This window comes from Anser cygnoides, chromosome 18 (assembly GCF_040182565.1).
Source record: "Anser cygnoides isolate HZ-2024a breed goose chromosome 18, Taihu_goose_T2T_genome, whole genome shotgun sequence".
Taxonomy (NCBI): Eukaryota; Metazoa; Chordata; class Aves; order Anseriformes; family Anatidae; genus Anser; species Anser cygnoides.
In genome coordinates, this window is record NC_089890.1 from 11,573,576 (window position 1) to 12,023,832 (window position 450,257).

Genomic DNA, 450,257 nt, shown 5'->3' on the forward strand with positions numbered 1-450,257 from the left:
GCCCCGCTGCGTGCTGGGGGCACCGCCTGTGCCTTGCTTCTGCCAGATTTGCTGGTGTGAGCACCTGCACTGGCCGGGCAGCGTCCCTGCGAGCCGCGCGGCCGTGACTCAGGCTTCACGGGCTTGGGAGCATCTTTGCGATACAATCCCTCGTTGTTGTTTAAAGCCAGATGTGCAGCAGAGCCTTTTTGGCATACAAATGTCCCCGTCCCTGGTTTTTTTTTTTTTTCATCTTAGGACCAGAAGCTTTCAATTATTCAGCGGGCTGCTGCTCCCAGTCACGCTATCTGGCATGGGCTGCGATTTAAATGAGTCGTCCCAGACCCCGGTGCCTCGTTGACTAACACCTTCCACGGAAAAGAGGCGTCTGCAGCTGGGAGAGCCCAGCCTTTCCCCGGCAGGGCAGAGGGATTTCCACACTGGGCTGCGTGTTGGTGGCCGGGGCCTTCGGCTCCCTCTAAACGGGGCTGCCCGGCCCTCGTGGTTATGGGGAAGACCTTAAATACCCGCTCAGAAGTCAAACGGTGGGAGACAAATACCCCCGACCACAGGCACTTATTGTTGCTCTAGAGATCTTAGGGTTTTAAAAGAGATTGGGGGATTTTTTAGGCACACTTCCTGATTTTGGAGCCTGATTTTATTATGTGATGTTTATGAGATATTAGATCAGCAAAGCCATACTAGCGAGTTCTCTGCAGGTCTCATCATCCCCAGGTTTTTGCGTTTGGATCCTGTGTGTGTTTGCGGCATGTCCTTTACGACCTGTTCTCCCCTAGATGTGTGGGCTCTGAACCTGTCCTCGCTGAGCGGCTGAAGCAGCGTGCGTCCCCCCGGGAACGCGTTAGAGCTCAGTTTAGCATGCGACTAAACCAGAAATGCAATATTGCAATTAAAGTACAACCCCAGAGGTGCGAACAATGCTGGCTTTTCGCTCTGAATGAATCATGGCAGCAGAGGAGGAACCAAGAAGCAGTGTTTTGTTAACCGGCTCTGGCAGATTTGTTCGTCACCGGTGAGCAGAGCCGGGCAGGGTGGTTGCGGCGTCGTGCCCCGCTCACGCTGCGCTGCTCCACACCTCGCTCCTCGCACACCGCAGCAATCCCTGCCGGGTGAGAGGGCTGGGATGGAGCTGGCTCATGGCCGAGCGATCCCTTCAAATGCGTTTTCTTAGCGAGTGCAGAGCAGGCGGTGACTTTCCACGCTCAGAAATGCCTCCTCGTGAGCCTTTCTGCTCCCTCTCCTCGAGTCCTGGCTTTTGTGCATAGGGTGGCCTTGGTAAGGGCACGGGAGAGCCCGGGTGACCTTCAGAGGTGGCTGCTCCGCTTAATGGTGTTGAACCTGATTATAGTGTTTCACTGAGAAATGTGCTTGGCATGTTCTTCTCAATTAAATGCAGTTTTAGGGACAGTTGTCCTGAGCTCTCCGCCTGCCACTTGGGAAAAAGCTTTTGAAAATGATATTATGGATCGAAAGTGTTCCTGGGGTAATTCTTTCTAAACAGCGGAGTTAATCCAGAACTGAATTTGGCCCTGCATTTCCAAATGAGAAGCAGTAGCTGTATAATCTGTTTATGGTTTTAAAGTGAACGTTAATCTTGGATTTGGTGGCTTTTCCCAGGGGTCGATTTGTTGTGCTGCAGTGCTTTAGCCCCCTGCACTGAAATGACTCCGTTTTTTTTTTATTTTAAAGAGAGATTTCACCGTGTTTATAAATAAACGTAAGACCTGGAAATGTGAAATCTGTGGAGCCCTCTGCAGTGGAAGCAATGCCGCGCTCCTTACCTCGCAGCTCTCGCAATTTGTGTGCGCAGCACCTGGCACAGTGAACCTGAGCTCCTGGCTGCCCTCCGCAGCACGGCGATGTGCCGATCGCGCCAGGACACAGCTGAATGGGTTGAATTTGGTTGAATTTCCCCCACTGAGGCAGGAGATCTCGCTGTGCCTCTGGGCACCTTGTTCACACCTTGGTGGTGAGCACGGCCCCTGCCTGCAGCCTCCTGGCCACGCATTGGGGCACGGATGATGCTCGCGCTGTTGGCTGAGCAAGCGAGGCAGAGCCACGAAAGGAAGAAGTTAAAAATCGTGCTCCTCCCTCCAAAGGGGAAGAAAAACCCCTAGAAGGGGGGATTTCTAAGATGGGCTTTAGATGAAGGTGTTACCACAAATACGCCCCGTGCGCAAGTCCAGCTGCTGCTCCTGGCGAGGACGGAGCTCAAAGCTGCCCCCCTCCCTGCGGCCCCAGGGTCTTGTGGCTCTTTTCGAAAAAAGCGACCTCAAAAAGGTGACTTCTGTGACTTCTCTCCCCTCTGCCCCGCAGGTGGGAGGATGCTGCAGCGCGCCGGGGGCTGACGCGCGGTGCTGCGGCCGCGGGGAGCGGTGCCCCCGCCGCCCACCCATGCTCCCCGCCGGCAGCCGGGGCAGCGCCCCGTGACGGGTGGCAGCAGGCGCCCGCCTTACCGGGACCGGGACCGGGATCGGGATCGGGATCGGGACCGGGACCATCGCCCCCGTGCCGGCCGCCCCGCCATGACGAGCCTCTTCCGACGCAGCAGCAGCAACGGCGGGTCGCGCGGCGGCTCCTCGGCGCAGGAGCTCAACAACAGCCGCCCCGCCAGGCAGGTCCGCCGGCTGGAGTTCAACCAGGCCATGGAGGACTTCAAGACCATGTTCCCCAACATGGACTACGACATTATCGAGTGCGTTCTGAGGGCCAACAACGGCGCCGTGGACGCCACCATCGACCAGCTCCTGCAGATGAACTTGGACAGCAGCGGCTGCGACGACAGCTCGGACTCGGAGGACAGCATCCCCCCCGAGGTACCCCCGCGGCCGGCTCAGGGCGAGCAGGCGGTGCGGTCCCACTCTGCCGTGTTTGTGCCACCTGCAAAATTGGTGTCAGCCCAGCGGGTGGGGGTGTGAGGGTAAGGGAAAGGCAGCGGAGCTGGTGTTATTGCAGCCCTGCAGCTGCGCTTTGCCAGCTCAAGGAAGCCAGACCCATGGCAGCACCCTTGGGAGCTGCTGGCTCCGGGGGTGCAGGATGCCTGGGCACCATCCAGCCACCGCAGGCAGCAGACGTTTGAACCCCAATTTGGTTGATTTGTAGCACAGAGCCTGCTTGGTTTGCCTCGGGCAGTGCTTGAGGCTTGAGCCAAACTGCTTTCCTCCCTCCTTTCCTCCCCCAAACCAACTGAAAGCCTATTGCTGCCGTCAGAGGATCCCCCCGGTTGCCAAAATGCTGCGCCTCGTCCCTCGAGAGCAGCACCCCCAGTGCCAGGGGACGGAGCCGGGATGTGTCCCCATCCTGCAGCACCGCTCAGCTGGTCCCGGTCCCCGGGGGGAGCAATGCCCCCGCTCGCCCTCACCCCGTCTTTCTCCCACTCCAGATCCTGGAGCGGACCCTGGAGCCGGACAGCTCGGACGAGGAGCCCCCCCCCGTGTACTCCCCCCCTGCCTACGAGAGCCAGGCGCTGGGCAGCCGCTGCCCCCGTGCGCCCCCCACGCCGCCGCCCAGGTGAGCGCCAGCCCCTCGCCGCGGCACAGGGCCCCGCCGGGGGGACTGCTGTGCACGAGCCCCCCGTACAGGGGGGTGGGGGTCTGGCGTCGGTTCGTTAGGACGAGGCCAAGGGGGATGAATGAAGCTCGCAGCTGGCGAAAAAAACGGCCGCGAGGCCCCGAGACGTGAACAGCTGAGGGGCCCGGAGAGCCGCTCCGGGAGCGAGTGGAATGGCAAAAATCAGCTCCTGGGGGCGGGGAGCGCTTGACGCCTCTCGAAAACACCAGGTGCTGCGCGGCCGGGGCCCGGCACCTCTTGTCTCCTGGCACAGGGAGCCCTCGTGGCTGTGCTGCTGTGGGGAAGGGCGGCAGGGCTGCGGCCGTGGGAGGGCAGCGCCTCGGGGCGCCGTCACGCTGCTGCTGCTGCTGCTCCATCGGGCCACTGAGCCACGACCGTGGGCTTGGAGGAAAGCACCTGCCACTGCCCTCGTTGCCTCCCTGTGCCAGGTCCCCCGCTGCAGACGGTTCTGCTGGTTGTGCAGGCTGGTTTTGATGTCCGGGGGGAGAAATTTGTCAGCAAAGCCCTGCAGTGGTAAAGCTCCCACGTCGCTGTTTGCCGGGAGTCTGAGTGAAACAGGGAGAAGGAAAATCCAGCCTGCAGAATAGCGGAGCGAGGCTTGAAAAGCAACTCCCAGAGATTTCAGAGTCGCTAGGAGAGCTTTTCGCTCTCCTGAGCTCATGCTAACACGAGGGCTTGGGGAGGCAGGACGAGATTTCCCAGCGCCCAGGACAAAACCCGTGGAGCTGGGTTGGGGGGGCTGTAGGCACAGGGCCCTGCGCCCCCCTTATTCCAGCACCATGGGGTGGGGTCCCCCTGGCCCACGGGTGCTCTCTGTGCTTGCCCGCAGGACGGACGTGCCGGGGCCCGGCAGCGCCCAGGCGCCCGGCCGCTACAGGAACTGGAACCCGCCGCTCCTGGGCAACCTCCCCGAGGATTTCCTGCGCATCCTGCCCCAGCAGGCGCCCCGCGCCCAGGTGAGGGCCCCGCCGCGCCCCGGCACTGAGCCGCCCGCAGCTCCCACGGCCGGTGCTGGGTCGTTCAGGGCGGCGCTGGAGCGAGCGAGGCGTGCAGGAGGAAACTTCCAGCCAGGCTCTGAGGCTTCGTGCCATTAGTTAGCTCGGCGGTCGCTGCCAGAAATACCACGTGCAAGAAGCGCTTAATGTTTTAAATTATTTGACCTGCTGCCCCAGTGAGAAACGCTCTTGGGCAGAGCGGTGCATTCGGTGCGTTCAGGGGCTGCTGTTGCGTGCATTAGATACCAGATCTTGTGCGCACCAGAGGATTTCCCCCTGGGAAGTCAGTCCCCGTATGCTTCACGGCGGTTTTGAGGCCACGCAGCTTGTCCTCGCGGCACCGTTCTGCAAGGGCCAGCGCCCTCCCAGCGTGGCAGGGACCAGGGGAGAGCCGCAGATGCCCTTCCCTCCCCGTGCATCGTCTCTTCCCTCCCTTTTTGGCTCCAAAGGCAGCCTGCCACGTTTCCATAAATAATTGCCCTGGAAGTTGAGCTTCTCAGGCTATATTACCTTTCTGGGAATAGGAACATGCCAATTCATTTGGGCTCAAGGGGCGGAGAGGAGCAGCTGCCCTTTTCTTTCCCTGGTAATTGTGTGCTTTTGCTTTTTATGGCACTCTGAGAGCAGCTACAAATCAGATAAATATTGTAGGCAAGGGTGAGATTGCTACTGTGCAGCGTGGCTCTGCTCCTCCACGTGTGCAAGCGTGCCAGGAGCCAGGGGATGCGAGCACAGGGGCGTTTGTCAGTGGGAAATTGCAGTCTCTGCCTTTTTGCTGGGGAAATTAAAGCAGCGATGCTGGCTGCAAGACCTTCCTCCCTCACCTCGACACCAGGTGCCGTCTTAGTTCAACTCCGTGTGTTTAAATTAAAAATATTTGCAAATATGCTCTGCGAACGAGATCTTCCAGGGGCACGGCGGGTCCTTGCTGTGCCGTGCCGGTTCCCAGACCACGGGGCGTGTGCTCCCGTGCAGGAATGTCACCCCCTGGCTCCTCCACCCCGTGGGCAGACCCGGGGGTGCCCAGTGCCCCCTTTGCCCTGGCTGGGGGGTGCCCCTCCAGGCGGGGCCGTTGGAGCGGGAGGCAGGGACCCCGCTGCCAACAGACCGTAGGAGCAAAATGCCGGTGTCAGCGTAAGGCGGGGGGCTCTGGGGAGCTTTGTGGGGGGCCAGGTCCCACGGCCGCAGACCAACCTCTGCCCTGTCTGCCTCCTGCCCAGGGCTCTCCAGGCTGCCGGCAGCCCGTGCCGAGGGGGCTCGGCCCGCGGGGCCAGGGCTCCCTGGAGCAGGAGAGGAGGTGGAAGCAGTACCTGGAGGACGAGCGGATCGCGCTCTTCCTGCAGAATGAGGAGTTCATGAAGGAGCTACAGAGGAACCGGGATTTCCTGCTTGCCCTGGAGAGAGGTGAGGAGCACCGCTGGAAACCTCTCGCTGCGTTTTGGCCGTGTGCCTCCCTCCAGGACAGAGGTCCTGCTGTGGTGGCCTGGCCGGTGACAAGGCGGAGACGTGCAGGATGTGGTCAGGGCCGCGGCGGCAGCCCGACCTGCCAGCACCGAGCAGCAGGCTTTGTTCCTGCGCTCCTCTTGGCGCTGAGCCGCCTGCCGCGAGGCTCTGCTCCTCCTGCCCACCTCCGCGAGGCCTCCAGCAAAGCCCAGCAAATCTGTGGCGAGGAGCCCTGGCAATGCCCTCCAAGCCCCACGCGGGGAGACAGCCAGCATGGCTTTACCGGGGCCGTTCCTCCCCCGTCACCACGCACCTTCCCACTTCCCCTCGTGTCCCCGTGCTGCTGTGAGGGGCCACCCGGCCGTGAGCACCGCAAGCGTGCCGGGGAAAGGAGCACGGAGCTGTGCGTGCTGCCCCAGGGGTCTGACCGAGCGGGCCTCGGGGCTTTTTGTCTTTCAGACCGGTTGAAATACGAGTCAAAAAAGTCCAAGTCGAGCAGCGTTGCTGTCAGCAACGATTTTGGTTTCTCCTCCGTAATATCAGGTAATTTCAAGGGGCGCTAGAGTAGCACCTCTCGTCAGCCGGGTGCCTCCCAGCTCTGCCGTGCCGTGCCGTGCCGTGCCGTGCCGTGCTGTGCTGTGCCACGCTGATGCCCTCCGATGTGGCTGCAGGGGAAGGAACCCAGCCGGTCCCTCCCTGCTGCACAAAGCCCCCAGAGCGTGCGGGAGAGGGGAGGGAGGGCGATGGAGATGGGTGCTGGCGCCCTCCCCGGCCTCGCCCTGCCTTCCCCAGGCAGCACTGCTCCTGTGCCCTGCCTCTGTCCCTGCGGTGGGAGCAGGGATGCAGTTCCCAGGGGCGACAAAGCCTGCCCTTGCCTTGATCGGAGCGGAGGATTGTGCCTGGGAGGCATAATGACTGTCCTGGGTAATCCTGATTAACCTCGGCAGCAGGGCAGCTGCCCGGGGACAGAATTAGCGCTGGTGTCTGTGCGTGTCCCCGTGCGGGGCTGGGGGCAGGCGAAACGCAGCCGACTCAAGGTCCCTGCACCCCGGGTCTCTGCACCCCAGGTCTCGGGGGTTTTGTCAGCGGGGGGGTCCTCGTCTGGAGCCAGCCCCCGCCGTGCTGATGCCCTCGTCCTGCTCGTTTTTGCTCAGCTCCACTCGTGGCAGGGCTGCGCTCCACGGGTGCTGGAACTGGGTCATGGAAACGATTTGTCTCGAGCCTCCCCCGGCCGCGTGCCGCCTGTGACCAGATGTTTGCCTTCCAGGTGACGCAGCCCCCCCCGTAAGCAGCGAGGCCGGCGGCGCCGTGTCCGACGATGCCTTATTCAGAGACAAATTGAAACACATGGGGAAGTGTGAGTCGGGTTCCGGCACTGGCGGCGGGCGGCCCCCAAGGGGCTGCAGGGGGTGGCAGGGGGCAGAGCTGGCTCACGCAGCACGTCCGTGGGTGCCGCCGCACGTGTCCGCTGGCACGCGTGCCCCCGGGCTCCTTGCCACCCCTTGTGGCAGGCTGGCACAGGTGTCCCCACCACCCCCCGACTCACACGGCTGGCACGTGGGCGTGCAAGGCACGGGCCACCGCACGCTGCAGGCGCACGCCGCGCTACGACGGAGCTCGGCCCCGGCAGCGGCGCTTTGGGGTGAAGTTTCCGACTGCGTTTTGCAGTTCTGGGCTCGGGCATCCCACACCCGGCAGCGACAGGGAGCTGTCGTGCCCTGTGCCATGCGGGAGGCCGGGTCCTTCAGTCCCGGCTCTGCGCTGCAATCCTGGAGGAGGAAGCAGAGGGGTTGCTGTAACTCTCCCTTTCCAAATCCATTCCTCTTAGCCACTCAGTCCGCTTCTCCCGTCGCAGAACAGCCCAAGTTCTTTGGGCAGCCTGACTCAGACCACCGCTAGCTGAGACCCACTGGGAAGGGCTGGGTTAGTCACGGGGAGGGAATGCCACAAAAATCCCAGTGGAAGGGTGACAGTGTCAGCACCGTGGCCATCTCCTCCCCACCACCCGCGGCGGCTTTGGGGAGGGATTGGGGTGAGACTCTCACCTGGCTGCTTCCTTCCAGCAACGCGCAAGAAGCTGTTTGAACTTGCCAGAGCCTTCTCCGAGAAGACGAAGATGCGGAAGTCGAAAAGAAAACACCTGTTGAAGCACCAGGTGTATCCTAAAAGGGGGCTCGCTGCCATCTGTCCCCAGCAGCTGGGAACCGCTGCGGGGCTGCAGGGTGCGGGCTGGGCAAGCCGTGGTCCCAGGGGACTCTGCGAGGCTGTGGTTTGGCGAGGAGCCTCCCCAGCTGCCTCCCGCGGCTGGGCTGGGGGCTGCGAAGGGTCACTGGTGGTGCTGCGGCCACGTCCTGGCCCCCTGACGCGTTTTCCTTAGCAGAGGGCGCAGGCTGGGGACAGCAGCTTCCACGGCAAATCTTCTCGACGATGTCGAAGGACACTCGTGCGGTAAGAAACGCCGTGCTGTGCCGTGCCATGCTGTGCCATGCCGTGCCATACGTGTTGGGCTCAGCCCGGCAGGCCAGGGACCTGCTGTGCTGGCCCTATCCTGCCCCACACCAGTACCAGGCTGAGTGGGATCCTGTCGGGTCCATGCCGGGGGCACAGCCACCCGTGCAACGGGCTCAGCCCCAGCACCACGCAGCTCTCCGGTCATCACGCGCTTGCTGGATGCCTGGGGACGGGCTTCTCCCCTTCTGGGGAGCCTCGGGGATTGCAGCCGGGCTGCGCATAGCCTGGGGCCAGGGCACCATCCCAGCAAAGCTGTCGGCAGCTGGGTTCGCACCGAGGTGACTCCTGGCACTGTTGTGCCAACCCCGACCACCTCGGAGCTGGCTCAGGTGTGACTGCGTGGCAGGAATGCCTCCCTGGGCCAAGACCTCCTTCCACCTTTCCCAGGCGTGTTCTGGCAGAATCTGTGTCCCAGTCCCGGGGTGTTTTCTGGCTGAGCGAGGAAATCCCTGCCCCGGGGCGGGACCCGAGCTGCCTCCTCACTGCAGCACCTCGGTGGCGTTGGGGCTGGTGTTGGGGCTGGCGTTGGGGCTGGTGTTGGGGTTGGTGCCCCGTGTGGGGCGGCCGCAGCCCCCGACAGCCCCCGTCTGCCTGTGCCTTTCAGATGAAGACTTCCAAGCACGGAGGCAGCAGCTCCAGGAGGAGGAGGAGACGCCAAAGGAAGGGCAGTAAATGGTGAGAGGCACGGGGGGATGAGCACTTTTTGGTGAGCCTGCAAGCAGCCCCAGGTGCTTTGGTTTGGGTCTGGAGCCCCTCTGGGTGTGGACGAGCCCCACCAGCGCTGCAGGAGCCCCGGGCGCTGCGGTGGGCTGGTGCTGGCCGTGGTGTGGCTGAGGCTGAGCACACGCTGTTCTCTTTCCCTCCCCATCTCCTCCCCTGCAGGTCCCAGCACTGGGCTTTATTGCTGGCACAGAACATGCAAAAGGCTTAAGAAGAAGATGGCTGAAAAGGAAAAAAAAAAAAACAACCAAACACCCAACAACAAACAACCCAGTTTTTTGGCTGTTCTCCCTCTGCTTTTGTACTCCTCTGAAGTACAAGTATTGAAGTGAGGCACAAAGTTTTCTTACCAGGGGTTTGAAAACAACTTCTCCTATCTAGCAAATCAGCCAAAAAAAAAAAAAAGGAAAAAAAAAAGGAAAAAAAGTCGGCAGCTGACCTGAGCTGCGGTGGAGCTGGTGGATCTCAGACCCGAGGAGCAGCCGTCTGTCTGTCCTGCTTGATCCGAGCGGTGTCACGAGAAGAGTGAAAATCAGTTGTGCTAACGAGGATGCGTTCAAACGTGGGGATCTGCTCGGCTGGAGTGTTCCTGAACATATCTCTGTAGCGATCGGATGTAACTGTGCTCTGCGCACGCAGGAAGAGCAAACACACGCGAGAGAGAACCTAAAAATCATTGTCTACTATTGCTAGGAGTAATGAGCAGAGATTCAGATCAGGTAATAGTTGAATATCGAATAATATAAATTGTTTATAAAAGGAAAGGCCTTCTTTTCCAAGGCATTTCACTTTGAATTAAACCTTTGCCTTTGGCATTGCTCAAACTGCCTTGAAGCCCGGACCTGAAGTGGCCGCAGCGAGGCCGGCTCTCTCCAGCCGCGCTCCCCGTGCCGGCGCGGCACGCGGCACCACCGCGGGCAGCACCAGGGGCCGGGTTTCTCATCGGTTTAACCCTCACGGCCGAGCCAGGCCGCGTCCCGTCGGGTGGCGTGCTGGTGGTGCTCCCCGGGTGCCAGGCAGGGCCCTCGGCGGGCCTGGGGACGCCCCTGCTGTAGGTAAGATGCAGATTTGGGCTGGAAGCCCAAGCCGGGCGTTTGCAGCTGGGGCTGGCGGAGACGTTCCCGGCAGGCAGTGTTTGCACAAGGGCTTGCAGGAGCTGCTGTGGGGCTGGGGCTCGGGGTGGCAGCAGGAGAGCTCCCTTCCCTGGGGGCTCGTTTTACCAGGGGAGGGCAGGGGTGGCCGGGAGGCAGCGCTCGAATCGTTGCAGCATTCAGAGATGCTGTCAGGCTAAAAATAATTACGTAAACAAATTCCTTCCCCGTGTAAGTAATGAGTGACGAGCATTAACTCAGAAATTGCTCCCGCCAGCACATTTTCTTCTCCTTTATCGGCATAATCTGTTTACTGCTCAATTCAGGAGGTGGCTGTAGACGTGCCTGTTTCACTCTCTGGCTCCTGTGAACCAGCACAAATGTTGCAAGATTTGAGCTGTGAAGGCGGCAGACGCGGCAGCCCCAGCCATCAGACACACACGCAACTGTTGTCCCTGCCTCTCCGCGGGGTTTGGTAACAAAAGCCCACATTGCAGGCTCTGGCTCCCGACAGGCTCCTTTTCAAATCCTCCCCGGAGCCCGCATGCCTTTGAAGCGGACGCCAAGATATTTTTTCTCCCCGCAAGCAGCGCAGCCGCTGCACCTGCTGAGCGCCGCTGCCCTCGCCGCCACGGCGCCGCACCTCGCCGCCCCGAGGCCGTCCTCGCCGGGGGAAATGGCACTGGGGGACACGGTGCTGGGGGACACGGTGCTGGGGGACACGGTGCTGGGGGGCACGGCGTGCCGTCGGCACAACCCGTGCACTCCCGGCCGCACCAGGGCTCTGCCCCAGCCTGGGCGCTGTGGTCACAGGCAGGCTGCTTGCGCCAGGAGCCTGGCGAGGTCCGAGTCCCTCGAACCGGAGCAGCAGAAGATCCACCCCCGGGACTGATCCTGGCTTTGGTGTCTGCTCCTTTTCTGTGTAAGGAAGGGGGAGAGGAGCGTCCCTCGAGGCTTGGCACTGGCTGTAGGAGACGGGGGCTCAGCAATCCCAGGCGATGCCGGCCTTGCCGCGGAAGGTGACTTTGTGGCAGCAGCAGCGGGACGTGGGGAGGTGCTGGAGAGGCATGGTGCTGCCCTGCGCCGTGCAGGATAGGACCGGTGTCTGGCAGGGTGCGCGTCCCCCTGCGTGCAGGGGCAAAGTGTGAAGCTGGGGCTTCTTGCTGGGAACAGGAGGCCCTTCAGGAGCGGAGCGGGGCTTTTATCCCTAGCCTGGGACTGGCAGAAAGCAAGGAGGGGCGACTTCCCCGTCCCCCGCTGGCTCTGAGGTTAGCAGGAGGCTGCTGCCGCTCCCTCCCAGCCCAAAGCAGCTCTGCATATTTGGAAGAAAACCAAGCGTGGAATTGGAACAGCTTGTAAATGTTCCAGCGCCTCTGAGCTACTGAGTGCTTAACTTTCAGCTAAGTCTCCGCGAGTGCAGGACGCACCAACAGGCGGTGGAGCAGAAGCTCGGGCTCCTGCGGGTAGGAAGCTGCTCGTCCCCGCGGCGCCGTCACCCGACGGCTGCTCTGGTGGCAGCGTGAGGGTCGGGGGGGGAACAGCAGCGAGGTGCTCGTGGCCAGGTGGGTGCTTCAAGCCCATGGCCGAGCACTGGGCAGGCCCTGGGAGGGTTTGTCGTGCTCCTTGTCCTTTTACAAGAGCCACTTAAGGCTTTGGTCTGCGCTCTCCTGCCCTGGGCAAGCCACCTCCAGGCCACGTCGCAGGTCAGGCCTGCTGGAAATAGGGGCGGTGGTGGGGACAGGGTCACTGCGCAGCCTCCGTCCGCTGCACGCGGTGGGTGCGAGCCCAGCGCTTCGCGGGGGCTCGGGGCTGTGTTCGTTAACACGGTCTAACAACTTGCCCTTAAATATCCTAGTCTAGGCAAAGCCTCCCTGAATGATGTCACTCTGCAGCCATTTCGAAATATCTTGGAGGCACAAAGCATCATTTCAAAGGAGGATGGAGAGTGATTATTTTTATCTCCTTTAAAAAAAATAAGTCAGGTCTGATGAGTAGGAAGGCCACTAAAACCGGCTTGGAAGCCAAAATGCATTTCTTACATAAAAACGTACAATTCTCAGTGACGTTTGTATCACTTCTCTACAGAATGTTTTAAAAGGAACAAACCAACAAAACCAATCTGTGGTGTGTGCGTGTTGCTATTTTAGAATTTATTTCCATAAGTGATTTTTTTTCTTAAAGATGTTTAATAGTAATTCATATAATAAAGTCCTGTTGTACTCATAACACCGATGTATTTCGCTTTGTGCTGCTGTTAGTTTTGGGAAAGAAAGAGATCAGGGTGGGGAGGGAAATGTCTCCCTTTGATGCCGCTCTGGCCATGCCCCTTGTGGCTGCAGATGCCCCAAAGCCACCCCGTCTCCTCGCCGCCCTGCCGGTGACAGTGTGCAGGTTGCATCCTGTGGTTTCTCAAGCAACCAAGCGCCCAGGGGAGGCCCTCACACTGGTGAGCTCCTTCCTGCATCCAGGGCCAGATCCTGCTCCCACCCCGCAGGACGTTCGGGGCAGGAGCAGGTCCCGTTGCGTCTCTCAGGTCGTCTCCGCCTGTTGTGGAAGAGCATGAGAAGAGGACCAGGAGCTCATGGCTGGGGGAGCCCAGGCCTGGGGCTCAGAAGCCGTGAGGGTGGGCTTTTCACCAGGGAAATCCCCGAGGGCAGCAGGGAGCAGCGATGCTCCCCAGGGGCTGTGACCCCAGGGCTGTGTGTAAGCTCACAGCGTGCCTGCTGCCAGCTCCGTGTGCGGGGACCGGGACCTGCCTTTCAAGAAAAAGCGGAAAAGGAAAAATGCTGTGGCTTACCCACTTAATTCCGAAATAACAAGCCTCTCGGGGATGGGGCGTGTGCATTTTCTTCAAACTGTTTCATTATCCATCGCACAGCAACTCCTCCGCGTCTGTCAGGCAGGCAGTCTGGCTCCTTCGCCTTGTCTCCTAGCGGGATGGAAAGACGTTATTATAATGAATTATTTCTGAAATATGTGTTATCAATCTCCAGCCCTGCATTTTTCGGCGCTGTGCCGAGCTGGCGGGATCACCAGGTGTGGAAGCCCGGAGCACTTGGGCTGTGGGATTGCTCTGAGCTGGCGGCACGAAGAGGGATCACCCCCGGGGCTGGTCCCAGCATCGCTTCCGTGCTCCCGTGGCCGTTGTGTGCCTGGCCCCTGGCCTCAGCTTCCCCCTCCTCTTGTCTGCTCTGAAATGCTTTGAAAGAAGTCAGAGAAGTCTCTTTTTCTCTGGGCTCTTCGGGCATTGAGCCCATGGGGCTTTTTGAGGGTGACACTTGCTCTGACGCTCCAAATCAGCCCACGCAGCTGATTTAGGGGGCAGCAGCAGGGTCTGGTTACGTGGCTGACCTGAGGACATATTCAGGCACTGCTGGAGGTCTTTGCAGGCCTGCAACAAACCCTGCTCTCCCACCAATGTGCTGGGGAGACCCCAGTGCTGGGGGGGCTGAGAATCACAGGGTCCGGCCTGGGAACACCGCTCCGTGCCCCCACCTCCCCTGCAGCCCAGCTCCAGCTGCCAGGGAGCAGCGTTTGGTTGCTGGCAGGATTGGAGCTCCCCAGCCTCACGTGTGGCTTGGAAACTTTCCCTGTGAAAGAAGACGCTGGAAAAAGTCAAGGCATTCTTGCCTTAAATGTCAAAAGCATCAAAATACTGGAGAAACCCTGGATGCGGCCCTCCCGCCGCAGCCAAGAAGGCCGTCGTAACCCGAGGGGGGAGCCGGGGCTCTTTCAAAGAGCTGAAAAGACCAGGGCCTGCCCAGTCCTTTGAGCAGCTCAGATGCAGCCCTGGAGCCGTCCCAGCAACTCCCTTTTGAATTCTTCCACTCTACAGGGGCAGGAGTTTTGTCTTTCAAAACTTTCTCCCAGCAGCGGAGAGAAGCCCGGGACTAAACGCTGCGGCTGGCCCATGGTGAATGCTGGAGGTGTTTTACGCTGGCATCGGGTACCTGCTTCGGTGGAAATTTACTGCCCCCTTCCTTTATAACACTGCAAGATGGAAGGAGTGAATGAATGCTTTTTTTTTCTCCTTTTTTTTTTTTTTTTTTCATCAGCTCTTTCCCAGGCCGAGGGCTGCATCCCAGCGAACAGGCCCCAGGCCTTGCCATGTGCTTCTTAGAAGCCGGGTTCATGGAACCGCTGGCGGGGGGAAGGCTGTTTGCGCAGGGCAAACAACCTCGGTGTAGCCGTTGGATTTCATTAATCAGGGTGAAAAAAAAAAAAAAAATACAGGCTGGGGCTCGGTGCCGGCAGCCAGGCACCGTCTGCTGCCACCTCCTGGGCCCAGCGAGCAGTGCCGGGGCTGCCGGGGCAGGATCAGGCCCTGGTGCAATCCTGCCGGGTGCTGGCTCTGTCTGGGTGAGACACGACACAAAAAGGGACCGAAGGGAGACCCCAGCTCTCTGTGTCCCACCGCGGGGGGAGGTTTGCGCCCCCCCCCCCCACCGCTGGTCCCCAGGCTGCCACGGGCGCGTAGTGGTGCTCAGCTGGGGGACAGCGGACGGGGCTGGTGCAGAGTGCCATGGGGGTGGAGGAAGAGCCCCAGCCAGCAGGATCCCAAACGATGCCGGGCCATATGGACGTCCTCCCTCCCGTGTGGAGATAAATGGCGGGCTGTGTGTGCTAGGATGTGTCTGCGCAGCACAGGGCGGCAGTTTCTGATGTGCCCCCTCCTTGCAGGAGCACCCAGCGCAGCCACGGCAGCTCCCTGCTCCTTTGGGGCCAGCAGCTGTCCTGCCCCGTCACTCGCAGCCGCCGGCTGGGGCCGGGAGCAGGGCGGCCCGAATGGCTCCCTCAGAAACCGGAGACGGCAGCACCGCCACGTCCCGCACCCTGCAGGCGCTCAGCGAGCGTAACGGGGCGACAGCTGCTGCCATGGCTCCTGCTTAGCCCCGTCTTGGTCTGCCATCGCTCGCAGGCCCCGGGGAGGCACAGTGCCCCCGCTGCAGGGTGGGCACGGCCGTCCCGTGACGGCGGGAGCACAGCAGGGGAACCAAAACAGCCACTGAGGGCCCGGGAGTGCGGTGTGCGTGGTTTTGGGGTGTGAGGTCACATCTTACACAGCATCCCTCAGCCTCCAGGCCGGGTCCGTGCCCTGGCCCCCGGAGCACCAAGGTCCCTGCTTGGCCCACGCAGGGTTGTGGTAACGCTGCTCTGGGACCTGTTTTGGGGCTTTTAGCCCCAAAAGCAGGATAAATCTGGGACCTGTTTGGGGACTTTTAGCCCCGAAAGCAGGATGAATCTGGGACCTGTTTCGGGACTTTTAGCCCCCAAATCAGGATAAATCTGGGACCTGTTTTGGGGCTTTTAGCCCCAAAAGTAGGATAGATCTGGGACCTGTTTCAGGACTTTTAGCCCCAAAAGCAGGATAGATCCCAGCAGGTGCTGCCCAGGCGGGTGGAGAGGACCCTCAAGGCTCCAGAGGCCAGTGGGGGTCTGGGTCTCAGCCCCGTGCCCGTCGGGGACCACCAAGGGCGGCGGAAGGGCCCCGAGGGCCCCGGCCCCGCGTGTTCGTGACCGTGCCGGGGGCGGTGGCGGGGCTCGGCCACGGTGGCGCTGTCCCTTTAAATGGCGGGGGTCCCTTTAAATGGGGGGGGTGTAAATCTGGGTGGGCACCCGCTCGGCTATCGACTCCTTCTGCCTGCGCGCCCAGCAGCGGGCTGAGCGCGCCCTGCCAGCTGATTGGTTCAGCGGAGCGGAGGGCAGGCGCTTCCGCTTCCGGGCCGGCCGTTGCTAGGTGGCGGCGTTGCTAGGGGCGGCCTGGCGCCGCCATGGCGGGGAGCCGCGTGCAGAAGGTCGGCAGCGTCTTCAGCCGGTACGGCCGGGGGGAGGGGGGCCGGGTCCGGGGCGGCCCCGAGCCCCCCCTGAGCCCCCGCCTGTCCCCGCAGGACCCGCGACCTGCTGCGCGTGGGGCTGCTCCGCCAGCCGCTGTGGTTCGAGGTGTACGCCGCCTGCCCGCCGCGCCGCGAGCCGCGCTACCGCCTGCCCCGGCCCCGCTACGGCCGCGCGAGGGATGGCGTCGCGGAGCTCTTCTACCCCGAGGACCGAGTGCGAGCGTGAGTCGGGGCACGGGGACGGCCCCTCGCTTCCCCCGGCCCGCCTCAGATCCCCGGGGGACCCTCCTGAGGCCCCCGGGGTCCCCCCGCCGCAGCGCCGTTACAGCCCCTCGGCCTTCAGGCAGAGTCCTTCCTGCTCGTGGGCGTCACGAGGAGCGGCTCGCGGCGTCAAGTCCCACGGCGTCAGGTCTTCTGCCTGCCGGTAATTACTGGTGGAGCTGCACGAGGTGTCAGGGGAAGGCTCAGCTGCAGCAGAAAAGGCTCAGCCCAACCCTCTGCAGGACTCGCGGTGCTCCTCAGATGCAGCCCTAGATTAACAGTTAAATCCTGTAGCAGACATCTCTGCGTGACCTAATGGCCAGTGGAAAAAAAGGAGAAACAGTTACGTGAATACACCTTGTTGTAGACTAAATTAGCTGACTCTTGTAGGCTAAATTTGGTGACCCCAATCTTGTTCATTGACTTTCAAACCGTGTCTCTCTTTGATTGCTTGAAAACCTGAACTGTTTTATTTTTTCGAACAGGAAATTTTATAGAGTGTACGGAAGCGGTCCAAGACCTTTTGATTTATCACAACCAAACTACAAATCGACTTGCCAAAGGTAAATATTTTTTTGTTGATACATAATTAAACTAAAAAATGCTTCTGAAACTTGTCCCTGTCTCCTCTTAGGTCAACAAACTGAAACAATGTTTGTGAGAGTAAATATACAATCTTGAAATCTAGGTTTGTTGAGAAATACAATGAATTGAAAGAAGAAGGGAAAATAGAAGAGGAAAAATTGTTTGAAGAAACAGGAAAAGCGCTTTTAGCCAGTGGGATAATTTTGCAGAGAAGAGGAACAGATAAAGTAAGTATTAAATATTCAGAAAATGAATTGGCCTGTGGACTCAAAAAGCTTCATTTCTAGGTCCTTAAGACTGAGTCCAAATTAAACACTCTGTAAGGTACCAGAGAATAAAACAGAACCTCTTCTGGGTTGAAGATAGCTGGCACACTTTTTCTATCCCTTCTTAGTAATTAAGTATTCTAATGGAGTATCACTCTCGTTCTTTAATTTTAATCCTGATTTGGAAATTTATACATAAATTTGCTTCAAAAAACAAAACCACTATCAATAACAACAACAGAAACAACCCACAAACTATTCCAGTTGTTTTTGTTTGTATTTGTGGTTTGGGGCTCGTTTATTTATGTCTTTGGTAAGAAAATAACTATCCAGAAGAGTTGTCCAAAGTGCCTTGCATCTATTTTTAGAGATGCAAAAGAGAGGAGATGGCTCCTGGGCACGTGGGGTCTAGTTCCTTGTTACCTCAGACGATTGTCATGTAACTCTTAATGTAAAATGGGGTAAAAAAGCAAACTGATGATGCTTCCAGAAGAGCGCATCAGGTAGAGTAGAACACTGCTGCTCTGTGATGGTTAGCAATCTTTTTACTTGGTTCAAGTCTGAAAGATAAGCAGTTCTTTTGAGGATGCTGTCCTTTTAGTTTGAATACCCTCAAAAAGAAGGGAGAAAAACCGTTTATAAAAATGGCAGCTCTGTAAACTAAATTCGGTTGTTATTTTCTCCTGTAATGTGCTCTCCATTCTCCTCATCGTCCAATTACCCGTGGGCTGCGCATCCGTAGTGCCTTTTCAATAAAAGAGGCTGACCAGGAGCAGAAATTGGTTCTATTACAAGTGTAATGTCTGACGAGCGTGTGAAAAGATGAAACGGCCAGCTGGCTTTCATCTTTTACCTTGAGGTCAGCAATCTCATTTTCATTTCTTGCCCTGGTGATACCTCGAGGCTGTACGTACTTTGATAATAACCTAAGCATGGGTTAGGACTTAGCTCTCAGCTTTCTCGGACATACACGCTGGCTGTTGCTTTCTGTTGCTCTCTTCAGTCGTGCTTTGAAAGAAACTTCTTGCAGCCATTTCTTTGGGTCGGTTGGGTTTTGTTTTGTGATTGTCTGCCTCTGACTGTAGGTAGCACAACAGAGTCACCAGGATGCTGAAGCCAGGGATTTTGTGCTACATCAGCAACTTCAAAGCGTGTTGGAGGAGATGCAGGGAAAGAAGAAAGATGTGGAGGAGCAGCCACCAGAACTGACACAGAAGGAAAACCCCGTGTCCTAACAGCTGTAACGCTGCCTTCGCACGTCCCGCAGCTGGGCGTAACGTGCAGGTGGCATTCACCTGCTCAGGAACCCGTGTGCGCACAGCCTGTGGTTATGAGATGACCTTGTTTTTGAACGTTGTCTCAACTTTTGAGGTGGAAAATTAAACGTTTTCTTTAAAATGGGAAATTCTGTCTGTTCAGGTGTCTCATTTGCACTAGTAAAGATGTTTAACTTCTTGCAGCGACGGTACAGTTTGTGACAGTCCTGCTGCTGAAATGTCCGATGCTGTTTGTTTGATGCATTCTAACAGCTGTCTGAAGTGTCATCTTTTTATAGCTAATTCAGAAGAGATTCTATTTATATAAGTGTTCTGATATGTTCTCTCTGTTTCGTCACTTGCTTAAATTCCTGAGAGGATAAAGTATAATAATACCAAATAATTTGGATCTTTGAAAATTTCAGTGAGTCTTAATGCCATCAGTCACCTCAGAAGTGTGAAGGGTGCGCTGTTATAACTCTGTGCTGAAGACAAAGTGGAGTGGTGTTACAGAAATAGTCACTGAAAATTGGCCACAGAAAAACTGGAAAATAGCAATCAATCCTAGAATTCAGAGCTGATTAGACTTGCGTTTTTCCCACATCTGTGAACTCGATTGCCTAGCTTGTTTTTTATTAAGAATTTTGTTTTCAGGCGAAGGGAAAAACAGTAACAAGAAGAGAACAAACAGGTTTAAATCATGTCAAGCAGATCTCTTCCTCTTCTGGCTCCCCCCAAGAAAGAAAAGGTCAAGATTTCCTTTTGGTTTTGTACCTGCCTTCCACACCCGTCCTCCACAACAGTTTTGTGACGCTGCTGAATGCAATTCAAGCAAACTCTCACATATACTTTTTTACTGCCATACAATACGTATGACTTAAAAATGCTCATCGTTTGTTTTTGTATGGCTTGATTCACCTCCTGATTGCAATGTAATTATGGTGGAATTACTCACTTATCCTTGGAAGGTCAAACTTTATTTCTAATCCTGCTCAGTAATTCTAGAGGGGTGCAAGACTTTATTACAAGAGCAACAGCCTCTCTGTCTTGGCGCTTCTGTAACTGTGACCTCTGGGCAATTGTTTCCAGAGCTGAGGGGGGTGGTGTGGATGCCTGGCTGTGCAAGGTGCTTCCACGTGGAGCATGAATTGCTGCCTGCATCACTAAATCCACATGTAACAGCCCCGTACAGAGGTGAATGCAGTGCGAGTATCCACGCAGACCAAGTTTGGGAACCGCTGTGCTGGGTCAATGGTAGGAGATGGGCTAATGTAAACAGATACGGGGAGTGACTGACAGAAAAAGTCAATTAAAATGGGATTTGGTCCAAACCTATGCTGGAGAGGAGGCGCACGTACTAGGAGTAAGGTGTCTGTGCACTTCAGTCATCTGCAGCAAGCATTTGAGTGGGGGTTTCTTTAAGTCACAGGATCCTGTTTTCATTAGGGCCAAGGCAAGCTGCCCTCGTTAGGAAAACTGGCAGCTGTGATGGGAATTTCTCTTCTTGCATGGGTCAAGCAATTGTTGGTAGCCCAACAGGGGGCTGACCAACAGTTCCACACCTCCTACACTGCAGTTTTCTGACTTTGCTTTGTGTTTCGTATGTTTAACTGAGGTAAATATATTGGAAAAAAACCAACAACCCTCTATTGCATTATCACTCCGGGCTTGCCCAAAATTGCTAATGGAAATACTTCAAAACGAAAAGCAGTACGGTGAAGTTGGATGCCGTAACGGGAGAGGTTTCTCACTCACTTCATTAACAGCTTGGAGGTCTCCTGTTTGTTGTCACTTCTCTAAAATATTGCCAAGATGGCAGAGAAAGCCTTTCCTCCTGGCACCTGCTACAACCTGCTTCATCCCTGCATCTTTACTGAGCTTGCTGTGTCTTCCTTTGGCCTTCTGGAGCACTCGGAGGAACAACAAATGTAGGGAATGGAATGGAGCAGTGGCCTCGCACTCCGCCCTGGGTCAGTTCCTACGCAGAGTGCCCAAGAAGGAAGCTGGAATTGTTTCTCCGTGTTTCTGCGTTGGAAAAGGTCTCTGGAAGCTGCTCCCCGGGCAGAGTGCTGCCAGCTGGGCGAGCCGTTTGTGCCCCTTGGCCTCTGCCTGCCTTCCCCTCCCTGTGCTCCCTGCGGACGCCCCACGCGTGCAGCACGGTCAGGGCAGCGGCAGTGAGAGCCCCTTCACGCTGCTGCTCTGAAGCGTGGTCAAATGAGCTGGAAAAATAAATATATGAGTGAGCATAAAGCTCCAGTGAGCCAGCAGAGGTGATAAGGGAGGTGCCATTCCCTTGTGGTGCAAATTAGGGAATTATTTCCTGGCAGCTCACAGGGCAGGGCCAGCCTTTGGGTCCCGGGCAGGCTGGTGGTGGTGGGAGCGGTGGTTAGCGCTGTTCTCCTGCGCCGCTGCCCTGTTACGGCCGGCAGGTAGCGGGGGTCACTGCCGGGAAAGGCTGCGGACCGGAGAATTTGGTGCAATTACGGCAAAACGCAATTAAGAGCGGAGTTCTGCCTTTTGATACCGCGCGTTTGACGGATGCGTTTGCTGGGCTGGGATTGAAATGTCGCTCACCGTGACCTGAGAGCAACCCAACGACGTTAATCAAAAGGTTCTGGGCCAGGGCCTGGGGAGCGCTGGTCATTATTCACCCAGCGCTTCCCCCCCAGCAGCCAGCAAAAGGGCAGCGGCCTGGCGGGGGGGGGCAGCGGGGCTGCGGGGGGGGGGGGGGCACGGTGCCGGTGCCTCCCGCGGGCCCCCCCCGAGCCCCGCGGCCCCAGGGGACCGGGAACGGGGCCGGGAACGGGGCTGGAAACTGGGCCGGGAACGGGGCCGGGAACGGGGCCAGGCCCAGCAGCGGGCCGGCACCGCTAGGGGGGGGCCGCGCTCCGCAGGCTGCCCGCAGCCGGCCGTGGTGGGGAAGGGGATGGAGGTGATGGGGATGAAGGTGAGGGTGATGAAGGTGGGGGTGACGGTGATGAAGGCGGTGAAGGTGATGCTCTTGCTAGCTGTGGATTTATTTGTGTGCTTCTGCCCTGCTCTGCATGGCCGGAGCGCCAGGCAGCACAGAAAATGCCTGCCATGGTGACGTTGGCCGTGCCTTCGTCCCAGAGCCTGGTATCAGCATGGAAAGGAGCCCAAGCCTTCGCCCAGAAAAGTGTGTGAAAAGAAATCTGTTTCCCTCAGGACCAAGCAGGGTCTATGGGTGGGCACAGGGCGTAGAGTGAAGGGGGAGCAGCCGGGTGCGGGGCAGCCCGGACCTCGCCTTTGTCCCCTGCTCCCCGTGCTGGCCCCTACCAGCCCGGTGTGCAGCGCTGCCCCTGCCTCCTGCGGGGCAAAGCCACAGATGTGACCTTGTCGCCTGCCCTTTGCCTTTGCAGGGCAAGTTGTGCATTCGAATAATTTCCTTGTGCGGGGCAAACCTGTCTTCTGGTATTGTAACACTTGCTAATGACTGGAGCAAAGCTTTTGCTGTCTTGCAATCCTACACCCCATTACGGAGTAGCTGCGTGACCTTTTCTGAGCTAAATTGCTGACCTCTTTCCTCCTGAAAGATGAGTGGTGTGCGTGTAGCAGTTCCTCTTTCTGATTGCCAAGCTATTTTTAAGTGACAATAAATGCCAAAGTATCGGTTACAAGGTTCCTTACTCCTTGAGGCATCAAAAATGAAAGACAATGGAAGGCGGGAGGGAACCCTTTCTACATCCCTGAGAGCCAGGCTGAAGGTTTTCCAAGGTCAATTCCTAAAATGAGGGGCCTTGCCTGAAAACGTGGGGATGAAGAACTCGGCCAGTTCTCTAGCAGAGCCCATCGTGGACTCTAGAAGTCTCGACTGGAGTCAGGCACCTCTACCATTGCCCACCGCATCTGCACGTGCCACAGCAGCGCGAGCGATGGCAGCAGCACTGCCTGCTTCTGACTTCAGGGCTCTGTTCTCCAGAGCCGTCCTGAACCCGATGTGCTGCGAGCCTGGCCTGTGCCGCTGCTGGGGCTGCACAGAGAAGTCTCCGAGGGGGCGACAAAAGCTGCTGGGGGTGCATTTGGGGCCCCCAGGGTGCGGGGCGAGTGGGCCGGGGCAGAGCCGGGTGGGTGCTGGGCTACGTGCTGCGGCACATCCCGACCAGGCACAGGTCACGCGCCCGCAGATTATCGGCTGTTACGTGCTGAGGGCAGGGGAACGAAGGATTTAATAGGATCAGGCCTTGCGCTTGGAGCCGACAGAATAATTCGCCAGCTGTGCCAGAAAGCCAGGTGACCTGCCCGTGCCGACGCCAAGCTTCATTAAGGCAGGTAGTAAGGCATTTAACGTGTAAAATTGCAGCTCCAGATGAGCTGTTAAAATATTGCTTGTTTCTAGTCGTGACAGTCTGAGCTCTAACCCTCCCAGATGAGGGGAGATTCGCGGTGCTCCAGCACTGTTTTTGTGTGGTCTGAACACACGGCAGCACCGGGCAACCATGTCTCCCACCCGCTTGTGTACACACATGCAAACATTTCGCCTTTGAATAATTTTCCTACAGACCTGCTCTCTTTATTCCCATTTTGAACCATGGAATATTCCAGAAAGCTGTACCTGCTCAGAGCTGAGTACGAGGCAGTCTCATCACTTGGCACTTAGATCAAGGCAAAAGCCTGCTTTGCATCACCTGGATTAGGAAAGCTTTCATTTGGGTAACTGCTGGCTGTCCTGGAGGGGCAGGGCTTGGTGCTGCTGGTGCTGCGAGCCGCGCAGGGCTGCGTTCTGCACCCTCGGTTCCTACTGTCTGTCCAGTTTTGTTTTCCAATGAGTGAACGAGTTTTTTATTTTTATTTTTTTAACCCCATAGGCTGGAGCAAAGTGCTGCCCGTGCTGCCCCATGGGAAGGGCATTGCTTTGGAGTTCGGCAGGTAATGACCCCACCGTGCCCACACGATCTGACCGCTGGGGCTGCGCTGAGGCACAGCACGCTGCCTGCAATGGATGCACAGCGTTGGCCCCACCATAGGAGAGCTCCTGGCCCTGGCCCTGTGTGCTCTCACCTGGTGCTAGAGCTGTGATGGAGCTCGGGGCCGGCCACCCGCTGCCCAGCGGGGACGTGAGACCTGCCCGCGGCACGGCGGGGACACGGCCATATCCCCGCTGCTTGGAGCCCCTGTGCCAGGAAGGATGCGCAGGGTCCCCGCTGGGACTCGGGCAGCTCGGCTGTCCTTGCTGCTGTCTCTGTGCTGCTGCTTGTATGCATATTGCAAGCTCATTCTGATGTGCGCTAATGCTATTATCCTCCAGAAATTGAAATCAAGTCTGAACCTATAATGTTTCACTGGGAGGGAATTGGGGTTATATATTCCTGTGTACAGCAGCATTCTATTTCAGTCATAGCATTTAATTATGATTGGTGTGTTAGTGCCCACCAGAGCATAACAAATTGTCATTATGTTATTCTGCTGAGTCTAATTTAATTGGCAAGTTGTCACAAAAGCAATTATCCATCATTTATTTTGTTGCCATAACCACATCTTGGAGAGCACCTGCTGTCTGAAGTGGAAAGGCTCTGCAGTCTCTTGGTCCTGGATTTCTTCCACTTGTCTGACACAAAGACACCATTTCCTCCCCTTATTTAAAAATATGTGCCTCATTTCCTGCTGCGCTCTCGTGCGCGAGGCTGGAGATGCTGGGGGAAATTCACCGTGTGGGCAGTGACCTGTCCGAGCTCCTCCATGTCCTGGGGGTCCACCTCTGAATGAGGACACCCAGCCTCTGCTGGGGACAGGGGGACACAGGGACATGGGGTAGGGCTCAGGAGGATGGGGCAGGGGACATGTCCCCGCTGGGGTCTGGCTGGCGCTCCGCCTCGAGTTCAGCTCCCCTCGCCTCCCTCCTCACCTGGCTGTTAGCCAGGGCCAGAAACGCATAGGGTGCTTTCTGGGAGCTGCTTTGGTGGCTGATCGGAGATGAAAGCGTCTTGGTTGGGTGCAAAACGCCTCCAGGGCACACAGCGGTGCTGCAGGGCGCTGCCAGCCTGGTGCCAGCCCCAGCGCCTCGAGTCCTCGGCCAGCCCGCAGCACGGGCAGGGCTGCCTTTAATAAGCAAGTTTCTGATAACTTATCTGAGCTCCCATAAAGATTAGGAGGCTGGCAAGTGGAGATTAGTGGTTCCTTCTAATCTAGCAGGCAAAGCAATATAAGGCTTCCTGAGATCAGCCCCAAACTTCAGATTTTCTCCTGCCCGAGACAGTGCATGGCTGCCACCTATTAACTTGTGAGGTTTTGGAGAGGGCACCCAAAATCCTGCAAGGCTAATGCAGACTTGAATGAACTTGAAGCCTGTGACTCACTGTGATAAATGAGTAAATAAATGAAAATCTGTTTTGATGTCTGTATTTCTCTCAGTTACTCCCCTCTCCGCCCTGTCTGTAATCTCTTCCCCTCTGGTAGTTCTGATTAGCTGCTAATGAGGAAAGATGATTTTGTAGTTAAAACACAGGGAGAGGGTTTTGTTCCCGGTTCTGCTGCAGGCACCAAGCCCTTCATTTTTCTGTGCCTTGATTTCCCCATCTGTAAACCAAGATACCATTTATTTAGGATGGGTGTTTTAAAATTAATGAATCAGTATTTGCAAAGTGATCTGCTTCAAAGGTGGTGTGCAGCAGCTTGAAAGGGAAGGCTGAACCTGAGAAATCTCAGCTGGAGCTTCCCCTGGAGCCCTCTGTGCCTGAAGCCTCGTGCCGGCAGCGTTTCCCTTCCCAAAGCTGGTGCCTCCCCTGGCATTTGTCAGGAGATCGGCTGAAGGGTGCCCTGATGCCATGCAGGTGCCACCACCGGCCTTTCCTCCCCCAACAGCAGAGGCTGAAGCTTTCACAGGGACGTGTGCCAGTGATGAGCAGGACCGTGGCCTGGGGGCCCCTTCCCCCTGGGAGCTGTGTCTGGGAGAACAAGGGCGCCTCTCGGCAGCACCGATGGCCCTCACCCAGCCCAGGCACCCAGCTTTGTGTGGGGCTCGAGGAGGCACCGCCGCGTTTGCGCTCGGATCGCCTCCAGCCAGCCGCCTCGCTTGCAAGCTGTCCAATTCTCCAGTGCCGGTGCCAAATTCCCCTTCCCTGAATTGCTTCTCCCCTCTCTTTGGCTCCCTGTCAGCTCTGGATGCCTTCGCATCGCCTCCCTCGTGCCGGATCCGGATCGGCCGGATCCGTGGTGCGTGCTCGGAGCCTCCCGCCAGCCTCCGCCTGCTCCCGGGGTTCCTGCCAGCGGGGGACGGATCAGAGGTGGCTGCTCGAGGATTTAACGAATGTGATCAGATTCCCTCACGTCTGCCTGGGGAACGTGGGAGAACTTCCCTGGTGCAGGGCAGCGGCAGCTCGCGCAGGTGCTGGGCGCCAGGCGATGCTGGGCTGATTTATTGGTGACGCTCCTCGGGGCCACGGAGCTGCTGGGTGCGATAAATAATGCGCTGTAATGTATTCTTTAGCAAATTATAATGAAAAGCAGAAAATGTACAGAGGGGAGCAGACAAATACATTCCCCAGTTGGCAAGTTAGTGGCTGCTGGCAGCCAGGAAGCGGATATTTAGGAGGGTTTGGGAATTTCTGGGGCTTCCCCTGCAGATAAATAACCTCTCTGCAGGTGGTCTCAGTGGGTGCCCTGCTGCTGCGTGTGATCCAGAATGAAAAAAACCCCTCTGGGGAGGCTGGGGGGGTTTGGGTGCAGCCCCCGAGGTGCCCCAGCAGGGAGGTGGGAGCTGAGTGCTCGCAGGTGAGGAGATTCGAAGAGCCCTCGCGTGGCACTGGGGAGGTTTCCCACCCTGCTAATTACCAACTGCCGGGGATGAGGCCAGTTTTTCTCTCAGCATCTCTGCCGTTTGGGGCTGGGATGAAAGATGAGAGCTGGGATCCACCAGACCATGGAGGAGCCGCCTGGGTTTCTGTCCCCTGCTGTGGGACGGGGACCATGGGGACAGGAATGGGCACAGCACGGTGTGCTCTCTGCTCAGAGCTCAGTGGGCAGGTTTTACACATGGCTCACACATCCGTGAGCTTGTACCTCTGAAACACAGGTGTAGCATGGTCCTGTGCAAGAAAATAGCTTCGATATGTCTTATGGCTCAGTGAAATTTTACAAAACAGGCACCCAGTTTGCTGCCTACTTTTCCAGTCTCATCCAGCACCTTTCTGGAGCACCCTGTCCATCCGTGGCACCCTGACTTGCGCTGCGAGCAGCATCCCCGAGCAGAGGCGGTGGCACCAGGGGGTGCTGCGTGCTCGCAGCTTGGACCGCAGACACTGCTGCTGCGAAATGGCAACAAGAAGAAGGTGACTTTATTTTACCTGCTTGTTTTTTATTGTTACTGTTTTCATTGGATTGCTCCCAACTCACGCCCGGGACGGTGAAGCCGTTAATAGGACATTTCTCACCGAAGCGCTGGATGCTCTCCCTGCTCCTTGCTGTTGAGATATTTTAACTTCTGGGGTCTGGAGGATGGACACCAATCCCTGTGCTGGTGAGCAGCAGCTTGGGGCCAGGAGGGCCCCACAGCCTGGGACGGCTCCATGGAGATGCCAGCCCCCCGTGCCCCTCTCCCAGCCCCACAGCTCGGTGCTGCCCCTCTGCACTTCCAGGGGTCCAGAGCCTGCATCGGGGTCCCCCCCAACCCCTTGGTCAGTCCCACACATTTCTGCTCGGTGGTGGGCTGGGGTCACCTGGGATCTCATCAGCTCATCCCTCCTCTCTCTCCCCAGGCCTCTGACAATTTTGGCCACAAAACGTTGCTTCTGCACTTCTGCAGCCTCCGACGTCTCGAAATGCAGGTGCAGTCAGGTAAGAGCTGTGTGACTAACTGATGTGCTTTGGCAAAACGGGGAACGGCCTTCTTTATGGGGAGGTTCCCGCAAGGTGCAGGATGTGCAGCGGTGCACAACGGGATCGTCCTTGTGCCCTGCTGCCCTCTGCCATCTCCTGCCCACAGACTTGGGCATTTGCTTGATCTCTGCAGGCTGCATCGGTCTGCGGGCAAGGGGAGCTGTAGGAAAGCTGAGAATGATTCAGTATAATAGCATTTAAAGAAAAATAAAGTAAATTTAGCATTTAACTGAGGCGACTGGATGTCTCCAGCATTGATGGGACTGGAATGGGACACGGTGCCTCTGGGCTGCCAGTGGGACTCAAGCCATGGGGGCGGTGGCAGTGACCCGTGGGGGTGCTGCCCCGATGTTGGGGGACCGGTCACCCCCCCCCCCCCGGCTGCTGGCATGGCTGTGCCCCAGGCGGGGGCACCGCGGCGGAGCCGTGACACCCCCGTGCGCGGGGCTGCGCCATCGGTGAGCGGCGCATCACAGCCGGCCGGGTTTATCGCAGCAAAGATAACGCCGGTGTTTGCAGTCGTACAGAGGGAAAGATAAGGGGGAGGAAGAGCTGGGGAGAGCTGGGCGACAAAGATAAATTTACTGTACTGCAGGAAATCGAAATGTGAAACGGAGATCTCAAAGAACTGAAATATTTAAAAAGGTGCAGAGGCTGGGCACACGTGCGAGGTCCGGGCAGAGCCTGGCTTTGCACACACATCCTTCCGTGTGGGTCTTGTGCCCGCTGTGCTCCCAGGGGCATTTCTGGTCCTCACCTTGGGAAGGTTTCCCTGCTGCTGCCCCTGCTTCCTGGGGCACTTCTTGCATGGCTTTGCGGTGGGGCCCATCAAAAAAGCAGCTTTAAAAAAAAAAACTGTATGCGTCTGCAATTTCTTGGTATAGCAAAGTCACCTGGGCTCCATCTCCTGCTGCCGATGGCTCTATTTTTTCTCATCACAGGACCTCAAAAGCCGCAGCCAAGAGCAGCAGCCCCCTGCTCTGTGGGCCATCGGAGGCGAGCTGGGCAGTGAGTGGCAGCGCCGCAGCTCCCTCCACTGCTGGGGCTGTGCGCCGGTGCCGCCTGTTCTTTGTCATTCAGGTAAACTGGGAAATCCTCGCTAACCTCAGCTGCACCTGGGTCGTGTCCCATGTCTTTAAAATGCCCTTCAAAATCTAAACGCCCAAGTGAGAACATCTTAGAGTGTTTTCCTTCTGGTCCATTTAATTTTGAAACAGTGTTGGGAGCACTGTTAGTAGTGCTAAACCCAATATTTAGGATTGTGGGATTGCAATATAAATAAATAGGAGTCTGTGAAACAAGTTCAGTTGCAGTGAGAATAGAGCTGCTGGATTTAAATGCTGGGAGCTGAGGAGCTGTGCGTACACCTGACAGTGAAATTGTCTAGCAGGAATAATGAAACCTGTGAGTGGAAAGGAAGAGCAAACTACTGGTCTACGATGTCGGGAAGGAAATCAACGTAACTTGATTGTGTTTAGTGATCTGAGACACATAATTAATAGCATGAGGACATTTGAAACAAGAGATATTATGCTTGTTTTGAAACTGGCCATCTCTGCGTGTGCTGGACGTAACGCGAGCCCTGGTGCCGGGGAGAGGTCGCCTGCTGCTGCTGCTGGTCGCCTGCAGCTCGCCCCTGGGGCTCTGCTGCCTGCCTTGAGACTGAGGCGCCCTGGGGCCTTCGGGTGGGTTGACTAGGGAGGGGATGAGCCTGTCCCGAAATCAAAGTCACCAGGGCATCAGCCGAACAGTGCAATGAGTGTTGTTTGAGAGAAACCCGCCTGAGTGCTGGCGTCCAGCGGTCATTATGCAAAGTGCTTAAATCGGTTCGTTCCTGAGAGGAGACATCCTAAAAACGCCCAGGGTGGAGGGGATTGATACATCATTGTTTCTTGTTATCTTCATCACTAAAATCGCCCTCTGTGCTGGAGCCTGGGTTAGGCCTGACGTGGCTGTGCAAGCGCACCAAGGGAGCTGGAGCCTTCCAGGCCGTGCTGCTGAGCTGCCTGACAGCCTTTACACTTCAGAAGTGAGGCAAACGGAGCTGGCGTGCCGATCCGATGTGTTAATTGTTTGTTAGCCTTTGCGTAACCTTTAGAAAATCCCTGGCGGGGTGATTTCCCAGCCTGGAGCACGCAGCGGCTGCGGGTGCGAAGCAGCGAGGGATGCGCGCCAAGTGGGCTGGCGCGTGTGGCCCCCACGCAACTGTCCCCTTCCCCCGGCTCGGTGGGGGCAGACCCCCCGTTGCATGGGGCTGGGGGACCTGACCTGCTGATCTTGTGTCCGTACACATCCCTGTGGGGCTGCAGGGTAGGACCTTGCGCTCCCCGAGCTGGTTCTGAAGTGAACGGCCCCATCCAACAGGTGCTGTGCAGCAGCGTGGCTCCATGACCGGTGGTGTAAAGGAAAACCTGCTAAAGCAAACCCATTTCTTGCTCCCAGCCCCTCGGTCCTCTTCCCTGCCCCTGCCCCTCTCTGTGTCTGGGCTCCCCCAGTAGCACAGGTCCCCAAACCACAGCAAGCAGTCGGCGAGGGCTCTGTCCCGGTGCTGGTGGCTGTGCTGAGACCCCAGGATGGGGCCGGATCCAGCCCAGCCTGTTCCCCACCGCCACGCTGCAAGCAATCCTCACACCGTGCGGCCGCCGGATTGCCTTGTCCCTTCCAATGATCGTTAACGCTGTTTTTTTCCCAGGCAATCAGAAGCACTTTCCCCTCGTCTGGGTGGTCTTCTCCCATTTTGCTCCTTCCAGCCCTGGCACCCGGGGCAGTCACATCCCATCACGCCGGTTCTCGAGCCATTTGCGCAGCCTGCTCTTTCTGTTGCCACCGATTTAGTCACAGCCCCCTTCTCTCCGTCTCTCCCTCCCTTGTCCCACTCCCTCCTGTGCTCCTGTGGGGTGCTTGGGACTGGAGCTCGGCCCCTGCAGCCCCCGGGGTGCTGATGTGGATCCCTTATGAACCCCGTGCCCGTCGGCTTGAAGCAAGCAGCCGTCACCTGGTAGGAAGAGGGGCTGCGGGGATCTCCCCTGCCCTGTGCTCGGGCCCTGTGTGTGACAGAGGGTGGTGTTTTTCAGGGAGGAGCGATCCTTTTAAAAAGTGTCCCCCCCACATGTACGGTCATGAAGCTGATAGAAACATGGATTTTTGTAGGAGTGACCAAATGGCTGCTGGGTCAGTGGAGGCTGAACCCCCCAACACGTAGCAACAGTACGCTCCCAAAGGCTGCATTTATTAGTGATGTTATTTATTTTTATAAGACGCAGCGTCCTTTGGGCATTCGACCTTTCTTATGTGTCCTGTTCTGCGCCTGCTTACCCCCAGACGGGTGTCCCCTTGTGTCCCCGTGCCCTGCAGGACTGGGTGGTCTGTCTTGCTGCTCCCCGTGTGTCCGTCCCCGCTGCTGTGTCCCCGAGCCCACCGAGCTCCGTCCCTCCCCAGGCTGCCCTGTTTCAAGCGGTCATTAACACCAGAGCCGTGTCCGCAGCTTACGCAGGCGGCAGCCTGGAGAGCAGCCACTCAGCAGCGAACTGCAAAAGACAGAGAAGTCTGCACTGGGTATCAATATATGCATCATATTTTTGTATTTTTATATATATATGGAAATAAAAGATCACCTCGTAAAAGCCCATCCTGTTCCTGGTGCTCTAAGCACCAGTTCAGCAAAACACTTCAACGGGGTGGCTAAGTGTAAGCTCGCACTTAAGTCTGTTGCTGTTCAGCGAAGTGGTTTGGCATGTGCTGAAGTGCTCTGCTGAGCCGGGGTTTCGCTGTAGCTCTGTTTTTCCTTGGGCAGAAGAATTAAACTCGGGTTGGTATCACCTATTAATAAGGCAGCAAGTATCTGAGGCAGTACTTGTGCAGCGCAACAGAGCTCATCATTTTTCTATATGTGAGCAATTAAGCTGCACCAGGAGGCCTATGTCTTTATATCATCACCTAATGACAGTGCAAAAGTATTCAGGGGAAGGAGAGGAAAAAAAAATCACATCCATATTTAATTGGCAAAGTTATCACCTTCATTTCAGAGCCCTAACTTACAGCATTTCTGGCCAATTTCCAAGTCAGATCTATTTCCCCAGACTGGAGAGTAAGTAAAACGTCCTTACATCATACTTCTGCAACAAAATGCCATTTCAAAGCTCACAAACACGCTCACGACTGCAGTAAGTAACAAAGAGTCTCTTTTCTTCACAGCAAACAGGAGTACCTTTGAGCTGTTAGATTCCTTTCATTTTTTTTTTTTAAGGAAATTATTTGTGTTATTGTTATTATCCAGCCCCACACTTGCCTGTCAGATTACATTTTTCATCACGCTAAAACAAAAAGCCATCTGGAGCTCCTCGCATTCTGCTATCAGGATCGGAGAGCGGCAGCGTGTCCCTTCTTCAAGCCTGGTGTTTTTATTGCTCCCAAGGTCTTTTTTTTTTTTTTCTCTTTTTCTTTTTAATTCTCCAGTCCATAGTTTTCATCTCTGTGTCCCCTAAGTCCCTCTAATTCTTGATTGTCTTCCTCGGGTCTCGGTGTCGTTGCGCAGGTCCCCCGTCCCTCGGCCACGCGTTTCTCGGGTGGCAGCGGAGCTGGGAAGTGGAGAACAATATGGGCTGTCAGCTTTCATTAAGCGTTTGGGGAAATCCACGGCTATTTCAGGTGGCTGTGTCTGCTCAGTCAAATACCTCATTTACCAAGTTCTTCGTGTTGTTCTGTGCTTTGCTCAGGCCCCGGGTTTGATGGAGCTATCCGCCTTGACTCCTTCTCTCTCCCAGCTCTCCGCTGGGAGCTGCGCCGGAGGCACGGAGGCACGCAGAGCTCCGAGGTGCCCATGCCAGCACTGCCCTGCCGTCAGCGTACACCTCCTGCTGTGTCTCCAGTGCAGGCAGGCAGCAGAGCCAGCAGGTGCATGCTGTAGGTGGGGACCACGCAGGGATGCGGTGGTGTGGGCGCAGGGCAGTGCCCGGCTGCCCCCAAGGTGCTCCAGCCGTGCTCCGTGGTGCCCAACGCCCCCAGCCCAGGCTGTCCCGGTGGCTGCACGCGGTGGAGCAAGGCACGGGCACCCCAGGGTGCTCCAGGCACCTCCAGGGGCCCCGACCCCCTCGTGGTCCTGGTGAGGAGCCCAGGGGAACCCTGTGGGGAGCGGTGGCCCCGGCACCTTCCCCCTGCTAGCTTAGTCCTGCTCCATCACAGGGCTTTTTTACTTCACCGTCTGTATTCTGAAGAGATGGGGAAAGGAGAAAAGCGAGAAAAAGGAAAGGAGAAATATCAATAACTTCCATCTCCTAAAACCCGGTAACTAGCCTTTGACACTTCTCTGCCACTTCATCTTCACAAAGCCCTGGCTGTCTGAAGATTAATTGATGTAGGCCACTCAACCCATTTTCAAATCCCTTTCGGTTACCATTTAAAACCTTCTGATTTATTTTTTTTGATAAAGTCACCGAGGCTTTTTATGGATTCTCAAATGATTGTCCAGCTTGACAAATTGGATTCTTAAAGCTGATTCTTTAAAGAAAAGGATGTGGTTTGACAAGACAAGAAACAGCTCATCTTGGAGACAGGAGGATAAATAAAAAAAAAAAAAGACCCCATTCTTCCACTGGGGTGCGACTCAATGGGTGTCGCGCTCGTCACTGATAATCTTATCTGCCTGTGACAGGTAGGGTAGGATGGGACAAAGGGCCTGGCCGGGCTGGGGGCTGGTGGCCGCTGATGGATAGGAGCATCCTAGGAGATGGATGTCCCTGCCCTCTGGACGTGATGGATGTCCCTGCCCTTGGGACCTGGCTGTGCAAAGAGCTGGATGCGGCTGGTGAAGGGACGGGGCAGGGAGGCCTGCACCTGGTTATGGAGCCTAGGCAGGGCCTTCCGGATCCATCTGAACCCAAATGAGGACACTCCTGTAAGATCTGCTCCCGTACCCGTTGGCAACCACTCGTCTGCACGTACAAATGGCAAGCAGCAAAACCTGCGTGTGGAAACGTGGCCAAGGCTGGCGCTCAGAGCCGCTGCGCTGAAGCGAGGAGTGCTGGGAGAGCGGCTGGGGAAACGTCATTAATGTGGCTGCTTAACGGGGAAACGTCATTAACGTGGCTGCTTAATGGGGAAACGTCATTAACGTGGCTGCTTAACGAGAGCTCTGCTGCTCCTCTGCCCCAAGGTCGAGCTCGGTGCAGCCTGGAGGCAGCAGGGGTGGGCGCGAGGGGATGCTGAGCTCTGGGGACATCGAGGTGTCCGGTGCTGGGTCCGTGCCCCGCCGCGGGGGCTCTGTGCCGCAGCCTCCGTGCTGTGCTCGGGAGCCAGAGCACTCGGTCCTCCCAGGCGAGGCAAGATGTAATCTCCTTCTGTTTAAATAATATTTTAATTGCGGGCTTCTGCTTTCCATTTTTTAATTGACTGCCTTTACTTTGAAAATTTCACACCTAGCAGTTGCTCCGAGTAATGGAAATGCATCATAACTCCTACCTGCTCTCTGTGTTGTATGACTCCAGGTGATACTTTACATCTTATTATGATTATTTATTATGATGTCCAGTTTAGTTCTGTAGCAGAGGGAGATCATTAACCTCTCCTGCAGTAAAGAGAACTCTCCATGTTGTTTTCAAAGCCATTAAAGCTTTGAAAACTCCTCTGATTTTTTTTTTTTTTTTAGCTAAAAAACCTACAGGGCTGCGGAATAAAATGCTGACACAGGTCAGCTAATGCAGAAGGAGCACAAACTCTCCTGCTGTGTCCTACTGAATCGCAGACGAAACTCCAGAACAGGGAAGAAGTAATTTACTTGCTAGAAAACGAGCTCACGGTGCAGAGGACCTGGAGGCAGATGCTGGGGATGCTAAGCCCTGGCTCTGGCCTGGGTTTTCCCACAGCCCACTCGTCCACCAGGCGAGGTGCTCGAGTGCTTAGAGAAAGAGTTAAATAGGTGGGGTGTTGGCTCCAAATGGTGTCTGCAGGTGCTGATCGTGGCTGCTGGGCCTGCATGCCGTGGAAATGGGGAGAAGTCTCCATTTTCCCCACCTGGCTGAGGTTTCAGGCCAGGTATGTCTCGTGGCTGGGCACACAGACGAGCCCTCTGGAGATTTAATTGCTAGCACAGGGATTTATCTGCAGGGAAGCAGATGCTCCGTCTCCACCCGGGCAGGTAGCTCCTGGGGATGTGCATCCACACTGTACTGATTAAAATCCTGTCTGCAGTAAGAGGGACATGCTCTTCCCACAAGGTCACCTTGCTTCCAAGCCCAAACCCGCTTCCTTTACACCCAAAAGAGTTTGAAATGAGGTGTTCCCGGTCTCCAGAAAAACTTGGGCTGCTTTACCGTGGTGGCTGATGGAAATAAAGCCTTTGTCGATGTCCCTGCTTTTTGGAAGCATACCGTGCTGACCATATGGCTGGGGAATACGGAGGCTACGTTCGTGATGGGATGCTAATGAATTGGTAACTTTATCTGGCCTGTCTGAACTTCTCGAAAGCAAGAAAGTGCTGTTCATTAAGCTCTTGTTAAAGTGTCAGCGTAAGGAGAAAAGCATTTCTCTAAAAAAAAAAGAAAGGCTAGAATTCCTTCTTCTCCTCCCAGGTCTTCCAGACTAAACTTGCTCGGTTTGATCACCGGGAGCTGTTTCTCCCGATGGCTTTAAGGGCATTGCTCATGCCCTGGCTGCACGTGCTGGCTCCTATGGCTGTGGTACCTCAGGAGGAGACAGGTATCTGCTTTTCTGTAAGCAGGCACGGTGACCTGTTTGTGGCGGGTGCCTTGAGTTTGGGGTCCCTAAAGCTGTCACGCTGGCAGTGTGGAAGCAGAGCGAGCCCTGGTCGCACCCTTGGGTCCCTGAGCTCCAGAGGAGCGGCAGAGGCGGGTGCTCGCCTGGTTTTGTGGCAGCAAGCACAGGAGTGTGAAGCCTGGGAGGAAACCAGGCCAGAAGCGGCTGCGCTGCCTTGCAGACACGGCGCTGGAGCAGCTCTGTCAGCGCCGGGCTGTGACAAACGACGCCGGGGGAAAGCCACGGGGCTGCAGCGCGCTGCCGCAGCTGCAACACCTCGGAAATTACACAGGTACCGCCGCCGTGCTGCGCCTCGGGGTCCTGCGTCGGCCTCCATTAATCACGGGGAAGAAGGGTTGTCCTTGCCGCTGCCTCTGCTCTCCTTGTTACAGCACGGTTGGGGCAGAGGGGGGACGGGGACTGCAGCCCGTGGGCACACCTGGGCACGACGCCCCCAGCCGTGGCTGCTGCCTCGTGTCCGGCAGGGCCAGGAGCTGCTGGGGTGCTCAAGAGTCAGGTCAAGGCTTCAGGGGAAATTGCTGTCATGGCTGTCACTGTAAGTACTCTGTGAAAACGAACTAAATGCCCCAAAATGCCCCATCCCCTGCTCCAGGACCCCTGCATGCAGCACCCCCGGCTCCGGGTGATGCAGGGAGCTGGGGATCTCAGCAAGGTCCGAAGCAGGGAGCGCCACCAAAACTCCTCCAGTGCCCGGCTCGTGTGGTGAGGAGAAGCTTCTGTGGTGGTCGCGGTCCCTCGGGACTGGGTCCGGGCTCAGCGGCTGCTGCTCGAGAGCCGCTCAGCTCTGCTGAACGCGCGGCGCTAAGCTTCTCCGGGGCTGATCAATATTTAATGTAGAATTTACAAAGATTGACTCGAGGATGCGTTTAAAATTGGAACATTAGCCGTAGGTGGCAATTTCTGAGACGCAGCAGTGGAGTTTGATTATTTAGAGAGACGGCATTTTGTACATTTAAAGTAATGCTTAGGACAGAGGGGCCTGCTGCAGCGCTCTCTTCCCCCGAACTGTTGACTTTCCAAATGTTTTGTTTGTGTAGGTCCAGCATCAAACACCGCCGCCTGCTCACCCGTCACCCGGCTGCCGATGGGGGCTGGCCGCGGTGGGGACGGGGACACCGCGCGGCTGCGTTTGGGGGCTTGGTGCTGGGGGGAGAAGCTGACAAGGGAACGGGGCTGAGCTAAGGGTTGGGGGCAGACAGGCAGGGTGAGGAGGGAAGACCACAGCTCCCAAAATTCTCACTGCCTGCTACTGATCTCTCCCAGCGCAGCGAGGCTGGGGTGGGGCGTTACGCACGCACAAAATACACACGTAGGCTAATGAAGTTGCTGTTTTATCTTGGTTTGCTCGTGCTGCGAGCTACATTAATAAGAGCTGACAGACCTGAAATAGCCGATCTGAGCCGATTTGGGCTGGGAACGCAGCCGCTACAGGAGTGACGGGGGCACGGGGCTGTGTGTGGGGACGCCCCGGGCTGGGGCTGGAGCACTTTACCTGGGGGTGCAGTGGAAGCACCTCCAAAACCTGAATTGCCATCGCTGTGCCCAGAGGCACACAGCCAGGGCTGCCCCTGCATCACTCTACCGAACGTCAATTCAGGCACCAAGGGGAAACAGAAACCACGCGGCTGGGAAGGTGGAACAACTGGCCCCATCCCTGCAGTCCTCGCGAGGGGAAGGAACCCCCATAACTGCTTGTATTATGGGGAGAAGTTATTTCCCTTCCTCCACTCTGTCTAATTGTTCTGCTAAGACTTTGCTCAATTTTGTATAATTAAAAAGCTTGAAAACACCTCGTTTCATATATGGAAAAGGAGCACAGCATATGGTAGTGACAGAGTTGTTCATAAATATGAATGTTTTTATATTGTTTTTATATATGTTTTTATATTTACCCCCCAAAAAAAGTTGAAATGCCTCTGAAACCATAGCTGCCCTGTTGGGGCACAGGACCCCAGAAGGACCTCAGAAGGAAAGGGCTGGGGCAGCACAGGGGATGCAGGATGGGCCCCCCCCAGCTCAACCTCAGCTTTGCCACTTCTCTCCGCCGTGTCTGGCAAATGTCCCGGGGGTGTTCAGGAGCAGGGGGGCCCCTCGGTGTGCTCCCACAGCTGGGGAGTGCTGGTGAGGGGTGCAGGGACCTCTTCCCAAGCCAGCTCTGAGCCATGGTGCCTGCAGGTGGCCGAGGCCCCCAGGGATCTGACCGCTCATGGGGAGGGGAAGGGCTCGTGGCCACCTGCAGCGCTTGCCCTGCTTGGCTCTGGGGCGTGCGTGGCACCTCCTCGTTCAAGGTGCTCTCACAGCTGCCCCGCTCTAACGAGCAGGAGGCTGCTCGCCTCTGTTGGGTTTTTAATCTCACTTAGTTCGCTGCTTATTCTGTAAGAAGATTGAAATAGCAGCGGGATGCAGCGGGCCACGTCACGGCGTGCATTGCAAAGCTGCGGTGATGGAAATAGTTTCAGAGCAAAGACATTATTAACGAAGAATGTAACCAGGGGCCGGACGCCAGGCTCGTGTACCTGACGCTCACCCGGGTTGTACTTGACCAGCACATCAATCTGCTGCCTGCATGCATTCATTTTTTAAAGCATCTTCGCTGCTGCTGCCCGCCTGCCTGGGAGCTTTGTGCCACTTCAGAGAACCAGAGCCGATGAGCCCTTACGGCTCCACGTCGGGACGGAGAGCTGCCGCGTCCCGTGCCCGTGCTCTGGGCTGTCCCAGGGCATGGCAGCCCCTTGCTCACCCGCAGGATGACCACGGGCCCCCAGGGCCCCGCTCCTGGCTGGGAGAGCAGCCCCTGCCCCGGGCTGTGGGCACACGTGGAAGCACTCGGCCAAGGAAAATGCAAATCCAGGACAATCAGCCTGAGCGGCAGCGAGGTAAGAGGTGATGAAACCCAATCAGTTAATAACACTTCACGGCAGCAAAAGAATTGCAGATGATCATGTTTTTAAATATCTTTTTTTTTTTTTTTTTCCCCCTCCTCGACAGAGCTATTCCCCTGGAGGCCTCCTGGGAGAAATCTCACGTCAGTAAGCCCCGAGGGCTGCTGCTTCCCAAGCCCAGGGACGGGAGCCTCAGTGAAGCTCTGGCACAGCATCCTGTGTACCACTGTGGTTCCTTCAAATGCGTTTTTGGGATGTGCCAGCCCTGATGCCTCACAGAGCCCCTCTGCCCATGCAGGCAGGTTTGGTGCTGGGTGCTGCGCCCTGTGCCCCCCGGCTGGGCCCTGCCATGCTGCCAGGGGGTCCCTGGGGCCTGGGGGCATGGGGGGACCAAAACGGCTCAACAGCCATCACTGACGAGCTTGAGAAAAATAAGGGTTTGAGACCCGGATAGTAACCAAGGCTAATTTGTTGATTTGCCATCCGGAATCATCTCTGGTGTTGTATTTTTCCCTGCACAGTTTGCTGTCTGTGCTGGGGGGAGGCGGCCTCGAGCAGGCCGTGCTGCCCGGTGAGGGGCTGCGGGGTGACGGAGGGGAGAAGGTGAGGTCCCCATGGGTGGCTGCTCGGCCTGGTGGCTGGGCACATCCTGGCTGGCCACCGCTTCCTCCACAGGCACTGGCGAGTTCCCAGCCTGGACGACGCAGCGTTGGGCTGCGGCAGGTAAAACAGGCTGCCGGGTCCCAGAGCTGGCATGAAAATAAAATAATTGCACTTTGCTAGCAGTAACGGCATAATTTTTGTGGCTCAGCATGGAGCTCCTTAAGACATCTTTCCCCGTCCTGCAGTAATTTGCATTTCACTGCGGGGTTCGTTTTGTGGAGCCAACATTGCTGCTGGGTGCGGGTCCTCAGTGGCGCTCAGGCGCTGGGTCACATCCTGCGCCCGTCCCCCAGACGTGGGGCAGTGGTGAAACGCTGGGGGCAGGCGGTTGTTTGCTTCTGAACATCTCCTTGGCAAAGGCCGCACGTCGCCACCGCGATGTTTGTGGCAGGCGCGTTCCTCGCCTTGTCGCTTGAGCCCGTCCAGCATCCTTGCAGTCATGTTTTGGGGCAAGGCTGGCTTTTAACACTGCCATACTTCGTGGTCTCCTGTTCTCCAAAGGACACAAAAAATGGTGGTGGTGGCCGAGCCCCCCGAGGCACAGTGCACTGCTCCCCCTCCATGTGCCAGCGGCGCAGGGGCCAGGAGCCAGCTGTGCCAGCGCTGAGCCCGTGCCAGCAGAGCCCTAAAAGCATGTAAGAGGGAAAAAAGCATACAGCCAGAGGTAGTTTTATAATAAATACATGTTTTTTCAACTTTTTCTGGTGCTCGGGCAGATCCTGTGCCCTCCCAGAGTGCAAAGAGCAGGGGAAGGGAGCGTGGTGCCTGCCCTAGGGAGCACCACAAGCAGCTGGGCCGGCGCGCTGTTCAGCAGCTATGGATTGAAATGTGCTGGTCAGGAGGAGGCAGGAGAAACCCCAACAACCCCAGCTGGTCAGCCAGGGTCCCCTCGGCCTGAGGGAGTGGGGACGAGGCCCCTGGGGAGCTGCGTGCCCGGTTCCTCACTGCTTGGAGGTGGTGAGGGCACCAGCGCGCCGCGGCAGCACGGGCAGGACGCGCTGCGCCGAGGACAGATCTTCCTTAAGTCTCTGCAAAGCCAGGGATAATGCACTGCGAGAGTGAACAACCGGGATGAAAAATAATTGCACTCCTATTTTTCTCCAGCTTTTCTTATCAATGACTTTATCACCTTTGGTTTTATTTTACACCTTATTTAGACTTTACTGTAATCCCAGCTATTTCGCCATTGACACCTCCTTAATACCTTGTCTAACACCTCTGACACCTCTGGCTAATGCCCAGGCCCTTCTGCAACGCAGAGCAGCTCCAGCAACAACAGAAAAGAGCTGCAACGGAGAGAGAAAAATTATTTACTGCTCAGGCACTGTGAATAATAGCCCGTGAGGAGGAAGTGTGGGGGCGAGCCCCCACCCGTGCCGCTGAACTCTGGTGTCTGCCCACATCGGTCTGCACGGGGACGTTTCTCGCCGTTAGGAGACTGTGCAGCAAGTGCTCTGCAGAAAGGAGAGGCAAGGGTTCATTGTTTGAGAGAAACTGCACACCGTAAAGGCTCAGTGTGGTGAGCTGAAGCAAATTAATTCCCCTCACTTAGGCACCCAGTGCCCAGCCCGGCACGAGTCCTTGTGCTCCCCGTGGGTGCCACAGCTCCAACGCCAGACCATCACCCACCCCCCTTCTCCCATTTTCTGTATCCCACTGCCCATTTTCTATCTCCCTTTGCCCATTTCCTATCTCCCATTGCCCACCACCCCCCTCCCACCACCCCGCCGAGGGCTTTGCCACCCGTCCCAGCGCCCTGGCTCCCGCCCCCCACCCTTCACCCACCCTTCAGGGGGTATTTTTGCCTGGTTTTACCCCTGACTGCCAGCCCACCTGTGCCCTTGTTGGGGTTATTCCTCTTTATGTGGCTGGGGAAGGTCTGTCCACCTGGAGGGGGCACACCGAGGGCGGCTGGGGTCAGCCTCATGGCCAGGTTTTTGGCAGCCCCACCGGGAAGGAGCCGCTCTGCGGCCTGGGCACTGGAGGTAACAGCAGAGTGGTGGTTTTGTGTTTGTTTCTTTTTTTTTTTTTTTTTCCTCTCTCTGATCTCCGAGCCTAAAGACTATTGCTACATTACCTAGATTTAACTACCCATTACACAAACTATATCTCTAAAGCGAGGGATATGGCAGCTTTATTATAAGTTTATTACATGCTAATTCAAGCAAATAAATTTGCTCCAGCTGTGGAGCAAAGGAGATTAATAACCTCGAAGATCACTTCGCTGCTTTGATGAGTTTCTTGAACAGAGTAGAGTATATTTAGGAAGAGCAACTAGATTAGTCAAAAAACCCCTTTAATTATTAGTGACACTGTGCAAACTGCTTCATACGAGTGGAATACCAACTACTTAACTCCCTGACCTTATTATTCAAATAAACACTTCTTATTATAGCAACATGACTTGCTCGTCAACACATCAAATCAGCTGCCTCGGTGGTGGTTTGGCATGTCCCCGCTGTGTCAGCAGAGAGCATACGGCCTTCATTAGGGCCGTAATGGCCTTGGAGGTGCCGGCGCTCCTGCGCGGGGATAACTCGAAGACCCCTGGGCGGCAAGCAGGGGAACGCGCCTTGCTGGAACGGGCTCAGCACTCGCCCCTTCCCAAGCCCAGGGTGCTTCATACACATCTTTATTCTGCAGTCAGTTTGGATTTGCTGGAAATGCATTACAGCAGAGTGCTGGAGGCAGGACTCTGAATTTACGTGTTGTTGTTGATGTTTTAGTGCCTTCTCCAGTAACTGTGTGTTTGTTTTGTAAAAGGGTCTCGGCTATGGGACCATCGGGGCTGTTCTTGTTGCTGGGCCTCTCCTGATGCTTTATTGCCATCCCATTTGCCTGTCACACAGGGAAGTTTTGCACTTGCTTGTACATCTCAGTGCTCAAAGGCGGGGTGTGAGTGCAATGCCGGGGCAGAGGGGCTTACAGACAGGTTTCAGACATCACAAGCACGTATTTGAGAAGCAGGTAAAGGTCAGCGACACCTCCCAGCACCGAGCCCAGCCCTGGGGAGCAGATCTGCTGGGGGATATGGGACCACCCCGGGCAGTGCCCACCCCGCTGTGCCAGGCACCCGCGTCCCTGAGCCGCCAGGGCAGGAGCCGCGTCCTTCTGCTCGTCACCGCTTGCTTACCAGAGGAGCTTGGGGGTGGCCCCACGTCAGGGCAGGTAAGGCAGGGATCAGAGGGCACCTCCTGCCTTCTCACAAGGGGAAATGTCCCCGGTGCTGCACCGTGCTCTTAAACCACAGGTCTTGATGGATGGGATCAGCAGCGGCTCTGATGGAGCAGAGTGCACACAGTGCAGATCTGCACTGCTGGCTGCTTCTCTTTGGGACCTCTGCTGTGATCCTGGCTGGGCTTGGCTGGGGGGGCGGGGGGGGGTGGCCAGGAGCCTCAGCACCTGGGGGGTGTCATCACTGCCTGGGGGTCCAGCAGGTCTTCAGAAAGCAGCAGGTCTTCAAAATGCAGCAGAGCACCCCGCTGTGGTGCATGAGGGCAGAGGGTGCTGCCGGAGCGGGCAGCAGCTCTGCCCTGTCCCCAGCATCCTCCTGCCCACTTGCTTCATGCCCCCGGCTGTCTCTCTGCCCCAAAAGGCAGCCCTTCTGCCTTCAAACAGTTTCTATTATATGTAGAGCAAGCAAAAATGATGTGTTAAATACAGCCCAGGCTGAAGCTCTGAATCAAATCAATTCTTTTTTGATTCCCCGAGCTTTTGAATTTTCAGCCCTGCTGAAGAATTGTTAGCAAAAGAATAGGGCTGAAGGAGCAATCCTTTCGTATCGCTATTGACTCAATTATTTTGCCTCTTGATTTTCTATGAAGCGGGCCGCAATGCCGCGCCGATATGCTGATTGCTAATGGCAGAGCATTGTGAAGCGTCGTATCCGAGGCTCGGGGTGGAATACCTTCATCTCTGGGCTCACCGAGGGCTGCATTTGGGACCCGGTTTTATTTTGATTGATGCAAACTGCAGTGCACAGGGGGATGTACAGTGCGCAGAGCGGGCCTTTAAGCAGGAGCTGTGCCGCTGACCTTCCCCTGCCCGAGCGCCGCCGGCTGCGCGCGATATTCCCGGCGCTGCCGGATCGATGCAGCAGAAAGCGGAGAGGTTGCATTTACACAGTGTCACGACTATCAATATTGACAGCTTGTGCGCGTGCCCTTCAGACCGGCGAGCTGTCGTGGTTGTTAATGCCCCGTCCTCGCAGCCTCCTGGTGCCGCAGGGGTCACCAGTGGGGCCAAGCCCCAGGTGCCGTGCGAGCGCTGCCTCTCCCCAGCCACCATCAGGGCAGGGGACAGGGAAGGTGACGGGGAAGGGGCTGGGGCTGGGGACGTGGCTCCCACAAGGGCAGCAGAGAGGGGTTTAGAGCCGGCAGCCCCGTTCAGGTTCACTCTTTCACGATAAAAGAGAGGTATTCCCCACCTATCAAAAGGTGGTGACATAATGGTAGAAAGCGCTTGGATCTTTGGATGAAAGGGGCTGAGGAGGAACAAAATGCTGCCTCCCTTTGAAGATGCAAAATCCTGTACAAATCCTAAGCATTTTTATTAGTGGCTAAAGTGCACCGCAGGCATAAAAAGACAAAGGTACATGCTGTCTCATGCTTATTATTCTTGCTGCTGTTTACGTTGCACCAGTGCCCCACTTTACCAGCTGCTCTTTACACACAAGCAGTGCCCCAGCCCTGCTCTGGCATGCTCAGAAAAGCCAGGTGCGAAGGAGCAGGAGGAGCCCGGCAGGAGCAGTGCCCGGTCCTCAGTGCGGGCTGAGTTGTGGTGTGAAAGCTTCGGACCTGAGGTGTGGGATGGTCCTGTCCCATCCCATCCCATCCCATCCCATCCCATCCCATCCCATCCCATCCCATCCCATCCCATCCCATCCCATCCCATCCCATCCCATCCCATCCCATCCCAGCCCAGCCCAGCCCAGCCCACCCCAGCACCACAGCACCTTCCCAGGGTGCGGTCCCCAGCCACCTGTGACAAATCAGCCCTTGCACAAAGGAGCCTGTGTACTGGGGAGTGGAAAATCGGAATGGGATCGGGATCAGTGGCGCAGCACCTGGCCCCAGGCTCTGACCCCTGCAGCGGGGTGCGGGGATACCCGGAGCAGATGAGCAAGAGAGCGCCGGAGCAGCCTGCCGAAAAGGCAGGCTTTAAGGCGAAATTTAGCTTTCTATTTCAGTAACACTCGAAAACACCTTCAGTGCAAAGCTGTCAAGGGAGGGAAGAAAAAAAAAAAACAAAATCAATATGAAATGATGATTTCAATTGGAGCCATTTTCAAAGCTGTCAGGAACTGCGAGTGAAGTGCAGTAACCGGAAAGGAAAAACACTTTTATTCAGACTCCTTTTGGAAAACAGGGCCCTTACGAAGCAGCTCGTGGTGCCGGTTCTCAGGCAGGGCTGGGGTGGAAAGAGTTTTCTCTCCAAGCAGAAGAACTGGCCGGGGGGGGGGGGGGGGGGCGGGCCTCCCTGTGCTCCCCATCCCCAATTCTCTGTGCTCCTCCAGGTGCATAGCCAGAGCCTGGCCCTGTTTAGGAAATCATGACATTAAAACTGTAACTGAACAAAGGGTAAAAGCAGCCGTGGTCCTTCTGGCTCTGCAGCCCACATTCCCCCCATGAGGCCCTGATAGTAAATGGGATTTCGGAGCATGGGGAGAGCTTCAGCAGAGCTGTACAATAAAGCTGGGGGAACTCAAGCCACCCTTCCTGTTTGGGGATGCTTTAAGCGATGGTTTTGTAATCGCTGCCGTCTCTCTGTGGCTGGCTCGAGACGGGGGTCGTTCGGTTAATGCACGTCTCGGTCTTCATTGCCTTTTTAACTAGTTTTTAATCAGTAATTATTACTGAGCAGGAGCGATGTGTGGGCTCCTCTCGCTCGCTCCCCAGGCGAGTGCCACTCAATATGTCACAGCAATTAGCTCGCGGTGGCAACGGGGCGATGGATGGCCACCACTGCTGCCACCGCCACTGCCACCACCTTGGCTCCTGGAGAAAGCCCAGGAGTGGAGGAGGCTGCGGCTGAGCGTCAGAACCCCTCTGGTTCTGTTTTCACAGCCCGTAACAAAAACACGGCAGGACTCCGATACAAAGGGACGGAGCGGGTCAGGCCGAGGTGGGGCAGCTTCTCGGCTCTGGGGTAGGGGCAGAGCCTACAGAGCCCCAGAACTGCTGTTTGTTCCCCTGCAGCCAAGCGATTCCTGAGCTGTGGAACCCAGCAGCAGGCACCGGCCCGTGGGAGCCTGCCCTGCTGTTAATTCCAGCCGCTGCCGCGCAGGTAAACAGCAGGAAACCTGGCTACATGGCCCTGGGGAGGAAGGCAGCATCCGTGCCCTCCGCAAGAGAGCTGAGGGTCACGAGCATCTCTCCTGACAGCACCTTGCGGCCAGCCGAGAGCTGCAGCCCCAGCACGCTTGCAAAAAGGAGCCTGGCGTAACTGTTGACGCCTCACGACAGCTCACATAGTCGGGAGCAGAATGGCACGGGGGATTTGGGGGGGGGTCTGTCCCCATAACCACAGTCCCAGCCCTCCTGGGGCACGCTGCGGTGCTCCCAGCTGGCAGCTGATCAGCGTCCCGCGGAACAAATGAGCTTTAAAAGCCCGCTCCTTTGTATTATTCCCTACTAATAACGAGGCGGCCCTCGTAAATAGCCATGAAGGGAAGTGCTTAAGCTCATAATTAATAAGCGCTGCCTTGGCTTCAGCTGCTGAGCCGCAGCCCGCAGGGAGCGGTGGCAGCGCCCCCGGAGCTGCCCGCGCCCAGCAGCGGTGGGGGGGTCCCTGTGCCGGGGGTCCCGCGGCTGGGACAGCACCGGGACGGGCACGGTGACACCGCACAGCTCCAGAGCCCGGCTGCCACGCAGACCCCAGCGCTACGGGCTTTAAACGTTTATGGCGGGAGGAAAAGGACGTAAATCATGTTTATGTCCCCTGTTTTCTTTATCGGGGCACTAATTTGACAGGGAAGGGAAATTTTTGCTTATTTTACAACTCTGATTTTGGCTGCAATTTGATTTCAGTAGCTGGGAGGCGAACACGAAATCTTATTTTTATTCTGGAGTTGGTACAAAAATTTACATTTTGACAGAGACCCCCACTAACATTTTAGTGCAGCTATAGCGGGCCTCCGGGCATTTTGCAAAACACATAACCCAACGCATAATACACTCATAATTCACTAATGTTTGCTGAATGACAGGGTTAAGTGGCTGCTATTCCCGGCCTCCCACCACACTAATGTACTCCAGACCTGCGCTCCCTTTCTTCTGGATGGAAGTCAAATCGTTTCCTGCAGCCCTCGCCGTGGAAGCTCCTTCCACCACACATAAACAGTACTTCCTAAATTATTTTTCATTTGTTCTTCTAATCTAATTTTTCCCTTGGAGCTCCACTAACCACCGGGCCCGTGCCGGGGCCGATGTGCTGACTGCTCCCCCGGGACCAGCCTGCCCCGTGCCCACCTCCACGGCCGATGCTGGTGCAGCCTTGGCGCCGCAGACCCTCCACAATTTGCAGGTGCAGGCACTCAGCGGGAGGGTTTGGGTGTTCTCCTGGTGCCACAGGGGGAGGACAGGGAGGTGTCACCGCATCACCTGCGCAGCTGAGCCATTCGCCCTCGCTAACGAAGTTGGCTAATGCTGCCCTCGTCGCGTTACTCTCACCAGACGCGTGCGCACAGGCTGCGCCGTGCCCGCGGCATCGGCAGCACGGGAAAATGCTGCAGAAATGCTGCAATCAGCCCTCGATGCAGACTGATCGGAGGGAAGGACAAGGTCACTGGAGCCCTGGATGGGGACCCCGAGGGCAAGGGCGATGGGGCCATATGCTGGTCTCCCCCCAGGAACAAACGCTTCCCCCCGCTTCAAATAAAAGGGACTCACAGGTCTGTTCAAAACAGTTTATTGTATTTTTTTGTCAGACAAACACATTGATTTCTGGACCACAGTAGAGGATGGAAACCTTTCACAAACTTATTTATTTGAAAATACAAATATAAAATTATACTTTCCACATCTGTGATGTGAGAGACCCCCATCCACATAGTATTTTACAACAGGGCTTTAGAAAGCCATACACAGAGACCTGAAAGATGCTTGATATATATAGATACATATATATATGTATATATATAAAAAAAAAGTCACTACCAAAGTTCTCATCAGTTCATACTAAAGTATAAAAGGAAGGGCTAGGCTTGCCACTGTGCCATAGTTTATTTAGGTACATTTATGACCACCTGAAATGCTTAGACTTGCATTCTAGCACTGATGGAGTTCAGACCTTGTACAACAGAGAATGACTTAATTTGCTACCCACTACGGTCAACGCGACACACAGATCCCACGCTTGGTGTTACAAGTATGTACAGAATACAGAGCTGTATAGCACGGGTGAGTCCTGCTTCTCCGCCAGGCTGCTTGGATTTTTACACTGATCTGAAATGAAATTCTCTCGAGACGATACATTCGGATTGTTTGGTAACTGAGAACCGATCACGTAGATTTACTCTCTCAAACTACTTATTTTTTATTATTTTTGGTAATTTTTATTACAGTATTAAAGTATTGCTTAGCTTACAGAATCTCCTCACGTAGTGTTCACACACAGAAATGGGTTTGAATTCGATTCTGTACGTATGAAACTCTACAGTGTATGTGCGCAGACCCCAGGATCTGCCGGTGTGTCTTCAATGCATCCTGTCTCTTAAACTTACACTAACTTCAGTTTTCTGTTTAAACTATTTTGCTTAAAAAAACAAACAAACAAACAAAACTAAACTAAAAAAAAAATTCAAAAAATTCCACCCAAGAGACATATCCATAGCATAAAAGACAGCTATGAGTTAGTGTTTTTTTTTTTGTAAACAGTTTCATATGCAATATCATACATAACCATGGCTGGCCTTCAGTAAAAATGTAGTAAACTATATTGCTTTATTATTGATTATGTTGCATTGAGTGAATGGCAAAAACGAAACAGGAAGGTAACTGTGGCTGGAGTCACTAGCCCTCATTCACACTAAAGATGAAAACAGCATCAGAGGTTTCAGAGCAGGGGAGGGAAGAAAAGAAATCTGAACACCTTTCAGGTCGTTATTACCAACAATTACCCAATGGTTTAACTAGTCTAGCAAGATGTGTAACATTCACCAGCTGAATGCTGCTGTACAATGAAAAAAAAAAACAACAAAAAACAAAAAACTTACAGCAAGAGAGCCATGCTACCTTAAAGTCCAAGCTACAAATTCAACTCAAAATGAACATTTATGAAGTGTAAGAAACAAAAACAGGGACAGATCAGGCTTCATTTTAATCAAGCCAATCACAAATGACTTTTTTTCTTTTTTTTTTTTTTCTTTTTGGTGGGGGAGGGTAACTGAATTCTTTTGGATTTCTGCAATTCCTTTCAAAATTGGCATTGTGTTTGGTAAGAAAAATTGTCCCACGGCACGGCCAGCACAGCACCCAGCGCTGCGGGAGGCGTGCGACGGGGGAAAACCTGCTTCCCCGCCACTGACCGCTCTCGGGGGGAGGTATTTTCGGTGCCCATTTTGCACAGCTAGATAGAAATCTCTCTTTTTGGTCACTCTGGGGGTAGCAGTTCTGTACGAGCTGTTTGGAAAGAAAAGGGCAATATCCGCCGTAACTGCGCGTTCGCTCCCTGTGCTTGACTAAAATAAAGATGTAGCTGAGCCTTTGTGCAGAAAATTTACAGAAAACCCCCAAACAAACGAACGAACAAAAACCCCTTTGAAATGGACTTCTAGATGAGTGGGGGACTAATGTGAACCTTAGTCTAGGTAGCCACATCAAAACATATCGGATTCCACGACATTTGTGCTATGGGCCACTGGGACTTTTCAAAAGGTATATAAACATCTAAAACATATTCACACAGATTAGCAATTTCTTCTGAGCATTCTTAAAAAAATATTTTTTTCTCTTAGTAAAATCGTTTTAATATACCGTGCCTCCCTCTTTTAAAAAATAAATTAAAAAAATCCAGTTTTGCATATCTAGCATTAGCATTTAAGGTAGTATGGCACATCCCCTTTTCAAAGTCAAGGGTGGGGATCTACAAAATGCCTTAAGAGTTTGCCAGCATTTTTAACATTGTGAGACCTTTGGTTAGTTGAAACCGCATCAGATCAGCAAAAGAAAAGAAAAAAGAAAGAAAGAAAAAAAAACAGGAAAAGAAAAAAAAAAAAGGAAAACCTTCCCAAAATTATTAGCATTTTTTTTTTCTTAAATAAGAGAAAGTTCTATCCTTACTGGTCCTAAATCTGAATAACTACATCTAAATTTTTAACCTTAATTACGATACACCTACCAATATGTACTAGAAGAGGAAGAGAGAAAGAGGGGGGGAAAAATTCACTACACTAGCATCAGGACAGCACTCTTACAAGATAGCCATTTTATACACTATTAACATACAACAATGATCAACAAAGGATATTCTATGAGGTGATAGGGAATGGAGAGGAAAACCAACTGGTAGTACAGTACATCATCAACATTGACAAAATATCAATAAAAAATTCCCTGATTATACATTGAATTTCAGGGAATTTGGTTTGTTGTTTTTTTTAGTTTTTATTTTTTAAAGAATTGTTTTATTTACTTTATTACTTGATCAAGTCTCAATATTTAAAAAGCGTCCAGCATTTTGCTTAAACCTGGTTGTTCTGAAATAAGAAAAAAACCTAAAATATTACACAAAAAAGCATGATTCTTTCTTTAAAAATAAGAAAAACAAGGTTTTCTCCTTTCGGTTAGCAGTATGGTGCCTTGTTTTTGTTAAAGATGCCTTGCTCTACCTTGTCTATTGAACGTCTACATTAGTCTACTTGTTAGTAAAATTTACAAAAATAGGAGTGCAGCAGCTCTTTTTAACAAATGTCGCATTCAGTGTCTTATACTGGCTGTACCTAAAGTACCAAATTTATAAACGTAACAATTTAAAAAAATATTAATAAAACTTGTCAATATTACGTTAAAAAAAGAAGAAATATATCCACACTACAGTATGTTCTTAATGCCACCTACCATGTTGTACTTCTAGTTTGCTGTTGCAGGCCTATTTACCAATATTAAAAAAATTAAATTAAAAAATATCCTTCATAAGTTTCCTCCCCCAACAGAGGACCATATATATAACAGCCAAATATTAAACATGTGCAAATAGGAAACTGTCAGTTTTTCCCCTACCAGTCACAGTGCAATGATGTTTTATACTTTATTTTTTTAAAATTCTGTTTACAACTACAATAAATTAAAATCTTCCGTTGCTTCTAGGGTGAAACTTGTAGCACTGAGGTATTCCCAAAAAACAAAGTCGCTTTCCTAATTCGTTAATACAGAAAAGTAATGGATAAAAAAGGTAACGATGCAAGCTCTACCACCGCTCCGCCTGCAGCTCCCTGGGGCGGGGAGCCCTCTCCTCCCCGGGCTTCGCAGGGCGCTCGGAGCAGCTGAAATGACTGGACAGCAAGTGGATCTAATTCGAAACAACAACTAAGAACAGGTGTGCTTTGAACCTTAAATGCGTTAAATAGTAAAACCGTAGCTTCTTTTTCAGTCTTGGGAAAAGCAGTTTTTAAATTAAAAATACAACGAGACTGTTACTTGGTAAGCTGTGCACGTATGACTAGATAGTATGCTGGTATGACGCTAGGACAGTTCGAAGGTCTACCACACCTACAGAGCAAGCGAAACAGTGTTAGTCTAACGCTGGTGGGCCAGCTCTGGCAGTTGGTCTACACGGTTAAAACTTTACTTTTTTTTTTTCTTCCATTTTAATAGAGAAACTGCCTCAGACTGACTCCATCACAAAAATAGTTTGTATTTCTCTTTCTTAATAGTTTATATGTAGTTAATGGAATTGTATTTACAGTATTTTTTTTCAGAATTCACAATTTCAAAAAACCTTATATCACCTCTTTCAACAAAAAAAAGCACTTATAGAAAAAGGACGCGCCAAAGTCTGCCGTCCTTGCCTTATTGCCGAAAATAGATAGAATCAGGTTAACGAAGACGTCACAAACGAAAAGAAGGGCTAGGGAACCCGCTGCCGGAGCGCGTGCCCGCGCCCGCCGTGCCCCGGCAGCGCCCAGCCCGTCGCCGCCGCCGCGGCGCTGCCACCCGCCCAGGTCTACGGTGCCAGAACTGGTGCCACCCGCTGAGACCCGCGGCGCCGCCTCAGCGTCCTGTAAGCAACAACGACTACGGAGAACGAGAGGAACACGGAGGGTGGGGGGGAAAGGAAACGAAAGAAAACCCTTAATATAAACAGCTAGGCTATGGTTAGGCTCCTACGAGATACACAAAGAATTAGGTCTACGTGGCTACGAGACTATGTCAAAACGCTACGAAAAAACGTGGGTTTGAATAGGTTTAAAAAGGGGGGGGAACCCATCGAGAAAATAAAACGAACAAGAAATGGATTTTATATACATACTTTTAAAAGCTGTTGTTTTTATAGTACAGCAGATTCATGAGATGATGAGAGAGATTTTAAACAACCTAAGTCCGTCGAGTGCCACCTCCAGTTTGTTTGTTATTGGTGATGATGTAGTGCTCAAAGTCTGATGATATCACCTAAACATGGGACCACTCAGAAACTTCGCCCTGTCTTGCCCGGACATCCAGATAGGCTCTGAAAGGAGAGGAGCACACACAGGACACAGAGGAGAGGAGGGTCAGTGGAGGTTTTGAAACCCGACCACGCGCGTGTGGCCGCCCGCGGTGCTCGGGCGCTGCCGCGCGGCCTGACCTGGCGCTGCCCTGCTCGGCGCTGTCCTGGCCACGCTGCAGGTGCAGGCCGCGGCTCCAGAGCGGCGGAGCACAACGCCATTTCTCCTTCCTACCCTGTACCTCCCGGCCCCCGTGCTCCCGTGGCTGGGCTCTGTTGGCACCAGCCGGGCTTCGTGGCGATCAAACGCGACTCAATGCACTGGAAGAACACAAGGTGTTCCTCGGGCATTGCGCCCCAAATTTACAAGGCTCCTGTAAAATGAGTGTTATATTTTTTTTCTATTTTATTGTATTTGTGTGGGCACGCTGCAGCTGTAAGGTTGGAAATAAATACTAAGGGCTTCGGGCAGCTGCAGCGAGGTGCCCGTGCTGGCCGTGTCCCCGGGATCACTGCCCAAAGCCACCCCAACGCTGTGCCAGCGGTGCAACGCCGAGCACGGCACCACGGCCGGTCCTGGCCACGGGCACCGCGGGGGCTCTGCCGTGGTGGGAGGGGATGTGTGCCCCAGGATGTGCCGCGGCGGTAACTTCAAACCCGGTGGTCCTGGAGGAATTAATAACAAGGCTCATTTCCTCCACTCAAAATCTATTTTAATTAGTAATGAGCAACATTAAAAGCACTTTCTGTTTTTAAGTCATTAATGGCTTGAGTTTTAATACTGGCCAGTAAATGATGGTTACAATTTGATGTGTTGTGGTAAGTGTAAAATGATTACAACATATTAATCTGATGAGCACTGCCTTCACTGCAGCATTATTAGTTTGAATTATGATGTTCTGCTCAAACCTCTAGCATGCTTTGTGCACCACCTTGTTATTACACAGGCTGGCGGCCCAGAAAACGTGAAGGATTCTGACAAATCGACCTCAGAATGCACACTGATATGTACAAATAATAACCGGGATTAAAGCAAGAGTGCTTGTGCATTTTTTTTTGCTTTCCCATACAAAATGCTACTTGGTGGACCGAATCAATTCATGAAACAATTTCAGGTAATCTTGTGTGTTTATGAGTAGACGAAGAGTAAATAGCAAACCCCTTTATTCACTAGTATTTAACTATACATCTATTTTTACATCTATTTTTGTATTATTTAAAGCCTCTGAACATTTTCCACAGATCCCAGACCTTTGACTAACTACAGTCCTAATTCATACACTGATTTTGAATGTGAAACCTGAAATTGATCAGATAGTGCTGGGCTAAAGACAGAGAAATTAAGGTTGTCAGATACTACATTTGTGTGTCTGCAGCAAGAGCTCTAATGGTGAACTTTCATGGGCATACCTTCTAGTTTTCATTGACTGACTTTTCTAATCTACGCTATTCTCTGTGTAAGACTATTTGTTTGCAAAGATGAATATACCAAAGGCCAAAAAATAATAAAAAAATTAAACATTTAATTAACTCGAGCTTAGTTCAAAGGGTAGGAAACTGGCAGCGATCCAAGGATGCATTACTCAGGTAATGTCTTTAATTTAATTTGCTTAGCTTTAATTTTTTTTTAATCTTGATAATTGCTCTATGGTTACTAGTTACAATGTTATCTTTTAGCTGTAATATTTGGTACAGCACTTAATTAAGAATGATGGCTTCTCTGTAATAAAGCAGTGGGGCTAGTCTATTTTTAGATGAGTGCATTCATAGCGAATCTATAACCCTGACCATGATGCTGTCAACTGGCACTTGATTGCTTCCCCAAAGGTTTTTTGGGATCACCGTTTATTTCTGTGGGGTTTTGAAGTCTCCAAATTATTGCACGAAGCGTCATGAATATGAAGACATGTCTTCGCTGGGTTCTAGCTCCCGATCTGCCTTCCAGTTTCCAACCCATGAGATTGATTTAAATAAAATAAATCACAGAAAGGAATGATTAAAGGCCAAGGAAAGACGAAATGAAGATAAAAGAATTGTTCACTTAAAGTAAATATAAGGGAAATGGTAGTTTAGCACAAAGTACAAATGGTATATACTGTAATACCTCCAAGTGAGATGGCAACCAACCATGTGTAACGTTTCAATGGTATCCATTTGTAAAAGCCGTTGCAATCAAAGGTCCCTAAAATTGTACAATTGTTAAGTTCATCAGTGCTCTATACATGGGAACAGATGATTATTAATTTTTGGCAAGAAATTATCAAAGGACTTGAAAGACTGTGTTGCCAGCATGAATATGTATTTCCAAAAGTTGTTCTGGTCACTAATGACTCCATGTTCTGAACACTCGTTACCTTTCCAAGACCATCATCTTCTCATTCCCCCAGTTACAAAAATAAGCTTAGGGTTTTCCCTTTTTTGTTTTTAAACCAGGGTTAGTAAATGGAGAGTGTTAAATAAATATGTATGTAAAAAAGGGCTACTGGACTCTTTGCAGTTATTGGGGGATAGGAGAAATTAAGAGGCTGCCAATCTGCAAGTCAAATACAAAATCAGTCTTTGAAGAAGTATTAGTGCAGACAAATCAGGATATCACGGCTTTTATTGTGCATCTCATTACTTGAAAGATTGGGATGTCACTGAGGTCAAAGTGACCAAGTTTTCCAGAACAAACAGGTCTTTTTTGTCAAGTGAAAAATGGAAATAAGGGTCTTGGAAGTGGCAGTTTAAATTGGTGTAGCTCTTAGTAGAATAATAATATTCTACATTTTGTATTAGAATGGATCCAAGGGGGCTGTCAGGTCCCTTGTGTGTCCGTGTGAGGAGCAGGACCAGGGCAGGAATGCAGAGCACAAGGGCACAAGTGGAGGGCAGCAGGCTGTTTTGGCTTTTTGGGTACCAGCAGTTTATGCAATAAAAATAACACAGTTTCAGGAATTTTGTCTGCACTATGCTCCCACTCCCCCATTTCATCCAATTTGGTCAAAGAACAAAATTCTCCGTTTAGTTAGAGGAATCTCAGGGGAGTTCTCTGTACTTTGACATGTTTACCTTACAAGAGGAAAAAAAATCTCAGCATTTTACCAGGAAAAAGTAAAACAACTTAATTTGCTGGTATTCTGTTTCAGAGACTGACAGCCACTAAAGCGGATCAACCACATTCATGCTAACACACACAGGTAAAACAGTGCAATCTGAAAAACAGCATGCAGCTTTGTTAAGCAAATTTCCATCGCCCGTAATTAGTGAGCCTTCAGAACCACGCAGCATTACAGAAATACGTTTCCAACGACTTGACAACACAACACAAGTGACTTACTTGTAACCTGCGAATTTTAAGGACTGTTAGTGACACCGTAACTGGTCTGAAGATGCCTGGGGGTGAGCCAGCGCCCACCTCCCACGCTAACGTGCCCCCAGCTCCACACTGAGGCCGCAACGGCAGAGGCTGGAAGCTCCAAGCCCGGACAGTCCCGTGCCACCAGCGGGACACTGTGACCCCTGTGGGAGGGACGTGGGCAGGACTGGTGTCCCAGAGAGCCTCTTTGTCCCCCTCTGTGTGAGCAGAGGCTTGGTACACTGCCTGCAAGCAGGCACATCAGCCTCAGCAGGCCATTGGACTGATGTAAAGACCATCCGGACAAGCAGAAGCTTGGAAGGCTATATTTATTAAGCAGGTCCTTTTAAAATACGCCACGTCAGGACCTCAGAAGGCGTCAGACGAGCGTTACCAATCCGGTTTGCAACTCCAGCGGCTCTGGGGCAACAGTGTGCAGCTCCGCACGAAGCCTGTCAGCAACCGCAGCAGGTTAAGCACAGCGGCAGAGGCTATGGGAGTGATGTGCTACCCACTCCATCATTTAATAGTTTAAAAAAAAAAAAAAACCACAAAAAAACCTTAATGTCACTAAATAATGACCCCCCCCCTCCCTGGCTGGCACGAAAGGGGCCGCGGCGCGTGGTACTTACGGCGATCCCGTGGCCGAAGCCGGAGCCCGGCTGTGGGCTGGCAGCGCTTATGTAGTTGCCGACGCCGGAGTCCTGGCTGGCCGTGCCGTAGAGGTCTGCGACGGGCCCGGGGCTGTTGGCCCCGGGGAAGCCTCCGGGCCGGGCTGGGTTGGAGCCTGCCGGGGAAGCGGGTGCGCCAAAATTCGGTTGAGCACTGTAGCTATTCAAGACTGGTGTGCAGAGAATAAAGCTGGGTATGAGGCCAGACGCCGGGCATGCACCGTTATTACAAAGCCAAACACCAGAATAAACAGCCTAGGCCCAACTTCTAACACTTAACCAAGGCCATGCGATAGGAGAGCAAGTACTGAATAATAGTCAGCCCGTACTACTACGAAGCTTAGAGCTCCAAAATATATATATGAATATATATAAAAAAAAAAAGAACAATCATTCAACACACTACTGCAACCAGAGACTGGAGGTGCTCATTTTCACCAAATTATCACAAAATATAATAGATATTTTTCAACATCTGACTTGATGCTCATGCAGTAGTAACAAGTTCTCTAGGTCTGGGCACGCCGAGACAGCATTCACATCCCATGCAAACTACAAAGGAACTAATTTGAGACTACACATTGTGGTAATATTGATATTAAAACGTTGACAGCAAATAACTTCAATCACTTCTAGTAAAATCGTTTTTGGATCCATTCGATACTTTTGAAAAAAAACCCGCCCTTTTAAATTGGTAAGCTGTAGAAATAGTTCAATAGTTTTTTGTTGTTGTTGTTTGTTTTTTAATGGTATGGAATGGAACAGTTTGGATTTTTTTTAAGTATGAGCAAGGAGAGTGTTGTTTTATTTATTTATTTTTTTTTCGTTTTGATTTGGAGAGCGAAGACCTACCTTCGTCTCCAAAACCATGCTTGGGACATCAACCAAAATTAAACAAATAAATAAAGATCAAAAGCAAAAAAGAATTCCAGAGGGTGTATGACAACTCACCTCCTAACGTGGAAGTAAAAGAAAATTTTATTTTTTTCCTCCCTTTGTATTTTTTTTTTGAGACAGAAAAACAATGTAAATAAGAATGATACTAAAGAATAAATTTAGGTATTAAAGCATGTTAGATGATCGGGCTTCTGGCATTTCTCACGGTTGCTCTTGGATGTAAAATTTATGAGTAAGAGGTTTCAATGCAAAAGAAAAGTCAGCGGGCTGGGGAGAGCTGATGGGGATGGCTGCTGGAAGCTGGAGCTACCCCCGCGCCGTGCTGGCGGCCCCTCGGCAAGCGCCAGCCTCGCCTGCCCGCTCCCACCATCGCCTCGTGGCACGGCCGGCCCGCGGCCTGCACCCTGCACCCCGCACCCTGCGCCCCGCACCCTGTGCCCTATACCCTGCACCCCGCCACTACCACCTGGACCGAGGGCCCCTCAGCTCCCCCGGCCGCACAAGGTGCTGCAGGTACACGGGGGAGAGGCCCGGTCCCACCGGCAGCGCTGCTGCAGCCTGCCCAGGCTCTGGCCACGTCCTCACAGCCGAGCACGACTACCGGGGCACCTAACACCACTCTGAACACAGCACAAATAGGTCTGCCGCCGCTGGCAGGACACAGCCGGCCCGACCACGCAGCCACCGTGTCCCTGTGAGCTTGCCCGAGCTGTGCTCGTGGGTGTAAGCCACGTAAGTCCCATGCCTGGGACTGCTCCCGACCCGCAGCAGCTTCCACCACCCTCACCTCCATGCTCGAGCCTGCGCCAGGACTTGCTCAGCCTTCTCCCCCGGCTGCAGCTCCCTGCCTATCTCCATTAGGCACTAAAAGGGTTTATAAAGTTTGATAGCCTGCAATAAGCCCCTGCCCCTGGCTCAGCACCGAGCCGATCAACTGCTGGGGTTTACTGGGGCTGAACACCAGCCCGGGGACAAGTCCTGCTCACCCAGCAGGAGCAGCGTGAGGGAAGACGGTGCTCCTGACGAGCTCTTTCCAAGACACAAAGTGGGCTTGGGAACAGACCTGCCTTACCGACTGCAGAACGTGAACGAGAACTGGGGGCCAGCGGCCAGCCCAGCGCTGAGCTGAGGCCGGCACCTCGCCGGGGCCAAGCCGCCACCAGCCCTCCGACCGTCCCCGCCGCGCTGCCCACGCAGGAGGCATGCACTTCTCAAATGAATGGATTAACTACTCGAAAACCCATCAAAATGGCAACTGTTGGCTCTGCAGCAACAGGAAAGTAAATTTTGCAAAATAAATGATTTTCTGTGGCTCTAAAGTGGTAGCAGGGGAAAGTAAGTAGGTCATCTAAGCTAGCAAGTTAAATGAAATAAGGCATGAGAGAGTAAACAGATTATTTTGGAATTCACTGGCAAACAAAGTACCATATTTTTATTATTAAAGATTAAATGTCAAGATAACATTTGGCCTTCTCACTCATGAAGAAAAATATCCAGCTGAGATGTTCAAAAGCCCTTTATTACTATAAGCTAGCACTTTTTTTCCCCCTTTTCTTCCTTCTGTTTCTACAAAATGGATGCGGGTTTCACTGCCCAGTCACACAGAAAGCCCCACTCGGCCGCCTGTGCGAAGCCACGAGCCTCCAGGAGTGACACGGCCGCTGTGGGGAAGGATGTGCCCAGCACCTCGGGCAAGAAGGATGTAAGGACATACGTTTTTTAGAGACCAAGGATACCAGAAGGTAGAGGGCAAGAACAGCTGGGGACAGCCGTGGTCTGGAACGTCAACAGAAGCACCAAACGTTACAAAAGCAGCCCCAAATCGCAGGGTGCAGCTAACGGGGCACAGGGTGCACCAAGGCTGGCAAGGGTGCTTGTGTAACACGTGGCAGCAGCAACACCGGTGGCTGCATTGCCAGTTCACGACCTGCTTTTAATTGTCATACAGCAACACGTGCGCCAGTAGGAGGTGCAAGGGGCGACAAGGGTGTTGTTACTGCCGGGGGAGGCAATGCCAGCCCCCAGCCCAGGACAGCGGTGGGACAGCGATGCCCTGCCAGCACGGCTGCCGTCCTGCGCGAGCGGCTGCCTCCCCACGACTCGCAATGGATTTCACAGCATGGTTTGCTGGGAAGAAGTCCAAATCGTGACAGTAATGGGAAGTCCCCAAAACACACGGCTCTCATCTAGAGGTGCACAGAAGATTTAATTAAAAATCAAAGTTGGGGTGCAAGGCCAAATTTCTCTCTGCAGCAGCCCGCTAACAGCAACAGCACGTCGGGGCTGGCACAAACATGCCTATATAATGCTTTAAGATTCAATTTCAAGATACAGTGATCAAATACAGCGTTTCAAAATGGTACTGAAATGAGGGCAGGGCTGGTGAGCTGGGCATCCCACAGCAGACGTGTGATGCGAAGGCTGCCCTTGGGTTTGGCGGCGAGCGGGGATGTGGGGTGCTGCGGCCAGCCCCACCGGAGATGCTTGGGGCAAGACTGCGGGGATGCTGTGAGTGAACACCCCTGTGAACATTGCTGCAGCCCGGGACCAGGAGCGGGACGCAGCCAGGGCCAGTGCCCATGCGATGCCGGCGGCTGCCCGACGCCGCGCTGCTGCGGGCAGGAGCAGCGATCCGCGTGGGGACGAGCCGCGGCGATGCTGGGGCTCATCAGACATCCATACGCAGCGGCATCTCTGCATCATTAACTCGCCAACTGCAAAACCGTGCACAGCTGACAAGGAGACATGCTCTGCCGTGTCCTGAAACCTCACTGAAGGGAAAGAGCAAACAGACCAGCAAGGAGCCAGAGAGATGCTCCGTCCCTCCGAATCAGCCCAGCCACCATCATTTACATCTCCAAGAACATCGGAGTACCGGCTGTCAGACATGCAGAATGAGTTGGCGACTGTTTATTCAAACGTCCTTCTGATTGCGGGTATGTAATGTAAGGAAAAGGCAATTTTCTATCCACTGAGCATCAATTTAATACTACACACTGATGATCACAGAAGTGACTGCAGAAGAACGCGCGGCACAAACGCACGCCCAACGCCCCGCTCTCTGCAAGCGGCTCCGCGGGGGCGCGGGATGCCCGCTTTGGGCACCGCCTGCTAAACAGCTGTTTGCAAAACTTTACAGGAAGGGCTGGAAGCTTTCACAGAGCTGACACTTTGCTTCAGACCTGATACATGAAATAGAAAAGCTCTCATAATTACCAGGAGACTAAACACTCCGCAGAAAGCCTTATTTTAACGATTCACTCAGCCATGGCGAGTTGCTAAATATTTGTCTTCTTACAATAGCTGCACTGAAGCGCACCTCGAGCTGGAGGCACTTTTACGATCACTTTGAAACAACAGCAAAGGGACCTTGAACGACTTTCCCAACATACAAAATGCGATGCGTTTGGGTAAGAAATGCCTGAAAAGAAATTTGTTGTACACAAGCCTGTGAATAATCTGAGACTAACATAAAGCAGAAAACAAAACAAAAATCCTCCAGACTCTGGATACCATTTCAGTCCTCTAAGGAAAATGAAGACGCCGTGGAGACGCAGACCTGCAGGACCAAGCTCCTGCTGTCAGCTCTGTCGCAGCAGGAGCTGTCCAAGAGCCGCGTGCACCTGCACACGGGAGCTCTTCTCTGGGATGCGTTCAGTGCAACCCTGCACGTTCACTGCACCCGCTCCTCGAGCCCTGCTGGGGCTTCTCTGCCCAGGCAGAGAACCTACTGCACGTCTTCCTGCCAAGCTGAATAGGAATTTGGAGAGAGTTTTAAAATGCATCCATAACCTCAAGACAGTGCTTCAATGAGCAAGGCTATTTTATTACTAACTCCTCTCGGCGCCCTTTAGCAGAGCTAGAGCTGTCTTTATCCACGTCTAACATGCGTGTAAGGTACTTCTCACCGCACCACTCAGACAAGTGAGTTATGTGAAGGAGCCAACAGCTGGAGCCCAAAGCGAAGCTGCCAGCTCAGGCTGATGGAGAGGCAGGAGGCTCGGTGCTCCAAACACTGCTGGGAGCAGGGACGGAGCTCGTGTGAGCTCGCTTATCGAGCACCTTCTCCTACAAACCGCCGTGTTAGCACAGTCCTTGCTCGTACATTAATCCGCATTCAACAAGAAAGGTCATTATTGGAAGATAAACTCTCTTTCGATGAACTCTTGAGAAATTTCTAAGTCAGGATTCATTATGACATTTGCCTTTGCAAGTGGTGTATTGCACTAAACAGGATCCAAATGCCTCTCTGGGAGGGGAGGGAGCACATGGGTAAAGCACAACAAGTTGCATGCTGAAATCCCACCCAGAGAAACTCAATTCAGCTATAAATGATGAAGGTAATGAGGGAGGGGAAGGAAGAAAAAAATACAAGGATTTTGATATTACTGGCCTACAAAGAAACCTTGCATGGTCCTGGGCTTATGATCAATCCTCTCAGGGCTTAGTAAATTAGCCATGGCAACGAAGCAACACTCTTAAGCACCCCTCAATTACGCTGTGTTTCAAAAGCAAGCCAGGAAATACACGCAGGGCTGTAAGGCAGGCACTGCCTGGGGACCACTGCTCTGGCACACAGCCACGTGCAGCACTGGGTTACCACACTTCTCCCTCTCCAACGGCACCAGAACCTAGACCTAAATATACACTCAAAGCAAGAGAAGCTTCCCAAAGTGATTAAAACCCTTAACATTTAACGTCCTCAGGACAGATTAACGTCCTCAGGACAGATTAACTCAGGAGTTGATCCAAAGCCACAACACATCCTCTGTTTGTGCACCAAGCCAGCAGCCACACCTGGACCTGGGCAGCTGGAGCACAGACCAGGCGTCCACCGAGCCCGGGAAGAGGGCTCAGCCCCTGGGCAAAGTCAGCCCAAGGTGGCAGCAGTGGGAGAAGAGGTCAGCAGAGCAGTCTTTTCTATAGTAAATACCATGCTTGTGCTTTTTTTTTTTGCACTTAACATACAAACATTTCACAAGTTAGAAAAAAAGAAATGTGATGAGCAGTGCAAAATCCACGGCTGCCTTCCCCGCCACTGCACACAGGCAAGGGAAATCTCAAGTTTGAAAGAAACCACCAGATGATTTACTGGCTTTCCTCCTTGAGAAGAGGCAGAATACTTCAGGATGAAATATAGTGCCCCGTTATCGCAGCCAGAACTGCATCTCGTAGCTGAGAGCGCAGCTGAGTGCCGAAGCGAGCCGGCTGGAGCCGCCGCAGCTCCTCCTCGCCCGCAGATGTCCCCATCCCCTCCCGCAGATGTCCCCATCCCCTCCCGCCGACGTCCCTGTCCCCGTCCCCTTCTGCAGACACTGGGGTGTAAATCTGGGCCCATGCCACCGCCCGCGCTCGCCCCAGCCACACATCTGTAAGCACTACAGCAGCGCTCCCGGAGAACCGCCTAATGACAATCAATCACCTCCTGGGGAGGGCTCATTATCCCTGGGCAGCAATTAACACTGGTGAGCTAATTTACTACTGGCATTGCTACAGCAGAGTCCAACCACAGAGGCTGGTGGAGGTGTTACTCCGAGAGCAGGTGCTGATGTGGAGCACGGCATGGAGACCAGAGCGACACGTGTAAAGAACAAGAGAAGAACGAAGCACCCCCCCGTAAACATATTCTAATTTTAAAAGTGTGTACCTGTTTATTTTTTCAAGTGGAGCGAATGCAAGAGGCTCTGTGAAAAACCATTTTAAAAACCAAACCAAGTGGAAGGGATTGTTCAGTCCTAGCAGTGCGGAGCTGCCGCCGGGAGGAGACGTCCCAGCACCTGCGAGCCTCCTGCTTCCCCCACAGCCGCCGTCGGAGGGAAGCCTGGGCCAGCCCCAGCCCACGGCAGCGGGGCGAGACACCGCGGGGAGCGGCATTGCCCTGGGACCAGGCAGGGGAGCACAGCCCCGTGCCCTGCCTGGGAAGGGGCTGTCCTCTCCCCCATCCCTCAGTTTCTTCAGAAGCGGCTCCTCGTCAGAAATTTGCTGCTAATTTCACACCAAGCGTTTTCTACAGTTCTTCCTACACCCAGCGCTGGTCACCTACAGCACGCTGTTCCTCCCAGCCCTCCTTGCTCTGCTTCGTCCCGCCAGCCCCGGCGGTGCCCTTCCACACAAACAGGCTTTTTGACAACTTGTTGATCCAGTGCTCTAATTTCTGGATGACTCTCTCATCTACCATAAACAGCCACGCACAATTTGGCAGGCATTTCTACCATCAATGTTTATGATAATAACGACACGTGCTTGAAAGCAGCAGGAAATTTTCAATATAACTATCATTAAGACAAAATGCTTTAAATCAAAGCCATTACCCACTACCAAGACTCAAAGCTCACAAGATTAGGCTGTTTTTTATCTTTATGAAAAATTCATATAACATTCCACAAACAACATCTTCTAGCTCGAAGGAGGAAACAATCTAATAACAGTTAACGCCGGCGAAGGAGATGGAAAGGGGATTGAGGTGGGGGATGTACGGCCCGGGGTGGGGGCAGACAGGTCAGGGAGGTGACTTCTGGCCAGCAGCAGGGCGCACACGGGAGATGAGGGCGAGCAGGCTCCTGGCACCAATGGCACAGGGATGGTACTTGCCCGAGCGCGCTGCGGCCCCGTCCTCCGCACACAACCAACCGCAGGGCCCGGGTAGCCCAGCTGGGACAGGAGCTATACCAGTGCTCGGGGACATGTAACTTAACTCACTTGAGATTTACTGCTGGATTTAAGAGGAGTTGCCCACTTTTTTTGCAGAAGGAATATCATCTGTAGCTAAAGGGTAACTAGATCTCATTCCCTGAGTTGGTAAGTTGGCCACAGGCAGCCAAGTAGGGGAGAGGACGCTTTTACTGCCTTCCTCAAACCTCTGTGGTATTGTGCTGCAGTGTCTGGAAACTGGGAATTTCCCCAGGAGTTACCCAAGCATTCAAGCCTGCTGCACTGTCTTTGCAAGAACCCGAGTATCAATGCCGCAGAGGACATTACAGTAGAACCGGGGCTACTGGTGCGGGGCAGATTGCTCCCCTCCTGATTTCCTGAGCATCCTGTGTGTCCTGAAGCATCAGCACCAATGGCCACATCTTCGTGCATGACTAATGGAGCAGCAGTCACAGTGCGGTGCTGATACTTTAAATAACCACCACAGTACGGACTGTGGAGAAACTCCAGCACTGCGTGCAGAGCTTAAATTGTTGGTGCTTAGAGCCTTACAAATATTGTGTCGTTAGCTAGCACTGCACTCGTCTTACAGACAGCTTGGCCAAAGCTAATTCTTTGTGCACTCACAGCTGAAGTTAATGGGCGCGTGTACCTTGCTTTTCAGAGATGCTAACTACCCAGATGTGATTTATTTGAGACTCAACATATGAATTAATGCCAGTGTGAAATAAGATGTCGGTGCTTGTGACTCTTGTTTGCCATTCAGACTGCGAGAGTGCAGAGACACAGCACTGAGAATTAAATGTTCACGTTTAGGCTCTTCTGTTATATACCAATCACTGCACACAGCTCCTGCCAGAGGCACAAACACATTTGTTTGTGGTCAGGATGAACTATCAGAAGCACTGCTGTCCTATATCTGCTGTATTTACATACAGCACCACTTCATGTCTGAGACTAACCGCACCCGGCACACCTCCAATTCAGATCAATGCTCGAACTAAAAAATGTCTCGGAAATAATGAGCCGGAAAGACACAGACGTTCTGGAGAGCAGCAATGTACAAACAGCTCACAACTAGCTGAAACGGAAAGTGGGAGACAAACCAGAAAAGCAAATAACCCCGGAGTTACAATTAGAGGTGCCGTTTAGCACGGCTCCTGCGGAGACCTGCGCGGTGCCGCGCTTCGTTTGCGCTCTTTCCAAGCAGACTTGAAAAGCAAACACCTCTCTGTAAGAACCTGTGGCAGACAGAGATCCTCTGTCAGTACTGAAAGCCAGAGACATTTTTCTTAGGACAGCCAGGTCAGTCCTGCCCCTGGAAACCCCAAGTGCTGGCTCTGTGCCTTCTCAGTGCGGCTCTGCAAGGGGGCACAGCCGCAGGCAGCGGCGGGCAGCCCTCCCTGCCTGCAGCCCTCCCGGCCCTGCAGGAACAAACAAAATAAAACAACTGTTGGGCTCATCAGCAAAGTAAGTGGTGATGAGGCCAAGAGACACTGAGAGCTGCTATCTGCCTTAACAAGGTACTATTTGTACATTATTTTCTATCTGCAGTCACACTTTAAAAGGTTGTTCTGTCTCTGCAGCCCCTTTGGAAACGGCTTCACACATCAAAATATCGCAAGGATAACGACAAAAAGCAGTGGGTGGTGAACAGGTTCCCAAGCTCGGCAATTACAGCTGGAACTGAGCAGAGCATGGGAGGGGGGCCCCGCCTGACCCTCCTCGCGGCAGCCGCCTCCCAGACCGCGCGGTGTTGGTGACAATTATTAACACTTCCCAGGCCCGCAGCTAGCAGCAATCCAAGCTGCTATGAACCAAGCTGGACACGTCGGTGTGATAATGACAATTGTGAACTTGTGGCGACCGTTCCTGCCTCCGTTCTGGTGCTCTCCTGCCAGCACGGCACGGGGGCTTCTCCTGCTCCGCCGCCATACGGAGGCCGAGCACTCGGCATGGACACAAACAGCGAATTCTGAGTGATGGTGGACGAGCACAGAGCCAGAGCCGCACAGTTTGAACAGACTTGTGTAAGCTAAAAATTCAAGCGGTGCAGGTGTTTAAAAACCAAGCACCGTCCCCTTGGTGCACGCTGCAGGCACGTGAGCAGCACCTGTTCTGCTAAAGACTGCACTTAACTCCTCTGAAGCATCAGCCATAGCTGCTGATGTGCACTGATTTGCCAAAAAAAAAGACACAAAATCCAACGTATTCAAGCCCAGCTTTTCTAAGTCATACACTTACGTAGCAGGACAAAGAAATGCACTTTCCAGCTTGGCTGTAATTTTTTGCGAGCAATCAATATTTACTGCCTAATCATATTCTCCATATTGCAAGTTAGCGGTGTCACTCGCGCGCCGGGCCGAGCGCTACATGGAGGCCACACAAAGCTGCACTTGTAGAAGCTGCAATCAGGGAGCCAGCTCTTGTCACAGCCTTACAAAAGGATTTCCTCTCGAGCAGCTCATCTTTAATCATTATAAAAGCACAGAAGTTTAATCCATTTTTGATGTAAGCGCTAATAGCTTTGTGTCCTTGAAGTTCAAAGTGGTCTTCGTGCATGTCGCTAATTAGCCGAGCAAGCAGCCATTCAGCTCCCTCTCATGTTTCTAATTAGATCCTTAACAACAAACAAATGTCGACCTTACAAAGGCTGTGCTACGTTTCCCTCCATTAGTTAAACAGTTTGGGAGGGAGGCGGTTTCCATTTTTCTGCAGTCGCTCCCCCCGAGAACATCACTCGAGGGTGCCGGGCCAGGGCACTGGGGTGCCTGCGCTGCCCCACACCGACCGCCTCTCGCTCAGGTGCCGAGCACCGAGGGTCTCGGGCGGGCAGGGACCACCCCGGCCCCACGCTGCGGCCTGGGATGCTCCCCAGCTGTGTGGAGACCAGCACGTGAAATAGAGGTAGAGACACTCGGTCCTGTCAGCCATCTTCCCAACAGGTTTCTCTGCCAATTTAGCTGGTTTTACAGTTAATTTAAAATCTGGTGTGGTTTAATTTTTACGTACTTCATGTGAAATGGTTGGGATTGTTTCCTCTTGCTCTCTTTTGGCGCTGGATGTCTGTACGGCTGCCTCAGAGCCGTTTCAGCAGCAGTACCCCCACCACGAAGTGTTCGGGTTTTCAGGCGAGCTCCCTGCTCCAGTGCCCGGCTGGGGTGATCGAGGAGGCCCCTGTCCCGAGCACGGTGGCCGCTGCCCCCTCTCCGTGCCCTGGGCCGCGGGTGCTCACCGCGCCGTGGGACCCGGCCCCAGCACTGCACGCGCTGCCAGTGCCCGCACATGAAGCTTTAACACTTATTACCATCCATCCAGCTGGCAAATGAGGGCTAAAGCTTGTGATTCTGTGCTAATGCAGCCCTCTCTCTAATAATTTTTCTATTTAAAATGAACAAGAGCCAAGCTAAGAGAAGCTGGCGCCGTCACCTCTCGCTGCGTAACATGAAATCTGTTGCTACTTTTACCATGGGCAACCACGTCTGCATTAATTGTTTACCACAGCCCGGACAGGTCTTTTATTAATATTAATGAGTAACAGGGAACAAAAGGCCCCTTTATTTTTAGCCTACTCTAATTGCGTAGTAATTACTCATCTACAAAACAAATGAACCAAACTCCATTGCCATAGCAACAGAAACTCCGGCCTCCCACTGTAACACATTAACTGGCTATCACTCCTGTTAATTTTAAATTGAAGCCTTTTGTACAATAACAGACAATACAGGAGGAAAATTAAAACAAAACCCGGTCTTTGTTCCGCTGCCTGACGCGGCCGCAGAGGAGGGCAGTGCGGCGGGGGCACCCTCCCGCGGGGCGGGCGCCTGTGGGGACAGCAGCCCTGGGCCAGTAGGCGAGGTGTGCGGCCGCGTTGAACCCCGGTGTTCCCATGCCACGATCCTCTTGTGCCATGGAGTTTGCACCAGGAGCCTGCACAGAGGTTTCCACCAGACTCTGTCGGTCAGACGGGTGCCCCTGGGTGGCCCTGTACGCCTGCACTGCTTTGCATGCCTCCCTTGGAATGGGCAAGGGCAAGACCCTCCCCATCACTGCTGTGTTTGTTTAGCTCGGACTTGTTTTGTTGATCCTGCTCCCTTACACACAGGCCCAGCACTGGGACGAAGGAGAAAGTGGCACTGCTCTGCCTGCCGAGTCCCACCAAAATGAGATCTTGGACTTGAGTGTCAGCAACCATGTGCCCTCCCAGCCTTCACGCCTCGGGCAGGACCTCCCCGACCCCTGCCACTGCTGCCAGCAAACACAAGCTACAGGCACCAACAGGGATAAGGCTGTCTGACACAGGTTTTCAGTCATTTGCAAAGGAAAATGTGAGCTCACGGATAAGGAAACTGCGAGATGCTGTGCCTACCACGCGGTGTCTCGAAGAGCCAAGGGCACCGGTTCATCTGTCAGCAGCGAATACTCGCGGCTCCTTCGCAGGCACCTGGGAGCCCTCCATGGCACACAGCTCTGGGCTCTCGCTATAACTACCAGGAAATGCCTCTAAAAAGACCCAGATGTATGAATTGATTATTTTTAAAAAGCTCGAGTTTATATACCTGAAGACCAATTTCGCCTTCTCCAGCAATTACTGATCCACACTCCTCATGCTAATCCAGAGCCAGATGCATGCTAGCATCTGCTGCAAGGAAAAATGCCACTGCTTCTTTTTCACTTTTTTATCTCAGAAAGGAGAGAGGGAAAAATATAACTGTAATTATGTATTTACTTCTAAAACGTTTGGGGAGAGAATCAGCATGAAAATACTCACAATAGTGTGTCTGTAAAATGCGCACCGTGTCACATTTAGCTGTTGTTCCACTAATGGGTAACAGCCTGCGCCTGCTGCCAGACAGGCGAGTTACTCCTCAGCTCAGCGAGTACTTTACGCTTTTGGTGATTAAAATGCACGAGACGTGCTCGTGTGCTTAAGTATCTCATTGCACCAGCCAGCTCACGCCGAAGGCCCCGCTTTCAAACTTCACAATGGCTCGTCTGCATCTTGCGTGGAACAAAGTTTAATTAAGAGGCCAAGAGCTCTGTCCCTCCGCTCCCACTGGGGAAGACGCAGCCAAACGGCGTCACTCGGCCACCGCAGCGCTCGGCGGGGCTGCAGCACAGCCTGCCCGGCCAGGGGGCTGCACGGGGCACGACGTGCGTCCTGCACGAGCTCTGCTGAGGAGCCTTTTCCCATTGAAAATAATTCTCCTGATTGAAAAGACTATTAAAAGTTAGCCACTAAATTCATTAAAGATTAACTTACACTGTACTTAAGTCTGCACTTCAGAGGTGGTCACTAATTGCACTGGAGATGATTTATCAAGTGCGCGAGATTTTCTATTACAAAATTATTGATTAAAGCTGATGTATTTAAACCACAATAGACTTCAGCCAGGAGCCCTGTAAAACAATCGCCGCTGTGGTCAAGGCCTAATAACAGCAGCACAAAATTGTTTTAAATCTACTGAATTTACCACTTTGTCCTTCAGAAAGCTCAGTCCCATGAGGATTTAAAAATTCAGAATATGGCATCCTAGAGTAAAAGAAGACAACCAAGGCTTGTGGGTAGCCTGAGTTCTGGAAAGAACAGGTGTGGGGGCTCAAACAGCCTGGAACAACACAGGACTTCCCAACTGACACAGAAATGACTCTGCTTTCATTATTTTTAGTTTGGGGTAATCTGAAAAGTAACTGTAGCACTCACTAAAGAGAAGGAAGGATACTGTCTGTGACACCTGCAAAAAGCACCCACGGAAACGCCGACTGCCCTTCTCACGTAGCCATGCTACACAGGCTGGAGGAGAATGGCGTATTCACCGTTCAGACGGGTCTCGGTGCAGTCTGGCTTCTTCTCTGTTTAACACGAGGCATTTGTCTTTGTGCTCACCCGTTACAGGAGCACAAAGCTGTGCGTGGTCCTTTGTCTTACCCCTCCCTCCCTGACCGCTTGCAATGCTCTCAAATGCTGACTGCCTCTGTTAGGAAGATAAGCAAAAGATAAAATCTGATGCAGCCATTAATTTTTCGATGCATCAGCCGTGCTGAGCTCCAGTTGCCAGCCTCTGTCACATAATTACAGGCTGTTCCAATGGAGTGAGAAATTTCAGCCTGCTTGCTGCTCCCAAGTGGTCCACTTGTTAGGTTCTGGCTTTTGAGATTACATAGCTTGGATTAAATTTTATGTACTTTTATATAGCAAAATAAAAGAAGGAGAGTACTTCCATCTGAGCTGCCGTGCCACAAGGGAGTCCTCTCAATGGGCCGTATAAATCCCAGACTGGCTCATCGCTGGATCTCCAAAACGCTCCTCCTCCTGACATTTCTGTGTGCCGGCATCGGCTCCGCTCCTTCCACACACAGACCAACTGCGGTCCCACTTTTTTATGGCTGTAATTTGCTAACACTATGGGTGCCTAACGACAAGATTAAATTTTTAGAGCACCTTCTTTAAGTGTAAGACCAGGATTCCTAAACCCCATGCAATTTGTCGCTCTGCTAACTTTTAGATACACTCCTCACTTCATCATATGCCTTGCGCATTAAACAGTGGGTCCTCCTGTCTCCTTGGCAGATTGAGATCGAAGGGGGAAATTATTCTCCCCCTTGATGCAGGAGTGGTTCAGCTCCTCAGGGGCAATAAGGGAAGTAATCTGGGTGGCTCAGATTGCCTTGCATGGGCTTGCATTGTGTCAGCTCCATCCAAGCAGTTGTTTGGTTGATTTACTTCATGTTCTATTAGAGGTAAGGAGCAGATACAAACTCTTAATTACATTTTGAAAGCCCATTCTGGATATTTTATTTCCTTTTAAAGCACTTGCTGAAATAAGTGCCCTAAGATTGCCTGTACCCAGCGGAGCAGGAACACGCTCAAAGCGCACTCGGTTTGCAGGGCATCGCCCGAGTGCCCGGGGAGGAGGGAGGCTGCGGAGGGGGTGGGACGGTGCCATACAGAATCTGTCTGCTCCCAGCAGGGTACTTTCTGACAACCAACAAACTAAACAAATAAGCAAAGCCTAATTCAGGATCTCAATTACCATCTGTGAAACTTACTGACTACAACTTCATTTGTGAAAGAATTAAAAAAGTTTAGTGCATAAACCGGGGCATGAGAAGCAAAGACGCTTGCTGGCTCAATGGCAAAGATGATGAACTTGTCTCAAACTCCTAATGCCGATATTTATGAAATGTTAAATCTTAATAGAAAAATATTCCCTTAAGCTCAGTGACATGGCAATGAATACAAACCGCCACTAGCTTAGAGTCTCTGTTGCATAACAAGATTTAAGGTTTATGACCTAAAAACAATTGCTTTACAGCTCAGGACAGTCTGCAGGAAGCTGCTTCACACACATGGTATTATACAGACACCCAAATGGAGTGATTTGCATTTGGCACATCTGGTCTACAACTGCTAACGAATGATTCTATGGGCTAATATGGGCGAGTAACAGGCTGATGAAGAAACCATGATTGTAAAATGATTTAAAAAATATCTTAAATTCTTTTAAATACAAAATAAAAATAGGAGAATATAGTTATACTCAGCATTTTAATTCCTAGGGACTTTAATTTGAAAAAATATAGCAAATTTACTATCAACATAACAGCATGTGCGGGTTCTTGTACAGAAGGGTGTAGGTTGCCTACAGCCATGTTCAATTTAAACTTCCAGATAATGGGATTTAACAAATACGGTACTATGGATCCAAGCCTTTAGCAGCTCTCTGCTTTATTGATAGCCCTACACTTTCAATCAGACCAAGGCTATGCTTTTAACTGCCGCGCTATTTCACGTTGATGGTACCTATAATATCAACTCAACAATGCATGTTCTACAACTACATCTACTGCTACCAGTACGACTACTACAGTGCATGCATTTAGTTCAGTCCCACAGATACATACACTCTAAGAACAGGCAAGGGGAGATGTGAAATGTTTTACGGGGGACAACAAGTGTTTCGTTTTTTAAGTAAGGGAAATTAATAAAAACATCAAAAGAAAGAAAGTGTACAAAAAAATAGAGACATTTCTCAAGAGTTGATATGAGTCGTTTCTTGAACCGTTTCATCTGAACAAGCAAAAAACATGCAACCAGCTGCTACTAACAAGAAGCTGGACACTGAGAGAGGATTAATAGGTGTGGACAAACCTTCCCGCTGAGAGCGCTCAGAAGAGTGTTTGAGAGGAGGTGTGCACGTCCGAGTGTAAGAGAGGCCGGAAAGTATGCCTCAGAGACACCCTCTCTCACAGCAGCCCCAACCAAGCAAGAGAGAAAACAACAAAACATAACTGCTCACACTCACCATCAAGGTCAGTAGCTCGCGTTACTAGATTCGTTATACTGGCAAGTATAAAGTACAGTAAGGGGTTGTCGGGGCACGGGGCTCAAAGCCGGGACTGGCGCCCGAAATCCAGATGTGCTGGAGCCGGGGGCCGGGAGTGGGGCAGCTCCTTGCGCCGTGCCCCCGTGCTGTCCCACCGCGCTGGGCACCGCCGGCCATCTCGGCGGGCCGAAGCGTGCCCGTCGGACCCGCCGCACCGGCACGGCTCACCTGGGACAGGCGTGCGCGGCTGCCGCTGGTGCCGAGCAGCGGGGATCGGACTGAGATTACGGCCTTAGCGTTTTTGTCTCCAGTCATCAGGGAGGAATAGTTGGTGGCAACAGGTTGGAAACTGGAAAAATCTCAGACTTGTCAATGAACCAAAAAGGAAGGAACAAAAATCCTCTCCTGCCAATTTTTTGCTGTCTCACTTTCCTTCCAAATTAATCCCCCCCATGTCAAATGCAAGATAAAAATGTCCCCCCCAACATGATTTTATTTTAAAAAAAGCATTTACAAGACAAAAATGTTTTACACTTAAAATATGTCAGGTGGATTTAAAAAGAAATGTGACATTGATAGTGAAGTTGTCTAGGAGGAGTTTGCAGCACTCAAACTTTTAAGTTTGCTCATTTTCCATGGCTCAGGTCCCAATTCATTAAAAAAAATTACAAGAATGGATGAGGTTGTCAAAAGCAGCCGAGGGATCCGGCAGCACAGCCCCACCTGACGTGAACGGATGTGGCCAAACCCCCTCATCAGCTCAAGAGACCTCAGCTATCGCCTCCTCACAGGGATGTGGACCGGGCATGTGATTTACTGTGAGAGGCATCACTGCATTCACCCTGCCCGCACGTGAACGGCTAAGCTGAGCCTGAATTTATGACTGACACTGAGCACGAGTAGGGGGAAATGTCCCTTTTTGCTGATTGTAGGAGATAGCTGCTGTGACAGATAAGAGAACTTGTTTGATCTAGTGTGGTAAACTGGTGGCTGTGTCCTCACAAGCTGCAATAGAAAAAGAAGGGGAGAGGGAAGCGAAGACCGGATAGCGCAGGGGACAGGGCCAGGAGTTGCCCACAGCCACCGCGGCCCTGCCGCAGCCCCCATGCGGTTAACTGCCCCCGGCGGGCTGCTCCCGCTGTTAAGCAAACATGCAGGTTTCCTCCATGGACACAGGACCACCACCCCACGAGCAATGGAGGTCATTAGTGCCCACACACCAGAGCCGAGGGGGTTTGGAAATGAGAAGGCCGCAGTCTCCTTGGGAGACCAAGACGCAGGCCCAGGCGCCAGGCTGAGTGCCGGCGCTGCAGAGCCACTGTGCTCGGGGGTGAGGGCAGGACCTGGGGCCAGGTCACCGTGGAGGTGGCCAGAGGGGACACAACGCCATGCTGCCCGCAGCGGGGCTGCGGAAGGGGCAGCAGCCATAGGGCCCGGCCTGCAGCCTGGGGCAGGGCAGGCCAGCAGCGAGTGGGGCAGGGGCCCTGCCTGGGCACTTTCTGGCTCCGTCCTGGCTGAAGATGGAACTGGGCCAGCGTGGGGCAACGGTGCTGTGCTCTGGGCTTTGGGCTGGGGCACGTGCAAAGGAGGGCTGTGCAAATTTGTAAAGGGAAAAAAGAAAAACCAACCGAAAAGAAGAAAAACCCCAACCATTTTTCTTGTAATGAATCGGGCCCATACACTGTATCACAAGATCATACTCTACTGCTCCTGAATACAATTCACTACCATGGCTGGATGGAAGTGGCGAACCCAGGATGTCCCTTCCGAAAACTGTCTTTGGATGGAGATGACGCTACATGAAACACACTGTGCCCAGAGCAGGGCTCACTGCACGTGCAAGTGGCAGCGGGGCCGGGGCTGCAACAAACCCACCTTCCTCCTTGAGATCTTGGGGCTGGGAGGGGTTCTTTTGATTCAGTTTTGGGGTTTTGCCAGTTTTGTGCAAAGAGGCAATTTCGAGGCTTGAAAGACATTTCCAAACACCATACTGCTCTTTAAACTTGCCAGAAAGGGTGTTGTTAATTTAGGATTAGTTTTAGTTTCGTATTGCAAGTTCAAATAAAAAACGAAAGAAACAAAACAAAACAGAAAACCCAACAGAAGGAAAACCAAAAAACACTCAAATTAAAGACAAATGATTTTCAGGCACAGAATTGATCAATGCTCAGTTCAGTTGTAATGGGCACCAAAAGCACTCCGATTAAAAAAATAATCAGGGAAGCAACGTTAATCCAGCCAAACCCTCTGTGCCTTGCTAAGGGGCAACTCACCAGGTCTGTTTGTACGTAAAACAAAACCTGAAGGGCAAAACATGAGGAAGAGGCAGAAACAATGAAGTCTTTTTTTTCTCCTGAAATCATATGCAAAAATCAACCCCTTTTTTTCCTCTTTGTTTCTTTTGTTTACTTTTTTGTTTCCCTCTGTGAAGGGGCAGTGGGAAGAGCAGGGAGATTGGGGATCCCCACAACCAGTCTGGCAAGTCACCCCTTAGGCGCTCTCTACATGCCACAAAATGGAACTGGTACAGATAATCCTTTGTAGCCTGCAAGCAGTGCCAGTTTGCATGGAACGGAGTTCTCCTGGTGTCTTGCTTTGGCCTCCACGGCATTAGGCTCACACTCGAGACACGTAAGGGCCTGCGCCCTCCTTCTGACCCGTTGCGTAGCGGTTTAGTCGGTTCTTTTCTGGAAGAGCCCAGTTCACGCACTGGGACTGCCAGAAAAGTCACCAAGAAACCCCCACATCAGGACTGTGTCATGAGTGAGCTGGGAAACAGCTGCCAACGCCGCGTCCTCCGCCTGGGCACAGGCCTCTGCCCGGCACAGCGGTGAGGGGCCGGTGGCTCCGACCCCCGGGAGCAGCCCCTGAGCCGAGGAGGCCACAGCCAGCTTCTCCCTTGGCTGGGCTCAGCGGCTCGGAGCCACCAGCACGCATGGGGACAGGCCAGGGCCAGGGCAGAGGAGGGCGCCGACAAACGAGCAGCTCACTTATGACTGCACTGAACACTCAATTCCCTATGAAAAGCACTAATTCGTATGTTTATCTGAATTTAAAACCAAAGGTAATAACGGTAATTGGCAATGATTTATTTATTTCCCTTAAGGGGAAAAAAACAAAAGTTTTCAGAAGGACAGGAAGAAAAGCTTTGGCATTTCTCATGGGAAGCAGGCTGGAGTTTGCAGCAGGGGATGGAGGTGGTTGCCCGAGAAAGGGGCAAATTGCCATCAGTGCTGGGTTGCCAGCACTGCAACGCATGTCCCTGGCCCTGCAGCACCGTGCGTGCACTCCTCCTGCTCACCCACGGCCACCCCTGCACAGGAAGAAAACACCATCCCAGTAAGGGATGTGTCCAGACTGGTTTGAAGCGGGGAGCACAGCTCTGAGCACAGCAGGAGCCCATGCTGCTGCATTACCTCAGCACAAACTTTCCATGAGAAATGAAAACTTTTTTTCAAAAAAGACCCACATTTTTTCTTTGTTTTGGTGTCCTTTATAATCTCAAATTTAAACCAAAGAAACAAAGAAACCAACATAATAAAGGAATAAATAAAGAAACAAATTAGAATATCTACCCAGGTTTTGGCAGTTCTTACGCCAATCTCCTGCAAGGTGCTCCAGGCCCCGTGGCCTCTGCTTGTAGTTTGGGTTTGGGTTTGATTTTTTTTTTTTGATTTTTTTTTTGGTGATTGATTGTTTTCAGGTCCCCAGGATAAGTGTGAGGAAAATCAGAGAAATGATGGAGAGCTGCAGCCACACAGAATACCGACAGAGCTTTTACCTGACCCTGCACTCTGAGGGTTTGCTCTTCCACGGGCCCCCCTACCTGATCCTCTTGCTGCTGCCACGGCTGCCGCTGCTACTGGTCCATAAGCCGCTGCCGGAAAACCTGGCCGTGGAGAAAAGGAGAAGGGTAAAGAAAGAAGCCAGCGGGCACCACGCGTCTCTGCGGGGCGCGGGCGGCCGTGGCCTGCTAAGGGCAAGGCGTCTCCGAAGGGCAGCATGAGGCTGTGGTCCCAGCTCCCCGTGCCATCGACGGGCACTGTGTTTGGGATGAGACGAGCCCTGCCCGCGTGCCTGCTGCAGGCAGTCTTTGCTGGTACACAGGTGGCCCAAATCTCCTTGCAGAAGATGCAAACAGCAGCGTGTGCCGCTGACGGCGTTTCGTCCCGCGCATCTGGCCATGGACGCTGCAGAAGCCAAGGTGGATAAACTCAGAGGGGCGCCTGCAGCACTCAGCTTACATCTCCTTACTTTCAGATGGTTAGGGTCGGACCGCTCGCACAAAACAATGGGTGCGTTTTGTTCCGTGCTTATTTGCAAGTGATAATAATGTGCTGATCTATAGACATAACAGTAATGGAAAATACGAGAAGGTCTTCATGTCAAGATCACAGATTTGCTGGGATCAAGCAGAAAAAAAACTCACTGGGATGTAATTTAAAAAAGAGAGAAAGAAAAAAGCTTTTGAAAGCAAAACAGCCACAGATCAAGGATCTCTAAGACATACACCCTGCTACAGGGGGGCTGAGACGTTACAAATGAATGAAATGCTACTAGCAAGATTTCAGATTCGGTTTCTTTACTTAATTAATATTAAAAAGATCTGCCAGAGGCTCTGACTTTAAATATGTATTTTAAGAGGGCAATGGCAAGGTCCAGGCTATCAGCAGGAACCCCAAATACCCTTGCTGCAAAGTCAACAAAGCAGTCACAGCACTCCTGGTCTTTGGGAGCTCCGGCTGCTTCTGGTGCCAGCCAGGACACCCTCTGGGGTGCCACGGCACCTGCCCCTCAAGCATGCTCCAGGACTTTGATCACAGCTGCTTTGCAATGCTGAAGAACCACACAAAAACAACTGAGACAACAGAAAAGAGAACAGCAAACTAGGGAGACGGAGAGAGCGAGATCCAGAAGAACCAGCAGACTACGAGCCCGCTACCTCTAGCGCTACATCTGAGCTACAGGGAATCTACCGGGGGCATGAACAGAGAGCAGCTAGGCTAGAGTGACTTGAGGCTACTTAAAACATTAATTAAAAAAAGACATACTTGCATTTAAATATGGTAATAGGGCTGTTGAGGGAAAAGAAAAAGTCTAGGTAAATGTATGCAGAGCTACCCCAGGCTGCTGCCTGCTGCTGCTCCCCGCCCACAGAGCCCATGCGTGCAGCAAATCCTGTTACTTAATGCCGCTGTGAACTGTTTGTTTTCATTATGTTGATGGTCTGCTATGATCTCCAAGGAGCGGGATGCAGTGGGAAGCACATCCATACTGGGGGATGTTGTAACCAAAGTGTACTCTTGCTGGTGATGGACACATTAACCCTGGTTGGCTCCCTCCTGACATATGGGTAGCGGATCTACAATATCCTGGAGTGAGAAGACTTCAGTATTAGAAAGTCAAACCAACCTTCGAACAGCAGGGAAAACACCTGCAGGACAAGTGCACAGGCTCTGGGCTTCGTTTTTGTGCAGAGCCGTGCCTAGGCCAAACCCCAAGCTGGTGCTGTGGGTGATGCAGGAGCAGAGCTGGCACTGTCCTTAAAGCCTCTCCTCCTCCGCCACGGCACACATCCTGCTAACGCGTCCTGAGAACAGCCTCCTCGGCGTTCCCATGTCACATTCGGGACCAGCCGTCCACCAGCAAATCTGCCACTTGGAGGCTCTGGGGGCTCGCTAAACCATCCGTAAGGGATCAGAGGAGCTGTGGATTTCCCATGGAATAAAACGCCTCTGCCAAAACCAATCTAATACCCTTCAAATCACCAAGCATCCCCTGAAAGCAGCATAAAGAACAGGGCTGGAAAGTTTGTTTCTCTTGTTCAACTGCCAGGGACTCTCAGTATCTATTTGAAATGCAGGACAAAAAGTTTTGCCATGCAAAAGAATGAAATAACAAGGGTGGAGAAAGCACTCCACAGAAAGAGCCTGAACAAAGCATTTATTATGGCATTCCAGAGTTCACTGCAGACAGATGTGTGAGAAATTAATCCCTCCTCCCCCAAAGAAAGCCATTCTCCTGGTTCTGAGATGAAAGCATCTGCGCGACACGGCACTCCGGACAGCTCAAGTGCGGTCAGGCCTGCTCACGCGCTGCCCAGGACGGCCGCATGGTGCAGCAGGATGGCGCGGCCGCTGCACCAGTGGGAGATGGAAGCAGTGATGGATTATCCCCACTGGCAAAACCTGCTTACCAGTACAGACTCGCAGACTGGCTCCATCACTGGAGGATCCCTAAATCAATCCAACACACTGAAAGTAATCAGTCCCACACACTGAAATTACATTTGCCAGGCACTGCATTAATCAGCTCCTTCATCTGAAAACAAATTTCCCAGTCATCACACTATTGAGCACGTTAATGCTGTGTGGTGTCTAAGAACTGTGCCAACTTGTGTCTTATACTGATGGAGTTCTTTGTCCCTGAGTCTCTCAGGAATGATCGGCAGCTGACACTGCCTCCATTTCACAGATGGGATAAAACGAGGCACAAAGAAGCAAAGTGACTCCAGAAAGTTATCTGCAGAGAGCAAAGGATGCAGCCCGGCTCTCACCCATTCTGGTCTCAAGCTCCACCACAAAACATCTGTAATTCCCTTCACACCGATCCTATAGCATTACTGGAACACTTTTGGTCATGCTGTATTATTACCTCCCATCGTTTACACATTTTTAAATCAGTGAGGACTTTAAGCAATGTGACTACAGTGACTGTGAAATTAACGCTGAACCCTTTCTGTGTCCTGCAATAAACTTCTGCCTTAATTGTCCTTCTGTGTTCCTGCACCATTGTATTAAAATTTGAGAGCTGGGGTACCTGGAGCTATTTACGGAAGCAGAAAGCATTAGCAAGCACTTGTGCTAGTTTCTGTGCCCCAGAAGCAATCTGCTCGTCCACAGAGCCTCTTGCTGGCCCTGCAGATCAGACCAGCACTTCGGCGAGGACGCCTGCCTGCGTTCCAGCAGTGACAGCCCCTTGCCCTGGGCCTGGGTTTAAACCAGCTCCCCCGAGTCCCCGAGGCACCTTGCAGAGCGCTGCTCCCCAGGCAGTGGCGGGGGTGGATCCGCTCCGTCCTGCCCTGCCCGACGGCCGTGGGGCTGCCTCAGGAGCTTGCCTTGGCAGAGCCGTGCACTGAGCCTCTGCAGCTGCCGCCTGCACACTCCCGGGGCGTTTTTAACAGGCTTGGAGGGAACTGGGCACCCAGACCAGGGCACTGGGAAGCCACTGGGAGGCACTGGCCGCAGCATGCTCTAGATCCAGCCCCCAGCGGTGATCCCACCGTCTGTCTGAGATGCAGGGGGCCCAGGCTGCCTTCCTCCAAGCCCGCTGCGCTCTGAAGTCAACTGGGAAATCAGGAAGGGCTGGCGGGTGAGATCGACTCGTTCACCGTGTTTGTGTGAGGGGCTCCAATTCTCGCAGAAACAACCCCTGTCCTTCTTTGTGTATCCTCTGCATATAACTGCCTAGAGAAAACAAGATACCAAAGCTGTTCCAAAGGAGCAAAGTGCCCACTTTAGGCGCTGCAATTAGAAGATATTTTACAGTAAATGTTTTGCAGTGGGCTTGCACACTGACCAGGAAAGCCCTGAGGATTCACAGCAATTTCATGCTCTCTTATTGCTCAGAATGAGCCAAAGCCAGTATTTGGAGGTCAATTCTTCACAGATAAATTTTTCTGCTTCCTGCATCAATAGTTTCACTTTAAATACTGAAGCAGCCTCATGTGAGGGAAGACGGACATATCTGTTTTTAAATGCTGTGCCCTGAGGTCACATATCGAGTCAGGGGCTGTCTGCAAGCAACTGCTTTCTCCAACCGATAAACAAGTTTGGGAGCAGGGGATCGAAAGGGTGGCACGCGACCGAGAGCAGCAGGACTGGAGTTCAGCAGGCAGCACGTAGTCCCACTGGCTCATACTTGGCATTACCAAGCAGAAAAAAAAACTAAGATCTGGGGATTTAGCAGATCTTTCGGGAGATTTGGGAACAAATCTGGCAAGAGCAATGCTGCATGAGGAGGGCCAGTCCTTGCACGGGGCTCAGGGGCTCCGTGGGGGGCACGCACCATTGCAGGTCTCTGCAGGACCAGGACTGGGCCCCAGGGCTGCCCAGGAGCACCTCCAGCAGCAGGGGACCGGGGCCGCTGGTGCTTCCCGCGAGCCACAGCCCCTGCCCCATGCACCACGGCAGTGCTCCGGGCCGGAGCGACGCTGCCTGCAAAGCCACCCGTGTCTTCACTCTGCTCGCTTCCATTTAAAACACATTTCTCCTCTACCCCAGCATGAAGGTAGCTGAAAGATGACTAAAAACAAGTGAAAAACAATAAGCATTATATACCCCCTTCCTCTCTGCTGCCAGGAAGCTATAAAACATCTCCCGTTGCAGCAAAGCGAATTACACCCATTTGCTTTCAAGGGTCTGCACCTCACCCTGAGACAGGCACAGCGTGTGCATCGCCCGAGCATCCCTTGCTGGGGTCTGGAAACCCCCTGCAGCGCCAGTAATGAAGGCATGGTTTGAACACAGAGCCCCTTTCATGTCGCTCAAGCTTTTGAAAGAAAACATCTCAGCAACGGGGCAGGAGAAGCCAGCACACACTTGCCAACTCCCTGAGAGGGGAAAGAAGAACGCAGCGGCTGTGCAGGTCTGTTGTGCCGGGGGTCTCGCTGCGGACACGGCCGGCACTTCGCTTCCAGTCTGTGCTACCGGGGCAGAACTGAGGAGGGAGGAGTCTTTGTTTGCACTTGCAGGTGATGGCAAGGAACCGCAAGGCTCAGGCAAAGGGGGGGGAAGCGGCCTCTGCTGAAGTGTGCTGCAGCTGCGGCCACGTCCCGCTGGCTGGGGTTGCTGCGGGGAGCTGGGGGTGCTCGGCAGCGGGGCCGGGAGGACCCAAAACTTCACCTGCAAGTGCTGCCCCGCTGCCAGCCGGGCCACCGCTGTCACGGCCGTGGCCAGGCCGTCACCAGCCCTCCCCTGCTGTCCTGGCCCAGATGGGCAACCACCAAGTGCTTCAGGCTCGGCTCTGCTCAGCCCCTGCAGGCCCAGGAGGACACGATGCCGCACTCTGCAAGCAGCCAGACAGCAGCAGCCAAACAACAAAACCAAGAAGTCACAAAGACCAAGATATCAGGTTTTCCATCAAAAAAGACTAAGCAAAGGATTTTCTCTGCTTCCTACCAGCCAAAGCACGTAGGGCAGAAGAGGTCGTACGTTTAGACTTTGGCAATAAGCACGTGGATTTAAAGCAACAATAAAAATGCAAGCCGAGAGTCTCAAATCATCATCTGCCTTCAGCACCAGACTTCAGAAAAACAACAGAAATTATGAGATGCGCATGGAGAATAAAAGCCGCCATAAAACAAGCAGAATACTTCCTCCCAGTTAACCGACTATTTGCATGCGTTGGCGTCACAGCTGAGCGCCGGGGCTCAGCCTCCCGAGCACCGCTCCGAGCGGGGCGTTTCGGAGGCCGGGCGGCCGAGCTCCGGGTTTACGTTCCGCCCCATCTTACAGCGCTTTGTCTTTTAGGCTGACCTGGCTCACGCAGCGTGCCGATCTACATCAGTCGTTTGGGAGTTCACTTGATCTCCCAGAAAAAAAAAGTGTGAAGTCGAGAATGTAAAATCGTCTGCAGGTTGAGTGGGAAAAGGCGAGGGGAAACTGATCCCCTCCTTTCAAGCAGCGTTACCAGCGGCTTTGATCAGCACAGAAAAGCGTTGCGAGGCTCACAGCTGTCATTTCAAATGGGTTCTCGCTTGCATTATTCTTTCCATTAGGCAGTGTTATCCTCTTTGTAGGATCTTTAGGCTTCATTTCAAAAGTATCAGAGACTCACAAGCATGAAGCAGAAGAGCCCAGTAGCCTTTTTTTGGGAGGCGGGCAGGCGTGGGTCCAATTTACTGGACACAAATGCAGTCTTTAATGGTGAGCATGCACAAGGGAAAGCTCCATCCCAAAACAATCCCTTTATGTTTAAAACCTTCATCTTTCAGTCCTCTGTCTCCCCCTCTCCTTTTCTATAAGAAACAAGAATGAGAAAGGAAAACCAGCTGCCATTTCAAGCTTCAGATTAACAACTAACCGCTCACCATACAGAGGGGAACATACACAGAGAAACTGAATTTTATCTGGGCTTGGTGAAAGACAAGGATTCTACCAAACCACTCACATGCTATCATGGTTTAGTAGCAATTAACACTTCTGGATTTCATCGAAGACCCTGTGAAGCCCTCCCCACGCCCACAGGCTGTGACTGTCCGCAGTGCCTGGCGCTTCCAGCAGCGAACCCGCCGTGTCCCCGCGGACGTGGGGCAGTGCCGCCTGCCCGACGGCCAGAGGGGAACAAGGCACGAGGTCCACGGAAATGGAGAATTTGTTTCCTAAGCTTTCGATCAATTCTATTAATACTTTTAGCTTCTCCAGGCCTGCTCAGAGTTCTTTATTGTGACAGCCCCATTAACTGTTTCCCTTTGTCTTTATATGCTGTGTTACATCAAGCTTATTAAAATCTATTTCACCAGGTCAGAAAATTAGCGAACTTCAGATACTGCACATCATGCATAATGGAAACCTCATTAAACAGCCCACTGTGTTATTCAAGGCACAGTCATCTGCTGCTTAAAATGTACGATGCGTAGCAAGATTTTGTAGGAAAATTCCCAACGTCAGACACCCGTAATGCGCTTCACACCGGATGCGTGTTTGCAGATGGATGTTATTATGAACAAATATTTCTGCTTTGGAATTTCAACAAAACAATAAAAGCCAAATATAGTTAATTTAAAATTTGGCACTTCCACATTATGTACAGTGAACAACCCATTTTTCAGCTGTTTACCGCTCTCAGGCCACGGTTTTTAAAATGAGAATGATGCACTTTTGCCTAGTAATTACTTTATGCATCAGTGAGACAAAGCCTTGTTTGTCTCCAAATTATCATTCTGTGTCATTTCAAGTGTAATAACCCTTTTGCAGTTATTTCACCATACAGAAAACTGGGAAAGTTCTCAAAGGCAAATGGTTCACTCTAAGAAAAATATTTATTCAAAAAAAAAAAAACACAACAAAACCAAAACCAAAAAAAACCACGATCCAAACCAAAACAATCCAAACCAAGAAGCAAAAGCTGGTAGCTGTTTTAGCTTATTTACTCTACTTAAAAGCTACTCCAACCCTATAGCAGCTTTAAGGCATTCACTACGCTTCTGAAATGCGTCCTATGAAAACTATACCTCCCACCACCCACCACTCTAACTCGGTATGTAATTCTCCCTAATTTAGTATCTGGTGAAATACAGGGAATTATGAGCTTCAAGTGAAAGCAGCTGATGTGCATGAAAGAGAATCTCAACTAAATCGCTTCCTAAAAGCAAGTAATTCTGTTTAGTACTAAGCTGATCGCCCGATGAAAGCATTTCTCATTTTAAAGCCCAAAGCCAAACACTTACCATTGATTTTTAATAAACAAGGTATGTATAAATGAAATGATCATTGCAGGGGGAGGAATCCTTGTGAATTCACTGAACCCACACCTGACACACAGCACAGCAGCGCGGAATTTCAGTCACCTGCTGCTGAACGAACAAGGGCAGGTTAGGTGGAACAGCATCAAGGCATAGATTTAAAGTTCAGCAAAGTGGCACTGATTTGCTTCAAGCCTCATTTCAGTTGCTTTGATGGTAGAGAAAATGAGCTATTTTGTTTAAACAGCTTGTTTAAATTTTTATGAATGATCTAAACTATCTGGGTAAGTATTATTAAAAGACAGATCCCAGACTATGAACGAACGCATAAAAAGAACTCACGCCTGGAAGCTGAAGCTGGCAAAATTCAACACAGATGAGAGGCACCTACATAAAGGAGGAGGTAATTAATCAGAGGACAAGGTTATCGGAGGGCAGGAAATTCTCCACAACTTGCAGGTTTCCAAGTCAGGAGCGAGTGCCTCGCCAGAAGACACGCTACAGCTCCCCGCAGCTTATGGAGCGCAACAGCAGTGGCTGGCAGGGACAGGGAACTTCACGCTTCCTTGGTGGAGGAACTGCCGCTGTGCATTTCATAATCCACATTATGAAAAAGGTCAGAGGAGAGGATTGTGGTGCTGAGCCTAAAAACCCTCAGGGCATCACTGCAGGGACTACGTATTACTGCTTCTGGGCAAAGGAGAACTTGGAAGCTACTTAAAACTTAATTATGAGCTTGAAACCCTACTATTAAATGTGACTGAAGAATGTTTTTGTGCTTTAAGGAGAATAATCTTTTCAATTCTTTTTCAACCCCCAGCTCCCAGTTTTTAACAGCTTTACAGTTAAAAATTGTATCTACAGAGGCCAAAGGCCTACGCAGGTGAGCTGCTGTGCTCCAGCCGATTTGGACAGGCAGAACTTCCTACAGCAGAACTGCCGTTACCACATCATGTTATGCTTTCCATAGGGTAACCTGCGTTTGCTTCCATACGTATGGGCCTGCGTTACGACTCTTCACTCCTGTGGCTAAGTATTCTCATTAAGTTCCCCAGCTGCCGCAGCTGCGGCCTGCTCACCACACAACGACCACTCGGGGACTCTTTTGCTGCAGAACTGCCCGAAACACAAAGAGCTCATGAGAGACCCGGATGGACTGGCAGGTTTGTTTGGTTTTTCTTTGCTTTCCTCCCTGTCCCTTTAGGATCGCTCATTTTCAGGGCATTAACATTTAAACGTGAACATTTAAAGCCCATCGCAAATTTCATGCACAGATCAGTGAGCAGCTGGGAACAGGACAACCAAGTTCAATGTTCAAGATGTCCTTACTGATCAAGTAGGCGTTCAAGGCATCAGCATAGGGCCTGGCAAAGTTTGCCAGACAAGCGGTATGGGGAAACCTTACCAGAACCTTGCTCGCAGCACAAAGCCTCTGGACCTGGACAGAAGTGGGGGCAGCACTTGTACTAGCCACCTGCTGCTGTTCCAGTTGGAAGCTGGACCACTGGCTGAGATCAGCAGCTTCTCCCCTGAAAAACTCCCCTTAAATTCAATAGCCAGGATATTACTTCAAGGAGCGGGGCAAAGGGCAGGTGAAAAGGAATTTTACAAAGCACTTCTCTGCAACACGGGAAAAAAAAACCACAACACAACTCTTCTCAGAAAACAAACGCACCTAAAAGCTGCTTAAGCTCTGCTTGGATTTGGGGAACAGCTCTAGATAACATTTTTCTTGCATCAAAAGCTATTGCCATCTAAGCAGAACTTGAAGGAGTACCTTCTGGCTTTATGGGCTTTGCTATATTAACTTCTCAGTTTGTTTTCCACAGCTTCAGCTGCTCCTTGCTCCAGGGACGTGACTGCAACAAGAACGGCCCCTCCTCAGCCTGCCCTCGGCCAGCAAAGGAAACCCAAACTCTTAGTTTTAAACCAGGTCAAGTCCACAGCCTTTGTTTTCATTGATGAAGACAGAAACTGAAAGTTCTGAAGAGTGACAATTAAGGTGATTCTAGCAGATTTCAAATGCATTTTGTAAACCACTTTATGCCATGCAGATGCAGTGATGTGTTTCAGGTGAACAAAAGCATGCAGTGCAGGGATGATTACAGCAGATTTTAAGCAGTTAAGAGAGGGTTAGACAAAGAAGTCAGAACGGTTCCTCTTACTGTTACAAGGCTTAACTGAGCTGCACCTCCCGAGTACTTCCACTGCTTTATACCATGTCTCGCTACATACAAAATGGTCTGCTTGGCAGTATGGTGACGCTACAAACATACCCTTTTCCTCTCGCTCCCACTGCATCTCCTTTAGGAGATTACTTATAAAGGAGTGGGAAACCAAGAGTGAGAGACCTGCAGAAGAGCAAAATAAGCTTGCAGCTTTGTAATATTCCTGAATGTCCTCAAAACCAGATACAGCAACTTAATTCCTTACACAATCTGAAGCTTGTCATTATTATAGCAATTACTCTTGTCTTTGGTACCAGCTCCTTTTCTTGACCCAGAAAATAACTATCAGACTCACTAGGCAAGCATCACAAATAACTTCTATGTAAGAACAGCTTCCTTCCCAGAACTGATGGACTACAAGTGAACAGTTTGCTACTGCTATCAGAAAAGAAACTAAATTAAGCTTCATACATTAACAGAAAGTTGGTTTGGTTTTAAATGCTCTCATAATAATAAAAAAATACAGTTTAAACTTTTAACTGATCTTGCATTGCATTTTCACAGCACCAGGCACTGCAAGAGCATGACCCAAGACTGGGCTTTGCAGACTACGGAGTATCATTATTAATAAGCAAGTGTATTTCCAGGAGCTCAGAAAAGTTTGTGAAAAATATTTGTTTTTCCCACCTCTCCCCATACACAAAGGCTTTAATAAGTTTTAAACATTCAAGCAAACAAACCCTTAATTAAAAAGAAATTTAAATTCCTGAGCTGAAGGCTTCTAAGTAACTTTGACAATCCCCAGACATGCAGATAATGATGGAAGAAAGTATAACAGAGGGAAACAAAGCGATGGCAACTTCGGTGCTCTCCCAGGCACAGGCAGCAGCACCAGTCCCACTGTGGGGTCTGGGGACAACGTTTGCCATCCCAGCGAGGGACCTTCTCTAAAGCAACAAGAGTTACCTGGTTTTCCTCTCCATTTCCAAACAGAAGAAAGAGACTCCTGCACATCAGTGCTGGAGAGTTTGCAACAAGGGTTTCTAACAAACACGCTTGTGGGTTTGATGCTTAAACCCACCTCGGTCAGCATGATGGAAGATCAGAGTGTTGGGAATACTGCAATTTTTACATGTAGACATTGCTCTCCCCCCTGTTACAAGTGCGTTGTCATATTTTCTTGTTTTAATTTTTGCTGTCAACACACCTCGTATGTAACCATTCATCTGCAGGTTCTTCAAATACTGGGTCACACGCTTGGAGTGATGGTTGTTTTATTCTTTTATTAAATTGTCATTGGTACTGGTTATTTGGTGCATCCAAACCAAAATATTAAAACTGCAAGCTAAGAGAGCAGCAACACAGCATATCCATTGTAAACAATTTATTATTATTTTCTACCTTAGTTACTTACAGGAAAAAAGTCATAAAAAAGAAAAAAAGAAAAGCACAGATGGACTATTTACAAAAAATGAGAAAATTCACAATAGCCGAAATGTTTGCAAATCATGCACACTAAGACAAGTTCACAAAAGCAAAGCAATTCATAGCAAAAAAACCCAAACAAAATAATAAGAAGCCATACAGATTAAAAAAAGCTATTGCCTGCAGAAAAGTAAAAAGAAAACTAACCAATTATTACATCAAGCATCTTTAATGAAATGAACAGCATAGCCGTGTATTGTAGAGCCTTTGACACTGACATTTTAACAAGTGGATTAACAAACATTAAAATGCATTACAGTTCTACTGTAAGCATGCAATTTACTTCTCACAAACTTATAAAATGGGTAGAAACACTTAAAGAAAAACAGGATTCAAATACAATGTGTGTTTTCTACCCAAAACACCAGAACCTGGTCTTGTTAAAAGGGAAGCCAATGGATAGAGGCATATCACAGAGCTTTGAGGTTCTTCTGGCATTCGGGTGAAGATTAAGAGGCGCAATACAGCTCAAGCTAGCGAGGTGAAAGCTTGCCCCTCTTGCCAAAATTTAAGCAATTTGCCCATGATTTGCAAGCAAAGTCTGGAAGTGAGAGCAGCTGCAGGGAGTACGTGAAAGCGTTGCCTGCTGCAAGAGGAGGGGGCAGCTAGCGGTGCAGAGCTCGAGCGGGGGCTGCTGCAGCACAGCGCTCCAGCCCCCAGCCTGGCGGCCACGCGCGGGGGCTCGCCAGCCACCGACCCCGGCACCGCTGCATCGGGGCACAGCTCCGTGACTGCGGCAGCTCTGGGCAGAGCCCCCACAACAAAGCAAATCAAGAGAACACAACACAAGTGGGTCAGCTGCACCCACAGCCACTGGCGGCACAGGTTCACACCTGCCCGCACGGGGTGTGCTCGTTTGGAGGAATTAAACCCCGCTTTGTCGATAACCCCAGCAGGAGGAGAGCCTAGTCTCACTCCGCTGTAACTATGATTTGTGCTACTGCTGAACGTCTCTGTGTAAAAAAGCGCCAGCATCTCTCTTTGGGGCTGCTGTGTAAGAACCAATCATCATTTTTCCTTCCTTGATAAAATTATTTCTAAGAAGTTTGTGAGAAGTCATGCCTTCATAACGCCCCTATCCCCAGTCCTTGTGAGTTACATTCCAAGTGGGCATTAAAAACTCATAACAAAGCAGAGGAAAAAAATTTAAAAAAGAAAAAAATAAAAAGCAAACTCAAAGCAGTGAGGATATGGAGCCTTTAAAAAAATAAAAAATAAAATAAAAGTCCAGTCAATCAAACCAGCCAGTAAGAGCAGCAATTTTTCAGTGGACATTGATATTAAACATGGACCACCCAGGCTTTTTCTGTCTCTCTCTCTCATTAGCACTGTAGTAAACCCCGATTAATTTGTTATGCATCTTTAAGAACTAGTTGATAAAAATTATGTCTTGTGAAATCGGCAAATAGTCTGCAAAGTGAAATAAGAACAGAAATTAATAGATTAAACTGAAAAGATAAGTCCCAGAAATTAAAAAAAAAATGTCACAGAAAGGGAGTGATTGTAATTAAAAGAAAAAGGCTATGTACTGAGTTACAAATGCATAGAGGAAAAAAAATAACGTGATGGAAGAAGATAGAGCAGTCGCCAACCTGACTACGTGTGCCTCGCTGCGGGGCCGGGCGTCGCAAGGGCGCGCTGCCGACAGCGCAGGAATGACAATGCAAGCAGGTGGAGCGTGACATCTGTAGCATTGCTTCACTTCCACAATGGTAAATATCAGTGGTACAGTTCAATTTCGGTGGGCACTCTTTTCTTTTTAATTAAAAAAGTCAGTAGGTTGTGTAACCCGAGAAGTAACGGGCACGATGCCCGCGGCCAGCCCTGCCAGGCTGACCTGCGGCAGCGCAGGCACCCGTGTGGGAGAGCCTTCACACGCCTGCACTCTAGCAGACCGCACTGCCACTTCCCTGTAGCGAACTGCAGCTGGGTATTTAGTCCTACATTTGCACAGACGTGGGGCTGCGGCACTGCTGTTTAAGTACCAGGTTGTTGCGAGGGTGCCGAAGCTCTCCGACACACCGCCCGGGGTGCTCCTTCAGAAGTGGCCACGTCACTTTTTTTTCCCCACACCACGGCACTGAGCGCTTGGACATGACAGCTTATTAAAAAAGTCTATTTCAGATTCCTCTCCACCAGGCTCGCGCCTATCTCACGCTCCATGCCGCAGCACTTACTGCCCCAGACGCGCTCTCCTCGAACAGCCGGCTCCCAAGGGGACTCCACGTCTGCTCAGGGCTGTCCCCTGCCGCGAGCGCCACCGCAGCCTGCCCGAGCCGCCCCCACGGCACCATCCCCGCTGCGCCCCCGCCACGCAGCACCCACGAGGAGCAGTGCTCCTGTGCCGCCCCTGCCGGGGTCTAATTGCTGTAAGGAACTTACGACCTGCAGGGAGAGCAACGCGGGCACAGCCCTAGCCCCGACACAGCCATGCCAGCCGAGGTGGCCGCTGCGCAGCTCCCCTTCCCCCCTTCCGATCCCAATTTTCGAGCCGGCCCCTGGTGCAGAAGGCACCACTGGGGCCTGCAGTTAAGCGCACCTGCTTTCTAGAGGTGACAATTTGCTTTGATTTTCTTCTGCGTTCGCAATCTCTGCAAGAGATTGAAAATAACTAGCAACTAACTGCAAGGCCTGTTTTGAAAAACCTGGCCCTTAATAGAAGTATCTATAATGAGGGCTGGAGTCAAACGGCATCTCTGCTTTCAGCCAGCCGACACGTTCGTTTTAGACATGTTTATAATTAAAGTCATCTCTGCCGATTTTCATCATTTAACATATCAAAGCTGTCTCTCATTTAGCTGTCTTCATACAAATGAGCTGGTGCAGGAGTCACGAGAACCCGGGAGGACAGCGAGAGACAGGCGAGCGCCTTCTGAAGCCTCCTCCAGCGTTCAAGCACACATCAGTGCCCGCCTGGAGAGTGCGTGCGTGCATTTGGGCGACCTTCCTGTGTTAGGGAGCAGCGCCTGGCCGAGCCCAGCACCCTGCTCCTGGCTGGAGGAGCTGCCAGCACGGGGCCGCTGCAGCTGGCGGCGGTACCAGCACCTGCCCTGTCCTGCCGCCCCGGCACTGCCCGCGGGGCACCAGCCCCTGCCAGCCTCTTGGAGCCCCAGCGCCCTGCCAAGGCAGCGGTCCTTTTATCAATGTCTTCCAAAGAACCTGACTCAGTTTGAGAGGGCTGAAGCACAGGTGGGAAACAGGCAGTTGAGTTTAAAATAGAGCCTTAGCATTTGTGAATTTCAGCAATGGAAAAGAAAATCTAACGAGTTTCCCTTGGTGCTATTCATCCTGCAGAAACCAGTTCTGCAGAAACTACCGTGCAAGGACATTATTCATCTTACGGATGTTAATAATGCGTATCCTTTCAAAGTAATGCTTCATCCTATTGACCCAGGGTTGAACACACGGACTTATCCTTGCCCCATTGTGCCCCCGGCAGAGCCAAGCACCGCTCTATGTTCTCTGACCCACCTATGGGTCCGTCCGGGAGGGTGCTCGGTGTCCTCACCACTGCGCCTGCAGCGACTTCACCATGGGCAGGGTTTCACTCGGTTTCTCAACTGACCTGAGCAAAGCTGTGCTTCCACCATTCCCTTCCTAAGCCATTAGAGAGCACGGCACAGGGCGGTGGGACCACTCGCATGGGACCTCAGCGCCGAGTGCGCTTGTGAACTGACCGTGCAACACAGAGGTTGCCGTGCCACGGTGTCCAGGTGGGCTTTAGCTACTAGTGGCGATAAACACAGCGGCCTGCTAGATCTCCCTGAGAAACGCTGAGGTGAAGTAAAAAGAAATTCTCAGTCCCATGCAGTTTCAGTCCCAGCGGCAGCCTCGAGGCCTCACGGTGCTGCGCAGGGGGAGCAGCGCCCGCAGCCCGCAGCCCTTGGAGGGGAGCGCACTGCACGGCCCAGGGAGGGAGCGAGAACAGCACAGAGCACACCCAACGAGCACACGCCGTGAGGAGCTAACTGCTAGGAAGGACACCGAAGGTATCTGCGAACATACAGGAATGCTGGACTTTACTCCAAACTGCACTTCTAATGAATATGAACTTACCACAGAACACGTGTACGTGTGTGTGAGTCTGTGTGTGTGCCTGTACATTTATCTGTAATATATATATGAAAGGAAAAAACCATCAAAGGGAGGCTAATAGCTCTTAAATTATCTCTGTTGCTTTATGTTTTAATTTAAGAAGTTTGTTTTCAAATAACCAGTACCAATTTACACATTAATAAAAATGTCTTTAAAATATGTATATGTATATATATATAAATATTTTTAATAGTAAAAAAAAATTGTTATGTGAGGTGCTCCCTGCAGACTTGCCTGTCTCAACTTGCAGCTATGGATTAAAAAAAAAAAAAAAAAAGGAAAAAAAGGAAAAACTAAAGAAGGAAAGAAGGGAAAAAAAGCAAATCTGCAAATGAAATGTACATACCTGGGAATTGATAGCTGTAACTTGGGGCAAATCCAGGATATCCTCGGCCATACGTTGCAACAAAATTCGGGTAGCCTTGATCACAGAAATATAAAAAAATAAAAATAAAAATAAATTAAAAAGGAGAGAGAGAAAAAAAAGTTTCAAGATTAATAAAGGTCTTTTAATTTATAAATATAATGCAAAATAACATGGAAGAAACTTGATTTTACTAGGGGGTACTCAAAAATGAGATTTATTCTGCTCATGCAAAACTGCAGAAAGGTTTCATTATTATCTTGAATAGAAACATCTAGAGATATACGACTTTGCTGATCACTTGCCTGCCTTGCTTTGTGCGTGAGACCTGTCACTCACGTAATTAACATGCACTTTGGTATCTGAAGTCCAAGGACTGTGCATACTTGTTAGCTGGAAGAGTAAATGCCAAATGCTAAGGCTAAACACATAACACAGGTTTGCTCTGACATTTGGAGAGCTTACAATGAATGTACTTTGCTTCAGAGCTATTGACAGTTGGAGATTAAGGTAGTAGTAATTCTTTATCCCAGGAGTGTGAAGGACAACAGTTAACACATCAAAGAGTTAGAGGCAGCAACGGCAATGAGCCAGAGTCAAAGAGCTTTTAATTTTTCAGGAAAGTAAAACCCAGATATGAGAACCGCTTCCTAAAGCAATTGCTAAGATACACACATCCAACCTCAGGCAGCTTTTGAAGTTTTATTATGAAAAAAATGCCACTCAAGACCATTTTGCTAATAAAAATGCCTACGTAAATGCATTAAGGCGCAATTGTGCCCTCTTCCACGCAGGGGATGGAAGCGAACAGTCACGCTGCGGGCAGGGCAGGGCCGCTCATACAGCTGCGGGTGCCGAAGCGAGGCAGGGCCGTGAGCACAGCCGGCCTCAGCCCCGTCCCCTCCCGCAGCCGTGTGGGACCGTGTGGGACCAGGCCGCGTGGACAGAGGCAGCAGCGCCCGCTGGGCCGCCCCACAGCCGCTTGCCCAAGGGTCTCGCCACGGCTGCCAGCCAGGCCAGGGCAGAGAGGTTGTGCTGGTCAGGCACCAGAGGTTTGCAACCTGTCAGACGTCAAGGCCCGAAACCGCGCGCGGGGCGGCAGCAGCCGAGGGGCCGCACGCTGCGGCCTCCCAGCCCTCACGCAGAGCCGCGGCCGCCTCTGCCCCAGCCGGCGCTGCGGGTGCTGCATGCGGTCCTTTATGCTACAGAGGTTTCCTAAAACTGCATCCTCACTTCTGACCCTTCTGCTTGCTCAAATTCCTTGAAAACAGGAATTCTCCTTTGCAATTCCAACACTACTTAAAGCTCCCCTTGGCTACCAGTGTTAACCGGTCTGCCCAGACTCCTCCAGTCTCCAGGAAAGGCCTCTCAAGACCAAGAAATCATCTTAAGAAGTTTGTTCTCTCTCCACCTGAAGCCAACAGACATCCTGCAGTGGTGACAGCAGCAGCTGGGACAGACCTCAAGAACATGGGGAGCTGCTGAGCGGTTCCTCCGGAGGTCCTGTATCTCCGTGTTTGTTTATTCTTTAAAATACTAATACATTGTACAGTAATTTTGCTGCCGCACCAAGTCTCTCCATTTATGATTAGATTTATACATAGATATAATATGCTATTAATCATAATCTAAAACAGGAAGATAAAAATGCTTGGATGAATTTTGATTATGGGATTAGGCAATGCCAGGGGAAAGCAGCCCTGCAATTGCAGGACAGCGCATGGCAGCTTTCAGCAGATATGTACACACCGCTTAGCCCCTGCCTATTTATTTCACAGCTCAACAGCTGGATTCCCTTAGAAATTAATCACCTCTGTCGTTAAATCAGATCTTTCAGAGTTAAGCTTTACAAACCCTTTTTCCTTTTTTTTTTTTTAAACCTACGATATTGATAAATGGATTGTTTGCTAAGTAACTAGCGCCATTAACACCACTGCGAGCTCCACAATGAAAAATCGCTCTGCGGCACCGACCACAGCCACTCTCCTCGCCAAGAAGAAAACATTTGCTCCCATCGGACCCAGATGACTCCGAGGCAGGCTCTGGCTGGTGACCTAGGGGGCCGTGCGGCCCGTGTGCCGAGGAGCACCCAGGTCTGCCCCGGGGTGCGGATGCTGCGGGCGCATCTCATCGGCTGCCCCACAGGGTCGGGGCTGCGCCTGCCCCCATGCGTGTCCCAGACCTCGGGCAGCGTGCGGCAGCCCCGCTCTGCCCGGCCAAGGCTGCTGTGTCCAATGCCGGCAGTGTGGCTGCCCGGGTGGGGGTCTCGGCTGCATCCGCGGCGCTCAGCACTCTCTAGGTCAGGCAGATGAAATCATAAATTTATAATACAACATTACTTCAATTTTCCTCTTCATTTACTGCTGCAGTGCCCAGCTCTGCTCTAACAAGTCAAAACCCGATCCGTGCAGGGGAAATTGGCTGCCTGAATATCAATATCACATTAACACCATGCCCATGTGGCTGCTTCATCAAGCCAAATTATGGCCATGCTGACCTATCCACCATTTCCATTAGATGCCATTCTCACCCTGCACTGGGTACCGAACAGTTTATTTGCTTCAGTAGCCCTAGTGAATGACCAAACTCTTTCATCATCCCTTGTTGCTAAACCAAAAATCCAAGTTTTGCCTGGATTGCCTCCTCTGAAGCGAGACCCTGCTGCCCATGGGAGCGCAAACTGAAACCAACACCCAAAACCACGTTCACAGCACCTTCACCCAGCTCCCTGCCTCTGCTGTCACCGGCAGCGGGCCCTGCACGCCCGCCTTGCAGGCTGGCCGAGCCAGCAGCCCACGCCTGGCCGCCTCTCAGAGCCCCGTCCTGGCCGCAGGATGGATCCTTGCCCGCGCTGGACGCTCCCCGGCCCGTGCATAGCACTGCTGTACCCAAGGTGACGGTGGTGGCTGCGGTATCGCCACGCTGACCACACGATGGTCACGGTCACGCTCCTGCGGGAGGGAACACCCGGTGCTGCCGCCAAGTCCGCTACTGCTGCAGCGTGCGGTCAGTGCTGCCGTACGGGGAAGGTCTCCCGGAGGAAAGCAAAGGCTCTGCTTCCAGGACAAAACTAACTGCAAGCAGGTAACACTGACCTTCTTACTTGCAGTTTACCTAAGGGTACCACAACGTTACTAGTGTTAAAGCCCATCATGGTGGACCCCCATTAAAGCCCAAGCATTACAGGCTATTTTACAGAAGGGGAAACTGGGCAGAGTGCCCCCCTTCCTCTATACACATGGCAACCTGGGGCCCTGGGCACTGAGCACCTTGCCAAGCATGCACACAAGGTCACTGGGAAGGCAGGACACCCAAGCCGGACCCTCAGCTCCCTGATGTCCCAGCGCAGCTCTAGAGGGAGAAACAGTTTGTCTCCTCCACAGGAGGAAGCGTCCACAACCACTGAACCACCCTGTGGAAACATCTTTTAATTTTTAAATGTGGTGATCCGGGATAGACAAACCTCACGGTTAGTATACGGACACACTGCGTGAGCACTTTGGGGCCTGTGGACTCCTGCTTTTAAAATTAATTCAAGTACTTCAGTCGATGCAAGAAAATTATGAGCTATATTATTATTATTAGTGCGGCTCAGAGTAAGGAACTCCAGGTTGTTTGCAAGGAAAGGTGCTGTCCTCCTGCCAAAGCGTCGCCCCACACTACAACAAGAATGCTCAGGCTCTTGCTTAAAAAAGCCTTGTCTGTGACCTTGACGTAAGCACCCGCTGCACCAGGGAATGTAGAATAAAAACCAGCTCCTACAGGCACATGGGGGTGACTGTGTACCAGGGAGCAGCTATGAAGAGAAACAGACCTGCTGTAAAAGTTGCCCCGTTGGTCCAAAAAAGTCTCCTACTGATCTGTCTCCTACTTCAAGGACAGGAAAAAGCTAAGCCCGAGCTGAGCACAGCTGTGCTAACCGGGGTGAACACCGCACCTGGAGCTGCTGCAGGAGCCCAGCGGCTCCTGGAAGCCCTGCCCGCCTGCTGGGAAGTGTGTGTCCAACACAGGGTTCCCTTTCCTTAATTCTGCCTCAGAGGCGGCTACTGCTCTATTAAAGAGTCTGATGGAAGAAAGGAATGACTTTCTTTGAAGGGCACAAGCTTCTTTTATGCATGACTTCAGCCTACCTCGACTGAACGTGTGCAGTAATGCAGAGCCCCGGTCTGCCTGGTGCAATGATATAAGCAGCCTGGTAGGGATTTTCTGAAATTTGGTGTTCGTATCAGACATTATTTCAACAGTCTCAGGGCAAAAGCTTTATGGGCCGTGCTCTCCTATCTCTGGAGGGGTTTGCAAGTTAAAAAGGGCTCAACTTTAATATTAAACACCTGCAAGCCTAAGATGCCCATCACCAAATGAAACGAGTGCTGTAGGGTCCTACCTCAGATCAAGCATTGCAGTAGCCACCCCCAGAGCCCGGCGTCCCTGCCGGGACCCCCACACCGGCAGCTGCCCCGACCCAGCCAGAGCTGCTGCAGGTGGGAGGGAAGGAGAGATGGAGACAACCTGCTGTTGATGTTTCCCCTCTTTGCTTTTCTCTTTTCTCTGTTTTTTTTTTTTTTTCAGGTTTTCAGGTATGGACCTGAACAGAGAGCAGAAAGCAGGGGTAACACAGCAGCACCTACGTGGCCCCTGGCGAAGGGGCTCCACGGGTGACGGGTTTGTACCGGGAGCAGCTGGCAGGGGTGGGCTTCTGGGCGCTGTGCGAGCTTTCGGGCCCCGGCAGTCCTCACCCAGCTGAAGACGTGCGCTGCCTGCTGGTGCCTGCTCACCACGGAGCGTGTGAGAGCCTTGCCATCCTCCTGCCAGGTGGGCTGCCAGAGAGAAAGAGGTCACGGGAGCTGAAACCATTCCAGCCCGCTCTTTATGCAGAGTGGCTAATTAATGTTCCTGGTCTCCCCCGAGGATGCGCGCTTCCCATCAGCAGACAGAGACTGAGACAGCCCAGGAGCAGTCCTGGCAGAAGGCTCAGCCTGCCTGCACTCTCGCAGTCAAAAAATCCTTTCAGAAGAACACTTTAATTTTGTTCCAATCAACCAAATCATCACAGAAGCGGCTGCCTGTGCACCTTTAGACCCCGGCTGCTGCAGGCTCCTCAGGGAGGCTATGATTAATGAAAAAGACCAACTTCCTTAATAGCTTTGGAGGGAGTCACTCTCCACTCTTTCCTTTGGGTTGTCTTGTGCATTTGTTCCTTTGATTTCCTCCTCTGCCTGTGAACAGCATCTGGAGAAGGTGACCTTGGACAAGGGCTCCTGGAAAAAGGTATAAAAACCTTTCAAGAGCAGCTCCAATCCACTCGTTTTCAGTCCGGCCAAACGCCTAAAACGAGGAGCGGAGTAAATCTGACACAGGCCTTTTGGGATCTGCCCCCGTCAGCACACGACGCTGGGTCCTCGCTGTGCGGCGGGTTAATTACACCCCCCGCTCCCCTCCGCGGCTGGCAGCGGGCAGGAGATGTGGGCTCCCCGCTGAGCCTCCTCCTGGTGCTCCCTGACCAGCCTTGAGGCCAACTCCTCCGGGCAGCCTTTGGGAAGGGGCTTGTAACAGCCGACCAGCCAGCCTCCGACTCTGCAGTTTTGTTGTTCACAACAACGGTGCTGCAGTTTTGTTGTTCAGCACTTAATTATTTAACACGGTGCCACCGTAGCAAGCAGGAACTTGGAAGATAAAAAAACACACAGTGCGAGCTGATAACGAAGCATCTGGCCTTCACCATAAATCAATCGTTAATTCTGAGCAAGCCACTCTGATTTGAAATCTAGTAAGAGCACGCTAAAGGCCGCCCTGCGAGAAGCAGCGGAGCAGCACCAGTCCGGATGGCCCGCACCTGTGCAGCGGGAGGTAAACTTGTCAGCAGGCGTCCCACCGCGGCTGTCTGCAGGAGCCGATCCGCTCACCGAGGGCTTCTTTGTTGCTTCTTAAAGCCTGAAGCGATCTTTTTCCACAGAGGCAGCCCCAGCAGCAATTAGTCACACCGCACCTGAGGGCTCGATCTTCCTTTCAGGTCCCCGGGGCAGGCACCAGCTCCAGGAACTCCTCTCAACTTTTTCTCCTTGCCAGGCTGCGAGGAGCATGGCGGAGCCGATGCCATCCCCGCTCCCTGTGCCCAGCACCCAGCAGCCGGGCCGTGCCGTGCCACCGCGCACCCACCTCCGGGCCGCTGGGCACCGCGGCGCAGAAGCGGGAGAAGCAGAGCGGTACGTATGCACAGGCACACTGCGAACTCACAGGTAACGAAATCACAGACTGACTAGAGCAAGATAAATATTTTAACCACAAAATGTAATCTCCAAACACTTTGGGCGAGGGTGGCGGTGGAATGTGGGGACAGAAGAACAGATGATCAGCTGAAATAACCAAATTACACATCCCCAAAATGGATCGTTCCGGCCACCTGGAGAGAAGTGCTATTAATTCTGAGATACAACATGGCAGGGAAGTTTCTCCCATGACATCGAGCAGTGCCTGAAGTCAGACATCTCAGCAGAACACAGGAACCAAAGCCTCCGCCCTGACGCCCGCTCCAGGAGCCTTTGGGTCCTGCAGGGCCCCAGACCACGCTGCCCGTGGACCCGCCCCGTGGAGCTTGGGAGCACTGAGCACCAGTTTTCAAGGCTCGTTTTCATGCTCAGGATCAACTAGGATTTTTCCTAGATTTTCAAATCTATGATCAACTAAACTTCAGAAAAATTCATCTCGAAAAGCTGAAGAGTGTCTTGTTTATGAAGCACTAGACGGACAGGTCTGCTGGGACAGTGGAGTTTCTACTCCTGCCACTGATGGAGAACATGGCACTCCTGAGATCAAAACCCACCACCCTCTTTGTGGGCCAGTCCCGCGGGGAACTGCCTGGTTCCACTTAAATAAAGCCTGGAAAAATTCCTAAGGGCGCCCTGCCTCTCCCCCCTCAGGCTGAAGGCAGAAAGTGCTGGTGCCAGGACCGCGGACACCCGGGGCCCCGCGCCCGCTGCAGCTGATGGGTGCCTTCGGGTGAGCGGCGCTGGGGGGTGACAGGCGAGGAGAACGGCCGCAGGGCTGCAGCTCCGGACAGAGCCCAGAGAGCACCCAGGAAAGGCTGCGGAGCAGGGAGGTGGCAGGGAAGGGTCACTTCTGCCTGGGGACACCACCAGCCCCCCCACCCCTCACGTACACTTTACAGACCCAGCAGATGACAACCGAGGGAAGGTCCGGCAATACGAAGGGAGCAGAAAGTGGAAAATACACGGGTTTTACAAAAAGACACTGGCAATGCGTTAGCAGGATTTTGGCTTAGTAAATCTGAGGACAGAATATCAAGAGGTTGGTTGTCAGACTATATAGAAAGAACAACTATCTAGGCAGAAACAAATGAGAACCAATTATAACTAAATAGACCTCGTGCACAAATAGAATTTTGCCATTAAGTATCATTTATCCCGTTTAATTAGTATTTTCTGGACACAATACACTGGACTAAAATACCGTTCCATCTCCTTGAAACTCGTAATTATTGTTGCGACCTATACTGTTACACATCTCCCTGCTTTCTCCATCTTGCATGCCATTTAAGAACCGGCAAGATTTTCAATTATCTATGCTGAACTGTCAAAGATACCTTTAAAAGAAGGGGAATAATGTGTGACTCAATTCCTCTAAAAAGGGGGAGAGATCATTTTTAGTCAGAATGAACACACTGCATCTTTCATCATTCTATTTTTTGCGAGTAAGAGTAAAACAGGCTATTTAAAACATCCATTTAAATGCAAATTTTTATATTCCAGGAAGGGGGGGAGTTAATCATTTACCACAGACAGGATTATTTTCCCCACTCCACCCCTGCTGAAGTTTTAGGCTCGCACTCACACAAGTGCCGAGATGTGCTCACCCCTACGCCTCACGCGTTCACAAATCAGGGAGACAACACAGGGGAGGCTCGCTCTGGAAGACGTTTGGTGGCTATTGCACACTTACCCAACATTCCCATCCCTAGCATAAAAGCGTCCATGGTATACGGTAATCCACGTGCCCTTCCTCTCGTCCCTGGTGGAAACATCACTTCTTTAGGTTGTGCTTTCTTACATTCTACCTATTGAGCAGAAACATGTACAAATGAGATGCAAATGAATTCCATGTAAATGTCAAATGCAGAACTGATCTACTTAAGGGGGGAGATTTATTTTTAGCATTTTCCTCCCCACACCGCCTCCCCCTCAAAGGTGAACTTTCAGAGTAGTGTAAACGGATTTAAAAGAGCAAACGTGTATGTCTCTTTAAACACATAGCAAACCAACGCCGTAAAGATGACAGAAATGCTGATTGAAGAAGTTGCCGTGGTCCTGAAAGGAAAACCTGCGCTGCGTTTACTCTCAATGACACTTGCGGGCGTGGAATGGATGGAGGAAAGTCTTCAGCACAGCTCTATTACAATCGATAGCAGAAAATGACTCTCGGTGATCATTACAAAAAGCTCCTTTTAAAACAGGAATAAAGAATCGATATTTCTACCCAGCAGAAAATTTCTGTAAACCCTATTAATAAACGATCTGCATTCTTTCACTTCCAGTTACTCCTGCTGCCCTTTGAAGTCACTTAATGCCGCGTTAATCACGTCGCCAGCCTCCGCTAACTCCTCTGCGGCCAGGCAGAGCCCCGGGGCTGGGACCCGCTCCGGGGAAGGGCCCTGAGGGGCCCGGGTGCACCTTCAGGGGCTGCTTCTGTGCCTCTGGACGGGACGGGGAGAAGCGAGCAGATGGCCCGGTGGCCGTGCTGTTGCTGCCTACCGGGGGCTTGCCCCGAGCAGCATCGTGTCCCCGTCACCTCCGGCACTCGTACCGGCAGGCAGAGGCGGGCGGGCGCCCAGGGGCAAGCAGCGACCACAGCAGACAAGCCCAGGGATGTCGCATAACGTGGCTAAATGCTTCTGTTCCTAATAGCCCTATCAGTGACAGTGTATTCATTGTCTTATGAAAACCAACCGCCTGTTCCTAGGCAACCTGATCAGTGAAAATTTCAGGTTTATACAGATTTCATTTAGGTAACATAAAGGTTAACTGACTGTAATGGGAGTATTTTAAACAAAACCACCTACTCCTCCCCTTTCTGCTGCAAACCTCGTGCAGATCCTATTTACTTTGCTTGCAACACATCCCAATGCTACAACGCTCACATCCCGCCAATGTTGTCAAAACACGCACTTCTTGAAAGCAAACTGCCCGAATCTGGTTAAGTTTGGAGGAATATTCTTCCGGAGTTGTGCCCTGGTACTCCCCTGCTAGCAGATGTCTGTGCCCTTGCAGGAGGCCTCGGGAGCAGCGCTGCGCGGGACGGGACACGGAGCGGGATGGCGCGTGTGCATGCTGCAGGCACACGATGGGATGGAAAGCCCCGCGGTGCCCCACAGGCTTTCCGTGCCCTGACATTAAGATAAAGAGAGAAGGAAAAGGAAGGAAGCAAAACACTCCGCCAGCCAACTCACTGGCCAGCAGCTCACAGCCTGCGGTGCCGCGGGCACAGCAGGGCAGGGAAGGCAGTGGCCAGGACCCCCGGTGGGTCTCAGCCTGCGGGGGTGCCTGCCGCACTGTTTCCATCCACCCCAAAACCTCAGCGCCCCCAGGACCCTCCCAACCCAAGGGCAGCAACCTGCTGCGTGTGACTCCCCATCACTGCCTCCAAGAGCCCAGGGCTCTTCATGTGCTCGAAATGCCGAGCACAAGCACCAGCCTCCCCGATGCCTCACGCGCCAGCAAAGCAGCTCGGCAATATCCTCTGAAACTTTCCTCTGCTTATTTTTAATCAGAGAGACATTTAACAGGAGTGTGCCAATCTAATTTCTCCAGCCAAATTGCAGCAGGGTGATCGCCAGAAGTGTATCATCTCATTTCTCAGCCATATTCCTCGGGTTCGCCACCACTCAAAATGTCACGGAGGCATTGGTTACACCTCATAGCTGCTTTCGCTGCAAATATTCAGGATGATAAAAACAATCTAGCCTGGCTCGACGGACAATTAACAGGAAAATGAAGTTTGGATTAGCACCGTTAGAAACAATAACCCAGTAATTAGCTTTTGCAACCACAAAACAGCCTACCGCTGCTCTCTGAAAGACTAGCTTAATTTATGATTTTCACAGCACACGAGGATATAAAGGGAATGGTAGCGAGCTGCAAAGGAGTTTTAACTCGGATTTAAAGGAAAAGAAAAAGCCACCAGTAGGAAAGAGAAATAATTCCTAAGCCTTGTAAACAAATACGCCCCATACGGAGGGCAGAAATATTTGCCATTATCCAGCAGAGACGTCTCTGCTCCGGGCCGCGTGATGTGCGGGTACAGATCCGTGAGCACACTCAGTGTGCAGAGGCAGCAGCGCCTGACGTGCTCGCGGAAGCTGCCCGAGCCCCATCCCACCGGCAAACGGGGACAGTGAAGCAGGAGGTGAGGGGCCAGGCTGCTCGGGACCGGGACGGCTGTCACCACCCGCAGCAATGGTGACCACAGGGCAAAACCCCAGGGGACCACGGGGCAGGCTGTCCCAGCGGGACCCGCAGTCGGGCTCCCGCCTGGGGGGAGCATCTGATGGGAAGGCGGCTCAGCTCCGCACCGCGTCGCCCCCAGGAGCCTGCCTGATGCGGGCACGTTATGCGTAAACCTGGATCCTACACTCACTTCCAGTTCAGCATTTCTGCACTCCTTGATCATTGCCAGATTGTCTTCCGCCTCCCCTGCACGAAAGATGTGCTTTAGTTTCGGCAGCCTAACAAAGAAAGTTTTAACTCTAAATCGAGAAAAAAAAAAAAAAAGGACAAGGAAACTAAAATTTGCTATTTTTGTTTAGTCTAGTTTGGAGAATTAACATTACACTGGGGTGCTCCTGGGTCAAGACAAGCAGTCAAAGCCACTAGAACCCAGGACGGCTGAGATGGGGAGTGAAAAGCCTCTTATACCCAGAGCAACAGAACAGGCTGTCAGCTCGCAGCACCAGGATGTTTCAAAAAATATGGCTAACAGCTTTCCAGGGAAACCAGAGCTATTTTGAGGAGAGCGGAGTGCTCCCATGTTCACAATGCACAAAAAATCTATTTTACCGCCCAAAGACAAGGCAACTCTGTCTTGCCAGCAAAGTGCACTTCACAGTTAGTTGAGATGGGATTACCTCGGGGACCCCCTGCCACTCATGCCATGGCAAGCCAAACTCTCTCTCCTCTAACAGCAACCTGTGTTCACCAACAATGCTGCGAAGGTAGCACTACACCAGGAGCAGAAGAAAGGTTTTTAAGCACATTTAAAAACAGCATTACGTCACTGACCAAGGTGGGATGGGGACACTGGGCTCAGAAGTTGCTTGGCACATCCTCAGGCTGCAGGAGATGCTGGAGAAGTGCAGTCTGAAAGTTTCTTGCAATTTTCTTGTCCCCCAAAGCCCCCGATAGCCCCCAGCACCAGGCAGCTCCCCGCTGTCCTGCGCAGGCCGCTGAACCTGGCCACGCCAGGGGAACGCGACAAGGGCAGCGTCACCACCCGTCTCACCAGCTACGTCACTCACAAGCACATCCGAGACCGACGTTAGAGGAATGCATCCAGGCTGCAGGCGGCCTGCAGTGTCCTTCAGCTGACAGGAGGGGTTTCCAGTGCTGCTGCACCTTGCCGGCTTCGGGCTTCTCCTGAGCATCGTGATCGCCAGCAACCCCCTGCAGAGCCGTCCCGCGCGGGCCCTGCCTCCCTCGCGGCAGCACAGCCATCGCCACGACCCTCATCCTCCTTGCGTGACCTGACAGCAGTGCCACAACCAGCAGCACGTCAGGCTCCAGCTCCAGGAGCAGGGAGAGCAGCCCTGCAGCGGGACACGAGGAGCAGCAGCGCAGCCCCGTGATGGCCCACAAGCACGGCCCGGAGCCGGGCTCCGTGCGTGGTGGCAGCTCCCTGGGGCAAGTCCTGCAGACCCGTAAAATGGGTGACCCCAGCTCCAGGGAGCCTGCTGGCATGGCAGCAGAGCCCTGCTCCCTGCCTCCTGCACGTGGGCACGGCTCGGCCTCTCTGGGAACGGGGTGCCTTGCGTGAAGACCCGAAGGCAGAGGTGCATGGTGCACACCACATCCACAGCCCCAGCACGCAGTGAAGGCTGCCAGTGCTGGGAGAAGCCCGAGCAGTGCTGATACATTAAAAACGAGCCACAGACAAACCAGGCCACCGAATCCACCGGGCAGGAGAAAGAAAGCTACAGGTGCCTGGCAACGCGAGCCTGTTTTCGAACAGCTGACCGGAGGTGGCGACTTGCAGCCCAGCGGGGGCAGCCCAGCTCCCCGCACGTGTCACCCCGTCCCTAGGATGTGAACAACTTTATCGCAGCCAAATCGCAAAGAAAATCAACGACTCCATCACATTTCTTTTCTGGCTACTTTTGCACCCTTCTAGAAAACCATTTTTTGGGGCAAAGCAGCCTGCTTGTGCGAGAAGAACAATGTTCTGGGGACATTTTGCTGTGGTTATTTATTCTGTCCCCCTCCCCTCGGAGTTTGGAGAGAATCCGTGGCCTCCCACGTAAATTCCAGGTTTCATTTATTAAACACCTCGCTGGCATTTTCTTTTCACTTGCACACTGCTCGTTTAATATTACACTTGACATTCTAAGCTTTATGGATGGCAACAGAAGCAGAATGGGAGGGCTAAAAATAGCCTGCACGGAAAGGGAGGCTGCAAATGGGCTCAGGAACAGCAGCCACCCGCTGCCCCTGCTCGGGGGCGATGGCAGTGAGTGCAGCGCACGGTGCCCGCGCACCTCGGGACCAGGATGGCCGGCACCTGCTCCCCGTGCCGCGCAGCACTCGGGGGGACATGTTAAAAACAAAGCAGGAGTGGTCAGTCCCCAAGGGGGCCGCAGGAAGTGTGTCCGTGTCCGGCCCTGATCCGCGTGTCACTGCCGGCCATCTGCACCAGCTCGCTGTCACACATGCGTGCACGGGCTCTCCCGCTCCTGCCTGGGCTTGGTAATTAATCTGCAGACACATCAGCAACACGATGAGTCAGTCCCAAGACAGGATCATGTCTCATCTCCTCCCTCGTGGGCCGCTTTTAAAATTAGTGCTGTAGAAGAAGTGACAAGGAGAGCATGCTCAAGGCACCGTGGCACCTGGATCACGCACCAAGCAGGCACAGAGTGCCGGGAAGAATGTACTTTAATTATCCGCGACAACAAAACACCAACAGCCTACACTGCTTCTTTTGCTCCTTGTGACGTTCCTCAAGCGTTTTCGCCCTGTCCCATCCTGCAGGCTGCCGGCGCTGCTGTTCCCTTACCACGCAGCCTCTCAGCGGAGAAGAAACCCTCCAGCAGCAACCCCAGCTCTGCCCCAGCAGGGGCATGCCAGCAGCAAACAGCGCGGGATTTTAACAGCAGAGCAAAGCCCAACCCGAGATTCGTGGCAAAGGAAGGGAAGCAGCCCTGGACCTTGCGCTCACTCGTGCCTCCAGGTACCCGTCCCGCGGGCACACGGCTTCAGCTGGAAACTGCACGTGCCGTGCTCCTGCGGGGAACCCGTCTGGGTGGCCGCACACACGTCTCCCCCTCCCCACAGGAGGCACCCAGCGCCGTGCTCTGCCCTGCTGCGTGCTCCCCGGGGCTGGGGCTCGGCGTCACGCTGCTGCTCTGCCTCCCAGCACCCCGCCAGGCGACCCGGGCCGCCCCGGTTTGCACCAGGTGAAGGCTGAGTCGTGCTCCAAAGGGAAACGTCTTGTGTGAAGGAAGTACACCCATGGAGCGTTACGCTACAGGCACCTGCCCTCGAACTAAGCAGCAGGAGAGTCATGGAGCACAGCACTGTAGTTCTGCCTTCCCAGCTGACAAGTCTTACCTAAATTTACATCTAAAGTGTTTCTGATTTGTGGCTGGGTCTGTTGTTCCTGGGCTGGGGTGGGGGCGTTTGGTGTTACTTCTTGTTTTGTTTTAAGGCAGATTAATCAGCATTTAGTGACTAGACAGGAATGGAACCTCCCCCACAGCCCACATTTATCTCACGCCACGCAGCACTGATGGCAGGAGGAAACTCCCGAAGGAGCGCTGGCACCAAGGGATGTGGGGAGAGCAGCAAGAGGCCGGGCCGGGCCGGAGGCAAAGCCCACGGCACGCATCGGGGCTGGGGCAGGGGGCTGGCATAGGGCACGGCGGGTTGCCCCGGCCCTGCCTCAGTACCTCACCACCACAGTCGCCAAAGGGGTTGTTACTTTTATTTCCGATGCATATTGCAGTCGGGAACAATATGAAGAATATTATTTCAGTGCCCTGGGAAAAATTAGCAAGTCAAATATTGAATCAGGCCTCCAGCATATGCCAAGGAGATTGCTTTGATCTTATCCACACTAAAAGCTCTATTATTGAATTTAAAGTCTGTGAACACATATCAGACCAATATACAATGCATATCTGAATACACATTTGAGAAGCAAAGGATGTTTTGACAAAGGGAGAAAGAATATTTTAGCCAAAAATATCAAAGTTTTTGCATCGATTGAAATACAAATGCCCTTTCTCATCTGGCTCAGTGGCTTTACTGACAGGGCAACCCGCAACCTGGGACTCGATGTCATTTAGGAAAAACTTCACGAGGGGCCTGGCTGCCGGGCTGGGCCTGGCCGGGGAACGCCGGCGCTCGATGGCAGGGCCACAGCAGCCGCAGCACCAGAGCAAGGCTCCGCACCCCGACCCCGCAGCACCGTGTGCCTGGGACACCGCAACCGGCTCCTGGGATGGCACGGCCCTGGGCACGTCTGTGACCGCTGGGGAGACCTCGCTGGCACCGACCCGCGCGTCAGAAAGAGCACTTACCATTTTATTATTGATTTCGTGGAAGTGAATTTCACAGACTTTTTCCACCACGTCTTCATTTTCAAAAGTAACGAACCCAAAACCTGTTCGATAAAGGAATAAAAAGGGGAGGAGGAAAGGAAAATGTTAGTGAAGTCAAACAGCTTTCATTCTAATAAAGCATTACTTGGCCTTCTGGATTTCGGAAAACTTTCACAGAAATACGCACATGTAAATACACCTGCTTTCTACAGGGCTGCTGCCGAGCTCATTACAGACTAATGGAGGGAAGGAGCATCATCTCAGAGAAAATTAATACGGTTCTGTTACAGCTCTTCCATAGGACTTAATGGAGAATTAAAACCTCCTTATGGATTTTTTGATCCACCCTGAAGAATTTAATGGATAGTTACACCCTGGTTACAAGACGGCTCAGAAACTACAATAAGGCTATATTTTCTTTTACACCTTACGGTTTTTAAGAGCAACCTCTACAAAACCCAATTATATGTCTACGGAACCATATTGATTTTATCTCCTGTTTAATTCCATGGGACTTCTCCATTAGGGCTGACTCATTACATGACCAAAAAAAAACCCAAAACCCGTGAGGACAGAAGATGATTCCTCGGTTACCCCTCGCTGCCCCGGCGATGAGGCAGCCACTAACGGTTGCACAGGCACGTGGCAGAGCTTTGTGCCTGGGCCGGCCGAGCGCCGGAGGTGCTCATTTATCCCCTTCTTCCTGAATGACTTCCTCTACTGCCTCGTCAGGACATCCTGAGGCCGCTAAGAAGCCGCTACGTTTGAGGCCTCTGATCTAATCACTCCTCTCCTCTGCGCTGCCGCTTCAAAGGAGCTGCGGATTTGGGCTGGTTTAGGGTTGTTTGAAGCCTGCTGCCCGCCTGTAGCTGTACACGGTTTGCTCTGCTGGCTCCACGCGGCTGCAGATACGCTGCACGGAGGAATCTGGCAGCCCACCACAGCTCTACGCATTAATTCTCCCTGCTCATTTCTTTTTTTTAAAAAGAAATATCAAGCTAACAGAAAAATCTAATGTACTACATTCCTGGCAATGACTTGATGAATAAACATCATCAGTGATTAACCTAATGAAACCTTACAAATGTACCAACAGAATGAGCTTCACCCCCTGACCCGGCCCGGGAGCGGTGCTGGCCCCGCGTGCCGGCAGAGCAGCGTCGCGCCGTGCCACCACCAGCGGAGCCGGGTGCCACCAGCATCCCCGTCACACCATGGCACGGGGCAGGGGTGACCCCAGACCTCGTGCCTGTCCCCACTGCGAGCTGGGCCACCTCGTGCCACCAGCCCCGCTGCTCGGGAGCACAGCGATGGCACCTCATCCCAAACCCGTGCCACAGCGCCGCAGGGTGTGCTCCTGGCCCTGTGTGAAGCCACGAGGCCGAGTCTCTGGACCCTCTCCTTGGGGGAAAAAAACACTAGAAATGGTGTGTAGCTCTCCCCCGAGGTGTACCACGTCGTCTAATGGTGCAACCCGGCTCCCAGAGCTCCGCACTACTTTGCTTTGTGCTGCACGTAGCAGCTCTAAGCGTTTTACTTGACCTGGGTCTTTTATTTGCCTTCCAAGTTACTCCATTTAAATCCACCTTAAGCAGAGCTGCAGTCAGAACTGGAATTTTTGTGGTTAACTGCCTGAGCACAGCACCCCAGGCCGCCCGGCAGCACCTTGTGCTGGCAGGGACCGGGGCTGCGGGCGGCGCGGCCGGACCCGGCTCTGCCCGGCACAGCGAGCGTCCAGCCGGGCCCGCACGTCGTCATTAGCAGCCTCAGCACCACGAGTGTCTTCATCATTAGTAACTCGTTAGCGAATTCTGCACTTGAGGATTTCTCCTTCGTCTTCTGTCAGGTCTCGCTGCCAGAACGGAGCCGGGAAGGGGAATTTAGAGGAGATTAGCACTAATATGCAGAGCACCGCCAGAAAGCCCACCGCGGGCATTAGGCGCTCGGACCAGGAAAGAAGTTTCCCATCCTTATCCCACTCCATCTGGCTGAAACACAGGTTTATCAAGAAATTATTTCTCTGATTATATCAGATAGCCTCTCAGCTTTCTTTATTTACAGATTTTATAACAAGAATAAAATAACAGTCCATAGGTGTCAACGCTCATTTGCAGGGTTTTAAACATCCACGCCACTCACACAGGCAAGTAAAAAACAGACTTGAGAGGGTCTGTAAGAAAACCCAGCGTTATCTTTCGTTTGTTCCTCTCTGGACAAGCACAGGAGTAGTGAAAAACACTGATCACCTCCCAGTGCCGCGGCGTGGCTGTGCAATCCCTGCACTTGCTGGACGGGGAAGTAACCAGAGGATTTTAATCTGCACATATACAAGCACTTAAATCCATAGGATGCTGTTCAAGAGATCCTACTGCTCCTTAATGAGCAACCCCCAAGAGACCATATACCCCAGAGCTAAAAACTTCATAAAACTGACTGGTAACGGGTCCTTCTTTGTTTCACTTTTTAAATATTAGATTACAACTTTCAGTAATTGCACATATAAAAAATATTACTGTATGCATGCCTTATTAGTTAGTGTAATGAATACATGCTCATTTTTAAATTACCAAAACTCTTAGAAACCTTCCTGGACTAAATAGACAATTATTTCTTATGAGAGGTACTAGGAGTCAACAAAAAATGGTCCTTGGAAAGTGTATGAAAAAGATTAACACAAAACAAAGAAGGCTGTTTAAAATGGTGACATAAATAGGATTCCGGTTGTCAAGGAGCACACATTTTAAAATGAAATTATACTGCATCCTTCTGAATGAAGCTATTATTGGAAGCTAACAAGCTCTATTTAAGAGATAAGCATTTAACAGAGTCAAACGGTTTGGTTTTTTTATTCAAATGAATAAAACTGAATATTCATTTGAATAATCTTTTCTGTAAAAGAAAAGACAAAGAAGAGGGGGAAAAAAATAAAATACGAGGCAAACTGATGCCCCCAAATGAGAGGCACCAAGCCAAGAGTGAGCACTAAAGGAAGCTGAGACACGTATTCATGACCTTCAGGTGAAAAAACCCTCCTTTAGCATCTGCTCAAAAAAAAGGAGTCATTTCACTCTATTCAAACGCCAGTTACTGGGCGATGACAGGCGCCGCCAGGATGCGGATCTGCCGGGGAGCCGGCTACTGCGAGCAAGCCTCGCGCGAAGAGCAGGCGCGGGTCGGATCCTGCCTGTGTGCAGAGCTCCTGCTGCCCGCGGAAGCGAAGCTGGGCAGGGAGGGGGCTGCCCGACTGGTCATTTTCACGGGGAAACAGGTACAAGTGTGCGGTGCACAGGGGAGGGCAAAACCTGGGGGAATACGTCTTAGCGCAAAGCGGGACGGTCACAAGCATCCACGCAGCCCTGTTCCCCTGCAAACATTTGCAATGTGCCTGCCAACACCAGCCCAGAGGGTTCGTGTCCAGCCACGTGGGACACGTCCCCAGCATGCCTTCGCTACTCCCAAAACCCCCTTTTGGCCCAGAGCCTTGTTCAGCCCGGGAAGATGCCCAGGTCCGTGGGTGGGAGGCTCTGGGCAGAGGAGCCCTGCTGCAGCACTTCCTGCCACAGCACTCCAGAAATGAGAGAAACGCTGCTCAGAGAAAGTGACTGAAACCATAAAAAGATTAAAGCAACTTAAAAAAAATCAGTGGGAGCCATAAATAATATTAAGAAGCAGTACTGAAGATACCAAATGTCAGTGCTCCTGTGTTCTGCATTTTGTTTTTTTCACGCTCGAATCAACTATATTTCACACCTTTGTCGTCACTTGAGAAGTTTTATGTCAACCTCAGTAAAATATAGCTGAGATGACGACACCATTGCTATGAAATATATCTCCTTTCTCTTGCTAGTTGGCAGCAGCTTTTCCACAGCCAGGCTTTTATCTGGTGTACAGCAATATATATTACAGCTGCGATTGTACATACCGAGGACGTCACTCAGCAGCAGAATTGCGCGAAAGCAGCTTACCCGGTGAAAGGTCTTGCTCTTTCAAGCCCCCACGTACGTTAAAGCGAGCAAAACAAGGTGATCGCATCCTGCGCCAAAAAGGTTAAACCCGGGCTAATGCTGGGGTTGGCCACAGAGGCTGTGACGGACAGACCGGGACCCTGGCCTCAACAGCGTGCCCTGCCCTGGCCTGGGGGCTAGCACCCCTAGCAGCCACCCAACCCAACCCAACCCAACCCAACCCAACCCAACCCAACCCAACCCAACCCAACCCAACCCAAGCTCCACCACCGCTCATCACCGCCTGCCAGCCCCATGCCTTTCCCCGAGGCAGGGTGACGAGAAGAGGTGCACGGACACCTCTGCTTCACGAAGAGACTCCTCAGCCACAGAGACCGGTGCTCTGGTGGACGAACACACTGCAGTGAGCGCTGGAGGAGCCTGTTCCAATTCCCAGGCTGTCTCAGGGTCACCCCGCAATGTGGAGGAGGTCACTTCATCTCATCTGCATCTGCAGGGCTCCCTTTCACCCAAGTGGGGTCTGTATTGTCTCGTTAGACCGCGCGGTCTTCGCAGCTGGGACTGCCTCTTACTGTATTTATAGCATGCCAAAGTATGAGATAGCTCCTTAAAGGGCTCTGGGAAATAAGTAATCACCGAGGCTCTTTTGTGCCTACACAATAATCCGCAAAACCAAGGGAAGTAGACAAGAGCAAGGAGAGGAGAAGGGAAGAGATTTACATGGTTCACATCATACCAATAAGCGACGCTTAAATCTTACTCCTGCTGCTAGGCAAGAATAACCTGGCAGCCGCCTGCTGGCGCGCTCATTACCGCGGGACCAGGCTCCTCTAACGCTCGCAGGACGCCGCCGCGGCCACCTCCTTCTCCAGGCCCCCAGCACCCGGCACGCTGCGAGCACAGCACGGCCCCGGCCCCGGGGCTTGCAGCGGCTGTGCTGAGGGATGTGGATCCCCCGACAGCCCTGCAGAAGCACAGCACTATAATGAGGAAGTGTTAGCTCAGGCTGCATTCCCCTTCTGTGTACCTCAGTCCCTGATCTTCTCGTTTGTTTCCGTTCTGCCTCTCCTTTTCTCCCCTTACTTAAGTGACTTAAGCTTTGAAGCACAGAAACGTCCGGGCCTGCTGAGGCATTATTTATGCACCTGCTTTCTTGTTTATACCAATAGTTTTGGCAGCTGGTCCCGTAAACTGTAATAAAATGCTTTTCAAAAAGAAAAAGGAAAAAAAAAAAAAAAAGAAATGTGACCAGACAAGCCAGGCATAATAATATTAAATCCCATGTCAATTAATTTTTCCTCCTCTTGATAAATGAGCCCCATTCCATCCATTAATAATGAGGGAAGAAACAAGAAAAGTTGACACTAGTTTAATTTATTTTCTCAACTTGCCTGGTCATATTTCTCCCTGTTGCAAAGCTTTCTGGTGCTGCTGGGAATTGCAAGTGGCTCCCACACAGTCGATGCATAGATTGGTGTGAATCAATACAGTTCTGCTTTATTCACACATCCCTTGTAATCAGAAGGGAAAAAGTTACTTAGTAAGCTATCTCGCACCCGGCTGCCAGGCCGCCTCATAATAATAATAACGAACCTGCACGGGAGGGGAGGGGGGCCGGGGAACCCAGGCTGCTAATCACTGCCACCGGAGCCCGTGTTTACAGACAGGCAGAGCAAAGTGAGCAGAGAGGCCGGGACTTTTCAATTGCTCAGACAGGGAAGCAGGGATGGTTCCAGCTTCGTGCTGTCTGGAAGGCAATTCGCAGCCTGGATCAGGGCCCCCCAGGGACAGCCGCTCCTCTGCTCCAAGAGCCAGAACCCAGCCGTCAGGACTCCCAAAACCCGGCCCCGACTTTGCCACCTTCCTACTTTGTGTCCCTGGACAAGTCGCTGGACTCTTCCTTGTGTTCCAGGTCCCGTGTAGCTTCACCTCTGCTTCCGAGTCCCTTCCAGGACGCCTCCATCTGCCATACCGCAGCTCAGCTCGTCACAGCTCAGAGCTGTCAGACCTGAGCTGTGGTTCCTCCTTAGCCCTGCTTCCTGCGCCGCATGCATGAAAAGGGGGTTCCTGCTTCCTAGGAAGCAAGTGCCCACGTCCGCAGAGCACAACCACGGCACGCCTCTCTCCTTTCACCTCCTGCTCTCCAGGGAGCCACCGCCAGACCCGAGGCACCGCGCGGAGGCAGCCCCGCTCCCCGCAGAACGAGGCCTCAACCCCAGCATCCCGGCCCGCACCGGGCAGGGGTGTGCCAGGAGCCAGGAGGGGAAAGAGAAGGTTAACGCCTGCCATCCGGGGCCGCGGCATCAGCCTCGTTTCACTCTGAAGTGTGCTCTCTGGCAGCGCTTCTGTGAATGACGCTCATCAAGACAGATGATTAGCCTGCGCACCCAGCCGCTGCTGCTGCGCATCTCGGGGCGGGCGCAGGAAATAGCCAGGTTCTCCCGGCAGACCCAGGCAGGTATTACTGCTGCTTAAAGTGTCAATATATACTCCATGACATGAGAGTAAATTCTCAAAATTAAATCAGCAGACAACCGCCTTAGATCAAAACCTCCACGCAAGGTGCTACCGTTTCAATACCGGCGCGGCAGGAGAGCGAAGAGCTGAGGTCAGCCGCGCAGCTGGATAAAGGGCACCAGCAAGATACTCCTCTGCTTTTGTTCTGGGAAGCTGCAGCGCTCAGGTTCCTCGCTGTCCTCCCACGGCTGCGTGGCATTTGCAAAGGGAGCATCGTTCAAAAAAATAAAAAAAGGAAAAAAAAAAAAAAAAGAGGGCATCTTAGAACGAGAAGCCACTGCACCACATCGCAGCCTGCCTGTTTGAACAGGCAAAAATCCACCCACACGATTTTGGCAGTGATCATCCCTGAAAGAAGGAAGGAAGAAGGGCAGCCAGAGGGATTTGTCCCGCTCCCCAGCACCCTGCTCTGACCCACGCAGCCCAAGCAGGGCAGCAGGAGATGGGGGGCGGCAGGAGGGATCCGGGGGGGACCCAGGCTGGCGGTGGCTGCGGGCAGCGCCTCGGGGCTGGCTGCGGGCAGGGAACCCCCCTTCCCTTACAGACCGTGCTAATGCAAGCAGTACCTGAACTTCTCGTAATAAATTTTTCATAACAACAAATCTTCATTAAAATTTTATTCTATTAACATTCTGAAATCAAACCAAAGTGCTGAGTACATAATGACTAAAATGCACACTACACAGCAACTTACTAAATGCCAGCTTTATCATATTGTTAATTAACAGAAACCATTAATGCATTCACAGATCATTTAGAAGCATTAACGGTGACCTAAGAAAAATTGCATGTACGTGTGATACACTTATGTCTGTATTTTTTGCATCTGAATTTCCTACGCAGGAGGCCCCAAAGTTTGCTCCCGATTCAGCTTCTCTGTGCTGGAGACACCGCGCCTCAACGGCTGGGTTGAGAATTAGCTCAGGCTCGAGAATTAACGCACCGGGCCGGAACAGGAGCTACTGCAGGAGGAAGCAATCCCAGGCAACGTTTGCTTTTTTGCCTGTACATAACTCCAGCTCCTCAGCAGCGTCCTGGAGCAGACCCACTCCTGCTCATCACAGCTCCTCACTGCTCCTTTCGTTCCAGGTAAGGATTTTCCAGCTCTCTCACAAGCTGGTGGTATACAAAAATGATGGGAGCGCAGCCGGGCAGGGGAAGCGTGATATAAACTAATGGATTTCTTTTTGCTATCAAAGAAGAAAACCCCAAATACTTGTAAAATCCAATTAATCTGTCTACCGCCAGAACGCCAACCCCGTGCTTCAAGGGAACGCTTGTCCCTGTTCCTCAGCCACAGCACCCAGAGCCAGTGACAAACCTGGCGGACTATAACGCAGTTTTCCACCGCGGCAGGGAGCAGCGGGGAGGGCAGCAGGAAGGGCTGCGAGGCCACGGCCGACCCGGCGCCGCTGCCCAGGCCGGGCTCCCCACCGACAGCAGCAGCCACTGCCCGCTGCCTGCCAATTTCATCTGCCTGCCTACGGGCGTCAAATACTCTCTGCCTGTCAATTCTTCCACAGTTTATTACCAAATTTCTAAAATATTACATTTTTTATTATATCCAAATTCACTTTATTGCATTTGACAATACAGATAATCACATACCATATGCTCTAATGTTTTGAAACCAATGCATGTTGACAGCAGTTTTTATTCATGATGCATAATTCTATCTGGGGCTAACAAAGGCGATGCAGCACCGAGCCTGGCGTTGAGGTTTTGTTGTTGGGGGGATTTCTTTTTTTCCATTTCCTTTTCTTCATTTTAACAACACATTTACATTACTGGGAGAAAAGATGTTTTGCTTTTGGTTGAATAGGAAATTGGCTGAAAAGATGGGCTTATCAAAGAGATGTCCTCAAAATATTAATAACTGGCGGGGGTTGGTTATTACAATTACTTGCATTTGAAGCTTGTTGCTAATGGGGTTAGGGAAGCATGACAGCTCATCTCTGAGCGAGGACAGGGCTGCCGTGGTATGGCAGGTCCCAGGCTGGTGTCTCTGCTCCCGCACAACTGCTGCTGCTCATCTACCAGCCCTGCTCAGGAGAGGGTGGGAAGGTACACGCACAGCTCAGGTGTGCTCACTTTCTACTGCTCCTGCGAGGTGCTCAGGTACCCCATCACGCAGGGAGAAGAGCAGGGGGAAGGAAGCACCAGGGGAAACTTCCCCGGTGCTGCCTGCATGGCTCCATGTCCCCAGCACCCGGATTAGGGGCTGTGCCAGGGCTGGCAGTGAGCAGTGCCGTGGCTGCCCTGCCTCCCGCCAAGCCATGATGTGGCTTTGAAAATGGCTCCATCCTTTAATCCCCTGCCCTCGCCAAGCAACCTGTACGTGAATCACACAGAAGGGTTCAGCTGAGATGCTCCTTAAACGGCTGGGACCGGCTCTGACGTGCTGACCCAGGGGATTCACCAGGGCAGGGACAAGAAGCGAGCCGCAGCCGAGGTGGAGCAGCAGCTCCTGTCACACCGCAGCACGAAGAGGTGGCACGAGTCCTGCCTGCAGCTCTGCTCCCCGGCAGGCCGCTACAGACCAGGCACAAGTGGTGGCCTCCCTGGTGCTGAGGAGCCCTGGAGCTGTCAAGGGCAGCGAGCTCACTGCAGAAAGCAGCGGTGTTTCCTCCGCGCTCGAGCGCTGAGCGCCGCCATCGGCCAGCCCAAAACGCCACTGCGTCCGCAGCTACAGGCACGAAGTAACAGTTGTCCTCAGACACTCTATTTATCGTGGCACAAGAACTGCTTCCATTTAAAGCAACTTTGCTACTGAGACAGAAAGCGGCCATGCGCACACGTTGGGCACACGTGTATTCGTCCCCGAGGAGCAGAGGCAGACGCTGCTTCCCCTGCCTCGTCCCGCTGCACCGACACGCTACGCGACGCGGAGCAGTGTTACGGGCAGCAGCCTCCCGCGGTGCTCAGCCATTACGAATGAGTGACATGGCAATATCATACCCGATTAACTCTTTTCAAGGTAAAAAGACCTAAAATCACTTGAAGATAGCAGGCACCAAGAGCAGAGCTGAAACGCAGCCGCATCAAGCACAGGAGCTGCCCACTGCGCTCACCGGCAGCCGCCCATGACAAGTTTTTGAAGCCTCTCGCCCCCCTGGTCTCCACGGTGTCTCGTGGCAATAAGCGCCACAGTTTACCCGTGTCTTACATGACAAAAAGATGCCCTTGAGCTTGTGCTAAACTTGTGGCCTGGTAATTCTGCTTGGTGTCCTTAGCTCATGCGCACTGAGAAAGGACAATCCATCCCATATGCCCTTCTCACGCCATTCATGACTCACACAGTTCTATCACAAAAATCATGTTTATGAAGTGCTCTGAAAAGGAACAACAGAAGCACAAAGTATGATTAACAGGAAGCAATAAGCTCTTGTAATCTTTTTGTTAGAGAACCACAGTTAGGCTCGAACACCAGCCCAGCACCGTACAAAATCCCTGTTTGACTCCAAAGCAGACGTCAAGCGAAGAGCGTTTCCCGCACACCTGCGTTTCTACACGTGCTCACGCCTCCGCGGCCTCCGTTCCTATCGTTTCTTTCTTCTCTTCCTTGAGTCGATGCTGAGGAAGAGCACGAGCTGCAAGCAACAGGCTAGGAAAGTCACTCGTCCCCTTCCCTGCCCGCACACATCCCCGCCTCCGCGAGCGGCCACCGAGAGTGAACGCTCGGCTCCTCGCCAGGCTGCTCAACAGCTGCGAGCGAAAGCCCAGGCAAACCCCAACTCCCAGCCACAGCGCTCGGGCGATGGATTCAACAACTTGAAAGATGGCAACGCTGCGCAAACCAAACAGGATGCTATGTCTAAATTAAGCTGTAATGACCTGCTCTGAGGTCTTTATTAGTCAGGTAATGATCATTTAAGAGGAGGTTACTATCTTGAGCCAAGGGCACCTAATACCATTACTGAACTTGTTAAAACCTGCCAAGCAAGTCATTATTTCTAACATTATTTCTTTTTCTCTTAACACAGCTTTCTACCTTTATCCTTGTGGTGCTCGGCTGTAAATCACAGGCGGCGGCGATCGCGCAGCCACCTCCTTCCCGAGGAGGCTGAATTCAGCTCCTGCTGGCCACAAGCAGGCTGAACACGAGACAAACAGCCCGCAAGGGTAACGGGCATGCCTTGAGAAACCCCAGCTGACTTCAGAAGGCCCACGGGGACACATGGCTGCACAGAGCCAACAATTCACTGAATGCTTTCCAGAGCCAAGAGCTATCCGGTAGCAAGGCTGCAGCGAGGCCGGGGCAGACCCGCTCGTGACTTTGACAAGGAGAAGGTTTCACCCTACAGGGAGAAGAAGAAGGGGCTGAGATGGCTCCACCGGGGGCTGCCCCATCCCGAGCCCGCAGGAGAGCCTGGGGGAAAGCACATGGGCAGGGCAGAGGCAAATGGGAGAGCTGAGACCTCACAGCCTGCCACAGGAGGACCGGGGATGAGAAAGGACGAATGGCTCGAGGTGAGCTGGCAGCCGAAGGAAGGAGGCAGAGCTCTGGCAGGTCTCCTGACACGTCATGCTGCTCCTCTGCAAGACTGTGCGAGTGCCTTACCGTCATTACGAACCGCCACAAAACGCGCCCCAGGGCCAGTTGTCACCGCTTATGAGCCAACACCGCGAGCCTCCCGCGCCTCCCACGTCTCCCGCAGAGCAAACACGTCCCTGCCAGGAGCGCAGGCTGTACCCGGCCGCGCCACCACCTGGGTTCCCCCAGAAAACCTCGTGCCCCCGGCCCTCAGACCACCAGGACGGCCGCTCCCAGAGACTCAATCCAACGCGGACGGATTCAGGCAGCAGTGTCACCGCATTTGTGACGCTGCTCGATGCAAACCCAGCCCAGATGCACCCAGCAGGCCCAAGGGAAGCGAAGGCATCAGCCGCGGCTCCTCGTGCTGTGCCTTGCTTTCACGTAACTCAGGCCTGCTTCTCTTCAGCAGGGATTTAGTCATTTACTTAAAGCAGCAATTTTGCATTCCACCTTGACGGGGGATACTTCTGGCCACCATCTAAGCATTTTTCTACTTGCCCCAGTAATGTCCTCCAGGAAAACAGTAGTTAATCCCCTACAGCCCCCTCACCATCCTTTAGTCTTACAGAGGCTCATGTAAGCGGAAGAAAGAAAATGGGGAGGTGGGGGTGAATAAAACCGAGCAAGCGTGCAGCTACTCGGCACTGTTAGCAAAAAACGTGACGGTGGGAGAAGCCCTCCTGCCAGCCGGGCACAGGGCAGGGTCCTGCAGGGCGAGCCCTGCGCCCAGCGGCACCGCAGAGCCCCCGAGGACGCCCGGGGAAGGTTTGGGCGGGCAGGGACGAGGTCCCCCCTCCCCAGGGCCGTCACAGCGGGTGCGGCGCACGGATGCCGGTGACCCCGTCCGTGAAGGAATGAAGGCAGCTGCATCTTACAGTAACCCGGCGTGGACAATATTATGAATGACACGAGCAAGCTGCCAGCTCAGGAACTCATTACTGTCAAGGTACAACATGGCTGTCTGCCAGGCCCCCAGCTTTCACACTCGCTATGCCAGAACATCCACACACAATTTAATTGCATTATAATTTCAAAAGTGCTTTTCAAACTGGAAAAAGGCATTCACTGATTAACCAGCGAAGAGCAAAATTGTTTATGAAATTGAATACAAAAAGCTACAGAAATGTAATTGGGTCGTTCTAGCACCTAATTTTCAAGCCATTTTCCCACTTATTTAATCACGAGATACAAAAGGAACTAGTGAATTGACTTCATACTAATTAGATTACTCCCCGCGATACTCCAGGCCCATATTCCAACTGGTTGATAGTGCTGTTTGAAAATGAAACAAAAAATGTAGCAACAGCTTGTCGGGGGCCATAACGCATTTGTTTCCCATCAACCCTGTCTTACAGGAGGGCCATAAAACCCAGGCCAAATTCCCCCTAATCTGCCATAGCCAGTCACCCAGAAACCTCTAACTTTCCTGTAAAGGAATGAGAAACGATTGCCAGACTATTACGGCTGCTCCCTCACGCGCGGCCACGTCGGGTCGGTGAGTCCCGGCGCGCCGTGCTCGCGGCAGGCCCAAGAGCAGAGTCATGCCCTCGGCCGGCACCGGGAGGCAGCGAGGGCACCACGGGTGCTGGAGCAGAACAGGTCACCCAAGCCTGGACACGAGGATTTGGCCTGCAGCTGGTCCCCCCGTTGCCGCAGTCCCGTGCACGTCGCCCAGGAGGGCAGGAGCTGACGGACGCACAGGGTCCGCTGAATGAACCCCACTGCACCCGGGGCGCCGGCCACCGATTCGGGATATCCACGCACCCAGGAATTCCCAAGAAGCTAGCAGGAACTGCAGCTGGTTTATTTCATTTTAAACCAGGTCACTAAGTTAAGCAGCAGCGCTTCGCTGAGCTGCCCCCTTCAGCTTACTGAAGGGCGGCACTTCTGGAACAGGCAGCAGCACACACACGCGCCCTCTCCCAGCTTATGGCAGCAGAAGTTTTCTTCAAGCTGCCCAAGACCCACTCGGTACCCGATACAATCTGCTCTCAGCTTTTTCACTAATTTTAGATTTTATTAGGTGCAACATAATTGATTATATAATCAAATGTAGAACGTACATTATCAAGATATTGTAGCACTTCACAGGCCATTTAATCAGCATATCTGGGGCTGTGCCAAAATGAATTAGCTTGCATTAAATTTCAAGTACATATTATTGGTTGTATTTGTCTCCATGTTTAAGCAGGCACTTGCTCTTACAAAAGAAATCTGAAATCCTTCAGTTGTAGAAACAGATTATTAAAAATAAAAAGAGAAGTACGCATTCCTAGAGTTGTTATCTTCTGCAACAGAGACCAAAAAAGCTCGCTCAATCCCAGAAAATCACCATGATTGACCAGGGGATTGTGAGTCTTTAGTATTTATCAGCACCTACACGCATGCACAACAGCAGGTTGCTTTGCAAAAACCTTGCACAGAACTGTGAATGAGCTGAACCCGGGGCACGACGAGGAGAGCACGTGGCCAAGCGTGCACCTCTCGCCTCCCCCCTGGCCGGCTGCTCACGGAGCCGCACAACGGGACAACGGCAGTGGCCAGCCCCGCACTCCACCACTCTCCTTCCACCAATTGGTCTGTTTTCAGGCACTTTCACCCAGAAAAGCTGCCACCAAAACACACTAAAAAAAAAAAACAAACAGGAAAACCTGACCTGTACTTCTCAGCCCAGCCCAATGATGCCTACTGGTTTTTCATAGCTGTGGTTCGCTTGCTGTATTTGCACCTCACTTCCAGGTCAGACGCTGCTGCATGCAAAAGCTGTGAGACAGTCAATGGCACGTTTCTTATGGGTGTGTTTGCACGGGCTTGTTACCTGTCCCGGGCTGCACCCCGAACTGCTGCAAGCCTCAGCTGGGAAGGGGAGCGTGGCCTCTCGTTGCCCTGCTGCCTACATACCGTCATGCAAAGGAAGAGAGAATTAGGCACCAAACAACAGAATGCTATTCAAGGAATTGAAATAAACGCTGAGGAGAGTAGAGGGAAATACCAGCAAAAATGAGCAGCTTAGCCTCGGGTTAAAATAATACCTTCGAATTGTGCCGTGTGACCCCTTCGGGCTGCAGCTCCAGGCAACACACAACTTTCTTGGACATTTTAATATCCTGGCCAAGGCTCCCTCCCCGCTGCTCATACCCGCATCAGCATTTGCCTAGGCAAACAACATATACTTCTGTGAGAAAGTGCCTGGCCATGACAGATGCTTTGAATATATGCACCATTTGTTCCTCTGGATACACAAGTAAAGAGCAAACTATTTGCTGAGCTATTCCTGGAAACCAGATCCCACCACCGAGGAGACGGCAGCGCTGCGCAGGCCACCGAGGCCTCCCCTGAAAAATCCGAGTGCGAGACACGGCACGAAGCCCCCCGCAAACACCTCCCCTGTGCACGTGGGTTAACACCAAAAAACAAAGTTCTGACCCCTCTGGAGTTTGTTCCCAGGAACGCTCTGATCAGAAATAGAGGAGGGGGGGAAATCACCCTTCTTTAGTATGAGCTCCAAGACCGCTTTCTTGTTGGAGCCCACAGGCAGAGAGATAACATCAGTTCCTTCAGTACATAAATGCTTATCAGAGCGAGTTCAGGTTTAGCACGCGCTTCAAGCAAATAATGAATTACATTGAGATAATCACTTTCTTGCACATATATTTAGAATAGATGTGGGGAAAAGCCCTCATCTGTTACATTAGCACCGTCTAGAAATTCACGTCAGCTCTCCCTTGACAACTTGAGAACGGCCTGTCGGTGTGGCTGATAGGGACTTGTCCCAGAGGCACCTTTAATGTATATTAAAGCATAAAGCGGCTGTGCGGGGAGGTGGATTTCCTCCCCAGCTGTCAGCGAGCACGCGGAGTGACGTTTCATTACTCTGCCACGCCGAAAGCACCAGCGTCTCTGTGGGGCGACAATCTGGTGAGAGCTGCAATGTTCGTAAATACAACGGAACCAGACACATCAGCACCGTCTGCAGAGCAGGCAGGATTGCTCTTCAGGACTTACATTAACAATGCTCACCTGTTTACTCCTGTGAGCACAGGCAACCCTGTTTTTCCCTTTTCTTTTCCCCCAGCCACGTCTGTATCAAAAGGAGACAGACTTTTCTGAAAGACCCTGCGGTCAATTTGCAGGGCCCTTTATCGCAGAAAGCCGGGCTTTCATTTCAATGGTACTACGCTTTTTTTTAAGGTGCTATATAAAGAAGAAATCTTCAGTCACTGTACATAGCCTCTTTTCTTCCCCAGTAAGCCAGATGCAACCTGCTGTGGAAATGCACAGGTTTAGAAGTGGAAGGCAGGCAAGCGATGGATTGTAACAAGCACCTTGCATCTGAAGGAAAACAAAGGCCACATAATAAAGCGCTCCGAAAGAACGGACAGATAAATCAAAATACTACACGGGATGTGCACTCACGGAATTAAAACCCTGTATGCTCCTTCAGGCTGGAAAAAGTACTCTTCTGCCAAGTCAGTGCAGTCTAAATGCGACTTCACTCTCACGGGTTTGGGTGTTGTTTTTTTCTTTCTAAAGAATGTTACGAAACAAGGGATCCTTACGGAAGCAGCTGCAGCAGCTCGCTCTCCGGACTCCTCTCAGGCTCCTCCAAGCAGAGGCTGAGCCCTGCAAGGGTCTTTACCCTCACCACAACGTGTGGATGCGATACACCCACCAGCGCCCGCTCCACAGCTCCATCCAAAGCTCCGCACACCTCTCCTTTTGCGACACAGGCCAACAGCCTGGCTTCTACAGTAACAGCTCCAGACAGCCAGGAGACGTCAGATTTTATGTATGTCCAAGGGGCAATGGCTGACAGATGCCATTTATATACACATGGATTTTTAATATGGCACATGTTTTAACAGGGCAGACTTACACGTGCCCTGACATCTGCTCACACGGGAAATTCAGAGCCCGTACCTAGCTGCTCCAAAAAGCTAAGCTCGCACATGCAGCAGAACTGGTTTTAAGCCTCTGCTGATCCTCTTCTGTCTTCTCTGCTTCCCATCTCTGCACGGACGGGAAATTGCCTCTCAGAGGAAGCGAGCGTGAGCTCAGGGCCGCAGCGGGTGCAGTCACTGTATGAACAGCGACCGCGCACGTCCGACCAGCTTGCAATCACTCCAGTGACCTGACACATGCCTGATGCCATCATCTCTGCCTAACCCGATCCGCGCTCTATTAAATCGTGGCTGCGTTCTGCTTTTTCAGCTGTCTGTCTCGCAGAAAGAGCACGGACAGGGCAAGTACACATCGCTCCGGCCTTGCTGGGGAAGAGGAGCTAATCCATTTGCTGGAATCGTTTGTTGATATTACCAATCTCCTGTTGAAGTGACCAGAGTAAACCTAACATATCTTAATCATTTTTTCCACTGTTGGAAGCCAGGCATAAAAAAAGCCAAGAGTGTATTTTGGGAGCACTGCTGGAGAGAGCCCATTGTTCTTTGCTGCATCAATAAAAGCAGTTTTGCTGTTTGATCATATAAAGCGTTCAAGAACCAGATGCAACAAAGGAGCAGAATCACCCTGGGAAAGAAAACTTTTAATAGGGACCACACAGGGCTGACCGGCTTTATGACACAGATCTGCGGTAATGGAAAAGGAAAACAAGGCTCTGAGATAGGCACATTGCAGGCACGAAATCCAAACCCCTTTGCTACAATCACTTCTAGAATTCTAGAAAAGTGTGCTTTCTACGTTCCTCAGATACAAGAGGATGCCTTACTTCCCCTGCAGCCCTTCCTGACCGTGCACTGACAGACGAGGCAGGAGAGAGGCTCTTTGCTGAGCATCATACCTCAGGTAACCGCGATTTTGTCATCACTGGATGCCACAACACCATCGTCTGATCTCCGCGGGAGCCCACTCAGGACACCTCAGCCAAGCTGCTCCCTGCTGTGGATGGTTTCCTCGCCGTTTGTTCCCCTCCACCCCCTCTGCCCTGACCCAAGCACAAGCACCAACCTATGGGGGCTGCACATGGGGCCTGCCAGGGAGCTACAGGCTGGCGGAGGGGCTGCCCAAGCACCTGCAGACCGACGGGTTTCTGCCGAAGCTCCCCAAGAAGAGCTGGCCACGCTGCTCTTTCATCTGCTGCCTTCAGAGGTGACCTTCTCCGCCAGCTTCTCCCCAGTCCAAATTAATCCAAACCCAACTCCCAGGCACAAATGCCAAGCAGTGCTTTATTAAAAGCCTTCTTTTCCTCCTATGCATTTTTGGTGACATTGTTCTGTGGATCTCCCCACACACTCAACCTTTCTTCAAACCACTGGGGAGAACTCTGAAATCTTTACACTTCAAAACAAAACCGCCGCGAGCAGCAGTCACAGGCGAAGGGAACGGCGAACTAATTACACACGCCGGAGCGTTCCCTGAAGCATTTTCACAGCCTGGGTGCTGCTGGCCCAGACCTCGAGCTACCACCCACTACAGTTCCCGTCCCGCGCCCCCTCGCAGCCCACCGGCCTCCACTCGTGTCCGCTGCAGGCACTCGGCGCCTCTCAGCAGCCAAAGCCCGCGGATCGGGTGCACCTCTCCAGCGCGAGGCTGTTGACCTGGAGACGTCTGAGGGTAGCAAGGCGTGGGGGAGGCACTCCCGATCCAGCCTCAGTGGCAGAGCAGTTCAAATTAGAATACCCTTTGCTTCCCGGCTTTCACATCAGACAAAGAGATCACCTCGGAGAAGCGGTGTTTATGCGATGACCTTTTCCTATTGTGTCTGCAGGCGCTCGGAACAAAGCTGTGGCAGGATCTCACCGCAACTTCTGGGCGATTCAAAACGCAGCTATGTAATCACCGGTGGGAAAGTTGGGGACCTGCTGCAGGGTTTGGGGTTTCTTTGTTGGCGTTATTGCACCCGGATGTTCAGCCCGTTCTGACGACTGCACAAGCACAGCAGCAGCTCCAGCCCAGCACCACGCAGGAGTCCCACGATGCTGCCTGAAGCAACCAGCTCAGAGCGCTGGTGGTACTCAGCTCCTGGGTGCTGCTCCAGGACTTCGTGGCCAGTTCAAATCAAACTCTGTTGTGAGTAAAGCAGTCTACAGGGTGAGGTATCTGTGCACCCAGGTAGCAGGAACTACCTGAGCACAGAGAAAACGCACCGGGCCAGGTTTCGCGCTGATCCTCGGGAGCGCCCCACGGAGCAGGGGCGCGCCAGTCTGCATCGGGGCCCTGGGCGAAAGGCTGAGACTTGCAGTGCCTGTGGCTCTGAACCCAGCCCGTGCATAAAGCAGTCCATCCCAGAGACATAAAAAAAAGAAATGTGAAGTCCCTGGTATTTTACAGTGTTTTTGTGAAAAACGTTATCCCTGCCAGATGCAGAAATGGAATAATTAGCTACAGTACGTAAAGTCAGCCGTGTCTGTGGAGAGTTGTAATGAGCTGTGGTCATCGCACGCTGAGTTTTCAGCAGTTACTGATGTTCACCTTAGGTACGAATCAAATTACACAGTCTCCAGACAAGAGTGTCGATAGCAAAGCTTTTTGTCCCCTCCCTTCCTCTCTGCAGATGCTCACTTGCTCCAGGATTTCCTCCGTCAGCGCACGGCCCCGCTCGGACAGGGGCTCCCCCAGACCTCGTCCCCGGCGCTTCCGACGCCTGGGCTGCAGCTGAGACACGCAGCCCCTGCGGGTGCCGCAGCAATGGCAGCCTCTGAGCTCAGCCTCCCAAATTCTCCTCCACTAACCTACATACTTATTTCAACTTGAAAGATAATGAGCAAACGTTTGGGGCACTGCATATGCCAAAGCTGCCTTACTAATGAGGCAGGGGCCAGACGTTCCCGGAAGACTACCCAGTGGCACTGGAAAGGTGCAGGGATGCCAGAGGAGCCCGTGCCTGTCCCATCCCCATGGGAGGAGGAGGAGGAAGGTTGAATGACCAGAGCACAAAGCTGCCAGGCCCCCAGCTTCCTCACCCATTAGCCCCTACGTGACCTTGGACAAAGTCCTGCTCTGTAGGACCTTCATTTCCCGATCCAGAAAGGGGGGTGGGGGGTGGGTACTATTTGTAAGTGATCTGGATGAAAGGACCTACAGTACATATGGAGGAAAAAAAAAACAAACTAAGAAAAGCCTTGCAGCTCTGTGAGGCACAGCACAAAAGCCTTATTGCCAGTCAATGGGAACAGACTATTTATAGCTGAGGATCATTAACTGTATTAAAAAAGTTTGATGTTCTCTAACAATCTATGTCATTTTAAAACGCTGGCCTTCCCCTGACGGCCAGCTGATAACTGGAGCGGCAGTGCTGAATAGAGGTAATTATACGCTAGTTCAATAGGCTGAGCCCGCAACCGCGCGGAGCCCTCCTCTGAATGCAAGCGTGTCCTTTCCCCAGGGCTCTTATTTAAATATTATGCCAGCTCCCACAGCCTACCGCGGGAAGAATACTGCTATGTATACCCTCATAAAACTGCATAATTATGAATAATGCCTCGGTTTTTAACAAAATAAATCGCCACACACCAAAAAAAGTGGTGATTCCAACCTACTGCTGGAAGATATTGAAATGCCAAGTGAAGTGAAGCATCCCTCTCCTCAAACACCGACACTCACCACTGATTTCTGTATCACTGCTGGCCGCAGCAGCTGCGTGGCTGTGGAGCCTGGGGCAGGGCTGGCAGGGAGCACATGCGAGGAGCACGCACGCGAGGAGCAGCGCAGCCGTGCGCCTTTCCTTCATGCTCCTGGTTTTTTCTCCGTGTTTCACTGGGCCTTTCCACCTGGGCTGCTGCCTTTTGGGGCAGGCGCTCTCTGTTACTGGGGGGCTGCACCAGGACCCCACGCTACAGAAGCGCCCGGTGTCCAGCGCTGCCAGCAGGGAGCCGTAGCAGAGGTGCTTGGCCTCACCCACCGGGGGGCTGCGCCGTCACCCCGCCGCGCTCTTCCAAGTCTGATCAAGACATTAACGACAAGGCGTGCCTGATTCCCATCCAGCTCAAAGTTTATCAGCTTGTAAGAAATGTACAGGCGAGAAACCACAGATAACGCGTTGCTGATTGTTATCACCAGGAATATAAAGCTCTTGTGATATGACACATCGAACATATGGTTTTAAAGACTTAATGTTTTGATCCACTACATGATGCCATTGTCATTTCAGTCTGGTAGGACTGACACCGCCTGACACCAGGTTTCCATCAATCATACGATGCACACTTTATCTTTCGCCAGAGCGCCGGACGTACAAATAACACGGCCGCCACGGCCGTTTCTGCATGGTTACTCCCCAGACAGGCGTGCTCCAGGCGAGCCGCTAAAATCATTTCCTTCGATGGACTGTGCGACCAAGGGAACCGGCACAAAGCAAGCCATCGATTGCCATGATTATTTCAGCATCAACCGAGCCCAGCTGATGCTATCTCTGCCCTGGCAGGCCCCACTAGCTGCCCCAGCCCCTCAGCCCCGAGCTGGAGACTGAGCGGAGCAGGCCGAGGAGCAGAAAGCCAGCCTTGCTGCAGCCGGGCTGCCCTCTGCTCTGCAGGCAGGGCAGGTCGCAGCAAAGGCTGCCCGCGGCTGGAGGCTTCTGCCTCGCCGTGCTGGGAGACAAAAAGAGGTCTTTGGTCACTTGGCTGTCAGCTAACATCCGCCCCCAGCACTGGCTGTACTGCACCATTTTGGAAGATGAAAGCAGAGGCCAACGGTTCTTTGCTTTGGATAGAAGTCGTCACTTCCACCTGAGCATCACATTGCTTCTCCTCTTTTAATGAAGTCTGACACCTGCAAACAGTTAAAATCACTTAAGGAGCTCAAGGCAGTGGACAAAAGGCAAGTGCACTGCTATTCACACCTAGCACAGACAGGCAAACTGAGGCATGGAGCTAGGAGGAGAGTCGCCACCAGCACGCAGGGAACCAGCAGCAGAGCCGAAGCCAGACCCTCAGCCCGTTCCCCCTGGGGTGCTGAAACAGGGGAGCAGCTCAGCAGAGGTGAGGACACGAGGGACTTCATGTGAGCACATAGTGACTCATTAGCTGGTTGCATTTTGACTTCAAACGTCAAAAACTCGGCCACCAGAACTCACCGCTTACATACCAGTGGGCCACGGGATAATCTGGAAGCCACCGGCAGTGCACAGCTCGGACACAGACTCAGCTCCTCCTGCCCAGGACCTGTCTAACGATGCTCCCAGAGCTGCAGGCAGTTCTCAGGCTGTGACCTGCACCTGATCTGGGGCTGAGGAGCACAAGCCTCCTGCTCCCAGGCAGCCCAGACGGTGTAACGCCATGCCGGCGGGCAGGCCGCGCGGGCCGGCACTGACAGAATAAGAGCACAAACCAGGGCCTCGGTGGCAGAACACCCACTCGTGTCGGCACGATCTCCGCCCGGGTTTGATGTGCTGTTGTGCTGAGTGTCTCTGCATTTTCTCAGCGAGGCCAGACGCTCTGGTAACGCTTCATGAGACTACGCATTTGCTCTGAGAGCACCAAGTCTAATTACCCTGCCAAGCCTCTCCGCGTTTTTAAGAACCTTCCCTTTAAACTCTCGATAATAAGGGCTCTCCTCCGAAATACTCCACGCAGCTCTTGTTTCCCGAGTTGCCATAGCTACAAAGCAGTGTTTACTTGTCCTTTCAGCCTGGTACAGCTTTATTAGTGCCCGGCTCCCAGGAGGAGGGGAGGCCGGGTGTAGCGCCGCTAATCCCCGTAAGCCCTGGCTGCCCACGGGGTGGGAAGGGGCAGGCGGCTGCGGCCACCGGCTGGGCCTGCCACAGCCCCTGGAACGTCCCCAGCAATGTCACCGAGCCCCCGGCCAGCATCAAGCTGCTCTCATAATGCCTCGTCTTGCACCCAGAGCTCGAGACCCATCAGCCACGGCTGGCCTGGGGCTGCCGCCTCCCCGGCACTCCGACCGCGCTGCTCTCTCGAGATAAACAGGGTGCTTTTTAAAATTATCTTTTGCCCACAAGCAACACGCACACAAAAGCAGCCTTTCTGCCAGTCAATAATGGAAACTTTCAATAGATCAGGAACAGAGATATTTCCAGCGCGTTTCAAATCAAGTTCAGAAAGACAGCTGGGGAAAGGGGAAAACAGCCACATACTTGGAGGTTTCCTGGCGTTTTTAGCAAGCAGAGGTAATTTTTCCATGGTCAGTGCAAGAATAAAAGAACAGTTTTTAAATAACTTGCAGCTTTAAATTCTGTATTTTTTTTACTCCCCCAAAAACTTTCCCCACAGAAGGACTAAATTTGACTAGAGAAGGTAAAGAAGCGGCTACCTGGTATCTGAAGGCCAGCATTTCCTTCGTTTCCACACAGGTACCAAATATATATATATTTATATTGGCTACCCAAGTCCTTCAGTTGGAAAGAACTCAAAACTATCAGGAAAAAAGAAACAGAGGTGTGCAAATGAACACAGGAGCACCAAGTGCATTAGGCCACGAGCCACGCTGCTGCACTGCGAGGGAAGGAGCAGTGGCCATGGGGCCAAGGGCTCCTGGCTGGCACGGAGCAAGTGTCCTGTCCTGTCCTGTCCCGTCCCTGTCCCATCCCTGCAGGTCAGCAGAGCCCAAGGCAGCCCCACAGCTGCCCAGCTCTGCACTGCCTGTCCCAGGCATTCAGGGGATAATTTGATGCTCAAGGCCAGCATTAGCAATGCCTGTCTGTCCGCTAATCAGCAGGCAATTAGCTGGAAGAATTCGGGATGGAGCTTCAGACAAAGAGTAAACCTTCAGCCACTAAATTCCATCCTCAAATAATGAGGCTTTATTTTAATTTCACAATGATAATATTGCACTGCATCCCCTCCCCTTATTTACCTCCAGGAAGTAACATTAGCATTAAAAAATAAAAATGAAATAAAAAATCCAGGAACCAGCTTCCACCTACTCCTATATATCATTCATCATTTAATTTGAGAATTAAGCTCTGTTAATGGACACAAAACATCATTTTGAGCACGCAGGCAGTGTTAATATTTGAATAAGCTAACAACAACAAGAAAACATAGAGGACTAATACATGCACGGTCATTCTTCCTAACATGAAGGATTCAGTTTTAATTTTCAAAGAATATTAAAACAAATTTTAATTATACTAGTGCCTCCCTAGCAAGTGCTTGCAAGAGGAACTCCATTGTGCAGAAATACGCGCCGCAGTGGAAAAGAAAAACTTCCCAGTTAAGTAGCTTAATCATTGAACTGCTTTGAGATGGCTTTTTTTTTTTTCTCCATTGTAGCCTTCTCACACTTTGCGAAGAGGTTGTCAGAGATGTTTAGTCATAATCATTTCTCTGGAAAATGAAAAGTGAGCTTGACAAACAGGAGTGAGATCAGAAAAGAAAAGAGAAGAAACAAATCTGTCAATATGTGAAAGACGTCTTGTTCCTTCCCACTGACCCAAAACACCAAGGTTTGCTACTTTAAAAAATAAAAAGAGAACAATCTCCAAGGAACAGCTTGTACACAGTTGAGACCAGTGCTGCCTCCGTTGTGTTTTTCTTTAACAGCTAATGAAATCTCTTTTGCGCTTCTGCTATGAAGAATTTAAAATCAAAACCAAAACAAGCCAAGAAGGTTAAATATGTACATACAGCATCACCCTTACGTAAGCCCACATCTGTCATGAAGGTCAGAGCTCCAACAGCAGCGATGATCAGCTCTGCACAAGATGCAGCAGCTCAGTTGCACAGAACACTGCTCCGAGCCATCCCCTCCTTGTTTTACCAGGCTGAACATACAGGATACTGCTCGCTCACCCCTCTCCCTCTTCTCCAGGGTGTCCTGAAGCTTTTGCTGAAGTCAGAGACCTGTGGACAGCTCAGCACATCCCAAACCCTGACCCTGCCTCCAACCACTCAATTTCTAACTGCCCTGAATGAGGTGCACCTGGGTACCGCCCCGCCACGCTCTCCACCTGCAGCCCCCAGGCTCCCGCCCCAAACAGGACCAAGCCCAGTGCTGCTCCGGGGGCGTCAGGCCCTGCAGCACCGTCACTGGGCACAGCTAGCAGGAGGAGGAGGAAAACCGAGGTGCCATCCAGCCCCTTCCGACATCACACAGGACAATCGGGATAACAGTTTAAAAATTCTCGCTATTTTTAAGTGTTCTAATTCTAATTAATGAAATCTCACCAGGACTGAGAGGGGGGAAGCAATTACACACCCCCTGTGCTGACGCAGGGATTCCAGGTGGAGCTGCCGAACACACGCAGTGACCAGGAATCTCTCCTCTCCTGCACATCTCCCTCCAGAGCAAGACCTTGGAATGATGTAACGCTGAGGAGTGAGGTAGGGTAAGAAATAACAATTATTTTGCCAACTAGATGCACACAACTGCTCCTCTAATTGTGCCTCTCCTGACCAAAAGCTGATGAAGGACAACCCAAGCAGCACAAGGCGCTCCCCACCTCCAAAACCAGCCTGCACCACGAGTTCCGAGAGGAACCCCTCTGCTCACAGGGATTTACTTAGCAGGCAGGGGACGGGATATGCATTTAAGTTGTTTTTCTATGTCTCTGTGGTGTAAAGGAAAATTTTCCATAGGAATATCCTAAAGCGCACGTTTCGGCATCGCAGTGCAGTTGCCCATTCCCTTCCCAGGCTTGGACAGGCGATGCCCTGTACACAGGGCACAAAGGTGGAGGAAGCACGAGGCTGGTCATGTGGTGGGCAACAGGATAACGACTACACAGACATGCACCAGGGAGGACGGAAATTCAGGATGCAGAGCTCCAGCTCCAAAGAGCGCTTTTTGAGACACACGGAGCAAGAGGGTCCTTGCTCCGGGGTCGGTACAGGCTGGCCTAAATAAAGTGCATCGCTTCCCCCACCAGGATGTGTGCTGCTGTACTTATGACAAGTGGCCTTTTTAGTGTTTTTTTTCCCTCATTTTTAATTTTTTTTCCCCACTTTTTACTCAATCAGCCCCAGTGTTTACAGCTCACTACACCACAAATCCTTATTTCATGTCACCCACTGGCCCAAGCTGTCCCCACTCACTGTTTCTCCTAGACAAGTTAATAAGATGGAAGGCTCCCCGGAGGCCTCGAGCCAGCGAACATTATCACTTGGAAGCAAGGCAGAAATACTGACACATCGGAAATGACTTCAAGCCTATTAATTACCCTTTCTTCTCTGGCAGATCTTTGAGAGAGAGCCTGACAAATTGAAAGGCAGCAGAGAGCATCCTTCCCTGCCCCAGAGAAGCCCCCACCCACGTCAACAAAAGCAAAACCCCCACTCAAAACCAACAACAACCTTCTTTGTTTTGTTTATCAATTAATTCATCAAAAATTAGCTGAAGCCGAGGCAGCCCGCTAGTGACAGCTCTGCCCTTTTCCTTTGTCCCCCCTTTCCCGGGGCACAGAGCAGGCAGGAGGGCGCCCGCTGGCACAGCGCCCACCGACCGGGGACCCGCGCCGTCACCTGCGGTGGCTTCGTCTGGAGCTTCCCAGCAGCCAGCGTCAGCAGCCTCCGGCAGGACGACCAAAACGGGTACCCTAGCTGCACTTTAAAGCCGTACTGAACACCCCTCAGCACATTTTTGCCCTCCCTCAAAACATCTTTTAAAATTCTGGCTGGCATAATTGATCCTAATTATTCTAAGCATTAGACATTAAATGCATTCCTCCATGCGATGTGGCTTCAACTACGGGCTTTTAGCAAAGTCTATTGTATAAACAAATGATTGGATTTTGTATTCAAGAGCTTCATATTTGACAGCATTAATTTTGATGCAAAGTAGCCACACAAGTCTAGATAAAGTCACTACCTTCCACTATGGCTTTATTTTTAAGGTGATTTTCGTAATTTCTGGTTTTAAAAAAAGCCTTCAAAATAACTTGAACAAAATCTTTAAGCCATTACCTAGAAAACTATCATTAAATCATTTGTTCATTCTTATTAGTATCATTGTAATTAAAGAGAATCATATTTCAAAAATACATCTTCAGCAGCACTTATCAAAACCCATCCCTGCAGCCTATCAATTAGTATTACAATAACCTCACTCCCTTGTTGCCTTTGCTATTAGCATTTTGATTGAATGTCTGTTGAAAAGTGACTGGTAACAGAAGATTGTGTTCAGAAAGTAATGTTTCTTTATTCGCTTTCATTGAAGCTTGTCTAGTTGTCTCCAGTTCCTACTCAAAAGAGACAAGACAGTTCCAAAAGCAGTAATTTTGATGCAGGATTATTTTTTTTCTTCTCTGCGAGGTGAGATAGATTGGGTTAGGCTGGACACAAATGCTATTAAATCACTTGACAGCAGATTTGGGGGCTTCTGTTGGCTGCGACCCAAACACTCGAGCACGCACGAGCTAGCAGCAAGGTGTCACTGCGCGAGCAGCCCAGATCCAGCCCCGGTAAGCTGGCAAAACACAGCACAGGTCTTCACAAACGACCTTTCAGGAGCTTCAATAATAATAATAATTAATAATGCATGAAGTACTCGGGGAAGTTTTTGGCTGTGTTTATCGCTAATAGTTTTGAACGTAAAAGGCAACAATCTATTACACAACCCTTCGCGCTGGGGATGCATCGCCACAACTCACAGAGAGTTAAGGTCTCCAGCTGTAATAAAGCCCTCTAACAAAGGACAGATCTGTAACTAACGTCATTAAGGAGGGGAAATGGATGCATTCTGCAAGTACCATGAATTATAAAGACAAGAGTTCATTAAATCCACTATATTAAAATAAAAATGACCTGCCATGTCAGACAGTTCTATTTACTGATATTCCCACTGCTGATGCCTTTCCACTGATAAATTACATTCAGCAGGCACAACGAACAGTTATCCAAAAACATTTCAATTACATGAACGTGCTGGAAACTCGCAGGCAACGTTGTGCTGCCAGATAAAGGCAACCTGAGCCCCAGGTTTGCTTTTACGGCTTTGTGGGGAAAACGAAGCAGCCCCGCTGCCATGCCAAGCGCCGCTGATGGGCCAGCTCGCGGCACCAACGCTTCAGCAGGGAGGGGAGAGAGAAATGCCCGGACTCGGTGCCATCACCTGGACACGGCCGGTGTTACCCCTGTGGGGCCGTGGGGCAAGGAGCGGGCGGCAGAGGCCATGCTCGGGTCCTGCAGTGCTCTCGGCCCCGCTCCTCGCCCTCCTTCGCCCGGTACCTGCACCCAGCGCCACTCCGGGAGCTCTGCGCGCTGCTGGCTGCGGCTCTGGAAGTCTCTCGTCTCTCCTGCCTCCGCCTGGGTAATGCCTTCTCCTCTGGCAGGCAGCCAACGGTTGATAATGGTGTCAGGTAGCAATTTCATTTTTAAAATGCTCTTATCAAAGATTTAAGGTGAAAGATAAGAGGAGCATACTAAATCATCATAAAGGAAACATTGTATAAGGCATAGTATTTTACAAATCAAAACAGTTATCAAAATGAAAAGGTATGAATATAAAAACAAATGCAGCCAGTGCTCAGGGTGGGAGCCTCCAGATGCGGGAGGCATTGATCAGATTTCAGGTTTTCTTGGCAAGTCTCTAAGTCTGCGTTGAACTTTCACTGTCACCTTAAAAGAGAGATGAAATGCCAGGTACATTTACATGTAAGCATGTACACACACATCTCTGCGCAAGCACACGTTTATTTATAGGCCTTTTCATATAGATAGACCTATAAATATAGATATATATTTTTCATACCATTACCCACGGTTGTTGGGTGCTTTTATCAAAGTCATCTGACCTGGAAAGCATCTGTTGTTAATACCACTGTTTTATTATTTATCAAATCCATTTCTTCATAGAATGACTAATTTCATACCCACAGCTGCTCTCATCTCCCCTCCGCAGCTGCTCCTTCCCAGAGCAGCCAGGCACGTTATTAGCCTACCGCCATCTCCCCCCACCCAACCCACACGCCGCTTCTGAAGCCTCCAAAACCCCAAACGTGGGGACAAAACCAGCACAGGCTCCTGCCCTGTGAGGGACAAACCAAAACCCACTCAAACGGTCACACGAAAACCCAGGCAGGGGGGAAACAGGCAGCTGGTCTGCAAGAAAACAAATCCCACACTTCTGCCATCTGATTTGTTTTCCTGCAATTACGGGGAACGTCCAGAAGCTGGAGGAAAACAAATGTCCTCACTCCTTTGTTAGTCGGCTGAGTGGGTGCGGAGGAGCAGAGCTGACAGAAGAGACCCGCACAACTTCCCCAGGGGTGTTCGCGCCGGGTGCTCGCTGCCTGAAGTCGAGGACGCTGCTCCCCAGTGACTCACGCTGGGGCCAGTGATAGTCCCACCAAGAGTAAATACGGCAAGACGGTGCCATGGTGGAAGCACCCGCCCAGGAGCCCGCCCTGGCTCCGCTCTCAGCTCTGACAAGAGCGCCGGCAAGCCAATTCACCTCGCCGTGCCCCGAGCTCCCTACAACCTACTGCTTTCAAGGGGACGCTGCGGGCTTCATTCCCTACACGTGTGCAAAGGGCTTCGAAATCGCTCCGTGGAGGGCTGGGCGGGTACCTGCTATAGATCTGCTCGCTCCTGGTCTTCTACCAAAGCAGGAAAATGAGGAAAAGTGGTTAGTGTTCACGGGAGTTTTTAAATGGAGAATAATCTCCAAATCATCACGTTAGTTTAAGGTACTCTTTCTGGTCCAGAAAACGCTCAATAAATTAACAAAAAAAAAAACCAAAAACAAGCACAAACCCCACCAAATCCGCTGACCTGTGTTTTTTTGCAAGAAGCTGTTTTTCAACTTATTTATTCTATCAGATCCAGCAAAAAAAAGTGCCAGATGTTCTTACATCAGCTTATAGGTTAAAAAAAAAATACTAAAAAAAAACCCCAAACATGCAGAATAAGCAAAATCACTCCTTGCCAGAACATATTAATCAACCTAATTAAAGAAATCTGAAGTCCAAACTTAACGGTTTAGGAAAACCAGCCTCAAGTACAGGTGAGAGGGCACCGAGAAGGAACGGTGCAAGCCACACGAGCCCCCTCCTGCTCAGCCTGTGAGGAGCTGTCTGCCGTCCCTCCACGCCACCCAACCCAAAATCTGCGCCGCAAGACACCTGGGGAGCGAGCACAAAGGGTCTCACCTGAAGGGGGAAAGAGGGGAAGATGAAATCATGGCAGGATTACTCTGTTTGGAGACCTCTCTGCCTTCCCTTGTTGCTAACTGCGGGCTGGCTGGGAGGAGAACTCTGAGCTGGAGGGTTTCATGAAGTCAGCGCTTTCCCCGTTGGCCTTTCTGGGCCCACCTCCCACAGCAGCCTGAGCTGCGGGGTCCCGTGCAGGCCGGCGGGGTGGCAGCGAGGAGCCAGGCCAGAGCCGGGACGGCAGCAGCATCACGGCGCAGGCACAGGCGTTGCTGCTGCGGTACGCCTTTTACATATCTAAGCTGGTAATTTTAACAGCTTCTAATTTGCTAATACAAGGGGATTGATTAGGTAGAATGTATCCCTGCAAGAGCCGTAAACCGTTAATTGTAGGGTAGCGTTGTTTCCATCTACACGCCCCGCTCCCAAGCCCTCTGCCAGCAGCGGAGCCTCCGGAGGCTCGCGCCGAGCAGCCCAGGGGCAGCAGCTCGCACCCCCCCACGGGGTGACCCCCGCCCAGCCCGGCCGCCCCTCGCCTCGCCCCCCACCAGAACTGCCCAGGGAACCAGAGCGGCCAGGGGCAGCCTGGCAGAGCTTCCCCTGCGCTGCCAGCATATTTGTGCAACCGCATTTCTGCTGAATCTCCAGGTTTTGGGATAGGAGATGTTATCTGTTCGTGGAAACAGGTCACCGGGAGGCTGTACGTATGGCAGTGACCTTGGAAAATTAAAGGCTTCAGCAGCATCCGGGCACCGGCCGCGACGGGGTGGCAGCGGACAGAGGGGACTGACGCCGGCACGCGGAGGGACGCCAAGCGCTCCCGGTGACACCGCTGACTACGGCTCGCCCTCCCTCGGCCTTGCCAGGCTGCTGAGAACGCCCTCCCCACGTTCGGTAGAAGTGCTCTAAAAGCTTTATTATCAAAAGCAGCAGATACAGAGCACAGATAGGAAAAATAAAATCCCCACCCATGCGGTGTATTTAAAAAGCTTCACCCAATACACTTTGAGCGATCCACTGGGAAAAGAAAACAATGCATTAGGGAGGGAAACTGCAGGATGTTTCGGTATTTTCACATCATATTTTTGGGCACAGGCACGTTGCAAGTAGCTGCCTATTTTCTCAAGGTCACTCTGCTGATTTTAATTCTGCTCATTGTATTAAGACTGCCCATCTATGTAAATGTTGCATTTTGTTCTCCTCCTGTTTCTGGCCTTTCCTCAATTAACATTTTCAAATAGTCCCACAAGACTTGAAGCACTACCTGCTAATCACTTCGTTCTTGCATTCTGGGAGGCAAAAGGTTTTTGGTTTCATCAGCTGAGTAGATTCATAAGCAAGAACTTGTTCACGGCATTTAGGGTTTCCTTCCATTCACAGATCATCAGGATTTTTGCTAATTTATCTGTCGCTCAAACTGGCTGCTCAGCAGTGACAATAAAGATAGCAAACTGAAGGCATATTAAAATGACCTCACTGTCTTCTCAATGCAGCTTCGGCTGTGAAGATTACATTGTCTGCTTCTAATGCAAACACTCATCCCAGCCGAGCCCCTGCGTACTGACTTTCCACACATGCAACAGAACCGTTATCATAATTAAAAAAATATATCTTGAATGTTTGCACAATTCTTGCTTTAAGGTTCCTGAAGAACCTTTCAGAGATGAGAAAGGTTCCATTGATTTACTTTGCACTCTCCAATACTACCGTAGTCTAATTACATTAAGTTATTGATACTGTTCAGTACTAGGTGAATGGGAAGACTTCTCTTTTTGAGACAGTGACTATTAACTGAAGTTCTGTGGGAGGGAAATGCCCAGCTTGCTGCTGGTGGCTCTGCCTCCTAGCCCTGGGTGCCACACCGACACCTTCTACAAGACCAGCACTGCCAGCTCCCACCTTCCTGTGTCTCTGCTTTCCCATCCGAGGCACCTGGCTATCAGCCTCTGGTGATCTGCGAGGCCATCATTTAGAGCATCCCAGTGATTTCAGAAGGCTTATCTGAAAAGCTATTTAATACCTTCTGTATACAGGTGCCACAGTAAACGCTGACCTTCCTCCTGCACGCCTCTCCCTTCCTGCAGGCTCTGTTCTGGGTCCTGTTCAGCACAGGGTGTCGGGGCCGCCTGCCCTCGCCTCGCCTCGTGCAAGGAGGGTGCGGAGCAGCCTGCACGTTTCCGTCAATGTCTCCTCTTCTCACTGCCTGTATTAAAGCTAATTGAAAGGAGGCTAGATAAATTAAGAAGGTCAAAAAGGTCTGGCTACACGAGGCTCCCTCTGGGAAGAGGGAATTAAATAATTTGTTTTTAAGTTAACTATAAAGACAAGATACAAATGAGCATTACAAATCCACTGTCCTTTACAATGTACTTTTAAGTTGGCATTTACCTTAAAGTCTGGTTGTGTAACTGGAGACTTTCAAACTAATTGCTGCGCTATGTTTGCAACCTTTACTGGAGGTTGGTGGGATTTTTTTTCCTTATTATTATTGCATTTGTTTGTTAAACAAGAAAATAAAAATGTCAAGCCATCTCCCGAGTGCTGCTGGCAAGCCGAGTCTCTCCCCTTCTTTAGAGAAAGCATTTGCACACATCTATTCCTTAGGTGCGTCCTGGCCAGTGCAGCTGTTCGCTCTTTCTCCTCCTCTGGATGTAATTTTCATTACTGGTATAAAATTAAGCAATAAGGTATGACAGACAGTACATAGCCGGGCAATTATTCCAAGCCTCAGGTGGCGTTATACAGCATGAGGCTGGGGGCAGAATGACTGTAACCACCCGAGACGTTCAATAATCGCCTTGAAAAGCGTGGCCAGGAGCCTTATTTGCTATTCTGAAACGGGGTCTGCTGGGACGCAGGGCTCATACCGGCGTGAATGCATTTATCCTTACACCTCACGTAAGGTGCCCTGTTGCAGCAGCAGTAGCCGCTGGCCAGGAAATTAGAAGACAGGGGAGACGGATCCAAGATTTGGCAGCTTTTCCTTTTTGCTTTGTGTTCACTGACACACAACCGGTGAGCAGCGCCAAGCGCATCAAGCCTGGGGGTCTGGTGTGGGGCCTGCCGAAGGGTGCAGCCACCCCTGCCTGGGGCATGGAGAGCTCGCAGTGTCCCCGATGGGCTCCGCAGTGAAGGGGGGGAGATCGAAGGGGGAGAGATCTAAGCCAGATGGGAACAGGCGGGACGCGGCCCCACCGTTCCTCGCGCGCCACCTCGCCAGCCGCAGCCACCGCGGCGCCTCCTCCTGCCCACCTGGGATGGGTTTGAACTCAGGATACAAAGCAGAGAGCTGTGAATATCATTCTTCAGCCTTGCAGCCATTAATGTGTTTTACGACATGAATATTTATAAGTGAGGATGTAATATTAAAAGCACACACACATGAAATATTAATATGGCACATGTCATAACTGCAATCTAAACAGATAGGTGTGAACGATGGCACTGTAGCTCAGCCATCACTACTTTCACTGATAGGTCTGTAAATGGTAAATAATACTAACTAATTAATCTTCACAGCCCTCCTCTGAAGTTTGGAAGCAAATATTTGCTTTGAAGTCGCTATAAAAAGCCCTGTCTGCAGCTACTCTTCCCTCCAGCCCTCCGTGCCTCCTGCAGGAGACAAACGCGCGGTGTCTCCGTGCACCAGGGGTTAAAATCGGGCTCGGTGCTGCAAGACGCAGGTCCCCAGGATGAATTCCACCGGCTAGGGAACGTGCGTACGGACGAGCCGAAGCAGGGCGAGCGCTTCTCTCCAAACAACTGCACTCTCTGGAGTCCCATTTATGGAGTGATAAAATTGACAAGGGAATAAAAGCCAGTCTCATCTAGGAGAGCAATAATAATAATAATACCACCTCCATTTATGTCCTACGTCACACTTTTCATCCAAAGCTCTTAAAGCACTTTATGCGCTAAAAACACCACCACCATCATTGTGGATGCTTTTCCAAAATCCTGCGTGTCAAACCTGGCCAAGCAGGAGCTCTCCCTTCAGCCCCATCCTTCTAAAAGCAAAGCTCCGTGAGCAGACAAAAGGTTTCCTCCCGCGCTTCCCTCCGAGCGCACGGTACTACTGGCACACCGCTGCCAAGAAAAGCTACGCTGAAAATGACCAAATTAGGCAATTACTTCCACGTATCTTAAACACTGTCTGCTCAAAACTGCTTGGAGATGTATTTTTAAATGCACATGACCTTGCTTTATTTGAGGGAGACAGCGATAAACAAATAACTGCAGTGACTCTTAATTATATTTATATCTCATCTATAAAAATGTCAATTATAACTTCAGAGGTCAACTACGAAACGGAGGTTTTGGCAGTCGGACAACACAAAAGGCTATTTTTCTCCTAAGAAAAGCATCATCCTTTGCTGCGGCACAGACAATATCTCACTAACAACATCACTCCTGTCTCTTCCAATAAATACAGCGATTATGCCAACCGCCTCCACCTGGACAATTACCTTTACGCGCTGCGATCTGCCAGATAGGCACGGCACGAGCACGGGGCTCAACCCTCCCCTCTGCCTCGAGAGGAGGACGTGGCAAGGAAGCGGCGGAGCTGAGTGCGTGCGTGGAGCAGCACGGGCAGCCACGCCACGCTGGCGAGCAGCCGGGAGAAGGCAAGCACGAATCTTTTGGTTTGGATTCTGCAGTTTTAGGTCAGCCCCCAGGGCTCTCCTCTCACGGGCACGCTGATCTCTGCACCGGAGACACCAGGAGCCCGGCGGAGGCACGGCACCGCCAGCGGGCCTGCAGCAGGCCGAGTCACTGAAAGGTCTGCCACGATAAACGCCCGTCAGCTGGAGACGGGTTAAGCCCAAACACGTAGGATATTGTTTGCATCGCACCGACAGCCTGTCTTTCGTTAATTTTGTTTAGTTTTAAGATTAAAGAAGCCCAAATCACATGCTGTCACTTCTCTCCTCTCTCCCCTGCCATTCCCAACCACGTGAGAGAGCTAATTGATATGAAAATAACTCTGGGGGCTGTATGGCTCGGAAAAACATATAGCATTACATTTAATACCAGCAATTACAACTTGGGGGATTCAATCAGTCAAAATCTTTATTTTTCTTCCTGCACACTCAAGACGTGGGACTGACGTGGCAGACGCTGCCGATGGCTTCCAAGGCAGCAGATGGGCAAGGCAAGCACAGCCCAAAGCAGGCACATGCCCGTGGAGAGCATTTAAGGATCAAGAGCATCCCATCGCATTAACTAACCGCTATCTCACCTCCTCTTGACTCTTCTCTACCTACGTGCTTAACAGCCACAGGAAGAAAGGGGAGAAGGGGGAGTTGCCAAGCGAATTTATCAATCAGGAGCCACTCCACTCCACTGCACTTTCCTTTCCGCTAAATTGGAACAGCCAGGGGAGCGCCGAGCCCGCTCCTGCACCCCTCGGTTCAGACACCTTTCATCTGACACGTCCTCCCTCCCTCCTCCGAGCAGCCCCGCTGGCTGCAGCATTTCTGCTCAGCTTTGATGGCTACAACAAACGAGGCTCCCGCTGCCGGGATCTGCGGGTCACCCGGCGCGGGGAAAAGCACAAGGGCGAGGAGGCCGGCCCTCCTGCCCCTCCGGCCCTCCTGCCCCTCCGGCCCCCTCTGCCTGCTCGCAGCAGGTCGCTACGCTTGCTGGAGCTCTGCTACATAATGAAGTTAGAAGGACATCATCATCTTGCAAGGCTCCCTCTAACCCCAAAGATCAATAACTAATGTTGAACTCCAGATTTTATCTGCACTTTGCAAGGGTAACAAAATAACACCACCCTCTTTTTTTTTTTTTTCCTTCTTTCCAATTACTAAATCCTTTCAAGATTGACCCAGTAATTTTCAGCTCTATGAAATTTTAGGCAGTGAAGAAAGTGATGAAAGTGATTTTCCAGGGTGTTTACGGAACTTTTGTGTTTTATAATCCCTGTACAGAAATGCACAAGTACAGCACAAGGTGCAGAAATACAAAATTACCCTTTCTAAAAAGAAATGTCACCTTAACAAAGCCGACTCAGAGCCACTAAGTGCTAGTTCTTTGCATCCGCACTATCAAAATTAAATGACCAAGCTAGGAAGAGAAGCCTCGCAAGATGACACTGTCTCCCAGTGAAGCCAGAGATTGTTTTACCTACAATACTCCAAGAAGTAACCACCTTTCCCATTAAATGCGCACAGAATTTGGAGCCTCCCATTAATATGGCTAGACAGATGAGCACAGAATGCAGTAATGCTCTTATTTTCTTTAGAGAACTTCCAGGAATGGTTGGACACTGGAAAAGAAAAATACATCAACAGAGGAAACAAAATGGTTACCTTGATGACATTTAAAATGTTCTAAGAGTTGTGTTCCACTGGCAAGGCCAATGTTTTATTTGGGGTGAGGCTTTCAAGCTGTCCCGAGGCATTAATAAAAATGTTCAATGATGAGCAGTTTTGAAAAGGCTTCTGGCTATGTCTGGTTAAGTCTGCACATTAATTTTACTGAGTACTGATGTGGATCCCGTGCCAGGCTTGCAGACAAGTTACACGCTATCAGGATACACACACGAGTAGCACACACGTGCCAGCAGTACGTCAACAAACATTCTCAATTTGCTTGCAAGGAAATTTACCTCCTTTCTAGCAGTAGGGAGCGAATTTTAATACTTTCCCTTTCCCTTGCCTACGTTGATTATTCCAGGCATACACTAACTACAGTAAACCACAGTGGATATTTTATCTGCCATTTCTCCTTCCCTCGGCTAATTTGAAGATACAGATTGCAACCCGCAAGTGGTTTTAAGAATTGCCATTAACACCGCTGCTTGCATGCTACTGCATTTTAAACATGTTTTCAACACAATCAGAATGTCACAATTTGTAAAATCTGGGGTGATTTTATAAACGATCGATGCAGCAGAACTCGCTTCATGATGACAGCCTACTAGCCAGTTCATTAGCCTGATTAGTGGCAGCTACCTGCACGGAGAAGGAAAAAACGTCTGAGAAGACTGGCGAAATTCAAACACGAGCATAAAGACGACCCTCTACCTTTCACTTTGTTACTCTTGCTTCTTCCTTCCACCGTTCACTGGCAGAGGTGAAGACCCAGAGCCCGGTCTCTGGTGCCTGTGGGGCAGCTGCTTCAGCCGCAGCGGTGCCACTCGGCACCGTGCCGGGCTTGGTGCCGGCAGGAATTTTGGCTAATGCCAGCAGTTAGCAGCAGTCGCCATCGGTCGCCCAGCAGAAGCGTAAGCCTGCTCCCTGGAAAAGAGCCCCGCAGACGGATCTGACCCTCCCCTGCTGGTCTCTCTTATTTTTGGTGTCCCTGCGTGGCCTCCTGCCCGCCCTGGCAGCACAGCCCTATTACATTGGGCAGAAGCTTTTCAGGAGGCCACAGAGAGCTGAGCGGCAGCAGCAGGGCTCGCTGCTGGCACAGCCACGACTCTGCCCCGGGACTCGGGACACCGCAGCAGAGAGGGACTTTCTCACCCTGTCCCCACAGGGACGCAGGGCATGCCAGTGCCGTGCAGAGCCACCCGTGCCTGCGGCCTCCCCTCCGGTGGGGACGGCTCCGCGGTAACAGCGGCAGCTCCGCAGCACTGAACCCAGTGAATGGTCTTTATGGCTTGTTTAAGGGTGGTCGCAAAGAGGATGGGAAACTCCCCAGATATAAAAGGAAGCTGTCAGGGGTTGAACTTCCCAAACTGTGCAACGGTTTTGGCTCCCATAACCAAATGATGGGTACTGGCTGTTCAAAGGCCTCCCCTGGCTCTCAGAGATCAGCTTTCCAAGCAAGCCTTTTGCTCAGTGCTGCTGAATTTTCCTGGGTACTGTGATCCTGGACTTGAGAGAGGGATCAGTGCCTGGGAGGGAATTGCTGGAGGGAGGAAATGTTATCTTGGAGGTTTGCCTGACTCTCCCACCGCTCGCGCTAGGTTGCTTGTTAAGGCGAATACCAGACCGGTGAACAAACGAGGCAGCGCCGGGGGCCTGGGTCTCCCGATGCTGCTGCCGAGATGAAGACGAGGCATGAGGGCAGCGGCTGAGCACTCTGGGCTGCTCCCCTCTCCGCTCCCCGGGCTCCCAGCACTGCCTGACCTGATGCAGGCTACTTCACACCTTTTGGCAGGCTCCCTAAATAAAGGGGCCACATGCATGATTGCGTGATCCCAAGAAGCTAAAACAAACGTGGTAAAGACAATAAGTTATCACTCAGACGAGCCCCCTCAACGAGTCCGCACGAGAACGTGTAAGAGGCTGGAGCGCGAGGGGCAGAGCCCAACCCCTGGGCTACGCGTCCCTGCGGTCGCATGGGGGCAGGAGCCACACTGCCTCGCTGCGCTGCCTCACAACACACGCTTTGGTAAGGTGGGGAGGGCGGCAGCGTAAAACCAACCTCGTTCAGAGAGCAGGGTCGCAGAGCCCGTCCGCAGCACCGCTCCTTGTGCCAGGTACCCCCCGCAGCTCGGCGGTGCCGCTGCCGGGCTGCCCTGCCTGGGAGCTCCGCGCCCCGCAGCCATGGCGTGAGCCATCACCTGCTCACCCCGAGACAGAGCAGCATCATTTATTTCCACTGAAAGGCACGGCCGTAACACTGCAAATAACCCTCGGCTCATTTTCACAGAACCGTACAAGCAATGATGAAACCTTGTCTGTCTTGTGAAATATGCGGAGGGAAATTCCTCTCCTGGAGATCCTGCTCCGAGTTAACACCGGAGGATGAGCAGCCCTGAGCTTCAAACCTCCAGCACGCCGGAAGCCCTGACAGAGGGCTCTAACACCTTAATATCCTGGTGTCTCAACCCGACTGGCCTTACGCCCAGCTTGCTCTAATGCCAGCCACCTTGCTACAACCCCTGTGTATCCTGCGGATGTGGGTGGACCCAGATCCAGTGCACCCCATTTGGATGCACGTCCCATAGGACCAACAGCAGATACCCAGAGGGATTTTTTGCCCTGTTCTAACTCAGGCCCCTTCCCTGCAGCCTCACCACAGGGCTCCCTGAGCTTTACCGTCAGCAGGGACACTGCAGAGCCTGACGATGATCCTCCCAAAGAGAATTCATTAGACTGATCAGGAAAGTCACCTCCAAAAAGAAAACCCACACGAGATTTGGCCTTACGCGCCGAGCAACCCTTCCTCTGTACACCTGCAGGACAGAGGGAGCCATCTCGCACACAAAGAGCTCTGCTGATTTAGCACCGCTGAATTTAGCCACATGGGTCATCGTGCTGACACTGATTTTTGGCTGTGCTCACCACGCAGAAGCTGTCACAAAATGGGACGTCTGAGCTCCCGTTCCCTCTTACCTCTATGCCTGTTGGTCGTCTTGTCAAACATAAGCATGGCGTCCTCTACCTGCAAGACACAAGAGGGGAGAGGCGTGCTTTAACACACCGGCTGCACAGTTCACAAAGCACAAACAAACTGGGAAGGGGAGGCAAAGACAGGAGCAGCCTCAATTCAGGTAGACAGAAACAATACATCAGATCTCCTTCCTCGTGCTCAGGGTCAGCTCTGCCTTTTGGAAATCTGCTGCTTTCAACACATGCTAGCTGACATTTGATCCTAACACAGAAAAGTGAACATTAAAAGTTCTGTTGCCCTGGAAAGCCAAACTTCTAAGCAGCTCTTCCACCTCTCATCGGTCCCTAGCCATGCCTCTCCTCAGCCTTTTTCCCTTTCTTAGAGAGATAAAGAAGGACCAAGAGAGGAATTGAGGATGCAAATCACACCCACGACTTCTCCAAATTAGAGTCGCTGTCTTGGCTGAGAATTAGGAGGTTTCAAGGAGCATGAGCAGGGTAAAATCTGGTCAGCCAAAAAACGGTATTCAGAGGTTTTCAAAAGGCCTTTTGAAAAGCTAGAGGAAAGAGGGGAGAGGGAGGAGGGACAAAGTTTAATTCGCATCAGGCTTGGCATTTCCACTTCAGAAGAGAGATGACTGATGAAACGTACTGAAGTGCAACCAAATTGCTTTCAACTTTCATTACTATTTGCATGATTTATTCCACCTCCATTTAATCCGTGCAGCCACACCTAAAATTTTACACTTATTTTAGAAGACTGTTGTGCTGGGATTTATTTTCCAGCACTATCACATTTTAAACTGTTGCTCAGAGTCTTCAGGGGCTGGTGCAGGTCAGTCCTGCACGCTGCAGGAAAGGTCCCGTGCAGCCTTTCTGAAAAAACTTCTGAAAAAACTTACAGCCTTCCTATTCCTTGTTTTAAACCAGGGGTTGACAAGAACCTGCATCACTGTTTGAGGAAGACATTGGGGGAAGGTCATCTTTTAAAGTTTTGTGCTTTTTTTTTCTTTCCCCCTCAGTAATTTCTATGAGATTTTCACGCTTTTATATTCTGGCTTTCTATAAATCATTTATCTCAGGAAAAGTGACTTACAATGCAGTTACACTCTCTCTTCACCTTGCACAGTGCCACCAACGGGTCTACCTTTCATCCCAGCAGCTTGTGCTCCCTTCTGTGCTGACCTCTTCCTTCCTGCCAATGTGTTCGTGTAGCAAACCACGCCGGGGGGGGGCAGCCCCGGCTACGCGGAGCCGCAGCTTCTCCTCCAGGTTAGCTGCAAGTCCCATCAGTGTCCCTGCACTGACGGGCTGCTGCAGGCGGCAGAGGAGCAGCACTCCATGCCAAGGTGGGATCGCTTTTGGTGCCCGTGCGAGATTCTGCTGCCTTAACACGATCTTGGAATTAGAGCAGGATTTGAAAGCTCCCACCTGGTGAAAATTCCTGGCTCGGGGAGTCCAGGCTGACTGGAGTGCTCCTATGCAGGGGAGCAGGCGTTCAGCCTGCTTCTGTGCTAAATTACGGGCTCAGCCTTGGCTGAGCAGAGACATGCCTGGGGAAGGTGGTAAAAACACAGCTTGAGCCTCTCTTAACTACTGTATTAAAACACATTCCACGATATAATAAAAATGCAGTGCAGCAAAACCTTGCGCTATACCTGGACGTTATTAAAACCTGTCGCTGGTTAACTTGTTCTTAACTTTTTCAGAGGAGTTTGCAGAATGTGATAGCAACACCCTGAGATGGCGGGGAACGGCATGCCTCCTGAACACCCATCGTGCACGAGACCTAAAGATGCTGAGGCACTGAAAACTCCAAACCACACTAAGCACAAAGCCATTTGTCCTGCTGTCTTTCTTCACTTCGAAGAAGAAAACTCACAGGTCTGAGTAATATCGGAAGGCAGATAAGGACAGGGCTCCCCTTCACCCTACCAAAACCACTTATCTCTGCTCTGAGGTTACGCTGGTGCAGCAATCTTTATTTTTCATTCCCACAGGCCCTGGCCTCGCTGGGAAGCAGAATTACACCCTGCACCTCACGCTGCTTCCTACAGCTCTGTGGCTTCCTCAGCCTCAGGCCAGACGAGCCCGCCGACCACCCTTTTACCCCACGCAAACCACTCCGTTCCGCGAGCTCCACCACCTCTCCCACCCCCAAGTCTTTGCTTCGAGTCCCACCCCGGAGCCCCGAGGAGCCCTCCGAGGCCTTCGCAGGTCCCACCCGCGGCGTGCCGGGCGTCTCCCCCCGCAGCAAAACAGAGTTTGTGCCATGTGTACCGAGGCCCCGCTCCACCGGCACGATGGTCTTGGCAGAGATCTTTTTTATGCAAATAAACCCTTATTAGCAGTAAGGAGCCAAGGCGGCGTGGGCTAAGCCAGGAGATTTCCACCGTGCCGGCCGGGACCCCGAGGAGCGCGGCTCCCCCTGCACCCGCTGCTGGGGCCGGAGCCGGGCGCGCAGCTGCGTGGGGAAGGATCAGACCCGCGGGCTCAAACCCAGAACCTGGAAGGGGGGAGCTGGCTCCCTGCAGCTGAGCTTCAGATCTGGACCAAGCACGCCTTTAAGAAAAAATAATCAGGGGGGTGTTCATCAGGCCAGCTGGTGCCCTTTCAACAATGTCTAATTGGTTATCTTTTCTGTCTCCTAAGGTCAGAACATTTTATCTCCGTCTCTGCCCTTTTTGAGTTTACCCCACCCTGCGTTATTTTTTAGGGCAGCCATTGTAACAGAAGAATAGCCTCTTTCCTCTATAGTCCAGTGACACAATGAGACTTCTTGAAACCTCCTGAATAGATAGAGTGCAATGGCAAAAGAAAAATTCTATTAACGCTTTGCAAAATAAAACATCTAAGAGCTGGTTAGACAAGCAGGAGAAGAAAATCAATACGGAGAGGGCAGCGCGCTTAGAAAAACTTTTCACCAGTTGCAAAAAGGTGGTGAGGGTATGGGAGGGAGGGGGAGAAAGAAACTTATTAATGCAGAAAACCCATCAATGGTATGGAAATCTGGCAGAACAGCAAGAACTGAAACTAGAAGAATTTGAATATACAAAGGGCTGAATAGAATGAGAAAACCACACTGCCTCACACACACAGCCCGTTTCTCACGGTTCTCTGTGAATCAAACACAAGCGGCTTGTTCAAGTTTTCATCAAGGAGAAATAAGGGACACAGTCAAGGTAACCGGCAGTAAACCCTGTAGTAAGCAAATTGATCCCTATTTCAAGGGAAGAAAAACAACATAGATGCAACTCAATGAAACCTGAGCAGGCTCAGGAGCTGTGGCTGCCCAGAAGTTAACCCCCTCCGCCACGACGAGGTTCCTTTGCTTGCCCAGTATTTCACAGCTGCTCGAACAGCGCGTTTTCCAGACCTCAACTCAAAACACGCAGCTCACGCCTTGCTTACAGAAAAGAAGGATGTTTTCTGCAGGGGCAGAAACAGGACTGGAGACAATCCCCCCTCCGAGGCCTGGCTGGGATGCACCCAGGACCGACCACCTGCCTACCACAGACCCACGGGACCGACCGGCAGACCCCAAGGGCCAGGGGGGACACAGCCTCCGTACCACGGGCAGTGGAGCCGGAGCGGAGAGCTTCACCCCGAAGCAGGATCATCCACCTGCAGCAACATGCAGGGTTTCACAAGGCCCCGGCAGCGCTTCAAGGCCACCTCTGCCAGCACCCAGTGCTACTGGAAGCCAGGGGAACTTCGGCCCCATGCGCCTGAGCAGCAGCCCCGGCTCCCCCCCAGGTGCAGAGGACAGCCGGTTGCAGTGCTGCCCTCCCCATCCCCACCCCCAGGCGCGTCTTCAGCCCCGTGGCCTCACCCCCAGCCCGCAGTCGGAGCCCGTGAGGGGCTGCCTGTGCAGGCGGCCCCCTGGAGCCAGCTCCCAGGCAGCCTGCGCAGGACCACGAGGATGTCCCGCGGCACGGAGCCAGCGGCCAGGAACACCGGGCAACCCCAAAACGGGTGCCCGTCTTCTGATGCGCTCTGGCTCAATATGGAGGCTGAAAGGAGCTGATTAATCCTAAGTAACAATGAGCATCACATGGGAGCGCTACAAAATAAACACAGAGTCTTCGCACTTAGGGCAAAGAAAAGGCAGACGGACTTGCCGGATAATGCCAGGAGCAAACGGACACTTCCTAAGTCCGGAAGACTTCTCCCCTGTCCCAGCACGCCCCACACACATCCAGTTTAGACCCAGTTTCTTACATGAAGCCTAAGTAATGGGTTTTAGTTTATTTAACCTTTTTTTTCTGATCCACTTGGGGCTCTAAGGAAAGGAAGGGCTATACCACTTCTTTAATCACTGCCTGGAAGGAGGAATAGGGAATAAGAGGAGGAAAGAAAAAAAAATATTGGAGGAGCCAAAGGCTTTAATAATCCTAACAGTTCCCTGGGTTATTTAAAATATGCCCAACCAGTTCACAAAAGGATTCACAGAGATAAATGTATTTGATTTTCTTCCACCTTAATGGCGACATATATTTAAAGCAACAAAACCAGGATGACCTAAATAAAATGACTATTAATTGTGCTCAGAAAGGCTCTGAATTTAATGCAACCGATCCAGCCAGAACTGGAATACACAATATTCTCTATTCATTCCTCCCACTTTCCTCTGAGGGATTTTCAACTCCTCTCGTTTTCTGCAGGGCAGTCCTGAGCGGTCAGAGATGATCAAACCTGGTGCCAGCCCATCGCTGCTCACGCCTTAATGAACAGGCTGAATCTTCTACAAAGATAAGCAGCAATTCGGCACCTCTCCGGAGGACGGTAATTTGAATCAGCCACCGCAGCTGCTGCCACCGAAATCAGTGAAAACCTAGCTGGAAAGCTGGAATGACTGAAACTGGACGTTTTCTGGAAAAGTTCCTTTCTGGTCTTGTTCTACAACCCGGATTTGTATGCTGAGCCAAGGCATTTGAAATCAGACCAAAAATGTAACCGGTTCCCCAGCAGCCAGTGGAGACCCCGCAGTGCCTCTTCGCCGTGGGACCACCACAGAGTGGCACTGGGAAAGCTCTGGGATCGGGAACGGGACCCAGGATAGAGGGCAACCCCCCGGAAAGGGAGCAGTTTGGGGAGGAGAGGAAGCAACATCAGCGTGCGCCCCTGCGGAGCCGCCCGCACGGCCGGGCAGGGCACAGCTCCGAGGCGCTGCCGCTGCTCTGCGTCTGCACGGGGCGGCCTGCCCAGGGGCAGCTCCTGTAAAGGCGGCCTGTAAAGCTGGTGGTTATTTACAGGGTGTCTGCATGCTGCAGGGGAGGAACAGCAGCCCCTATTTCATATTCCAAGTTCTTTTTTTTTCCCTTTGAATCAAGTTTGCTCATTCAAGTAACACCTCCATGGGGAAACCACCGACTTTCACAGCTATAACTCATGACCACGCAGCGGCCTTTATTCCTCCTCCAGCCCAGCAAAGGCTGTCCTGATCCAAAACCCGAGTTCCCGACACATCCAGAGCAGGTGGGGTCCCTCCTGCCTGCCCCCCAGGACCCCACGGCAGAGCTGTGACGGATTTGGCAGGGGCTGCTCACTTCCAGCACTCTCAAGCCACCTTTTCCATCCCTTCGAGGTAAAGCAGAATGAGGCCAGGGAGGCGAAATAACGCACCGCAACCCAACACTGTGGCAATCCAGATAAGGTCCTCCGAGAAAAGAAATTACATTCAGCTACATGTCTGGGCTGCGTTTCTACCCCTCTGCCCCAGGTCTGCAAACTTTACAGGTCTATCACGTCTTCTGCTCTTCCAGAGAAGTGTGCTGGATATTCTGGCCTAATTCCTCAAATTATTTATACAAACTGCACAACTCTTACAATATTTTGCTTTCTGAAGCAGAAAAACCTCTTAGCTCCTAGTAAACTGTCAGGTGCTATTATTTTAAATACGCATGTGAAATCTAAGCGCCAGCACTGCGCTTCTGCAGATTTACAACCTCCCCCCACATAAATTAAGACAAATGCATATCGCATGCCAGACAGTTAGAAAAAATTGTTCCCCCACACCAGGCCTCTGGGTTTGATTACAATGGAATTAAACAAAGAAACAAATACTTTAACCTTTTCCTCTCTCTCCATCACGAGCACCCTCCCTCCTCCCAGCTCAGCCCCTTCCCTCCTGAGCTCTCCTCGGGCTCAGCGGTGCCCATTCAGGATCCGGAGCCCGGCCGAGGGGAGGCGACCACCGGGAGGTGGTGGGTCCCCATCCCACTGCACCCGACAGCTCGGCCCCGATGGCCACCACCTCGGCTGGGGACCGCCAGGGCCGAAAGCACCAACCGTGACAGCTCCACTTGCAGCCACGGGTGCATGGCACCAGGCCGGCAACCTCTGCGGATCTGTCACGAGTCGTGCAGCGCTCCCCAGGGGCTGGGGACGCACGGTGGGGTCCCTCGCTGGGCGCGTCCCAGCGTTGCACTGCGACGACTTACCAACCAAGGGCTAGCACATTATGCGCCGCGATAATAATCAATGCCATACTGTGCAAGAACAAATTCCAGTGCTAGCAATCTTTCCCCCCAGCAGTCAAGTCTTTAAAAAGTCTTCTTCAGCAATTATAGCTAATAAAACTACAATTTTATTCAACACACACATATCATTGTAACTAATTTTGCTCCATCAGGGCTGAAATTAAAACAGTCGTTCAATCACGTTAATCTCGGGGCTTGCTCACCAGCCGTGACATGGCAAAGAGCATCCCAATTGCTTGCCAAAAATCACAGTGGCTACTCCCGGACTTGAAAACGCTCCCGTGAAAAGCCAAGACGTTACTCAACACTTACTCTACCAAGGGCGATGCTGGAATGACTAATGCTCTCCAGAAAAGAAAAAAAAAAGCTTTCCACAGCAGGACAAATTAAACATGACTCCATACACAATTTCTCATGAATTCCTTAATGCTAATTCCTTAATAATATGAAGTATTGATGAAAGCGAGGTAGTTTGTCACTCTCCGACCAGGTTATAAACTCAGTGAGGACTCTTGGGAGTTTCCCTTTGGCCTGCCACACATTACCTAACACCACTGAGTGGGAAGTCAAGGTTCTTGCAAAAAGCACTTGGAAACATCAAGGCAGCTCTCTGGCAACAAGGACTGCTGGGCACTACATGACCAGCTGTGGAAAAGTCAGTGAAAACAGGAAGGAAGAAAGCAAACAGGGCCAGTGCCAGTAAGCCAGCGTAACGTCAGCTTGAGTTGATGACCCCCTCCATCCAGCAGAAGGGAAGGCACTGTATAAACTCCTGGGACAATTCTCCAAAGGTCTGAAATACTCAGGCAGCTGGGAGCACCACCAGGGAGGTGCACAGGTCACTGCAAAGAAGGGGGACGCAGAAGGAGCCTCTCTAGGAGACAGCTTCACAGCTCCTAACGGCATCCAGGCACTGGCAGTGCCCGAGGTGGCCCTGGTGTCCCCAGCGCCTGTCACCCCGGTGCTTCAGGGACGCCTTTCGCAATGGAAATCAAGCTGCAGACAAGAGCAGCACAGGGAGCAGAGCAGGGCCATCACAGCGTTGCCCCCTCATCGGCTTCAGGGCACGAACGTGTTTGTTGTGCTTTTATGGAGACAGAATAGCCTGCCTCGGTCGGAGCAAAGCCTTGGGCCTGCTCTGATCTCCACAATCAAGTCCTGCAGCCAGGTCTAATTGCCCAGAACAATTTATGCCCGCCAGCGTGCGGGCAGCCGTCCCCTGGGTCTGCTTAGCTTGACGGGGAAATAGGGTCCAGCGCTGCATTTCTGAAGCGGAGTAACAGAGGCGGCCGAGCCGGCATGGAGGCCGTGACTCGGGAGGCCACAGGACGCCCGGCTGCTCCTGCCCACGGGGCAGCAGCGCTGTGGGTAGCCAGCACCCAGCCGCAGGCCCCTGCCGCGACACCCCGACGGAGAAGGGTGCCAAGGGAGCACGCGGCCCTCACGGCAGGCACAGGGGGCTGCACGCTGTCACTATGAGCACGAACCCCCAGAGCCAGGGCAGGGCCAGCCGGCTGCGTGCTGTGCTACTTACAGCCCTGCACCCACGGAGACTGGTACCAATGAACTAAAATTTTCACCACAAAGAGCAGTGCCTTGTCCTGAGGGTGGTGCCTGAATGCCTGTGGCTTCCGTCACCTCAGGGCCGGCCTCAGGGCCAGGAGCGGTGCCACTCAGGGACGATGCACTTGAAACACGTCCAGATGGCAACACAGATGACAAATGCCTTATAAATAAAGCAAAAGCTTCCAGGATGACCCTTTTTTTGTCCACCAGCGTAACACAGGCACGAACGCGGCCACAGAAGGCAGCATCTGAGCACCACGGCATCTCTGTGTTAATTACCCTCAGGAGACACCGGCGAGGCAGGACACACCATTACCTCTGCAGCTCGACAAGGAGACAAATACGCCGCTGCTGCAGCATTAAGTCACCCACAGCCGGCAGGTCCTGAGGTGGCCAGCACCAGTATGGCCGTGGCTCAGCACTGGTACGGGCCGTCAGGTGCCAGGCCAGGGGGAGCCATTGCCACGTGGTGGCTTCTGCCCGCGGGCGGCATCCACCGCAGGGGCAGCCCAAGCGGCAGTCGGAGCCAGCCCCACAGCGAGGGTCAGCCCCATGAGCACCACCGAGGGCAGACCCCGCACTACAGTGGGCACGGCAGGACATGGAGCCGCTCGCCTCCTCCCTCTCCAGCGTTTCAGGCGTCCCCGCCACACGCAGGGACAAGCGCAGTGGCAGGCCTCACCCCCCTTCCCAAAGCTGCTTGCTTTAAAACAGCACAAGCCAATGAAACAGAGGACAAAAAGCAGACGTCCGTACCCGTTTCTTGAAGCAGACCGATCCGATGCCACACGATACGCATGTTTACACGAAGCTGTAGCACTCGGTTAACAAAACGTACTTGTGAATTAGAGCAGCGACTCCAATCCATATTTCTGTCAGAAATCAGTGCCATGGGAATTTCTTCTGTGATCAAACTTGGTCCGTGCTACAGTATGAGACAGGGAGCAACTGATAACTTTAAAACGCACGTCAACAACTAGGAACACTCCCGTACGCGTTACAACGCAGGACAAGGAGCGTATCCTGACCCCGCTCCCTCTCAGGCCTCCCGCCGCCGCCCTGCACCAGAGAGGCCGGGACACATCTCGTTAAAAACGTCTGCTGGAGAGCCTCCAAACTCGCTGACAGACATCCAGCTCACCCTGCCTCAAAACATCCTTGTGTTTTACCCACCTCATAGACGAGGAAGAGGGTGGGACTCAAAGGGAACTCGGGCTACAGCCATTTTAAGTGACCCGTGTGTGGTCCCAGAGCCAACACAACCCTTGAAATCTCGACCTCTGTTTCCCTGCCAGAATCAGGAGATTTCTCACTTCTCGCATGCGTCCTCTTCTATCTATCGAAGGCATCCTGCCTCCCTGTATGCAGACACATGCATACGCATGCATTATGCATTATTTTCTACAGAGTTACTTCTCACAAGTGCTTTCCCCCTTTTCTTGTGAGTTCTGCTCTGCTGCCAGCCCTTTGCCCTCTCTTCCTGCCTGCAGGAGTTATCACCAGACAAAAACACAAGACAAATGCACGCAATACTTTTCAATGCACACAATAATTTTTAAATATTCTTTCTGTTTCTGGCACTCACAGATGAGGGTTTACATTTTTAAGCTTCTCCAGGTGTAACGTAGGAGCACTTTGCTCTTTAGAAAGTGAATGCAGAGATCTCCGTATCACATCGCTCTGAACTGAAGCTTAAATCTATCAAGCAGCACGAGAGCGAAGGCACAGCCACAAGAGCTGACAACACTGAAGTTCATCCCAGCTCCTTTACTCTGAGAGCCAGGGGCTCTCAGATGGAGTCTCACCAGCCCCACGTCCCCACCAGCGTTCGGGAGTCCCCCCGGCCACCCAAGCGCCCTGACAGGAGCCAGGGGCAGGAACAGGCCCGACCTCTCCTGCTCACACGGCTCTGCAGCGCTGCGGCCGCGGAGCACCGGGTGGAACATTGCTCCTTCAGCATTTCAGCAAGCCAGGTGCGAGGCAGTTTGTGATTTTACTTTCACGGCACATTAGCTGCCGTCAGCAGAAATAATTCTTCCTCCCTTCACAGTGCTCGTTTGCATATTAGCACTGCAAAGTTGCAATCTGTTTTCTTTTCCAAACAATACTTGAGCCATGCTGCCTGCCCTGCACAGATCTGGGAAGCTCCAAAGCTCCAAATCGGGAAGATCCAAATCTCCGGCAGCTCCAGGCCTCGGATGTTCCTCCAGCCCTGCCACCGGCCTCCCCGGGCTCCAGGCGGGCAGCACAACGCCCAGAACAAACGAGGCGCCAGCCTCCCTCGGTGGCAAAGGGAGCTTCAAATATTTGCGGAGCACTTGCAGGTCCTTGGATGACGTGCGCTACGTACAGCGTGCAGTCTTTTCTTTCCAAACCCAGAATTTTCCCTACTGATGCAACGCTAAAACGCGAGCAGCTGTTTTGTTTACAACAAACAAACACGCCAAATAACTAGATGCAGAGAGACCATTAAAAGCCACATGCCAGAAAGAGCATCGGAACTCATCTCCCTGAGCACCAGATGAAGTGGAATACACTGGACTCCAAATCAGGCATTGACTATTTTGGGAACAATCCCTAACACATGAAAATTCCTGTTAAGTGTGGCTCAATTTTAAGTGCAGTTAAGTCCAGTTAAGCCCAAGATGTGTTGTTTGAAGAGAACAATTTCATTTTCACATTTTCCTTTTAAGCACTTTCTGGAATCAAGGGACCAGCACCCCACAACTCGCGTGGCAATACCAGGGCCGCGTCCTGCATCGCTGCGTTACCCTGAGCTCCTCCTCACCCGCTCACGAAACCTGCAGAGGAATAAAGCAACCACGTGCCCCTGCACCATATTTGAGAGTACAAACAAAAACCACTAAAGCACAGGTTTCCTTACCCACTAAATGAGCAGCAATAAGCTACAGTTTTCGTTCAGCACCCCCGAGCCACGCAGTAAAGCCTTGCTCAGAGCTTTGCCTGTTACAGAGCACAGAGAGAAAAACCCTGCTCGCAGGAAACCAAGGTGTGGGTCTTCAAAGATGCCTCTGGAGCACAGCCCCAGTGTCGGACAGACACAGCTAAACAGATCTGATGAAGCGACATCCTGAGCAAAGTAACAGGATAGAGTTTAAAGAGCTTCCTACTGCCCTTCTGTAAATACCTGCTGAATAAGTGCGCAGATAAGACAAGTATTGCGTTACTATGCTTCCTGATGCATGAAGGGCTTTTTTTATTGCCCGGAGTTTAAAAAAAAAAAAAAGTATGAACAATTGCCACAGTCAGCTTCAGAAAAAGGCTCAGCTGCAAAATGAAACAGTGTAGTTTATTAGCAAAGAAAAACTCATCTAAGTTTTCCTTCACTGTAATGAAAAAAAGTTTCATTTTATTTCCTGCTAGAGCCTTTTTCCTTTTATTGTTCTTTTCATTTACTGACTTGCATATTAAAGAATACTTTTCCTGGGCTATTTCTTCTAAGCAGAGCTCTCTCCTTGCTTGTCTCTCAACCCCAAATCAAACAGGGCTTACATTTAGTGATGTTTTTTTAATCCATGGAAAACCAGCCCGGAGCCAGGCCCCCGCAGCAGGCGCTGCAGGCTGCGGCACAGGACCACGTCCTCAACTCCTGCCCTGGCTGCTAACGAGGTGTGAATTCGGAGAACCGTGCTCACACCAAACTCATCTCACTTCTGATTTATGGCTTTTTTTTAGGCTGCTCCTTGGACCAGAGCCCCGCCATCCCCAGCGCACGCAGTGAGACGCGCTGCCTGCTCCAGCAGCTCACGGTGCCGACGCACAGGCAGCAGAAGTGATCGTCCTGTTGTCACCGATCAGTGACAAAAACGGGGCGGCCGAAGTTCCTGGATGTGCTTTCACAAGCCTCGTGAAAAGACAGAGCTCTGCCACGGCCCTTAGACAGCAGAGCTGGGAGCAGAACTTCCCTGGAGCTGCAGCCCCACTGGCAGCCCCGCGCCGCTCGCGCTGCAGCAGCGTCCCACCCTCAGCACAGGGGAGAAGTGTTACCAGTGAAGCAATAGCCCGGATTTCTGTTGTTTGGGGGGTTAGACTTGTCCTTTAGCTCTTTTAAAATATGCTGGAAATCTTGATTAGAAGACAGAAGGCAAAAAACGTTGGTGGGAATGCATCTTTGAAATCTGTTCGCCACAGAAAACCATCATCACCAGCAACCTCCGGTGGCAATCACCACCACCCGTCGCCCATCAATCCCGGCACTCCCCGCCTGCGTTCTGCCCACGGGTTTTACAGGACGAGGAGCACTGGGCTCGAAATGCCATTTGGATCACTCCAGAGCTCGGGACGCTTGCTGCAGCCTGACCCCGCTTAATTTGAGCTCAATCACGGAGCTGAGGCTGGAACGCTAGCTGGGGCTGCCGGGATGGATTTGTAAAGCACCACCTTGATTTCAGCCCCCCCGCTCCACCCCTTCCCACTCCGGCCGGGCTCCTTGGTAATGGCAGTGCTGGGAAAGGCAATCTGCCGGAGAGCAGGCTGTTAAGGCGGAATACAAGATTAAAAAGCAAGCAATTAGCAGCCCTGGCTGAGGCACAGCACAGATCCTCTCACACCTAAACCTAACTGCGTGCCCCTCGGAGCTCCTCTAATGCCATCGCATCCTGCTGTGCCCGAGTGTCACGTCGTTGGGAGAGAGATTTAATGCCCACGAACTACGGCTATTGGTGGGTAAATTGAGTTTCACACGTGTCAGCACGGCAAGCGCTCATCGCTTTGACAGAGCCTTACCCAGCCATCTGAAACCAAGGTCCAGCTGTATTTTTTAATTACCCCTGGACAGCACGGGAATTACAGGCATCATCGTGATTCCCGGGTTTCTGAAACCGCGTTACTACTCTTTCAGACCCTAACGCAAAAAATAAAAAAAAAAATTTCTCTTGTGAGATTTTTTTTGCTTAAAGCCACGCTGAAGCCATTCAACCTCCTGCAGCTACTTAAATCATCAAAACAATGTGTGTGAAAAAGAAATCATTTTCTTCAGTTTACAAATGAAAATTAAAGGATGCTCCTCCTCCACCCTCATTATCCACATAACGGGGATTTGAGGCACGGGCAGGGGGCTCGCTCGCAGCACCGACGCGGCTGAACGCGGCTCTGCGCGGCCAGCGGGGCTGCCGACGGGGCAGGAGCACGCAGGGGGCCGGGCACCACGGAGCAGGGGAGCCCGGTTGTCTGGGAAAGAACATTTCAGCCTTTAAAACACAAAACAGCATCTGGCTACGGATGCCGTCCTCTCTCGTCAAAAGCTGATGTAATTGTTATAATAAGGTGCGCTTTCTTGGCGCGTTTTCCCAGGGGACGCCGAGGTGCTCTGCAGGGGACCGATCACATCAGCCCAGCACACCAACCCTAAATGCAGCAAAACAACCCAGCCCCCTGCCAAACCCCCTTATTCCACCTGCAGATCAGGGCATCCCGTTCACTTGAACAGTATTACACACGGACTGAATGCAAACCTACAGAATCACTCATGTTTCACACTTTTTTTTTTAAAGGATGTCTTATTTTGTACTGCTGGCCAAAACAACGCACATTTGCAGAGTTTTCCAAAGCTGCTGTTTCCATCTGCTCCATACCTGTGTGTGGGTGTCCGCACAGGGGTGCACACCCACGTACTCTCGCCGTGCTCCCCTCGCTCCTGCTGAGCACCGCACGTCCCCGGGGCCAACGCGCGGCGGGAGCAAAGCGCAGCCCCTCTGCTGAGGCAGGCAGCTCACCGGTCGGGTTGTATCAACTCCCCGGCTTGGCAAAACAATTAAACCATTTAAGAGGTTAAAAGCATGGATGTGAAATAAAATCCGTACAGTAACGAGATAACGCTGGCACCGGCTGCTTCGACGCGGCTGCCCGTGGCCGCAGCACGGCGGGGCCGGGGCCGGAGGGGATTCCCCCCAGCGCACGTGCAGCTCTCGAGGGGCAGCTCCCACCTTTCCGTCCCTTTTTCTCCTGGAAGCCCTGCAGAACAACAAAACCCTCCCCTTTCTTCCTCTGCAGGGCTCAACAGCTGCCTGTTAAAATTTTGTTGTAAACCCCTGGGCTTCAAACACTTCTCATTTCTTGCCCAAAAGCTATTTGAATGGATTATGGCCCAGTGATGAATCTCTCCTAGAACTGCTACAAGAGACTCTTGAATCACGGCAAACAGGCTCTGTAAATCAAGCAAACCGAAAAAATGGGCAAAGAGAGGATTTTGGTGTTAAGAATAAAGGTGACAGGTCCATGCATCAATCCCGGCTGACTGACAAGGTGTCCTTCTGAGAGGCGTATATATATTTTTAAACTTTGCTTCACTGGCTACACTTTATTATGCTGAAATAAGACAAGATACAATAACTAATCTCCCATCTCAGTGGATTGTTCACAATGATAATTCCACCTTTGTAATTCAGCTTCAAATAAACCCCCTTTGTTCTGTCTTATTACACAGATTCTGGTATCATTCAAGTATATTAACTGTAGCCTATTACTGTCACACAAAAATGCTCCCTGAGCCATAGCAAAAGGCTCCCCAGACAAAACTTTATGTCATGTTAATCCAAGCTTTAATAAGTATGAGGATATATAACTGTATTCTAATTGTGCTTTGTGTTTCTGCATACGAAAAACAGAAGATATCAAAAGTGACAGAGGCAGCCTTCTTCAAACAAAGCACCAACTCCTCAGCCTGGATGGCTGGCTGGCTGCGGCACAAACGCGTTTCCCTTCAGAGCGCGGGGCTAAAACGAGGGCGACGTGCAATTCAGGCCAAATCGTGGCTCACACCAAAACCAAGTCTCAGGCACAGAGGGAAAACCGGGCTGGTGGTGCTAAGTGCTGCGGCTGCTACTGCAACAGAAATTAATACCCTCTAAAATAGCACTTAAACAGGGATAATCAGTATTATGGAAATTGTACATATTTAATTCTTGAGTGTCTGCTGAAAACATTACATGATAAAGGACGGCAGTAAGCAGAGCATTCATTTTGTAACCAATGCTTAAAATAAGCAAGGGGAAAAAAGAGAAAAAGTACAAAAGAAAGAAAAATAATCTGGAAACAAACAATGAAAAGGTTCACAAATTTATTAATAGGGTGTTTTCAAATGCCAGCTGCACACTGGAAAACTTCTTAGGGAGAAGCGAAAGGATCTGTCCTCACCTCCAAGAGGTTGAGGCAAGAGAGCTCTCTGCTGTGTTTTGCTTGTGCTTCCGCTAACCCAGATTTCAGTGTCTTGAGAAATGAGATTCACACCCCTCCCGTAAGTAAGGCTACAGGGCTGATCTCACAACTAAATCCACAGTGGACCACAGGTAGCCAGATTTAACCTTGCTGTTCCAGCTGTAGGACACGGGCCCTTTTAACTCCTCCTTATTCTCACAATTTTCTACTTCAACCTTCCACATCTTATTCTTTCAAAATTGGATTTCAATACAGTAAATTTGCGCCCACTTGCTTCGCCTGTGCCTGGCAGACGTAGCCAGCTGCTTCGCTACTCCCTTCCTCAGAGGGGCTCGGGAAGACCCCAGGAAGCCTCTCTGGAGGAACTGTGAAATGACCAGCCAAAATACTACCAAAATTCAAAGAATCCTGATGGTTTTCCTTCACATACACACGCTGCGGCCCAAGAGCTTTGCCAGCACTTTCGTGCCAAGAGAACGTCACTAATGCAAACGAGCGTTTTACATTATTTACTTGTTGCTGACTCCTAACACCTAGCTACCATAAAGTATCGTTTTGCAATGTCATAAAAACAGACCCGTATCTTGCTGCCAACAACCTGGACGAGACCGTACGCTTCTCCACACGCGGCCCTGCAAAAAGCCGCGTGGAGGTAACCGGAGCTGCTGTCCGTCAGGACACGGCCCTTCCGCCTCCCCCCACCAAATCCTATGACATTATCTTCTGGGTTACTCTGGATTGACTTGTCTCTGCAGCGAATTATTGCGACAAAGCTGCTTCCCAGGGCCGCAGTAAGGAGGGCTGACTTCCAGCCCTAGAGCAGCTCGGCGCACGCGCTGGGCCTTGCAGGCCGAGCCGGGGTTACCTGTGCCCGCTAACGCCTGGTCCCAGACCCAGCATCGTGCCGCATCCCATCACTGCGAAGGTCGAAGCAACCTGAGAGGGGCAGAGCTGAGAATTACAGGCAGCTGTGGTCTCATCCTGGGGCAGCTGGCTCGCCGAGACCTTTCCTCAGCAAGAGGAAAGAGAAAAGAGAGTGAAGCTCTCCCGGCCGCCCCCGGTTTGCCACTGACCTCCTCCTCTTTGGTACAGCAGTTGCGGGCTTTCCAGATCTGCTCACTGGGCCCCCCGGGAGACCACGAGGATCAAACCCACATCTGTCTCGAGTGTTAGAAACTCAAAATCAGCTCCTCAAACTCCCCAGACTCTCATTAGGTGGCATCTTCCAAACATTTCCTGGAGTAAGCCCAAAAGGTATAAAGTGCTGTACGTCTCTGTGGCAGGTTTTGTTTATTGGTGTGAACCAACCTTAGACAAACTTGGAAAACTTTACTGGATGTGTGAAAAACAAAGATGAGCTCAGATTAGACTAAAGGCAACCGTGACAAAAGACTGCGTTTCCTCTGGAGGACACCTGCTCACTCACCACCACCACTTCCCCGTCCCTGCTTCACACCAGCTCTGAGGTTCCCCGAGCCAGGAGATGCACATAAAACGCTGCGAGACTTTAAATATAATGCAGTCGAGTGTCTTCCTAGCTCACTGACACTAGAGCTTCTCGGTTCCATATTTTGAGGCTTTTTTTCTACGACATGTTATAAAGATGAAAATGAACAGTCTTGTGTAAATCACAAGACTCCAGAAACTGGAGTATTCAGAAGAAAAAAATATCACTGAACAGCCTGAAACTCTTGATAAATTGTGAAATTTGGCAGCACCCATCTGACAATGTTTATTTTTTTCCCCAAAAAGTTGTACTATGCAGAACATTAGATCAAAACAGTTTTCTTTGGCAGACACAGGTTCTGCTCTGCATTCCCCTTCTCCCTGACACACCATATGGACCTTTCTTAATGAAATATATTTAGAGAGGGATATTAAGCTAGCTCAACACTGGTGTAAACACTGCTTCTCTGGAAGTCAGACCAAAAAACATCGTGCATTTTTGAACTATAATTTCTGACTTAAAAATCACTCTTGACTTTAAAAGTGCAGTCAGTTAGCTTTGATTAGAACACCAAATAAAGGTTTAGTAATATAAAACATTATATATATACATATAAAATTCATATATATTATTAAAATCACTGCTATTCTTCAAAAATGCCTTTATTTAAGTAACATATGATAAAAAGAGCTAAGGGAAATCAGGAAAGCCGGCCTGGACAGCTTCAATACAAAAGAAGGAACTAGACAAGTAGAAATTTATTAAAAAGTGAGATGCTTTTTTTCTGCAGTAAGGACAAGAAGGGTATGTCCGAGGTTTCCAAGATGCTCAGAATATCAGGTACACTGCAGAGCATGCCAGGCTTTGAAGGACAGCTGTGCAGCTGCAGACAGCTCCCCAGAAGCTGGAGCATTTGCTCGTGGCACCGCAGCAGCCCGCAGGCGCCAGAGATGCCCGGGGCCCCCGCACGTGGTGACGGCAGGAACGCACACGGGGCTCGCAGGGCTTTGGAAGAAAGGGGGAGAGCACCCTGCCACGGCTCTGTGCTTCTACGCAGCCCTTCGGCCACGACCCACGGCGGGTGCAAAGCAGCACCCACCCCACAAGCACCACCCGACCAAGTCTGCAGCTCTGAGCCCCCCAGGGCTGCGGGGCTGGGCGGCACGGCCCGGGCTGCCTCCTGCTGCTGGCTGGAGGGGCCACGGCCATCCCGTCCCCAGGAAGGCCCTGCGCACCCCAACGCAAACAGCCGAAGGAGAGTCTTTACTTAGAAGGGCCAAATTATCCGCCCACAAGCCCAGCAACTCCATTGGGATTTCCATCGACTTAAAGGAAACCTGCCAGCAATCCAATCAGATCAGATCTTTCAAAGAGCAGGTAGCTTTTATTTTGGGGAAAAGGCCCGTGTCAGGTTGCTTCAGTTGAGTTTTAGTTTTGCGTTTCCCCTCTCCCTCTTCTTTCCGGCTCCTGGAGCAAGAGGCAGGATGGACAGGCATTACCTAAAAAAAATCTTGCAGCGCAATGTCAAGATCGATATGTTGACCTAACAAGTAATGCCAGCTTTAGTAGTGTCTTAATGATGTGATCATTATCTTCTTACCTGAAGTGCAGCAGCAGCTAGCACGTGTGCCAGCAGGAAAACTTATTCAGTGCAAAAGACCACAAATACTTCCCCGTATGCACAAAGATATTCTCTGTATTTGGTGTCTCAGGGAAAAAAATAGGTACACTTGCTCCCGAACACTCACGGTGGGCTCAATTAACCACGCACAGCAGAAGAAGTACCACTGCTGTGGAACAGTAGTTACTTCCCTCTGCGTAACGCAGCTCCACGGGCTTCTGGCCATTTGTCCCGAGTCTCCCCCATTTGCTTTGGAGCGCTCAGAGATGGCTGGGAGCTGGTACGGTGCACACAGGCAGCAGGCAAGGAGGAGATGCTGGTCTGAGTCCCCTCTCTCTGAGGGAACGTGACTGCATTTTACGAGGATTTACGCTGGAGGATTCTGTGTCCTACGTCCCATTTATCTCACAAACCCTACAGACAGCTTTGTCCCTGCCCTGTCCCCATCGGGGACAGCACCTGCAAGCGCCCCCAGGGCTGAGCCTGGGAGGGTCCAGCAGGGATCCCGGCACAGGACCCTTGCAGCCCCGCGGAAAGCAACGCGACCTAAGAGCCCCGCCAACATCTGTTAGAGAAAACACCGACCACTCGCTGTCCCCTGGCCACAGGAGTGTCTTCCCGGGGCAAATGCCTTCATTGCTTAAGCAGCAGCCGTTAAAAAACAACGCAACAATCAGCATTCGTAGAGATCTCTTCCTATTGCCACCCTACAAAACCACGCCAGTCCTGTTTTGCCTGCAAGTTTCACGTGGTTGGGAGCCTGACGTTTGTGCCTGGCGCTTCAGCCTCTGTTCTGCCCTTGGCACGAGAGCCACGGGCAGCAGCACTGCAGGGCACAGGGAGCGCAGCACGCCACCTGCAAACGGCTACGGATTAGCAAGAACACAGGAGTTTTTCTGCCAATTAGTAAGCCATAGCCAAAAAAAACACCAACCAACAGTAAAGAATGTCCCCTGCATCAAAACAGTAGTTAGAGGAAAGCTCGTGTCCCCGAGCAGCTCTTTGCTGGCCACCAGGAAGAGCAGAGTGAGCGGTAACGCGCGCATTAACGCGGCCCCGAAAGTTGGCTTTCAGACTGCTGTGATTTGTCTATCTCCAGAGACAGACCGAGAAGAGATGCCACTAAGACAATGCATACTTAAACAGATTTCAAGACTGAAATGTGCGATTTTTGGTCTAATTCCAAAAAATGTTAGCTAGTGTGAAACATCTCTTTCAGTTGTCTGCCTTGGATCTCCCAGGACAACGCCAGATAAAGAGGCAATTTATCATCGGGCTGAAGGTTGTGTGTAACGCGTTATCTGCCTTCCACAAAGATCCGCGTGGTCTGGGCGAGCCCCGCGTTTTGCAGCCCGACCTCCCTCCTCCATTTTGAGGCACCATAGCAACACGAAATTAGCACGCACAGAACTGTTAAATGAATAATTTACTGATTTCATAAGAACCTGCCTTGCAATTTATAGTTCTATTATCTTTTATATCCGCGTCTTAACTCCTTGTGCAAGGAGGCCGCAATCAAGCTAAATAACATTTGAAAACCTAATAAGCACGCGCAGGCCGCCCGCTCGGGGCCGAGGCCGTGCCGGCTGCGTCACCCCACGCCGGCTGGGTCATGGCAGGCCAGACCCTCCCGGTGCCCCCACCACGGCCACGGGAGGTGGCCCCGAGGAGCCTGCGCCCCCCCTACCCACACGTTTCCCTCCCCAGCCATCCAGGCCCAATCAAGGAGGGAGCGAGCAGCATTCAGAGGCACCCCGTCTTCAATCTACCGCTTGTCATTTTAAAATCTGCAGCAAGCGAAGGGGAATGCAGGCGGCCAAGATAAGTACAACTGCAATGACAATTGGGGTATAAAATATATTTGAAAAGGCTCCTCCAACACTATCAGAGATGATCTTCTAGTGACTCAACCGCGTCTTGTCACTCAGACTCAATTTAAAAGATATTTATAAAGACAATACAATGAGAGATTTATTTTCAGACTTATTTATTTGGGTGGAATAGGTTAGATTGTTTTTGTTATATGCTCTTCAGCAGAATGGATATCTCCATTCGATATACATCACGAGCCACAGATGAGTCGCAGGGACGCTGCAGGCTGCAACTTTCCAGCCTTTCACACCGAGGACAGCCGACAGTTTAGAGCGCTCGATGCGCGCCCCCTGAGATGCCGCTACCCAAACACGCCCGGAGAGGAGGACAGCCTGCCTTTGATTGCTTTGTTTTGCAGATGCTATTCCTACCGGAGAGCCACTCTCAGGGCTTAAAAATTAAGGCCAGCACAGCTACTCAAACCAGTGCTCCTGAAGTAGGAGGAGACCTTCCCCGGGAGGTGGCTTCCCGCGAGGAGCAGGACGGAGCCCGGCCGGGGGGGACACAGCTGGGCGCCTGCTGAGCCCCGCACCTGCATCTCCCACCAGCCCACGGCTCGCCGAGAGGCAAAGTGCTTGGAGATTAAAAAAAAAGAACAGGGTATCACCGTGTTACCTGCTTCTTATTTATGATCTGAAACAAAATGATAAAATTTCCTTTTATTGCACACGAGCCCTTGGTGGCTTTTCAGAAAGAGAGAGAATAAACGGGGCACGAACCAGCTGCTGCCACCCCGAGCTTTCCCTGGGGTGCCTCTCACCTGAGGATGCTCACAAGCACTCGGCGAAACTACGGCTTACATGGGGAGGGGTAAGCGGGGAAGATTGACCTCAGCGTGCCAACACGCAGAAGGCTCGTCCAACAACCCCAGCCAGCGCACGCTGCTCTGCCAGGCTCCTTCGTTTTCCGTTCAACAGCACAGCGCCACCATGGTGCTGGGAAGGGGGCTGAGCAGAGACTCAGAAAACAGCCCACAAAAACATGAAAGACCAAGTGATAAAAACCAGGGTAAAAAAAAAAAAAAAGTCAAAATGCTGGCCTGAGGCGGTGAAGTTTTCTTCAGACATCCTTACAAACCACATTAAGGCACCAATATGCAAACCTTTCACACCGGCGTCACAGCTTTAACTAGTGGGAGCAGAAAGAAGTGAAGACTTTGGCACGTGCTGCATGACTTCGAGATAAGATTTTCAAAGAAACCTCTGACAGGAAGGTGCCCAGCTTCCCACAGAGCTGCAAGTGAACAAAGTGGGAATAAAAGAGCCACGAATACATCCAGGCGAGAAGTTCGGTGAGCTTCTAGCCACCATGGCAGAGAGGCATCAAACAGGCTCTCTACAGTGATGGAGAAGGCAAGAAAAACTTCAGAGCCTTCAGGGCAGTGCTCCGCTGCGCTCCCAGAGGGTTGCCTGAGAAGGGCGAGGGTCCTGGCGCAGGATCCTCGTCCAGCCTCGTGCCCCCACGACCCAGGCTAAAGCACCGCGGCCCCAGGGAGCGGCTGCGGGGACAGTGCAGCGAACGCAGGGCCCTGAGGAGGGACAGTCACTGAACAGAGCCGCTGCCTTGTCAGCGCCTGCACAACCCGCACGCACGGGCATAAATATACATGCACACAGATGGAGATACGTTAAAAAAAAAATTAAGTGACAGCCAAAACGACAACTGCTTTGAGCTGTACCGAATGCACCTCACTTTGTTATTTTTACCAACGTAGCTGGAGTGAAAAGCAGAATTTGTCATCTTCCAGGAACACAGGAATAGGAAGAAGAGACACGGGTCTGTTTACAAGCCCTACTTCCTTTCACTGTTTATTGCTCACCGTCTCTGTTGCTGTCTCAAGCACAGCTGGACAATAGCAAACAAAGGCCTGTTAAACCCTGCTCTTAGCGTTTTATTCCCCAAATACCCATCACCTACAGGAGAGCGGAGATAAAAGTGAGGAGTTTGACCTGACCACACTCACAATGCAACTGCCTCCCCGTCCTCCGAGCAACATAAAAAGGATGTCAGGAGAGCAGATGGATTTGAAGAGGAATTTGGAAAACAACAACAAAATGCAAACCAAGACCTAAAAGCTGTCTCCATTCGGATCCCAGCCCTCGCTCCGTCCCAATCCCCCGGGCAGCACGGCAGCAGCGCTCGTACTGGCACCAAGGGGCCAGGCTGGGGCTGAGTCACCAACACAGCCCAGCGCCAGCAGAACACAAGCTGCAGGAATTCAGAGGTGTAAAGGAACCAGAGCATTCGGCACAGCCACTTCTGAGCACTTCACAACCGTTAATTACATTACCCCGTGCTCCTGCACCACTGGCAGCTCTCCGGGACGGTCTGCAGCCTCCTGCAGCCGTGCCAGCCCCGCGCCCCCAGGCACTGACCCAGGAACAGCCGGGGTTTTACAGGACAGAAGCAGCTCCTTTAGGCATGGTTACCCCTCTTCCTAAGACCAAAGGCAAAATTAGTACTAAAACACCTGCCTGTTAAAGAGGGGCGTTTGGGGCTGCTGATTTCATTTAGTAACTGCTTTCACCAGGACAAAGCAGGGGTGGAAAGCACGGCGGCTCGTGAGCCTGTCCCCAGACCCATGGGCACAGGGAGGTCCCGAGGGGGGAGCAGCGCCTGGGGAAGCTGGAGCCGCTGGCACGGTGGTGGAGAGGGCTTAGGTCGAACCCTTCGTTACTCTGCCAGGAAGTTTTAATTATGTGCTATAAACCAGGAGAAGCTGAACTCACAGTGGGTGCCCCCTTTCCCCCGAATCAATAAGCAGCATTCAGACACCCGCTCTGGAAGAGTCGCTGCAGCTCCTCCGCCGTTAAAAGGTTGCTGTGCACTTCAATGAAACCAAAAGGACAGATCTCTGCTGTTACCAGCCAACCGAAAGGTTAAGACATGCTGGCGCATTGTTTGCGGTAAATGGCCAACCGCTCGGGCTTTACGGCTTCTTCCAGGAGCTGCTAACTGCCAGCCACCGAGCGCCGCGCCGCAGGACGCGCACAGGGGCACGGGGTGGCTGACGCCGCGCTGCGAATGGGGACACGCGAGGCTTGTGCGAGGCCAGGCGGACCACGGGGGGGCTGCCCGCGGGATCTGCGCGGCGCCAATTACCCAGGCACCGCTCCGCGCTGACAGTGCTGCTCTAATTAGGGGCCCGTAGCCCGGCCTGCCGCACGCCCCGCGTCTCGCTGACCGAAATGGAAAAGAAGTCCTGGGGACAAGGCAGTTACTCTGCAAAGCAGCAGCGCACACTCGCTTGGAGGGAAGCAGGCTGCCAGGATGGGTGCTCACCCACAGCCCCTCCGCACCTTCCCCAGCCCTCCTGCGCCGCCGTCCCCGCTCGCTGCTGCCCAGCGCACCCTGCCCGGCCTCGCCAGCCTCCTGTGCAGCCACGGTAATGCTGGTCCTGACCTGCAAGGAATTACAGCACTCCCCTCTCCTCCTGGCTTTTCCTAAATCATCAGCACAACAAAAGGGATTAGAACAAAAGGTTAAATTAGCAACTTGGCTGAGACGACCGCCCCGGTTTCTGATGGGTTTCAGCCAACGCTGACACCAAACGCTTCAGGTTGAGCAAGATTTGCACGACACCCCACGGCTGGCGCTGGTACCATGACGGTGCTGCTCAGCCCGCGGGGCTCTCCAAGCACACACGTTTCCCTTCGGTGGGGAGGACACAACGGGACAGCCCGTGCCACGGCGTCCTCCTGCCCCTCCAAGCGCTCGCTCGGCTCCCAGAGGAGAAGCCTCCCATCGCTGCGGCACGAGGCTCCTCCTGGGAACCGCACTTCTCGTGGGGACAGCAGCAGAGGTGGAGGAGTGTGCTCATTAGCTGCTCCTTTCACGCCAATGAAACTTGCTGTGCTATGTAATGGCTGGAAAGGAGATGCCAAACCTACGACATAGCTCTATATGTTTCTGAGAGGCAAACAATTCCAGCTTGTTTGACAACCGCTCCTTAAGATAAAGCTAAACTGCCCTTTTGTGCCAATTAAAGAGTCACCAGAACAGAGGCTGAACCTATCCTACTGTTTAATAAAAAGGGAAGCAACAATTTTGCTTCCCTCTTTAAGAAATACAAACCTCTTGCTAAGGATTCTTGTGACAGGATGTTTTTGGTCCATTAATACTCTCCAACAATAACCATAATACAAGACAGTTGCTTCTCTAGGCAGTTCAGAAAATGATCCTCCTTCCAGGGGCCCAAAATCCCCCCTGCAAACATATCCTAAGACACAAGGCTTTCCAAAGGCAGCACTGCCACTAGGTCAGGTGCTAATAGACTGGAAATCCAAACAACCTGTGCCACCCAATTCTTCCAGCCATTCGGCGACGGGGGAAAAAGCTACCAAAAGCGAGGCAGGAGGTCTGCGTGGCGTTCGGGTTTTTGATCATCATGCCTTTCCACACAGCTCAGTTTCAGGGGCCGTATCAAAAGCCCGGCAGATTTAAAACAAGCTGCCGGAAAGAACCCTGCAAGAAAACAAAACAAAAAACAAAATAAAACAAAACAAAACAAAACCAAAACCCAAGACCCAGATCACCAGAGCCTCTTTGTAAAACAACAGAAATGGATGCAGCGCAGCGCTGCCTCCACACAGGGGTTCTCAGATGAAGCAAATTTAAGTGTCTTTGACGCACTGAAATAGTGTATTCCTTGTCATGAGCACAGCTGATGATGCTGATAGTGTTTTTTTCTGCCACTTTACAGGAGGTTATTTCCATTCCTTTTATTTTTTTAAATTGTTTCATTATGTTTGTCTAAAGCGCGTTCATGGCTTTGGAAAAACAAAAGCAAGAACAAAAACAAATCAAATCCCTCAAGATGTTGTTCTGGAATTAAAAAAAAAAAAAAAAAAGAAAAAAAGAAAGGGGAGCAGGATGGGGACGGGAGCAAAGCAGCAGAAAGAAGCCGTCCAATGCCGAGCTTCTGGCAGACGTGCAACTCACACAGCAGGGGAGGTTCTCCTCCGCCTCCCCAGTGCTCCCCAGCCCTACAGCCGGCCCCGCGCGCAGCCGGCCTCCCCGCCGCAGGTCCCCGCTCTCTCGAGGGCCGCCACGCAGCCCGCCGTGCTGCCAGGGGCAGATTGGGGCTGGTTTCTTCCCCCGGAGCACCTGCATTCGTTTGAGATCAGCAGGAGAAACCAACGTCTGGAGGACTACGCAAGGACTTCTTCGGCTCCCCCCGACCCTCCTCCAGAACAGGACGCCGTCAGCGAGGGCGCTGGTGACGGTGCCTGGAGAGAGGAGCGTGGAAGGGAAGATTGGGCATGGGAAGAGCTCGCTCCAAAGGGAGAAAAATGGAGAAGAAGAAAAAAAAACAGATTTGCACGAGAAGGACACTGCTACCCACGAGATTCCAGTTTGAGTTATGCTCCCTTGAGCTATGACAGTGAAAGAGAAAGAAAAAGAAAAAAGCGCCACCACTGCACGTCACCAGGAAGCGAACGAACAGCCCTGACAAACGGCCTCCCCAGCCCGCTCTGTGCCTCCGAGCGCGGCCAGCTCAGCAGCCTCCGTGACCAAAACTGTATCAGCTCCGGCAGAAAGGGGACCGTGCAGGCACAGCTCAAAGCCGGCTATCAAAACCAGAGGGGTTCTTTCCCTTCCCACGGCTGCAACTCCAGGTTACAAATATCGCACCCTCCTGCCCCCAAAGGGACCTCCCCAGCTCCCCACCGCCCGCCTGGGCTCCCCGCGACCTCCCTGCCCCGTGCACCTCCAGGACGCTGCACCCCAAAACCCAGGGCTGGGTTCAGAGCTTCAGCTGCCCCCAGGCTGCCGAGCTCAGGCCCTGAATGCACGCATACATATCATTATTTTCCTTTAAAGACAATAATACCCACGGCCCATGAAGAAAAGTGCCCCATCTCAGGGAATGTTTGTTTTTATTTCTTTTGCTGTCAATGAATTTTGCTCGTGGTGATGGTTTACAGCTGGACACATTCCATACAGAAGCTAACCAGAAGCATTTGTTTCTCAAAAAAAAGCCTCAATTGGGAACAGGCTATATATAAAGTATTTTTAAAACAAAACTAAAAAAAAAAAAGCCCTTTCTTAGTCATGCAAACCAAACACTATAGAAGAGGAATGAAATTCAAGTGTGAAAGTCAGGGGAGCTCAGCACTGGGAGGGACGCCCTGGATCTTAGTCCTTCACTGTCTTAAGCAACAGTATACCTTATCCCTTTCGCTTACTGATAGCATGAAACATTATTTCAGTTTCGGCACTAAATCTATCGCTCCTGCTTCCCGGTTGGCACTGCTCCTTGGTCAAACAATCCCTGCCTGGGGCTTAACCCCCCAGATCTACGCAGAGGCACCCGCACCGGGCCTTGCCAGACCCAAGAGCTCTTCTGTTCCCTCCCTCTTCCCTCAACCATCTCATTAGCCCTTTGCTGCAAGTTCCCAATTAGGATTAATTTCTTTTACCGCCGGGTGACCACGTTGTGGTCCTGTGAAAAGGCATCAACGTTGCCCTTTCTTCACCAGAAACACCTGGGCACTCGGTGGAGCCAGCTCCCCTTCACGCTGCAGTCCTCCTCATACGCTTCTTCTAAAGCTATTTGTTTTAAACGAGTCCCTTACGGTGCTTTATTCCTTTAATTTATCACACTTTGCTATTTCAGTCTGCACTGTTGCATCTAACTGGTCCTGTGAGACAGCCGGGTCCCTGCAGCAGCGCCGCTTGGCAGCTCGGCGCCGCCAGCGCGACTGCGCCGATCCCTCCCAGCTGCCCAGCAAGGCACGCGGGGGGCTACTGCCGCACCCCGCAGGGGGTCCCAAAATGCTGCTGTCCTAAAAAAAATTTTTTTTTTTTGAATTTACATAAAATAAAGCTAGAAAACTTGCAGCTTGAACACTGCTCCCCAGCAGCGAGGCCTCAGAGCCGGAGAGCGAAATCTACCAGCGAGATGTGAATGAAATGCAAAATGTAAACAAACAGACTCAATGACATAAAATAAAATTATCGAGGTTTTGGATGGAATCCAAACTTAATAACACAGAAGGAAGTGAACGTTGAACTTGTGGATTTTTAACCTCAAGTGTCTGTTTAATTTTAAAAACAGCTGCTGGCTACACACTTGCGCGCTACGCTTTCACACAACACGCGAAGTCTGGTGCATTTGAATAAAAATCAGACGTAGCCGGCTACGGCGGGGAGCAGCGCCCGTTGTCCCAAGCACGGCTGTCCCCTGCCGCCCGGGAACACTCCCGTGGGACCCCGATGTGCCCCCTGCCCCTGTGGGGACAACCAAAGGCGGCAAGGCAAGGGCTGCCCTCACCCTCCGTGGCGCCCGGACGGACCTGGACCCGGCAGCACGCAGCGCCGGGCTGGGCTTCGCCACTTCCTTGCCCTCCTCTGCGGACACGGGCACGCAGAGCACTGCGTGGAGAAAAATATGCTCCAAAACGGGTCATCTATTCTGTACCCTTGTTATTTGCAGCTAAGTATAATGGAAAAAATTGACTGTTTGCTTGGTGCAATAGGGCATGACTCTGTTTACACAGAAATAATAGCTAAACAGTGATGGATTCTAAATCTCCATTACAGTGAAAGATTTGAAGGAGTAAAGCAGTTAGAAAAATAATTGGTTTTCTTGTTTAGTTTTAAAAAGCTTTTACACACTGCCAAACCGAGCAGGCTCCTCACCTTTCGGTTTTGCCTTGGGTGGGGGGGAGGTGAGCACCACATTGACAGCAGGAATAAAAAACCCCATCCCACCCGGGGAAAGAGGAAGGCCTGTGGCCCTCCCGTTAATCCAGAAGGTCGAGGGTTGCCGAAGCCGGGAGGTGAGGCCCAGAGCTCACAAGCACCACAGTGCGGCCTCGAGGCAGCAGCGGGGACAAGAAACCCCCCGGGTACACAGAGGGGCTGCTGCTAGAGGGGGAAAACACGGTTTGCAAGGAAAAGAGGAGGGAGACTGAACTTTTCAGTAGATGCACTGAGGGAGGGAAAAGAAAGCCCTTCTTTCACAGGCTGTGATCCATCCTCTCCCTCCCCCAGGGCTGTTTGCAGAACGAGAAGCTGGGGCGGTGAGAAGCAGGGCTCGGGGCAGCGGCCTGCGAGAGCATCCGCTCCTCTGGGCACGTCGAGCTTCGGGGGTTGCCGAAAGAAATCTCTCGTTCAGAGAAACCTCCCCACTGACGACTGACCTCGCCAAAGGCAGCTCGAAATGGAAGTGTCCCGAGGACGGGAGTTAGAGCTGCACCGTCGGGCCCAGCCTAAACACGAAGCGTCTGCGGCACCTTTCGTTTTAAACCTAGGCTTAAAAACAAGCACCAGCTAACTGGAAATAATGCGATAATAACAGTAATGAAACACACGCAGGACTGCTCCATAATGGAAAAAAGGCAGACGTTTATGAGTTCAGAGCCCTCTAGGATGCTACTGAATATTTCAAGCGCTATGATGAGGGGGGAGAGCCGCCAGTGTTTTCTGCAGGCAGAGACCTTTCCCCTACCCCCGAGTTCCTCTGAGGCAGCTCTTTAAATTATTTAGCAGCACGGCGATCACGCTCGGTGCTGGAGACCGAGACACCCGCGGAGCGGGACGGGGACAAACCTGCCGGTGACATTTGCGGGGTCGGCACGGGGCGTTTCACAGAGCCAGGGCTGGCCCCCCGAAATCCTACTGTCCTGGCGCAAGGCGAGGAGCCCCGCTCGCCTCGGGCCCTATTTACATACAAAAGAGCAGCTGCTGTGCAGCCATTATGCTGGCAACTTTTCAGTTGTGACCCGTGGTGGGTTTGGGAGAGGGAGGTTAGCAGCAGATGTAAAGCATCTATTGAGGCCCCATTAATTTTTCAGGAATTCTCAGGCTTTGGCCTTTACAAACCCCGGCAGGAGGAGGAAAGAGGAAAAAGGCCGCAGCGAGGCGAGTCCCCCTCCACAATCCTCGCCCATCAAACGGCTTTGTCAAAACAGAGATGAATAGACGCTGATCTGAACTCATCGTGTTCCCTAATTAGAAGGAAAAAATCCAGGGCGCTGATTGAAGTGACAAGCAGCCCCTTTCCAGGGGAACGGACACAAGCACACACACACAAAAAGAAGTTTCTCTCCGCGATCCAATTTCTGGAAATTTATTCCAGTTGTAAACCATTAGGTGCCAATTTTTCAAATCAACCTCACGATTCAATAGCACTGGCTGCCTAATAGACTCTGAAAATCTTTTGCTGGCTCGCAGCTGAGCAAACGTTATCTAAAAACATCTTAATAAGGCTCTTGCTATTCCCTCGCTCTCCGCACGTCCTGGAGGGTGGCGGAGGCTGGCACGGCGCAGGGGTGAGGGCAGAGCAGCTCCTTCTGGGCAGGAGGGGACTGCCCCCGCAAGCCGGACCCCAACGGTGCTCCAGCCTCCGGGGCACCCCGGCCTCTCCGCACGCGTCCTCTGCAGCAAGGTGAGGACCTAGAAGGGCACAGTCCTAGGCCAAGAGCTTCGGGGCCTCCTGTTCCAAGTCTGGTCAGCCCCCAGAGCAGGAGAGACCTGGCCGGGGTTCAGAGGCACGCACCACACTGACAACGAAGAAAGCTGGGACAAACTCAGCCCTCCTGGCCTTTCCAGCAGCTAGGCTGCGTTGTCTTCTCTTACCCGACAGGTAGGCAGCACTGCAAACCCAACCTGAAGTCCTCTGTGCATCACGCAGAGCCCTGTGGACCCCGCTGCCTCCAAGGCACTCATCCCCCAGACCCTGCTGCGCATTTCAGAGGCCCGTGCCCGGCTGCCAGCACGCTCACGCGGCAGCAGCAGCGGCACCGCCGGGCGCTGCCCAGCTCCCGTAAGCCGCAGCCCCATGACTTAGGGAAATCGAAAATCACCTCGGTTTAATCTTAAGAAATCTGCAGGCTTCAGCAGCTGGGCTGCTCAAGGTCACCTGCGGAGGGAGCAGATCGGGAACGCCAGGCTCCTGGCGCAGGACGTCCCCTCCTCGGCCTCTCTTTGAGGGCAGCTTGGCCACAAGGCCCCAAAGCTTTCCCTGGGGCTGCTGCTCTTTAAGAACCACTACAATAAATACGTCACATTCTGCTGGCTATAAAGCTGGTGCACAATGACCCTGGTTCAGTCACAGGCCTATGCTCAGGATGGAGGAAAAAGACCTAACACCCCACCTTCGGCTACCTGGCAATTCAGACAATGTGATAACGAGCCTAATGCACCTCACAGTTTTTCTAGCAATCCCTGGAGCAATTCAATAACATGCATCTTCCCAATACTTCTTCAGTTTAAATAAAAGCAAATATTCTTATTGGATTCCTCTAAGAATTCCAGCACAACTTAAGGAAATAAATGTCTCATTCCAAAACCCACCCCGGGCTCAACCTCTGCTCCCCGCTTTGCATGCCACTTCCATTTAATTGCCTCTGAGAACAATACCAGGTGGTTCAGAGAAGGGGGTTGCTTTCTTTTGTAAGAAGTTCTCATGGCCTTACGAAACGGCACACACACAAAGCTGTAAAGGCCGACCCGCCAGCAGTTCCCAAATTTGTTCTTGTGTAAATGACATGGCCAAATGCTTCCTGAAGATCGATCGCCCGGAGAGAAGAAAGCGCGCTCACCATGCTTTAAGCTCCAAACCAAGTTTTACAACCAGGATCTAAAGTCCCAAAGGGGGTGGAAAAATTTAGGCTTATAACGTTAATGTGGACAGATCTCCCCTCCATTTGAAGAGAACATCTCAGTACCTCGAACAGAGCCACACACAATAATCAACGCTTGCACAATATCCACTTGACTGCGTGAATATCCCCGCTCTGCTCGTGTGAGCAGCTTACAGGAATTACAAAGGCCGAGTTAGCAAGGAGAGAGAAAGGATTACTGAGGGCCACAGTTCATTCTACTTCTGCATAAACAAAATATGACCTTGATTAAAATAATAATCAAACTTAGCACTCCCATTAAACTGCTGCCGGAGAGCAGCGCCGGCCACAGCGATAACAGCTCGCGCTTCTCCAGCCCCGGTGGACAAATGGACACGGTCAGGCGTTCCGTCTCCAAAAAGCCCAAGCAACCGCTTAGCGGGATTAATTTTTAATAACTCAGCACTTTGGTTTTATGTACTTATTAAAATTTAAGACACCGAGTCATTGACCCCTGTAATTTTTCAATTGTTCAAACCACGAAGTCTGGGCTGGCTAATTACGCCTGAACAGCTGTTGGAGACGACCTTGTGATCAGTGGGGAGAAGCGATGCAATACTATCAGTTTACGAAGATCCACAACAGTTCCTCTCCTCCTCCCCACCCTGTTATCATTTTAAATAAGTTCATGAGTTAATTACACAGAACAATTCAGAGGGTTATTTGGAAAAATCAAACCCTCTCGATAGTCTAATAAACGACAGCCACAGCTACGTGCACTGGGATACTTGCACGCTTCACCTTCACCAGCACCATGGAAAACGCGTGCTGGGGTGCCAGCCCCCTCCCCAGAAATGCTGGAGCAGAAGAGCAGAGCCAGCGGCACCCAGACCTGAGCCTCCAGAGCAAACGCCGCAGCACCGTGCCTGCTGGCGCCTATTCGCAGCCCTGGGGAAATCTCGCAGCATTTTGTCAGGGTGAAAATAAAAGCCAGGCCTGTGCAGATGACCCAGCAGAAACTGAAGAACTCCTGCACCAGCAGCTGCAGTGATTGAAGTGTCTGGTAAACAGTCCCCAGTTCTCTAGAGATACCTCCCTCCAGCAGCTTCTGGACTGACTTTCAGGAAGGAGGGAGAAAACAACTCCTAGAAAAACAACTAGCAGAAGTTCTCATCTCCAGGCAAAGGGAACAAATCGTCAAACACCCTGCCGCTGGGCCTGGCAGAGGGTCCCTCACCCTCTGCAGGCGCCTCCTCTCCCTCAGCCAACGCTCCCAGCCCTGCCAGGGGCAGCTGGGTACCCCCAGGGGTGACGATTGTTCCACCCAAAAAAGATCTTTCCGCTACTAGGTTTTGGTGAAGGTAACTTGCAGAGGCTGAGAGCACAGCCCGTCCTCCCAGCACTGCACCCACCAACACTCACACCAACACCAGACATCCCTAGCTTCCAGTTTAAACTACACATCTTCAGACCCACAGCAGCCATCAGGTTTCTTTGTGCTCCTGGGAGAGTACAAATGTCACTGAACCTGCCCAGAACAAACCTGCCCAGGCCACCGAGAAAGGCCAGAAACACGAGGTGGTTGGAAGAGGCAGCTGCGGACCTGACACCGCACAGCAATGCCCAGCGCCCGGCACCAAAGCACCCTGACATCAAAGTTTCCTGCCATCCACATAAAAACACAAACATCCCCCACCAAGAGCTTGAAAGCGATGGTTTCTAAAGCAATTAACAGCCGAGTTAACATTCAGAAAGCTAGCGCTGGGGACCCAAGATCTGCGAAGAGCAGGGAGAAGGCGTACGGCTCTTGCCCGGGTTGAGGACACGAAAGCAAACAGGCTGCCACGTTTCTTACAAAAGCTCTCCGGCTGCTTGGCTTCCCAAAAAGGGCAGCAACCGACAAGAAAATAAACTGCATCTGTTAGAAATATGCACTGAACAATTAGAGGTAAATTGGGCTGCCTTCTGAAAGACCAAACAAAGCACTGCTCACACAATACAGCGTGCATTCCTACATACATTCCAGGACTACTGTTTCACGGCAAAACTTTTGCTCAAGCAAGCATGCAAAAAACAGGGGGGTTCTCCGTCCAAATGATTCCCACGGCCCGGTATCTGCATACTCGGTAGCTAAATGCATTTAAAAGATGTGAAAACCAAAAAGGAACTTAATACACGATTGCTGCCATGGCTAGTCCAAACAATCAACTTTGAAGTTTTCCATTAAATCGGAGAGAAAAATTACTTACTGCCCCGAGATGCTGAGAAGCACATTTCCTCTTCTGCAGACAGCAGTGTTTATAAACACGCAGAAGCACTGAAAAGGCCTTAGGGTTTGTTTCCACCAAAAATAGCAATTGTCAACACAGACACCATATTTCAGCATCGTGAGCTGTTACAGACTCCTATTAAAAATTAATATGCATTTTCTATTATTACATGCGATTTGTCGCTACACACAAGCTCACACGCGCAGTGCCACACGCACACGTCAGGGTGCGACCAAGAGTGCTCTCAAAAGCCTGACGGTGCAGCAGCCGAGGTGCCCTTCGGGGAACTTTGCACCAAGTTCAGCTGCAATGAAGCGGGGGGGGCTTTCATTTCCCTTTTTTTGCCCCCTAAACTATGCATTAGCAGATTTTTTCTCCTTTTCTTGGGGTTGGTAACAAAGCAGCCCCAAGTACTTCCAACATGCGCCCACAGCAGCAGCTCTGCTCAGCTCATCGTGCTGCCTGCACATGCGCGCGTTGCTTCAGACCCGCAGCCTCCACATCTGCCGCCGAGGAACGCGTGTGTTTGTACTGGAGCAAATACGCACAAATGTTACTGTATTTTTTTCAAATGTGCCTTGTTTAAAAGACGATATCCTTCCAGGAGGGTGGATTCTTCTGTCTTCACTGTCCAGCATACAGATGCACAAGGGGAAAAAAAAAATGATCTGCATCCATCTGCTTTTGCCTGGTTTCTCACACCCTGAGGGAAGAGGCACGTGCGTGAGCCCGCGACTGCTGGGCCGCGGGGAGCTGCGAGCACCCTGCAAGTCCTGGGCGCCTCCGGGCCCCCAGCTAGCTCGGAAGCACACAGCTCACACCCCTGCAGGCCTGGGATCCCTCAGGAGCCTTCAGGCGCGACGGCGTGCACTGACATCCGCAGCGGCCGGGGGGGAGGTCAGGCCGTGGTCAGCCCGCTCTGCAAACCTGGGGGAGTCAGAGCGGCGACACCAGACGGAGCGCTATGGCCCCTGGTCACCTCTGCTGTCTCGGTCACATCAGCGCTGTCAGAGAACGGGCTCAGGCTGCAGCAAAGCTCCGACCGTTGATGAATGAGGCTAAATCCAAGCTACAAGATAAGCGAAAACACCTACAGGCACTTAAATCCAGTCTCCAGCAACCAGCCAAGCGACAGCAGGGCAGAGACTGAACTGCAATCAGGCTGCTCGATGCAAGGACAGAATGAGGAATTCACTGAAGTACACGAAACAGACAATTACTATTTCAAATACAGCTATAATGAGGAGAAAGGGCTGTATTTAAGAGATCTCACTTTGTCCCAGCCTGCATCATGGTTCTCCAACGTAAAATTTGATTCACGGTAGGATACTGTCCTAAACACTTTTCTTTTTTCTTTCAATCGTCCACCACTTACCCAGCACACAAAATTCAAGCTCTTTGCTCGCACTGGGACCAGGTTTGACCATCGCAGTCGCAGGGAAGCAGGGAGCAGCCTGAACACAGCTCTCGGCTCTGCAGTGCCGAAAGCAGGCGAGCTTTTCTATTTGCTTTAGGAAGACCAGACAGATGTGACTCGGAGGAAACAGTAGCCAGATTTTGGCTGGTGGCTCACCCCACACACGCCAGCAAACCTGCAGCCAACAGCAGGAGCAGTCAGTAGCAAAGCAGCCTGCCCAGCCTCTGGCTGTCCTCCAGTGAAATTCAGGAAAAGACAGTTTTGCAGAGCCGTGCGGACAGGGGGCACGGGGACATCACGGCACGAGGCCTTGGGAAAGGAAGATGAGGTCGCGCCCCTCACGCACCTGCATTGCCCAGCCAAGGCAGATCGCTTACGCCCCTGTAAGGGATAACTTGTGGGTCTGTACGGGGACAGCACCTGCGCAAAGGTGTGCTGACCTCAGCCAGCCTCTTCAGCCCCGCTTTTCTGAGCACAAGGCACCTGTGAAGATTCTGCACTTGTTAAAGGAGGGGGCAGGAAGGAACATGGGAAGCCAGAAAGCTTCGCTCGGCCCCTCCGCACAACTGAAAGCAGCTTAACGTGAGACGAAGAGCCCTCTTCTCAGCCGTCTAATACCCAAAAACCAAAGGATGCTGAGGTGACAAAAAAAACCACTATCCAGAAAAGGGAGTAGGGTTTTGTTGTCCAAAAATCCCAAAAGGCCTCTTTTAGGCTTGCAAATCCCACACCTTTGAGATAGATTTAAAAACAGTATTATACAAGAACACGGTGACATTCTTAACAAAAGCAAATTTCATGGGGAGCTCTTCAGACACCTCTACGATGGATTTCATTTGTATATGCGAGATGCTGCTCGGTGCCCTGAGCAGGGAGGGCCTGAACGCGGCTGTCGGGAAGAGCAGAGTCCCAGCACCACATGCCTCTGGGAACCGGGCCTTCGTCAATCACACTCCCTACATCTAAGTCTCAGAACACACTGCAAGACTGTCTGACTGCAGTTAGTAATACTAATACTTTGCTACGATCAAGGCAGTGACCCTTCAACAAGATTTTACAGGTGGGAAACTGAGGCAGAAGTTAGTGACTTGCTCAAAGTCCCAAAGAAAATCTGTAACAATGCTGAGACTTGAGTCCAAATATATTTTCTAACTTCCAAGCTCTCAGGGAGCCCTTGGGACCATTCCTCTTACCATCCGCACAAGCGAGGACATACAAGCAAGCACCTTTTTCTTCTTTGCGGCCACCTAACAGTGATGCATTGCTCCCCAAAGAACGCTTCCCAACCTTGAAATGACCAAAAAGCTTCTTACAAGCTGCCTCACATACTTGTTCTTGCCTCCATTTATTCTGCAGAAAAGCTGTATTTAAAAGTTTTTTGTGTTTTTTTGGGAAAAAAATGCACTTGAAGACGACAGCTTAACTGTCAAAGGGATCAAGAGCAGAAGCTCCTGCACCTCCATTAAACTCTAACTGCTCAACGATTCTGGCAATCTGCTCGGAGGACTCCTGACAAGGGGGCACACATAAAACACTCAATCCCATATGCTTTTAAATCACCCAGAAGAAGCTTGTTTCTGTGACACTCCTCCTCCTCCACTAACTAGATTTAAGTGGTAATTCCATAGGAAGGGTGATTATCACTAAAGTTTTAATGAGTTGCCATCTGTAGCCTGCACTTCATAAATGGGGAGCGTTCCACTACCATGCTGTCCAGGAACATAAAATGTGGCAACAAAGCATTACAAGGTGATCTAAAGTAATACTTCCCTTCTCTCAGAATTAATGGTTTTAACTTGGCAAAGAGATACACAGCAGAGAAAATGAGGGCTGCATTTTGAGTCCTCTCAAATGTATGAGAAGGCTTTATGTAGCGTTATCAAGACTTATGGCTCTTATTTGGCTGGATCTAAACTTCAAAATAAAATTATTAGGCATTAAGAAACATGATAAATCTCGCATGCCATCTGAGATGGAAACTGTGTACTGAGTTACCAAAATATGTTCAGCAAACTGGCTACAGAAAATGTAATAATTACAAGGATAAGAGCCTCTCTCGGTTTTATGGCCAAGAAAAGCGTACCCTTTTGTCCCTTGAAAGTTCACAAAGTCATACATCACCCCGGCTGGCATGTTTGCTCCTGAAGTATCTAAACTGTTGCAGCTGTCTCAAAGGATTTAGAAAACTAGGAGCCAACAAGGAATTTTTCATTAACGTGGAGAGCAGAAATCAATGGTCCCCTGGTGTCATGTCATTTCAATGGGGAAAGGGAGGAGATGGAGGAGGAAGAAATTCTAACAATACGCATACTGCAGGCAGGCTGCCAGCCTACAGCACACACCATCTTCTCCTGCTCATTTCAGCTCACAAATGCTCAGCAGAGTACTTGTTCCCAATAAATTACCTACCTGCATATGAAATATCACAACAGTTTTGTACGGTTTTGTACTTTCGCACATGCACACAGTTAGCAGGAGGCTGCAAGCGGAAGAAGACCAGCGGTGGTTTTCTTTTTCCGAGAGAGGTGCCGGAGCTGCTGAAGTTGGAGTTTGCCAAGAACCGACCGGACAAGGGCACATCCCGCCAGTGGGGAGGATCTTTTCTGTGCTGCTTCTCCTCCGGGCGCCAGCACCTGCTGGGGCCCACCAGCTGGAGAGCAGCCCTGCGGAGGGCTCGCAAGTGCTGGTGGACAACGAATTGGCCATGACCCAGCGGTGCACCCTTGTGGCAAGGAAAGCCAACGGCACCCTGGGCTGCAGCAGGCCGGGGGCCGGAGCATCGCCCCTCGGCAGGAAGGCCGGGAGAGCTGGGGGTGCTCAGCCTGGAGGAGGGGAGGCGCAGCGGCACCCCGTCTGTAGGAAGAACAGACAGGAGGGAGCGCAGATGAGGGAACCTGGCTGTTCCCGGTGGTGCCCGCTGACAGGACGGGGGGTAACGGCACAAACTGAAGCACAGGAAACTCTCTTTGAAGATAACAAAACGCTGCCCTAGGGGTGGTCAAACAGGCTGCCCAGAGGGGCTCCACGCCTGGAGACCCCCAGAGGTCCTCTTCAACCTCTGCCAGTCTGCGATCCTGTCGCTGACAATCAACAGAACGAGAATTCCCCACCCTCTGTCTGCAGGCAGGAGAAGCTGTTTCGTTACCTATTCAAACCAAAACGAAGGCCCTCGTGCCCCGGGGCAGCCCTGGCACTGCAGCACTGCTGCTCCAGCCAGCCGGGTCCCCCCCGCGCCGCTGCTTCCCGGGGCTCCGGCCAAGCGGGGAACCTCGGCAGCCTGACGGGGCTGCGAGGGGCAGGATCCATGGGGAGGCCTAAAGCAGAGCTCCAGATTCACCTCACCGTATCAGTGCAAACAAAACAGATACAGCACCTTCCCAAACCAGAAGGGTAGTTATTTTACATCCCCTTTGCACAGAAGCCAGCAGCAACGCGAGACAGAGGACCTCAGAGATTTAAACTCTGTGTGATCTACAAATGAAGGCAGCAATACAGTCCACACGCAATAAATACAAAAAGCCACTCCTGCCAGTTTCAAAGACCATATTCATTGGAAAGATATTCTCTATAGATCTCAAGAGGGACATGGGGGGAAAAACGCCAAATCTATTCAGAGGCTTTTAAAGTCCAACCAGTATACGTTTGCCAATTAATGTTTGCCATATAAGTAGTTCCTGCTTTCTAGGAAAAGTGAAAAGTCATTTTGAATTTGATTACTATTTCCATAAAAGAGAACTCGAAACCAAAGCTCTTATGTTTTATTCTATTCCAAAAACGCAGCGAGAGCGAGAATTTTGGAAGCTTTTCACTGAAGAGGAGCAGAGCTCCAGATGCGTTCAGCATCGCCCCATACCTGCTCTGTAATTTAATGGGGTAAACCTGCTTAACGCCCAGGCCTCCAGGTCAGCCCTGTGGCATTTCAATAAAGCAGAGACGAGTTTGTTTTCCCATGCCAGGAGGAAAGACGAAAGAAGAGATGAAAGAAAGCAGAGGACCACACTTGTAGAGCAAATACTGGAGGAACCCAAACTCTCATCAAAGTTAGAGAGAGTCAATCCTCTCTTCGGATAACATGAAACTTGTTGAACGTTACAATATACGCTGCCTCTGTCCTCCAAATAGTTTATGAACACTGTAATTTTGTTCACTAAAACACTAATAGCTCCAAACCCCCCTCTAATTATGGATGTCTCTCATGCATGATAATCTTCATACAATTAAGCCCACTTAAAAGAATAACCGATTAAATAAAGTGTTTAAATAGCACATGAGGTTGTGATAAAAATGACAAAGGCTCAAGAGATTGAAAACTAAGGCAGAAATTCTACCTCTAAGTACATACTAGTGAATGGAACGGCAGCCCCAAATTTCAAACCTGAACTGGCAGTCCAAAGTTGAAACATTAATACAGAATCACAAAAAAAAAAAAGCCACCAACAAAAGGAACTCACAACTGCCCTTATATGAGTTGTGTATGGAAAGACATTCACCTCCTCTCAGTATCCTCTTTGGAAAAAAAAAAGCAGTTGGTTTTATTTCAAGTGCAAAAAGCTCTCCTGCACAAAATGGTACTGAAACTTCATGTCTAATTTAGGTAAAGGGTCCTCTAGGTAAAAATACATTTAGGCAGAAATTCAACATTTGCTGGAAAGGCTGGAGTGCTACCAAACCACTCTGCAAACAGATGTGTATTCTGTGACTGCCCCTGTCCCAGCACACGGAGCCATACGGCGCCTCGCAACAGGAAAACGGGTCACCCTCTCTGCTCAAATCCCTCTTTAAAACTCTATTATTCTCATCGCTGCTGACTTTTATCATTAGAATTTCCATCCATCAAAAGTTTGCACTGCTCTGCAGGTTACTTCCATTGCAAAAGCTACAGTTATAGATAAGAATCGAATATGCAAGTGGCTGTACAAATAAAAACCAAAAAGATCATACCTGCCTGACAGGTCCTAGAATTAAACTGATTATAAACATCCAGAATATGAAAAGAATAGTCCTCAGTGCTAGACGGAATCTCAAAGAAAACAGCCCCCACACATATTTTTTTAATGTATATAAAACACAACCTTGTCCTCGGGCCCCATATAATTAAGATTTAATTAGATTAAGTTTCAACTAGCAGCAGATATTTTTATAACCAGGGGTTTGTAACGGAAGCAGCAGTACAAATCTCCTTTTGGGAATGCAAAAGCTCACAAGAATAAACTCTCCCAAACACCCTCTAATTTGGAGGGGGAAGGTGGAAACACACCAGGGGAAAAAGCCCTCGCAAGAAGCACAGACTGTACATGCAATCAGTTCACTCGTCTGCCCGGGTCTACGTGCATGCTGGCGAAGAGGCGATGTGGTTCCCAGCCACGGCAACGAGCAGGATGGCTGCAGTGTAACCCGGCCGGTGAGCGCAGTCAGCGATCGCCGGCACGTCAGCGCTGGGTGCTCACACCGACAGCCAGGTCGCAGCTCACGGCCGGCTTTTATTTGCTCTCCGAAGCAGAGAGGCTGTACGCGGCCACCAGCTGCCCCACAGGGGCTCTGCCCCGCTCCGCTCCCATCCTGCTCACTGGGCGATGTGCTGACCACGCTGCGCGCCCGCCGCTGCCCGAGCCGCACCACAGGAGCACAGCTGCCATGGCAGTGAGGCTGCCACCGCAGGCATGGCGTTGTCCCAGGGGCGAGAGCAGCCACAGCAGCTGGGGACACATGCACCACCAGCCCCCACTCCCTGGGGACCCAAGCACCACGGGGACAGGCAGCAGCAGGAGCCCGCAGTGGGGCGAGAAGCCAAAGCAAACCCTCCCTCCGACCCCGAGGCGCGGGTTTCCCTCTCCAGCTGCCAGCACAAGCCATCCGTGGAGCTTCCCCTTGCAAAGCTCACGTCTTCGCCCCCTTACACTTCCCAACGTGGCCAAAAATTTCTCAATCTTCCACTTGTATTCAAAAAACAGTCAGCTCAGAAAATGCCAATGACAACAGAAGCACCTGTTTAGGAACAAAACGGACAAAGGATGTCGCCACGGCCCTTCCCAATGAAAGCAGCAATGGGCCTCGCAGCTTGCCGGGGCTTAGCGGGCGCATGCTCCCATGTAAACTCACCCAACAACGCACTTCGGTTCCCACAGAAGTGGACCAGCTCTTGTTGCCCCCTCAAGAACACACAGAGGAAGCCAACGGGGCCCCAGCACCCCCGGCACCAGGTGGAGACAACGGCACACAGAGCCCTGGCGCCGGCTTCTCCCTCCAGCCCCAGCCTGCCAGTAGGCCAAACACCTTCTGGTCCTGAAGAAACCCCCGGAGCTGAGACACGGCTCTGCCCCGTTAGAGACAAACACAGCCACGAGATAATTTGTGTGGCCTGTGATTCCCTCTCCTGCTCTCCCTCCTTTCCAAGGCTGGGTGATTGTGACTGAACCAACGCAGGTCCCTGACGCTGCCTGTCTATAAAGTGGAAGACTTGCCGGCAATCAACATGCGGCAATTAAATGGGTGTTTACATTACACCTCCTTCCTAGCCGGCAGCAACAGAGCACGAGGCCACCCACACATGAGCCGGGCACTTCACAGCACAGGCAGAAAGCAAAAGGCACCCAAACCGCGTGGAGGGGCCTGGCACCGTGCGAGGGCAGGCTGTGCCGGGAGGCACCTACTCGCACAGCACCCCAGGGAGGCCGGACCCTGTGGGCTGGCCTGTGTGTGGGCCACGCAGCAGTCACAGGGCTCATGGTGCTCGAGGAACAAGGCGGGGGCTGGGGAAGAGGAATGGAGAAGCCCAGCATCACACCGCAGGACGGGCAGCAGCACAAGGCATCGCCTCTGCCTCACGCTCGTGGGCACGAAGGGTGCGACTGCCGACAGACGGAACCACTCGCTGGGCGGGCAGCGGCCTTCTGCCAGAGCTATACTTAGACGGGTCTATTTTTAAGCTGACCACCACTCAGTGCCGCCAAGCTTCCTCCCCTCCTGCTCCCACTGCCGCAGCGTGAGGCGGCGCGCAGCCCCCCACACCCCTACGGCCGAGCACCCAGGCGCACACCTCCGCGTTAGCTGCCTGCACACGGAGCCTGCGCTGCCTCTGCCGGCCGCCACGTGTCCTCGCGCAGGTCCCCTCGGCCACGAGGCGTTTGTGGGGTGCCAGCCCCAGGCCTCTGGAGGAAAGGAGCCGAGAGGCCGAGGCGAACGTGCGCAAGCTGCTCCTCTGCTGCGTAGCTGCCCTGCTGCACACCTACTTCACAGAACAGGAGGCTCCGACTCAGTTTGTGGTAGAACTGCTCATCAGAGGGATCCCCCCTTCCGTTACATACTGTAAAAAATGTTATATAAAACTTGAAAGAAATTCAGCTACAGCTTTTATTTACCATTGTGCATATGGGCCGATGGCTGTGGCAGGCTACCAAGTTTGCTGTTAAGCTAGCCAAGTTTCCTTTTATTGCTTTGCTACTAACGCGTGCCTCACGTAAGGGAGCGGCCTGCTTCGGATGCCAGCCACCAGGCAATCGCGGCCACCCGGAGGCAAGGGCTCTGCTGCTCCGCCCAGCCCTGCCGACCAGCAGCTTACCTGGGTGAATCCTGGAGAGGAGAAGTTTCATCTCCCGCGACCACTGACACGGCAGCCGTGTCCACGAGCACCAGGCACATTAAAGGCCGTACCCCAGGTGTGCCACTGGACAGACACCCACGCAGCCCGCACCCCAGAGCCACGATCCACAGACAGCGCCCTTGGAAAAGGCACAAGAGCGCTGCCACCAAGCCCTGAGCTTCGGACTTCATACGGAACACGTACACTGTAATTACAAGAGATGCTAGGAAAAACAGGGCCTTGTTTTGAAAGGAGACTCATGGACTGCTCCATCTCCAATCAAGTCCTCCCGTTCTTTGAGCAAGACCACGGCCCAGCAGGTCGCTGACGCCTCCCAAAGAGATCTGGCGCCGCTCAAGAACCCTGCAGCGCAGCACTCGCTGTCTCGGTGGAGATGATCTGAGGTAAACACGGAGAACGCCAAAACGCGCAGATACCACGGGCCATTTCAGGTGCTTAAGGCCTGACGATAAGATGTCCTTTCCAGCAGCTCACGCCAAAAAAAAAAAAAAAAAAAAAAAAGGAGGGGGGAGCTTCAACTTCATTTCCTGATGGGGGGTGATCCTCCAGCTCTGTAGCAGCCCCAGTGTGTCAGGCCTTATGCTCACACTGATAAACGACCTTTCCCCACCCTGCAGATGTTTCCCACTTCCTAAGGCTGCTGTATTTATTGACCTGAGCAGGTTTCAAAGAACTCCCCCAAAGACGGACCTATCGGTTATGTTTTTAAGCCAAGTTGTTGCTTTCTAAATTGTTATGACCTTCCTCCTCCCCTCTCTCCCCTCCCAGTCACGAGCAATAGGAATTAAATTGATTCAGTCTATCAGTGTTCTGCATCTAAGTGATTAAATTCAGCCACTAGAAAAATCTGTTTTGTGCTGCATCTGAGCAAAAGCAGCGCTGCCATTGGATCCGGCCCCCGGCCTCGGAGGGAGGGAGGAGGCAGCACGGGGCGGAAAGGCACAGAAGGTAAAATACAGACTTGGTCGTTGTGGTGGTATCAAAGGCATAATCTTCCCCCCCCCTTTTTAAGCTGCAGCGGTTATTAGATGTACCATTAAAAGTAGCTTCACAGATCTGCCTGGCGCAGAGCGGAGAGGGGGCGGCGCTGCGAGGACAGGTGCAGGCGGCAGCACCCCCAGAGCATTAGCACGTTGAGGTTTCAGACCCGCAATATCCAAGATCAGTGAATTATCGATTCCAGACAGATGTCACGGGGCTGGATGCTGACTTTTAGGGCAGCTCCCCATCCTCAGTACAGTCTGTTTCTTGCGCAAACAGACCAGAACTAGTCCTAATTTATCCGGCCTGATGACCAGGCAGCGTTCCTGGGGGACAGATGCCTCGCTCTCCAGGCTGGCTCCAGCCCTAACAACCAGCTGACCATCTATTTTAAGCTGTTCAGCTGGGATTTTACTTTGGGACATCCAAGCCAAGAGGAGCATTCTTCCCTCCTCCCCTTTCTTCCACACGGCAATTAGAAAAATTAAAAAAGGCTGGAGGATTTGACACATCTGCCTAGCCCCCTCCTGCAAACAACAAGCTGTAAGGACAGAGACAGGCCCGTGAAGGAGAAGTTAGGGAGGCAGGGTTTCAACTTGTAGGTGTCTGCACAAGTGCTGAGCAATTCACCAAGCAGGGTCTCAGAGAAAGAAGGAATCCAGCTCTGCTGCTGCGCTCACCGCAGCTCTCCACCCTCTGCGCTTCCCCTCCTCCAGCCGCCGCGGGCAGGGACCCTACCTGCCCAGGAAACACAGAGGCGTTACGGCTGGGCTGTGCTGAGGATCCGTCCCTCTCTGTTTCAGGAATTTAGTGAGAGAACAAATGCACACACAGAGAAAGAACACACTGAAATAACTGCCTGTTCAGCCGCATCCTCCAGAAGTTCCTCGCTTCCTGCATCTGTGGGATTTCTGGCACGGCCACGGCTCTGACCTCACCTGACCTTCCCGCTGCATCAAAGGGCCTCATCTAAATAGGTCATTCCTCGCAGAGGGAGTAAAGTTCAGAGGAAGCTAAGAGACTTACGGGCTGCCTTAATCATCAACACCCCCCTCCACACTCTGCTGGGGGAAAAAAAAAAATAAAGGAAAAAGAAAAAAAGAAAAGAAGAAAAAAGATATCCACAGTGGCAGAGACAAAATGTTACAGAAAAGAAAATTCGGATCTACATACTGTGGTAGCTGAATTTTAAGCAGTACAAAGTCTAAGAATACATCTGGAAACACACATGCAAATTCTTCATATCTAAAAATAAATGTCTCTGCTGTAGATTACTCTCCAGAGTAAAACAGAAGTGCTAATATTACTTGGAAGTTTTTTGTCTCTCGTTCTGTTTTTTGTGTTCTTTTTTTCCCCTAAGATCAGAGCTGATGAATTACTGTTTAAAAATCACACGCATTAAATTATCTAGATAATTTAAAGCATTATACACTTAAATTAATATTATTTATTACAAACTACCGGTTTGCCCCAGGCAAACCACACCACCGCCACTTTCACTTCATTTCTAAAGGCAGTATCTTTTGCTTTGGAATAAAATGTCCTTCACATCACCTCTGCAAAATGCCACATCCTCTTTCCCCGTGGTTTTCAAGGTTTAGGACTAGCAAGCATACAGCGTGCCAGACGCACAAGCTAGGGCTCTTCGGCAACGGACTCAATGCTGATTTGCATCAGCAGAAGTTGTTGCCATATTTTCCCCATCAGTTCCTTAGAGGAAAGCTTACAAACTTAATTCCCTCTTTACATTTGCTTATTCAAGTTCCAGCTGCATCTCCCCCTAATGTCCCATTAGGGTTTTCCTTTTAATTACTTTTTCACGTCAGCTGTGCATGCTTTGCAAGGTCCTCTTTCTAAGAACTTAGCTCTCTCTCCCGTGGTCCCTTCCGTTAAGGATGTTTTCTTCCTCTCCTTTACCCCTCCCAAAAGCCACCCCCTAGCACCTGTGTCTCCACACTCCGTTTCTTGCCTCGTGCCAGCCCCCGGGCGCTGCTGTTTCAACACCCCGGGATCGTACCTGCACAAGACACTTAACAAATGGGAAGTGCGGCTGGGTGTGGAGCATTTCATTCATGAGCATTATGCACTTGGCTTAATGACAATTTCTCATTACACATACTGTCCTTGCGACTGTCATAAAAGATTAAGGAACATAAAAGCAAACTACTTAATTGCGGGCAGGTGTGCAAACCTATTCCCTCCGCCTGCACCAATGTTCTCTGGAAATACCTTTAAAGGAAAAAAAAATATATCCTTGGAGACATTATGTAAGAGAGACACACGGCAGCCTCGGTGGCTGTCCCCGCACTCCAGAGGGACAGACGAGCAGGGCACGGCGCGGCAGAGGACGGGCCCCTCTCCTTCCCCGCACCAACAAGGCACGGGTGGGTGCAGCCAACCTCTCCCACCCCAACCTCACGCAACGTCAGCGTGCTGCCTGCCCCTGCCCTGCCCCGTCCCACTGCTACAAAGGAAACACAGACGGAGGTTTAGCCAGCACTGCCCAGGTTTAATGCCGTGGCACATCCCGCGGACCCAGAGGCCCAGCAGGCAGAACAAGGGGAATTTTACCCAAACTAGCAGGGAACACTGCACGCTGCAGCTGCTGTCAGCCACGCTGGAGCACGCGAAGTACACACCGAGCCAGAGTGTGCATAGAAGTCAGCAAGGCTGTGCCACAGAAAAAGCAAGCTCCTTCTCACATCTCAGCTCATTTACATGCTATAGGCTGGAAAAAGGAGCATCCGTTTTCTGTAAAGCTGTGCTCATCTTTTTTGTAGGGCAATAGGCAGAGAGACATCTCTCTTCTCCATTCAGCTTAAAGATCATCTTTTTCACTACCATGATGAAAGACTGAAATCAATGTCAAGACACGGGAGAAATCAGTTCACTTCCATAGTACCAAACAGCAGAAAAGGAATTCGCCCACAGACACTGCTGATAAACTGCCACAAAGTCAGGCCAATATCCTTCAAGTTTAACTACACATTGCTGCAAAAGACAAGACACATCGGCAACTACTTGGACAGCAGTCGGAAAATGTAAAGTGCCATATAAGTATTATTATTACTAGCAGGCTGCTACGGATGTCTCCTATATTTACCATGTGGGTAAAATAACTACTTCAAACAGTCTGTTTGAAGAGCAGTTAATGTTTTCCATATACCCTCCAAATCAGTCACAGATGATGCGAAATGGTGAAGCTCCTTCTCCCATTTCACCTGAGCTCCGGGAAACCTGGCGAAGGGTTGGAGACTGAAAGTTTAGCCGCTTACATGTCCTGGCTACTGAGGATCCTTCTGCCCACGCAACACGCAGAACTCTGCCAAACAGATCCAATCACAGGGGAGGCAAACATTTCCCTTTACAAACCACTGATACCATCACACCCCATTTCTCTCTTTTCAGTCTGATGTTCAGCTTAACCCAGATGATTTGTTCTGCATTAATATTTCAGTAGCGCTACAAGCAAATGAACGGATTTCTTCCCGTGCTACAAGCAAACAAGCGCACGCAGGCTGTACTGCGCGGGGCTGCTGCCGCATCCACGCACAGATCCGCGTTACCAACTCCTATTTGCAGTTACCAACTCCTATTTGCAGAGTTACCAACTCCTGTTTGCAGAGGCCACAACAGCACAGAGAAGAACGAGTCTCAAAAGAGCACGGGCAGACCCTTCCTTTGAAGAGCACGCCTTTTTCCAGCGTCCGATTCGCAGCTCGTGTAGAACAGCGCAGCTCTCGGCACCGCTGACATCTGGACCACATCCATTCACACAAGGTGGGTGTAAATCGGCACGGATCCTCTCATCTCACGGAGTTTTGCCAGTTAACATCCACAAACAATCTGGCTGAAATCATCAATTATCTCCGATTCTTTTATTTTTAGAGCACTTCCCTTATCACCAGTGGCCACGGCAAAATCGTACCGCGTATTAGCATTTTTACCCAGCATTACTACTGCGATACGGCCAAACAGCCCCTGACGCAAGTGTCAGCCTGTCCTATTTTCACAACTCTACCACGGTTTGATTTACACCATGTAAATAGAGGTTGAAAGCAAGCCTCTGGTCCCAAAAGATGCAGTCTCAGGTTTTTGCACCTCCCGTACGTTTTATGGAGCAAATTTTTAGGTCAAGGAATAATCTATAAACCTATCCACTTAAACGGAAAAGCAGAAATGAGAAGTATGACCTACGAGTCAACAAAACAAAAGGGTCACGTTTCCCCAGGAACCCCTCTTCTAATTACTGACGAACCAGGTGAGGCTCTGGCATTACCCAGGTTCTCATTCAGGCTCCGCAGCCACTCTGGAGCAGGGAACAGTCAATATTTACTGCTTCAGAACCATCACCACAAACTGCAAGGGCTTTTGAAGACGAGCCCACTGGTGTCAGTAAGGTATTTAAGGGAACGGGACTCGAGGCCTGCTTGCACACTAACACAAGCCACGAAGCCTCACACCTTGTACCGGGCAGCTCCCAACAGCTGCGCCGTCGGGGCCTGAAGAAGCCCACCCTGACTGCAATTTGTGTGCTCCCATGCACGACCCAATTCGTTCATCATGCCATGGCCACTCACGGGTCTGTTCTCGAGCTCCGTTTCCAGCAATGGAAGTGCTGAGCTTAGCCTCTGGCTCGGCCTGGCCACCGGCACCATGGAGCCTCGAAGGCACCGTCAGCCTCCCGGATTTATCCCCAGGAGAGCGGAGGATGCTACACAGGGTGCCGCCGGACCTCAAACAGCACCAAAGCTCTTGCATCCCTGCCCACGGAAGGGTGTTGGACCTACATGATCTTTAAGCTCCCTTCCAACCCGAGCCACTCTGTGGTTCTGTGATTCGAAGGAAAGGGCACCCTCCTCCGGGTACAACCCGGATTGCCGATTTTGGCTTCAGCAATAAGAATCCATCACAATCCTCCGTCTGCAGGAGAAGCAAGGCGAACTCCTCACTGAAGAAGACGCTCCAGCCCCCTTCCTCTCCCCGGGCCGGGCAGGGTCCCGCACGGAGACAAGGTCACGGCAGCAGCGGGACGCCCTTCCCCTGCGCCAGGCGGCCGCTCCGACAGCGCGCCCGCTCTGACTGATGCTGGGAGCCCGCAGCATCAAAGACAAGGTCACATTCCAGGGAGTCAGAGCGCGAAGACGGAGCGATGTTTGTGTTGATTCACTTGCTTTCGCGATTGCCGGGTATTTAATCTCTGCAGCTCTTTTCTTTTGACACGATGGGCTCCTCTGGAGTCACTGCAGCCTAAAGAGTCCATCAAGTAAATGAATCCAGATTTCACAAACAGCCAGAGCAGCTCACTCCCACGTTGCTGACTATTGATAGCTCACTTCCATTTTGACAGGCGGGCTTTCAAAGCTCCACACAGGAATAAGAAATTTCAAGAGACCACTAAGTAAATAAATACGACAGACCGACAGCCGGACCTGCGCGCCCGAAGCGCAGCCGGCAGCGGGAGTACAGCGTGCAGGGGGCCGCGACGACAACTCGACGCCCCCCTTAGATAGCACGCACGACTGCCTCTCCTTCCCTCTCCGTTTCTTTCTCCCAACTCAACAATCTGCTGCTGGGCTTGGAAGTAACACAACCCAGGCTTTACAAGATATTCTTACTTTCTTAAAGTCAAAATACAGTCAGAAGGTCAAATGAAAGACAGTTTTTCCAAAGCACCTAACTGACTTTGTGAACTTCTGAGCATAAACCTAATTGAAGGCAATGGCGAAAGAAAAACAAATCAATATTTGCGACTTCTAGAATTTTACTGCAGTTCTCTTTCTTGTTTGTTTGTTTTCAGAAAGTACAGGACGGACAGGAGGGGGGTCTCAAACCATCCAGAAATGGAAGAGTTTGTGTTGCACTTAAACAGACCTCTGTTTCAAGTTGCCTTGAACTCAAGATCAGTATCTGCTCTGTTTTATCAGACGAGGTCTGATTTTTGTTCCTTCTTTTATTTTCCTTTTTAAAGGTTTATTTTTGAAAGAGGACCCTGTAACAGGGCCTCTTCCATTTCAGGAAAAGTAAACAAAATCCTTCACAGGGAGGATCGGGGATGAAGGAACAAAGCCTGGGAGACTAAACTGCACAAAGGTGAATTTATTTGTCATTATTTGGTATCACAGCAGCACTATGACTTTGATCAAGGTCAGGGCAAGGTGCTGCACGCAGACACGCTCACTGCCTCTCGGAAGAGCCTGCAGTTAAGGCAGCAATAGGAAAGTCACACCATTAGTCCCAGATTTCAGGTGGGGACCTGAATGATACCACAGTAACACAGCAAATCAGTGCCACATCCACAAAGCCAAACTCCTAAACCTTGGTCCCAGCACAGTCACAGCTCTGTCCTCTTTACTCCTGGACTCACTGCAGACCACGTCATCTCAAACCATCATCTTTTCTGGTATGAACGTCTCTGAACCGTATGCCATCAGCAGTGCGAGGTGCTGCGAGGTGTCTTCCAGGCCAAGAAGCAAGCGAGTGACCGCAGAGGATCCATCGAGACCTGAGCAGTTTTAACATAAAACACCCACACGCAAACAAACCCATGGTACAAGGGATTTGGTGTGATCTCCGGACTCCTTGGGCTACGTCTGCTTCCTGATTTAGGATAGCAGTGGCACCTAGCCCTTAGTGAAGATCAAGGTCCCTGCGCGAGCTTACAGGCTACACCGAGGCTAATTCCCTAGGTGCAGGTATGCTCTCAAACCAAGAAATACCAAGGGGATTCTTAAAACCAGAGCAGGAGAATCCTAGCAACGTCCTTTTGGCTACTGGATTGTGCCCAGAACATTCACGAATAGGAAGTTCAACAGAGAAGAGAGGGCAACAACTTCTTTAGCCTGGAGGGGACAAGAAGCAAGCAAAATAAATATTTAAGTTCCTGCTTATTAGGAAATGCTTGGCAAATAATGTGAAGCCAGAAGGAGGTGTTAAAGAGAAGTATATTCAGTGTTACGGGAAGCTTAATGAGAAGCTGTAACCATTATGTATGTATCATATATGGAAAACTAGGTGAGGCCCCTATGGACTATTACATACTGCATGAAACTTTACGGACACTGTAATGCATTATTTTTAATGATTCCCTTGCCTACTTCAGGCTCTGGAAACCAAGAAGAGCTTCCCTAGTTTCCTGGTGGTGATTTAGCAATGATACCTTGCTTGTTCCCAGACTCTGGGTTATTTTAATGAGAAATAATTGGGTTACTTTCCAGATTCCACAAAGCTGGTACGTAATGAACAGAAACTCTGAGAAAGTTGCTCAGCATTGCAGTGCTCTTCATGTCCTCTACCTTCCAGAGGGTTACTTTCCCTGGTAAACCATCTATCTACAACTAGGTCCACAAAACACCGGCACTTCTGCTAGTTGAAATTTGCATTGTCATCAACCATCTCTAGGGAGAGCCAGGCCACAGAAACAACCAGCTGCAACATCACAGCGATTGCCCCTGCAGGAGATGTATATAATGAAAATTGAAAGCTGCAGGATGAACTTCTTACATACTTGTCCTTTTGGTTTATTCATCAGAAATAATTATCTGTGCCCACATTCACAGGAGCACATACTTTATGATGTACATTAAAATTTAATGGATTTTTAATAATACTGTAACTACAGCAGGAGCAGAAAAAAAGAGAAAGACATTAAACCATATGTGCTATGTTGGTGGGTAGACGGTGTTGAGCAAACACCAACAGCACGTAACCAGCTTAGGATTAGTGAGGACGGGAAGAAGGAACTGCTGTTCCCTGTATTTGAAGATCACGGTGATCTGTAATTCCAAAAGTTTAGTTTAAAATCTCCCCAAGCGACAGATGAGCGTATGCATGAAATGAGCAGACGTGAGTTTCCGAATTTCAGGGACCTACAGGTGATACCCACGGCCTTGGACAAGTATCTGAACTCCCCAACTCAGTTTCTCCACCTGTAAAATGGAGAGAAACACTACAAATATACCCCGAGATAGTGGTTTGAGACTGTACTTGAATCCTGATTTCCACTGTGCCAATTCAAGTACTTACAGCATTTTACAAAGCTATCGATGTCGATTCCTTAAACATCAGCAGAAATGATTGCTCTAGCAGGAGAGATTGACACTCTAAACACTCCTCAGAACCTACTCTGCAGCTGAAGAGTCGGTGCGAAGCATCACCATGTCACCAATACTTGGACAGACGTCTATTTATAGACTAAGAAATTATATATGTGGTGTCCCCACCAACAGTGACACATCTTCATTCAGGCATGAGTCACCTATTCATAAGCATGTTTCCTAAAATAGACCCTATTTACCAGAATTAAATTCCACATGCTCAGGAGAAAATGTCTCCTTAAAAACAAAACAACAAAAAAGGCACGTTAGGAAAGCAAACAATAGCAAACGAGCGCCGAAGCCTTCCGCCTGCAGGTCTACGTTTTGCACAATCACGCTGAGACTGGAAACGTTCGAGATGTAAAAATGAAGATGATCGTATGTTCTCATTACAAACCCCTGCCAAGGTCACCAGAGCACTACCGTCCAAAAGCAAGTATCCAGAATATTCTTGGCGACTCGTGCTTGGTAGAAATAGGAAGTATATTGCAGTTATTAGAGAGAGCAGACAGAATGAGCGCCAAGTAATCCCAGAAAATGTAGTGTTAAATAGAGGGTTCAAACCACAAAGCTGTTGATGGGGAATGTTAAAAATGTCAGCATGGCTGAAAGACATTCAACAGCGGTGAATGTCAAGTAGCGAGCTACTGTTCAGCAGATGCAATAAAAAAAAGTAAGGGTACTTGGGTAATGGGACCAACATTACAGTTGTTGATACAAATTATATCCAGAAAGCAAAGAAATAAATGAATAAATAAATAAATAATGCAAAAATGGAACAAGTTCAAACTTCTTTTATAGTAATAGTCTCCAGTTGAGCATAATCACCAAAGCTATAGTGATAAGATTGCCAAAACTAGACAAACATCTGTGAGATGAATTCATCTCAGAGGGGAAGCCAACAGCTTGTTATCATTAAAGAGGCAATGCTCTCTCTGCGTTTGAACTGCAGGCCGCCTTGTTACTGCGTTTGCTGAGGCAATTGCACCAGATGTTGGCAGCTATCTTCAGATGGATGACAAGCACCTGCTGTTGGGGAAATTAAATGCTCGTCGGCCTCCTATCCTTCAGGGGAGGGTGGGCCGGGAGGGGAAGAGGGGGAGTGGTGACGGCTGACCCTCTGAAATAAACCTATTTATGCAAAGTGACAGTAAGTGCTGGTTTGCCAAGCAGGGAAACAGAGTGGAAATTCATTGGATCTCTTCCATTGCCCCTGGTGAAATCTGCTCCCACCCTCCCCGTCCTGGCAATTAACACGGCACCAATCTGAACTCGCTAAAGCGCCCGGCAGAGCAACAGAGTCAGCGCAGGGACCTTCCCTCGGAAAGCCGCCGCTGGCGGAGCCGCCTCCCCAGGCACGGGGCATCGCTGCAGCGGGGCCTGCTGCCCGCCTGGCTGCCCGACACACCGCTGCAGCACGCTGGCGCTCAGCACCGCCGGCAGCGCAGACCCGAATCGGGGGCCCACAGTTCGTAACGCTAGCGTTAAAATAAATAGATGCTCCGAATGTGCTCTTAGACGTGCTGCGTTTGCTCAGATTTATGTAATCTCACTGCCACTACCACCTGGTGGCACGCGAACGTGTTACCGGCTCCTTTCAGAGCTCCCTTCGCAGTATCGGGAGTAACAGCAAAGGTCAGGGTGGGCGCCGCAACCATTTTAAAAAGAAAATACGTAGAACTTCTCCGACAGACTTGCTGGTGTTTTCAGTTTTTCATGGAAAGAAAAACTGTAAATGTGAACTCATTTTATATGAGCAATCATTTCATTACGGTGTATCCTAATTCTCTTCAAACCTCCACACGAGGACATGAGGGCAAAGAGCCTGTGATCCATCCTGCCAGCAGCACCCGTCACAGCCCAGATCGCTATTTCAAAAACATTTTGCCCTGGGCAATAAACTGAAAACACCATTCTGAATTCCAGTTCACCCAAAAGCTCTTGTGAATGTCCCTGACGGAGACAAACATTTGTTTGATCTAAACTGGCCACATGCATTTTAGGTATCCTTCAGATTAAGAGGGAGCTAATCCTCATTCTGCTTAGATTATCTTAATTGGCTCTTCATTTGAGCTACTTTGCCCTTGTCCCCAATTCCGAAGATGTATTTATAAATACATGTACTGCATCACGCAGTATAAATACACACATCTCTCACAGGACTGGCACATATTGTTGCACCATACTGTATGGTTATTGATAGGACTCAAGTTAATCAATCTACCAATACTTGGTTACTGCTCCACTTCTACCAAAGTATGCCCAGCCACATTTTTCCCTAGAAAAACAAATACCAAATTCCCTTAGAGGCAAACGTGTAAGATGGACGTCAAATGAATTTCACCTTCTACCTCAGCAGAATTAGCATGAGTTTAATTCAACAGGTAATACCTCAGGGTTGCATGTGCGAACAAAATTCTGTTATTTCACTTGTAGGACAGACCGGGAAATCTTGATTATTTATTTATTTATTTACCACTGTGATGGAAAATCATAGAAATACATTTTAAAAAGAACAAGAATACAAACAAAACAAGGACCAGAAGGCTCAGCACAGAATCCCCCACTTAAACCCCATTTTCCATCAGAAAAATAATAACAAATCTTTACAAATCAAGATGCGGATCAAAACCGGCACTTCCCTAGCACTTAGCACAGGGTGCACGACGGGGCCGGGACCGATGCTCCAGGCGGCTGGTGGCAGCAGGGCTGGCTCCCCGGGGCCCTGCCTGCACCCAGCCAGCTGAACGCTCCCAAGGGAGGGATTACGGCCCCTCGTTTCCGCACGGAAAACATCATTACCTCCATCAGCAACATGGGCTCGTTCCACGCTTGGAACAATCTGTAGGAAGTTCCTCAGAGGTACTTTTGAAAGCCCTTTTCTGAAGCACGCAGCCTTAAAGCTGCATTTAAAAAATCCTCCCATTTCACATCGTATCACTCAATATCGATGTATTGTGCAGTACGACAGCACTCAAAAACTTGCTGTCTAATCCATGTTTTAACTAACTCACTTCGCTCATGAACCTACCCCAGATTTGTGGGCAGTGTAGTGCAAGCTTCAATTACACCATAGTTTCAAACAACTGCTGCTACGTTTCCTTCAGTGAACTAATGTTAAAACACAAGTTTTCCCAAGGCAAAGCTTTGGCAGCCCCAGAAGTCATGTTCTGGAGCCAGGCTATCAGTTCCACACAGGTTAGGAGCAGCATCTATGTTCAGAGAGTCCGAGAGGCTGCACTTCAAGTTCCACAGCGGAATCTGATTTAATTTCACAGCATATGTTAGAAATACCTACCAAAGAAAATCTTACGTCACTCCTACTGCTGCAGTTTAACACCACTCTCTCTTGCTTTAGATGCAGCTGGTTGGGGCAGAGTTCGTCTTGCTGTTGTCTTTTTGCATAGTGGCCAACCCCATGGGCCCTGCTCCGTGAACAGGGCTCTGAGATGCTACCCGAGCACAATAAAAACAAACATTTCCTTCCAGAGAAGTCCTGCATCTACAGCCCCACTCATCCACGCTGGGGATGAATCCAAGACCACCGCAGGGATAATTTGAATAGGTTAGCAAACATGATTAGTTAAATTTGTTAGGTATATTATATCAGGTTTTTATAAAACAGAAGAGGAAAGGATGAAAAATCAACTTTCATGGGGTGTCAGATAAGATACAGGGTAACTTTATGGGTTTGAGTCAGTTGCAAAATTGGTTATCTACAGACTGCAAACAAGCATTCATGTGCACGCTGAAGAAATTAACGAGTGTTTTCTTACAACTTCCTTCCACCAAGCCTCACCCCTGATTAATCATGGATTTTATTTGGACTCTCGGTATGCTTCGGAACCATGCCCTGCATGGTTCAGCTCAGGATCAAAACTGCTCCCCTACTATTACTGAGGTATGCAAGGCACAACATAATGCACCCGCCATGCCTTTATGAGGAAAAAAAAAAGATATAACAGGGTTGTCTTGTTGTCTTTAAAACCACATTTTAAACAAAGGATGCAGGCCTTGCCTTACAGCTCGGGGGAGCCGGGCTGCTTGCGCTGCCGCTCCAGCAGAGCCGCCCCACGTACCTGCAGCAGCTGTCAGGCACCGACACTGAGCCAGCTCCGGTACCGCCGGCGCAGAGCTCGGCCTCAGCCCCTTCCTACCGCTACCGGGGAGTTCCTTCCAGCCTTCATCGAGTCCGCACGGCTGAGGGCTGCGAGTGACATGAGTGTTGGCATATTTACATTTCCCATGCCCTTCAGAGCTTACTAAGTAAGAAAGACAAGGAAATGTAAGGCAAGATAAAACAGCTTGCCCAAAGTCAGACGGCAAGTGGGTGGCACAGTGGGAAACAGAAGACAGATGTTCGGGGCCCTGACTCTCCACCACAATTACCTAATCTCACATGGGTTACAGTGCTGCAGCACAAAAGCTTCCTTGCCGTTTCATTTAACCAGAGTAAAAAGGAAATAAAATTGTGCTTTAAACTTCTGCTGTGTTCTGATACAGCTGCTGTGCCCACAAATCCTGCCTTAACATTTCCTCTTTTCATAAAATTTAGGTAGAAACCAACATCTAATTTATAACAAAACCACTTCCACAAAGCATGTCTTATTACAGACCACCTAAAAACTGACTTCCTGTGTACAACTTCTCATTGAGAGAATGAAAACACTGACTTCTTTTTAAGTAACGATCAAGTTTCTTGATTCATTAAAAAAAAAAAAAAAGAAAGGAAAGAGCATGCGTGGGAGGGGAGCAGAAATAATAAAAAGTGCTTAGGCCACGAGGGACCTCTATATCCCAGATCCCTTTGTGACATGCCAAAGCAAAAAATTTAAAGGAATATTCATTATCCTTTACAGTACCACAGATGTAACACTCGAATTAGGAAATCCACGAACACTGGGACTTTACAGCCTCTGCGAAGGGCAGAGGCAGCAGCCCGAGCAAGGCTGAGCGCTGCTCTGCAGCGCCGTAACAGAACAGCCTGCACAGATTGCGTTCTGCATTGTTCCAAACTTATCAAGGGCTGCAAACAATGACGCGTTTCTCTGCTGCTCATTCTGTTTTAAGGAGTCGCAATGAATCAAATTAAGCAACTTCTCCCAAAGTACACCTAGGTAACTTTGATAGAAAGAAGAATGTAAGGACCTCAGAGCTATTCATCACCGGGCCCAGAGCCCAGGTTCGCTCTGAAGAGTGCAGTGCCATTAGCGGCAGCTGAAAATAAAGCCAACACATTCTCTGGTTTACAGCATATTAAAATGTTTCAAAACTCAGGCTATTACAGCTGAGAATGTAAATAACAGTCCAGATCTGTCCTTACATTTCAGAAAACATAACCAATTCACAAATATTGAATCTGGAAATACAGCAATGAGAGGCTAACACCTTGTCAAATCAAAACATTACTTTTCTGCAAAGCAAATCCTTTTAGAATGACCATCCCTGGATCCCACTGAACATTAAATCTACACATCAGTGTCCAACAGTTGTAACAATACAATTCAAACTGTATGTCAAGTCTGAATTAACTAAGCTTTCACTTTCAGACAAGCAAAATTCCTTGCACCTCCTGACTCTGGCCTTAGCCCCAGCTCCCCACAGACCTCCAAACCCCCCTGAAATGAACCCACGGCGAGCAAACCACCTTTTCTCATGCTAACAACTCTATTGTAATAACATCTTCAGAGGCCATACTCAAGGTCTCAGGGAAAAGTAAACCACCGGAGTGCTTAATACTCCAACAGCGCATTAACTCGTTCACACCCAGACAGCCTTGCCAAACAAGGAGGAGTTTTCTCTCATGTTTTCTTGATTTATATTTTCACAGCTGTCAGAGAGAAAAGCATGTAGGAAGCAAGTTATGTAAACCACCTGATTAGGCTAAAATCCTCTGTGTGGATCACACCTCCTTCCCTCTTCCCCTCCCGGCACAGTTAAATACAAAAAGTAGAGGGACTTTGTCTATTACTCAAAGCAGATTATTTTTTCAAAGGTTAAACCAGTCCTTTACTTGTATTGCTCTTTGTTACAACGTACAATGCTGTACAACAGAAAGAGAACATTCTCATCCTCACGTTTTGCTATTTGCAGCCTCGCTGCTTTCAGCTTTACTTTTCTTGCACCCAGCACCACGGCTCTGCTAAGGGAGGCCTGGGGCAGGGGCAGGGCTAGGAACGGCTCTCCTCTTGGTTACTGCTCTTGGTTAACTGCAACCAGAACGTAAGCCATGGCTACAGAAGGGAGAGATGAGAAAAATTACAATCTTTCAAAAGCACAACAGTTTTGCAGAAAAACACAACATCAGAAGCTAGAAATTATTATTCCCCTGGTCTGTTCTGCGTCTCACAGGAAATAACAAGCAACTGTATAAAACATTTCAGATCCAGAGAGATAATTCAGAAATCCTGTCTTGCTTCAAATTCTCCAAATCTTAAATCCATTTGTGAGGAAACAACATATTCCAAGCAAAGTTGAAGCATGCCTACAATTTGTCTGAGGGACCTCGTGGCAAGTCAGAACAGAAAACAAGATTAATGCACACATCTCTGTTCCAATTTCATTTGAAATTTTAAAATAAAAAGCAAATGCCACTGCCCTCTTCCCCACAAGTCATTTTAGGATTGCTGTTAAAGAAAACACAGCAAATGCACCCACTTCAAGTCTTTGAGAGCAAGTAAAACAGCTGGAGCCACCAACACTAGCACTGCTTTTCTAGCAGTTTAAAGTAACAGTATGTAAAAAAATCCACCAAAATATTTCGCACATCTCCTTTAAAAGCTACTATTCTATTTCAGAAAAGTATAAATTAAATGTATTCTCTCCCACGCAAGAAAACATGATTTTTCCACCAGAACAGTCATATCGGGACTGATCTAAATAGTTCAAGGCAGCTGACCCATACCTTTAACACAACTCTGTTCCCATTGGGCTGGAAACACACCGTTTCAAAGACTTCCCAGCAAGACTGACTGCACTACTTCACGGGGAAGACTTAAACAGAATTCTGTTTCAGCAGTGGGGTAAAAAAGTGTACCCGGAGCCCCACCATGTTCGTGCAGCAACGAGCAGTCGCTGGCCATCGCTGGGTGCTCGTAGCTCAGGTGGGCTCCGAGCCACGCTGCGGGCCCGGCCCGCACCACGCCAAGGCCTCGATGCGACGCGGCCGCCCCGGGGCAGGCGGCAGCGCGGGCAGCGAGGGGGTTAAAGCGGTGTCAGACAGCAAGCGCTGGCTCCTGACCAAAGGGACATGGGAACCGGGGCAGCTGAGGTATAAAGGCCTCATTGTAGCAGCCCACTGGATTGGAAATGACTTGTAGGCCTAATGAAACAAAACTTTGGCAGTAAAACAGAATGAAAGGAATGAGACAATAAAAGACAGGAACAAAGGGAGCAGAGTTGTTTCAGCTTAGGAAAATAAGCTCACTTTGTTGTTGGGAAAAGCCAAAGCCGATTAGGATAAACCAATGACTAGGCATAAGTCTTCCAAACTAATTACACAGTTCACCATGTGAAGTATAATTGCAAGTCGCAAAATAAGGACTACATTACTTTCACAGGAGCTCTATGCAGGGAGCGTTACCTAGGACCGAACCGAACAAGTCGCTTATCATCACCCACTTGCATCCCGAAAGGTGCAGAACGTGCACGTCCTGACAGAGGGCATTTCACTGGTGCCGAGGGGCCTTCTGCTGGTCACAGTCCTCTGGGTGAGGCTTTAGGAGGCTGTAACTTTACTTTTTAACAATACCAGAAGCCTTAAATGCTCTGACACGTCCTGACCTCAGAGCGTACCGTTCGGTTACGCTTTCAGAAAGCCATGACGCTGGCAGGTCGGCAGCCCCAGCACTGCCACCGCCGGCCGGCCTGCACCCTCTCATTTACGCTCGTTTTCAAACTCGGTTGTAACAGACAGCTTTTCACACACCAGCAGCGCTGAGGACCCTGGATTAGTTAACACAGCCAGCGAATGTATTACGTTTGCCAAAATGTCTGAAACATCTTTGACTGAAGTAATTGTGGATCACAGAAGCAACTGTTTGATTTGAAAGGGTTACTGTTCAAAGTGCTGCTTTGCTGGCTCAGCCTCCTCACGCCCTCAGCCACACCTTGCTCCCCGAGCCCCCTGAAATGGCCGCAGCGCCGAGCACCCTCCCAGGCGGGCCGCCCTCCTCCAGGGCACAGCGCATCCCGTGGCTCCCCCAGGCCCTGGCCCCCTCCTCTCCTCCTGCAGAGGGGCTGCGAGCCTCTCGGGGGAGGCTACAGCGCCTGTGTGCCCCCACATGTTCAGCATTACCAACCCTAAGCGTTCAGCAGTCACGAGGCTTTTAATTACGCTGTTCTGCACTCCTTCTGTTAAGCCTCTTGGTTTTAACTCAGGTAATTTTTCCCAGTCTTCCTCCACAGCTTACAGCAGTAAGGGACTTCCCTTCCTCGCTGATTGAAAGCGAGGATTCTCACATATCTCGGCCTTACAGAAAGAAAAAACAATCATATCAGAAACTTCACGATAAAAGTCTCACGAGTTATCATTACCACATATTTTGGTGTTCTAGCTGGCAGGCATTTTCACTGGTGAAGTCAGGGAAGGGGGTTTATTAAATGCAGTTTTCTTTTTACTGGAGAGAAAGGTTCTGACATTTACTTTTCAAAAGGAAGCGGTTTCAAATTCAACACTTTAGGGCCCTTCCTGCCAACTCCAGTTAAATTAGTGAGTCAGCTTGGCCCCAGAGCTGATAGCTGCTCTAACCACGTAGAGTATTTCAAGAGCTACCTCAAGTTACCAAAACGACCTCCCCTGGTTGCAAAGCTCTTCTCTGCAGCAAGTACAAACAGGATTTCAAGAAGCACAGCAGCAGTTAAGCAATTTTTTCCACACCAATAAATAAGCTCAGCATTTCGAAGAGGAAGTCACCTGAGATGTTCTTATCAAATATGGGCGTCTCCTCTACACGTTAATTATGTAATGCAATTGTCTTTATTTTAAGAAAGTGCTAAGCAAACGCAAAGCTTGCCAATCGATCCTGATGCATTGTTTGCATTGTAATGGCTTGATGGGAGAGCGAGGCTTGTGTGCTAAGCAGTGCACAGATGTGTCATCAGTCTGCCACAAGGAGCCTGCAGCCTAAACCAGCAAGTCAAGGAAAGGTCGGGAAGGGGAACGGACACGGAGAAGGAAGCAGCTCCTACACAGTCCCGCAGGCCCAGTCCAGGGTCATTGTCCCTGAACCAGAATCCCACCCACTGCAGCGGGCTAATGAGTCTCCTCATTTTGCTGGACCACAAGTCCACGATTCCTAGGGGTATTAACTAGCACTGCACCTTCTCACAACCAGAGCATCACCTCAAAACACCCCTCAAACCAGTCTCAGCTGACAAACAACAAAGTACAGCAGAGAGCACTTGAATGCCTGCACACAAGGTCGAGACACAGCGACAAAGCCAAAAAGCCTCTCCTCCAAAATGCCAGTGCCTTCAAACTCAGCTCCTTTTCACAAGCTAGCATATAGCAGCTTGGAACAGGGATGAAACTGGAAAATGCCATGTGGTAGCACAGGGGCAAGCTCTGTGAGCCCCAGCTCCTACAGTAGCTGAACTCCAGCAACTGGACCACACAGCCTCAGCAGGACATACCTCATCTCTCCTGCTAGGGGTAGGGTTATAGCTCTGGTCACAACTTGCACAATTATTTTCAGCCCCTTTATTTTTCAGCCCTCAATTTACGACACTTGAAAAAGTATGTCATTTTCCAAAAGCACTGCCTATTGAAAGTCTGACCTCTTTAAGCTGTCTCAGGAAAGGCAAATCACAAAAGCAGGAACTGAAGCATCCCGAACCACAAGTCTACTGAAAAACGCAACCCAGTTGTCTGCATTCTCAGGGACTGTAAAAATGCAAACATGAAACTACCAGATGGTGAAATTAAAAAGGCTATATTAAGAGAGCATCCAGACAATATGCAAAGCACTTATATTGAAACTATTATTAACTTCAAAAATACAGGTTAGAGGAGTTCTGCAATTAGAAGTAACTACACAAGAAACATCCAAAAGCTCATGTAATCCTTTAATAAAAGGCTCAGCAGGCTGTAAACATCCTGCCGGAATCGAAGATTATTATTGAAAATAAAATGAATGGCTTGCAAAACAACCATCAATCCAGCACAGGAACAGTTTATAAACTCCCCTCCTCAGCCCTCAACAAAATACTGCATGGCCAAGGCATTTCAGAGCCAGATAAAAGAAATATAAACTAACTACAAGGAATGGGAGCTGCTTTGCTTTGGGATAGCCTGCTGTGTCCTCATGCAATCATGCATCTAAATCATCAGCTGATGCACTCCGAAAGACGGGAATAGAGCTGCGTGCAGCACCAAAGGTTCAGTGCCCACTGGGAGCACTGAGGCCTCGGGCTCTGTGCCTCCAGGAACAGAAGTGCTCTGTCCTGCCCTGACTCCAGAGGATCAGCTCACCCCAGTACGCCAACCTACAGCTCATTACACCACCACAGCCGTGGTTCTGGGTCTACTGCCTCTGCAGAGAGGGGGCTTACAGGAGTCTCCATGTGCAAACTCTTCACCTCGTTGGAAGGTGAACAGGCATCCAGAAGCCTTGGGGGTGCAAAGTGCCCAGAGGGACTTTGACATGACAGAGCCCAGTCCTGAAACACCACCTTTGAGGACATGGCACCCCACGGAAGCGGGTGGCACGAAACTCCAGCTGGAGCTTCGCTGCTGAAAATAATATTCTGGCAAGGTTCAGGTTTCCTTCAAACAGCACTAAATCCTTCCAGAAACTTCTGAGTTTTTCTGTTTTGGTTGTGTGGTTTTTTTAACGATTTCAGAATTCTACATATAGTTCCATAATGATGTTGCTCAAGAGTTTTTTGATAAGAATTGAAAAGGATATTCCAGTGACTTCCGTATTACTTTTGCTATTCACATGGTTCCTTCAGGCATTTCCACAACTTAATGAGCTCTCTCAAATACCTCTATACGCTCTTTTAGCTACCGGAATCGGGGTAAACAGAAGGCTGATTTTATGGAGTAGACAACTGTGTAATCATTCAGCTAAGGGTCAAATTCTTCCTGAACATATGCAAATTCAACTCCCAATGATTATTTTTTTTAATAAAGGTAAACAGTGTTGGCAATGCTGTACACATTCATATGCAACAAACAAAAGGAATTCCAGAACCAATTTAAATAGGCTTTGAGAAATTATATTGAAAGGCAGAAAATTTGGCCCTCCTTTGAGCACAGGCCTCACTGCGCTTTTGTTTTTCAAAACACACTTTAAAAAGAAAGGGAAAAAAAAGAAGAATTCAAAATATGCAGTGCTCATTTGGGCAGGAACTTACCTTGCCAAACTGTTCAAAGTATTGCTTTACGTCTTCCACTACTGTATTAGCCGATAATCCACCTACAAATATTTTCTTTGTTCTTGTGACCATCTGCAAGAAATTACAAGACAAGCATATGGTTTAACCAGATTATTTCAAACAATATGTGGAAAAAAAAGAAATATTCGTCAGATGCCATCCCTAGCCCAGTTAATGAGAATATTTCTCTACAAAAGCAATTCAGATTCTATTTGATTAGATACTTCTTTTTTCTTTGTCTTGTTTTGTTTTTATTTGAGAAATGGCTGAGTAAAGGCACTCAATAACAACTCTAGCCCCCGGATATTTTTTTTTAATAAATGATTTTTATTGTGCTTCTCAATGCAAATATAAGTGAAAAAGGATTCCAAGTGTCATATCCTCATAGCTACCGTCTCAAAAAGGCGTGCCATTTTCCCCCCTTCTTTCCTAAAGACAAAGTGCCTGCTCCTTGGCTGGCAAAAGGCAATTACACCAAATTGAAGCGCTGTGTTATTAAGTTTCCGTAAGCCAGTTTAAAAGGAACTTGGTACAGTCACTTTAAAACTAATCACATGAGGTGAGACAGCAAGAGCCACTGACTCGGTGCCCTAGCTGCCACAGGCCGCGCTCCAGCTGCAACGCGTGGCATCGCCACCATCCAGGGGCCGGATCAGGCCCCACATCGCCCTGCCCCGAGTGTTACCCAAGACCCCAGCTGAGCACCCAGCTCTTCTTGCTGACCCTTCCCACTCAAACACAACGTGAAGGGATTATGCTGGACTCCCTACAGAGCACGTCCTTTCAGACGGCTCATTATCCGTAACCCTTTAGGACAGACAGGACCCAGCCCAGGGACCCGAACCTACAGACCAGCGGCAGGGAAGCTGGTGCCACTGGTGGGCCAATCCCAAAGAGCCTGCGTGCCCTGTGGGCCACCTTACACCGAATGCAGATCCAGGACAACGCTGTCAACACACTCCAAAGGGCCAGGCACCATCCCCGTAGGCCTGGACCCAGGGGAAGGCCTCTAGCTCACAGCAGGCAATGCCCTTCCAGCTGGAGGCAACAGCCACCTAGCAGACTACTCCACCTTGTACAGATGTTTTGAAGTTAATATCGCATGTTAACTGAAGAAACCAACAAACACGTCAGTAAGAAATTCATATATTAAAATGCTTGATTTTCTTTCCTGTGTGACAGAAACTGGCTGAAGGAGCCAACTTGCAGAGACTGAAGGGAAAAAACACCCCGTAACACCAGAAGCACGACCAGCTTTGGCTGAACAACAGCCAAATTCCCCGTGAAAAGGGAAGGACACCGGGCAGCCGGCCGGGGACGCCACTGCTGCAGCTGCTCAATGCAGAGGTTAGGCCTGCTTCCCTCTCTTCCCTTTTTATTTTTAGTACAGATGAGATGCACTTTATGACAGCGACGGAGGCGCATGGGGCTGCCTGCAGGTCACCGCCGGGCTCTGCAGCCCCATCAGCCCGGGCTGCCAGGAGCAGCGCTGCTGCCCGAACTGGCGCTGGCCCAGCCGGGCTTTGTGATGTGACCGGAGCCATAGTGACAAGCTGGGGTACACGGCTACCGGCGAAGCCTTCACGGAGCTGAGGCACTGAACAAAAAGCTTGGAGTTGCCCCAAATTCTCTCAGTGCAGAACAAATTAAACATCACTCCCGTCTCCGCCGCCATTCAAATTAACCAGGGTAGATACTTCCCTCAATCAGCCCCCTAACCATGCTTTACAGAGCTTCACTTTATTTTTTTTAAGTTAGGAAGAAAAGAAAAAAAAGGTGTAAAAATTCAATTATTTTTTCCTGGCTGCAATCTAGGACTCGAAATTGAAGTCCAAGCATATATTTTTCTGTAGAAAATTGTCATTTACAAATAAAGAATTGGCTAAAGCCGACTTGTAACTAAAGGATTTTGCAGGGCTGTCAAGAGCCCTCTGCCTGCCAGCATCTGATTTAAGATCAGGCTGAGCTTCTGTTGTCATACAAAAGAGAGAGGAAAGCAATTATTCTAAAGCAATATTTGAAATTATCATCATTTTTATATTTGACCAAGAAAGAGAGAGGTACTTCTGTTAGAAGCAGGATTGAAGGTTAAAAAAAGAAAGAAAGACAGACTACTTTGTTTCAATCGCTTCAGTCCAGGAAAATATTGGTAATGACAAGCAAATTCACAACATTTTAATGCCTAGAGATGTGTTGCGAGCTGGGAAATGGTTTCAGAAATCAGCTCCTTGGTACAAAAGTGAAGGACAAAATTAAGTCTGCTTTTACAATCTACGTTTTCCTGAAGAGACAGTTCAATTGCTTTGTTACACACGTTCCCCTCAGCAAAAGAATACAAGTAATTTGTAGCTTTAGCGATTCCTCCTGCCCTGATGCGCTCCGACAGGACGCGCCGGTGCCGCCCTCTCGCCCCGGCACGGAGGCCGCGTGCTCGGCCCGGAGCCGCGACTCGGGGCACCCGCGGTGGGGGAACACGGCCAGAAAGCTGCCGCGCGGCTGGCTTGTCTGTGCCGGTACGGCCCCACCGATCTGCGATTGCTAGATGAGCGCGGCGGGACTCGGGCCAACTGGAAACGAAGCTTCCAAGTCCTGCTCTAACCTGCAAATCCGCCCCCACAGCCACACAGGGGAGCCGCGAGGCGAGGGCAGGCCCCGAGCCTGAGGGCTTCCCGGGCTTGGCACCGCGCAGCCAGGAGCCGCGCACGCTGCTGGCCTAACAGCTAATGGCAACGGCCCTTCAACGCCAGCCAAAGACCATGGAGCATTCAAAAAACATAAGATTATTGGGAAAAAAATAAAGGCGTTCACTAACTCAGGCATTTTACTGCACCAGGGACACCCGCTCTGGACATCAGCCACTGAACCACCAGCGAAAGAGATGTTAAAGCTGATCCAGCCGTCAGGACCTGTTCACCCAAGAGTTCTGAGGGAGCTACGGGCGAAATCATTGACTAGGAAGCTCAGAAACCTTCACTGCTACCAGCTGCAAGGGCACACAAGGAGAGCACATTAATCCCCCCACTCAGTACCGCTGCTGACTACAGTCAGAGACACAGCACCGAGGCCAGCGGCCTCCTGCTGCGTCCCGTCAGGGGTGCTCCCGTGCCTCGCGGGGTTCCCTCCGCTGTCACCTCCCCAGACCTGTGCTTGTTGCAGGGAGGAAGAACAAAGGGTTAAGAAGTATTTACTGAAGTACACTTAACATTGCTTAGTAAACATTAATGATGACAAATGACCAGAGCACAGAGAACTGAGCTAACTGAAGAGCTTTTCTTTTCAAAATTAAAGTGTTTTTTTAAATCAAAATTTCTCATTTGTGAATTTTTGTGAAATTTGTGAAAATAAATTAGCACATCCCAAATCCCCTACTATTTTACAAAAACATTTATGCCTATATCTAAGAAAAACACGCCTTGCCATCAGTTTGCAACCATTACCAGTATTTTTTTAAATTATAGCAGGAAAAAAAAAAAGAAATCTGAAAGAGTGCCCACCCTCAAGGCCCTCCAAGGCAAGTGACTGCGGCCCTGCACCACTTCCTGGAGCACACTCAGCACCAGTGCCCGGAGGCTGCTGGCGGCGGGGCGCTCCCGCAAGCAGGGCACTCGGCAGCTCCGGCTGCTCGCTGCCCGCGGTGGCGATGCGGCGTGGGGATAGCAGGAAGTGATTTGTGAGAGTCAATCACAAACCTGCGTTTTATGAACGACACTAAGAGGTCTAGGTCCGTCAGAAACCACCATACTGCCAGCTTCCCGTCTTTGTTTTTAATTTGCAGTATAATATATCTATCATTTGCTGTTGCAGGACTGTGCAAAATGTAGATAATAAATGTTTTTGGAGCCTCTGCACACAGAAGGTGTCTCTCTCGCTGTAGCAGGAATCAACAGGGGAGAGTTAGATCTAACGTCGGTTATAAAGTCTGTTAATTGCAAGTACCTGCAGAATTGCTTTGTTTGTATACTGTGTTGGTGTTGCAGTTAATCAAAACACATGTGACTACAACTGCAAAGAGTCACTCAAGGTTACAATCCCTTTATTGGCTTGGCTTTTGAGAAATACATTCGCCTTTGTGTTCTGCAACTGAGCAAACACTTCAGCTGGTGCAGAAGCAGGAAAAGCCACAGTGCTCCATCAAGACAGCTCTTCTGGTTTAATGCCATTTTTTTGCAAGGTTAAGGTTACAATTAGATCAGTTTGGGGCATACAAGGAAAATCTCTAAACAACAGGCTGATGGCACAGTCTCTGGAAGCAAAAATCCTGTCCCATTCTAGCATGTCAATACACCTTACGAAATAAAACCAAGCAATAAAGGACAAATGAAGGAACACACAGTTTTGCAGTTAGAGCCTCCAGTTCAGCGTCCATTAACATCCTCGCATACCAACTCCATTTTTAAGTTTCTTGGTTTTGTGGTTTTTTCTCCCCCCACTGTAACTGTCTTATTATCGTGAATATTTAAATGAATAAAGGGGATTTTAAGCTGATGAAATATTTTGCTGAATTCAAGGAATTTCAAAATCTCAGGCAACAAGTACCGACCACTATTTTCAGATGAGCAAAAGCACTCTTTGTTTTTAACACAGGACTTACTTATTTGGCTTTAGGTCAAATATAATGGTTTTAAGTATCATTTCCCCACCATTCTTTACCTCCTAAACATCTCAGCATGGTGGAATTGGACTAAAGTACTAATAGTGAATCTGCACCATGAATTGCTGAAATTAGCATTCATTTCAGATTAAACTAATTATGCATATATAACTGTTTTTCAGAACACTTTCCTCTCCTTGTGCTACAGTGTGTGCGTGGGTACATGCGTATTCCAGCTTGCTCACCGCATCTGCAGTTTGACTTTTCATCATTTCTAATGTATCTGCCTTCTAAATAGGTTTGTAATTGGAAACCTCATCTTTGGTATATAGATTAAACTGCATTTTATACCCCATTGTGTTGTACATCCAAACTACAGCACTAACTCTAGTTAACAACAACAGTAACTCATGTAATGGGGAAGTGATCTTGTTAACTGAAGTGCTAGGCTTCTTTGGCAGAACACAAACCATAAGCAAGAGTTCTCCAGGTTTTCTTTTTCTTTTCTCTCTTTTTTTTTTTTTTCCTCTCCAGGATCCTCACAGCACCTTCCAAAAAGCTATTAAAAACAAACTGAAACATAACACAAAGCCCATCATGAAAAAGGCAACATTCACTGAAAGCTGTCAACTTTTCTCCATTCACGAAGTAAGAGAACACCCCCAGTAACCATCCCCTTCCCCAGTATATCAACCACTATACGGTTCAGAAACAATGGACAGATTTTGTCTACAGTACTGTGGCACCATAAGCTAGCAAATATTAGGCTCTCAAGCTCACCAAGAGGAAGAGAAACTCAATCCTGTCCAAAGGCAGCACGGCTTTACGTGCCACGTACAACATGCTTAAGTATTCAAAATAGGATTTCAGCAAGACTTAACGAGTGCAAATACCTTGTGCCTGACCCCTGCGTAAGCTAATGTCATCCTGTGAGAACCGACTCCAGCTACAGCAAGGTAGGCAGGAATGAAAGAGCTCTTTAATTCCAACAAGCAGCACAGATCCCCGGCGGGGTAAATCAGTTCCCTTGATTTCCGTGGAAAATACAGATGGGTTGTGTTCTCCCAAACCATTCAGAAATGAAACTCAGCCGAGTCCCTGCTGTATTCCTAGTTTTTGGCTGTCTCTGGTTTTGCTGTTAACTTTGAGGGTTGTTTTTTGGCTGGCGGTTTGTTGCTCCCTCCCCCCGAAGTCTCTGCTATCAGCAGGAGGCAGAACAAGCAAAGTGATTTCTCTGTGACAGGCTGAATCGACAGCCGGAGCCAGTTTCACAAGCAAATCCGGCCTCAATGCTGGCAGTGCCTTTGCTGGTCGCTTTCCTGCCTCCGGCCGAACTTAACGCTCCGGTGTGCCCTGGGAAGGCCGGCAGGTTCAGCCGCAGCACTGCAGTCCGCGTGGCTGCCACCGTGCCCTCGGGAGCATCCCTCACCAAGCGCAGCGCGGACACGGCCACGGCACTGCCCCAGCGTGCACGACCACGGCAAGCTCCCGGCGTGGGAGCTCCCATCTCCTGGAAATTAGCCCCAGCTGTGAGAGCTCAGCATTTCTTTGAGCAAAATCTGGCTTCAAGCTTCAAATCAAAAGATACAGTAAAATTCACCAGAGCCAGACTTCACACCCTCCAGAGAACAGGAATAGATCACAGCCTCACAGCCTTGTTACAACCAGTTGTATCGTATCGTATCCCTTAGGGCTGCTCCCTTCCACTCTGCTCTAGTTAACTCCTTTATGCATTAGGGAAGCAAGGTCTAGAGGCAGGAAGAGGGGAACAGAGAGAAAATCTATTTAAATCCCCTCGGCTGCTTTAGCCCCTCACGCACAGTGTGGGAAGGAAGGTAACTAAATATTCACTCGGTGTGGACAGCTCACCTAACGCGACAGCCTGATTAGTGTTCAGCAGTGCTTAAAAACTGCATTAATACATTGAACAAAGATAATTAATTTTGAAGGAATACATCTCACGGCCACAAGTGCAGATCACTGTTCGATATGACAACGGACTAGGGGCAAGATTTTTGCAGTGCCCATGTAACACAGGGACAAAGGTCCCAACCAAGTAAGACTCAGCTCCTAAACCTACGTGCACAACATCACTTTGCACAGGCAAAAAGAGAGCGAGACGGCGTTCTGCCCAGGGACCTCACGCTCCAAGACATGGCAGCAGTATTTGATGGGAACAGCCTAACTGACCATTACAAGGTTCATCAGTTCCACTATTTATATTTTACCGTCTTCTGGAAGGAAACATTATGTGCCATATCCAGAAAACAACCGGAAAGCTTTGTGCCCTCCAACAGGACCCAGGACTGTAAAAGAACGTATTTACAAGGGCATATTCACAGTCCATTTGGCCTAAGTTTCTACAGCGAGGCAGCCTTTCAGCTGGGCTGCGCTGAAGTAGGCCAAAGTGGGAAGCCAAGCCGAGCAGCTTCCCCAGACATGCCCAGGTCCTCATCTGTAATCCGGATCAAAGCAAGTAGGAGGTAACAAAGTTAAGCAGCATCCCTGCTTTCCCAGGCCAGAGAGGGGACTGCAGAGAGCCAGACAGGGCAGGGAAGCTGGATATGGCGGTGAAGGGCACTTTGTTCCGCCTTCCCACCACCGGCTGCACAGTTGTGGGCCTGCAGCGGGCCTTCAAAGGGCAGCTTCCACCACCACCAGTGGCTGGAGGCCAGCCGCAGAGGGCAGCTGGCCACACAGGCCAACTGCTTCAAAGCTGTCTGCCTGCAGCTGGATGCCAAAATCCATACCGGGGCACTTAAGTGGCCTCATTTTTCCAGGGCCTGCAGCTCCCATTGACTCAAAACCCTCAGTCAACAGTCTTCCCAGTATTTTTCTGATTTGAGTCATATCAACCCCATGAAAATCTATAGCTGCGTTGGAGCAAAAGCAGTAGGCAAAACCCAGTTAAGTGCCTTCGATTGCTGCTGTATTTGCATACAGCTGCCACGGCTGCCTGGAGCGCCGCCAGCACCGGGGGACGTTCCCAGTGCCGACCCAGAGCCCTTCCCTGGGGCACGGGCAGCCGGCTCGCGGAGCCACGTCCAGGCGAAGCCGCTGCCAGCTCGCAGGTGGGCTGCCCGAGCACCGCGGCTCTCAGCTAGGAGCCGGGACATGGATCCTGCACGGGACTCGTCCATCAGAAGGTGCTCCTGCCGGACAGACCGGCACGGGGCAGAGAGCCAGCTGATCTGTGGGGACGTGCTCTCGTCCTACGGCACCCACCTTTCACTGCTCCACACTCACCTCTCTCAAGTCGAGAGCGTGCACAGGCAGTTACGCTCCTCAGCCAGCCGTACCTTTCAGCATGCCGAGCAGCTCGCGCTGTCAATACGCTCAAGAGCGCATGGCTCAGCAGCTAGAATGGCTTTTACGGTGCTGTCAATGAACCTTTCTTTAAGCATGCACTTGCAAAAAGGAGAAGGAAGAAATGTATTTGGAGGCTTAACACAGTGTTCAACAAAAGCCAATAGCACAGCCCAATTTGCAGACCATGAAAAGTGCACATTCTGTAAGTTTTGAAATTCTTCCAGCTCCAAACAGTGAGGTCACTCAAAAAAAAACTTACTGCCTCTACAGCGCAGAAAGCAGACATAATTTAAATACTTCTAAGTTAGTACCAACTAATTTTTCACGATAACCCTGACAAATCAGCGATAAGAGCTCTGTTAAGATTCTAGATAATGTTCTGCTAAAACAAGAAAAAAATCACATGAAGCAAAAAGAAATGTGTAAAGCAATTTACCTCCCTCCCAACATACTCCAGATGATTTCTCTGTAAAGAACAAATGGAAAACTTTAACCCTTAGCCTTGATTAATTTCATCTACATAATATAGATGCACATGGCAATCAGTTACTGATGAGCAAGTTTTTCTTCATCTGCTGAGTCAAGCTAATGTCTGTGCAACACACTGCTTGGCTTTCTCACTAGGGTGATCTTTTCCTCTGATGTGAGACCACTGAAATCTTGCAAAACGTCCAGATTTGCTTATTACTGCTGTTGAAATACTTTCACAATTCTACGAAATGCCACATTTTCTTTTATCCTCTTTCCCCCCCACACAAATGGGTTGGCGAATTGCAAGAATTACTCCGCTCCCACCTTCTTCTCACAAAAGAAAGATGTTTCCCTTGCCAGGGAGGGAACCCACCAGCCATTATAAAAGCAACAGAGTTGTCGCTCTAAAGCAGATCAAATAACCCTTGACTAGGAATAAAAGGGCCCCAAGGAGCGGCATCGAGAATGAAGAGTAGAAGCAAGACAAGAGAAAACATTCATACTTTTTTCGAGGGAAGGCAGCACCTCGCAGCTACAAGAGCTTGTCTCCCTTGTGTGATGTTTACTCACTTACTGACCACAGGGCAAGTCATTTTAATCTCCATAGGGCTGATATATCAAAGAGTCTTGGGAGAAACTTAGCTGGAGTCTGCAGGGCTCAGCATTTAAGCATACATTTTAACTTGCAGCGTTTGTGGAAGCCTCATTAGGTTGAGTACGTTGCACAATCGAGTGCTATGTGCCTTGATTTCCACAAAAAGAAGAACAAGAAAATATCCCCACAGCTCACTGGAGCCTGCGAGGCTTCACTCATTAAACGTCTAACCCGCTGAAAGTCTGATTTGAAGATGCTGGAAAAGTGCAAGACATTGTTACTGACATTATTGTTATTAAAGGAAGAATAAAAAATATTATTCCTAGCCAGGAAGGTCATACCAAACTACCAAGCAGGAGATAAATCAGCCAAGGTCTCCAAAAAAAGACATTATTTCTCTTTTACTCCAACATCTTAATGTGCATGATTTTTTTTGTGTGCTGGAAAGATATTTCCATAAATCCTCCTCTATAGCAAGCCTTGCTTTCAAGAAGGGGAAAAGTAGCAGATAAAATACTACCCATCAAAATGAACTCAAGTCTCTAGTAACATAACTAAATGTGTAACGTTACAGATGTTTTATAGCCAGGATGTCGGATCCATTTAGATCATTTTTACAAACCCAGCAAGAAATATCTCCCCAACGCTGGAAACTACGCTAACGGGTCTTGGACCAATTGTTTATCCAAAGATGCAGTCAGGGAACAGCAGTAACCACTGCCCAGAACTTGGCGGGTTTGTTCCCCGGCCCTGCATCAACAAGCCGGAGCCAGGACGAGGAGCCAGCCTTAAGGCACAGGGGCAGGGAAGGGGGTGAGCATGAGACAGAGAGGCCAAGGAGCAGGGGTGGGCTACCAGCAGTAGGGACTATGGGCAGCTGCTACACGCCTAAGGCCAGCTCCCAGGTGCCACCACACCTCAGCTGGTGGCCAGCGGTCACCGGCGTGCTCAGCCTGCCTCGCCTGGCAGCAGCCCGGCGCAGGACCTTCGCTGCCATCGGCTCCGCGGCTCCTCCTGCCCCCTGCCGCACCACCCGGCCTCCTCCGCGCAGGTGGGCCCTGCAGCCAGCACGCCCCAGCCCCACAAAGAGCTGGATGCAGGAAGCAGCCCTTTTCCAAGGGTAAGGAGATCCAGCTGCTGCCGAGGCGAACCCAGCCGCTGCAGGACGGCAGCAGAACCAAAACGGCTCGTGTGCGCGCAGCACGTCGAACCCAGGAGCTAACGCACCTCCTCCGCTCGTTACGGCGAGGAAACCGACGACCACTGCCCTTCCACTGCCATCGCCACCAGAAGAAACAGATCCGCGGCTTCTGCGCTTGCCAGCCCTGCCAGAGAGAGGTGCACAGCACAACCCTCTTGCCCGACACAAGCCCCCCACCTACCTCCGACACACACACCCGGGTACACAAGCGGAGACCGTCAGTGCCACGTTAACAGCTACTGCTCCGCACGCACACACGCCGTCTGCGCACATGCTGCCTGCCCGGGCTGACGGCGCAGATGACTGACGTGCGGTTTTACTTTCCGAACCCATTAGCAAGTGGTACCCAGCACTGGAAGATTTATTACCCAGACTGATAACTGCCTCACGCTGCTTTGTTTGTTAATTGCGACGAGCTTTGCCTTCAGAAGGGTGGGAGCCTAATAAATCAGTTATCTCCAGGAAGAATTTATTTAAAGTTGTTAACATTGTAAATCCAAGTACTTGGCAAGAGACTCTGCAAAGAAGGATGTGTTTATACGCTGGCATTTGGATGGCAGAACACTCGGCGTGACTCAGCACCCGGGCTTCAGTGAGACCAGCTCTAAGCAGGACCCCGGTGGGCTCGGGACCCTGCGCATGGGAACAGGCCAGCCCTTGCACGGGGACACCCCAGGGCCGCGGTTTGCAGCCCGCTCTCCTCCAACGCTTCTCTCCCAAGAGACATCTGGAAAGGCCGTGATGCACCCCCAGGGGGTGCCTGTTGCCATCCCAGGATGGCACCCAGGGAAGCGAGGGCTGATCCGTACTTTTTCTTGTACCTGCCTCACTCCACGGAGGGGCCTGGGCGCCCGGCTCCGAGCCGACAAGGCGCGCTCAGACAGCTGACGGGCACGCTGCCCCGCTCCTGCTGCTAACCCGCTTCCAGCCATGGTTCAGTCGTTCCTCAGGATGAAGTCCCAAGCCTCTCGCCGCTGTCTGGGTACCTGCAGGGCGCCGGGAGGTTTCCCTCCTCCTGGGGAATCTTAAGGTCTGTAACCACACTGGAAACTTTAACTGAAGGCTGGAAGCTCTGTGCCATGACTTGCACAGCCAGACCCGGGGCTGAAGACCACTCTGGTATTAGTAAGAAAAACTCTGAACCACGCGAACACCTTGAAGACACACACATGGCGCTGTACAACAGAACAGTCCTCACCGGCTAACAAACACCTCTTCTGTAGGTTTACATCCCACTGCTCCAGTCTTATTTCTTAGAAGTGATATAAAATACATAAATGTCCAGACTGAATTAATGCATAAAGATGTTTTCCTTTTAAATGAAGGTTAACAACATTAAAATAATGAGAGGGTCATCACAAGCTTCAGCAACAGCCGCGTGAAGCTTGCGGTAAGCCGGGACCAGCTCCCTGCCAGCCCCCACGAGGGCTTGCAGCCCTACCACCACCCCAGAACCGTGCGGCATCCAGACGCGTTCCCTGCCTCTTTTCCACGACGATTTGCTATCCAGTTTTTTTGCTACCCGGTTTTTACAAACTGCAGCGTGCCAGTCTTCCTAGCTCCAAAGTTCTGCCCTGAAGGCAAACACGCTGCCGGCTGCGGCAAGTTCTGCCGGATATTCTCTGGGAAGAAGGGGAGAGGAGATGGGGAAGGGGCTGAAGGTCTGAAAATTCCAGGTTATACATTCAGTTCAAGTTCAGCCATCCTTCATCCATTGTTAAATCGCAGACCACATACTGGGAGTTAAAGACTTATATAGGACTCCAGGGACTAATCGAGGAATGATTTCAGCTTCTAACTGTGCTCTAACCAGGCACTTAGGATGCAAAGCACAAGTTCGCGATACTATTGTACTCTGCATCAAAATGACTTTTTGATACGTTTCTGCAAATAACTAATAAGGAAAAAAAACATTGCCCTGGCATTTAACATAATTCTTCCCCTCCGTCCCCCATCCTTATATTCACATTTGTGACAAACAGCTCCTGTCTTCAATTAGGTCTACTTGATGTATGCATGAAGCCCCCAAAATATGAAAGAGCTTTTATGCAACACCAGATTATCTAATGTGCACATATTTTGCAAAAGAGCGCTTTTAAAATACCTAGTCACAGAGAAGAAAAAAAGCATTCACTAAGTGAGAAAGGAAAAAAAACACATAAAAGCAGCAAAAAAGAAACTGAATGTATTTTTATATTAAGTAATCAAGTGCTGTCACACACTGAAAACACAAAGCATTGTAAGTTTAAGTGGGCATACACTACGGGCCTTACCCTGGACACACTTTTTCAGCAATACAGAAAGCACTCCCTTATCAACGTACCACAGTAAGGAGCAGGATCTCTGCCTATTTAAAAAAAAAAAAAAAAACACACAGAGAAATAACTTCTCTTGACAGCCTGACAGCTGACATTCTTAACTGAAAAAGCTATGTGCCAGGAATTATCAGGCCTGGCTTTTCTCTCCCTGATAGATGACAGAGCAAAAAACAACAACGGCCACACACATCTCATAAATCACAACTTTTATTGAATGCCTCGCCACATAATAGCAACAGTCAAACTGAATAAAGACGCTTTTCAGTGCTCATCTGTAAAATACTGGGGGAGAATAGAGATCATTTCCAGCACCAACGGCGCACCCCAGACAGAACAGGTATTAATATCAGCGTTGCCGTTTTTCTTATGCAGCTACCTGAATAGTTTGGAGGCTTCTTAATCTTCTATTGTTGGTGGTTTGGTGGTTTTTTTTCAAAAAGCATAAAAGAAGGTAGTGAAGAAAAACAGGAATTAAGTGCACGTGGGACAGGAGTAGAAGGAAAGACCTAAAACTTGGATAGGCAAACAGAGGACAGCTACGTCGGACAGCTACGTCTGCCCCGAGGAACCAAGCCTGGCCTCTAGCACGCACCAAGCCCAAAAGGCACAACCACCTGCTGCCGAACGCAACGCCATGCCCGAGGTTTTCTCTCTGGAAGCACCAGGAACCTGCCTCCAGACATTTTAGGAGCTAAAAAGACAGGTGACCAGCGAATATGTGCACGCTAGATCAGGAGAAAGCAAAGGTGGCAGCCCCAGTCAAGAAAAATGGGCATGACCTCCCAAGTCAATTAACTAGAAGGGAAGCTGAAACGACAGGTAAAGACAGTGACATGGCTGCAGATGAACGCGAGGTGGGCCAGGAAAGGGGAGCGGGAAGCAAGGGGCCATTTCCCGAGAGCCCCTTGTGTCTGACAGGTCCTGATGGAAGCATGCAGCCCCCCGCTGCCACCCCAGCCCAACAAAATCCCTCTGACGTTATCTGCCGGGGGTATCCGAGCCACAAAGCTCTCCAGGACAAGGGCTGTGCCTCAAAGCACTCAAATCCCAAATGGGGATTTCTGGGTGCTCTGGAATACAAGAAGCTTAAAAATGGCCCTTTATAGACAAATACGGGCTACAGCAGGTTAAATTTCTTGCTGGCAAAGCCCCTGGGGTTGGTGAGTTTTGGGGGTTTTGATGTCATCTTTTTTCCAAGAAAAAATGCCATTCCTTATGAGAAATTTTCAGGGAAAGTACAAAAAAATCTCTATGTTGTGAAGGGGAAAGAAGGGAACAGGATGATCAACTTCTGCAAGCAGCTGCAGCTTAAACGCACCGCAGCCACCTCCTCGGCCTTGGGACTCCCTTGCGGCTGCGAGCTGACCAGCACCTCGCCCAGCACCCTCTGAGGGAGGACAGGTCACCAGGCACGATGAAAGGAGGCAGGTAAAGCCAGCTCCTCTTTAAAAGCAAAGGACGTTAGTTACAGTAGCCCTTCACAACACACACAAAATAGTTCCAGGTTTAAAGATATATCAGTCTTTACTATTATTATTATGTTTTATTATCGGCTACAAAACGGCCATTTCTGGAGCAGTTTGGTTGTGCTGAAAATAGTCTGATCCTTAAAAGCTTCCACGTTTCCTGGTGGAAGCACTTTATCAGAGACCACAAAGACCAACCGGTGCCCCGCACACTGCTCCTTCTGGGGGCACCCAGAGCAAGCCCGGTGAACCATCGCCTGCCAGCACCGCACGGCCCCAGTGACACCAGCACGCTCCCATCGTTCTGGGTATGCCTCGGACGATGTATCATCCCTGACAGCACCAGTGCCGACTGCTTTGCTTTTCCCCAGTCATTCCAGACGCTGCCGGGAGAGCCGTGCCGTGGCGATGCTAACACCAGGCTCCGTTTCACTAGCGGGGTGCTAGCTCCACGATTTCTGGGGCTCCTAGAGCACCGCACGCAGGACAGGGAAACGCTTCACACCCATTTTATCAACGCTGTGCTGTGCCTTCACGGCAAGGGCACTGCGCTTTGCCACCGGCTGAGCCGAGGCACTTGGGTTTGTTGAGTCGCCTCAGATTGCCTAAGTTCCACCATCACCGACTGGTTCCATTAGGCTAATAACAACAATAATAACAGTAATTTCTACTTTTATCTGAATTAGTGAAATATCAATAGTGCTTTTCATTTGAAGAGTTTAGAGGCACTTAATTTTTTTATTTCAAGAAAAGCCTAAAAACACATTTTCATCTCTCTTATAATAGAAAATTTCTAATATAATCTTTCCAGCACATAAACCAAAGAAGGCAGAGGGGCATTTGTATATTAAATCAATTATCAGAACTTCCCTTGCCTTCAACCCAAGCTAATTAAAATTTCATGCGATCCATACCAGTAATAGTATGGAGGATCACAGCTGGTGTTTTCAAAGTCAAGTAACAACATAAAAATACAAGGGGATCTTGGTCTGCAACTCTACTGCTACAAGACAGAAATAAGACACCCAGCTCTTGAAATTCCAGTCAGTGCAAGTTTGACACCTACCTCCCCTGAAACCTTAAACTTGAGCATTGTTGCGGGGGTCCTGCCCCCGCCAGAGCAGAGCCCACGGTTCCCTCCGCCACCAAGAGCCTCTGAGGACCCAGCGCCAGGCTCGGGCCAGCAACCACGGCTCCAGGACGCTGCGCTCCTTTCTTTCCAGTACCGTCGCCTAACTGGTGCTCGTACGCACTGGAACAAATCATTTCCCACTAAGCAAAAGCCAGACAAGAGCCTGCTCAAGGCTTTGTGGAACCAGTGAGCTCTGGCAGGGGACCCCCGAGGTTTACCTGTCTTCTCCTCCCCGGTGGCCGGCCCGCAGCAACGCACGCCTTTGACACTGCGAGGGGCTGGCACGCTTCCACAAGCCGCCCAGAGCATCCTCACCTGGGACTCTGCACCAATTCTGTCTTTTTCAAACCACGGGCCCTGTCCTCAAACGTTATTAAGTGCAAAACCCCCTCCTGTGCCTGTTTCCAATATTATCTTTTTTGAGAAAACAGACTGAGCATATGTTCTTGAGGCTTCTGCCCACACAGTGGGCGGGTGTTACGACAAACATCTATGCAAGATGGGTACCAAATGTGTCTAAATATGAGAAGGTGGTGAGGTTCTGGTTGCTTTTTCTTTTTCGTTTTGTTACGTTCAGGATTAATAGAATTGGGTCACTACCAAAGTTAATGAAACTTAATGAAACTTAATGAAACAACTTGCAGGCTAAATATGAGCCCAAATTCCCAAGCAGGCTCATTTTCCCTACATCACTCCTGAACTTAGAGAAGGATAGGGCATTGCTCTTGGTGAGAGCACCCTGCCCCTGCCACCGCAGTGCTGCTACACGCACGGTAACCACGCTGCACCCGGCATTAGCTGCACCCCTCCTGCAAATAGCAACGATTCACGCAAGTTAGGCGGTATTCTGGAAGATTTGCAGAGAGAGATGCTGTCAGAAGTGCTTTTATTTCTCTCTGAAGAAGTGTAAGAAGGCAAAGGGAGGGGGTGGGGATTTTGTTTCCCATATCCATCTGCTCCTGCTGCCGTTCTGCATGTAAAATCACACTTCTGAATTTGTGACATCCTGCCTGGTTGCTGTGGAAATAGTTATGCCGTCACAAGCAAAGGCCAGTTGCTTCGGTTTGGGAACGAGCAGCAACTAAGATAATGTGTTCACTTAAGTGATGCTCTTAAACAAACAACCAACCAAAAAGCCTAGATATGAGGAAACAATGCGAGAGAATATGCAGACCAGAGCAGATTTGCCTCTAAAACAAATGCTTTCTAAGTTTCCCAGAAAGACATTAGCATTTCTTTAATTTCCAGCGTCTTTTTCTTTGTTCCATTAAAAACTACAAAATCCACGATTAATGAAAATTCAGAAATGTTTCTGTTCACTAAGCATGTAGCCATAAACATCACCATGCATTGTATTATTTCTAATCAGCTTCATGGGAAGGAGACATACATTTGTCTGAAGTGCTGCATCATTCTTTCGATGTAAGAGCCCCATTACCAGACTGCACTTATTTGCAAGTCAAATCATGATGCCACTATTCGAATACATTTTCAAGCCCCCAAAAAAACAAGCCAGTAGTTTAGGCTACCCAGAGCTAACTCGATCTGACAGCCATAGCACTGATGCCTGCCAGTGCTGATTGACTGGGTGGATATATTTAGGCACAGGAGAAGAGAAAGGGGGAAGGGAGCAGTCGAGTTACTGAATTCAAGTACACTGCTAGTAGTAACCAAAAATAACAAGCACTGATTCAGCTCCATCGCTCAGAACGGATTCAGCTCCATCGAGTATTCGGCTAATGTAGAATTTACTACCACAAGGGCAATGCCAAAAAAGACAGAACATATTCAGAAAAGCAATTAGGGAATCTGCATCCTGTGCTTAAAAATATATACAACGAACTGGCCATCTCCCTCCTGCATACATCTTCTAAAATTTCCTAAATAAAGAAGGAAGTGTGAAATTAGAATGCCAGAAGTTCTTTTTTTTTTTTTTTTTTTTTTAATAGCCGGGGATATACAAGTATTATATATGGAGGTGTATGTATCACATACCTACTACATAGTGGGATGTCCTCTCTCTCTCTCAACTCCAATCCTGGTTCAATCCACTTTCTTTGAGATGCAAGTGCCACTAGCTGAGGGAAAAGACCCTCTCCAGGATGAAAGGACAGTATGATAAGCGTATTTGAAGAGCTGGAGAGAATCTTTTCTGCCCCCCTTTTAAGGGCTCAGCTAAACCTTGGAAAGTGAACTATATTTACACATGTAAGCTAAAACCACAAAGTATTCCTGATACATCTTCAGTTTAAAAAAGGGAAAAGCAGGGTGGGTGCGTTGGTTGTTCTTTAACTGGACACTACAGGCACCCAAACAGCCACACGAAGCTCGTCTCAGGGCTGCTGCAGGATGTCCTGGGTGCGCTCTGGGCTCCTCTGCACCAACAACGCAGCACCCAAGGAAGCGGGCAAACCTAAAACCAGCCCAGAACCCCCTCTAAAGACGATGCACAATGTATGCGGTGACCACAGCAAGGAGACGTTCGTTACGCACTGTCCTTCCAGGCTCGGTGCCGGGACTGAGCAGCCCAGGCACAGCAGGCACCTGCGAAGCAGCCTGTTGGGCTCTGAAGGATTTGCATTTGCTGATGATGTCTGAAAGCAGCAGACTGAAAGCCGTAAGGGACAGACAGGAAGCTGAAAGGCCTTCAGGAGCTGGGAGGTGATCCGCCTACCTGCCCCGCACACCGGGGAGCTGAACGCAGCACATGGTGGGTTCCCCTGCAGTGCCCTACCGACAGCTCCGCTGGAATGAGACTGAGCAGGGAAACAGAAAACAAATGCCTCCTCTATGTAATACAGAAAGCATGGATTCCTCAATAATCAGGCCCATCCAACATACACAGGCCAGTTTGTTACGAATATTTTCAAAAACAGTGATGCAGCCTTAAAATTTTAAGGTTTTGTTTAAGAAAAAAGAACCTTTAAATGTAAGCGGAATCAGGCAGCAGAACCTTAATTTATCAATTAGACGCCATCTGTGGATTGTGTTCCTTGAAATAATTGTTGAATTTGACAATGCACTGCTGCTTTACAAAGTTTCTGCCAGCCTTGCTACCATTTAATTAAATTTCTGCACTTAACTTTGATTGCACTGAAAGCACTGCTGGTTTCTGCCGATTGAGTCCCTTAGCCACCTGCTGTGTTAGAACTAACCACGTTTCCACAGTTATATCAAAAATTATGTTTTTTATTTTTAGTCTTTGTCTTTTTCTCAGTCTTCACCAAAAGAAAAAATAATAAAAAAAAAACAATGATTCAGCATGCTAACGCCGTAATAACCAGTATGTAAAGAAGCAGAGATTTGTATGCCTCCCAGCAAAAGCTAGATTCTTCCTCTTTGTTTTCCTCTACGAAACAAGTGTCAGGACATGATGGCTTCATGCGCTGCGATTTGCTTAAACAAAATGAGCTTCCTGCGCCTCCTCATTATATTTGTGTCTAGAGATAAAGGCAAACATACCAGTAATTTACATACATAAATATTGCGCACACAAATAAAAATCAAGTTGTCATTCTCCCCTTAACTCATAGCGCCGTTTGGCAAACAGAACTTCAATAACGTCCAATTAGCAGAAGGAGGAGTCCCACAAAGTCCTACAGGCCTACGAACGGCACCGAGCACCCGGCTCGCAGCAGCGTGCCCCCACCGGGCAGCCCCCAGCGGGCTCCGCTCATCGCACAACGCTCGTTTCTCAAGCTGGGCTCGGGCACTGCAATGAGCACCCGGTCTAAGCGTACTCAGCTGGTGGGGGTTCACTCTGGTGGAGAAAAAAAATGTAGGAAATGAGTGGCACGCTTGCCCCTTCTCTCAAGCTGTGATGACTGCTGCGTCAGTCTCCCCCTCGCCCTTCTAATTTCTTATTTATCAACTGCAACGCAAGAATTGAGGTAGGTGGGAACTCGGGTTCTCCTCCCACCCTTTGACTGTTAAAATGGGAAAAGCATCTCCTCAACTCAGATGGAGTTCATGCTAAATTAACGCGTGCTAGACATTTTTACATCCTTCACTGTAAACGCTGTGGAAGTACAAAGATATATTTCACCTACTAGCGTTAAAAAAAAAAGATGTAATGACAGCAGAAATTCAAAGCTGGTGAGAATAACGCAGCATTTACGTAGGGTCTGTAATTTAGGGCAGCGTAGAGGCACGCCAAGAGAGGTCACAAAAATGAGCCAAAGTCTGCTTCTGGGCTTTGCTCAGGCTGAGGAGAGCCAGTCATTTAGATATTTAAATTATTTTAATAATCTTTCATATAAGGTCATGAAATATTTATTAGCAACCTGTGGGGCTGACTAGCAACACTCCAAGAAAAATACAGATTTAGGCAATTTCATAAAGTATGTATTCTACAACCAGAGAGGCTGGAATAACTCTTAAGCCAAGCCATGAATAGGTTTTATGAGGCATTTTATAGAAAATTACAATCGCATAATTAAGCCTCAGTAGCAACCCTCCAGCCGCTCCCTGATTAAGACCACGCGGCTCCGGCCGCAGGGAGCTCGGAGGGACGAAGGACGGCCCCTGCGGAGGGGTCCCCGCTGGTGCTGCGGGGCACGAAGGGAACCCCCAGGAGCGAACCCCCAGGAGCAGGGCAGAGCTGTGTTCTCCACGAGGCCGAGAACACCCTGGATCTCCCCTGCGTGTGTAACGACACAAACCCTCCTACTCCACCTTCCAGGTATCTAAGGCGGTGCTTTGTTTTGTGTTTTTAAAAGCAATCTCAGCAGGGTCCCAGGGAAAGCCTCATTTCCATAACCACCACCTGAACTCGTTTGTCATTTTTAACGGTGTGCCGTGCCGAAAGTCAGCGTGAGACCAAAGCCCTGGAAGATAAAGGGACACAAACAGCACAGGGCTGAGCCACGGCCCCAGCACGAGCAGGTAGTTCCTTGGGCTGGCGTTTTGGAGGAATGTGAAGATTCCTGCCTTCAGTTCTGTCCGCGCAGTGCCCCCGGACAGGTGGCTTCCACTGCCCCAGCACCAGGTCTTGCGGAGGTATTAGGGGTCATTACACTGCATGGAAGTGTAAGAAAAGAAAGGACACGCTTTTCTTGGTCTGCAGTTCTGCCCTAAATTAACTTTTAATACGGAACAGAATGTCACATTTGCTTCTCCCCGTAATCTAAAAATTTCTCCTTATGCAGCAGCAATAAGAAGGGCTTTTAAAAATTAAATAGAGCTAAAAACCACGCAAGGGTATATTTCATGGCTATAAAAAAGCATTTTAAATGTAGAGTTAAAAAGGTGTTTCAAGTGTTGTCATCAAAGTAAGGAGAAAATGGAAGGAAAATAGGATTAAAAAAACTGCACATTTCCTTCAAAATCAACCTTATGAGTCAGAGCACACGACCCATTTTGCTGCTACGAGGATCCTGTATTTAACTCCAGCCAGCGCTGCATCCCGTTTGTTTGTTGAGGCTAACATGGCAATTATCAGGCAGACTCTGCCCCGTGGCGCCCTGCTGCGAGACGTGCCCGCTCTCCCACTCTCGGGGGCCGGCATTCCTTCCTCAAAGCAGGCGCGTAGATCTGGTCAAGGCCTTTAGACACTAACAGCAAACACGACGCAGATGCAAAACCAAAGCCCTGAAATACCCTGGGAAGCTCCGTGCAGTTATGGGGCAGAGCCTCGCCGTGCCACTGGTGCCTCCCAAGCCACACCGGGGCGCAGGGGACGTCGCGGCGGCGCTGGCACCGAACCTGCTGCTCACAGGACAGCAGGAAAAGCTGCTCCTCGCGTGGTTAACGGCACCAGCCTCTTCCCTGGCCAGCACTCATTTACTAAATTAATGCTTTAATATTAGTTAACAACGGTATTTTTTAACTGCTCCAGAGCTGCTGAGGAGGGGAGCGCTCGAAGGTCCCGACACGCTGCTCCGCGCGGCCACTCTCTGCAGCCCTCGCCACGTGGTCAGAATTTAATCCAGCAACTCTTTGCAGGCCAGGTTTATTTTTATGCCTGTTTCCTAACAGCACAAATTAAGAGTGTTTGAAAACACAAACAGAGTATTTGCTGTTACTAAAGTTAGAACACAGCCCTGTAAAAGCCACCAAGAGCGCCTGGAAAGGATGCTGTGGGCAGCACCCAGCGCCACTTTCGGAGTGTTTGGAGGCTTGCTCTGTTCCAGCGTGAGGTCCCTCTCGGTCATTAAGCCACACTGTAGCTACAAAGCACATGAAGAAGAGCAACCAGGAGATCCCGCCAGCTCTGGAAGGGAAAGCTCAAATTCCAGGATGAATCCAGGAATATTTTTTCAGAGGAGGCTTCACAAACATCTGCACCTAACGCAAGCACAGGGCTTGTACCTGAGCTGGCTCTTCTGGGCAGGTCTCGGCTTCACAAGCCCCACAAACCTTCCAGCAGGAGCAAGACTGCACAGAGCAAACACCTGGGAAGGTGAAGAACTACGGCAAAGCAGAAAAGCTTTCTGCTGGTACTGTCTGTGCGCTAACCTGGGCAGGTTCCCCAGCATGCATTCCTTTTTTGTGCACACTGGCCTACAATAAGATGGGGTTGCATCCACGCAGTGACTGCAAAACCAAAAAAAATCTTCCAAGTTTAGATAGGACTCCACCATCTCCCAGCTAGTAGCTTACTAACCTCCCCCTCCTTATCTTCCTACTAACATTCCTCCTCCAAATCTTGATTTTGCTTTTATTAAAAAAAAAAAAAAAAGCCACAAAAGACTCATCAGCATGATCCCGTACACAGAAACTTGTGTATTTTCAACAAAGCAAACCTCTGGGTTCTGATGACAAACCGTCACAGCTGGCTATGGCAGGCGCTGGCTGCCATGCAGCGGAGTGCTGGAGATGTCGCAGTGGTTGCTAAAGGCTAAAACATCAAATGACACACCACACTGCTGCTCAGTGCCCCGTGGTGTTTCTTCCCTTGTTTTATTATTTTCATTTAGCGAACCACAAAGTTTATTTTCCTAAGTTTCTGCAACAACTCTTAAAGTAATACCCTTCAGCTCACCATTTTTTCATCAAAATCCTCCAAGCGTCTCAGATCTTTACCACCAGACCTCCAACCAAGATTCCAGTTGTAAATCAAGCAAAGGAAGTGCCAAGCTACCTCTCACCTTAAACCAAAAGGGTAACAACAAAAACATCCTGGGCTGGTTGCCTGAAGCAAACAAAACATCCATGTCAGAGTTGTAAAGTACTAGCAACATATGTAAATGAACGTACACTACCACAAGAACCCTCCTTCCCTTAAGTAAAGTGCAACTGAGCAGTGCTGAGATGCAAATTACCCAGCAGAGAGTTTAGGGACATGAAGGAAACATAAGGACTTGGCGTCTGGACGCGCTCCGATTTGAGTACTTGCAAACTAAAACAACTCAAGAATTCAAACGAAGAAGCCTTTATTTAAAAACAACCCCCAAAAAAAGCCACCAGCGTTCTATTCGGTTTGTAGTAAGGATGATGCAATTGCAAGGAGGAGCCAGGATGCCCTAAGGCCCCGAATTCTGTTGAAACTACAGAGAAGGGAGAGAGTGGCGACAGCAGAACTGCTCCGACCGTTCCTGGAGCACTGCGTGGACCACGTCCAGCAGCCGCACGGCCGTCCTGCGCGGAAGGAACACGACGCTACCGGAGGATGAAGGTGTGCTGCAATGGGAACAGCTCAGTCGAGCTCTTTGAACAGAAAAACTCCAGCAGACAGCAGCAATCTGCCCCCGCGAGCCCACACAACGCAGCCCAGCACCACGAGGGTGCCCAGAGCTCAGACATGCTAATGTGATTCCAAATGCTTCCACTGTCAGTTAATTGATTAAACGGCGAATTATCTATGGTTTCAATAGGTTCCTTAGCCCAGACTTCTTCGTTAGGAAGTGGTTACCAAACTACGGCGTAGGGGTGGATGAAGAACAGGAGAGATTACGATGAACTCTCTGCTGCCTTTGAAAGAAATCAGATCAAGTTTGCAGAAGGCAGGCTGTCCAAGGAAACGGCGAAGTGGGAATACTTCCTGCATTAAATATAATGGTAACCATCATTTCTGACCTACACTGAAATGAATTTGCAAATGACTAGTAACATACAAAACAGAAAGATAGGGCCTCAACTGACTGCTAATCTTCACTAAATAATTACATTTACATATAAATGTAAACATACATACACATTTACATCAATAAAAAGCTTTTAACTGTAAAGCCCTGTCATCCCTTTTAAAAAATGAAGTCAAATTCCTAGTTAAAGAAAAGCCTGAATACTGTAGCGTATTTAATACAAACAGCGCAAAGTGACTTCAGCACACAATATCACTCACTGGAAATTAACACATACTTTTTTCTCTCCTTTATAAATCATTTGTATATTGAGACATCCAATCAGGCTAAATCAGCTAACGCACAGATCTAATTAAACAACCTGGAAACTGGCTGAACCGTGTAACACATCACGGGTGGGTTTTTTTGTTTGTTTGTTTAAAAGAGAGATCTGGCCCTAAGTCTCATCAGTCCAACACATGCCAGAATTAGTCCCCGCCTTTGTGTTGGATGGAAGCCGAATCTACAAATCATCCAACGGAACTCATGCTCGAGATGAACAAAAGGCAGCTGCCTTCGTCTGTTAAATAACATTCTCTGCTTTCCACTATCAGGAGACAAACTGCAGGTGTAGTGCTCTTCAAGGCCAGACACTACGACCTAAAATAGAAATACAAGTGGTTAAACTGAAAAGAGTTACGTGCCTGTTTGCCTAAGCCAGGTGTGAAGATCTGGGAGCCCCTCGGATGGCGACAGGAGCACAGCACGAGACCAGGGCTGTAAAACATCAGAGCCGGAGCTCTGCTTCCCTGCTCCTCTGCCCTTCCAGGTGTCACAGCACTGCAGCAAGCAGAGACCTTTTGCCTGTGCGCTCCCATGTCCTTGGGTCTTGCCTCTGGCAGCGCTTATACAGCGCTAAATCAAGCTCCCTTCACACCCGTCTCCCCGTAGAAGGAAAGGATTGCTGGTTTTTTTTTTTTTGACCTTAACTGCCCAAACTGTCCAACTTCAAGGACCGCCCGATCCCCCACCAAGAAATGCTCCGGAGGAGTTTCGGCTGTGACTTGGAGCGAGGGCAGCAGGAATGAAGGTGCAGCCTGACCAGCAGCTGCTCTCCTGGAGTGGGGCCAGCCCTGGCAGAGCAGATGCTGGCAGGGGCCGGGGGGACACCGAGATGGGAAGGGGGGTACAGGAGCCCCATGCTTCTGCAGCAGCCATCAACAGCTGATTACAAAGGTAATCAGAAAGATGACCTAGTGGTGCCAGCCCTTGCAACGCGCATCCTCCCTTCAGCGTTTGTGCAGGTTTCTTTGTGTGCAGCTCCCCGAGGCGCTCAAACCAGGCCACGTTGCTGGTGGTGCAAAGGGAGGTGCGGAGACTGGAGCCCACGTCCTGCTCTCGCCCACTCTGCAGGGCACATCACCGAACGCTGTTAGCTTCTCAACACCTCCACGCTGCTCCCCCCGTAGCAACCCAGAGCCTCCTCTGCCTCACTTCGGGGAGCCCAAGAGCACCCCGGCCTCCACAAGAGCAGTGGGTATGCTTGGAGGTCTCAGCAGCTCCCCCAAGAAGCTCAGAGGCACGGCGGGCTCTGCAACTTCACTCATCCCACCAAGACCTGTCTTATTATCTAGGTACCAACCACCCGATTCGACTCCAGCAAGGACACATTCCTCGAGAGAAAATTCACAGACCTGCTGTAGATGCGCGAGTCATGGCCAACAAGGACCCGAGTAAATGGCAAGGCACTGGGACGCTTTTGCTTCCAAGTATTAACTACTGAATAATAAATATATTTGTTATGGCATCAATTGCTTCTGAAGGACTGCAAATAAATATGAAATAAATGCTTCTTCCATAGCTACGTGCAGGCTATGCCCACCTTCCCTGTATCGGTGCTCGAACCACCCACCGGTAGCAGCTGAGGTTCAGCAGCAGCGCGTGCCGGCCAAAGACCAACAGGATGCAAAGCCCCCCGACGGGACCCCTCCTTCGCCCTGCCACTGCACTGGGGTCCTGATCGGGGAAAAAATGGATGGTTTTATGGCCACTCTTTCTCAGCCAGATACTTTTGATTCATCTGTTCTAGATGGGCTTCGCACAAAAGCTTATGATGATGGCCATTAAGGTCAGACACACTTTAACTCCATATATCACAATTTTAGAACATGTTGATGCTGATCTGAAATAACATTTTACACTTGCACCCTAATCATCGTTACGGCTTCTGACAGGTTTTAAATACAATAGTATTAACTGCAATTAATTCATTTGAAATTAATGCGGATATTGCAAGCACTTCAGCAAGATCTCCACTGCAATTCACCATTCATTACTGCACCATTATTTTTTAAGTGTTATCCATAAAGCAGGCTGCCAGTGCATTTGCATTTAGGTGACAGAAGTAGGAACGTAGAGGAGCAATAAATTAGCAGAAAAATTAAGCAGAAGGAGGCTGGAGAATTACCACAGCCCAGGGTCTGAAGTTTTAACTCCCGATGACTTCAGGACCCGCGGTACCGCCGAGCTGCGCACCCCGTCCCTCGCACACGCGCGGAGCCCAGACCCTGACACGCTCACGCCGCTGCCTCAGCGCGCCGCGTACCGCACAGCACTCGCTCCAGCTGGCTGGAAGGTCAGCCATTAGCACACAGAAAATAAACAGTTGTTTTTTTTTTTATCCAACACAGACATTAAAAAAAGCCAGCGCATCCAGAAGGTAAGTCAGAAATAAAACGTATTAGACCATTAAATATGGTGCATAGCAGCATTCCTCCTTGGGCTAAAAGGCAAAAAAAAAAAGATGTGGATGCAGTTAACAGCCATTTTTAGAGCATTAACGACCTCAGGTGAAAACAAACTGGTCATTAAAAACACGTTTTAAGAGGATTAGCTATCATCAGAACATACAAGTTACTTAAACTGAAGCTGCTCCATATGGTTAATTTATAATTTCCAAGGCATTAATCAGTGAACAAGTTCTGATGGTTCCTAGGTAAAACGCAGAAGGCGAGATGCACACAGCTTCCTCGGAGCAGCCCTAACTGGAAGCAGTGCTGGCAGAAGAGTTTCATTTTTCATTTCACTGGCTAAACTGAAAACAAAACAGAACCAAAAAAACAGGAGGATAAATTTGCTTATGATTAAACAAACATGTTTTCAGTTTGTTGGCAAATTTTAAAGAAAGAATTTCATTTTGAGTCAATCCACATCATCTTGTTTTAACTCTAAATGGAAAAATACTGCGTTTCTTCCAGGTTATTTAACCCCTTCTTAGCCTTTCGTCTGCTAGGCCCGCTTGTAAACAAGGAAGACGCGTAAGAAAAAAACCTGGAGGTTTGCTTTCAGAAAGAAGTCAGCGTTGTGGCTGTAATTTATGTCTGCCCAGCTACCGACCTCCCCAGATCCACCAGTCTTTGTGCACAGTGTGAAACGCCCCTGATGATGGGCCTGAAGGGAACGACGTGCTGAACCAGCAGGGGAAAACGTGACTGGGCAGCGCCGGGCATCGGGCCTGGCTGGGACGCAGGCAGGCCAGAGGAGATCGGTCCTGAGCCGGGGTTAAGAGCCGCAGTCTGGCCCCTGTCACCTCTTCATATCCAGAGGTAGGATAGGTGACACATTTAGATGCCCACTACATGTGAAGATAAAGCACTAAGGGGCTACTGTAGTAGAAGAAAAACACCTTTCAGCAGGATCGCCGCGCTAACATTGACCTGACACGCCCGGAGCCTCACCAGAACGGTGAGAAGGGGCACGTGCCCCCTCACCAGGAGAAGGGGAACAGTCATGGAGTGTAAACCAAGGCAGATTTTTGTTCACTGCAAGACCAAAGCCATTTAAATAACAAATACATTGCTAAATAGATACTCCCCAGAACCTAAAGTCATTAAAAACAAGTGTTGTTCTTATCACAGAAGCCTTTAGGGAGATTTTAGAGGTACACTTCTTCCTCATAAAATAACTGCATCACACTGTAAAACTTTATTAATATGATCGTACAGGGCTCTGCAGAGAGCCAACAACAGGTTTGAGACTTAAATTTCTACCACAAAACAGCAGCATTATCAAATAAAACACACTTAAATTCTCTACAGCTGAATCTTTACTGTTTTGTTAGCTTTAACTCTAGGTGTAAGAAATACATCTATCTTCACTGAATTTCCTCATATCTCCCCCTACCCACATCCCACTGTACACATACAGGACACAAATAAGACATCTGTCGAGGGGGCTTGTCCAAAGACAACCTCAGCAATTCAAAGGAGACCCCAAGAAGTTTCTGAGATTAAGTTCTCACAAATTAAATCAATCCTGCTCTGGAATCCAAGGGAAGGATCTTCCCTGGCAATCAGCATCTCCCCTGCACCTTCAGCACTGGAGACAGGGCTGCAGGAGGCGAGGCCGAGGTGAATCCTTCCCCAGCACAAACCAAAGCAAGCCTCTGGATGGCTCTGGACCCATTTTTTATTCCAATCCACTCAACCTCTGAGTTTGCTTTGGTCTTTTTGTCAAAAAAGACCAAAAACCAACTGTTCCCAAAAATGCAGAAAGGCAGAAATCCAAACCCACATTCAGCTTAAATCTCTGCTTTATTAAGGCCTGAATTATGCAATTATTTGGGAAAAAGAGGGGCTAATCTCTTTCCAAGGTCCTTTCAAGTTTTCCATACCAACACAAGACGAATGATTTACATGTGCCAGATGTATCCTGTGTATTCAACTGGGAAGGTAAATACCACTTTTTAAACCACACGCATGCAAAAAACAACCACCACCACCACAACAACCCAGAAGACAAATCGCTGCCTCAGAGAGCCTGTTTCTGCAGCTAAATGGAAGTACAGGATGTCCATGTCCCAAGAAGGTGTTGTGCCAACATCCCTTAGAGCTACATCAAATATAATTTTCAAACCAATTAGCTCAAAAAGCATCAACACCAAAGCAATGCCTTCCACATTCTAATTACTAGGCCATCCTATTCAATTCTTAATGAGAGAAGAGACAAAGGCAGTATATGTATTAGGGTCTACTTCAAGAATTCTTTTTCTTTTAGCAAACAGATCCTCTTTTGTTCTGGTTAAACACCAATTACTCCGTTCTCTCTAACATGCAAATCAGCTGAAAATAGGGCATGATGTATCTCGATCCTGCACCACTACAAGTTTGAATGAAGGGGGAAAATAAAGCAACCCTCTAGGGGTTTTCAATTCCAAGTACTTTGTACTCTGATAAAGCTCTTTTCAAAGAGCTTTTTGTATTATCTATGGCAGCTCCCATAAGCAGCGATTTTGCCATTATGCCAAAAGAAATAGCACATTTAAGGTGTACAATATAAGCAAGGGAAGTAAAAGTAGCCAACAAAGCTGTTTACATGTAGCTTTTAGTTGTTACGTCGCCGCTGCAAACAGCACAACTCAGAGGCATGATGAGTATTGCTACACCTAGGGAGCCAGTTATCGCGGTAAGGCAAGCGAGCACGGCGGGTGGGTACGCAGACATGCCGAGCACCATGGAGGACAGACAACTCGAGCACCACGGAGGATGTCGCAGCACCAGCCCTGTCGAGAGGCGGCCTTCTCGGTCAGGCCGAAGGCTCGGCCCTGTCCTCAGCTCCTGCACGCACAGCGCTGGGCCCTGCTGGCACCAAGCCCTCTGCTCACTTTCTGCCAGACACGTTTTAAGGTAAGTCTCTGCAGTTTTGGAGTCGGCTCATTTACCACACCCACTGGCTTCAGCAGAGTTTCAAGTGAAGTGCCGACACCTTGAAGCCCCTCTGGCAGCGGCTGGAAGGCAGCTGCTGCTCCTGAGCTGTCACCTCCACACCCAGCAGCCATGCCCAAAGGGTCAGCCTGAGGATTTACTCTTGAATCCAAACCCGTAACTGTTTAAATAACCTTTGGTCACTGCTCCACTCATTTCTAATTGATAGCTTTTATGTGCTGCTCTCTCCTTGTAAAGGCCCCAAGCAGTGTCCGTGACGCTTCAGGAACTGTTACTTACACAGACACAAGCATTTCTGTTTGGAAAGATGTTTTTACAAATGGAAGTGATCTCTGTAAAACAACCTGAGTCCTAACTTTGCAGCTGAGTTCAGGAGGCTGAATTGTGCCAGACAGTGTCCCTGCACTGACCAGGTGTACAAGGGTTCAAATTTCTATCCCCACAGAACTATTAAATCTCCTTTTAGGGACAGAAGGGGCAAAAAAGAGCATCCATTTTGTACAATGCACAGAACACTGTGTATTATGGGGCAGAGATGACACCAGATTCCCAGCCTAAGAAGTGGTACAGAAACTTTTGACTCTAAACAGCTTCCCTAGATCAAACGCAAAGCAGCACGAGCAGCCCGCGGGGTGACTCCCCTTGCTTAAAGTGTCAGGAACATCCTAGAAACCGGAGGCAGAAGGCCAAAGCATCGCAGGAGGAAGCAGCGGCTTTAACTGATTATCCCACACTACGTCCTTTGTGGTGTCACTTGGTTACACTGAACACAACCACATAAATAATTTTTAAAATGCATTAAAAGGGGAAGAAACATGTCATTAAAAGTTTACTGAAGAGCAAACAGATACAAAGCCAACTCGTTCGGATCTACTCGGCCTGATTACTTCCATGCAGCTGCTAGCAGACACCGGGGCATGCCTCAGAAGGCCGGCCCTTCTTCCACGTCCCTCGTGTGCCTTCCCAGACACACATTCGCCAAAGGAAGGCTGCACACACGCACACAGAAACATGCTTGCATTGAAGGACATCTACAGGTGCAAGAGTACACGTATTAACGGAAAGAAAGATCACAAATCTATACACTGCCAGCCCCGCATTCAACAAGAGGATACAGAATTTGTTGGCTACGATTAAGGAACCTAACAAGCGTTTGCACTACCAGAACAGCACAGCACTTGAATATTCTGTGTAAAATTATAATTTCATTTATATAATGCAGTTTACGTACTTAAACATAAATTAAACACATTTTAATACATATCTTCTATACACAGGCAAAAATCACCCCTGCTGTTTTTTTGAAATATGTACACACAAAACATACAAGACCAGCCCATTTCAAGGAGACAGACCCTAGAGTATTTCTCATTTACAAATTCAGCCAAAAACCACAGCATATTAGTCTCTTCTGCCAAACATTATACACAATCTTCCAAAAAAGTTTTCATCTGTTCTGTTGGCCTTTAATATATTTTTTGATTTATGTCATTTTGAATTTTTTTCCTTCTGTAGCTTAAGAGAAAACAAGCATTCTTCTGATTCCAGATTCAGGGTTTCTTTAAAGAGAAACCAGAAGTAATAAATCTGAAGTGTCGCGCTGCTACCGTATCACGCAAGTGAGCAGTATTACAGCATGTGTTGACTATAGTTTCCAAGAAAAAAAAGATGTATTAAGTAAGAGTACTTTCTTACACTACATATTCTTTTTCTTGCCTGAAGAGTGCTCTTCCTCAAGTTTTCACTCGGATGTTCTTCATGCCCCATGTATTATACACACGGAGCAAGCTGCTAGGGCTCAGGCTCTCCCACCTCCTCTCCACATCAGCAAGCAGTAAAACCTTAGGGGCAAGACCAAGTGGTAACCTTGGCCTGGGAAGCACTGACAGCTCTCAAATCTGTTTCATGGTTGCCACAACCAAAATAAGCTACCAGCGTGCTATTCCTTGCACAGTTTCTATGCCAAACTTACTGCGAGTTAAAGAGACGAGACAAAGCGTGGGAGAGCAACAGGGTACAAGGAGCTCCTTTTCAATGGGGAAGAAACGAAACTGGCATTACTGCTTGTGCTTCTTACAAGGACAGAGTCAGTTTCTCGCTGAAAGTTACCATGTCAGCTCAAAGCTGTACATGTAGGCAGTGTCATTACAGGCTCCCCTATCTTTCTGAAGGGAGCAGTGCTGCTATAACCATGGAACAATGTCCGAGCTGAAAAAAGACCTGGGACACTGGGAGCCGAGGGCTGACCAAGCATGTGAGCAGCTCCCCCAGAGCTGACTACCCTGTGCAAGGCTTAAACACAATGCTAAATCACCAGAGTCTAAGCCTCTGCGAGCTACACCTCCTCCCTTTTCCCCAGGAGAGCAGGCTCCCTAAGCCACCTCCAGTCCTGGCCACTTCACCATACTACGGTCAAACGTTGAGTGCTACGTACCATGCACAAGTACCAGAACTCGGTGTCAAAAATGAACCGCGCTAAGCAATAATACTCTTCTTTTGGGTCAGTCTGAAAGGGGAAGGAGAGTAGCTGAGAGAAGCCCGAAAATGGAAGAGAAAATGAGCAGTAAACTATGTAATGTAATAAAAATGGCAGTTAGTCTACTGAGTACATACATAGATAACCGGTTTATTTCAGTTTACTACCAAGAACGAGGGATAACTGCAGGGCACTGTAAAACGTTCATTCTTTCGCATTAATTGCTGTTAGAGTCATGGTTTAGTATGTTACACCAGCCTCGGCTTGCTCTAATTCTTTATCCTATTTGATTTGGCTAGGATGCTTGAACAAAAAAAAAAAAGGTAGAAAATGCTTTTAATGATTATTTGAAGCCTATGTCACCAGGTATGACAAGGACATCAGCAAGACACACAACAGGTCGGTCCTGAGAAGAGCCCCCTCGCGCACAGCACCGCCGCAGACTGTTCCAGCGTCCGGCAGAAGATCCGCAAGCCAGCTCTCATGGGAACACAAGCGAGCACACGTCACAGGAGAACAGAGCGCCGTACCCGCACCTGCGGTACCCGGCTCCACACCGACCCTTTCCGCTGCCCCTGAAGGCATGCACAGGCCTGGACACGCGTGCCCGGGCAGAAGGGAACGGCCAAGTGCCGGCAACGCCGCAGCGCCACGAGCGGGGTCGCGGAGCTGCAGCACGCGCTGCCTCGCCAGCACCGGGCCCCAACACGCACCCCCAGCACAGGGAGAACGGCAGCAGTCAGGCCCCAGAAGGAGTACCTGAACGTAAAACCACCACCACAAAGAAGCCCACACAACAGCAAACCATGCTCAGGCACACGAATACCCTGACCGCCACATACAGGCGGAGCTCATCGCAGCACCCTGGCTTCAGAAGTGACTGACACCAGCCAGGCCTCCCCTTGCTCCTGGGGAGGGAACACACGACCTCCAGGCCTCAGGAGAGAAAGCCTAGACACACAAATGCCAAGTAACCTGCCTTAAAAAAAAAAAAAAAATAGGCAGTGGAAAGCCTGCTAAATTTTAATCACGAGTTATGAAGGCCCACTACAATACACAAGAGCTGGCATGGCTGTTGCAAATCTGTGCTGCCAAACTCCAGCAAGTCTCATTACCAAGTAATCGGAAAACAAAGCTTTGCCATCCTCTCTTGCTGAGGCCAGCCCCGGGGCTGTAGCATGCCCGCCTCCCCGGAGGGCACCGGGTCACTGCACGGCCTTCCTTGCGATGGCTTTCAGCAGAAGAGGAGCCCTCTGACCACGTCGAGGCAGGTATTCAAATTGTGCCGACGTGTGGCAATCCAGCTGAGCGTGTTGCCTACTACTGAACTCATGGAAAAAATAATTCACATACAACCTCACACCTGTGTTAATTCAGTGTACATAATTATACAGATTATTACTTAATAACTACATTATATTTACCGACACACAAACCATTAAGAATCAGAAAAGCACTAAAATAACCTAAATGAAAAATGTAAAAGCTTTTACAAAGCCATAAAAGTTAAGTCACAATTCCACGTGGAAGTAGAAGTTTGCTACCTCAAGACTAGAATTACAATGCACGTTCGTTTTGGATCCTTTTATAAGGATGATATCTCCAAACGCTTTATGATGTTAAATAACACAGCTGCACAATTTAACGAGCAACAGGGAAAAGCTCTATGAGGAAGTAAAAAGAAAAGATAGGGAAGCATCTGATTTTCAAGTGAAAGTTAGTGGAATGAAACAGCAATGAAGCAAGCATTATACAGGGAAATTGTTCAAGATGGCAGGGTCTTCTAAGGTAAAGGCGCCGGGAGAGCAGAGCAACAGAGGAGGCAGATTCACTCAGTGGGTGGTTAAAACCACATGGGTGTTTTGAACTTTCCGTAACAGATGACATCTTGGTTAAATGACTGGATTCTGGAAAACAAGAGTTTCAGACCCAGCTTCACCACACACCTCCTGCATGACCTCAGGCAAATCTCTCCACCTTTCCTTAGACTTCATCTCTCCCTCTTCTAGAGAGGGTTGATGTTGAGTCCTTCCCCCCAAACATCCCCTGCCAATTCCATTTGCCTTCCAGATCTCTGCAGCGCAACGCGCACACGTGTGGACAGCAAGGTCCCATGCCTGGCAGCTGATACATAGCAGGCGAGAAGGAAAGGAAAAGACAGCATCTCTTTAGGGCAAAAACGAGCCTCAGGTTTCATCTTTGTGAGTGCTTTAAGTCAAACAGACTTTCAGCAGAATATCCTACAACTAAGTCATCCAGAAAACGATGTCAGTGCTCAGCAGCGTTACGGGGCTGGCCGCGTACTGAGGGCCTCATTTACAGTACGTAGCTCCGACACTGCTCGTGCTCCGCAAGGAGCTGGAAACCCTGGCGTCCACCCCCTTAAGTTATTATTCAACAACAAACAAGGACTATATTTAGAACTTTTTCCATGGAGCAGCAGTATCCAAGGGCTATTGAGCCAAGGGGCACTCAAAGGTTAAACAAGCCTATCAGGCACTGTCCCATCCCAAGTCTGTCTGCAGGTTACATCGCAGTCATCTCTTACACAGGCCTTTAAGTTTTACAAAATGTTGTTGATCCGAGGAGTGACAGACGGCACCAGAAATTACCCTCCTTGGTGCCTCTGTCTCGGTAGCGACCTTACAATTGCATGAGCACATATACACAAGTACTTCGACTTATTTTAAAGGCTTGGCTAGCAAAGATGAATTCGGTGCATTAAACAATCTCAGAAACAAAAAATGAAATCCTATTTTTTCTCTCAGCTATTCAGTCAGTATTTCAGCTCCTCAAGCTGCTCTGAACGCCACGCATTCTTCATTCTTTGATTTTGCTCATATTTTAGGAAACAACTGTTAGATCATGTAGAGATTTACATTTCGTTCTCTGCAAGGAAGTATGGCCTAGCTACAGAAACAAACAGAGAACAACTCCTAGCTCCACTGGAGTCATATGTAGACTTCAGGAAATTAAAACTACTTCCACCGCTAGTCATCAGCAGGGCTTGAAAACTGGGACTTCGAGCTCCTTAGCACAACAGCCCATCACTTGAGCTAAAAGAGCAGCATGACTGCATCGCAGTGGGAGTACGCTGCTGGCCACGTACAGAAGCCACGTGGGAGGAAGGGGTATAACACAACACAGCTCACAAGTGTTACAAGGACAATTTCTCCGTGCATCATTCTTCTACCTCCAGCTGCCTTCAAAAGGAGAGGGCTTCGCTACTTCTCTTCCAGAGATGATGCAAGGTTTAAACTGTGTGTGTAAAGCCTTCTCGCATGCTGCAGTAACCAACATAAAGACACCTAAGAGTTCAAGACAAATGCAACAATTGCGGTCTGCAGAACTGAAGTAACAGATGAACCAGTTTGATCACATTAATCAAAAAAATCCACCTTGCTAAACAGTCCAGGCTAGAAAGGCCGTCTGGACCAAACCAGTAACTGTAGTGGCTTAAATTGCTGATTATGTTTCCTCCCAAGCTCTTACGAAACACGACAAGCAGGGTTGGAAGACTCAGCACACAAGGACAATGAAACAGCAGGCATGTAAGCACCAATATTTATGTAATGTATGTCATGTTCACACCACAATGAAATCATTCTCTTTCCAAGGGGGTTGGTACGTTTGCAGCATTTGTTTGTTATTTCTAAAGATGCAGGAGGCAAAGTAGTTAAAAATAAAGAGGCCACTGCGTGCAAAATTAATCTTTAACTGCCTACACTGCCTTAAGTGACTTGGAAGGATTATAGCGCGCTCCCCAAGCTGAGAGTACCTTTGTTAACAAACGACTCCTCAAGAGGCAGCAGAGGGTAGACCACCAATAAAAGTCAGCTGGCAAGTTTTATCGGCTTTCCTTACTCCCAGTGGCTACCCCTGCGCTGGCTTCACTCGGTGGGAGCTCTGCCCGCACACGAGAGCACAGGGATGGGTGCCCTGCAGGAGACCTCCCAAAGCCTGGCACAGCCGGCGCTGCTTGAGAAGCAAGCACAGCAAAGCCCCACCTGCCTCACGGCCTCGCCTAAGCCCATGGTTAGAGTGGAAGGAACAGAGTTTGCAATTAATCCCATTCCTTGCATGAGGAGACAGCAGAGAGGATTCCTCCAAAACGCAACCCGTGGTAACGACAGTTGTTAAATGCTTACCAACACGTTATGTGCAGCACGGCTCTAATGCTATGTGCATAATAGAGCCCTGAAGAACGAGAAGAGGCACACAGTAAATATGTCATTTCTTCCCCGTATAGCAATGGATGGGGGGGTTGTACTTGGCTAGTGGCAAAGCAGCAGCTTTGCCATTACTTACCGAAGTGCATCATAGAAATCAAGTGTAAAAGAAAACTTAAAGCACTGAACTGTACTTGACATCTCCAAAGAGGAGTCATTCAGCTCTCAGATTCATGACTTGCAGTATAAATTCAGAGAGGTCAGCCTAGAAAACCCTCTTAAAAGTTAGGATTATAAACATATGTTGGTTTAGACACAGAAGCCTCATGTTAGTCTAAGCGGCCACCCAGGGATGGCTTCTGCCAGCCTTCCCAAGTCACAGCACCACACCTCGTTTACCTATCTGAGAAAAAAGGAACAGCACCTTCCTATCTCCCAGCGCCTTCTGAAGATTCATGTTTCTAAATCAGGACAGCTCTCTTTGTGTCACCTTCTCAAGCAGAAAGGGACAAAGCAGATGACCACCACAAAATTCACCAATTCAAAGAATCCTCATCACAGTTGATGAGGACTGTTTTTTCGGAGATACAAGGATTAAGGATACAGCTACCCACTCTGTTCACTAGAAGTGTCTAAACCATGTCAGCTGTACGTGAAGTGGCTTACTGCACTCCAGACAACTGGCAGGGTAACAAACTGTCACCTAGGTGACAAAATAATGACCCTTCTGGGAAGCTCTTGCAGTGTCTCCTGGCCATAATTGGACACTGCTGTTCAAAATGCTAAGCGTGGGAGGGAACGAGATGGTACGATCATGGATTTGGACAGGCTGCAAGCTAACCTTTGGCTCAGCAGGCTAGAAGGGACTGCTGTACGACGCTGCGCTCCAGCGATGGCGGCGGGGCTGCAGCGCACCGGGTGGCACCAAGCGGGTGCTGCTGCACAGAGGAGGGCGAGCACACCCTGAGTGCTCTGCCCGGGGCAAGCAGTGCTGTGCCCAGCGTCTGCAGGTGGAACTAACCGAGCTCCTTGAGAACTGGGGGGAAAACGGTCTTCAAGAAAGCAGACGGAGATAGCCGACGTACCCGCAACTGCCACGGCCAAGGAACTTCACCACCACGTCGTGCGCAAACAGCAGCACAAAGGGGAAGTCGTTCCCAACATCTGCCTTGGGAAGGGTACAAAGCTCCCCACTGCTCAGGAGGCTGCACAGGACCAGCTACCCCAGACTTCCTTGACACACTGAGAGGAAGAAAACACAGCATACAATTCATCTCTTTGAAAGAATCAGGTTTAGGTACACAACATGAATGTGCAGCAAACCCGTGTCTTCACTTCAAGCCCGTTAGACCGGCTGTAACAACTCAAAGTGCTGAAATACACTGGTTAAAGCAACATAATGCACGCGCCTGAACCCCTGCCCTCCACAGAGCCCTCCAGCGGCCGGTGCCTGAACTCCTGTCACACACATTGAAGTTAATTTAAGAAGATAAGCCACCACACCTAACAAGGACAGCTTTGTCAAGTGGGCTAGGGATGCTATCTTCAGCTGAGCAAGCTTCAGACGAGAGAAAATGAAAGCCCCCAAACCCAAGTTTATCGCCGTTAACCCGGAAGGCAGGGGCGCAACCACCGCGCTGGGCACCGCCTGCCTCAGAAAGCACAGGAAAGCCAAGTTTCCTCGTGCCGGGGGTGGTAGAGTCACGTCAGGTAAGGAGGAGACAGAAAGGAAGTGCAAAAATAAAAATACTATATTATATAGTATTTTAGAATTAAAATGTCACTTTCTGTGGCTTCACTAGAGCAGCATTTCAGAAGAAGTGGGGTTGTTGCTTTTCACAATCCTCTGCTGCTCATCACAAATCCATAATAAGTATTAGGCATATGCAAAGAAAAAGCATTTGCCTAATGGCAACACTGCAGGCCAGGACCAGGAAAGACCCAGGAAAAGCGAGTATGCTCATTTCTGTTCCTGGCTTTCTCCTGTACATCAGCTTCTAAACAGACAGGAATAGTTTCCATTGTGTTTCCCCACAAATTCTACTTTGATCGTTCAGATAAACATTTGTTGCCTTTCCCCTGAAACAAGAATAAACCTTTCTGTTCATGCTCATACCAAACCCAAATGTCTAACAAATGAAGGCAGAGAATAGAAAATATTTATATACCCAGGAGTAGATACGGCTCCTTACAGCCATCGGGGTAATGTAATAATAGGGGTTACATCAGAAATTTAAGGAGGCAAGCTGTAGCTTGAAACAAGCCATGGAAGCCCAACGTAACTCAAGATGAAATGGAAATCACCCTCTGACTAAGAGGTTTAACCAAGATTAAAATGGCAAAATTAAAAAAAAAAAAGTATTGCTCAGCTCATCTTGCAATTCTCCTTTCAAGTCCTATCACATCTGCACTGGCACACTGCACATACCACAAGACAGGCCCCAGCCAGGTGAGCTAAGGGAAGATAAAAGCAGATGCAGGAGGAAAAAAGTCCACAGGTACAAAGACTTCCTGCGTTCAGCTCAAGTGAAGATTAGACATACAATGCTGGGAGGGCTGCACTTCTCTCTGCAATGAAGGCACATTTCCTAACTAACTCTTGAGAAGAGTGTTTTGTTTGTCAGGAGATGACAAAAGGTTAGCTCCTTTTGATCTTTACCCTCCCGGACAGGATTTTTCAAGTGATTTTCTTTGGTGAACTACAGCTGTAGCCGTGAACTACGCAAGATCCCAGGTGGACACGGAGGAGAAGGCTACTGTACGATGTTTCTGAAAAAGGTTGTAGATAAAAATAGAAATAGGTGCCTTGCATTTCCTGTTTTCTTCAAACATCTCCTATGGCGACTGGCAAGTTTGGTTTGCTCTTCTGTGATTACCACCCAGAGGCAGAGCTGAGATGTAATCACTGGCCTCTAATCCACCAGGCAACCCAAGGAAAGGTAACGGAAAGAGCGAACTGAAAGGAGGCCGGTAAAAAGATGACGGCACAGGATTGACACGTTCCTGCCGTGGCCACTCAGGGGCAGAAGGCCAACCCTCAAAGCAGTATTTTCTGCTCTCCTGTTACTGTCACTCGCACCCCACAACCTCACCTCAGTAAGGTAGTCCAGGTACCACCCGGGACACGTCCAGGAGCTCGCAAAGGGCTGCTCCGGGGGCCACGGGGCGCTGCAGCAGTGCAAGCTGCTGGCACCAGGAGAAGGCAAGTCTCTGCAACACTTGCTCAGAAAGGCCCCAGAGTAAGTAAGCCCCGTGCAACACAAGCGCCTGGGTTGTCACTAGGTACCTATCATGCATGACATGCTACTAAATGAAGGATAAGTGACACGTTTATACAGATTTCCTGCCTACCTCCTGTGACGATTCAGTAAACACTGGGAAATTTACATTTAACAAATCAGCATCTTAATTTTTAACCAGAACAGGTGTTCCAGCCTGTAAGGATCCTCTTGAAAGACTGACTGAAGCCTTAATTCGTTATGTGCTCTCTTGAGGTGATGAGGCCAAAGTTTGCGGGTTCGGTATGCGGAAGGTGTGGCAGCAGACAGGGCGAGCTGAACGCCCCCTGCAGCACCTCCCTGCTGCCAGCAGCTCGTTCACACGCCCAGGCTTTAATTTCTGAAGATGCATCTTCCAAAAAAAAAAAAGTTAGCAATGCCTCAGCTATTTTGAAGCTCCAAAAAGAAGATTCACTAAAGCAGATAAGCCTGTTTTGTTTATTTTTTAAAAGCTATTTTCTCAACCTTGCATTTGAATGGAAGGTTTGACTCCTGGAAAGTCTACGAAAACACACAAAGGGTACCAACTCAGCCAACTGAGGACAGCAGTAGCTATGATCAGACCACCCTTCAGAGAGACAGTCAAAGCTTCTGAACCACTAGTTCCTGCAAGCCCCTGCAGTTACCCCTGAAATACAGACATCGTTACCGTCTCTGGATTCTTCACAGCACCAAAGACTTTGCTCTGACAGAGCCTAACTGGCAGAGCTCGGCCAGTCCTCTGAGCCCCGAAGTCTAATTAGACGGAATAAAAATCATAAAAGCCACAGAATACTCCAGCAAAGGAATTTTGGAAGAAAAGCAGTGAAGCACATGTTGTATAACCTTCTGGACCCAAACCACACATCCAAAACCGGGTGTGTTTTTCCTTGATGATCGTTGATTGGGAAGCCCACACAAAGGCTACGAAGCAGGACACATCGTCAGGGTGTTGCAAGAATAAAAGTTATTGCCCATCTAATGGAAAACCTTTAAATTATGAGGATGCTGATAGAAGTCAGAAGGACACATTTCTGTAAAATCCCATTTAGCTGCAACGTTCACACCAAATTGCAGATTTAATCAAATTTTTCCCACTCTGCTTTGCAGACAAATGCTCGGGTTTCAGAACGGCAGAGGGCCAATTCTCTCTTCAGGCCTCGTCACGGGGCTGGCGGCCAGAGGGGGAGATCTCCCCGGAGGTGTCCTACCAGGCAGCCCCCAGGCCAGGCATCCTCAGCTTCTGCTGGGGGGGGGTCCCAGGGCAGCAGCATCCCACCGGCCCGGCGACACCGAGCAGAGGGCTCAGGCGCCTGCTTCTGCTGCTGGCACTGCTGCTAAAGCACCGAGCCTTGCCCCAAGCCCAGAGCCGCTCCTCACACAAGTGATTAAACAGGAGCCAGATCAGGGCTAAGCGGTAATGGGAACAAGATGGTGGCAGTGCCTAAAGATACTAGTTAATGTGAAAATTAAACCTTTTTAAGGTTACAAAGGAAACCTGGCTTCCAATTCCTTTGGAGACCCCCACTACGCTCCTCAGAAGCCACAAAATGATCGTCTGTGCCCACTGCCCGACCCCTGTCCATGTGCACAGAGGGGTTTTACCCCCGGCCCCCACCGGAACGGGGCACGCTGCTCCGGGGTGCACGTGCTGAAGCATTGACTCTTATGTTCATTACCTTGCAGCCAATTAGCGAGCTATGGTTTACAGGAACATAAAAATTCACAAATCTCAGATACTGTGTAAATTTACATCCAATATGTTTGGAACATGTCAATAAAATATTTATCATTACATTGTGCCTCTCCCAACTGTTGTGTTTTCCTCTTGGCAGAGGTTAAAACGTCTCCCCCTCACCATCCTGTGTATGTATTACAGACACTTTCAAAACCAACTGCCAGTGGGGAACAGCAAGTTTGGTTCAGGAGCACACACTTTAAAATTAGACTTTCCGAGAACTATTCAACTTAGGAGAGCAAGACTAAGTGTCTGATCTCCCCCTGCAATTCTTGACTATGTTCCTTCAGGGGGAAGAGAAATGCACCGCGAATCACTTTTTCTACTGCTTCCTATCACCAAAACCAATTCAGGACTTGGAAACCTGACTGATGAAATCAGAACCCAACTTAATGGTAACGGCAATCTGTACAAATGCAAACCGCCCACCCCTCTGTGGGGCGTTCTGGCAGCACTGATGCTCAACAGCCCGCTACGTGAATGCTACAAACACCCAGAAAGAAAGACCAGCAGACGAGGGTATACACGCACAGCATCACACCACCAACCTCCTGCTGTACAACATCCCTCAGAAAAGCATGGGAACATCATGTTAGAGAAGCATACAAGGATTCACGAAGATGTACACGCACAGAAAAACCAAACCACCCCAACCACTCACACAGCTGCTTTTCCCCTAAAGGACTCCAGTTTCTTTCCAAAGTGAATAAACTTCTCTGTTGCACCGTGACCGGATCTACACAATCGTCTCTGGAGCAAAACACAACTGCTGCTTTCATGATAAACTAAACAACCAGAAACACAGAAAGAAAATACACAGAGAAGGAATTTCAGGTAGGCAGATTGTTTTAACTGAACAAGTACAACTCCGGCCTTCTTCCATTTTAACTGCCAGGGAACCCAAGAATGCTGGTGGCTTTCATCTTAGCCTCGCACTTGAGTGGCACCAGAATAAATAGCCTTATCTCCTCTGGCTAATGTCATCACAAGATGGACAGAAGGAGAAGGAGGGCAAATACCAACCTCCTTCAGGTTCACTGCTTCCCGGAGTCGGTTGGCTATGGGAAGAGACATCAATTCTTATATACTTCTTTAAGTAAGAGTAAGACTTCCACCTCTCCTATATAAAAATATATTTTATATATATATATATATACACACACACACACATATTTTAAATCTGCCTGATGCAACTTGAACCTAATTTTCTTTGGGCAATTTTCCTGAAAGAAAATAACAATAATAATAATAAGGGAGTGTCCTGCTGAGGTTAACCACTAATGCAGTAAAATAAGACGGAAGGCAAATGGCATAAACCTACTTTGAATTCCGATCATAAGCTGGGGGAGTATTAACTGTCAAACAGCCCGTGGCACTTACACTTCTCCCTCCCTTTTTTAACTGCTACAAGCTTTTACTATTCTACATACGACTTCAAATACTTATGTAACAAAGCCTGAAAAATGAGAGGCAGATGAGCTGTCTTAGCCCAGATCTAGGAGGTTAAAATGACCTCAAATCACAAAGTCTAGTGTAATATTTAATCTTTGAAACTAGAAATGTTTAAAAAAACCAGTCACTATCGATCAGTTCTCCATGCCAGCAGCCTGCTGGCACAGCCTGCAGAGTGGAGGCACTCTGCTCCAAAGCAAAGCCAACGATCAGAGGCTTCATCTGTGGAAGAGGAGGAGACCACGGCAGAAGAGTGACATCATCCAAGTTCTCCTGGTCACAAATGCTACTTTTATTGTGTGGGTAGGAAGATTTCCTTCCGTTTCACGCTGGTTAGACTTGGATCTCCACTTGGCTAACGAACGCGTGGAGTAAGCAATACCCCAGCAGCGCACGATCCCTGCTGTACAGTGCTGGAGCACGAAGAGTACAGCACACACTGTTAATGCTGCTGAAGGCAGGAAGGAAGGAGACAGAGGAGACTTTCTGTGCTAACACCCCAAAATAAGTTCCCGTAGTCCTGCCACCAAGCTGCATTTTCACTAGCAAGCCTAAAATAAAGGAGGTGCCAAAGGCGCTCCTCACGTTTCATTAAAAGAAGCTCAGGAGCTCAACTTCAGTAAGAGCTTCCCTTCAAATTTCATTAAAAGCAGGCCTTTGTGCTGCGACATGTTTAACAATGCTCCCCTCCTGATCCAGGAAGCAAACTTCTCCTCGGTTGGGCTACAGAGCTCACGCATCGAGGAACACCCTTAGGATCCAGGCAGGATCCAGGCAGGATCCTAAGGCTCGTGCAATAAAAGCCTAGACAGCACTCGCCCACCGCTCGCTTCGCTACGCGCAGGCACGGCCAACATCTCAGCAGAGACTTTGTCCTTCCTGGCTCCCTGAACAAGGGCTCCAAATCCCAAGGTCACTGATGTTTAGATCTTGGCAAATCCTCAGATCTCCCAGCAAAGCAGGATTTCAGTAAACATGCAGTTCAAGCATCCATTCTTAAGCAAGGAAAAGGCCATAACAACTAGCGAGCAGGAGAGCAGTTGTGTGCTTCGCACCACACGGACAAAGCAGCCACCTCGGTGTCGGCGCAGGCCTTCCTTCTCATGGCAGCTCACCCCTCGGCACCGCCGGGCCGACCTCGCAGGGCCGGGAGTTGCCTCCTTTTTGTGTGCTCCAAACCCCAGAATCCCCCTTTGGGTTCTGACCGGCACGGGACAGACTCCCTGAACTTCTCAAACACCAGGGCACGTTTGAAATTTCACAGGTTGAGCTGCCAAAACTACAGCTGCTCAAAAAAAATCTGCCCACCGTCTTCAGCAACTCGGCACAGTCCCACAGGACCCGGTGCTCTACCAGTGCTCAGCCTCACTTCGGAGACTCCTCCATGAAGGCAAAGCACATCTTCCCCTCAGAAATGGGTCTTCGCTCTATTTCCAGAGGCTCAGCAGCAGCGATTTCTAAGAGCAAGCACCTGCCCCTACTCTTCCCAAGACACGACTCAAGGGAAACACTCAGCCACAGCAAGAGCGCCACCGGTGCGAGCAGAGCGGGCCCCGAACCCACAGCCACCACCTCAGAGGGTACCCGAGGGTCCTCGGACCTCACCCCCAGGGAAAGAGGAACTCTCAGCGCCTGGAGAAGGAAACGTGCCACACTTTCCGATAGCAGTCCTGCTGGCTCGGGAAACCAGTTTTAATCTGTAGGGTGACGGCTGCAAAACAGCGTTTCGAAGACGCAAAGGAGTAACAGCGATGGCAATAAAAACTGCCTTGCCCCACAAACTTCATCCTCTGTTGGGGAGGAGACTGCAAGGACAGAAAACAACATTAATACGTGCTTCAGAATCATTTTTCAGGGAACGAAAGCTTCCTCTCCCCTCACTATCACCTAAATATATCAAAGTGATGGAAATTGTATTATGATGGATAGATCAGTCACTATGATATATCTGTTTATCACGTAAGTAGCTAATTGCAAACATTCCCATCTCTACCCTTCTTTAGATCCCGCTCCTGATCAACAAAGCTCCTCTAAACCTGAAATGACATCAGCAGGTGACCTCAAACAGAAGACAGACAACTCCTCCCCATCCCCACCTTCCCCCACAGCTGGAACCAGTGGCTCTTTACCGCAGCCCTTTTGAAAGCTCCCAGCCATTTCCCTGTGCTATGGATTAAATTCCCTGCAACATTTTCCTTTGGCACAAGTGGAATTTGAGTTGCACGCGTGTCAAAAGGCATTTAAGGACACTTTCATCATTATTGCTGTTCTCCTCACATGGTGCCAGCACCCATGGAGGCCCTGAGAAGATCAGGGCCCTACCACAGTAGGGCAGAGCGCGTGGACAGAGCGAGCCTCCCTGCTCCAGAAAGCTCACAACGAGAGCCAGCAAGATAAACAGGGACAGCAACGAACCAGAGGCACTGAGAGGACGCACGACAAGCCCGAACTCCCGCAAAGTAAGGAGCTGAGCACAGGTTAGGCACTCGGTACAGCTGACCATTGACCCCAGCTGCTTTTTTACCATTCAACCTCATCTGCGATAGTTAAGTCTTCTTTGCACAGTTGTCTGAAATCCCCGGAGTCTGTGGTGCAGTACCCAAGGAAAATCTCAAAAGCGAAGAGGTGTGACTTAAATACACAGAGAAAACTTCTGCAGCCATTCAGTGTGACGAGAAGAGCATGCCACGTTTCCTTCTCTATCAGGAAGTTTCAGCACAACCCAGGCCGTGGCACTCCGCTGCGTTACCTCACACCGCTGTCGCAGCCAGGTTTTCCCAAGAACTTAAAAACCACCTACCAAAAATACAGAGTTGCACAAACAACTCCATTTCCAATTTTTTCCTCTTATACAGTGACTTGCATACAGACTATCTAAAAATCTTGAATCTCAACAACTGAGGATAACTGGCAGCCGAACACAAAATATTTATCATCTAAAATCCTGCTTTGGTCAATAGAAGCTTAAAATAACTTCTGCCTTCTACCCTGCTCGGTGCCCTTGCAAACAGAGCCCGAATGACCTAATGTTGTCTCCCAAGGGATGGGAGAGGCCAGCCAGAAACACCAGCTGGAACCTTCAAAGACAGCAAAGACAAAATCGCCTGCAAAACAAACTTGCTGCACTGACTTCAAGGCTCAGCCATTCGCTCCATTATCAAGCAGGACAGAAAAGCAAGCTTGTACTGGGGATGCCCACGCTATCCGCATCCAGCTTTTTGGAACAGGAGACCACCTTGCGGGTCTGTGCATGCTCCTCCCCACGTCCTCAGGCTGTAAGAGCAGCTCCTCACCACTGCTGCAGTTCCAGCACGTGAGACAAAGCCTCCTTCCAGATTCCCACCCTATCTGGTGCACTCTACTAGATCCGAATACACCCGGCATTCATTTCCATGCCCAACACTACACCGAGTCCTATATGCAAAGGATCTCAGTGTCTTCTGACTAAATCAAAGTGTGGAGCAGAAGAACCAAAACATCGGGAGCTGTGGAACCATGCCAGTTGTTCCCGCTGTTCTGAGAGGAGAAAATGAGAAGAGGGCTGTAGCATGCTTATTTAGCATGCTAAGACCTACCCCTTACTTTTTTGGCTTTCAACTCAGACCAAAACTCACTGCTTCAATACAGGCAGCAGAACTTTCATGCTACGCACCCACACAATGCACAGGTCCTTTTGTGCAAAAAACTCCTCCTGGTTTTTGCCATGGATTAGTATGTTTCAGCTTTAACTACTGATGTTGGATTTTAGCAAGAGTTGCTACAGAACATAAAACTAAATATGAGGGGGAGGGAGAAGAGGTGGTTTGTTTGCGCTCAGCCATAACGCTGCTCTCGAGCTCCCAAGGCAGTGACCTCCAGCCTGCCCCTCCGTGAGCAGAGAGCAAGTCTTTGTTTCCAGGGGATTTTCTTGAACTCCAAAGTACCTTCCTGCTGCCATACTCGGCTACAGATCTGAGAAGAAAAGAGACCCCCAAACAGCTTTAAGTAGGCCTGCCCCCATTCTGATAGGCTCAAGTCAGAAGGCACAAAGCAGCCTAGGAAGCACACCGGGCGTTTCCAAATCAGGCACTCACGATATTTAAATACTTCTCGGGCACGACAGGGCTGTCACACAGCCATCAGCTCCCGTGCCTTAGTTCTCTGCATCTGTGCAATGGGTCATCGTATCTCCCAACGGCAGATTAAGTGGCTGCATGCTGCTTTGGAAACTTAAAGACCCCAAGTACGCACTCCAGGTCTCTTAGCACCCCATGATCCAGCCTTCCCAGCATCACTGCACACTGCATCCGCCCTGGTGCAGGAGGCCGGAGGAACCCGATGGTGTTTGCCCAGCAGTGCTGTTCGTCCCCACAGATTAATTTACCGAATCCTGCAGGTGATTCTTCAGAGAGGTCTGAAAGCACCTCCAGGTGAGCACGTTGCTATGGGAAAACCACAGAGCATCTCTGTTTACCTAGCAATAAGCATTATTCATCCCCTTCCCATGAAAGCTCCTGACAGTCCCAAACCAAGAAAGTAAAGCTACAGCAATCCTCGTACATGAAAGCAGCACTGAAAGCAGGAGTAGAGAGAGAGAGCACAAGCTTAAACCACACAAAACTCTCACTGAGGTCACTGTAGCAACTGGACTAATACAAAGAAAAGCTCACTGAAACATTCACGTACATTTTTGGAAGCAGAATTTGTCCAGCCAAGTAAAGATGGAAAAAAAAAAGCACAACAGTACCCCCATGAGACCACCCTTCTTCCATCTCCAAGACACTCAAAGAAGTTTTACTTCGCAGATAAGCCATTTCTCAGAGCTGTAACTCCTTTTTTAAACAGAGAAATGACAACAACAAAAAAGGGGGGATTATTTGTGTAGCTTTTTCCCCTTTCTCAGCTATAATCTCTCTCTCATCCCCAACCCTTCCAAATCAGCTGAAAAAACTGAAGTCACGGCTCTGTGTAATATTTCTCCCTCACTAAGCAGAGCCAGCAACACTTCCCTCCGGAGCCTGCGCTGAAAGTTCAGGTTGTGAAGAACAGAGCACTATTCATTACGTGTCTCTGCCACGGGCCCTCCCAAAAACCAAAGCCCAGCGCGCACACGAAGACAAGCCGCCCCCCTCCCCACGTCGCCAGCCACGACTCGGTGCCCTCCGAGCAGGCCATGAGCGAGCAGCGGTGGGGCCGGCAAGCACTGGCCCCACTGCTGCCATCCCACCACGGCAGTGACCACGTGAGGACAGTGTCCAGTGCCAGGGAGGCCGCCCAAGGATGCATCGGGGGCCGAGGACCCTCCGCTCGCCAGCAGAAAGGCTCCAGGGAGGTGACCGCAAGCAGCCAGCCCCACGGAGCCCTCCGGCACAACCCCTGCGCTTTCTTTGCTTTTCTTCATTTCTACTTTAAGAGGAAACATTTATGGTAAGTGTATTGCTCCCGATCACAATGGGAAAAGACTCCAGCTGGCAGGAAACCAAGCGTGGCAATGCTAAAAAACACCACCACTAGTCCTGGCAGCTACGCACACCCACATCATGGGCCAGGGGATGAGAAGTTGTCGGGGACTCGGCATCCCTCGCCACCCTGACGGCACCGCGGCCTGCGGACGGCCCCTCCTCGGCCAAGGAGGGACAGGGACAGAGCCCAGGCCCTCGAGGACGGGAGGACCCCGCACTCCCTGCAGCCAGGAGGCACCGGAGCCAGCAGCACGCACGTGGGGCCCTGCCGGGGTCACTCACCTGTCCCGCTGCCGCTGGAAAGCCGCCCCTTGTCTAGGCAATGCTCTGACACAAATTAAGATTAATTGCACAGCTGTCCGAGGAAGTCTGCTTTAAATAATCCAGATGGAAGCCAATGCGGGTGATAAATTAAGAATTATAATCTATCCTCTATGACACACAGAAAACATGCTCACAGATTTCCTTTACACCTCTGCGTATCAGCACACACACTCCCGGCCTAAATCCTAACCTCTCAGGGAGAGGCCCTTACTTGGCTGGGGAAACATTACAATCCCAGGCTTGATAAAGTGAGGACTCAATAGGCAGCCTTGAAAGAAAGCCATGCTATTCAGGTGGATCTGCCCCAGATGGCCATTTTTAGGCTGTGGAAATAAAAAGACATCTAAAAGAGCTGGTAATTGTCCCCAGAACTCGAAACACCACTATAGTTGAAAGAAATTCAACCACTGCAATAGAAAAATCACCAGCCCCAAGTCAAATTGTTGTTCTCCTCCCCCACAACACGCACACTAAGTGCCCCCACAAGAGCCTTTACCAGAGGCTTGCATTTGGCAAGCGAGCCAGCAGCCCCGCCGCACCCCGTCGGCTTCGGAAAGGTTCCTCCCTCCCGCTGCGGTGCAGCGGCCAACCCGCCCCGAACCCACATCTCCAGCAAAACTTCTCCGTTCGTGGTGCGCTCCGCCACCTGAACTTGACCATCATGTCATCCTGAACACAACAAAGTTTGCCAACCACCTTTGCAGGTTGTTTTTTCCTCGGAGGAAAAGGAAGGCTTGGAAAGGGCCGGAACAGAGGGGACGTCTGTGCCTCCCTCCACCTCAGGGCACGGGGCAAGTCCTCGCTCCAAGTGACCAGAACTCAGTTCAAGGCTCTGCCGCCAGCTCCCCGGGACAGGTCTGCACTGAGCTTCGAAGCAGGGCGTGCACACCCAGCACCTCCCAGGGTGATGCTTCCACCTCGCCGTGCTGGAAGCCCTCCTCAATTCCCGGCCACGAGCAGTACAGCCGAGGGCTGTAATAACCCTGGCAGGAGCTGAACCAGCTTCCGCCACGGATGGCTTTGGACAGAAGACAGAAAAACGCTGCAGAAAATTCGTGACGAAGGTCCCAATCCATCAAAGCAACAGAAGTTAAAGCACATGGTTGGACTGACTTCACCGAACAGCTCTGGTGCTCGGCTTCCGCACAAACAAACCCTGGCAGAAGCGGGAACTGTTTTAGATTTGGGCCCGGGAGGGCGCTCGCAGCCGCTCCCAGAACAAAACAAAGTTCTGTTATTTTTGTCAATTTCATCAGAATTGAGTCTAATATCCATAAAGCGTGTTTTAAATGAAATGAAAGAACTGAAAGAAGAATTCAAACGCTATTTCAAACACACTCGAGAAGTACCTGTGTAAAGATTTCAAGACTCCATCACGACACTACGCAGCAGAGACAGGTGAACAAATGTTAATCTAACTCAAGATGTATGCACAGCATAAATCTCCACATTCATTGTGCAGAGACAATAACATCTTCCCACAGCTTATAACTGTATTTAAAATTCATTTATGTAAATTACAATAGCACACATATGATAAAATTGTTAAAGCAGAATGTGCCCTTTGCTCAAAACAAAAGGACTGAACAAGCGGAGTTTTTAATAGTAATAAAAAAATATCTATTTCCAGTTCAATTTATTTTAAAATATAAGCTCTCAATCATGCACTATTAATTTCCCCAATTTATTCTGAAGCCAAAGGCAACAAATTGCTGTTATGGAAGCAATGACAAAACCACCATGTCAGAAAAAAGGGGGGAAAAAAAAGCATTAAGCAGTCAAATCTGATGAACAACGAGAATGAAGGAAAAGCCTGTGATTATGTGAACTGGCAAGCAGGAGTTACAGCACTAAAGAGAGAGGAGAAAAAGTGTTTAAAGCCTTCCCCTAAGAATGGGCATTGTAAGAGATATTCTGGGCTTAGGAAAAAAAGATCATTTTAAAGCTAATGTATTGCCCACCTCGTGGCTAGAGCACAGGGAAGCAGAATCCTTACGTGAACCAGAGGGGGAAGAATGGACTTTCTTGTAGGAAATTTCATTCAACTGTGTTTAAAATGAAAATGCACAAAGCTCTGGAGATAATGCCAAGTTGTATGTGGTTCCAATGAGCCTCTAACTCTGAACTCTAGAGCCAGATATTAACTTACAACCCACTCACAGTATCGAAAATAGAAGCATGACGTAATTAGAGCATGTTTGCATCGGTCAACCATGTCCGAAGGCAGGCAGCACGCCGATTCCAGCCCCCTGACCAATTAACTCTTCTTTTAGAGCCACAAGTCTCCGACGTGCCCGTCCAGCAGCACGCACCGGCTCGGTGAGAGGCTGGCACAAACACCAAGCGGCCTGCAGGAGGGCGCAGCGGGATGCAGCAACTCACCGGTTTGAGGGGGCAGCACGCAGGTGCAGCTGCTCACACCACAGCTTTCCCCCACAGCCCACCTCAGCAACAGCAGCGCACATTAAAAACAACCCTTACAGTATTTCGTCCACACGGAACCACTTCCCTTCAAACTCTTGCTCCAACTACTCCGCATACAGTCATGCCCGACATGCAATTTAAAAACATCAAGTCAACAATGCCCCTAGCTCCCTGTTTCTAACGGCACTGGAGGCAGTGACAGAAGTGAAAGGCCACCAGCCGAGCCCAGACCCCTCTCCAACTCTTTCCCTGAAGTCACGTCTCTGTAGAGCACGGCACGTGGATGCACTCCCAGGCGCACACCTCCTCGTCCTGCCACCGATGCTCTGCAGACAGATTGGCACAGGGCAGATTAATAACGACAATTACGCTCACCAGATGCTAAGGAGACGCGTATCTGAGTCACTAGACATGCTTGAAGACGAAAACATTTCCTGAAGTACCAGATGAGGGAACATAATCAGAACTACAAGTACCAGAAGAGTTAGTACAGCACAAAAGGGCAAACACTGGACCCAGTTAGAAAACAATGTTACACTTTCTATGGGAAATTAAAATATTAAGTTGTTATTTTCAGTCTCAGGGAGGTTTTCAGACAGTTTCCTCTCTTCCCCTCCAACCATAAGAGTAACTGTAAAGGTTTCAGAAGTCAAAAAAGTGCTCATTTTGTCTCCATGCTCTCAGCTCCCTCCCAGCTCTTAACAGAAGACGTAGGCACAGAGAAGAGCAGAGAACGGGGAAGCAGAACATTTTGCAATATTTTATCATCAAACGTAATCTGGATTAAAAGTAGTTTTTATGGAAGCTCTCAAGCAGCCTTATCGAATGTGACATTTCAGCCCAGATTTCTCAAAAGCACTTCACAACGGAATCCTTGAAAAGTGAAATTAATTGTTACTCTATCTATTAAACAGATAAGAAACAGAGGCATAGAGTTCCTCTTCCAGCCAGCACACAGCAACAGGACCACATGGGAGGGGAAGAAAAGGAAAAAAAAAAAAAAAGACAAAAAAAAGGAAAGTTTTTTCCCATGGAGACACAAAACCAGCACAGCAGTTGCTTTCATGCAGCCGGGCCGTCGGACCTGGTACTTGCCATCAGCTGATGTCGAAGTTTTGACAACTATGTGAAAATATGTAGTTCTAGCCTTCTAAAATAAAAACCCATCTGCATTTACACATCTCTCCCCGTGCAAGCACCAGCAAGTACCACAAGACATACCAGACTAGGGGAATTTTCTGCAACACGTCCTGGAAAACGCGTAGGAGATTTTCGTTTCCTTTTGCTCAAGAGTTCTGGGGAACTGGGGGAAAGGATTTAAAATAGCATGTTGCCGATTCACAAAGCGGGCATCTCTGGGGCTTTTCTTCTTCCTGCACCCTAACTCACGCTAGCCGGGCTGCTTCCGCTACTCCGGCAGCACGGCCGTGCCCGACGTGCTCCCAGCCACGCGGACTTACGGCCCGACACCGCCCCAGCACACACAGCGATGCCCTCTCCCTCCACACATCCCTCCAGCCCCGGACAAGCCTGTGTCTAACCCCCAAACCAGAAGCCTTAACCGTGACCGACCGAGGTGCCGGAGCAAAGCACTGGCAGGATTTATGACAAAGAGCTGTTGGCCTGCTTCCCAGCGGGAGGGATAGAGAGGGCGAGCAGGCGCTCGCTTCGAGCTGGGTGACGCCAGGCTCTGCCCGGCCCCGGCCCCCCGAGCAGGGCAGCGGCTGCCGAGCCCCCGTCAAGCCCCCCGCGCGTGCCGGAGACCTGGCTGCACAGCGTGCGTCAGGACACGTGTGCCCACATGAACGCCTGAATTAGAAAAAAAAAATTAAGCATTCACATGCATACCCATCTATTCCTAACACATTTTCCGTCACTGATTGCATATTCCAAATGAAGGCAACAGAGGGAAGAAAACTTAGAGAAAAATTAATCAATCAGCTACTTGAGCCTTTTACGCTTTCACAAATAATCAAGTAACGGTGGCAGAGTATCACTGAGCATCTTCCCCATTACATGCAGGCAGGAGTACCCAACTCCGCATCGTGATGAGCTGAAAGAGGTTGCATTGCAGGGCCTGCTCGTGGGGAAATTACAGCAGCGGGAGCAGAGATGACAGTGTGAGGCCAGGTAAAGTTGTAGTTTTACGCACACACACAACGATGCCCACTTCAACTTCCCTACTTCTGTTGCTTTGGAAGAAGGAGCAGAAGGGGATTAAAACCCACCAACAAGCCAACCCAGAAAGCTGCCGGCGGACGCCTGGGTACAGGCTCCAAGAGGGTTCCCTTGAGCGCATTCCCCACCTTCAGAGTCAGACGAGGGATGAACAGAAGACAACCCACTAGCAAGTGGGAAGCTCCAGGGAGCTGTGACTTCTTTGTTACTTGCTCACGTCCCCAGGGAGAGATCCCACACCACCCGTGCCCCAGCCCCCTCCTCTGCCGGGCGAGCACTGCGAGGATCGCCAAGAACTAACAAGCTGCACATGCTGCTTTACGGACGACAAAGCAGAGACGGGATAACTTGCACCAGTGTATTAAATTGGACTTTGTTACGGCGTAAGTTGCCTTAAAGTGGCATTAATGGTTATGGAAAAATACTCCCTCCCCCAGCTCCATGAGGCTGATCAGACCGAGCAGAGCTTTGCTTGTAATGCTGCTTATTTCACTTAAAGCCTCATTACAGTATCCTACTGCTGGTTTGCTTTTAGAGAGAGGGATGTCTTTACAGCATTAAAAAGGTCTTGTGTTTAATTAAATTAGCTGCACCTGTATATATTATGAGCAATAAATCAACTATAATTTGCTACCATAGGCAGCTATTAATCTTCCCTGTGTTATTTATTGCTCAGCATCATTAGTACGAAGGCTCTTCCAGGATACAGTAAGAAATAGCAGTTTAGGGACCAAAAGCTATAACTCACTGCGCTTTCCCCCTCTCCCTTTTTCAGTGGCGTCAATCACATTTCTTGTACACTTGAACAAACGTAAATATATAAGCGATTCTGGCATCCATTACGTGTGCGTATTCATACATATATTTATAAATAAAGTAAAATTAATGTCCCCCCTGCATCCGGGCCTTGACTTCTATTTGCACATATCCACCAGCAAAATGACACAGCTCAAAATACTAAGCACAAAAATTAAAAATAAGTGAAAATAAAACAGCTCTAGATTCTTGCTCTTTCACATTATGCAAAAAAATAATAATAATGTTGTAGTACTCCAGCTATGCCGTACAGCATCTCAGAATACAATTTAGAGACTTACTCACCTAGGGATCACAGACTGCGATCCACCGCTTTAGCAAACAGCAGTAGCTGGCTGTATTAGCAGCACTTTGACTTTTTTTTCTTTACACATACAGACATACTACTAGATTTTGCACAATTTGGCCCACAGTCAAGATCATGATGGCATTAGCAGTTTTGCTTCATAATTTACTCACAATCACAGAGTTTAGGAAGAAATTGTTCAGTACTAGCTATTAGCACAAGATGTGCAAGAACAGTACTTGCTTATGTTTGCAAAAAAATTTATTAAACATCTGTTGTGCCCCCCACCCCGTTTTCGTTCCTCTCACCTAGTTCCTGCCCCTCGTCCTTTCCTAGTTAAGCCATCACTTAAAGTAACAAAAATAAATCAAGATCCCAGGAGACTAAAAAGAAACAAAAAGAAACAAAAAAAAACAATCTCCAAATCCTCTACCCATAACTTCAGCCTGCTGCCAACATCTGTGTAAAGCAGCGTGCACTGCTCTCTGCTCTCCATATTTTTATTGTATTTTTTTAAACAGCTGCTACATTGCACCGATGTTCACAATGCATTAAATACCTTCCCCACGATATTTTTCAACTGCTTAAACTGACACGAGAGCATTATGCAACAGCTAATGTAAGAGAAGCTGCCTCAGTGAACGAATGCACAAGTATTTTGAACGCTTAATGTTGCTGCTAAATCACAAGTCCACTCTGAACACAGATCTTGCAGTTTCTATTTGATTTCTAGACTTGAATCCCGAATCACATCTCAGTTTCTCCTTCCCTCTGATAATGTACGCGTCTGCATATGATTTTATTTTTTTTAATTATTTTATTATTTTCAATAAAAATAATGGCTGACATTGACAATGCTAGAGCTTCAGGTAAGTGCCAGCCACCAGGACGCGTATATATAATTAGTGACAATCCCAGCAGGAGTGGAGAGTAACTTCCAAGCGACCTAGTTCTGGAGTTCGGTGAGGAGAGGCCCTGGCATCCTGCATCGCCGCCCTGTAGCGCTCAGAAACGCTGCTGCTCTGCCCCCACAGATACACCGGTCTTCACCACTTACCAGCAGAACACAAACTAATGCACTGAACTTCATTTACAAAAATAAAAGCCCCATACAGAAAGAGAACAGCCTTTTCAGAAATGAGCAAGCTAGGTTTCAAAAACTCTCCTCCAGCTGATAAAGCTGTGCTCGGGAGGAGGAGGACCCCATCCCTGGGGGGCCGAGGAGGGCCCCCCTGCCTCCCCTTCCCCACCAGCTCAGCCACCACCGTGCCCATCTTCCCAAACCGGCCTCCGTTCTCCCTCACGGCCCCACGAGCCTTGCTTATGAATGGGAACAGTCAGCTCCTCTCGCGAGCTCCAACCCTGCCCAGCCCTCCTGCCTCCCTCCCCACAACATTTTTTTCAAAACCGTCTCTGGAACTAGCAAAGAAAACACACGTGAAAAGCTCGAGGCTGGTGGGGGAGCAGGAAGCACCAGCGGCGGGGAGCAGCGGCACGCACTCGAGGCACGCACACCACACACAGCCGGGGAGGGAGCGCGCTACAGTCAGAGGACTATTAATAAAGAGAAAAATTAAAAGGACGTTCAGGAGCACTGCGAGCCAGATTGGGCACTGGCGCTGGATGGGGCCGCGGGAGCGCTGACACTAAACCCAGCAGAGATTATGTAACCTAAGCTGTCCGCGATCATCTGTTCCTCCGGCTCTGCTGCCCAGCGCCCGCGCGGCCTGGGCCGGGCCTGCTCCCTGCGCGTCCCCGCGCGCTCCCGAGGCCGACGCCACCGTCGCCCTCTGTGTGCCACAAGCACGCTGCCTTACGCCCTTCTCCGCTGCCAGGCCTGCCAGCACACACCTCACGCCGCGGGTGACCACAGCCCACGGGCACGGGGCTGAAGCGGGCGCTGCTCCTGCCCCTGCGGCACCGTGTCCTGCCCGCGCACCCCTCCGGGCCGCACAGGGGGCACCAGCCCACGCCTGCACCTCAGGCTCTGCCTGCACACGGAGACAGCTCCCAGCCAGGTAGGCACCCTGAGAAACCCACGTTATTTTCTGCAAAACGCTTCAGCCACGGCAGTACAATCGGCTCCTGCACCTGCAAAGCAGAGGAAGAGGAACTTAAGAGGATTTGACCTGCTCTACTTGACCCACAGGACCGACACCTACAGAAAGAAGCCATGTCCACTAGCTAACTGCGTGCTTCTCAGAACTCTTACTTCCTCCTGTTTTTTCATGGGCTGGGATCAACCGCTGCTCTACATGAAGTCGTTTGAAAAGCCTGCCAGCCATTATCACCTCTTGCCCCTTTTTCCACATCCTTCAGTGATGCTCGGCCCCGCCAGGAACTGAAGCGGGGCTGGAGGCACGCCGGGTGGCTGGCTGCAGGACAGCACGGAGCGCCCGCGGGCCGCCTGCTGCGCGGACGGGATGGGGCACGCAGGAGATGGCAGCGTGCAGCAGCAGCAGCCCCCCTCCTCTCCTCTCTCCTCTCCCGTGTGAGCTAGCCACAGGACACAGCCACGTTGAGCAGCTTCACATCAAACACTACCTGCAAAATCCACAACACGCAAAAACGCCCTCCCTACCTGAACCCAGAAGTGTGAAGACAAGAAACCTCTTGAAGCACATCTTAAAAAAACCAGTAAGACACAAAGCAACTACTGCCCGCGTCCAGAGCAGCTCCGCAGGCCGGGGGAGCCAGGCGGCTGCTGAGGCCAGCGCTGAGCCCACCCGCACGGCCACGGCCCCCCAGCACCCCGCCAGGCTCAGACCTCGGCGGCGCATTCCAGCGGGAGAGGGCAGCGGCGTAACAGCTTCTTGTTTATCGAGCCTGAATACCAATAGCTTCATCACCTCGGAGAATTAACAATACGAGAGCTCAAAATCCACTTTATTGGTTACGTCAAACACTGGAAGATGCTGCCCGAATCCTGGCGGAATGGCAGGAAACAAAAGTGGTCTCAGCATGAGCAGGGAGCAGAGACTTGATTATCTGCAATTAGCGAATCGATGATTCTCCAAGACACTGATTTAGGCCAGCACTTCTTATTAGCAACAGTCAAGGAAAGCACAAGGGCAAATTGCATCAGAGCCGAGCCCAGCTCCCAAATACTGTCTCCACTGAAAATTCACATATAATTTTGCAAGGACTCAAATAGATGCGCACAACAGCATCACTTAGATTAGCCTGCCAGATACAAGCTGAACCTGACCGTCAGTTAGGTGGCCTTAGTCACCACCACCATGGAAACAAGTAATTTTATTATTTTGCTCTGAATATATTGGTATCTCAGGTAGCTAGATGTTAACAGCCCCTTACTGCGGGCACAGGCACATTTAAGCAACTTTGCTCACGTTACACATCTGCACCCTTGCTGCAGAGCACAAAAGGCCTAATATGAAGCTTGGTGAGGTCCCTGGGAAGACACCCACCGGTTTTGGATTAGGCCCTTCTGTTTTTAAGCACTTGATGTAATTTTGTCTTGTAACATTACACAAGAACACAGCTGTATATTTAATCTCAGAGTTAAACCATTAATTTGCAAATTACAATATAGCAATACTCCCTATTAGTAAAGCCATTACACGGGTTATGTTCATTTTCTATCCAGAAGTTTAAACACAACAGGTCTCACTCAAACAGCTTAAAGCTAAACTATTAGTTCATTTGCAATCAGACACAAAGACAGGTATGGTGTAAAATATACAACAGCAGACAGCTTGAATATACATTTTACTTTCATTTGTCTGAGATGTTTGTGCCAAGAATCCACTTGAGCTTGCTCTTCACTCTCTTTTAATACAATTAGGGAGAAAAATTTGTTTTTAAAATGATTAAAAGCATAACACTGCCCAGTGTCATATACCCTCCAATAGTCTTCAATTTGTGTGACTGTCTTTGAAACTGTATCAGAGCAGTTACATCACTTACAGCATGTTTATTAATCCCTACTCCTCTAGAGGGGTTGCTGGAAGGAAAAAACCTTAACCCCTTTGTTTTAAAATAAAAGCACACACAAAAAAGTGACGTAGATATTTTAAATAAGACTCAGACAGGGTTGAACCCTGATGCAGAGGGTTCCCGTTTATACTCTTATGTGATAAAATTAAAAATGCAAAGTTGGGTTACTGTCACAGGCCCTCTGCACGAGCACCTCAAGAACGATGCAGCGATCTGCACCCACTGGGAACAACCCCAGCGTGGACCCAACAGGCCGTGCTATGCACAAAGTTGCTTGGTGATGATTTACCGAGACAAAAGGACGGGCGTCTTAATTCTTCCCCTTCGCCAGCCCAGATAAATTCCAGCCCTGAAGTACAGGAAATTAAAAGAGAACAATAAACTACCAAGACACGCGTCCATTGGGGAAGGAAATCCCGACGGGCGCGGGAGCCCTGCAAGAGTTAAAGCGTGCGCTGTCCCCGCAGCCCCGGCCCCGCTGCTACCTGCAGCCACGGCCCCTCGGTAGCAACGCACAAGGGGAAGGCGCAATTTTGAGCTTCTCTTTTCATCTCTATGGTGACAAAAAGCTCCGCGGAGGGAAATCAGGGTGCCTTCCACTCAAAAGGTTTCTCATTTTCAATGACTGCCTTTCACAATATTTTAATTAAATCCCTGGTGGGGAAGCTTTAATATTTTTTTTTTCCAGATTGTGGGGCTCACTTACAACAACTATAGTTTAAAAAAAAAGGGGGGGGGGGGAGGTAGTTTAAGTATTTTTAAAATAGAAAGATACTCTGAAGAAATAAGAATAAATCTACCAGCTCCAAAGTTTTACAAGCCAGCATGCAAAGGGGCCAAAAAGTCATCCAATGACCAAAATGTTCTGCTACATGCACCTTCTCCCACATTTTAGCTAGGTCTGAAGGACTAAACAGGAAAGGGGGCCCGAGCACAGCCCAGGCAGGAGCGGGGATGGCATCAGCAGGAGGGCGGCCCCTGGGGAAGCCCCTTGCTCCCCCTGAAGCAGCAACAGCACTGCTCCGCTCCGGGCAAAGCAGAAGATCCAGCAGCACACTGAACCGATGGCGCTGGAAGGCTGCAGTATAAAAGCAAGGTCACCGGATTTATCCTTGTTTCCCAGGATCTCTGTTCAGTGCCAGCAGCACACAGACAGCTGTAACCTCGGAGGACGGGGCACCGTGGGGGCCAGCAGCCCTCCCCAGCTCCTGCGGCAGGACTGGTGCAGGACCCACAGCCCCGCGGCACGCTGCGCCCCGCAGCCCCTGCCGCCAGGAGCAAGAGCTCCCCAGGTCAAGTCAGAGCTTTCTGACAGCTGAACGGAAAGGCTCCTCCAACATGCACAGGATGGAACCACTGAAGAGATGCTAAAAAGTTTGTGTAGAAGCGACCAAACATCCCAAAAATCAGAAGTGGTAAAATGCAGGAAGACCAGCTTGGGAGACTGTGGCTCCCGAGGACAGGCATAGTAAAGGTCATTAACAGCCTCTCCACCCAAAATACCTTCTCTAGGGCGCCCGTTTCAATAGCAAAGCAGAAGCAGTTCAGCTGAAGTTGCATAGTGTAGAAAAACAAATAACTCTGCAGCTGAAGTCCATGAACCGCGCCAGGAGATGCAAGTGTGTTAACAAACGTAAAGCTCTGGCCAAAGCACTTTACCTCTCATCCAAGCTCCCTTGTATGATGTGGCAATAATACCAGCTCTTTACCTCATATAATTGCTGGGAGAACACATTCATACTGCAAGGTACTGCAAACTCCTTAAAAACCTGGCTCTGTGACTGCAAAGTTTTAAAGTAACGAGACAAACCAGGAGAACATGTCATCAATTTGTATTTATTTAAAAGTTTAACAGTCTACTGAAGTGAAAAGCAAAATCTAACTAGATATGGGAAACGATACTCTCATCCTCCTTTAAAAATAAAAAATTAAGCACAGGGAGAGGCAATGCCACAATCCCTGCAACAGACAAGCCCAGTCCCCCTGAATCCCAGACCGGTGCCTTTGTCATCACGCTCAATAGAAAATACAAGTTATTCAGGCAGGCTGACTACTTATCCCGCGCTCCCGCCTGCTCGCTGGCAATTGCTATTCTAGGAGCTGCCCGATCTGTAACGACTTCTGGATGAGTCTGCATTTGATTTCAGGGCAAAGGCCGAGCCAAGAGGGAGACCCCGCGAGGAACTCCTCCCTCCAGCCTCAGCTCATTTTTTAAGGCCGTCTCAAAGATGAAAACAAAATGCTTTAGTGCTCACAGGGGCTAAATATATGGAGTTCGAAAATGAAATACAACCTCCTTTCAAAGCCGCTGATAGGCAAAAACTATGTTCTTTAAAATAAAATGCTGGAGCAGGGGTGGGAGTCATGCAGGACCAAAGGTTTCTTTTAAACTGACACAAACAGAACTGCCCATTTCTCATGTAAATTATTATTTTTTAAAATCATAATAACTACTGCAAGTCCAGCTACCCCTGTACATAAAACCCTTTCCACATACATATTTTCCTGGGGGAAAAAAGGCTTATCCCCACAAAGGAGTATGAAATAAATTGCTTTACTGAAGGTTAATAATATCCTGTCGCCGTGGTAAAAGACTCAATTACAAAACCTTCAGAAGAGCTCCCAAGGAACTCATCTGCCTGCAGTGACAGAGGCTTAAATAGCCAAAATACACAGAAAGGCTAAGCGCTTCCCAAAAGAGAGGAAAAGGGGAAAAAGATGGGGGGGTTAAGTAAAAAACCTGGAAATTGGACACTCAAGGTTATAAAAAAAAAACAAAAAACTGCACACACACACACACACACAACGATGATTCCTCTCTGCACACACAATTCTCTATAATCTCAGCAAGAATTATGGCCTAGGGAGACCAGCACTAATTTTAGTATCAGATTTATTATGCAGCAGGGAGCAGAAATCAGTCAGGCCCGTCTCTCACTCCTAATGGGCAGAACTAGATCACGCTCCGGGAAGGCTCCGCTGAAGAATAGCTCGGGCCTGGTGAAAAACAAAGCCCCTGGGGCTCCCCGGAGCACAAACACACTGCGTTCTTAGAAGCCACAATAAAACATGATGATACTCCTCGTTTCTACAGCGCTGCCTGCCAGAGGATCCCAAAGCACATCAGTCAGAGCTTCCAGCGCCTCACGGAGCCGGCCGCGGCGCGGAGCAGGGCGCAGCCTTCGGGGTGCTCGGGCTGCGGCCCAGAGGGGCCCGGTGCGTTTTACCTCCCCGACAGGGGTGCCGTTCAGGCAAGTCCTCTGCGGGCAGGAGGACGGCTCTGCCTGGCCCTCAGGAGGCTTCCCGGGCAGCGTTGCACCGCGATGGCAGCGAGGGCAGAGGCTTAGGAGCTGCTGAGGAAGGAGCCGAGCGCTGCCACCGGCATCGGTGCTTGGGGTGGGGGGGGAGTCCCCAGTGCACCGTCCCGCTGCCACATCAGCCCCCCAGGACACACAGAGCATCCCCCAGAAGTTAAGTGGACGGCAGCAGAGCGCCCTTCTCTGCTCATCTCTTCCCCTCCCTGCCCCAGGCTGTTCGCAGAAGCTTCAGCGCGGTGTGCTGCCCTCCGTCTGCTCTTCTCTACATCTTAAGCATTTTCCAGCCTAGTCCCTGCATCCGTTTGTCCCCCCTCAGACAGTGAACAACACCAGCACCATTCTTAAGATGCTTTGAATGCCCAGTGAAACCAGGCCTACTTCGAACAACTGTTTCCAATAAGCCAGCATCAGCCTTTCACAGAGGGCTGTCGTGACTGACTCACGCCTGCTCCCCAGCTCCCAAACAGCCCCGCGACGCAACGCCAGGGCAACCTTTGCACAAAGCTTTGTCCCCTCGTGGAACTGAAGACAACACACCACCACTCACACTGCACTGGCCATGGCTCAGCCGGGACAATGCCGGCTTCACGAGCCCTCATCTCCTCACTTTAACCAGGGCAGAGGCGACGTGGGCACAGCCCCACAGGGGAGGACGCACCCGAGGCAGGTCAGCAGCAGCCCTCTTTGGAGGCACTGGTTATTTCCACCGGTTTGGACGTTGCAGGACACGTGAGCAGCACTTCTGTTTTCCACATCCATAAAACAAGAGCGATGACAATCACTTAGCTCATCTCCATGTGATGAGAATAAGGGTCAGATCTGAGCTAGTTCCAGTCATTTCAGCGCTTCAATCTTTTACAAAAAGAAGATGCTGATGTCTACAGAAACCTGTGTCCCGCAGACTTTCAACTACATTTTCACTAAAACTTCTCCAAGAAGCATTTTTCGTTGGCATCTCACTAAGACGAAGACCAGAAGCTCTCAAAATATCACTACCTCATTTTGTTTTCAAATAGAAGCCAGGCAGGAACATGCTTCTAAAAACTGCATTACCTTACTTCTTTGTGTATCTAGGCACTTTACTAGTAGTTTTCTAGTTGTGTTTTTGAAATGGCCATGAGTGTATCAAGCAATTTAGGAGCTTTGCTTTGACCTGCTCTAATGGAAGCTTACAGTTAACTCCTGCTAACCTCAATGACAGCAGAGACAACCAGCAATGAGTAATTTAGAAAAGTCCACCAGAAATGTACATGGTCACTCATGGTTTTTACCTAGAGTAAATAACAGATAATAGTAAATAATAGTGCTAATGAAAATAGATTTAGAAGCTGTGAATTCTCCTGCATGTTTTCCTCCATCAAAAAAGCTGCCTTTTTGCCTCCAAATTTTATGGGGGGAAAACAAGAAAAAACATAGTAGTTTCCTGTCCAAAAAGTACCTCCGTTACCCCAAAGTCATCCACAAAACAGTTCACTTACAGCCCAAACTTAGCCCTGGACTACTCACGTCCTGTTCGTTAAGAAATCACAGAACTACTCCTGGCTCCTACCTCATTTCTTCCACCGACTTCCTCAGAAACCCTGAGCAGCTGACTTCGATGGAAGTTATGAGACTTAGAAACGGAATTCAGGCATTTTCACACCTGCCTGGAAAACACAAAAAGCAGGAGAGCAAGGGACAGAAGAGACAGCAATCAGGCCCTAGTAATCCTGGCCTCAACCAAGCAAACTTGAACCATCCATCCTGGTCTGCTAACTTCAATGCAAAACGCCCGAGCTCTGCACACACTGCTGCTTCTACCACTCCGGCTGCCAGGCAGCAGAAAGTCTCTCACATTTCTTAGGACAGTGAAGACCTAAGATCCTCCTTACAAAAACAGGGACCAGATTACCGTTCAGGAATGCCACATTAGATTTATTCACTCAATTGTACTGGAAGCGCAAGCTCTTCTTCTACAGAACAGCCCCATGTCACGTACACGGCACCCAGCGAGTCCACCAAAAACTACTTGTACGTTAATGCTGCACATTTCAGACCTGCCAAGCAGCAGGAAAATAATCTTGCACATAACCACCAAATTACCTCTTCCTCCCTCTGCCTCTTTACAGCCTAGAGCACATTTTTGCCCACATAACCAGCACCAATAAGCAGGCCAAGCAATTCAGGACTTGCTCTCTGATCTCTCTTCCACCTCAAGAAGCGCTTGGCAGCATCCATTTGTCTGCCTTGATCCAACGATCTCCAGTTCTCGGCAAGACAAACAGGTGCTGTTGTCCTTCTCTCAGCTGGAGGAAATTCAGAACATTTCAAGGAAACAAAGGGATGCACCCTCCGCAGATGAAGGAATGCACCTGCCAAAGACCTCTAAGAACATTAAGAAACAGAAATTTTTTTTTTTCCATCTTGTCCATATAAGATGCTTACCCTGCCAACCACGTTCCTTCAGTTGCAAGCTGGATGAAATAAGGTTACATTTTCTGCAAGGATACTTGTCCTCCCTCCCTTTTTTCTGTAGCCATCGTTTTCAAATGAATTGACACTTTATTTTACTTTCCACATATTGCAAGAGATCAGGATTACGCAGCATCAGCTGAATAAAGTTCCACACACGCTCTCATCAGCTTGATGTGTTCAGATGACAGTGATGGGGACTATAAAAGCATGAAGACAGATAATCACTGCTTATGTCGGCAATTATAGTTTCAATAAAGTTTCTTCATGGCTCTTTAGCATTAAAGCCTTTGGACTGGTAACTAAATTGCTTTCATTTTTTGTATTTTATGTTTTGCTTTCTCGACCCCCCAACACATACAAATAATTGATTGAGAGAAAAAAGAAATGCCCCTACTAAAATATCCACTGAAGATACCTCAAAAACAGCAGCCCAGAAATCTGAACTGACTTCTAATAACTACAACAAATCAAAGCCAGGATCACAAAACTCTGGGAGAAATCTTAACCATGGATGGCTTTCAGCTATCATTTTATTTGATCTGGAAGATATAACATAGAAGATGTGACCGGATTAAAACAAATCAAAAAAAAAAAGTCACACAAGACAAGCACAACTCCCCCTTCGTACATAAATTGCTGCGGACATCGCATGCATAACCCAACGCTTTGATCACGGTTCACGGTGATTCACCAGGATTAGGCTGACTTGGGGATTTAAAGCACACAGGCACCTGGCAGGAGACCCTCTCCAGCTCCCCTCCGCGCCACCGACCCACCCACGGGATGCAGGCTGACCAGGGCAGGGACCCCCGGGGGGCAGCGGGGGACAGGCAGGTGCAGTTCGGACACGGCACATCTCCGGCAACGCGCCCCTCGGTGGAGGCGCGTCGGGACACACTCCTCATCCAGGAAGGAGGAACCGCCGCAGCCACCCCTCCAGGCACCGACAGGGAAGGACGAGGGCCTGGCTGCGAGCAGCGGTCACGGTCCCGCTGCACAAAGGAGAACGCCAGGCTCCAGGAGCTGGGCCACGGGGGCGGAGGAGCGTCCGGCATGGCTGAGCGCCCAGCTCTGCGGGGAAGAGAGCAGCCAACGCTATCTGGAGGCAGGGGGCCCCCAGGACACCTGCAGCTTAGCATGCTCGCTCCTCTCCTCTCGTTTCTGAGGGCACCAGGACCGGCCTGCGCTGCAACGCGGTGCCGTGCGTGTTTGAGGCCGCTGCCAGCCCCTGCCCTCGCCTCCCGGAGCCGCCAGGCGAGCGCTGCGCCCCAGCCCCCATGGCAGCCCGCAGCGCCACGTGACGGCATCAGCCGTAACTCGCACCACAAACCACCTCTCGCACGCTGCGGCCTAGCGCCCTTATCTTGCTTCCCCCCTCCCCAAAGCCTCGCCCCGCCGGCGCAGTTCGGAAACCCGGGCACGCAGCAGGAACCTCAGCGTTCAGCAGTTGCAACCTCCACCGTGCCCCACAGCACCGGCACGCTTGAGTCAGGGCCTCCCTCCTGAGTTCTCAATCAAAAGTCGTTAAAAACAAAAAAACCTCAGTTTAATCCCTCAAACAAGTCACAAAGAGCTGGCAGCGCTCGATACTGCTTCGCTTCACGCACTTCCTTCCCAACGTCCAGGGACGCTGTCAGCATCTCTTCAGAACAGAGGAGACCGTTTACCTCACAGCACCGAACCCGGGGGTCAGGAAACAGCTGCGTTTTCTGCCACACTGAGATACCCTGGATAATCCCTTGTGCCATTTTTTCCTCCAGCCCTTGCTTCTTCAGGGTCAATGGCAGCATCCCCAGCAATATCAGGGCCTTGTTTCGTCTGGGTTCCCACACGCTCCTCAGAGTCCCATCTCCACCGACGCTAGGCTGTGCTGACCTCGGTGCTCCTGGGACACGACCATCACGGCACAAAGCGCGGGTTTTCAGGGGGCTTTATCACCAAGTACTGCTTGAACAGGGTGGAGACCAAACTTCAGGTGTGCTGCATATTCAGCAGACCACCCAGCCAGGGCCAGAGGTATCGAGATAACCTACAGCACTGACTGGAGAGGAAGGTCAGCTATCTAGTACAAATATATCAATCACTAAAAAACGAGCAAACTGAAACAAAAACACAGGGGAGCCCCAGCCACCAGACTGACACTCCCTGCAGCTGGCTCGGCTGGGCTCGTGTGGGACGTGCACGAGATCTCCCAGGATCTTCAGGACGCTGCAGAGAGCAGAGGCACAGCGTTGGACACCACAGCCCACAGCAGCCCTGCGCCAAAAGGTGGGGTGCTAGCCCCGTGTCCTCAGCAAATTCCTGCGATATTTCACATCTCCACATCAACTTCAGATTTCTTTTCCATCTTTTCTGTTCCCTTCTACACTTCACTAAGCACACAGCGTTGCTTTAAACTCTGTGGGTCTGCCAAGCACAATGCCAGAAGTAGGAAGATTTCACCGGCAAATGAGCATCTTCTATACTCTTCTGCAACATTTTGCAAACCTTTGGCAAACACGGGATAAACGCCGTGTATGCACCAGGCTCAATGTGCAGCTCAGACTCCGAGCAGAGAACAGCACCTGTGCATCTCTGAACATAAATGATTGATAACAGGGCCAAATGGAAAACTACACGTTTCCTGCTTTCAGTAAGTGCTTCAGAAAAAACACAAACAAGGTCCCTGCAGCAGCACCTTTCTCCAGCAGTGCGCCCAACAGAAAACCAGTGCTAAGGGTTTGCTGTTGACGAGCTTTTGCCACAGTCCGTGCCTCCAACTTGAGCGATACCTCTCAGTCCAGCTGGATTTACAGATGCTTGGGACAAACACTCCGCTCTTTGCACACTCCTTACACACCCCATCAAATCACCCTTCAGGAGGATTCCTGTACAACATTTATATAGCAATTCTAACAAAAACCTCTATTGACTCTCTACCTAGTAGGTTCTCTATTTCTGCCAGCATTCAAGGAGCTGAAACTCTTGCTGGCACTTCACAGTCCTTATTTTAAACAAATCAAATCTTCAGAATGCTTCTTCTCCCTATGCTCCTCACCTTCCTGTTCATGCAAAACAGCATAAAGATGAGCTCAGAATCTGGAATACTAAAACAGAAAGGAAAACAGCACAGGACAGGTTTGGGGGGGACTAGAATTTCATATCCTCTGGGCAATACCAGCATTCCCAATGAGCTGGGCTAAGCCACAAGGGCTGGATCTGCTCCAGGGCTTTGCCCAAGTTCCCAGCCAAGGGAAGAAGCACCGAGGCCTTGCTCTGCCCGTATCTCACAGTTACAAGGCCCATACAGAAGAAAATAAAACCAACAGGACTTAACAACTTCAAACCTTGGGAACTACTTAATTCACTAGATATTAGTTTCTTTCCCCCACCCCACCGTTTTCCCTCCCACCTGCCAGGCCACCTCATTACTGTCACTCTACATCAGCTCTTGCTACAGTAGTTTTCTTGGACCTTTGCCCCTTTAGTCAGCTTGAAATCTCTTCCCTATTGTACATCAGAGTCAATGGGAAATTAATGCAAGTCCTCGCTGGGGGGAGGGAAGGGCAGAGGGAATGACGCTTTCTGCTGCTGTTGATATTACTTTCCCCTCACCCTTCTTGCCACGTACACTTCACCAACATATTAAGAAGCCCTGTTTGCATTTAACTGCTCTTGCTAAAGTCTCTGGAACTATTCCTCATGTGCTGTTTCAAAAACGTCAGCAGGGTAGGGTCCTTCTTCCTAATCTAAAGCTCCGAGTACAATCTTAATACATAAATTAAGCCTACTTGATCACAACACTACATACAGCTGCAGATGTCCCAGCACGAGGAACGACTAAGCAAGGGCAAAGCACTTCCTAACATTCTTAACATTTTCTCTGCACTCAAAAAATAAAGGAAACATTTTCAGCAGGAGAGCAGCAGAACGTCAAAGTTTAGAAGTAACTTATTAATACCGCATGCTGATCCGACTACACGGCTTCACATTAACTTGAAAGTTACTCAGCAAACCACAATTTCTACAGCAATATCATCTCAGAAACCTAAGCCACGTTGAACACTACTCACATAGTTTACAGAATTATTCCAGTGACTAAGGCAAACAGAATGTGTGATTGCAGGACTAGAGACTAAATTAAGCTTAGACGATTTTTAAAAAAATCATCAGATACTACAGAGACCCAGCCTCGTGCTTGCAATTACTTTTCTGAGGCAACAGCAGATCAGTAAGTATTTTCTTGTGAGAGAGATCCTCTGGTGGAAGAGAAAAAACAAGAGAGATGAAACTGACTATCTGTGAAAGAGAAGTGATGGAACTGACCGTATACAAAGTACTGTCAAACACACAAAGTAATCTTTTAGTCTTTTTCTGCTACAGACTCCTCAGTTCAACAAAGCATTTAATAACGTGCTTTTAGTCCACCCTGATTCAGCAAAGCACTTACCCACATGCTTATGCCAACTTAAGTATATGCTTAAGTGCTTTTGCACAATAGGGACAGAGAAGATCCAGGCCCTGCAGATGAACCAGTTTCTGAAAGAAGCTCTTTTTTTCCCCGTAAAATGACTGGCCCTATCTACAGCTTCCCTTCCCTTTAGAGCATGACCCAAAATGTGTTTGAAGAGAACATTAAAATACAATTGAAAAGTCAAATAACTATTAGGAACAGCAAAGACATCTTCGTGTGACTTAACAAAATAGAAGAGCTGTTCTTTTTCCTTCCCAGCGTAGCATATACCTCGATCTGCATACATCACTCTACCCCGTTTCACTAGCTCTCCTCTAAAAATAAGTTACAAGTTCCCCTAATGCTTTGGATTTCACAACATTTATGAGACTATCACCAGAGTCAACAGGCTAAAAAAAGAATCCATTAGCATTAACTGGGCTGTCACTGGCAGTGACAAATAAATGAATTTGATGGTTTTAGATCAGTCATTAGTAGACCTACCCCCGGGCTGATAAAGGCTCAGCACTTTGCAGACGAGATGTACTCAATCTGGAAGCAGAGAGGAGTGTACAAGGGTGTTAGCATGCTGCTCTTCTTCCATCTCCCTATCCTCCCTTATTTCGGACCCCTTCCTGGCATATCCGAGCACCCAGGTCTTAGTGCAGAAAAGTTACGGCTAGATGCCATTAAAAAAATCTAATAATGGAGAAAAACAAAGGGAATGGAGAAACACATTAAAAAAAAGTTAAGCAATGTTCAATTTTAATTTTTAAGTCAGCAGTAAGTTAAAATGAAAAATACACTAGACACAGCTTTTGTGTTTTTGTAACACAAAAGACATCCTTAGGCAATGATAATAGAAAGACATATTTTACACAAGAACAGGACAGTCTCTGGGGATTAAGGACAATGTGAGCATCCACCTGAGTGTTTAGGGAGAAGAAATAAATGTTTACATCTCCAAAAATAACAAAGCGAGGAAAATCTAGCTCAGCTGTTGCCTCTGACAAAACTCACTGCACTCACAGAATACCTTGCACAGCCACTTTTTCCTCTGGCTGCCAGCATGAAAGAACAGAGATCATGTTCTGCCTCAAACAGATCACAGAGAGCAAGAAGCTGAGCCCAAGAATAATGGGTTTTAAAACCCTGATCCTCTACTACCTGAGAAGATCAGCCAAGACTCAGACTCATCAACTTTTTCATTTGAGCACCTGATGCCAAAGGGAGACGAGTTTTAAGAGCCGCTTACGCTGAACAAGGCATCTACATCTGGGCAGGTTGAAGGCACCCATGCACTGGCCATCAGCTGCAAAAAGAAGTCCCTCATACCATTTGGCAAAGCCTTCACACTCTGTATGCTGAAGATAAAGCAATATTATTAAGGTACACATATATGCCCAATGCCAAGAGCAGCAAATACTACCTCTCTTATTCTATCCAGACCTGCAAATGCAGGGGAATAAAAAAATAACAATAACAAAGTTAACAGCAAAAAGGTCTGACCTAGCTGCTCTTGAGCCTGGTAGGAAAGGAAGGGTGGCAGGAAAGGAAGAATCCTAAGCTCTGCTAGCGTGTCCAGGCCGCATTCTTTTGAAAAGGACTTCAAAGTCTGCCCTATACTGAAAGCAAGAAGGGAAGTAGTGGGACTAACCCGGAGGAGTTTAGAGGAAGAAGCAGGGGAGGAAACAACAGAACTCTTGATTTCCAAGGTCCATCATTTGCTTTGGAATAAAACCTCTCCGCTACTCTGGCTCATGCTTATCAAACAGCCCAGGGATGCAGACACCCCACCTACGGTTAACTTAATTGGAATCAGACATCTAAATCCACTGTTTCACTTAAAAAAAAAAAAAAAATCCCAGGTTAGCCTGGGTGTTATTCCAAAAGGGCATGCCCTCCATTTGCCGCTCTGGAACAGCCAGCTTCACGTGGGTTTAACCAGAGCAACTCCAATGAAAGGAGAGTTGTTGATGCTGTTTTTCACCCAAGAAGGAGGAACAGATGTGTACGACTGCACCCCTTGCAATCCATCGGCCCGGCCAGACAGGAAACCAGCTAGTCCACAGACAAGGTACGCACAGTCTGCAGATACACTGGCTGACTTGAGCACAGAGATGCCAGAACTAGTTATCGGTCCTGCGCTGTCCTCTGTCAAGATGAAACATACCTAACAGAAACACCGGTATTCAGCATCACCATTCGACTACCAGACTAAACGTCTGTCTCACCAAACAAAGCCCTTTTGCTATTTTGTGCTGGGCAGTGTCACCAGAATACTGTGCCCAACCAACGCAGATTAGATCCCAGATTACAACACACAACCCTGACAAGAAGCAGCTCTGCTCCGGGTGGTCAGCGCCCAGCCCACGGCACGGCGCTGCGGGAGCACCCCCAGCAGCTCCCAGCAGTAGTTGGGCTGCCCCCACAGCCGCTGCAGAGGACGCAGACTGCAGTCGCCAGGTCACACGTGGTGCTGGCGAATGCTGTGAACACCGCTACCAGTAGCTCCAGCTTGCTGCCTTGCCAGACCAACTCCCAGCCGCGTGCACCATGGCCTCGTAGTAGTGCCAGAGCGGGCTCCTCGGCCCCATGCTGGAGGAACCCGAGCACAAAACACAACTCAGGGAGCAGGCTCGTTACCTGCAAGTTTGGAGTGAAGTTTTATCTGCCTCACGCACTGCTTTGCACAACAAAGCATCCAAATATCTGTACCAGTAAGTTACACAAGCATACTTTCATGACCAAAGAGCTTCTTCATGGACTGAGGCTGACTGAGGCTGCTGTATTTCTGCTCTTCAGGTTTGTTTTTTGCCCCCTTCCCCTTTTTCTTTTTAAGTAACACTCTCCAAGGAAGGGGGAGGTGGTGCAGGGGGTGGAAATTGCTCCCATTTGAGAACATCTAGTGAACGTGCTAAATTTGATAGGGCTTTTCCAAGCTAACGTAGCAGGTAAGGTCGGAGCTGACAGGCTGCGTATATCACAGGTCAAATGACAGTAGTCTTTGGTATTCAAAAAAAAGGGTACTAAACTACTTCCTTCCCCTGCCCACCCCGTCACGGCTGCTTTTTAAGGATTTTTATGTCAGCAGAGTTACAAACAATCAACTGTTAGAGAGCTCCTTCCAGCATTTGGAGGCAGGACAGATTGTTATCAAGGAACAGCAGCCTCCAGAACATGGATGTGTATTCTTTTCATCTCGCTGATAGCCATAGACTGGGACCTCAACGAGTCAAACCCCTGCAGCATATTTCCAAAAACAATGGCTTCAAGTCATCCTGGACTTCACAAGGAGAGAAGGATTACAGATCACTGCGTAATCCACTGGAGGCAATCACTGAGGATTTTCTGCAAGGGTCATTCTCAGAAAATCAGGGAAGAATGCTCCGCTGTTACAGCCTGCCACTTCTTGCTCAGTAACCAATTTGCATCACCAGAGAGGTGTCAAATCATGAAGATGCAGTTAAAAAAAGCCCAAAAGAAAGCGTTTTACTGGGACACGGTCTGAAAGAGGAGGCCCAGCCAATTAAAATCAATCAGAAGAAGGGAAGGAATGGACACAAATCATTGTGCGAGCACAAAAAAGCGAGCGTGACCCCGCAGGCCACAGCGAGGCGTGATCTGGCAAGGAGGCGCGTGGGGCCCGAGAACCGCGGCCGGCCAGAGCTGAGCACCCCGGGCAGGTCGGGAGGGTGCCCCGAGGGAGGAAGGGCCCGGTGGAAGGAAGGCACTGCCAGCAGGCCCCGTGAGCGAGCGCGGCCTTCCCGCAGCCCAGCCTCCTCCTCCAAAGCCCCGTACCCCGTCACGGAGACCACCGGAGAGAGCTGAGCCCTTTGCGTTTGGCTGCACGCGCCAGGGAGGACGGCTGGTGGGGGAAAACGAAAAAAATAAAAAGTCTCCCCTCGCACCTGGAGAGAGACAGAGACGTTTCGTTAAATGCCATTAATCTCCACAGACCCGAGCATTAGCTAGTTAATTAGACTAAAGCACAGTCACATTTTAACGGTGAACACTCACTATTCAACTGTGATAAGCGAACAACTGAAGTCCAAAACCTTAATTCATTATCTAATTAAAAAAACAGAAAATAAGAAAATCCAGAGTATAAAATACAGCCCAGAATAATATATCACGATGTAAAATCTGTTCTTCACTGCACACGATTTTCTCCAGTTTCATGATAAAGCCCCTTTCAAGTCTTTTGTCCCTCCTCCCCCCCAAGTACCCTGTGGGAATCCCAGCACCTCAGAAGGGACAAGTACGTAAAAAGCAGCCACAGACAGCGCTGGCCTCTCCAGACAGAGCAGTTCCTGCTAAGAGCAACGTACATTCCAGAACTGACCCCACGCATTTCTCACCAAAAGCAAAAAAACTACCACGAAAAGCTACTTGAAGAAAAACAAAATCCCTTTTGCAAAAATTTCCTGTTAAACAATGCAAAAATCAGGTCAATTTAACACACTTATATCCACTGCATAAGACATGCCCTGTTTTTGGTGGTGTTTTTTTTTTTTAATTTATTGTTTTAGAAGAAATCGCAAAGGACAGTTTAACAGCTCTGTTGTAACTATTATTAACTTCTACAAATAGCACTATAGAAACAGATACCTGGTAGTTGAAGACAGTTTTTAAAGTAAATAAGCCTTTAAAGGTATTGGGCAGGGGGAAAGGAACAGCAACCACGGTGCAAGATCACCCTCATGCAAGATAATCATCTTGAATCATGAAACCTTACAAATTTTTTTTAAGTTTCCTGAATTTTTATCTGAAAGACAGCATTAATTCAACAACATAATCCAGAAGCCACAAACCCTATGAACTATAAACTCTGCTCAGCATGGAAGCAAGCCAGGCAACTCATTATTCACTAATTAGTTATTAGATATGTCCAATGAAGAAAAGAACCCCTAAATACTTGACTATATTAGTTTGGTTTAAAATTCTGCAAGTAGGCTGTTAGCTTTTTTTCTTGTTGTTGTTTGTTTTTATTTTTAAGAAATCACTAGCACCTCTCCTGCTGTATGTCTAAGGTTCTTAAATTACACATTGTTTTTTCCAGATGCACGCTTTGCGCAATATATAATGTTATAGTTCCACACACTATTAAACTGCTTGCTTTCATAAAAGCTATACACAATAGAATCGTTAGGTTAAATTTGCTCAGGTAATCTCACGCCATGAGCCTTCAACTGTTCTTCCGTATTATAAACATGCCCTTACAACTTTGCAGTCGTCTCCCCGCTTTTTAAACAGGATACCAAAGCAACTCAAGGTGATTATAGTGTATGTAAGTGGCGTACACCAGATAAATTCAATTCTTCCCATAGATTCTCAGAAACAAATCGTAAGAGTAAGTTGATTATAAAAGTTTTCTTTTGGCCTCTGACTTTCAGAATTCAAATGCAACTGCCCACACATTTGGATCTGAAACTGGTCTGTTGCTTTCATTAGCCACAGTCTAAAGAGCAACGACCACTTCTATTCCATAAGCAGGTCCTCCAGAGGGAATGGCACCTAGCAATGCTTCAGAGCAAGCCTGCAGACAGAAGCATCGCTGCACACAGCTACAGCATCTTTGTCCCTGCGCGGAAACCAGCCGCACTACAGCAAGAGTGCCCTGGAAGAAGGTCACTCCTCCAGCCAGCGGATAAGGGACTTAAAGCTCATTGTTTCGCTGCTCTTGCAAAAGAATACCCTGTGGCCTGAAGAGTTCAGAGCTTCATCAGAAACTTGCTGTCCAACACTTATTAAGTCTCCAAACACATCTCTGAAGTTATACAAAAGAAAACTTGCAAACAATGAAGGCAGAGATATATTCCCATCCATCACAACCACAGAACTGAAAGCTCAGCTCAAAACAAGCCCAAAGTCTGCACTTAATCCAAACGCTCTTCATAAACACCATGCAAAACACATTGCGTAAAATAGCATAACAAACGCGAGTAATGCAGCAACGATCTCCCACCACAACGAGGGAAGCCTCTGGTTTTCAGCCAGTGGCAGCTGAGCGGGACTCTGCAAGGAGACGGTTAAACTGGAGACACGTAATATCGCACAAAGCAGCTCTCCTGTAGTTTCACAGCCATACGCTGATACCCTTAAGACGCCATGCACTCCGGCTTTAAAAGCTTTCATTGCCAATTCCCTGTTTGAAACCTGAACTGCCTGGCAACAATGATTCTCTGTGTGCCTAAAATCCTATTATCGATCCTCCTACTTACCTTAGGCTGTGCTCGTCGGGGAAATGCAACTTTAGGGTCAATCTGAGGAAAAAGAAAGGGGAAATCAACAAGATAGCTTTTGTTGTCAGGGTTTGTTTCTTTTCTTTTTTTAAAATTACTGAATTATTAATCCCTCATTTCTCAGGCTTATAATTCAGCACACTGGGTCATCTAGAACTACTTTGGAAGTGAGAGATCACAGTCTGGGTTTGTCGGGTAGTTTTTTTGGCAAGGGGAGGGAGATAGGAATAGAGGAAGAAAACAACTCTTCCGTACATCCCCTGCATCAACTTCAGGGCTACGATCTCTGCTTGCACCCAGGGAGCTCTGTGTAGCCTCTGGGTGCTACCTCTACAACAAAACTGCACGCTACACCATATCTGCATGCTCTGGAGGTTGCACAGAAAAATCAGCACTCCTGATCAAGATCTTAACCTGTTGTTTTTGACACCTGCACCTTCCTTCAGTTGGGCTTTGGGTTACTTTGTTTTTTAGTTTTCTGTTTTGTCAGCTGACTAGTAACACCACACAAAAAAAAAAGAAATGCAAAACTCAAAAGTCAGATTATCTCAATTAATTATTAGAACTAAATCGTTAGAAGGAATGCAAGATTATCCTTCATAATAACATCGCTAATTGATCTGGTATACTGTTTCCCTCAAAAAATATGGGTGAGCAATTAAAGACTGTGGGGTGGAAAAAGAAGAGAGCAAGACAAAACATGCAGGCACTTTAAACCATAAGGGACCAACTTCTTAAAGATTTTCCATGAAGGAATTACCTAAAGCATTCTTGAATGAAGCATGCTACCACAGAGACAAAAAGAAACAACAACAACAACAACAAAAAATCTGTTTCACCCCGCAGTCCCTTGTTTCAAGGTACAGCATTGACTCCCATCATGCTGCATAAATTAGAAACTGTGTCCACTTTGCAATTCCAAAATGCTACTTCTGCAATTGAAAAAAAAAAATTCCACATGGGTCACCTTTAAAAATTAAAAGTTCTCTACCTGTCAAAAATCACTTAAAAATAAAAAGCATCATAAATGAATGGCTGGATGTGAATTAAAAAAATCCCACCTTCTAAACAGATGTCCATCTTAAACTGTCATCTTTAAAAATGACTGCAATAAAATGTCTACGTGCTCCTGATTGCACCTGTGTTTTTTTTTTAGCAGCATCTGCACACAGACACGTTCTAAATAAAGAGACTGGAAAAGGATGTTTCAAAGGACTAAATCCTACCTTAACTGTGCAACTCACGACTGCTTTCAGTGTCATTTCTGACTGCATAACAAACTTTAATCCTGATCATGCTAAGGCATATGTAAAGAAGTAGAGGCTTTGATAGTTTGGGTTTGGTTTTTGTTTTATTCCCCCCCCAGCGCCCCCAGCTAACCCTGAACAAGGAGATATTTCAATATGCTATTGTCATTCCTGTGGTGATTTGACTGATAAATAACCACGGGCCTCTCACAAAAATCAGTTTTACTCAATTAATATGTCAAAATTGCAAACATCACAAACATTTGATGCGCAACTGATAAACTAATTTGTCTGCATTGGATACAAATAGAGTATCTTTCCTTTTTTTAAAGCATACCTGAGAAATGAGCGATTACATGCCACATAATTGTTCAAAAAGCATAAAAAGTAAAATTCTTTATCTAGAAAGCTAACCTTTTCATAGAGATTAACATTATCTACAAATATATTCAGCACTGACTAGGCATTTGTCTACTGGGGAAATACAACAGGTATGGATTTTCCACAGAGATACCTAAAGGTAGAGGCAAATATGCACGTTCCTACGTTTGCTTCTGAAGTCAAAGATTTCTCAATAAAGGAGAACGTCAGTGCCACCAGAACGACACTGCTGCAGAGTCCCACTGGCAGAAAAAGTTGGGAGAGCCATTAAATTCTAACGCAAAACAGTCATTTCTGAAGGTCAGTTCAAAGAGCGTGGAGTTCTTTGCACCACAGCAACAGCACTTATTTCTTAAATAGGTGATTTTCCTTCACAAGAACTTTTGGATGCACACCACCAGCATTCTCAGATGAACGCTACCGATACACATGTCAAATCCATACCTTTTGCATAACCCTGTCAACTATTTAAACAACAACCAAAAAAAAATTCTACCAAAAAAAAAATTAGTTAGTTAGGTACAATTCTACTTACTGTATCTACAAGTCCTCTAGGAAATGACTATAATACTATTTCTGATATGAATGGCCATTACCTAAACAAAGCTTTTAACGTAACTGTAAACAAGAGCGACGTTTCCATGCCAATACCCAACCGATCTGCCTCCTGTGCTGAACGTTGAAACAGAGTCAAATGCTATGTTATACTAAAGAACAGTTACTACAACACGTTTACAGATAAATGGCTGAAAGGGAGCCTGGCTAGCTCGGTGTGTTACTTTTAGGTTGCATTCTGACTGTAAGGCTGATTTGCTTTTCAAATTGATTCAGTCATTATCACACAATCAAAATCGAGGCAAATTTGTCCTGGTCAAGCTTTTCACCCCTTCCCCAAGGAAAAGAAAATTAATATATTGCAGAGACTAAATGGTGATAAAGAAAAAAAGCTGGGGGAGGACCTAATTATAGGCAGAAATGAGACAGGGTGTCCTCCCATGATTTTTTTTTTTTTGAACTCTCGTTCAAGATACTGTTTGTCTTTGTTCTTCTTATCTAAATTTATCTTTTAAAACACATAGAGAATACAGCCGTACACGAAAAGTCTGGTGACTTTAATCTCTGAAGCACAGTTGAATCAGTTATCATACCATATCTGATTAAACCTAAAATCAAATTATTAAGGCATGTGAAAGCATGGGCTACGTGTTCAGACAAGCCCAACAGAATTTGTAGGTCAAATTAGAACACTAAATTCCACCTGCTTCTACAAGGGCTCTGGGTTTTTTTGTTTTCACAGAGATCACATTAAAAATCATACACTCGTGTCTGCTCCCTGCTTGTTCTATTCCTCAGTTAACTGCATCTCATCCGCACAGGTACACGCGAGATGTTCCAGCCCTGAGACAGGATTCTCCCTAACACCACGCTCGCGTTAGAACATTTCAGATCCAGAATGCACACTATAGAGGACGGTTACAGCAACGAACACATTTGATACGTTCAGCAGAAGCTCTCCGCCAGACAGTTGAACCAATACGATCCTTCCCTTCCCAAAACACGACCCTCCTCAGACCGATCGGTACCAGAGCAAAAATGACCTCTACCGGCGTCCTTTCCCCCACCCTCCAGGTTTGCTGAGGCTGAACACTGAAACAAAGTAAGGCACACGCAAACTTCATCATCCTTCTGCGTGGCCTCGATTGCAGGGAGAAAAACAGGGCCTAACGCTGCACACACGGGGCACCTATTGTTTGACCCAACGCTGAACGCGCACGATCAGGTCAAGGGGTGAACTTCATGTTTAAAAATAAACAAAAAAAAAAAAAAAACATGCAAATGTAACGTTCATTAAAAAATAGATCAGATGAATAATCTCATGAGCGGTCTCCTTATGTTATCCGCTGGAGACTGAGCACAGCAAAAAGCTTTGCAGAAGCGACAACAAATCAGGACTTGGGCTGCTCTACCACCGCCAACCTCGAGCTCCCGCACAGCTCCCCGAAATTACCGGGCAGGGGGAAACCTCTCCAAAAAAATGGCTTAGGGAGTGACACCAGAGGCAGCTTTTGCGATCTGATGGTAAGTCACCCCTGCCCTGAGACACACGCACCGGTAAGGAAATAAATAACCGATCGCAGCAGATAAAAAGTTCCCTGCGGAAAGCCTTCTGCAGCGGAACACCAAAAAAGTTACATTTCACCCTACAATTCTTTTCAATGTCACCGCTCGGTAAAATACAAGGCTAGGGGAGGAGCCAGCAGCTGCTATGGGAAGACTCGGATTGAAAAAAAAAAAAAAAAAGGAAAAAAGAAAAGTTACAGCGTTTCCTCTGTTAAAAGTGAACTCCGGGAAGGGGAAGGAAAAAAAAAAAAAAAGAAAAAACACAGAAAGAGCCGCGGAGGCCGGCGCTGCCCGCCTCAATGACAGCGTGACACGGCCGGGCCGGGCCCCCCGCACCTACCGTCTTGGAGTCCAGCTCGTGGTGGGGCTGGGCCAGCACTTTGTCCACGCTCGCCGGGTCCGCGAACGTAACAAACCCGAAGCCTCTGCGAGAGACAAAGAACAGGGAGCGGGGGGCGGTGAGCACCGGAGGCAGCGGAGGAGCGGCGGCACGGAGGCAACGCCGCCCCCGCCCCGCGCACCCCCCCCCCCGCCCCGGTCCCGGCCCCGGCCCGGCCCCGGCCCCGTCCCCGTCCCCTCCCCGCGGCCGCCCGGTGCCGGCCGGGCCGAGCCGGGCTGCGGGGGGGGGGTGGGGGGTCCCCGCCTCGCCCCGCCGGGCCCCGCGGGCGAAGTTGTGCGTGCACGGTGGCGGGGGGGGGGGGGGGGGGGGGTTTACCTGGAGCGCTTGGTGGTGGGGTCCCGCATGACCATACACTCTCTGATCTCCCCGAATTTGCTAAAATAGTCTCTAAGGCTGTCTGCGGAGAGAAGAGCACAGAGGCAGCGCGGGGCGAGGGGGGGGGGTGCTGAAGGGGGGGGGGGGGGCGTGAGAGGAAGGGGGTGCGGGAAGGGGGGGGGGGTCCCGGCGCCTACCTGGTGAGGTCTGCCAGCTGAGGCCGCCGATGAACATCTTGCTGGGGGGGCAGAGCAGAGCGGGGTTGAGCGCCGGGGCGGGATCGGCCATTTTGACGGGGCACCGCACGGCGGCGCGGAGCGGAGCGGGGCTGGGGGCGGGAGGGCTGGGGGGGAGGAGGAGGAGGAGGAGGGGGGGGGGGGCCCGGCCCGTGCCCGTGCCCCCGCCCCCCCCCCCCAGCCCCGCCGCCGCCGCCGCCGCCGCCGCCTCCCCGCCGACTTACCCGGGGTCGTGCTGCGCCTCGCCGGGGCTGCCCGAGGTCGCCTGGCTCCCGTCCGCCTCCATGGCCGCGCGGAGCCCGCAGCGAGCCGCGCCGAGCGAGAGAGAGCCCCCCCCCCCCGCCCGCCCCCCGCCCGGCCCGGCCCGGCTCGGCTCCGCTCCCCTTCCCTTCCCCCCTCCTCCTCCTCCTCCTCCCTCCGCTACCGGAGGCTCTCGCCGGAGCGGCGCTGGGGCAGCGGCCAGAGCCGTCACACGTGGGCTCGGCTCGGCTCAGCGCCGTCCCTCCCTCCCTCCCCCCGCCACCATCCTCCTCCTCCTCCTCCCCCCCCCCCTCCCTCCATCCCGCGCGCCACGGGGCGGGGCCGCCGCCGTCGCGTGGCCCGGCCGCGACGTCACCGCCGCGCGCGCTCCCGCCGCGGCCGCGCGCCCGCCGCGGCACCGAGCCCTCGGGAGCGAGCGGGCGCCGCGCGGCCCCGGGCAGCGCCGGGCACCCGCGGCCCCCGCCGGCTCCGTGTGGAGCGCGGCGCCGGGTGATGGGGGGGGTCGGGGGGGGGCCCCGCCGCCCACAGGGTGCCGGGGGAGCGGCGGCGGGTCCCCAGCGAGGGCAGCGGCACCGTGCTCGAGGGGCGTGAGGGAACGGCAGGGAGCCGGACGGAGCGGCCCCGTGTCGCCCTCACGGTGTCCCAGTGCCCCCCACATCCCGGCACCACAGTGTCCCCGTCCCAGTGTCCCCGTCCCAGTGTCACCCCAGTGTCCCCTCCGTGTCCCCATCCCAGCGTCATCCCACTGTCCTGGTGTCCCCACATCACAGCATCCCAGTGTCCCCATCCCAGTGTCATCCCAGTGTCCCAGCGTCCCGGTGTCCCCACATCCCAGCACTCCACACCCCAGTGCCCCCGGTGCCGGCCGCAGCGTTGCTCCCGCCGCTGGCGCCAGGTGCCCGGCAGCTCTGCGGCAGGAGGTGGGAGCCGTGCGGGGCTGCCAGCCGTTGGCACAGGGACATGAGGTGCCCGCAGTCGCTTTCACCTAAGCTAAGCCCTCATCAGGGGTGCAGGCCACCCGCCCAGTGGGACCAAGCCGCAGTGCCCTACATCTCCAGGGGCGTCCGTCGACTTCCAGCAGCTGCACCGGCCCCAGCCCCGGCCCTGGCCCCAGGGCTGCTTTGGCCGTCAGGGGAGCGAGGCCTGGTTTAGGGCACCCCGCAGCCTCCCTGACCCCGGTGCGGAATCGTACAGGGAGTGCGGAAAGGGTGAGCAGCCGGTGGGCAGAGAGAGCTGGAGTGGAGCCGGCTGCAGCTCGAGAATGAAATCTGGATTTCTGTATATTACAGAGAAATCTCTGCTGTTGTCCCCTACATCAGGGAAAACTGCAGCCCGGTGGCTTTGGGCAGGCTTTATCGGTGCCGTTTCATTTGCCTCTCCCTGAGCTGTGGCCGGGTTCAGGCAGGTGACCAGTTTCAATCTGTTCAGTCATTTTTGCTATTTCTCTTGCACACGTCATGTAGATTTACAAATTCAGCTCATTTGCAGGCAGCCTTCCATTACCCTGTTGTGGTTTTGCCCTTGGTGAGGTTTACAAACCCGAGCGGTTCACGTACACATGTTAGGCTGGACACGGCTTGTTGGGGCAGAAACCCCCAGGTCCTTGCCCCTGGCGTCCTGGCAGCGGCAATCCGATGGTGAGTGCCGGAGGAAGAGCCCGTTAATGCCCCGTTTGCAGAAACCAAGCTGGTGTGGCAAACCCGGAGAGGGGACAAATCCCATCCTCAACTGGTAAAAGCACAGGGCAGGGGCAAGCCTCTGCTTTTCTCTGGAAAGGAAGCAAGTGGTAACCCCCCGACAGGATCGTTCAGTGGTCCCGTGGCTCCTTTTGGACCTAAACCTCTTCTCCCCTGAGTTTATTCCTTCCCCCCTCTTTCTCTTTGCCATCTCCAGTCCTAACGGGGGGGTCAAACCAGAAGCAGGGCCGAGAGGCACATAAACGGGCTCTGCAAACAGCCCCTCGGTTGTTTCAGCTGACATGCAACGTGTGACCGATGTCCAAAGCAGCGCGGCCCAGGCTGCGAGCTTCCCCTGCTCTGCATGCAGGGTCTCCTTCTCCACGCAGTGCTCTCTCAGCCCAGCTGCCTCCCACGGGGCACGGCACCGATGCCCTGAGCCAACACAGCTTTTGCAGATGGATGCAGAGCTGGAGCATCCCGACCAGCACGGCCAGGCTGAGGTTTGTCCTCCATGGGGAAGCAGGGAGAGCTGCGGGGCTGGAGGCAACGTCCTGCAGCGTGGGCGCCTGCTGTTCACCACACCCACCTTTTTTTTTTTTTAATCGTGAACATGATCAACCCCTGCAACAAACCTGTGAGGAAGAGGTGGCCTTTTTCTCTCATGCTGCCACACCAAGAGCCCTTTCCAGCCGGGATGCCTCACTCAAACATCAAGTGATGGGGTGAACATCACTGAGTGGGCAATGCCACAGCTCGGCCACAGCTTTAGCTCCTGGAATTTGCACCCCTCCCAGCCCACACATCGCGTCGGGGCTCAGGCACAGTGCTCCGGGCACACTTGCAGCCCCCATGCAGGAGCACCGTGCTCATGGGGTGAGCGCTGCCCGGCCCTGCCCGTCACCCGCGCAGTGAAAGCAGCGTCTGCGCCTCACGTGCCGTGGGGTTCTCATCAGCAGACCTGCGCCGAGTTGATTAGTTATTCACGTTTAACGCAAGATGAAAAGTGCTGCAGTACAGAGGAATGCCTGTGGAAGGTTTATTACCGTTCAGGGGATTCCCTGCCTGGTAGGGGAAAGAAGCAGCAAGTTTTAGTAACATCTCTGGATGAGATCCAGAGAGAACAAGCTTCTCTGCTGCCTGGTCCAAGCACAGAGGACCCAGGCACCCGCCTTCGCCTCCCTGGGTGTGTGCATACGGGCAGCAGAGGGGCCAGCACTGCCACTTCTCGAAGCCTCCACAGTCAGACAACCCCAGGGAAGGGGCCGCGTTGCAGCGACCCCGCCGCCGGGATGCTGCGGTGCCCGACGCCCACGGGCACCGCGACGGGAGCGTGTGCTCTCCTCCTCTCCGGCCGCCAGCGTTCGTGCTAAAGATCCGAGCTCCCAACAGACTTTTGGAAGGAGCTAATGAACTGCGAAGCTGACATCTGTAACTGCTGCTCAGTGGTAATATTGTCCCTAGCTGCACAATTAAAAGTTGGAGCATTTATTCCAACAACAAGGAAAGTTACCGCTATCGATATAACCCGAACCAGGCTTTAGCTGGTAGCGCTGCAGACAGCTGAATTCGCGTTCACACATCTGTCCACGTACTCTCACAGCACCTACTCCTCGTTAGCAGGTTTTAGCCTCACTGTTCGCCTCTCGACATACAGCAACTCCGCTTCACAGATCGGAAATTGAGCTGCTGAGTTCGCTGAGGTAAGCTTTTAGAGGGCCTAACTAACACCTGGCTCTGGATCTCACCAGAGACACGCACATCCTGGGAGGCTGAGTGATTCTGAAATACATAGATGTCGGGCTCCTAAACCAGCTAGGGGCTGTTGAAAATATTACGTCTGTTAAGGAAGGTGGAAGCAGGAGCTGAGTAAGGTGCGGGTCCTCCTCGCCCGCATGGCAGCCGTGTGCCCTGCCTGCTGGGACATCTCGTCTGCGCCGCGTGGCGCTGCCGGACGGCTGCACCTAACGCACGCCGCCCGGAGAAGGAGTTCATCTCGCTGCTGCAGGAGAAATCTGCATTTATGTTTCGCGTGTGCTATAAATTCAGTGTCATAGTAAAAAGGGTCTAAATCTTTACTGAATAATTCATTTTCGTGCGTAAGGAAGAAATAATGACTTATATTATATTCCATCTATCATTTAATAAGTTCTTGGGATTGATCGGCCGGAGGGTTTCGGAAGTCCCTGATCGCTGGCGGTGCGCTGCGGGCTGGCCTGCCCGCTGCCCAGATGCGGCTTCACCTGACAAATGTTATTTAGACAGCATTACGGAGGGGCAATGCACGGGGGAGCTGCCAGGAAATCAAAGAGCATTTAAAATGCAGAATATGTCCTTGTCAAACAATTGGTCTCGTTGAAGCCTCGCTGCCGCTGGCATTGCCTCGGTGCCCGCAGCGCTCTGTAGAGAGGCTCTCTCTGCCAGCCCGGCTCTGCCAGCCCGGCCGCGGAGCAAGGGTGGCACGGAGAAAGGGAGCGACGCGCGGCCACGGCTCCAGCGCAGCCGTGGATGGCCACGAGGCTGCAGCTCCAGCCCCGAAGGGCCTGGAGGAGGCGTTCCACATCCCGACGTCCCTAACGGAGGAGAGGTTTTCACGTGCACGGCGCCGGCAGCTTTGTTGCAACGCTCGCAGGCAAAAGTTCGGCAGAGCGCAGATTTATTGGGTTAGGTTTTGGGGTTTGCTTTTTAAGGCTCTTCCAGCCTTCAATATCCAACTGCATCTCCTAGTGGCGAGCGCTACACGTCTGCCCGGGCTGCCAGGCCTCTTTGTTACCGGCTGCTACCTCGCCGAAAGGGGAACGCAGAAAGAACACAGCCGCCAAAAGCCTGCCCTTGGCCGGGCTGTGCAGGGGACCGAGGAGGATCTGCCCCTGCCGCAGCAGCTTGCCAGGAAAAAAAAAAAAAAAAAAACAAACAAAAGCCATTGAGCTGGGCTGTGCGCGAAGGAGTGGTTATTTAAAAACGCAGTGACCAGTTCCTAAGCTGAAAACCTTACCCCAGAGCCAGTAATTCTGGCACATCTAGCGCAGATGTGGCTCTGGACTTTTTGTGGAGACACTGAAGTTTTTCTCAGCGGCAGTTCGAGATCTGCAGTGAGGCATTCCAGCATCTTGCTAATGAAGACCCTACACTGACCTTATTAAAAACATGGGGATTTTCATCCTAATTGAGAAGACACTGTTTTTCAACTGTTTCAAAAGAAGAATAAAAAACCAAACATTATCAGTCCCATCTTTTAGATGATAAGGGAGGGGGGGGAGAAAGCTCGGTGAGGAGAGATTTCAAAGCCCGCTTTGTTTTCATCAGCTTTGAAATCAACAGACAGCCCTGAGAATTTTGTTTTTCAGAACTATGGTGTTTAATTCGATTTACAACTTCCAGGCAATTCTATATATATTCACCCAAACAACAACAACAAAAAAAAACCAGACCTCTTTAAAGAAATCCTCCTGCTTTTTTCAGATGTGTCATTTCTCCTGCGGGTAGGATTGCAGGATACAGACCAATTAAGCTAAAAACAAAAACAAAACGGGGAGGAAAGGCAGGGAGAGAAGAGGTGGTTTTGTTTTGTCCCTGTTCAGCGCTCCCTGCTCCAGCTGGCTCAGGTGACCATCTCATGGACACCTTTCCTTCACCTTACTGAGGGTTTTAGTGCAGATTTCTTCAAGGACCGTCCCTCAACTACACAAGCTGACAGCAGCTGAAATCCACCCATTTCTTCAGCTAGAAACATCGGAGCCCCCTGACCGACCTAGCGCATTCCCTCTCGCTGTCGGAGGGCTGGCAGCAGCTTCCACCCCGGTGCTGTGGCAGGACGGGCTCCAGCCTCGCTGCCAGCCCCGTGCCCAGCACAGGCAGCACAGCAGCAGCAGCAGCAGCAGCAGCAGCAGCAGCAGCTTGTCCCTTCACTGCTCCCATGGCCTTACTCCAAAAAGGCATCCTAAGATCCTGGGCAGTGCCACCGCCTCTTGCTGGTGGTGCCTCCTGGGGAGATGCACTTTTGGGGCCACAAATATTTTCTATGCCAGGACCCTGAACTGAGGCTCTCCACCTTATTTTTCTACCCGATTAATTGTTAGAAAAGGCCTTTAAGATCCTCTGATAAACTGTTCCAGAAGTCCAAACTAATATTATTAACTATGAATCTTCCCCTATAAATAATTCCCAGAAGTAGATCAATGCTACAGTAGAGTCAATGGATTCACTGGAATCATTTCTTCCTGTTACTCCTGGACTACTTTTTTTCTGTCGCCACTAATCAATTACGATGATAAAACTGCCCTGGAACACCCCCAAAATAGAGACAAACCATGTATTATCAGAGGCTGGGGATGTGCGCAGCATTGGAGATCTGCTACCTTCTCTGTGGCACATTTGTTTTCTCCAACAGACAGTTAAGTTAAAAAAAAAAAAAAAGGAGGCACAGTAAATGAATGGTCTGGATGTAACACAGCATTAATTCCCTGACCTTCTGCATTGAGTGACTAAGAATCTCAATCTCAATTATTCCTCTCATGATGGAATCTGAAATAGACACAGCGAGTCCTCACATTCTTGCTCAAAACCAGGAGAGGTGGAATGAGATGAGCCAGCCCGATCATTCGGCACTGAAGCCACATTCATTATCAGCTCCGTGTCATTCAAAAAAATTGACTGCAGGAGAAAGCAAGAGCATCCAAGGAGAACTACCGCAGAACATGTGCAGGCAGTACCTGTGTAGATACAGGCACGCGTTTATATGCGTATATGCACTTTAAAATGCACAGATCGGAAGCTGAATTAGGGGGTAGGAAAAACAAGCCGCTCTCTAGAGGGCATCATCGCTATACATTTCCAACAGGCAGATCAAAGTTGCTGCAAGACGCCCTGAAAGCCTGGAGAGCAGGAGCGGCTCCGCAGCCGGGGGGAATGCTCGCTGTCTGCCCGTTTGTCTGAGCCACGTGCCCCCCGGCCAGCGGCTCCATTTTGAAGTTGTAGCATTCCTGCACTTACGGCACCCTGGAAACGCACAAAGCCCCGATTTCTGGTGTTTCCCAGCTGTCTTCAGAGAGCTAACCGATTTATTTAGTTCTTCCAGCTACTGAAGTACTTTTCGTTGCTGATCTGGCAAATCCCATGCCCAGTAAGGTCACACCAAAGGCGACACAAGCAGGAAGGCTTCCACGAAGCTTTTAGGCTGCCTGAGCAAAGCTCTTCAGCAGGTACAAGCTGCCACAGCTCCGCTGGCACTGGAGGAACCTGTGAAGGACTCTTCCTGCGCTCAAAGCAAGGACAAAGCCCCACGGCCCAGCCGTAAGGGGCTATTTCCCAGCCCCGCGTGGCCCGGCGTGTGTCACGGTCTGTCAGCAGCTGCCGCCTGTCTTGCCAGCCTTCCTTGCGGACGGTGCAGCCGGGCACGGTTTCCCCTCGGGGCCCTCTGTTCTGTGTGCACGCTGGTGGGGTCGGGTGCCCTCACGGCACCTCCATGCATTGCCCCAGAAGGGCTGGGGTGCCCGAAGGCCCCTTGGTGCCCGCACCCCGCACATCCCCTTGGCGAAGTGCACTGGGCTCCTCCGCTCGGCCCTCTGGAGGGGCCTGGCACGGCACGCGGGCCGGCTGCCGCCAGCCTGGGAGACCAGAAGCCGTGCGCAGCCGCTGGCCGCATCTCGCATTCCAGCATTGTACGTCAGGAAGAAACGTGCCTGGTAAATGCAGCTGTAACTACGTTAAAACGCCGTAATCTAATTCTAACCACATCATGACGGAGGCGCGGATCAGATAAGCACGAAGAGCCGGGGGGGGACAAACCCGGCGCCCGCTGTGCCCTGCTCGCGGGAGCTGAGCCCTGCAGAGCCCCAGCCCTGTGGCACGCCGGCGGGCAGGTCCCACGTGCAGACAGCGTCCCACGACCTCCTCGCAGCACTGCACATCCCACAGGCTGGTGCCACGAGCCCGCCGCCTGCAGAAGACGTTCCCCATGCTGCTGCCCACTGCCATCCCACCCCGGGGAGCAGCCTCGGCCAGCACCGCACCAGCCTCTGAGTTATGGCCAAGAAACGTCCCCGTACCCGGGAGCGCTCCTTCCCTTTGCGTCAACCCTTTGTTCTCTTCCCTTATTTAAGAAATTCCTCATCTTGAAGCATCCTCTCCCCTTGGATTTAAAGCACAGATGCTCCGGCTGTCCGGGTCCTGGATTCCTAGTTTGACTTTCGGGCTGCCGTCAGATTTACTCCCTCGTTCCAAATCAGCTTAAGCAGAGGTTAATGCTGAACTTGTGCTTACACCTTTGCTGAATCAGGGCTTTGCTGACTTTCTGCTTTATTTATTTGGCTTCCCGAGGTTGCAAAGCTGAGATGGCAAGGATCCTGCCTTGAACTTCCCCCAGGACGCCGTGTGATGGAGAGCAAAGGCTGCGAACGTTGTGGAGTCTCTGCTGCATTAGGAGCAGAGTTTCATGAAGATTCATGTCTTTCATATTGTTCTATGAAATTAAAGTGCAGTGGAAAATCACTCTCGAGGAAGTGAAGATCTACTGCAGTAATTTAGATGTAAACATAATTAAGCAACCCGTCCTGACATACCTGTCCCTTCTTGGCCAAAGTTCAGCTGGAATGTTTGTCGATGTTAAGATCAAGCTACACAAATAATTTGAACCGGCTACGTCAGGGAAGTAAAACCCATTCAAGAGATTTGGGTGACAAGATCTATAGCAGTGCTCCCCTCGGTCCATCTGAGCCAGAAGCAAAACTTGGGCCCTTCATTTCTCTTCCTGCACCACCCTCCCGCCTCCCGCACACCCTCAGAGCCGCCTTTCCTCGTGCAGCGGTGACCGAAACCCAGCTCAGCTGCGGGATCGCCGCCTGTGCCAGCTTCCCTGAATTCGTTTAAACCTGACAGGAACACATTAGTCACACATCTCACTGGCTGAAAGTAAGAAGTGGGCATTTACGCTTGGTCTTTGAATAGCCACAGTCAAAAAATGTGCAACATCCACACTTATGGACTGGTTATAACTAAGCAAAACTGAGCTGCTTTTAAGCTGAGCTGGGAGCATCAAACTGGCAGGGACATTTAGAGCTTTCCAGAGTCCCTGCGTGTGGAATGATTTTCTGAAAACGCAGGCTTTTTTCTTTTCCTTTTGTTTAGAGTAAATGTATAGTCTGTGAAGCTCCGAGGAAAGAACTTTAAAAATGTGACCTTTAGGGCTTTGATACTAGACGACAAATAAAAATAAACCAGAGGACAATCCCTTCAAAAACATGCCCGGCTATTATTTAGCAAGCAGAGAAAAGAAATAAGGATGACATGTTTTGCTTGGAGGCCACGACTGACAGCGGGCCCGTGTGTTATCTTTAAAAATACTGGAGGGATAACACGGTACTGGCAAACTTCTGCTGCGTGCGACACGCAGCCCGTGCTGCAGGAGCAGGCACCACGTCCCCACCGCTCCGTGCTCGCTGCTCAGCCATCGGCCAGGCGCAGACCCGGCACATCCCATGGGGGTGCCGGCAGTCCTAGCAGCGCCGTGCGCTTTGCTCAGGGAGCTGTGGCCACGTGCCAGGAGGTGACACCCGCTCACCTGGCACTCGAGAGCATTTCAGCTTCACCTTTCCAAATCAACATCTTCACGTCATTGGGGAACCACACCTGGAGGCCCAGCAGGATCCTAAGGTTCTTATCAAGGTGCTGTTTCGAAAGGGGAAAAAAATAGAAAATTTGGGCAATCCTAAGCGGGAATGGACAGGGTCTCCTGGACCTGCTCTCCTGACTGGGGCCATTTTGGGGTCATACATCATCACGGTGCTGCTGGCCCCGTGATGTATTAGTGCAATGCATCATCAGAGCAGCGTTGCTCCAGTGATGCATTATTCTCCACACAGCGTTAGCCTCTCGCCAGCTGATTGTCCACCAGCAAGAACATGTTCGGGACAGCCAGTATGTATTAATTTATTCTCAGAAACTTTTGGGCACTTGCACTGTTTATTCTGAAACTCAGCTTTATTTCTTTCTGGGTACCCAGCTGGGACCAGAGGAACTCTCAGACCTCTGGAGAACACCCCACAAGCCTCACCATGCCGTGCTATTTAAGAGGTGAAAACAATTTTCGGAACAAGCTGAAGTCAATGGAAACCCCCAAAGGTTTTTTTCGATTTTCGTGTTGCATTTGCTGGCAGCCCTGATGAGCTGTGGCTGCAGCTTACCAAAAGCAGATAGCCCAGGGGCTGCAGTCCCACAGACTCCCTCAGACAGACAGACGGACAGCTCGGCATGCCGGGACGCGGGCACGGTTACAGCCCTGCTGTTAACGTATGGTGGTCGAGGAGCAGGCAATGGGCAGCCCTCATCCAAGCTTCTTCCCACTTAGAGCTTCTCTTTTCTTAAAATGCATGGAAGTTTTAAAAACTTCTCCGTCACTTCTCCCCCTTCTTTTTGCTCTCCTCCCTGTATGGCTGCGGTTCACCTCGCATACAGTGCCGCGGGTTTGAGTCAATACAGGGACAATACTCGGCTGTTCTCTATCAGCAACAGAAAAATAAGATAAAATTAAAAACAACACGAACTTAGCTGAGAAAGTAATAAGAAGGCAAACTCAATTACTGTTTCATCTGGCATTATTGTAGCTTTGCTGCTGTTTGTCAGGGACTTCTTCCAGGCAAAATTGGAGAGATTATCTTGTCTGGATGTTATGAGGTAGCTAATCCCTTCCGCAAGCGGAGGGGCGCCAAGCGCTCCGCGTTGGGCCCACGGGCGCGGAGGCGGGCGAAGCGCTGCCGCCAGCTCCTGGCCTGGCACGGCTTCGCGGAAGAGCGCCACCACCCCGAGGCGCTCCGATCCCCCCCTCTCCCCGCCCGGCTGTGCCAGTGCTGCCCACGGAAGACGTGTCCCCAGAAGAACCTGCACGCCCCCGGTGCCCCTGCTGCCGGAGCAGAGCTGAGGATGAGGCCGGTCCTGCCTTCCTCCAGCCAGCTGCAGGAGACCCTGAGGCACGGCGCGGGTTGGAGGCACCAGGAAGCACCCACCCACCTACACGGGATTTTATACAGCGTATGTCACTCTGGGGCCATTACTTCCAGGGAAGACAAAGTCTAATTTCCCTGTAAGGACAGCTATTTTTCTTTCATTTCAAACTCCAACGTAAGCAGGGTAAGGTTGTCTTAACTAGAAATTCATAAAGGTCTAATCGTTAATCACACTGTACATTAACCCAGAGCAAGGCATTTAGGTAAACAGCGCTGACATAGCTAACGCCTCTCAGCAAAGCAACGGATTGCTATTACAGCCTGGGGAACAAAATGTGGAGCCCCCCTACCCCCCTGCTCGCTGGCTGCCCCTGCTCCCCCATGAGAACGGGGAACAAAAAAAAAAACACCACCAGTCCTCATTTGTCCCCCTGGCCCCCAGGAGCTCAGGGAAAACATCTTTGCAATTGGGGGAAATGTAAAGGGTTGCTCAGCTGGAAAAACTGACCAGCCACTCTACCGTGTGTGTACGTATATGCGTATGTATATATACACGGGTGTGCTTAATGATAATGACTTCTTTTCAGCAGCAAGCAATGTGTCTGTTGCAACCAAAAACGATTCTGCTATTTCAACGCCAGGAAATCTGCAAGTCAAAGGTGAGGGAATGACTGCACGGAGCAGCCAATATTAAAAAATCACAATCTGGCAGCCAGCAGCAGCCTGTGATTTCTGGGCGAGCTGGATTGCCAATCATTTTTATACCTCTGCGCTTTAAATAGCAATAATGTGTTGAATGTGAAATTGCCTGTGCTGATGTGGTTTGCTTCGCGCTATTAAAATACAAGCATCGGGACACATATTACACATTTGTGATTCCTCGGAGACATTGTTGGGGGAAAAATACAAACTCCACAAGAAAATTGGGGGGATAAAGAGTCAAAGGGGGAGGGACGACCGGACAACCAGGTCCCTGAAAGATCACAAGTATGCAGAAAGGAAACGGGGGGAGCATTGGTACATCTGGATACGTCCAGGAAATAGCCAATTATTTCAAAGCCACCGGAGCACATTCAGTGACGGAAATTATTTCCGATAACGTTTATTCCCCATTTGATTTCCGTTTGTTTTGCTCTGGCTTGGCCCATTCCAGAGCAACACTTGGCCCAACACCTATGGCCCCGTCTTGGCACTAGGTTGCTGCTGTGCCTTCCTACAGAGCCAGAGCTCCAGCAAAAGGTGCTCTGCTGCACCTCACGCAGCCTTGGAAGAGGCGAGGCAGGCGCAGCCCCAGCAGTTCGCGGTGGCAGGAGGCTGGCGCCCACCTCCCAGCACCCACCTCCCGCGGAGCCCCCGGCGGTGCCAGCCGGGCCCGGTGCTGCTGTCCTGCCACATGGGCACGGCGCTGCCGAGCTGGTTAGAGAGCAAAACCAAGGGACCTATGACACGTTGGAGTGCATGGGCGGGGAACCCGGCTTCCCACAGAGATTTGGGGTTGTGGGGCTGGTCCCGCCTCTGCCTACTGCTTTGTGCCTAATCCAGCACCCTGCAGGACGCCGGAGAGCTGTTAAACCGTCCTCGGCGTTCAGGTTGCTCACCCAAATCCCTCCCTCCACTCACACGGTGTTCCCATTACGTACCTTCCTGTGAGCAGCTTTGCCAGGACTTTCCAGGACCTTGGGTAACGCTGCTGGCAGCTTCGCCTGGGTAAGGACGCAGAGTGCTAAACCCTCGGCCATGTGCAGCCTGCATCTTCACAGGAGCTCTTTTTGTCCCGAATCAGGTAGCCATTACACACTCTGACAACCACGTAACTCTTTGTGGATGATCAAATCCTTTAATGTATGACCTTACAGCCTTATTTATATATAAGTACCCACATATAATGCATATCTGTATAAAAAAGTACCAAGCCATCTGTGTAAACAGCTATATTCCTGAAAGGGGAAAAAATTAGGATGCATGCACAGTGTTATTTCCATCCTTCTAAAAAGTTATTGCATGATTCAGTAATCTCCACCCTGCTTTCTGCCCTCTACCCTCTCCTCTGTCAACATATAAATAGCCGTTCCTCGGTCACACGTTCCAGGTGCCAAACTTCTGCAAAGTCTTTCAAGAATAGAAATTCCTAGCTCAGACACATACAGACCATGAGTTGAGGGTGAATAAAATAAAATAACATAAAGAAGCCTTCGATACTCTCAGGATTAGTTTTGCTGCAGCATCATCTAGTGACCGGAGCAAAGCCGGGTCCCCGTGGGCAGCTCCTGCCGTCGGCAGCAGCACGAAGGCGAGAGGGGAGGCGCGGGCGGCGGGGGGCTGGGATGCTCGTTCAGCGGACGTGGAACAAAGCAAAGAGATTTAAGGTCCTGTCATACTCAGGAATTTTATTAGTCCTTCTGCAGCAGTTATAGGGCTGATTTTTTTATTATTATTTTTTAAGAGAATAGGCATAGCGGGAAGGTCCTAGTAATAAAAGGTGCCAGAACAGAATAAAAACTGAAGTATCTCTGTTCGTCATACTCACGGACCCCATGCTATTGAACCAAGGTCATACAAAACTAGAACTCGAGCCCGTGTTTCTCCAGCCCCTCCAATGCCTTCGCCACACCCTGCCAGCAGCCCCGCTCCTCTTCCCCCACCTCGCTCCATCGTTGCTGTAACTCGGCACCAGCAGCCGGAGCAACCTCACCTGCAGCGGAGCTTCCTCCCCGCGCAGACAGACCTCAAGCCCAGACAACCAGAGTACAACGTAATCAACACAAAAAGGCCGAGAAAATTAACTTAAAAACGTTAAGTGAGAAGAACAAAGACTTTAGACGTGAGCTGGAAGACAATTTGCGCTCAGAGGAGAAAGCGGCGTGGGCAGTTAGGTGCAAAGGCGCTGTGTTTACAGAGGTTGCGACGCAGAGGAGATGGCAGGCGAGATATTGATTTGATAAGCAGATGAGCTGAAATTCTGAATGCACTGGAGATGCTGATAGAAAAAAAGGGATAGAGGGAGAGACAGGGGAACACAGGAGAAACAGCTGTGTACACTGAGATGCATGAGATGTTATGGAAAATAGAAGGTCAACATGATCCATGAAATTCTCAAAAGAAATAGGAGAAGTGGAGATCGCAGGGAGACAGCAGATGTTTTCATGCCAAGACAATGATGGAACCGTAATTACAGCGAGATAGAGCATCCTGCATAGTCACAGCAACAAAGAAACAAAACAAAACCCCAAACCAGACACGTTTGATTGGCAACTGGAAAAGACTACGGAAAGGTAATAAGCATTTAGCCCTTCTATTACACACAAGTCAGAAAGGTGGAAGAAAGAGGGCACCTCTCCACTGCAGGGCGAGAGCCCTGACCAGGAGGTCAAGCTGCTGATGAAAACCCAGGGGCTCACCTGCGTCTTTCACACGAGCTACAGCTGGGGGCTCACAGCTGAAGCCAGAAGTGGTTTTCTCTCCCCATTCTCAATACTGGGGACTCCCAACACACGAGAACAGAGGCAGGGACTTCCCAGTCCCAGCCCAGGCACCTCGCTCGAGGCCACAGCCCGAGCAGCGGCACAGACAGAGGCAGCGGGGGCTTGTGCGCCACGGGGGCTCTGTCCCCTCTCTGCCGCCACGGCTCCTACCTGGCAGGGCTGCCTCCACGGCGTTTCCTCCCTTCCTTCTCAAGTTAAGTCCAGGTAGATCATTTGCAGCCGAAACTCCGGTGGTTTGCTGCAGCTGGACATGAACCGCTCGGGCACCATTCCTGCCTTCAGTCCCCATCCGTGTGGGCTCAGCAGCACGAGGCCTCGCCCGGCGCTCACTTTCCTCCGTCCTCCTGGGAGCAGCGCCCGTGTCCCTGGCTGGGGTCTCCCCGCTCCTCAGGAGCCCGCAGGCTGGGCAAGCAGCGCAGCACCGCTGACTTCGTGCTCCACGGAACTGTGCCCTGGTGATCCCTGAGCCTCTGTGCCCCGAGGCCGGTTTTCCCTGCACGTACCTGGGGCAGCACGGTGCAGAGACTGGGAGAGGTGGTGCTTGGCCGAGGAAAGCATTCAGGGACAGCAGCCTGGGCAGCCCCTGCCTCGTCAGCCTCCCTGTGATTCTTCACTGCCTTCTTCCTCGAAGATGAGAAGAGCCGTGCATTATTTTTGTCAGGTCTTAAAAAAAATGAAGTTACAGTTGTGATACATGGCACCTTAGCTTGCCTACAGGCTCCTGAAAGCGCAATTTTTGTCTGTGTAAAATTAATTATATGAATTCAGCACGCACTCAGTCTCCAAAACACAAAAGGGCTTAGAAATATGAAAATAAAGCTTGAATTTATTGCTAATTAAGAAAAATAACACCTCCATGCACTGTATTTGCAGCATCTGAACAGGAACGTTTTCTCCAGGCTCATTCATACTTGTCAGGCCGGCACCTCTTTATTTTTTTAAATGCACCGAACTGTGTTTTCAGCTTCCACAGCCCCAAGTCCGCCTTTCAGCGCGGCCTCACCTCAGGCTGGCCGGGGGGGGGGGGGGCGCAGAACAAAGGCGGGCTCCGCCGCGCGCTGCGGCCCCGGGGCAGGGCGGCGAGGCCGGGCCAGGGGAGGCCCGGCGGGGCCCGGCCGGTGCTCGGGCGCCCCCTGCTGCCCCGGGCCCGTCCCGCGGGGGGCACCGCGAGGCCCTTCCCCGCCGTGGGGCCTTCGCGGCCCGGCTGGGGCTGGAAGGGACCCCGCAGGCCGAGGCTGGCCCTGGGGATCTGAGGAGGGGACCTCGAGGAGCGGCGGGGCCGGGAGCCGGCTGAGGCGCCCCACGATTCCCGCCCTGCTCCCAGGAACCGGGCCTGCCAGCAGTGCGATGCCGCCAGCCCCGGGCAGGATGGGGCCAGAACCGGAGCCACACGGCGTGACTGGGGCGGTTTACATTGTTATGTGTAACCACAAGCGAGGAGCAGCTCCTGAGGGCCAGAAAAGGGGCTTCGATCCCTCAGACACAGACACTCTAGACTCAGACAACACCTAGGAAAGAAACCCAGATCCACAAATTACTTTGAAAGTGCTATTTTCCAGAAACGAGAGCACCCTACTTGAACAGCCTGAAACATCACTTCAGCATCCTTGAATCCAAACGAGTTCAGGTATATTTAAAAAAAAAAAAAAAAGTCACTCACCTACAGTTTTGGAGCTGGGACAGGCGCTGAGCAGAGGGGGAGCCCCTTTAATCCGATCCCCCTCTCCCAGGGGAAGGACCCCGGGGCCACACCACATCCTGGGCACCGCTCAGTGCCATCACTGACATCCCAGGGGCTGAGGAAACCAAGGCTGCTGTTGTAAAACATCTGACCACGTTTTTAGACATGAAAACATACTCCTGAGACTCTGCAGCAGCTCTTACATTCCTGATTCAGCAAAAGGAGGAAAGACCCTGGTCTGCGTTCATCTCCCAAAGGCCGGTGTGGAGCTAGAAAAGGTGCAGGGAGGACACATGGTACCACCAGCTTCCCTGTAAGGAGCTAAATGGACTTCAGACACCTCATCCTGGAACAGAGGCAGGTGACAGAAGAGAAGCCTATAAGTGGCACAGACAAGGCAAAGCAGGGGCCATTACTCACCTGAGGCAGCATCAGGGTGATGGATTATCTGGGGTCGTTCTCAGGCAATTTAGAAGACAAACAGGAAGTAATTCTTTCACCCACATGTAATTATGTTGGGAGACACATTACCACAGGATCTCGTGAAGGTCAGAAGGACAAACAGACTCAAAAAGCCATCACACGGATTCAACGTGTCTGTTAAGTACAACAGCTGCATGGGGCTCAGAAGCCCCAGCATCGCTCCTAGCTGGAAACGGGGCCAGCCCACAGGGCAGGACTGCTCTGCAGGGGCTCCAGATCCAGCTTTTGCACCTTGTACCTGAATTGCACGGACAGGCAGAACAGATGAGCACGAGGCCGACTTTCATCCACAGCTGCTGTCAGGTCCAGTCTTGGACCACAGAGCCCCAGCGCTGGCTCGTCCCTCTTTTACCAGCCCTAAGTGCAATCCCCCTTTTTGCCCGAAGCAGACAGAATATTTCCCCTCTCGCTTTGCCTTGTTGCTGGTCTTTTCTTTTGAAGGGAAGGGGGAGGAGGCAGAGGCAGCTGGAGCCAAAACGCAGCTCTGAAGGCACTGAACTAAATGCAGGACACGTGTTGGTGGTTCTTGCTCTGCAGCCTCTGACTTGCAGGCCTCCTACTGACAGCACTGAGACAGGGACATGATGTATTTGTGTGACTCAAGAGCAGAGGAAGTCATATGCAAGCTTTATTTTTACTTTTATAGGAAGAAAACCACTGCCAAAGAAATTTCCACCACCAAAGGCCAGAGCTAGGTTCCCTGCTGGGCCGTGAGCAGGCTGCATACGTGGCTACGAGAGGCAGGGAGCTGAACCACCCTGTGTTAGCACTGCCAGCGCCAGCAGCAGACAGGGGCACCATTCATTTGCTCCAAAAACACCCTCTTCGCTCCTCCCCTCGTCGCTCTCTAAGAAGTCTTTGACTTGCTGTGCTGCAGGAAAAGCGGCCCTGTGCCCCCTGAGGACCTGGCCCAGGCACTGCTCAGCTGCCCCAGCATGGAGGGAATGGGCACAGAGGCCATGGGGGGAGGCCTGGTGGAAAAGCAGCCCCCAGGCTGCCAGGGGTCAGAAGAGCAAGATCTGGGCTCACACGGGGCTGCTCAGCAGAGGAAAGCGGGAGCATGGCTTGGGGCCAGCAGGCGGGAAGCACTCCAGACGGAAGTTATAAATTAGGCGTCTCCAGAGACCTCATTCATTTTACCCATAATAAAATTACCACTTTTCAAAGGGGAAAGCCCCTTTGAATCGCTTCAAAGTAAGCCCAGGGGAGGGCTCAGCTCAGATGCACGCACGCTCAGCCCCCGGTTTGCAGCCAAGAAGAGCAGGACCGCCTCAGGGAGGGGGCTGGTTCCCTGAACAACTGTGTGCACATGCACCTATCTACTGACCATAAAAGCAATACTCAGAGTTTAACACACTTAGTTCTGTGCAATCCTAGACAAATCAGTCCATTCAGTGCCTTCATTTCTCTTCCATCCATGAAGTGTAGATACATCCTACTGAAAAAGACGTTACCAACTGCAAGGTGCTCCAGTACCAGGGTAAGGACAAACTGTTCACTGGGACACCAACTCACATCATTGCTCTGCCTGGCTTGAACAAGGAACTTGTTAATACTTGAAAGAGGGGGTTTTATTGCCTGTACAATAGGGAGACTCCCAAGTTTTGCTTTTCAACACACAAGTGTGACGAAGGGGCTTCCTGAGCCCACAGGGTAAATTAATTCCACCATATATACACAACAGCTTTGAGTACCAGTGCTCAGGCTAAGGCTTTCTAGTAAGTAATTCATCATAAGATTAAATTCAGTTTTCAGTTCCTTCACAAAGTTTGAAGTAAAATAAACCCCAGGACAGCTGAAGCTTGACCTTTCTGCATCTGTTGAAAAGCCATTGGGATCTTATCTCACCTGCTTATCCCACTGAGCTCCCTTCCCAACCCTGCATCACAAGAGGTCTGGAAATGAAGGCTCTTAGTCATCACAGGTTGATTAAGACGGCTTAAAATTCGAGCTTTAATTGAAATGGAAAATAAACATTCCAAAATGATATATGTTTTATAGATTTAACTGAGTTACCAAATTTAGTTTTCATTGGACATTATTGCAAATATGAACATTAAATCATAAGCGCCGAATAGGAGAGAACTCAAAAAAAAAGGTTATAATCATACCATATCAGAAGGGATCGGACCAAATGCTTTTGTAGGCAGCTATCCAAATGTATGATGTGCTGACATGTTAGCTCATAGGATGTAAAGACATCCTTGAATCTACCTGAAAAAGTTCGAGGCCTGACTACATCATTTTCCTGGCAAGTATCTTCTCTGCCAGCAATAAATCCCAGCTCAATACATATCTAAAATGATATACATTAGAGGGCATATGTTTAAGAGTATTAAGTCAGCTTAAATTACTTGAGCAAAATTTTAGGTTTGTGATAGAAATCTAAAAAGGAGCAAAAAAATTGAGAACACCACTGCAATATTAATGCCAAATTGTTACTTTTTTTAAAAAGAGATCTGTACAGCAACATAGCAAAGAATGCAGTGATCACAATTCAAACCAGACAGCAATCTAAGGGAATGCTAATCCTGTATACAGTAGAGCGGAAACACTCCCACATTCGGATGCTCCAGATATGTCGGCTACCCTAATGCACTCCAAACCAGTTCTACCTACATAGGACATTTTGGTGTGAAAAAGTTTCTGTAAAGTTCCCTTTGTTTCCAGTGTTTTTCTTGTACAAAATATTACAATGTTTTTATATATATTTACAGACTTGCACAGCTAGAAAAATACAAATTACAATTGGGCTTGGCAATCAGTTCTTTTCTTTAAATACATGATATTTCAAGAGCAAAATCGTAGTGGTAACATATCCTGCACTTCAAGCATCTGCACAGAGAAGCTTTCTTTGTTAAGCATATTAAGCATAAAAAAACATGACTGCAGTGAGACATGTGCCACAGTAAGCGCAACAAATGCGATTCATCAACCTCCTGGCATCAAGAAGATATAAGATGAATGCAGTTTGTGCACATCAGTGGCATGATATAGAAAAGTTCATTACTGAATATTAATTTCCTTAATAACATTCATTAATTTCACAGGCAGAGCCTGTTAAAAAAGGACAACCAATGTAACTTTTCATAAAAGCGGACACCAGCTTCATGGGGTATTATACATCTTCAACAAAAATGCAACCACAGTTAATATTTCAGGGGCATTTGTTGACTTCAAGCAAGCCCTAGGGTTCTACAAGTTTTCCATTCAATTTTTGAATAGAGGCCAGGGAGGATTTTCTGCTTTAAAGCTACAGTATCTCTCATTATGGCTTTTAATACCCTGCCTTTCGCTGAGATGAGGTATGTGTTTCTAGTGAAATGGTAACAGTTGAGCAAAACAAGTTTCAATGGACCACAAAACTCTGTATGCAGGTGTAAACAGATCTTCCCGTAAGAGGTTGCCAAACCAAATTGTAACAGTGCAAAACAGGATTATTTTTTTTTTCCCCTGTTAGGAAAAGGTTGTCGAGGCATCTAGGACATTGCTAGTAGTTGTCAACCCACTGAGCAAATCCTCTTTCCACCAGAGTTCTGTTTATCGACACCACCTGAAGGGAGAGGAAAAAAGAAGAAAGGTGAACAAGCCACGAGCAAGAAACACCAAGTTCCTTACCAAGAAATGAGTCCGCACAGCCATAAACTTGAACTATATTGAAAAGGTAAGTGTGCTAACATACCTCATCTCCCATCATACTCCACAACTGTATTAGTGGCAGACCTGTTGCATTGTCATAATTTGTGACCTGGAAACAGAAAAACATTAGCATGCAGCAATTCTGGTCTCCTCCGTGGTAGATGCAAGGCTCACGTCACTGAGTGATAGTCAATAATTAAACCCACACGCAGGTGGAAGAAATGTAGCTGTTGCCAACAGGCAGCTGAGACACTCTGCTGGCAAGTTTGTCACCCCATTTCTTCAAATCTTTACCCTTGCTAGAATTAGTGATACATTTGAGTGTTGCATTAAACCAAAGGAAGCCAGGAGATTGTTACAAATACTATCAGCTTCCCACTTGGCTTACGGGGATGTCTACAGCCACTATTAGAAACACTTCAGAAAAGGTAAGGCCCTCTTTATTAAGATCTGGCACCGCGCACAAAAGCCTGTGGGACACTACCAGAAACCTTAGCTTCTGGCCTGTGGCGGGCCAGGGGGCGATCTTGCATATCAGTGTTGTGAAGGCATTCGAGGTTGGCAGAGCAGTGCAGGCCCAGGTGAATACCTGATCTGCTGGACACTTTGGGCTCTTTAAGCCCATTCGGGCACCCATCCTCCTGGTCTACATCAGCTGACAGAAGGGAATATTCACCCCTTTCCTTGTGCATCCCTTTGAGCCACACAGTCCCAAGCAGTGGTGATGCCACACAAGGGAGTTCTCAGCCTGTTCTCAGAGCTGAGACTTCTCAACAAGAACCTTGCTCAGCAGCCAGGCTTACAGGCTCTGCACTTTGTTTCTGATAAACACACAGCGTGCTAGGGGCAGAGAGAATAACAGCAGCAGCAAAATTATCAACAAGGCTTTTCTAGACAGCTCTCATGTACCTGCGCCAGTAGTGCTGCGCCTCTGGTCATCTCACTAACAGCAGCATCAGCTTCTGATGAAAAGTGATCCTCGTCTTTGGAAAGAAAAGAACAGGAGAAAAATTAGATATTCACAGCCTTTAAAGGCCAGAAGGCACTATTAAACTAATCTCGTTTGACCTTCCACATAAGTTAGGCCAGAGAATCCTCACCTACGGTTGCTGTAGGCACTTGCTGAAACCAGTCTATTAAGCTGGAGAACACACAAATATTACGCCTGCTGTGTTGCTGAAGGGAGAGGATGAAGTGCTTTTCAAAGCCACTAGCCAAGTTAATGTGAACATAAGTGACTGATGAATTAGGAAGCTTTAAAAACAAAAGTATTCTTCTTCTGCAATGCCTTTGAGCTGCCATTAATATTTTGATACTTAATAAACTAAGGTCAGGGGCCTCAGGACTTTCCCAACCTTGCACAGAGTGCCATACTATAAGCAGAAAACTCAAACATTTGTCCCACAGGCTAGCTGGCATCTGAGCAATGCCAAATGCATGCTCTGCAAGCATTGGAAGCCCGAATCTCACAACCTGCACAGCTTATGGTGGTCCTGCTGCTAACACCACACGCAATGCAGCAGGAAGCCCCCATGTCCCAGCCAATGAAGTTACAATTCACACTGTGAAGATGAGACAGGACATAAGTGCATAAGTACATTTTGAACAAAAGTTGCTTATTTCCTATCAAACTGCTGAAAAATAAAAGTTTCACCTTTGCGGTTCCTGCTCTGAGAATCTCCAGCAACAAGTGAACTCCCTACACCTCTGCAAATGCTGAAGGAGGTAGATGTCCTCAGGGAACGTGCAAACCACTCACCTCTGCTAGCAGCAGCTTAAACCTGGCCATCCATCTACAGTCTTGGCAGGGCCTGTACTAAAGTCCTGCCAGCCAGAAGCTCCAGTGATAAAACCCAGCCTGACCCCTAGCTTACCCCTTCTGCACCCCAGGAAGGCCATCTTTTTTAGATACCAATACAGCAAGAATCTCAAAAAAAGAGCCCAACACTAGGAAACAGAAACCAACCAAAAATATAGAAAACATTTCTAGGCAGTGACTGACATTCCAGTGCTCAGAGGGCAGTCTTTTGAATACAGAATGTACACATCAGGCATTTCAGCAGGAAAATATCAGGTATTTGTCTAGCAAATTAAAAATCAAGTTTGCATTTACAGTTACTGTACAGCAGAAGGCAGAACAGTTACAGCTGCTTAGTTACACCCTGCCAGACCTGCAAACTTGCTGTTTAAGAGAGTAATTCATTCTCTCCTTCATACAAGAAAAAGCCTGGATATTTATGAACTTCCCCTTGAGTCAGACAGATTGTGCCATACTAGCTGATTCAGAAGAAAAAAATATTTCTTCCAATCCTTGCTCGTCACCTCAAAGGCTGCACTTGCAATAGAAGAGAAAGTTTAGACCGAAGCATTGCTTGCTTGTAGCCGGTATCCATTTAAGCCTGCAGGAGGAGTGCCAACAGTACCTCTCGAGAGCTCCATTACCTGGAAGTGGCACCACGTTGTCTAGTAAAACTTCTGCTCCTTGGAAAGGTAGTGTTACAAAATCAGACCTTAAAGAGAATCAAATTAGAATAAGAACATGCCTTTAAATTACTTTTGTATTCTTTAAGGTGACATTGATTAATCAATTACACTAACAGGAATTCAGTTTAAAATTGATGACAGTCCAAAAAAGATCAGACTATTCTTCCACCCATCTAAACAGCAAGAAATTGTTTGGTTACCACATCAAGTTGGATTGGGCTCCAACCAAAGATCACTTCCATAATGCAGGCTGTGCTTCTTACCCCCCTAAGCCCCTGGGGGCTCTTCGTAGGGCAATCGAGTATTTAATGGGCTTGTATACAGCTCTGCCAGCCAGCGAGGGTGAGGTATACAGAACTTCAGTTTTATTCCTAGCTCATCAATGAATTGGGACTCCTGAAAGCATCCTTTTGCATCCGTGTGCTGAAGGGGCAGAAGTTGCATGGCTTTTTTCAAGGGGAGAAGAGAAATTGCAGGAGCTCAGTAAGCTCTTAAGAAATCCACGCCCTCTGCTGGGACAAGTCATTCTAACATTTCCCACTTCAGCAGTGAAAATCCCTATTCAAACCACATGGATGCCTCTGATGGAGATTCAAGCCAGATATTGCCTCAGGCTACAGAAAAGGAGCTAGAGACCTGATTTGTCTGAGCGTGTCAATCTTCACTCTCTCATATCCTCCATAGTCCACGTATCTGATCTCCACTTCGCTGCTCTCTTTGAAGTAGCCAACAACTTGAGCCCGCCACCATGCCCCATCCAGGCCCGGAGCTGCGCAGATAATACCAACTGCAGAGCACAGGAGCACAGAGAGGCTCAGCATTAGAAGACTTCCACAAATAAGCACTTCACACATTAGCAGTACTGCAGTTATCTACTGAGAATCAACAGCACTTCTTACACTGCTTTTATCTTCTTTCAGCACCACCCACACCCCCCAGTCAGATAAGGCCTACGGGTGACACAGAAGAGGTGGGTTTTAGTCTTAAGTCTCTGCCAATACGATGCTGTTCTATGCAGGCATCCGCTTCTGTTCCAGCCTTTGATCACCAGCAGCAAGGTCTGTCTCCAACAAGGAGAGCAAGTGCTAATAACCCCTTCCACGTGACGCAGCCTCTGCTTTACGCTGTGTCCCAACAGCAGCACTACAGATTCAGAAGCAGTTCTACATTGTTAGCAAAAATGTACCAGATGCTAAGTTGACTAAAAAGAAACTGAGATGGATTTGATTTCATCCTGAATTTCAACATGCAACTAAGTGGCCTAGGATATGCTCCAGAGATGAGTGGCATAAGAAAGTAAAACATCTGTACTCTGAGAACAGCTTGAAAAGACATGAAACTGAACAACTTGTGAGCAGCCAAGTTACTTGCCTTCTACAGGTGTTGGCAGGGTTGGAATTCCAGGTTGAGAATAGCAGACATACATCTGCTGGTCCAGGCTACGCAGGACATGGAAAGTGGGGTGCGTATGTTGCTGTAGAAACATGTGTCCTGCATTGACTTGGTTAGCCACAACCACTTCTACAGTGACTCCATCTGGGAGCATCAACTGCCACAGGGAGGAGAAAAATACTCATTAGTGTTTATTACAACACAAGCTTCAGTCACATTAGACACTCAAAGCAACTCCTTGTTCCACCAACAACTCCTGAGGCTGACAGACACCAGTGGGAAAGCACTAGTATGATGATAATTCACTTCCAAAGGCTGCTTTGGATCAGGACCAGAAAGTACTCAGTGTGCTCAGTACTATGCTGTAGTACTCAGTACTATGCTGTTGTACAGGAAGTCAGATTTAGGGAAGGGCCCATCTTGTATACAAAAAGACTATCAGCACAGAGCAGCTGTAGGACTTATTTACCCAAAAGATCAGTGAGCAGAATTAGCAATGATGCAGGTCAAGTCACATTGCACTATCAACACAGTACAACTTGTAAGGATTCCCTACCCACAGAGCTTTTAACATCAAGGTAATCTCTGCAGGGGCTGTCCAAGATTCACCACAGAGCTCTCATGTTAAAATTAATATGCCCTACCTGACAGAGCCACTGCGTTGGGCAACTACACAGAACACAAAGCATTATTGTGCACAAAATGTATCTAAAATGCCTTTAATGTCACTAAACTCAGTTCTCCTAAACAAAGCCAGCCTTTACATCCATGGAGACAGTTATGTGCAGTTACTGTATACATTTTAAATGCCCAATGCAAGCAAAAGAGTGCTGTACAGATGCTTAGAAACACAAGAAGCACAAAAACTCTTCTCTGGAACACTAATGTGAAAGCCTTCTCTAAGTGTAATTCAACACCATTAGAAAGTAAAATATTTTGAGAAGACTAGCTTCAAGATTTCTAGCTTCAAGATTTAGGGCAGTGCCAGTAATGACAACAGAGCAGCGTGACATTTTGATCTCTAAGCAGAAGTGGCAGGCAATCCAACCAGTTCCAGCCTGAAGTGGTATTTCCTCAGGCAAACATCTAGTCTGGAGGACGAAGCCTACTAAGCCAGATGTGCGATTACACAACATTAACCCCAGCCTGGTAGAACATTCTGCTACATCTCCCACTTCTATTTCCTTTCTACCTGTAGCAGAAGAACAGGCAGATAATCTCATCTGTAGCAGTTACGCAAGCTGGACAATAGATAACTGCACAGATCCAAAGGTGTTTTGAGGGAACCTGTGAACCAGCATGTTCTTACTGGTAAAGGGCCGCGTGGATATGGCATGCTATGATGGCAGTGATCAACAGCAGCCTTCCACCCTGACACCAGCACAGGCAGCAAGCTGAGACTTACCCAGGAAGTCATAGGGAGGGAATGAAGCGTCAGCGATGGTGGAGGTGGAGCATAGATGTTGGTGAGACTCAGCTCTTTGAACTTCTTGCCAATAAGGCTCAGTGCTTTTTCTACATGATGCTGGGAACCTGGAAGACAAAAATCCAGGAGAAGATCTGTTACACAAATATGCTGGGGACACACATACCCTATGTGGAGCTAGAGAACACTACAAGAAACCTGGGCTACACCAACAATTTAAAAAGTTTTAATAGACTGACCATGTAGTCTGATGACTGGATCAACGCAAGCAATGCAGGCCCCAGCTTCAACAGCTTTAGCCTCCAGGATGACCCTTTTCACAGAGTACTGGCAGATTTTTTTCAGCCGCATTTAGTCTATCATTCTTCACAATCAGATTCCATTGCTGATACACACCCCATAGCTCCTCCCTTAAAAGCCAGAAGTCATCCCACAAAAGATCTTATTTTTGTTATGAACTACAGCAGCTGAGGTTGCTAAACTGCACTCTCACCTCTAGAACAGAGGGTTCATGTGCCAGGGTACAGGTGACTTGGCATATACCTCTACTGTAACACCATTGTCTGTGAGCAGAAAAGTTTTGTAAAGCACCAGACTCAGACTGTACGACTTAGAAAATCCTTGCCCATCTAATTACAACCAACAAGCTAGGTATTAGACTGAACAGAGACATCTCACCTTCAATGTGGCAGATTTGGAAGTCATGGGAATAAGGTAGTGTTGAGATATAAATTTTGGCACCAGATGTTTGCTTCAGGAAGCTCACGTACCTCCCTTGTTTGCCAATCAAGCGGCCAACTAAATGCTTCATGGAAGAGACAAGAAAAATGGTCAGAAGAGAAATACAAATCAAACAGCAATGCTCTCCATGCCTTATTTCACCCACATTCCCAGTTCCTGCAGTGCAAAGAGCCAGGCAGGATGAACACAAGGTAACACCATCCCAGTGCAGAGTTATATTGGTCTGTGATAAGTCAAGGCAGATACAGACCACTAAGTGCAGCTCATTTTAAAAGATTCATCTTTATATCTTGCAGAAGAACATAAAACCCAAACAGAACAAAGTCAGGCCCAGCAAATGCTACTGTCTTCCTACAGTGAGTGAAATCACATCCTCTCCCAGTCTGGACTTCTCTTTTAAAAAGAGAAAGGTTAAAGGGAGGAAAACATGCTATATTCATCTTTCATTCAAAATATATACTATGGTGCAGCAATTTTAAAGCAAGCTAATTAGCCTGGTTTACTCCCTTTCTAATCTATCATGCCTATTAGGCTACATAGCCCTGGGGCAGCTGTGCAGGGTGCACTCAAGGCAGCAGCACGTTTATCCTACTAGGAGATGCAGTTTCGCTTTACTGATCATCAGCATCCAGATCTGCTGAGGAGCAGAACTGCAAGAGCGATGACATGTCTGGCAGCCATGCGCAGTTTTGCATAAGGTTGGAAAGAAGGGATGAACACAGTCCTAAAAACACATCCTCTCTCTTTATAATGACCCAAAAGAAAGCTCATTATAAAGACGGAGATGCAAGCAGCTCTATAGAATAGCTTAGATCAGCATTCAGCTTGTGAGGAGGAGTTTAGACAGGCAGTTGAAACATCCCTCCTACACAGCGGGGGGAAAAAAAATCTCTCTAAATGGGGAGTAATGAGTTTAACACCCGGAGTTACCCTGGGCATAGCCCTTACATGCCTCTTCTTTACAGCTGTGCACAGGCTCTTCACTCCTGTTGAGTTGTAACAGGAGCTAAATGCTTAAATCCTTGTTTATTTGTTGATCTCCTTGGGATTGCATTGAGCCACTACCAGACTGCAAGAACCAGAAGATCACTACGTAGGGCAGGGCGAGAAGCACGATGGGCTGGTGCCTGGTTACCTTTGGAACCTCGATTTCCCAGATAGTGAGGTCAGACTTGCTGGATTCTCCTCCTGGCTTAGAGTTCTGGCGAGTTGCTGTCTTCCCCAGGGCACAGCCACTGTCCACAGAATCCATGCTATTTACATCTGAACCTACAAAACACATGCACCTATCAGCACTCAGATAACCTACAAAATTAACCCGGCTACCGGACACAAGGCCATGAAAATACGTCATTTAATACAGAAGTTAGGTTGAGCTTTCCCCATGTATTCACGCAGGATGTTCCTGTACCATGCTGCAGTATTTCAGTAAGAGTCAAGCCCTACCACGCAGTTTACTAGAAGTTTCCTTTTGTTCCTGAAGAAAAACCTGAACACCTCTGGGAACGCAACAGAAGGAAATTCAATTTCAGGAGGAGTCTTTCAAACATAGTGGCACCTTAGACAGCAGAGACAAGACACTAAAAGTAAATGCTACCAACTGAACGAGAGCTCTGCTAACAACAACACAGAGCTGCAGCTCTAGAAGGATACACCGCATTTTCCCCATGGCTTAGACAGGGCTCACCACAGGACTTCAGCACACCGGGAGGGGGGCGCAGCCCATTCATCTGCTCACTGGACTGACATCACATTCCTGCCCAAACAGGGATTGCATGGGGAATTGTGAGTGTCAGCTGTGCTCGTATTGCCTCTTGCCCAAACTTCTCATATGCCTGGGGAAACAAGGTACCAGAATTGATCTATAGTTTGTTCCCAAACTATCAGTCAATATCAAGGTGGTTTCCACTTGGGAAGGAGAAGAACTAAAACAGCTTCCTCCTGCTTGGCATATCACAAGACTGATCCTTCCTCCAGATTAACAGGCAGGAGCACAAAGATCATTACTTCCTTGTAAGCATTCAGACCATCCAATATAAGACCAAAAAGAAAAAAAAATCCAATAGCTGCTTTACATTTGCTACATCTTAACTAGCAACACAGCACATGCCTCGAAAGTCAAAGGCAAATAGTGCAGCTGTTTGCCACAGCCTTTCTAGACAAGGAGGAGGATTTGAATCTCACAGCCAGGTGTGAAGGTCAGCTGTAGGACCTCTTATCCAGCACAGACACATCAGCAACTTTACCTGTGATATCCCCTCTCCCTAGCCTTCAGCTGTCTCAGCACAGAACTTTTAGCCCTCATCATCACCAGGCTGCACAGCACATTCCCATCACGCCAGCATTCACAGCAAGACAAAACCATTTTCTTCCTATAGTTACTCTCACTAGTCAAGACGTTTTGGGGGTTTAATCCTTAATTTTTGGCAAACTCAGTCCATGTCTTACAACAAGCAGGATCCCCATTACTTTGCAGCAATTACAAAAGGCATCCTGTCATTAAGGGCTGTTGGCACCACAGGGTCCTATAAAGGATTTTAACATCCATCCCCAAGGTCACATGGGTCAACATTTGCTCAGACAGCTTTCTATTCTGCCAGGCACACATCTTCCAGGATCTAGAAGGCAAAAACAATAGAGACAGATGGAGGGACTCTGTGAGCATTGCTGCCGGTTGAGATTTCTTGGCGTGCACCTACTCTTCCAAGGGAGAACAGGCTCCAGGGTAATTGGTCTGCAATCAACTGATTTTATCACGATTTATTAGAGCACTTCTTGGGTTCATCCAGCAGCACCCCAGAAGGCTCACCTACAACCCCCCACAAGGATAGATTAGATCCCAATGCTTATTAGAAGCTGCCTGATCCAAAGCAGGAATTTGTATTAGCAGGTCTCAAACCTGTAAGGTGTTCTCACCAGCCTGACCTACACCCAGACACACTCCAGTTCACCAGGCTGCTCAAGCACATGCTTAGCTTTAGACAATAAGCTTGTGCTGAATGGGGACCAGCCTGTTCACCCCGTTGCAGTATATGCTGAACGTCACCTAGCTAACACCAGATACTACGGAGATGGGAATTCTGACAGCAGATGCTCAGAGTCGTCATACCCACCTGAACAAGAGGGCTAAATATTCATCTGCTGGGAAAAAGTTAAACATGAAGAGGATTTATCTGAACATGTAGCGAAACAAGGGGGATACAGCACATTAAGTGCTTGCTCACCACATTTTTGTATGAGGTTTTCCAAATCTCTTACCTCCCGAGTGATCTCCATCAATCTCTGCTGCCCAGTTACTCTCCTGACGCAAGTCTGGCCCGTCTTCCTTCAGCATCCCATTACTGTATGGCACTTTGCTGTCTTCAGGGAGCTTCGGGGTAGGAGGTTTTTCACTTGGTACTGAGCTCTGCTCAACAGAAGTGTCTTGGGTTGCAGATGTGCTCAGTAAGTCCGAATGCTGGCCTGATGTGACGGACAGCGTTGTGTTCTGCAGCGGGTCCTCCGCACTCGTCGCACCGTCAGATGCGCATGTGCTGCACCCAGAGTCCTCCGTAACCAAGTGTGATTTTCCCAGTGACCCTCCATGGCTTGCCACAGGAGTCCGATCGACTCCTTGCGACTCACCGCGCACACAGTTCTTTACCTGACACTCCTTCGTGTCTCCCTGAACGGGGCTGGATAAACAGCTGTGTGTTAAACAGCTGGAATATGTCACACACTGATCGCGTTCCTCCACCTGTGGGGATGTCAGCACCACAGCACTCTTAGCAGCGGCATTCTCACCTCCTCCCACAGCTTCTGCTGCAAGCACCTGATCAGAAGGAACAGTGCTTGCCCTCTCCAGAGGCCTCTCGACTCGGCTGGCTGCAGCCTGGCAGATCCGACTGGACACATCACTTACAGAACCAGACAGCACTTCCTCGGTTGCTGCCAAAATGACCTTGGAAATGATCTGTATTGCTACTTGCTCAATTTTCTCAACTTCTTCCTTGTCCAGACTCACTCCTCCAATCCTCTCCCTTTCTAATTCATCTCCTTTTGGCTGTGTGCCCTCCTGACACACAGGTACAGTACTGTCACTCAACTCAGACATCTTTTCTTCCCTGGACTGCTCCAAACAGGCAGACTCTGAACTATCCGGTAACATCCTAATCGCGGAATCCTTGTGACTTGATACAACTTCAACTTCATTATTGAGAAAGGCTTGTGGGATATTGGCTTCCTTCTCCAATCCCAAGTGAAGGGCTGTCACACAGCCAGCATCCGATAGCACAATTTCTGGCATCTGGCTTTCCTTAGGGGGCTTAAACGAAGAATCATCTGACTGCTCTGCATTGCTGATCTCCTCCGTGATTCCCAAAGACTCTTGCGTCAGTGTCACGGATGCCGATGGCCACTGATCTTGGGTTGAACTAGAGCCTGAATCCTGTTTAGGGCTGACTGCAGCACTGCTGTGACACTTTGAGCTCTTTGAGATCAGAGGGAGAGAAACACAAGCAGGGACACTGCTTTCATCTTGAGATCCTATTATTTCTAGTTTTTCACTGTCGTCCTTGACGGTGCTGGGCTGAGTTGTCGTTATTGCTGGGGCTGGAAGGTCCTGTGAGAAGTCTAACCCCTCATGAGGCTGACGCAGGAGAGAGGGCGTCATCGACCCTGCCGGCGGCAGGGAGGTCGAGGTCTCATTCTCTGGGCGTTCCTCTTCTGAGGAGAGAGGCAGTCTTTGAGAAACACGTGCTTCTGTTTTGGGTGATGAATCATTCTCTGGCAGTTCTTTCTGCTGCTCTTCTGCAACGGCTATCACTTGTCTGTTATGATTGCTCGGATGCTTTTTTCTATTGGAATAGATCCACCAGCAGCCAAGAAGTGCCAGCACTCCAGGTATGGCATACGGGAACAAAGTGCGAAAGCGTAAAGCCATTTTACAAAGCCTCAGCAATTAGACCTAGAAAGGGAAACAGAAAACTGTTATTAAAATAGTCACATGAAAGATAACAGGAAGGCTAAAGTTTCATAAATGCCGTGAGCTATTTCTGTTAGTGCGGACAGGCTTGTTTTCCAGCCACTCTTTAAATTCACATCTCTGCTCTATCAGCAGGCTGTGGAACAAGACCTTTTCCTAGCAGTATGGATATCTGGACATTTCTCACCAGTACGTTTATCTTGACAAGCAGCTTCACCTTGCCTCACCTTTGCAGGTCAGTACTACACACAAGGACAGCATCCAGCACTGCACGTTTCTCCAGCATCAGGCTGGGTTCGCAGCACAGCTGTGCTACTAACAGCCAAAAACTAAGACTTGATACACCGCAGGTTTCCCCAGTTCTCTGCTTGAAAGGCACATCACTCAAGAGTTTGTAGCTGGACAACACACATCTCTAAAATACAGCAACTAGGTCAAACTGAACTGCTTTGCAACCTTCTCATCTACAGTGTTGCAAGAGGGTGGTGCGTGGGCACACCACTCAAGCCTGCAGTTCAGTAGGTACAAAACAGCAGCGTGCAGCTACTCCACTTCTCTTTACACACACAGTGAAGGTATTTCTAAACAAAGAGTGCCTGCAGCCTCATGAAGCAAGTGTCGCCCAATAACCAGAAGTCCCTCTTAAAAGATCTCATACTTTCCAATGGAAGACCAACACAGCTGTTGGCCAAAGGCCAAAAACCTTTCCCCATCTAGCCATTACCACCACAGGATGGGTATACATTAAAAACCAAGGGACATTAAGTCCAGTCAGAACTCGCATGCCCCTCCATGCCACACAGCCATCAATGGATTTGCAAGCTAAGCAGATGGGCAATAAGATCAGCATCAACGCGCCCATCTGCCTGCAGCTTGGTTTCTGTTAAAAGAACATAGCTATATAAAGGGAACACCGCAGCAGTAAATCAGGTCACAGTGCTAAGAAAGGCAAGTTACCTCCCCTGGAAAAACGAACCCCCAAGCCAATGGGTGTCACAAGACCAGCTGGATATGACCACACTGGACAACACGGACAAGAGAGAGTTACTCTGCCCTGTTGCGGAAAGATGCCAGGGGATACCAGCAACAGAAGGCTCTGCAGGACCAGCTCCTGTGCACAGATGCCTAGGACATGTATGAAACCTGATCTCGATAGCTTAGTGACAGATGAGGAACAAGATTTGCAAGCTTTTATGTGGCTACATGGACTGATATAAAATGGGAAGGCCTGCAGTTTAAGACAGCTACAGAGACAGCAGCATGCCGAGGACTGGGGAAACATCCATGTGCTTTTAGACATTGCTACCAGATACAAGTAAACCACTGACAGCACAGCTTCTGGGCCCTGAGAAGCACGTAAAATGCCTGGCTAGTTAAAATGTGTTCTGAAACAGCCACAAAAAAACATCTAACAGCAGCTTTTAGAGTCAGAAATGCAAGAGCAGTCGTCATTCAGTCACTGAGCCAGGAGGTAAGTGAAAGAGCTGTGCACTTGTAGGGCTGTCGGACAGCTGCAGCAGTAAGCGCGTGAGCCAGAAGGAACTCCAGCGGGGAGAAGAACTCGCACATTAGAATTCAAACCAGGCCGGGAAGAAACATCCGAGAAACCAGTTTCAGGTTACTTTGGTTTTCCTGCACCTTTACACATCCAACACTGGCTTTGCTCTGTACTTCTCTACCTTCCCGTGAAGGTTTGTGTTCCTTCCTCAGCCTGACCGCTCCCGGTGAGCTTTCCCACCTCTTTCACACAGAAGCGAGCCCTCACACCTGCTGAACCCCGCCTGCTCTGGGGTGACCCCAGCAAGGCTCCTCCACGGCTGCCACCCCCCCACACCTCACCCGAAGTCCCCGCACAGAGCAGCTCACACTGGAGCACACACAAGGCCGTGTCTTCAGCCTGCCGGGCTCTGTGCACTGGTGTTTCAAAAGGCCAACACCACCCCCGTGAGGCAAGAGGCCCCCAGGGCTTCTGTGTGACTCGTAAGTCAGCAGGTGGGATCTTCAGTGAAAGGTGCTGGTGGAAGCCAGTGGTGCCTGCCCAGCAAACCTCTGTCATCCACGTTAAAAGGATCCCAACACTTCTTTTGTGAAGCTTTTTGAAGAGCTCCAAATGACAGAGGACCGAGGTTCACTTTTTCCAAGAGAGGAGAAGCAAGACTTGCAGTCTGCTTAGAGAAGTGTTACTTCAGTTACTTCAATTTCACAATGCATTAGAGGAAAAACAAGCAAAGCAACTCCAAGTGCCTCTAACACCACAGGAACTGTGGCTGGGTTTAAGCTGCCGACAGCTTGCAAAAGCACACAGCTCCTGGTGCAGCGCATTACGGGGGGCAGCAGGATGACCTTGAAGCTTGCTTATACTATCTGACAGCCTTCATACCATCATTAATGGACAGGCAAGGAGAGATAATTTAGTCAGGACTGCTCCAGCAAAGGACATCACTCACGATGTGCAGGTTTCATGTCAATTTCAGACAAGTACTGATAGATGAATAATCTCCTGCCTTTGAATGACTGAACTCCCAGCAACAAAGACCTGTTAATATTCAGCAGGTGTTTGGGAGCACAGCATCACAAGTTGGGAGCCTCAGCCTGCTGCACACACTTTGCAAAGATGCTGTGAATTTTGGGAGCACCTATCCATGCAGGGAGTGCCAGTGAAGGAACGCACCCGGACCGCTTCAGCGATGGCTCCTTCTAATCACATTTCGAGCACAAAGCCAGGGAATGGTGCGAGAGCAGGGTTGCACTTTCTGAGCACGCAGCCCTCCGGGCCCCGACGCACCACATCATCCTCCAGCGCTGCTCGCCGCCAGGGAGTTGTGTTTATGCTATGACCAGAATCCAGGACGCGGGCACACTTTTAACATGCTGAACAGAATCTCTCTTAATTGCAGTTTCAGCCTTTTCTTAAAAAGGGTTCTGTGGCTTTTTTAGGCACCAAAACAACTTAGGAGCATGCTTTCATGTCTATAAATAGACCAGAAAGCAAGATGGCACACTGTGCTTTGCCTCTTCTTTGCATTAGCATGCTGCTTGGATAAAGACAGACATCATTATGAATCAATTCCACCAAATTAATGAGTGTCTAGGTCATTCCAGTGGCTCGTGCACTGCCTGTTCTCAGCTGGGTCAGGGCATTTGCGCCCCAGGTCCCTGCTGCTCCCTGAAGACAGGCTGCCGAGAAGGGACCACGACAGGGATTGTCAGAGATGTGAGGCCATGCCAGCTGCCGCCAGTGCCCCAGCTGCTCTGGCCCAAGTCAATACTCTGCTGCAGTGCTTTCCTGCCTCTAGGCCCGGCTGGAAGTGCTCCCTGCCCAGCAGGGCACAAGACACTTCAGCATTCCCAACAGGTTATGGCACCAGACCTGCAGGAGTGCGCACACTGCATGGGCACCCTGGGCTGCTCCGCTTCCAGCGCCACCGCAGATAAAGGAAGCTTTTCCTGCACTCCGGGGACTGAGGCCTGACCTCGGACCCCTGCTTTTTATAATCCTACTGCAAACTCTGCCCCTCCCGAAGGGCAGGAGAGCTCTGTGCACCTCAGCTCACCAGCCAGCCAGCAGACAGACTGCCAGCCAGGCAGGACTGGAGCTGCGCAGACACACTGCACCCCGCTGCAGACTTTAAGGACAGCCCACAGGGAGCTGTTTCCAAGGGTGGTAAGGATGGGAAATAAGTTCTAACAGCCTTGTAACAGTGACATTAGTCTAGAAAAAGCAGTCTCGATAGAGACACTACTACTTCAGCATGCAGCTCCTAAGTTTGTTCTACATCTAAATTTACTAGGCTGACAGCTGTTACTCATCTGACTTTCGAGAGGTGAAAGCTGCCTCTTACTGTAGGGAGCTTGCAAACCCTTCCCCGTGTGGATGCTGTTGGCACTCACATCACAGTCATGCTCCTCCATTTACAAGCCTCACCAAGCTACATGAGGCAGCGCCGACATGCCTTTCCTTAAGGAAAGCCTGCAGCTGGAACAGAGCTAAGCACTTACCCACGTCCCCTGACCAGCCTTGCTGCAGAGCGTTTACAGTTTACATTTTCCCTGAGCAGGAATTAAAGCAAAACACAGTGTGCCTGACGATGCTTACATACAACGACAACGGACTTTTCTCCAAACAGGCCTCGACTTTTGCCAATAAGCAGCAAAAATAAAGATTGTTTTCAGGAGATAGCAAAGTCATAGAAATGGGAACCACCCACTGGAAAAAGAGTATTATCTAGTTCCTTTCTAGAACCATAATATTTCTTAGACAAGAAAAGACGATCAAGTTAGTCTGTCAACTATGCTTAGTCTTTCCACCAGAAAAAACTTGTTATCAGAACAAGCACTCTGACCGCAGCTTCCAAATACAGCTCTGCTCCGGGGCCCCAGTCTTCACAAGGAGCTGCTCACGTTCTAGCTGGGTGACAAAAACATGCCTCCCTCAAGCTCAACCTGAGCATCCAAGTCTCAAATAATCCAATGTTCACTGCAGATTTCTCACCTCTTCCTCCAGCCACACCTTTCCATCAGAGGAGCAAACAACTTTATCGGAGCTAGTTTGGATGCCAGCCTCGCCTCCTCGTCTCAGTTATTAGGACTCAGCAGTGAGACAAGTAAATAACGAACGTCCAAAATCGTGACTAGAAAATTTCTTGCTCAATCCCGAATCAAAAGGTAGCTACAGACGATTTAAGAAATCCAGTAATATCTCTAGTACATAGTGAATGAGGTATTAATGCTGTTCTGTGCAGGAAGTTGGAGCCTGCATTCACTGGACAGTCCTATCAATATCTTCCGCATGAGATACTTCCAGCTGGCTTTATACAGTCAGGTCTGAAGATAAGCTGTTGGTTAATGGCAACTTCTGAATGCTTCCTCAAACAGATCTGGCAGTGAGGGGAAAAACAATGCAAACCTATACAATAATTTGGATTTAGCTTTTTTTTTTTTAAATTTGAACTTGGTAATTGGGAAGGGTGAAGTCTGCACACTGCTAAGACAAAAGGTTCACATTTATCCTCTACAGTACAATTGCACATTGTGAGCCACTGCTAGCACTCATCTGCTGTCCACTTAAGTTTGTAATTAATGCAGAACCACCCCACAAGCTGTCTCTCAGGCATACCACAAACTCAAATTAAAGCCCATCACATAAGCCCATTCCCAGCAAGCTTCCCTGATTAAACAGACAGCCCCATTATTATCCGATTCCCTATTTAGTTGCACCAACTGTCCAAACAATAGTCCCACACAGCGCTGCAGCACAGGAGACAGTAGCAGGATGCCCCACAGAGGGACAGGCCTGTCCCAAGCCTGGCAGACAAAACAGTTCCAAGCGCTCTTTTGAGCATTGTTATCATTTAAGATAAGATCTTCACTCTTCTGTGGTATTTGAAATAGTGGGGATTGGTTGTTTAGCTGACTGCTCCTTGTGGAGCTCCTTTAATTTCTTGTTTTTAATTTGGCTAGTTTTAGCAAGAGCTGCATTACGCTATCAGCGACCGTGCCAAATGGGAAGTCCACATCCTTCCATCAGCTAGAAGGGGATGCGAGGCGGCGGTTCCGCACGCGATGCCAGCAGACATCGCAGCGTGCCGGCCTGGCTAGGTGGCAGCCAGCACCCACAGGCACCTCCTGAAGCAAGCATGACAGGAAGGCTCTGCCGGCCTGGTTTTGGCAGGCTGGCTGCAATGTCACTTTTGATGTGATGCCTAGAAGATGGCTGATTTTTAACCTGCGTAACTGAACTGTGCCAGAAAGCTTGTAGGATACAGCACCGACTTCTCTTCCGCCTCCTCTGCAAGAGAGCCCCCAAAGCCCGCTTCCCAACACACTCTGGAGTGACAGAACCCCCTCCCCATTGCTAGTCTGACAGCCAGTTCAGGCGTGCAGGGGCAACGGGATCATTTAAGCACACAGGGAAGAAAGCCTGGGGCTCTCCCGCCAGCAGCAGCGCACAAAATGGCAGCTTGTCAAGTCACATGGCCTCGAGCACTGCCAGACCGGAGGGAGCCCGGCCCGCCGGCCTTCGTGCTCCTGGGGCAGGAGCAGCCCGCGGGGGAAGCACAGCAACCCCAGGGCCTGGGACCGGGGACAATCAGTGTGTAGACACCAGAACCAGCCTGAAGCGCTGACACCCCGGTGCCATTCCCCAGGACACAGGGCCCCATGCAGTCCGGCACCAAAAATAGAGCCGAACCAGCGCTGAGCTCGCACACTGTACACGCTCGGCCCGCACCACCAGCCACTTCCACTTCCTTCTGGCATTTCAGGAATCCGGTCTAAATGTCACACCTTACTTCAAGGCAGAGCCACACAGCTGCAGCCAGGACACGAGACTTCTCCAAGCAGCTAAATAATCCCCTCAGTAGGTCAGGATGGGATTGGGACAGTGAGGGGAAAGGAGGGGGCAGTCGGCTCTCCAAAGCTGCGTTCTGACTTGATTTATGGAGAACTGCTGGTAAAGACCCGTGAGATGAGGACAAGTATGGACACACGCTCGCCTACCTTAAGAAAAGTCTCAGGACAGTCAGCTCGTTCACATTAGGGTCCCAGAGCAGTTTTAAGCCACCTTGTTTCCCTAGCCAGGACAAGCAATCCTTCAGCACACACATCCTTATAAGGCCAGAAATGTTCGCGGCACGAGCCTCACGGAGAAGCCAGATAACTCATCCTTAAGGCCTGAGAGGAGAGCTCAGCAAGCTCTTGCTGCAGCTGATTTTCAGAGCACAAGGTTTGTTCTGGGGGAAAGCTGCTCCAAGGCCCCATGTGGGAGAAACGCGGACAAGTTGCAGGGACCGAGCCCCGCAGGAACGTGCCCTCCCACGCCGCTGCTCCCGGCCTCCCCCGTGTCTCCCTGGCCCGGCACCGCAGAGGTTACGCTCCAGACCCCGCCGGCAGGGCGAGCCAAGGCTGGAATTAAATACCGGCCTGACAGATCGCAGAGCGAGCAAGCAGGCAGCTAAATTGGAAATGTGGCTTCAAGAGCAAGGCCAGGACGCCTCCCTGCAAGCCCTATGGTTAGCGATACAGCACTCGGGAAATAAATACTATCTGGGTGAAAGAGAACTGGACAAGGCTGGCACAGTTCAACTACATGGGACCACGTGAGCTCTTAAAATTTTCCATGCTAAAAATAACCAGGAGCAAGTGCTCTGCCTTATAGGAGGCATATGAACAAGAGTTGACAAAAAACTAAAGAACTGGAATCCCTACCAGTAAGATTAAGGTAAGGGAAACTACCGCACAGGAACAGCCACAGAAAAACTTACTTTGCCTATGCTTAGCATCAGCCACTTTTTCAAAACAGCACTGAACTGGCAGAAGACAGGCACCACCCAAACTGCAGCTTCTGTACGAAGACAGAGGTGGTGAGTCTTCGTTGCGGGGACCTCCCACCTTTGTCAGGTCCCCAGGAACCTCCATGGGAGGCTGCAGGTTCAAATGGGGGGTGGAGGGGTTCCAGGACCAAACGCTGACCTCACAGGACAGGCCCGTGAAGTCACAGAGACCTGCCGCATCGCCAGGCTGCCAGCCCTTGCATCATCACCCACTCGCGGTCTCTGTGGTATCGGGCAGCCGCAGGAATTTGTGGCATTTCAGATTCCTGCCTTTCCCACCACTTCCTCCCAGGACAGCCTGGTGCACCCATCAGAACGAACACCCAGAGGTGAGAGCTCAGGAGACATGACTCAGTAGCAACAAACAGCTACAGACAGGTAGGAGCCAGGCAAGCAAGATCTCAAACTGGATGGTACTTACTTAAAAAGAAGTAACAGGTGACTTTCTCTTTACTTAATTAAAGCGAAGAGTTCTGCAGCAATTCCTGCCTCAAACACCAGCACTGGGAGACAAGAACACCAAGAGATACTCCTGAAGCAATACCTTCTTTTTACACCCTAGTTAACATGGGTTACACAGCTCGTGAAGCCATCTCCTCTGTGATGGAACTCTGTTAATGAAGCCACTCTACAACCTTACAGTATTAAGGAACCAGCAGTCCTATTTGCAGAGGAATAAATTTTGACAAGCAAAAGCCTGAAAAAGCTGGTTGTTGTAGACCTAAGCTAGAGCACTGGAACAAGAAACACCACCAACAACACCAGGCTGTCTTTTATCTCTAAGATAAAACCTGCTTTCAGTGTAATCAGCTTCACTGATGTTCCTACAACAGCTTACTCCCTTCCTTCACAGCTGAAGCTGCTATGCTGACAGCCCAGGCTTTATTAATATTTCATTTTACAGTGGGAGATGGATGCATGGAAAATGCATGGAAAGAGGGACTAAGTAGTCAAGCACCAGGCCAGCAGAGCTCCTCAGCTCAAGCAGCAATACTTCTAGGCCAAAGCAGGTCTCAGAGAAGTTTGTATTTACACACTCACAAGCAGAGGCTTACAATAAAAGTATCAGTCTAGCCAAACTGTAGGGGTTTTTTTGCAGGTGTATTGGAAATCACCAAGAAGCTCATACATATGTGAACAGCAAGCACCAGCAACCCTTACCACCTGCACTGCTGCATGTATTAATGCAAGGCCCTGAGCTGATCACACCTGCTATGCAATAAGCCACAGGTTACACTTTGTAATTAACATTAACCCTATCAGATTATCAAGCTCCTTACTTCACTTTATATCTTATTACCTTTCTGCTCCAATTGTTTCATTATTTATAGTTTCCTCAGCCAAACTAGTGTGTCCCAGTGAATCTCTCTATTACAGAGAAAGGCGAGATCAATTTTTTCACTGCTTTGTCAGGAAGATGTCTCAGACACAAGTGAATTTCAGAAACAGCTTCTGCACTGTTTTACCACTACCACATTGATCTTCCTTGGCTATTCCTCAAAATTTGAGGAAGTCTGCCACTTGGAGTCTGCTCCAGACACAGATCCAGACCAAATGTCCTATTGCTTTGAGCTAACCAGAAAAAGCTCAGCATATTGGCCAGAGGCCACATAACCTTTCCATTATCACCCTGCTTTAAACAGCAGAGAAAAGTCCTCGGATTCAGCCCAACCCACTCTGTGCACAGATATCCCTGACTGGGGAACGAGCAGCACGTCTTGCAGCCAAGAGGCTGAGGCTTCAGTTGTTGCTTCCTGTACCTTCAGAGACCCCCAGCCAGCCAACACACACACAAACAGCTTCCTCCTCACCTGCCTGGTGCCCACTGGGACCTGTCTGGTGTGCAGAGATAAGCAGCAGTCAGTGTGGCTGCTCTGGCTTGGCCCTGTCCTTACTGCATCTCCCACGTTGCATGGCAGAGGTTTTGTGGGGTTCTTTCCAAATGTAGTTTCTTTCCTCCCCGACACACCTACCAGTCCACATTCAACCCTTTCAAAAGCATTTTTCATAAAATGCTGAAGAGAACGAGCCATCTGCAGGACAGGCAAAGCAGCTTTTATTACCTTCACGATCTGCTGCCACGTTATGAACATTTTCCACAAATCCAAGTTTTATCATCTTTCGCTCTTTCTGCACGTTCACCCAGCTTGGAAAATAAAATATTTTCCAGAACTTCTGAAAAATTACATCTGTTACTTACAGATTTTGCATTTGTTTCTCTATCAGTGAAACAAATGCAGCCCTTTCTAAGGCAACATGAATGCCCACTACAGGTGCAGCTTATAAATGAAAATTTAAACAACCAGTTAAGTAAAATGCCTGGCATCTACATTGATTTCCAAAAAACAGGCATGCATAACACCTAGGAGCAGAAACTAAATGAACCAAATGTTTCCAATATCTGCACACAATAAAAAAAAGACCTGAACTTTCAAGGAGACAGAACAGTGAGGTTTACATCACAAGGCACTGATACGGCTGTAGGAGACAGCGAGAAGAGGCGGCGCTGAGACCAAACAGGTATCTGGGGAACAGCATCCAGCCCTGCTCACTAGAAGGCTCACTGTGCACAGCAACGAGACCTTGATGAACAGCTTCTCAAAACAAAAGCTGGGCTAAAACAGAAAAGCAAGAAGTGGTGTCGTTCAGTTAGAAGCCTTGTGCCTCGAGCTTGGCTTGCTGCAAATAAACCACAGGAGTGCAAAGAGAGGAAGGATTTTGAATGTTTATGAAAAAAGCACTCTATATTCACCTATACTAGGAAGGAACAGCAAAGGTTTCACTCAGATGTTTAGACTGAACAAGCAGGAAGATAACTTGTAGCAAGCTTGTTAATGCATACAAGAAGTTACACAACATACTTGAGACCTAATCAGAGAGAGACATGCTTCACTTTGATCTGTATTACAGTAGCACTTACAAGCCCTCGCCCAAACTACGCTAGGGGCTGTTCTCATACACAAAACGGCTTTCCCCTAAGATTGAAGGCTGCGTCCCTTCCTTGGCTTTGGCAGCCCATTTTTAGAGAACAAAGCAAAGGTAGGCCAAGTGACCTTCCTACAATCGCCCTGAGTTGGAGGAGACAAGGAACAGCAAATAGGTACTCCTGCCAGCCAGCAGCCCATCCTTTTTACCTGCTAAACAGGACACTACACTCCATTCAACTCGAAACATTTTAGAGAATTGGTGTTTATGTTCCTGTCCCCCTGGACACCACAGAACTCTTCTTAACCTCACATTTCAACAGAGGACAGAGCACAAAGCCAAGCTCACAAAAGATGCTCCTGATTACAGAAGGGGAAAACCGCAGGGTCACATCCCTGAGTTTTATGAGGACATTTCTCTCTCCCTCTCCAATCCTTGTTCCAGAAACTTGAAGCTTCCCATTCACTGATTTATCCCCACACAAAGCTAAAGCCCCCGATACAAGAGGCACATGCAGATCATGAGCTTTTGCTAGGAACTGCTGCTATTTATACACAGGGAGTTCAAAACCAGCTGTAGCACATGGTAAGTTTCTCATCCTCATTGCCAGGTGGCAGTAGAGGTCAAAGGCAGTTTTCCCCAGGACCTCTTCAAGGTCTACAAGCAGTGGTTTGTTCACTGAAGAATGATTTTAAACGATCTTTCATGAAATATTCAGCTCTGCTATGAGTAATGTACTGGGGCCGTAAATTCAGTCGGTTTCCAGCTAGGGCACAAGACGCAGCAGCAGAAATATTAAACAATCTGTGCAGCGGACAGTAATAAAACAGCTGAAGAGGTTGTCTGCAAAAGCAGTGAGTGACATGAAAACATAACACCTTCTACAATCCCTGTAAGGAGAAAACTCAATGGCCTTAATTTCCAGGAAGCAAAGCACCTGCTAATAAACAGCTTCTTGCAAGCATCTCAAGCTGGCTGCCTGAAGTGAGTAACTTCACAAGCCAGCCATTTGTGCGAAGCATTCCACAGGAGCACTGTAGTTAGAAGTCAGGATTTTAAAAAGGCTAGTCATTAGATCTGAAACCCTACACAATTAGAAGTAATTAATGGCTTTCAATGACTTCTAGATGTTTCTAAGGGCATGCGGGGCTACCAACCCGATCTTACTACAGTCCCCCTGGACACTAGAAATACCTTAAATCATTTTTTCACATCAGTTAAGCACACATGAAAGATGAGAGTCAAAGATAAGAGGGGTATGTTGCTTTAAAGCACGACGCTCTTCAGATAACTCTTCTATTGCAAAAACACACTTGCTCTCAAATACACCCAAAGTCAGCCTGCAGTGTTTTCAAAATGAACACGAGAGTCTCAACGCAGCAAGTCAACTGCTGCTGGCTCTGAGCAGCTTTGGCTGCAGTCCTCAGCAAACAAACTCCTGTCACAGCCCACTCCCAGGAGAACCTGCAGGAACCAGGAACCCGCGTACCCGGGTGGGTCTGAACCGCAGGTACCTCCACCTTACACTGTGGGTGGCGAGGGGAATTCCTGCTAATTTCAGGCACTGGGGAATGCCTACAGTAAAGCCAAGGCTTTCTAGGCAGCTGATGAAAGAGAGGGAGGAAGGAAAGGAGGTTTTCAACACAAGTATCCCAAAGCCTCTCTAGAGAGCTTTAAGGAGGAATCTGGTTTCTCAGACAGGTGGCTAAAATTGGCACAACTAAGGAAAACACACCTAAATAAGCAGCAGCTACCAGAAGGCAAAAACGTGTGTTCCTGCAGCACCATCTCATGCAGATCCTGCAATAGTAGCATTTGTTTTATGTCTGACAGCAAACCTTCTGTAGCCCTGTTGTACAAGGAACTGTACAACCGTGATGAGATTCACCTGCCTGAATCCCCCAGCACTGACATTTCACGAGAGCTTTCAGAAGTCCTTCAAGAGCTCAATGAAACACAGGAAACAAAGCGTCAGATGAACTGCCAACAGAGCGGTACCAGGACAGCCAGTGTCACAAGACAGAGGTGGATTCTAGCAAGCTCCAAGCACAGCTTGAGCCCTACAGGCTCCCTACTCCCTTTGACTTACTGAAAAACTGTAATTTTTTTTCAGAGCACCAGGTGATACATACAAGCAAACCAATTAATCAAGAGTTAAACCGTATGATCAAGATCCATGCAGTGAAGCTGCACTGTCCTTGTTCTGAAAGAATCCCAGGTACTCCGAGATCACCACCCGAGAGGTCCAGCAGTCCGGCAGACACCTGCGCAGCATTTCACCCCTTACACAGGAAACTCATTAAAGAACGAGGAGGTTAAGTGACTTGGTCACCCAGTGACTCCCTGGCAGAGCAGCGAGCTCAGCTACGTTGCTCTGACAGCTCTAGCATGCGCTACCAGGACAAGCCCGACCTCCCTCGCGAGGGGCTGTGCCACACTCCAGAGCGCCATGTGCTCCTCCTCGGCTGTACCACACACACACACCGGGGGCTGTAACTTGGTAGATCATTCACAGGCACCAAACAAACAGGAGAAAACTAAAGTTACCTTCTCCTGATCCTACTTTCCCCAGCAACGAACTATTTCCTTTCATCCGAGACAAAGTCCACAGCGCCTGATAACACTCCGCAGGTGCCAGCGCAGCCACCCAGCCTTCCAAGGCAGCAGCGACCCCGGGGGCGCAGGAAGGCGGAATTACTTCCATCGCTTCCATCCTAACGACCTTCGCTTTTGCTTAACAGACCAACGGCGGTGGAGCGCAGCTTTGGGTGCCGTTTGCTGCCACCACAGGCAGCGCTCGCTGACGGGATGCCCCCGGAGCTGCCTGCCCGCCCCACACCGCGCCGCCCAGGCTGCGACGGAGCGCCCAAAGCCGGGCCCAGCCCCGGGACCCGCGGGGCTCGGCTCCTCCTCGCCTCGAGACGGGCGAGACAAAACGAGCCCGGAGCGCTGCTGCCCCGGGGGCGACCGAGGCGCTGCCGCTGAGCGCTGACAGCGGGGCCGCTGCGCTCCCGAGCCGGGCCGAGGCGCCGCGCCGTGCCCCGAGCCCAGCGCCCCGGCAGCCCCCGGGACCCGCGCGGCTCCCGCGGCCGCGAGCACAGCAGCGGCGGCGGCCCCGGGCGGTACCGGAGGCACGGGCCGGGCCGGGCAGCCCCCGCCGCCTGCCCCCCCCGGCGAGGCCGGGCCCCCCGCGCAGCCTCCGCCGCGCCCCGGGCGGGCCCCGCCGTGACCTCGGCGCCGGGCCGGCGCGGCGGGGCCCAGGCGCGGCGGCGCTGACCTTGGGCGAAGCCGCCGCCGCTGTGGCCTGACGGCGGCCCGCGGGACGAGCGGCACCGGCAGCGCCCACAGCCCCCGGCCCGGCCCGGCTGACAGCGGGGCCCCGCCGCTCTCCGAGGCACGGCGCCGCGGCCCGCGCTGTACTTACGGACGGACGGACGGCGCGGCGCTGCCCCTCCCCGTGCCGGTCCCGCAGCTGCCCCGGTGCCGGTGCCGGTGCCCGTCCCGGCGCCCCCCGCAGCCCCCCCGGCGCCCACGTGCCGCCCGGCCGGGCCGCCGCGCTGGGACATGCGGCCGCGCCCCGCCCCGCCCCGCCCCGCCCCGCGCCCCGCGCCCCGCCCCGCCCCTCTCGCGAGAGCGCCGCGGCCCGCCCGCCCCGGCCCGCCTCCCCTCCCGCCTCCCAGCCGTGCGCATGCGCGCTCCGAGCCGCGGCCGGCGCCTGAGGGAGCGCCTGAGGGAGCGCCTGAGGGAGCCCTGAGGGGAGCCCTGAGGGGAGCCCTGAGGGGAGCCCTGAGGGGAGCCCTGAGGGGAGCCCTGAGGGGAGCCCTGAGGTGAGCCCCGGTTCTTCTTCCAGCGTCCTGGGGATCGCCTGGCCGGGAACATACAGCATGCTGTGTGCAGGAGCGCTGCTGCTGTAAACACAACAACAGGACGGCAGGGCGATTTTATTGGCCTGACTGACCAGGACGGTTAGAGTTAAAACGGCTCAGTTGTTTATTTACACGGGTATGCAGCAAGCGGTACATTAGAGAGTGTAAATGAGTAACTCACAAAAATCACAGAAGAGTATCTGAGCAGGACCGTCTTCCCTAAATTACTGCTTTGTGTAAGCGTTCTGTGAAAAGTTCCTGGTTTGCCTAAATCTTTTTGTTTAGGGCAGTCGGAAACGAATACTAAATATCTGCTTACAGACCATAAAGTGTTCCACACGTGATGAAAAACATGCCACGGTGCTGAGACTTTGCCCTTTTAATGTCTTTAATCTGAAGATCGTATGCTAAGAATGCCGTTAACTGACGGTCATCCTTAGCTGTTACGGTTGGGCAATTCAGGCATTTATGGTGCCCGATCCTGAGATGTTAAGCGATTTATCGAAGGTCACCAAGACAGTGTCAGACGTGGTGCCTATAAACATTTTAAGCTTTTGGGACAAAAGGGGTATCTTTCTCTGTGTGCAGTACATAGCTGAGCTCTTATGGCAGTCAAAGTCCACCGAATTTACTATAGGGAAACCAAAAATATGCTCTATTGAGTAATAATGTTATAATGATAAGTCAAATAGAGCAAACACTGCTAAAGGAAGGAATAACTGCTTCCGTGTCTGACAAGTCACGTTCTTACAGGAACAGTCCGTGTCTCTGACTTTTTCATGAGTGGGAAACAGCTCTCTAGGCTGCTAGTTCAACTTTCATGATGATTTAAAAAGCAAACAAATGTTCCTGGCAAGAAAAATTGGCACCATACGAAATAAAAGGAGTACTGAAAATGAGAAAGGAACAGGTAAGTTATGTCAGCACCCTCAAGGCCAATTTATTCTTGCCTTCTTTACCTGTGCCTTTGTTGTAAATTACAGGTCTACCCATTAACATCTCAAACAACTGGAAAAGTAAGGCCAACAGAAGCGTACTCGCTAAATTGCTTTGCAGGGTATTTGATCCAATCCTCAGAGTACTGGAGCAGGTTCCTTGCTCTCGGGTGAGCCTGGTTTCATCTGTCCGAGCCTACACACTTCTGTTCTGTGTGCAGCGCTGGGTGCGCTGTTCCAAGCACTGCAGTGTCCTGCTCACACAGCCACGAGGGACCCCTCGGCTCTGAGCTGGAGAGCGGCCGTGGGCGAGGCTGCGTCGCCTCTGCGAGCCGTGCCTGCCTCTGTGCGGGACTGGCTTGGAGCAGCGCGGCTGTCTTTGCGCTGCAGTTGATGAAGGGTACGCCCCTCAGAAGGTAATTTTTCCTTCTTTCAGGAACTATGTGAGACAGAAGTTAAAAACAAGGATGGGCCTGGCTGGAGGGCCACCAGAGGAGAATCAGACCTGGAGAACAAGATGCAGTGCAGCTTTCCGAAGGACAGAATATGCAGAACTGGTGACAGCCTCTTCTCTTTCCACGAGCAGCTCTTCACGTAAGTAATCCATAGAACAGCAGGATTTAGCAGCACCGACAAGGCCTTTGTGTTTGATCCCTGTTTCACAGAGACCTAGATGCCAAGTGTTTTGGGCAAATACAAAAGTTCCTCCCCTTGTTTTGCTGTCCTGCCCCTACCACCTCAGTGGCCTCACGTCTGTTTGCACTGTGGGGCCTTTATGCCTTTGTATGTTTTGCATTGGTCTGAACCAACCTCTTTGGCTCGCAGCCACTTTGTGCCCTGTGTCTGGCCCGTGTTCAGTCATGCCTGTGTGTAGACGGGTGGGTGGGTCTTGCAGACTGCGCAGAACTCTTCACTGCACCCTCTTTGCATGTGCTGTCACTGTGAGGAGCTGAAGGCCTCCCCTTTCACTTGCCTGGCACTGCACGAAATGCGCCGCAGGCCTCTTTCAGAGAATGGCTTGCAGTGAGCTCTAGGAGAGGTAGGGAGCAGTTAGTAAACGGAATGAGACTCACCAAGAAGGGGAGGGAACCTTGGCTGATAGTGCAGGTAGGGAGGGCACAGCCAGCAAGTGAAGGCACTTGAGAGAAAGCACATTAAGGCAAAGGGAATGGAGCCCAGGACAGGTAAGGCAGAGGCCATCACTGCCCCACTGACGTGGCATCTTGTATCTGTATCTTGAACGTAAGTAGCCTCAGGAGGCTGAGGCAATAAGCTGGAGCTTGGAAAACTCAGTCCCAGTCAGGCCTGTCTCTGATCCGCCTGTTCAGGACCCAGCCACGTCATTTACCTGTGGCTTCAAAGGCCGTGGTCGGCACGACCAATTCGTGTTTGGCTCAAGAAAGCCGTTCTACGGAGCACCCAGATCTCTGTGCAGAGCTTGTTCTCTCAGTATGCTAACCAGGGGTAGCAGCAGAGGGGGAGACCGAATTTTTCTGAAGGACAGTGTGCTATGAGAAAAAAAATACAATTTAATGGATCAGTGGGAGTTGCTTGAACATAGAGTTACTTGTCAGTATTTATAGTTTTATCATTTGACTAAGCCTAAAGATGTAGTTGCCAGACTTTTTTTTCCATTACTGCTTTGAACAGCAAGCTTGTACTTGTTTTAACAAGTCACATCACAGGAGACATTATTCTACGCTCGCCACCCACACAACCCTGGGATTTACTTTCATTTGAGAACTCGTTAAGCGTACCAGCAGTCACCCAAAGCAACGAATGTTCCAAGACACACAGGATTCACACATACAAATCATGAGTTTTACTGGTGGGAAGAGAACACGGTTGCTTTGAAAGGGAATGGTCAGTAGCACTCTCCGTAACAAGACTGGCTTTAATTTTTAGTTCTGTGACACCGTGTGCCTGGGCACGTTAAATCTATTTAGGTTCACGTGTTTTCTGCCCATCTTTCCAATCCAGATGGGCCTAAGTGGAGGAAAGAAAAATTAAAAGCATTTGACAATCGTGCAAGTGACCGACTTGCAGTAGAATTCAACCCTATGGTAGGATGTAAAGGACCAGATTTCACCCATATCTCACGCACGTGGGCATTTTTCTGAAGTAGCTTTTAACCCCCAACAGTATTTGGTCATGGTAACAGACAGCTCCAAGCCATTCTGGGGTCAGCCGACTGCAGCAAAGAACGACATCCTCTCTCCCCAGCCCTCACAGCAGCTTCCTATGACAGACGGGATAGCGACTTCCCTTTTCGTCTGATGCCTTTTCTTAAACCAGCTGCTCGCAGTTGTGAAGCAGCCTGAGATGAGGCTAATCCTGGCAGTTACCGTTCAGAGGTACCCGGCTCAGCGTAACATTTGTGCCTGTCTGTGTTACCCGGTTGTTTTCGCATGGCCAATCGCCACGCCAAGGTGAGACAAAGGCACAGCTTGTGCTTTCTCACTGTCTGCACTAATGTCGGGGCTCATTTAGAGAGCAGGAAAAGTCTACTTTATTGTGTGTGTGAAGAGAGGGTTCTTGACACTGTTTGGTTAGGCAGCAAATAAGAATCCGAGAGCTCCTCTAAGACAGAAGTTCAGAGACTGCTGCTCCTCTATTCATGCAGACCCTACTGGCCCCAGGAACACGGCAGCGAGGCAGCTGAGCCATACAGGCCTGCACGGCTGGCTGTATTTTCAGGTGAGCAGGCTTAATAATATATTTATTATGCAGGAACAATAAGATGTCTTAGAAGTCAATGCAGTCACACTTTGTGTTTTTACATCCTTTTATGATTCAGAAAGCCAGAATGTAAGTACTTACACATTTTTAATAGGAAAGTAATATATTCTCCTAAAAGGAAAAATAGATTTGTCATAAAAGATGTCTGACAGTTGAAACTTCAGGCTTCTAAGCTAGAAAAAGCCCAAATAGACAAATTATACTGAAATGTTCTTTAAAGACCAAGCAGCTGTTTTATTAAAATATTAAATTTACATTTAAAAAAGAAATATTCTGATTATTTCAGTTATGATCATATTATTGAAGTGACATGAAATTCATGACAACGGGCTTTATTCTGTCCAAATTCTGTCCTCAGTTATCTACTGGCAATCAATATTGCTGTTATTTAGGCCCATGCAGGATCACACACACAGAAGCACATTTGTCTGGAAAGAGAAATCCAAGACAATGGATTTCAGCTTGATTCTAGTTTTCCCCAGCGTGTGGCTTTTCAACTCTCATTTCAAATCCATCCAACTATCCTGTTCCAAGAAACAGGAAAAGGAGTTCAGAATATACCAACCTCATCCCATACCACAAGTGAATGACCTTCGAACAACTTGAAGCAGGTTGAATTTACATTTTACTTCAAAAAAAGGGAACGTACATACATGAGGGGGAAGTGGGGTGAACAACAATTATCTGAAACCAGGTTTCTACCATTTTTGCCTACAGTTACCAACTGTGTTTGAATCAGCATGGCTGTTGCCTGCTGATGCACAATTTCTTGCGCTATGAACAGGATTGTGAATCGAGGAAACATTTTCAAAGTTGAGGCCCAAATGGAAATAGTAAGATATCATACACAGTGTAGGTTTATAGTACACAGCATGGGTTTTTAAATGATGTAATGCAACAGCAGGAAGGAGAAGTAGTAGTTAACAGTTACTAACACTAGAATAATCAAATTTGTATGTTATACATGTACAGCAACTAACTGCTTTACAAAAAAAGCAAAATAATACAATATATTGTCACATGTATTTACAGTGTAGTAAATATACTTTTCTGTCAAATTTTACACAAAAAACTATTTACAGGTGAATATACTGCATTAAAAAAAATTGTGGGACCAACACTAAAAGTGACTTTTTGTGGTAAGTTTGTTGCATAACAGTAAGACGTGCTTCATTACATTTGGAAAAATTAACCTTAGAACAAAACAAAAAGCCCTAAAACCTACAACCCAGTTAGGAATAGAGCACTGGAATGCTCCCAGGTGCTCAGTCCACAATACTTATTTGAAATGTTTCCTGTTCTTGGAAACCTCATGCACATTAAAGCAGAAACATCGGCATAATTAACAGGTAGGTTATGCACTATTCAAATACTACTGAATTATTTTTAAGTCAGGGAAAATACAAACACAAAATGTTAATCATCTTTACAGTACTGTACTGTAGTTAGTGCGTAATGGATAGCATGTTCTAAAACAGGGGTGTCAAACATACAGTCCCCATTATGTAGTTATATGGTCCACATGTTAAAATCAGATTTTTCTGAAATTAAGTTTTCGTTTTAAAGTACACAGACCCCATGGCTGCAGAGGTAATCTTCAAACCGTGACTAAGGTAACCCGTGCAGTGGTGAGTGCCCTGTAGTCTGCAGGCTGCCTGAAACAGTGACTGGAAGGTCTGAACTCAGTCTCCCCCTTCTTAGGTCAGGTTTCAAGCCTGAAGCATCAGCAGCAGTAACTAACTGCTGATCACTAAGGTAAATGGAGTGACAGGATGGGGAGCGAACTGAAGCAGGCTGGATTGGGAATGGAGAGTGGTGCTCACGGGAAGGAAACAGAGCAAGGTGCGGAACATTCGGAACGGGAAGAGGGAACACATAAAGAAGGCTATGAAAAAGAAACCAAAAAGGCAAGGTTAACAGCAATGGCTACTACAGGAAGCAGGCTTTCTAAGTGATGAATGATAAGGCACTGAACAACCAGTTACTAACAAAAGTTTAATTATTAATGAAAGGCCATGTTTTCCCCCTTGACCTAAGCACAAACTTCCTAAATACTGGTACTGGGAGATCACTTTGCTGTGTATCAGGGCGCACGCGGCCCTGAATTAAATCTTGGCCATAGACTGTGGCCACCTAGAGCGGCCATCACTGCATTCAGCTCTGGGCCCCCCAAAATAAGACAGACATGGACCTCTTGGAGCGAGTCCAAACGAGGGACACGAAGATGATCAGAGGGTTGGAGCGCCTCTCCTATGAAGACAGGCTGAGAGAGCTGAGGGTATTCAGCCTGGAGAAGGCTTTGGGAGACCTTACAGCAGCCTTCCAGTACTTCAGGGGGGCCTACAGGAAAAATGGGGAGGGACTCTTTGTCAGGGAGTGTAGTGGTAGGACAAGGGGGAATGGTTTTAATCTAAAAGAGGGGAGGTTTAGATTAGATATAAGGAAGAAATTCTTCACTCTGAGGGTGGTGAGGCACTGAACAGGTTGCCCAGAGAAGCTGTGGACGCCCCAGCTCTGGAAGTGCTCAAGGGCAGGCAGGATGGGGCTTTGAGCAACCTGAGTTAGTGGGAGGTGTCCCTGCCCATGGCAGGGGGTTGGAACTGGATGTGCTTTAAAGGTCCCTTCCAACCCAAACCACTCTGTGATTCCATGACTATAGTTACACCAAAATTCATCTCTCTTTACCTAACACGTTTGACACCCCTGCTCTAAAAAGTTCAGGTCCTCTTACTGAACTGTGCTGTGAAAAAATTAAATGACTCCCCCACCTTCCAGGATATAGAACAAATTAATTTGTATTGACTTGCTTTATAAAGTTGTTTTTTTTTTTTTTTTTTTTTCCCAGCCAGGACTGAGAGCTTGCACTAGTTCTAGTTCTCACACAAAAGGTAATTTTAACCATTGTCCATTTTGATTTTGCATTACTTTTATTTCTAAGACTGCATTAATTCTAATTTAATGACATCTTTTTTATATAAGCAATGCAAAATACTAGAAGACTTGCAATGCACTCAGTCCGAATGAAACTGATTTGGTAGTTCAGCTGGAATTATTTCTTTTTAAAGAAAATTTGCTCATAGGAGAAAACTGAAAATTACCTTTTCCTACCAGCAAATTACAAGATATTCTTTTTTCCTCCCACCTATGGCAAGAACAAGTCTTCGGGCTTCTACAACTCATTGTCTTCATTAAAATGGAAAGGGCTGGAATTAGCCTGGTTCAGTATAACCAAGAGCAAACTGACAGTGACACCGAAGGCGGCTGTTAGCAATTTGATGTATGAGATGAGAAAGGTTTTTGTATCAGTGACTCCCCAAATTACAAATGCATAGCAGCTTAAAAACATGGCACGAGTCACTGCTCTATTCCTAAATTCACTTCTAGCCTCATAATCCCTTTCATAGATCTGTATCAGTTCAGTAATCACGTTTCTACTGCAGCTTCTACACAGTCGAGAAAAAAAGATTTGGTTAATTGCACAAGTCTTAATATTTTCCAATGTATCTATTTCAAGATTGCTAATTCTACTTTTTCCTCTTGTTTTGGCAAACTATTTGCATATTAAGTTTGTGTTCATAGTTCTTCCAGGACTGTAAACAAATTAAAAAAATTAAGTTGTTATTTTATGAATCAATACAATAAAGGCATTTTTATTTACATAAATGTTACATTGTTACTGTGTGGATACATGTGAATTACGTGCTATATCAATAAAATCTGAACACTTAATTGTACCATTCTCTAACAATTTAGCTGTGGAGTTTGATTTACTGAAAGCCACTAATAAAATTGCACTAGAGGATTTCCTTTTTTTTATATACTGTTTTTTTTTTCTCCTTTAAAGCCACTTATAAATTGTTAATTTCTAACATACAACAGGGATCTCAAACTAGGAAGTATAGCTGTTGTTTAGCAGTAGATATACGTAGCCCTAAGATGAGCACCTGGATGACAGGCCTTTTTGTCAGAATTTCTGTTCTCCGCTGAGATCCAACACTCCGCACGTTTTCAGCCCGTGCAGGTAGCATCTGTAGCACCCAGTGCCACATCTTTACATGTCACTCAACATAGCAGCATATTATCACAGTCATCCATTGCTAATACACTACTGTGCCTGACAAGTGATACTGTGGCTTTCACAGTGATAGCAATTTCAGTTTTGTATAACCCCCAAGTACGAACCCTTGCAAACTGAACCCCCTCGAAAGCTCTGCAAGACAGGTTTGACTGCAAACGTCTGTACTGATAGCAGAAATTGCACTGCAAACATTCAAACGTAACCTGGATTTGACAAAATGTCAGTTATTTTTTAAGTTCATGTACCTTAAGCAAACATTACTGTTTTTATGTCACTGCTTGGGCAGCACAAAAGCAGCTTTGCCAAAAAACCTCCCAGAGCTGGAAGTTAATCCATAAAATTTTCTCCCCTCCATACCCCAATGGTTTTTCTGCCAGGAATTTCTCGAAGGTGCATATTGGTGGGAAGGGCGAAACTAAAGTACAGGCTAAATGGAAGAAAGAAGCAATAAATTTTCAACATTGCTACAATGACACCATAATAGTCAGTTTGTGATGATTTTCTTTCCACTATCCAACCTTCTTTAGTGCAGTTAAAGTACAGCAAAAAAAATTGCTTTGGAAAAAAGCCAGTTTGTCCAGTCTGGTCCATATACAGTCCAAGTATGTGAAGCTATGGTCTGGGGAATGAAGAGACTCATGCGGCCTCCTTGTCCTCTTTAAATTTATTGCTAATTACTAGAAATTTAATCTAATCAACCACTTCTGGTTAAGCTCATTGTACTGCGGCTACTGTAAGTTTCTTTTAAGCATGGTAAAAAAAAGTCCACAGCTAAAAATCCTACAGGTTTGAATTAAAACCAGAATTATAGTAACTTCCCCGGCTCATAAAGCCACTACCTTGACAAGTGTGCAAACAGGATTAAGTATTAACACTTTCCTTCAGAGAAGAAACAAACAAGGCATATCACAGAAGCAAGGTAGAACCGTCTATGGAAAATGGCTTTCATATTTGGACAAGATACTGTACTGCAGCGTTAAAGAACTCCACGCTTTCTTCGGCTACAAAGTCCGTCAGGATCTATAAGCGGTTCTGAAACACTGGCTTAAATCAAAAACAGAAGAAAAAAAAAGGCATTAAAATTCAGGCAATGTTTCAGGAGTTGATCATCTGGCAACATGGCTGACAGGATGGGAACTTTAAAAATTAAGTGCAGCATCATAACTGGTGGGGGGCCCTTTGCAAGAGGCCCACGTACGTCAGTCAGTTTCAAAAAAAAACCAAACCCAAATTTCACACAATCTTTTTAATGCTGTGACGTTTCAAGCTGCCAGCGCTTCGCTGCTTTTGCACCTGGCTGGCGGAGCCGTGGCGCATCCTCCCGCTGTTGGCGTGGCCGGCGGTGGGCGAGAGCTCCACGTTCTCCTTGTCGATCCCTGGGGAAACACACAGATCGAGGTTAGCCTCGCTTTGCCCACCCTGCGGCTTAATGCTCTAAGGACAGATGCTTCTGCAAATAAACAGGTTAGCATGTAGGCACCTATGTGGTACAAAAAACTGTGACGCCTCTGACGCCAAAATAAAGGCATCGCAGGGTGCACGGAGCCCGCGCCTGCCAGGCAGCGCCCTCTGGACCGCGCAACGGCCAGGTACCGGCGACACGGTGACAGTCGGTGACGCTGTGCTCGAAACACGGCCCAGTTCTGCCATGCGTACAGGTGGCGGTGCGGAAACAGCCCTTCGTAACGCAAGCGACCAGCGGTGCTGCCCTAGCTGGGAAAGCACTTCAGACATCTGAGGAACAATTTATTAAAAAAACAAAAACAAAAAACAAAAAACTTGTAACTGTTATAGCAAGACATAACACAGCCTTACTGGTGATGACGACTCGTAAATGAGAGATCTGATACAGCTGATTTACTGCAGTTCTGTAATATGAAAAATCATTTTTTCAGGATCAAACGTATGACTTTCTGCTCAGGGAAAGCACAGCCTCTGACCTGACCAAACACGTCCATGTGCTAACCTGTGGTGCCCATCCACACACGTCCACGCAGGGCAAATTTCAACAAGACTCCTTCAAATAATCTTTTTTTTTTTTTAAGCTGCAGACTGGATTTGTTAGTTCAAGCTGCGTCCAAGAATAAAAGACAAAATACTCCCACAGACACAGGCTGATTTGTTTCAATATGTCACAACACTATGAAAATATACAGGGGTTATGAACTGGTCACTGAATCCATCGAGTCATCTCTAGCCAAATAGCAATTTTATTTAATATGGGAAATAGCATATGTATGTGTAAAGAAAAAGGAGATGATCCATATGATTTAGATGGATGCACATCAGAGATGCGCTGAATTGCCTGGGTCTGGGAAATTGCTAAATTTTCTTCTCAGAACCTACTTTTTAAAAAGATACTTTAGGTAGGCATTATTCATCTACTTAAGCCGAATGTGCATTAAGGATCTGAAGATGAATTTTTTTCTTTGTCACTCAAAACAAGAAAATCCTTGACAAAGCGTGCTGTCATCAGCAGCAGGCCTTTCCGTTCTCCAACAGTCTCAGTCGAGTAGTACCATTAAAATCAAGTTCTAACAGAATCATATTTGCAAGGTTTCCAGCTGTTTCAAATTGCATTGTAACAACACCTGACATGTAGAACAACCTGGGGAGAAAGGGATGCATTTCAGATGGACGTTAAAATACCTTCAGAACCTCCTGATCTGAAGACCACTACAGAACCCCACGTTTTCTCATTCGCAGTTTGTTCCGGGCACCCGTCACCTACGTGTAATAGCAATCGAAACACAAATATTTTGAAAATAGGTGCTAAGCACATGCAAAGTAGCCTGTCCTAACTTCTCATCTACTGTGTGCCACAGCACAACCTGGGCAGCAAAACCAGTGTGCAAATCCGGAGTGAACCGAACGGAGATGTGCGACACCTGCATTTCAATACTGCTGTTCGGTTTATCTATACACATATATTGCAACTATAAATATATATTGACGTTCATAGTGACAACAAAAATCACTGCAAATACGCTTGGAAGCTTGCTCGTAACCAACAGGCCAGTGGGATCCCGGTCAGAGCGCTCCGTTTCGGCAGCTGACAACCCCCCGCAGCCGACAGCAGCGTCAGCACCTCCCTGCGGACACAGCTTCTCGTTCGCAGAAGGGACGTGCTCCAAAATGCTTGTTGGTAGAATGTACATGGGTACTTGAAATAAAATTCTCCATACATAACCCCAAAAAGAAACCCTCCTAAGTTAAGCGTAAGGAAACACTAGGACCAGAGCTTGGAGACCATTTATGTCATCTCTTTTTGAGACTGCTCTGGTAAACAAGGCTTTCCAGCTAGCCAAGAAAGTCTCGTTTGACAAACTGATTTAAAAACATCACCAGAGATCTGTACTGAACGCTTCATAAAGTTACACCGAGTTTGGACAAATGAAACAAGTTCTCTGTCTTTAGGCACCTACAGAGGGAAGGCAGACTCTGTAAAGTGCACGGAAAGTCTGCCTGAGAGAGACGGGCACTTCGGCATGTGCCTGACTTGGACGCGCAGCACTGCTGCCAGGCTCTTACCAGCGCAGACTCTTGCCTTAACAAGATATCAGCAGTCACGAGGCTGGAATACGGTTTTTAGTATCTGCCAGCTGAGATACGATTACAATTAAAATCATTCACAACACCAATTCAATGTAGTTCTCAAAAGCCCAAGTTTTGCTGGGATATCAGGCTGGTTACTTAGGCCTGGGAACAATCCTCTGGCTCAAGGCCTGCAGATGACCAGCTGTAGGTACGGACAGAACGTCCAGCCAGCAGATGAAGGGTTCTGCTCCATCCTCACGGCATCCGTATCACTACACGTACTCACTGAAAACCCCAAATGCAAGTCTTGCAGGCCACACAGCCCTTTTCAGCTACAGTTTTGAGAACAACAAGCAAATTAAATTTAACTCAAGTCTGCAGTGGCAGAGGCTACTTCTTGCTACCAGAAAAGATTTGTGTGTATACAAGGACATCAAAATCCCCCCAGCACTGAGCCTTAGCTCAGGAATAGAAAGACAATTGTAAGTATATGAAGTACAAATCAAGGTTTTAAGGACTGCCTCACTGCCTGGCAGGTATGGACAGGAGGGGTAAGTAGGCTTATTTAGGATACATCAGGAATAGAACTGATGCAGGTACTCACTTGAAGAGTTGAGTGTAGACACCAATTATTATAATGATTTAAGCCCTGGCAAATCAAGAGGGGAAGAAAAAGAACCAAGAATTAACTTTAAACAAGAACAACTACAGAAGCAGCTTTCTAAGAAGGATATTAACAGGAAGCACATAGAGAACAGGTAGGTCTGGAAATCTTAACGGTAACTGCTTCTGCAGAAGCGCAGCTTCCCCAGACAGGGGTAGGAGGAGGCTTACAGAGTACAAGATGAGGATGAAACCACAGATGATTTATACCCAAGTGCGTATACCTTTCCTAGAAGCCTCAGACGTTCTCTGCAGGACAAGGTAACTCTTACTATGCTGTGCTAAAATGGAACACATGGAACAACCTTCCAGAACACATGGAACAACCTTCCAGAACAAACCCCATCAGTGTAAGCTTCATGCTGACATATGACAACACGTGACAGCCTTGGGTTATGAGCCATTACTCTAACGTCTTTGGACAGTCTGTCATTTGAAGATATAAATCTGAGACTTGGGCTTAGTGCAGACACACTTCCCATCAATTATTACTTTTACGATAATTCTACTTCAAGTCAATCATTCGTGTAGCAATATCTTCGTGTAGCTGTCACATTACTTCTGCAACAAAATGATTGTCTGAGGCATGTTTAACAACACCCAACACTTGCAGTACATGTGCAGCACTGGGATGAATAGCAGGAATGGTATTTTAATGGGAGAGGCTCAAAGTACAACCAGCAGCAAAAATTAGGATGTCTGACAGCAAATAAAAAGGTTACAGCAAAATCCTATTACTACAAATCATATCTTCCACAGTTTTTTGTCTCATTCCTGTAAGAGATTGATTCTCGTCGGCATGAGCAAGAAGAGCAAATATACTCCACTATTCCACAGTTACAGGGAAAATCAAAACTCCAGCCAGAAGCTGCCTGCGGGCTGTCATCCTTCCACTCCCTGTGTGGGTGTAAGCTTACGAAAGTCACAATCTATGATGAGAATAGGAAGCAACCCACGGGTGTAAGTAAAAAAAGTCTTCTGCAGCTCTTTTCTTTTTATATATATATTTCTCCATATAGAAGCAGAAATCAAATGGTGTTGATGAGTATCCATTTTAGTGAGCCTTTGTCAATTTAGTCCAAAGAACTTACGCCTGCTTTCTGGTGGCGTGCAACTGAAGGTTCAGGGGAAGTCAGCCTTAACATTAGAGCTAATATGAGGCAGTTCTACATTTTACCTTAATATCTGCAGCAGAATAATTTCACATACCAAGATTCCACTTCTTTATTACCAAATTTATATTATTCTTAAAGACATGAATGACCTTCTTTGTCTGCTATATCATCAAATATTATTAGCATCACACAAGAAATTCAGCAGCTTAGCTCTTATACTGAAGCCATTCCCGTGTTCAAAAGGATTAGTAAACTACTTCTCATGCCACAAGCCCAACCCTAAAGCAGATCAAGCAGTATCTCGTGCAAATATGATGGAAGTAGAGTGTACCTTGATGAGGAAGCTGCATGAAAACTGCAGATTTAGAGCAAGGCAGAGAAGCTTCACAGACACAGAATGAAAGAAAAAACATAAGTGAATAATGTCCATGACACGGGGAGAAGGGGAGGGGGTGGAGATGCTGACAGACAAAACATTTATAAACAATCTTGCCTACTTGTTTCCAGATGCAATAAATATTATTTTTCATGTTATCTGCAATTTAATGTATTTCTTAGCATAACAAAAAAAATACTTGGATGTAACGGTTTGGTTTTTTTTTTTTTAAACTTGGTGTGACAAAGTAACTCAGCACTGCTAAAGAGTTGATTTTCTTGTTCAGTCGTTCTCAAGCGGATGGCAGGTCTGCATTCCGTATTAGTCCCATAGTTGCTGTGCTGTTTTAAGAAATCCTGCAGCCCACATTTACTTCATATTCTATAATTCTTTTACCAAAGATTTTTATCTTGGTAGATATGCTTACTCCCTCATTCTTGTCTCTACAGTGAGGAGAGAATGAATAAACACCGCCATCAGTGTACAAGAACACAAAATTCTTGTACGCAGCAATGGAGCTGTATAAAGCGCCAAAAGACCAATTACATTTTTAATAAAATTAAGTAGCTTAAAAAGCAAAGCATGCAAAGTTGCCCTGGTTAACATAACAGTTTAAACTACTGAAACTGTATATTGACTAAGGTGGAGCGGTATAATAAATGTGGGATGGAGGAGCAAGATGAAATGCCCCATGTTGTGACCCAGTCCACAGTTTCAGAAAGCTGGAGATACCCTGATCAAATACCAAGGCTTTGCACTGAAATTGCTAGAATGAAGCAAGAATGATCAAGCAAATAAGACAGACACTAAAAACCAGTGAGAGATGATGGGAAAATTAAACAGTCAACACAAGACTTTCATAAAATAGTAAATCACTTAAGGCGGTTTCTCACTAGCTTGAAACACCTTTAAAGGCTGACTCCTTATGAAGATGCCTCCGGTGTGGTTACATAAAAATGGAACCATTAGAAAGTTTTTGCCTATATGCAATTTACAGCGTATCTGTGTTCTTACTACAAGACTACAGAAAAAGAATACAAAGCAATACTTTATTCTACTTAAACACTCCGAAATTTAAGTTTTAATAAATTTAAATGTATGACCTCCTGTATCTGCCAAAAATCTTGTTAAAATATTGCTTAAAAAAAATACCCAGAGTCAAGAGATACAAACCTGCAAATCCACTTTCTAACTTTTTGAAGGAATTCAAGACTATTCAAATAAGTAGTCTTCATAGACTGTACTTTATTACAATTTATAACTGTTGGAGTTGCCACTGATGTTACATTTACATGGGAAGAGGCTGTCCATAATGTACTTATTTTCACACTGATGGCCAGCTGTATTTTTCCTCCTTTAGTTTTATCCTTCTTCCTGGTCTAACTTCACAGATAATTTTTAGCTGTATGCCAAATAAGAATGTTCTATCAAACCACCTTCCTTTTCCATAATCTGGTTGTTAACTAACCCTAACAGAGTGCAGCTACGGATAATACAGAAATATTTCTCTATACAGGACGAACTACATGATAACACAACACAGCGGCTGCATTATGCCTTTATAATAAATAAATGACACTGTAAAATAGTAATCTGTAAAGCTTCTCCAACCTCAACTTTTACCTGTTCTTATTGCTCAAATCAAATGGGATGCCAGGATGCAACCAATAAGTCCCTTTCATGCCAATGTTCTTTTCTTACTTGTTCTCAGGCAGGAATGCAAAACAAGGAAACAATACTATGGCCACAATGACACAAAGGTCTCCTCTAAGCTAAAAAAGTGCCGTTACTTAAGTAGCAGAAAAAGAAGTAACAGCTGTGGAAAAACAGCTGTGGAAAATACCCTTCACATTTTTTCTCCTAATTTCAGACAAATTTATTTAATATAATAAATCATCCTGAGTTGGAGGGACTGGAAAGCAAACTGTTTTCAGTATATTTACACTGATAGGCATCTTAAAATATAATTCTAGAATTCAGCATCAGTATGTCAAGAAGTAATCTTCCCAAACTTAAACAATTTAAATTGAATTCTTAGACCGGAGGAAAAAAAAAAAAAAAGAGTTGTAGTTGCCTTTCACTGCATGAAAAAAAAATCACTATTCCTACATTACTGAAACAACACAACACTGTCTCATTTTTGCACATTGCACCACTACTTGTCTCCCCTCTGCAAAATTCATAATACTCAACAAAAAACATTCTCGCATCTGAGAGCAAACTGATGATCTTCAAGACCAAATTTCTTGAGTAGAGCTATGTATCACAGAATCGAAGGGATTGGAAGGGACCTCGAAAGATCATCGGGTCCAACCCCCCTGCCAAAGCAGGCTCCTTATGTATACCTAAGCCAGACTTATTTCAGGGCTGACAGAAACAAGTGAAAAACAAGACTCAAAACAAACAGAAAACAACAAAAAGTCCACTTCCATAATTATCAAACCTAAATGCAAGTGGTTTCTAGCCTTTCATCAAGGTTAGAAAAAAACAGAAATACAGTAGATTGATTTTAGTGTTCAGAACCACAACAGTCATCAGATAGCATAATTTTTATGACAAAGAAGAGTAAAGCACTTCCTCAATGTATCAGCCACTAATCCAAAACCACTTCAGCAGGAATTTTCATGGAGATTTCTTTAACATATATTCTCTTTTCTTCCTATATTTAATTATCTCTAGCTTATGCCCCATATACTATACCAAGTACTTTTTACTCTACTTTTTTCATTTTTCAAAAAGTTAAAATACACGCTGCTGTATTTAACCTCTGCATTTCCCTGTAATTCCCCTTTCCCAAAGCCAGAAGGAATTTAGTGTTTCTATCCATTTACAGCCTTTGATGCCTGTACTTTTCTTGAACACTGCCATTTGATCATCTGCACATTTTTGGCAATACAGTAGTCTAAACTGACCCAGTATTCCATGCTCATCTACCCGAACACTTCTTTTCTTCAAGAAGAGTTTGACCTCTGTATGGCGCTGCCTGTAAGGGTATTGGCCAGAAACCACATAGTCCACATAGTCGATTGAAACTGAGTCAGTCCAGACACTCTTGTCCACGGCACAGCTCTGGATTATTTTTCCTAATAGGTGCTAGCTTGTACTGCCTAAACAGATACTGTTCTCCTTGCAAAACACCATGATTATATGTTTATATTTATTAATTTTCTAGAATTCACTGCTGTGTATCTTCCATAATTAGATGCACCTATTTGTTCTGATGCACTTAATGTTATTTTCTTCATGCATAACGACTTGGAAGACAGCTTTTGTGATGGACAAAGTCCAACAACTGAAATATTAGTGTACTATCTTAGTCAACAGTTTAATATTCATTTGACTCAATAATGCAATAATGTTTGATGCATAAAAACACCCCAAAAGACAATGAGACTGAGCACTTGGCTGCATAAACAGTAAATTCAATAAATTCTCCTTACCTATGTAGTATCACAACAGCTACTGACCTGGGGAGTGCTGGGAAGTTGCGAGCGAGGTCATAGAATTGGAAAGGTTAAGGTTAGCAGTAATGCTAAGCTGGCTCTGCACTGCGGGAGGATATGGAGATGTGGGTGTCAGGAGAGATTCTTCACTGGTTTCCTCATCAATTCCAGGCAAATACGTGTCAATCAAGGCATCAAGAAACTTCACTATGAGTTCAGCATAGTCTGGGATTTGTGTTTGCTGTGGGTGATGGGGGAAAAAAAGATTGATTCCTTTCTTTCTACTTTTCTGTCAATATGAGCTTTGCCCCAGAACTCACTCTAAGATTACGCTGGTTTTGCCTGGAAATTTTAAAAAGCATTTGAAGTAAGTATAAGCAAGAACTGATTTGTGATCTTTTCCAGATTAATCTAAATGCACTTATTAAAGATCACTTGTAGGTGTGATTTCAGTACTGCTGGGAACTACAAAGCCAGAAAAGAGAGGCCGTTTCACTCATAAAGTGCCACAGCTACCCAAACCTAACAGATTATTAAAAGTATTACTTATACCCCATAACCTACCATCCAGAATACTGCCTATCCTGCTTATCTACTCCTTGTTACAATGACGAGAGGGAACAGATAGCAGTACAGATGGTAAATTCTTTAATTTTTCTGCTGTAACATAAAATTTATCCTTATGGAATTAACACTCTTATTGATTTAATTCCTTAAACTGTAAGACAGAGATGATAAACTAAAGAAATAGTTTCTAAATGATGTACATGTAGTGAACTTAGGAGTGCTGGAAAGGTGCATTTACACACCTGACTGCTTTTAGCCAGCTTCAGTAAGTTGACTTTACTGCGTCTATGAAAATATCCACTGCAGGCTAGAAAACTGTTTTAGCCACGAAAGTGAGCCTTATGGCACTAACTGCTCATATCAATTCTGTAATTTATCATTTATCTGCACCCCTCCTGAAGCATCAATGTTCTTTATAATGAGAACAATGGTAAAACACTGATGAACTTACATACAGCATACTATTCTTACCTTAGAAAATGGGCCAGCAAACCTCCATAACCCATTAAATCCAAAACCTACAACAACAAATTGAATGTTACCACAAAAACACAGTTCTTAGTTGACAGAAAACAACTAGAAATTACACATGGAGGATTACTTGGATCTACTTCAGCATGGAAATGAGATATTTTATTTGGAGACTGAAAATACTAAATTTTGTCCAAACTGAATAAGATAAAATGATAGAATTCTAATTTATTAGATACATAAGTTAAAGAGCCTCAAAATCGCAGAACTGTCATGCAGTAAATTCTTGATGATATTTTAAAAGGTAAATTTAACATGTGAATATGTGTCTCATTTCGGAAATTATATCAACACAAATTTTTCTCAATAGTCATCTGTTTCTTATGAGTTTTCCTCGATAGTCTTTGATTAAGGATCATAAAAAATATTTAGGTTTTAAGTGCTCGAGTGTCACGTGAAAGTGGAGATTAGGTGTTAAAAAACAAATGTTGCTCTATAAAACTTACCAATCATTAAATTAACCCATAACTTAAAAGGTTAACTTAAAGCTCACCATTCATCACCACCATATAATTTGGTTAGTAGAAACAAATACTGAGTATTATACTTCTAATATCTGATGCACAACTACAAAAACCAGTTTTAATGGTCATGTCAGTAGCTGTTTTTTTAATATGCAAACACTTAACTATTATTTGGATTTATGAAGTTGGAAAGAATCCACACAGCAAAACTGGCTTGCTGTTTCATTAAGGCTGCAATAATTCAGACACTTTTTCATTAGCAAATCTAACTTAAAATACAGCGGTTAAAAAAAAAACACAACCCAAATATTTACTTTGTAGATAAGAAGTTTGGTATTGGGGTGGAGACTCTTCATGGTAGACAACACTCTGAACAATCCCATGAATTGGATTCAACAAATTTGGATCCTGGCACAGTGACAAAAGGGTATTGATCTTGGAATCCAATAAATTATGCCTAAAGAAAAGAACAGTGGCTTATTTTTTTTTTCCACAAAATAAGAATACAGTTTACAACTGACTTTAAAAAACAGCAGTTAAAGTGGGATTTTCAAAAGTTCTGTGATTTTAGAAGTAGAATGCAGCGAGGACGTTAAGAGGAATAACACTTCTGAAAATTTGTAGTAACAGCAGGACCCATCAGAGCATTCTTTTTGCCTAGCACTTTAGATTGCAAATATGTTTATCATTTTCAACCAAAAAAATTATTCCCTGCATTTGCGTACATGTCAAAGGTGAACTTTCAAAGCACTTTTGTAAACTTGCGAGGGTACAGTCTCATTTGAGCTCCCTTGCAGAACTCAAGCTTTGATCACACTGTATTACTGCACTATATCATGCCCATCAAGTTTGACAATCAGTTTAAGCATACACAGAAGAGGACAGAACAACATCGTATGTTAAGCCCACCCCATGATTTAACAGAAAACAAAACAAAACAACCTACAACTTGGGCAGTAATGATACAGGCAATTCAAGCAGCCTCTGTGTTGACCCTTTAAGACATCATGAGCTCAGAGAAATGCCCGTAATGGTAAAGAGGGCTGTCTATGCAGGGCTTCCTAATAGCATTTTTTCTTTTGAGGCAAAATGCCCGTTACTTACAACTGTGATTTCAGTAGCTCACAGAACTTGTTTTATTCTGACCATTACTTTATAAAACCAGAAGAAGGTACCATTCTTTCTAAATCAAGCATCAGTCAGTTTTAAAAGTCTCCTCACTTTACCTTCTGATAGCTGGGTTTCCCTTCCATGTATTGCCTGTAGTGAATACTACTTTTAACCTGTATCTAAAGAAATACATACAACGAGTACATTGAACCACACTTTAAATCAGTTTTTTGGGTTACTTATTAAAAAAAATCTGAGTCTAACTGGTACAAAAATAGTACCAAAGAGACACTACATACAGACTTCTACAGAAAACTATATGACTACATTAAAACATAATTTGACTCCCTACAGTAACAAGTAAGCGATAAAGCCATGCTGTGCCACTAGACCAACGGCAGCAGTGACGCTGAAAGCTTTCAGGAGAACCTGATGTACACAGCCCGGCTCCCTAGCAAGAGCGGCACAGCGCTCTCCCACGCTCTGCCAGCCTGCCCAGAACCCGGTGCTGAGAAGTGCTTTGGGACCATCTGTAGTGCTGCTATCCAAGGGTGCCTATTCTAGCAGGAACTTTATATTCATTTAACACAGGGAAAAAAAGACAATTCTCAGATTGCAATGGACATTTGTCTCAACAAGGCAAGGACAGGTTGCAGCTAGTAACCTACAAATGAGAAGTACCTCATACGTGCTTCTCTGGTCCTGAGACTGTTTAAAAGGAAGGCCAAGTCAGAGTTTCAGGTACTTACACAACAGGAAAGACCTTTGGGAAGACAACACTGGCTTCTGCTAAATACTCGTACAGAATCCGCTGGTCAAACTCATCAGTAGTGTACTTCACTAATGTTGCCTATGATAATGTAAAGGATTAAATTAGCATGCTTCTAATAAGAGAATTTGAGTAGTTACAGGCTTTTTTGTTGTTGTTGTAGTTTCAGATTTTAGTACTTCTGGGTTGCAGAAAAAGCAGCATTACAGAACATTAATTTATGTCCTCTTCGGACATGGAATCGAGTGACTTCATGTCTTCGTTGGACACAATAAGAACAGCTGGCAATACCTTCTATTTTGGCAAAAAAAAAAAAAGCCAGTTTTTGACAAAACTGTGCAACTGACTCTGTGCATTATAACAGGAATGCAAACTGTACTGGTGCATCTGACGAAAGCACTCTCATACTGGTAGCTACATTACTAGTTAGTCAAGTTTTAAATTGAATCATGCTGGAATTTCAAAAAATGTTCACTTAACTTTTAAAATATAATATGTGGTAACTTCTTGCTATATAAAATTAGTTTGTAAAACAAATCTACAAGTAAAACAGATCAATTGTTGGACATGTTCTGCAAAACAACAGGGTATTTGCTCTCATGCATTTTTCAAATACATTTATAAAAGTGATTCCTAGAAAGTCTGAAGAAAATCAACAAAAGTACAGATTTACACATTACATACTGATTCTGATCCATGTGAATTTAGAAGCACTGCAAGGAACACATATGCTTCTTTGGAAGATAAAAGAACATCAGAAAATAACACAATAATACACAGAAAGAAGGCTTACAAGAACTGTAAGCAGCAGTGCTTGAATTTTTGGGTCAGTCAGAACTTCTTCATCTAGGAGGACGTTTGACTCAGAAACAGAAACTTTTCGAAGATGTGGGTGTTGCTGTGGTGATATTCTCTGGGTTTCTGCCAGATAAAAAAGAGCAGCTCATCCAAAGAAAAATGTACCCAAATCAAAATAAAATTAGCTCTTGCACAACGAATTCAGTTATATGCAAACTTCAGAGTTCAACAGAATTTTCATAAAGTATACAAGCAACAATTATGCTGTAATACTAGTGGTGCTAGGCTGTCACATGGGATGTATTATCAAATGGGAAACAATAACCCCAATTTCCTATTTAGTGAAATACAGGCCCAGGGGTGGTAAGTAACATATTCAGGGTCAGGCAGCAGACTGACATCAGATAGAACAGAAGAACCCTGGTCTTGCATTGCAATTGGGGATGGGGGCACAGGAAGCAGATGTGGGAGAAGATGAAGAGAGGCATTCTAGGAATTATGTCACATTTCATCTGCAAAAATTTGCAGCTAGGGCTTAGTAAGTCATAAAAAGTCAAATTTTACTTATTTCATTTCACTCCTGTATACAGTACTTTATAGCTGCCCCTTATTCTGGGTCTGCAAACTGAGCAACTCTAATTCCAATCTCAATTGCCAGTGATAAGGAAGACTGTATTCTCCACAAGCCATTATTAAGATATTTCTCCCTTACCTTGTAGTACCTTACCTAATCAAATAAACACTGAATTTAGAAATAATCCTTTGTATATATATACAAAGCATTTATAATTATTCTGAAAGCGTTAGTCCTGTTTCTCACCCATTTCATAATCATTTTCGGCTACTCTCCTCATTTTGGGAGGCGTTGTGATTCCAGATTCCATGTCTTGCCTTTTAGGAGCCTTTGTGTCCGATATCAAATGGTCAAAACTTTTCCTTGTACCTAAAAACAATTTATCACGAAATTAAAAACATTAAACCTAAATCCATACACTTAAGTATTTCCGATTTTCTGGCCAAGCTATCCTATCTACAATATACTGATAGGAATCTGGGGACATTTTCACCATTTCCAGGGATGGTAAAGAAAATATGGTCACACCATGCCGCTCTCCATCACAGTTTCCAAAATGCTTCACAATACATATGAGGATAGCATGCAATTTATTCCAGTATGTAAGCTGTGGGCATGCTATGGTTTCCTGGTCAACACATCACATTGAATAAACATGCCAAAATGTGATTACTGTAAAGGAAGCAGTAACAGGATTGTAATGAAAGAAATGCCCCTCTTCTTCCATATATGCCACAATGTAAAAGGGTAACCAGAAGTTATGCGAACGAACTCATATAATTTCTTTGATACTAAGACTTGCTTGTAAACATGATGCACTGAGAAGCCAAGTATAAAAGAAAAAAAAATGATTGCTTCCAAAACATCTAAAATGTTTTGGGACCATTTCTCCCACCGTAAAATAGAGTATTCAGTATAGCAACGAAGCTAAAGTACTCAGCTTCTTGGTTTTATTGACAGAGGGCTGGTGGCAGAAAATTAGCACTATGAACCTTTAGTATCTGGAATATCCTTTTTCTTTTTTTTGCTTCTCCCCCTCTGATCAAAAGAACGTAATTACTCCTTTTTAATTGTAGTGTTCTCTATTTGCATTTTGTAGAAACTACATACATTCCTCTGAATTGGGGAAAACCACTTGAAGTCAGAACAAATACAAGTATAATTTTTCTCTAGTAACGCTTCCTGGGGTATTCTGTAGACAAATTAGTAAATTAGGTATCTTAATAACCTAAAAGCTTTTTAGTGTTTGCTTGTGAAGGCTGCCCCATATCCAAACTCATGGATTTTCGTGTTCGAGGACTTATCTGTCCCACTGTCGGGTAACTGGCAGCCAGATGTCTGTCTGATCCCTTTGGTGATGACCATGGTTGATTTTCCTTTAGTGTCCTGAAATTGCAGAGAAATTAAATTAAGAAAATCTTTAAAACCGTTGCACATTTAGGCATTAATTTTTAAGTGATTAACTTAGTACATGCCCTGAAGCTCTCAAAAAGACACAGAATTTTCTTATAGAATATAAATGAAAAATGAGGTGAAATAAGGTCTCGTAGAAAGGGGTTAGGAAAAAGACTAAGAACTTCCAAAGAATTTAAACTCTGAAACAGCTTCAGAGATCTCAAAATTAAATCTATACGAATTCAATACACAAATTCCACTGTGACTCTTGATCACAGTAGCACACTGGTCAGGAACCAGCAATATGTAGTTGAACATTAACTTAGCTTTTTTCATGGGTTTTAGTTTTCTATATACCACAGGTTACCTTTTTTACTAAAGAAAAGAGATATTGGAATTTGGATAACTTTTATTATCTGAAAGTCAGGCAACCAACCTATAGCTAGTGTCACTGTGATGAATGGGATATGTATCCATAGGAACATTTTCCATTGAAACGTCTGTCAACAAGAGAGACTTCCTATGTTTTAGGCTGCAGCGACTTCGAACTTCCTCAGACACTGTGAGCAAAGCTAAAAATTCAAAGAAAGCTAACGTAAGTTTTCCATGGCGGGAACACATTAAAGAATGTAAGCAACAGTCCCTCAATTTAGATTTTTTACTTAGTATAAAGATGACCACAGAGATGTAATTACACCTTACTGAAATGTACAGATTAAAAGTAGGTCATACAAAAAGAATTATATTCCCCAGCCAGTTAAAATTACATGACTTAAACATTTGCCCTCATATAGTCACAATTTCTATTTCTAGACCACTAGAAATATGAATGCCCTAAAGCACACACTCCAGTATTTAAACCAAGAAACCTTCAGCCTCACTCAGGTATTTTCAAAGTTGCACAATAGGGCCTGTGCTGGCAAGACTTCAGTCCACAAGGAACTGTGGATTGATATACCCCACGCTAACCCAGACTCTTGTCCATCTCCAGTTACAAGTTTCCTTTATATTGATACAACCATAATCAACCCAATAACATAAGAATTCCCACAATTCACTCATTTCAGTTAGCACAAGTTTAAAAGAATGTTTGTTTGTTTAATTTTACCTGCTAGGTAAGCCACACTCTGGGTGTTCACCTCAAACTTGTCACAATTCCTATGTTTGTTAACCAGAGCTAGTAGTGTATGTAAAATCCTTACTGTTCTTGCTACAGTGGTAGGAGAAGGATGCCTGTATCCTAAGAAATGAGGTTAAAAAACAAATATTGTATTTAATTTTTGAATGCATATTTATGAAGCATTAATATTTTTAAAATATTTATAAATATTTTTCAGTGTGTCCTCAGGACGCTTCATATAAAGGGCAAGGAAATACAATGCTAACAGAAATTGCACATTTCGGACTATTATTTCTGTCCCTCCGCATAAAAAAACACAATTACAAATGTCTCTGCATATATTATCTATTAGCTCACAAATCAGTCTTCTAAAAGAAACGATGAGCCCAAATAACAGGCACACATAGAAAGTATTCTTGGAGGAAGACATAAGGAACTGCAGTAAGTGAAGCCACACACTCCTGTGACAGCAAAGAATTTATGTCATTTGCACTGAAGACCTTCATAGGATATGCATAAAGGAAACCCAGCAAAGTCCTTTAGTCAAAGAACATTTAATTTTCAATCTGTTCTGTGACCTGAGTTACTTAAAATCCACCACCCACTTTTTCTCCCTTTATTCTTGGGCTTGTATTTATTTCTGAATTAAGAGTATTCATGTAAAAATGAACAGCAACATCTATATTTACCTTTCAGGAGGTGTCCCACTAGTGCGAAGTTGAAGTTGGAGTTGAAATTTAGCCCTACAAAATGATCCATCTGCTTGCAGTGCCATTCAAGTGGTCTCCTGATCTCCATAAACACCTCTTCTGGGCTCTGACCCAGAAAAATAAGACACAAGAGTATTTCATACAATCATACAATGGTTTGGGTCGGAAAGGACCTTAAAGAACATCCAGTTTCAAACCCCCTGCTATGGGCAGGGACACCTCCTACCAGACCAGGTTGCCCAAAGCCCCATCCAACCTGGCCTTGAGCACTTCCAGGGATGGGGCATCCACAGCTTCTCTGGACAGACTATTCTAGTGCCTCACCACCCTCACAATAAAGAATTTCTTCCTAGTATCTTGTTTCTTTGAAGATTACTCCTCTACTCATTTTTTTTTTAAGTGACAAAACTTGGTAATTCTAAGAGTTTACAGGAAAATATCAAGTGCACTCTTGATTAGAATGTATCTATGCATTTCTGTTCCAGTTTAGAACAGAATAATAACAGCTTCATCTCTGCTTCTTAGTTTACTGCTGGTGTTTTGCAAGTTTGCAATGCAAATGTCAGTTCTAGTTGCTTGAGTACTGTTCAAGAGGACAAGGAATTATTTTTTTCTTTTTAACAGATCTAACTGCTTACATAAACGAAGGGTTAATCACAGCTGGTTACTAACAGAGGGCTTGCTTACCTTATCATTGAACACTCGAAGGCTATCCAAGGTATGCAGATTCTGTTCAAGTAGTGCTGTACCTGCTGAGTACAAGTTGACTTCATCTAGCTGCAGTACTGCCATAGCTACCCAGAAGAGGACCTTGTGCATAGGGGAGTCCTGGAAGGAGAAGGAAAAGGAAAAGGCCGTGATTCCACTTTCAAGTCAGTTCCTGTAAGTGAAAGACAAATAGAATTGACATGTTTTTGTATATGCATTACTAACGTTGTGGCAGAGGTTCTGTTCTCAAACACAACCATTCCAACGAAACAGGTGTTCATATGAACCCAGAGTGCTGATGCACTTAGCAGGTGAATAGCAGAAAGCAAATTAATTTCAAGCCTTCCACTCCCTCCCCTAGAAGCCATCCCTTCTCTTTTATACCCCTTTCATTGCTCACAAAAATGTCAGATGCATATTGCCCTACATCAGACTGAAAGACAGCATCTTTTGTTATCAACTCGGAAGGCAGGTTGAAAGTGAATTGCAATTCTGCACATATAACTGGCCCAGCAATTCAATCTCCAAATCAGAAAATCAGGCAGGAAGAGCCGGCATTCAACAAATCCTGGGTCCCTTACGCAGCCGATTTTTCAAAGAACTATCTAGCAATAGATACGCGAGACTTTTTGTTGTAATCTTCCCTGCCTAAAACCACATGCAGGAAAATGCGTGATACAGGCATGGAAGGCTTGTAAAGGACGGTCACATCACTCATTGGTTATGTGTTTTAAGGGTAAGCGCATGGTACACTAACAGGGTGGAAAAAAGTGCAAGTAGCCTATCAGAACTGTTTGCTCTTGTTAATTTTAAATACCACAGTGCCATCCAGATGGCACACAAAGACTGTCTGTGCAAAGCTACCAAGTACAGAGTGAAACAAATTGAAGTAAAGATTAGCCAAAGACTTCTAAAAAGTTTGTTATGTACATGAAAAGTGAAACATGCATATTAAATCAGCCATTCAAATACACCTGGTAGGATTATTATTTTTTTTTAGCACATTTTCTAATGTATTAACAAATGAGAAGCTGCAGACCCATTCATGCTCCCCAGAAACCCCCTTTTAGAACCGTGCCCTAGAACTATATTCTTTCAGACGTGTGTGACAATGCCACTCCACTAGAAAATTTTAAGGTGGTTCATTAACAGTGCACCTATTGGTATGCCAATCAGTTCATACAGCAACACACAATGGCTGAATTAATACATTAGACAAGACTAAAATTTTTTAGAAGCCATGATCAGAAAGACATGTATTAGGAATTACAGATTTGAAAGCCAAGACTGAAAATCTTTTGGAGAGAATTACTACAGACTATGGTATAGCCTTTGTATTGCTGTGGCCCAGTTTGGTGAAGCAGAACAGTACAATCTAAAGCTTTTTTAAAACTTGCCCAGGTCCCATACCCAAACATCTGTGACACATTTCCCATACGTATTACTTTCAAGCATGAGTCATAACAGTCACAGCAATGAGGTGTGAACATCAGATGCCACAACACTTCCTTATATTTTTGAAGTTATACTTGCAATTATAACTTCCATTTACAAAACACATTCTCTGTTTATTCTAAAAATCCAGTCGTTTACCTTATTAAGAAGAGGCTGCAGCTTGGTGAGTGCTATTACGGTAGCTTCTATTAGAACTTGGCTATTGTAATTGTCAGGGCCTTTTAAACAGCTCTCAAGTCCCTTTTTGTAGAAAAAAAGAATAATAAAAAAATAGAACCCATAATTAGATTTTACTTTGTAAAAAAGATGAAAGCTTTAAACAATAACTGTGGCTCTCAATTAATTAACACAGCTTAATTTTTCCAATTTGCAAGGAATTTTAGAAATTATGATGTACACTAGTGATATATTTGATATATTGATATTATTGCTGTAAACAATTACAGTGTGTATTACAAAAAGAAGAGTGCAGGACAGGATGCAACAACTACAAAATAACTCTTCTTCAGTTCAGATGCTGTTTAATTAAATTTTATGTCCACAGAACACTAATAAAGTACTTAAGGGAAACTTAGTTAGCAGACTGTTTACCTCCAATAGAACACAACCTTATTTAGAAAATACGGGCATTATTACCAAGCTATGTAGCCCATTTCAAAATTTTCTTATATAAATGTTATGCTTTCCATTGTATTTAGTTGTAACATACTAGATTATTAGCTTCCTTTAAAAAAAGGAACTTGTGAATAATGTGCATGCAGATAGATGCCTTATCAGAAAATTTCACATTTATTTAAATACTGACTTTTCTGGATCAAATTTTAAGTGTCTCAAATTTTAAGTGTCTCAAATTTTAAGCTCAATATTCAAAACTACTGTTACTCTAGAAATAGCAGCACTGATGAAACTTACTGCCACCAAATTAATTAAAAATAGAAAGCCAGGCCTACAAAGACTAAATTTCCAATCAGGTAGCTCTCTGTACAAGAATATGTTTGAAGAAATTATTTATTGTCAAATTATAATGAGTTCTATATTCGATGGGAAAATAAAAATTTAGTTATTTTATGAGTCACAAAGGAAAACAGATATAGACCTATATACCTTGCTCAGAATTCGGATTATTTGTTTTATTTGTCCATGAGAGACACGCTTACTTATACAGCCAAAGACAACAAGTGCTCTTGGCTGCAAGGATGGATTATATTGGAACGCAAACCTGTGAAGAAACAAGAGTACACTATATTAAACAAATATACAACAGGCTGTATAATGAGTTGTTGACAATTCTAAGTGTACTACACAGGCAGTTAGGGGTTATGTTTTGAGGTCTACAACATACTTTTGAGCTAGTTCAGTCCACTGGTCCAGCCACTTGCACGTTGGAATATCTCTCATACAAGCCTAAAAAAAATTATATTGTTTGAATATGTGTAACATGAAGAAAATGTATTATTTTCAGAGAATCATAGAATGGGTTGGGTTGGAAGGGACCTTAAAGATCATATAATTCCAACCCACCTGCCATGGGCAGGGACACCTTCCACTAGACCAGGTTGCTCAATTTTAATTCAGAATATTCAGTTATTTTATGTCTCAGAAACTACTCAACTACTTAGGCGTTCATTAACACATCATGGGAGGTACATCTCACTACACTGCTTGCCTGTAAAGAAGGGTAAGCAGTGCCATTCTCCTTTACAGATAATGACTTTTGTTTTGAACCACATACCTCCATGATCTCCAACAAAGCTTCAGTAACTGTTTCCAAAGAAGTCAGTGCAAAAGTCTCCCTCTCATAGGAACCAGGTGAAAACGACCTGTCTCGATAGCTGGAGCGGAAAGCTATCACTGCAGCTGATTTCACTTTGCTGATTCCAAACAGTAAATAAAACTTGGGCAGAGAAAACTCAGTCAAGCTCAGCCTTAAAACTTGCTTGGTCTCCTCTGTTGAATAAATTTTTACATATTAGAGTTACAACAATGAAGTTCATTCCATATTTTAAACACACACTTAGGCTCCCACAAATACTAGATAGTAGTAGATAATCATCCTATGCACATTCAAACACCGTTTTCTTTGCTGCTCATCTCAGAACAACTGTGGCCTGTCGTATGGACTGTTAAAACCACAGCCACCAGGAAGATGCAGTCTGAAAACAGGTAGAAAGAAACTTGTCTAAAGACTTGGTTCTCTGAGGCTTCTCCTCATATGCATTAGGAAAACAGAAACCTGGAGAGCTCATGGTTTGAAAGACCAACATTACTGTAAAGTTCAAACTGCGATCAAATTATGGTTTTGGCTTCGTTACTACAATTAACCCATTTAAATCAGAAGAAAACAAAGACCCTGCTATTACTGAATATTTTTTACAATTCTGAACTTTCATTTAATTTCAGTGTACTTCTAATTTACTGTTGGAAGGCTTAACTTTCTCTTTGTGTATCCTAGCAAAGCTTTTCTTTAAATATACATAGATATCTCTGTGTGTGTGTGTACACGTCTATTCACATACTCACTCTGTCAATACACAGATATAAAATGGGCTTTCAGATACTTAAAGAATAAGATTACATAAACTTTTTATTTTTTTCTTCACAAAATCCAGCCTGGTTGTATACTGTACTTCTGTAATAAGAAATGACAGCTACATATTTGCTAGCATCAATTATTTTAGGACTGCTGAAACATAGCCGTATGCAAAATTCTTGCCATGTAATTTCACAATTTCCTTATGTAATTTATATCTTTGTTACTCCATTACGCAACCATTCAAAAGATGCACATCAGCCAGTTTTAGCACAGATAAATTTTTTCTTTAATCTTTATTACTGAAACTTACTGATACGTACTTTCTTCCCTTTTTCAAAAATCCATTATACAATTTATATGACACACCTGCTCTAAACAAGACAGTCATACTTTAACTTCATGCTCATAGTTATTCTAGCTCATATCCTCATTCTGGTTTGTACACAAGCTTAATAGCAACACAGTATTTTCAAATTCTCAGAACATTTGAAAGAGAGAAAGACAACTCGAATATTTCTGAAACAAACTTAAGAAGCAATCGACTTAATCCAAAGTCTGATAAGAACTTACCGCTAAAGTGAAGCTGAGAACAAGTGCACAGAGAATGAATGATGTTGATGACAAGACCATGCGTAGAAGCTCTGAGAGAAAGGGGACCAGTGGCCACCAATAAAGTAACTACATGAAAGAGGTAGGGGAGATGGGCTGCCACATCCAGAGAATTGTTAAAGGAGAGCATCAGCATGTAACGTGCTAGAATAGCAATATCATCCCACATCAGGTGCTGTTCCAATGTAGGAGTTGGGGACAGACAAGTCTTATCGATTATTTTACACATTCTTCCAATCACCTGAAAATAAAGCAACCATTTTGTTTCAGTTAAAGAGCAGAGCTCAACCTTTCAGTAACAGCCATTACACATTAACATTGGAATTATTCTATTGCTTGGAACCTGTTTTATGTTTTTTTTCATTATTTCCTGTACCGAGTCATCAGAAAGCATATCAGTGTCACATTACCATTTAAGGTGAAATTACTATATAAGAAGAAATTAAGGCAAGGAGGGAACTCACTTTGCTTGAAACCAACTTTACATTTCCAGAAGCAAGCGCTACTGCTGTGTCTGCCATAACCTCCGCTTTTATGGATCCTAAGCCCCCTGTGGCACTAGTCTTGATGAAACTGTCCAGAACTACATCAAGGAGATCTGTTATCTGTCAGAGAAAAATAATTCTTTGTCATTCCCAGTGTGGTTAACATAATTTTTCCACAGTAAATCGCCCTTTGTTTAAGCAATCATATTTTTTAGTTAAAGATACATAGCTACTATAAATTGAAGCTATGTTTTTAATAATATGTTGTCTTTTTGGAAAGAAGCGTAATGTAAAGATTAGAAATGTAAAGATGAATTCCATTAGGTTTTACTCCAAATCAAAATTCTTCACAACTTTGGAAGCACTATGATATGGTTTGTATCTTACTTTTTTTTTTCCATTTTAAAGTATAACTATGCAGAAAATGCTGCATCTAATGAGAAGAAACCGGATATGAGGTGGAAAAAAACCACGTACTTCCAAGAAATAAGCAAGATCCTACCTGCTAAAGATTTTGCTTAGAACACTCATCATGCATGAATACAGCAACCAGTAAAACACGTTTCTTCTTGTGTATGAAGAACCAAAGCTGACTAAGTGCACTGAGAACTCTCTCTAAATGTAATATGCAAGCTAAGATTAAAAGCTATTTCAGTATTGGTTGAAATTCAGCTTTCACTGTATTATAAAAATTGGTTAAGATTCTGGATCAACAAAATCAACAATAAAATTCCCCACTGACTTCTGTGAATTTTTTCATTTTTTATTTCATGTTCTCCACATTTACCTGTTAACAGATTTTCATACTACACATAATGGTCATATTCATCTCAGGGTGATTCAAACTTCCAAAATACATTGATTTTTATCAGTCCAACTGGATCAATCAAGAAACTACACTTATGCATCCATTTGACAGTTCTCACATTCTCCAAGAGCAACTTTGTGATGCTGTGCTGCATCAGTTCGGATGACAGTTAAAAAAATAATAATAGTATGACAATGAGGAAGTCAGCTTGCTTGTGAACAAGCCTGGTCATGGCAAATAAAGCTGGTCTCATTTATCTGGACACTTATTTCATGAATGGCATATGAAAACAGCTTTCTTTTCTTTTTTTTTTTTTTTTTTTTTACTTTGTGTGGAGAATAGGGACAGTATTTGGTAAGTATTCAACTAATTATCAACAGAAGGATTGACGCTGCTATTTGTAATCAAAATGCTTCAGTTTTAAAAGTGCAAATAACAAAACAGAAGAAGTTCTTTCACCGCCTTAAGCCTAACATATCTGAATGCTAGCATTCGGTTCTATCCATTCAGTACCCACACATTCAGGAGTTTTGATGAAGTAATTACTACTAACACCAGATATTTCTAATTTTCAATTCTCAGTGGGGGCCAGGAACAGAGTACTAGAAGCAAGAGTTCAGAAATGGTTTTGTGAAGTATTTTAAAGAATGGAAACCTCAGAGAACTTGCTCATGACTCTCCACACAGCGGATATACTTAGGTCATGCCAAGTTCCATTTTGTCTTTTTGCATTAATATTTAAGTGATTAAAAACTCTATAATTTTATTATAAACAAATTGCAAGAAATCATGCAGAATTTGTACCTGTCCAAGACTTCCCCATATCTTAGCCTGAATGGAAGGATACATCTGTTTTTCGTTTATTGTCATTGTTATTAGCTTATCAAGAATAGCAGTGACTCGCTGGCGCTTAGCATCATCATTGTGTTTACAGAATCGGACCAGATTGGACAGCCAGGGAGTCATATACTCCAGACAAAGATGTTTCAGTTCAATACCTGAAATAAAAATTCACTTTGTAACAAAATTCAGCACTGATCTCTATGCATAGGTAAATAATTATTTGTGAGCACCTTTCGGTTTTCTTCTAAAATAATTATTTTCAGATTCGAGCAAATAATACTGGGCAAACAGACAAGCTTCAAAAAGAAACATACTATAACAACAACATCCAAGAAACATTCGTAAGAATCTGGCAAGATTTTGACATTTTAGTATCTTACTAAGAAGTGTGACATAGATGTGTACATTTAGGCACACAATAGGCAGACTATTTAAGATAACTTCTTTTTAATCTTGAGAATGTATTCTAAACAGCTTCCAACAGTATAGTCAGAGCTGGTTTATGTCTATAAGAAAGGGATAACAAAAACACCATAGCAGAACTTGATAATATCTCTCGACTGTAATCTATCTGAAAGGATTACATTTGAAAGAAAGGACCACATAACTCTTTTGTCAATGTATCTGCTGGAGTTCAAAACCTCATGGACCTCTTTTTTTTTTTCCTGCAATGTTTTTACTCCTGGTGTATGAAACAAGTAATTTGTATTGTGATCTCTGAATTAATTTAATTGTCTAAATGAAGGAGATGTTTGGCGAAACTTGTTTTAACTTCAAAGTTAGAAAAGCAAGGCTTGGGCATTTTTTTTTTTTAAAAAAAAGGATCTGCTTCATCAGAAAGAGTACATTCAAACATACAAATCAAAGTAATGTTTTTACTCCAACAGATACCACTCCAGTTCATGACACTGTCTTAGTATTACAGAACTTGGTTATTAAGAAATAGATAAGTAATTTTGAAAATATCTAAAACAGCTCAAAGAAGCTTTTTTAATTTAAACTTACTGTGACTCAGCCACATAAGGATGCTTGTTAAACTTGAGAGCTACCAGCTTAAATCTTTTCAAATTCATGGTTAGCATTGAGGAATATCAGTGTTACTTACTAGATTTGCTAAATCCAGAAATACACTCTTCCAAGAACTCTAAGGTAAGGTGTGGTTCATTAGCTGCAAGGGTCTTACTAATAGACACAATAAAGAGTGTGTTGTTGGCAGGAATACACAGACCTGAAGTTTCCAGTAACTGGCCCTCAATCTTTAAATTAAAGGTACAGGTTAAGGCACATAGAAGATTATAGGCAGCAGACCTGTAACAAAGCAAGCAGTGTGACTTGTAATATTTTTCTTGTCTGTTTTAAAATATATACATTACACTAAAAGATCACAGTAATATCATTTTCAAAATCACATAAGCATTGATAATATCCAGTACTATATTTAAATCCTGAACTTCTTTCCTGCATCACTTAAGCTTTAGAGACAACATTACTTTGGACAAATAATTACATTGCTACTTTTTTAAAACAACTTCTGATAAAGTCAAAGAGGATGCTTGAAGAACTTTGTAATGGATTTCTCAGAAAGGCATTCAGTTCCAGGAAATTCTAGGTATTTCCAAGTGCACCTGAGCAACAGATTGCCAACAGCCCCAGAGGCTCCCATTGAACCAGGACCCATTTAGAGACAGCCCTCTGACAACACCCAAGAGCTTGCTCTAAGAGGTACAGCTCCCAGTTATTAAACAAGAAGTTCAATACCATGAAAATCAAATGTACCTAGTAAGCCCATATCGCAAAGCATAAGTTTTTTTCTCCCTCTTAAAGAGAAATTAAGCTACCTATACACCTTCAGTTACTCCGCCACTACATATTTCTTTCTTCACCTATACAAAACGCAATCTTTGTTGATATTAGTAACTACATTTGGTAGAGCTGTGGTGAAAGCAAAATTGTGTTGTTCAAGAGAGATTTGCTAAAATTAAGAAAATCTTGGAAGAAAATCACATTTTTATCAAAGTTGATATTAATTTAAAAGATCAGTACCGCAAACTGGGGTCTGAGCTTCCCAAGTTGAGCAGTGCTATGTTCAGTAGTGTTCCAGGGACATCTTTAGGGCGAATTTTAGTGTGCTGTGGGATGGAGTCTGGTTGCGACAGCTCCCACCGTGTCCGTATATGAATAATGGACCTCACAATGGCTTCACACTCTTGATGCATGAAAGTGAGTGGTGTGCCCTGGTTGGCAATTGTTAAGGTAAACTGATTCTCATCAACAAGACAGATTTCCTCAATTTCAGATGCGTAGTATATATCATTTAAAAACACTGTCTGTCCCAGGACTCTTGTACGCTCTGCTGATGTCACCTGCACAGCTGTTGATCCAACCTTAAAAAGAGAGAAGAAAAATGGTTCAGCACCTATTGTTAAAGAAACAAAGAGAGAAAAAAAGTCTGATATTTCTATTTTATGAAGATAAATATGTGAAATTGTAAGAAATTAAGTTGTGATTCCTCCATGAGACAAGAGAATTAAGACAGTAAAATCATACTCAAATTCTTATTGAAATATAACAGTTCACTAGGAACAGCATGAAGAAGACTTACCTTAATAGAAACTTTGGTGTCTTTATGAGCCAGTTTGAGAGCATTGTGAAATACTTTCAAGTCCTCTTCCAAAGCCAAGGTAGCTGCTGGGAGTTTCTGCTGGTCATGTTCAATGTGCTCTGCCAGCTTCCCCGGAGAGTCTATGAAAATAAGCCTTTTGCTTCCTTTCAAACCTGTCAAGAGTCTTTCATGGTATTTGGTGTATTCTCTGACCCAAGAATTACAGTTATAAATAAAAACTGCTGAGACGTTTTCATAAGCAAAGCCTGGAAAAACTACAAACCATTTAGAAAGAAAGTCTGTTTTAAAACGATTACTGGGGCCAGCATGCGTGAGGTCCACTACAATTTCATATGGCTTTGCATAGTATGGCTTCAGAGTTAGCAGGACGTGGTATATCAGTAAATCTCCATTGATCTGACCAGTCTTGAACCTGTAAGAAAACAAGACAGACACTGTTTGGTTTGCCTTTTAAATCCACATCAAAACATTTTAGTAGTGTATCACACAGACTACAACGCTAAAACAAACCGATCTTTCACATAGTCCTAAAAATGTCAATCTCGAGCACTAATACAGGATTGACATCCATAGCCTAAATTCTGCCATGGCTCATGCGCCAACCAAGTTTAGAGCCCAATGGTGAAGCTCCAGTTGGAGGTAACTCAACTTCATTTTGAAGTGCCACACAATCTACCACAGCCAGCAGTCTCTAGACAGACAGAGGTTCATTCAGCATCTCCAACAAGAGGAAAAATAAAACCCATGCTGGAGAGGAAGAGCTCATCGATCAGCTCAAAACTGTAAGAGCTGAGGGTTTCTTTAAAAATAGAAGTAAAATAGCAGACCCGCAAACTCTTTTTTACATTTATACAGATTCAAATTACGTCTAATTTTATGTGTGGAAAAGATTTATTTCAATAGCCTTGATTAAGACTAATTAAACATCCATATACCATTTTTTCAAAGGGTCTCAGCTCATTTTATTTGCAATCTACTGCAGCACATAATGCACTCTAATGCTTGGTGGAGCATTTCTAAGAATGATGGGTCCTCTGAGTAGCACAGAGGATTGGTCTATATAGTATTCAGGTACTATATAAAAATATTAACCACCTTTTGTTCTCGTTTAATGAATTGCTGAACTCTATGAGACTTGGTTTAGGCAGATGTTCTGTCCAGTTCCCAGAGTTAGCATAGAAGATGGAATTCTACTAGAAATAATTAATTCTAAATCAAACTTACCAGTAGTTTTTGAACTTTTAAATACCTAGAGCTGTTTCCAACTGTTATTAACTCAACTCTTTCAAAGCAAGACAACAGCCTATAGAAAGAGCTAATTAATACTGTAAAGACATACGTAGTTTTGATCACAGTGAGACACAGCTCTCGGTAACATTTGAGGTAAGCCACCTGAACACAAGATAACAAAGAAGATAAACTTCATGAATGTTGAATATTTGTCTGCCTAAGACTTTTTCCTTGTGTTACTTCCTGTTGTTCGGAAAGCTAATTTGGGCAAGCTGGTGTTTCTCTGCCTCTAACATGTCATGGTATAGTTGTTACAAAAAGGAAGTGTGTCATCACTGTGGTTTTAGTTCCCTACTTAGAGTAAACGACATATAATTTCAGTTCAGATTTGCTTAAAAAAATCCAGCCTTGTCTAAGTCTACTTGCTTGATCCTGACGGTCGTTTGCATCCTAAGAGCAAATATATGCACAAAGAAATTTTACTGTTAGAGGATTAAATATCTAAAGCACCACCTTTTTTTGACTACGTCTTGGCAAGGTAAGTGCACATTTTCCTTCTATTTTAAAAGTTCTGCTTCAAGGTTTCTTAGATTTTGTAGAAAATCTTACATAAAAGTTTCTATTTTTTTTATGTAAAAGATTTTATTTTAGTTTAGTTTACCACATGTAACTCAAACAGTAACAATAAATAAAAGTATCATCTTTGACTGCTTTAAGGAAGCTGATAAAACAACTGCATTTTTAGTAACATTAAAGGCTGTTCACAATCAGACTCCAAGGAATGAACAGCGACAGCCACCACGTTGCTGCGTGGTTCCTAAGCATTGCAGCTCTTACTGCATACTGACAGAAGACCCTACCAATACCTAGAAAGGGTTGAGCTAAGAAAAACCCCAAAACTATTTAATGATCAGTTCCTTTGTTCTTATGATTTTAAGAGAAACTCTTGACAACACCAGCCTGTTTATTTTCAAGAAAAGCACCTCTGGTCCAGATCATAAGTAACACTGGACTTCTCATGCTCTCGGAGGGTGCAGGCAGAGCTCTGTAACCCTCAGGCAGTAAGCACTGAGCTACATTTGTACCGGCAGCTGCACCTCAGTTCCGCACAGCATGCAGAAACTTCTTGTGAAATGTTTGTTTCTAAAAAAAACCAACCAAACAAAAGGTTTGCAGTTGCTGCTTTTATTCCTTTTTAAAGTATGCGACGAGGCATTCTCCAGGCAACTGTTACCATATAGGTAACAAAATCTTTTACCTGAGCTGTAGCTGATTACTAAAATGGTTTCTAGTTCAAATTTAACAATGAGGATTCATCTCAGAACAGAGTCTGGTTTTATGATTTAGTTGAACTGCAAAGAAAGATACATATATAATTTGCTGCTCATTTGCCATGTGAGGAGACATCCATTGTTTGTTCTCTGGCTACAGATCACGTCTATCACTTCTTTCACTTTCCTGGGGGACATCAGCAATACAAAGGACTGCCATTTGGATATTAAAAAGATAATCAAGTTCACCTCTCTGATTTTTGGGTGTGAATACATTAAGTCCTTTGGTAGATATGATAACTTCTCCCTATGGCAAAGTAAACACTGTCTGGCATATTTCAAAATTACCTAAACTTAGAAGCATACAGATGTGCTTTGTTGTCTTTAAAGTACTATAAGAAGAAATGTATTTCTAAAAATAGCACTACTACTTTCAGTCATTCTTTAGAGTAGTTATATTTGAACAAGATGGAATATGTAACACTCAGAAGAAACACTTGGTTCTGTTAACGCAGGTGAAAGAGACACACTGGACAGAATAAGCCTTACGCTCTGAAGGTGTCTCGCGCAAAATTCAAGAAGCATCAGCACTGAAGCAGTTCACTAATTTGTCTCATCTGTCACCGTTATTTTATCATCTTAGTATCTGATTCATCTAAAGATCAGTTTCCTGTTCTCCAGACAGATTCAACAGGTGAAGATTATAATACAAATCTGAGTACTACACAAATGTAAAACAGAACATACTAATGGTAATATAATTTGCATAATCTCAGAAGTTTTCAAGAAAATGTCACAATCTGAAGTATGTTTGTGAGGAATAAGATGTTAGAAGTACACTTGTGATAGACAGCCTTTTGCATAATAAATCAGAAGAATTAGATAATTAAGATTTTCCTAGGTATTTACAAAATGCGCCAGACAGCTGAGATAAGGAATACAAACAATTAAAATAAGTTACTGCTGTCGTTTACAAGAACATTTTCAATTAAAGCTTTTCATTTGACCATCCGTATGAGCATGGTTACATTTCCCAAATTCAGGGGAACAAAGGAAAGAAAAAAGTGGTATTTTGTAAATTTTACATGGTGCCTCCCTTCATCATTTAAAAGGAGAAGTGATGAACTTACAGATCTAATGTGGTCAGCTTTAGAGAGGAGGAACTACTACAGTGTCTACATTCACACTTCACTGAGTACTTAGTAGAAAACACTTTCCTTTCACTACTTTGCTCCATGTTCTTTTTTTAATCTTCACATACATTATATATATAAACCTCCAACTGTCAGAATTTAACAGTTTAAGAGCTGAAGTTCAAGACCACCTATTCAGTGAGAATTCCCAGCAGTTGAACGCTTCCTCCTACATGCAGTGAACATGAGGTCAAGTTAAAACACATTTTTGATCAAAAAGGCTGCTGGCTACTATTCCCTGAGAAGTCCGATTCAAACCTCTCAGAACCAGCACTGCTAAACTAATACTGTATTTTATTCTTTTGTAGGTGACTAAAGAGGAAGATGAAGACAAAGATACACAGTAAACCACATTTTGCGTTCCCTGTTGTGATAATTTTTGCTTTGTGTTTGCAAGTAAATGCAAACCATACTGAGTACCCCAGAGTTATAAATGAAACCTGGAATCCCATCAGCCAAAACCTAAGTGGCAGCCAGAACCTAATAGAAGGCAATACAAATTCTCCTCCAACCATCAATTTCAACAGGAAAACAATGACTACTGAAATGCAGACAGCCACTTCTCAGTCTCTCTCTTCAACAATGGGGCAAAACTCTTCAGTGTCTTCATCTCCCAGAAGTGCTGTTTCTGCCGCTGGAGGACCTAAGAATACCAGCAAACCCAAGACTACACGGACAAATGAAATGTGTGAAGACAATAAGTCTCTTATACTGATTTGCTTCATTATAATAGCAGTGCTTGTGCTCATCTGCACCTTCTTGTTTCTGTCAACGGTTGTAATAGCAAACAAAATGTCTTATCTCAAAAAAGCTCAACAAGGAAAACGGAGGCCCAGAAGCAATGGCGATATTCTGGCTACCAACAGCTTATGGCCAACTGCAGCAGGAACGTGGCAGAAGATGCCTAAGGAGGCAGCTGGAACTGACTTGATAATGCAAGAGTTACTAGCAGGGAGAGATGCCGCAATCCAAAGGAAAACCCAAGATCAAACTACTGAGAGAATCACTAGAGAAACAGATAAACAAGAAAATGAAGAACTGAAGTCACACAAAAGCATTTTAACCAATTTTGTGGTTGAGATTTAGATCAGTCAGCTAAAAAAGCCTCAGCTTTTACATTTTTTATTAATTAATATGATAAAAATGATTAATATGAAACAAAAACTTAGCTTTCAAATAACAACTGAAATTGTAACACAGGAAAGCTAAACTCACACCTTAGGGTTTTTCATTTTATGGTAGTGGGAATGCTGTAAAAATGTGTAGATCTAGGAGTAGGACTGCATTACAAAGCTTCTTTATAAATAGCGCCAAGGTTGGTTTAACTCCTTTTGACCAGAAATCACAGCTGAAGTAGCCAAACAGGATAAAACAGAAGGACAGAAGTTTGTCCATTCTCAAAGACCATTGAGGGGAAAAAAGGAAAGGATGGTTAGTCTAATAAACACAGCACACTCTGAAGTGCCACACAGGCATATCCAGGTTGCTATTTAAGAAAACCGTAGTTCAGTCACAACTATGACACAATTACTGAAACAGGAACTAGTCTCTCAAAATGCCCCTTCCACTTTCTCTATCAAAAACTGTTTAAATCAGCTCAACTGTTTTTGAACTAGATTGATAGCAATCATATTTATTGTTTTGAATTTGTGCATAAATATATGAAGTTTGTACTGTATATTACAATATAAAAAGACTTCCATTTTGTTATCCTCAATAAACTATCATCATCATTTTTTAAATAAAGTATATGTTATTTCTCTAAGTCAAAATATTGTAAGAAATATTACACTAGACATTTTGGAATATCATATCCCTATCACATCTGCTGAATGTCAGTAACAGTCTTCTCTGATACCTAGGCGTGATTTCTTACCTTGTGAAAACATCCATATGGAAAAATACTACATTTTGTCCTAGTGCAACCAATTAGAACATGTCAAAAATTTCTTCAGGAGCAACCAATACTTTTAGTTATGTTATTCCCAGAGACCTGATTTTCCCGTATATATTGGCAGATGCCTGCATCTAGCCTCAGTATAGAGGAGCTTTGTTATTTTAAGGAAACATGAGAAGCTTCTTTTCACAGGCTACCTCCTGGGTTAAAGATTTATTGCACCATGGGTATAGGTGTTAGAACTGAGTAACAACAAAGCTCTAAACTTCCTGCGCATCTGCAGTATCCTTGACACAGGAGATGGTTGTATGAGTTTGAAAGGATCAAGACTGAACACCAATTACTTAAATTCCACTCCATCACCTATAAACCTACCTGGAAGGGCAAGTAAAGAAGCAACAGAGAAGAAAGACAACAGTATTATGGAAGTCAGGAGAGAACAAGATCTCAAAAAAATAAAAAATAAAAAATAAATTGCCTGTGTCAAAGGTAGTTGGTAAGGAAGATAAAGCTGGAAAAAGTTTGAAAGCTTAGCTCAGAAGTAGGAGTCATTAGAAAATAGACTTCAATGAAGATGGAAAATAAAACTACAGGGAGAATTCAAATGCATCTACTGTAAGGCATGTATTCAGACCTTAGATCTCAAAGGGAGAAGGTGCAACACAGCACGCAGGTAGGATGGGGGGATAGGATATCGTGTCTCACATTTCTAAAACATGAGGGGAGAGCACAAGAAAAGAATTAAGGACAAATTGTGACAGATTGGTGATGACAGCTTAGTATTTAGAGGAGACTAATCAACAACATCTCACATTTGTGACAGAAAGAGAGTTAAAGGGCAGGGTAGGGAGATGCTGCATTACAGTTGCCTTTTTCCTCCCCAAAATGACCATAAGCACATGAGGCAACAGCAGAGGCACTGCAAGTACTAAAAATGAATCTGGGATAGCAGATGTGGGAATCTAACCTGGTGTAAAACTTGTCACAGCTAAGAAGATAACAGAACTAAAAAAAGGAGAACGAATCTGTAGGAGAATTAGCCAGCCTGGATCAGGAACACAGTCAGTTGCTAGCAGAAAGCAGATAAAAAGGGTGAAACAACATTGTCATAAAATAAAATAAAATAAAAAAAAAAAGGAAAAAAAGGAAAGAATCACGATCCTATCAGTGGAAAGAAGGAAAAGAAATAGTAATGAGGGTGTGATCTGTGGCTGAAGACTGAAGGTGGAGACTGTGATGAGTGAAGGGAATGTAGATGAGATGAAGGACTCAAGAAACTGTGAGTTATGATGTCAGTATGGGATCAGGATTTGTCTGTGCTGCAGGAGTAGGGAGAGAATAAAAAAGAGCCAGTGCAACCAGAAGAGGAGCACAGCACATACAGGAAATGAAGAAGCTGCAGAATGAGGACATGGCACTAGCTACTGTTGTAGGCACAAGAATACACTTGCAAAATGCTGTGAGGACATTTGTGCAGGTTTCTTTTGCCACGCAGCCTTTCTAGGCAAAAATGCTTAAGGAGACAAAAAATACGAAGTAGCCTGGGTTGCACTAAGGGATGCGGACAAAGAGACAGTGGGAAAACAACTGCTCAGAGAGCACCGTCCGCCTTTAATGACAACAGCAAGTACCAAAGTTGTCCAGACAGAATAATAATGTGGGGAAGAGGAGGCAGGGGGAAGGGTAAAATCTATAGTTATCCGCCTTTTAAAACAACTACGCACATGAAGATGTGTAAGCAAGCCAGTATCTTGTGATCAGATGGCTCTCTATGACTCACCGCAATGAACTTAAGGTTGCTTTTCCATTAATAATCATGACAGTTCATCAAAACCACCACCAAAATTATATCTGTAAAAATAAAATCCAAACCTACTTCTATGTCAATCAAAAATTTTATAACTATTTTCAAAGACAGGAAACCAAGCATTTATTAATTTCTTCACAATAGACACAGACTCAATAAAAGCCACAAGCACGTAAATATTTAAGTTTTATCAAATCATCAGAGCTGAAAAGTTTGCTCTTAAATCATGCAAACCTTGAGCTAAGCTTCTTAGTAATCTCCCTACTCTTGGCACTTCCTGCAGCAAGTGTTGGTAAACTTCCTCTTCAGCTGCAGAAACTTGCTTCAATGTGAGAAAAGCCATTTTAAAACTGCTCGGCTTTCAGCACACAGTCCGTCTTTGTAAGGCTTCAAACAAAAAATAAGATGCTTGCTTGATAAACCATAAACGTCAAGGTAAGAATCAACTTCAAGTTGTCACTGCTTAATATTTGCATTATTTGTTTTTAAAGAAACTGCGTGCAGTGCTTTGTAAGCACTTCGTAAGTTTCTGACAGTCAAAGCTCTTGTAGAATGTCTCTATCCTACAAGCATTATCTCAGTCCTGAAATGTTGTTACTATGAATTATCATGAACTCTGTATGTATTATTTGACTGTATTTTGAAAAGAGGGGAGCAAAAGAAAATGAAATAGCATCATTTTTATCTGTTATGAATTTTATACAGTTTAGATTATACGGTTCTCTAGAAGCATTAAACGCGTAAAATTAAATTTCAGGTGCAGTAGTAATGCGTACTGATTTTCTGGAGACCATTTCACGTGACTAGTATAATAATAATAAGTTAGATCGAAATGCACGGAAGTAATTTCAGATTAAAAAAATCACTATATAGTGGCTGTATTTTACATGATTTGTCTCATACAGAGACATTCAGAGACCTGAACTCTAAACAGTACAGGGAAAAAAGTGTTTCATCCCAAACACTTAACATTAACACACCCCCCGTCATTACAAAAATGTTCCACATGCAGGAATTTATACTAAAACAGTCTGAGCACGTTTGAGTGATGTTCCATTACAGTAGCAGTATTTGGAAACTTTAAAAAAAATATTACATTCTAACTGCAGAAGTGAGGCAAGAACAGGAAATAAAAGTAACAGAACTGTTAACAGCTTTTAACTCAGGCTTGGCTTGTCTCTTTCAATCTTTAAGGTATAAAACAAGACAATTTTCTTTGCTTTTGTGACAATACTGTTTGTCAATACTTCTGCGAGTGTTTCATATTTTGTTTTGCATCCATAACCATTTAGGTGAATGATTAAAGTTATTTTGAACCATACTTCAGACTTCTTTCCCAATGCCTTTTTCTGATAATGTGAAAAAATAATAATTACGACATTCTCTTCAAAGTCGCTTACCTTCAACGATCAGTAATACTGAAAATCTGTCTGCTGCTTGTAAAATCAGTGAAAAACCTGCTGGTTATACAAATGGCAACAGGCATGAAAGTTCAAACAGTGAGTCTAATATTATTTTTATACTACGTATAACATAACATTGTCTGGTGCCTGTGAAGTGGTACTTCAAAAGTTCAATTTAGCATGTTCTACTTTATTTCTGATGTAGGAGAGGACGCATTTCAATGGACTGCAGGGAAATGGTGCGCAGCCAAATAATACTGGTTCTTATCTCTGGAGAAATCTGGAAATCGCTTTCTACCGAAACACCCTCAGATGTTTCCATGAGTGAAAGAAATGTATATACCAGTACCAGGAGTCCAACAAAAAACAGTTTTACTATGTATCGATTGCAAACAACCGGACCCAGTCTGCACACGTTTGGCAGAGCACTGACTGCTGTGATGACAACACCTCGCCCGACTGGAATATGCAAAGAGCCTAGCAATGAAAGCCTAGCAGCAATCATAATTGGCCTAATTTTGGTTAGTATGATAATTGCTATTATTGCGATTATTCTGTGGAAGTGCTGCAAAAGGCCCCTTCTAGTCAATTCAAACTGGGCTGGTCGTTCTCCGTTTGCAGATGGAGATACACCAGATATCTTTATGGACGCTGGCCAGGCTACCAAGCGTTCATCGGTTTTATCTGTGTTGCCTTGGAAATTTAGAGAAGATACACACTTCCAGCATGACCTTATCATGTCAGAGAAACCATCCAACTGCACCACCGGTCATGAAAGCAGCCAACCGCCTCCACCAGCAGAAGACTGCTCTGCAGCCAGGATCTCCGTTTCCAGCGCCGCTGCACCGCCCGTCTCAGACGCAGCAAGCTGCACAGCTGGCTCGTGTCCTCACCCCTCTTCTGGGTCCTCTGACCTGCCACCTCCACCTGACTGGCTCAGGGAACCAACTGAGGATCACGGTTCGGATCCCAGCAAACAAGGAGAACTTCACTCAGAAATAAAGGAACAATTTCCCCCCCCTCCTGAGCTAATCATTTAAGAGATTTGTGAATCACTGCCACAGCTAGAACACCCTCCAGAGATGGCCAAAATCACTTTCCAACATGCTTCTCATTTTTCTTAAACGAAGCATTCTTCAAATAACTGAACAATGGAGAAGTTGCCACAAGCAGGAACAGCCAAACCACAGCATGAGCAATGGTTCCCCAGCACTTACTGACTTCAGCTTTCACAGAAGGGAACAACCTAGTTCTGCCCAAAACAAATCATGCCAAAATACAATACAGATGGAGCCCACTGCACAGACAAGTAGCAACTCCAGATTTTGGAGACTACAGAAAACAGCATGCATACCTTTGTGTGTCAGCACATACGTCTACATAGCATACAGATGGACACGGAGCTTTCAAGAAACAGTATAAGCTTTAGAGGTACTCAGAGCTTCTAACAACTGTTTGTCCTATTAGGCTGTACAAGTGAATGCAATGAATTCGAGCTAATTTTAATAAAGCTTTCTAATTCAAAGATGTTTTGGTTGCTTAAAGCACAACAGAGAATTTGCTTAGATACAAAGCTTCCAATTCAGAACAAAATCCGAATGCTTTGACATGCACACATATCGGCTATCTTTCATAAAAAGGTCTATTTTCTGCATATGACTGGAGACTACTTGGTAACAGCGGTTGACAGGCATTTAAAATAAATCCTCATAACAGCCATCAGTTGCTCTTCATTAATAGGAAGGAGATTTCCTCCAGATCAAATATTGCCAAAATATTTAGTGATATAAAATCTCTAGTCACTACATATTATTTTTTGGTAACACAGAGAATAATAATGAAAGTAAAGAATTAATATGGTGGTCACAAAAAAGCTGAAATAGTTCCAAGCACATGAAGAACAAGCATGAAGAAGCCTTCTTTTACCTAGGCACTTTTGATTTTTGCGGATAAATAGAAACAGATCACAGAACACCCAATGCAAATAACTATCAGAATGAGTTGTGCATGTTTACTCATCTCCTTTAAAGCAGTCTTTTCAGAAAAGATTTAATCTTATTTATATAAACTTCAAAAATTGATTTATGGTTGTCTAGATGCCAGATGCCTTTTAACTCCAGATGCTTAAGCGTTTTAGAGGTTCCTTTCTGGGTCCTGACTACAAGAGAAGCTTGCTGCCCTGTCTAGAACCATGCATTTTAATATGCTATTTGATGGGAAGTTGAAAGATGGTCTCAAAGGTAAATTAAAAAACAGATATATTTTCCTGGTTTCGAATGCTTAAATTTATAGAAAGAAGCTGCCAGATGCTGAAGCTAGGTTTCCACGACATCTCTGCAAAGAGGCAAAGAGCTTGCAGTCTTGAGTTTGTTGGAAGAGGGAATATATTTGTATGCATTGTGCAGACCACTTGTTTGCACATATAACAACAAATTTCAAATTATTTAAATTACCACTAAAAAATAAGTCTTAAGATGTGCATATGCAATTCTATGCTGATGTGGGTACAATGGGCACAGGAAAAGATATTTACAATTATTTTCCTTATTGTTTATATAAGATGTATACATCTGTGTGCCTGAAGAACAGCTTTCCAGTTGCTCAGAGACTTCTGTAAGGCTTGTTGCGCTAAATGATGTTAAAATTAACAGCATTATAAACAATATATATACTCTTACGATATTGTTTGGAGAAATGCAGATAAAGACGTCCTACAGAAAGCAGTTAAATCCTACAATCTGGGCTATATTATACCTGACAATACAGGGACAACCTGACCTGAGCAGCAGAAAACTGAGCATTTTAAAACTATGAAAAGATATCCTAGCAGTGTTGCTTAAGAAAGCTCAAGATAGGAAGCCTAAATTAACATTAACCTTTGCTACAGAAGCAGAGATTAAATGAAGGTAAAAAAGAAAACAGCTTGCATGACTTTTTAAATGGGAACATTTAAATGGACTCAAAGGTTAAGCTAAAATAGCCCACCACAATTCCACTCAGTACTGTTTACTTAGCTAATCTTACATACTATATTATGATGCATTAACATGGCTAAAAAAATATAGTTAGGGAGAAGTTAACTAAGTCAAATTACAAAAGCCAACTATTTTATTGAATATGCACGCTTTGCAATAAATTTGAGTCAGCACCAATGACAGCTCTGCAGTCCTCCAGTGTAGTACAGATCAGGTGGTTGCAGAGCCCCAGCTAGCAGCAATACGATGCAGCTGAAGAGGCAAGCACAATCCACAGACAGCAACTGTAGCTACTCTCCAGAACAAGACGACCTCTAAGCTTAAATCTTTCACAGAAATGATGTGCTGATATTGCAGAAGAGATTACGGTAAGTTTGCATTTTTTGTTTTTAATCACAAAAACCTACTACAAATTTAGAGATAGAAATAAGAACAAAATTATTAGTTGATGACAGATGCTTGCACCAGAAATTTGCTGCAGTGTCAGAGATTTCTTACTAACATTAAATCAGCTTCAAACATGTGTTAGCAGCTTTGAGAATGTAACTGACGTGATAATATAGAAAAATAGCAATATGCATGTTACCATGAATACAGAATTTGTTTTTCAAACTAAATTCCTAACAATTTAAGATGTATTTTAACCAATTCTACTTAAGCAAATAGCATGCATGTATGGGGGGGACTGCTACATTACTGCAGAGATTTGTGAAGCAGATCCAGTTGACAGCCATTTTTTCATCTTGTATAAAAGAACACATTATTCCAAACATAATATAGGCTTGAAATCACTAAAAACAAGAAGCAGACATTGTATAACATTTGGAAGAGACTTGCATTTTCGGAAGAAAGCCCTCATTTGAGCTTGATGGGGAAAGGGAGATGAAAAAACAAGTCTCATTCTGCCAGACAACATGACAGTCTATGAAGGGATGCTTTGTAAAGTCTCTCTTGAACAATTATAAAAAGGACCGTGCCACAAAGGGGTTTATTGATATTTTTACTTAATCTCTGCTGCAACTAATCATTGCAAAGACAGCCCTTACAAATAAATAAAATATATTACATAGATTTAAAGGGTGTCATTTTGGTATATTTATTTTTAGGGAGCAATGGAACACCAGATATTGAAAGCATCTACCTGTCTGCTGGTCCTTCTGTTATTCATACCCACTGTTTTGGTTATCTGTCCTTCTAACTGTACATGCTCAGGAAACAACAGGAATGTGGACTGTTCAGGCAGAAACTTAACTGTACTGCCACATGGACTTCAAGACAACATTACATATTTAAATCTGTCCTTTAACCAGTTCGTAGATCTTGATCATCAGCTGACAAGATTCACCAACTTGAGGACCCTTGATATTTCAAATAATTGGCTCAAGAATATTCCTGCTCATCTGCCCAAGTCCTTGTGGGAATTATATGCCATAAATAACAACATTAAAGTTCTTCAGAAACTTGACACAGCTTACCAGTGGAATCTTAAAGTGCTTGATGTTTCTAGGAACATGGTGGAAAGAGCTGTTCTCATCAACAACACACTGAGCAGTCTCAAGTTTCTCAACCTCAGTAGCAACAAACTTTGGACAGTTCCAACCAATATGCCCTACAACATAGAGACAGTGGATCTATCCAGTAATTTCTTGTCCCAGATACTTCCAGGAACACTGGTGAGATTACAGCACCTTACAAGCCTCTACCTACACAACAACAAGTTCACATACATTCCTGACAAAGCTTTTGACCAGCTCTTTCAGCTACAAGTAGTAACACTATATAACAACCCCTGGTCCTGCAGCGATAAACAAAACATCCCATATTTACTTAAATGGGTGCAGGGAACCACCGCCAGCGTCATAGGGGCTCCCTGTGCTAACGAATCTGTGCTTTGGGTGAACGCCACGCCAGCTGCAGCTGCTCCCACAGTTCCAGCCACTAACCGCATGATTAAAGGAATAAAGGCAGCAGACAAAGCTGCTTCTCCAGTGGCAACTGAACCATCCCAAATGACAAAAATGCATAAACAATTTAAAGCTAAGGAAGTTACTACCTTGGCTACCTTAGGCCAAACTGTACTGTTTACGAGCACAGACCGGCCGCTGCTCCTCTATCCAGAAGACCTGACAAGTAGGAAGGTTAGCTCTTACGAAGCGGCAGCCACACACACAATCTACATTAAAGATTCAACTGACGTGAACTCAAGCCTGACCCATCCAACGGGATCATCCACTACTCCCATGACTCTAAGTATCACCAGCGGAATGCCAACAAACTACTCAAAAATGCCTCAAAGCACAACTGCTACCTTAAGGAGAGAGGAATCCACCACAAGTATTTTAAACACTGATGTGCCCTCCAAAGCAAGTATCTGTGAGGTGTATTTGTTTTATGCTGTAATGCTTAATGCAGTGGCAATGTTTATTGGCTAGGGGCTTGTATTCTTGTGAGAAGTATTGAGCTTATTCCTGTGACACATAGCTGGAGGTAAGACATCCAGGTCAAATAATTACTCAAAATACAAAAAAATTGAAGTTCTGACTGATCTAAAGAAGATAACAGTTCTTAAAAGAAGTGCACACTAATGTCTGGATACTAAGCTGCTACTTATTTTAATGTCTTAATTGAGTAAAACTAACCTATGATTTTGTTTTTAAAAATGTGCTTATTTTGTATTTAAATTTTTAATTTTACTTGCACAGAATAAAACATCAGAATTTTAAGTACTGATTTTATGTATGATTTTGTCATAAACAACTGGAAAAAATAGAAGTCTTGTATCATATCTGCATTGTCTTGCTTGACTTGCCGATGAGCAATCCTTGTAATATAGCAGCACAGATTCTTTGTTATGATGACATGCATAAGGAAGGGAAAAATAAAGAAACTAAACCTAGCTGTTGCACTAATCAGAAGTTATTCCTGAGAAAAATTGCTAGCATGTATATCTATGTTTGCTTCATATGTATTAGGATATTTTAAATACGAAGAACAACAGTTTTGAATTTAGGAATTAAATATGACAATGCAATGATGTCTATCTAAGAGAGGGTAAACTGAGAAGCCAACGTGGTCCAACTTCAGCATGGGAAAAATGGTAGGGGCTGATACCTCTTTTTGCTCTGTCTTGACTTAGAGACTGCAGGCAAGTTATTTCTCGCTCTCCATACTTTAAAAAAAAGATAGAAGTAGAGGAAAACACAAGATGTTCAATGCCATGACACTCTCCAACAAGGAACTTACCTACACAAATTAACCAAATTGACCACTAAGTTGCAATCAAAAATCTGAAATATCTGTCACTATGCTACGCTTAAAAGAATGCTGCAATTCAGCCAGAGTGTTTCGAACTACTTTTTAAACACTGAAAAAAAAATCAGCCAATTTCTAGTGCAAGTTATGTAACATACATCAACTAAGCAATTAGTTTAACAGCTGTCATTTAAACAATCCTTGAATGCTTTGACTTAAAAAAATTAACTAAATCCATGGCATTGAACATGCCCAAATCCTTGCCTTACAATGATGAGCACGAACGCTATTCTCCTTGACATCTGCACCATCAATGAGTAGAAATAGATGCACGTATGGTTTTCACCACCTTAAGAAAATTATGTGGCAAAGGTACTTGATATACTACTGATGAAGTTTTGCAAACAGCATGAAATGAAACCTGAAGAACAAGTTCATTGAAAAATTATTATTCACCTAATACTGCATATCTTTATACAATGTTTTCCATGCATTTCAAGCCATTTAATTTCCAGTTATTGTAGCATGAAGGTGCTGCAAAATCCAGAAAACCTCAATACCAGGACTGGAGCCCTCTACCTATTTCTCCTAGGTGTCAGTGCGGGCTGTAGACCATTTACAACCTGGTATCAGAGAAATCATAACTTTCCAATTGTGAACAATATTTCTATAATCAGAAATGTGTTTTAATTTCTAACAGTAAATGTTACACGATGAATTTGTACAGTTATTTCATTGGCATTTAAGTAAAAATAAAGTTATGTTTGTATTGAACTGAATTAGTCACAGTGCTTCTTTTCACATATGCATTGCTATCATATACTCTTGGTGGATAGGTAATAATTGCTGAATAGACACTATTTTATTATACAAACCTACTTCAAGCAGGCATTTGGCTCAATCTCTACGTCTTATGGGGGAAAATTATGGTATAAGCCAATTGTATTATTCTGATATTCAAGTTTTCCTAATATTGTTTATTAATAAGCTGATGTGATAATGGTAACATTGCCTACCCTTGCCATTCTTACTCTTTAAAAGTTGCAACCCCCTAAGACATGTCTATCTGCTATAAAAAGGTACTTTCTCCAACTCAAAAAAAAAAAAAAGTATCTTCGTGTTTAATAGAACAGAAAGCTTTTAAAGAAAAAACCCACCACTGACACACCACTGACATTTCATAGGCACTTGAGGTACACAAGAACTAGTTACCCAAGTCACAGTTAAAACAACCTGGACTATAAGCAATATGTGCACAGTGCCTTCAGTAGCCAGCAGAAGTGCCTCATTAACCTGAGCGACTACCAGCAGGCTGAAAGTTTCCCACTTGCACAAGTTCCATGTATTTTCCCCAGGTTAAATAATCTGACACAAACTGAAATTCCAGTAAGTAGGATCAGTATCCGAAAAAATGCCACTGCCTGCCACCCTTTTTGGCCAGGTAATGTATTTGCTAAGTACTGGCTGACACTAAATCAGTATCAGCCTACTTATTAAGTTCAGAATTAGGAATTTCCTAGAATTATCTCACCCATATGGTTTCATCCCACACAGTTTAAAGCAGCTTAGCTTGCAAGGTAGGACAGAGATCACAAAATGAGGTACTATAACTACAACGTCTTGAGTGAGTTATGCTGAGGGAATTACATGAAATTTTACATGTTTTTGCTGAGCCATTCAATACAGGATGCCAAATCTTACTGGATGCAAAACGTCTATGTGGACTCAACTTTTAAAAGCTCTGAGCATGTTCCACCTACAATGAGACTACCCAGTGAGCAGTGAAGCTATGAAAAAATCCTGTTTTCCACAAGTAATTCAGGGCAAATGGCAAGTCTACTTCAAAGTTTTAAGCATGCTGATAAAAGCCTGGATGTGCACATGGGGTTCTGTGGTTTTCTAAATACACGTACTGATTGGGAAGCAAACAAATCACAGATGTGTATGGAAGGGAGATGGCACCTCCTTCCAAACTCTAGGGCTCTCTCTTTACCCACAACTTGCCCTTGGTAGGTGCAAAGGAGGGCTTCTTAGTCAGATTGCCTTCAACAAAGCAGACCGAAATTTAGGCTCCTTGTATTTTTCTGGCATACAAATGAGTTGATAACAGAGCTGGAGTAGGCAGGCGACCGGGGGAGTCGGGCACTTGTTGCTTGGCAACAGCGCAGCCAAATTGAAATAAAAGCAAGAGGCAAGGATGTGAACGCTACAGAACCAGTTTCCTTTTAAACATGCTGGTCATTCGGTCTCTGATAATACAAACAATAATCTATCCTCAGAAAATTCTTTGTTGGAAAATAACTATCCAACAATTCAACATGATGTTCAACAGCCTTTTTGAAAATGGTGCTGTCTTCTGTCTACTAATTGATTACCCAGAAGAAGTCTAGCATGCCTTCTTGTAGAGATGTTGGCTCTTAAAACATTAAAATTGCTGCAGGGATAGCTGTGGAGTGAAACATCTCAGTGGTCTGTATTTCCACATTTCCTATTAATTAGTTTGGGATATCAGCTCTAAAACTTAATGGCAGTAATCTATTGATTTATTGATCACTTTAGTAACAGAGTAAGGATTGGAGACAGAAGATCACTGCCTTTGGAAGTCTGGTTGTTACCCGGGAAACAAATGTGGAGAAAAATGACAGACAAGATTAAATTTCACAGCACAAGAAGGATACAATCTGATCCAGATATATCAGTAAAATGACTCAACAATGCCTTAGCAACAAGATCTCAAACTAAAAAAAAATAAAATAAAAAAAACCTGCTTGCTGCAAGCCCTCAAATGTACTGCCAGCTCAAATCTAAACAGTTGTTCCCCGTTTCACACCTCAAAACACGACATCTGGCTCAGAACCCTAAGACAAATACCCCAAGTAAGCACCACGTAGCCACTTTCGCCATTCCAAAGAAGCACCGGGTAAGCCTAGGCCGGGTAGCCCCGGGGAGGCACTCACCGCACCAACACAGGGCACTGCTCTCTGCTCACTGCTGCCGCGGTGCCCTGGCACACGTCGCTGCTCGGGACGTGCATGTCGGGGCCACAGCCTGCACGCCCACCGTGGGGGGGTACCCGCAGTCCCAGCAGCGCAGCAGGGGTGCAGAGCGCCAGCCTGTGACAGCCAGGTCGACGTCCTCCACTTGGGCAGTGCTAACACCTTCCTAAGCCTGCCAGAGAGACCCCCGAATAAAACCCCCGACCTTAAACTGAAATGCTTCCCACAAAAAGGTTAATGCTTACTCCTGCTCATCTTCACACATCTTCCTAATGGAGGTTAGTTCTTTTAGTTTTCACACACGGACGCTTCACTCACAAGTGGCAAGCAGTACATGTACTTGAAGTGAAGGAAATGATACTGTAGCCCATTTCAATGTCACATTATATATTTTTGTAAGCACCCCGCTAGCTTAATTCTTGGATACTTGGACATGTACAAGCAACGTCGAAGGAGTGGTTAATCAATTCCCCAGCCTTTCTGAAGATATTAGTGTTTGATTCTGCAAGAATTGTGTATTTCTATGGCTGTATGTAGACCCAAGAAATATTTGTAGGCATCTTACACATAGGTTAATATATACTCTATCTCAAACCTCAGCAAACAAGAATTTTGAACAACTGTTTAAGACTTAAGCTCTCTTCTGTCTTCTTTTCACGTACTCTGTTACACAGAATTTGAGATGTGAATCTTGCAGTGCTGAAGGGACAGGATTTTTATACGGAGATAATCTCTCCCAAATGCCTTTAAAAGCATGCACCAGTACCTACTTTCCTTTTACTCACTAACATCCCAATGACATGCTTAAAATCACTGCCCCTTGGACCAGCTAACAGTAAGACGCCAAGGTCCCAAATGCTGAAAGAAGCACAAAATAGCCTCTAGGTAATTTTTGTTTATGACAGATTTATATAAACAGTTTCTAGGCTTCTGCTCCAAATATCGAAGTAGTTTCTAGCACTGAAACACCAACATATTTTACAAAAATCACTTCCATATGAACTCATTGTTAAGTCATAACCACCATGCCTGTAAGCTTCCTTAGAGACTGAACACTCCTGTTAAGTTAGCCAGCTGTGGATAATTTCATTTTTCTGCTTTTAAAGAAAAGGTAGTAGGGGCTCTACACCTAGCAAGCATGTGTTGCATGCTTTTGTACCAACTTATTTCCAGAAATTCTTTCTTTACAGGTGAAATAACCATTCCTTGCTCTCCAAATGAAGAAAACACTGTATGTCAGGTCTTCCCAGAATAGATAAGGATGCCCTGGATCAATGCCAGACAGAGTAAACTTTGTGAAGATGGATTGTCACTACTCTTGGCATATGTATACCTAATTTTTTGCCTGAACAGGACAGGATAACAATGCAGGCATTTTATTTTACTTGACATGAAATAAGACAGTATTCAATGGAAAAACTGGAGGAGAAAAAGGTGGCAAGCAAACAAATTTTAAAGAGAATTTAAAGAGTGTATTCTAGCACAAACACCAGGGACTTTAACCCTTCCCCCCCACCCCCCCCACCCCCCCAAAAAAAAAAGTGTAATATTTTCTGTCTTATTAGCTGCAGGCTCATGTCCAAGCAGGAAAAGATGGGTGTACCTGTATGACTGCATTGGCTGTATTTATCTATCCTAAAAAGGAGATATTTTTTCTTGTGATACATATTTGCAGGAGTGTCAGAGAAACAGTTTCCAAAATTACTTTGACAGAATTGAGGAATGGACCAGAAATGCAGGTGGGAGTGGAGAGATGAAGTGACTCTAGCTGATCCTGCTAACTTGCGGTAGAAGGATGACAATTTTTCAAGCTTATTCAACTACAACAGTGAACAAACACAACAACTGGGAGAAAATCTGAGTTTCCAAACATCCATTTTTATTCCTGTGTTTTCCCAATTTGTTTTTACTATTCACAGCAGCACAACTAGTTTAGAAGGGGTCTGAACATAATACATTACACACTCTTTAAAATTCTACTGACATTCAACTGTATAAAGTTAGTTATGTTGTCTAAAACAACCAGCATGCTTTTCAAAACACAGTTACTTAAGCTGATACATGCTGTCCACAAGAATCATATCCTTTCATAAGCCTATGCAGAAATCAACTTCAGCAAAACTCATAATCCAAGGATATGAGTCACTTACACAATGGAACATTTAAAAATGGGTCCTTAAACTTCACTTTTTTTTCTTTTAAACTTTGTTTGCATAGCTTCAGGAATCTTTAGGGAAAAAAATGAATTTAGAAACAAATGGAATACTTCAAGATAGGTGAATTAGTTTCAATTTTGGCACTACATACACTCACTTCACTTTCAACTCTGTATCCCAGCTGAACCTTTAGGCCATCAGTAATGTTTTTTCTACTGCCTAGCATAAAAGCAGTGCTCAAACTGATGGTTCAATAAATCTGCTTCTAGTACCAAATTACACGGAGCATTCAGACATCCCCATAAAGTCATTCTACAAGACACATGCTGTTCAATATTTTCTGAAAACTAATGTTAGATATGCAGATGTGTATTTGTCTGAGCACAAAATTGCTTCATTTTTGGTTCAACAACTATCGCTGATGTTGCAAAAGGAAGGTTTCCATAAACTATCGCTCTTCTTATCCACTGCTGTAAAACGTGACAGGTATTCAAGATAATCTGATTTAATATAAGCTAATTACTGTTAGAAACTCTTATGGCCATTTATACTGTAAACTAGTTTCATAAAAAATTTTGTAAAAGCCCACTTCAGCCAACACAATAGGTCCAGAGGTGATTCAAAAACCTTAAAGAGGACAGCGGATTATGGTAAGGCTTTTAAAGACAGAGAATTGTGACACAAGATAAGTGGCACTACTCATCTTGCTTTCTTCCACTCCGAAGAGTCAAGGGTATTGAAAGTGCATAAAAGGGGACAAGTAAAAGGAAAGCAATTTTCCAAGTTATTTCCCAAGTAAAAGGAATAGAAAGCTAAAGGTTTACTCACATAAGCATTTTCTCCTATAGTTTCTAATTCAGTGCTAAAAATTGTTGGGAAAATTTCAGATAGAAATGGGTAAGAAAACAAAACTTATTACAATAAGAGTTTATGTGTGTTTAGTATTGCTTTGGTTAGCATAAGCTTACAGATTTGTTAAGAACTCATTAACTGACAGAAAGCTTGGCCTCTTTTCTCTCACTCCTAACAATGTCATTGCCAAATGGACAAGCAATGTTACACTTTATTTTTAATTCTACCTTTGCACCGTCTTACACAAAACCTCTCTAAAAAGTTAGCAGCAAAACAAACGTTTGAGAACCTTTACAGCAACAAATATAGAATGTAAATATTTCCTCCTTACATTATCAGCTTGACAGCAAGGCTTTTTTTTTTTTTTTTTTTAAGTGTAAAAAACCCCTTTGGCATGGCAGCACAAAATTTCAGAAGGAAACAGTTTTGAGGTTTATTTTACCTTCCACATTTGATATTGAACAGAAGGGTTTTTTTGTTGTTCTGAAAACATAAAAAATATGATCAATGAAAATGTGAACAGATACACTAATTTGTTGGATCTCTAATTGCATTCTGTCTAGGAATCCATATTTAAGTAGCAGAATACAACTATAAAGTTAGAGGTTATATTCAGAAAGGTTCTTCAAAGCTTGCTGTTTATTTTGGCCTTCAACCTGAATTTGGAATAAGGTATGTTTGTTATATCAAGTAGCAAAACAATAAAATTTTCCAATTATTAAAATTGTTCCCTACTTGAAAATTTGAAAATTTCCAAGGGAAACAACAAAAGTCACATGGTGTAACGGAGCACAGACTTTCTAGAAAAGTAAGTTTGTAGGTCAATCTACAACACAGAATAAAAAGTAATACTGAATGTGATGGAAAATTCTAGGAGTGAGTAAAAGTAGGGATTTAAAATTTTAGTTAATTGGAAAAAAACTTAAATTCATGTTGGGTATGATTTTCACTAGAGATAAGTAAATTTGAAGAATACCTTATTTGCAAGTATGTATTGACTATTTACATAAGTTGTTCAATACAAACAGAATACGCTGCTTAAGAAATGCTTTCCTCTGCTTGTACCCCTGTTCTTACATGAGCTCAAAGGGTCTGCAGAAAGTTTGCCACTGAGGACGTTTCCTCAGCTTACGGCAACACTTTTTATTGGAAGCGGCGCCGTCAATGAAACTGCCACTGCCAGCAGCAGAGCTACCCCCAGCACGGAGCACACAAGGACAGCAGCACCAGCATCACCACTGAAAGCTGTGCTCCCAGCCCTACCCCAAGAAGCAGCTCATGACCCCCAGGGACACAACCATGCCTAACCATGCCAGCAATGAGCACACCATCAGCAATGGTCCTGCAAGCAAGCACCCCACTGGTGCAGCAGCCACCACTGGCGGCCCATACCAGCACCCCATCAGCAACAGAAGCACCCAGAGAGCCAAAGCACCCCCACAAGCTCTACACCAGCACCACTGCCTCAGGCAGCTCCACCAGCACTGACTCAGCTAACCATCAGCAAAAAACACATTGGCAACGGCAGCAGAAGCAAAACCAAGAGCCCCGCTGGCACACGAAGCGATGGCAACAATCTGACCATGAAGGCCAACATCCAAACAAGACCTGCTAGCATCAGCCAGCGCCACAATGACACGAGGACTCAGCACCCAACTTGGCACCAGGGAGAACTCCGCAGACCGTGGCAGCGCCATCCCGCCGGTGCCAAAACCAGCGGCCCCTGATGCCAGCCTGCACCTCAACAGTGGCACCAGTACCAAAGGCAAGGGCACCACCAACCACAGCTCAGAGAAAAGGTGTAACAGCTACAGTCTCGGCTTTCAATCCTGATTTGATTGCACCCATCAGTTACTTGTGAGCACAAGGACTCTCCTTTTCTTATGAAGTCTGTGAATGACTTGTAATAGTGAGTACCATACCTAGGGATGTTGAACTTCCCGTCCTCACTCCACAGATTTTAAAAGGCTGTTACTTAATAACTAAATTTAAAATATAAGTTTCAGTTATATTCTTACTGTAGTTGCACCTTCATTGCCTTGTTTTATTTGAATTCCACACAGATTAAATATATATACTTTTTTCTTTTAAACAGAGAATTGTGACTTATTTGTAAACTGACTAATACTAATCTTGGGATACTCTTCCCAAATTATTCAGTACTGCAGCATACTTCACTTGTTCTTAGGAATGACTACCTTCCAGAGTAGGGAAGACTTAGAACTTTCAAAGTTTTACCGTATTGGAAAAATAGAGTCTTTTGAAAAGTTCACACTTAAACATCTGCTTTTCCTATCACTCCAGTGATATTTCCATAGATCTCAATCATTTCTAAAAACATGGAATTATTTTTCACTTAGAACATATTGGTCAAACTGAAGCAACACTATGGTGATTACTATATATAAAACTTCTAAATAATTGTATTACTCTTTAAAATGGGATATGGGGACTTTTTTCAGGAGTTTTATTGCTTATCTTAGCTTGTTATTAATTTTATACTTCATAATATGAAGATGCTAAAACCTCTGATAAAGGATTAATAGTAACGTGGTGTAGATGTAGTTTACTTGAAACAGTGAAAAAATAAATAAAATTTAAAATCGCAGGTATATTTCTGCAGGTACTCACATATTCCTAGGTGGAAGAACTAGTTCTGATTTAGTTCTGATCACAATTCAAAATTACTGTCACCAATATTCAGCAAATAAGTTACTTTCAGAGTCTTGTTTGCATCTCTTTCATATATACACTTCATACTTTAGCTTTTACAGGTTTATTTTAGACAGGGGAGGTGAAAGATTCCTTACCGCCGAGCAATGTAGTAGAAAACAGGATTGCCAGCTTTTGATGTCCCAGCTTGGTAGAAAATATTTAATGTTTTCAGTGCTTTGAACTCTTCTTTTTCATGTACCTGATGCCTAAAAAGCAGTACATGACATCAGCTTTTCACAACTGCCTTAATAAAACAAAAAACCCAAACACTGTTTATTTGCATCTTTAAACAGAAACATTAAGTTCATAAAGTCTTGAACCTCTGTTAAATCACAAAAGCTACTGCATTCTGATTTAATTCTCAATTTAATTATTGAAATTAAAATCTTCTATTCACAAACCTAACAGGTGTACACAGAGCCACCCTTTTAAACCCTCCTTCAAAATGAAAGCTCGAGTCTTAGTAACTACTTCCTTGCTGAAGTAAGAAAACCCACAATGAGCTTCCCCTCCACAATAATCTCATTACCTTGTCATAAATTCTTCAAATTTGGAACTAGTGAGATTTAAACTGGACCAATGCGTATCTGCCACAGGTTTGTGCTCAGGTGGACCCAGGTAGGCAAGAAGAGTAGCCATTTTGTCAAAAGGTCGTCTTCCAACAGCCTTGTGGTCCCTAGAAACAGCATTATTACTTAACAGAGAAGTCTTTATTTATTCAGCAATTCCTGTTTTGATTTTTTTTTTTGTTTTATTATTATTATTTTTTGCCTAGTACCCTTCCTTACCTTGAAGAGGTTACATTTCCTTTTTAAAATTAAAAAATGTGTTCATTGAAGAAATTAGAAAAATGTGTATTATGCATATCAATTTTTACAAAGATTGACAGACAAATATACACTTGTACAGAAGGCTGGCAGCAAAGCAGGCAAGAAAGATCTTAGACGTGCACCCAGTAATGAGTTGTCGGTAAGACAAAGAAGTATCCAGAGGTAAGATTTTTTCAGCCACCAGATTCTTCTCAGTAGTAACAGCAAAAGCATTTGAATATAATTCAAAATATTCACTCCCCATCAGCAGCTCCCTCCATATTTCTGAAGTTTTACCTGTTGCTGGAAAGGTACTGGCCAATTTTCTCCTGATTGTTCCACAGCAACCGGTGCAAAGCAAGTACGTTGCCATCACTGATGAAAGACAAGCTGTGATTGACAGTGTCGCTAGCTGGGCAGTCAGAAGCAATATCGAGGAAAAACCTAGAGTTGAAAAGCAGCGATTGCCATAATCGTGTAAGGGAAGTCTGCCACGCAGACCCGATGCAAGTCAAAAGCCTGCAAGAACACATCTCCACGTACAGCATACATGACACAAAATTTTGCAAAAGATTCCAAAGGGCCTACCTTCGTGCTGCATCAAAATTGCTTTTTACAAAATCATTAAAAGGCCGCATATGCTCTTCTTTTGTAAACAGGACATGGTTGGCAATACTCTGAAGTATCTAAATAATAAAAAGATGGTAGAGGCACATAAAGGCTTAATGTCTTAACTGTTATGACTGCCAGTATAACTTTACTATCAGAAATACCCATTTTAACTTGTTGTGAAACATCAAAACAAACAAAAAAGGCACACAAGCCACCTATTACAAAGTAATTTCTTTTACATAATTCTAAATACTAGAAAAAGATTTCACTTATGAGCTTTACTTGGGTTTAAACCAGGAAAAGAAATCATCTTTCAAAAGCATGCTTTATTAAGGGTTAGTATTTTTTCTGGAAATCACAAACAGGTGTAAAGGCACATGCCTATTTGAAGAAAATCGTAATTCCTCAACAATTAAAACTAGATAATATACATAAGGCCACAGAAGTTGTACAGAACCATTAAGCTCCCCCCACGCCTTTTTTTTTTTTTTCCACAGGAAGTAATACCAAATGGTAAAATGGTACCAGTCCTGAGATGGAAGATAGGAAAAAAGCTACTTCTTCAAAACTTCTATAAACCTCATAAATACCAAGATATTCTCACTACTGTTGAAGTTATGTTGGTTTCTTTGTTTTTAAGTAATGCTATGATCTATAAACATAACACTGCAATTTAAATAAGCGTGATCTTTGTTATACAAAACTAAAATGTTTAACTAAATTTTCTCATTCTTGTCAATTGAAGAACAGAATTACTTCAGGTAGAACATACAATATGGCCAAATAAAAATATACACTGATTCACCTTTGACATCAGTTTCAATCCCCTTTCAATTCTTGGTGGAGGCTTTTTATCTAAAATCCCTGCCTCGTAAGGGGAGACAATCGCGGGATTGATGAACCGTAGGAACATAGCACTTCCAACTGCTCCAATGCTGTTCTGAGGAAATCGCTGACTAACAACCTATGAAGTTGAGAATTATAAATAATATATTCGCATTAAAGAAAAGGCAAAGCAATCTGAGAAAAGTCCTGTACGGCAGTCCAACTTTACATATTCTTTCCATAGCAAACAAGTTCAATAGATTTGAGTAGGATTCTCTTGGCTTTATAGGTCTTGTATTGTAAGACAATCAAGAAAGAGAAGGAAAGACGAGTAAGGGGTGAGGGGGCTATCCAGACACTGGCGAGGCTTGCTTCAGCTTTCATACAAACTTTCTTGCTGGGGTGAAATTCCTACAATAGCTATTGTACAAAACTAAGAAAGTAAACTTCAAAGTTGCTCACCAGTTAATTCCAGCCACTGACAGTAAAGTGGACAAATGCCGTATGTTCACATTCAGGCATACACAGCCTTCCAATCAAACAGATAATTCTTTTTAAATTCTCAGGTCTTTTATTTGAATAACTATTTCAATATTACTTTCAAGGCCCTCTCCATCAACGTGAATTACAAGACTTAAAGTTTCAGCAGTGATCGAAATTTGAAGGAGGAAGATATTTGAAGAAATACTCTCCAGATCCATCGTATCTCAACAGATTTACCAAAGAAGGAAAGACAGAATGATCCAGAGCGAAGTAGCCAGTGTCTTATGAATATTCAATACCTATATGTATATTTTTGTCCAATTATCAACTAATCATAATGTCAGATTCTACCATTTCACAGAATAAAATTAGCAAGTTTCATATATGAAGTTAAATTGTTTAAATAAGACACAATTCCCAGCTTACTATACTACTTCAAAACATAACTAGTGCAATCTCAAATCATGCTTCTTAGAACAGATAAAGCCATTAGCGCATACATGTCAAGAATCATTATGGTTCGGTAGCAACTTCAATCAAGTTATCTTGCAATGCAATTATTTATAATATTTTCTTGTAAAGTATTACTTTGCACACAGATTTTGCATTCCAACATGATACTAATCTGCTCAGTTATAGCAAAAAATATGGGAGTATTTAATAGAAGTCTAAATTTCCATTCTGCCTCAGTATTATTCATACATTATATTTTGAGGTCACTGTCAAAGAAAAGGGTAAGCCTTAGCTTATAACGATACCACTCTATCACAATATATACATCTAAACTCTTCTTTAACACAGTAAGTTTAAATGGGAAATCTGCTCGTCTTCCGTCAGTAAATAGAAATGCTAATTTTTATTGCTTAGTCAGAAGGCAAACAAAAGAAAATATCAGAAATAAATCATAGGAGCCTTTTTTCAGCAAACCATGTGTTAATTGTTCTTCTCCCAGGATGCAAGCTGAAGTCATTTTATCTAGCAAAGTATTAAAGCAACTAAACAGACTCAGATTTTTCCCCAAACCAAATATTTTCCTTCTCCATTTTATTTTTTTTTGGAAGATGGTGGTAAGGGTAGAGGAATCAGAATATTAAATGCTAAGCTGTAATGTTAAAGATGTATTTTTGTTTACTCAGATAGGCACACAGAGAATATTTTAAATATAAAATAATTCCAGTGTTAATTGAAATGAAAGCTATTTTGTGCCAGAATTAGTAGAATGATTTTACAGTGAGTTCAAATAGACTGAAGTGAAGATGTTTTGAATAAACAGCAAAAGATTTCTGTTGTGGTTTGAAAGAAATGGCTAGTAAAAAGGTCTCCAAACTTACTGATTTTTTGTTTTCCTTTTTTTCTTTTACGGTAGCTTTATTCAGTAGAGAGTGGCAAGTTGCCTACAGAACAGAGATGAGCACAAACAGGTCACAGCACCAACTACATACAGCAACAAAAAACCAATGTTGACTTGTACATAAATTACACAGTAAAATGTAACAAACATAACCAACAGAAAATGAAATATATAAACTAAAGACTGATGATGGAGGTTCTATTCCACATTTTTTTATTATATCTTATTTACAAAGCACTAAATACAAAACAAGCAAATGTTGCGTTTCAATCATTTCTACTATTTCTGGCTAGATTAAAAGTCAAACCACATTAATGTGCTCATGATATACAATATTGGGCATTAAATCGCATATTCAGCTTTCAGACGTATTTCACCATCCCAAAGTAATTTTAATAGTAGAAATAGTAAAGTGTTATACCTTTGATATACACATTACTTTAAAAATAAATTTAGAGTTTTAAATCTTCCCAATGTTTCTCTGTGTGTCCTTCAGTTTAGTTAGATCTGTGATTCATCATGGTTAATTATTACTTTGAGAGCTAAACAATAACATAAAATAATTCTGTGGAGAATGGAGGGAAAAAAAAGCCAGCAGATCTACATCTAATTTATTATAGATTTCCAAATTTAGACATCTGACTTGATTATGTTCATTTCAAGGCAAAAGGACCCACCACAAAACATCACATTATCTTGTATTTTACAGCAGGATTTGAGCAAAGATATAGTACATCAGCCTTATGTACTGCAAAGAGGTAAATTTTGCTCTTGCAGCTCAATCCTACGTCTTTCATATTAGCTGTATGAATAAACTAGCATCACTGAAAAGCCCTATACTAAGTGAAGCCTTGAGTTCTATCAATAGAAAGCTAGCAATATTTAGCTGTTTGAGAATGAGCACACACCAACAGTTCATATAAAAGCTTTAGAGAAAAGAACTGGAAGAAAATTCTAACAACTTAAAAATGTGACAGTAAAAAAGCAAGTCAGTGAAAGCTATTCCACCAACCAAGCTAAATTTAAACAGCTCAAATTTATTCAAGACCTGTTAATATTTAACTGATGTTGTCTTTACAAACTTCTGACTTTGTGTAACTTCTAGAAAGAAAGAGTTAACTTTGGAAGCATTCTTATCTGTACTCTATTCATCAGGCTACTGCAATTAAAGGAAGTAAAATTTCCATCCCTCTTTATTAAGAAAAATCATGTAAATTACCCTTTTAACTGAAACAATGTAAAGGCAAAAAATAGAATTGATATGCTCCCACAGAAGAATCTTTGAAAACCACCCCATTGCAGAGTACGTTCCAGTAACTCCATTTCACGTCAGAATTAAAAATGGTTTGCATAGGAAGAATTTTTAGCGAAGTATCACTGCAATAGATCTAAGTCTGATGCACCCTAGCAACTGCACATAAAGCAATTCTAGGAAAATATCCAAGACAAACCACCAGCAAATAATGGAAGCAACAATCAAGCACACACGGTATTTTCAGTGACACATCCACTTGCAGCCAGTGTCTGCAAGACTGACCATCTGATCCTGAAGGAAAACCAACCTGCCCGCCTCGTTTCCCTATTTAACACACACACAAACCCAAACGAAAAAACCTTCCACAACCTGGATACAGCCTGTTAAAACAAGAGGTGGAAAGAGAGCCAGATGACTTGAGAAGCCATTTACACCAGCTGTTGCAGCAGAAACAAAAGGCCAGCATTTGCACGCCTAATTCCTCCCAACAGCTGAGGACAACAACCCAAGATCCACAACAGTCCCAACATGATGCACTGGTCTTCACTTCCAAGTTCTGAAAATCACAACAGTATTCACTACAAAAATTATTAATAGCTGCTAAAACATTAACAGTGCTAAGAATAATGATTAACATTGCACAGAATTTTTTTGTACTACTCATAATTAGTTCAAAGTTTTGTTTCTCTAAGACACGGATGCTTTCACTTTCCGCAGCGATCTCCCACATGCGGCTGCGGTTGATGATAGCTCCTTTGCATGCCCTCCTTCCAAACATAGCTCAGAAAATCTGTTTTCCTCGCTTTACTTCAGACCCGAGATACAGACTTCATGGCAGAAAGGCCAACAATATCTCTTCCAGAACACGGAGAGACTGCAGCTCACAAACTGCTGTGCACAGCCCTTCCGTGACAGCCTCCTCCAGAAGGACAGCAAACTGTATTTCCTACAGGTTCTTCAGGCAGCAGGAATATCCATCCCCTACTGGAATTTTAGCAGCAGCTACTGGAATTTTAGCAGCTAGTTTGGTGCCACTGAAAGCCATACAGTTTTGTTGTTGTTTTCTGTACAAGAATCTTACAATCTTTTAACCTGTTTTTCTATAAAAGACGTAAAGTGTAAGACTGTGTCCACCTGTACTGGAAGACCGAATAATATTGCTGGTGCAGTGATGTGAATAATAGATTTCAGAGACAATTTTTGGAAAAAATTACTGCAGAAATAAATACGCGTGAAGGAATTGTCTCGATTTTCATGCAGAAAACAACTACGTAAAATCAGTAACTGCACAAGTAGCTATTTTGTTCATAAAATTGATGTTTACTAGAGGTATAAAGTTAATAAGTTAACTTTATATAGGACCAATTAAAGCAGAAATAAAACAAACAAGTATAATGCTTCTGTATTCAAAACACGGTTTTGCATTCTGCCAACCCAACAGTTTTTTGTTGTTTTTTTTTTCTTTTCGCTGCCTTCCCTATAGAGGGCCTGTGTGATAAACTGTTGAAAGCAAGTATAACCATTACCTCCATAGTTAATCTATAGTTTCCCACTGAGATGATTAGGTCTGAGTTCTTAGCTATGATTCAATTCCTTAAAAAAATAACATTTTAGTCACCTCCTAACTGCCAACCCAAGGCCTAAAACACCATTTAGTCCTTCAGCTTAGATCCCTGTTCTTAAACAAACCTCTTGACAACATTCTTTAAGAAATGCCCACTATGCACCCTTTACTAGACCAAGATGCAAACTGCTAGAATTGTAAAAACAAACTCCCAAGTTTAGGGGCAGGCAACCATTGCAGGCATACCTGGTACAAACAATGGCACACACTGCGAAGTTGTGGTGGGAACTCTGAAGAAGAATTAATGATTGCATGAAAAAATTTTTCTGTCATTTGCAAGAGACTCCGCTGGTTCTCTTCAAGGCTTTCTGTAGGCTCCAATCTGAAAGAGACCCATAAATGTATAACCAGCAATCAAATCCCACTGACTATGCTTATATTTTCAGTAGTAACCATATCCCACAGGGTAAATAAAAATCTTACAGAAATATTTACAATCTTTCACACAAAAGATTCCATCAATATTTTAAATTACGTAAGTGACAAATACAAGGTCATTCAAAACTTAGTAATAAACAGATAGCTGTAAGTTGGATTCTCTCCCATCATTCCACAATAAGACAAGCGTTCATAATTCCAAGAGGCCTGCATTATCAGTTTGATGATGGTTTCTGTGAAAGGAATTTCTGAGATAGACACAGTTGTTTGACAGCTAAACTATTAAAAATAAAGCCTATCTTTTGGCAAACTACTTAAAAGAAGAATTCTGAAAATTTTTCAAGAGTTAAAGAAAATTCAAAACAACAGAACAGCTACTAAATCCAAGTCTTGAAGTGATATGAGAAATTAAAGCAAAAAAAAAATTACAATATGCATGCATTCCAACTTGCTTCTGTAACTAATCCAACGACCTAAAGCAGATGCCTTCTGGTACTAGTGGAAAACGCCCACATTAGTAGCCTACAAGAAGTATGCAGTAGCAAGTAGGAGAAGAGGTTCTGTAAGGACTCTCTGTCTTCCTTACTCTCTCAGGGCTTAGAGGACATGCAGCAGAACTCATCTCAATGTGTTGGACAGCTCTGTACAATTCTCCCTGGGTATAAGGACTGTTGGTAGATACAATGAATGTGTCTGGTGAAGTGAGGAGCAGAAAGGTATGAAAGTATGAGAAAAATATTTACAACAAGGAAAAGGAAATCACAATGACTGGGAGACAAGTCTATAAATACTTTTGTTCCCCCCTGCCTTGAATCTCAAACCTTGTAGGATCCACCTCAAAGCTAACATGCTGCCATTCGGAGGACGTGATCACAGTCCTTAATAAAGGTTCCAGAAGCTTCTGCAAATATGTAGCACCATATACCTATTGAAAAAAGAAAATCAGAATATGTGGCCAGATTAACAGAGCAACCCACAGGAACACTCCAAAATTCTGTACGTTATGAGAGCCTGAAAACACTTGATTTGTTTTGGCATAAACCAGATTTCTGTAAAGCTGGTATTCTGGAAGACTCACTTCTGAAACACAACTGTGATCAACTGCTACCAGTATTTTATTTAATTTTCAATCTAGAGAAAATGATAGGTCAACTTAATAACCATAATAACCAGATGGAAATCCTTCTTAGAGCCCACTGACTCAACAACCCAGCTCCGTTTGTACAGCACTACACAACATTTTAAACTGAAGTGAAAGACCTTGGAATTTGTCTTCTCCTCTTTAAATAGAAGACCATTAGAAACCGTCTTCAAGCTGGTACTACACCCCAAATCACTCATGTAACTAAGGTAGTCATAAGTTTAAAAAGACTTATTATGATTGAAGATTATTTAGGACAAGACTTCGAAGTAATATAAATCTGTAAATATATTTAGCTGTTTTTATCAAGTAACGCTTTCTAAATATCTAATATTTGTCTGTTTAAATGTACAAATCTTGCAAACATTTTTTTTTTTTACTGCAATCAGTTTTCTTCACAATACTGAATACACAGACTAATCAAGATGAAACATTTATTGCCTTGGAAACTTTCAAGAGGACTAACTGCAAACTTGAGCCTAACTGGTTGACTCAGGAAGTCTTGGCAAAAGGTTAGTTCCAGAAGGATTTGTATTTTTCAGGTGGGCCTGAACATAAGAGATCTACAAGTATTATTTCAAACACTGAAAGTTTAGGGAGTTCTGCTTTTAAGAAATGCATGTGAGAGCTAAGAGTAACTTTAACTAAGTCCCAAAGGAAACTCATCACTATTTTCATCTGATTCATTTACTCCAGTGCTTAACACCATAGACTCATAGCTTTGTATTTTTATATTACTAAACTTTTTGTGTTACTGATCTGTTATGTAGCAGAGAGAAATGTTAGGTAACATACCTTAAAACAGAAAGTCATTATTTTACTAGCTAAGCTATTTCCTCGAAAGAGCGTCTGCATGGAATCTGCTAGTTCAACTTCCTTTGAAAACATATTCCAAAGTAGCTGGTAGAGCAAGTGACGGGAATCAAAGAGTGTGACCAGGACACGAGCTAGCTCATCCTTAAAAGAAGCAGGAAATGGTCATCTGAGCAGTGAGTCAAAGACTGTACTAATGCTTTAAATTTGCTATGGAATCTTGCATGCACAATCTTGTTTTAAATTTTCCCTATGCTACTGTTTGCCTAAAAATCTCTCATGACAACCACTCATGCAAATTCAAAATGGTTAGTCCAGACAGATAAGCATTTATTCTGCTGTGTAACAAAAAACAATTCATCTTGTTAAATCTGAGGAGTACATACAGTTCTGTTCGTCTGCATTACAGCACACAATTTGTAATAAATAACATCAACCAAAACAAATGCATTTATTATAATAATTGTATATAAAATTGCTCCCAGGCATTAACTGAAATTTAATATAAAACTACTGTTGATAATCACGATCTCTTGCAGCTGGATTTAGTATACTTTCTGAGAATATACTAAGAAAGGCTAGTTATTACGAAAGGTAGGTCTAATCTCTCTTTAGCAGGCTATTCTTACACCCCCAAAATGTTTGACCTAATTATTTTAAGTCTTATTATTTTCAAAACACTTAGGAAATAAAATGTATGAATTAACTTACCCACTGAGAACAAGGCACCACATTGGCTAAAGCCATAGCAATAGGGAGCTCCCCCTGATCGCCCATCATTGTAACCAACTCCACCAATCTCTCAAACCGATCTGCTAGCACTGTTTCTGCTAACGTATCAAATTCTGTTCCCTGCTGCAGAATTTTGGTGAGGACTTCCATAAAGGTAGCTCTTGTTTGGAGGTCTTTATGATAGCCCAGGCCTGATAAAACAAAAAAAAAAAAAAACAAAAAAAAAACATAACTACTAAGGAAAATGCAAAAATAAATCAAATACCAATGTCTTCATTATGTATTCATTTATGCATAGCTTTATCCAATTACTTTACCTATGGAGTGCATAAGCCCACTATCCACATTTGCATTGAGTAAATTTGACATAGCAAGAACAGTGCAGTGTCGTAGCGAAGCTAGTCTTCGAGACATTCCACGTTTCCTGCCACCAGTTTGTGCACTTTCATCTTCAACTTCACTACAGTCATTTAGAAGGTTCATAAACAGTGTGAAGTATCTAAAGAAAAAGATAGACTTGGATAGTTAAAACAGATTCTGTGAAGGCAACAGTCTGGAAAGATTTGCATACAAAAGCAAATAGACCATAAGCCTCCCAAAAAATCCCATCCCCCCCCCCCCAAAACTTCCCTGTAGCACAGTCTAAACTTTCAAAGAACACGTTGTAAGAACTAGGAGGCATTGCCCTAAAAACTCACATATAAGTCCCACAAACAAAGCAAACAAATTCCACCGGTGTGCCTTTACAAACAGCTGTCTTGAAAGAGATTTTAAATTTCATGGATGAAAATGCAATTTCAAACCCAGCTAATCCCTCCCACGAACTAAGGATACGTCTGTATTAAGGGGAAACAAAGACAAATTTAGTAGTTATTTTCTAAATGAAAATGTTTCCATAAACCTATTAGGCAGAGATTTATGAAATGGCATCTATACGAGGTAATCTCTACTTCTGCTAGAAGAAAAACTTAGTTGGTAGTAAAAGTCATATCTACTAAGTGCATCTACTCTGAGACGCTGTATAGTATAAATAGTTAAAAGTCAGTGTTTACTTAAGAAATAACTGAGATTTGGCTTCCATCAACTCAACACCATCTCCTTCTTCAGGCTGTAATGGAAGCCCAGCAAGAAGAGACACCACTGCTTCCATACTCGCTTGGTCCAAATCTCTGAAAAAAAGTTTTAAGTTTTTAAGAATCAGTTGTTAAACTGTTTCTTAAACCTTTTTTAACCTTTAAACTGTGTCCATCAGGAAAATAGCAATCACATTCTGTGGTACAGGTTCAAGCAACACATTATTATAGGACTACTACTAAAAAGCAATGTTTTCACTAAAAAAAACTTAAGTATGAATTCAACACTATAATCTTTGACAATTTTATTCTTCATAATGTATCATATGAAGACATAGTTCTAGGAAATAAAACAAGCAACTCTAACACTAAATCAGAAATAGCATTAAAAAGATTTAAATAAAAATCTGTACATTTTAAAAGACCCCTCAAGAGCTAACCATTAAATACAATTTTCTTGCTGCTCACAAAAAAATTAAGTTTCAATTTTGGTCTTTTTTTTAAAATTACTACCACTACAGAAATTCCACATAATCCAACTGATCTGTGGATATCAAATGATATCTGGAACACTGTTAGCAACTTTAGAAGCAGTTTATTAGTATCCTTTCTTACCTTGTCAAGCATTTTACATCCTCATCTGTTGCTTGATTAGATGTTCCCATAACCCAGTCTGTCAAATATTCTACCATTTTGTTTCTGTGAATTAAATATAGATACAAAAACGTAAAACTGCTAGCTTTGTTTTTCTGTTTTTTCCCCTAAATAATAACCCACATCCCCAAACACACCTACTACTGTTTCCACTTACTATTACAAATTCATATTTGAACCACCAGATACTGAAGATTAACTGAATTTTATTGTACCAAGTAATACCCCACTCTGTATCATTTTTTTTACACACGTTCAGTATCCCCACATTCAAAATAAAATTATAATGCAATACTAGATTCTAAACTATTAAACCTGAAGACAAAGTAAAAGAAATAAATATACCATCATAAGTTTTCTTTTTCTTTTTTTTTTTTTTTAAACATGTAACCAAAATTATATTTGTCCACACTACACTGCCCTAGATGTTTTATTATGTCTAAATTGCTTTCTTACCTGAATTTCATTTCTTGGCAAAACGAAAGGTCATCTCTTCTCTCCATCATTACTTCTACTAACTGACAGAGCTTAGTTTTTATTTGAATTGCATGTACCAAATTTCCAAGCACACGCACATACCTGAAGATAAAAAGCAAAAAGTAAATACTTCATGCTGTACAAAACGAGGCCCACACATTTGAAATCTTTTCAGGTCTGTGTCATAATCTACACATTGGCTGACAATAACTGACTTGCATAGTGGGTTAGCAAGTGTTTGGGCTAATGTTTTTTCCAAGTGAGCAAACCAAGCCTTACATCAGCTGAAGACCAGCACCAAGTTTCTTGAGGTCAAAAAGGTTTCCGATTGGCATAAAACCGAACAGAAACCTGCCCTTCATCTGGTTTCTAAACACTAACACTATTGTACAGAAAAGAAAGCAGAAATGCTTCCAGGAAAGGGGGTGAGGTATGGAATGGTTGGTTCTGAAGAAAGGAAGTCTACTTTACGCTATCATTTAAGTAATCTTTATGACTACTGAAGTTGTCAGAACAGTAAGAACAGGGATCAACTTCTTTCTCCATGGGTGAAAGCAGAAAAGATATAAAACTAGAAGCGTCTACTTCACTCCATAAACATGTAACTTTGTACAGAAGGTTAACCAGGTTTCTCACCTAACCAGATTTAGCATCATTGTCTCAATACTAGCTTGTCCAAGATGTTCTGAGCTCCCTTCTGTATGATTGTCAAGCAAATTCTTCATTATAGCAATGGTTTGTTCTACAAATTGTGTGTTGGTCTCAGTTAACAAAACCTATGGGAAGAAAGTTTCTAGTGTTAACTTCCTGTTTGCAGTTAACTCAAAAAAAAAAAAAGTGTGTTTTCATCAAATACACTGCAGAAAATCTAACAGACAAATATTTTTCTAGAATCACCTAGTCAGAAGAATTCCAATACATATCGACATTAAATATGCCAACACTACCAACCTTAAAGATTCTGAGAACACTCTCACAAGTTCTGTACTCTGAGAGTTTACTAGGAATTCAAGAATGTTTTTAATTACTTTATGCTAAATATAGCCTGGAATCAAATATGATAATTGTATGACGCATGCTCTCAAATACAATCACGTTTGCAGTTTTTTTTTTTGTAGAAAACATGAACAGATAACCCATTTCAATTACCTATGTGAAAAACAAGACCGATAATTTTTAAAATACACAAGTGAAGGAATATATCAACAGTTTACCTGTCCTTGAGAATCAAAAAACTTGCTGATGGTATTCTTCAGTTTGTTAAACAGCATTGGATAAAGTGCTGGACTCAACTCCAAACCCACCAGATCTTTAATATTAGTCCGTATTTGAAGTCCCACTTTCTCGTGGTTACAGACCATCAGAGTCAATAATCGATCTATGAATTTGCTAACAGGAGTCTCTGCATTTCCCTCAGTGGATACCATAGATATCATGGAGCCCTTACGCTCATTGACTGGGCCCATAGGTGGACTGTAGGTTGCTAATCCTGCATTGCTACGATGCTGTAGGCACACTCCTCCAAGGGCACATAGGAACCCCGTCATGTTGATCCATTCCTGAAGAGAATCTGTGTCAGACAAGTCTATGGAACCTCCCCCACTAACATGCGACATTCGTCTCTTAACAATCGTTTTATGAAGACTTTCAGTAACCTGAAAAAGAATGACTGAAGATGAAATCTTTTCAATTAAACATAAATAATGGATAGAGATCAGAATTTAGAAGTATGTCATAACATATCCCACCATTTTAATTCCATCTCAACAATTTACTAAGGTTTTCATCTTACAGTATGAACGAAAATCGATCCAGAGGAGCTATTTTTATATAATTTGAAGAAACAGAGTTAAAAAGGGACTGAAAGGGGTTGCCTAGATGACTCCCTGTTATGTAGTAGGAGAAAAATGTATTTAAGTCATGATAGTCAGCAGCTTTTTTTTTCTTAGAAAATTTCCAGTGAAAGAGATTTTATTTCTCTAGTAGTATTCTGGAGTTTTCATTATTTTTTTTTTTCCAATTATTAAATTCAGCTATCTCCCTTACTGCAATTTAAGTCAAATTTTCTCTTGTTCTCTTACCAGTAAGCACAGAGGACTTAATTTCTGGAATATTTTCATGGAGCTTAAGTCCTCCTATACAACTCATTTTCCAGATTAAAATGAAATTTCATAAAATACATATGCTTAAATAGTTACTCTGAATGTCTACAGGGTTAAACCTAAGGAAAAATTCATAGTCACCTGCCCATCTTCCATTTTGGTCTTTGGATAGTTAAGGATTAGTTTTGTAGCTTGTTCCCATTTTGCATGTGTATCCTCCCAGGCCTAAAATAAGATATATGAAGATTTAAATTCAAAACTACTTGTAGCAACAGTCTTTTCTGCGTTCAAAAAAAAAAAAAGAAAGAAAAAAAACACATATGAAATGGACAGAAATTTAGAAGAAAACTTACCTCTGTGTTGCCTGCAGTTGGATGTTCAATGCGTCTTAATAATGCCATCACTCTTTTCTGAAGAGCTGCTCTCCCTACAAACAAGCACAGAACATTTATCAAACAAATTTTTGAAAAGCCACCTACATCAAATATGAGATAATTGAAAGTAATTATTAAAGAGGAACATATCCCTTAAAGTGTTTAGAAAGATTCTCCTTGTTACACTTTTAAATCCTCATGAACAGTTACCCAAATTCCCTACTCTTTCCATCAGTTTCAATGGCTAAGATATTTCAGTGAAAGCAGGAGTTACAACCAAATCAAGAATACAAACTTGTTTAAAGAACTCAAATCCAAACAAGTCTTATTGTACAGGTAGAAAGGCATTTTCCAAGACTCATCATTCTTACCTGTTGACATCATATTGCTAACAGATGCAAACTCCATGAAAGTGTTGTAGTTTGGCAAAAAATTATGAACTGAAACTTCATCTACTCCACATCTGATATCTGCTTCTTCACACAGGTGACGGAAACAGGACATTGCCACAAGGACTGCCTCAATATCCGGGCTCCACAAAAACATGTATAAAGCGACTTCCAATTTTGTTTGGGCTTTGCGACAAATAGGTGTTCCACTGCATCCTGCTGTACTTTCCTTGGGAAACACAGAATTCCAAATTCGGTAATATTGCTTAGGAATATGGCAATTTTCTTAATCCAAATTGTTTTTCATACCTGCTTTCATTCTAGTAGAAATAAACAATCCTAACCAACATCTGAACTCTACTGTATATGCTGTTGCACAAACACAGTGGCAAGAAACTGCTCCTTCCACAAAGATAACCACATACTTAGCAAAGTCTTATTGACAACAAAAAACTGTATGTTAAAAAAGAGAATGAAGTTTTTGGCTCATAAAAAGATGTTCTAAATACCCTCTTCACTTTTCCCCGCAGCTAAACACTAGACTTGTCTGTCAAAGGGTATACTTTACTGAAATGGTTGACTTTATGATCTTTCACAGTTTATTCAGACTGGATGCAATACATTGAAAAGTGAGATTTCAGATTTATTAGCAACTGACAAATATGAAGAGATGCTGTATGTGATCCTAAGAAAAAAGGATTCACCAACTTTTTAATGTGAAAAAAGTAAGTGCAACTTTCTGAAACTCATTACTAACCAGCGTATTAGATTCAAAACTTATGCATGTTACAGCCGATTATTGACCAGAAAGAGAACAGTAGCACATAGTAGTATGCCTTTTCCTCCTCAGAAATAATAAATTATATTTTTAAAAATTACACTCAGTGATTTAATTTCTACTTGCACATAATTTTTTATCCCTAAATGTTAATAATTATTATTATCCTATATTACTTACTATGGAAGAATTCCCTTTCCCTCTCCTGAGGGTGGCTCCCGGAGTACAGCTTTTCATCTCCTCATGGTCAAGAGACATTTGACTAGTTCCACCTCCAGAGACATCATAAAGGAAGAGAAAGTGACAGGAACTCCTGTCTGATTGCTGTAAAGAGAGGAAAGAAAAATAATTAATCACCTTATCTTTTAAAACAATGCAGTTCAGGAACTGTTGTCACTAAAGTAAAAAGCTCGTCAACATTTACACAGCAGCTTTCACATAGGTGCTCTCAGAGGGCTTTATAAATTTACCCATATTAATGGTATCTTAGAATGACATTTCCCCTTAAGAAAGTAAACTATTTTGAGAGTCATCTTCAAAACATATCACCTCGATATAAGCACACCATCATGCCTTTTTCTTCCTTCCTTGGGGCCTCCCAAAATCCCAATGGGCTTCTTGGTTTTTACTCCACAGAATATATACCAACATAAACATAACTATAATTTAAATGCAATTAAGTGTAAAGAACTACTTTAGTTCTTTAGTAGCTACTAAATCTCTTTCCATCATAAAAGAAACCTTATAAATAAAAGCAGTAACAAAACAGAGACCAATTCATTTTAATGATCCCAAAAGATCGGTGATAATGTTTACTTACTTTATTTTTTAGAAGAAATTTATTCCTACAGATGAGAATCTCTCGCAGCCATTTGAGGATTTCTGTACTGCTGAGCATCTGATGACTGGTTAGTTTCTTGCAGATATAAAAAAGCATTTGTGAACTGCAGCAAAATGAAATTTAGCATTAGCTTTATCATCTAATAATAAAATGTCTGATAAAGGTATTACTACTTTTTACATAGAAATAGACAATGAGCATGAATATCCTACAGATAAGCTAGCATCTTCTTTTAAAATGTATAGTAGATATAATATAGGTGTGTACTTTAAATGACAAAACCCCTCTGACCCTTCCCACCGCCCAACTGGCCTCTATAGTTCCCTAGAGGAAGTTAAGCAATTTGGGTACTTGTTAGAAGTCCAGACTCCAGGGCTGTCGATTCAGAAGTCCTCCATTTATCCACAGAACAGATACAGCACAGACAGTGGCAGTACAAGTTTACCTACACTGCTCTGATAACGTGTCACAACTCTGTTCTGGAAGGAACACATCTAGGGATGTTCCTTCTTCATATCCATTCAGGCCTCACACTCTCTGTTAAAACTGCCAAAGGGTCCAAATTAGTGTCAATTTTAATGGGTTTTTCCCCCAGCCCGAACAGACCACAAACTCATTTCTACTACTAGAAATTACAGTAATGAGTTTTAGTTATTGCCCATCTAGGCAGGACTCAGCCCCCAAACTAACCCAATAATAAGCCCCTTGAGCCACATTTAGCAGTCACGCAGGCCAATTTGTTGATGCTCGTCAAAGTGTTCCTTCTAGACTTTAATTCCCTTTCTTCTAAAACAAACACCTGTACCAAATCAGATTAGATCACCAAATATTTTTCTTAAATTGTTTAGCTCATGCAATTCTTAGAATTCTGAGTTACCTAGTTTTTTGGTTCAGCTTTTTGTGTAACTGATTATTTTGGAACTTTTTTTTTTAAATATTCTCCAAGAAATCAACTGCAACAGCTGCTGTGATGTTATAATAAGCAAGATGACTTTAACCAATAAAAATTCCTTAGATACATAACAAAGACAAATGGAGACCACAGGTCATGGCAAACTACTACCTTCCTTAGGTGAGGGCTTCAGAGTCAAGATCAGCAAATCCACACTGCTAGAATTGCTTTGCATTACCCTCCCTCAGCCCACAGAGGATAAAACAGAATTCAAACAATAAACACTTGAATCCAGGGCAAGTCTTTAACCTTTTAAATGAGTAATTGTTGCTATACCTTAACAACAGATTGAAGTGAGTCTTTAAGAAAGCCAGCAAAACATTTATTTTTTTTTTTAATGGAAGTAATATAAGGAAAATACTACTTTGTCATCAGAAAACAAATCATTTTGACTGCAGATTCAAGCCAATGTTGTACAGCTTTCTCAAAACATTCACAGCTATTGCAAAAGAGAAGACAAATCAAAACAGCTATTGCTCTAATTTACAGGAGTGAACTTACCTAATTTCCCAGAATGTTTCTATAGGTGCATCAGGATTCCACAAATCAATGCTGTCTAACTGGTGAAGAACTAGCAAGGCCTATGTTCAAAACAGAAGAGCATCTCACTTAAAGGCAGAAATTGACAAGTCACTTAAGAATAGGCAGAGAAATAGGTGTAATCACAAGTCAATTACATTGCTTAAAAAAATAAAAGATATAAAAAGCATTTTATATAGCAGAACACCAGTTTGCTGTTAGTCCATGTGAAAGGTATTTTATTTTATTCCCAATTAGATTTACCTTGTATTTCCATACAAACCCATGCTAGAAACATAACCTTTTTAAAAGATAGGCTTTGACTTCAATATTTACTGAATGATCCAAACTGCAAAAATATTAATGCAACACATCTTACAGACATAAACTTCTGGTGGCAACAACAAAATTTCTGTAGTTCAAGCTTTTTGCCAAGGACAAGTAAATACTTTCCTCTTTGTAATTATTCCCTTCACAACAGAAAACCTGGGTAAGAATAGCTTCTGACCATATTCTAGGGCTTACTAGTGAACTAAGGCCAAAACTTTAATTTTTGCTTTTGATTTAGTCTGATTAACTAAAAGACCTCAAAAATCAACTACTTATAAATTGAAGACAATTTTTAGAAGAAATGTGTATCTCAAAAATTCAACTGGTCAAAGACTCAAAACAAACATAATCATTGATGAGAAGTCATTTACCCTTAATTACCCCAACCAACTATGGCAAACAAAACATCTAATCTGAAGTCCCCTACTACATGGGGCTGTCTGATATGGAGGCAAAGAAATGCAATGACACTAGAGAAAATACAAGTTAAAAGACAAATATGGAAATCTTGACTATTTTTTCTAACAAATTCTGAAAAAAAAACACAACACAAAGTTTGTAAGTGTTTTGCTGCAAAGGCGTTGTTCGAATACTGTCAAAATGGCAATAAAAAATAAATTGTTCTCCAACAATACTGAAGTAGTTATTTCAAATAGTTTCCTAGTTTAAACAAACTGCTTGGCATACAGAACATTATCCCTTACCTCCATGGCTTCTTGTGCTATATCTGGCATGCTGGACTGTGGAACAAGTTGTACAAGGCCTGTAATTAATTCAGCAGTACTACCTTGTGTCTCAGGCCCTTGCTTCCTTGGATTCTAAATAGCAAAAAGGAAAGCGCCTTTGAGAAGTAAAACTTTTCAATGACTGACCATGTAACCAACTGCTAAGCAACAGTTTTATAATTACAATAAGTGGATTTTAACAGAGTACCTCATTTCTTTTTAAAGCCATGATACTCTTGCATATTATATCTTTGATACAATAGAAATATTTTAAAACTAAAAAATAAACAGACCAGACAAAAGGAAAATATTTAGCACACTGATTAGATGCTTGTAGTACCCTAATTTTGGCAACACTGCATAACACATGTTCTCCAACTGTAGACATTATCAGATTTTATCGACACTTAGTTTACTTCTGCAGCTTCACGGAGTTCATACACAAGATTTGCAAAGCCACAAGGTAATATTTGAAAAGAATGGAATATTCATTCTGGCATGAATTCACAAGAAAACACTGTTAAACATTAGACTTGTTAAATTATTTTACTCAGCACCATAGACAATACTAACAGAAACTAGCAATGATCTCAGAAAATATCTTTCTAGTCACTGAAACGATGGCTTTTCTTTTTTTTTTTTTGGCCTGATTTTAGTTTTCTTTTTGTTTTTTTCTCCTTTCCTTTTTTCTCCCTTCAGAGTTACAGAGCTTTATGGTCCCTTTCATTGTGATTGCTCAGGTTCTTTTTGTTGCTGTCTTTTTGCTTTGACAGGTATCCTAGATGTCAGGTTTATGTTTTTAATCTTTATTCATTTAGAAGCCTCAAAAGTAAATTTTACTGTTTTGTCATGATTTTGTCTGGGATAGAATGAATAATATAACATACTTACACACAGCAAAAGCTTTGGATCAGCATGGATCAATTTTACCAAGGATAATAGCAAGAACTTGTAGCTTCTGGTTTCCAAGTCAGTAGGTTTTTCTTTAAATTTAAGGCTTGTCATCTTCTCTTTAAATGTAAGACTCTGACAGGAGGAAAAGCACAGTCACTGTCAGTAAGGTACTCTATGGAGCAGTTATAATTAAACATCTTATGAAGCAAATTGGTTGTACTATCTATAACTCATGAAAAAGTTATAAATTATATTCAATTCACTCCAGTATAGTTGCCTAGCCTTCTACCTAAAAATACCCTATTAAATATGCATACACTATCACTATTATATCTTTAAACTTAAGAAATATTTTAGTGATCTGCAGACGGATATAAGAAAAGATTTTGTGTAAGACAAACTGTACAAAAAAAAATGGATAGAAGGACTAATAAGAATTTAGAGGATTTCCTCTGGTCAAGGAAAGACAAACCAAGGATCCCAAGTAAGCTTGATTACATGAGAGGGTAAGGATTTTTTTTTTTTTCAAAGGCAAATCATTTTCTATTTTCCTGTCATAATCAGTCTAGATGATAGCATTTTCATCTGTACAACCTCTGAAAAATATACCTTTTAGTTTTCACAAGGTACACAATGCATCTTTTAAATAAAAAAGTTAGCTCCATTTGAAAAAAATCAGTAAACTGTTTCTGGACCATTCAACCTCCTCATCTGAAATGGAAGATGTTTTAAGGTATGTACTGAGAATTCATATAAGGTATTCTGATTTGACTCCATTATGAACCGTACTGTGTTCTACCACTGCTGTTCACACAACACAATCCAGTTAACAGTATGACCGATACATATAACTAATAGTCATACAGAGTGTTAGCCGTGAAATAAGTGTATATGGATGCTACTGGTTAGAAGGATTTTCCACAATCAAGATTATGCCTCAATACTACAGTGTGCACAGTACCCCCAAAGTGAACCACCCTGTTGTATGGCAATTGACTGCAGCACCTTCATCTTAAGAAAAATAATCTGGACACATGCTAAAGTGTGTGAAAGACTATATGTATACTATAAATAAGTATGAAAATATAAAATATATATATATGCACACAAAATACATGTATATATATAAAAATGTGAACTTGCATTAATTGGTCCTCAGAACGCCCAAACATAAAAGATTCTTATCTCTCTCCAATATATTTGCAGAATTTATATTTTCATGAATTTTAAACTCATGTCACCAGGGATTACATTAGTATTTTTGCTTACTCTTACCAAAATAGTTAAGAGACAGTAACGTGAAAAAAAAAAATGTTGTGGATATTCAACACAAGACAGAATACAACGCTTCAGAAATTCAGCTTTTAAAATTATTTATTCTAACTTCTTATTTGATAAAATCTCAATTAAACAATAACATGAACTTGTTTTTCATTTTCATTAAATTTATAAATTTTCAGCAAAAAAATTAAACTAGCTTGAAATCATCCTCAAGATAACTGAAGTATATACATGATACCATAGAATTTAATTCTACAAGAAATGCTAGAAGTTCTTGCTATTTTGCTGAACAGCTAGTATGAAAACAGAATAAAATTTACCACAAAAAGTATCTGATCAAGAAACTGATACTATGGTGGTAGTGGTAACTCATTCTGTGAAAAATCTTAATTTGGTACAGCTAAGTGAATTCTGAGAAGAGGCACATGCCAAAAGAAGCTGATTAGTTTCTGTGAAGCTATTTATTTACTTCACACGGTCAAAACTAAAGATTATCAGAAAACAAAGAGAGGGACAAGGCTACTCTCTGCACAGACGTCAATGGGATAAACACCAGTTTGAACCTAACAGACAACACTGGAACAAAAACACGTGGGGATAACTTAGGCGCAAATAAGTTTAGGCTGGAAATTAGAAAACAGTTCTAAACACCAGAGCAGGGAGATTCTGGAAGAGCATCGTGATGAAAAAGCAGGGGTTAGAAAGAAAAGAACACACCCAACAAAAAGCCTTTACTTCTACCAAGGAGCTCAACAGATTTTTGTGTAAGGGATGGTGTTGCAACTGCCGGACCAGCAGTGAAGACGTCTTCTCCAGTCCTGCGCTCTCACGTAAAGCACGCTACCTTTTGTGCCCGAGATGAAGTGATGTGACTGCAGTGGTAACTATGCACAGAAAAGTCAGAGCAATGAAAGGCTTTTCTGCGGTAGTTACGATGGGTGATACTTACAGCAACAGAGGCCCACTGCCATGCAAAACAGTGACTGGTTGGCATCTGACCATGAGAGCGACAGCAGCCAATAAGAACAGAAAATAAGAAGCAGAAGACAAAGCACCACCAGTCAATGTCAGAGTTGCCATTACAACATCCCTGCTATTTTCTCTACAGATGAATATAGATATGTATATATAAATATATATATACACACACACACATATAAAGCAAGTTAAACAAGTTGTAGCTTTCAACTGAAAGTATTTTGATCATCTGCTTTTGTATGAGAAGCCCAATAGGAATATTTTCATGCAACATTTTAGGCCTTCTTCCAAACCAAACATCCAACACTTTGGGACTACAAACGCACTTTGAAACAATTCAGAAAACCAATGAGCTAACTTGACACATCTGAAGTCCTACACGGAAAGTTCAGAAGAAAGGCAATGCAGCTGCATATGAACTTACTAAAAAAATCTGGATGAACTACAAATTTGAATTTCCTCTTTTTTTTTTTTTTCTCCTAAGGTGACCAGGAATACTGGCTTTATTTCATAATGCTTGAAAAGTCTAGATCACTTTGGTGCTGTCACCAAGACCAAACAGTCAACTTGCTCAAAGGAAATTAAGCTAGACAAATGAAGAAATATTCATGCCAATCATGGTAAAAGCATTGCAGTTTTCAGAAATTATGCTCACATACAGAATGCTTTTGTTTCTCAGATTAAATAAAAATGGACATATTACCTAGCTATTCACACAGCAAGAAAGCTTAAAAAGAACAGTTAGCCACAGGACAGTTACAGAAGAAATACTGCTATACTGCCAGTTTAAAAGCAGCATGAAAAAAAACTGAGAAACATACATCATTAACTGACTAGGAACAGTTAGTCAATGCACCAAAATCTGAAAGGTTTACAGAACATGTATGGCTGGCTCTCTGTTGCTTTTTGGATTGCAATGTTCTTTCTCCCTCTAGTTTCCAGTCTAAAGTTAATGAATAAAAAAGCTGTAATGGAATGGAGACAAAGGAAAAACAAGAGGCTTGTGTTTTAACAACTTCTTTACAAGTCTTTACCGGAGTCATGCGAATTGCTGGATGTGCCCCACAGCCTTGAATAGCTTTATGAAGAGTCTCACTGAACATGCTGCGAAGCTCCATGGAATGGCAGTACACGGCATCGATCTTGGGCCACCAGTCCAACGCAGACTAGAATGAAAACACAGAAATGCTCAAAAGATAAACTGGTAACATGAGAGTTACATTATGATTTAGCTTAGATATCAAAGTTATAAAGCTGTAATATAACGGAACTTTACATGAGTATCTTACACAGTATTACAAGTGTTATTTTTTCATTGTAGAGATAAAGCTGTCAATGTTTAAATGAAGTATAACAGAAGCAATGCTTCCAAGTCAGCTGCTTACTATATGTCTTCTCCTTCTGAACAAACACAAACTCTGAAACCACGGATACAGGAAACCACAGTAGGCTTCAGGATACAGACAGCTAGTAATACTTCAAACACTTAATGTGAGCTCAAATCATTCTGATACACTAAACAAAATAGAAAATTAGTCTTTTAAGTGCTTGATAATATCTGAAAAATAGTATTATTCAACACATTAAACATGAGTAAAGCATAGTGCCTGTTTTGAAAGTGTACAAATACCAAAGCAATATAACTTTAAACAACTTCATTACTTCTCTAGATACACCACCACATCTACAGTAGCATGTTCTTCCCTATTTGTCAAAATGTCTAATTTTTTTTAAATAGAGTTCTCATTACCATGCTGGGGGATAAATGAAATAGAAAATATTACGTAAATTAAGTAAGGCTAGTTGCTTAACACTGACTGATTCTATTTTCATCCTGATCAGGAAAAGCTCTCAAACTGGGAATCCAATTGGTGGATAGTGCCAACTAAGATTTGCATGTGCTTGTGTATTAACAAGCAACTCTGAGGCATAGATACAGGCAACAAGATTTGGTCTAGTATTTAGATTTTATTTAGTAAGTACATGTGGATCCGAAGAGAAGCCAGAGAGAGATAGGCCAATTAAATACTTTCAGAACTTACATTTGTGATTATTCGGTGGAGTGAATTTACCAGTACATAATGAAATGTTGATGGGGAATTCTGTGCCAAGCAGATCTACAATAAAAATAATACATAAAAGCCACTTAGGAACATATTTTTCTCTGCCATCTTTCACATCACAATGAGAATCATACTGGAGCCTTTTTATTAAATTGACAAAACTGTCAAATCTAGACATGACAATGAGAAACTCTAACCAGCTAAGAAAAAAATTATGAAAACATGAAGGGAATCGTCAATAAGGGATACTTATACAGTTGAAATTATTTACAAACTTCCAGCTGTTGTTTGCATATATTTGATAATAGACAGGTCATCAACAGTATGTTGAGAACGACTTACCAGTAAGTTGTGTTCTCACCTTAAAGTGTTGGTTATTATGAGGGTTTATGCGGAAGCATGAGACTAAGCAGTCAATCATAAGGTCTATGTCTGCGTTCTGATTGCCTCTTGAAAAAGGTTTACTTGGATTAAACAGCAAATTCTATATATATAAAAAAAGACACCGAGATTATTCCTGTCTACTTTCAATAAATCATACTGGGGGGAAAAAAGGCTGCTTTAAAAATTACACTTTCTTCAAATTGCATCTACCAATATCTACTACTTAAGACTCAAATATTCAATTGCCATTCTTGTTAATACTAACTAAACAAACCAATCACTACTTCTAAGCATTTTTTTAAATAAAAGTTTGTATTTTAAAGTTCAGCATCTCAAACAAATTAAAGTTTTAGGAGGCCTAATGGAGACCAAAGAAAATCCATCAAAGAAATGGAAGACTACTCCTCCTTTGCTCTTTAACTCATTTCTTTATTTTATTTAAGGAAAAAAAGGAAAACATTCATCTGAAAAACACTATGGTATTTGATTAAGAAGTTTGAAGCTAATTTCAGCATTTAAAAATTCAAATTTCTTCATTGCAATTAGGAAACATATTTTTTACCTTAAGATCTACAACCATGGACTGCACTAGTAGGAAAATGACAGAATTATCTTCCCAGTTGATGTAGGTAGATGCTTTGCAAAGTTTAACACAAGCAATAGCAGCACTTTCAGTCAGCTGTCTGCTCCCACTGTGGCCTGCAAGTGCTTTCCTGAGATTGTCCAGGAAGAGTTTCTGCAGAATTAAAATTGGGAATAGTTATAGCCAGAGCTTTGGTAATGTGTGGTCAGGGTTTTTAGAAACTTCAGTATTAAAACTAACATCACTGTGTTTCCTGATCAGAAGTCATGGATACTGGGGTTGCGAAAAGTAACTTTATGCAGCATTTTGGAGAAACATTATGTTTAATAAAGACATTCATTTTGGATAATTCTAGGGCAATCAGAATACAACTCGCAATCACAGTGTTTGCAGCCACATCAAATTCTCCATCTGCTACAGGTACTGCAATTACAGAACACAGTAAACACACTGCAGAAACCTGGAATGGTACAATACATGCATACCAGTTAGAAGTTATGCTAAGCTTGCTACTGGTGGAAGCAAGGCAATCAACACTCGGATTCAAATCTCCAGGGAGACATCCAAGTGAAGAATAATATTGTTCAGGACATACTATTTGCATGAATTATTGACAGTGGAAGAACATATGCTAGGTGAGAACTTAAAAAGGGTGCAGAAATTTATGTATGGAATTCTAATCTGCTTTATACATAAAAACCATAGTAAAATACATCTGAAATACAGAATAAGCAAGGACAAGCACGCTTTAGAAATCAGAATTAAGTTATTTTTCTTCTCTTACCTTGTTCATTTTAGTTTCCTCTACCACATCCTTTGCTATATCTTGGATTATCTCTGGGCACAGGACCAGGAGTATGATTTGCAGTGGCCAAACTGCTGCTTTACGTTTTGTGCTTTCTGCAAAGCCATCCACTAAGTCAAACAACTTCTCTGCACAATCTGCATAAAATATAAACCCAAGTTCAACACCAATTATAATTATGAAAAGGCAGATAATAGGTATAAAAGAGCAGAGTGATAGCTCCACCTACACGGAAAAAAAATATCCATTTTGCATATTAGTAATATGCTACCTGAGATAAATGGGCTCAAACCATGTAGAGCCATGGTTTATCTGAAAATATAAATTTTCATCCCTTTTTGACTAGAGACAAATACAGCTACTGTTCTTTAATCAAGGTTTGTGTGTTGTTGTTGTTTTTCCTGTACCTAGATGAAAAATATTTAAAGAATTTGCAGCTTTCGGGTTATATTTCCTTGTGTTGTGAACCACCAAACGAATCTATTTAAAAGTTGCATCAAGAGAGAAATCAGACAGCCATACATCCCTGCCTGCCCTGAAAATATTGACAGGAATTAGTTTCTAACATGCAGACTTCATAAGAAGAAAAGAGGGGACAAAAACGAATGTGGGGATGTCTTGGGGGGAAAAAACAAAACAACAACAAAAGAACACCCCCCCACATCCCCCCAAACCCTTAGGACTTAACAGGAAAAAAATAAAACCAACTTTTGAACACCACATCATTTGTTATGCCTTACCAGCCATATCAGTCTGTGGTGTTTGATACAGCTTTGTGAATTCATCAGGATAGTTTTCCACCCAGTTCCAAAATGCCTGCAGGTAACAAAAAACATCTTTACATTCCAGAGCTTAAAAATATTTTTATTTTTGAATTATGTATTTAAATGGAGAGATTTTACTCTTACTTCTAAGAACTCAACATTTCTTGCAGAACATATGCATTGAACTGATGCACAAATGCATATTTTACAGTAAATTACTGAATTGCAAATATTTGTAAACTAGAGAAAGTCTGCAATGTAGCAATGAAACAAAATATTATAATACTTGCCTTTTCAAGACTGTTGATAACAGCTAACTGAGCTACTTTCTTCAGGGCTTTAAACTTGAATACAGTCTCTGTAAAGGTAAAACATTCTGCATTTAAACCAATGACTTCATGCTACCCCAATATTTTTTAATGTTTCAGTAAAAATATATATGAATATTTGGAGTAAAACACAGCAATAAAAAGATACATGCATCAATGCTGTTGTATCATCTCCAACTAGTCATATACAGATATATTTCCAAAAAAAACCACAACACGTTCACATCATACCTTGCAAAAGTCGTTTTAGTTTTGAACAATCCACACTGATGTACTGTAAAAGTTCAATATCATGAACATCAGCATTATCTTCTGAACAAACAGTCAGTTCCTGCAATCTAAAATATACAAAATAAATTAACTTCTCAACCAGATGATGTCAGGTAGGTATAAACTCACACCTGTGATTTTATATACTGTTGAATAGCAGAAGAATATTATATGATGATGCCCTCTTATAAATTTTTTTCATGTTTAGAAACGAAAGACACATTTCGCATGATTAAGAGCTAATATTAAAGTCTTGTTCTCAGCCATACTGAGAACAGACCTAGAAATACCAGTGATAAGTCTCACAAGACACCCATACCATCTGGTGACAGTCTGTTTACACCCAAGTTTTGTCTAAATCTTTCTGTTATCTCCCATAATGTAGCTATAATCTTGCCATTTTTTCATCTAAATATTACAATCACGGAGACATGACACCTTTAGACTACCGCTCCGTAGTGGCAAGTTTTGTCCCAGCTAACTTCTCTAGAGCAAAGCAATGACTAATGACAATTAATGGCACTGAAGTAAGCTCCAACCGTATTTTAAGATGAAAAAAGTCCATGTTTTTTTGGCCTAAGGAAAGGGATGAAGTTTAATCATACCATTCTAAATCCAATGGCGCCATTTCATACTTTTGTATTCGATGATTTACTAAACTTCTCATCAGATACTAACCCACTAATAACTAAATCATATGTTCTCACAAAACTAAAGATTGCCGTGTCTTGTTCCAAAGCTACAGATGTGTTTTTGACATGGAATGCGATTTCTAGTACTACACACAAAAGCAGCTCTTCATTTCTTCAACGCCAGGGAAGTTTAACAGCCCACGCTGGGAATGGGAAGGTCCCCACTGCTGTGCTTTTCGTGCCAAAAATCCCCCAGCTGCTGTACAAGGCCTAGAAATATGCCTAAACAGGAAGCACAGGTCAAAAGATCAGCAATGTTAACTGTCGGCAAGCTGACCCCTGTGGAGATCAGCAACAATTGGTCAAGTATTTAACTATTTCTGTACAAGCCATCTTGAAGAGAAAAGCAGGTCAGGGAAAAGCACTACACTCCAGCTCAAACCCATGGTAAGAAGGGTGTTGGCACTTGAGAACTAAACCATGCTAGGGACGTATGAATAAGTACAGATTCATGGACTAAATTCAAAGACTGTCAAAAAATCTCATCTGAAAAATACTTCCTATAAAAGGAGCAAAAGAAATCGTTTCCTTTTCTATAAGCAACAGAACATAATCAACCTATTGAGTAAAACCACATCCTCCATGCTAGCTGCCAAGTCTATGTTCTTGAAACAGTTACTGAAGTTATTAAGGGTTCTTTAAAAGTTTTGAAAATACTTAAAATTTCAAATAATTTTAGTTTGATTCCTAAAATGCAAATATTTTCCAAAAAAATGAATTCATTTTTGTTTACATTATAAGGAGCATATACATCTTTTTTTCAATTCAATTGGCATATTCATTGCTATTCAACCATAGAAGGGTGTGCAAAATCCACTCCTAATACATCAAGGATGTTGCTAGCTGTAACAATGTGTGATAAGAGCTAAGCTGCTTCAAGCAACTTTCAAAAAACATCAAAGCAATTCAGTAATAAAAAGCTCAATACACAACTTCAATGGACTGTCAAATGCTGAAGCATCAGAAAGACCTGGAACATGGCAAAAAGAGCAAAGAATAGACGGAAATGTTGGACTGTCTCTCTCCTTACTTAGAAAAGTATAAAAGTTTTAAAGTTATTTTTACAGTAAATGTGGTGTGAAGCCCAAGTCAGTCAGAAGACAAATGGGTCTTTTCCAACAACTAACAAACAATGCTCGAGTCCAGCTGGTTTGTTCCCCCCTCGGCATAAGACAGGCTTAACGTAATAACCTTCAAGCAGGAAGAAATGGGAAGGAAAAGAGTTTTAGGGCTCCAACAGAAGTTGCAAACAATCTGAAATTTTGCGTTCTAAATTCATAAATATATGGATATAAGTCATAACCTTCAGCATCCTTTTTTCTCCAAAACACCTTGCATCCACAAGAGATTATTCAACTTCAGGCTACAACAATACGCTTCTCTGGGTTATGATTAGTTTCACTCTAAAATAGCATTTAACTTGGATTTACAAAAGGAGATAGAAAAAAGCACAATAAATGCAGCTCACAGAAAATATGCTGACAGTAACCCAGAATGGGTATGAAACAGGTACCTTTTCTAACCTGAAACTTCAGTAAAATTTTGAAAAACAGATGGGTTTCATTTAAGAACTATCCTGCTAAATATCATTTAAACAGTTATTAACATTTCTCAAAAATGAAAGACTGAAGTTCACGACAGATGTTCTAGACAGCAATATTTAGTAGGCATTCTAATACAGTGGCTAAGTCAAGCTACCGAAACACCTACCTGGTGGAAATGCGGCTGAACACAGCGTTAAAGTTATTGCAGCTAAGAGAAAAAAGAACCCCCGAGGCAGAATTGCGCAGTTCGGCTGCATGCTGGTTGCCTTCACGGTAAGTGTGGATGAAGTGGCAGATTTCTGGCAGCAACTGTTTTACCAGCATAGTCTCGTCTAGTCGCATGGTATCCTTTGGTTGCTAAAAATAAACATTTGGTAGTTCATGATATTCTACTTTCTAGGTTTGGAGGAAAAAAAAAAAAAATCTGCCACTGGCAGGACAGGACCTGAATCTAAACTTCAAATTCTGCCTGCACACTACCACTGACCATAGTAGAGTCCACAGAAAAGGATTCTTCCCATTTGAACAATAACCCTACTCATTCAAATCACGTTACCTTTTCAAATTAATCTCCAAAATGCACAGGACACTAACTTGATCAATACTACTGGGCATAATAACAAACTAGGTTTTGAAGTGAAATATGCTTCCTTTTTGAGAAATGTACCGTCAGCCTATGCAAAACATTAGCAGTAAAGCATTAACTATCTTGGCTTTGAATGGAAGCTCAAAGGGCAAAGATCCATCCTTACTCCTCTTTCTCTTTTCTATTCTGACCCCTATATTTTGACAGCAAGTAATTTATTTTTTTTTTAAAGGAACTGAAAAAGAAGTGTTCCTCCATTGCTCTTGCCTGGGATTGCTCTATATGAGTGGAAAATGTCTCTAATTTCCTGAAAAAAGAAAAATCCAATTTTTGCCAGTTTGTACAGTATGAGACATAAGGAAACTATTTAGAAAAGAATTCGAAGTGAAACTTTGCTCTACTAAGAACGAGATTTAACAGAAGGGTCAGCATTAAAGCTTTCTAAAATTCTACCAATGAATTTACCATAGGGAATTGGGAAGTTTCAGAGACTCCCACTTAGTTGACCTGCGTCCTGTTGCCATGAGAACTTGATGAAACATTGAGCAAGAACAGTGAGCAAGAAATACGTCTGAAGATATCACAGAACACAACGCTCTTTGTATAGAACTTTGGCTCAGTCTTATTGAACATATACTGGCTCAACTTGCTCTCATTTGAATGGACAAACCAAGAAGCATTCAGCATAATTTTAGGCTGCTCAGATATCATCATGTACCAGGAAAAGCACACTAACATTTCAAGCAAAACATACGTAAGAAATTTTTAAAGAAATTAATTTTGGAAGTGAAACAGTTTTTTTGGTGTTTTTTTTTTTGATTAATTACATCAAAGACAGAAAATGTACCAAAAAAAAAGTATTTACTTCAGCTTTTACAGCTGAACATTATTATGCAAAATGTATTTACCTGGATCTTTTGTGAATTTAGATGAATCCACAATTATTCAGGTTGTTTCAGTACTGTAATACAAGACATGCTGCTTGACAAACCTAACTGTAATATAGTTGTTACCTTATAAAAAAAGAACCTTCAAAAACAATTACAGGGAAACTGCAAAGAGCCTAGATGTTTTCATGACATTCATCCAGGAATACAGCTTTAAAAAAATCCTTCTTGTTAAAGGAATAAGCCACAGATTTGCAAGTTCTGCTCACAGAGAAGTTTGGCTTTGCAATTACACAGTTTAACACAGTGAGTTGTACAGCCGTTTACATCCCAAAGGTAATAGCAAACTGCCTTTCAGCACAGCTGATTGGAAACCTCAGGACTGGACTCCCAATGGAAGCTTGGACAGAGTTAACTAATATAAACTAGGAAACACCTGGAAAAGTAATTTTTTAGAGTAGCAATAGCGAAGTTTCTGCTGTATATACAATTACAAAAAACTGAAATGAAATTATTTCACCTAATGAAAGTCACAAGAAATCTTCAGAAAAATCAACATTGTTTGCAGAAAACCTAGAACTATAAAACAAATATTCATAATAAATTGTCCACTACTTCTAACATGATTTACTATCACACTACTTTTTAAGTTGTGGGATTACTTTTTTTTTCAACCATCTATTCAAAAATATTAAAGTAGAATGCATCACAAGCATTCAAAGTTTATAGTAATCTAGCTACACTTGATAACCAAATCTAATTCTTTATCCGCGTGCCTTATCTTACTCCAGTTCACACGTGCCTCTCTGAGTACAGCTGTCCACAATTCTTTAACAAATTGTTATAAGAAAGACATTATTTGTAACTCCAGAAATTAGTTGAGTAGTAGGAAGGCCGAAATCAAAAAAATTACTTGGATCTATTTAGCTGAAAAAGTATTTCTAATCATTACTACCACAGGTACTATTATTAATTTTAAGAAGTAAAAAAACATCCCACAAATCCTTAAATTATCAATTATGTAAATTACTTGCATTTATAGAAAGTTTTAACGTTTTTTAAATAGCATTAATTCCACTTTGCTCTAAATCAGAAACTTTAACTTAAAGTTAAACTTTAAGTTTTAACTTTAGTACCAGTAATAATTAATACACAGACATTTGACTTATACCCTCTAACTCATTTGATACCAAGTTAGCAATTGCTTATGCAAGCCTACTTACCCCTGCCAGACATTTTTCCAGTGTATCCAAGATAATCAGCTGAGATAGATATAAGTTCTTTTCAGCAGTTTCTCCAAATATTCTCTGGAAGAAGAAAAGATAAGGATTCATCTGAGACGCACAAATTTGACTTGTAATGCATTAAAGTAAAGTAGCAGAGTGGCATAGTAAGTTATGGCTCCTTTACCGCTCCAGTGTTAAGTTCAGAAATAAAGCCAGCAAAAAAATAGATTGAAATAGGAATTAAAACCTGAAGAACTTACTGAAGAAATTACTGAAGGAATATCTTTGTTCAATCTGCAATGCCAAATCTAATCAGGAACAAGCAGTTACTGCAAAGTAAGACTGGAGGTGCGCTGCAGCCCCTTGCCTTCCTCAGACCATCATTTTCTTTATTCGGAAATGAAGGTTATACCTTTTCACAAACTATCGTGGTATCAATTACTCTTAACTCTTATTTAATTTTGTATTTCATTGCCAACATTTTACTCAACAGAAATGACATTACAACAAATCCATATCTACAACGTTACTCAAGTGCTGCAAAATTTAGCAGAGACCACAGGAAGAAACACATGAGACCCTCCAAAAAGATGAACAGAAACAGGATGGAGGTAGAATTCCATCCAGCATTTATGCTGTTGTCCAATTTTATTGCCAGCAACAGTGACCAGTTCCAGCAATATGAAGACAGCAAAATAAGGCAGAAAAGATTTAGCCCAACCTGTATTGGTACTACTGCCTGCACATGCAACACAACGTGAAGTCGCCCGAAGAAGTCACATCTCAAACCGCGTGACAGGATAGTTCAACTCATTGCAACTTTGAGCAGAGTGCAAACCCTCAAAACTTTTTTCTAGTATTAAGACAGTCTCTTGGTCCATTTTGTTCACCCTACAGGAATCCTCTAAAAATACTGCTGACTCATACAGTAGCTCATTCCATCAAACACAGGAAACCTTAAGTCTTGCTCCTCAGCACAAAGCAAATGTTGATTTTTTTTTTTTTTTTTAAACAAGGTCTTTCTATTTATGATTCATAGATTTTGAGACAAAACTTGTTTTAAATACATAGGTTTCTCACTTATCAGACAATCTTAAATATCACATTCCTTCATACCTATGGAGTTTAAATACAATGAATTCTCTCTTGAAAGGGATTATTGGTAGTTTTAAGCAGCTTAAAATCACTAATAATAGGGCAACCTATTTTCTGATTTTATCAGTCCTTCATAATGTTACAGCAGATGAACGTCTCTATGTAACTGACAACCAACTGGGCTCACTGCAAACTATGTTACTAAAACCATTAAAAAAAAAGAAGTATTGCTAGAGTTTGGCCGGTTCCATTACCTGTCTGCGGAGATGCCAAATGATCGATCACACATCAGATGGCTTCGTGACTCAACAAACTAAGCTTTTCTCATCACAAATCCAAAACCAGATCTTCCTTGAAAAAAAATCAAACTGCATCTTTCTCCTCATAAAGGATTCCTAAACTTCCTATTTGTGCAACTTGATGGCAACAGTTATTTTTCTAGAGTGGACACTATGGATATGCACCAGATTTTTTCCTTTCGGGCTTCTCTCCTGTTTGGTTCACTGAGATCTATTTTAAATGATAGTTTAAGACAAAAGCAGTATGCAGAAGGAAAACACCTACTAAGACATTTGGCTCTAAAGATTTCTCTTTGGAACTCATAGAAAGATCACCTTGAACCTTATCCCTTTATATCAGTGCCCTCAAGTACCAACATCAAGTGGTTCAATGAGGCTGCAATCCACATCAAATAATAATGGGAGCGATGTGTATCGCTTCTACAAATTCTTCATTCCTTTTTCCTACTGACTAGTAAAGTATGCCTTTGGAAGTGTAAGTCTAGAGTGGCAATATTAGACAAGAGATTGTTTTCAAAGCTTTTTTTTTTTTTCGTTTTAACATGGTTCTGATAGAAATTCAGCTGGTTGTTTGTTAAATTGGTATTTTTTTATACACATGGACACAAATGCTAAAGCATCCAAACAGCCTGGAAAATTCAAATAACCTAAGTTTTACATCTTTTTCCCTTCTTCTCCCAGCAGAGTCACTCACTGGCAGGACAGTTGAGAAAAAAACCTCAATGTGGCTGCTCAGTAGCTCTGTTAACCTGCTGCATTCCTCTAAAAGCTTTGCTCACGCTGCTTCCCTAGCTACCTGAAGCAACTTCTGTGTGTTGAAGAACGTCCTCCCCCACCTCCCACCAAGCAATGCATTCTACTGGTTTGCACAGCTGGTATCTAACCACTGCTTAGAGACCCAAGGTAGTGTTAGGTACCCTTAGGCACCTGCTCCTTAGCGAGCCACACACCTTCCCCGCTACAGACCCTTCCCATGAATGACACAAGAGTCCCCTTAATCACCTTCCTTCCTCTGCCACAACCATCTCATCACCTTTATAGGTAACACAGCTCAGTGCTGTTGGTGATGGCATACGAAGATGAAAAGAAAATATTTAAGTGTAAAAGGTGATCATCATTTTGACTAAATTTCAGTGCTTCTCTGCAGAGATTGTATAATATGAATAGATAAAAATCATTATGAAAATCACCCAACAATCCAAAATTAGAGAACTTACCATGTTATTAACATTTTTTAAGATATTAGTGAGACCACTGATGACCAGGGAGAACTTGTACTTGGAAATGTTTATGAGACACTCCTTGTTGTGCTCCGTGCTGACTTTGGTGTGGGTATTCTGCTGACCAGCTTTTATTGGAAGCTACAAAAAGAGAAAAGTAGTATAAGCTTTTTACATTGAGACTTACACCTTTAGAGATGGATTAAGAATTTTTAAGACACCAGGAACAACCTTGCAATACATTCTACAAGAGACAACTACAAACAAATTGATTATTTCACCTGCATTTCTCTTTCTACTAGAGATATGTATAAAACTGAATTCCCATGCTCGCCTATTTCTTTTTCTGAATTGAAGCCAAACCTCTACTCTGTGACAATTTTTCCACAAATCTAATGTCAAAAGGAGCAGAAAAACGCAGGATAGAATTCTGAGAAGACAAAACTTTATTTGAAGAATAGGCTAGTTAAATACCAGAAGACTTCCTAAGGGTAACACCTGCAAGCTAAAACCCGTGTCCTGAGAGCTGAGCGGAGGTAAAACCCGAGCAGCTCACACCGGAGGCGAGCTGTTGGGCGGTTCCATGGCCGTCCTCTGCCCCCCAGGACAGGGCTGCAGGCCCAGAGCCGCGGGGCCCCTTCTGCCCCAGGCTGCGGCTTGCTGGGAGCCCTGGCAAACGCCCCGAGCCTGGCCTCCCGACAGAGCCCCCCACGCACTCCAAGAGCTAACCTCGACTCGTGAGCCCCACCTCAGCCACCTCTCCTCACCAGCCAGCACCAAAGGCTATGCTGCAACGCAGCTTTTCCAGAAAAGACAAGGTTCGGTGACTGAACAGTACCGCGATGTCGATCCTACTGAGTGGACACCAGACACTGTTTCATACTGTACCCAAATCCTGTGAGGGTCCCAAACTAGCCGCTTCCCTCCCATACTCTTTGCTGGACTCAATCATTTCCAAACTATCACACAAACACGCGGAAAGCAATATTTCATAAAAATTCATTTTACTGAAGATCTACATTTTCATAAAAGAACAAGAACCAAAAATGGGAACAAAAAAGGTATGAGTATTATTGTTCCTTTTCATAAATCACATGAACCATTTACACTGCAAAGTATGACCCAAGAATTCTCCACCTAATCAAGTGCTACTGTAAGTCCTAAATTCAACTAGAATTCTCAATAAACATGTATTCTGAAAGACACCGATAGCTCAAAATGAATGCCACAATGCAATATTTTCACATGGAAAAGGGTATCTTGCAAAAAATAAAATAAAATAAAATAAAATAAACATTAAAAAAAAAATCCAAGGAATTAACAACAGCTCTACAGCTGCAGCACGCTTCTTTCAGTATCTTGGCCAGTTGGAGCATTTTACCAGTTATATTACAAAGTACATAAATATAACAGTCAAGACACTAAGTTTCGTTTGGCTTCTTCAACACAGAAACAAGGACAACCATCAAAACTTATTTTCAATGCAGAGAAAACGTACAGAGAAGACATGGCTTTCTTATCTCTGAAAGTTATAATGCAGACTTTCATCTTCTAGGTTTGAGAGGGCAAAACAGGAGAACAGGAGAACAGGAATGGCCTAGACCAGAAAACCCCTCTTTCTGCATGAACCTAGGCTTACTCCCGTCTTAGACCTTTCAGAAGGAGCCGAGCACCTTTCCAGAGGAGTTCACAGAACTTCCTGCACAAGCAAGAATTCTGCTTTGGGGAAACAGAGAGGGAGAATCGGAGCAGTCTGGGTTGGAAGAGACCTGGTGATTGCAGTGTCCATGCTGCTGCTGAAAGCAGGGCCGTAGATCTGGTTACCCAGGGCCTTGTAAAGCCAGGTCTGCTCTCCAGCAGAGCTACGTCCCGGCCAGTCAGACCCAGCCCTCGCGGCTGCCCGGTTCTGCTCCATCCTGGACGCGGGATTTCACGTTTACCTGTGCTGGCCTCCCGCAGGTGGCCTCGGCCCTGCACGCGGCCTGTGCAGGTCTCCCTGAGGCGGCTCTACCTGACAGGGCTCTGCTCCCGCCCAGCTCAGGGCGCGGGCTCGTTCCTCACAGTCACCCGCCCAGGACCGTCTCTGCCAGCCCTTCATCACTACCTTTGCTGTTGAGTTTCAAGGCCCATATTTAACATGCTACATGAACTTTACTGAAGAACCCAGAACTTGAAACGTTTTTTTCAACAATACTTTCGATTGCATCGTTACTTGTAATCTACTTTACATCAACGTCTCCCGTTTGTAGGGAAATGGACCTCTAACATGCTGTCTAACTTTTATGCCTGACTGCAACTTCCTCTGCATAGAAATTGTGGTTTGGTTTAAGTATTGGTTCTTTTGGGCACCAGGGACTAAGATCAGGATGGAAATGCTGCTCTCCCTAAGGGCAGGGCAGACTCCTAAGTCAAAATGAGCGAATGGGATCGCACCGGTCACCCGCCTCGCACAGCACCTCGCCTCCAGGAGCGGGCACAGCAGATACTTCTAGAGGACAACAAGCACCAGAAGATCTACGAGGAACGCTTCCTTTCAGCTCAGTGGCTTTGGGATCTTTTGCACCCAGTGTTGCATGCAGAGCACCACGGGCAGAGACCGCGTCAGATCAACCCCTTCAAAGCAGCTCTGCCAGGTTTTCGCCTGCACAGCACCCGGTGGCACCAAGCTCCGTAGGGCAGCCAGGCTGATTTTCACCTCATTCTGTAATTCGCTCGCAAGTTGTCAGATTGTAATGCTTTAGAACAGTGTGATGTATTTCACTGTGCTAATTTCAAAACTGGGAAAAGCACATCAAAGCTTTTATGACTCAGGCTTTGTTTTCATTGATAGATGTTATTTTTACAATATATTTTCGGAAGTCATTAGTGGAAAATAGATACATTTAATTAAAAATTTCAGCATTACTAGTACTTTTTATTTGAATTTTCAAGTCGCTGTGCTGACAACAGCAGAAAAGCTCAATACCACTGAGTGATAAAACACTTCAGAACTGCCTCTCAAAGGCTTGTGTCAGAGATCTTCTTCTGTGTGCTTCCATGCTACGGAATCATCGTATTACACACTTCTGGAGCTTCCTGCCACAACAGCCACTGCAGCAAGGTCACCTAGAAGTAAAATTGCTTTTTATACTACCATTTAAAATAGGAAGCTATATAAAAAGGAAATATTAGCACTGAATTTTTTTTAGATTTCTCAGCTATTTCCGCTGGGCTCTCTGACACGCTGGAACACTTTCTGCACCCTAACTGTAGGCAGCGCCAGCGCTGAGCGACCAGAAAGAAACTGGTCAGCTTCTACACAAATATCACCAAGCTAAACCTTACAAGAAAAAAAGAGTTCAACAACTTCACTCTTATTGTCTTTGTTTTAGAAAAAAGGAGACTGATGCAAGTGGTTTCCTCTATAGCTTTTATTTGAATTAGAAAAAAAAATAAAAATTAGAGCACAAAGCTTAAATATAGATGGAGCTTCCAACCACAAGCACAGGCATCATTTTGATCTCATCCCAGTTTAGCAAAGGGACGGCCACTGCTCCAATCCAACTGTTTTCACCACTGAAATAGGAAGCAGCAGTCAACAACCTTATAAACTACGCTGGTGCATGGACAACCCACATAGAGGCATGCTGTGATACAGCCTCTCTCTTACTCACATTAACTAAGTCAGGTTAAAGTGTCAAATAAGCTAAAGAGGACAGGGAACAATGGCATTTTGGTCCTTGAGCTGCTTTATTTTATGCATCAGGCAAAGGAAAAATGTGTAGACAGAATCTGGTACCTTTCCAACTATCTAATTTTATATCTTTTAAGATGAATTGAAACAGAACCTCACTGCAAAAGACAAGGAAAAGCCATTATGTAGCTGAGCCTGACAGTTGCCATAACAGAGTAGAAGACCCTGCATATCCTGAATTATAGGACAGAAGTGATGTTTTCAGGTACTGCTGAAGCAACTAGAAAAGCAAAACTGTATAGCAGCACACATCAGCCACGCAAGCACCCTGTTAAACTGTTAAAGCACTACATTTGACCACACAGACAGTTTAAGTCAAACTCTGTCTCTAGAAATGCATTTCTAACTTCATTTTAAGACAGCCTGCTGACCTATGTATAATTTTTCCCAAATCCTTTATTGATACTTGTCCTGAAATTCAACAATTCCCATAAAGCTTATTAAATGCAAAGAGGTAACAAATTACTAGTAGAAGAAAAGGCAAAAGATACATTATACCAGATTATTATTTTGTTGTTTTTGAAAGACATACAGTAACAGGTAAACTTTAGAAATATTAGAGATCTGCATGACATACCCTCGTTAGGATTGTTAAAACCAATCCAGTTGAACTAGTGGCTATTAAAAGATGTATTTTTAAAAAAATCAATAATTGTTATCTACAGGATGCAGAACCCTCTCTCAACTTGCCAAAGTAAAATGAATTTTTTCTATCCTCATGAAAAAATTTTCATAAATTGATTCATAAATAACATCATTTAAGAAAAAAATGAGTAGGCCAACTCACAGATAAACACAATCATAGTATCTTAGAAAACAAGGAAAGCTTCAAACGGCTTTCCAACATACACCACACTTGGCATCTGTTAAGTTACTGCCTCTATGCATTAACATGGCATAAATTATTAAGCATTCTACACAATGGTGCCTGAAGGCCACGAGTCACCTGGTCAACTTTGTCTGGAGTGATATCCGCAAGGTCTGTGACACCAGCTGGAGAGGGAAAACTCAAAGGCTTTCCCATGTCTAGTTACTCCTACCTATCTGGTTCTGGAGTGAAATGTTGCAGCCTTTTCAGACCTGTGAGATAACTTTGCCAATTAAAAACTGAAAAAAAAAAAAGAAAGTGGCTATTCCAGAAGAAAAAAAAGATTTAATATGCATGCTTAACAAGACCTTTATGGTCAGATTATAAAAACTCATTCTGAAACTCTGAAGTGCAGGATTGCAAAGCTGTTTAAAAAGTGGAAAGCACTGAGGTATCTGATGGTACACAATACTGTAGCACCTTTGGAAGCATCCTCCTTTAGAGGCTGATGTGCTTGTATCCAAGAATGTTCAGTTAAGGAATCCCTTCATTGATCATAGATGTCAATTATTAAGAAAACTGGATCTGTTTTCCATATGCGTAGAAGAGATGCTAGCAGCTGTTTAGGTATCCTCTAACCTGATACAAAAGGTACAGTCTTTTGATGAAAGTACATGGATATTGATTTGAAATTGATAACACTAATAGCCTTGAATATATCTGTACCATATTCCACTCAGCTGAGAAAAGCTAACATTAAGCCATTTCCTTTATCACCTATAATTAATAAACACAAAGTTAAACCACCTTTATTTATCAAAAGACAGTCTTTAATGCCCTTATTTTCAGAAGTTACAGAACAAGCTTACGAGCTTTATCACGGGTTGAAAAGAGCTTTACCAGTGGTTGAAAATCACCACTTCAGCTTTCCTGTGCAAGACACAACTTCGCAGAACTTCAAGACCTCCGAATCGGGCCGATGAACGGTCTGCCACTGGCCCACGACAACAGCGACTGACTCGCCACCGGGACGACCCCAGCGCAGGCAGCGGCCACCACTCAGCTGCAGGCAGGGCTGCTGCAATTCAGCTTTCGAGATTTGCCTTCCAAGCGGTGCCAAAGCCTGCAGAGCCCCTCGCTGCCCCCACCATGCCCACTGCCAGAAAAGCAGCAAGGTGTAAATCACCTTGGAGAGGGAAAGGTGGGAGACTGTTCCAGGCAATTCACCTCGGGGAAGGAAATTCCCAGCTTGTCTGGAAGGGGCTCGTCATCTTCAGCAACTAGCTGGAGATGTCTGAACACACTGAGGCTTGTTCCTTTGATTCAGGTTCAAAAGTAAGTAACAAACATAACATCTAGAAAAAAAAATCTCCAGTGCTATCCTTACAGCACAAAAACATACCTGGCTTTTTCCTCTCATATAATTTATTGGAACTTCTCCAGTAGGCTGTAATGCACAGACGTACGGGAGAGACAGAAAATATGCACAGCACCATTATTTCCTCAGCATTACCTGTTACAGATCTTTTTAGGAATCAACGTGCACCTCCTCCCGCAACTAAAAACATGCACTGCATCACCTTCTAAAAAGCATTCATTTGGTAAAAGAGCCTCATAACTAAGTCTTCTGAAGAACAGGAACACTGAAAATACCTTACAGATGTTGCCCTAAAAAAATAACATTTTCAAAAGGTTAGCTAAAAGTTGTTACTGGAGAAAAAATAAAAAGTATATTTACCTACACCATAAACACAAAATGCTGTGTTAAATAGGGAAGAATCATCAAAGCACCCTGGCGCTGTTCAGCAGCTCACTAAGAGACTGGGGTAACATCTGCTGCACGTGGACCACTCCTGTATCTGTTCTTCAGGGCACCATCTGCACGCAGCCTAGCAGTTCTTCTGCAATATGTTACGTACATTGGTTCAGAAAAGTAAGGTCAAGGCTGCTTCAGGTTTACGCTAGAGAAGGAAGAAGTAGTGCCCTTTGTGCTTAAGGGCAGGGTCACAGTCTGACTGGGCTCCCCCCAAGTCCTGCAGAAATCTTTCAGGCAGAGCAGTTGCAGAAAAAAAGCTCCATCTTCTGCACAGACCAGCCCTACCTTACAGCAAAGATACCATTTTGCTTGAGAAGCGCAGCCATTCAGAACTCACGTGAAATACTTTGAAATATGTACTTATTACTGCTAGTGGTTTCTTAACTAGCCAAGATGAAAAACAGCAATGAAAGACACAAAGCCAGTACTTGCAGCCACTGCTTTTCCAGGTTTCTGACTCTGTATAGATTTCAAATGCCACAGAGAGAAGCAACAGGAGGAGGGAATATTTGCCTTACCTTAATGCCTTTTAACGAAAGGAAGAATGGAACACTCCTGGTGGCGCTCAGTTTTTACAAAAGCTTTCGTAACTGAAAGCAATCATATTTCTCAAACTACAAATGGGGAGCCTAAACCATAATCCACATAATAAAGGGCTTCTTTCATTTAAGTATATTAAAATCGCTTCAGTCACCACAAGTTTATACAGGATTAATACCTTTTATTCTATCTGATAGTCTTTAAAACAGCTTAGATTTAAATGGTTTAGGCAGTAAGGCTTCTCTAAGTTTAGAAGAACTGTTTCACTACCGCATCAGCCTTCCCATGACTTCAGCTGTAACACATCAAAAAATACTATAAAAATACAGTACATAAAACTGTAAGTGAACATTTCCATGGGAAAAGAGAGACCATTTTATTTTACAAAGACCTGATTATGTCTGAAATCACAGAGAATTTTACTAAAACATAGCCTAGCCTCTTCGTGCTACTGAAGCCTAATTCCATCCAGATCACTGAAAGTTTTGAAACATACAGTAATAACAACCAGTACTACAAATGAAATCACTCGACAGATTTTGAACGTGCTACATAAGAAACGTGATCTAGTCTCCCATGAACCGTCAATAGCTTCTTTCTGCACCAGCTGAAACCTTCAAGCAGTCTTCAAGGATAGCTCAAAGAAGAGTGCACTGCAGCAGTCAACGCCTGAGACGTGAGCGCAGCTGGGCAAAACTGGCACTATATTTGAAAAATGTATTCAGTAAGCCACTCACTGGTTAATTCATAAAACTATGCTCGCCATTCATTTTAGGCCCACAGAATCATACACACAAAAGCAGATTTTGGTTAAAGCAGCATTTATAACAATAAACAAGAGTAGACAAGAACAGACTGGTTTGCACTGATTTTTGTTGTTTTCAGTACAGATTAGCATTCTCTCAGTTTGTTGTTCATCTGTCTTAAAATGAATTCAGGCACTTAGCAAATGAATGAGAAGCCTGTCTACATCAATAAATTTTGGTGAAAAATGGTTGCATTTTCTTCCTTTTAGAATGAATAAACCTTGAAAAGCTGTATGTTCTCTCCCCCGCAGAAAACAAACCAAAACAACTGCCAGCCCAAAGCAAACACGAGTTCCCCTGCCTTACTCAGACACACCGATGATATAACACGTAGTGGCAGTCCGGCTCCCTCAGTGCTGAACCAAAAGGTCCTGCGTTCAGAAGGGCAGACACAGCATGCAAACGCTCAAAACTGCATCACCACTAAAATGGCACGCACTACACTGAGTATATTTTTATGAAATACAAACTTGATTTTCAGATGAGCAATCTAAAATACAGCAAAAGTCGGTAACTTCATAGCCACGGGACTACCCAAAGAGGACGCCCAAGTGAAGAGTTACAAGAAACACAGAAGCATCACCACTGATTCAGAACACATTTAGTAGTGGTAAGGGTGTCACAGTAACCTGGCAACTGAGTATTCCCTTAAGAACAGAGTCACTTTTCCACCATGAAGATCACTGTCAGACTAGGCCAGGCAGAGGAAACAATGTATTAAAAGAAAACAAACAAAATTGAGAACCCTGAGCTGAAATTAATCAACGAGAGGGAAGACGTCTCACAAAGAAGTAGGCACTAGTATCTCATCTTCGCCTCACTGTTTCACTCACTAGTTGATACAATGCAAAAAAAAACTTGCACTGGTTAAAGAGAACCATTCACTGCACCCATCAGAATGTTGTAAATAACGCCTACCTTGCGAGCACGCTGCGACTACAGCAGCCAATACTGCATGTTGTGTGCGCTTTCCCTGCAACTCCAGCGTCCTAGCATCTCGAAAATGAGGACAGCCTCTTTCTGCCAGAAGAGGATTCCTCCCGTGTACCTGTCTGTGCTTACTCCACGAAACGCAGAGAGAAATACTTCTGTTTAAAAAGCTCAAGTTCTTAACTCCTAACAGATGTTGGCAAGCCCAGTTCCACAATATACATAACAGAGCAAACGACAAAGCCTAGGGCCTTTTAACACCAGTACACAAAGAAACATTTTCTTGCATTACTGGGAGCATAATCAGTACCATGCCTTTTATGCTTACGGAAAAAATGATCTATGACTCAAGATAAGGTGGTGGGGGGGCTAAGTTAGCTATGCAAATATCGCGCCTAAAATGTATTGGAAAAATCTGCATCGCTTTAATGTCAAAAGACAAAGTTTTATGTTTTCCTTTTTTAAATAAGCTTCATTCAGAGCAGTTTTCAAATAAACATAAAAAGAAGCAGCTTATTTTTATTCCACTAGGCTGCAATCTTGCTGCAGGTTGTCAAAAGCCAAGCATCACTACCAGGGACACGTGAATAAGGCAGGTGAACAAAATCCAATCTACAGGACCAGCTTCGTGCCTTCGACAGGAGTTAGGCTGGGCTGGGTCTTTGGCGGCACAAAGGAGGTACTCACGGAACAGCAAGGTGAGGCATGACAGAAACTGATCGTTCAGCCTAAACCGAGATCCCGCTTATGTGCCAGGAAAGCATCTTGGGGGAAAAAATGTGGGGTGTAAGCACTGAGCTGAGCCTCGCTGAGCGAATCGTGCCACCTAACCCCAGTGAGCAGTTTCTTCACGTGGGTCAGCGAAGCACCAAGTCCAAGGCCAGCGCACCGCTCTTCCTTCTATCTAGAAAACCCTTCTCCCAGCTACCGGCACTGATTTTTACAAAGAGCAGTAAATACGTGTCACTGCCACAGCACGCCCTGGGACACCTTCTCCATCCCAGACGGCCGCGCTGCCGGCGCTGCGGGTGAGATCCGCACGACACCCACCGCCGGCTACGGGCTAGGAGGCAGAGCTGCCTGCGCAGCGGCACGTAGTCCCCGCGCTCATCTCTGAGGCTTTAATTCCCTTCTGGTGAACGAGAAGAAGTTAAACCCAAGCAGCAACACCCGCGAGGCCCTCCACAAACGCCAAGCGCGTTCCCGGGGGAGCTGGAGGGGGGGCGCAGCCGGTTCGGCCCCAGCCCCTGGGCCCTGCGCCCCCCGCAGCGAGGCGGCCGCGACCCCCGGGCGGTGCCGGCAGCCGGGCGGCCCCGCGGGCCCCACCCAGCGCCGCACAAAGGGCGCCCCGAGCCCCGAGCCCCGAGCCCGCCCCGCTCCGGCCGGGCCCCGCGGCGCAGCCGGGCGCTGAGGAGCGGGGGGCGCGGAGGAGCCCCCGGCAGGGCCCGGCCGCGGGGGGCGGGCGGGAGGCGGCTGCCCCCGGCCCAGCGCCCGCCGCCCCCGCTACCTGCTCGTCGAAGCGGTTCACCACGGCCTGCACCCACTCCACCGGCTTGTGGGCCGCCATGGCCCCCCGCCCGGCCGGCCAGGCAGGGGGCGGATCCCCGGGGGGGGGCGGCGGCGGCGGCGGCGCGGGGCGAGGGCGGCGGCTGCGGATCCCTGGCGCGCTCCGGGGCCCTCGGCTGCCCGCGGCCCTCAGCGCCCGGGGCCCGCCATGACACCACGCCGGAAGCGGGAGCCCGGCCGCCCCCGCCCGCCCGCCGAGCAGCAGCGCCGCGGCCGCCGCGCCAGGGGGAGCGCCGAGACGCGGGCGGCGGCGGGCGGCGCCTGCGCGGCCCCGGGCGAGCACCGCGCCTGCGCCCGGCCGCGGCTCCGCGCCTGCGCCGCGGAGAGGCCCCGCCGGTGGCCGGGGGGCGGCCGGGGGCGGCTCCGGCCGCCTCGGGACCCCGCCGCGGCGCCCCCCGGCTGTTAGCCGCCGGTCGCCCTGCGGAGCCGGGGGGAGAGCGGCAGAAAGCCCCGCGAGTGAAAAAAGCACCGAAAGGCGCCGGGTTCTCCTCAGAGCAGCCCGCTGTTTCGGGGGTTTCCCTTGCAATCGGTGAATGAGCCCGCGGCGGGGGGGGGGCCCTGCCCGCGTCCCCCTCAGGCACAAAGGGCGGGGCCGGCAGCACGCCTCCGGCACCGGCACTGCCTGCGGGCCGGGGGCACGGCGGCTGCTCCTAAAGAATAAAAAAGGTCGTTTAATGAACGGCTTATTTCGTGCTTTTGTTACATCTCCAGAGCTCACCGCAGAGCTGCGTAACGTCGCACGCAGAAATGCCTTTTAAAGCTCGTTACGGTCCCGAGCCAACCGTCTGCTCTTCGTGACTCAGGAGAGGAGGATATGCGGAGCGCAGGACAAACAAACAGCCGCTTCCAGTTTCCTTCTTGGGAATGTTAATTTGTTTTCCTTCTGGGCAGGCGGGAGCACAAAATAATGCCCTTCCGTGCTAGAGTCGTGTTACATTTCTGGTGATATAAATAAATGGGCAAATCGAGGTAGGACTTCCTGAACGTAGGATTTAAACTTGACAAATGCATAGCAAAGAACTGGAGAATGAATGGACTTTCTTTTTTTATCCTTACTTCCAGGTCCAGATTTGCTCAGTCTGTGCCCAGACGATTAATTTTCCTTGTCTGAAGCATCATGAAGGCAGTGTTTACGCTGACTGTCACAAAGCACTTTTAAGATATTTCAGACACAAAAAGAGCCTTTCCAACTTGCCCTGCTGTAATCTGCAAATCCGTAACTCTCATAGGAGGGACAGAAAGGGGCAGGGAGTGCAGGCCCCTTCTCTTCCAAGACAGAACCATTCTGACGAAGTACACATTATTTATTTTTACTTCCAAAGTTTATACGTGGGGTTTGATATTGCCAAATCCTTTCTGCGGGATGTAATCAGGCCATTACGCTACAGTGTGTTTAATATGTTCTGACATAACATAAAAGTACAGCTATGTATGTCATGTATGTTGAAAGAGCGTACTATATGATAAACTCATCTCAGTTTTTGTTTAATCCCATTTCTTCAGTCAAATTTGAAACATTTGCTAAACAGATTTTTGAATCATCAACTTGAATTAGTAAATTAAAAAGTTATCAATCATCTTACTATAGAGTAAAATAAAAACTGAAAATAAATCCAGCTGCTGAAACAAGGACGTCTCATTTTCCATTTGCCCAAATGTGGAAGAAAATCTCAAAACACTATTTCAAAAACAATAATGCAAGCAGCATAAAATTAGGTGTTTGATTTGTACAGAGACTTCTTAGACATTCCTGAGTCAGTATCTGTGATGTAAATAACCTACAGCAGCAGCACCAGGAAAAACATTTTAGCGTGTAATCAAGACAGAACTGAGCCTAAAATACAGCACTGTGGAAAAACATGGAATTAGAGGAATCATCCAATAATACCTTTTTCCAACCTTGTCTAGCTACTGTTTAAACCAGGAGGGATACTGCTTTTACTCTGCTCAGTAGGGGCCTTGCTTTGGCTTGGATACTGTTGCTGTTATCGTAACACATATATTCTGAGGTAACTTTCCCTGTAAATAATGAACAGTGGAATTCCCCTAATTCAGAATTACAATGTGAACAATTCCATTGCATTCTAGCAACAACTTCATAGCAAGAATTTGAAGAAGCAAATGTTTTATACAAAGATTAAAAAACTATCACAAATATTTTACTTAAGAAAAAAAAAACACAATTAATGGCTTGAAGAATAAATAGTAGTTTTCTGTCTGTAGACCTCGTGGTACTACCTTTCAGGAAATGCAAAAAGCATTCTGATTTATACAAATTGTGAAGTCTAATATTGGGCTGTTAAGTGCACTGAATTTTGCATTATTCATTTGCCATCTACAATAAACTAGTTGTGGTGTAAAGGCTATTGATTCCTTTGCATTAGAGTGCATTATAATGGTCAGCATCAATGTATTTCAAAAATCTTTTTAAAACTAAATGTTGAATTATGTTCTAGAAGAGACTGCTAATGTATTGGTTATATATAGCTTTACATCCCAAGCAAACCTACGTGATATGGATATATATTTGCTTAATTATCAAAATCTTAGCTGAGTTGGACGGAGAATGAAGCTGGTCACTGGAACCTTTTCTAATCATACTTTCAGACAGCCCACAAGGCATTTTTCTAACTGTGTCCCAAGTAACAGCTATTATTATTCAGGAATTTTGAAAATTTTCACAAACTTAAAATGTGAGCTCTTTTTGTATGACTCCCCAGGTAAGCAGATAAAGCAGCTAATCGAACAGGCCAAGTATCAGTGTTTCCCAACAATGAAGCGCACTGCTCTATGCACACAGCTGTGCATGCAGCCAGCGTGCACACAGAAGCACAAGCAGAGCACTCCCTCCGCTGCCAAACCTTTCACATTCCCAGCAGACAGCACTTCTGGGATTGCTGAAGGCACCACTCCTGCTGGGCCACTCCTCCCTGAATCTGTCACATCTTCATTTTCAGCTGTTTATATATTTGACCTCTAAGTATCGCATAGCAATTGGGCAGCAGTAATACCTACTTAAGGCAATACAGCCACAATCTTCATCGGGATCTCTACCTTCTGCCAAAATCTAAACAATAATAATTCACTGGGGGGTGGGTAGGGGGGCAGGAAAGGGCTTCAGCTGACTGATATGTGTATGAAAAACATGTCTCAAAAAGCCAGAAAGAAACCAGAGGTGATGAGGTTAGCTGAGAGAGAGGCATCTTGGGAACTCTTGACTTTAGTATGAAAAGATTTCTTCCCCTCAGAATTTCCTAAACAAAACAAACAGTGCTTCTTCCTGTTTCTCATAGTGCAAATCTGTTTTCCCAAAGCAAATCTGTTCCCTAAAAGCAAACACGACTTGCTGCAGTCTTCCCACATTTGGGGGGGGGGGGGGGGGGCAGAGGAGGAGCTTCAGAGGTTCAATGGTGACGTTGGAGATTCTCAGAGAGTTTCCCCCAAACTCTTTGGAAAATTCCAGCCACGATTTGGTCAAGATCATTCTTTCCCAATGTTCTCTGCTTCCTTTTATTTTTTTCCTCTTCTTCCTAGGTTCAGTACAAAGTGCCCTGAATCCCATGATCCTAGAAATTACCTACTACACTATCCTAGAAAAAAACCACAATGGCCCTACTGGTGCTAGGCCTTGTCTGCTGGACAGATGAAAACCTGCAGGATTTTGCCCTCTGACAGGCAGACTCATGGCAGTTTATAACTGCAAGTTAGATTTGATTTGAAGAGAAATCGTTCCAAGTTCCCTGGCTCCAGATAAATTCTGCGCTGCGGTACCATTTCTTTAGCAGCTCTGGACAATCTGGTGCTTCTTGGTTATTTTGGTGGGTTTTTTTAAGACACTTTAGCAAGAATTTCTTAATGCACTTCCTTAAGCTTAAATGTAAACTCAAATAAGAAATTACAGCCCAAGGCATCCAAAAAACTACCCCACTGTTTCATCAGGCTTTAGATTGAATGTTGCTGGTTTTTCCTCACTAAAAATTTCCCTTTGTGGCTGTCAAAAGTGACAATAGTGGTAGGAGTCACACGTAAGAGAAAAGCCCCTGCTACGTCCTCTGCTGCCTCTCAGTATAGGCTTAGACCTCCTGAAACCTGAAGAGCCAAGCCACTAGAGTAAGAGTTGGGAATTTATCTATGCGGGAACAGTCGCCCTCATGACGTTTCCAGACACTCATGATTCTAGTAGAGCCAAAAAATTGCCACTTGAATCACTTCCTTGGAGGTATTTTGGCACTTCTGCTTTTTGCCTGAGTAGGAGGATGGGGAACCAGATGAGAAAATCGAGGCACACAGAGATTTGCCTTCCTCTGTAAGGCACACGTTTGATCTCAGTTCCTGATGGATGGGGTAGTGTTCTGGAGGAAATGTGCCGAACCTGGGACCAATGGCAAAAATATTTCCCTGCTCTTTGTAAGTGAAGCTAAACAAACAAACTTCAGCTAAATGAGGAAGGAAGGAAGGGAGGGAGGAAGAAAAGGATCTGCCAAGTTTTTAGTAAAAGGTGACTTAATATCTCTAAGCTACAAACTCCTTAAACACGGATTTTAATCTAAGAGCTGGCAGGCTCCCAACGAAAGCTGTTCAGCCCATCCGGCAATGCTGCAGCTCCTTCTCCACTGAAATAGTTGGTTCTTTCACCCACTTTTTGCACGTCTCTGAGAGGACACTGCTCCAACAGGTTTGTCCATTAGAGGGCATTAGAGGCCACTAAAATCCCTGAAGTTTGAACTAAGTAGAGAACAGACCATATTTATTTTTGTTTGATAAAGGAATGGTGGTTTTTCTTTTTTCCTTTTTTTTTTCCCTTTACATTTACCTTATTATCTCGCCTGAAATGCGCGGGATAGATTTCCAATGTGAAGAAGCTTTTCCTGCAAGATTAAAGCCAAGGATTTTCTTTTGTATTCTCTGCTTTCCAATTTCTCCCTGACTTGCACTAGGATCTGTTCAAAATGAGCAGAGCAAGCGAACGAACTAACTAGATTAATGGTAATCACCAAATGATGGATTATGCTTTAGAGACATTGGAGAATCTACACAAAATACTCATACTGGAATTTCAATGCGAGATAGCCTAGTCAGCACAGGATAATTAAAATTGTAGCACGTTATTTCACACAGTCAATTTCTAAAAGCTGAAATTTAAAGGCAAATATTTTCTGTTCCAGTAGAAAACTCATTTGGATGCAAAACACCAGTTTAATCCCTGGCACTTGTGCTGATATGAAGAAATAGTACATTATCAAGACATCATAATTAGAGCTCATATATTCTCAAGGAAATTAACGGATCAGAGTATTTTCTGAAACTGAGGCTTATGCCATATATTGGAAATGGATAAAGATATATCAAGTTAGTGTCTGCCATTTTGCCTTAGAGGTATAAAACGAGCTCTTTGTCAAATCTGAGGTGAAGTTTGATCACAATGACTCCCAACGACTCACTCTTACAGAAGGGCAGGACTTCATGCACAGAAAGCTGGAGGTCTGGAATATCACTGGGATGAGACCAGGAGAGACAAAAAGTCTGTAGGAGCTGCCAGCCAGGCATTAACATCTGTGCTCCCTCCCTGTAAGGTGTTCTCATTACGTTTGGTCTTTCAGGCAGAGCAATTATGCCTGACCTCCTAATTACACTGAAACACTTCAGCATTGTTTTTCTCCATAGCAAATCAAGAATATTGCAGGTATAGCACCTCTACTGCCGGGAAGGTGCAGGTTGACTCCCCACCATCTCCCCATAGATGATGTAACTATAAATAACACAAGCTTTTACCTCCTTCTCTTGGTTGTGCCGTGATGAATCATTTTCATGCTCTCACTCTTTACCTGTACCTTATATTGCTGCATCCCGCTGCAAGAAACTGCAGTGACAGTAGTTGTGCTATGAGCTCTTGGATGATGTAGTTCCCATAATTAGGGGCTACAGTCTGTTCCAGTCTCTGCCCACAACCAGCTGCTTACCTCCTCTTGCTGATTGTTCTTACCCTGCTTACGTTTACACTGCTCAATGTGGGGTCTCACTTGGATATTCCTTCATGTTTACTCAATACACCCACTGATTCACCCAAGACATGTTCCTGTTCTCAAGCACCATGTGTGTATCCATCCACAAGCATCGTTCTTGAATCCGTCAGCATTGCTGTGTGATGCCTTTTAAGCAAAACCTGCTACATTTGCACAGCTTCTGTCTCTCTTGGTGGCAAAGCCAGTCACCTGCTGGGGGTACACCCTCCTGCAGCACAGCCCACCTGGCAGTGTGTAAGCTCTTCCTGCCTGGTGTTTTGCCGGCTCGTCATCCCTTCTCCCTTCACCTTGCTTACAGGCTCCATCTGCTCCGCGTTCTGCAGTGCGTGCCCTGCACGCTCTTTCTTCTGTAAGCAATGGTCATTCTGGGTAGTGCCTTGTCCTTACTTCACAATGCAGGATTCCTCATAAAACTGTGTTATATTTGCTTGAGTGCTCTTCATAAAGCTTTCCGGTGCCTTGTGATCAGACTGTACACGCATACCTTTGGCACAAAGGTGAACTAGATGAAGTAAAGCTGCGCCAAAGGCTACTCACACCCAACAAAACCTACCCAACAGGTCACAGATGAATGCCCATCACTCATATAAACTGTGAAATTAAAACAAGTTCTTAAATAAAACGACTTGCCTAGGGACACAATAAAAGACTGGGCCTGATACTTCTTCTTCCCCTGGCACTCTGTAAAACCCAGTGCAGTTTCCATTAACTTCAGTGGAATTGTTTCTCAGTTAGATCAGCTGATTTTAGATCATAATCACACAGTCTCAGAGCCAGGATTTGGGTTCAGTTACATCTGCACATTAATAAATCATATCTTTTGCTGCAGTCTGAAGTCTAAGCTCTGCTGAATACTAGCATTCATACCATGTTTGGTTCAGTAATGACAAAATGGCTGGTATCAGAAGCATATTATTTACTTCCACAGGTATAAGCCAATGGTTTAATGAAGATCTGCATAAATTAACAGTTGGTCCAGCTGCACTGTCATTTTAACCTAACCACAGACACTTGTGCCGCGTGCAGAAATGCCACTGGGCCACCTCCCTCACCAAAGACTGCCTTCTTCTTCTCCCCCTCCCTCTTCTTAAATAATCCGGTGTACAAGAGGGGCTGAAGAGGGAAAGGAGAGTGTCTGGTGGAAAGATAAGTCTTTAAGAACTGAGAGAATCTCAAGACTGGAATTTTGTGTTCTGCTTCTTAGACAATTTTTGTAAGCCTGATGTTAGCTTGTATCAATTTATGAATATAAAGACTCTCTGTTACCCAACAGTTTTTACCAGCTGCTCTATTTCCTTCCCATGAGTCATGCTATTAGCTTATGCTGTCCAATTTAATTTCAACTGCTGCTTAAGCCCACATGAATTCCTCTGAAATAAAATTTTTAAAGCTAATTTAAAATACACACCAAGTGGCTCGAATGTAGGGAGTATGGCACTGCCCTGTGGATACAACCCATGGCAGTTCGCTGGGCTTCCAAATATGCTGAAGGGCAGAGTCCTCAGCTGCGGTGTCTTAGGGGTACTGTTAAATGGAGCTGAAAGCTGAGAGCGAAGCCTACAGTGCATCACCTCTAGGACAGGGAAGTAACAGTACTACTATTTAAAAATCCATAAGGAGAAACATGGGAAGGTGAATTTTAACTCCACTGCAAGTAATTAGACTTGAGGGTGATCCTTTCCCTGAGTGATAGATAGATAGATAGGCAGATAGATAGATAGATAGATAGATAGATAGATAGATAAATGGGCTTTTGCTACATTTACAGGTATTTGCAAAACAACCGGGTTCTATTTTTGCTACTGTCTTGGAAGGCGTTGCTACGTTTGGCACTGTGCAATGCTGTTATCAGTGGCAAATCGTGACCTGACTGTGACTAATGTCAAGACCTCAGTCTAAAGTAATAATTAACTGACTGTCTGCTGCCTCACAGCAAAGCCTTCCTTTTGTGGACTCTGGGAAGCAAAGCACAGGCTTAATGTGACACTTTCCATCAGTTCTTCTTTTGGATAGATAAACCCATAAAGAAAAGAACAGAGTGGGAATGATCTGGTGGTCACGTCGAGGGGTGCTTCCTGTTGCTGAGAACACTGGGCATCTAATTATTTTTAATCCTGAAAGCAACAGCATACTTGGCACTGTGAAAGACCCCCAAGCCATTGCCCCGTTGGGAACACTATGTTTACATTTGCAGTTTCCTGCTAACCTCTTGGCTGGTGCCCAACCATGGATCCAGTCTTTCTTCTTTATTATTGTTAGAGTTAACTGGCCACATGGACAATGAAACTATTGCAGAATCAAACTGCTGGCCACCAGTAGTTATTGTTGCCCTCAATTTGGTCCTGAGCCTTTAAGGAGCTGGGCACTCACTAATCCATTGCGCAGATGTACTCCTTTTTTCATTATGAGGGTAGTCTGGCAGTACTGCAGGTCCATGGATTTCCTAAATATCATCATACGACTTAAAAGCAACAGTGAAACAAAGACATCACCTCCGCCTTACTTTCTATTCTAACAGGGATTGAGAAACAAGAAGAAAACATTCCAAAGCTGCAAAGGGCAGGGAAAAATGCCAAGCTCTTTCTAGAGTATGTAGTATGACAGGAAAAGCCAGCTCAAAAAAAAAAAAAAAAAAAAAGAGAGAGAGAGTAGGCAAGAGGAAAAAATACTTCCTAGCTCAGCAAGAACGGAAAAGAAAGGACCAAGTCTCAAATGTTTTCTTCTGTTACACCTGTCAAGCATGTGAGCTTCCCCCAGCTTAGCTCTCTAGTGGAATTACACTTCAGATATTTTGCTCTATTAGACTGGAAGAACAGAAGTGGTCAACGTATCTTGTCCTCCCATACGCAGAAATAGTTCCATTGGTATAAAAGTTTATTTCTATTCTGGAAAGCAAAAATATTGCACAGTCCTGTGCATTTTTACAGCAGTGTAGCTGTTATCTTTACCAGAGCTTTCAATGGCACATTGATTTAAGTTCAAAAAAAAAAAAACACACCTTTCTCGACACAGCCATGCTAGCACAACCGCCAGACACAGACGGAAGGGGCACTGCCAGGGCTGTCCTGCTGAGCAGAGAGCTCACCAGCCTAGCACTGAGGAGAGTCCTGTGGCAGTTTATAGACTGGAAGCTGCACAGACGTAAACTGGGCACGAGTGTCTGTCCGCCCAGCCTCCACGCGGCAGCTTTATCCCATTCACAGCCAAGTTGTGTGACACAGCTCTTCACTACCCAGTGTGCTCTTTGCACCGCAGCATCTGGTAAGGGCTCCCCCGAAACCTTGATCCCTTTACATAAGGTGCTGTACAATACAGACTGAAGAGAAATCCCTCTCTTGAAACCTCAACAGACAACACAGGCAAAAGTTGAAAGGGCGAGCAGAAGCCCAGAAAGCTGGTATGACTAACTGCGCGGTCATGCAGCAAGGCAGGAGCACTGCCACGAGCACAGCGTCAGCCTCCTGGCTCCTCCTTCAATGCCTGTCCTGTTAGATCCTGTTAGAAGGCTCTATCTCCTCACCAGATCCTCAGAGAACAGCTTGATTGTCTCTAGAAGGATACCAGTTTGGAGCTCAGCAGTATCAGTAAGAATTAACACTAACTTGTAGCTTCTAATTTGCTCAAAATAGCATCAAAAGCGAGTTTTCCCATTTTTATTTACTACTGCACCGGAAGGTACTGTACCACGAAGATCTACCCTCACGTTACCGCAGTGCTTGACACCACCAGCAAACTTTTCCAGAGTCAGTGTCCTACAAACCAATGCAAGCTGTTGTGTTGCAGAACGGTGACGTGAGAGCACACAACGGCCACAGACCCATTGCTATGAACTCAGGTGAGAGCTCCAACTTTTGTAACTCTACTTGGGGTTCTGTGAGGTGGTTACGGGGCTCGCCTGCTTTATACACCTCCATTGCAACCGAGGGTGTAATTGTAGGGAAGTTGTAGCACGTATTGCAACCGTACTGATAAAGCACGAGATACCCTCAGCACTACCAGGCCGGGCGAGCGGCACTGAGCACACGAGGCGTGCTGGCGCTTGCTGCCAAGGCTCCGGCGCGCCCCAGCCGCCCGAGCAGCGCGCTGCCATCCCACAAGTGCATTCCACCAGCGCTGACTGCTGCACTGCCGCTGGCGTCCAAGTGCCCTGGATTAGAACTGCCTCGTGTTTGCCTACAAGCACTGCTATCAGCCTTCTAATTGCACTGTAAACCGAGCCCGGTGACACAGGATGTTTATACGGCACGACGTTACGTTGGTTCGTGACAAAGGCTTATCACATGATGCCACAGCGTTAAATCCTCGCTGCAGTCATCTCCTGCTTGTGGGAGCACAAAGTGCTGCTACCATCAGAGCACATGACACCTGACTGAAGAGCAGAACGTACAGCCCAAACGCTACCAAGCATATTTTTAACATAGAGTGTGTAACTAAATTAGGATATGTATGTATTTCCTGTTCATGTCAGGACATAGGCTTAAATTTCAGGTCTTGCAAAAAATTCTCTCTTTTGTGTGTCTTTATTTAACAGCAGCCTTTACCCACTCAAAAATGCAGTGACCAGACCATCTGCAGAACCAAAGAGGCAGCGTACAGCTGCTGTGAGATGAAATGTTCAGCCACAGTTACAGTTGTTCTGCAGCCAATAAATCCATCTGTGGGTCTGAGCATGTACATCTCATCTCCCCGGGGATGATCATCCAAATGACATCTGGCAAAAAGGTAGGTTACACTCCCCCAAATCCTGCTTTGCTTTAGCGGGGGACTTATTGCTATTGCCAAGACCTATTATTATTGTTTTCTGTACAATCTGTGACTTCCAGAGATATAATGAATGTATAACTGGACATCTCTTCAGTCTCTTTTGGAAAGACAATTTAATGACAATGCGAAATAGATGCTAGGTAAACTTGAAGTCACTCCTGTGTACAGACTGCCCAGTACACTTCTTGCACGAGATACTTAACACATGCTAACTTCTGTATTTTCAGTACTAATGGCAGCACTGAGCTTTTACTTTTCGTGCTGCAGAGCTGCTGGAATAATGGAGCACATAATTACATCCAGCCGCGCTTTAGTGCTCAGATTACAAAACCAGATTTCTGTGCCAGGCCCTCAGGAAGTAAGACGTGGGAGGAATCGGACAAATAACCTGCAATTATATTAATGCAGAGAGCAGGTCCTTCCCTTAAAAGCGATCAAATTCACTGAAGTGACTGTGTCTGGCTGATCACAGAGCCAGACATGACGCTTCAGCGGAGAAAAAAGCAATGCAGGAAGCAGATTACAGCAACGGCAGTTCTGGTGCCTCCGCATCCAGGTCTGGTTAGAAGTAGACGGAATGAAACAAAGCCCTCAGTGTGGAGGCACCGAACAGCACAGATGTGCCTGTATTACTATCGCTTACTCCTTTACTTTACAGGAACGAGTGGTGCTCGCATAGGCCACGTCTGTTCGGTTACAGCTCTGCGTGCAGGAGGGGTGTGCGGCGCTACCACTGCTTCCCCTTCCCAGGCTGGTTTCCTTCCAGCCCCGGCCACTGCCTGCAGCCTCGCACCCGGACCCACCCAGAGCTCGCTGAGCTGTCAGACACGGGCACCAGCCTGACACTGCTCAACTGCCACTCTACAGGAATTCGGATAAAGCAAACAGAGACTGACGGGGAAGCCAGAACTGAAGATGGTTTTACTGAAAGGCTCGACACGGCTGGCTTTTCTTAAAACTACATTATCACGTGACGGCATTACAACATACTGACTTTTCTAGACCAAGAGCTCCTTAGGTAGCCCGCAGTGTTTGCGAGAAAGGACAAAACTCACAGTGGGAAGGAAGCTCCATTAACCCTTTCCTATGCAAGGAACTAAACAATCTTTTTCTGAACACTGTTTTTACCTCTTGTTATTAATGGACCTTTGCTCAAAATCTTTATGGCTTATTTCTCTTCCCTTCAATTTTCTTCAGCTTGTAAGTGTTACCCCTGCTCTTCAATGTGCCTTTCCTTATTGCTTCCTTTTCAGACTGCAAAGACGCTGAGAGATTGCACTCCTGGACACTTGTGCAACTGTGAAAATAAGTAATAACCTCTTGCAAAATTTGCAATAAGATCCCAGGGTCATGTAAATAAAATCTCCCAAATAATTGCCAGATTTTATACAAAATCTTATTTTTCTAATCTTGTCCAATTCCTGCTCCCCTAACCTGTTTTTCCTTCTTCTTCCTTTGCCATTCTTTGATCCAAGATTATCAGCATCTATTACTAGTACGAGTTCTGAGCCAGTGAGATAACAGAGACTACTCTGTCACTAGTTAGCGTTACCAACCCACCCCATATTTTATTCTGAATGTGCCTGCCTGGAGATATTCTGCACTCTGATTTACAGATGTGCTTGTGGGAATTTTCTTAAAAGCTGTGAGGTGTACATGTTTCCTAAGAAACAAATTTGGTCCTGGGGCACTGCTTTTGTTTGCCTTAATATCTCTCCTTATACTACTATTTATTCAAGTTCGTATTCTCATATTTACTTTAAGGCTCCTTTACGCCACTCTTACTCTATGTACACTGGGTAAACACAAGTGAACTTTTTAGGTATGCTGTGAGAGGCCGCATTGCGAATAAGCAATATTGCTCTTATAGCTATTTCCCAGCATTTTAACAAGCCATCAAACATGGGAGCTAGGAAAGATCTTAAGAAATTATCTTGTCCAACCTCCAGCTGCAGAGAACCTCAATTTCTCTCAAACTCTTCACCTTTTCTGTAACCCTCTGCGTATTTTTCCTGCAGCAACAGGCCTGGATACAAAGCACACAAATATTTCCAAGCTCAACTCTACATCAGCTCAGGCCCACCTCTGATCCGTAAGCAAACACGCTTTATCTATAAGCAACCTGCCCTTTCCCAACTCTGCCGCAGCAGGAATGCAGCCTCGTCCATTTCCAGGCAGAAGCTGTCAGACACAACCCTGTAGTTCTCCAAAACGCTGACTTTCTGCTCTTATTAATTTATCGATCTGCTTTACAGAATGTAGGTATTCAATCGTTTCATTTTTCCTATTAAACTCAACTTGCTTCTCTATAAATTTAATTTACAGAAAAACTTTTGAACTTGACAAGGACACCCTCCATTTCATGCAATTGATTTTTCCTCTGCGTGCATAATCTGGCTAGTCCAATGCCAAAACACAGACTTCACAAAAAGCAAAAAAATATTCCTCCTACTGGAAACACATCCAGCAGTTTATTACTGACTACGGTTTAGGTTAGCATAAATCACTGTATGCTTCTGTCCCCGGCCAGATATCATATTAAAAAAATCAGGACGTATTTTTGTATCTACACAAAAGATATGGGACCGGAGCAGTTGGGAATATTCCCTGCTATTTTATCATCTGTTCCAGTCACTGTCGGCCAGCACGTAGCCCTCATTTTGACTTGTTATGTGACTGCTTTAACATTCCTCTGGTCTCACATCAACTTCCTAATCCCAGCCCTTTCAAGCTAATGCACGGCCGCATCGAGCAGCGGGGAGGACGGTCGCTGCCGCAGACGTAATGTCTGTGAGTCCAGCCCACGCGCAAGCAGGTGCTGAAGTGAGAACGCCAGGGACGGGCTCCGGTTCCTCCTCACCTGCCCAGCCCCAGCTTCCCCTGCTCAGCAGGCTCTGGCTAGGACATTTAACTGCGCCGTGCTATCAGGAGCAGGGAATGAAAGGCAGGACAGAATAAGCCGTCCAAGAAAGGTCATTTCAAACGCGGCAGACAAGACTTCTTGCAGACCAAAACGTCAGCTGCACAGATCCTCCTGCTCCGTATCAAAGTGGAACGAACGTCTCCGCTGCCGGCGCCGTGGTGCTGGGAGCTGTGCGATCAGCCCGGCATGTAACAGGGTGCGGGCACAGCGAACCGGCCGAGGCTGCCCTGCTTTTTCTCTGTAATACAAAGACACTTTTCTGCTATCATTGTTTAGGACAGTTCAAGTTCAACACGCTCATCGTGACCTTCAGCCATCTGAGATAACAGCTCTGGTAGCTTCGGCGGGTAAATTTAGCGCAGATGTTCCTGACAGGCTCCCTGACGAGGCACAACACCCATGGCCAGCTTACAAAAAGGAATGGTTTTGAACCAAAAGAGAACAAACCCGAACCTGTCTCCCTCACTGCAGAGCATCTACTCCCGGTGAAAGTCCTGAACTCGCCACGCACAGTAAGCCATCTGCTCTATTTATTATACCACAAAGATGTGGTCCAAAAATGAAAAAATCCCTAAGAGACCATAAGAATACAGAGAAAAAATCAGTCTTGTCCCTCTCTGATATTCCATCTGTGCAGCTTTCCCCCAGAATTCTCTTTTAGCCGGCCCTTACAGATTAACCACTTGGGTACCAGCGATGGGTTTTCCAGCGTGTGCTGCGGCGCTAAGGGCAGCTGATCTATTCTGGGATGCTGACGGCACCTTCATCCCCCCAGCCAGCACAACTGCTCTGCGGCTCTCTGCTCGCTGCAATCCCTTTTTCTCTTCAACCCTCACTGCCCTCTTTCTCCATTCTGCTTTTCCCTTTCACCTTCTCTTCTGCCTCCACAAACTCATGCTGAACTTTCTCCGACCCAAGGAGGCTCAAAACAAACAGAAGCTTGTGAATTATTAACAGCGTAGACTATAAATAGTGCATTTTTAATGACAGCCGGACCACCGGGATGCATGCACTACTGCACAGATCAGCTACTTGGCCTGATGTCATTGCCCTGAAGTGTCCCCTCACCTGCCATTTGTCATGGGTACTCCACAGAAGAGCAACTGTGGAGAGGAGGGACAGAAGCCCTGGGCCTGAAAAGCACCACGGGCTCTTCTAGTACTCTGCCATGTATTTTACACTCCCTGGGCTGATCTGGCTTCCAGAGGTCTGTGCACGATCCAAACAACCACAACAGAAATACAGCCTGGTGGTCCCCGAACAGAAACCCTCACTGGGACAGCCTGCACAAACTGAATGGGGATCTGCACAGTGAGCAGAGCATGGGTGGAAACTGATCACTATTCTCTGCTGATCCATACTAGGATTCATTAACTGGAATGAACAACCTTTCCGTGGCAGAAACCTTCCAGCAGAAAGCCATAGCAATGGAAATGGAGCACCACTAGTGCCCTGCTGAGAGTCCTGCAAATGCGTGGAAGGCAGGGAACACGTGACGCAGACACCTAGACTCATTTTACAACTCCAGATAGAACGACAAATGCATACATCCCCATTTCATACAAGCAGCACATCCCCATTTCTATACAAGCAGCACAGTCCCTTACTTGGAATGCACCCAGATTTCAGATGGATTTCCTAGTCCAGCCTGGTAACTGACTGAGTCAAAAAGACTTCCACAAAGCTGATTAAAAACACAAATCATAAATCAGTTAAAAAATTCAAAGAAGAAAAAACAAACGCAATTTGTGTAACCAGATTCACCGTGTCAGTATACAGGAATGTTGAATAAGCAGATTCTGGTGTTTCAGCAGCCTGAGGAAAAGCCCCGTAACCTGGATCTTTGAAAGTATTTAAGACAGGCAGACAACAAAAGTCCTCTTTCATTTGTGAAAGCTTACAGCAGTGTGTAAAGTCTTGATGGAGAAAGATGGCACTGAGCTTATTAGCCTCCCAGCTGAACAGTGCTGTGCAGACTTGGCAGCTGCATCCGCATAGGAGGATAATGGAAAACACATAAATCAGCCCTGAGTCATCTGCACGGTCTTACAGGCCCTTGCAACATGTGACTGTGTGGGGTATGCGGCCTGGTGCCACCCTTGATTCCACAGCTATGCCTCACCAGGAACCCGCAGCGAAAATCATCCAAAAAGTCATCCAGTTTGCTGCACTTACAAGGACAATAAGTATGGCAAGGACTCTGAGAAGCAAAGCGTGGATTCTTTCTCTCTCCAAGTTTTGACTGATTTTTAAAAAGATACGCTTTACCGGCCAGGACAGTTCAGTCAGCAGCGTGCAGACAGAACCCAGCCTTCTACCTCTGCTA

The 450,257-nt window shown here is 47.4% G+C and overlaps 8 protein-coding genes and 3 long non-coding RNA genes across 46 annotated transcripts in view; 7 read left to right on the plus strand and 4 right to left on the minus strand.

Moving 5' to 3' along the window:
- CUEDC1 (CUE domain containing 1) overlaps window positions 1–12,556 on the plus strand; it is a 24,027-nt gene extending 11,471 nt beyond the window's left edge. For 5 of the 6 annotated variants that reach the window (XM_066979461.1, XM_066979460.1, XM_066979459.1 and 2 more), the window contains 10 exons: window positions 2,317–2,816; window positions 3,383–3,510; window positions 4,400–4,526; window positions 5,786–5,969; window positions 6,468–6,551; window positions 7,276–7,365; window positions 8,072–8,165; window positions 8,398–8,456; window positions 9,124–9,194; window positions 9,402–10,067. In XM_066979461.1, coding sequence (XP_066835562.1) covers window positions 2,526–2,816; window positions 3,383–3,510; window positions 4,400–4,526; window positions 5,786–5,969; window positions 6,468–6,551; window positions 7,276–7,365; window positions 8,072–8,165; window positions 8,398–8,456; window positions 9,124–9,191 — 1,125 coding nt within the window. In that variant the 5' untranslated portion in view covers window positions 2,317–2,525 and the 3' untranslated portion in view covers window positions 9,192–9,194; window positions 9,402–10,067. Of the gene's footprint in view, window positions 1–2,316; window positions 2,817–3,382; window positions 3,511–4,399; window positions 4,527–5,785; window positions 5,970–6,467; window positions 6,552–7,275; window positions 7,366–8,071; window positions 8,166–8,397; window positions 8,457–9,123; window positions 9,195–9,401; window positions 10,068–10,656 lie in introns of those variants that run through there. The other variant, XR_010825660.1, reaches the window with a different exon arrangement.
- Window positions 12,557–12,694: 138 nt separating this feature from the next.
- LOC106043815 (uncharacterized) lies at window positions 12,695–13,894 on the minus strand. The gene is made up of 3 exons (XR_001211894.3): window positions 13,364–13,894; window positions 13,128–13,259; window positions 12,695–12,874 (listed from the first exon to the last, which is right to left on the minus strand). It is a non-coding gene; the product is annotated as an uncharacterized lncRNA (long non-coding RNA).
- A 2,095-nt stretch (window positions 13,895–15,989) lies between these two features.
- Window positions 15,990–18,681, plus strand: MRPS23 (mitochondrial ribosomal protein S23). Of its 2 annotated transcripts, none has more exons than XM_066979464.1 (5): window positions 15,990–16,145; window positions 16,219–16,386; window positions 16,911–16,988; window positions 17,114–17,241; window positions 18,366–18,681. In XM_066979464.1, the coding sequence occupies exons 1-5, from the start codon at window positions 16,102–16,104 to the stop codon at window positions 18,509–18,511; spliced, it is 564 nt and encodes a 187-aa protein (XP_066835565.1). In that variant the 5' UTR covers window positions 15,990–16,101; the 3' UTR covers window positions 18,512–18,681. The 2 variants fall into 2 exon arrangements, with proteins under 2 accessions (XP_066835565.1, XP_047930136.2); XM_048074179.2 differs by having other exon boundaries at window positions 15,991–16,145; window positions 17,114–17,237; window positions 18,362–18,681.
- Window positions 18,682–26,835: 8,154 nt separating this feature from the next.
- LOC125184035 (uncharacterized) lies at window positions 26,836–29,952 on the plus strand. The gene is made up of 3 exons (XR_007167138.2): window positions 26,836–27,005; window positions 27,244–27,322; window positions 28,306–29,952. It is a non-coding gene; the product is annotated as an uncharacterized lncRNA (long non-coding RNA).
- A 16,619-nt stretch (window positions 29,953–46,571) lies between these two features.
- On the minus strand, window positions 46,572–285,386 carry MSI2 (musashi RNA binding protein 2). Of its 24 annotated transcripts, XM_066979799.1 has the most exons (16): window positions 285,086–285,386; window positions 284,823–284,863; window positions 284,626–284,707; window positions 284,251–284,335; window positions 280,141–280,182; window positions 206,366–206,458; window positions 143,912–143,960; window positions 105,581–105,663; window positions 98,737–98,851; window positions 90,763–90,837; window positions 76,256–76,279; window positions 75,031–75,093; window positions 73,478–73,504; window positions 55,291–55,445; window positions 53,426–53,503; window positions 46,572–51,345 (listed from the first exon to the last, which is right to left on the minus strand). In XM_066979799.1, the coding sequence occupies exons 1-15, from the start codon at window positions 285,145–285,147 to the stop codon at window positions 53,462–53,464; spliced, it is 1,038 nt and encodes a 345-aa protein (XP_066835900.1). In that variant the 5' UTR covers window positions 285,148–285,386; the 3' UTR covers window positions 46,572–51,345; window positions 53,426–53,461. The 24 variants fall into 24 exon arrangements, with proteins under 24 accessions (XP_066835900.1, XP_066835903.1, XP_066835895.1 ...); XM_066979802.1 differs by lacking the exon at window positions 76,256–76,279; XM_066979794.1 differs by lacking the exon at window positions 76,256–76,279 and having other exon boundaries at window positions 55,291–55,499.
- Window positions 83,748–85,486, plus strand: LOC106043772 (uncharacterized). The gene is made up of 3 exons (XR_010825792.1): window positions 83,748–83,831; window positions 84,498–84,670; window positions 85,401–85,486. It is a non-coding gene; the product is annotated as an uncharacterized lncRNA (long non-coding RNA).
- Window positions 285,387–303,308: 17,922 nt separating the features above from the next.
- On the minus strand, window positions 303,309–329,868 carry AKAP1 (A-kinase anchoring protein 1). Of its 4 annotated transcripts, none has more exons than XM_066979782.1 (11): window positions 329,709–329,868; window positions 314,324–316,010; window positions 312,201–312,334; window positions 311,003–311,129; window positions 310,304–310,431; window positions 308,878–309,055; window positions 308,143–308,293; window positions 307,465–307,532; window positions 305,932–306,005; window positions 305,066–305,131; window positions 303,309–304,936 (listed from the first exon to the last, which is right to left on the minus strand). In XM_066979782.1, exons 2-11 carry the CDS (start codon window positions 315,984–315,986, stop codon window positions 304,874–304,876), a joined length of 2,652 nt encoding a protein of 883 aa, XP_066835883.1. In that variant the 5' UTR covers window positions 315,987–316,010; window positions 329,709–329,868; the 3' UTR covers window positions 303,309–304,873. The 4 variants fall into 4 exon arrangements, with proteins under 4 accessions (XP_066835883.1, XP_066835884.1, XP_013048901.1 ...); XM_066979783.1 differs by having other exon boundaries at window positions 329,705–329,855; XM_013193447.3 differs by lacking the exon at window positions 329,709–329,868 and adding an exon at window positions 323,291–323,428.
- Window positions 329,869–334,431: 4,563 nt separating this feature from the next.
- NF1 (neurofibromin 1) lies at window positions 334,432–434,376 on the minus strand. Of its 3 annotated transcripts, XM_066979779.1 has the most exons (58): window positions 434,163–434,376; window positions 424,020–424,163; window positions 421,406–421,489; window positions 418,876–419,066; window positions 416,435–416,541; window positions 416,165–416,232; window positions 415,851–415,926; window positions 415,090–415,247; window positions 414,285–414,458; window positions 413,700–413,822; window positions 413,318–413,392; window positions 412,310–412,441; window positions 409,014–409,148; window positions 408,102–408,215; window positions 407,050–407,129; window positions 405,576–405,699; window positions 404,936–405,079; window positions 403,960–404,206; window positions 403,568–403,641; window positions 403,356–403,439; window positions 402,327–402,767; window positions 401,749–401,888; window positions 401,092–401,214; window positions 400,597–400,680; window positions 399,961–400,077; window positions 399,226–399,407; window positions 398,888–399,099; window positions 398,159–398,320; window positions 397,044–397,147; window positions 396,031–396,166; window positions 392,946–393,008; window positions 391,112–391,270; window positions 390,283–390,380; window positions 389,992–390,138; window positions 389,415–389,561; window positions 388,981–389,091; window positions 365,118–365,550; window positions 364,559–364,899; window positions 363,621–363,823; window positions 362,477–362,670; window positions 360,844–360,984; window positions 360,341–360,620; window positions 358,970–359,184; window positions 358,580–358,641; window positions 358,342–358,456; window positions 357,376–357,477; window positions 355,762–355,902; window positions 355,054–355,180; window positions 354,353–354,484; window positions 353,681–353,816; window positions 353,078–353,235; window positions 352,096–352,218; window positions 351,271–351,398; window positions 350,458–350,558; window positions 348,913–349,055; window positions 348,075–348,121; window positions 347,061–347,277; window positions 334,432–339,278 (listed from the first exon to the last, which is right to left on the minus strand). In XM_066979779.1, the coding sequence occupies exons 1-58, from the start codon at window positions 434,220–434,222 to the stop codon at window positions 339,136–339,138; spliced, it is 8,502 nt and encodes a 2,833-aa protein (XP_066835880.1). In that variant the 5' UTR covers window positions 434,223–434,376; the 3' UTR covers window positions 334,432–339,135. The 3 variants fall into 3 exon arrangements, 2 of the variants coding, with proteins under 2 accessions (XP_066835880.1, XP_066835882.1); XM_066979781.1 differs by lacking the exon at window positions 392,946–393,008; XR_010825790.1 differs by lacking the exons at window positions 334,432–339,278; window positions 347,061–347,277; window positions 348,075–348,121; ... (37 more) ...; window positions 403,960–404,206; window positions 404,936–405,079 and adding an exon at window positions 406,046–406,142.
- On the plus strand, window positions 366,717–372,733 carry EVI2A (ecotropic viral integration site 2A). 2 transcript variants are annotated; one of them, XM_066979787.1, is made up of 3 exons: window positions 366,717–366,906; window positions 368,155–368,333; window positions 369,141–372,733. In XM_066979787.1, exon 3 carries the CDS (start codon window positions 369,157–369,159, stop codon window positions 369,916–369,918), a length of 762 nt encoding a protein of 253 aa, XP_066835888.1. In that variant the 5' UTR covers window positions 366,717–366,906; window positions 368,155–368,333; window positions 369,141–369,156; the 3' UTR covers window positions 369,919–372,733. The 2 variants fall into 2 exon arrangements, with proteins under 2 accessions (XP_066835888.1, XP_066835886.1); XM_066979785.1 differs by lacking the exon at window positions 368,155–368,333 and having other exon boundaries at window positions 369,141–372,732.
- On the plus strand, window positions 372,821–374,979 carry EVI2B (ecotropic viral integration site 2B). Its single transcript, XM_048074273.2, has 2 exons — window positions 372,821–372,971; window positions 374,145–374,979. Exon 2 carries the CDS (start codon window positions 374,161–374,163, stop codon window positions 374,977–374,979), a length of 819 nt encoding a protein of 272 aa, XP_047930230.2. The 5' UTR covers window positions 372,821–372,971; window positions 374,145–374,160.
- Window positions 377,144–380,819, plus strand: OMG (oligodendrocyte myelin glycoprotein). The gene is made up of 2 exons (XM_013193448.3): window positions 377,144–377,282; window positions 378,021–380,819. The coding sequence occupies exon 2, from the start codon at window positions 378,027–378,029 to the stop codon at window positions 379,344–379,346; it is 1,320 nt and encodes a 439-aa protein (XP_013048902.1). The 5' UTR covers window positions 377,144–377,282; window positions 378,021–378,026; the 3' UTR covers window positions 379,347–380,819.
- Window positions 434,377–450,257: the final 15,881 nt, after the last annotated feature.

Coding starts and splice junctions, on each gene's coding strand:
- NF1 (XM_066979779.1), bottom strand. CDS start 434,222: ATGGCGGCCCACAAGCCGGTGGAGTGGGTGCAGGCCGTGGTGAACCGC. Junction 401,889..402,326: donor TTTTTGATTCTCAAGGACAG/GTAAACTGTTGA, acceptor TTCTTCCCATAG/GTTTTGTTAACTGAGACCAA. Junction 348,122..348,912: donor CCAAACTTCTTATCTACAAA/GTAAATATTTGG, acceptor TTGTTGTTGTAG/GTTTTGGATTTAATGGGTTA.
- AKAP1 (XM_066979782.1), bottom strand. CDS start 315,986: ATGGCTTTACGCTTTCGCACTTTGTTCCCGTATGCCATACCTGGAGTG. Junction 312,335..314,323: donor TGATGGAGATCACTCGGGAG/GTAAGAGATTTG, acceptor TGTGTTTTGTAG/GTTCAGATGTAAATAGCATG. Junction 307,533..308,142: donor GACACGCTCAGACAAATCAG/GTCTCTAGCTCC, acceptor ATTCTCTTTAAG/GTCTGATTTTGTAACACTAC.
- EVI2B (XM_048074273.2), top strand. CDS start 374,161: ATGGACTGCAGGGAAATGGTGCGCAGCCAAATAATACTGGTTCTTATC.
- MRPS23 (XM_066979464.1), top strand. CDS start 16,102: ATGGCGGGGAGCCGCGTGCAGAAGGTCGGCAGCGTCTTCAGCCG. Junction 16,387..16,910: donor CCCGAGGACCGAGTGCGAGC/GTGAGTCGGGGC, acceptor TTTTTCGAACAG/GAAATTTTATAGAGTGTACG. Junction 17,242..18,365: donor AAGAGGAACAGATAAAGTAA/GTATTAAATATT, acceptor GACTGTAGGTAG/CACAACAGAGTCACCAGGAT.
- EVI2A (XM_066979787.1), top strand. CDS start 369,157: ATGAAGACAAAGATACACAGTAAACCACATTTTGCGTTCCCTGTTGTG.
- OMG (XM_013193448.3), top strand. CDS start 378,027: ATGGAACACCAGATATTGAAAGCATCTACCTGTCTGCTGGTCCTTCTG.
- MSI2 (XM_066979789.1), bottom strand. CDS start 285,147: ATGGAGGCGGACGGGAGCCAGGCGACCTCGGGCAGCCCCGGCGAGGCG. Junction 284,336..284,625: donor CCCACCACCAAGCGCTCCAG/GTAAACCCCCCC, acceptor TGTCTCTCGCAG/AGGCTTCGGGTTTGTTACGT. Junction 143,961..206,365: donor ACTTTGAACAGTTTGGCAAG/GTAAGTTCCTGC, acceptor TGTGTCTTGCAG/GTAGAGGACGCCATGCTTAT.